At 46.2% G+C, this 574,867-nt stretch overlaps 2 protein-coding genes and 1 long non-coding RNA gene across 23 annotated transcripts; 1 reads left to right on the top strand and 2 right to left on the bottom strand.

Annotated features, from left to right (window-relative positions):
• Nucleotides 1-56,545: 56,545 nt before the first annotated feature.
• LOC101940467 (cholesterol 7-desaturase nvd-like) lies at nt 56,546-110,113 on the top strand. Its single transcript, XM_005295633.4, has 7 exons — nt 56,546-57,064; nt 87,778-87,966; nt 89,370-89,548; nt 96,829-96,954; nt 97,312-97,431; nt 101,631-101,807; nt 104,873-110,113. Exons 1-7 carry the CDS (start codon nt 56,707-56,709, stop codon nt 105,032-105,034), a joined length of 1,311 nt encoding a protein of 436 aa, XP_005295690.2. The 5' UTR covers nt 56,546-56,706; the 3' UTR covers nt 105,035-110,113.
• A 21,888-nt stretch (nt 110,114-132,001) lies between these two features.
• Nucleotides 132,002-411,776, bottom strand: ZNF618 (zinc finger protein 618). 21 transcript variants are annotated; one of them, XM_042843456.2, is made up of 17 exons: nt 411,068-411,774; nt 278,515-278,558; nt 237,035-237,262; nt 236,463-236,719; nt 232,151-232,246; nt 228,910-228,987; nt 217,546-217,584; nt 179,761-179,850; nt 177,783-177,818; nt 176,914-176,991; nt 175,515-175,604; nt 167,917-168,105; nt 164,319-164,402; nt 155,058-155,102; nt 147,304-147,381; nt 143,349-143,450; nt 132,002-142,046 (listed from the first exon to the last, which is right to left on the bottom strand). In XM_042843456.2, exons 4-17 carry the CDS (start codon nt 236,626-236,628, stop codon nt 140,533-140,535), a joined length of 2,685 nt encoding a protein of 894 aa, XP_042699390.1. In that variant the 5' UTR covers nt 236,629-236,719; nt 237,035-237,262; nt 278,515-278,558; nt 411,068-411,774; the 3' UTR covers nt 132,002-140,532. The 21 variants fall into 21 exon arrangements, with proteins under 21 accessions (XP_042699390.1, XP_008172043.1, XP_008172044.1 ...); XM_008173821.4 differs by lacking the exon at nt 237,035-237,262 and having other exon boundaries at nt 411,068-411,775; XM_008173822.4 differs by lacking the exon at nt 237,035-237,262 and having other exon boundaries at nt 164,319-164,399.
• Nucleotides 291,518-302,479, bottom strand: LOC135976458 (uncharacterized). The gene is made up of 2 exons (XR_010593572.1): nt 292,997-302,479; nt 291,518-292,099 (listed from the first exon to the last, which is right to left on the bottom strand). It is a non-coding gene; the product is annotated as an uncharacterized LOC135976458 (long non-coding RNA).
• Nucleotides 411,777-574,867: the final 163,091 nt, after the last annotated feature.

Genomic DNA, 574,867 nt, shown 5'->3' with positions numbered 1-574,867 from the left:
AGGAATACGATAATCACAGTGGATTAGCAATGGATGTGCTATGGCTTCCAGAAGGTGTGTGGACCTCCCTCCCCACACTACGTTAAACACTTTGACTGTTCCAGAGAACACAGGCCAGCAAGTAGACTTAGGAGACCAAGCTAAGAAAGTGCCTGTCCAGAGCATAGTGTGGGGCTTTGCAAATAAACAGGCCATCCCCATGGCGTGACTCGCAGAAACACAGCCAGGGGGCAGGTACTGGGAGGTGGTACCTGGACATTGGTTGGGTTGTTTTTAGGATTTTGCAGGCACAAAGTAGCAGCTTGAGGATTGGGGAGAGTTTCTGGAGGTGGAGTGAACTGGGGCTCATGTCTGGAGGTTATTCTGCCCGGGCCCAGCTTTGGAAACCCTCCCTGATCCGTAGCATGTCCTTCCCATGCCGCCTGTATCCTCCCTGCTGACTCCCAATGTGACTACTAGGCGAGGTACCAACATGTGGGAGCTGTGAGTACATGTGCATGGGGTGAGGGAGGGAGGGAACCAGCAGTGGTGGGGCTGGAGGGTTGCAGGAGCATAAGGGATGAGGAAAGGGGTCAGATCCTTTATGGTGAGGAGGGAGCACTGGTGCACTTGCTAAGAGCAGAGAGGAATGGGGAGATAAGGACATGTGAACTCAAGACTCCTAGGCAAGTTAAGAGTTAAACCCTCACACAGCCACAGCAGAAAGCAGAGTGATGTTGTCTTGTGGAAACTCATTTAATTCTGTATTCATCGGGGAATCCTTGGCTGCTTTTTTATGGCACATTTTGTGCTCTGAGTATTCCTATCCCCTTGGCAGGACACAGCTGCGCTAGGCTTCCTGTGGGCACAGGGGTCTGGATTCTCCAAGCAGCTGAAGGGTTCTTAGGTCTGCAATGCCTTTGAACAACCCATATTTTGGGCTCCCTTTAAAGAAGTGGGTGAATGGAGCCCCGAGAGAATGATTTTGTGAGGGCGTGTGGGGAGTAGACTCAGGGTCTAGGGCTGAAATTCACCCCAGTGCAGAGGGCCAACCCCAGGCCTACACCTCTTAGCCAGAGAGGCTTAAGGGAGGCTTAAGGCTTTGCATTGGCTCTCTCCATGGGGGAATGTTGCCCTCTGTGTATTAGCGAGCTGCTGCTGGGGGCTGACTGGAGTCATTGGCCATGGAGGCAGGGCTCCCCAGGTGCCATAGCATTTTGGGGTGAGCCTGTGAAACAATTCCCTTCCCCTAATGTTTGCCCAGAACCACTCTTAGGATTCCAGGGTTGGCCAGTTAGAGGATATCTTGGGGTGCCCTTAAACTCAGCTGACTTGTTTGGGCGGGGGAGGTGCTCTGGGCCACCACTAGCTTCCTGCCACAGGGGAAGTGGTGCTCCAGTAGTTTGTGTTGGGTTCATACTTCACCTGACAATGCTTCGGTGGTAGCAGTCTCAGCTTAGAGACCTGGGACTGAACGGGAATGGACCCCAGACTATCCTTTCACCCAAGAGCAGTCTCTCCAGGTCAGGGGCGAGGCAGATGGTCACAGCTTGTTCCATGGATACCCAGGACTTTGCTTTCCGGAGCTGTCCAGTTGGCACCTTTCAGCACCAAGAAATTAAAAGAAAAATGTGAATGCTGGAGAGTTCAGAGCCCTGCTCTTCTAAACGTATGGGACAGATGCCATCAGCATCCCCCCTTTATACAAGCCAAAGGAGAGGGAGCAGCGTGAGCACTGCAGAGAAAAAACACGAATAGGTATTTTTATATCGGTCGTTTCCAGAATATTGCCCCAGCCCACCACTGTGCTCATTCAGAACAAATGAGTAGGAGATTTTTTTTCCCCAATGCAAATTTTCCTGCTGACGTCTTAAAAGTGCACGTTGCTATGGAAACAGTTTTGTCAGCGTCCCATGTTCTCAAAATGTATGCGGTAGAAAAGGCTGAAGCAAAATGGCCTTTGTGTAAAGACGCAGGATCTGGAAGGTGGAGGAGAGCGCTGCTGCCAGGAGCCTTTCCAGGGACAGCCCACGCTGCGGCGGCTTTGGGATGCATTCAGCCACCAAAGAGTGCAAATGAAGCTGATTTCAGCTATGGTGCTCCCAGTAAGAAAACAAAAATGGGTCTGCTCTTCAAAGCATGGACATGAGGCACTTGTGACATCCTGAACACCTCTTCCCACGCTGCTAGACTCAGTGCAGATCAATCCCACTGTTCTGCAGTCCGGGGGAGGCAACGCATGCACGTAAGCAGCTGGAATTACATTTCTTTGGGAAGCAAAGACAATGGCCCTGGTATCGCTGTATATCCAGATTGCAGGCAGCTGATAGTATCCCTCTTTTCTACCTATGAGGGGCACTTGTTCTTCAGGACAAAGACCACATGTTGGTAGGGGGGCGTACAAGCCTTCCTCCTGATCGGAGTCCCAGAGCAATACAGCTCCCCCCTCTGCCAGTTCTACATTAAAATGTTAATTGGAATGAACAGAAACGTGCATATTTCAACAAAGGGCATGAAATGAAGGTCCTCTAAAGAACCAAACAGGGACACACTCATCCAGCACAGGCCAGCTAATGAGACTCAATGATTCCTCTCAGCAGCATTGTCCTGTGTCAGCCCCGAGAGCAGGGTAGAGTAACAAAAGTAAGAGCTGGCCAAGGCTGGGGGTATGTCAGGACAGTGAGGAAAAGGCAGATCTGGGAAACGTTATCCAGCTTGCCTGTGCTTTCCATGTAAAGCCTGTAGCCCCAGTGGCTTATGGAGTCACCTGCAATAAGAGGGGAGGGGGAGGAGTCTCCAAGGCCCCTTTCATGCTGCCCATGAATCCGGGATGGACATGCCTAGAGAATGGGGCTTGCCTTTTGTTTCTCCCCTCTGGTCAGTTCTCTTTTTCGTTCCTGCAGCCCAATGTTCCTCAGACAGCATTCCAGAGAGCGGAGCAATGCCTGCTTCCCTCCCAGGCCCTGTCTCCAGCTGGGTTGCACTCTCCCTGCATCAGAGAGAGGTGAGATCACAAAGTGCAGAAGCCAGGCTCAGCCAAAGCAGAAGGCGTCACCGCATGACACCCTGACCTGCTGCGTCCTCCAGCTCTTTGATCATTTGAGACACCTAGGTGCACCAGGGGACTTTTCCCAGCATGGGACTTGTGTAAACAGCAGTCCCCCCCACAGCCAGGAGCTGGTTATGCTAGTGGGAGCAGTCTGTAGTGAGTGGGAAATCTTTCTTCCTGCCCCCACAACCACATTAGCCTCTCAAGGTGGATGTGTTTGCTGCCAGTGTGACTGCTTTACTGGCTTTCATTAAAACCTTCTCAGCACTGATTTTCAGCCAAGTGACAAACCCTTACACACTGACTCATAAGGGAAGGCACAAGAAGATGCATGTCACAGTCCCACTCTTCAAGTCCAGCAATTGTCAAACATCCTGGGGACAATTGTATGGAAATACCATTGGTGCAAAGTGCCCCATTCCCTCTACACAGTGTAACTCCTGTCTGCAGGCTGGATGTGTGGGAACAGATCCCCAGCTAGATACATTAACATATAATAGATTCATAGATTCCCAGGCCAGCAGGGACCATTGTGATCATCGAGTCCGACCTCCTGTATCACACAGGTCAGAGACCTGCCCCACAGTAATTCCTACGTCAGATCTTTTAGAAAAACATCTAACCTTGATTTTAAAATTGCGAATGATGAAGAATCCATGATGGCCCTTGTTGAATTGTTCCAGTGGTTAATTCCTCTCACCATTAACAATTTACACTCTGTTTCCATTGACTTATCAATCCATTGACTGCAGAGGAGCACCACTAATTTCCCCCAGCTGAGGACTGGGTTTGCTCTGCTGCAGCTCCGGGTAGAGAAGGGGAGGGGAAGGAGTTGCTCTCAGAGCTTTAGCTAATTTTCGTGAGAAGTGCAGTTGCACGGAACAATCTCCCCTGTGCCTGAATCTTCCAGCCCAGTCCACAGTGCTGGGGTCATGCCCTGGCTAAATCAGTCCTAAAATTAGGCTAGACGCATGCGGCAGGAGGAGACACCTGCTCTCTCCTCCCCAACAACTCCTCCCACATGGCGCCTATCTGTCTAGAGTCCTGAGTTTAGACTGGAGAGCTAGAAATACAGCGTAGCACACCCCCGTCTGAAGGGACATGCGGGGATAAAACTCAGTGTTGGAAATCTGGGAAAGCATGAATATGGAAGGACAGATGAGGGGGAAACATCACAACAAAGTGGGTCAGGGGGAACTCACCCCACCACCAAGCACATGGGATAAGATGCACAGTGGTCCCCATGAAAGAATCGATATCAGGTCCCAATCAGAGTCCCCAAGGGCTTGCGGAGTCTCAGGCCTGGTGGTAAATGATCCCTTGTTAGCAGTGCCCATGAAACAATTCTCTGTACTCAATGACAGAGCACCATGTTTTGGTCTTAGTTAGAGCTGTCCTTGCCCTACCTTCTGAATGTTCTTCTGATCCCAAAGGACCAGCCACACACCCAGGTCAATATATAACTTAGATCTTATCCCAAAATCACGCTGATGCCAATCCTTCAGTATTTAAAATTTAAAGGTTTATTTGTAAAAAGAAAGAAAGAAAGAAAGAAAGAAAGAAAGAAAGAAAGAAAGAAAGAAAGGTGAGAGTTAAAATTGGTTAAAGGAATTAATTACATACAGTAATGGCAAAGTTTTTGGTTCAGGCTTGTAGCAGTGATGGAATAAACTGCTGGCTTAAGTTAAGTTTCTGGAACATCCACAGCTTGGATGGGTCATTCAATCCTTTGTTCAGAGCTTTAGTTTGTAGCAAAATTCCTCCAGAGGTAAGAATCAGGATTGAGGACCACAGGGAGGTGTTTCCAGGGCCTTTTATAGCTTTTGCCATGTGGAGGGCATCCCATTGTTCTTATTGTGGAAAATTACAGCAACAAGATGGAGTTTGGAGTCACATGGGCAAGTCACATGTTCAGGCCCAATTTCCCTCAGTCATTGCAGGAAGCCATTACCTACACTCCAGACAGCACATTTACATGACAGTCCACTTGGTATAGATGGGCGTCTCCAGGGCCAGCTTTAGCAAGAGCAGGGCCCGATTCCTGGGGGCGTGGCTTGCCCCCAGGAATCGGGCCCCTCACAGGAATCGGAGCCGCTCAGCCGGGGGGGCCGAGCCGCGGGGGCCGGACCAGACCCGGAGCCGCTCAGCCGGGGGGGCCGAGCCGCGGGGGCCGGACCCGGAGCCGCTCAGCCGGGGGGCCGAGCCGCGGGGGCTGGACCCGGACCCGGAGCCGCTCAGCCGGGGGGGCCGAGCCGCGGGGGCCAGACCCTGACCCGAAGCCGCTCAGCCGGGGGGGGGCCGAGCCGCGGGGGCCGGACCCGGACCCGGAGCCGCTCAGCCGGGGGGGCCGAGCCGCGGGGGCCAGACCCGGACCCGGAGCCGCTCAGCCGGGGGGGCCGAGCCGCGGGGGCCGGACCCGGACCCGGAGCCGCTCAGCCGCGGGGGCCGGACCGGACCCGGAGCCGCTCAGCCGGGCCGGTGCCAAGCTGCGGGGCCTGTGCCGGAGCTGAGCTGAGCCGCGGGGGCCGGGACAAAGCCGAGCTGGGGGGCCGGACACGGGCCTGAGCTGGAGCCGAGCTGAGCGGGCCGGGCCGGCACCCCGGGGCCGGAGCTGCTCGGCCGGGGCTGGATGGGGCCGCGTTGCGCCTCCCCGGAGCCCTTCTCAGAAGTCCTCAGCTGGGGGAAATTAGTGGTGCTCCTCTGCAGTCAATGGATTGATAAGTCAATGGAAACAGAGTGTAAATTGTTAATGGTGAGAGGAATTAACCACTGGAACAATTCAGAAGGCAGGGCAAGGGGAGGGGAGGAGGGGGAAGTGAGCTGGGGGTGGGGTGGACAGCTGCAGCGCGGGGCCCTCTTGGCGCGGGGCCCAATTCAGCCAAATCAACTCCGGTTTGAATAAGGACTGGGAATGGCTGAGCCATTACAGACATTGAATCTGTCTCCCCTTGTAAGTATTCTCACACTTGTTATCTATCTGTCTGTCTGTACTAGGCTAGCTTGATTATCACTTCAAAAGTTTTTTTTCTCTTAATTAATTGGCCTCTCAGAGGTGGTAAGACAACTCCCACCTGTTTATGCTCTCTGTATGTGTGTATATATATCTCCTCAATATATGTTCCATTCTATATGCATCCGAAGAAGTGGGCTGTAGTCCACGAAAGCTTATGCTCTAATAAATTTGTTAGTCTCTAAGGTGCCACAAGTCCTCCTGTTCTTCTTTTTGCGGATACAGACTAACACGGCTGCTACTCTGAAACCGTTCTCCTGATGCGACTGTTACAGGAATTGTCGGTAGTATACGAGTGGCAATGTGCACATTAGGATATATGTCAACAAGTTTGCTGGTATGAATAAACTGTACAATGTCCATCACCGATTTTGCATGTGGCAACATTGGTGACAGTGTCCTCAATTCTTCGTACAGTTGAAGTCCATTTAAATCAAAACTATCACCGTGCTTCAGGAGGCTCTCTAGGTTCTTGCGCTGTGACCTTGAGCTAGTGTGAAGACACCTCACAAGGCGCTCCGCCCGGACTGAGACACCGTAGACTTGGAAACCCAGGTCATTTTTACAAAGCCACTTTTTAGTTTTAAATGTATAGTGGGCATCAGTCTTAATGTCAGTTACAACTCTCTATCAACCTTCTACTGTAAATAGATCAATGGCATTATCCAGTTTCCAAGCAGTGGGGAAATATAACCCCTAGTTTTACTCCTAGGTAAAGCACAAAGTGACCAAAATGAAGTCAGCACAGAATCATCTCCTCTAGATGAAGGTAGCACAGAAATGTTACCGAAGTCCTATTGTGCCTCATTTTTGTTTGGAAAGACATTAGCAATAGCAGCACATTTTGGGCACTGCCAGAAATACAGGATAAATCACTGCCTCTAAAGTTCCATCAAAAACGGACATTTTCACAGTTCCAGCATGATCTGCTGCACAGATTCTTCACAAGGACGTGTCCCTGGCCTTTTTAACTCCTATTAACCATGTATTTACTGTATGAAAATTGGACAAAACATTGTGACAATGTAAGACATTGGCTGCCCAACCTCTGGGCTGGCAAAAGCTATACTGACTCACTGGGAAAAAAAGCAAGAGAATCTTAGTACAACATATGGTCACTCTATACCAGGGGTCGGCACTTTCCCTCCCGGGCTCTGGCGGCGCAGTTCTCTCTAGGACCCAGCAGCCCTGCTGTTAAATCTCCACTGCTCCCGTGTGTCCGGGCTCGGGGCAGAGCGGTGCCCCCAGGGAGCGTGGTGCCCTAGGCGGCTGCCTGCTCTGCCTATGGCTAAGGATGGCCCTGCCTGGAGTTCTCCAGCTGCAGGAGGTGGAGGGAAGCGCGGGAACCCCTGGCACTGGGCTGGGCTGGGTGGGAGGCTGGCACTGCACAGCCTCAGTCTGGGTACCACGTAACTCTGCCGCTTCCTTGGCTCCCGCAGGCTCTTCGGGTCAGCAGGCTCCGGCGGAGGGGGACGGAGGGCAAGGGAGAAGGTAAGGCCCTGCCTCACGCTCCCTGCCGGCTTCCGGGCTCAGGGCCGGCTGCAGGCACCAAGCACCCAAGAACATGCTTGGGGGCAGCACCTGGTAAGGGGCGGCGGGGGGAGCGCGGCGCAGCATTCGGGGGGGGGGGCGCTCCGGCGGCGCGGCGCTGGGGGGGCGGGCTCCGGTTGCGCGGGGCTCGGCGAGGGGGCGGCGTGGGCGCGGCGCTGGAAGGGGGTTCTGGCGGCGCTCGGCGGGGGGCGTGTTCCGGTGGCGCTCGGCGGGGGGGGCAGCGCGGGGCTCGGGGTGTGGGGTTCCGGCGCGTGGCGCTCGGCACTCGGTGGGGGTGCGGCACGGGCGCGGAGCTGGAGGGGGGTTCCGGCGGCGCTTGGCAGGGGGCGGGGGAGGGCTCCGGCGGCGCGGCGCTCGGCGGGGGCGCTGGGGGGCAGCGCTTTTTTTTGCTGCTTGGGGCAGCAAAAAAGCTAGAGCCGGCCCTGTCCGGGCTCAGAATCCCAGGGCCTCTCCCAAGCCCTCCACCCTGGCCCAGGGGTCCCACACAAGGCCCCCCAGGCTTGGCCTGCCCCTGGGGATGGGAGCGGGAGCCAAGGTGCTGACTGGAGCCGGGATAAGCTGACATGGTGCTAACGAAGCGTCGTCTGGGGGCTTTGCCGCGATGGAGGCAAACGCCCGATTGTCTGTCCCCTCTGGCAGGTTGTCCCCTTGTCCTCCAGGGCTTTGTGCAGGCTTAGGGTTACCATACGTCCGTTTTTTCCCGGACATGTCCGGCTTTTTGGTAATCAACCCCCGTCCGGGGGGAATTGCCAAAAAGCCGAACATGTCCGGGAAAAATACCAGTCGGGCACTTCCCCTCCCGGGCTCCAGCTGCTCTGCTCCAGGGGCGCAGGGTCCGGAGGCATAGGGGCTGCCCGAAGCCCGAGTGCTACCGGCTTCACGGTTTGCCGGGCAGCCTCCAGACTCTGCGCCCCCAGCTGGGCGCTTGCCCTCCCGGGCTCCAGCTGCGCTGGGGAAGCGCCGGCCGGGGGCGCAGGGTCTGGAGCCTGCCCAGCAAACTGAAGCCGGTAGCACTGGGGCAGCCCTTTTCGCGTGGCTGGGAGGGAGGAGGGGGAGTTAGGGCGGGGACTTTGGGGAAGGGGCGGAGTTGGGGCGGGGCCGGGGGTGGGAAAGGGTCAGGGCCAGGGCACCGTGGTGTGTCCTCTTTTTTTATTTTTTAAATATGGTAACCCTATGCAGGCTAATGGTGAGCATCGGGCATCGGGGGGGGGGGGGGGGGGGGGCTACCAGCCCTTCCCAGGACCCTCCAGAACAGGGCAGCTTTGCCAGCAGAAGGCACTGCCCACTGCCCAGCAGATCTTGTCTTTCTTTCACCCCGTCTGCTCTGGCTTGGATCGGGGTGCAGCCCCCTGGCACTCCGTTGCTGTGCATCGTACCAGGGCTTGCAAGGCCAAGGCTGCTAGGTGCTGCCAGCCCCTGGCATTTGCCAGAGAGTTTTCTTGGGATCCCGCTGTGACGTTATTGACATAAACTGGGACCATATAGATCATTGTTGCAACCAAAGTCCTGTAGTGGCACCAAATCGTGTATAAAGGGGGTCAAATGGGGTGTCTAAGACAAGGTGATGGTTTGCTGGTTATGATTATGCTGTCTATATGTGTGTGTCAGTGATGGAGTTGAAGTTATAAATATTGGCTCTATACTGTCTGTATTTCAAACTTATGCTATGCTTCTGGGTGACATCCCAGACAAGCTGGGATTAGCTCTGCCTAGCCTGCTTGATGGCTGATTAAGGGCCATCACCTATACAATGGACCCATTGAGAGAAGGCAGATACGCCTTCAGACTCAGCAAAGTATGCAGGGACTGGCCCATGTGACTCCAGACTCCATTTTGCTGTAATTTTCCACAGTAAGAACAAAGAGGTGTTCTTACACCTGGAAAAGACTATATAAGGCTGATGCCTCATCTCCATTTTGTCTTCAATCCTGCTTCATACCTCTGGAGGGACTCTGCTACAAATGGAAGCTCTGAACAAAGGGCTGAGGACCCATCCCAGCTGGGGATGTTCCAGAGACTTGATTTTACCTGCAGTTTATTCTATTGCTGCTGCAAGCCTGAACCAAGAACTTTGCCATTACTGTATGTAATTGGTTCCATTTAACCAATTCTAGCTCTCATCTCTATCTTTTTCCTTTTATGAATAAACCTTTAGATTTTAGATTCTAAGGGATTGGCAACAGCGTGATTTGTGGGAAAGATCTGAGTTGTATATTGACCTGGGTCTGGGGCTTGGTCCTTTGGGATCGAGAGAACCTTTTTGTGTATATTGGGATATTGGTTTTCATAACCATTTGTCCCCATAACGAGTGACACTGGTGGTGATACTGGAAAACTGGAGTGTCTAAGGGAATTGTTTGTGTGACTTGTGGTTAGCCAGTGGGGTGAAACCAAAGTCCTCTTTGTCTGGCTGGTTTGGTTTGCCTTAGAGGTGGAGAAACCCTAGCCTTGGGCTGTAACTGCCCTGTTTTAGCAATTTGTCCTGAATTGGCACTCTCAGTTGGGTCCCGCCAGAACCGCATTGTCACACCCGCACACTGGCGAGACCGATTTCTGCAGGATGGGGCACCGGCTGGGTTATTTGCACCAGGGCGAGGCGCCGTCTGGGTTTCTGGTACGGGGACAGCACACCGGCCGGGTTCACAGTCCTGGCACAATGCACCGGCCGGGTTCATGGTGCTGGGCCTTCACCCTGGCCAGGTTCACAGCCCTGGCAGTGTGTGAGAGTGGCCCGGTGTGGTGCTGGCGGAGTGTTTCATCGGGCCCCGGGCTCTCACAAGCTCAGCGCGTGAGGTCCTGGAGCAGCAGTGCAGAGCGGCCTGGGGCCAGGGCACTGGAATGAGGGGGCTGGGGGGCCATGCCCTCTGACTTTTGACTGGCTGTAAGGGCGAGCAACGGGAGGCCGGGGGTGCAGAGAAGAAGGGTCTTGGAGGGAAGCAGGGGCGGAGGAGCGGGGCTTGGTGTGGGGGCGAGGCCTCGGGGGGAATGGGTCACAGGAGAGTGGGCATGGGGCAGGGCCTCGGGGTTAGGAGCAGGGCGGGAGTTGGGATTTGGGGTTGGGGCGGTACGGGTGGGCGGGGTCATGGTTTGGGTGCCCGTGGTCCCCGCTACGTTCAGGCCCCGTCTCTCCTCAGAAGCCCTCTCTGCTGTTCTGTTCTAGGTGCAAAGAAGCAGCGGGGGAAGCAGCCGCGTGAGCGGCTGGGCCGGGACCCCCCCAAGCCGTGCTCGCCGAGCCCCCGGGCACCGCTCCATCCGCCAGCTGCTGGGTGACGACACAGACTGCGCCCTGAGCAATGAGGCGGCCCGGCAAGCCGAGTGGGTGCTGTACACCGACAGAGCCGGCGCGTGGGTCCCTCCCGCCTCTGGCTCCAAAGGGAGGAACCTGCTCGACAGCTCCACATGGAGAGGCCTGGATGTGCTGCAGTGGTGCCGCTCTAGGACACGTGTAGGCAACCAGGTCCTCCCACCCGCGCAGGGCTCCTTCCCGCCCAGCGGGCTCCTTCCCGCCTGCTCCCCTCCTGAGCGCCAGGCAGGCAGCCGGCAAACGGAGTGCCGCCTGCCGAGGGAGGATGAGGAGGGGCTGCCCCGCCCACAGGAGGCCCAAGGCTCCTCCAGGGAGCAGGAGGAATGTGTCTGCTGCTCCTCTCTCTGGGATGAGACTCTCCTTCGCAGGCAAGAGGAGGCCCAGAGCTCCTTGTCCAGGCACTACACACCGTCCCGCATCAGCTGGGAGCAGGAGCCGGGATTCCCAACAGCTGGCTCCTTGCGCCAGAGACGTGTATTTTGGGTAAGATCTGACCAAAACAACTTTGGCATTCTCCCTTGAGTTATCAGTTTACCCATAAACAAATCTAGTGTTCTCCCCTGAACCATTGTTTTTTCTCTACAGACACTCCCCCCCCCGTGCTCAAGTTCTCTGATGCCTGGATCCAAAATCTGCATCAGTTCCACTGGGACTTCAGTCAGGAGAAGATAATCGTGCTGGGGGCTCTGCCTGTCTCCAGCCCTCCGGACCCTCAGCTACCACCGCCCCCTGGGACCCCGATCGATTCAAGTGTCACGGAGTGGTGAGAACCCAGCTCTTGCTCTCTCTCGGCATAGCCTTCTGAGCCTGACTTGTGGGATCAGTGATAGTTTTCTAAACCTGACTTTTGTAATCAAGTTGAAGTTAGATGTCATATTGTTTGTTTGCCTCCCCTTGTCTGGTTAAATATATGGAGATCCAGTTCTATGAGATAGGTGTAAGGAATCCCACAAGGTCATTGAGTCCAGCCCCCTGCCTTCACTAGCAGGACCAAGTACTGATTTTGCCCGAGATCCCTAAGTGGCCCCCTCAAGGATTGAACTTACAACGCTGGGTTGAGCAGGCCAATGCTCAAACCACTGAACTAGCCCTCCCCTATGACCTGGCAATCAATAACTTTCATGGTTAAGTTGGTTGCTTCTCTCTCTCTTGGCTTCCCCATTCGCTCTGCAGCAACACGCCTCGTACCTAAGCAAAGATCCCTGCAGCGCGCAAAAATCTTGGCCTTTGCTCATCAAGTGGGTTACGACCAGAACAATTGTCACATGAAAGTGGCGCTAGGGACGTGCTGAATCTGGGACATAGGAGGGTCGCAGCTTGAAAGTGCTGTTCGACCCAGCCTGCCGAGTCCAGGGACACGTAAGAGGTCAGTTTGGAAGTGCCGATTAACCTGGTCCTCTCAGACATGCTCTGTTAATGCGTGTGTGTGTTCATCTGATTCTGGGGCTGGAAGAACCCAGCCCTGGGGAACCTAGGTCCCATTGGGAGGGGACGTGCAGCAGGGAGTAGAGCTCCGTATGAGAACACAATTGACACAAGCAGTACACTGATAGAATTACAGAACTCCCCCCCGCCCCACCCAAAAGAGTAACCCTAAGAAAGGAGCATACCCCAAAGTAACTGGCAAATCTGGTAACACAACCCTCTGCCCCAGCTCTGAGCCCCTCATCCCTGGCGCCAGCCCAGAGCCCACCCCCTCAGCTGGAGCACTCACACCCCTCTGCCCCAACCCTCTGTCCCAGCCCTGAGCCCCTCATCCCTGGCGCCAGCCCAGAGCCCACCCCCTCAGCCGGAGCACTCACACCTCTGTACCCCAACCCTCTGCCCCAGCCCCTCGCCCCGCCCCACCACCACATGAATTTTGTGTCACACCTCACTTTCATATTGGTGCACATAAAATTCATTCCGCACATGGGTGGGAAAAATTAGAGGGAACACTGCATATTGCCTCTATATAAATCCATGGTACGTCCACATCTTAAATACTGTGTGCAGATGTGGTCGCCCCATCTCAAAAAAGATCTATTGGAATTGGAAAAGGTTCAGAAAAGGGCAATAAACATTATTAGGGGTATGGAACAGCTGCCATGTGAGGAGAGATTAATAGGACTGGGACTTTTCAGCTTTGAAAAGAGACCATTAAGGGGGATAGGACAGAGGTCTATAAATCATGACTGGTGTAGAGAAAGTAAATAAAGCAGCATTACTTACTCCTTCCCATAAACACAAGAATCAGGGGTCACCAAATGAAATTAATAGGCAGCAGGTTTAAAACAAACAAAAGGAAGTATTTCTTCACACAATGCACAGTCAACCTGTGGAACTCTTTGCCAGAGGATGTTGTGAAGGCCAAGACTATAACAGGGTTCAAAAAAGAACTAAATAAATTCATGGAGGATAGGTCCATCAATGGCTATTAGCCAGGCTGGGCAGGGATGGTGTCCCTATCCTGTTTGCCAGAAGCTGGGAATGGGTGACAGGGGATGGATCACTTGATGATTACCTGTTCTGATCATTCCCTCTGGGGCACCTGACATTGGCCACTGTTGGAAGACAGGACACTGGGCTAGATGGACCTTTGGGCTGACCCAGTCTGGCCGTTCTTATGTACAGGTGAGGTCAGTATTTACCTATCAGAATTATTTAACTGCAGGTGGCCCAGACGCTGCTTATCAGTAATTTGGATTCTTTGGAGAGCACTGCAGGAAGGGAGCGGCAGGGTTCCCCCCCCCCCGCCCCGGGTCCTCTTTTTTGATTGTGGAAATATGGTAACCCTAGTCTAGACCCCAGATACCCCACCCCCCATCCATCCGAGGGACCCAAACCCACCTGACTTCACAGCTTCCATAGGGACCCCAAGGCCTACCGGGTGCTCGTGCCCCTGCTGCCGCCCAAGGGGCACTCCTTCCGCCTGGAGATGGAGAACGCGGAGGGCACCCTGGAGAAGCATGACCACATCCTGGTGGAGCTGAAGTGCATGTGCAAAAGGGAGAGGCTGCAGGGGGACGTGCTCTGCCTCCTGCACCACTCCGAGGAAGACCTGAGTGACAACAAGCAGGGGCCCTTCCGCATGCACCTCTTGTGCACTAGCTCCCACCTGGATGTGGGAAAAACCAACCTCTGGTTCCACAGTTTGGTAGGCAAGGCCTGGGTGCTCCTGGCTCCCAACTACAGCTTCCAGCTCACGGCCCAGCCCTCCGCCTCCTCCTGCAAACTCAGTCTGGCTTTTGAGTCTGGGAGGGCCCTCTCCATCGAAATCATACTCGGGTGCGACGGGGAGACTCTCTGGTCTTCCTGGCCAGGCACGGGGCTGAGACGGGCCACCCGAGCAGCACAGTCTGGCTAGAGACCTTCGCTGTCCAGGAAATGCTGTTCCTCCAGATGGTGAGCAGGTACGCCTCACAGGACAGCTGCCACCTGAAATGCCTCCAGATCTTCATCCACCTCAAGGAATGCAGGCTGCCCACCCTGGAGAACAGGATCCTCACCACCTACCACTTCAAAACCGCCCTGAGGCACCTCCTGCTCTGCCTGCCTCTGTGGGCATGGGGCCCGGAGCAGCTAGCTAAGAGGCTGCAGGGCTGTGACGGGTTGGATCACAGAAACCCCCTTGGGAGCCTTGGTTTAGCCCTCCTTGTGTAGTTATCACTATCATTCAATAAATAACTTTTATGGTTAAGTTGGTTGCTTCTCTCTCTCTTGCTGAACTTTACTCGTTTGTGATTTTAGCTTCCCCCATTCACTCTACAGCAAGGCTTCTTTTACCTAAGCTAAGGATCCCCGCAGCGCCCAAAATACTGTGGGGTTTGCTCATCGAGTAGGTTACTGCCAGTACAATTGTGTTGGGGGAGTGGGGATAGGGACGTGCTGAATCTGGGACGCATAAGGGTAACAGCTTGAAAGTGCTGCTTGACCCAGTCCATGGAGCCCAGGGGCATATAAGGAGAGACAGCTTGAAAGTGCTGCTTCCTCCAGCCAGTGAGTCCAGAGACATATAAGGGGTGAGCTTGATTGACCCGGTCCGCTCAGACTTGCTCTGTTAATGTATGTGTGGCTGTGTGTGTGTGTTCATCCGGTTCTGGGGCTGAAGAAACCCAGCCCTAGGGACCCTTGGTCCTGCAGGATAGCTCCACTGGGAGAGGACTTGCAGAAAGGAGAAGTAGAGCTCCATATAAAAACACAAATGACACAAGCAGTACATGGATAGAATTACAGAATCCCCTTCCCCAGAAGAGTAACCCGAATAAATGAGCATACCCCAAAGTAATGGGCACATCTGGTAACAAGACCCAATCCACCCAGTCCTATTTGCAATCCATTCATAGACAGCCATGTCAAGCAATGATCCCAGCCCTATATCTCCAGGGGACTGTGTATGGACATGCACTGCTGTCCTCTGTTGAACAAAGCACATCAGACCAGATTAAGTATCTATTAGATTCTATTGTTTTCCTCTGAATAGCTTCTTTCCTTCCTCAAGGGCTGCATTTCCGGAGCTCAGGGTCATGGGCCCCATTTCCAACTGCCACAGGTAAGTGGGTGGCTAACGAGTGTGATGCCGCCTGTGTATCCATCCATGGAGCATTATGAATGGATCTGCAGAGCAGTGGGTTCGAGAGGAACTTGATTAATGGCAGGAACAGTCTAAAAACAATACAACTGATAAACCCTGGGATGAAATGTAGCGAAAGCCATTCCTATCCGCTCCGGGTTTCTGTTGGGATATTCAGAGGACCAGAAAATGTAAGTAGGTGATTTAAATGATCTGCAGTGAATTTAACTCCATAGTTAATCCATGGACCACAAATCTTCAATTACAGGAACAAACTCTTCCACTCATGGGAGAAAAGTGAATGACGTGGGTGGGACTGAGACTGGATTGATTATAGCCTGATCAGGCGTATGTGTGACTTGGGTTTGAGGGCAACGGTCCTGAGGTTCGTTCTCATCATAAAAAATACCAGGCAGTTCGCCAAGATGATCTGTCCCCTGCGCAGGTCTAGAGTCGCCAAGGATGCTGCAGAGCCGAGCAGAGCGGGATGCAGCAGCAGAGCTCAGCAGAGAGGGGCAGAGCAGAGGGCAATTGCACGTCAGGACTGAGAGTTGTGTGTTCAAGCCCATCACCCTCCAGGTGCATTGTTTGGAGTGGACTAGCAGGGGCCTGGCAGGACACGGAGGATGGGTGATGCCTTGACACAGAGCTGTGTTGATGGTGCCTGCTGGATGCTAGGGAAATAGTGGAATTTGTGGGCCCCTTCTGTTAGTGGGCATGCTGGCAGGGTGGGATTCGGTAGTATGGAAAACAGAAGTAGTATAAGGGCCCTACCATCAATCAAACCCTAACCCCTCCCCTTGGCCCCTTAAACCCCACTGCTTGACCCCTTAAGCCCCAACCACCTGTCACCTGAAGTCCCACCCATGGGGGGATATTACTTCTGGGGTCAAGGCGGACACATGACCGGAAGCAAAATGTGTCATGTGACCCCTCTAAGAACTCCTCCCACTGCCTTCTACCAATCAGGAGGGGTTTCGCCCCCATAGACCCGCCCTGAGAGCAGATTTGACCAAGCAGGGGTGTTCCAGGGCGGGTTGACCCGCCCAGAAGAGGGTCATGTGACCCCTCTAAAAACTCCTCCCAGCGCCCTCTGCCAATCAGAGTGCAGCACCATCACCCCATAAGTCCCAGCGCCGGGGCAGAAGAGGCCATCTTTTACCAGGAACGCGTGCTCTAGAAATCGTGGAAACGTGGATTGACTCCTTCACCACCCCTGTGAGAACTTTGGACTTTGTTTTAGCCCCGAGGGCCTTTGATCATCCATGGAGAAAGCGCTACATCAGCGACAGTTCCGAGGAGGAGGAGGGAGCAACCGAGGGGAGCCCTTTGGCCCAGCCGTTGATGGATACGCCAGAACCCGAAACCCAACTGCTTGTGAGACACCCTGATGAGCGTGGTGGCCTCTTGTCGTCCACGCCCGTGGAGGAGGAAGGCGAACAAAGCTTGGGGGAGTCACCGGAGGACAAGGTGAATGGAAAAGACGTCACTCAGGTAAATAAGTGATTAAGAAGTGCCGGTTGATGATGGGGTGTAATGGGGTTAGGAACCGTTGGGTTGTGTGAATCTAAAAACAAGCAGTGGGATGCTTACTTTCTTTTCTGAAAATCTCTCAACAACGCCTTTCTAGAAGCCTTTGAGAACTTACACATCGGTAGCCCCGTGGGAGTAAATAGACATAAGCAAAAACAGCTGATGCATGATATGAGACACAGATATCAAGACGAAAATCTGGAAAAGGACAAAATGGAAGAACGAACCAGCTCAGACTCCCTTATGGAGTCCATTTTTACAGGCGGCTGTAAAAGGTCGCGTTAAACCAGGCGATTAATAAAACGTATTTATTTAACTGTGTCAATGTGAATGTGTCCCCTCTCATATTTGTGTTAGTAAAAGACGGTACCAGTAAAAGTCATGTCTAGGCAGCTCTGTTAAAGAAAATCTATTACACCCCCAGGCAAGTTGGGAGCTTGAGCGCTATTTCTGAGATGGCCGCTACTAAATCGTCAGAGGCCGAACATAGTCTAGCCCTCCTTTGCTGTGGGGACGATTTGCTAAGTAATTTTAAAAGGACCAGGTTTCTCTTTACACAGCTAGACATGTTTTCGGTCAGCAACCCCAGCTGTTACAAGCAGTTCTTTATACAGAGGTTGCCAACAACTGTAACACCACACAATATTCTCAAGCATAACAGACAGTGTTTGTTTGGCATTATCCAACACATTTTTTATAAAGTAACTTTTCCCGCAGTTGCTAGGCCCCGCGAGAATTGCAGAAAAGGGGTGTTTCCACCTCGTATCCATTTTTAAAAGCCATAGGGCAGGGTTTTAAACCCTTCTCCTAGGACCCTCTTGTTGTAAACAACTTTCAAGTGAATTTAGGACCCTGCAGTGGTGGGCAGCAGCTGGGTGGGGGGTTGGGAATCCCAGTGGGGCCTGATTCTGGCAGTTAGGTGCCTAAACCATCAGTTAGGCACTTAAGCCCTTTGGTGAATCTGGCCCCAAGAGGTACCCTGAGTGATCAGTTCTAGGCACATCTTTTCCTTCAGTAACTGTCTAACGATGAAGTACGCATCGTAACCTTTGGAATTGTGCGCTAGGAACGGGTAGTCCTGGAACTCTTTGCCAATAAAGGTCTCAACAAACATAGAAAGACACTCGTCGCCCTTAAATTCCCAGGATTTTTCCGGCTTTAGGGACATAACAAAAATGTAATTGGGCGTGTGCAACCCAGTCTCCTGCGTGCATTCAAAATCATAAAAAAAGATACTTTTCTGATGATTCGGGCTTTCTAAGGCTGTCCATAAAACACAGGTGACTGTCTACATCACCAGCGATCAAACCCTGACACTGCTTACAGCGCCTCCCTTTAAACCTGTGCCGCTTGTCCACATAAGACTGACACTTATCACACAAAGTTTTAGACAGGCATTCGACTTGTTTTTTCGATGCACAGTCGACGTGTCCGTCTAAACACTCTTTGGATCGACAATACAGTCTACAGCTAGGACACCTCAGCTGCACACCCATGCTGTCCAAGCATGTTACGCTCAAACAGAGGCGGCAACGATACCTGTAAGAGTGGCCGTGACTGTACACCATGTGGCAAAACTCACAATAATTTTTCACACCAAACAACATTTTCACCTCCAGAACCCCATAGTAATGCTCATCGTGCAACAGGATGAAAAAAGTCTTGGGGTACACTGGGCCCCCCATTTTAAAAAAGCCCCATCCGCCTTTCGCTGCATACAGCACCACCTGTATATTGACTCCTAAATGCTGTTCAAACGTTGCTACGTCACTGAGCAGAACCTTTTTTTGATTTGACCACCCCAGTTTCTCCTGCAACTTTCTCGCCCCCGCTAACAATTCCGCGTGTGTAGGTTGACGGTCGGACATAATGGCCAAGAGCCCACCTGCAAAACACAGATTGGTACCGGTGTAAAACAGGTCTACTAAGCATCGTCTCTTTTTATGGAGGATTTGACTACCGCGGATAGAATGTAAAACTCTATGAGCGCCCTGACCCCTGTTTTTTACAACTGTCACAACGAGGCGCAACGTCCCATCGAGAGGCAACTCTCTATTGCTCTGTAGCAGCTTTCAGGCCTGAGCTAAGAAATCCTCAGCAGACAGCTCATCCCTAGTTCTTCTGACTGAAAACAAAGGGTTAGTTAAATTTCGGCTCTCTAAACATAACTGAACATAATCATCATAATCACCATTAACGTCATCCAGAACTAACTGTATTCCCCTGTGTATGGTTTCAACAACCTGCTGAGCTGAATTTATTCCCTCAGGATTGACAAAATGAAATTCCTCACAATACACCGACCCCCCAAATCTAGGTAATTCACGTTGACAACTTCTCACTCTCTCCATATACACCTCTGCATTTTCAGGGTTACTTGGGGGTTCCTCTATGGGACCGTCAGCGGCATCTTCTACAGCAGATGCTATTTGAGAGTCAGACTCCGAGGGGCCTCCGTGAGGGTCATCAGGAGCAGACGGGGACCTTCTAGAGAGCCCTCTGGGGAATTTTCTAAACCAGACTCTGCGTGAGAGTCGGGTTCCACCTCCCCATTTTCAGACAAGCCAGTTTGAGAGCCTCCAGTAGGGGGCATCTCTTTTTGGTTTTTTTCCTCATTACCTCTTCAGCCCTTTTTAAAATTTTTACTGAGACCCTGGCCTGGAACTTTTTGGCCGCCATTTGTTTGTCCACCAAGAGCTGTCCCCCTTTTGTTTACACCTGAGCTGATGAATACCCTTGAGGGTGCCCTTTTTACCCAGGCCCCTTTCCCTTTCATGCCTGCTCAGAGCCCCCTTTTGGAAAAATTGAAGCATTTTACAAAAAGTCACCTGCCAGAGCTTTTGCATTTTTGACGTGGTTTCCAGCCCTCCTTTCTTTTAGACCCCCTGAGGATATAGCAGCCACCAGTATTCTGAACAAAGCCTCATATTTTCCCCAAATCTTCATTAGTTTTCTGAATGAAGCATCATACTTTCCCCAAATACTAGAATATGGGGGAGCTGTGACGAGCTTATGGTGTTGGGAGAATGGGTTTGTCAGTCCTTGGTTTTTTATTCACAACCCCTAGAGCGCGTGCTCTGGGTTTGTGAATGTGAGCGGTTGTGCTCAGTTTCTCAGGGCTTGGTGTGGCGGTGGCCGCTGAGGAACTGGAGTTGTGTTTGCGTGGTTGGTCTTTACCAGAGTCTTTTGTTTTGTCCTTGGGTTTGACGTATATGAGGTTTGGACTGCCCTCATGCTTCATCTGCACCCTTGTGCTCAGGGCCGGCGCAACCCATTAGGCGACCTAGGCGGTCGCCTAGGGCGACCGTGGCGGTATTTCAGTGGCGGGACCTTCCGCTGGCTCGGTGTGTGGGGGGGGGGGGGGGCGGCATTTCGGGGCTGGACCTTCCGCTGCCTAGGGCGGCAGAAAAGCTGCCGGCGCTCCTGCTTGTGCTGTTTTGTGTTAGCGTTGTTAAAGGTCTCAAAGCAGATTCCTGGTTCTTTGGCGGTTCTGGTGGAGGTGTCCCTGTAGCTTCGACTACAGCATCGTCAGGAAAGCTGCCCGTGCCTATGAGGGAGGAGAAAAGACATTTTACGAAACTGAACTTTACCATCTTTCTCACCCACACCTATGGATTTACTTAAAATACAAAACCTCATGAAACAACCAAACAAATAAGCAAAATATATTTACTGGGCTTCATCCATGCATCAGTCATTGATGCTGGTGAATTTTCCTTTTCAGCTGTCTCTTTCCTTTTTCTTCTGAGCTTGTTTCCCCTCTCATGTTTTGACCGTACTGTGAAGCAAACAACATTATAAAACACATGAAACTGTCTTGTAAAGTTAAAAAAATAAAATATTCGTTAGGGTGTTTTTCTATTTGAAAAGTCACAGCTTTAAAACAGAATAATCCATTTCAGACTGTACAACAAACACAGGTTTTGAGTTTATTTCTACCGCTTTAAAAAACAAACCCACAAACATTTTGTAAAAGGACATCTCATTTTGCAAAATAAAAACCAAACTGCTTTTAAAATCCATAGAAAATACTTTACAATAAACCCACATGCGTTTAAAAGGCACATGGTTGTTCTGTCCACCACCACCCTGCCCCCACCCCTGCCATGTGTGTTTGGGCCTTCAGGTTAAAGAACAAGCAAAAATGTTAAGTTAGGATTACCCCCAAATCCCTATACAACCTGTGTAATACCTGAAAGGTTTTTTTTTTTAATTTAACAGTATTAAGCACATCTATAGTTAAAATGGTTTTTACCTTGGCCTGGTGGTGAAATGCAGCTTCAAGTTCCTGGTTCCATGCTAAACAGATCACACTGCAATAAAGCCAGGCACCATTATTTACTAAGACGGCATGGCCAAAGAATGGCATTATAGAATATCTATTTTCAGAGTTCAAAACAGGGCGCATACCTCCTCTTGCAGTCCAGCAGCAATTCAAGAGCGTTTCTGTTGAAAGAGACAGGCTCCAAGCTCCCTGAGGTTTTTATACCATCCTAACTCTTTGTTTCAAAATAATCAGCAGGTTGATTGGCTCACCCCTCCCTAGCATTCCCTTTTGTGGTCTGGGCTGGGGGAATACGTTGTCTGCACAACTGGGCTGCTTTTCTTTTCTTTTAGTTCAAATACATTTTTCTGTAGGGCCTCTTACAGTGTCCTTTCCAAGTGGGGGCCCTTTGCAGAGCTCAATGAATGTCTTGGGGCTTGTTTTTTATCAAGGTCCCCCCGGCGCTAAATGTTCTGGGGTTAGGCAAAGACATTGCGTAGCATAACCAATGGCAATAACAGTGTTTAATAGGATTTCCAAACACAGCTCAGCACACAGGCCCCCGAGTTTGCAGTTTATATCCACTGAAGTCCAAGTCACACAGTCATGGTGCCGTTGGCCTGATGCATCTATGACACAGTCGTCACAATCTTCAAAAAGCTTTTCCCTAAGGCAGTGATTAAGGACAGCATGAACAGCAACGCGTACAATAATCCGCAGGACTTTTTTTACGCTCACAACGTGGCACTGGCTCAGTTAGTTCCATGCCAAGCCTCCTCCTAAACTCCTCATAGCCGTCATCCTCGGAGTCCTCTTCAACAATTTGTATCGGCGTTGAGCAAAACCAAGGTAGGCCCAGTTCATCTTCGCTGCTTGATGCAACGCTGTCCAGGGCCTCCTGCTCCTCTAGAAAGGCATCGTCGAGCTGTCGAGAGATTTTCAGAAAAGAAACAGTGTAAATTCCCACTGCTTGTTTTTAAATTTACATAACCCCCCCCCCCCCCGGTTCCTAACCCCATTGCACCCCATCATCAACCGTCACTTCTTAATCACTCATTTACCTGAGCGAAGTCTTTTCTGTTCACCTTGTCCTCCGGTGACTCCACCAAGCTGTGTTCGCCTTCCTCCTCCAGGGGGATGGACGACAAGAGGCCACCACACTCATCAGGGTGTCTCACAAGCAGTTGGGTTTCGGGTTCTGGCGTATCCATCAGCAGCTGGGCCAAAGGGCCCCCCTCGGTTGCTCCCTCCTCCTCCTCGGAACTGTCGCTGATGTAGCGCTTTCTCCGCGGATGGTCAAAGGCCCTCGGGGCTAGAACAAAGTCCAAAGTTCTCACGGGAGTGGTGAAGGAGTCCATGTTTCCACGATTTCTAAAGCACGCGTTCTTGGTAAAAGATGGCCTCTTCTGCCCCGGTGCTGGGACTTATGGGGTGATGGTGCTGCACTCTGATTGGCAGAGGGCGCTGGGAGGAGTTTTTAAAGGGGTCACACGACCCTCTTCTGGGCGGGTCACCCCGCCCTGGAACACCCTCGATTGGTCAGATCTGCTCCCGGGGCAGTCCTATACGACCAAAACCCATTGCAATTGATAGAGGGCGGTGGGAGGAGTTCTTAGAGACAGGGCCAGCTCCAGGCACTAGCCAACCAAGCATGTGCTTGGGGCGGCGCCTGGAGGGGGGCGGCGCGGCGGGGCGCGCCGGCCCGAGAGCGGGGCTGCTACTGGGTTCGCCGCCCTCCCCGCGGCGCTCTGGCCGCCGGGGGCTCTCCGCTCTCCTCCCGGCGCTCTGGCCGCCGGGGAGAGTGGAGAGCCCCGGCTGGGCTCTCCGCCCTCCTCCCGGCGCTCTGGCCGCCGGGGGCTCTCCGCCCTCCTCCCGGCGCTCTGGCCACCGGGAGGGCTCTCCGCCCTCCTCCCGGCGCTCTGGCCGCTGGGGGCTCTCCGCCCTCCTCCCGGCGCTCTGGCCGCTGGGGGCTCTCCGCCCTCCTCCCGGCGCTCTGGCCGCCGGGGAGAGTGGAGAGCCCCGGCTGGGCTCTCCGCCCTCCTCCCAACGCTCTGGCCGCCGGGGGCTCTCCGCCTTCCCCCAGACGCTCTGGCCGCCGGGGAGAGCGGAGAGCCCCAGCCAGGCTCTCCGCCTTGCTCCTGGCGCTCTGGCCACCGGGGAGAGTGGAGAGCCCCGGTCAGGCTCTCCGCCCTGCTCCCGGCGCTCTGGCCGCTGGGGGCTCTCCGCCCTCCTCCCGGCACTCTGGCCACCGGGGAGAGTGGAGAGCCCCGGCTGGGCTCTCCGCCCTCCTCCCAGCGCTCTGGCCGCTGGGGGCTCTCCGCCTTCCCCCAGACGCTCTGGCCGCCGGGGAGAGCGGAGAGCCCCAGCCGGGCTCTCCGCCCTGCTCCCGGTGCTCTGGCCACCAGGGAGAGCGGAGAGCCCCGGCTGGGCTCCCCGCCCTCCCCCCGGCGCTCCGGCCAGTCGGGGATTGCTCGGCACCCTCCCCTGCCGCGCTGGCGGCGGGGGGGGGGGGGGGGGCAGCGGGTGGCTTTTTTGCCTAGGGCGGCAAAAAAGCCAGAGCTGGCCCTGCTTAGAGAGGTCACATTATCCACTTCCGGACGGGTTTCCCTGCCCCGGGACATCCCCAATTGGTCAAATCTGCTCTCGGGGCAGTCCTATGTGGCTGAAACCCCTCCTGATTGGTAGAGGGAGGTGGGAGCAGTTCTTAGAGGGGTCACATGAACCCCTTCTGGATGGGTCACCCTGCCCTGGAACTCCCCCATATTGGTCAAATCTCCTCTCGGGGGAGGCCTACGTGAGCGAAACCCATCCTGATTGGTAGAGGGCAGTAGGAGGAGTTCTTATAGGGGTCACATGACACACTTTGCTTCCGGTCATGTGTCTGCCTTGTCCCCGGAAGTAATACCCCCCCCCCCCATGGGTGGGACTTCCGGTGACAGGTGGTCGGGGCTTAAAGGGTCAAGGGGCGGGGTTGACGGTAGGGCTTTATACTACTACCAAACACCCTTGGAGGCCCTTGCCTTCCAAAAGGGTGGCTTTGTAAATTTAGTATCAGGTCTTCTTGAATGAGAGTCCTTGGACATTTGGGACTTCGCTTTGTTTTTTAGCTCGGAGAAGGTTTTCTTGAGGCACATTAAGATCCGTTTGAGAACTGGAACTTTGCTCCTTGTAGGGGATGGTGTCCGAGCTCTGGAAGCCTTTGCTGGCTTTGGAGGAGAACCGTCAGGACTCTCAGTTGTTTTCTCCCCGGCTTGCGAAAGCCCTGTTGTACTCGTAGCAATGGACACCATCTGTGGTTGCTTGGTGGGGGCCATTTTCCCCATTCCATCCTGCGTCTTGCTCCTGTCTTCCAGAAGGAGCCACACCACTGGCATCTTGTTGTGGTTGGATGACGCTGAGGAGTCTCCTGGAGTCCATCGCTGTGGAATTCCATGGGATCTTCTGGGCAAGTCAGCACCTGCAGAGCCAGCAGGTCTCTTCTGTCGAACCTTATTGCATTTCTTGCAGACTCTGACTGGTGGCTGGTCCCTGGAGAGCTTTGAATTCACAGTTCCATCGAACCCGTGTGGAGCCGTGATGTCTCGAAGACCATGCAGCTCAGCAGATCCTTGTGTCTCCTCCTGAGTTTTCTGACCCTTCATCTTTCCTGGCTGTGCCTTGTGGCACCGCTGGCAGACTGAGACCTGGCCCGCCAAGGGGCGGGAGCTGCTCAACATTTCCATCAGGTGCTTGATCTGCTGGTCGTGCGCAGCCTGCCCAGCAATGAGAGAGTCAAGGATGGATCTTGTCAGCTGCCCAGAGCCTGGTGCCTCTGGGGCAACCTGGTGGCATTGGGTCCTGGGAAGATCTGCCCTGCCCTCACCTGCCTGTTCCCCTGGCCTCAGGCAGGAGCCTTCTCCCGAGATAACCTTCCTCTCCATGTGCAGCTCTAGCGTCTCTTCTGTCCCTTCGGTGCCGCTCACACTGGTAAGGGGCTTTCTCAACTCGCTCCTATAAATGTGGAGTGTCGCTGCGAGCGACTTCTCTGTTATTGCGGTTCCTGGAGGTGGCGATGTCAGATCCACCCCTGCTGGCAGAGTGCAGTGATCTGGGTTAGCCAGGTTTCCTGCCGCGCCCTCACTCCTGCCCATCTCCATGGTGGTATCTTCCACTGGCGTTGGAGGACGTGTGGAACAAGAGGAGCTTGTGCTTTGCTTCCCTGTCTGCGATGCGCTGCCATGGTCTGGGGTTTCTTTCCCTTTCGAAGCTGCTGCCCCAGGATGCTTCCAGGAGTAAGCCCTGGCCATTTGCTGCCTTCTGTCGGTGGGTAGGGCATGTCCATCCTCCAGCCACCTCTGACTGGGGGCCCTTAGAGGCAACTGAATAGACCGAGCCTCCTTGGAACGCACCTGAAACGGTGACCGGTATGGAGTCACGATGCCCCCGCACGTAGGGTGAGAGAGCCGGCCTCTCTCCTCTGGGGAAGGAGACATGAACCTCCTCAGGGAATCCTGGATCCTTATGGGCAGTCCCCATCTTTGCTGCACTTGAATCTTTGTAATGTGGAACTCCAGCTGCTTTTTAATGTCCCTCCCAAGGAAGAGCGGCTCCCCAAGGATGGGAACCACCTCAACCTCGGGCTTTGCCTTCAGGGAGGACAGCTTGGGAACCGGGGGTAGGAAAGCCCGCAGGGATTTCCACAGGGCATCCGGCAAACCCCACTCCTGCTGCAGCTTCTTCCGCTGCATGTGCCAGTCCCAGTTCTCCCTGACCTCATCGAGCAGGAAATCAGTCTCCATCTCACTGAACTCCACCCCAGCTCCCCTGGCTGGGACGGCGTGAGGCAGCTTTGCCGGGGGCTCTGGGTCCAGCGTGAGCCGCCCCCGCTGAATGATGAGATGCTTACGCCTTATGTGGAGTGCGATGGGGTGGGCAGGCTGTTGTCCCATCGTTGGCAATGCCACTGTCCTGGGCTTGCCTGGCTCCCCAGGGGGGCGGAGTGGCCCAGGCAGGGCAGTCTCTCTCAGGAGGGGAGCATCTCTGTGCGACTCTCTCACCATCTTAGGAAACGCCTTCATTTGGATCTCCGAGCATTTCTGAGCCACGTGCTCCTGCAGCTTGACCACCGCCGTGGGCACAAGCCTGGCGAGGATGGCACCAGGGGATGCCATGATCCTGTGGGCCTTTTGGGGCAGGGATCCTGAGGGGCAGACACATGGTTCCTGGATCTCCTGGGCACGCTGAGGGCTGGTGTTGGATCTCAGGGGTTTTGTTTGTGGAGCTGGAGGCAGAAGAGCCGTGTGGGGTTTCTGGGGGGTGAGGGGTAAGCCCTGCTCGTGCTGGAGTCTCTTTGAGTGCACGTGACAGTCCAGCTCCTCCCAGACTTCATTGCTTAGGAAAGGGCCCCTGCTCACGTTGAGGTTCACCCTGGGGTCTCTGTCCGGTGGGCACAGAGCAGGGGCCTTAGGGATCACCTTGGCCAGCGACTCAGTGCATAGGGTAGGTGCCCCCAGTTGGCTCTCCAAAAGCTTCTGTCGGATGTTGAAGTCTGAGCCATGGGCTGACGTCTGGTCCAGACCCGTGATCTGCTCTCGCCGGTCTCGTCTGCTGTGGACAGGAGGGCTGGGGAGAGGTTGGGCTTGGATGGGATGAGTGGATCCTTCCCAGCCCGCGACAGGCACGATCTCCCTTGTGCGGCAGAGGGGCTCTGACCGAGTCACGGAGGCTTCTCCCAGGGAAAAGGAGCTGTGACTCCAGAGGGAAGAGGGGTTGCATTCCATAGACAAATAGGAGAACTGGCTCACCGCAGATGTCGTCACACTCGGCCTGTGGGAGAGAGCAGACAAGGACCGATGGGACATGGCCCTGCTGAGCAAAGGCGGGGCTTGGGCACAGCCTTCCAACTGTACTGCAATGGGGCAGTGCCTAGGCATGCATGGCACACCACACTCTGACACAAGGACATCAACTGGCTAACAGCGGACTGAGAGGGGGAGCTGGCACTCATTTGATCTATAACGATAACCCCTTCGTCACACGCACAGGTGCAGCATGTTAGGATATAGATATTCAGGCCTGTCTGTAAAGGCCTAGACTTTAGGAATTTACGTGTATTGTGATCACTTAGCTAGTTCTAGAGGTGTAAAAGAGAGAATCAGAATCACTGTCTGTCTGTGTAAGGGCCTTGTCGTACTGGGACAGTCTGAGGCCCTGTTCTTAGGCTAAGTAAGGCCTTTGGCGAAGCAGCAGAGGCAGCCCTACGCTGAGAAGTGAACGGTCACATCCTCACATCCCAGACTAGTCCCATGGAAATAAGGTGCTATTGGCTGTTAGGAATCCAATCCTGTCCTGATATTCCTGTCACCTCCAGAGAAAGGAAAGAGCCTAGAAGGTGTGAAAGGAAACTTAGGTTAATAGTTTTCTGTCTGGTAAGAACTCACTTATCAATAGACACAGGTGGAAAACCCTTATGTCTGTATAGATGTAGTTGTGAAATTCTTACTTTTGTATTGTTTTGTATGTTTATTTGCATGGTTTCCAGGGCCGCCCAGAGGATTCAGGGGGCCAAGTGCCCTGAAGACTCGCGGCAGGGGGCCCCCGCCGCCGAAGTGCCGCCGAAGACCGGAGCGAAAGAAGCTCCGGGGGACCGGGCCCCGCGAGAGTTTTCCAGGGTCCCCGGAGCGAGTGAAGGACCCCGCTCCAGGGGCCCGAAAAACTTTCGTGGGGGCCCCTGCAGGGCCCGGGGCCTGGGGCAAATTGCCCCACTTGCCCTCCCCCCCCCCCCGGGCGGCCCTGATGGTTTCTGTCTGGTTCTGTAATTGTTTCTGTCTGCTGTATAATTAATTTTGCTGGGTGTAAACTAATTAAGGTGGTGGGATATAATTGGTTAGCTAATCATGTTACAATATGCTAGGATTGGTTAGGTAAATTTTAGTAGAATGATTGGTTAAGGTATAGCTAAGAGTATTACTCTATAAATTAGGGGCAAACAGGAAGTAAGTTGGGATTCGAAATTAAGAAAAAAGGAATTTAAATTTAAGCTTGCTGAAAGTTCACCTCAATAAACATCGAATTGTTTGCGCCTTTGGACTTCGGGTATTGTCGCTCTCTGCTCATGCGAGAAGGACCCGGGCAGTGTAAAAGTAAAGGAATAAGCTCTCTAACATAGCACCTAGCCCAATGGGGCCTTGAGCATGACTGGGGACCTAGTGCTATTTTAATAGAAAGATTAGCTACAAAAATTGGTCTGGGTGAGGAAGATGTGAGCGTGTGTGTGTAACCCTGGCCAGAACATGTTGTGAAGGCCAAGACCATAAACAGGGGTCAAAAAAGAACTTTACACCCGATTCCAGGCCAGGGACCCTCAACCCAGCAGTTCTGGGCTTTCCTCTCCCAGCCTTCCTTGCTACTTCGCTGGACTGCTTCCTGCCACTCCTGGCTCCGCTCCTTGCTCTGGGTGCACCAGCTCCAAACACGTTCTCCTCTGCCAAGGGAGGGGCTGCCCTTTCCCAGCAGCAGCCCCTGTCTGTTGCCAGCTTCCTGGCTTTATGGGCCCCGCCTATTCCTGCCCAGCTGAGCCTGCTTGCCATCAATTCCCTGCTCCTTGGCTCTTCCTCCAGGGGCACCCTGTGGAGTTAATGGGTCTGCCTGGCCACCTTAGCCCCTTCCAGTCCTGTGTGGGGTGGACACCCCGTCCCAGGGGGTCATCTGATTGCTGTTTCTTTCAAACACAGCAGGGAGCAGGGGCAGGTTCTAGACAGTCGCCTGCTGGGAGATATTGCCGGACAGAAGGATTTGATCCTACTCACAACCCAGCTTGTGGTCTCTGCATTTAATTTCCGATAATCCCTCACCTCACTGTCACTGCTATCTCACCTTGGAAGCTAAAGCCTCTTAGTGGCCTTTTCCCTGGCATTTTAGGATCCTGGAGTGTCTGGTTTTCTCTGCTCCCGCCTCTCTCCATTCACTATCCCCTCCCACCCAGCCCCCAGTCTGGTGCCCCCCGTGCAGTTGCCTTACGGTATCAGAACTTCATCCTGGTGTCTGGCCAGGTACTGAATATTCCTCTCAATGATCCTGAGGCGGTGAGCCCAGGGGAGCTGCTCCAGGTGCATGAGGCAGCTGTGGAACAGAGAGAGCAGGTAGCTGAGTGCTGGCCCTGCCCTCAGGCCCTCCTTTATCCAGAGGGGCGGCACTGAAAGGCTCCCTGTCCCATTCTCCACTGAGGCAGCCTCCTCCTCTGCAATACCCAGGCCTTGGATGTTCTGGTTTTGGGTTAGCTGGATTGTTAGGTGACCCCTGTCTAGTGCGGAGAAGGGGAGAGTGTATCCTGCTGGCAGCGTGTGTGTCATGTCCCTTCCGCAGAAGCTATCAACATATAGGATAACAGCCTACTACAGCTACCAACTAATGCAGCTCCCTCTTTAGTTCTAAGGGGTGCTTTCTGCTGCAGAGCTGAAGGTCCAGGGTTCCAATCCTACTGGGAACCCATGCTGCGGGGTGGAGGAGGGGCCATTACACAGGTGCTGCCGGATCCTTTTCACCCTACTCACCGTACCAGAAAAGCCAGCCTTCCTCCTGAACTCTCCACCTCACCTCCCTGGTGTGCACGGGGCCGCTCCCATAAAACATTTTCTCCCCCTCTTGGGAGGGGAGGATGGTCCAGTCCAGTCAACACAATCTATCGCCCCCCCGCCCACCGCAGGTTAAATGAGCCGCATAATGCTAGAGGAAGGAATGACCCACTGTACGACGCATGGGGGTGGATTAGAGATGGCAACTTCTGCTGGGTGGGGATGAATTGCATGATTCTAAGGAGAATAGTTGCTTGCCTGGTCTATAGGTCGGGGCAGGGGAGGGATTACTAGGGCTACTGCCCCTGGGGGGGATGAGCTGCATGACGCGAGAGGAGTGGACTGACCCACTGCAGATTTACGGAGGGGGGCATTGCTTACCATGTCTCTAGGGGTGCACAAGTCTCCTCCAACCCTTTCTCACAGCGTCCAAAACCTGCCAGAAGTGAGACATAAAGGAGACGTTGAGCTGCTTGGGCACCCTCTGCTTCCTAGTGCCCCAGAGCCCCAGATTGCAGGGGCCCCAGCCAGCGCCTCTGCACGACTGTGGGCATGACTGTGCCTTTGCAGGAAGAGCGGAGGCAGGAGGGGGAATAGACCCTATTTCTGTGCTTTGTGTGGGGCCCGAGTCTGCCACCGCAGCTGTGGGGTCAGGGGCTGCTTACCTTTCGGTTTCTTCCTTTTGTCCCTGTGCCTCGTCTTCCTCGGAGAAGCCTGCCACACACAGAGAAAGCAGCAGGGTTATAGGAGAACTCCAATAAAACGGGGATAACAATGAGCCAGAGGTGATTGCCATGTGGGGCCAGAGGGCAGTTTTTCCTTGTGGGAGAGTATTGCACTAGGAGGCATCATGGGTAGGCATTGTGCTTTCCTATGATGCAGCCAATATACGGCACACAGCACAGCCCATAACAGGGGTCACTGGGATAATCCAGGGGTTGGAGAAACAGGGATGGCTGGTACCAGGAGCCTGCAGAGTTTAGAAGCATTGCAGGAGAGAATAGAAGTGCTGTTGTTGGGTCTGGTTCTCTGCCCAGCCCAGCAGCAGTCATTGGGATATGGTGCCTTGTAGATCCCACCACACCTGCCAGCCCCAATAGGGCTGATGAAGGTCTGCCAACTTCAGGGTTCAAACACTTAGCTACATACCCACTGCAGGTCTTATTTCACCCTCTGGAGGCACAACAAAGGGTCCCTGGTTGACCGGGGACTGTTCTGACAGTCCTAAGAGTACCAAGCACCCTGAGTTCAGAGTGCATTGCTCTGCTCAGCTCTGGGTCCTTTCGGTAGGACAAGTATTCTCAACCCAGGCCCAGACTGAGTGTGCTTCTTTCTGGGAGCAAGGACTTCTCCCATGGCTCAAAATCTTCCTTTGAAGGAGCTTCTCACCCAGACCCAGCTGTCATCAGGGCTCATCCCTTTGGGGTGTGGAAGGTACTTTTCCTGCATTCCAAAGCACTTTAACCTCCCCTTCCGGGGCAGTGGGGAAGGGTGGGGCACCCTGTCATGAGCTGAAATAGGAGGGTCCAAAAGGATAAAAGGCCTGGAAAGACTCCTGTATCCAGAGAGAGATTGAAAAGCCTGGGACTATTTCAAGAGGGAACATGCTAGAGGTATCAAATCATTCATAGATTCATAGCAGTTAAGGCTAGAAGGGACCATTAGATCATCTAGTCTGACCTACTGTATAACACAGGCCAGAAAATTTCATCCTCTATTGAGTCCAATAACTTGTGTTTGACTAAATGAATGGTTTAGAGAAGGCACTCCAGATGTCTGGAGGGTAGCTAATGTAAAGGTGGTGGAGAAGAACCCAGATTAACTCACTTCCAAGCCTTCAATAGGATTTGGATTTGACAGGAATCCTTTGTCTCCCAGTTTGACCGCCCCTCCCCCCCCACCGCTCCCTCCTAGTGGAAAAATACCACCAGTCCAAAATGATGTCCAGTACCAGGTGACAGGATCACATGACCCTGCAGGGTCAAAGCAGCATCCCAGGAAACTTCTCAGGAAGGAGGAAGTTTAGTATCTTCAAAGTCCTACTGGCCCATCCAGGCTGATTGCCTACTGTTTGATGGGCATTCCCCTGGTGCAAGCACTTTTGTAATTGATTCAGAGCCCGTATTCCTAACTTCAGATACAGAAATGATACATCCATACAAATAGGATAATCACATTCAGTAAATCAGAACCTTTCCAATGATATCTCACATGACCCATCTTGCATAAAACATACCTTAGTTATGCCATATTCATAGAACAATATTTCTATGAAGAATATAGGGCGTAATGTCACAGGGGTGAAGAAGCATGTGGACAAAGGCGATCCAGTGGATATTGTGTACCTGAACTTTCAGAAAGCCTTTAAGAAGATCGCTCCCCAGAGGTTCTTAAGCAAAGTAAGTTGTCAGGGGATAAGAGGGAAGGTCTTCTCATGGACCAGTAACTGGTTTTAAAGATAGGAAACAAAAGGTAGGAATAAATGGTGAGTTTCTGGAAGAGAGATAAATAGCAACGTCCCCCAAGGATCTGTACTGGGAGCAGAGTTGTTCAACATATTCATAAATGATCTAGAAAAGGGGGGAAACAGTGAAGTGGCCAGATTTGCAGATGATACAAAACTAAAGATCGTTCAATCCAAAGCTGAATATGCCCTCCTTGTTCCTAGATGTAGAACTCTGTGTTGGGCTGTATGAAATCACATTTTGTTTGAATGGGCCCCATTTGCCAAACAAACTCTCCAGAACTCTCTATATGACTGCCCTGTCCTCATCGTTATTTCCCATTCTGCCAATCTTTGTGTCCTCAGCACATTTTTATCAGCAGCAATTTTATATTGACATCCAAGTCATTGATAAAGATATTGAAAAGCATCAGACCTAGTATTGATCCCTGCAGAGCCCCATTAGAAACACCCACATTCGATGAGCCCTTTGACAATTACTTTTTGAGATCTGTCAGTTAGCCATTAGTCTGGTCTCAATCCATGTAACCTGTGCTCCATTGATATTGTATAGTGCTAATTTTTTAATCCAAATGTCCTGCAGTCCTTGAATGCATAAACAGGGAATCTCAAGTTGGAGGAGAGAGGTTATTTTACCTCTTTATTTGGCACTGGTGCAACCACTGCTGGAATCCTGTGTCCAGTTCTAGTGTCTAACATTCAGGAAGGACGTTAATAAATTGCAGAGGGTTCAGAGAAGAGCCATAAGAATGATTAAAGGATTAGAAAACCTGCCTTGTAGTGATAGCCTCTAGGAGCTCAGTCAATGTCGTTTAAAGAGGTTAAGGGTGGTTTGATGAAAAGTCTATAAATACCTACATGGGGAACAAATCATTACAAATGGCCTCGTCAGTCTAGCAGAGAAAGGTCTAACATGTCCAATGGCTGGAAGCTGAAACTAGACAAATTCAGACTGGAAATAAGGCGTCCATTTTTAACAGTGCGAGGAATTAATCATTGGAACAATTTACCAATTGACAAAACATTAGCACACTTCCAGCCTTCTGGAATTCCCTCAGGAATCCTAAATTTGTTAAAAATTCATGTCAGGGAGCCAATAACCTCCTGAGCCAGCTCTTTGAGGACTCTTGGGTGTAGATGATCCGAGCCTGCTGATTTAAAAATACTTATGTTTGGTTCCTGCATTCAGCTGGCATCGATCCAGCCTTTCCCTCTCTCTAGGATTCTCACTTACCTCAGATCTGAGGCGCCTCAGCACAGCATTCAAGATGAGAACCAGGAGCAGTATCAGGATCTCTATACAGGGGGTCATTTCCCCGGGCTCAGACACTCTTACCGTTCTGACCTAGAGACACTCTTAAACCAGCAGCAAGTGCCCAGGCTACACCTGAGGGCAGGTTGCTGCTCTGGCATCTGGCAGGCGCTGATGTCGTCTCTAGGTCAGAATGGGGCTGCCCTCCTGCAATCTCCCTCTAGCTTGTGAGCTGTCAATGCTGTGCTTACATCAGGAGATAGGATGTGGCAACAGCCCAAGGGGGCTGAGCTGCTGAGCTCAGAACTAGGCAGGAGAGAGGGCATCAGATTTCCCAGGAAAACCCTGGGTCTTTTCCGAGCTTTATGACTCTCAAGCCCCTAGGCAAGGGACGTTTTTTCCCTACTTGTGAAGCAGAATCTCCCAGCCTGAAGTGATAATCTAGTGTTACAAGTGCAGAAAAACTTTCATGGTATCGCCTGCCCAAGCATTCCAAAACCATGAGCTGGGCCCCACCAAAATCATGAGATTGACTTCAAAATAATGATATCTTAAAAAAAAATTCATCTGGGGAACTCTTCATTTGCCTTCTGGTGTCTGAGCCGCTAGGGTGCACTCAATTGACATTTTCCAGCTTCTCTTTGCAACCATGAGGGCTTAAAATGTGCTAACAAATAAAATGAAATGAAATCAAATCAAATAAAAACCCGAGATTCTCAGATAAATCACTTGACTCCAGCAATGGGAGCTTTAAGAAAAGCATTCTATATCATGAGATAATAAAGAGCCCTACCTCTTATCTAACACTTTCAGTCAGTGGATCTCAAACCACTTTACAAAGGAGGTGTAGCATTAGCCCCCTTTTAGAGATGGGAAACTGAGGCACAGAGAAGAACAGTGACTTACCCAAGGTCACCCAGCAAGACAGTAGCAGAGACAGGACTAGCACTTAAGTCTCCTGAGTTCCGGCTAGTGTTCTATCCACTAGGCCACAGTGCATTTGAAGTAAGGGGTCATAGTCAGTACATTCCTGTGGTGTGTGGTGGTTATTTTGGGCTCTCCCAATGCCATAGTTGTTGAAGTGACACATTTTGACCTGTGACCTGTGCTGGCACAGCGGCATCATTGTTAAAACGAGTTTCTCACAGCAGGTTCTTGTTAGGCCTGAACACAAGTTAACTGGACCATGTCTCCGATGTCCCATTGGGAAAGTTTAAAAGCCACTGACGGCCTTGCAGTGCACTGACATACTGGGATTTTCAGAAAGCCTTTGACAAGGTCCCTCCCCAAAGGCTCTTGAGCAAAGTAAGCTGTCCTGGGATAAGAGGGAGGGTCCTCTCACGGATCAGTAACTGGTTAAAAGATAGAAAACAAAGGGTAGGAATAAATAATCCATTTCTCAGAATGGAGAGAGGTAAATAGTGGTGTCCCCCAGTGGTCTGTACTGGGCCCAGTCCTATTCAACATATTCATCAATAATCTGGAAAAAGGGGTAAACAGCCAGGTGGCAAAATTTGCAGGCAATACAAAACTATTCAGGGTAGTTAAGTCCAAAGCAGACAGTGAAGAGTTACAAAAGGATCTCACAAAACTGGGTGACTGGGCAACAAAATGGCAGATGAAATTCAAGGTGGATCAATGCAAAGTGATGCACATTGGAAAACAGAATCCCAACTCTACAGATAAACTCATGGGGGCTAAATTAGCTGTTACCACTCAACAAGAGCTCTTGGAGGCATTGGGGATAGTTCTCTGAACACATCCACTCAATCAGCAGTGGCAGTCAAAAACGGAAACAGAAAGTTGGGAATCATTAGGAAAAGGATAGCTAACAAGACAGAAAATATCCTATTGCCTCTATATAAATCCAGGGTACACCCAGATCTTGAATACTGCCTGCAGATGTGGTCTCCCCATCTCAAAAAAAGATAACTTGGGATTGGAAAAGGTTCAGAAAAGGGCTACAAAAATGAGTAGGGGTATGGAACAGCTTCTGTATGAGGAGACATTAATAAGACTGGGACTATTCAGCTTGGAAAAGAGATGACTAAGGGGGATATGATTGAGGTCTATAAAATCATGACTGGTGGTGAGAAAGTAAACAAGGAAGTGTAATTTACTCCTTCTTATAACACAAGAACTAGCGGTTACCAAATGAAATTAATAGGCAGCAGGTTGAAAACAAACAAAAGAAGTATTTCTTCGCACAACGCGCAGTCAACCTGTGGAACTCCTTGCCAGAGGATGTTGTGAAGGCCAAGACTAGAACAGGGTTCAAAAAAGAACTAGATAAGTTCATGAAAGATAGGTCCATCAATGGCTATTAGCCAAGATGGGCAGGGATGCAATATTATGCCCTGAGTGTCCCTAGGCTCTGTTTACCAGAAGCTGGGAATGGGCAATGGGGGGTGGATCACTTGATGATTACCTGTTCTGTTCATTCCCTCTGAAACACCTGGTATTGGCCACGGTGGGAATACACGATAGTGGGCTAGCTGGACCATTGGTCTGACTCAGTATGGTCATTCTTATGTTACAGCTGTTCAGTCTCCTTGATACCTGTGATGTCATAATCCTGCTCAGTTCTCCAGTCTTCCATGGAGTCTGGATGGAAAGACAGGGTAGATGTCACATGCTGAGCTGGGCCTGTAAGAGCAACCTGTGTTCAGGCAGAGAGGGGCTCCTGGGAGAGCAGAGTCAGTGCTCCGTTAAAGAGCCGGAGACCAGGGCCTGGCCTGAGTGTAACCCACCCAACTTGGATTCCACCCGTGCCCGTAATAATTCCATTTTACTGCAGGGCCGGGGAGCAGGGTCAGTCTGTTCTGACAGCGGAACTCCCACCTGTGGAGAACACCACAAATCTGCCAGTTGGGACAGGTGGGGATGCCAGTACCCTGAGTTGCTCCGGTTTGGAGGAAAGACACCACAGTGTAGTAAAGCTGCTCAAACGAAACAAAAAACTCCTTCCGTTGCTAGGAAGACAATTTGTGGGTTAACTAAGACGCCTCATAAACCTAAACATGCTCTTAGCATTACAGCAATACAGCCCATACCGGTCAAAGAAAAATAACAGTATCCAACATACAGATTTCTTCAGTACTGACAGGTACACGGGCCACTAATCCCATGCATTGAAAGCATGCGCTGCTTCTTTGACATTTATGCCCTCACACCCTCCTGAGCTGACCAGGCAGCAAGCACCTTGTTCTTTCAATAGGCCGGGATCCTTCTCCTGGCAGTTATCTGCTCGCTGCAGGTAGGCAAAGCAGGCCTGCGAACACCAGCCCTCAGGGCAGAGATCTTCACCGCCCCCCCATACGCTGTCTCCCTCTGGGGCTGGCTGAACTGGCGGAACAGATTGGCACCCCCTTTTCTTTAAATTTGGGAGTGGAATTGGCCTTTCACCCTTGGAGATGCCCTACTGAGCATGTGTGACCCAAAGCAGCCCTCTAGTCACACCCTACATGCTATGGTCATCATCTTTGTACGAAATATGCCTTGTGAGGTACCATTTGAAAACTAACGACCCTCTGGTCAATAAGATCATGATGCAACATTACATAGAGAGTTGTGAGTTCCCCCTGTACGACATTACTTGTGAAAACCCCACAGCCCCTCCTAGGTAACATTGTTAAAGAGGTCTGTCCTAAACAAAGGAATGGGGGTTTCTATAAGCTGCAAACAGGGTCCTCAAGACAGCCGGGGAAGGAGATGGTAGTGAACAGAGCAATTTACATTTCAGCAAACACAAGGGGGGAGGGGAAGAAGAGCACGTGTAATGTTGACAGACAGGATCAAACCTGGGACCTCTGGAGCTTAGTGCATGAGTCTCTACGCATGAGGTAAAAGCCAACGGGCTCTTAGCTAAGGCTGCAGAGCAGACTCATTTTAGCTCTCTCTCATGAAGTGGTCTTGGTGCCACTAGATGGGACAGGACACCACACCCAGGAGGTGTGTGGGTTACACACGGAGCCTTCACCACCAGACTTCAGGCGCCTTCCTCACAGCTTGGATAAACTTTGCTTTGAGGGGTCTCCTTTAGAACAGTGACTCTCAACCTTTTCAGTCTCCTGTGCCCCTTTCAGGAATCTGATTTGTCTTGTGTACCCCCAAGTTTCACCTCACTTAGAAACTACTTGTTTACAAAATCAGACATAAAATACAGATGTGTCACAGCACACGCTGACTGAAAAATTGCTGACTTTCTCCTTCTGTCTGTAGGAAATTTTAGTTTGTACTTATTTCACTAGTGCTTTTTATGTAGCCTGCTGTAAAACTAGGCAAATATCTACAGGAGTTGATGTACTCCCTAGAAGACCTCTGTGTACCCCGTACCCCTGGTTGACAACCACCACTTTAGAAGAACCCACTTCCAAGACTCAACGGACTATAAAAGAAAGGGGCAGAGAACCCCACCTTCTCTCTTTCACCTAAGAAAACAAAAACACCAGCACCTTTGGGCCCCTGGAAGAGAGGCTGACCAAGGGGAGAGCCAGTCACCATTTAGCTGGGAGACTATGGATGAGAGAAACCATCTTGAACAGAGCCTGTGTCTTGCTAGATGAAGTTTTAGACCTTTACAAGTGTATTTTGTTTTGTTTACTAGTAACTCTTTCTAGCTGCATTCCTTATACTTGAATTCAAGGAATTCTATGTATGGTTTGTTAATAGACTCATTTCAGTTTGACCATCAACTCAGTGCTGCGTTTCAAGGGAAGGGTCTAGTTACCCCCAGTTAAGTTAATAATCTGTGAAGGGCTTTGGTGTCTTTAAAGGAACAAACAAACCATATGATTTTTCTGGACTGTCCTCGGGTTGAGGAAAATCCAGGACTGGGCGTGTGTTGGGGTCACCCTGCATGTAGTAACCAGGCTGCCTGGCACACACAAACTCAGGGGGTGGTAGGCTGGTAGGCTGGTTGTGAGTGGCCCAGGTTGGGAGCTACAACAGCAAAGCATTGTGAGGTACCCACGGTTACCGGGAAGATGGTGACAGCCCCTCGCTGGTCTGGATTTGTACCCCAAACCAGAAAGACCGTGACAGCATGTCCCAAGGGTTTGTGAACATTTCCCCCTCCCCCCCTCCATTAGTCCCAGACTAGCTGGAGCCAGTAGCCAGCTGCTTCACTCCTCTGGCCAAAAGAACAAACCAGCCTATACTCCTGTTGAAAGGAACAGTGACAGAAGCATGGGCTACACACACACATGGGAAGAGGACCTGGAAAGGGAAGCCAGGGCAGGCTGGGGTTTGGGACAGGCAGACCAATTGTTTAGGATCCCAAGGCCTGTAGTAGAGAGTGGGTGGGTGTTCCCCCATGCTGTCCCATAAACAAGGGCAACACTGGAGCCCAGGAGGGCTGGATGCTGGACAGGGCTGGCTTTAGGAAGTGCGGGGCCTGATTCGAACAGTTTCGACGGGGCCCCGGCAGGGGTGACTAAAAAAAAAACCACGTAAAAAAACACGTTGGGCTTGTACTCACCGGGCGGCGCTCCTAGTCTTCGGGTCTTTCACTCGCTCCGGGTCTTCGGCGGCACTGAAGGACCTGCTGCCGAAGTGCTGCCGAAGACCCGGAGCGAGTGAAGGACCCGCTGCCGAAGTGCCGCCGAAGACCCGGAGCGAGTAAAGGACCCGCTGCCCAAGTGCCGCCGAAGACCCGGAGCGAGTGAAGGACCCGCTGCCCAAGTGCCGCCGAAGACCCGGAGCGAGTGAAGGACCCGCTGCCGAAGTGCCGCCGAAGACCCGGAGCGAGTGAAGGACCCGCTGCCGAAGTGCCGCCGAAGACCCGGAGCGAGTGAAGGACCCGCTGCCGAAGTGCCGCCGAAGACCCGGAGCGAGTAAAGGACCCGCTGCCGAAGTGCCGCCGAAGACCCGGAGCGCCACCGGGTGAGTAAAAATTAAAAAGGAGCCTCTAGCCAGGGAAGGGATTCTCGGCCACTTCTTTCTCTCCTCCCCTCCGGCGGCCCTGCCACTGGGCGCAGGGCCCTCTTAGGCGCGGGGCCCGATTCGGGGGAATTGGTGGAATTGGCCTACAGCCGGCCCTGGGCGTCTCCCATGGTTCATTGTCAACCAAGTGTTCCTTGATGAGCCACTTAATTTGAATAGTCCCTCCAAGATGTGCTGGGCATTACCTTGTGGGCGTTACCCCAGGAGCAAACATCTGAAATCCAAGTATAGAGCCAATACTTATAACTTCACATAAAGAAATGATACACGCATACAGATAGCATAATCATAACCAGCAAATCATAGCCTTTTCACAGACACCTCATTCAACAACCTTGTACAAGATTTGCTGCAAATATATAACAGTGGTTGCAACAATGATCTATATGGTCATATTTTAATTAGATAATGTCACAAGGGGTCATAGTGGACAAGCAACTGAACACGAGCTCCCAGTGCGATTCTGTGGCAAAGGGGCTAATGCGGGCCTGGGATATATAAACTGGGGAGCAGGGAGGTGATTTTACCTTATATATGGCATTGGTGAGATCAATGCTGGAATGATGGGTCTAGTTCTGGTTTGGATACTTTTAAAAGGATGATGAAAAAATCAATGAGGGTGCACAGAAGAGCCACAAAAATGATTCAAGGGCTGGAGACAAAGCCTTACAGAGAGACCCTTAGACAGCTCAAACTGTTTAGCTTATCATAAAGAAGGTCAAAGGGTGACTTGATTATGATGTATAAATATTTTCATGGAGAGAAAATACTGGGTACTAACGGATTCTTTATTCTAGTGAAGAAAGACAGAAATAGAGCCAAGGGCTGGTCATTAAAGCCTGACAAACTTAAATTAGAAATAAGGCACAAATATGTAACAAAGAAGGTGGCTAACCAATGGAACTGACTCCCAAGGGAAGTGGTGGATTCTCCATCTCTTGCTGTCTTCAAATAAAGACTGGACAGCTTGCTGGAAGGTGCTTTAACAGTGGGTTCAATACGGGATTGATTGGATGAAATTCAGCGTACCGTGATATAGGCAGGCAAGTAGATGATCCAATGGTTTCTTCTGGCCTTAAAAATCTATTAATCCTGGTGTAACTCTATTGACACCAGAATTTGGTCCATTATATGTATTTATTTTTCTCCCTTTCCTTGTCCTTGACCTATTATGATACTCTCCAAGATCCCTCCCTGCACTCACTGCTAATATGGACACTGGTCAAATCCATACATGAGCACCTACAGAATGGGCTGATTTTCGTTGATGTGAAGTACCTACCTCTGTTGGAGTTATGGGAGCGCCTCTGAAAATCACGATGCCAAACGTGAACATTTTGGCTATTTGTTTTAATCAAGGCAACAGGACTGTCTGAATAAATGTAGCTTGTAATATCAAACCAGCAGCCAGGACCAAGATTCTCAAATCACCAACATTTCCATACTTCAGCTATTTATTTTCTTCCTTTAACAAACCACTCCTGCTACAAACCAGCCCTCAGAACACTGCAGGTTACAGATTACTTACACAAAAACAATCACAGTCTGTTGTGCTTCAGCGTGCTCTGAAAACATTGGGGTGAAATCCACCCCTGCACAGAGGACCAGCTGAAGTCCGATGGGCTGGAGTGGCTCTTTACACAGGGGTGAATTTTGCCCACTAACAGCTTTTAACTACTATTGAGGGGTTCTCGCTGTCTACTCACCCTACAGCTGTAAGGTTCATGAAGAATCTGGATTATCTCTTGCCACTGGTGAGTTTCCACCCCAGTTTGGGATGTTAATTTGGTTCTTAAAAGTCTCATGAAATCTCCCTTTGAACTGACGGTGACCTGCTCCTTACTGAATTTGTCCATGAAAACTGCTTTCTTAGTGGCTATTACATCAGCCCACAGAGTCAGGGAGATTGGGGCCTTAATGGCAGACCCTCCTTTCCCAGTGTTCTGCAAGGACAGAGTTTCCTTACAACCACACCCAAGTTTCTTCTTAAGCATCTTCTGAGTTTCATCTGAATCACCGCTTTCATCTACCAGTTTTCTTTCCAAAACCACATAACTCTAACCTGGAGACTGTTCTCCATCCTCTAGATCAGAGGTTCCCAAACTTATTTGGCCTACCGCCCCCTTTTCAGAAAAAAAATTACTCAGTGCCCCCCTTTTCAGAAAAAAAATTACTCAGTGCCCCCCTTTTCAGAAAAAAAATTACTCAGCGCCCCCCTGGAAATCTACCTTCTTTAAGCGAACAAACAGAAAGATGCAGTGACAAATTTGCGTTCTTTTATGTATCTATATTTCTACCTACGTCCTACAATATAGTAAAGAAAGATGTGTTATTAGAATATCACCTACAACATCAGGTATACAGTGGTTTTTGTGTAAGACGGCAAAAGACAACCAAACTAAAATACTAATGAAAGTAATAAACTGGGTTTTGTTCTTTGCTCAGCATTAGATATATTTATTTGATATTAAATTGTCAAATACCAAACTAAATTTATCAAGAAATAATTAATTTAAAAATAATCAATATGCAATTAAAAATCAGTTAATAATTTTAATTTAGTTTGCCCTTATTTAAATAATTGTTCCTTATTAACACATGCCTTATTTACCAATTAACACAGATGATTCGATAGATATAAATAAATGTTAATAGTTAACAGTTCTTTTACAATTTCATTCCCCTGTTTTCATTAATATTGTAATAAAAATATGACAAATATATTGACTGTACACTTCAAATAGTACTGTACCGACACAAGCCTGCTATGATTTTATTATTAGTAAGCACTAGAGACACAGAAACGTACGGTAGATATGTAAGAAAATGTATAAAAATACTCACATGTAAATTGCTGTTTTATTGAAACAATACAATTTGCTTTGTATGTGATCCGTAATCCGTAAAGATCGAAGGTATCGAATATGAATAAAAAATTTTAAATACTTATTGCACTATTGTTAACTGCTTTTTTCACAATTCAGAAACAATCTAAATTAGATTTCATACATGTCGCCTATTTATAGTATCGTATTGTAAACAAGTCATTACACGCACATATTCCTGCCGATGCATGCTGGACTTCCCGACAATGCGCGACACGCTCGCCTGCCAACACTTGCTTGTTAAGAGCTGTTGGCGGACTTGACACCTGATCGGTTATAATTTGTGAATTTATTTGGAAAATAAAGTAATCACTACAACTTTGATTATCAGAGGGGTAGCCGTGTTAGTCTCAAAGGTGCCACAGGACCCTCTGTTGCTCACAACAACTTTAACTCTATGTTACACAACAGATGAAACATGTACTAACGGTTTTTCAAAATTTTCTTATATTCTCTTCTTTCTTTATGCTTCCACCGCCCCCTTATTTTTATTCAATGCCCCCCAATTGCACCCGAGTCTACTACTGCCCCCCTGGATCGTTCCAGCACCCCCCAGGGGGCGGTATCGCCCACTTTGGGAACCTCTGCTCTAGATGTCAGGAGGACAGTAACCTTCTATCTAGATAGGACTGAATCATTTTGTAAATCTCCTAAATTGTTTGTTTCGTTTGCAAACAGATCTAAAGGTTCTGCTGTTTCTATCCAAAGACTATCAAAATGGATTTGGGGGTGTATTATAGCTTGTTACGGTGCTGCCAGCTTTCCACCCCCAGCTGGTGTGTCAGCTCACACGATGAGGTCACAATCTGCATTTACGGCTCTACTTAAAAATATCCCAGTATCTGAGATCTGCAGAGCTGCTACATGGTCCTCGATACATACGGTCTCCAGGCCCTACGCCCTGCTCAATGCCTCTAGATCTGAGGGGTCATAAGAACATAAGAACGGCCGTACCGGGTCAGACCAAAGGTCCATCTAGCCCAGTATCCTGTCTACTGACAGTGGCCAATGCCAGGTGCCCCAGAGGGAGTGAACCTAACAGGCAATGATCAAGTGATCTCTCTCCTGCCATCCATCTCCACCCTCTGACAAACAGAGTCTAGGGACACCATTCCTTACCCATCCTAGCTAATGGCCATTAATGAACTTAACCTCCATGAATTTATCCAGTTCTCTTTTAAACACTGTGATAGTCCTAGCCTTCACAACCTCCTCAGGTAAGGAGTTCCACAGGTTGACTGTGCGCTGTGTGAAGAACTTCCTTTTATTTGTTTTAAATCTGCTGCCTATCAGGAGCGCTGCCAGTTTTTCTGCCGCCCTAGGTGGCGGAAGGTCCCGCCCCGAAATGCCGCCCCCCCACAGAGGCGGCGGAAATACTGCCGCGGGGTCGCCCCCCCCCCCCAAATGGCAGCGCCCTAGGCAACTGCCTAGGTAGCCGAATGGGTTGCGCCGGCCCTGCTGCCTATTAATTTCATTTGGTGACCCCTAGTTCTTGTATTATGGGAATAAGTAAATAACTTTTCCTTATCTACTTTCGCCACATCACTCATGATTTTATATACCTCTATCTATCATATCCCCCCTTAGTCTCCTCTTTTCCAAGCTGAAAAGTGCTAGCCTCTTTAATCTCTCCTCATATGGGACCGGTTCCAAACCTCTAATCATTTTAGTTGCCCTTTTCTGAACCTTTTCTAGTGCCAGTATATCTTTTTTGAGATGAGGAGACCACATCTGTACGCAGTATTCGAGATGTGGGTGTACCATGGATTTATATAAGGGCAATAATATATTCTCTGTCTTATTCTCTATCCCCTTTTTAATGATTCCTAACATCCTGTTTGCTTTTTTGACCGCCTCTGCACACTGCGTGGACATCTTCAGAGAACTATCCACGATGACTCCAAGATCTTTTTCCTGATTCATTGTAGCCAAATTAGCCCCCATCATATTGTATGTATAGTTGGGGTTATTTTTTCCAATGTGCGTTACTTTACATTTATCCACATTAAATTTCATTTGCCATTTTGTTGCCCAATCACTTAGTTTTGTGAGATCTTTTTGAAGTTCGTCACAGTCTGCTTTGATCTTAACTATCTTGAGCAGTTTAGTATCATCTGCAAACTTTGTCATCTCACTGTTTACCCCTTTCTCCAGATCATTTCTGAATAAGTTGAATAGGATTGGTCCTAGGACTGACCCTTGGGGAACACCACTAGTTACCCCTCTCTATTTTGAGAATTTACCATTAATTCCTACCCTTTGTTCCCTGTCTTTTAACCAGTTCTCAATCCATGAAAGGACCTTCCCTTTTATCCCATGGCAGCTTAATTTACATAAGAGCCTTTGGTGAGGGACCTTGTCAAAGGCTTTCTGGAAATCTAAGTCCACTATGTCCACTGGATCCCCCTTGTCCACATGTTTGTTGATCCCTTCAAAGAACTCTAATAGATTAGTAAGACACGATTTCCCTTTACAGAAATCATGTTGACTTTTGCCGAACAATTTATGTTCTTCTATGTCTGACAATTTTATTCTTTACTATTGTTTCAACTAATTTGCCCAGTACTGACGTTAGACTTACCGGTCTGTAATTGCCGGGATCACCTCTAGAGCCCTTTTTAAATATTGGCGTTACATTAGCTATCTTCCAGTCACTGGGTACAGAAGCCAATGAAAAGGTCAGGTGGCAATGCAGTTCTTTCACCTGTGCTGGGCTCTATTCCAAAGCTCCCTGCTCCTTATGGGGATACTGCTTGGGAGACACCTGAAGTGGGGCAGCCCTAGGGACACTACTTGAAGAAGAAGAGGTTATTCACCTGTGCGGTAACTGTGGTTCTTTGAGATGTGTGTCCCTGCCGGTGCTTCACTACTTGCCCACCTTCCCTTCTGCTTTGGAGTTTCCTTCTGAGACTCAGCAGCGGAGAAAGAACGGAGAGAGATTTGCCTGCACCGCCTGATATAGCCTTGGTGCAGGGCAAGAGGATATTGGCAGCACAGGCGCTGACGCCGTAGGTGCTCCAGGGCTGGAGCACCCATGGAAAAAATATTAGTGGGTGCTTAGATTAGAAGGTGCTGGGATAGAGGGGGAGGAGTGTGGATAGGGCACGCTCAGGCGAAGGGGCGGAATTAGACGGGAAGAGGCAGGGTGGGGTGGGGCCTTGGGGAAAGGGGTAGAGTGGGGGTGGGGCATGGGGCAGAGTTGGGGCAGGAAGAGGCAGACCAGGGGCAAGGCCTTGGGGAAAGGGGTGGAGTAGGGGCAGGACCTAGGGTGAGTAGGGGTTGCGCACCCCTGGGAGAAGGAGGAAGCCGGTGCCTGGCTCCCCCAGTATGGATACTGCTAAGGGAAAAACTTCCGGCACCGGTGCACGTGGCGAGCACGCACACCTAGAGTGCAATACACATGAGCAATCACTCGAAGAAGAACCTCTTTTTTCTATCTCTAGTGCTGACTCTTCCTTGCAACCTACTGCCAAAGAAACCAGCACAGCACATGGTCTGATCGGCCATCAGAGACCAGGCAAACTTGTCCCAGCCCGGGGCTGCTCAAGGCATTGCTTTTTAGCTGCCTTTCTGGTCACAGGCTCAAAGTCAGACTCTGATTAAACAGACGGCAAAAGGAGAAAGAGAAGAAACAAGGTGGGGAAGGAAAAGGAGTCACAAGGGAAGAGTAGAGCAGGAACTCCATGCTCATGTTCCAGGTGCTGCTCAGGACTTAGCCGAAGCCGGTGGAGTCATCTGGGTCCTTCCCTCTGGCCTGGTCTGTTCAGGATATCTCTCAGGATCAGGACGATGAAAGTCAATAGTGTCATGATGGATCCCGGGCTCCCAGAAGACACTGGGGTGGGAGCCATGATGGCACAGCGCACTCCTTTCAATCCATCTGTCCGACCCTGGTTTCATAATTCCCCCAAAGGGTCTTTTTAAAAACTCAAGAGGGGTGATGGGTGGAACAGCCCATCCCCTCATTATTGTGTTCACCAAATAGGCTTGATTTCCAGCACACCAATGTCAGTCCCTTAATTTCCAGTGCCAGTCTCCGTTTGTTTACCTGTGATGATGTTCAGCCCAGTCCGGGGAGGCTGGTGGGGGAGATCTGGACGCCTGGACTAATCCAATCCTTTGGTCTTTAACTTTTGCTAATTTTTATGTAAGCAGAATCTGGATGAGCTCTCCCCTGACATCTAGTGGTGAGCTGAGGACACACTCACCCTGCCTAGGCGCTCAGCATGAGAGATTGGGTGCCCAAATAATCACTTGTGGCTGGTGTTGGATCCCCAGTCTCCTCATTATTGGGGCAGGATTAATAAAGCATTGTGTGAACTGAGGGCAGCAGAACTGTACCTGGCATACCCCAATGGAGGGACTCACCCTCAACTGAATAGCACTTGCTAGGCAAGGGACATGGGTTTCAAAGCCCAATGAGTTGAGGAAGGTGGTGGTCTTCTAGGTATCATTTGACTCCCCTCCCCCTTTCCATTATAAAATAGAAGAGCTAATTTAGACTCAATTGAGAGTCTTGTTACAGGCTGCAGAGTTGAAATCATTGATGCCTAGTTCTAAGTTTTAGATCTACTCTGGGACAGTGTCTCTATTGCAGGAGACTGCCCAGTGTGCACCAGCAGTAAGGTTCCTTCCACTAACAGCTGAAATCACTGAGAGCTGTGTTAAATGGGGGGCGGGGGCCTGAAGACATCTTGGTGGCCAGCAGCTGGTGGAGAGGGCCAGAGCAGTGCAGTGTATAAGGTGCCTCCATACTCTCCCCTGCCTTCCACACAGTGGATGAACCTCTGGATGCTTGGGCTGAACTGGCCAAGGACAGCAACTGTGAGTGGGGTACAGAGAAGGGACGGACACATTAAAGGGACTTTTGGGTTGCTGGACTTAAGACCCTGAGGGGAAAAGGACACTGCCCAACTTTCTTGGGGATGGGTCCTTTTGCTCATGGTTTGTGTTTATGAACCCTAGTTGCGGTGTTTTCTCAAATTAATGTTGAGTTAATTCCCTCCTTTTATTAAAAGTTTTTGCTACACTCAGACTCTGTGCTTGCGAGAGGGGAAGTATTGCCTCTTAGAGGCGCCCAGGGGGGTGGTGTGTAATTGTCCCAGGTCACTGGGTGGGGGCTCGAGCCAGTTTTGTGTTGTATTGTTGAAAAGGAACCCCTAGATACTGAACCCGGCCCTTGTGGCTGCTGGCTCCACCTGGCAGAAGGGTTACATTTACAAACAGGTTTATGTAACAAGACGAGTTGGACTCTTGTTACCTTGGACAACAGGCATCTGTACAACAAACCTTAGCTGGAGGTGTCACTGCCCCAAATCCAAAACAAAACCTCTAGTAAGCTACAGTTCAGGTTGCTAAGTGCCATTCCAGGGAAAAGTCTCAATAAACAGGTCCTTACAATGAATACAAAGATTAAAATACAATGGCTAAGTTTATATAAACAATTTTACGTTACACTCCATTCACACGCACACCATCAAACAGAAATATCCTCTCTGCCCCATTGTCCAGATAGGATCAGCCTGGATATCACCATTAATACTATGGTGAAGTCATTATGAATGATAAGACAAATGGTAATTTCTTGTTCGGAGGTCACTCATTCTCTGTACTGTGTGGTGCTTCTCAGCCAACAATTAGACTGTCCGGTTTAGCCAATGTACATGGCAGAGGGGCATTGCTGGCACATGATGGCATATATCACAGAACACCACTAGCTGTCACCTTCAGCCCCCAACTAAAACCTCTCCAGCGCATCATCAAAGATCTACAACCTATCCTGAAAGATGATCCCTCACTGTCACAGATCTTGGGAGACAGACTTGTCCTTGCTTACAGACAACCCCCCAACCTGAAGCAAATACTCACCAGCAACCACACATCACTGAACAAAAACACTGACCCAGGAACCTATCCTTGCAACAAAGCCCAATGCCAACTCTGTCCACATATCTATTCAAGTGACATCATCATAGGACCTAATCACATCAGCCATACCATCAGTTCACCTGCACATCTACCAATGTGATATATGCCATCATGTGCCAGCAATGCCTCTCTGCCATATACATTGGCCAAACCGGACAGTCTCTACGCAAAAGAATTAATGGACACAAATCTGACATCAGGAATCATAACACTCAAAAACCAGTGGGAGAACACTTTAACCTGTCTGGTCATTCAATGACAGACCTGCGGGTGGCTATCTTACAACAGAAAAACTTCAAAAACAGACTCCAACGAGAGACTGCTGAGCTGGAATTGATATGCAAACTAGATACAATCAACTTAGGATTGAATAAGGACTGGGAATGGCTGAGCCATTACAAACATTGAATCTATCTCCCCATGTAAGTATTCTCACACTTCTTATCAAACTGTCTGTACTGGGCTAGCTTGATTATCACTTCAAAAGTTTTTTCTCTCTTACTTAATTGGCCTCTCAGAGGTGGTAAGACAACTCCCACCTGTTTATGCTCTCTGTATGTGTGTATATATATCTCCTCAATATATGTTCCATTCTATATGCATCTGAAGAAGTGGGCAGTAGCCCACGAAAGCTTATGCTCTAATAAATTTGTTAGTCTCTAAGGTGCCACAAGTACTCCTGTTCTTTTTATCTAAATTGACTAATCATGCCCCCCCAATCCAATTGCATAAATACCCCATTATGTAATTGTACCCTGCCTGGAACATTTAAGTAACAGGCACCCCAAATGATGCAAAGAAAAGACTCTCCTATTCCTGTCAATGACGTGTAACGTGTAATATGATTGTGGTTTTCGGCTTTAAAAAGGCAATTGTACTTTGAATCAGGGTAGTAGTTCTCAGACTGCTACCCCAGCGCGTTGGTATGTATTGCAATAAACGGGCCTCAGGCTTGAGTCTGTGAACTAAAATCAATGCGTGGGTGACTTTTTCCATGACAGTGGTGAGTATTAAGAGTTATGAATATATGCTGGAATTATGACTGTGGACAAGGTACGTCGGGAGAGTTGGTGAGCAGGCCTGTCCTAAACAAGCGAATGTGGGTGCCTCAGTTTACATATAAGCAATAATCAGGGCCATCAAGCCAACGGGGGAGGAGATGGTAGGAAACAGAACAATTTTCATTTCAGCAAACACAAGTGGGGGGAGAAAGAGCATGGAGCTTTCTTCACCCCTGACTCCACGTCGCCTTCCTCACAGCTTGAACAAACTTTTCTTTGAGGCGTAACCTTCAGAAGAATCCATTTCAAAAGTTACTGATCTATAAAGCCAGGGGGATGAACCTCAAGTGACAAGCAATTGCATCAATACAATACAATATTACTGAATTATAAAAGTGTATCAAGTGAGTTTCTTTCTGAAAGCTAATGACACACTGGTGATGAATATCATTGTGAAATGTCTGTATTTATACTAGAGAAGGAAATATGGATACTTAGTGATTTTATGGACAGTTCCTCAGATTTGTCACATAAAAATAATGACTCAGGTGTGGGAATCTCCCTCACATCCTCTGCAGTGAAGACCAATGTAAATAATTCATTTAACTTCTCCTCAATGGCCTTGTAGTCCTTGAGAGCTCCTCTAGCTCCTCAATAGTCCAGTGGCCCCACTGACTGTTTGGCAGGCTTCTCGCACAACCCACTCTGTCATTCCTATATATTTTGAACCCTGGTATTACTGTGTCCTATCACTTATCATTCCATCAAGTCTCTGTGATGGGCTATACAAACCCTGCACTGGGCAACAAGGGGTTAAGGAGCTGCTCTGGGTTCAGACAGCCCCATCTCACCACACCTGCAAGAGATGCTTAGACTGGAGGCGTTAAAAGGGAGCAGAACAGGGGCTGACCAGGGAAGAGAATGGACCTTTAATTTGGCAGGATCTTTCCCCACCACAACGGTCTGAAGGTTTTTTGAGGGAAGGGAGGACCTGAGTCTGATCGAGACTGAGAGAAAGGCGGCCCCCCCCCCACACACTAACTCCGCTTGTTTGTATTAATTCCTCTTGTTTTTCTTTAAGGACTATGCTGGAAGGGGAGAGACTTGGAAGGGACCTGGCTGGAGGGCCCAGTCACAGGAAGGGACTCGCCACTGCAGAGACAGGGCAGCTGCTGCCCCCAGGACAGAGAGAGTTGCTATGCCATGCCTAGACATAATGAGGCAGTGGTGAGCTGACCCCCTTCACAGATGCCTAGTATATCAATATCCTCCTTTAATACCTGGCACTCAAGTTCACTCACCTTAGTATTTAGACAAAATAGCATTTGCTATTGTACAAATGTGTACAAAAGCACATATAAAATGTGTCAATATTTCGCTGTCTGCCTTCATGTGATGTAACTGGATGGGACTCTTTTTCATTTGACTGTTTCTCTTCAGCTTTTGCCTGTGCTTCATCAACGTCTATCTTCTCCTCTTTACTAGGGTATAGAGTATCCCCTTTAATAAGTCATCCTCTCAGGCAGGGGTTCCCCAACTGCGGTATGCGTAACCCTGGGGGTCACATGAGACATCTGGGTATGCGGGAGAAAGTGTGTAATGGTGGATTTTATTTATTAACGATTTTACTTCTTGCTTTTTTATAATAGGTTACTTAGACAAAACTTTAAAACTCTGTGGGAATTTGTTATATAAAATATGGCAGTTAATTTACTTCAAGATGTCCCGATGAGAACACGGATAGATAGAGATGCTGATGTACAGATCACCTCCAATCACTGTATAACACGGCTTCAGTTGCTCAGCAACTGTCCAGTCTAACAGAGCTCAGAACATAGTCAGAGTTTGCTTTTTTGGGGTTGTATATGTCACACTATAACTAGATCTGAACGTAACAGTGAAAAATAGACAGGTGGCTAAAGACAGGTAGTGTTAAGAGGAGGAACACACAAAGTATCAGTGATGAAAAGTGAAGGGATGAGATCTGTGTTGCCAGTACCAGTGCACTTGCTGAAACTGCTGGTGAGACAATGAGTCAACACGAATCCCTCAGCCTGTGAAGCGAAACATGGACATCAAGGACAAAACAAGATCTATATCAAAGAAACGAACATATGACGAAAAGCACATGTAGAGAGGGTTCGTCCCCCTCCGGGGTGGCAGGGAACCACACCACCTCCCTTAGTTCTGGCACGGCCCCTTGGGGAATCAGTCGGGCCGCAGGGGTCCTAGCTCAAGCCGTGGGGCAGGGGGCTGAGCACACACAGGTAACAATTAACAGATAATTAGCCCAGGCCCTGGGTCAGGGCGGGGCAGTAAAGAGTCCTAGGCTCAGGCCCAGGCAGGGGCTGAGCAAACACAGGTAAATAGCACACCCAGGTTTCAGGCTTCGAGTGGCCTGGGAAAGGGGGAGACTGTCACCCACGTGTTGGGTGGGACACAGGCCCTTCCACTCCACTGCGCCCAGCCCGGGGCCCTAGCAGTGGCACAAGACCCGCTGCAGTGTCAGTGGGGATCCTGGCCGTAACACACTGACATGGGCTCTGGCAGTGCTGCAGCCAGACTAGGATCAGCTGCCCCCAGGCTACTTCCCAACTCCCCCTCTGGAGGTATCTGGGCCAAGGTGGGGTTCTCAGGGGGTTGATCACCATTGGCCCCTCAGGGTAGCTGGCTAGGGGTAGGCTCAGCGCCTCTTCGGGTAGCTGGTGAGGGGTAGGCTCAGTGACTCTCCCACACACTGGTCCTTGTTGAGTGTCGGCCAGTCAGGCCAGTCTCCAGGTCCGTCTCCGGTTGCTGGAGTCTCCCTGGCGGGAGCTGGGCAAGAGACAGGGCCGGCTCTAGGTTTTTCGCCGCCCCAAGCAAAAAAAATGTTGCTGCCCCCCATCCCAGCCCTGGGCTCCTCACTGCACCCCCCTGCTCCCCAGCCCTGGTTCTCTCCCCACCCACCCACCCACTCACACCCCCTGCCGCCTCAGCTCTGGGCTCCCTCATTCCCCCTCACCATTGCCCCCTCCACACACCTGCTGCCACCCCAGCCTGGGCTCTCTCCGCCCCCCCACCTGCACCCTCCTTCCGCCACAGCCCTGGGTCACTGGTAACTTGCTCCCAGGGCAGGTCATTCAGCAGAAATTTTAGATGTGCACAGAACACAGACAGGATTTGGTTCCCATATGGTTACAGAACTGCAGTAAAGTGGAACAATTATCCTCCAATCACACAAGCTGAAATCTGGATGCATATTATAAGACTGTCCTACATAAATGAGGAAAAGTTGAGGTGCCTTTATTATTCTTTTGTTCCACTCTTTCTTTCTATGGGGAATTTGCCAATGCAATATCACTGTCTTCCTTTTAAACAAACAAACAAAAAGGCAATGGCTGTTGAAAATAGCAATTCCAGTCCTAATAACCACTGGGAAGCATTTCTTGCTCAATTTTATCCTACTTTTTCTACAGCAAGTTACAGTGGATCAGTATATTCAATTTGGGAGAAATGAAGTAACAGCTGCCCAAACTGAGCTTGAGCACTCCTGAATTTTGAGGTGTTCAAATCTGGAAGGCAGGTGCTGGGGGAAGGGGGCTGTGGCTCCGTGGGGGAGCACAGCAGCATGTATGCAGCAGTGTGTCTGGCGCTGCGCAGAGCCAGACATGCTGGTTGAGTGGCACGGTAAGGGGGTTGGGGGGTTGGATGGGGCGGAGGTTCGGGGGGGCAGTCAGAAGGGGGGGTTAAATGGGTCAGGGGTTGGGGGGGCAGTCAGGGGACAGGCAGCGGTTGGATAGGCATGGGAGTCCGGGGGATTTGTCAGGGGACAGGTAGGGAGTGGGATCCTAGGGGGGAAGTTGGGGCAGTCTCGGGAGGGGGCAGTTGGGGTCAAGGAGAAGGGAGCCTTAGCTAGGGGGTGGGGTCCCAAGGGGCAGGTAGGGGCAGGGGTCCCGGGAGGGGGTAATCAGGGGACAAGGAGCAGCGGCACTTAGATAGCGGGTGGGGTCCTGGGGAGCAGTTAGGGGCAGGGGTCCCAGGAGGGGGTGATCAGGGGACAGGGGGGTTGGATGGGTTGGGGTTTGTGTGGGGGGCAGTCAGAGGGGGTGGATGGGGGCAGGGTGGGGCTACCCTCCCTCCCTGTGGAGTGTCCCATTTTTTGAATGTTAAAATATGGCATCCTTACTTACAGTGCAGCTCTCCATTCACAGCAGGCTGCAGCATGAAGTCTCAGCTACCTCACTCCCTCCCCCTCTTTCCTGTTGGTAGTGGCCAAGGGAATGCTGGGAAATGTAGTTCTCTCCCTGCTCCAGGGCTGGCTCTATAGGCAGGGAGCTAACCAAGGCACTACAGCTCCCAGGGCCCCTTGTTGGTTCTCAGCTCCCAGGCTGGATCCCTGCCGCCCCTGCAAGTGGGCTGTCCCAAGCATGTGCTTGCTTTGCTGGTGCCTAGAGCCGCCCCTGGCCAGAGGTGTCTGGCCTCTCTAGCAGCTGCCTCCTGAGTGAGCTCTGGGGTTGAGCTCTTATACTTCCTGTCCGGCCTCTGACCCTCTGGGGGGCGGGCTTGGAGTGCTCTGGCTCCGCCCACTCTGGTGTCTGGCGGAGCTCGTCCCTCTCCAGGGCACTGGGGAACCACACGGCCTCCCTACACACATCCAAATGGGATTTACTTGGACTGGAGACAGTGAATACCCTCAGCTGCAGTGTGTGTTATGTGGTGAAGTCCTGTTGAATAACTGCCTAAAACCGACTCTTCTACACAGACACTTGGAAACAAAACATAAACAACACAAGGAAGAACCACCAGAATTTTTTTCAAGCGGACACGGGCGCAGCTAATGGCAAGCAAGAGAGTTTTGGGCTTTGCTGCCACTGACATATGAAGGCCGTTGAAGCATCAGACTTAGTGAGTTACAGAGTTGTGAAGTTAGCTCCACCAGAGCAGAGGAGCTAACACGACCTGTGGCTGCAGACATGGTAAGTGCTCTGCTTGGAGAGAAGGCCCCAGATTAATTCAGTTTGTGCCATTATCAAACAACGCAGTGTCACGTCGAATTGATGACATGGCCAAGGATGTCCTAACTCAATTAGTAAACCGTGTCACCAGCAGCCAGTACTTTGCTCTGCAGTTGGACAAATCCACAGACGTGGCAGGCTTAGCTCACCTTTTGGTGTACGTGCGGTACATTTATACGGGAGGGTATTTTGCTTTGCCAGTCACTGTCTACCAGAACAACAGCTGAGGAGATTTTCCGATCGCTTGACAGCTTCATAAATCAACACAGCACCTGGTCACGATGTATTGGCATCAACACCGATGGAGCAAAGCCAATGACTGGCAGGCGTAGTGGAGTAGTGACACGTATCAGAGCAGATGCTCCCAAGGCAATGTGGGTGCTTTGCAGTATACCTAGGGAAGCGCTTGCTGCCAAAAGGATGCCTACCAACTTGAAGGAGGTGCTGGACAATGCTGTGAACAGGGTAAACTTTACAAAGGCTTGACCCTTGAATTCCAGAATTGTTTCCGCTCTATGTAATGAGACGGGAAGCGAGCATGTCAATCCGTGGCTCCACACGGAGGTGCAATGACTGTCACAGGGCACATAACTTAGGGTTATTATGGGCCTACATTTAGAGAATGTTTATGTGCATCTGGGTCTCACGCTCCCTCTCTAAACCCTCGCTTGCTGCTCCTGTTCACTAGCTCCTCTGGTCACTTAGGAGCTGGTTTTTTAAATCCATTCTCCCTGAGTTAGCTCCGCCCCCTTGCCAAGGGATCCAAAGGGATTGGGGATCAAAGGATGGCAGGGTAGAGCCTGGCCAGGAAGTGCTCAGCCTGGCCTAGCAGGCCACTAGGCTCAGCACACCCACGGGGGACCCAGCCAGGAGCTGTCTTTACACAAACAGGAAGTGAAATGTGACGAGTTCCATGGTGAGGCTATCCCATCCCATCCCATCTCCTAGAACTGGAAGGGACCTTGAAAGGTCATCAAGTCCAGCCCCCTGCCTTCAGTAGCAGGACCAAGTACTGATTTTGCCCCAGATCCCTAAGTGGCCCCCTCAAGGATTGAACTCACAACCCTGGGTTTAGCAGGCCACTGCTCAAACCACTGAGCTATCCCTCCCCCCTATCATGGGCATTCAGTGTTATTCTGCTGGGCCTGCAGCCTCTCACCTCTATTGTCCATAAGCCTGGTGCAATGCCGGCACCGTGGAGTGGCTAGTTCCAATGCATTCCCAGTGTGAGAGGTGACAAGGGAGTACAGAACTCTGGAGTCTGGGGAACGAGCGACAAGGGAGGCCTTGCCAGTCTGAAAGGGTGCGGGAAACAGCCAGGGGACAAACCCTTCTCCATTGATAAGCACCAGCTCCCCTGTGTCCAGAGCAGCAGGCCCAGCGGAGAGCAGGTTTTCAGGGGTCCTGTTTCAGCAGCGATGGCAGGGTAAGGCAGCTGGTTCGAGAAAGGAGACTAGCTAAAGGGGGTACTCGGGCAGAGGTTAACTCCAGGCACAAACCTCTGCCTAGATGCAGGGAAAGGTGGGATGGATTAGGGCAGGGTGCTAGGTGGCTGCAGACAGAGGGCGAGACAGTCCCTGCCCCAACACAGTCTAAAGGTGGGAAGGGGCCTACATCTTGCCCAAGGCCATGGGGGAAGAGAACCCAGGTGTCCTAAGTAGCAATCTGCTCCCTTAGCAACTGGCTCCCCAAACCCAAAGCAGCAGGTGGGAGGAAGAACCACAAGTTGGGCGGGGGCTGGGAGCCAGGACTCCTGGTTCTGGTGGAGCTCTGGAAGAGCTGCTGGGGCCTGAGGCCTGTAGGGCAAGAGAGAACTCCCCCTGCACGGTGAGGCCAGGCTGCAGGCTCAAGTACAGGGCCAGGGAGCCTGGCCTGCCACTGCAGGTCAGCCCCTGCTCACATTTGGGGGGATGGGGTCATGCGGTTCCCCCTGTGGTGTGTAGCCAGACTGGGCGCAGGAGATCAGCAGAGAAACGGGCAAGTTATGGCTTGGATGGGACCAACTTCTGCTGGTCCAGGCAGGGGCACTGGAAACACGGCTGTTAGTCTTTAGGGTGCCACAGGACTCTTTGAACCAAACTGGAAACCCTGTATGTGATGGAAACCACTTCAAGCCAGGGGGTGCGGCCGCCCCCCAGCCCCTCTAGCTCCAGCGCCAATCTAGGGGATCCCTGGGCAGCCGGGCCCCAGGGCTGACTCGGCCCAGCCCCGGGCAGAGACTTGCTGCACTGCTGTGACCCCCGCGGGGCCGGCCAGCCCTGGAGCCCCCAGCCCGCACGGGCTCGACGCCGGGGGCTGGACGCCTCCGCCTGGGAAGCCCGCCGCGGCCGGGGAGGCTGCCGGCCCCGCTCTGCCGGAGGGACCGGTCGGGCTGGAGCCGCGCCAGCCCCCGCCCCCGGCAGGCAGGTATAAGGGCGGCGGGGCGGGCGGGCAGAGCGCGGCGCAATGGAGCTGTGGCCGTCCCGGAGCCTGGCGCTGCTGCTGCTGTGCGCCGCCGGGGCGCTGCTCCTGCTGCCCGCCGGGGAGCCCGGGAGCTGGGGCCGGGCGCTGCCCCCGCTGCTGCTGCTGCTGGCCGGGGGCGCCGCCCTGCTCCGCCTGTGCGCCCGGCCCCTGGCCCTGCGGCGCGCCCCGGAGCGCGTGGGCTACCTCCCCGAGCCGGGCTGCAGCCGCCGCCAGGCCGCCCGCCGGGCGCGCCGGAGCCGCAGGGCCGGGGACCTGCCGCCCCTCTACCCCAACGGCTGGTTCCGGCTGCTGGACTCGCACGGGCTGCCCCGCGGCGGGGTGCGCAGCCTGGCGGCGCTGGGTGAGTGCGGGCCGGGGCGTGCAGCGAGCCGGGCTCGCGGGGGGCCCCAGGCAGAACTTCGGGGGCGCCGCTGCTGGCAGCAACCCGGGGCTGGCGGAGCCGCCTGGCGCCCGGCTAGGGGCGGGGCCCTTCTGGGGGTGGGGGGCTGCAGAATTCAGGCAACCCTTGGGCCGCTGGGGGGCTGCAAAGCTGGGCTGCCCCTAGTCATCCCTCGCAGCCCTGGGCCCTTGGCTCTCACCAGGGTGTCAAGTGACATGCCCAGGTGCCCCCCACTGCCTGTCCTGGCCACCAGCACCAGGTGGGCTGTGGCAGCAGGGGTGCTCCTGATTTCAGGGTGTGGGGGACAGGGCTTTATTTGTGCCAGGGCTGAGCCCCCAGCACCTCTGGGCCTGGCAGCTCAGAGCCCTGGCACCTGCGCATCAGTTGTGAAAGTAAAAACATTGTTTGAGTCCCAGCACCTAATTGCTTGAGCCCCACACTTCTTTCACTACAAATTAAGCACTGTTGGGGGACATCTGCCAGCGGGGGCCCAGTGGCTGCTTAGGCCTCTGGAAGTTCTTGGATTTATCTGGAGGATAACTTGTCAAACACAAAAAGAACAGGAGTACTTGTGGCACCTTAGAGACTAACAAATTTATTAGAGCATAAGCTTTCGTGGACTACAGCCCACTTCTTCGGATGCATATAGAGTGAAACATATATTGAGGAGATATATATACACACATACAGAGAGCATGAACAGGTCTGTATGTGTGTGTGTATATATATCTCCTCAATATATGTTTCACTCTATATGCATCCGAAGAAGTGGGCTGTAGTCCACGAAAGCTTATGCTCTAATAAATTTGTTAGTCTCTAAGGTGCCACAAGTACTCCTGTTCTTTTTGCAGATACAGACTAACACGGCTGCTACTCTGAAACTTGTCAAACACAGTCTTTTGGGAGCACTTGCAGGGATCATTGCCTGTGTGGCTAATAACAATTCACATGGGTTTGCGTTGCTACCACAAAATTATCAACATATGACTTTGTTAGAGCCAAGAAAACAGTGGAATTTTTCAGACCTAGGTAGTAAGCTTTTCCCTCCTAAACTGAAACTTGTTGAAGAACAACACTCTCTGTACTCTCAATAAAAAGGGGGAAAAAGTCTGATATTCATCTTGGAATTTGCGTACCATTGCTAGTTGGCCTAGTTTATTGTACATGATCTGGTACTTCATAGATGGTCCCTTCTTAGATCAGACTGTTGTGCACTGCTCCCGACAGTACTTGCAGTTTGCAAGTAATTTCTGACCATAGTGGTAATTTGTGACTGGTGCTGGACAGTTGGTCACATGTGTTGACCAGACTGGAAGTCTGATGTCTCTCCCAGCCTGAGTAGGTACGAGCAGATACTCCCTGCTGGCATTGGGTTGAGCGAGCTCCTAGCATGATTTGCTGACATTTGCTCTGGCTGGTTTGCTGTACTCGCTCCAGATGGGTGTGAAGAAGTAGGTTGCCCATGCTTCCTTGCCATACATACTCCTGGTCAGGTGTGCACTTTCATAGATTCTAGGACTGGAAGGGACCTCGAGAGGTCATCGAGTCCAGTCCCCTGCCACTTTGCACGCATTCCCTTTGCTCCTGGGGGAATTCTGCACCAAAATAATGAAAAATTCTGCGCACAATATTTTAAGTCTGCAAATTTTATTTGTCAATAAATAAATGTGGAGGCTGCAACATGGCACTGGGGAGCACAGAGGTGGGAGATCACCCTGCAGATTCCCCCCACCCCCGCCCCGGGACATGGACTCGACAGTGAGGCTGCACCTGACTCTGACACAGCGCACGGGCCGGACCTGCCCCAGAAACATCCTCCATGCCAGATGCACCAGGTGTGGGCAGGCAGGTTCAGCCCAGCAGGATCCAAGTGTGTGTGTGGGGGGATCCAGGTGTGGGGTGAGGGTTCTGCATGAGGCAATCTGGGTGCAGGTGGCTCAGGAGGGTCTGAGTGGTGGGGGGGTTCTGGATGCACAGGGGCTTGTTTGGGGTTCTGGGTGCTCAGCTGGTGAAAGTGGTTGGGGCTCAGCAAGGGGGGTCTGGGGCTTGGCAGGGGTGGTCTGGGTGCTGGGGGAGTGGGGCTTGGTGAGGTGGGGGTCCAGGTGTGCAGGGCTCACCCAGTGGTCCAGGTGCAGGAGGGTGTGGCTCATTGGGGTGAGTGCAGGGGGGTCTGGATGCAGGGGGAGTGGGGCTCAGTGGGGGGTCTGGGAGTGGGGCTCGGCAGGGGACTCGGCAGGGGCATGGGGGGGGGTGTCTCGATTTACAGGAGTTGGGTGCATGGGGAAGCAGGATGGGGATGGGGTGCGGAGATGGACAAAATGGTGTTGGCTTTCTACTGCCTGCAAACATTCTAGCTAAAAGAAGTTTTGGGAGGACAGCATGGCATTGGGAATTACCATCTGTTACCCAAGCATGCTAACAGCAAGTTTAATCCTGATCATATTGAATTCCTAGCTGATTACATGCCTGTAGCCGAGATTGTGTACTTCATAAAGCAAGGGCAGTGTAACCTAGAACATGTACTTGGCTCAAAAGGAGATGATTGCAAATCAAAGACCATGGATGGTCTAGCTGATCTGATAATGAATAAAAATTATTTCTACAAGCTCAGACTGGCTGCTTCATAATCAAAGGATTATGCAGACAGAAGTAAAAATGGAAAAGGTGTATGTGGTTAAATTATTCCCAATTGAAACATGTTCCTGCAGCACTTCTCAAACATGTTGCCCCATCCTGGCTGTGCAGAAGTTAATAGGTAAATGTGCAAAAGGGAAGAAGGTAGTGTAGTCTCTGGAAAAAAATCAGGACAAATGCAAGAAAAGGCAAATCTGGAAGGAAGAAAACATGACCAAAGGATGATCTGCAGACATAGGTGATGGTGGATTCCATTCTGATGAGTGAGAACAAAATTGATGCTGCACAAGAAACAGCAAAACAGTGGAAAAACATGACAAGGGGATGAGCCCATATAAATCTGTTCCCAAGCAAAAAAAGGATGTCCTCGTTTGCACTGGATTAGTTTGATCCAGGAACACCACAGTTTTCAAGGTCTCCCCAAACAAACTGACAGTTCTGTCGGAATCCCTAATAAGATATTTACCCATGAAGAGTGTTCAAGTATAGAACATTTTACATTCATGTTGAAGACATGAAGTCTCTCTTGGACAGAATTGGCTGTGATTTCCGCCATTAATATCTACAAGCACAAGTGTGGTGCTCAAAAGTGCAAACTGTAGCAGGCCCATCTCCTGAAGATCAGAAAGTATGAGTACTCTACAGAGTTTCAAGGAACATGCGAAGTCTGACCATGTTCCTGGTGAACAATCTGCAGACATTTCTGCTCGCCCTTCTGAGCCCTCCTTAGCTAGTGAGGATGTTGATTTGGGTTTGTCAGACTTCAATGTCCTTGACTCTGTAACTGACCTAAGCATTGGATTGTTGGGGGCTGGAGTCTCTGATTCTGGGACAGAAAGTTGCCCATTGGTTGCTAGTGTAATTGTTATGGATGTTGACATTGAAAGCATGCAGCAGAATTTTGAGTTTGATAAGGCAGATTCAACTTTTATTGGCAGATTCTGTTTGCTGTCTTTTGGTAGAAAAGAACAATTAATTAAGAACAAGACTTTTCACCTAGCAAACACAAAGGAAGTATTAAAGTGTGGTTCTTTGTCACAACTCTTAATGGAGGTTTACACCTGATATACAGTTCGACTTTTCACTTGTTTGCTTTTCCAGCCGAATTCCTCATCTTCCTTTGCCAACTATAAAACTGGGTTCACAACCTTTCTCCGCTTTAGCGAACGAGTAGGACAACATGAACATTCAAAGGAACACATGGAAGCAATCACTCACTGGATGGAACTTTCAGAAAGGTTGGAAAATGGTCATACAATTGACAGATATGCACACCTGCTATCAGATGTAGCAGGACATATGCCATAATATTTTTTGTCGTCTCCTGAATATTTTGCTACAGGTTCACACAAGAAATTAGAGAAGTCTTGTAATGGTAGATTGTTGGGCTTACTAGAATTGCTTGCAAGGTATGATAGTGTGGTGGGAGATCATGTGGAAGCTATTAAGACCTGTACCACAATGGTGATGTACTTACCAAACTGAATTCAAAATGAGTTTATTGGTAGGATCCCAAGAAAGGTTAGGGAAGTTAAATGCTTCTATATTCTAACTAACCGTACTCTGGACCACTCCCGAACAGAACAAATGTCTCGGGCATTAAGGTATGCTGAGGTTTTGAAGTTGAGAGCTTTGTAGATTTCATTGATAACCTCCATAACACTCTGCCCTGTTTTGGTGTGGATATTTTAGAGAAGATGGGGAAAAAAAGATGGTTTAGCTATTGCTGAAGCTATGACAGTGGAACTCACATGGCTGCAGCACACAGAGGTGTTCAAAATTGAATTCAGCAGAGAAATCAATATGTGTCTTTTGTTCTATATGCTGCCCATTCACTGAATTTTGTTGGGGAACAACCATTGCAGCATCTTCTCCAAGTTGTTCTATTTCTTTTGAATTGTCCAAAGATTGTATACCCTTTTCTCTGCTTCTACTAGTCTTTGGGATGTTTTGAAAAAGCATACCACCATTATATTAAAATACCAAAATATGACAAGATGGTAGAGCAAAGGTAGAGGCAATCCATCCACTACGTAATCAGGTTGAGGATGTTTTTGGTGCATTAGATGAGATCAAGGCTTCACACCAGAACTTAAGCTGGTAGCTTGAGAACAACCAATTCAAAGTTTACGTTTGTTTGGCTGAAATGTGGTCTAGTATCATATCAAAAATTAAAGTTTGTGTGCAAAAAATTGCAGCATGTGGAACTTGAGATTCAAATGGCTCACGGTTTACTTGGTGGCCTTCAAGCCACTTTACTGGAGTTAATCTTCTGAGTTCATAGCCTGTGAAGCCATAGCTTCCTTACATGCAGAAAAGTTAGGAATATCCCACAGTTCAAAGAACCAGTTTTGAAGGAGGAAAGTTAATGCCAAGTGAACTTGCAAAGGACAAATGGTCATCAGATCCTGAAAGTTTTTGAATGAGAGGTTTTCAACCCCCTCTTAGACACAATATTAACACAATTGGATAGGATGTGTAAGTACACTGGAGTCAATCAAAATTTTGCTTTTTTTTGTGATGGGCAACAAACTGAAAAGTATCACCAGCAAAGACCTAAAGAAATGTGCTCTCTGCTTGCTAAGTTTCTACCCTAAGGATTTAAACTCTGAGGGTTTTTGAGATTGAGCTCTTCACCTGTTTCTCCAAGCAAATCTTTAAGGATGATTTAGAAATGGAAGCACAAATTGATCTCCTTAGCCACTTTCACAAGAGGTCTTTACACGCGAGTTTCCCTACCACAGAAACAGCACTGAGGGTTTTTTTTCCTGTCTTCCTGTAACCATGACTGCTAATGAAAGACGTTTCAGCAAGCTAAAGTTAATCAAGATCTATCTCAAATGTCTGAGGGACAGGAAAGGTTAAGTGATCTGGCAGTTATTCCTGCAGAGAATTCAGAAGCAAGACAGAATGGGATGAGCTAATTAATGAGATTCCTAGCCGTCTCTGAAGCAAAGTCCCTTTGTAAAAGTACTTAGTAGTGGTTGTGGGGTGGCTGGGTTTTTTGTAGTGGTGGTGCGGGGGGGGGGGGGGGGATTTGAGGCTGATAATACATCATGTTTTCTTGCACAGAAGGTGGTACAATATTAAAAGTTAGTTTTAACTGGGTTCTGACAAGTATTAAGTCTTTCTAACATGACTCTGTATTAGACAGGCCTATGCATTTATTTTTATTGTCCCTTAACTTTGGGAGTATGTGGTTCTGGATAATTTAAATCAATAGTTCCCATTCTGTTTAGTACATCGGTGTACTAAAGGTTGGTTTGGTCATGTTTCCAGTAGTATTATGTTCTCACTTTGTTTTATTATATGCACTGTTTTTTGTTCTCGATGCAATGTCAGAACCAAGTATTCTAGGTAGTTTGTATTAATAATTAACCCTTTATTGCCTGGAATGGATAGTTAAAGGTCAGTTCAGCTGTCTTTTTCCAGAAGCATTACCTTGCTCTCTTAGTTGTATTCCATATCTCATTTTTTGTCCTCTGTGCCATGTTGAAACCAAGTATTCTGGGCGGTTTTATTAATAAAGCTATTTCTTGCCCAGAATGGGCACTCAAAGGTTGGTTCAGAAGAGTTTTTCTATAGTATCCTATTGTTCTCAGTTACTCGTGTTATCTGTATCATTTCATTCTCTGTGCAACTTTGGAACTCAGTGTTCCAAATGGTTTTAGTAATGAAGCTATTTATTGCCTGGAATGACCAGTTAAAGGTGGATTCAACCAGTTTTTTCCATTAACACTGTTATTCTCACCCACTTGTATTATACGTATAATTTTTGTAGTTGTGCAATTTGGGAACAGACTGTTCCAGGTCCTTATTGATGGTTAAAAAGGGTTCTGGGCCAGAACCGGTTACTCACTGGGTGCTATTAATAGGCTCTCATTCCTAGAATAGTTTCCTCAAGATTGTCTAACTATATCCACGGTCTTCAAAATCAGGTTTATTTACTAAAATGCTGTTCTGGGCCATTCCAACTCATTCTGGATTTTACCCCCTTCTGGAATGACCAGACTGGATCAAAGCCCAGGTCCTTCTAGGCCAGTGTCCTGTCTGTGGCAGTGGCCAACGCCAGATGCTTCTGAGGAAGGTTTAAGAGTCCTGTAGTAACAGATGTGGGATAACTTGCCTCCGACATTCGTCTCTTTGCAGGAGATTGCCCTGAAGCAGGAGTTTAACCCCCTTCCAAATTCAGTTGTTGATTATAACTCTGCATAATCTTGGTCCCATATAAACAATCACTTCTTGAAGCTTCAATTCTTGGCCTCTGTGACTTCCTGAAGAATTTAGGGCCATGACAGCATCGAGAGAGGCGTATTGGCCTCACTTTAATAGATGAGAGCTGAGGCACCGTGTATAAGTGTCCACTGCCTGGAGGAGCTTTGAATGGGGGAATGTCTGCATCTTGGATCTCCTAAATGATGGTTCTGGTGTGTGGTTTACAAACTTCCCCATCAGTCAGGTTATGGAAGTGAATTAATATTCGGCTGTGAGGTTTGGCTGTCTGCACTTATATCCTGTGGAGAGCTCCTGTGACCAGCCGCCTTCCTTTCTGAGAATGGAGACTCCCAGGTGCCTTATAAAACCACCTCAGCAAACTGAGGATGCAACAGTGACACCAGCAAAAGTCCTGGCTCTTCCTTCTCATACTGATCTGGTTTCCTGCCACCCGCAGTCCTCCGCCTGACTCCATATGTGCTAAATTAAGCAATTTTAATTAAACTTGACAAATTTGTGCTGGAGCCAGCAGATTGATGGGTAGATAAGCCTGTTGCTCCACCCTCAGCCTCTGGGTCTGTGGGTGTTTTATGACTTCTGGGTGGATAGCATGAAAACATTCAACTGTTCTTAAGGAACCAAATTGGGAATACAGAGATCGAAAGGACAAATACATCAGGCACTGGACGTACGAGAAATTGACTGTCTCCACACCTCACTTCCAGGTGCCTAGAAAATCACTGGGATTCATAAAGCCTGAGTTAGGCCCCCGGCCTCCCTGTACAGTGAATCGGGCGAGGGAGGCACCTCAGAATGGGATTCGCAGCAGGCTACCCAGCTCCTCACCTCGCCTAGCCAGCAGGAGATGCCCAGGTGAGGGGTGTGTCCTGAGCCCCACTCCCCTCCGGGAGTTTAGCACCTAATTCGGGGCAGCAGGAGGTGCCGGTCTCTGCTTAGGATTCTCAGTGGCAAACCCTCTCTTGGTGATAGGTGCTTCTGCAAGAAGCTGGGGGTGGGGGAGAGACTTGGGTTTCCCACACTATCTTCCCCCAGTTTATGCATCGCTCTGGGGCTGGAGCATCTGGATGTCTGGCGTGGGGCTGCAGTGCGCACACACTGAAATCGAAACCGAGGGGCCATGGGAACTAGTACTGCAAAAACATAGGTGCCAAGTGACTTTAGTGCCTACGGGGCTCACAGGCTGCGGAGCAGGGAGGGGGTTTGGTGAATCCCAGTGGGGCCTGATTCTGGGATTTAGGTACCTAAAGTGGCAGTTAGGCACTGAAGTCCATCTGTGAATCCAGCCCCTGAATTCTAGTCACTAAAAGGTCCCACCCTCAGAACCAAGGTTTCTAAAAGTCTCTTAATATTTAAGCGAGACTCTGTCTGTAGGAAACCGACTTTCTCGGTTGGGCTTGTAGAAATTGATGGCAGAAGTTTCAAGGAAAGCTGCCCCCTAGCGGCTCTTTCTTGAGAAGAATACAGACCACTCCCCTCCGCCCCCATTCACACGCTCCACACCAAATCTTACTTGGTTTCTAAGCTGGGTTTGCTTTAATCAAAGGAGCCAAACAGCCATGGGCCTAGTGGCAGGCAGTATTGCCCAATTACTCATCCTACTGCAGTTTCTTTGACTTGGGGTTTCTACTTGGTCATTCTAGTGGACTACAGGCCAATACCAGGCTTTCCCAAGCAGAGAGCTTGTCTACATGGTGATTTAGTGTCCGGCAAGGCGGGTTGGGACACTAGCTTGTTGTACACTAACTGCTCACATGGACCCTGCAGCTTCACACTAAAAGTCCTGTACTACATCAAAGCACACAGCACTGTGGTAACATGCCATAGGAAACTCTTCGTGCACACCAGCAAAGTCCCCATGGGCTGGCCACTGCTCCACAGGCTGATGTGCTGTAGAAGTTACAGCCCTCCAGGGCGGACTAATGCACCGTGTAGACAAGCCCTCGGGCTTGGTTTCTGTATACAGGAGATTTGGCAGCTTCCTCCAGCAAGAAGCTTAGAGCCATGAAGGTAGAGAACATGTGATCGAAAGGTCAGATATATTAGTTTTAGAGAAGCTTTTTGTTTGTTTTTAATACCGTCCAGGGCCCATTACCGTTCTAAGGGGACCAGGTAGTAAAGCAAACATTCCCCAGGCCTTTGAGTTAAACAGAGTGACTGTGTGTGGAATAACTCCTATGCCAAGGGTGTGAAAGCTGGCTAGAGAGGCTTGATGTGCAGGGCCGGATTAACTCTCCTGTGGGCCCAGGGCTATTCTATTTTGTGGAGCCCCTGTATACAAGTCTTTTTCCTGGGAGGGAGTTTGGTGCAGGAGGGGTTTGAGGCAGGGGATTGGGGTGCAGGAGGAGGTGCAGGGTCTGGGAGGGAATTTGGGTGCTGGAGAGGGTTCTGACATGGGGTTGGAGTTGAGGAGGGGGTGCGAGGTGCAGGCTCCGGCCAGGAACCATCTGTGGTAAGCATCTCCTGGCCGGTGGCGCAGCAGGGCTCAGGCAGGCTGCCTGCCTGCCCTGGCCCCACGCGGCTCCGGAAGCGGACGGATGCTGGCACATCTCTGCGTACCCGTGGGGGCAGGGGGACAGCTTGTCTCCCTGCACTGCCCATGCCTGCAAGCACTGCCCCTGTAGCTCCCATTGGCCAGGAACCAGCCAGGGGCCGCAGAGACGTGCCAGTAGCCAGTCACTTTCGGGAGCGGCATGGGGCCAGGGCGGGCAGGCAGCTTGAGCACCCCCGTTAGCGGCCCAGAGATTGCTGCCTGTGATTTATTTTTGCAGGGCCCTCCTTGAGCCGGGGCCCTGGGCTACTGTCCCTAAAGCCCTGCCTTAATCAGGCCCCGTTGACGTGGCAATGCAGGGTCTGTGCTCAGCATAGCTCATGGCAGCTCTGGTGTAACTGAGGCCAGGATCTGGCCCTGCTAGCTGTGAATTACTTTGGTTTGACCCCTGAGCCAGAACAGAATCCCGGTTCTGTGCTGCCAGCAGGGCATGGCGAGGGGGAAGAAACAAACTCACTCGTGGCTAAATGATCCTCCCCGATTTCATGTTAGACGGGCCAGTGTTACACACGCGCTCTTCGGAGCAGCCTTTCGGACGGCCTGAGGTGGTGAACTTGCAGTGAAGTCTTTCATCTGACAGATGCTACCTTCCATCTTCAGAGCAGTGGAAGCAGGGGGAAGATAATGGCTCCAGTGGACTGCCCAAGGCCAGGGAATTGCCACAGCTGTTGGTACGTGAGGTAGAGCTCGGAGACCTACCGCATGCTGGGCTGGGAGGGCGCACTCGGTGCAGCAGTCCTGAGCCAGACGGGGTACCCCAGGCAGGCTCTTCCCTTTCAGAGTAGAGCTGTCCTTTAAAAGCAGGCTAGGCAAAGCACTCAAAGCAGAGATTGCAGGGAGCAAGCCTGCAGTGGGAGGGAGACTAGAACCTCCGGTGACAGCTCGGCAAAGCTCAGGCACCATGTGCTGGGATGAGATACTCAGTCAGTCACTCTGAGAGGAATAATTGCTGCATCTGTGCACTTAGGCAGCACTGCTAGTCTCCGTGGAACTGTCCCATCTTGAATACAAGTCGCTAGGTGGGTTTTGTTGGCTCTTCAGGGGTAAAACTCACATCCCGTCTCCTTACTTCAGTCTGTGTGGAGTGTTGTACTGCTCCCTAGAGCTCTGAGTGGCAATAGCATCTCTGTTCCCTGCACCGAGGGACAGGAAGCTGTCAGGATACTGGTCCCTGTAGAGACTGTTCAGAACTGAACCAGCTCTTTTCCTGGCTTGTGAGTTGTTTCTTGCTTAGCCCAGGTGGCAGAGCAGAGAGGCTGCTCAAGGAAAGAGAGTTGACTCTAGGACAGATCATGTAGCGCCTGCAAGAGAGCGTGAAAGGGAGAGCACACGGCTCTGCCTCTTATCCCCAGCTACTCCCTTGTGCACCTTCAGCGGGGGCCAGGCAGAGCTGAAGCCTTTGTACAGGGGCAGTACAAGGACCCTGCCGAGGCAGTAAAGCAAGACTCTGGAAGGTGGGAGGTATGGCGTAAGAGTTGGACCTAGCCCTGCCTGCATCCCAGCCAACAGAAATGGCCAGACGTAGAAGCAAGAGCATGCTTTCCCCTTCCCCAGGGTCATGTGGCAGCGGTGCCTTCACACCGCCAACCAGCGCTTGTCCCTCGGAGGGGGAAAGGGGTTGGCACGGAATAGCCTTTCTTCCCCCCGAGCCTGCTCCCAGACCCCCGTCGTTGGCACTCTAGGCTGATGTTTCTGCCCTGAGAGCAGCTCTAAAATATGTGCCAGAGGAACAGTTCAGTTAACCGCTCTGTGTAGTTACACGGATCCTTCCAGTCCCTATACAGGATTGACGGGCTACAGCCAGAACGGCACCAGAACTAAACGAAGGGCATGTAAACCAATGTGGATTTAGTAACTGACTACTGCTTGTAACTGTTGCCCACGCCCCTAGGCCTAGGAAATCTGCTGGTTACCGTCCTGCTTGTCTCTTACAACCACACATTGGGTTCCTATAGCAATCATTTGGGTTTTGTCATCTAGTGTAGTCTCTTGTTGCATCCAGTGGGTTTTGTGTCTAGCATATTGTAGTGTTTGAAGCCTTCTTGTTTCTTCCTACTGCAGCCATCCCAGAACCATGCTAGCCACGGATTGTGGCATAGAAATGAGCTGCCTGAAGGACTGCCCTGTAGGATTTTGGGGGACTCACTCTCTCACCCGCCCCCCCCCCCCCCGGGAAGGCAGAGTGCATCATTTGGGATAATCCTCATGCTGCTCCTAATGGCTCAGGGTCTAATCACCTGACCTTGGGCCTGTACTTATTCTATCAGTTACTGTCAGGCCGGATACTTGGAGTCAAACTTGAAGCCGTCTTCTGTGCTGTCGTGAGCTGTACTGCTTAAACTCCTCCTCCTAGTCCCAGATTAAACAGGAAGGGGAAAAGCAGGCGATGAACTTGGCATTACATTTGCTGTCTCTGAAGGCTGCACAATAAAACTTTCCTGGAAAGATCTGGCTCCTGATACGATGGACCAAATTCTGCACTCGCATCCAGTTAACTCCCTGATGTCACTGGGGCGCCGTAGTATAAAGAGGGGCAGAACGTGGCTGCCTAGCGAGCCCTGCTCTTTCCTGAGGTATGTCTTCGTTTCTAGGAGTCATTAGCGTGACCTGGTTTCAGAATACACAGAAACTGACAACAATCCTGTTAACTGAACTACTAGGAAACGCGTGGGTAAAAGGAGACCTCTGAATGCTCCTGCTCTAACTGTGTTGTGGTAGAGCCTGTTCTTTTCAGTTAAACGCTGCCATAGCAACAGTACAACCAACCGTGGGCTGGGCTAAACACCAGCCTGAAAACGCTTGCCCAGTGTTCTCTGGCACATCCCTCAGACGCTGAAGATCTGCCCTGCACGGCCTTGACTATACATCAGTTCTTTGCATTGCCCCGCTGCCTTCTCTGGAGGCTGGAGTGGCCAAAGAGGTATTGGCTTCCTAGGCGGGAACCTGGGAGAGTCTAATTTAAGTAAAAAGGCAACTGTCGGGTTTGCTTGGATAATGCAGACCTGCCCTTTATTTGCAGCAAAGGAAGTGGGAACAGAACCAACAGGCCTGTAAAACGAAAGAGGAAACCTGGACGAACCAGAGGCCAGCATGATGGTGCTCACCATCTATCAGGCATGGCCTAAAGACAAACTGGTGGGATTGACTCTTGGAACTGGAATGCCTGGACAGGGGGGTCTAACATATAGTAGAGGCGGTGAGTGTCAAATGCATGGCCATGGAAAGCAGTGACAAGCTTCTGGGCGTAAGGACAGCTAGACTAAAAATATAGAAACTGGTCACCAGATACAAACTGAGACCAGGGAGAATGAAAACTGGACCAACTCAGGGTGTAGTACATTTCAGAATGTTATAATCACATTGATCTTAATTAGCTGGATCTGGCAGGTAACAACCAACCAAATGCTCTTCAAGTTGTGTGGGAGGCTGCTCTATACCCAGGAAATAGACCCTCGTCTGATGAGAAAAACCTGAATCTTATTGCTATGGAGGAATTGGTGTGGGTAAGAGCATAACAAGGAAAATGGGGGGGCAACCAGTGACCACTAGATATCTATGTACAGCACCTAGTGCAGTGGGTCCTGGTCCATGGTCTATAGGTGCTCCGGTAATACAAGTAATAAGGGATCCAAAATGCAGCAGTACAAAGGTGCTGGATTTAAAGAAAGCAAAAACTGAGGAACGAAGGAAAAGCTCTATATTTGGTAAGGGAAATAAGATTGTTAGAGTGGAGAGCAGGGTAGTGCGAGGACCAGAGAAGAAGGCTGAGGGCAAGAGGGAAGTGGAGCTGGAAATGCATGACTGGGAACAAGGACATATTGCACTCTAGTCTGGCAGGGATCCTCCTCAAACCCCTTGTGAGTTGAATGGTTTACGGGGCTTTCAGAGCACAGTCAGTCACTGCCCACCAGTGCTTTCCACGTGCAGCCTGCAGCACATGAGTGACAATTGCAGGACTCTTATCTCCTGAAGGCAAATGTAATTGCCAGAGGAACTCCTCTTACATCCCTGCCTCTCCCCCACCTCAACCCCGCCACGCCAGAGCTCGATCACTAAATACTTGGAATTCCCCAGGAAGCAGAAACCTTGACTAGTAGCATTCCCCTGACACCCACTGGGGGTGAACATTTGCCTGTGTAAAACAGCAGCTGGTTTTATCTCATTCCACAAGTGGCATTCTGCCCAACTCCGCTGCCCTCCAGCTGAACCTCCTCGCAGCCCCCACCTGGTGTGGATGCAGTCCTGCTAGGCGCTCAGAAGGTGGGGCAGCCGCAGGAGAGGGGGAGCAGTGGGTTGTGGTGCTGTCAGAATGGCCGGTTATCCTTGTACAGCTTTCCTTTCATTTACCCCGGGTGGCCCAGTGTCTCTCTTAGTCTGGGCCTGGCAAAGAGCGGGCCTCTTGGGCGGGAGGTGTCTAAGCATCCTTAGGGGGCAGACTGGAGGTGGTGCTAGCAGTGTAGGGAGGGTGTGGGGGCTAGAGAGAATGGTGCCTGCCCCAGTCCAGTGAGTTTGTCTCCCCTCAGTCAGAGGTCTGTGAGCTGGGAGCTGTACACGGTTCTCCTATTGACCATTCAGTTCAGGACATTACTTGACATATACACAATAACATGATATACAACCAGTTGATTCAACTGCTTAATTGTTGGAGTTCAGACCCTCTGTTCTCTCTTAAGGGTGTCTGGAACCTGATAGATACACAAAGGGAAAGGAACCCAGGAACACAGAGGAAGTTGTGATTCTCTTTCAAAAGCTAGTACTTTGGACTCTAAGGCTATGTCTACACTGCCCCGCAAGTTGGAGTACAGGAGAACCCCATTTATCTGACCCTCCGTTATCCCACTCTCCATGTTAACTGAACTACCAGTGCACACAGGTCCAGAAATGGGCAATCTCTCCAGTGGCCACTAGTTGGTGCTGCAGCATTGCACTTTCCCATTTTCTGGATTATCTGAATTTTTGATACTCTGATCTGGCTCTGGTCCCAGTTCGATCAGAGAAATGGGGTTCTGCTGTACAGGGGTATGAATAGCAGTGTGCACCAAAGTGCTGCACTGTAACTTCCCCATGTGGATGCCACAGATGCAAACTAAAAGCTTCCTAGTTTGTATTAATATAGCCCCATTTGAAGAGGACGATGTTAAGGCGAACCACGGGCCGTTTAGTTCATGCCCGCTGTGTCCGCACGGGGGAGTTACAGCGCAGCACTTCGGTGTGCACTGCTATTCGCACCCCCATTAGTCGGAACTGCAGGGCAGTGTAGACGAGCCCTAAGGCACACTAATAAAAAATGCAAGATTGAGAGTAAACAATGTCCACTCAACAAGGGTAGAAAGATGGTTTAAGTACTTGGCCCTGCATGGCGGTAGGGGCTGTACCAGAGCAAGTCAACTGCTCTCCTCTTACTTCCACACCAGGGGCTTGATAAAAAAACAGCTGGGTTCTGACTACAACCAAATGTCCCTCTCGCTATCCGATGCAAATGGGCAGCGGGGCATTGGGTCACTGTCTGCCCCTAAGTCATGTTCACAGTGGGCCCAGCGTGTGAGCTGCTCCCCCCTGCACACTGGTGCTCTAGGGTTAGCATTCTGTCTGTCCAGGCTTGCTGGGATGGAGAAGAAGGGGATTCCTCTCCCCTCTCCGCCCAGACAGGAATTCAGACAAAACTCCAAGCACAAAATTTCTTCCTGGTTGTGGCTCTTTAACTTTGCTACAAGCTAAACCCGGGAACAACGTACCCTTCTGTAAAACCCTGGAATTAACACCGACAGGGTATCGGTGCAAACAAGCCTCAGTAATCCATCGTTGCTACAGTTAATACCTGGCCGAGACGGCTGGTCAGAGCGTGTGATGAAGGTGGCGTGTGCTGAGGAAAAACTCCACTTGTATGGGATTTTGGAGGCAAGATAAAACTCCCAGCATCTGAATTTAAATAAGGAACGTCCTTGCACGTAACATGCCATGTCAGTAAGTGCTATTAGTCAAATCCTGCCAGTAACACGCTTGGGTGTGGACAACGGCTGTCTCACATTGAGGTTTGTTGCTCACTTGTGATGGTTTTCACTGCACTTCCCTATTTCCCATTTTCCTACCTTATGTGGCAGTGTCTCCATTCGGCTCCCAAGAGCCATTCTTACCTGCTAGCTGTGCTAAGTGATCACTTTCCCTCTTGCTGTCTTGCCACTAATGGACTCCAACAAATCCATAGATCTCACTGATGTTCTTGGTGGCAAGAGCTATTTACGAGGAAGTTTACATCTCTCATTGCAACTTTGGGGGACTAAACTTCCATAGTGTCTTGGAACTCTGTGTGGCTTCTCTTCAGCTAGAAAGCTTTCAGTCTCAACATTGCTTCCCTGTAACAGCGTGTTACTCTACTTCCTCTGACGTTTCTAACATACAATGGTCACTGCCTGTCTCTGCTTCCTGAGTAGTACTTGGGTTGGAGTTCTCCCCTTGCGAACCCTCTTGCTCCACCTTGGTCAAAGTTCTAGGCTTACTTCCAAGCAGGTCACCTGCATGATGTCCAATGTCTGCTTATCCCTGAGCCTGAGCTAGCTGACCTATGTACTTTCTGAATGCCTCAGCAGTGCCCAGTGTGCGGACACCTCTTTCAGAGCAGCTGTTTGTCTTAGTGCCACGCTTGTTCTTGGCACACTTTCAATCACGCTAGTCTAGATATAGCATTTATTTAGGCATCCTCAATGGCATGAAATGCCATGCTTAGTTGATCGCCTTCATCCCTAGGCAAGAACCAGTGCTACAAACAGGCACGCAGGCTGTTGGTTAGGTTCTTTCTGTCTCTCTTTAGAAATCAAAAGAAACAAACCTGAAACTGGAGAAATGGGTACAGCAGATACTCCACAGCAGCCCGAGGGCTGTCATGGACTGACACTCCATTGCCTGAAATCATATGTAGTACAAAATCCTGACAATTCCGAATGCAAACTACCCACAGTGAAGAGCAGTGGAGACTCAGGCCCTCCCTCACTGTTACCGCTGGGATAAAGCACTGCACAGGGCACCTTTTGGAGCCTGTCTGTGTAGGGCCTTAATACCCTAAGACAGACTGAATAAACAAGGCCTGGCATTCTCTCATGCCATGCTGTGACCTGTATCCCTGCACCAGAAAAATGGGTCTCTTGGAGAGCTTGCTAGGCAACCGGACAGGCTTGGGCTGAAGGCTCATCCAAGCACTGTCTCTTGCTCTGGTGGCTGTGGAAAGTTCAGCCATGCCTTGGGCTGTGTCTCGACTTTTTAAAGTCTGAGAAACAAATCCAGTGCAACTTGGTGACTCCCCCTCTCCAGATATGGAGGGTCAGACTCCCGGAATTGTAGAGACAAAGGTCAATTGTAACCATAGTGGTGTGAGAATCGGTGGTGCGTAACTGAAGAGAGATGGCATTCTGTCTCTGTGCAGTGCACCTATAATGTAGAGGGCTGTCTCAGCCGCAGAGGCAGCTGCCCTTTTGCTTCTGTTGGGAAGTGGAATGTCACTCATGGGACTCTTGGAGATCTCCCTGTAGATTTCAGCCTAGGTGCCTTGTGTTCACGAACCTGAAACCTGTTTTGCTCTTGGTGGATTGAAGAAAACGGAACCATAACAGCGAGTTGCCTCTGCCGGTGCTAAGGAAACTGGATAATCCCCTGCCATGGTGCTATTGCCAGGGAAGGGTTTCCCTGGAATCACCTGGCCACAGACAGCAACCTGGGGGCTCCTGTGTGCTCTAGGCAAGGCCCGCCCTATGCCTCTACTTCACAGGCAGGCTTTGTTTTAGTCTTAGAGCTGCACTGACAGCTGGGCAGGGAAATCCAGGGCCCACTTGCACAGGTACCGACTCGACTTGTGGGTGCTCCGGAGCTCAAGCACCCACAGAGAAAAATAGTGGGTGCTCAGCACCCAGGAGCCGGAGCTTGAGTGTGGAATGTTTTGAGTTCCGTGCTGGTAACAACTTCTGCCCTTGAGGCAGGGAGTTGTTTATAAACAGAGGCAGGGTGAGTCAGATAACCAAAGGCTTGTCATTAAATTAAGGCTCCTTAGATGATCCTGAAAGCACTGCCAGGCACCCCCGTTCAAAGATAGGAAACAAAGGGTTAGGAATAAATGGTCCATTTTCAGACTGGAGAGAGGTAAATAGTGGTGTCCCCGAGGGGTCTGTACTGGACCAGTCCTATTTAACATATTCATAAATGATCTGAAAAAAGGGGCAAACAGTGAGGAGGCAAAATTTGCAGATGATACAAAGCTATTCAAGTCTAAAGCAGACCGCAAAGAGTTACAAAGGCATCTCACAAAACTAGGTGACTGGGCAACACCTTCGGCCCCCAACTAAAACTTCTCCAGCGCATCATCAAGGATCTACAACCTATCCTGAAGGATGATCCTTCACTCTCACAGACCTTGGGAGACAGGCCAGTCCTCGCTACAGACAGCCCCCCAACCTGAAGCAAATACTCACCAGCAACTACACACCACACCACAGAAACACCAACCCAGGAACCAAACCCTATAACAAACCCCGGTGCCAACTCTGTCCACATATCTATTCAAGGGACACCATCATAGGACCTAACCACATCAGCCCTGTCATCAGGGGCTCGTTCACCTGCACATCTATCAATGTGATATACGCCATCATGTGCCAGCAATGCCCCTCTGCCATGTACAGTGGCCAAACTGGATAATCTCTACACAAAAGAATTAATGGACACAAATCTGACATCAGGAATTACAACATTCAAAAACCAGTAGAACACTTCAGTCTCCCTGGTCACTCAATAACAGACTTAAAAGTGGCAATTCTTCAACAAAAAAACTTCAAAAACAGACTCCAATGTGAAACTGCAGAACTGGAATTAATTTCCAAACTGGACACCATCAAATTAGGCCTGAATAAAGACTGGGAATGGATGGGTCACTACAAAAACTAATTTCCCCCTACTGTTACTCACCTTCTTGTGAACTGTTTGAAATGGGGCACCCTCATTACCACTACAAAAGTGATTTTTTCTCCCTTGGTATTCTACTATTAATTGAATTGTCTCGTTAGACAGACCCCCCACTTGGTATGGCAACTCCCATCTTTTCATGTCCTGTGTGTGTGTGTGTGTGTGTGTGTGTGTATATATATTTACCTGCTCCTGTATTTTCCACTCCATGCATCAGATGAAGTGTGTTCTAGCCCATGAAAGCTTATGCCCAAATAAATTGGTTAGTCTCTAAGGTGCCACAAGGACTCCTAGTTGTTTTGACAATGGCAGATAAATTCAATGTAAATGCAATCCCAACTATACATACAAACTGATGGTGCCTAAATTAGCTATTACCCATCAAGAAAGAGATCTTGGAGTCATTTGCAGTACCCTGGGAGCACTATGTTTCCAGAGTACTGTAAATGTATAAGAATCCTTCTCACTGCGCCTGTATCATCCTGAACTCATTCTCCAGCTTCAGAAAACTTACAAATTATCTCCAGTAATCACTGGACAGACCCAGCTGAATAATGTAGCTGTCCTTAACGTGCATCAAGACCAGGGGTAGGCAACCTTTCAGAAGTGGTGTGCTGAGTCTTCATTTATTCACTCTAATTTAAGGTTTCGCGTGCCGGTGATACATGTTAACGTTTTTTAGAAGGTCTCTCTCTCTATAAGTCTGTATTATGTAACTAAACTATTGTTGTATGTAAAGTAAACAAGGTTTTCAAAATGTTTAAGAAGCTTCATTTAAAATTAAATTAAAATGCTGATCTTACGCCGCCAGCCTGCTCAGCTCGCTGCCAGCCTGGGGTTCTGTTCACCTAGGCCTGCAGCGGGCTGAGCGGGGCCTGTGGCCGGGACGCTGGCTGGCAAGGGGTCGGCTGCTGGGACCCCAGACCTGGGGGGCAGGGGGGGGCAGGGGTCAGGGCAGAGGGCAGTGGGGATGTGGGAGTTTCAGGGTAGAAGGCCGGGGGTGTGGGGGATTCAGGGGTGCAGGGCAGAGGGCTGGGGTGTGTGGGGGGGTGCAGGGCAGAAGGCTGGGTGTTGGGGGAGGTCAGGGCAGAGGGCTGGGAGGTGTGGGGGGGTGCAGGGCAGAAGGCTGGGTGTGTGTGGGGGGGTGCAGGGCAGAAGGTTGGGTGTTGGGGGGAGGTCAGGGCAGAGGGCTGGGGTGTGTGTGGAGGTGGAGGTGCAGGGAAGAAGGCTGAGTGTTGGGGGGTGCAGGGCAGAGGGCTGGGGGTGTGTGGGGGTGCAGGGCAGAACGCTAGGTGTTGGGGGCAACTCGAGGTCCGGGCAGAGGGCTGGGGTGGGTGTGTGGGGGGGGTGCAGGGCAGAAGGCTGGGGTGCTCGGCTCGTGGGGGTGCTCCCAGTCCCCTGCCCGGAGCGGCTCATGGCAGGGGGCTGGAAGGGATATGCCCTGTTCCACCCCCTTCCCCAAGGCTCGTCCCTCCCTCTCTCTGCCTGCTCTATAGAGCAGCGAGCACGCTGCCGCTCGGCTCCGCTCCGCTCCCCCTCCCCCTCCCCCTCCCCCTCGCAAGGGCCATCCCTGGCAGGGAGAGGGAGGGGGGGAGGAGGAGGGGCCGGAAAGCACCAAGCTGGGGTAAGAAGCGGGGGAGGGGGGAAGCTTGGCTGCCACAGGACCAAGCTTCTGCCTCCGCAGGGGAGAGCGGTGGGGGAGGGGTTCCGGCCCCCGGCCCCACTCAGCCCCCCCTGCCCACCGCTCTCCCCTGCGGGGGCAGGAGGCAGAAGCTTGGTCCTGCAGCAGCCAAGCTTCCCCCCTCCCCCGCTTCTTACCCCAGCGTGGCGCTTTCCGGCCCCTCTGCCCCTCCTCCTCCTCTCACCGGGCAGGCAGCGTGCCACTCAAAATTGGCTCGCGTGCCCTGGGTTGCCGACCCCTGATCAAGACAATACCAGGGAACTAGATGTGAATAAAATTGCTGACAGTTTCATCCAGAAAGCTACAGTGAGACATAATGTTTTTAAACGGGGATGTTAGGGCAGACAGCTTGCAGGTGACTGCAATGATTGTAATATACTGTAATTCAGGATAATGTCATTATGTAGTTCATAACGATTTAATCATCATTAACATAGTAATGGTACCAATGATAGCCACATCCAGTGACTAGAATATGAAAGAAGTGTATAAATATGCTGAAAATAACCTCAATAATAGTGTCAATAAGCAAGAGCTCTGTTCCTGATCAGAAAGAAGCCAGAAATCCAGCTTCTAATGTGCCAGTCCAGAGCTTTCTAGGAAACATCCTGGATGCTGCTTTGGCTAGCAGTCGGAGTGATGGAAACCGGCGTAAACAGTTCTTGCAAACTGCTACCATGCAGAATAGTCTGAGCTCTTCGCTGGCCATTTCACATCTGTTTCCTGAACCCTTGCAAGGGCAGTCTGATGACCCCTAGCACCTGGAAACTTGCTTGCCACAGAGGTGAACAATCTAGGCATTTGGGGGCTTAGTCTATATTAAACAAACTGTACCAGTGTAACTAGTTCCATAATAAACTGTTTGAGTCACATCATGGCAAACTAGTTTCAATGAGCTTAAGAAAGTAACTTGCCAACAAGGAGCGGGGAGTTGTATGGGCTCGTGGGGCCCATGCTCCAGGAATATTCAGAGCACGGGGGCCCAGCTCCACCAATGTTCAGGGCCGGGTCTCTCTCCCGGCCCTGCCTGCTGCCCCCGGGCGATTTAAAAGGACCCGGGGGCTCCTGCTGCCACCACCAGCAGCGCAGCAGGGCTAACACGCTCAACGTGGCACGCCTCTCCCGGAAATGGCTGACCCGTCCCTGCGGCCCCTGGCGGGGGGGTCTCTGCGCTCTGCCCCCACCCTGAGCGGTGACTCTGCCATTGGAACTGTGGCCAATGAGAGATGCGGGGGCAGTGCCTGTGGGCAGCGGCACATGGAGACCCCCGGCCCCCCCACCTTGGAGCCGCTGCCAGAGGGGTATGCGGGTCACTTTCGGGAGCCGCCCAAGGTAATTGCTGCACACCTCACCCCCTCCTGCACCCCAACCCCTTGCCCCAGCCCAAAGCCTGCCCCCTGCCCCCTCCCAGAGCCTGACCCCTCACCCTTCCTACACCCAAACTCCCTCCCAGAACCTGCACCCCAACCCCCTGCCCCATCCCAGAGCCCGCACCCAACACCCAAACTCCCTCTGAGCCTGACCCCTCCCGCACCCAAACTCTCTCCCAGAGCCTTGGGGGTGGGGGGTGGGGGGTGGAGGGGTGTGTGTGTGTGTGGACTTAGACCTGTTCTGGTCACCACCAAAAAGTATACAAACCAGCCTCCCCTGCTTGCCAAGTTAAGTTAAAGCCATTTCAGCAAGATTTGAACCTGTTTAACTCAGGGAGTCACTGGCTTAAACTTCACTGAAACCAGTTTCACTGAGGCTTAAAGCCAGTAAAGTGCCTCTACATCAGGGGTTTGCACTGATGTAATTAAAAAAGTCACACCATTGCGACTTGCCCAAGAACAGGGCCTAGGTCTAGTAAGCAGTAGAGTCCAAATCTTGTTTTTCCTGCATGTTGTTTGCAACTTCTGGCCCTCTTGTCTGACAAGCGGCAGGGGAAGGCTGGGTTACTAGGTGGCCTATGCTGTGCAGCCATAGTGGGCAATTGGCAGACGAGATGCTAAAGACATTGGTACTGGGTATTTGTACTGCACCTACCAGAGAACTCGCAAGTGATGTTGACAAAGGAGAGGACCTGAGAACTGGCAATGGCTGAACAGTGATGTCTAGTCCAGGACTAGTTAGTTCCATGGCTCACTCTCTGGTCACCAAACGGCTGCCTCTCTGACCTGGTCTACCATGCTCTCAGGAGGGTCTCTAAGGCACCTAGGTAGCAGCATCACATATTAGGTCAGAAAGCATAAGCTCACTTCTTCAGATGCATCTGAAGAAGTGAGGTTTTTACCCACGAAAGCTTATGCCCAAATAAATGTATAGAAAGGATGTGGAGAAATGGAAAGAATCCAGAAGTGAGCAACAAAGATGATCAGAGGGATGGAATGCACACCATATAAGCAAAGGTTGAAGGAACTGGGTATGTTTAGTTTGGAAAAGAAGAGATTAAAGGGGGACACGATAGCAGTCTTGAAAGACTTGAAAGGTTGCCATAAAACAGATGGAGAAAAATTGTTCTTTCTTGCCACAGAGGACAAGACAAGAGAGAATGGGTTCAAACTACAGCAAAGGGGGATTAGATTAAGTCTCAGGAAAAACTTCCTAACTAAAAGAGCAGTATGACAATGGCAGAGACGCCTAGGGAGGTTGTGGAAGCTCCTTCACTGGAGGTTTTCATAGGGAGGCTGGAGCCATCTGCCTCGGATGGTTTAGTCACAACAAATCCTGCATCTTGGCAGGGGGTTAGACTAGAGGACCTTTGCGGTCCCTTCTAACCCTATGATTCAATGATTCTACAGGTGTTATGCAAGGCCTTAGTATGCTACCCCATTGTGACAGCACAAGGTGGGGCTCCTGCTTCACAAGCTAGTAAACTGACCTGTTCATACAATGCTCCCTCTGGCATTCTGTCTACTTCACTTCTGATGTGGTGCTTTGCAAAGCTTGTGTATTGGCTCTATCTAAATAAAAATTGTATACTTTAAATATTAATAAATGGCTCACGGTTTGCAAAGTGTCCCAAACACACACTGTCACCTGCATAAACAGTGAATCAAAGGTAACTAAGGAGAGGAGTCAGGTCTTAGAGCTGTAGTTACAGCACGTGCACAGAAAAGGTAACTGTGTCTGAAGGCTTAACCTTTATCTCCAACGGACGTCTCTGCTGCTTTTATGATGTGTACAATACAGGCCTCTGATGCACTCAATTCTTCCTGCCCCCCTTGACTGCTCAGCTTTCCAGTCATTTGTCTCCAGTGGCATTTCTTGCGTTGGTTTGCCAGAGGAGACAAGACTTGAATTTCTTGTGGGCATGGAAGAAAGGTAGCGGCACCAGGGTAGAAAGCTCCTTCTCTTGGTCCTTCCCTACTTCGCCCTCCCCACACGCAGCCTAGCGTAGTTCGCCTTTAAAAGAAAATAAACATAGCTGTTATCTGTCAAAATTCTAATCAATAAAAACTGAATTCTGCCAAGCCTTCTTATCCCACCGCAACAGAGCGATCCTTAGCATTGGGGCTTCAGGCTCCTTGAGGAAGAGTTGTTCTTGGAATCCAGGTTAACTTTGTTGTTCAATTCTAAACTCTTCTGCTGCTTTAAAATCCCAGAGCTTGTTTGGGGTGATTCAACCCAGACAACTATATTTTTCATCTGGCCAGCTGTACAGAACAGCCATATCTCTTAATGGGTTTAGAGTATTGTCACTTACTCATGGTTATTTTTCTGTGTGAGTTGCTCCAAAAAATCTCGTCTAATGGTGGAAGTTGAATAGAAGGTATCAGCAGACGAAGTCTCACTATGACTGTTCTGCCCATCCATGTAGTAAGTGGCATCACTCCAAAGATGCTTCATTTTGTTTCCACAGACATCCCCACTGTGGAGTAGGCGTCTGTCAGGCCTTGTGGATTCGCTTCTCCGTCTGCCATTAGAAAGGAACCGATTTCCCGATATTGGATCAGTGGTATTAACTTCAGCAGAGCTTTAGAGTTAAGATTACTGTGATTGCTCCATCTCCCTCGGGGTCAGTAGAGGCTGAGAGGCCAGTAGATAACTACTGATCTTTACCTATTTCTGGATTGCCAGGTTAGTGCCAATCACTTTAGTGTCTGGCACTGGAGCAGGGCTTGTTTTATACTGGGTACTCCTAACTTGAGGGACTACATGGATTTCCCTTCAACTCCCAGGCCAGAAGTTTGTTCCTTTTATTTCCGCTGAGAGCATCTGAGGGTACGTCCACACTACCCGCCGGATCGATCTATCGGGGATCGATCTATCGCGTCTCGTCTAGATGTGATAAATCGCTCCCTGTCGACTCCGGAACGCCACCAGGGCGAGAGGTGGAAGTGGAGTTGACGGGGGAGCTGCGGCCATTGATCCTGCGCCACGAGGACGGGAGGCAGGGCCGGCTCCAGGCACCAGCTTGCCAAGCAGGTGTTTGGGGCGGCCACTCTGGAGAGGGGCGGCACGTCCAGCTATTTGGCGGCAATTTGGCGGACGGTCCCTCACTCCCGCTTGGAGCGAAGGCCCTCCCGCCGAATTGCCACCGCAGATCGTGATCGTGATCGCGGGTTTTTTTTTTTTTTTTTTGCTGCTTGGGGCGGCAAAAACCCTGGAGCCAGCCCTGACGGGAGGTAAGTCGAAATAAGATACGTCGACTTCAGCTATGCTATTCTCGTAGCTGAAGTTGCGTATCTTACATCGACCCCCGCCCCCCAGTGTAGACCAGCCCTGAGTGAGCTTCAGCCTGATCTGTTTAATAAGCATTTTATTTCCCTCTTGTATCATAAAATTGGGAGAAACTTTCGTTGCAACTCTTCGTTTATGTAACTCTCTAGCCTATTTGCTCAGGCTTTCCCATCCCATTCCTCCTCTCTCTGACCTCTCCGGGACACCGTCCCTGCCCTGGCAATGCCCTTTTCATACTGTAAAAGTCAAAGTAATGAAGTGCAGAACGTCTTCACCGCTCTCTGGATTCGGGGAGTAACTTTAAACAGCGCAGACTAACCCTAGGTTCATCAAGCTCACGTCGTAAATGGGAGCAGACTCGTGCTTGTTCCAGCCCGGCAGCTTTCAGCTCGTTACAGGAGAATGTGGGCTGAGAGCTGCGCCCCTCTGTGGGCAAAAGAAATAAGTAAAATCATTATCGTTTGGATTGGGAGCTCTCCAGCCATTGCTAATATTAGCCAAGGGCCTCTTCCTGTGGCCTCTCTCAGGCTGCCAGAGCTCTTCTCCAGGCTGCCTGTTCCCACTTGCAGGGCTTTGTCCCCTACACTGCCAGCTTCTGGCCTCTCCAGAGGACAGTGGCCGTTGCGTCACTCCCCCCCGCCATCCCCTGCAGGGTTCTAATGGTATGAAACGGGGAGTGGGGCCAACCACTGTGCCAGCTATTCCGCCTGCTCCCATGAAGGCGATCTGTCTGTACACAGCCACGGAGAGCGGGGGAAGCAGAGAAGTGTTTTTGTAACACAGACTTTCTGCCTTCAGCGCTCCTGGGCATTTTATTGAATATCCTTTTCTCCAAGACTCTGTTGGAACGAGGGAGGCAAGCAGGGTTTTCCTATCTGTCAGGAAGACACTTTTTCTTAAATTTAAAATTAGACTATCTGCAGGTGCTAGTTAGGTATTACCTGTATCTATTGCTTTCTGTCTCTGTATTCTGTTCAACGTGCACTATTTTCTTAGCCCAGAGAACCATCGTACCACAATGAAATATTTCTGTGAAAGACCTATCTTATCCTCTCTGACTAAAACAGGCAGTTCCCCAAAAGTCAAGGGATTAAGCAGAGATGGGGGAGGCCAGAACTCATAAACCCTGTCCCCAATTCCACTACAGACTAGAACTAACTTGCCATAAAAAACTGCTGCTGTTTAGTTAAGTCTTGGAAATTCACCACTATAAGTTCGGCAAGTAATTCTGCACTTGGGTACGTTTTTGTTTCCCTGAGGAATGGGAAGGTTAAGTGATTTGCCCAAAATTATATAATAGCAAACCTTTCTCAGAACTAAGATTGGAACACGGCCCTGTGATTAATCCACAGTGCCTCTGGGGCAACTCATGCAACTTCCGTCTCAATCTGCCGGTTTGGAGAGTGGGCTAACGATGCTTACTCAGCTCTAGAAGATGCTCTGCAGATCTACAAATGAATGCTATCTAGGTGCTAAATCTCTAGAACAAAAGTAATATTCCCATTTTACAGAGGTGGAGACTGAGAGGCTGATTAGGATGGGTGCGTGCACAGGTGCTGACTTGTGTTTTTGCTGGTGGATGCTTTCCACCATCTGGTTTCACTGGGCGCCAAGTATGAGTCCTCCCGTACAGTTCTGCAAGGCTCAGCACTGGTGTCATCAACCCCTCTGCAATAGCTGAGGCATCTCGAAGAGGCTGAGATGACCCTACCTTGACTGCCCACAAATACAGGCTGATGCCGCGTAACATCTCCTTAGCAAATGTTGTCACAGTACCTGAAAAAGAAATATACAGTTGGCTTAGCTTGGAATAATGCTGCTGGGAAGAGGAGAGACTGCTAGAGGAGCTGGCTGAGATCTCTTCTCTAGCCTCTCTCCATCAAGGGCATGTGCCCTCTGCTCATCACAGGGAGGGAGGGGTATGGGACTCACCACTAATCCTGGACAAATACCTTCTGCCCAGAGCTTGTCAGGAACCTACATCCTTTCCTGTCTGACAAAGATCGAGCCAGACCAATGGGTGCTCACATTACACTACATGCACGCATATCTGCATAGTAATCAGCTTCCTCTCGCTGCAGTTTGGTGCCATCTCGTGGCTAAACAGCATACCAAGAATAATCCCACCTGTGTTCTTCTATGGCTGCCCTTGCAGGAGAGAAGGGAAAGGAAGCCTCCATTCTAAAATCAGGGTTTTTTCTATTAGGGCCCTAAGTGTGTAAAGTTATTTTGTGCCCACTCCCCCAGCAATGCTGGGACAGTCACTTAGGCTGGGTCTACACTACCCGCCTGAATCGGCGGGTAGAAATCGACCTCTCGGGGATCGATTTATCGCGTCCCAACGGGACGCGACAATCGATCCCCGAATCTACGCTCTTACTCCACCAGCGGAGGTGGGAGTAAGCGCCGTCGACGGGAAGCCGCAGACGTCGATTTTGCCGCCGTCCCTACAGCGGGGTAAGTCGGCTGCGATACGTCGAATTCAGCTACGCTATTCGCGTAGCTGAATTTGCGTATCTTAAATCGACCCTCCCCGTAGTGTAGATGTAGCCTTAGAATGTCTAATGCTTTCATGCATGCCGGCATCCCTAAACTGATGACAGACTTGCATAACTTTATTTAAATGATTGCCCCCACTCCCTTTCCTGGGGTGGGTCTAAGACCCCTCAGTTATCCCCCACACACACCTCCCGCATCACCATTTAATTCATTTTCCACTCTAAGCCAATGGCCATATTGTGGGGGGATCTCCTCTCTCACTATTGTTTTGTGTTTTTTTTTCCCCCCTTAAAATTTACCTTTCCTTTTCCCAATCAAACTTTATTGCCGTGTGGCTCTCGTTCCCCCATCCCACCCCCCTTCCCTCCCACAAAAAGCCCCTCACTTTTACCAACCCAGGACTGGGTATTTGATATTACATCTTCCAAATGTGAGTTGTATTTGATTATCTTAAAATTAGATTGGACAAAGTCATTAGAGGAACAATCCTGCATTTGCTTCTTGCCCCATCTCTCATTCCCATGGGAGACAACTACCACAGTACAGGTCCATCCAATCTATAACCTACATGATCAATACCAACCAAACTTGATCAAAATCTTGTTTACAATCAATCAAACATCTCCCTTGAGTGCAAATAAGCATGGTAAATGTTTAAAGGCCATGATTCGAGTTAGTTAAAAATTCTGGCAACTTTTTAAAATGAAAATACCTTCTTGACCAATTATTTTCATTTTCATCTAATAAGCAGCTAGCAAGGGATGTTAAGAGTAACAAGAAGGGTTTCTTCAGGTATGTTAGCAACAAGAAGGAAGTCAAGGAAAGTGTGGGCCCCTTACTGAATGGGGGAGGCAACCTAGTGACAGAGGATGTGGAAAAAGCTAATGTACTCAATGATTTTTTTGCCTCTGTCTTCACAAACAAGGTCAGCTCCCAGACTGCTGCACTGGGCAGCATAGCATAGGGAGGAGGTGACCAGCCCTCTGTGGAGAAAGAAGTGGTTCGGGACTATTTAGAAAAACTGGATGAGCACAAGTCCATGGGGCCGGATGCGCTGCATCCGAGGGTGCTAAAGGAGTTGGCGGATGTGATTGCGGAGTCATTGGCCATCATCTTTGAAAACTCCTGGCGATCGGGGGAGGTCCCGGATGACTGGAAAAAGCCTAATGTAGTGCCCATCTTTAAAAAAGGGAAGAAGGAGGATCCGGGGAACTACAAGCCAGTCAGCCTCACCTCAGTCCCTGGAAAAATCATGGAGCAGGTCCTCAAGGAATCAATTCTGAAGCACTTAGAGGAGAGGAAAGTGATCAGGAATAGTCAGCATGGATTCACCAAGGGGAAGTCGTGCCTGACTAACCTAATTGCCTTCTATGATGAGATAACTGGCTCTGTGGATGAGGGGAAAGCGGTGGATGTGTTATTCCTTGACTTTAGCAAAGCTTTTGATACGGTCTCCCACAGTATTCTTGCCGCCAAGTTAAAGAAGTATGGGCTGGATGAATGGACTGTACGGTGGATAGAAAGCTGGCTAGATCGTCGGGCTCAATGGGTAGTGATCAATGATTCCATGTCTAGTTGGCAGCCGGTTTCGAGCGGAGTGCCCCAAGGGTCAGTCCTGGGGCCGGTTTTGTTTAATATCTTTATTAATGATCTGGAGGATGATGTGGACTGCACTCTCAGCAAGTTTGCAGATGACACTAAACTGGGAGGCGTGGTAGATACACTGGAGGGTAGGGATCAGATTCAGAGGGACCTAGACAAATTAGAGGATTGGGCCAAAAAAAACCTGATGAGGTTCAACAAGGACAAGTGCAGAGTCCTGCACTTAGGACGGAAGAATTCTATGCACTGCTACAGACTAGGGACCGAATGGCTAGGTAGCAGTTCTGCAGAAAAGGACCTAGGGGTCACAGTGGACAAGAAGCTGGATATGAGTCAACAGTGTGCTCTTGTTGCCACGAAGGCTAACGGCATTTGGGGCTGTATAAGTAGGGGCATTGCCAGCAGATCGAGGAACGTGATCGTTCCCCTTTATTCGACATTGGTGAGGCCTCATCTGGAGTACTGTGTCCAGTTTTGGGCCCCACACTACAAGAAGGATGTGGAAATATTGGAAAGAGTCCAGCGGAGGGCAACAAAAATGATTAGGGGTCTGGAGCACATGACTTACGAGGAGAGGCTGAGGGAACTGCGATTGTTTAGTCTCCAGAAGAGAAGAATGAGGGGGGATTTGATAGCTGCTTTCAACTACCTGAGGGGGGGTTCCAAAGAGGATGGAGCTCGGCTGTTCTCAGTGGTGGCAGATGACAGAACAAGGAGCAATGGTCTCAAGTTGCAGTGGGGGAGGTCTAGGTTGGATATTAGGAAACACTATTTCACTAGGAGGGTGGTGAAGCACTGGAATGCGTTACCTAGGGAGGTGGTGGAATCTCCTTCCTTGGAGGTTTTTAAGGCGTGGCTTGACAAAGCCCTGGCTGGGATGATTTAGTTGGGAATTGGTCCTGCTTTGAGCAGGGGGTTGGACTAGATGACCTCCTGAGGTCCCTTCCAACCCTGATATTCTATTATTCTATGATTCTAAGTCTTTTGAAACTGAAGAAAACAATTGCATTTCTTTAGGAGCTTTTTGTGAATATGTAGATATGTGTTTAAACCAGCTTTTAAGTCATGATGGCCTAGAGGATCTGCTTCTCAGGAATTGTATCTACTATATCTTGCTTCTGTGGCTTATGCCAAACTGGGATTTCCCTTGATTTTGGGCCACCTGTACATATCTCATATCAGGCATTAGTTTTTAGACTCTAAATAGTTACAGAAATGGTTGGCTTCAGCACTCCTAATATTATGCAGGTTCACTGTAAACTGTAGTATGAAATTGGAGAAAAATTAATAAAGGATTATACTGAACATCCGCAATGTTGTCTTGGTCTCCTGATGACATCCTGAAAATGACCCTTTTGACGTGGGGACATAAAGGTGAGCGCTGATTCTCTGGGTAGCAATGGGCAGATGTGCTTGTGTAGGTCAACAGGACCACGTATGGAGTCAGTCTTACCTGGGATAATTCTTGGTGTCACTTAAGATGTTGACAGATATAAGACAGTAATACAATTCTCCAAAAATGCCAACCATTCTAGACCACAGTCTTTTCTCAAAGCCTTTATAGACTGTCTTGACAGGAAAACCGCTTAGTTCAGCTTCATTGACTGTTTAGTAACTCTCTTGCTTTCCTTCTCTGGGGGAATCCAAGAGAACTGGAATGGGAACTGCTCAGATGGCAACCTCCTTGCTTATATCACAGGCTGGGTGCCCCGCTGTGCTCCACCTCTTGCATAAAGTCCTGCAAATAATGCTTTGCAGTTCTGAAAATATTATAAGGGATACAGCAACTGGGATATTGACCAAACCCTTAAAATGAGATCACTCTGTTACCAGCCTAACCAAGTGTTTTTGTCTCTCTCCGTGCAGGGGAACAGGTTGCTGTATTCCGTGCTCTGGATGGACAAGTGTATGTAGTCGATGCCTACTGCCCACACCTGGGTGCGAACCTTGCTGCTGGCGGCCGCGTGGTGGGTAACTGTATTGAGTGCCCATTCCACGGGTGGCAGTTTCGGGGAGAAGATGGAAAATGCACTACAATCCCATATGCTGAAAAAGGTGATTCTCTGCGTTCTCCTCCCCCTCCCCATGACTTTGCACTCAAGAGCTTGTGGCAGGGGCAATGTCTGTTCTGATACAGAACATGCTTTCCTAAGGAAATATAACTCTGGAAACATCCACATGGATAGGTCTCAAACTGTAACTATCCATGCGGAATCATCGTCCAACAGGTGTGTGTCTAGTGGGGTCCCTCAGGGATTTATGCCAGTCAACATTTTTATCAGTGACCTGATAAAAACAAAAAAATCATTGTGGATAAATTTTGCAGATGACACAAAAATTGGGAGGTGATGAATAATGAAGCGGCCAGTTGTCTGATACAGAGCCATATGGATCACTTGGTAAACTGGTTTCAGAGTAGCAGCCGTGTTAGTCTGTATCCGCAAAAAGAAGAACAGGAGTACTTGTGGTACCTTAGAGATAAATTTGTTAGTCTCTACGGTGCCACAAGTACTCCTGTTCTTCTTTTTTGGTAAACTGGGTGAAAGCAACCAATATGTGTTTCTGGATGTTTTTCTAAAAGCTCTGGTCTAGGAATTATTTTGGAGCAGGTCTCTGGACTATGTTCTACAGGAGGTCAGACTAGATTATCACAATGGTCCTCTCTGGCCCTGGAATGTATGACTCTATGAAGGACATGATATTGTGAGATGTTCATACAGTTTGAGTGGACCTCAAGTGAAAAAATGATTCTGTATATAATTTTAAAAGAATACTATTCAACTCCTGAAATGGAGGGGGCTTGTTGATGTGAACTTATTTAAATAACTTGAATGAATGATATAGTAAATCGAGGCCTTAGCATAGGTTGTCATAACTTCAGATTTAATTTTAATCAGGTTTATTTTTAAAAAGAGAAATATAATTAATAAACATTTTTAAAAGCCCATCAGTGTATATCCACCCTGTCTAGTTTGGGCCCCAAGGGCACATCTACACTACAGCTGAAAGCACGCCTCCGAGCCCAGGTACACAAACTCACGGTAGTGGGGCTTAAGCTAGCATGTTAAAAATAGCAATGTGGGCATTGTGGCTTGGGCTAGCTACCCAGGTCCAAACCCACCTGATCACCTGGGTCCAAGCTCAAGTGTCTAGCCCATGCCACAATGTCCACGCTGCAAGTCTGTCTACCCGGGCTCACGCCCAGCTGAAATGTAGATGTACCTTCAGACTGACGTGGGAGAACATGAACCACAAAACCATCCTTCTGCATTGTCCTGTAAGAGCGTTCAGCTCCTATACAACCAGTACAAGAGATGCTGGGCAGCACTAATGTCCTCTGTTGGGACTCTGCCTCTCTGTGCCATTTGCTGTAGCTCAGGGCCGAGTGAACGAACCTATGACACAGTATTAGACTTGGCACCATCTGCTCTGCACTAACCTCTTTCTCCCCTCCGCAGTGCCAGACTTTGCAAAGATTAAAACGTGGCCCTCCTGTGAGGTAAACGGAATGATACTTGTCTGGTATCACTGTGATGGTGTCGATCCAGTGTGGACTGTCCCAGAGCAGGAAGAGATCACCTCCAAGGAGTGGGTGTATCGTGGCCACACAGAACATTTTGTCAATGCTCACATTCAGGTAGGAGACTTCTACTACGTCTGGTCAGACTCTGGGTAATGCTGTGGGTTTTTGTGCTCTGGAAATTGTATCCTACTGTGATAAATAAAGGGGGGGGGAAGAGCTCCCTTTGATGGACACCCAGCCAGCCAGCCAGCTGTAAAATCCCTTTTGGTAGCTGTTCTTTACTTGCTTACCTGTAAAGGGTTAAAAAGTCCCCCAGGTAAAGGAAAAAAAGTGGGCACCTGACCAAAAGAGCCAATGGGAAGACTAGAACTTTATGAAATTGGGGGAAAAAACTTTCCCTTTGCCTGTTGTTCTTTCTGGGCTGCAGGGACATGGAGCAGCAATGCTATAAGCAGGAATGCTGTGTAAGGTTTGAACCAGGTATGAAAAATTATCTTCCATACCTAGAAGGAATCATTTGGATAGAGAATGTTGAGATAAATGCGGTCAGGTTATTTCTTTATTTTGGCTTGTGGATCTCCTCTGTGCTAATCCCAGATGCTTTTGTTTGCTTGTAACCTTTAAGCTGAATCCCCAAAAAGGCTATTTTGGGTGCTTAAATTTTGGAATTGCTCTTTTAAAATCTAGCAAAAGCCTAAGTTCCAGATGTATTTTCTTTCTTTTTGTTTTTAATAAAATTTACCTTTTTTAAGTACAGGATTTGAATTGTTGTGTCCTAAGAGGTTTGTGCCTATGCCTTTTCATTAGCTAGTGGCAACAGCTAATTTCCTTTGTTTTCTTCTCAGCTCTTCCCTGGAGGGGAGTGAAGGGGCTTGAGGGAACCCCACAGGGAGGAATTCCCAAGTGTTCCTTCCTGGGTTCAAGAGGTTTTTTTGCATTTGGGTGGTGGCAGCATTTACCAAGCCAAGGTCAGAGAGAAGCTGTGATCTTGGGAGTTTAATACAAGCCTGGAGTGGCCAGTATTAATTTTTAGAATCCTTGCAGGCCCCCACCTTCTGCACTCGAAGTGCCAGAGTGGGAATTCAGCTTTGACACCTACCTAAAACAGATGAGGACTCCAGCTCTGCCAATCACTAGCACGAGCACTGTAGTTTACAGCTTTGAAACTTTCCCTCTTAAATTTTGACTCTTGCATGGTTAAGAAAGGGAGGAGCTGGTAGAACACTTAGCAAATGGTCTTAGCTCCGTATCAACTGTTTCCTCCTGGAGCCCAGTGCAAGCAAAACTCCCATTGACTTCAGTAGGAGCTCTGCCTATCATGCATGATCCAGCCACTCAGTTATAACAGCTAGTGCAGCCATGTGGATGTGGCTGGAGTTGTTAAAAGAAACACAAAGGAGTTAGGCACCCAAATGAATACCAAGGGGATGTGTGCCCAACTCCTTAAGGCTCCTCTGAAAATCTCAGCCCAGGGCAAGACTTGACCATTTCCCTTCTTCTATTAAATGGCACTTGGAAATAAACACAAGCTCTTGGTGTGACAGTTGCCTATCTCAGATGGCCCAATTCACGTGGCCATAAAACATTTATACAACCTGTCTCTAAGCTGTATCCCTCGGAAATACACTGCCTGCCTTGTTTCTTAACTGGAACTGTCAATAACTCTTTTCAGATTACTGGTGTCAGACTGACTCTTGTGGCATGTGCCCAGGACAAGTCAATGGAAAGAACAGCCTTTATCGTGGAGACTCCATTTTGCTGTTCTGTAGTTAAACTCTATTGGACTCCGCACTTAAAGCAGGAATTCAAGCACTTCGTTATGTACCGAGAATGCAGCATGAGCTCCCCAAACGTAGGGCATGTGCTCTCTGACTGTAGAAAGGACAATCTGAGAATTGACAAGTGAATCTGTGTGACCGAAATATCGGGTCCACCTAGCTGAGAGCCAATAACAGCCAGACAGGGATAAGGAGGAGTTGCTTTATTCTGCAGAAGAAAGGAGAGCTTTGCACCTTAGTACAAAAACTCTGTCTTACACACATTTTACAGATCCTTTATACACATTCAGACAAAGGTCCTTGCAGTGTTAACACTTGATTGGTGGTGGTCAGACCCGTGCTTTTGCTATCTGGTCAGTGAAAACCGGCTTGGGACCAGCTCCAACTACCGTAAGGCCTTGAAGGGAAGACAGTTGAAAAGTTCAGGCTACTGTGTACTTGAAGTGTCTGCTTCCCCCTAATGGCCCTGGTTGACATAAAGGCTGCTCTGTTAAGGGGGGGTCACTAGTAACTTTCACAGTCCCCCCTTCGGGCCTGACAAATTCAAAAATTGTCAGGCCCGTTATGCAATTTGCGATCAAGCTGGAGGGACAGATACTGGGTTTTCTTATGGACAGCAGAGCTTTTGATCATAGCATTACACAGGCATTTGGCACATTGTATCATTATCCAAATAACACATAGAAAGAAAAGAATCCATTTAACAATTGTTTGAAAGAGCCCCGTAAACCATGACCCAAGGTCTGGAAGGAGGTCCTCAAAACTGTGATCAAGAGATAAAGCACGGAAAACAACAGCAGCATTCTTAATGGCTTGTAAATCCTGCTCAATTAATCCAGAATGATTAACATAGAAACAACATTTTTCCCCGATGCGAGCACAAGTCCCCCCCTAATTGGTTCATATGCTTGGAAGGAGCATTGAGAATATTTGTATTTCCACCCAGAAAGTTTCCAAGTATGTCTCCATGGCCACAGATCAGATGGTACTCCTGATGTGTCTGTAAGGGCAGTGGGCCAGGCCTGATGCTCTAGATCATTCTGAATGGCCATTAGCTGGTCATTCAGGAAATCCTGAATTTCTGAACATGCTAGATCCCACTGCAATGCCTTCCCAGCCTCATTGATATTCAATACCATCTCTGTCAGCAACTTCTGGGTCATAGAACTAAGGGCGGAGATAACATGTAACTCACCAATTCCAGCCTGTACCTGGGTTAGCTGTGCCCCAATTTCTCATCATGTTTTGGTTCTTAAAAATATTCCAAACTGCTGCTGCACTACTGGCCCCATCCCATAGGGATCCGGTCAAGTCACTTTTCTTTCTAGAGGAAATAACCCACGCCCTCTGTTGTGCTAATCTAATGGCAGCCCCCTGTGAGCAATTTGGGTATGTAGAGGTGATCTGGAAACTGAATAAGGGTAATGAAAATGTAACAGTCCCTAGTGTAGTGTTAATCACAGTTCATTGATATCCTAATACATTTCTTTTTGGTGTAGTACTATACCACATTCCCAAGCATGGGTCCCACAAGTTTCTTCCTGCCAGTGTATAATTCTTTGTTTCTTCACCAGGGTCAGTTCTTAATGTCTCTTGTAGTCAGGAATCCCTGGACTTTGTGGTTTCAATGAAGCAAGTGTTCCTTCTTCTCTTTTCCTGAAACAGTGTGGTTTAGCATCATACAGGGGAGAGGTTACTAGCACATCACCCTGTAATGGTTTTGCTTCTTCTAGAAAAATCCAAAAGCACAGTAGGTCTGTCAGTGGACAAGGGAGAGGTTACTAGCACTTCACCTTGTCTTTTTTCCTTTTTCCTGCTGTCCAGAAGGCACAGCAGAGCTAGAAGGAGAAATAGGCTTATCAGTCGGAGAGTCCTCCCGAGGTGGAGGGGTCTTTTTACAGTGAGAAGCATGGGTCCAGGCAGGTAGTCCTTGGCACTTCACAGCGGTGTTGGTGGTTAACAGCACTTGGAAAGGGCCTTTCCAGTGGGGAGCCAAAGCAGTCTTTCATTGATAGACTTTACATAGACTCAGTCTCCTTGTTTCAATGAATGGCAGGGCTGCTAGGGTCTTTGGGTAGCACTTCTTTATCTGTGAGAAAAGAAACCTAACACATTTCATTAATGCCTGGCAGTGTTTTGCAGATCTCATAGTTGCTTGGGCACATTCAGGCCCCCCCTTTTCTTGGCTATCAGCCAAGTCTTAGCTGTGGGCAGTGTCCTTGGATTGGGCCAGCATCTTATCTTTGGACTGAGCTTGCTAGCTATTTTTTTTCCAGATAACTCGTTCTGTTTTTTTTCCTTCTTCCCTTCTTGGCTTCTTTTAACCTACAAAGGAAACTTCCACTCTTCACTCATACACCTTTTCCCAACAATGAACACATACACATTGCCATTATACAGTACATTAGTCTTATTACTCAATGTATGCCATGTACACCCTTCCAGTAACTTTATTACAGAGCTTTGGAGCAACAAACCAGGACAAGCACACCCACCTTTGAGGAGTCCACTCGGTACAACCTCTTGTGTCCAATAGCTTTCCTCCCTCCCCAGCCCTCTGGCTAGAAATCTGAGGTAGCCAGAAGGATCCCATGGGCAATATGGGGAATGGGTTAACCTTCCATGTCCTTGCTTCCAAAGACTGTTGGTATGCAAATGTTAACAACAATAATTCCTATTGTGCCAGTAAATGCATGGTACGTTGAATGCTGTTCAGCTGGCATCCGTTTTCTCTGATGATCTGAAAGACAAAAGACCAGAGGTCTACCCCTTCTGGGCAGTCAGTCATTGCTTAAAATATTTTTTTTATATACACATACTCTTGTAGATTTTAGGCAAAACAGAATTACCCCATATTTCCTTGTATTTATTTTATAGGCAGCCCAGGTTTCAGTGGCTTCTACTTTATTAGTTAGAAAATGGCATTAATACGGATGCTTTCTGGCTTGCTTCCAGATCCAAAGCTATCCACAGCTTAAAGATTCTTACTTAAAAAAAAAAAAAGGACACAATTAACTTTCCCAGACTTTTGATTGCCTTTTACTTCTAACTCCTGCTTTCAAACACCCAGTGATCTGAAAAAGACAACACAACCTATATTGGTAGGTTTGCATTTCTTTTACCTCTGCTACAATATACACTGCACATGTTCTGGGGAAAATGCACATCCTATCCACAATTCAATTTCCACAACACTAGCCACATCAATTGCTACACAAGGTGTAACTGTTTCTTTGTAAACACCGGGTAAAGACCATTTACTTAACATATAATTTAAAGGGCTATCCTCAGAGGGTTTTACCAGAGACCCACCCATCTGCCTGCTGACACTCTAACAGAGAATTACACAGAGAACAGAGGGAATTATGGCCTAATAGGATCCTATTACAGGAATTTCTACTAATACTGACCGCTACAGGGGACGGGACAGAAGGATCCCAATTCGACCTCAGAGCTTCATCGCACGCGATGGCTTCCACTCTGAGGAATTACGAATGAGAGGCTCAGTTCCGTCCACACACCTAACGCCCAAATGTATAAGACAGAAATTCATTAACCGGTTAACCAGACCAGAACCAGATAGTGTCTCCTTATCCTATTAGGACTCACCTTATCGGAGCACGAACCCCAGGGGCTGCGGTGAAGCAGAGAAAAGGGGTGAAACACCCCGTTGGTGCCGTTCCCAATTCGCCGCAGCCATCCGGAGTCCAATGTCCGAGCTAGGAGAGTCCCGGCGGAGTCGCCAGAAACTGTGACCGAAATATCGGGTCCACCTAGTTGAGAGCCAATAACAGCCAGACAGGGATAAGGAGGAGTTGCTTTATTCTGCAGAAGAAAGGAGAGCTTTGCACCTTAGTACAAAAACTCTGTCTTACACACATTTTACAGATCCTTTATATACATTCAGACAAAGGTCCTTGCAGTGTTAATACTTGATTGGTGGTTGTCAGACCCGTGCTTTTGCTATCTGGTCAGTGAAAACCGGCTTGGGACCAGCTCCAACTACCTTAAGGCCTTGAAGGGAAGACAGTTGAAAAGTTCAGACTACTGTGTACTTGAAGTGTCTGCTTCCTCCTAATGGCCACTGGTTGACATAAAGGCTGCTCTGTTAAGGGGGGGTCACTAGTAACTTTCACATCTGTTAATTTAGTTTGACTTAAAAATGAGTTGATTATAAAAGGATCCTCTAAGAAATGTACACCTACCGGCAACAGGTTTCTCTTCTGAATGATCCTAAGTCCTGAATAACACAGATGCTTCAAACTTCCCTTAGTTAAACTCACTGAAATCTTGTGCATACAATACATTTGAAGAGACTTTAATGGTTGATGGTAACTCTTTTGCTATTAATCTTCATAACGAAGTTTTTTCTTCAGCCTGAGCTGACAAATGTTCTGCTACACAGAATTCCACACAGAACTGTCTCTCTCAAAATGGCTGCCATTTCCCATTGCTCTCCGTGGAAATGAGGACACAGGCCGCTCTTAGCAAAAATGGTGATTAGCAGGGTTCTTACTGGAAACAATGGGAGGCGGTGGCCACTTTGAAAGAGGGCATCTTAACTGAGAGTTGTCAGGCCTCTGTCTGACTGAGAACAATGAGAGATGGCAGCCATTTTCAAAAAGGGGAATTCTTTGAGTTTTTATGTACCAGCCTCTGCTGACACTTCTATTTACGAAAATTAAGGGTCAAAATTACTGTTAATCCAAAGCATTTCTTTCCCAAAGCTACCTGTGTCCACTCAACAGAGAAGTGGAAGTGTGTGCATGAAAACATGAGGCATAATGTGAGCTTTGGGGCAGGGTGTGCACGGGACTGTAGGGGGCAAGAGGGAGGGAGAATTTGGGAGCAGAACACTGGGGTGTACACCCCTGTTGGCTTTGCACTGCTCTGCGAGTGCAAATCAACTCTACACTCTGCTTACTTGGCTCATATATTCCGGCTGCTGAGTGCTACTCCAGAGCGGGTTAACGCAGCTGGCAAATATTAGCTTGTTACAAGTTTTTGCTAAAGAGACACTCAGTGGGCAGGGGTGGCCTCAAACTGGTTGTTAACAATTGTTAAATCTACTCTGGGAGCACACATGCTAAAAGGCTTTGCTCACAATAATATGGTCACGGTGTGGTGCTGGGATAGGGCAGAGCCGGAGTGGGTGCCCTCACTGCATTTCCAGACCTTAACATGTTTGGGTTTCTTTCAGCTTAACCTCAGCTCTGCCTTTATCGGGTTCATGATGCTCGGTCTTAGGATAACTGCAACATCCCAGTAAAAATGTACCCTAAATTACTAATATATACGAAACCTTAATTTCATCTCCATGTTGTCTATCTGGAAGTGTTGTGATTACGGCTACCAAATAGCTAAATGCTATACACCCTGCTAGTCTGTGCTACGACACCCCATCATGTACCCACATGTTTGTCTCATCCATCCATTATGTCTTGTCTTTTAGATATTCAACTCTCTGGGGTAGGACCTGTCACTGTCATGTCTGTACAACCTCACAGTGTCCCTGTAAAGATATAGTGCCTGTATCTGAATGTCCAGCTAACTTGCAACAAATTAACTTGTATTGATGGTGTCTGTCTGGTAACAGTTAGTGTTCCCCACATGCAGGAAATCCCTGAAAATGCTGCAGATTTTGCTCATCTATCTTTTCTGCATGAACCAGTTTTTATGAGTGGAGTTGACCTGAGATTCACACACTCCAAGCTGTGGGAGTCTATGAAGCACTGCTGGAAGGTAAAAGGATCAACAGAACACATTTATTCCATCAGAGTCACTGCACTGACGTGCAAGTCCAGGTCAAGCTTTCCTTTGCTTCAGAGTTTTCCATAACTTTTGCCCTTCTCTCCTCTCACACACCCTTATGGTCGGCTTGAGCACCCTTCTCCTGTCTTGCACTCACTTGGCCTCAACCCTCCAGCCATGCTTTCTTGTATGATGCCTCCTTAGAAATATGACCAGCCTCTTCCCTTTCCACCTTCACTTCAGATATTCTACAACATGCTCAAACTACAACGGTCTTACCCCGTATGTCTTGTTTTGTACTTTTCCCCATGGCTCTAGACTGAGTCACTTCTTCTCAATCTCTTTTAGGGTGAATGGCAGCCCGAGCCAGAACCCAACAAGCACTGTTCCCTGTTAATGGTTAAACACAGTCTAACAGTGTTTGGAAAGCACTTCTCCTGGATGGATTTCGCAGTTCGAGCCAGACAGGTAGGTAACGCATGTCACAAAACAGTACTCACAAGTACCGGGAACAAAGGAAGTTCTAGTCATTAAAGGGCACAATGAAGTGTAGTCTGGGCTCTCTCAGAAACTTGCCTAGGTTTTAGCTAAGTAATTTGACTTCCCTGTGCCACAGTTACAAGTCTGCAAAAAGAGAGGTAAGCTGGGCGCAAGCAAACATTGTGCATTTTCATACATATCTCCAGGGGCAGAACACAACCATGGGGAACTGATGCATGTAGAGAACTCTGTGCTGAGGATTGAAGATGCAAAGCATTAGCAACACCAGGAAGAGAAACAACCCTAGAGTGACTGGGTTTGTTTCTGTCTAAACTTATGGAAGAAATTGATGGTTTGCATGGAACAGTGGGGAAGTTCTACAGGACTGAAGAGAAGCTAATGTGCCAATATTTAAAAGGGGTAAATGGGATGGCCTGAGTAATTATAGGCCACGCAGGCTGACCTAGATCCTTGGCAAAATAATAGAATGGCTAAGATGGGACTTGATTAATAAAGTTTTAACGGATGGGAATAAATACCAGTCAACATGAGCTGATGGAAAATAGATCCTGTCTTGTTTGTCATGAAGTGGATGGATTTCCACGCCATCCGGCTAAATTTCTAACGTGTTTGTTTTTAATGAGATTACAAGTTTGGTTGATAAGTGCTGCTTTAATAGACATCTGTAAAGCCTTTGACTTGGTATGATGTGACATTTTGATTAAGAAATTGCAATGATACAAAGCAGCATGGCACAAACGAATACAAAACTAGATCTCAGATGTAATTATAAATGGGGACTCCTCATCGAACGGGCGTGTGGCCCCACAGGAATTGGTTCTTGGCCCTACTCTCTTTAACATTTTTATCAGTGACCTGGAAGAAATCATATAATTACTGATAAAGTTTGCACAAGACACAAACATTGGAGTGGTAATTAAGGAAGAGGACAGATCTCTGAAATCGCTTGGCAAGCTGGGCACAAGCAAAGAATATGCACTTTAGTGTCAAGTCCCACATCTAGGAACAAATGTCGGCCACACTTACAGGATGGGAGATTCTATCCTGGGAAGCAGAGACTCTAGAAAAGATTTGGGGGTGGGGGGTGGATAATCAGCTGAACATGAGCTCCTAGGGTGACACTGGGCTAATCTGAACCTTGGATATATAAACGGGGAAATCTCAAGGAGGAACAGAGAGGTGATTTTATCTCTGTATTTGGCACTGGTGCCACCACTGCTGGAATCCTGTGTCCAGTTCTGGTGCCCACAGTTCAAGGACTTCAATAAATTGGAGAGGGGTCAGAAAAGAGCCATGGGAATGATTAGAAAATATGCATATAGGAAGAACGGATGGGAGCTCTAGGGGCTGGGCCTGGAGGGGAGGGGGCCGGGCCTGGAGGGGAGGGGGCAGAACAACGTGGATAATTGAGGTGGGGGCTGGGGTGGAAATAATTAGAATTTGAGGTCTGAGGCGAAGCAGGAAACCCCGCACCATACACACTGTCAGGGAGCCAACAAGAGTGGGCCAAAATCACCTTCCTTAATACAGTTGGGAGAGCAGGCAACACTGGCTGTTGTCTACGCACACACTGGGGTGGGGGGAGTGTAGGACAAAAATCAAGGCCAACCAAACAACTCAATGTAAATGTTTTTTCTTAACCCCCACTCCCCCCAAAAATCTCATGATTCTTGGGGGGGTGACCCATGATTTGGGAATAGTTGGGGTTGGCCATACTACTTCCAGGCTTACGAGCTATTCCAGCTACACTGCACAGGCTTCACTAATTGCAACGCTCTATAGCTTACGTTTTGTCTTGGTAGAGTCACTATTAAGAGGCTCCTGTTCCATTGCAAACAGGCTCTATGCACCCCTGGAGTTTGGGTGCAGACTTCCCTTAGTGGAGGCAACGGCACCCTCGGAAGAGCCAGCTGCTGATTAAAATGCTTGGCTCATATTCTTACTCCTCTTATGAGGCCTTGCTGGAGGGACTCTTCCTGTTAGGCAGCAGAGGGATGCGCCCAGTGTGATGAATGGCCGGTACAGTCGTCCCCAGCCAAGGAAGGGCGAGGAGAGCCTTGCGGTAGGGACTTGCTGATGGCCCTGACTAGACTGAGAAACAAACTCTTTAGCAAATGTTAACAAGTGTTAAGACAAGTGGCTGTACATCCCACTTGGCACTTCCTGCAGAAAAGGGGATCAAAATGGGTCTCACACCCTTGGCAAATGCTGCTCATGTCTTTGAAAGATAGTGTGTGGGGGGGTAATATCTTTTATTGGACCAGCTTCTGTTGGTGAGCGAAAGAAACTTTTGAGCTTAAACAGAGCTCTGCCTCAGGTCTGGGAAACGGCCCTACACAAGGATAAAACACAGTTTTTCTCCCAGACTGTCATGGTTAGCAACACCTGGACGGCCAACCCAGCCTCTGGCGCTTCCTAATCTAGCCCAAAGGCCAAGGGGCAGAGAGCGGGCTCTTGCGAAGCCTGGAGCAGGGCAACTGAGAAGAGCTGGCTCGGAGCCAGAAGTGTAGTTGGGCTCTAGGCACAGGACTCTGGGCACCTGGTTTCAGTTTGGGCTTTACATTGATCTTTAGGACTTTGTTACAAAGCAGGAAAAATCAACCCACCCAGAACCCTTATGTTCATCTACTTCCTTGTTCCATGCACGTGGCGTTTGCTCCTGGCTAGGGGCACTTGTGGCTCAAGGCTTGGTCCTGGGGCCGGTTTTGTTCAATATCTTCATTAATGATCTGGAGGAGGGCGTGGACTGCACTCTCAGCAAGTTTGCAGATGACACTAAACTGGGAGGAGTGGTAGATATGCTGGGGGGTAGGGATAGGATACAGAGGGACTTAGAGAAATTAGAGGATTGGGCCAAAAGAAACCTGATGAGGTTCAACAAGGACAAGTGCAGAGTGCTGCACTTAGGACGGAAGAATCCCATTCACTGTTACAGACTAGGGACTGAGTGGCTAGGCAGTAGTTCTGCAGAAAAGGACCTAGGGATTACAGTGGACGAGAAGCTGGATATGAGTCAGCAGTGTGCCCTTGTTGCCAAGAAGGCTAATGGCATTTTGGGCTGTATAAGTAGGGGCATTGCCAGCAGATCGAGGGACGTGATCATTCCCCTCTATTCGACATTGGTGAGGTCTCATCTGGAGTACTGTGTCCAGTTTTGGGCCCCCACACTACAAGAAGGATGTGGAAAAATTGGAAAGAGTCCAGCAGAAGGCAACAAAAATGATTAGAGGGCTGGAGCACATGACTTATGAGGAGAGGCTGAGGGAACTGGGATTATTTAGTCTGCAGAAGAGAAGAATGAGGGGGGATTTGATAGCTGCTTTCAACTACCTGAAAGGAGGTTCCAAAGAGGATGGATCTAGACTGTTCTCAGTGGTAGCAGATGACAGAACAAGGAGCAATCGTCTCAAGTTGCAGTGGGGGAGGTTTTTAAGGTCAAGCTTGACAAAGCCCTGGCTGGGATGATTTAGTTGGGATTGCTCCTGCTTTGAGCAGGGGGTTGGACTAGATGACCTCCTGAGGCCCCTTCCAACCCTGATATTCTATGATTCTATGAGGCTTGTGACTATTAGGAAAATGGTGTGTATGTGAATAGGAACAGACAGTGGGTGTCCAGGGGGAGAGACGTGGGCAGGTGAGACCAGCCAGCAATGTCAGCTGCCTGGCTCTCTCCTCCAGTTCGGGCTGCAATAACTGGAACCATTTGCTGTGGTTCCCCAAGGGCCCAGGGCACTCTGTCTCTGCCCTTTCAGCCCAGACAGGCCCTCAACTTCATGGGGCAAGCTGGGAGTTAGCTATGCCCACCCCTACCTGACTGGGGGCATCCCCAGCTGGGGACTTGGGGATGGCACCACCTGAGCAGCATAAAGAGAACCACACAGGGCAGAGAATCTGCCCCTAAATACAGGCTGTGACCCCTGGACCTGGGAGAAATATGTTCAGCCCATAGGCAGTGGGGATTCCCCTCCTCTCCCCACCCCCCCAGGGTGACTAGACAGCAAATGTGAAAAATCGGGATGGGGTTGGGGGTAATAGGAGCTTATATAAGAAAAAGACCCCAAAAATTGGGACTGTCCCTATAAAATTGGGACATCTGGTCACCCTACTCCCCGCCCCCCAGCCTTCCTGAGTGAAGGGAATGAGCTGACTTCCTTCTCTGTCTGAAGGTGGGGCCGGGGCTGGTCTACCTGACCTTTGAACATGCTTTCCTGGGCCGTGGGATCATTCTGCAGAGCGTGACGCCGGTGGAGCCGCTCCTGCAGCACGTTGTCCATAGGATCTATTACCAGCGAAACATGCCGGCGGTGATCCCCAAATTCATTCTGAAGGTGGAGTGTGTTCAGGTAAGCCACAGGGTACGGCTGCACCGCGAGCTGGGCTGTGACTCCCATCGGGAGGCAAGTTACCCACAGTAGTTCTGATCAAGCCAGTGTGCTAAAACTGGAGTGTAGCGCGGCAGCAGGGGAATGGGGAGGGGGGGGCGTCTGAGTCTGCGCCTGACCAGGACACTGGTACGTACTCAGAGCAGCTAGCCCCTCCCAGAGCACGTGCCAAGGCTACACGTCTGAGTGAGCTAGCGCACAGACGTCTCTCAAGATGGGAATTATCCCCCCCATCACGATGTGCAGATGTACCCAAAGAATTGCTTCTAAAGGGGGCTGCTGTAAGCACTGCCAAGCCACTTGGTGTCTTGGAACCAGCTGCTCTCTGTGGCACTCGGGGCTGCAGTGTCTGGGCTTGGATTACACGTAGTGCTAGTTCCCCTGTGCCTCCAACCTTTGGTAATGCTGCAGGAGCCAGGCCAGGAGGCTGAATGCTAAAGGCACAGGAGCTGGCAGGCAGCAAAGCTGCCTCTTGGTGCATTTCTTGGGTGTGTCTGGCTTAGGCTTCCAGATGTGGCAGGAGTGAAGGCCAGAGGCAAGAATGGCTTGCCCCACCCCCTCGGTGCTCTGAAAGCCCATGGGATTTAGGTGCCTTCCCCTCCCTTGGGACAGATAAAATGTTCTGGACAGCTACAGCTGGCCTCCAAAGGGCTCAGGGAAGCTGTTGCTGAAGGCGGGGGGGGGGGGGGGGAGGCACTAGGTATCCGGCACCCAACACTGCAAATGGGAGTGGGGAGTAGGCTGGGGCAGATCCCAGGCATTGCACACTGTCCTAGCCTGCCTTGTTCACAAGCAAGGCAGCACCGTGCTGCACTCGCTGAAATTTCCACCGGCTTTCGCAGTTAGTCCCAGGACCGTATTTGGCAGTAGCTGAGCCAGTGGCCAGGGCCTAGATGACCACAGAAGTCCTGCATCCTGTATCAAGGACCCCAGGGGTGTCCGGCTAGAAGAAGAATAGCAGTTTCTGGGCTTTGTTGCTGTTGGGAATCCTTGATGAGAGGAGACCCTCCCGCACCTCAGATCACATTTGCTGAGCAAGGGGAGGTCTGAGGGTGTAATTTGGGCTCCACCAGCTCCTTCCAGGGCTTCACAACCCTTGGTGCTGCGTGCTGGTGTTTTGATGCCTGTATCTTGCATTGCCCTGGTTACTCACAACCCCCAGAGCAGTGACAGAGGGCATTGCTACTATCTGGGACCTCTCTGACCAGGGACTAGAACCCTGCCAGGGCCTGCAGCCCTTTCAACAGCAGCTTCAGGTTCGCAACATCCGAGGCAGCTGAAGGAACCGGCGGCGGAAGCAAGGTGCTCTCAGGTGGAGAGTGCGTGATGGATGGCAAAGGCCCAATTTAGTTCTGGTAGCCTCTAAAAACCCCACCTGAGCTCAGAGCCCCTTCCTGAGCCCGCCATACCTCTCTGTCAGCACACACTGCACCAAGAAAGCCTCTTGGCACTACTCAGCTAGGCGGGGCTGGCGACTCCCCCTCTCTGCAGGGCCTGCTCCAGGCACCAGCTTACCAAGCAGGTGCTTGGGGCGGCACATCCAGCTGTTCGGCAGCAATTTGGCAGACGGTCCCTCACTCCTGCTCGGAATTGCTTTTTTTGTTTGTTCGTTTGTTTGTTTGGCTGCTTGGGGCGGCCAAAACCCTGGAGCCGGCCCTGCCTCTCTGGCAGAGGCTTGCCAGTCCCTGCCAGCAATGGGCCTTGGCATTCCCTCAATGACTTATTCCCTGCAAGGTCTGGATCCAGTTTACAGCTGGTTGTGCACCCTGGATGAAAGCTGGAGCCTGTTTGCTCTGACTTGCCATGGTAGCTCTGCAAGGGGAGGGGAGCAGCCCTATCTGTCAAGGGTCCAAGCGTGCTACAAGTGCAAACGTCAGACCTTGCATGTGTTACTAAGGTGTATGAGCAACACTAGTCTCTCCAATGGCTGCACTGCAAATTGAGCTCCATTAATCTGATGGCTGGGTGGAATTTAAGTTATGAGTCTTACCCTAAAGAGTTAGGAGCCTAGACATGAGTGTGCTTCTCCCAGCGAGCTCCTGCTACCCGCCTGACAAGCTCAAACCCTTGACTTGGATCATCCTCTATCTTAAAGGGAAGGCACTGCTTTCAGGGTATTTTCTATCATGAGGGAAGCTGCTCTTAGAAAAGGCCTCCCATGTTGGGCTGCCAGAGGCCTTGTACCCTTCTGCGGTTCCTGTGGATGGATACATATGGTGTATTGCAGAGTTGTTAAAAGGCCCCAGACATGGCTAGATTAGCCCCACACCAGCTTGGTGGTAAAATATTTAGTCTGGAAAGGTAAACGCTATTGTTCAGCACCTGGAGCCTATGAGAGGTGCTAAAAATAAACTCTTCTCCTAAACCTTGAACAGTGCTAAGGGGTGATGCCTTCAGGATAACAGAAATGTTGAAAGATCCCAGGTGAACCCAAAAAAGGATTTTGATAAAGAAAATTGGGCAGCAAGGAGCCCTATGAATCCCTGAAGTTCCCCCAAGCTTGTCTGGTGAGGATGCAGGGAGTTAATGTGGATGCTTCACACAATGCACAGTCTACCTGTGGAACTCCTTGCCAGAGGATGTTGTGAAGGCCAAGACTATAACAGGATTCAAAAAAGAACTAGATAAGTTCATGGAGGATAGGTCCATCAATGGCTATTAGCCAGGATGGGCAGGGATGGTGTCCCTAGCCTCTGTTTGCCAGAAGCTGGGAATGAGCGACAGGGGATAGATCACTTGATGATTACCTGCTCTGTTCATTCCCTCTGGGGCACCTGACAGGATCCTGGGCTAGATGGACCTTTGGTCTGACCCAGTAGGGCCGTTCTTATGTTCTCTGTGGTTAATAAACACTCAAAACACAGTGCCAGCAAAAGCTGAATACTTGAGCTTACTTCAGAGCCCGTGGGATCGCCAGAAACACTAATGTGCGGTACTGGTAGCATCACCAGTGGCTTGGTAGCATGAATGAGCCCCTAGTTCAAAGTTCCATGTATTTACAGCGATTCTGTTTCTTCTGCCCCCAGTTTGAACGTGATATCATGATCTGGAACAACAAGCAATATCTGTCTAAACCACTGCTGGTAAAAGAAGATTCCGCGATCCAAAGGCACAGACGCTGGTTTGCTCAATTCTACAGTGAGAACAGCACTAGATTCACTTTCCAAAAGGGTGGCGTGGACTGGTGACGTCCATGTGCTCAAAAGACGTCAAATGGCTGCATCCCTTTCTCGCCCATGAGAAGGGCAGTCAAGCGCATAGCAAGTTAATCAAGCTGCATTTCTGGATTTTCAGTGGCCCAGTTGGGCGAATCTGCAGTACAAGTAAAACTCTCTAGTTCAATACTTCTAGCTGGCCAAGCGTAGTGTCTGTCATGTAAGGCTGGGCAAATCTAGTAAGTGTTGTGTAGGCTTTGCGGTCATAACTGAGCTGTAGTACTGGGTGCCCCCCATCTCCAGTGGGAAAACGAGACTGACAGAATCCCCTCAAGAAATCGTCTATGCTTTGCAGGTTTTGTTACTCAGGGACAATTGCATGAAACCCCGATCCTTAGTGCTGCAGGGCTCACATGCTCCTATTCTCTAAAGCGGTCATTTGACATCTGTTCCTCCGCCCCACAACACGTCACGATGGCAAACCTGGATTGTTACCATGGATGAGGAATAGGCAGGGTCACTCTAAGGAGCAGATGGTCTGTTCTCTTGCTAATGTACTTAGAAACTCGCAAGGGAGCAACAGCAGTGGTCAGGGCTGGCTATCGATGGTCCCTGATGGATTTCTACCGGAGTTTTACCAAGGAGTTTATCAGCTCCTGAACAGATCTTAATGGGCACACAGCAGCTAATGAAGATGGGAAGTAATTTTCCTGATTGTCTTACAATGTAAGAATGTAAAAACCAAACTTTTTGTGCAAAGATTAGTTCCTCATGGAGTAATGTGTATGTGGATAGTAACAACGGACTGAACACCAGCAAGGACGTGTTTAGAAAGCGATGTCCTCATCTGGGGCAAGTGCAGAGAGTGCTGCCATACTGTGCAATCAGCATTGAGTATGTGTATGAAAACTGATCTCTGCTGGTCTGGCTAAAAACTGCTCTAATTTCCATTGTGCTTTGTTCCTAAGGGTACGTCTATACTTAGTTCCTGGTCCGGATGTAAGCGATCGATCTTCTGGGATCGATTTATCGTGTCTTGTCTAGACGCGATAAATCGATCCCAGATCCCAGAAGTGCTAGTATAAATAGATGGACCAACTTCTGCCTTGACTTACAACCTCTAGACTCCTGTTTGCTCCAGGTAAGTCAGGGCAGAATTTGGTGATCAGACTGTAATGTAGTTACTCTGTGCTCATAGCCATCAAAAACCACCGTACAGCGCACAGAACCGGTGGGAGCTTCCAAGCTAGGCCGCACCGTGCTGGAGCTGATTGACGTCTTCTGCTATCCAGATGGCTTGTGCCAAACAAAAGAAGGGGGTTACAAAGCATTCTGCGAACCTGCCCGCGTGTATCTTGTAAATTCTGCACTTTACTGAGCCTTTTGTTTTTGCACTGAACCATAAAACAATGTTAACCAGTGAGCCAGAGGCCTTTCCTTCCCAGGAGTTTCTCTAGTCCCACACTTGTTACTGTGTGAACTGCTTAAACTAGTCCCTTAATGTCATAGTCTCGAGGGGGTTGTGTGGTCCATTGGGGGGAGTGGCTCCTCTCCTTCCGGGTCTGTGGGCGGCCAATCCGCCCCAGTACAGGTAGTATTTACTTCATTGTCTGCGATGGGGGCTACAGCCATAGAATCGCCATGGCATGGGGTCGCTCATCACCTAAATGCTGAAGCAGGCCTGTACTACATGGCATAGCAACGTCAAGTCGGCTAGTTAACCCCGGCAAATGTCTGGCTCTCTGGTGTGACTGAGCTTGTACTAATAGGGATGGGTGCCACAAAGGGGTTACAAGAATTAAATAAGTCTTGGAAGAATTACTTCTGGGTGGTACCAGGAGCAGGCTAATTGTAGGGGGCTGAGTTCTTCTTTTGCTCACACATCACCCAGAGAAGTGTTCACAAGTGGCACCACTTTCATCTCGTTGGTGAAAATTCTTTCTACAACGTGAAATGGGCTTTTGTTTTGATCCTTGCCTTTACTGGTAGACTCTTTATAGTTACTATTTTTATATTACAAAGGTTTCATAAAAATGTATAGAATAAAAATATACAAAGTGTTACGTGACTCGTCATTCTCCAGAGGTCCTGGGAAGAACTCTCTGCTTTTTAAACTAGCAGCACTCAGCTGAACTTTACCTAGGGCTTCCTTGGGGTGGATGAAGTTTGGAAAAGAGACGACTAAGGGGGGATATGATAGAGGTCTATAAAATCATGACTGGTGTGGAGAAAGTGAATAAGGAAGTGTTATTTACTCCTTCACATTATACAAGAACTAGGGGTCACCAAATGAAATTAATAGGCAGCAGGTTTAACACAAACAAAAGGAAATATTTTTTCACATAATGCATAGTCAACCTGTGGAACCCCTTGCCAGAGGATGTTGTGAAGGCCCTTAAAGGCTACCAGGCAGAGGTTGTTGCCACTGAGCGTGGACAAGATTATCACAGCAACTTCCTTGGGAACCCGTGCTGCAGATATGCTGCACATGGAAGGCCTGGAAGCTTTTCATGCGCTGGTTCATGGAAAAGTATTGGGAGTTGAGTCTGGGCCCAGTCATCCCAGATGGATGGGACAAGTGGGGGGGAGGGGCAGAGTGGTGTGGGGCTCTGGGTGGGGCTTCAGGCGGAAAGGGCGGAATAGGAGGCGAGACTGCAGGTGGAAGGTGTGAGGAGGGGACCCCCAACTTGCTCAGGCCTAGAGCCCGTGAAATCTTAATCCACCTCTGCCTAACAGCCAGCACCTGCTCTTTGCTTTCTCTCCAAGGGCTATGACCAGTGTATTGCCAGCAGTTACAAGTTACCACCCAACTCTTCCTAAGCAAGCCCATTTATTCTTAAGGTAAAAGCATTAGAGAGACAAATATGTAAAAACAATAAAAAATGCTAGGTGCATGCTAAAAACTTACCAGAGGTTACCCATAAAAGTCTTTTGCAAACGGAGGCAGCTAACGGGATAGTTTCAGAGGGCGTAGCTGCAGACTTTCTGGTGAGTGGTGTGTTTGTGGGTTGTTTGTTTGCTCTCTCTGTATGGGCTGTGTACCCTCAGGGTATGTCTACACTGCAATTAGACACCCGTGGCTGGCCTATGCCAGCTGACTCAGGCTTGCAGGGCTCAGGTTAAGGGGCTGTTTAATTGCAGTGTAGACGTTCGGGGGCAGGGTCCTACCGTCCAGGCTCCAGTGCGAATCTGAACATCTATACTACAGTTAAATAGTCCCTTAGCCCTTAGCCCAAGGCACCTGGGACTGCCCAGGTAGACATAGAACCTCTCTCCATTGCTTACTCAGGCTGTTTGTTGGTGCCTTGGTAAAGGCCCAGAGGCTCTGACCCTTGGAGCTCTGAACAGCTCAGCTCTTTGAAGGCTCTGAGTGGTTAATCACTCCATGGTGGTGAGGGGTGGAGCTGAGCTGATCTAAGCAGGAAGGCTTGGTATAAAAAGTCACTTGCCAGGTGAACTCAAGAGCCATGAACAGAGGCAGCTCACAGGAGTGTTCTGGAGGAAGCTGAGAGAGGAAATGTGAGAGGTTTTCCTTCCAGGTTCAGCTCTTCATGTGATTCCATGATGGCCAGCAATGGAATAGTGGTGGTGACCTGCAACAGATGTGCCGTGTTTTCTTTTCTGTCTGAAACCAGAAAGGACTTCATGTGCATGAATTGCAAGTAGCTAGTTGTGCTGGAGGAGACGATTCTTGGATTGGAGGGGCAAGGCGAGACACTGCTGAGGAGCTGAGGAGTTCCTAGACAGCCAGGTTTGGGAAACACAAGTACCCCAGGTTCAAGGAAAAAAGAAGCTGGCCACCAAGGAATCAGAGAGAGGAATCCAGAGAAGAGGCCGAGCAGTTTGTAAGCACCAGAGGCAAGTGGTCACAGCAGCATTCTACACATCTGGAGAGAGATGAGGATAGGCAGGCTGTGGCCACCAGAGAGAAGAGGACCAGGAATTTCACTTAGCTAGAAATTTCCAGTCGATACCAGGCCCTCAACATGGAAACTGTTGAAGATGTCTCTCAAGATCCAGCTAGTCAAAGGGAACTGAGAGCTGTATGGGACACACCTCTGGATGGCAGCTGTAAGCAAATCAAGCTTGCTCACAAAGAGTTCTCCAACAGTCCAAGGAAGATAGACAATCCTTGTTGGGGATTCAATACTCAGAAGAACCGAAAGAACATTCTTCAAGGGATAGGTGGACCACAGGACAGTGTGCTGCCTTCCTGGAGCCATCACGAAAAGATTAGATAGGCTTTTGAAGTCGACTGGAAAGGATCCATTGGTGATGGTTCATACTGGCACTAATGACACTGTGTTGCAGGATATTTGACTGAAGAACGAGAATGTCCAAGCAAACTTCTTTGAGATCCTTCTGGTCCCACAAGCAAAGGCAGAAGATTCTGGAAGTGAACCGCTAGCTAAGTAAGTGGTGGAGGGTTTTGGTTTTGTGGAACATTGGTCCATCTTCTACAAGGGGAGGTAGCTGTATTGTTTGGATGGCCTCCACTTCAACAGAAGGGGGAACCAGTCTTCTTGGGGACAGGCTGGCTAGAGTAGTTGGGTGGGCATTAAACTAATAACAAAATGGGATTGTAAAAGAAAGGAAGATCTGAGCACTGAATTAGTGCAAAATCAAGATGTTGAGAACAAAATTAATCCAGGAACCAAAGGAAATGAAGAGGAGAAATTCTTTAATTGCCTATACACCAAAGTTAGGAGTTTTTATGGGCATTAATTTGATCTAGTTGGTATTACTGAAGCATGGTGGGATGATTTACACAACTGGAATGTTAAAATCAATTACACTGATCTACAATTTTTGAGAAGTCGTCTGCTTTAGAGATAAAATGTGCTATTTATTATGAATTTTGATGTGCTGAATTCAAATATGACAAAACAACTGATTGGCTACTGTTTCTAAGATATTTAAGTTTTTACATTTTATGTCTATGTATATTGTGTAGATAGTAGAGTTTTAATCACAAATTGTAAACCTAGGTCTTTTCATGTGTTTATGGTTGCTTTACATGATAATATTTCACCTGTCCTGTTTATGTAACACTTTAAAAATCAGCAAAAGGGTTATATAAATAAAATTTATTATGAAACAAAAGGCAAAAAACTATTCTGTACATAGTTTAGTCCTATTCACAATCCACTTTTTCCTTCTTTGACACACCTTTCCCAACTGGAGGCACCATGCAGAAGTAACAATTGCTGGTATGATCTGTTGGCTCTCTCCAAATCATTGGCACTGCAAAAGGCATAGATTTCCTTTTCCTGTTCAACCACTGGCGAAGATTTGTTGCACAAGTGTTGCAGCATATGTGTGGGGCCCACCTCTTGTTCTGATCTCCAATTTTGCAGCCAAAATAAAGGTGATAGGCTTTCTTAACCATAGTGGTTATACTGCGCTTTTGTGATGCAAAAGTCACTTCACCACAAACATAGCAGAAGTTATCTGCACTGTTCACACAAGTACGAGGCATCTCTGCTCACTTTGGCTAAACAGAAATGTGTCCCTTTGCAAAATCAAACACTGACAAATAAGAGAGCACGACACTGTATGATTTCTAGAGCTGATATAGGGCAATTTGTTCAGCAGAGCGATGTAAGCTTCGTTATGATTGCATCATCCATGACTTCTAGGAATAACATGATGCAATTCATATCATGTATGACGCAATACCAGCTTCAGATTACATCATTCATTGTTTTGCCTAAAAAGCAAGTACTGTCCAAACCCAGTCATAGATTTATTCATAGATCCAGTCAAAGATGTATTTTAGTCATTTCTGGTTTAAATTGAGATTCCTTCCCTTTATAACTCACTTATCCTCCGCCATTCCCAAGTCAAGGGTCGTATATACTGACCCAATAGCATATCTTGAAAACTAGAGCCAATCAACAATTTTAAGCATCATTTTCATTCTCAGTAACCCAGAATTAGTAAAGTTTGACTACATTTATTTCAGAAGCATTTTAGCTGTAGAGCAGTGTTATTATAACCTATTTACAAAGGATCAAGTGGGGAAAAGGGGAAGGAGAGTATCACTCTATGTCAAAAATGGCATTGCCTGTTTCCGAAGCACTGATAACTCAGAAGGAAATTATCTTGAATGTTATGGATCAATGTCCTAACAGATAAAGCACAAAATGGGGTATTAGTTGGTGTTTGCTACAGACTAGAGTCCTGTGCGGGATCCATCCTGCCCCGCAATACCCACTTCCACTCGCTCCTGCTATTATGTCAGCAAGTCCTGCGAGACCCATGGGATCCTGGTCCCATGCAGGACTCAAGTACTGACCACCAAATCACACTAGGGATCTTATGCACCTAGGTGTAATGTGTAGGAAAAAAGCTGTGTGATAGTGGGGAACTTCAATTTGAATGACATATGAACCATAGAAATGTAGGGCTGGAAGGGAACTCAACACAACAACAGGTCCAGCCTCCTTTGCTGAAGCAAGGCCAAGAAAACCTAGACCATCCCTGACCATAAGCGCCGACTCCATGGGTGCTACGGGGCTGGAGCACCCACGGGGAAAAATTGGTGGGTGCCCCACCCCCTCGCCCCAGCTCACCTCCACCTCCTCTCCTGAGCGCACCGTGGCTCCGCTTCTCCCCCTAGCTCCCACCTAGCTGTTTCACAGTGGAAAGCACTGGGAGGGAGGGAGGACGAGGGGGAACATGGCATGCTCGGGGAAGAGGCGGGTGGGGGGGGTTGGGAAAGGGGTCCAATAGGGGCAGGGAGGAGGCGGAGTTGGGGCGGGGACTTTGGGGAAGGGCGTGGGGATGGAGAGGCAGGGGTGGAGTCAGGGCGGGGAGGATTGAGCACCCACTGGCGTCAGGAAAAGTTGGTGCCTATGTCCCTGACAAGTGTTTGTCTAATCTCCAGTGATGGGGATTCCACAACTTTCCTTTGGAGCCTGTTCCAGAGTTTAAATACCCTTCTAGGTAGTAATTTTTCCCTAATATCTAACCTAAATCTCCCCTGATTAAGCCCATTCTTCTTGTCACTCTTTCAGTGGCCATGGTGAACAGTTTAGCACCATTCTTTTTATAACGGCCCTTAAATTAACATATTTGCAGACTGTTGTCAGGTTCCCCCTCTGTCTTTTTTTTTCAAGACTTAACATGCGCAGGTTTTTTTAATCTTTGCCCACAGCTCAGGTTTTCTAATCCTTTTATCATTTTTGTTGCTCTCCTCTAGACTCTCTCCAGTTTGTCGTGTAGAGGAGCGGACTCACCCCTGCGGCGCCTCCTGCTGGTGACTTCCGGGAATTAGCTCTTCCAGCGTCCTGGAGCGCCCTCTGCAGGCCGGTGGTCCACCTGTCCTTCGGCCCCCATGTCCCTCCTGGACCTCGGCACCCTTTTATCTGGGGTGCTGCCCCCTGGCAGTACACCCCTCAGTACTAGGGTCTCCCCTCCCCGGGGAACCCCCACCCACTATCCCTACCTCACCTCAGAATAAGGCCACTGCCAGTCACCAACTAGCCCCCGATCTCTGGGGCAGACTGCAGGATAGGCCACTCATCACAGGCGAGGTTGGGTTTTGACCTGCTGCCTTGGCCTACCCATGGGCTGCCCTCTGCAACCCCCAGTACCCCTTGGCCTCTGACTAGGCCACAGCCTGGGGCTTTCCAGGCTGGAGCTCCCCAGCTCCTCAGCCTGTCCCCAGCCCTGCTCCACTCAGGTACTCTGGCTCTAGCTCACTGCAGCCAGGCCCTTCTCCTTCCCAGCCTTTTTATACAGGCCCAGCTGTGGCTGCTTCCCCAATCAGCCCAGCTTTTAGAGCTGCAGCCCTCTGCCAGGGCTGTTTTAAGCCCTTCCAGGCGGGGCGGGGGACCACCCCGCTACAGTCCACATCTTTCCTAAAGTGTGGCTGGAGGTCTCATACTGCTAGTATTATCCTTGGAATTTCTAATTATTATAGATGACAATTTCTTAACTCAAAAAGCGTTTCATCCAACACAGGGGAATTCTGTAAAGAGAAGGTAAAGTGGTCACTTGATTATAGTCTACAAATACCTACACGGGCAACTAATATTTAATAATGGGCTCTTTAATCTAGCAGAGAAGGTCTAACACAATCCAAAGGCTGGAATTTGAAATTAGGCTTACATTTTTAATATTGAGGATAATTCACCGTTGGAACAACTTACCAAGGGTCATGGTGGTTTCTCCCTCAATGACAATTTTTAAATCAAGACTGGATGGTTTTCTAAAAGCTGTGCTCTAGGGATTCTTTTGGGGAAGTTCTCTGGTCTGTGTTCTACAGGAGCTCAGACCAGATGATCCCATTGATCCCATCTGTCCTTGGAATCTATAAATGTATAACCCTTGGGCAGAAGCTCCTGTCCATTTGCTGGATCAGAAAGAAGCCCCGAGTCAGTTTAAACACAGCCTTTTTATATCAAAAGCCTTCCTTTGTTAGCCCCTGGAAAACCCAGTTTGAACCAGTATATGCAAGTCTCTCCAGGCTCTCTGGAGGTGGTTGAGTGATTCACGTTGATCACCCACCACTGTTCTTAATCCCTGGCAGAGCTGTAGCAACCCTCTCCCCGTGGAGGTGCATGCAATCCCTGGCCTCCAGTGCTACATAAGCCATTCAGATGCTTAATACAATATGGTCTCCAAAGGTATTACATGTGGTTGCAATGGCTGTTACAACCATCTCTAGGAAGATTTACAAGAATAGCCTGGGCCTGAAGTCCCTGTGCACTCTGGTTAAGACAGTGGATAGACTGAAGAGCCAGGAGAAGTGCAGGGAGAGAAAACAGGAGACTCGTGGGATACAGAGGAAATACATTTAGAAAATATGGTGAGGGAGGATGGAGGGGACAAGTAGAGCAGGAAAACAGAGGGAGACAAACTTGGGCTAGGGGAGGGAGAGGGACAGAGTGGCAGCTGCTTCCATCACAAGGGAAACAAGGGGTAATCTATTGGCACTGGCCTGGCAGTCAGCAAGGAGGCCTGCATTATTAGGTGTGCATGTAAGGTCCAAGCAGCACTCATCAGCTGAGCTGGTCTCTGTGGACATGTCTACGCAGCACAAGGGAGAGAATCTCCCAGCCCGGGTCAATAGACTTGGGCTTGTGGGGCTCACTCACACTAGCACTCTGAACGCAGCTGTGTAGATAGCACTTGGAAGTTGTGGCTCACGCTGGAACTCAGACTCTGAAGTCGGGGCAGGGGGGCTTCAGTTAGGTGCACAGCTTTGAAGGCCAATAGGATTTTGGTGCCTAACTCTTCTGGGCACTTCTGAAATCCCCAGCCAGTGTGTATTGCTTACTCATGTGAGCTCTGCAAAGCCAACGTAGCTATGGGAGAGGGAGCTGAATTATCTTCCTACCTGTGCATCATCAACAGAATGGTTCTCTACAGTCAGTCAAAGACTGGTAAGATACAGCTGTGCAGTGCTGGCTAATGGATTGCACAGGTGTCACTGTGGGGCTAATCTGAAGACAGGGTGGTTAAAGGTGCAGCACTGAAGGCAGAATTTCTCCTGCAGGATCTTTATTACTGGAGATGGAAAGAACCCATGATAAGTCCAGGCATGACTTAGAAAAACACTTGTAAGCCTATTTGAGCTGTCTCATCGAGAGACAATAACTATAGAAAACCACAAAGCTACTTTTAGGGCATATCTACATGACAGTATGTACAGTGGCACAGCAACATTGCTGCAGCTGTAGTGTAGACACTTCCTACATGGACAGATGGGGCTTTTCCATCAATGTATAGAATGCACCTCTCTCAGAGGTGGTAGCTACGTTGACGGAAGAAGCCTTCCATTGACCTAGCTGTGTCTACAGTGGGGGGTTAGGTTGACCTAACTATGTTGCACTGTATGTGAAATTTTTCACAGCCCTGATCAATGTAGCTAGATCTACCTAAGTTTTAGGGGTAGCCCAGGCCTGAGCCTTTCTTCAGTGTACACGCTTACTTTAATAAGAACATAAGAACGGCCGTACTGGGTCAGACGAAAGTTCCATCTAGCCCAGTATCCTGTCTTCTGACAATGGCCAATGACAGGTGCCCCAGAGAGAATGAACAGAACAAGTAATCATCAAGTGATCCATCCCTGTCGCCCATTCCCAGCTTCTGGCAAACAGAGGCTAGGGCCACCATCCCTGCCCATCCTGGCTAATAGCCATTGATGGACCTATCCTCCATGAACTTATCTAGTTCTTTTTTTAACCCTGTTATAGTCGTAGCCTTCACAACATCCTCTGGCAAGGAGGTTGACAGGTTGACTGTGCGTTGTATGAAAAAATACTTCCTTTTTGTTTTAAACCTGCTGCCTATTCATTTCATTTGGTGACCCCTAGTTCTTGTGTTATGAGAAGGAGTAAATAACATTTCCTTATTTATTTTCTCCACACCAGTCATGATTTTATAGACCTCTATCATATCCCCCCTTAGTTGCCTCTTTTCCTAGCTGAAAAGTCCCCCTTTTATTAATCGCTCTTCATCTGGAAGTCGTTCCAGACTCCTAATCATTTTTGTTGCCCTTTTATGAACTTTTCCCAATTCCAATATATCTTTTTTGAGATGGGGTGACCACATCTGCATGCAATATTCCAGATGTGGGCGTACTATGGATTTATAAAGAGGAAATATGATATTTTCTATCCCATTCTGTTCGCTTTTTTGACTGCCTCTGCACACTGTGTGGACATCTTCAGAGAACTATCCACGACTCCAAGATCTCTTTCTTGAGTGGTAATGGCTAATTTAGACCTCATCATTTTATATGTATAGTTGGGATTATGTTTTCCAATGTGCATTACTTTGCATGTATCAAATACATCTGCCATTTTGTTGCCTGCTCACCAAGTTTTGTAAGACCCCTTTTCAGCTCTTTGCAGTCTGCCTGGGACTTAACTATCTCGAGTAGTTTTGTATCATCTAAAAATTTTGCCACCTCACTGTTTATCCCCTTTTCCAGATCATTTATGAATATGTTGATTAGGACTGGGCCCAGTACAGACCCCTGGGGGACACCACTATTTACCTCTCTCCTTTCTGAAAACTGACCCTTTATTCCTACCCTTTGTTTCCTATCTTTTAACCAGTTACCAATCCATGAGAGGACCTTCTCTCTTATCCCAGGACGGCTTCCTTTGCTTAAGAGTCTTTGATGAGGGACCTTGTCAACAGCTTTCTGAAAATCTAAGTGCACTATATCCACTGGATCACCTTTGTCCACATGGTTGTTGACCCCTGTGACATTGCACTCTCTCTCTATATATATTTGCACTCTCTATGTTTATGGAAATATGCTTATGAGTGTAAATATGACATAACTGGAATATGCTTTGTGCTAGATATGCCATGTAACATATATTTGCAAAGGTTATGATCTACTGAATATATTCATCCTATTTGTATGCATGTATCATTTTTATATCTGAAGTTATGAGCGTGGGCTCTATGCTTGTTTTTGAACTGTTTGCTGTAGGAAACACATAAAGGAGGTTTGGCCAATATATTGTGAAGGGGCTGTTCAAGTAATTGGGACTACTTAACTAACAATGGACTTTGGGAGACGCCAATCCACATCTGAGCTTTCCTGGAAACGTTCAAACTAACACACAAACACTGGCGTCGGCCTGCAAAAAGCTGAATCATTCATGGACATGTGACTTGCCCAGGTGGCTACAAACTCCATCTTGTTGCTATGATTTTGCACAGAAGAACAAAGGGGTTTCTGCCCACAAGAGAGAGAATATAAAAGACCCTGGAAACCCCTCCATTTTATCTTCAGCTGGATCAAGAGATGGCCTCTCCACCCCAAAGAGATGCCGGAAAGAAATTGGAACAAAGAACTGTAACTACGAGGGTGTGAGTGATTGCTGGACCCAGGCCATAAACTACAATGTTGGTCTGAAAAAGATTGTACCTGAAAATAACATCTAGGGTGAGAAGTTAGTATTTGTAACTAGATCCTTAGTGTATTAAGTTAGCCTTGCGTGTTTTGTTTTATTTTGCTTAGTAACTTACTTTGTTCTGTTATTACCTGAAACCACTTAAATCCTACTTTTTATACTTAATGAAAATCACTTTTGTTTATTAATTCACCCAGAGTAAGTAATTACTACCTGGGGGAGCAAACAGCTGTGCATATCTCTCTATCAGTGTTACAGAGGGCGGACAATTTATGAGTTTACGCTGTATAAGCTTTATACAGAGTAAAACGGATGTATTTGGGGTTTAGGCTCCCAGAAAGACTGAATACTGGGTGCTGGGAAAGTCCCTGTTAACTGAGAAGCCCTTGGGCTAAGTGAATCGCAGTTTCTGTAAACTGTAGGGGGGCGTGGCCCAACCTCTTGGTCTGTGCTGGAGCTGACTGGTGTGTCTAGCTCAGCAAGACGGGAATGGAGGGAAGCCTTCTCTGGCGGGGGGTTTGTTCTCAGTGGTATCCCAGCACATCTAGTGACTGTCTTGAGGGAGTTTCTGTGATCCAACCCGTCACAACCCCCTCAAAGAATTCTAGTAGATTGGTGAGGCATGATTTCCCTTTACTAAAACCTGACGCTTCCCCAACAAATTATGTTCACTATGTGTCTGACAATTTTCTTCTTTACTATAGTTTCAAATAGTTTGCCCTGTACTGAAGTCAGGCTTACCAGCCCTGTAACTGCCGGGATCACCTGTGGAGCCCTTTTTAATAATTAGCATCACATATCCTCCAGTCATTTGGCACAGAAGCTGATTTAAATGATAGGTTACAAACTACAGTTAGTAGTTCCGCAATTTCACGTTTGAGTTCCTTGGGTGAATACCATCTGGTCCTGGTGACTTATTACGGTTTAGTTTATCAATTTGTTCCAAAACTCCTCTAATCACACCTCAATTTGGAACAGTTCCTCAGATTTGTTACCTAAAAAGAATGGCTCAGGTGTGGGAATCTCCCTCACATCCTCAGCCATGAAGACTGATGCAAAGAATTAATTTAGTTTCCTCGCAATGGCCTTTTTGTCTCTGAGTGCTCCTTTAGCATCTCGATTGTCCAGTGGCCCCACTGCTTGTTTAGCAGGCTTCCTGTTAATGATGTACTTAAATTTTTTTTTTTTGCTATTACTTTTTGAGTCTTTGTCTAGCTGTTCTTCAAATTCTTTTTTGGCTTCCTAATTATATTTTTACACTTCATTTACCAGAGGTTATGCTCCTTTCTATTTTCCTCACTAGGATTTAACTTCTACTTTTTAAAGGATGCCTTTTTGCCTCTCACTGCTTCTTTTACTTTGTTGTTTAGCCACGGTGGCACTTTTTGGGTTCTCTTAGTAAGTTTTTTAATTTGGGGGATACATTTAAGTTGAGCCTCTATTATGGTGTCTTTAAAAAGTTTCCATGCAGCTTGCAGGGATTTCACTTTTGGCGCTGTGCCTTTTAATTTCTGTTTAATTAACTTCCTCATTTTTGTGTAGTTCTCCTTTCTGAAATTAAATCCTACAGCGTTGGGCTGCTGTGGTGTTTTCCCTGCCACAGGGATGTTAAATTTAATTATATTATGGTCACTATTACCAAGTGGTCCAGCTATATTCAACTTGGACCAGATCCTGTGCTCCACTTAGGACTAAATCAAGAATTGCCTCTCCCCTTGTGGGTTCCAGGACTAGCTGCTCCAAGAAGCAGTCATTTAAGATGTCAAGAAACTTTATCTCAGCATATCTTCCTGAGGTGACATGTACCCAGTCAATATGGGGATAGTTGAAATCCCCCATTATTATTGAGTTCTTTATTCTTATAGCCTCTCTAATCTTCATGAGCATTTCACAGTCATTATCACCATCCTGGTCAGGTGGTCGGTTATATATCCCTACTGCTATATTCTTATTATTAGAGCATGGAATTACTATCTATAGACATTCTTTGGTACAGTTTGGTTCATTTAAGATTTTTACTTCATTTGATTCTATGCTTTCTTTCACATATAGTGTCACTCCCCCACCAGCACGACCTGTTCTGTCCTTCCGATATATTTGGTATTACTGTATCCCATTGATTATCCTCATTCCACCAAGTTTCTGTGATGCCTATTATATCAATATCCTCCTTTATCACAAGGCACTCTAGTTCACCCATCTTATTATTTAGACTTCTAGCATTTGTGTACAAGCACTTTAAAAACTTGTCACTGTTTATTTGTCTGCCCTTTTCTGATGTGTCCAAATTTTTATGTGAATGTTTCTCATCTGATCTGGCCCTTACATTATCCTCCTCCATCCTCTGCTCCTGACTATAACCTGGAGATTCTCTATCATTAGACTCTCCCCAAGAGAAGTCTCTGTCTGAGCCACATGCTCCTCTGCAGCAGTCGGCTTTCCCCCATGTCCTAGTTTCAAAACTGCTCTACAACCTTTCTAATGTTTAGTGCCAGCAGTCTGGCTCCACGTTGGTTTAGGTGGAGCCCATCTCTCCTGTATAGGCTCCCCCCATCCCAAAAGTTTCCCCAGTTCCTAATGAATGTAAACCCCTCCTCTCTACACCATTGTCTCATCCACGCATTGAGACTCTGAAGCTCTGCCTGCCTACCTGGCCCTGCGCGTGGAACTGGGAGCATTTCTGAGAATGCCACCATAGAGGTCCTGGATTTCAGTCTCTTCCCTAGCAGCCTAAATTTGGCCTCCAGGACATCTCTATTTCCCTATGTCATTGGTACCTACATGTACCACGACCACCGGCTACTCCCCAGCACTACACATAAGTCTGTCTAGATGCCTCGAGAGATCCACAACCTTCGCACCAGGCAAGCAAGTCACCATACGGTTCTCTCGGTCATCACAAACCCAGCTATCTACATTTCTAATGATCGACTCTCCCATTACTAACACCTGCCTTTTCCTAGCAACTGGAGTTCCCTCCCCCGGAGAGGTAACCTCAGTGCGAGAGGCAACCCCAGCACCATCTGGAAGGAGGGTCCCAACTATGGGAAGGTTTCCCTCTGCTCCCGTTGACTGCTCTGCTTCCCTGGGCCTTTCATCCTCCTCAACAGCACAGGGGCTGTCTGACCGGAGGTGGGACAATTCTACAGTGCCCCGGAAAGCCTCATCAACATACCTCTTTGCCTCTCTTAGCTCCTCCAGTTCCGCTATCTGGCCTCCAAAGCCAGTACGCGGTCACTGAGGGCTAGAAGCTCCTTCCACCGAATGCACACATACGCCACCCGCCCACAGGGCAGGTAATCATACATGCTGCACTCAGTGCAATAAACTGGATAGTCCCCACTCTGCAGCTGGGCTTCTGCCTGCATTGTCTCCTAGTTAATGAAGGGGTTGTTTAAGCAAGAAGTTTTGAATGTAGTTTGGTGTATAGGTTTTAAGGGGAATAAAAGGGAAACAGATAGAACCGGCAAGGGTCCCCCGCTCCCTTCCCACTCCCCTTCCAAACTCCCTTGCGAAACTCCCTGGTTCTCTGGCTCCAGACTTGGCTCTTTCTTGATTCCAACACTTAGAGAGCGAATGCTCGGAGGAGGTGAAAGAGGTGTTACTACACAGTAGGAAAATGACGACTCGTCGTACTTACCTACAGAAATGGAAACGATTCTAAATTTGGTGCAATTCCAAACAAGTGGACCCGACATCTTCCTCCCTCCCTCCCTTTGATTCTAGACTATATTGTAGACTGCAAAAGGTCTGGGCTCTCTCTCTTAGCTCACTTAAAGTACATCTAGCAGCCATAATGGTCTTCCACCATCCAGTGGACGGATGCTCAGTATTCACCCACCCAACAACATGCAGATTCCTTAAGGGCATGGGAAACCTGTTCCCACATGTCAGACCACCCACTCCAACCTGGGACCTCAGTGTAGTTCTGAGAACTTTGACTAGACTACTCTTCAAGCCGATAGCCACCTGCTCTCTGTTATACCTATCCATGAACACGGCATTTATAGTGGCCATTACCTCAGCACAAAGGATAGGAGAGGAAGTGGCATTGATGGCGCACCCACCATTCATGGTCTTCTTTAAAGACAAAGTCAACTTGAGGTCACATCCCAAGTTCCTCCCCAAGGTAATCTCCTCCTTTACATGTGAGCAAGCTAATTCACCTCCACATTTTTTCAAAAACCTCATTGTGACAACAAGGAGGCAACACTACATATGCTGGATGTTAGGAGAGCCCTGGGATTTTATTTGGACAGGAATAAGGTCTTTAAGAAGTATCCCAAACTCTTCCTTTCATTCACAGAAAGATCCAAGGGCTCTGCAATATCAGCTCAAAGAGTCTCCAAATGGGTCTCCAGTCACATTAACCACTATTACCGTGCACGTAATCTGCTGTGTCCATCAGGGATCTGCAAGCACTCTTAAGATCTGTTTCTACTTTAGTTGCATTTGTTAAAGATGTCACCATCTCATAAATCTGTAGGGCGGTGACCTGGGCCTCTGCCCATACTTTTCACGGATCACTACACGATTGCCTGGGACTCTGCCTCTAATGCCATCTTCATCCCCACACTTCTATCATCAGTTACAGACTCCACTCCACACACCAGCCCTCCATGGGGAAGACAGCTGTGGAATCACCTACACTGGAGCACCCATAGGGACAGTACTCGAAGAAGAAGAGGAAGTTACTCATCTTGCGCAGAAACGATGGTTCCTCGAGATGTGTGTCCCTATGGGCGGCTCCACGAGCTGCCATCCTTTCTACTTCGGAGTTCTTGCCAAGGGGCTCTGCGGTAAAGAAGGAATTGAGGGTGGTTCGCCCGTGCAGTACTATTTAGCCTCAAGACAGACCACAAGGGAGGGAGAAAGGGCGCATGTGCAGGCCGAACAGACCCTGCTCCCTAAAATCTCCAATTAGAGAGGCAGGGGCACAGATACACCTACAGCGGAGCATCCATAGGGACACACATCTCAAAGAACCATCATGACTGCACAGGGTGAGTGGCACTGTATGTGAAAGAAAATGTAGAATCAAATGAAGTAAAAATCTTAATTGAATACACATATTATCAAAATTAAGAACTCAATAATATTGGGGGATTTCAATTATCCCCATATTGACCGGGAACATTTCATTTCAGGACGAAATGGAGAGATAAAATTTCTCTATACTTTAAATGACTTCTTCATGGAGCAGCTGGTACGGGAACCCACAAGGGGAGAGGCAACTCTCGATTTTAGTCCTGAGTGGAGCGCAGGAGCTGGTCCAAGAGGTAACTATAACAGGACCGCTTGGAAATAGTGACCATAATACAATAGCATTCAACATCCCTGTGGTGGGAAGAACATCTCAACAGCCCAACACTGTGGCATTTAATTTCAAAAGGGGGAACTATGCAAAAATGAGGGGGTTAGTTAAACAGAAGTTAAAAAGTACAGCAACTAAAGTGAAATCCCTGCAAGCTGCATGGGCGCTTTTTAAAGACACCATAATAGAGGCCCAATTTCAATGTATACCCAAAATTAAGAAACACAGTAAAAGAACTAAAAAAGAGCCACTGTGGCTTAACAACCATGTAAAAGAAGCAGTGAGAGATAAAAAGACTTCCTTTAAAAAGTGGAAGTCAAATCCTAGTGAGGCAAATAGAAAGGAGCATAAACGCTGCCAAATTAAGTGCAAGAATGTAATAAGAAAAGCCAAAGAGGAGTTTGAAGAACGGCTAGCCAAAAACTCCAAAGGTAATAACAAAATGTTTTTTAAGTACATCAGAAGCAGGAAGCCTGCTAAACAACCAGTGGGGACCCTTGATGATCGAGATACAAAAGGAGCGCTTAAAGACGACAAAGTCATTGCGGAGAAACTAAATGGATTCTTTGCTTCAGTCTTCACAGCTGAGGATGTTAGGGAGATTCCCAAACCTGAGCCGGCTTTTGTAGGTGACAAATCTGAGGAATTGTCACAGATTCAAGTGTCACTAGAGGAGGTTTTGGAATTAATTGATAAACTTAACATTAACAAGTCACTGGGACCAGATGGCATTCACCCAAGAGTTCTGAAAGAACTCAAATGTGAAGTTGCGGAACTATTAACTAAGGTTTGTAACCTGTCCTTTAAATCGGCTTCTGTACCCAATGACTGGAAGTTAGCGAATGTAACACCAATATTTAAAAAGGGCTCTAGAGGTGATCCCGGCAATTACAGACCAGTAAGTCTAGCGTTGGTACCAGGCAAATTAGTCGAAACAATAGTTAAAAATAAAATTGTCAGACACATAGAAAAACAAACTGTTGAGCAATAGTCAACATGGTTTCTGTAAAGGGAAATCGTGTCTTACTAATCTATTAGAGTTCTTTGAAGGGGTCAACAAACATGTGGACAAGGGGGATCCAGTGGACATAGTGTACTTAGATTTCCAGAAAGCTTTGACAAGGTCCCTCACCAAAGGCTCTTACGTAAATTAAGCTGTCACGGGATAAAAGGTCCTTTCATGGATTGAGAACTGGTTAAAAAACAAGGAACAAAGGGTAGGAATTAATGGTAAATTCTCAGAATGGAGAGGGGTAACTAGTGGTGTTCCCCAAGGGTCAGTCCTCAGACCGATCCTATTCAATTTATTCATAAATGATCTGGAGAAAGGGGTAAACAGTGAGGTGGTAAAGTTTGCAGATGATACTAAACTGCTCAAGATAGTTAAGGCCAAAGCAGACTGTGATGAACTTCAAAAAGATCTCACAAAACTAAGTGATTGGGCAACAAAATGGCAAATGAAATTTAATGTGGATAAATGTAAAGTAATGCACATTGGAAAAAATAACCCCAACTATACATACAATATGATGGGGGCTAATTTAGCTACAACAAGTCAGGAGTCATCGTGGATAGTTCTCTGAAGATGTCCACGCAGTGTGCAGAGGTGGTCAAAAAAGCAAACAGGAAGTTAGGAATCTTTAAAAAGGGGATAGAGAATAAGACTGAGAATATATTATTGCCCTTATATAAATCGATGGTACGCCCACATCTCGAATACTGCGTACAGATGTGGTCTCCTCATCTCAAAAAAGATATACTGGCACTAGAAAAGGTTCAGAAAAGGGCAACTAAAATGATTAGGGGGTTGGAACGGGTCCCATATGAAGAGAGATTAAAGAGGCTAGGACTCTTCAGCTTGGAAAAGAGGAGACTAAGGGGGGATATGATAGAGGTATATAAAATCATGAGTGATGTGGCGAAAGTAGATAAGTTATTTACTTATTCCCATAATACAAGAACTAGGGGTCACCAAATGAAATTAATAGGTAGCAGGGCCGGCGCAACCTATTCGGCTATCTAGGCGGTCGCCTAGGGCGCTGCCATTTGGGGGGCAGCGACCCCGCGGCAGTATTTCCGCAGCGGGACGTTCCGCTGCCTCCGTGGGGGGGCAGCATTTCGGGGTGGGACCTTCCGCCGCCTAGGGCGGCAGAAAAGCTGGCAGCGCTCCTGATAGGCAGCAGGTTTAAAACAAATAAAAGGAAGTTCTTCTTCATACAGCGCACAGTCAACCTGTGGAACTCCTTACCTGAGGAGGTTGTGAAGGCTAGGACTATAACAGCGTTTAAAAGAGAACTGGATAAATTCATGTTGGTTAAGTCCATTAATGGCTATTAGCCAGGATGGGTAAGGAATGGTGTCCCTAGCCTCTGTTTGTCAGAGGATGGAGATGGATGGCAGGAGAGAGATCACTTGATCATTGCCTGTTAGGTTCACTCCCTCTGGGGCACCTGGCATTGATCACTGTCAGTAGACAGGATACTGGACTAGATGGACCTTTGGTCTGACCCGGTACGGCCGTTCTTATGATCTTATGTTCTGTTCTTAAGTTGGGGTGAAGGATCTGTCCATCGTTTTGGGAGAACAAGTGACTAATGGGCCAAAGAGGAAGCAGAGGACATACTGCCAGCTGTACAAAGTATGGGTACCAAATTTCTCTTGGCCAGGTGGAGGCAATCAGTATAACGTTTGCTTTCTCTCGCCATATCTTTAACAGGACCTTGGACATCAGAGGGAATGGGGGAAAGGTGTACAATAGCTCTCTGCCCCATGGGAAGATGACTGTGTCCCTATTCCAGCCCCGATACAGTAGCAGAGACATTTCTTGTTCCGGTAAGTAGCAAACTGATCTATTGTCGGGGTTCCCCATGGGTCGAATATGTTGTGAAGAATTGCTGGGTTCATTTCCCCTTTGTGGTCATGAGAGAAATTCCAACGGAGACTGTTGACTGTCGCATTTTATATCCCTAGTAAGTAGGCGGCTGAAATGAGCACATTGTGGCAGATGCACCAATTCCAAAGTTTCAGCGCTTCTGTGCAAAGGGAGGGTTATCTGGCACCTCCCTGGCGATTTATGTAAAACAAGCAAGTTATATTGTCCATCATGACTCTCATGTTAGTATCCCTGATAAATGGGAGAAAGTGTGCACAGGCGCGTCTGATGGCTCTTAGTTCTAAAAGATTGACATGGAGAACTGCTTCTGTGGGAGATCACTTGCCCTGGACTTTGTAATCATTTAGGTGGGATCCCTATTAGAGAGGCATCTGTTGCTAGAATCAGCGTTAGTGGGGGTTGTGCGAATGGAATGCCTGCACAGATGTTGGATGGTTCTTTCCATCAGTCCCAGGAGTGTTTGACCCCAGAGGGCACTGACAGCAGTTTGTTTAGCCCATCCTTGTTCGGACAGTAGACAGATTTGAGCCATATCTGCAATCATCTCATGAACAATCAGGTGTGTGGAGTCACAAATGTGCATGCCACCATGTGCCCGAGAAGTTGGAGACAATTCCTGGCCAGTGTACATGGACTGGCCTGGACTCTCTATGAGACTTATCAGGGTGCTGGATCTGTGCAGTGGGAGGAACACTCTCACTTGCACTGCCTCGAGTTTGGCCCCAATGAATTCCAGATGTTGTACTGGGGTCAAGGTCGATTTCTGGGTGTTGAGCTGTAGACCCAGCTGCTCAAATATGTGCATAGACATCTGAGTGGTACACTGGATGTCTTGGAAGGAAGGAGCCTTAAGAAGGCAGTCATCCAGGTATGGGTAGATGACAATACCTAATGTTTGTAGGTGCGCCACAACAACAGAGGAACTTGGAAAATACCCTGGGTGCAGACGAGAGGCTGAAAGGGAGCACTCTGTATTGATAATGGTCCTGCCCAAAGGTAAATCGGAGGAATCTCCTGTGAGATGGTCGGATTGAAATGTGGAAGTAGGCATCTTGTAGGTCAAGGGCCGAAAACCAATCTCCTTGCTCCAGAGACGGAATAATGGCTGCTAGTGTGACCATCTTGAACTTCTGTGCCTTCACGTATCTGTTTAGCGCACTTAGATCTAGTAGGGATCTCCAATCTCCCTTTGTCTTGGGGATCAGCAAATAAAAACCCTTGTCTCTGAAGTGAGTGAGGACTGGATCTATGGCCCCTAGGCATAGAAGATGATCTATTTCCTGATGTATTAGACTCTCGTGAGAAGGATCCCTGGAGAGGGAAGGGGAGGGAGGGTGGGTCGGGGGGAGGGACGTGAAGTGAATGGAGTAACCCTTCAAAATAATTTCCAAGACCACTTGTCAGAGGTGATGTTCTTCCAACTCCAGAGAAAGTGAGTCAGGTGACTTCTGAAGAGGTATGGAAGGTCCATATCTAGCAGCTGATGTTGTTGCAAGGAGTGGTTGTTTGGGGCCTTGACCAAGGCATCAAAACTGGTGCTTAGAGGATGAGGGTTGAGAGACTGAGGATTGGGAAGCTGATAACTTCTGCTTTTGTATCCTGGGTCTCTTATGCTGCGGCTCATAATAGCACTGAGGTGGGAGGAACTGGGATAGTTGGGATTTGTAAGGTGGTTGTGAGCTGAATTTCCTCTTCTGTCCTAGTGTATAGATTCCCAGGGAGCGTAGCATGGCCCTAGAGTCTTTTAAGGTATGGAGTGATGCGTCTGTCTTATCAGCAAAGAGTTTGGGCCCTTCAACCGGGAGGTCCTCAATCATCATGTGCACTTCCTTCAGCAACCCTGAGAGGTGTAACCAGGGTGCCCACCTCATTACCACTGCTGTCAAGACTGAGCGGGCTGCTTATCTGCAGTGTCCAGTGTGGTCTGTAGTGCCGTTCATGCTACTAACTGGTCCTCCTTGATGATGGCCTGAAATTGATCCTTCTGTGCTTCTGGCAAGTGGTCAATGAAGGTGTTGAGTTTTCCATAATTCACATAGTCATATTTACCCATTATGGCCTGCTAGTTTGAGACCCTGAATTGCAGGGTTGCTGATGAGTATGCCTTCTGCCCAAACAGATCTAGCCTCTTCCAGTCTCTATCATGGGGGGTCGACTTGGTATGATGTTGCTGTCCTGTGCACTAACCGCATCCATGACTACAGTGTTAGGTTAAGGTGCGTGAAGAGGAAATCTGTCTCCTTAGGGGAGATGTAATACTTTTAGTTGGCTTTTTTGCACATTGGTGCAATGGAGGCTGGTGCCTGCCAGATGACCTTAGCAGGGTCTAAAAGTGCCTCATTGTTTGGGAGGGCAATTCTTGAAGAGGAGGAAGTGTGCAGTATATCTAACAATATGGTGCGAGTCTTTCACCCCCTCAAGAGGAATTTGTAGCATATTTGCCACCCTCTTAGTGAGGTCTTGGAAGAGCCTAAAGTCATCGGTCAGTGATGGAAGAGGGGGCATTACCACCTCATCTGGCAAGGAGGAGATGTTCACCAGTGAGGAAGTTTCCCCATCTAGTCTGGCCTCCTGCTCCTTCAAAGTTTCTTCCTTGGGTTCCAGGGCTCTGGACACCGAAGCTTTAGGGTAATGTCTAGTGGATTCTCTATGGGCGACACTCAATGCCCAAGAAGTGTGGGGCCTGTAGACTGCCCATGGATCCCAGTATGGCCGCTATTGGGTGGGGGAAGTGTATGGATGGTGGTACCCACAGGTGACCATACTAGGAAGACTGAGGGTCAGAGTGCGGGTGCATTTGGGGAGGTTCCCGATATTGTAACAGTGGGTTATAGTGTGAGACCAGAGAGACATTGTTGTCCTGGTTACTATCATCTAACTCCCTGCTGGAGAAGGGTGGGACTGATCAGTGCACTGGAGGTGAATCGTCCGGTGTCGCCGATGATTCTGGGGACTGAGACATGCTCGGTACCAGAGCTCCAGTACCGAGTAGCAGGGACTCTGGCTTCTCTGTGACTGTAAGGCCCTTCAAGAAACAGAACTCCTGTGGTACCGCTGATGGGACTGATACTGTCAGGGATTGCTGGTGCTGACTCGCTGGTACCGAGGGTCTGTTATGGGAGGCATGCTCTGAGGAGGGTTGTTTTTAAGCACTCACTGCCAAGGGTCTTTTTATTGGTGCCAATTTTGTAGAGGTGGTATGGTCTCCGTCCTTATATCTGGTAGGTGGAGCCTTTGCTTCAGTGCCTTTGCCCTTCGGGTCTTTGGGTGCTATGGTAGAGTTCATACTGTGGAGTCCCCGAGATTCCTGGGAACCGTGCTTTGGAGCCATTTTTGCTGTGGTGATTGGACGCACTGGGGATCCCCTCTGGCTTGTAGCCTGTTTTCTGGAGGCTTTTCAGGAGGAATCAGTCGACTTTGACTGCGATTCCACCTCTGGAGGTTTAAGGCTCCAGCGATGATCTTTGTCCTGGAGAGGATTCAGGACTGGGGTCAGATGCTAGCCTAAGAGCACCCTCCACGAGGAGAAGTTTTAACTTCAGCTCCCGATTCTTTTGGGATCTAGCCTGGCCGTCTGTCACTGGGATTGCCTCCCTGCAGGAGAGGCACCTCTTGAAGCTGGGGGAACTCAGCATGCCCCTAAGGGGATGATCCCACAGCAAAAGGCAGGGGGGAAATGGTCAAAAGAAAAAAAGGTTTTGTTTTTAAATCGAAAAAATGGAAGCTCTAAGGGTACTACAAAAGAAAAGGAAACTCTAAGAACCAAGAGTGAACTATAACTGTAAGCTACCAATATAAAAAGAGTTAAGTAGACAACAGGACTGCTACACGTTCTGTTCAAGGCCAAAGGTGGTCGAGAAGGAACTGAGGGCGGTTCCCCTGGCTAGCACTAGTTAGCCTGGAGGCAGACCATGAGGGAGAGAGGTCACTTGTGTGGGCCGAACGACATTGCTACCTAAAATCTCTGATTAGAGATGCATGGGCGAAGATGCACCTACAGTGGAGCACCTATAGGGAAGGATTTGAAGAAGAAGGATTTAATTCTCCTTCTGGCATGCTACCTATACAACAAAAACAACAACATACAACAGGAATAAGAGAGTGAAAAGTATTATCGGAGACTAATGCTTCCAAGAAAACAAAATGTACGGCTATCACTTGCCATTGTCAAAAGTTTTCTGAGCTGGAAGTAACATTCAGGCTTTTTATTATTCATTTCCTGTGTTGTAAAATGACACAGGCCAAATTGTTCATTTTGGGGGCACGTGATTCCTCTTGAGCCAGGAAGGTTTCAAAATGCTCGGTCCCCTCCGCCTTCTGCTGAGCCCACCTAACCCTCTAGGTGCCTAAAGTGCCCAAGCACCTAAGTTTCCACTGGTAAAGTCCCATAGTTGCCTACAGTTCTTCTGCTGGGCACGCAGAGTCACTTCAGTCCTGACAGCAGTGCCTAACTAATGCCTAAGGTCCAGCAGGATTTGCAAACTAGGAATTCACCTGCCTATCTCAGCCAAGCTGGTAGACATGCTCAAAGGCAGACACCACACAAAACCCAGCTGAAGGTGCCACCCTTATACAAAATGGCTTTGTATTTAGGGCACTCACTGAGGGTGTGAAGACCTGGGTTCAAATCCACTCTCTACCCGTTAATTTATACTAAAAAATTACTGGTAATAAAAGATTAAAATCAAAATGAATTGCTTTAATATTGAAATAAAACATTTTTTGTGACCCAACCTGAACATTTTTTTTTGCAAATTACCATACTCGTGGCTAAGGCCCAGGACTGAGAGGCAGTAGCTGCAGGGTCTAATCCTGGCTCTGTCAGTCTGTAAGACATTTGGCAAGCAGCTTCCCAAGGCTTAATTCATGAATAGCGGTAAAATCTTTTGCACTCCTCGAAGTCCAACACACTCCTACCATGTGTGTAATGAACAGTGCAATTTAGGGATCAGTCGGTGCATGGCTGACACCCAGACAAACCAGATGTGATCAGTACTTGCATTTTCCATGGGGCACAATGGAGGTTGCAGCCCATTGTTCACAGAATGCCAGCGGGCACTGGACACTTTGGGACGGATTGTCAGAGGGATGGAGGTGCCTAGCGAGATCTGTCATAGCGCCGAAGCAGGTTAGAGGCCTAGCCCCCACTGCTTTCAATAGGAATTAGGTGCCTAACCTGCTTAGGTGCCTTGAAAATCCCCCAAGGCACCTCTCTGCATCTTTAGGCACCACAATATCCTTGAAAGCTGCCCTGCTCCATTGAACGCCCCAGTCCTCATACAGCAGCTCAGTTCCATGAGAGAGACTGTGCCAACAGTCATCCCTCCTAGTGACTATTGGCCAACAGTTCCCATGGCAACACCTTTCCCTCCTTTTTAATGATAGGATCAACATAAGCCACCCTCCAGTCCACTACTAAGTCACTGGCTCAGAGTGTACAGCACACCCAGCTACGATATCCCGCTACACACACGCACCCTCACAGGACTGCCACTTCCTCACAGAGCTCCACTTCAATCATCCAGGCTGCTGTCTTAGGTCTCCTGTTCAGTTTGGTTTGAACAATGCTGGTACCTGTGTCATTTTCACAATTTGTAAATCAAGACTGGATGTTTGTCTACAAGTGCTGCTCTAGGGATGATTGTGGGGCAGGACTCTGGCCTGTGTGACACAGGGGGTCAGACGAGCTGATCACAATGGTCCCTTCTGGCCTTGGAATCTATGGATTTTTTGAGTATTTTAAGAGAAAATTTATTCAGTTCTTAAGTGCTTTTTGCATAATTTCTCAGGGTTTCCCTGTGCTGATTTTCAAGTAATCTTTCCCTGTTTTTCTCTTCAATTATAAAGGGAGACAAGTTCCTGGCTTTCATACTGTTTCTGGCCACTCTACCATGTTCTTTGTTTTGATTTTAGTGGTTATTCCTTCACATGCCTTTGAATACTCACCACACCTCTTCACTACTTGTTCTTCCTTTAAAAAATAAAATAAATTAAAAAAGGACACATTTTCTGGTACCTACACTATCCATCTCCCTGGAATTCCACAAGGTCTCCTCTTGAAAATGGAGATTGATTTTGCTCTGGTGCTAAATACATCCAACCTCCAACTTACCCCTCCCTTTTACTTTTAAAATAGCTTTTCCAGTTACCCCTTCTGCATTCCCTGTACCTAGAACTCCGGTTGGCTTTAATGGGAGTTTTGGGTACACAAGGAACATAGGATGAGGCCCACTGCAGAGTTTTATGGCCCATACAGTCCACCAAAGAATGAATTCTACTGCCCTGTGGTCTTAGCCCTCAAGATATGTAATCAACTCTTCCAAACCTGCAATAACAAAGGGCTATCGAGAGGTCCCAGATACATTCCTGAAAAAGAGAAAACCCCACACACTTATTTTTTCCTAAAGGTTGTTTTATTGTAAAACCATAAATACAACACTGACATGAAAATCCTCAAGCAACGGATGCTTTCTTACAGTTTGTCTTCTGCCTTGGCATCAACTCTGAAAAGAATGTTGCAGAAATATGTCTCCAAGACACTTCTCCAAATAACTGAACTCTGGCCTGGAGCTCTGAGCTAGTTGGATCCTAAGTGGAATTACTCCTTTTCACACATGGAATATTTCCATTCAGACAGCAACAGACTTGTAGAAACAGCAACATTTAAACAGCTTGATTTTTTTTTAAATAATCCTTTTCATTTGACGTCAGTCTAAGTTTCAAACAGCACTGAATTTATTTAGCTGTAAAAAACAAACAAAAAAAAATCCTAGAAAGAAAAAACCTAGAAGAACTTGAGTTAGCCTCAAGCATTCATATATCACAATGAAAATCAGCAACTCAATCCCGTGCAATATTGCTCTCTATTGAGTCATTCGATCCACACCAACAATACATGAGACTTCAAACAGGTTTTGTTTTGTTTATTAACACAGCAAGTGTGACATTAGATAACCTTTTAAATACAGTACATGGTACAGTGCGGGGCCAACTGCCCGCACATTTCCCCATTATGAAGATAAAGCCAGCGGTGGCGGTTTATAAAAATATTGTGTTGCTACAAAAGTATAAATTAATGCTACTGGTATTAAGAAATATTAAACACATAAAACTTATAAGGATTAAGAAAAATATTCATTAATACCTGTAGAAAACTCTGGCCTAAAAAAGATATTTTTTGTATATTTTCTTTTTTTAAAGATGGCATGAGATTCTTGCACTCGCATGTAGAGAGAGACATGCTGGTGCATCTATGGTATTGCCTAGAACATCTGCATCTACAGAAAAGAAGGTAAATGCACACAAGTTACTGGGTGAGGGGAGATGGGGAGGAAAAGGAGAACTTTGTTAATCATTTTCCTGATGAAACAAGAAGAATTCAGCTCCCAACAGGAGGTTTTGAGAACGTAACATACAAAATGAAGAACTTTTCAGACTGGCTGCATATGAGGATTTCCTGGTGTTTTTGTTGGTCGGAGACGTTCTAGCTACAGGATAGACTGGAATCCTCAGAGTCTGGATGATGTGTATTCCTCCTGCATTTGTGACCTTGGGTATTCACCTGTCATCCATGATCAGTTTTCCTTTTAAAAAATTAAATAAAACTTCCAATGAATGTCAAGGGACTCTGGCAACATCCACAGCTGCCCTAAGATTTTGTTGCTCTTTTCAGAGTACATGCCTCCTTTCACAAGCTGACGGGACCTTCTCCATGGATAACATCATCAAAAATAAAAAATATATACCCTAGCCACACACATTTCAGAGACCACCCCAAGGATCCCCAGAAGACTATTCAAGGCTTATGAGGCTGGAAGGGTCTTTTTAAGGAACTTTGGCTGTACATAGCAAGGGCTTTACGTGCCTCTATCCATCAATTTCATTGCAAAACCTCCCTATTGTTAAGGCTATGCTGCTCATCTGGGTACCAAGACAAATGCCGGCTGCTGTCAGTGACACTAAAATACAGAAAGAAACAATCCTTTCAGTCAGTGGTCGATGTTGGGCACCAACTAGCCATTCATGTGACTGACTGCAGAAGCTACACTAAAAATTTCAAACTCAGCTGCTTACAGATTACTAAACCCTAAAAAGTCTACTGGATACACTGTCCTCTAATGTGAGCAAAACTCTTCTGTCAAGTTATAAAGCAAAGGACTCTAATAGGCGTAGTAAAAAAACAAAAAAAAAAACCCACAACTCCCCCCCCAAAAAATCCAACTGACCAACAAAATTAAACAGGACTCCCCCAAACTTTCATTATAGAAAATTAAATTAGAGGGCAATACACTCTCATTGGTTTACCATATCTGGCCTAGCGTAAGCAAACTATTCCCATGGTATCAAAGGGCCATTCCAACTAGGATCTGTGCTTGTTTTTACATCTGCTCATTTACAATGATTGGCTTAATGAAGTTTCCGTAAGTCTAAAATTCCGTAAGTCTAAAAAGACTTATGATACACAGACATGTCCTAGGTGCTGTACAAGGGAGTACTTATTGCTACTGGGCAACATTTTCAAAATCACCTACGTGATTTAGGAGCCCAAGTCCCATTGAAAATTTTACCTGCAGTGTGTCATTGGGTCTGATGCTTCTAGGGACTCCCAGCTGATACCAAGGACTCAGAACCGCTGTGTGACACAGCTGATGCACAGTGGGAGGTGTAAAACGTTTGATTTAACTCTCAATCTCGCTTGCACTGTTACCTTGAGAGTAAATGAGATGCATCCATTTATTATTTGTACCCTGGTACTCTCAGAATTGGTGCCATCCCGCAAGCCAATCAGCAGCCTGCATTCTAAAGCAGGTGTATATATACACTGTAGAGAAGGAAAAAATCGGTTTAGTCACTTTGTCCATGCACAGGGGCCAGGGCAATACTGTGCCATGCAGTCTGTCCTCCATTGCTCTGCCTGGTCTTGTTTTAAATGATGGGGCTCCAAAACCATTCCCTTGAGAGACTACTCCTAGATTTTATAGATCCCTCTACAATGAGACAGGCTTCCTGAGATCCAGTTTACATTTCCTTTGTTTAATTTCATCCCATTACTCCTAGTTATTCCACATGGAACACACTAAACAACTCCGCCCCTCTCCCACTTGGAGTTCGTACCTCTCAAATACTCACAGACCTCCCTTGGTCTCACTTAGCCAAACTAGATTTAGCTTTTTCTTCGTTATAGGTCAGTCCACCCAGCCCCATTGCTTCCAATTTGTTGGTAACTTTGTGGTGTCCAGAAGTGAACACAGTATTTTAGGTACAGTATAGTGTGTCTTTATTATCATCTCCCGCCTCTGTGTCATGTTGCAATGACAGTTCAGCCATTGTTAGATTCAGGCTACTCTAAAGTATGCTTCAGATTGGCTAAGGCGGTACGAACTCCTCCTTCAACAAAAATACTTCTTCTTACAGAAAACCCTCCCCACTGCTACAGTGTGTGAAAGCACAACATGCGTAGAGCCACTCTAAGGGTGTGGGAACCACAAAATTGTGAGGCACCATATGGAACATTAAGACTCATGAAGGACTCTCTGACATGGCAATTCAGGCCTTGGGCAACATTTTCAGAAGCACCAAAGTCCCATTTTCAAAAGGGATTCAGGGATTTAATTCCAATTGACCTTCCGAGAGACTTATATCCCTAAGTGCCTAAATCCCATTTTCAAAACTGATTAGGTGCCTAAATACCCTTAACAATCTGGCCTTTAGGTACTTTTTAAAATGTTACACCTTGTCTATAAAAGAAAAACTGCATATATTTAGTGAAACTGGCAGAAACCTCTAGTATAGATGCTTAAACCAGTTTAACTCATACTTAAATTGGTTTAGCTTAATTCTGTAATTTACAGACTCAAGCTAAACCAATTTAACACTTGCTTAAATTGGTTGAAATGTCTACATTAGGGATTTTCACCAATTTGTCATAGATTCCAAGGCCAGAAGGGACCATTGTGATCATCTAGTCTGACCTCCTGTATAACCATTCCCCAAAATAATTCCTAGAGCAGATCTTTTAGAAAAGCACCCAATCTTGATTTTAGATGTTTCTCTTCTAGATTGATGAACCCATTATTAAATATTTGTTTCCCAGGTAGGTAAGTCACCCCTTAATCTTCTCTTTGTTTAACTAAAATGCTGTTTTAACTCAATTGATTTAAATTCTATTTAGTTAAACTGTTGCAAATTTTCTCATATGGACAAGTCTTTACTAACATCCGTCACTTCAGCTGAAACCCAACAGAACAACAAGACACTAGACTCATCACATCAGCCAGTCAGCTTGCTCCTAACCATTCAAGAGATAACCTCAGTGGAGTGGAATATTGTTGGACAATGTTCTATTGTTGGAAAAAACGAGAGGAGAAACTGAGATAGAGGAGAGGGTTACAGGTTTAGTGCTGTCCCACGGGCATCTCAACTGCTGCGCACTCACGAAAACAGAACTTTCAGCGTAGAAAAATTCTGCCTTTATTTCCTATTTTTTCAGTTCTCTGCCTTTGTTAAGAAGGATATTTGGACAAGACAAGAGGAACTTTGTTTCTTCAGAGTTCATCTACTCTTGGTGCTTGTTTCCTTCTGTGACAATTCTCTGACATCATACTGGTTTCCACAGCACAGAGGAATATGATGTCAGGTGCAGAATAAGCAGCAGCAGATTAGTTCACACAGAACAGAGATTCCGGTTTCATGCACAGAAGTGTTTAACAATAAGGAATGAAGGAAGCAAAGTGTTTTGCAGTTTCCTAAGCATACATCAGTGGGCCTGTAACTGACAATGCAGAGTGAAACGGCTTCTACAGCAACCGGATGTTCCACTCAGCTTACTGGCCACCAAAGCAGATCTTTGTGGGACTATTCAAAAAGCTAAGGTTGCAGGACACAGAAGTATTCCCCAAAATGTTTCAATGGTTTGCCAATGTCACAATAATGTGGCACAAAAGTTTCTCCCAAACCGATAACCTGGCTTGCTTCCTTAAGCAAGGGGACACAGCATAGGCAGAGGCATAACTTTTTTCCGCACCAAGCAAACACATAAGCTTTGTATGAAGTTTGATGTGCTCCTCATTGGGGGGGTGGGGAGGGCAGGGGCAAATTCCCAACACAGACTGCTCCATCCATGGATGAAAGAGCTTCCAGTTCAAAGGGAATGGAACCACATTGCGCATACAGCATTACCATGAGGCCACACCCTTCCCTACTCTACCACTTCCCATTGTGGGACAGGCCGTGTCTGCTGAGAGAGTGATTCTATGTCCAGCGTGACAACTGAGCCAAACTTAACAATCAGCAATAAATAAATAGAGAACTTGGTAAATCAATGGTAAAGATTTCCTAAATTCAAAACCTTTGCAAATTATCTGCACTGCCTGGAATGAGCTACTACCTGAGCAACTGGGGCCGGGAAGGAGGAGAATCATCAGAAAACCCTTTGCAAATAAAGGAAATCTGTGTGCTGCGGACACCATTCTCTCCTTATAACTGACAAAAGTAAATAAGAAGTGGATAGGGACAGTCGAGGGGCAGCTCATCATAGGCTAGTATCATCCTGTGGGCAGCACAAAGCACTAATGGGTGCTCGCAAGTGAAGTGCCTGGCGCCTGTAACATGTTTATCCTCCTTATTAGAAGCTGTGGACTCTTCCATTCTCTTGGTAGGGAACAGGTAGTTGCTAATTTCATGTAAGCTCATAGATTTTCTAGACGGCTAGGTTTTTCCAGATACCAGGCTGAGTTTATAAATACTGGTGAGGTTCTCACCTATCAGACTCCACTGCAGTCAGAGGTTTGACATCCACAGCAGTAGGGCTGTCACTGTGTTGGAGGCATTCCCAATTTGGATAGGGCTTCTCTCTCTGATCCTTCCGCCAAGAAAGCTCCAAGACTGATTCTCAAATCCGATGTTAACACCAGTCTGCATATTAAGTAGATGCCCAAATGGTTTCAATTCTGTCTCATTCGCTATGGCAGGACTTTGATATACATTCCAGATATACAAGAAAGCAGAACAATCACACTGTCCCCAGGCTAGGACAACTCCTCTCACCTGTCCCACAAAACTACTAACCCTGTCCAATAGCAAACATGGTCTTGATGAAGGTTGGGATTTCGAAGGAAAGGTAGGGGAATTGGATGGCTCATCTCCCACTGAACTGGAATTGAATTTCAATGGGAGTTGTGGGGTCTAACTCCCTTCAGCTCCTTTGAAAGGACTTACTAAGATGTAATGTACTGACTCCAGGAGAATGAACTAAAATCCTGTCAGGTGCATCATGCACACTGTTTGCAAACCCCTGGCAAGCCGCTCCTGCTTTGGGTTCTGAACTCGGTGAAGGTTTATCGTGTAAGCAGCCCTATTTTCTCCCAGTGGTCACTAAAGCATGTCACAAGGGTGTCTCAGTTTTCACAGGCAGGGTTTCTCTCCCTCTTCTTTTTCTCCTTAGTAGCTTGAAATTTCAATTCTGTTTATCAAACTTAAACAGATTTATTATTGTAGGGTTGCTCAAAATGGCTGAGCAGGTAGCACTCATATAGAAGGAAATAAACAGCAAAACCCTTGTTCTGAAGGGGAAAGAAATCCCACAAAGAAATATCTCTGTTTGCAAAGTCCATTGCACGAGAAAATACATTTTTGGGGTGTCTCCTGCTCTTGAGTGTTCTCTTTAAATGGTATTATTCCTGCGGCACTGGAGCTGTGCTTACTAGAAACACTGTTAGAATAAAGACCTCCACAACAACACTCACAATTGCATTTAGAAGATGGATGATTTTGCACTGATGTCATGAGCAGGAAGCCAACACAATCTTCAGCCTATTCAGTCTGCATGAGGTGCTGCTTCCTAGCTGGGAAGGGGCAGAGATCTGTTGGGAAAGATATCTGCAGACCCAGGGCTGTCCTTCGATGTGCTTGGAACAAGCAGGGGTCACTACTGAGAGAACTCTCCCAGCTCTGAGCAATACAGGCCACAGAGAACATCATTCAGTGCCTTTCATAATCTAGGTGTCTGAAGGGGAAGTGTTAGATACTGGGAGTGCAAGTGACTGCAAGCAAACTGCAACCGATGTGTGTTCACATGGGGCGTTAGAACTGGTTCCACTAGGAGACAGATTTATTGGCCAGGACTCTGGTCTTTATCCTCCATTTCTAACAAGTGTCTTGGGATCTTTAATTGTCACCCCAACCAGAGATGGGCAGAAGGAATATTGGCTTAATGTCTGTTCAGTGGATGGTACCTCTAAGTGTGCAGCAGCCTCCTTTGTCCCCAGTAGTACATTGTCAGCATGCAACACATACCCACATCCTGTTCAGGGACTTCAACCCACAACCTTTCAGTTCAGAGTTGATAGTGTTACCAACTGAACTGCTCTAGAGACTCATCTGGGCACATACATCTGAAAAACCGGTCTCTTGTCACCAGTGATTCCAACTAGGGAGCAAAGTGCTTGAAGTGTGAGAGGATGCATCAAGAAGGAATTTACTTAATTTTGCCATTGGGATCCAAATCCCTTTGGTGGAGAATTCAGTTTGTCCAAGAACACCAGATCTAAGAGGTCAGGTGTGACGCCACTCAACTTTGTGTGCAGACATTCAGGATTCATCTACACTGCAAAAAACCTCCAGCAGCAGTGAGTCTCAGAGCCCGGTCAACTGACTCCGGTTCATACCTCTGGACTAAAAATAGTAGTGTAGATGTTCCTGCTTAGACTGGAGCCTGGGCTCGGAGACTCGGCGAGTGGAGGTGGTCTCAGAGTCTGGGCTCCAGCCCGAAGAGGAACATCTACACTGCTATTTTTAGCCCTGTAGCGCAAGCTCTGCGAGCCCAAGTCAGCTGATCCAAGCTCCGAGACTTATTGCACAGAGTGGCTTTTTGCAGTACAGACGTACCGCTAGAGAGCTCGCCTTGTCTGCCGGCAGAAATGACTCATGACACTTGGGTTTTATGACCATCTCCTATAGCAGGTGGGAATGGGCTATATGTCTGAAGAGCCAGTGAACATGAAGTTTTAAGGTCACAGGACCTTACCAGCCAGAATGATTCAGCAATGTAGCAAGTAGTGTAATGCACTATAGGTATTTAAAAGACATTCGTCCTAGCAGAGGAAACCATTCAGAATAACGCGAGAAGGTTACCCTGCACTCAAGTGGGAGCACATACATTCAGAAGCCCATACGCTTATCTTAGCTTCCTTCAAACCCTACATTTTGAAAACTGATGACCTCTGCTCCCCTGATAGATCATACACCTTGGTTTGTTCTTGACCATGTGAAGATTGTTTTGACACGTGTACGGGGAAGGCTTACAAAAATGTTGTATAGCAGAGGTTCTCAAACTGAAGCCTGTGGACCACTGGTGGTCTGTGGATCACTTGCTGGTGGTCCACAGAGACCTGCCCAGTCATACTGGGCTAGCTGTTAAAGTATATTGAAAGACACTAAAAATGCATTACTTTGCTAATGTTACTTCACCATTTAAGTAATTGCAGCAGTTCCCACAGGGATGTTGTTGGTCCTCAATGGGACAGGAGGTATTGACATGATAATCCCTCTGTGAAGATTTGTTCCACTCTATGAACAAGTTTAAGAACCACTGCTATAGAAGATGCACAGGTGAGATGAGCTAGTTTACAGTGGGACTTCAGAAAAAAGTTGATCTTGTAAAAAAATTCTATAAAACATAACAGACACTTTTTGCCATAATAATTTCTCTCACTTCTAAATCAAACTCACAAAGGTAAAATCACTAACTAAAACGTTAAACTCAAAAATGGGAGTGGAGACAGAAGAGTATATATTTTTTTCTTATATTAAAATGCAAAAAAATGTGTTTCCTTAAAGTCTCCCTTCCTGATTTCTAGAGATACTAGTGCTCGTAAAACACAACTGCCTTCATAACACGCAACATATGTTAAGAAGGCTACAAACGAATGCCCTCAAGGTGTACAGTTATTCCTAGGTGCAAAGCCCAGTGGAGAACTGGTCTATTCAATGTTGTTTGATTATCCATGGCAAGGTGGCCCAGGGGACAAGAGGAGAGGTGGGGTGGAGGAGAAATAAAAGAAACTTCAAGTCACTTTAGATCGCAGCTGCCTGAAGATTTTAGAATGTCAGCCTCCCATTGGTGTGCCCATTTGAAAACATTAGAAAGTCTGTCAAGTCCACATGCTAGCTAACGGAACGGAGCACGTTCCTGGCAGAGGGCTGTGTCTGACACGTGCTCGGCTTCCCTCTGAAACTTATTTTTTTATTATATTTTATATATATATATGTGTGTGTGTGTGTGTGTGTATACACACACACATATATATAAAATCATACACACATATATATAAGCACTTGGTTTCCAGGGGCTTTCATAATGAGGTCCACAGTGTTTAGAACTTAAATTCTTTTCTTTGTTTGGAACAGTGTTTTAATTTTTTTTTTTAATTAAAAGACAGTTTTAAAGCATGTTGGACTTCAAAAACATGAGTTTGTTCATGTCTTCTGGACTGAGCAGCCGCCTCCTTTTGATTAAGAGCGCCTGCTCACACATATTTACACATTCACTTCTGGCCCCGACAGCAGGCACTGCTAAGAGCCAAAAGGCCAACTTGGCTAGTTTCGTATGCTTTTGGGTAACACATGACCAGTACTGAAATAGATCAGGGGTGGCCTGGAAGAGGGGTTCTTGCAAATAGTCGTAGACTTCATTTTTCCCAAACTGCTCTTCTTCCTGAGCTGGCGGGGCCTCCCCTGCTGCCCGTGGTTTCTTGGTAGAAGGTTCAAATTCTGGTTCTTCTGCCCAGGACTCTTTCACTTCATTGATCAATTCACAGACTTTGCCAATGATCTCTTCATGCTGGTATGGTGGGACTGGCCGCAGCTTCTGCTGAGGGTCCAAGATCATGGCTACTTTGTGTGCAGAGTGAACTTTGAAGTTCTCCTTCAATGCCTCCAGGAAGAGGTGGCAAAGCTTGCTGACTATGCCAGCGTCATTGGCTTTGGAAGTGAACAGTTTCTCCAGTTTCACGTAGGTGGGCAGTACCAGCTGCAGGGTGGGCCGGCTCTCATTGCTCAGTTCAATCACTGCTTGTTTCACTGGGGCCAAAATGGCCGCCAGGTTGCTGAGAAGATGCTTGTTCAGGTTTTGGATGAGGTTCATCTTCTTGGCTCTGCTGTAGAACTCGCATATCTGCTCATAACGCTCATGGACAAGCAGGAGGGAGTCAGTCACTGAGTTCCAGCAGGGTGGGGGAGACGTCTCCTCCAGAGAGCCAAAGGTCTCCTTTGAGAGGCCCGTGGATCCTGCCAAATCTTCACAGACATTCAGGAGCTCGATGACTTCGTGCATGTTGCGAGCCTGTAGTGTTCGCTTACTCAACACGCTCTGCACGACTGAGTTCAAGGCACAGGCCGAACAACGCAAGCACATGCCTGCCTTGGAGAACGCAGAGGAGTTCACTTTGCAGTCTGTGACGTACACTGTCCTGATTTCCGACATCACAAACTCAGACATCACGTTCTGCACCCAGTGGTGGATAAAATCACCATTATCTCGGATGTCCACACCCTTAATTCCCAGGACATAACTCTTGATGTGGTTGCCTTCAACCTGATAAGCTGTCAGGATGTAGCAGGAATCAGGGCCAACGCTCTGAGAGTGGCAAGTGACACCTATGCCTAGGCAGGCATTGCTGCCCAGGGCGCAGGTGACTTTCACTTTCACTTGGTTGTACATCCGAGGCAAATGCTTCAGCGCCAGTGTGTTGAAGTTGCCAAGGATTTCTGTGACAGAGAAAGCACCGTAGCGAGCACCACTATCCACCAAGGTCTGGGCCAGCTTGATGAATTCCTTCCCGCTCACCACACTCAAAGCTCCGAGGTCGGTGCACATCACTCGCAGCAGCCTTTCAGCAATGTTCTGCCGCTCCTTCTCCGGGATTGCACTGTTTGCTACTGAACCACTTGCAGATGCTGCAGAAAAACAGAAAGGAACTTGTCAGGATCATTCCTTCTACTCAAGGAACAGGAACAACAAGGCCAGAATTTCTCCTCTGCACTTGCCCAGAGTATGGCAGATACAGATCTATTCCTGAACCTAGGATATCCAGTGGGCCTCTATACCAAAGTGCTTCTAGATTCAGGCTGATCCAATGATGGACTTTTTCTCTTGCTTATAGCAGAGAGGAGCTTATCAGTATGTTTTCCCTGATTCAGTAACAGAAGCACAGCAAAAGTGGATTAGGCAGGATTCATCTGTCCTCATGGCCTTGGGCAGCTGCCCTCTGTCCCTCCCCAGAGACCTCTCTGTGGCACTGATCTAGGAGTTGTCTAATTAAGTTATAATCAAGGATGGTCCTGGTTTACAGGGTTAGCCGTTAGATCTTCGATTCACCTGATATGCTTAGTGTGCTAGGTTGGCCTTTCCATTCTTCTTCTATTTAGAATTCAGGACTCACATTAGCATCACATTATTTTAATAAGAGCTGCATCTACCTCAGTTTTGTCTGTACAAGAAGTCTGCCTTTTTTGGTCAAATGTACAGGCCTGAACACCAGTGTAGTTTAAGATTTTCTTTCTCCTTCCCCAGCTCTAGTCTAGTTTTTGTGACAGCTGCTGGGCTTTATTGTTGTGTCTGCCATTTTTGGACACACCACAGTACACAAAATATTAGGGTTTTAATGCATCTTGTTTCCGCAGGGAAGCTCGGCTGAGGTATTCTATCACTGCTGCTTTTATTTTTTTTAAAAATACCCCCATTTCCCACACGGTTTGTGACTGAAACACAAGATCATGTGACTTGCCCAAGGTCCGGTAGCGAATCAGTGGTTGAGCTAGAACCTTGTTGGCTGCCAGTAACTCTCTGGTGATGCCTAGGGCAATGATCTCTTTCCCTACAGCAAGGAAATCCAGACTCAGGCCAGAAGTTACGACTCCCAGCAAGGCTAGTCTTGTTAATGAGTTCGGAGACAGGAGCTCTCTCTCAGCTTTTTTCCTACCATGACTACATTTCCATCACTTCTCCTGGAGTTTCCAGATATCCTCTACCCACATTTCAAAGGCGCTTTAGTGCGAATGAGTACAATAGTTTATAGGGTGCTAATGGCACCTGAGATCTGGTGTGACTAGCTGAGAAAAAATACATGAGAAAAGTACTCCCGACAGGTGCGGGACATGGGCTTCGACCTGCCTGAACCACTGCTGTGACCCCACCAGGTACAGAGCCATTGATCCAAGGCCTACAGGGAAATGTAATGAGAAAACATGGCTACATACTATTATTGGCATTGTTTCTTTGGAGCTGTGGTTTCCACTTTTCTTCCACAACAGTCAGAGGTGATCTGGGTTGGTTAGAGGCAATATTGTTCTCATTGTCAGCTGTGGGGCATAAACAAGAAGGAGTTAATCAGAGGCGTAAGAGGAGCATTTCCTCACGATATTAAGGGAGACATACACACACACACACAGCTGGCCATGTGCCAGGATGGATTGTGGGGCTACGAGAAATGCCGACTCTCCAGAAGACAGCAGGATAAAGAGAGCTGAACAGAAAAGGGGAAAATCTCCATTTACTACTTAACATTTACTTTTGTTTTCCTTAATTAGTATGACACCAATTTATTATATTTTCTGTTGCATTTAATATATATATTACCCACAGTAGAGAACAATATTATCATAAGGCTTGAAAACAACCAATCCTCATGTAATTTCCACTTGGGTTTCCCAGCTCCTGTAGCCCCCGTCTGAGTCCCTACCAAAAGGATTACAGCTAAGATGGCTGCCACGGTGCTCTGACCCCAATCCCAGTGTAACACCATGCCGCTGGGTGGGTCATCAGCAGTGGGGAGCTAACCTGGGACCTCTGGATATTAATGCATGGGCTACTGCATGAGCGAAAAGAGCCTCACGTGACTGTGTAGCCGGCTGGCTCATCAATCTCTAGGTGGGTTAGCCAACATGAGAGGGGCACAGAAGACATACCAAGGAGGCATGACCTACAGCAGTATGCTTGGAGTCAGGGACTGAAAGAACTAAAAACCTCTGCTGTGGCCAATAGAGAGGCTTCTGCATGGGTTGATCTGGACAAGCAGTCCACTGGACCAATCACAAGCCTGCAGTGAGCTAATGGGAGAAGGAGCAGCCTGACAGAAAAAGAGAGTTATGAGTTTGGAAGCTGGGAGAGAGGCACCTTGTTTGGGTGCTGCATTGGCAACACACTGGACCAACATCCCACGGGAACTCATCTAAAGGCGATACAGGAAATGGTTGAACATGGAACCAGAACACAACCTGGCTAATTAAGCTGCTATTCTGCAGCAGAAGATCAAGTATAACAGGGTAGGGATTTGGTGTGGGCATGTCATGGGTCCCTCGACATGTCTGAGGTGTGTCCAGAATGGACTGTCCAGCGTTTGGAGGGCCCAGTGCCATGCTCCAAGACAGCAATCAGCTGGGGGAAAGGCTACTAGTATGTCAGGTCTCTAGAGGGGGTTGGCGAGAAAGAAGAAGCAGGCGTCCCCACATGATAAACTAGGAATCAGAAATGACTGGTTCTTCCCAAAGTTTGTCTATTCTAACTGCTCCATAGGAAACATCAGAAATGGCATTAACTCTGCATATGTACTGGTAGGTTAATGAGACATGCCTCATGTCTGCTATTAACTTTGTTCCATTAAGGCCCGTTCACATGTCAGCCTTCTTCTGGTCTTGGCAGGGGAAAAACTGTATTTCCTTTATCTATTTCATAATAGTAGGGGATTTATTATGTGCAATTATCCGTTGGCGTTCAATGCGGAGTTAATAAGATTTGTGCATTTCAGTTTCATCCTCCTTATCAGTCAGGTTGTGAACTATATAGATCATGGTTCTTTAATTTCTCTTCATGCCTCCAATCCTTTAATCCAGGTTCAGCCTAGTTGTCCTTTTTATTTTTTAGCACTAGATTGCAGAAAAGGCATTATATGGTAGCACTCGACCTGAACAAAGTACCCTAAAGGGAGTGAAAGCTGGATATTGTACTGTGTAATTACAGAACAAATTCCTTTGCCTTGTATTCTGCCCTTCTAGTTCTGCATCTCAGCCTCCAATTTACATTCTAATCACTTCTTCCCATTGTGTAGCTATAATCTTCCCTAATTACCCTTTTAGCCTCCAGAATCACTGAAGTGCCAACAAGCCCCTGCTCTCACTCCTCAGGGCTAGCAGCATGTTCCTGGACTTCAGTCACTTACGGAGGAGGGACCAATGGACTCCTCATTTGGAGTGGAAAGAGATTAGACATTTACTACAAATGTTATGAAAGTTAAACTGGATTTCTGCATGGCTACAAATGCATTCAATGTGCAGTTATACCAGATCCCACATGCCTCAGGACAATACGCTACTACTAGGGGCACAGTTATACTGTACTCGACAATCCACAGTTACGCCAGATTCCTCAGTCCAGCTGGGGAAGGGATACAAGCCGTGTTGTGTGTCACTGATTATGCAATTAATTCATTCAACAGGATGCCGGAGAGTCCCTGCCACTGAGAACGCAGGGGTGCAGTACAAACACTCATCTGCAACTGCCTTTATTTCTCAGTTATGCAGCGCTCCACACTGGATGCGCAACTACGGGGTCTCTCTCAGTAACTGTGGTCATTATCTTGTTTCAACCATTGCTCTGGTTGGTTACCACCTTCAGAATCTGACATCCCAATAAATAAAGCTGCCTTTAGCAATGGCACCCTCCTTGCCTTGCCCCCCACTTAAACCCAGATAATAAATACAAAGTAATTCATACCAAGCCATTATTACTCTTAGTGGGAAATGGGAGGGAAGACGAACTCTCCCTCGGGGGGGAGAGGGGGGGAGAGCTAATGTACCATGATGCGATAGGCACCACATGAAGATCCAAGATAGGCAGAAAGGAGGTGCAAGGGACAGGCGTCAGACGAGGGTTAAGTTAGGTGATGGGCAGGGAGGGTATTATGTTTTCTGTGGACATGGGGATGGGACATTCTGAGGACTGTGGCCAATCAGATGACTGTGATTTATAAGAATCTAGAGAGCTGGGTGAGGTGACAGAGGGCACAGCTCAGTAGGAATAAAAATCACGTAAGGGAGCTTCCTGTTAACACAACTGTATCCTAAGCTAATAACGCACACGCCGCAGAACATACAGAAACGAGGCCTGTGAGTTTATTAGCGCAGAACATGTGATGGAGTGAAGAGGAAGAGTCTGCAGATGATCATTTTTCTGAAACACTTACTCACATTTGGCCTTCAAACTGACATTCCTCCCTCACTGCACATGTCCCTGCCTGCCCCCCTTCTCTCCTTATCCCTTCCCAACCCATCTATCAGTCAGGGATTCTCCCCAGAGTCGTGGCAATCGCTCTGTGTTTACACTGTGTTCCAAGTGCAAGGAGAGATGGAGATTCTCCCAGTGCAAACACACAAGGTAAATACTAGAGCTGGTCGAAAAACGTAGAAAGGCTTTTCTGTTGGAGAATGCAGTTTCAAAGGTGGAACACTTCGCGAAAGCGTGTCAATTTCACCCAAGTTTAGTTTTTTGGGGGGAAAATTTGGACAATGTCAAAATGTCCCTTTTTGATTTTTTCAAACAGTTCGATTGACCCCAAACGGATTTTTTCCTAGAATTGTCTTTCATGGAGAATGTAGAAATTTCACGGTTTGTTTCTATAGGAATGAAGTTAAACGTGGAAATCGTGAAAGCCTTCGTGAAATGGACTTTCCATCCCCCACAGAGCTCTAGTCAATACAAACATGTGACAGGATCTGTGGGACAAGAGCCGTCTCTCAGTTTTAGGATAACTGCCTCGAGGGGACAAGGGATTTCATCTGCCCATGAAATTTTGACCCCAATAGGAGAAGTGACTGATTAGTACCTGGATATTGTAGGGCTAAATGAGACAGGAGCGATTTAATTTGATATGCTCTGCACAAATGCCATGCATGCTTTCAATCTTCCTTTGAAAAGTGACCTCAGATACAAACACAACCAGACATCGGAGAGCCCGGCACTCCTGTAGCCACTGCCTTGTGCTCCCTGGTCTCTAGGTTTTTTTCTGCAGATAAGAGGTAGAATTACTGGCACTCTGGAAAGTGTAAACACAGGAAGCTCTATGGACACACAACTGGGTCAGTGTGAGGAATCAGTGCAGAATTTAATTCTCTGCTTTATCTGAAGTCTTTAAAAATAAATCAGAAGTGCCTGGCTTACCTGCATGGGACTGCATGTGCTCCAGCAGATTGTTATAAAACTGAAACTGGATTCCACAAGCTCCACAGGTGTAAGGTTCTGTGTGGGAGAGATCAGGTCAGAAGAGTCACACGGAGCGTGCGGAGAAATAGCACATATGCACATTTCATAATGGAACTCTACGGTGCCTGAGAGCCCAAGCCAGCAAACCATTCGTCAGAAGAGCTGCTCACTTGACAGTGATTACGCATGTGAATAAGGGTTTGCAGAATTGAGCCCATAGTTAGGTAATAGGCCCTGATTCAGGATAGCACTTAAGCATGTGACTTCCTGAATTACGGTCTTAGGCTCTAAATCTGCACACACTGATGCCTGTGCTTAACTTTACTCCCGTGAGAAGTCCCCTAGGAGTCAGCGGGACTACTACTGAAGTTAAGCGTATGCGAAATGTCTGCAAGATTGGGGCTTTAGTACGGGTACACATTGACAAAATACCCAGTTCCGTAACCTACCGCTTCTGGAGACTTGGTCTCTTTTTAGTTCCTTTCTAGTCTTTTTTGTCTTTCACTGAATTTAATTTTAGAAGCAGTTCTGTCATTTCCAGCCTCTGCCTCCTTTCCTGAGCAAGACGAGGCCAGAGGGAAAGGCAGAGCTCTGAGGGGGTGGAGCTCTGAGCTTGGCACCCCCAGCAGGGCATCAGGCTGTGAGAAATCCTGCTACCCAGAAGCTGGCACAAGTAGGAGTGTTGTGTGGGCAAGCAGCTTTCTGGCCACCAGTCAAGCTCAGACCAAGGTGGGCTGGTTGCCCTGGGCAGTGGCACAGCAGCACTGGGCGGCTAGGGTGGACTGAGGGTCTGAGCAGGAGTGCAGCAAAGCAAACGGAGCTGCGCCAGGGGCCTGAGCAGAGCATCACAGCTAATCCGCCAGTCAGAGCAGAGAGATGGAAATGCTGTTAAAACTATGTCTTTAGTCAGTAGGAATGTGTGTACAGACTCACACTTGGACCACTAATGAGCTGAATGCTAGTTTAGTTCCAATCTGACAAGGAGAAGTAAATTGAAAACTTAATTTTTTACTGAGTTGACATACAAGTATATTTGCCGTTGCTTAGTTTTAATAATAGTATTAGTCGTCGTGCACTGATCACAAGATGTGCTATCAGGACACCATGTATAGCAATGTTGTCAGTGTGCAATTTAATTCTGCATCTTCATCTATGCCAGCACATCTGCACCATTAGTCTGTGGCGTTACACTTCACAACAGTAGTTTGGATACAGAATGTATACTCTGCATATAAATGACTCTTATGGACTCTCTCGGGCATACACAGAGTAATACTCAGTGCTAAAATATACTACCAATGTTTATCTACATATGTAGGGAAAAATATGATCTTACATTCTATTCCTGAGAAATACCATAGCAAATCACATATGCACAAAGGAATTAGCAAGCATCTCAAAAGGTCCAGAACACTCACTTTCCAGGCATAACTAACTTGGCTACAACCCTGCAGTCGTCCCTCTCAGATAGTGAAGAACAGAAACTAGAACAGAGCTGCATACGGTGGGAGGGGGAAAACCAACAAGGCCCCCTGCACAGAAACCTAGGAAGCTGAGGCATCGGAAAACAACCGTAGGGATTAAACACACACCAGCGAAACAACAGACAGAAGCTATACGAGCATCTGTCCAATTGAAATGAGGGGAACACTGAGGCTGTTTCAGCTCAGCCCTTCATTTAATTTGACATCATTCCCTTTATGCTCCCGCCACATTCTCATGATGGTGTGGAAGTTTGGAAATATAATAACTAAATCAAAATAGTTGTTAGGGGAAAGCAGGAGGCTTTGGCAACTGAACACAAGGCACTTAAGGGTTTTGGCACTTGAGGTGGAGTGGGAAGCTGTTTGGGAATGTGGGGCAGACATACAGACTGGAAGTTTCTAGTAAAATGATCAGCAGTGAAATAGTTAACAATGGCAACTAGTAAACTATCACTAGGTTTCAGAGTCAATATGATTAACATGAATGGGGCAATTCACAACGCTCAGAGTCTGTTTCAGGCTGCCGACTGACTCAGGAAGACAGCACTGCATTAATTTCTCTTTGGTTCATATTTTGAAAGTTTTCTTCACTTTTAAAAAAGTATTATAAAATTTAAAAAGTTGAAATTCTGCTGCTCAATTCTGTATCAAGGGGTAAATTCTGTGGCAAGTTCTGCAGAATTCTATAGGATCCTGAACATAAACACTCAAAAAAACCATCCCTCTCCCCTACCCCAAACTCAGAGATACAGGACATCTTTCTGGGAAGTACAGCAAAATAAAAGAGCATAAATCAATTACACTAAATCCAGTACCCTGAAGCTGCATGCTTCTCTTCTTCATTATTTCCTTCAATTCTTTATCCTCTTCATCTCTCCTTCCAAACTCATCTCATCCCACTGGACTCCACACCTATTTTCTTTTTTCCCTGTCATTTCTCTTTTTAAATTCTCAAATTTTCTATTTTTAAAAAGCATCTTCTTTCTCCCAGTTATCCCTTCCCTTTGTTGTCTACCCATTTCTCTTGAACTCTGTTTCTTTGCTAGTCTCTCTCCACTCCCCACCCTTCATGCTGTCCTTTGGATTACAAGTGCTGTCCAGCTATCTCTCAATTCCTCACCTCCCCATCAGAGGAGATTGTTTCACCATCCCTGCTGGGAATGGCCCACCTCCGGGTATCATTCTTGACTCCTCTCCCGTTGATCTCCTCCCAAACATCTCTGAAGTCTTTCCTTTCTGCCCTGCTACAGAAGTGTCATGCCCTGGACTCTTGCCTAGGCTAGTGAAACCTCTGTGACCTACCTGACACTTGCCTTACACCCCTCCAGACTACCCAAAATGTCCCCGTCATGGTCACAGTGCTAGGTGAACCTCTTGTTTCCTCCTCTCTGTCCCCTCCAAATGCACCCCCTCAAGTACCAGGCTTTGTGCCTTTACCTCTCCTGGGCGGGAATTTTGTGATTCTCCCACTCCTAGACTGGGCCCTGGGCTACAATACCCTGTATAGCAACCGTTCTTTTCCCAGCAGATCTGTTTGCGTTAGAGTGCCTGGGCGTATTCCCTTCCGGAGTCTGAGAGCGGTGTTGACAGCCTTCTGAAACCAGAGGATTCCTTATTTTGCACTTGGAACAAAGCAATTAGAAAAGAAGGATTTGAAAACAGTCAGCAGTCTGCACACATTTCTATCTTGCCTATAGGCGTAATGTCCACTTCTTCAGACACGCCTACTTGGTCCCTGAATCTCAATTTTGTTCCCCTGAATAATACACTCCTCTCGAGGATGTTCTTTTTTCAATTTGCCACAGTTCTTGAGCCTTATGCTGAGTCATTCTTTTTCTGAACAGCCCCCTATAATACAATACTCAGAAGTTATTACAGAGCAGCTCCAAATATGTCACACATCTCCCCGCATCGAAGCTGAATGGTGCCAGCATCTGCTATCGCCCCCTTTGACCAAACTGGATGGGTACTGTGACAGACCCAGACCAGTGGGGTACAGGAGTCTGGTAGAGGGTAAATATACTGGTCACTGGATGAGTAGTTTTCTGTTCCCTGAGTGACCGGAACAGGGGCTGCACTAGAGTAATCAGGAACCTGCTAGAACCAGTTAAGGCAGGCAGGCTAATTAGGACACCTGGAGCCAATTAAGAAGAAGCTGCTAGAATCAATTAAGGCAGGCTAATCAGGGCACCTGGGTTTTAAAAGGAGCTCAGTTCAGTTTGTGGTGCGAGTGTGAGGAGCTGGGAGCAAGAGGCACAAGGAGCTGAGAGTGAGAGGATGTGCTGCTGGAGGACTGAGGAGCACAAGCATTATCAGACACCAGGAGGAAGATCCTGTGGTGAGAATAAGGAAGGTGTCTGGAGGAGGCCATGGGGAAGTAGCCCAGGGAGTTGTAGCTGTCATGCAGCTGTTACAGGAGGCACTATAGACAGCTGCAGTCCACAGGGCCCTGGGCTGGAACCCGGAGTAGAGGGTGGGCCCGCGTTCCCCCCAAACCTCCCAATTGACCTGGACTGTGGGTTCTTCCAGAGGGGAAGGTCTCTGGGCTGTTCCCCAACCCACATGGTGAATCTCTGAGGCAAGAAAATCTGCCAATAAGCGCAGGACCTGCCAAGATAGAGGAGGAACTTTGTCACAGTACGTATGGGAAGATTTCACATGCCCTCACATGCCCCCATTACCACAGAACTTCTGGGTTGAAGCTGGGACCTGACCCTACCACTTTTTCCTCTGATTGTCTGCTGGGGCATCAGGCAGGCAGTAAGCCCTTATCCCCTACAGTGCCAGCCACCATGGCTTTACTCTAGGGTTTCTAGGCAGCACCCCTGTGATCAAGACAGGCCTGGTCCCCCCGCAAAGCTGGTGTTAACCAAGCAGTAACTCCTGGGCTCTGGTTCCCCATTGTCAGGTGGGGCCCCCCAGCTCTGGCATGCCTTCTCAGGGTGTCGGTCCCCCATGCTAGGCTACGTGGGTATGAGGAAACCATTTCCCTTTTGAGTGAAAATCCTTGGTTCTCTCTCCAGAGACCAGTTCCTCGCTCTACCCCATCTCCAGGATGGTTGCACATCAGGCTCTACTGTGGAGACATCCCAGTTTCCACGATAAGGGGCGGCAGAGGACTTGCTTTCCTAGCCATTCCAGGTGGCCTCAGAGTCCTTGCACCGAAGCCAGCTTGGTTCACACACTGTGTGGGGAATAGGGCAGAATTCTCCCCTCCACCAACCCAAGCCCATGTGCATTCTCACAGACACCTGGGAGGGCTTCTAAGCTTCCCATCTCTGTTCCCTGGCCGGGGTGGGGGAGGGAAGAGCCCCTCATTCTCCCAACTACTCGTTTCCATTTACAAAGGCAGCCTGCAGCTCCTGTGAGTGAGCCGAGCCGTTTGTCTCCATCTGCCCCTGAGCTTGACCACGTAGCCGAGCTGGACTGTGGCTTAAACTTGCATCGTATGCTCCAGAGGAGTCGGCTGTGTAACTCCCTCCCTCCCGAGGGGGAGTCATACAGTTACTCCACAGCTTTGAGATGCAGGATGCCCCTCTGGAGCCATGGTCCTCCTGAGTGGACGTGTGAAGCAGCCGTTTTCTTGGCCGACACACGGGGACCCTCCAGAGCTAAAAAGCATGAACTGCTACTGCACCAGCTAATGTGACCACTCGGATCCTCTGTGGATCAGCAGGGACGAGAACTTGTCACCTACACTAACTATACTAGTGGTTAGAGACTGGGCAATTCCAGGCCATGTGACCCAGTCTGTTACAGACATGGCACCGCTTCTTCCCACTTGCCCGGGGGCCCCTCGCAGGCGTCCTTTCCCTCGCTGCACTAAGTCCTCTTCCCTGAGTGGCTTTACCTGTTCCCCGTATCTGGGGAACACCCACTCTGGGGTCCCATGTATGGGCCATTTCCCCTTGTGTTTCCTCTGCTAACTAGACCTGATACCCACATACTCATCAGCCAGTTGCCCTGCGGCATGGAGGTCTCTTGGCTACTTATCCACTAACCACATCTTAAGGAAATGTGAACACAAATCCTGACACTGTTACAAACCCCAAGCTTTGCTCCATTTGCCTAGGTAAACTCCCGGCTGCATCACCACCTCCATATAAATCAACCCCTTAATCATTTAACCCCCTTAAAATCTTTTCCTATCAGCCTCTGGAGTCAGTTCAGATTGAAATTGTTCATAATCCTCAGTCTGTCCCATCCATTTGGCTGCTGGTCTCTGGCTCTCGCCCGGCCTGTGAAGGGATTAGAAAATACAGCCAATCTGCAGGGGGACGGATCACAAGCCTTTGCAAAGCAGTGAGGTAGGCATCAACATTCGCCCCTTACCCTGCCTGAAACTGGGGGAAACAATTTAGCATCTTTGCTCCCTGTGGAATCAAAATCACCTCTCACTGCGCTGACCTTCTGATTCCTCCCCCTGCTTCGCTTCTCCATACACCTCTAATACCAACTCCCCACCTCACCTTCCTGGGTCCAGCTCTGTCCTGTCTACCAATCATTCCTCCCCTCTTGCTATTCCTCCGCCGGGGCCATGTTCTCACCAACCCCACTCATCTTCATGCTCCCTTTGGGTCCTTCAAATACTGCCTCGCACATTGCCCCTTAGGCCTGCAATGACCTCGCTGGCCCTGCTACTCGTGCGAAAGTCTTCTCCTTCAAATCTCTCCGTTCCCCACTCCTGTGCTACTTACTCATTTAGAATAAAATAAGGATGAGTTTGAGAGATCGGTTCACCAGACCACACCACCTCTCAATGCACTGCCCTTCTCTCCCCAGCCTTATAGCCAGAATTCACATTGGCAACTCACTACAAGAGCTGCCTCAGCTGATGGCCAGGAAGCAGCCTGCATTAGCCTAAAATGATCCTCGGTGCTCATCTTCCACCTGTGTGACTGGGAGTGAGAGAGAGAGTGAAACAGAGAGAATGTCCCGTGGCTCTTAGGGAAACGTTACCACAACAAATGTCCAGCCCTAGCAAGCTGCCTGCACATTCAAATATAGCTCAGCTGCTTAAAGCTTTTAAAATGAAAACCAGTTTTTGCCGACTAATAGACCCTCCAAAATCAGAGAGGCTTTGTAGGTCCCAAAGACAGGCTCAGCTAAATAGTAGCCCAATTGCTTCCTATCTGCTACTCCACATAATCCCAACGAGATATGGATGATGGATCACCATAGGACAACACAATCCTCTCAAGGGTCAACCCTCTATTTCGTATCAGAGGGGTAGCCGTGTTAGTCTGAATCTGTAAAAAGCAACAGAGGGTCCTGTGGCACCTTTGAGACTAACAGAAGTACTGGGAGCATAAGCTTTCGTGGGTAAGAAAAGAAGTGAGGTTCTTACCCACGAAAGCTTATGCTCCCAGTACTTCTGTTAGTCTCAAAGGTGCCACAGGACCCTCTGTCCCTCTATTTCGTTCTCTCTCTGGTTGCAGAGTTCAGATCAAGTGGAAACAATGAGACAAACTGTGTTTTGAAGGACTGTAGGTCTAAACTCTGGCCATGTAAAAATGCCAGGTCTTTTGTTTTACTTATCTGCAACTGAACCAGAGCATTCCAGACAAGCAGAGAGACCAGGCAGGCTCCTTAGCCACCAACGCCTTAAAATTCGGGCATGCTTGGACAAGTGCATGCTAAAATCTAAGGAAAAGATTGTGTGTGCACATGGGGTGCAGGAATGACTGAATGTACCTTAATCATGCATGTGGATGAAATGCTGGTGTCTTTTCTGGAATATACGGCTTCACCACTCCTAAGAGTCAAGGTTAAAAACTGAGCAACCCAAATCCCTGTATATTAAATACTGACCCATTACCAAAGAGTCGGCCAGTGGCACAATGCCCATTCTTACATCACTAAGAGCTCAACGTGCCGAGCCATTAAGAGACGTTTTCCGGTATATCCATGTAACTCAAAAATGGGTTCATTTTTAAACTTCAAGCCTTGGTCTATTAGAACATGTGTTTTTTTCCGTGTTTGATAAAACCTGACACTCAAAGGTTGGAAGTGATCCAAAACGACACAGCAGCCACTGACTGTCCCCTCACGACACTGGTTCGTGTCTATCTCATGTAAACCCTTAAGAGCCACAGACAGAAGTGATGCTTTTTATATTTTGGCTCACAGACCAGTAATAAAAAACAATTATTCATGAAAAATGCTAACAGGACAGGACAACCACCAAGGCTGGGTGGAGACAGCACCACAAACATCCATCACACTTACTTTGTAAAAGCGGGAAAGGATTTGAAATCAGGGGACTTGCGGTTTCTGCAAAAAAGAAAGAGATTTAAACATTGAGACTGGCAGAGACCTTGTTGCATCCTCTTCAGTTCCTTTATCCTTACTCCTACACCACACCTCCAGAGTCAGGAAATTATTACCTGTACAGCGCTGTGTTTTGTCTCAGGACTGAGGAGCTGGTTCTTTCAAAGTCTGAGGAATTCCTATTTTGAAATGTTCGCAGTTTTTGAAGATACACTGTAATGCTAGCTATACAGTAATGGGACTAGACAACAGTGGTCAGTGCCAGCCCCAGAAAACCTGGGGCCCCTTACAAGTCCTTTTGACTGGGAGACCCTGGCTGCAAACCCCAAGATTCAGTGTGCATCTTCCTCCAACTCTTTCTCCAAACTCCTAGGCCTCTCGGGCTCAGGGAATATTCCATCCCATCTCCTAGAACTGGAAGGGACCTTGAAAGGTCATCGAGTCCAGCCCCCTGCCTTCACTAGCAGGACCAAGTACTGATTTTGCCCCACATCCCTAAGTGGCCCCCTCAAGGATTGAACTCACAACCCTGGGTTTAGCAGGCCAATGGTCAAACCACGGAGCTATCCCTCCCCCCATAAAGCGGGAGTAGAGTTAAATTACAGTTGGAGGAAGCACTTGGGTAGGTAACAAGTCTTGTATCCAAAACTAGTGTACTTTTGTGGGGGCTCATGGGAATACTGGGTGGAAGTTCCCTATGACATGGGGCATCTTGCATGCTTTCCCCTCCCCTCAAGATCTGGCTGTGATAAAAAGGAGCAGACATCCCAAATTCCCAACTAGCTCTCAGTCGACCTAAAGCAGCTTGTACTTGACATCCCGGTGCATGAGCATTGGACATTTCAAGCTATCCGTGGCAGCCTGCTACAGCTGCAGGCTTGGCAGTACTGCCACTAGTGGGGAACCTCTGCGTGTTGAGCCTCTGTGGAGCGAGAAGAATCCATTTCAGTGTTAATTCAGTCACTCAGAAGAGTTTGTGAACTGGCCTCTGTCCCATGTTGAGAAAACTCTAAATCGCTGCATCGGTGCGTGACGCTCTCAGGGGTGCAGTCCCTGAGGGTGCAGCCTTGGGGAGGAACGGGGCCTTTCTTGCCAAACCTCACTGGCCAAGCACGGCAATATTTTAACATGATAAAGACATGCCATGCCAAAGAGGGCTTTGATCTGCAGGGGGCCAAGGTCAGTTGACAATGGATAGATGGATGGATTGGTAGCAGTACGGGGAGGATATGGACGGATGCAATACACAGTGCAGCACGGTACAGAATACTGCTGGCTGTTTAAAGCATTTCTATTACTTGATGATGCACAAAGGCTGTCCATTGCAGTCAATGGAGAAGATTCTCCACTGGCTTCTAGACTGGGCCTACAGAGCCTTTGAGAAGGACAGACATTACACACACACTGTATGTACGCCCACACAGACAGAAACGGCTACTTTTTAAAAAATCCTGTAACTGTGCAACAGCAATATTGAATTTGTATTAACTCCACCTCCCTGACCCCTCTCCCTTTCCCTCCCCTCCCCAGCTCCATCCCAAGCCCCCTGCTTGGCTCTCCCAGTCCTGCACCCTCCTGCTTCCAGGAAGCTGACTGCCCACTCACTGGCTCCAGCCACTTCCTTCATGCTGCTCCTGCCTGAATGCTGCTCCCCACACTGCTGCCTGCTGCCCCAGCCCAGAGACATGAGAACAGGGAGGGAGGTGGGAGAGCTTCTGGGGCACACATAGGGGCCCGGGAAATGACAGACAACCCATGTAGACCCTTGTCAGGCCCCATCTTTGGGAAACACTGCCCTAAGGGTCAGTAAGGCTTTTGTAGGTCAAAATGAAAACTTTGCACTCCACCCAGCAGCTAATCTGGCCCAGGAGGGTAGCAGAGCCAAAGGAGTTCGATCCAACATCATTCCACGTGGCCTCACCCTGTCATGCTCCCAGGGCCAAACTCAAATCCGAGCTCCTCTGCTTTCCAACCATTCCTTCCCACACCCTAGCAGCACGGTATCGCCTCTGGATATACGGGCTGGATCTTGCAGAAAACACCACTGTCTGCAACATACTACGGGCCACTCTTTGGACACACCTCCCTGTTCATGGATTCACGGAGTGTAAAGTCACAAGGGACAATTAGATCCTCTCGTCGGAGCCCCGTGTAACACAAGCCTTTACATTTCACCCAGTTACCCCTGTATTGAGCCCAATAACGTGGGTCTGACTAAAGCACCTTCCAGAACAGAAAGGCACCTGGTCTCGAAGACAGGAGGAGAGGGAGAAGCCACCACGTCCCTCGGGAGTGTGTTCCAATGACTAAACCCCCTCACTGTTTATACACTTCTACAGTGTAATCTTTACAAAGCTCCTGTGTCTCAGCATCACACCTCCCCCATGTCATCCCCACCAATCACAGCCATTCCCAGCACAGCCTGCTGCATGGGAAGGCCGAACTGTCAGAGCATCCATCCACTCGGGGTCCCCTGTAGCCTGGTCATGCTGAGAGCAGCCCCAAAGCAACCAGCTGCTTCTATTCGCCTGGAAAATCAGGGAGCTGCTGATGCTGCCATGCCGGGGTGGGGTAGGGGATCTTTGGGGCCAGGACCAAGTACAGAGCCTTGGTTTCCTCTACAGAAGTGACACAGCGTTCATACATCCTGGACGGCTTCCATGCCCACCTGCGCTGCTGGGTGATGGTGTTATTATTGGTATCATGGAGGAGCCTACCAGCCCCAAGCAAGATCAAGGCTGCATTCGATTGGGCACTTCCCCAAGGAGCTTGTCTAACTAGACAACACAAAGGATGGGAAAAGAAACAGGAGAGCCAAAGAGGGGGAACTTGTCCAAGGTCACCCAACAGGTCAGCGGTGGACCTGGGAACCTAGGTCTCCTGAGTCCCAGTCCAGTGCCCCCCCTTTGGTGTGTGCGACTGTGCTCTCAAACACATGGTGAATGCATGTGTGATTGCCTGACCGGCGCTCTCTTCCTCCCTCTCTTCCCCTCACAGGTCCAAATGACCGAACACAGCGCACTGTTCCAGTAACAGGAGGTTGATCACAAACAATTTTTGGGCCCTGAGAATTCTCAAAAGGAAGGTTTTAAGGATTTAAAAACCAGTTTGAAATGAATGAACAACACACATCAGACTCCTTCTCAGGCATGGCCGAGCCCTAGCTCCAAACTGGCCTGTAAATGGTTAACGGTGAGTGAATCCCAACAAGCCAATTCCCTTCTCACTACTCAGGCGGTTTGATTCGTTCCGGCCCCTCTCTCATCTCAGATGATGAAAGCCAGCAAGGTCCAGGTCATTTCCAGGCTCTCAGTGCAGGCTGTTTGGGCTGCAGAGGGAAGAGTTTTGCTATTTCCACTGGACAATACTTTAAAAGCGCCATGGAAACCTTTCAGTCACGCTCAGGGTACAAAAGCTGGTTTCAACAAAAATCGCAATATTGGGCTAGTTTCAAGCTGACAGCCTCGAGTCCCCCGAAAGATTTTTACACTACAAACAGAGAATAGCGTGCTGCCTTAGCCTGCGAAGCTCAATTCCTGACACACCATTCCTGCTGCCCCCATGTCACACCCTGACTCTTCCTCGCCTCCAAGGGCACATCTCTGGGCACCACTTCTCTCCCTCCCTCCCTCCCTCCCTCCCACAGCCGTTCCCTGGCAGCCGGGGCTCTGCCTTTAATTTTCAGTGCCTCTTGGAAAAGCTGCATGAGGAGCTCTACCCAGAGAAGGTGCCAGTTACCTCTCCAGAGCTTAGTATCGGCGGCTCACGTGACGCGCACAGCACACCAACGACACTGTCGCTTGTCCCACATTGCCCCCACCACTTATGGGAAGAAGGAATGGAAAGAAGGTAAGAGACTAACTGCTAACAAACCAGGTCTCCACCTACAGCTTGGCATCCGGATGGCACCAGAGCATTGTCTGGCACTCAGAGTCACTAATGCAAGTCTGCTCAGCCGACAGTCACCAGGAATGAGAATATGTGTTTGGACTCATTCCTGGGAGTACAAAGGAATGAAAGAAAAAGGTGGCTGGCTGGAAGAGCCAAAGAGGAGGGCAGAATGGGAAACAGCACATGAGGACGCAATGAGTGGAGGTCAGAGAAAAAGAATGAAACTGGGGGAGACAAAAGAGGTAGCGAGAATACAGAGAAGGAAGGGGGGGAATGAAACAAGAAAGACACAGTCACAAGGTGACATTTCATTGCTTTCACTCCATGGCCTGCATGACAGCCCGCGTTCCAGAGTTCACCACAGATGGTGTTTATGGTGCAGTAGTCGGATTCTGAAATTCACACACTGCTGGGATATTTTGCTCTCTTGACCCAGAAGAAACATCCTCTCTTTTCTTCTCCACCTAAGGCACCAACACACTGAGAGCTGGCCCTGAAAGGCTTACTGGTGTAGTTCAGTTCTCGTGGTCCTAACACTGGTTTGGGCTAGCCCGCTGACACTCTCCCTGCAGCCTGCCAGACATAAGCTACTAACATAAAAGAGACACAACAGCAACGCTTGTCATGATGTAAAGAGATAAGCTGACCAGAGAAAACTCCAGTTTAAGCACAGAGAAAAGATTTTTGTGAAGGGCTTTCTTAGTTCATTTTAGGTGTTCCTCAAGTTGCAATGCAGATACAAGCTGACTCAGCAGAACCCAGAGAGTGATTTGATTTGTTTCAAGGGGCTGGAAGAGGGGGTAACAATGCATCAGTATTTAAAGCACTTTCAAGAGTACAGACTTTCCTAATGCTACCCAGAACAGTCTCCCCTTTTTTCATGTTTTGTGTTTCTTTTGCATTGTCTGCTGCACTGATTTCTGTTCTCCACATTAATTTCCCCTCCTGACATCAACTAGTGGCCGCTGGCCATTATCTTTGAAAACTCGTGGCAATCAGGTAGGGTGACCAGATAGCAAGTGTGAAAAATTGGGACGGGGCTGGGGGTAATAGGAACCTATATAAGAAAAAGACCCAAAAATCAGGACTGTCCCTATAAAATCGGGATATCTGGTCACCCTATGATCGGGGGAGGTCCCGGACAATTGGAAAAAGGCAAATATAGTGCCCATCTTTAAAAAAGAGAAGGAGGATAATTTGGGGAACTACAGACCAATCAGCCTCACCTCAGTCCCCGGAAAAATCACAGAGCAGCTCCTCAGGGAATCCATTTTGAAGCACTTGGAGGAGAGGAAAGTGATCAGGAACAGTCAGCATGGATTCACCAAGGGCAAGTCATGCCTGACCAACCTGACTGCCTTCTATAATGAGATAACTGGCTCTGTGGATATGGAGAAAGCGGTGGACGTGATATACCTTGAATTTAGCATAGCTTTTGATACGGTCTCCCACAGTATTCTTGCCAGCAAGTTAAAAAAGTATGGACTGGATGAATGGACTGTAAGGTGGATAGAAAGCTGGCTAGATCGTTGGGCTCAACGGGTAGTGATCAACGGCTTGATGTCTAGTTGGCAGCCAGTATCAAGCGGCATGCCCCAGGGGTCGGTCCTGGTGCCGGTTTTGTTCAAAATTTTCATTAATGATCTGGATGATGGGATGAATTGCACCCTCTGCAAGTTCGCAGATGACCCTAAGCTGGTGGGAGAGGTAGATATGCTGGAGGTTAGGGATAAGGTCCAGAGTGACCTAGACAAATTGGAGGATTGGGCCAAACAAAATCTTATGAGGTTCAACAAGGACAAGTGCAGAGTCCTGCACTTAGGAAGGAAGAATCCCATGCAGTGCTACAGGCTGGGGACTGACTGGCTAAGGGTACGTCTATACTTACCTCCGGGTTCGGCGGTAAGCAATCGATCTTCTGGGATCGATTTATCACGTCTTGTCTAGACGCAATAAATCGATCCCGGAAGTGCTCGCCGTCGATGCCGATACTCCTGCTCTGCGAGAGGAGTACACGGAGTCGACGGGGGAGCCTGCCTGCCGCGTGTGGACCCGCGGTAAGTACCTTGTAGTTCGAACTAAGGTACTTCGACTTCAGCTATGTTATTCACGTAGCTGAAGTTGCGTATCTTAGTTCGAACTGGGGGGTTCGTGTGGACCAGCCCTAAGTAGCAGTTCTGCAGAAAAGGACCTGGGGATTACAGTGGACGTGAAGTTGGATATCAGTCAACAGTGTGCCTTGTTGCCAAGAAGGCCAACGGCTTATTGGGCTGCATTAGTAGGAGCATTGCCATTGATCGAGGGAAGTGATTATTCCCCTCTATTCGGCACTGGTGAGGCCACATCTGGAGTATTGCGTCCAGTTTTGGGGCCCCCACTACAGAAAGGATGTGGACAAATTGGAGAGAGTCCAGCAGAGGGCAAGGAAAATGATTAGGGGGCTGGGGCACATGACTTACGAGGAGAGGCTGAGGGAACTGCGATTGTTTAGTCTGTAGAAGAGAAGAATGAGGGGGGATTTGATAGCAGCCTTCAACTACCTGAAGGGGGGTTCCAAAGAGGATGGAGCTCGGCTGTTCTCAGTGGCGGCAGATGACAGAACAAGGAGCAATAGTCTCAAGTTGCAGTGGGGGAGGTCTAGGCTGGATATTAGGAAAAACTATTTCACTAGGAGGGTGGTGAAGCAGTGGAATGGGTTACCTAGGGAGGTGGTGGAATCTCCATCCTTAGAGGTTTTTAAGGCCCGGCTTGACAAAGCCCTGGCTGGGATGATTTAGTTGGGAATTGGTCCTGCTTTGAGCAGGGGGTTGGACTAGATGACCTCCTGAGGTCTCTTCCAACCCTGATATTCTATGATTCTAAACCAAGAGAACAGGTTTGTAGCCTGGGAGCTTTACAACACAACTCTCCTACAGCTGGTCACAAGGTGTTCCGAGTTCTACCTGAAAAGTGACTATAAAACAGATGTGCCAAACCCACGGAAAAAAAATGCAGAAATTGGGCTTGTTTTTGGTTTAATTGGCTTGTGTGTTGCTTGTTGACTAGTTTTTGGCTTGTTGCTTGTTTGGCTTGTAGCTTCTTTTTTTTGATGGGCTCCCAGCAAGCAGGGGCAAGAGAGGAGAGAGTCAGGGGTGCCCAACAGGCCCACCATAGTCCCAGACTGCATGCCGGGGGATCTAGTCACATAGGGTGTTGGGGTTCTTAGGGACTGGCTTGTTTTGGCCTTGTTTTGAAATGGGATTAGCTTGATTTTTAGCTTATTGTGAAAGTCAGGGTGCTTATTTACCGCGTGAAAGTTGGTAACTGTGCTATAAAACAGGCATGAGAGGGCTGCAAGCTTATCTAAGGCTGCACATCAAATATGCTCATTTTACAAATATTTTTTTTCCCTAACTGCCAGCCCTGCAGCCCCTCCCCCCAATCTGAGAGTCCTTTTCTTGTGTATTCCCCAGCATTAAAAGTTTCTGCAGCCTGCATGCTCTCAGTGACGACTGTGTACAGATTAAGCCCCCTGTGCACGCCTGTCAGTGAGTTTGCGCAGGTATAACTCATTGGTCTTTAATTGACTTTGAGAAGAGTTCTGATGATGATGCAGAGGAAGGAAGATAATTCAGCTCCTGCTCCCATAGCTGAGTGGGCCTGCAGGGCTCACAAGAATGACCAAGTAATACACACTGGCTGGAGGTTCCACAGGGGCCTAGAGGAATTAGGCACCACATCCTATTGGCTTTCAAAGCTGCGCACCTAACTGGCGTAAACCTGTTTGAAACCCCAGCTACATATTTTTGTGCTAAAGGCAGGAGATCTGACTCAGGGAGTGGATCTGTCCGGTAGGAAGGGGCCACGTCAGAGAAGTGCTGCATGTCACGCCAAAGAGCCCAGCACTTCATATGAACTGAAAGACTTTACAGTCATTTCTAGCGGCCCGGCTTTGCTGGTCAAGGAGACTGGACACCAGTGACGTGAAGAGGGGCCAGGACTCTGCCAATTTCTTGGCACCCGTGGAAGCTGCTGCCCAGTTGTTGGCGGAGGACTAGAGAGCACAAGGGCCTGAGACAGAGACAAGTTCAGACTCCTTTGTTTGTCTGTCCCAGAATAAAGTGAATACCCCATTTGTTCAGGTTTGTTCCCCATAGTATTATACCCAGTAGGTCAGTAACAACTAGCTCTCTCTCCAATTCACTATAGCCCTCTGCATAGGAGTGTGTGGGATTTCCCACATCATTCCATTCCCTTTTCATAAACTGGTCCAGAGAGCTGTACCAGCTGCTTCAGGGGAAGGTTAAACCCCTGGGATGGATAATTTGCAACATGCCCAAAGAGAACGTTTCTCCTTACCCCTGACAGGTAGTGGCTGGCTTATCTCCCAAGCAGGAGGGTTTCTATCCTTTAGCTGTTCAATTCTAGTTAGTGTAACTGAAGGATGTTTCTATTATTCTGAAGCAGCATGGCAGATTCTCAGATCTGGCACAACATGTAGGGCTCTTCTTCGGCTATCATGCTGTCAGGTTATTGAACCTTACATAGAGATGCTGAGATATTTATGAGGAGTCTCTCCAGGTGTGTACCTTTAGCTCCGATCTCGGAGAATAAGAGGGGCTGTATACCACTCTGAGGGAACTACCGGGTGGGGCAGAAAGAAGTTCCTGCAGGAAAAGCTCTACAAACAGTCAAACTAGGGGCGACTGTCTAGGCTGAGGGTTATGCTTTGTTGCTGCCTTTTTAAGTTACTAACAGAAGGAAGCCCCAGGAAGAGGATACAATTGAGTCCTCCCAAGTGTGTATAGAATTTGGTCCGAGCAAGGTGGGATAGCGACATGCTCCCCCATTTGTCAGTTGATGCCCTGATCCAGTGGGACAGCTTATAATGAGCTCTGAGACAGCCTCCAGGTACAACAAAGTTACCACATTCAGTATCACTGAGATGTGTAATGTGCAAAGTGCCATTATATTTATAATCCTCTGAAACCTCCAAATAGAGCTGCTCTGTGAAAAATGGCTCGGCTTCAGCGAGACTTGACTTGTATACCCACAAACAACTAGGCCTACTTTACCTCAGGCTCCCCACAGCAACATTAGTCAGATCCCCTATGTCTGGATCTTTGTCTCCAATTTTAAAGGCATTTGAGTCGTAGACCCACTTATCACAATTCAAACAGACTGTAGGATGGCACAAACCTTGGGGTGATGCTGAGGAAAACACGGAGTAATTGAATACTTTACAGACTGAGCCTGCTAAATAGATAATTACTTTAATCACAAGTTAATTCAACTTCTGCCCTGCCCTGGGGATCGTAAATGCCAGCAGGAGGGAGTGAGCACACTTACCACTAGAGTTTTGGGAGCTGCTGTTTGTTTCTTCAAAGTTGTTTTGCACTTTGCCTTCCACTCTCCTACTGAATGCGCTTTCTGCTGGGTGGAGAACAAAGGGTGATGGTGAGTGATCAGTACTGGACCCAGGATTGCTCAGCGGGGAGGCAGAGGTCATGCTCCTGTGCCATGTAATCTCAGACCCTGAACAGAGCAGAAAGGTCTAATCCCCCATCTCTGAGGCAAAGGGCCAGATTCACTGAAGGGGTAACCAGGCAGATATTTTTCACATTGCCTTCTGGCAGAGGAGGCCTGGATGGAACTCCTACGGAGCCCGTGAACACCACTTCTGACTGGAGCAAAGGGACTGTAGTAGAGTGATGTGAAGCATTCCCTTTTAATCTTTCCCCTCCCAAGGGAATGAGCAGCTCTCACAGCCTATGGTACAGGTGACCAGGCCTGGGGATGAACTGAGGCTCTCACCATGGCAGTATAGAGAATCCACCATTAAGCCGCTATGCCTGGTCTCTTTTTGCATTGTAATGAATAACTGGCATTCTCATCTTCAGCTTCTCCCCAACAATCTGCACAGCAGTCTCCCCAATGGAGGAGTGAAGGATTATTTGGAAGCCCATCAGTAATGATTCATGAGAGCACCTTAGGGGGTAACTAGAAACAATGCAAGGTGTCCCTTCCCTCTGTACCCATAAAGTGAGCACATTCACTGCACAAGGAGACCACCCCCCAGGGACCCAGGCTCTGATTCCCTGCAATGCGCTGCCACTTCTAGCGGCAATCCCCAAAGGAGCTCAGCACATACTATAGGAGAGAACTAGCTCTAACAGCACGTGACGATATCCTGCAGCAACGGCCACGAACCCTGCAGTGTCCTGGAGCCTTAATGTACAGCAGAACCTTGCTAATTCACACATCCCATAACCTGCAGTCTCTGAGCACAGACTGAACAGTGAGGTCTCATCTCACGCATACGTCTTTGCTTTTACAATAGTGTCGCAGTAAATACACTGCCCTAGATATGAAGGATCAATCATAAATATTTAAAACTAAACTACACTTGCCAAATCAATGAGCACCGTCACTGCCTGGATGCATGATTCTGGCTTTGTATTTAGTTTATGTCCTAATGCACAGAATTCGCAGCTCTCAACGGGTCTATTTCCAGTGTGAACTAATGAGGCTCTGCTGTATTTTCTTCAGGGGGTGGAACGGATTTTGTGGGCAGAGAAGTTGCAGGGTGAAATGAGGAAAGAGACCTGAAATTCAGGGGTGACAGGGTCAGAAAATTCCCTTTAATATTGATATTAGATCCTTGGAAAGTTGAAGCATCAGAATTAACCCCTGAGATTTTCATAAACGGACTCTGGCTAGCAGACGCTTCATCCCGTTCTTTTGCTGAACTGTGGCTGCGGCTAAGGACCTGCTCTTTGATTCCAGCCACACCTGGATTGCATGTGGCTGCTGGTCCATGAATAGGGGCCACTCGATTCCCTAGCCTGGGGTCAGACAGCTATTGACTGGCTATGTTGTTACAGTGTTGAATTGGTGTGAAGCCCCTGATGCTCTCAAGCCGCTCTGCTCCCGATTTTTTAAAATAAAGGAGAGCAGGACAATGTTGTTTTCTAACAATTCAGTAGTTAAGTAATTATTACTAGCACTAGTTGTTAAACTCCAACGATCAATAAAGAAGTGTTAGGAATGCCAGCGCTTTGCCAGGTGGCGCAGTGGGACGAAGAGACTGTATGATACAATGGGGTAACCTTTACCGGCAGAGACCCAGGTTCAAATCCTGGCTTATGTCACAAATGAAAATGAGCTGGAGGCCTCTGGAGATGTATGAAAAAAATATAGTTCCCGTGGTTTGGGTTTCCGCTCTCTCTTTTTTGTTTTTTCAGACTGACAACAAGAGAAACAAGCTGGTCCAATATTTTTCCTTGGACTCTTTGGGGTATTCCCACTTTAGCAAACCTTTGTATCCAAAGCAAAAAGCCAACCAAATCTCGAACCCGGAGACAACATCAGAAAACTACACAGGTCCCATTATGGGTCGGTGTCTGTGGAAAACTCCACCCTTCTGGAGGCTCTGCAAGGATCATAGAGGGTTTCCACTATGCTCTGGGTCCCACCCTGACCCATTTGGGAAGGTCTTTGACTAACTGGGGCATTAGAAAGGTGTTGCCTCAGGACAGGATCTACCTGGACAGAGTTTTCGGCCAATGTACTTGTGCTAGGAGTCCCAGCAGCCACTAAAATTCTCTTAGGACAAGACACTGGCTGGAAATACACCATGCACCATTCCACTGAAGCAACCAACTGGACAAGGTAAACCCTGAGTTTTAAATGATTTTCTCCAGGTTCAATTTGCAAGGCTCAGGCTTCATGTAATATCTCCCCCCAAAAAGGGAGAAAAGGACTTGTCCTGTTTACCCAATTCATTGACACATTTTTTGAATAGAAAAGGGAAAAAAAAATCTCCCAGTTTTTGCCCTGATGAGTCTGGCCTCTGACGATTAAGGCCCCTAATTAGGTTCCTTTTGCTTTTGTAATAAACGTGAAAACTGGACGAAGTTGTCACAAGTTTAGATAAAGAACAAAAAGTCTCCTCCACTCGGACTCCTAAACTATATGAAATGGACAGACCTCAGTTAGTAACAAAATCAATGAAAGGTATACGGACTGCCATAACAATAAGGAATGTCAGGACCCATAAGCGACTGTTGTTGTCAGAAGACAGGTCACTCCTTGCAATTTTGAGGTAGGGGCAGATGTGTGTGTCACTAACAAAAATAACCTAAGCATTGTTCTTGTTTAAAATGCTGGAAAGCAGAGGTCTCTCTCACACAGCTCATCCTAGGCATCTGCCCATGCCAGACATTTCAGGGATGATTTAAAGAGACATCTGCCTGACTCAGATATAAGAAGCTGGTTAACTAGCCATACTCCAGTATTACAATGTAGAAGGCCAGTTATCCAGACATCTGCCAGTTCCCGAGATTTAAGAGAATGCTTCACTATCCTATGGAAATGTGAACGCTACATCTCAGATCTTTCTTTTTTAAATTCTAATCACGACGTTTCTTATTTCCCATCTTATTTAGAACAGGGGGGCAGGAAAGAAGGAGACAGATATTCAAACTTGATTCTTCTTACGTGCCTGCTAATCTCGCTGCTGGAGCCCCTTGGTTCCCTTGGTGAATGAAGCACCGTTAGAACGTGTGTACGGCTTCCCACTCAACTAAGCAGCAAGCCCCGAAAGCAACATCTGGAGGCTAAAAAAACCTGACAACCCACTAAGCAAACCTCACTCAGGAAGCTCTCCTCAGTTTGTGACACCAGGATTTGAACCAAGGTCTAGTTTGATGCTTTTTAATAATTTAAATGATAAATCTGGCACAATTGGGGATGGGAGGAGCTAGGTGATTGCTGGTTTTAATGATCATTTGTATAGTGCCATCATCTTAGCTCCTTCCTGTGATTGCTTCTCTGGGACAGCCTTGATGGCAGTGGATTTTGAGTCCAGTGAAGGGCAAAAGGCAACCCAGGGCAGGAGTGGGCGCTAAGCAGGGAAGAAAGTCAATGGTGTAAAGGCAATTGGTACCTGTCGTGGCCTTGCTTCCTGGGGATCCAGAATTTGGAGCGCGGAACATCTGGGATTGGGATGCCGGTGGGATACCGGACGGGGAGCGGTGCAGGAGGGTGGAACATCGGATTATGGAGGCCGGTGTTTTTTTGCCGGATTGGCTCGCCTGTGTCTTCACTGCCACGAAGAGTGGAGATCGAGAGAACTCTGGATATGAAGACTCAGAACTAGTGCCAGGATAGTCAGTCAGCTCCCAGAATCTGTGCCATCTGGGAGGATAGCTTTCCAATAGTCATGCTTGTGATTCCCTTATAAGGGACCTGCAGCAATTGTGGATCCACTGAATCCCATACAACATAAACTGATTTCCCCACTCACCCAAAGGGACAGATTCTTCAAGCATATTGATTTTACTGTATACCTTTAGCTGCTGCTTGACCAATCCAAAACGGCCAGGAATCCCACTACTTCCCCTCCCGCACCGCCAGACACACCCAGGACATCCAGAGGGTCTATTTGTTTGAACAGGGACACGCTGTGAACAGGGATGGGGGGTAGCTGCATGTTTATGCTTCACCTCTGAGTTAAACAGTTTCTGGGCAAAGCTGGCTTCTAATTTGCTTCTTTGATCATGAAATCTAGAGGAATTTACATTCTTGCTCCCTGAGCCTTAAATGCCTCCAAGATTTTGGAGATCTGTGTCTGCCTCATTTTTCCCTCCAATTCGGCTGATTTTTTTTTTTAAAAGGTATGGGAGTGGGGAGGGAGTGAGCCATGAGTCAGATTTTCCATTCTATGAGTCAGGAGGGGTCCTTTGGATGCCATCTCACGTCAAAAGAGCTGGCGAGATGTAGCCGAGTTCTGTGCATTACTGGGGCTACGTTCTCAGAGTGTTACCTGACGTACAGGGAACCTCTTTGGTACCTGCAGTGAGTGGGGAGGATCACCAGTAATTCTTAATGCCTAAACCTTGGGAAAGTCCTTTGGCACAGGAGTCCATATCCAGACACAAAAGTTTTTTTTTTTTTAAATACTGAAGGATGGGGCAACTTGATAATCGCCCCAATTTCTCAGCAACTCTTTTCAATTGAGGTCTGGACATGGCTCCTGTAGCCAAACATCACTGTGCCAAGCATCAGCCAGAGAGGGTCATTAAATAAGAAGGTTCTCTCCCTGCCCCTCGAACAGAGCTCGTTATTACTTTCTATTCGCCAAGAGTATGAGGGACCCAGTGCATTGCCTCAAGACTGTAGGGCTGACGCCAAAACTGTGTAACAGGATTACTGCTTAGGGTGTCTCTGCAGGCTCCCTGCTTTCCTCACCTCAGGGCCCTTTAAGAACTCCCAAAGGCTTTCTTCGGTTAGCAATACCCCTGCCTTGGACTAATTTAATACCAGAGCCAGTTACAACAGCCTAGAGTCCCAAACCAAAGTCCATTCCAACAACACAAAGGAAAAGTCCATACTTAGCTCGGGCATTTTCTCCCACCCCCAGGACTCTTCTTCCGTCCCATTCTGATTTCTCAGCCAGTCCCTCCAGCTCTCCCTCGCTGGGGCTCTGATGTTCAGTCCCAAATGTAGTCAGGGTTTCCTGTCCCCTGCTCACTGGGCTTTGCCATCCAAGTTCTGTGGTGACATGGCCCTGCAGGACTGCCAGAGCATAGCTTCCCCCTCTTATTGCAGCTGCCTTCTGCTCGTCAGAGGGAACTGCCCGATTCCCCTCAGAGGAGCTCATCACATAATCAGGCTCTGCAGACTGGACAAATCACCCTATTACAAGCTGCTTTCTACATCTCAACAGCTTAAAGCAGAAACAATTCTCCAAGGTAAGGGACTCCTCATCTGTGAGCTAACATTACAAAAGCAGAGTGAGGAGAAACTCCCCGCAAACCAGTGACTCCATCCAGACCTGGGATGTAGGCTCATTTGCACAGACCTGAGCTGGTGGATGCTACAGACCCCATACGGAGCTGCCCTCTCCCTTCACTAATTTACTCTTTGCCAGCATCTGAAAGTTATAAACAAGGAGCACCTCACACAAAGCACCCTGTGCACGAATACCTCAAACCCATCGTCGTGGTTTGCACAAATCCAGGGGGGCATTTCTCTGAAAGGTGAATGGGCGTCTGCAGAGGAGTTCACTGGTGGCTCTACTCCCGCTTAGGCACAGACCGTTCTGCTCTGCTTGGGCTACGGCCAGCTGAGTAGGTGGGGACTCGATTTTGCTTTCCAGGCTTCAGTTCAGCCCCCATGGATAATCCTGCTGCAGCTGCTGCGGAAGCGGCAGTAGGGATGGTTTCCTGCCTATGTCTCACCGAGCAGGGGTGGGCGAGGCTCTGCGGCCTGCGATGTGCAGGGCGTCAGACTAGATGATCATGATGGGCCCTCTGGGCTTAGGGTCTATGAGCATCCCCAGGGGCTGTTCTTGTCAACGGTTGCTTTGTTCCCCATCTCTACCAAGTGAAAGCAATGAAAACCCGCTGAACGTGCAGTGTCAGGAACGTGCAGGGCCCTCCCAGGCCCCCCTGCAGTCCAGGGACTGCCCTCTTTGTGAAACCTGAATGGTGACGCCTGGGCAATCTGACAACTCCAAAGCAGATTTCCCTTCCCTGTATTGACACTGGCCAGTGTAAACGGATATGACGTCTCATCACGCATCTCCTGAGGACACACACATCTACTTTTTGGCCTCAGAGTATCACTGTAAGAGTGGGGCTTACTTTACCCCCCTTCCTCGCAAGCTGCTCAGAGGTGCTGCTTCAGATTCAGCCAGTGAGGGCTAGGGCAGCAGAAGCTACCGCATCTGAAAATGGATGGGCAGCCAGAATCCTACGGGTCACAGAGCATTATTTCCAGTGGCCTGAAGGATGCTTCAAATTTGTGACAAAAGGATCATTTTAGTCTTAGAGACACCGAATTGCAAATTCTCTCTAAAGTCCAACTCTAAGCAACAATGCCCGACGACCATATGCAGATAGGATCCTGTGAATCCTTTGCACATCTCCTGAGCACACACAGAACTGGAATCCACGGAACTCACTGCCACAAGATGTCATGGTGGCCAAGATTCAAAGACCGATTGGACATTTATATGGATAACAAGACAATTGAGTTATAATAGTCAATGCTACAAAAAGAGTGCTGGAAGGCCTAAGCTAATCTCTAAATATTAGAGACCAGGGTCAGACCTAATGTCGGGGGCAGGTTATCCCATAATTGCCCACTGTGGGATTTCTTGCACCTTCCTTTTATGCATCTGGTGCTGCCCACAGTCACAGCCAGGAGATGGGGCTAGACAGACCATGTGCTGGATCCAGTCTGGCAATTTCTATGTTCCACTATAGCAGAGTTACCTTGTACATAGGGACCTTGACATGAACTTCAAGTTCTACGCCTGCCAGATGGCGTCAGTAAAAGACGCAGCCAGGCAGCCATTTTAACAGTCTGCTGAACCTACTTAGTGTCAAATGAAATAAAAAGATGGGGGGTGGGGGAAGGAGGGGCTGGCTTTCTAACTACTTTAGTCCACTCCAGATAAAAGACTACACACATTTCCACATCAAGTTTCTGAAGAAAGGCTGGAGAGGTGATTGACTGATAGAGATGGAACCTCACCATCACCTCCGGAAGGAATCTGGGATGCCTCTTCAAAACTACCTTAACTTTGAAGAATGTGGTAGAAGGCGATTGCTTCCAAGGGCCTGGAACTTGATACACCAAGCTGACGTCACTGCCGCTGGGAAAGTGACCGTCCACTTAAAAAAATCTGAGCTCATAGCTATCAAGTTTTCTATCTGCCAAGAAAAAGCCCCATGTCTCCTCTGGAACATCTGATGCCAGGGCAGTGAAAGAGCAGATGAGGAGATCTCACCCAGTACTGCTCACTGAGATGGAAGCAGCACAAACTGAGGTGTATCCAACCTCATGAGAACTAGACCTTTGCCCTCTTAGCTGGTATGAGCCTGTGGGTAGGAACTAGGCCCAGTATTGACAAGGATGGTTAATGCTGCCCTTTTGAAGGGCACAATGGCCATGGCCTTAAAGAAACAGTCAGTGGTTTCCACGATCCTTTCACGTCTGGTTTTCATCGTGGGAGTGATGGATGCCGATGCTGATGCAGGTTTTATCAGACCCTACCACTCTGCACCAGTAACTATGAAGTTACTAAACATCTGTAGTGCTCTGGTTCCTCCCTTGCGAGATTCCACAGCCTGCATTTAACAAGCCAAGAAACTGGAGGCTTTTTTGTTTGGTCAGAATCTCAGCTGTGCTGGTTCTATCTACACTGTAAACCATAGTGTTGGGGCCCCAATCACAACACAGCCATCCCCTACCATGGACAACACACAGGTCCATCTTGTGCCGGAGGGGAGACCTTATGCACGTTTTCAACATGTCCTTACATCTTCCCCAGCCATGAACAGCCGTGCAGCAACAGCTGGGGAAATGTTTAAAACCTACTTACAATCCAGGAGAGAGCCATGTTCTCTGGTCTGAACTGTATTATACACGGGTCCCCCCAACACAGGTTTTTATATAGCGTAGATGGACCTTTCGGTGATACAGGAACATGTATTTTTTAAAAGTGACCTCCCCCCAACTCTAATAGGATGAAATCATGCCCTCCTCCCAGGCCGTGTATCTTAATGAGGCACTTGGCATTAAGAACTCCTGGCGATCATCCCCACTCACTGCAACTGCTCCCTCCTGCTCGGGAACGCGTCTCCAATCTGCCCAGAAATCGGTGACAGCTCACAGGGTTGTACGGACCCACAATCACACTGAAAGCTGCTGCAGACCCCTCAGGATGGGAGCCCTCCTCTCATCCTCCTTTTGGTCTCGTTTTCAAATAGCATCAGAGAAGAAAAAGAGAAACTTCAGCAGGGAAGCTGAGCTCAAGCAAAGAGACACAGAAAATCTGAGCGTTATGGCTGGAGCTTTCTTTGCCTGGCCCCACTCTGGCTGGTCTTGCAGGGTTGGTGGGATGACTCACTATTTGCAGACCCCAATGCCACAGGCCAGGATAAAGACAAAGTCGCCTTTAACTCCCCAGGTTGCCAGTGGATTGATAAGTGTCTCTCACTGCACCAAAACTGAAGTGTTCCAGCTCACCTCACGGGACTTTGGAGCCGTGCAAGGCAAGGGAGAACACCAACGGCCGGCCTGTTTTAGTAACCAACCCATCTCTCTGAATAATCACTAGGGCCAGTGGTTTGTCACAGTAAATGATCTGAAAAGTCTCTGGGCATGGAAAAACAGGATAGGGAAAATCAAGAATGCATAGTTTAAAAAAACCCTTAAAGTTGCAGGTGACATTATTCTAAAGTGTGTTTTAAAACTAATTAAAACCATTTACAGAAAATAGTTTGAAACCATTTACACATCCATTCTCCCACCTAACAAGAGGCGAGTAGCAGGGGCAGTCACCTCTCTGCCTGCACTGCTTCCCTGCCTTCCCCTTGGCCAAGGCAGCAGCAGAAGCCATGCTGCAAGGATACTTCTTACACCAACTCTGGAAACTCTGTGCCTCTTCCTCCAAAAACCAGAGACCACTATGGAATCCATGGCCTCTCCTCTGATACAACTATATCCCTAATGATGAGAGCACCTAATCCCTCAGCCTCCCTGCAGCCCAGGTTTTAACTCAGCAGCTCTCCCGGCTCTCAGTGAAATGGATTAAACTCCACCTTCTCTCCCCCCAATTCTCCCCCGCAGATTGTCCTAAATCATGAGGTTTTTTTAAAGCCACGAGAGACCCAGAATCTAAGATTCCCATTGACCATAATGCAGCCTTCTTACTTGTCTTGTGAATTTCTATCATATGATGGACTGAAAATCCTAAATGTTCTGCATAGGCAGGAAGGGGAAGATTTCTGGTGGGTCATCCAGCAGCTGGAATCAGAACCCAGGGGTCTTTTCATATAGATACTTCCATGAGAAGTATAAACCTGCCTTTCTCTACTCCGTGGGCTATCGGGGCTATACCCAGCAGCTGTTTTATGTTATTACCAGGAAGAATGGAGAGATCACCTTTATACCAGCACATCCTGGGAAGGTGAGAGTCTATTCTAGGTGAACAGAGATTCCATGCTAAATCCACAGCACAATGTTCCTTATTTAAACAAGTACTGGGTTTCCTTGGTTACTGTGTAGTGCATCTGACTGGGGATCCCAGAGCCTTGGTTTACCGAGGATCCATCTATGCTGTAAAACTGACCTAGTGCCAACAATCACCAGTGATGGGCCTCCTCTGATGCCATCTACACCTGTAGTTAAGATCATTTCCTACTCCAGCTGAAGGATATCAGGAGAGACCAATTACTGAGGACATCTGTGAACAGTGGGCCAGTTTCCTAGTGTAGATGGGGCCTTAGAACATTAATTCTGTGAAAGTGGGTGACAGAGATGACCTGTGCTTCCATACCTTGCACCACTGTCCTCGAAATTATCTCAATACTCCAGAAAATTTGTAATGAAACTGGCAAGCTGTTAAGAGCCAACTACTTTTGACCTTCCTTAAAAGTACAGAAGCCCGGTGGACAGTGTCTCCAGTTCATTGTGGATAAAAATTACATCCACTCCATTAATAAAGTAATAACAATAATAATTCAAAACCTAATTACAACAATCGCAATTTTGGTGAGCTATTGAAGAAACAAGGTGTTAGCTCCCCCTGCTGGCTACAGGTGAGCAGTTAATCAAAAGCTAATTCCAGAGCCATGCACACCCATCCTCCACTGATAGTCATTATGGACAGAGATGAGAGCAAAACAGCACCCACATTGGCTTCTAGCCATTAAAATAAAAATACAGTGCAGGGCAAAAACTGGGAAGGGAACATATGGATGAAAGTGGAAGTGTCCGAACCAGCCCCCAAACTCTGCCAGAACGAATGTAATTAGCATTTCCCAGGACTATTTCACTAGAAGTTGACATATGAGCTACATATAGCTGCTGTTCATGACCTGTCCTTCATCTGATAGCTCTGCCCTTCAGAGCCCAGATTTCAGTGTCTCTAGTAGGCTTTCAAGCGGCGCTGCAGCAGCTCCCTGGCACAAACATTTTATCGGCCCTGTGATTTAGCAGCAAACTGCCCAAGTCATTTTCATAATTTCAAAAACCATTTTGAACTCACTGTCTGTAACAGTTTCTTGGGAGCTTGTAAGAAAACCTGCTTCCTCATAGCATGCATGCTCATTTGTTATGTAGTGCAGCTTAGGAGAGCTTGGCTGTGGCCGCTGGTTTGTTACTGTATGGTTGCCTGGGAGAGCAGGCGGTAATTTGTACAGGAGTGTGCTTGTGTATATAAAGACAGAGTATGGAGCTTGTTATTTAAAAAAAATGGACACCAAAAATGGCACTGATTTTGCAGCCAGATAGTAAAAAGATCAGTCAAATTATGGATCTTCCTAACTTTAACAGCATCTCTTTAAGAAATGGTTTCATCTCTGCTTTACAACATTGTGGTCAGCACACCTTCAGCTGCCTGAGAGCCATATGCACACTAGGTGCAATGGAAGAATCCATCAGGCTTCTTTCCACTATGCCCCTAAAGTCAATTACCAACCATTGTAAATCATACTCTGTAATGAAACAGATCTCCAGCAGGATACTCACTAATTGGTGCATGCAACGCCACATGTTCCTGGTAGGGAGTGTAATATTTGTACTGCTTGCCACAGAATTCACATGTATAATTGCCAGTTTCTGTGAAGATGAAACAAAGACTCGGTAAGAAAGGAACCCAGCATCACCTCGCATAATTACTTTCTTTCTTACTTTTTATGTGTGAACTTGGTGCTTGATAAAAAGAAATCGCGTGATTCATAGTCCTTCATTCAGACAGGGAGCATTTCAAGCAAGCATTGAGAACCACTTTCACAAAGGGAGGTGAAGCACTGTGATCTGCACCCACAACCTGCAACCTTTTACTCCTACAGATGGGAAAATTAAACCCCAGATGCTACAGTGGTGGACTCAGTACAACCATCCCAATAGCTCTGAACAGCACAGAAGGTACTCACAGGTTAAGTGAGCTGCCAAAAATCAGACAACGAATCAGATGCAAGACAAGGGCAAGAATCCCAGTCTCCTGACTCCCTGTCGCAGGCAGGAACCAGTGGTCCATGCTGTCTCTCTCTATGCCGCGGCAATGGCTATATGCAGCCAGTGATGGATGAACCACTGAATGTTCAAATAAGCACCCAGAAGTGCAAGTTTTGATTCATATTTCCAGAACTTATTGGGATTGTAAAACTGGGCTGGAAATCTCAGGAGAAAGGGCTTTCTTGCAAGACCTGTGGTACTTGCTGTGTCTGTTGGTGCTGCAAATAGCACAGAAATGTCTCAGTATTTTAGTACTATCCCTTCCAGCCAGAGCCAGAGAGATCAGACCAGGGCAGAACCGCAAACACGGGAAAATGATAAACATGTTAACCCAACATTTTCAAATTTAAAAGGTTCAGCATGAAGTTTGGTCAAAGTCTGGTCATTTCTTTGTTTTATCCGCATTGGTTTGCCCATCTGACAAGCAGGCAGTGTCCTCCAGTCAGCTCTGCCAAGGTACCTCAACTCCTAACCTGCAACTGGGATAAACTCTACCAAACTTCCTTTCAGCTGTGACCTAATCCTGGATTTGAGCACACACTGCCAAGGTGAAAGGTGAGTGCACTCATCCATGCCAACCCCCTCACCACAGAACACCATACCATACTTTATTAAAATGCATACAAGAAGGGGATTTGCATTAAGAACAAACTCAATTTCCTGGACACTTAACAAACATGTAAAGAAGGGAACTTCTGTAGATGTTTAAAATACATTTCTCAGTTTACGTGGCTGCTGGGTTTCCTGTTTATTAGAAACGAGATGCATCCCGCAACAACTTTCAAGTTTCAGCATCTTCACGTAAGCGTATTGATCTCCCACTGTTATCCAGGAGGAACCCTTAGCCAGAGCCAGGTTTGGAACCTTATGCTATGTTTTATGACTTCCAAAACTGTATTATAGCTCATACTTGGACCAATCTTCTGAAATGGTTCTGGCTCCTCCTCTTTCACTTCATCTGCTGCTATGACTGTCTGGTCATACGGGTCTGCAAAAGAACAAAACCAGCAGAGAGCTGACAACACCCCAAGGCTTTCTGTACACAGTTACAAGCACTGAATGCACTGGCCCGTGCAGTTACATTTCTATCTGACACAGGATTCCAAAGCACAATGTTCAAATTTCCCTCTTTCAGTCCCTCTCACTTACCATCCCTCATGCCCACCCAGATATTAACCCCTTCTAGCACAATAATATGATTTGAAGATAAATCAAAAATCAGAGAAAGATTGCACAAATTTCAAAGCTTGATTTATATTTTCTGTCTTCCACTGCACCCCTCCCCCGAAACTAAATGTTTTACCCTGTTTGAAACTGGGCATAGTAATGCAGTATACATTCAGCAAACACTGGGCTAGATGGACCTTTGGTCTAACCCAGTATGGCCGTTCTTATGTTCACTGACCAATGAGGTTAAGCTGTGCCATCTAATGGCACAGCTTGTAGCCAATCAGAACCCAACCCATCTTATGAAGTAATTTCATTTATGCCACAAGCAATTTCAAAATGACTAAAACACTTATCGTTTGTTTCTCTGATTTTCACAAGTCTAGATCAAATGCATATGCAACAAAAGCCTGGTATCTAATAGGGCTGGGCATCATGCTACTGGCTGTACGTAACATTGCTACGCACTGAGAGACCGAGCTGGCGCCCACTGAAGTCAAGGACAAAATGCCATTGGCTTCCGTGAGTGCAGAACTGGGCTTATTGTGCCTGGGAACTACTGAATGCTTGTAAAGGTCTGTGAAATAAAGCACACAAAGGATCTCTGCTTACCTGCCCGGTTTTCTGGGGCCCCTTCCACACTAAAAACTAACACAGAATAGAAGAAGGGGTGGGGGGGGAAACAAAACAGAAATTAAATCCTCTTAAATGGCCTTGTTTTACTCCTGTATTTCATCCACAGGGTCAATGCAGTTCAGCACCACAGAATAAGCCAGGCTCCCTTCTCCCATCCCTCATCTCCCAGGCAGCAGTCACACAGGGAAATACTTGAGCATGCCCAGCCCTAGTGTACATAGATCCTCAAGGCCTTTGTTAGAACACACTAACATAAATGCACAGCTGCCTCGCACCCCTGTCTACTGAAACACAACCAATCACTCAGAGGCATCCAAGCAAGCGGTGTCTTAGAGAAACACAAGTGGCAGCCATTTTAGAAGCTTCAGCTTCCTTATTAGCTTTGAACTAGAGTGATGAAGACACAGTTCAAGTAGAAGCAGATAGGCTGGACTAGATGACCTCCTGAGGTCTCTTCCAACCCCAATCTTCTATGATTCTATGTGTAGCCTATCTTTCAATCCCAGTGACTTAATGTCTATGACCCCACATGAAGGACGGAGAATCCAGCACCATTACACGGTGCTGGGGAATGCCAACCGACCTTAATGCTAGTCTCGGGGTTCCAAAATTTCAATCAAAAACAGAAAATGTTTTTTTGACAAAATTTCTTGTGAAAAACATTGGGGCAGTACTGGTCACGGGTCCTGGCCACGAGTAATCTGCTTCATTGGAGCAGCCTATGGCACAGACATTGCCCGCTGCACTTCCTGGCTGAGTAAAGTGCAGCACTGACAGCTCTATCTGCCATGAGGAGGAGCTTGGCGAGGGTAAATAGGGCAGCAAACACATACAAATAATGTAAAAAATCCTTAATATCGTTGAAGTGAAACCGCCGCCAGTTGTTCTAGGCTGCCAGCATTCACACTGAAACAATTCAACATGTTTACACTGGAAAACAGTCCTTTAAAGCAGAGCTGTGGGAAGAACTGATTTTTTCGACTCACTGGCAGTTCTGGAAAAAAAATCTCATTCTGGGACTGAAAGGAACCGGGATGGAATCTTCAGCAAATCAAAAAATCATGTCAATTAAAACACAGAACATTTTGGTTTTAGGCACCATTCACAAAGGTGAGGCGAACAGCCCAGTAGTGTGGACCCTCATTTACGATGGGGGAGACCCAGATTGAAATCACTGCTCTGGGGCCGGGTCTTTGTATAAATAATCCCAGTTCTGCAGCAAGGACTTGAACTTGCGTCCCCCACATCCCACGCGAGTGCCCTAGCCACCAGGCGTTAGGCTGAAGTAGACCTTCCCTCAGTCCCTTTATGAATTTCACCAGGAAAATAAAGTTGTTTCCTTTCAGAAATGTCAAAACCAACCGATCTGACATTTCCAAAAAAGATTTTTTTTCAACCAAACCAATTTGCCAAAATTGACACAAATTCTCAAAGTATTTTTTTGGACCCGAATCTGCATTTTTTCAGTGAAAAATTTTTGCCAAGATTTCCTTTGAAGTCCACTGGCTCAGACATAGACACATCAGTTCAGAACTGCATTGGCTGGCAAGTCTACCTGCATTTGGAGCTCTGTAATGATCCCACAGAGAGCCATGCTAAAATTGGGTCCTCTGAGGTCAGAAACCAGACACAATACGACTTTGCCTAGCCAAGGGCTAGACTGGCAACTTATCTTGAGGCCCAGAGCTATAACAAATCTGTAGTGATCCTCAACTTTACTATGAAGACATGGCTTGCTGAGACTGCAGGTCCCAGTGTGAGGGTGCTATCACGATCCAAACAGATGGAAGCAGAGCAGGTTAGGACCTGATTTCTTTGAGCTTCGTGTTAAGGTTGTGTGCCATTGTAAGACCCCATGGCAGCATTTTGCCCATGAATCACACTTTGTCTAACCCCACATAAAACAATCACTATTTCCCAGCCCAATCTGACAAGGTGCTGAAGCAGTACTCACCATCCACCGCATGCAGGTCTCTGTGCTCTTGGAAACAGCTGTAGTATTTATATTTTTTCCCACAAATGTCACATGTGTACCTAAAATTGTCTGTAGGAAGAAGGAACAAATTCCTTTTAGAAACATTGGGTTGAAAGGCAAGAGCTCCAGTGGACATTTCTGAATCACAGGATCCATCCATTCACCCCCATTTCCCCCAGACTCTCTCTCAAATGGCTTACCCATTGGAGCAATCACTGCTTCACACCTACCCAGGTGTGCATCATACACTCTAGCTTCAGACATATCTCATGAGTTTCAGTCATAGGAAAAGCCGGACAGTTCAGCTGTCCAATAAAACCTGTATAGGACCCACGCAGCACTGGAGAGGGGCCAGAACAAGCATGCAGGTCCACAGCTGCCACTCCAGCTGAAACTGGCCCAAGAAGGCTGTTCTGGGGTCTCCTCAGGGCAGTTGTAGGTCACGACTGAGGTGCACTGGCAGAGCAGTGCAAGGACCCAACACTTGAATACTGAAGAGTTGTTGGAGAACATTGACAATACATTGACTAAGCTAGGCATGGTGTCAATGTGCATATGGGGTAATTTCACGAGCACCATGCACATTAATATGGGGGGGACAGGGAGGACCACCCCCACCCTGTAAAGTGTAGTTCCTCTGTCACAATGACTGCGACAAGGGCGCAGTCATACTCCACAGATCTGTTCCTGGGGCATCTGTCAGATCTACTGGCTGTAGCAACAAAGACCTTTTTCTGCTGTTTACACCTCTTGTTAGTTCTGCAGAGCCAGCACAGCTGAGGGCTGGTATCACGAGCCTGCTGACGCTTGTTTACCCGGGACCCACGAAGCCAGGTCCCAGTTGGAGGCTCTGCCCTGGCGGTCCTATTGGTGGAGTCCCAGAGCAGCTGACTGGCTCGCTAGCCCTACTCAAGCCAGCGGCAGGAACAGGCTGTCTGAACTGGGTTCCACCCTGTTCTAAACCGTGCGCCTTGCGGCTCCCACGGCTTGAGTTCCTGGCATCCTGACCCGGGGTGACTCCTAGCATCCGATCCGTGCTTCTGACCCCGGTATCCTGACCCTGCCGCCTCCTGTCTTGTGACCCTGGACTCTGGGTCTGTCTGCCCGTGACCCGGCCGCGACAGCTGGTTTGGACCACAATTACCTTGAGGGAGCGAGCTTGGTGCGAGGATGGACCCAGCAGCACCACTGCAGCCACTAGAAGCATCAGACTCGCCCGGATGTGCCCTCGGCCTCCAGGCAGATAATCAAGCACTGAAGGCCCAAGTTGCCCAGCTGACCTCGGATAATCAGCGGCTGCAGGAGCAAGCGAGGCAGCTCAGCACTGAGAATACCGTGCTGCGCACACAGTGCAGAGAGCCTTGCAATACTATTGCCCCAGCAGTTCCGGTGCTGCATGAACCATGCCAGCTTCTGATATGTCCCCAAATCCATCCCTCTCACCAGGCCCTGATAATCAGCCTGCTGACAGGAGACTGTCCCCTGCAGGCCATTATTCAGGGACACAGAGAAATAACACAGTTTGGTATGATCCATTCCCCGCATTGTCCCCTGACCCTTGGCATCTCCTGGCTGACCCTTCATAATCCCCTCATTCACTGACGAGAACAGAAAGTCACCGTCCCATCAGAGCTCTGCTGACAGCAGGGCCGGGACCCGCAGACATTGCACCCAGACCCAAGAAGGCTCAAGTAGGTGTAGCTGCCCACACTGAAGCACCCACGGGAGGAACTATGGAACTCCCCCCCCAAGCGCCATATCTACGCTGATGTCTTTGAGAAGAAGAATGCAGAAAACCTCCCCCTGCACTGGGACTAGGACTGCCCCGTAGAACTTCAGCCGGGCGATGATATCACTTGGATGGATATACACAATGTTAGAGCCTGAACTGACGGTATTGTGAGAATATCTCCAAGGGAACCTGGCCCGGGGGCTCATCTGCAAATCAACTTCACCAGCCAGCACCCCGGTCCTTTTCATAAAAAGGAAGGATGGAAGCCGCCGCCTCTGTGTTAATTACCCAGCCCTAAAGCAGGTAATAATCTGGAACCGTTATCCACTACCCCGATCCCTGAGTTACTGGACCTTGTGGGGCTACCTGCATATTCATGCAACTGGATCTCCAGGGTGCTTACAATCACCTCTGGATTTGATAGGGGGATGAATGGAAGACGGCCTTTCGGACGGGCTATGGCCCCTTTGAATATTTAGTTATGCCGCTCAGACTGACGCACCAGCAACGTTCCAGCACTTTATCAGCAACATGCTCCGAGACCTACTGGGCCAGTTTGTGGCACTTAGACAACATACTGATCTTCTCAGACGAACTGGCCCAACACATCACACATGGCCATACAGTCCTGGGGAGACGACGACAACACAGTCTCTACACTAACTTGGAGAAGTGCTCATTTGATCAGACTTCAGCTGAGTTCCTGGGATTCATCCTGTCCCCGGAAGGAATCAAGATGGATCTGCACAAGGTCCAGGCAGTCCGCAACTGGGCAGCCCCCCACAATGGGTGTGACCTTCAATGTTTTTTAGGCTTCGCAAACTTCTACCGCAGGTTCATTTAGAATTTTTCAAAACAAGCCGAGCCCCTCACTGTCCTACTCTGAAAAAACGCCAAGTTTCATTGGTCACCCAAGGCCCAGCATGAAGCTCTGAATTGAATCTTGCTTTCACCACTGCTCCAGTATTGGCCCACCCCAACATGGCACAAGCTTTTGTTATGGAAGTTGATACCTCTAGTACGGTGATCAGAGCCGTGCTCTCCCAAAGGCATGGACCCAAGCAAATGCTGCACCCTATTGCCTACTACTCAAGGAAGCTTACACCTGCTGAGTGAAACTAGGAGATATTGGGCAAGGAGCTCCTGGCAATTAAGACCGCCTTCAAAGAGTCATGACACTGCTTGGAAGGGACCTGTCATCCGGTCCAAGTGTTTACAGACCACAAGAATCTGGAGTACCTGTGCAGGGCCAAGGCCCTGAACCAACCACAGCTCCAATAGGCCCTATTCTTTTCCCAGTTCAACTTTACCTTGACCTACCACCCTGGAACCAGGAACAGCAAGGACAATGCCTTGTCCCAAAGATATGGCTCCGAGCCACAAGGCCCCAGTCTGGAACCAGCCCACATTCTCAAGTGCCATAACTTTCGTAATGTGACTCGCCGCCAGGACCTGCTTGCGCTCATCCGCTCTGTCTCCATCTCCGTAATTCCACCTAACAAGTTGGCCATTGTTAACTGAGAACTACATGACACCTGGGAGGGGATCACATTTGTGAGAGACAGCCTCTATGCTCCCCTAGGACCTGCAAAGGTGGTGGTCCATCCATTGTGCCACGACTCCACCTTTGCAGGACTCTTAGGGCAATATAAAACCCAACGATTAACATCATGTTTCTTCTGGTGGCTACGAATGTGTCCCACAATAAAGACCTTTGTAGCTTCCTGCCAGGTGTGTGCCTGCACCAAGATCCCTCGCCAGAAACCCTGCAGATCTCCCTAGGGTTGTAGTGGAGGAATCCAGGAGCAGCTGATTGGCCCGCTGGCCCTACTTAGGCTACATCTACACTACAGGGGGGAGTCGATTTAAGATACGCAAATTCAGCTACGTGAATAGCGTAGCTGAATTCGACGTATCGCAGCCGACTTACCCCGCTGTGAGGACGGCGGCAAAATCGACCTCTGCGGCTTCCTGTCAACGGCGCTTACTCCCACCTCCGCTGGTGGAGTAAGAGCGTCGATTCGGGGATCGATTGTCGCGTCCCAACGGGACGCGATAAATCGATCCCCGAGAGGTCGATTTCTACCCGCCGATTCAGGTGGGTAGTGTAGACCCAGCCTTAAGCCTGCAGCAGGAACAGGAAGCTGTCTGAATTCCACCCTGTTCTGGACTGTGTGCTTCCTACTTCCACGCCCACATCTTGACCCGGTGTGACTCCTGGCATCTGATTTGTAGTTCTGATTTCCAGTTTGTCTCCTGCCTCTGAACCCCTCGTATCCTGATCCAGCTTCTCTCTGGTTCCTGACTCCTGATTCTGATCTCCACTTTGCCTAATCTCCCGATATTCTGACCCAGCTGACTCACGATTTCTGTCTTGTGACTGTGGACTCTGGCTCTGAGTACTCGGTCTGACCACCCACAACCTGGCAGTGACAGCTGGTCTACACTAGGAATTTATATCGGCAAGAGATGTAGCTATACCAGCCTAACCCCTGGTGTAGACAGTGGTAGGTCAATGGAACAATTCTGCTGTCGACCTAACCTAGCTACTGCCTCTCAGGAAGGTGGATTACCTACAACGATGGGAGAACCCCTCCCTCATGAGTGTAGGTAGTATCTACACTGAAGTGCTACAGTGATGCAACTTCAACTCCTTCCTAGCACTGAGGAATTAATCTGAGAAAGGACTGAGCAGAATCTGCTCCATGAGGAGAATACATTGGCTTGGATATGTTTAAGTGATAAGTGCATAATTCCAGAAGAGGAAGAGAAACTAGTATGCTGCAAAGGGGCTAAAGGGAGGGAGGGAATGAAAGGCAGGTTATAACATGAAGCCTCTCAGCCTAGGCAGGAAACTGAAATGCAAAGATGATGACTTAGCCTGCAAGCAACGCACAGGGGCAGTTCCAGAAGACTGGACAAAAGCTAATGTTGTGCCAATTTTTAAAAAGGGTAAACAGGATGACCTGGGTAATTGCAGGCCTGTCAGTCTGACATCAATCCCAGGCAAGATAATGGAGAGGCTGATAACAGGACTTGATTAATAAAGAATTAAAGGGGGGCAATGTAATTAATGCAAATCAACATGGGTTTATGGAAAATAGATCCTGTCAAACTCACAGGATCTTTTTTTGATGAGATTACAAAGTTTGGTTGATAAAAGTAATAGTGATGATATAATACATTTAGACTTCTGTAAGGTGTTTGACTTGGTACTACACAACATTTTGATTAAAAAACTAGAATGATATAAAATTAACATGGGATTCGTTAAATGGATTAAAACTGGCTAACCAAGAGGTCTCAAAATGTAATTGAAAATGGAGACTTGACATCAAGCAATGTGTTTCCAGTGGGATCCCGCAGGTATCGGTTCTTGGCCTTACCCTATTTAACATTTTTATCAATGACCTCGAAGAAACCATAAAATCATCACTGACAAAGTTTGCAGATGACACAAAAATTAGGAGAGTGGTATATGACGAACAGGATAGACCACAGATTCAGAGTGATCTGGACCTTTTGGTAAACTGGGGGCAAGCAAACACTATGCATTTTAATAAGGTTAAATGTAAATATATATATATGAACAAAGACTGTGGGCCATACTTACAAGAAGGGGGACTTTATCTTGGGAATCAATGACTCAGAAAAAGATTTGGGGGTCATAATGGCGGATCAGCAGAACGTCAGCTCCCAGTTTAACACTGTGGCCAAAAGGGCTAATGCGATCCCTGGATGCATGAAGAGGGGAATCTCAAGTAGGAGTAGAGAGGTTATTTTTCTTCTGTATTTGGCACTGGTGCAACTGCTGCTGGAATCCTGTGTCCAGTTCTGGTGCCCACAATTCCAGAAGGACGGTGATAAATTGGAGAGGGGTCAGAGAAGAGCCATGAGAATGATAAAAAGATTGGAAAACCTGCCGTACTGAGAGACTCAAACAGCTCAATCTATTTAGCTTAACAAAGAGAAGGTTAAGGGGTGACTTAATTACAGTCTATATGAACCTAGATAGGGAACAAATATTTAATAATGAGCTCTTCAATCCAGCAGAGAAAAGTATGACATGATCCAAGTGCTGGAAGTTGAAGCTAGACAAATTCACACTGGTAATAAGGTGTTAATTTTTGAGAGAGAGAGAGTAATTAACCATTGGAACAATGTACCAAAGGTTGTGGTGGATTTTCCATAACTGACCATTTTTAAATTAAGATGGGGTGTTTTTCTAATAGCTCTGCTCTGGGAATTATTTGGGGAGGTTTTAGGGCCTGTGCTATACAGACTAGATGATCAGAGTGGTCCCTTGTGGCTTCGGAATCTATGAATCTACTAGCCTAAGACACAGGAAAAGCCCTATGGAGAAATGTGCAGTCAGATACAGGAGATTCAGCTCACTCAAGCCCTGGAGCAGAAAGACTGTAATCACAAAGAGCTTGATGGGGACATAGCAGGGCAAGGCAGAAACACTATCTACAAACCACTATGTAATCTGCAACTGCCGTCAGCAAAATAAAGGAGGCAGCTTGGGTTGCACTGTTGGAGGACCAGTCCTTGAAGCCCAGGCAGCGGTAATCTCAGACACTTCCCAGAACCTGCTGAGTGTACTGCACACGTCCCGGGCTACTGTGCGTTACAGGCGGACAGACAGTATGTAGTGTGTGCTGTATCCCAGGAGAACAGAGTTTCTCCCATTAGTGACAGGACTGTTTCAGCTTAGAAAGCATGAGCTTCACAGAAGACAAAAGTGGTGTGTGACACAATGAGGAGGAATAAGAGCGCGTCCCAAGGGGGATATAATTGATGAATACCTCTCTCTGTCTGAAGTCTAAGGGAAATGACTCCTAGCAAGGCATGCGGAGTCTTGGAGGTGAAGAGGGCCCAGGGCATTCAAAGAACAGCAGGTCCCGTAGACTACTGACACTTTGGTGGTTAGGTTGACCCCGGTCACGTTTCCCAGGCTCCATCAGAGTACCACTTTATCAGGAATAACCCTCCCCTCCATCTTGGAAAACCCCTGCTGTAACAGAAGACAGATAATACGGATCCCACGCAAAAGGCTCCTGGGTTTGACTTTCCACGGTCATCTTGGTCAACTCTGAATCGAATCCAAACCAAGCATGGTAGATGTGGACATTTAATGCACAAATGGAAAATCAAGGACTCCCCGGTGTGCGAGTGTGGTTCCCCACGACAGACCATCGAACAGATCACTACTGCCAATTGATAGATATGAAGGAGGCATCACTGCAATAAATTCTGCTACAGCTGATGTAGCCATTTGGCCCAATCAACTTCAGGTGAAATTGTAGATGCTGATCTACACCAGCCATACGAAAGAGGAAGACGACGACCTCACTGAGAAATCTCCATGCGCTCACTGGGAGCAGTGGGGATTTGTGCTGCTGGCACAGCAAGCCCAAGTGTGTGAAGTGGCTGGGAACAGCACTCCAAGGGGGACGACATGGCTACTGCCCTCGCCTGGAGGTGAAGGCATCGGGCAGCCTCGGCGACAGTGACAATTGTAGGGAACCCCGCACTGATGCAGCTTCACCCGCACTAGCAGCAATGGAGCAGATAGCATAGACTGACAGCATTTTAGCACCGTCACTTAGATTTGCTCTGAGCAGAATTAGACCATACACTAGTAAAAATACCGGACGATGGTCTATACACTACCACCTTGCCAGCATCAGTAGAGCTGCATCAGTAGACAATTATACCAGGGAAATTATTTTCATCAAGAACTTTGTTTATTAATAAGGATGTCTGGGAATACAGAGTGCACGTTACACTAACAGCCATTCTTACACCTTAACCGAACACTTGGGGAAAGAGATTAGTTGTTTGAAGCATGCAGGGACTCAGTCCCACACCTCATTGATATTCACAACAGCCGGGCAGGCAGTAGAGTCCCTGCTCTAGACCAGTCCATGGAGCTACTGTTACTGCAATGTTGGAGACTGACACACACAGGTAAAGAAATCCAGGGCTAAAGTCAAACCCCAGCAAACACCACTCATCCTCAGTTCTGATCATTTAACCCAACTAGGGCAGGGTCCATGATCAGTGAGGAAGCTGCATTTCTGGGAAGCAGTGGCCTACAGTGTGCACCTCCAAGATGGTTTTACGTACCAAGTCTCCCATAAGCGTATTTAAATAATTCAGAGAAGTGTATTTCCATGAAATTTACACAGCGACTCTTTCTAACACTTAGTGGAGCCAATAAATGCAGTAAAAGCAACTGGGGTGATACGGAACAATCATTTGCTGGGTGAAAGAGACTTGAAATAAGGACTGTTTGCTGTTGAAGTGTCCCAGAGGTGTAGATGCTGATGTTTAGCTACTCACAGAGGCAATTCCCGGAGAGTGGACAGGATTTCTGCCACTGTTCTGCCTGGTCTTCTCCTGGTCTAGGAAAGCAAACGCAGCTCTGGGAGAGCCACACACAGCAGCACGGGCTGTATGTGCAGACTGACCCTGTCTCAAATACTGTAGCTTTAGGGTTTTCTGTGTGAATATTTTAAGAATGGGCAGATTACACAAGTGGAGAAAGGCAGGAATCAAAACCAGACTCCAGGTGCTGGATGGGTTTAATCATGAGCAGCCCTGTAAGTTCATCACAATATCCTGAATCACCTTCAACAGTTCCAGATCCTCACAGAAACCCTCAGCAGTGGGCATAACCATGGATATCCTGGCAACTGCAGTCCTAAGTGAGTGAGGTACAGACAGAATAAAGTTCTCAAAGGCCATCTGAAACGACAGTTACCTTTTCTGTAACTGGCGTTCTTCGAGATGTGTTGCTCGTGTCTATTCCACAATAGGTGTGCGTGGTCGCCACGTGCACCGGTGCCGGAAGTTTTTCCCCCTAGCAGTACCCGTAGGGGAGTGCCCCTAGCGACCCCTGGAGTGGCGACTCCATGGCGCGGTATAAGGGGCGCTGCATGCTCCCCCCACCCTCAGTTCCTTCTTGCCAAACAACTCTGACAGAGGGGAAAGAGGGCAGGATGTGGAATAGACATGAGCAACATATCTCGAAGAACACCAGTTGAAGAAGAAAAGACAGTTACCTTTTCCACGAGTGATTGCTCATGTGTATTTCACAATAGGTGATTCCAAGCTGTATCCGTCGGAGGTGGGTAGGAGTTCACAAACTCTTGGGACGGAGCACAGCCCTGCCGAACCCGGCGTCTTCCCTGGTCTGGGAGACGATCGCATAATGTGAAGTGAACGCGTGAACTGCAGACCAGGTGGCAGCCCTACAAATGTCCTGAATGGAGAAATGGGCTAAAAAGGCAGCCGACGAGGCCTCGGCCCTACTCAAGTGCACCCTCACAATCGACGGCGGGGAGATTCCCGCCAAGTTGTAACAGGTTCATATGCACGAAGTGATCCCATTGGAGAGCCGCTGAATGGAGATCGGCCGACCCCTCGTGCGTTCGGCCGAGGCGATGAACAGCTGCGAAGACTTCCTGAACGGCTTAGTCTGTTCCAGGTAAAAGGCCAGAGCCTGTCTAACATCCAGCGTGTGGAGGCGGCGCTCCTCACTGGACACATGGGGCTCGTATGTGGTCCGTCACGCTAGACTCAGGATGAGGCCCCTCCAGCTCTGGTTGGCCTCGGAGTTCTCCCAGGCCAGAGACAGGATGGACACAGTCCTCCCTGTGTCTGAGCCGGTGATCGCTGCCCTACAATGGGGAACATGCTCCGCGGGGTCCTGTTCAGGGGCAGGCCCCCGTTGGTGGAACTGGTGTCCGACGTTTCGGACCTGGGGTGGGGAGCCCATGTGGGGGACGTTCAGACCCAAGGTCTGTGGTCTGTGCAGGACCTTGCCCTGTATATAAACGTCAAGGAGCTCAGGGCAGTCCGGCTGGCATGTGTGGCCTTCCACTCGCACCTGGAGGGCAGATTAGTCAGGGTTCTCACGGACAACACAGCCTTGATGTTCTACATCAAGAGGCAAGGCGGGGCCCACTCCTCTGCCCTCTGCCAGGAAGCCCTCAGGCTGTGGGACTTCTGTATAGCCCACGAGATTTGCCTACAGGCCTACCACCTACGGGGTGCCTGGAATTCGTGGGTGGATTGCCTCAGCCGAGACTTCTCCTCTCAGCACAAGTGGTCTCTACACCCAGAGGTGGTGCACAGACTTTTCCAAGAGTGGGGAACTCCCCAGGCGGACTTGTTTGCGACTCGGCAGAACAGCCGGTCTCCCTGGTTCTGTTCCGGGGGCGGGCCTGGGACAGGGCGCAATCTCCGATGCCTTCCTCCTATCCTGGTCAGGCCAATTTCTCTATGTCTTCCCACCAATCCCACTGATCGGCAAAGTCCTGGAAAAGATAAAGACGGACAGGGCCCGGGTCCTCCTGATTGCCCCAGCGAGGCCCAGGCAACATTGGTACGGGACCCTCACAAGCCTGGCGGTCACCCCACCATGGCCATTGCCGTCCTGCCCGGACCTGCTCTCCCAGGACCAGGGCCACCTCCTCCACCCCACCCTAGCAGCACTCCACCTCACGGCGTGGCTGCTCAGTGGTTAGGCTGGGAGGAAAGGACGTGCTCAGAAGGAGTTCAGCGCATGCTCTTGGAAAGAAGGCGACCCTCCACATACCGAGCCTACTTGGGAAAGTAGTCTCAGTTTTCCCACTGGCTACTGAGCGGGGCATTTCCCCCGTGGCTGCCCTGATCCAGCTCATTTTAGACTATCTCCTTCACCTTAGAGCCCAGGGCCTGGCGCCCTCGTCCATCAAGGTGCACTTGGCGGCCATATCAGCCTTCCACCTGCCAGTGCAGGGGCACACGGTATTGTCCCATGCTATGACTGGCCGATTCCTTAGGGGGTTGGATCGTCTCTTCCCATATGTAGGGCCCCCAGTCCCACAGTGAGACCTGAACTTGTTGCTGGCCCGATTGACTGGTCCCCCCTTCGAACAACAGCTGCGTGCTCCTGGTCACACCTCTCGTGGAAGGTAGCCTTCCTGGTTGCGATCACGTCGGCTAGACGGGTCTCAGAACTCAGGGCCATGACCTCCGAGCCCTTGTAACAGTCCGGGCCGATGGATCATAAATTGTCCTACGGGAATGTCAGGAAACCTCCTCATGCTCAGTTACAATCACTTCTGGTGCTTTTTTGGCAGATGGTTCATGGAAGTGACCAAAAGTCCCACTGGTGATAATTACAGAAGGCTAGACTCGAGCAGTAATTATCCCAAAGTAGCTGAGGAAAGTATCTTCTTGCCAGGGCTGGCAATCTTTCTGGGGACAAAAGTACGTGACACGTGGGGATGGAGAAAAGGATTCACCATATTCTTGTGGCACCAGAGAGAATCCATCATCTGTATTTACATAAAATAACCCAAGTCCTCCAACACTGATGTATTAGGTTTAAAGGAGACATCTGAAGAAGATAATCCCCTTGTTGTTCTGCTTTGTTTATTATAAGAGATTTGAAATGTGAAAACATCCTGAAATTCTTCAAGAGAAGAGGAATCAGTAGACAGCATGAGCTGCTGAATTCTTTTAATTGTTTTTCAGTTTGTAAGTAACAGCGATGACATTGTGCAATAGATTTAAAAAAGGTTTTTTTAGGGTCACCAAATTTTAATGTTTCCTGAAATGGTCACAGTGCAATTCAGTTGGCAAAGATTCAGGAGTAAAGAAGAACTTGCAAAAAACTGGGCTAGTACCTATACATTTCCCCCCCTGCTAAATTCCAAGCATCTTTGGAAGATGATGGCTCTTTCTTTTACTAACTATAAGAGGAGAGAAATTTTTTAGCTTCAAAACAAGTTTTACTGGCATTTCTGGGACAAACCAATGAATTAGAATAAGAGTTAGAATTTACTAAAACTCTACCTCCTTATGTTGGAATAAATAGATTTTACAGTCTAGGGACTTTATTTGAAATTTGCCAAGAGTTAATATCTGTCTGTTTATGAATAGTAATTCAATGCAGTCTGTGTGGTAGGGATTTCAGGGGTTCTCTTTATTTGTAAGTGCATATTACCAATTCTGTCGCAGACTATAGTACATCATCTGTGATGATTATCAACGTTTATAAACATTTTCTTTAAACCCATAATGCTAGCACTTTTCTTCTCAACCCCAGGACCTTTGCAACATCACATTTAGGGTGGGTGAAACACAACAGGGCGTTGTGACTTCTAGGATCATAGAATATCAGGGTTGGAAGGGACCTCAGGAGGTCATCTAGTCCAACCCCCTGCTCAAAGCAGGACCAACACCAACTAAATCATACCAGCCAGGGCTTTGTCTAGCTGGGCCTTAAAAACCTCTAAGGATGGAGATTCCACACACACATACCCCAGGTAACACATTCCAGTGCTTCACCACCCTCCTGTGAAATAGTGTTTCCTAATATCCAACCTAGACCTCCCCCACTGCAACTTGAGACTATTGCTCCTTCAGACGGGGTTTCAGTAGGGAGACATGGAACATAGGGTGTATTCACATCATGGGGGGTAGCTGGAAGCGGAAAGTGACTGGGTTAATAAGCTGGGTGAGAGGAAGGGCTCAGCAGTCAAGTGTGTGGGAGGGATGGGAGGCGTCCAAGTGTTTTGTGGAGACCCATACCATGCCTGAGGGTAAAGGGAGGGTTAGCCTGGCGGTGGCGGTCAGTGAACAGCTTGAAGCCTGCCTTGGCAGTGTCCAGCTGGGGTCTTAGCTTCTCCTGGATATGGTGGAGATGTTCGACCAGGTTAGAGTCGGCAGGGACAAGGGAAGTCAAGGGGAGGGACAGGTGGAACCAGGGATGGAAACCATAGTTGGGAAAAAAGGGGCTCTGCTGGGTGGTCTTATGCTCAGACTTGTTGTAGGCAAACTCGGCAAAGGGTAGAAGTTGGACCCAGTCGTTCTGGTGGAAGTTGATTAAACACCACACGTACTGTTCTACAACTAGTTTTACCCATTCTGACTGCCCGTCTGTTTGGGGATGATAGGCGGTGGAGAGACATAGGTCAACATCTAAAAGGAGGAAGAGTTCCTGCCAAAAATGGGAGATGAACTGTGGTCCCCAGCATGACATGATATTGGAAGGTACCTCATGAAGCTTGAAAATGTGGTCAAAAAACATATGGGCTGTCACCTCTGCGGTGGGGACCTGGCATCAGGGCACAAAGTAGGACATCTTGGAGAGGAGGTCTATGATAACTAATATAGCTGTGTGGTTCGAGGAGTTAGGGAGTTCTACAATAAAATCCACTGATATAGAGTTCCAGGGTCAGGAAGGAGTAGGTAAGGGGATCAGCATGCCCAGGGGCTTAGTATGGGGGCAACATACTTTGCATGAGTCAATGTACGACCTCATGGAGATGTGCAATTGGGGCCACCAGAAACCTCATGTGATCAGTTTCATAGTCTTCCAATTTCCGAAATGGCTGGCCAGAGGTAAGTCATGGCACAGTCAGAGAATTGCAAAATGGGGTGGACCTACTGGGGCTGAATGGGGTGGTTTCCCAGCACCACAGTGGGTCTGGATTTGTGGGGGCACCCTGAGGCAAAGTGTCCAACTTTTCCACAAACGCCATTTCAGCACCTTCTCTTGGGCCATGAAGTGCTTCCTTGTGCTGTCAATCTGCATGGGCTCAGGTCTGGAACTAGGCAAAGGATGTGCCTGGGGACCCTTGACGCTAAGCTAGAAATGGGTGACAGCCTGTTTCCTTTCCAGGCGATGGTTCTCGATTCTAATGCAGAGCTCAATGTAGGGTAGCAACTCCATAGGAGGGGTCGACTTGAGCCAGCTCATCTTTTAAGGCGCCGTTCAATCCAAGACAAAAATGGAAGACTTAAGCCTCCTCATTCCAGGCTGTATTGGTGTCCAGGTGCTGGAAGTGGGCTGTGCAGGTGGAGATAGGTCCTGAACCCTGGATGAGGAACTGTAGGGCTGCTTTGGCAGTATGGGCCCGGTTGGGGTCATCAAATACCAGTGAGAAGAAACAAACAAAGTCCTTAAAGCAGCCCAGCACTGGGTTGGCTGTTCCAGGAGGGTGAGGCCCAATCCTAGGGCTTCTCCAGACACCAGACTGATAACCAGCTCCACTTTCACCTGGTAGTCTGGGAAGAAGGATGGCTGCATCAGGAACAGCAAGCAGCACTATTTAATAAACCCTCAGAGCTTGTGGCAGTCACCATCAAACCATTCCAGCAAGAGGTTTTTTCAGACCACACTCTGGGGCTGCTGTCTTGGGTGGGCCCGAGGGTTCTGGAGGTGTCAGACCTGTGCTCAGAAGGAGGTGTTCTCTAACTGCAGCTGGGCAATTTGGTTTGGGAGACTCTGGAATATGGATGCCATCTCCAGGGCTGCAGCACTCAGGTGCTCCATCAAGGCTCTGAGGCCCAGTACAGTGGAATCTGTGCAAGTTGTCCGGCACTGCCTCTCAGAAGTCAGGTCTAGTGGTTGGAGCTGATGTAGGGTCAGGACTGGGCCAAAGGTGGTGCTAGAATCGAGATCTGGAACAGATTGGGGTCAAACCCCAGATCAGAATCCATAGTCAAGCCAGAATCAGTACCGTAGCCAGAGTCCAAGCCAGGGGTTGAAGCCAGGTGGTCAGAGTCCAGGGACAAGCCAACTCCATATCGGAGGCGAGTCCAGATACAGGCCAAAAGTTGAAGCTAGGTGATCAGAGTCTGAGGGTCCAGGGAGGATCAGGAAGCACAGGCAAGGCCGGAGTGGGTCAGTAGGAGGGTTGGAGCAAGGTCAGAATAGGGCAAAGCTAAGACTGGAACATGGCTTGGGCAAGGCTGGGGCAGGAACAGGATCGGGATCAAGAGCAGGCTGGAAGTCAAGAGTATATGATACACTGCGAGGCAGCAGGAGGGTTCCTGGCCAGGTATTCGGGCTGTTGCAAAGACTGATCTGCAGTCCTAGCGAGGTTGGGAAAACACCTGCGCCTGAGGGTCATCTGACCCAGGCTCTACTCCAGGATAGGCTGCTGCTGAGTTGTTGCCGCATGCCTGGCTGACTGGTGACTCTGCAGCTCTGTTGGAGGGGCACCAATTGAGTTCCTGGGGGCAGATGGACACAAGCCCACCCACTTGTGTACCCACTAAGGGGAGGAGCTACTGAATCCAGGGCTCAAATAAATTCAGGGGAAAACAAATGAGAAAACAGGAACTGGAGTGAGGATCAAAAGCAGAAAGCCAGAGGGGGAGACCAAGCAGAGAACCCTGAACAGCACCCATTGCTCCTAAAAGGCATTCAGGGAACCAGTGGATGCGGCCCAGAGGAACTCTGCCTCGATACTGTGGTTAGATGTTGATAGATGTTTGACTGCATGTGTGTGTTTCCTCCGTGTGCCGCCCCAGCCCTGCGCAGACAGCTGGCATGGCAGACATCGAGCGAACTGCCCAATGACCACAAGATCCGTTAAGGGACAAAGGCACCACCAGACAGGTTTATTGTCAACAAAGCATGGTACTAGTATCCCGCTAACTCTATCGGACCACTAATACATGTATGCCGGTAACAATGGACCAGCTAAGTGAACGGCAGGACTTTCTGTTCCTCCCTAGGCCAGACAAAGATACTCCCTCTGAAATATAGCTTTATACCCCAATACAAACAAGTTAGTACTGCCCCTCTGACATAGTTACTGTAGTTATTGCCCCCTGACGTGACTAGTTATCACCCATCACCTTATACATGTTGGTTAAATTAAAATATCTCTATTACGTATTGTCATCCTGACCTTATCTTTTAGGAGGGGTCAGTATGTTACTGTTATCCTTGGGGAATGTTTTTGTACCATCCTTAATATCGGGATGTTCTGGTACCACTTGATATCGGGATGTGTTTGCATGAGTACTCTGTGACTAGAACATCTTAGGAATGTGTATTTCTGCAATATCAGCCCTGTTCTTGCCAGATTCTGTGAGCAGGTCCGCCTCATATCAGGCCTCTAATACAAGGACTTATATCTCAGGCTCTCTTCCTACTACAGATATGTGACCTAAGGGAGGAGTGGAAATAGGCCCCACAGTAGCAGAGCACTTCCCTGTCCAACATTCTCCTCCTGGTAGATGGATGGACACCTTGGCCAGTGCCAGGAGGAGGTTGAGGAGGAGGTCTTGTGACTTCGTGGGGCCACAGATGGGGTGTGCATAGAGCACACTGACTATCATGCAGATGGATTTTGTTTCTTTCTCTGTAGTTCTGGGTAACATTTCTCTAGGTTTCACTCTTGTTTTTCTCTTTCCAGGTGGTGCCCATATTATCACTCGCAGTGAAAGTTATGTTGATGTCATCCTTAAAGAATGTCCTAAATATGTCATCTTCTTACCATATTTGATGCTTTAGATTGTTTTGCTCTACTTAGAATTTCTGATGTTACAAGAAACTCTTTCCAATGGAGTCTGAAGATCTACCATGGGCGTTTGCTTTGAAATGAACTGATCTTATCAATTTCGGTTGTCAATTTTCATGACTGCTCCATGAAGGAGGACAGACATGATGCTGATCTTAAAAATGCATATTTTTTGTCAGTGCCAATCACTTTTAAAGTTTTTATTTTTGATACTTGTTGCTTGACACTTAGCATGGTGTCACCATCATGACACATCTCACTCCCAAAATACGTAAAATGACACTTCTAGTGTTTTTTCTTCCACTCTAATGGTTACCTTCCGGCCACTGATAACCATCTATTTTGTCTTTCGCTTGTTGATGAACAAACCAACTTGTTTTGATGTATCTGCCAAAACTGGGTCTTTTTCTTCCATTAAGCAAAGCATTGGCTTAAACAGCACAATGTCATCAGCAAAAATGAGGTCATCCAATTGTGCTTCGTCATTTGTTCATAACATTCCTTGGTTGATTTCTGCGGTTACTTTCCTTATGATATAATCAATGACTGGTGCAAACATTAGGGGAACATACTACAACATTGCCTTCCTCCAGTTGCCACTGCAAATCATTAACTGATGTCACCATCTCTGATTACACACTCAGCAATATCATAGAGATCCTTGATTATTCTAATTATTTTTGCTGCGCTGTGTATGCTGTCAAAAGCCATCTGGAAATCTATAAAATTTATCACAAGAGGTGCTTGCTTTGTTCTGTAATATGTCTGAGAACAACAATATAGTCTATCAGTGGCCTAAAATCTGTTTGCTCCACTCTAAGGTGAAGGTTTGCTTGTTTCTTGATACATTCCATAATAATGTTGGACCTGATGTTTCCCAGGCACTGAGAGTAATGTGATTCTTCTATGATTATTGCAGTTGGTAAGGTCACTCTTCCGTGGCAATTACCTACTTAAAAAAACCTGCTCCCTTAAGAAAAATAAAACCCACTTGGCTAGTTCTCACTAGGGAATAGGAGCGGTATTAAGTCTGAAGATTTTAAAATCTAAATCAAGAAGTTATAAGTACGTAAACATTCACTTTTCCACATGCACAGTACGAAATTTCTGTTAGAGTTTGAACTGTATAATGTGTGTCGCACTACTGAGTTACACCAATCGCAACTGCATAACTCCATAGTCAGCCATTCTACCTTCTGGTATGTTACTTTTTTACAGAGGAAATTAAAAGCCAAAATCTATTCTAATGAAACATCAAGTTGCAAATTTGAAATATATATATATACACACACATATATATACACACACACACACACATATATATATATATATATATATATATATAAATAAAAAAATGTCAGGAAACATTAAAGGTTCTTTCTTAATCTTCAGTTAATATTAACTGTCCCACTTTGCACAGTTGTTTCAATTAGTCGTTAGATGGTTACATTCACCATAGCCTGAGTGTGTATAACCTTAACTTTTGCACTTATTAATTTGATGGTTTAAACCAGGGGTCTCAAACTCCTGGCCCACGGGCCATCTGCGGCCTGCGCGCTTCCCCAATGTGGCCTGCGGGGCTCCAGCAGTTTTGGGGCCGGTCTTTCGCTTGGCCCCACCTGCCGCCCCCGGGCTGGGAGGATTTGAGGACTGGCACTGGCCCTAAGGACACCCCTGATTTAAACTCACAATCCTAATGTTCTCTTTGCACATGCAGGGTATTAGTCCTGTGACTTCATCATTAAGTTTGCAGGAGACATTCCAGCCCACAGCCTTATTTCCAGCCATTTATTGCTTTCGCCAAGAAATTCCCTTTCAGGCTGAATTTTCTCATGCTTAGTCTCAGCCCAAAGGGAAATATATTTTTAAAAGATGAGGCCAATCATTTCTGATTTATGGGGCTGTGAAATATTTACAATTTATTGCCTTTTTAAGAGTCCCAATTTTCTTTTGGCCTCTCATAACTCAATTATGGCATGCAATGAAGAGCTCATGCTCCTTATGGATGAAGTCCTACACCAGGGAAGATGTAGATGACATGTTTGAATATGCATGACTAAAAACCAAAAATCTCTCTTGAATTCTGCAACTTTCTTACAGTTCACATTCACAGAGAGTGGACCCTAGGTGCCGTATGGGGTATAATTCAAGCCCTGTATTTAACTACCATCCTCTGACAGTCACTAGAGCAAGGTCGCGCATACATGAAGCGGGGAAAATGTGCACACTTTATCAAACGCACACTAGCCAGTGCAGTGATGAAACACACAGGAGCATCTCTTCAGCCAGCACCATGCCAGTGACAATCCTCTTCCAGCCTCCACCTTTTCCATAGGCCAATTGCCCTAACATATGGAAATGTATTTCAATTTGTGATTGTGTCTCACAATGAAACATATGCACTAGTGTAATTTAGGGCACTTGGCAATAGGGAGGGAGAGTTGCTCATCAGGAGATGATGGCACTCTTTAAAAAAAAAAAGGGGCCATAGACAAATTACTGATATCCAGAAGCTTTCACATGAGTCAGTTTAACAGAACTGTAGTGAAGCAATTCCCAAAGTTCCCACTTCAAGTCCCAATAAAGCAGATTTTTGTGTCTTTGTCAGGGATGTGGCAAATCCTCAATTGGAGGGAGGGGTGACAGCATGGTAGACAGAGACACATACAGTGTGTGAGAGAGAGAGACACGCATTGCCCCTTTAAGTACGCTGACCCCACTCTAAGTACATTGCCTTTTTAAGTATATCAGGAAGTTGCGGCCAGCAAGCTCCCTCCATCCTGAGCCCTGCTCTATTTGGAGAAGTGGTAAGCGGGGGGGTAGACGGGGGACGGGACACCCTGATATTTGCCTCCCCCGCCGCCCCCTGCACAACAAGCAGGAGTCTCTTGGGAGCAGCTCCAAGGCAGAGGGCAGGAACCGCACATGGCCGGTTCACCCTGGTTCCAAGCCCCCGCCAGCTAGCTCCAGTGGGCTGCTCTTCCTGCAAGCAGTGGACAAAGCAGGCCGCTTTGTGTAACTTTAAACGAACATGTTCCCTAATTGATCAGCAACCTAACAATGAAACAACGTTAACCGGGACGACTTTAAGTGAGGAGTTACTGAAATCAAAAATAAATATAAACTGAGCTCGGTACACTTCGCATTCTACGTTGTAATTGAAATCAATATATTTGAAAATGTAGAAAACACCCAAAATATTTAAATGAATGGTAGTCTATCATTGCTTAATAGTGCAATTAATTGTGCAATTAATTTTTTTGATCACCTGACAACCCTATTCCCAACAAATAGATGTTTGGTGGCCTCTATATATGATATGCATTTCATGAGTTCCAGATCCTATGTCATCAATTGACCACTAGCTTTGCACTTGATGATCAGCAAATGCAGGGCCGACACTGTCTCCTACTATGTGTTTATACAGTGCCTAGCACCAGGGGGCTCCAATCCTGGCTGTGTTCTTTAGTGAGAGCTTCTGTAGCGGAGACCAAATTTGCTTCACTCAATACAAAATTTGCAAGTTGGGAACACTGTAGTTGTCATACACTGTGGAAGTGGGCAGACGGAGTTCAAAAATCAGAAGAAAGACTAAAAAACACAATTTATCCTTTTTTTTTTTTTTTTTAAAGGTGTGTGATTTCTGGGCCAATTTCATGATTTTGGGGGTCTGAGTCAGGATTTTTGAACTTCTGAGGTTGGCCAGACTGAGCCAACTTTATACCTAACATAGCTGTTTTAGGCAAGTTCTTCCTTGTTGTTTGCCTTAGAATTTAAGTAATGATGTTACTTGCTATTGTAACTGGGGGAGGCAGCCAGTGCCCATGCATTGGTTTGGGTTTAAAGAAAGGCTACTGGGTAAGCTTGGCTCTGTGTGCTGGGCTTCTTGGCATTTACCGTGTGATGGCTGCAGTGAAGGGTTTGTCCAAGAACTGGCCACTGGTGGTGCCACAAGCAGAGGGATTTGTTATGGGTGGCAGGTAACAAAATCCAGGCTCACCTCTTATTTCAAATGGTTTATTATTTGTATGACCGCAGCACCTAGGAGCCCCAGTCATGGATCAGGATCCATCGTGCTAGGTGCTGTACAAACACAATAAAAAGATGGTCCCTGCCACAGACAGGCAGCAATCTCTGTATAGATTTTCATAGATTCATATGAATCTATAGATTCCAAGGCCTGAAGAGACCACTGGGATCAGCTAGTCTGACCACCCAAATAGCAGAGGCCAGAGAACTGCCCCAAAATAATTCCTAGAGCAGAACTTTAAAAAAAAAACAGCCAAATTTGATTTAAAAATGGTCAGTGTTAGACAATCCACCACGACCCTTGGTAAGTTGTTCCAATGGTCAACTATTCTTACTGTTAAAAAATTATGACTTATTTCCAGTCAAAATTTGTCTAGCTTCAACTTCCAGCCATTGGATTGTGTTATACCTCTGTCAGCTAGACGGAAGAGCCCATTATTAAATATTTGTTCCACATCTGGATACATACAGACTGTAATTACGTCACCATTTAACCTTCTCTTTGTTATGCTGAATGGATTGAGCTGTTTGAGTCTCTCAGTACGGCAGGTTTTCCAATCCTTTTATCATTTTCATGGTCTTCTCTGACCCCTCTCCAATTATCAACATCCTTTTGGAATTGTAGACACCAGAACTGGACACAGGATTCCAGCAGCGGTCACACCAGTGTCAAAACAGGGTAAAATAACCTCTCTGCTCCCACTTGGATTCTTCTGTTGATGCATCCCAGGATGGCATTATCCCTTCTGGCCACAGCGTTGCACTGGCACTCGTGTTCAGCTGATTAGTCACCCTGCCCCCCAAAATCTGTTTCAGAATCACTGCTTCCCAGATCAGAGTTCTCCCTCCTGCAATTATAGCCTACTTTCTTTGTTCCTAGATGCATACAGTTTCGTTTAGGCATATTAAACTGTTTGCTTGCACCCAGTTTGCCAAGAGATCCAGATCACTCTGTATTAGTGACCTCTCCTCTTCATTATTTATCACTCCCCCAGTTTTTATGTAACCTGCACATTTTATTCGTGATGATTTTGTTTTCTTCTGGGTCATTGATAAAAATGATAAGGAACATCAGGCCAAGAACGTCTCTCTGCAGGACCCACTAGAAACACACCCACTTGATGGTGATTCCCCATTTACAGTTACATTTTGAGACCTGTCAGTTATCCAGGTTACAAGCCATTTAATGTGTGTCAGATTGATTTTATATCGCTCTAGCTTTTTAAACTGAAATGTTGTGTGGTACCAAGTCAAATACGTTATAGAAGTCTAAGTTTAGAACATCAACACTATTATCTTTATCAACCAAACTTGTAATCTCATAAAAAAATACCATGTTAGTTTGACAGAACCGGTTTTCCATAAATCCCTATTGATTAGCATGAGTTATATTACCCTCCTTTAATTTTTTATTAATCGAATCCCATGTCAGCAACTCCACTGTCTTTCCCAGGATTGATGTCAGGCTGACAGGCCTATAATTACCCAGGTCATCCCATTTACCCTTTTAAAATATTGCCACGACGTTGGCTTTCTTCCAGTCTTCTGGAACACCCCCAGAGTTCCAAAATTTATTGAAAATCAACATTAATGGTCGAGTGAGCTCCTCGGCCAGCTCTTTTAAAATGCCTGAATGCAAATTATCTGGACTTGCTGATTTTAAAATGTCTCACTTTCAGAGCTGCTGTTTAACATCCTCCTGAGTTACCAGTGGAACAGAATGAGTGAGTGGAATGGAAAGAGAGTCATCATCAACATATGATGAGACTACAGTACATCATCTCTTTCCCCCACAAAATATAGGACAAGAGAAAACAGATGGATACAGACAGATGGTGAAGTACAAGAAAACAGACAATATTGCTCAGCATGATGGGAAGTGTGGTTTCAGCAAAGCAACAGCCTAAGGTGTTTTTTGTGTGTGTTTTTTTCATAAGTATGACAGCAAAGGAAAGTTTTGAGGAGCATTTTGGAGCAGGACAATGAGTTAGTTTTGAGGAAGCTTATGGGGAGCTCCCCCCAAGCATGAAGGGCAGCACAGGAGAAAGCACAAAGGTGCTGTTTGAAAATTTAACAATGGGGAAATGGAGGTTGCCGTTATGAGCCAATCGGAGGCAGGAGTTGAAATCTTGACAGCAGACGAGAGACGATAGGTAGAACAGAATACAATCCGAATGATTCTGAATGGTAGACCAGGAAGGGCCATGAAAGTGAAAACAAGCAGTTTATGTTTGATGTGATACAGGAGGGGGAGCCATTGGAGGGATGCAAAAAGAGGGGTAACACGGGTAAAGCAACAGGTTAGGAAAATAGTCTTTGCAGCAGCATTTTGAATGGATATGAGTTGGGCAGGACTGCATGTATTTGTCAAGTGCTAGAGAGAAGGATGTTGCAGTAATCAAGACCCGAGATGATGAGAGCCTGAATGAGAATTTTAGACATGTAGATGGATAAGAAAAGCCGTATCTTAGATATGTTATGCAGAAAGCATCAGCAAGATTTAGACAGAGCCTGAATATGAGGACCTACTGAGAGGCTGAAGATGACGTTCAGCTTATGAGCCAGAGTGACAGGCAGGATGGTGGTGTTGATTAAGAAAGGCGGTAACACAGAAGGCTTGTTGGTGGGGAAAAGATTTGGGGCTCTGTTGTAGCCATGTGGAGCTCCATCTAGCTGGCTAGACAACCAGAAGAAGACGTCAAAAAGACAGGTTGAGATTTTAGTTTGCACAGGAGACAGGTCTGGAGCAGAGAGGCAGATCTATGAGTTGTCAGCATATACATGGAGGCTGAACTGGTGTTTGCCAATGAGATTACCCAGAGATAAGGGGTAGAGGGAGAAGAGAATGGAACCAAGGACAGAGCCCTGTGGAACCCCCACAGAAAGCTGGAGAGCAAATAAGGAGGATCCTCTGAAGGACATGCTGGAGGAGGGATTAAAAAGTGAGAAGAAGAACCAGGAGAAGATGGTATCATGGGAAGCCAAAGGAGAGCAAGATTTCACAAAGAAGAGCAAGGTCGACTGCTGAAGGTCAAGCTGTCAAGATGGATGAGGATGGAGTACTGGTTCTGAGCTTTGGCTAAGAAGGGGTCAGAGGAGACTGGTGACAGCTGTTTCACTGGAGTGCAAGAGGAGGACGCTGGACTGGAGAGAGTCTAGGCTGGAACTGGAGGAAAGGAACTTCAGACAGTGATTGTAACAGCGCTTTCAATGAGTTTAGAGATTAATGGGAGAAGGGGCAGCAATTGGAGAGGCAAGTGGGTCAAGAGAGGGTATTTTAAGATGGGAGAGACTAAAAACCTATTTGTATTGTGAGGGGAACGAGCCACAGAAGAGCAAGTAAGTAGTCAAAGACAGGGCCGGCTCTAGGATTTTTGCTGCCCTAAGCAAAAACAATTTTGGCCGCCCCCCCCCCCCCCGTTTTTTTCTTACCCCACCCCCAGCCCCGCCTCAACTCCGCCCCTTCCCCAAATCCCCAGCCCTGCCTCCTCACCCAAGGCTCTCAAGACTAGGAGGGAGGGAGGGGGAGAAGCGGCGTGCGCGCCGCGGCCACTCGGAGTCTCCCCCTCCCTCCCAGGCTCTGAAACCTGGGAGGGAGGGGGAGCAGCGGCACCCGAATCAGCTGTTTTGCGCGCCGTGGCGCGTGAGTGACAGCAGCGGAGATGAGCTAGGGCGGCCGGGGCACATTTTTAGAGGCGACAGGGGCAGCATTCTGGTGCCGGCCATGCCGCCCCTAAAAATGTGCCGCCCCAAGCACCAGCTTGTTTTGCTGGTGCCTAGAGCCGGCCCTGGTCAAAGAGAAGAGTAAGGGAGCGGAGCTCAGGAGATTGGGGGGGGGTGGTCATTGGGGCAAGTGGACAAGGTGAGCAGATGAGAACTTCTGCATCTGTGATGAGAGAAGGAGGCGAGAGTTCGTGAAGGGAGAAGGAGAGGCAAGGGGAAGATCATGTCATATTTTGTCAGTTTTCTCTTGGAAGAAGTTGGCGAGGGCTTGTGCTGAGAGAGACGTGTAGACAGGAAGAGGAAAGGGTTTCTGGAGGAGCCAAATGTGGCAACAAGGAGGAGGCTGGGATTGTGGGCGTTAGGTTTAATTAAGTGGGAGAAGTGGAGGTATTTAGCAAGGAAGATGGCAGAACTGAAGGAGAGACTGAATTTGTAGTGGAGGAAGTCAGCTGCTCACAGGATTTCTGCCAGCGTCACTGCAGAGTGAGAGCAGGAACACAGAAAGCAGATGTTGTGCCGGGGGGGGGGGGGGGGAGGAGGAGCCAGGACTGACCTTGAGATGGAAGAGAGGGGCGAAAGAGTCCAGGGTTGAGGGGAGAGAGAATCAGTAACGATATCAGTGGGTGGGAGGGTTGAGAGGCCAGGTTGGAGAGGGTTGAGAGGCGATGAGAAGCCATCAGTGCTGATGGTCTGGAAGTCATGAAAAGGCAGAGGAGTAACAGGGTGTGGGGTGCGGCTGATGGGCAATGCGGAAAGAGACCAGTAAGAGGAAAAAGCAGCGCTTGGTAAGGACTGAGACAAGTGAATGGTCCTTGTGGTTAGGACTGCAGGATGAGTGAAGAGATGAAGACGAGGAAACGTGCAACTAAGTGCTCGACCGGGTGGGTCACAGAGGATGACTGTGAGGAGAGGGAGAGAGAACGAGTAATTGAAATCAGAGAGGAAGGCTGGTGGGGAGGAGCTAGGTGAACAGCAGATGGCAGCAACATGGAGGGGGAGAAAAGCAGAGCGGCTGATGCAGTGCTATTCAAAAGAGAAGAAAGAGTGGGAAGAGGGAGGCGGGAGGGCATGGAAGCAGCAGGAGAGGAGAGGAGAAGCCAACACCCAACCATGATCTGACCGAAACATGAAGTGGTTGTGGATGGCTATGATCTTTTTAGAGATGCATTGGGTGTCCGGGAGACAGAAAGGGAAGGAGAGGAGGGAGAGGAAAAGGAAGGTGGTGGGTGTGATGTTAGGAACGGTGACACCAGAGAGATGGAGGGGGTGGGGGACACAGGTGTGGGAGAGGATGATGATGGAGGGAAGGCCAAGGCTGGGGATTTGGATTTGTGCTGATGGGGATTGGGAAAGATCAGGATGGAGAGGAGGAAAGGAGCAGGAAGAGTGGGTGGGAACTGTGGCTGAGGAAATGGAGCCAGTGTGGGAAGGGGCAAGAGGATGGACGCAGAAGAGGGCTGTGGTGAGAACCAAGGGGGAAGAGCAGATGGACTAGGGAAAAAAAAGAAAGACACAGTGAAGGTAATAGCAGTGCAGTCCCCTCAGGTAGCTGTCCCTCCATGCTTGGGAGGGTAGAGAAAGCCTCCAGGCCGTTCCCCCATGGGGAGGATCTGGCAGAAAGGGACACCCTGGGAGCAGAGCTGCCCACCGGTGATAGCGCAGCCCAACTCAGGTAGCTGCTCATAAACAGAACCAGAGCTGGAGAACAGGAGAGCCTTGGAGCCTCCTGTAGCAGTTACAAAACTGCTGTAGTAATAGATCAGTATGGTGTTAGCAATGGAAGGAAGTGGAATGTTCAGGTCATTTGAGCGGGATGAGTTGTCCCTCCTTTTTGATATTGTTTTTCTGGACACCACAGAACAGCTGGCTGGTGGATTTGTAACACCTCAAGGAAGTGAACTTCGCTCTAATGGCTGACACTACTCCCTGAGCACATCTACCATTGTGCGGCCAGGTCATTGCTTTCCTGATCCTCAAAATGTTCTAACCCACTGAGGTAAGGAACAGAAACCATGTGGCAACACCAGCTCCATCAGGTTTGGCTGAATCCTAAACAACACCGCATTTCTTCTCTTTCCTACGTTCTTTTTGCCTTCTGTCAAGTAAGAGCCTGGCACAGCCACCAAGGAAAATCCACCTAATGTAACTGTGATTAATAAAAGGCAAGCTGAAAAAAGGGGACAGTTTTTCACTTAGCATAAATTGGTGTAGCTCCTTGCTCTATTGAAGTCAATGCTTTTAGTCCAAGACTGGTAAAAGCTTTCCAGGTCTCAAAGTGGCTAATAAGATCATGTACTGAGATTAATTTCCCAGCAGCTAGGTTGCAATCAAGAAGGCACAGACAGAAACTGTAGTTTTGATCTTTAATATTCCCCCTGCCTCCCCCATATAGGCTAGTGCTCTTTGGAGTTACCTTAGTTAGGCAGGAGAGAGATTTGTATGTCTTTGTGACAGACTCAGACCAGTGGGGTACAGGAGTCTGGTAGAGGGCAAATATACTGGTCACTGGATGAGTAGTTTTCTGTTCCCTGAGTGACCAGAACAGGGGCTGCACTAGAGTAATCAGGAACCCGCTAGAACCAGTTAAGGCAGGCAGGCTAATTAGGACACCTGGAGCCAATTAAGAAGAAGCTGCTAGAATCAATTAAGGCAGGCTAGTCAGGGCACCTGGGGTTTCAAAGGAGCTCACTTCAGTTTGTGGTGCGAGTGTGAGGAGCTGGGAGCAAGAGGCGCAAGGAGCTGAGAGGGTGTGCTGCTGGAGGACTGAGAAGCACAAGCATTATCAGACACCAGGAGGAAGGTCCTGTGCTGAGAATAAGGAAGGTGTTTGGAGGAGGCCATGGGGAAGTAGCCCAGGGAGTTGTAGCTGTCACGCAGCTGTTACAGGAGGCACTATAGACAGCTGCAGTCCACAGGGCCCTGGGCTGGAACCCGGAGTAGAGGTGGGCCTGGGTTCCCCCCAAACCTCCCAATTGACCTGGACTGTGGGTTCTCCCAGAGGGGAAGGTCTCTGGGCTGTTCCCCAACCCACATGGTGAATCTCTGCGGCAAGAAAATCCACCAATAAGCGCAGGACCCACCAAGATAGAGGAGGAACTTTGTCACACTGGTGTCAGGAGTGGAATCTTGGGGTGCACAGCGCGGCGGAAGAAGGAGGGTGATTTAAAAAAAAAAACAACAACAAAAAAGGGAGAGGGTTTATTTTTTTTCACCACAATGGATGACCTAGTGGGGGCACTGATACAAGCTACGGCGGCCCAGCAGGAGGCTACCCATGTCCAGGCAGCCGCCCAACATGAGGCAGTGCCGCTGCAGCAAGAGACTAATCGCCTGCTGATGGACCAGGCTGCTCAAGACCGAGCTATGTTGCGGGAACTGGTAAACCAGGTAAAGTCCCTTACAGAGCTGAATCGCGGCCATGATGGGACGTGGCTCATACGGGCCAGCCATTGGCTGCAGAAAATGACATGGGAGGATGATGTAGAGGCATACCTTCTGGCCTTTGAGAGGACAGCCCTATGGGAGGCCTGGCCTCGAGATCAGTGGCCTGGCATCCTTGCCCCATTCCTGTGTGGGGAGGCCCAGAAGGCCTACCATGATCTGCCTGAAGAGGCTGCGGCAGACTACCCCCAGCTGAAAGCAGAGATCCTGGCCAGATCTGGGGTAACGACAGCAGTGCAGGCCCAGCAGTACCACGGTTGGAGGTACCAGGAAGACAAAACCCCGCGGTCCCAATTGTATGACCTCATCCATCTCGCACGAAAGTGGTTGCAAACAGAGTCCCGGAGTCCGGAAGAGATACTAGCAGTTCTGGTCATCGACCGATACATGAGGGGAATACCACCAGACCTTCGTGCCTGGGTAAGCCAGAACAAACCCTGCACCTATGACGAGGTTGTCGCCCTGGTAGAGAGGCAAAGGACAGCGAGGGAGCTGACCCGACCAGTTAAGGAAGAGGAACCCCGGGTTAAACTAGCAGCACCAAGCCCTAAAGTTCGGGTGACTGGGCCACCAGGAGGGCCCAGGTGGAAAAAGAGAGAGGCTGAAGGCCCATCAGAGGTCACAAAGAATCGGAGCATTGAGGGAGAAGAGGATCGTGATGTTAGACTGCCCAAACCAAGAGACTGGGGAACGCCTAGGGCTCCATACAGATGTTATGCCTGCGGGGAGTGGGGACACATAGCTGCACAGTGTCCCAATGCTGAGGAGCCTATGCAGTGTAACCTGGGGAACTGGGCAGATCCATGCTCCCTAATCCACCTTGTGGGGGTCTTACTAACCCCACATATGTATACCAGACCAGTGAAACTAAATGGGGTCGGGACCACGGCACTGGTTGATTCGGGGAGTGCTATCGCGCTTATCTCAGGGAAGCTCGTGAAGCGTAGTCAGCTGCTACAGGCTAAACGTACGGGGATAACATGTGTCCATGGGACAGTTAGTTACTACCCCACCATCCCAGTAAAAATCGAGATCCTAGGGAACACTACTAAGGTAGCAGCAGGTGTAGTCCCTAAACTCCCATACCCGGTGCTCAGAGGGAGGGACTTCCCAGGGTTTGGAAACTTACTCCCAGTAGGGGGATTGGAGAAAGATGGGGACCCAAAAATTGGTGAGGCATCCACAGCAGACTGTCAACCCCCAATCTTCTCTGAAATATCCCCAGATTTGTTCTCCACTCCCAGACAGGGTAGAAAGACAAAAAGAGAAAGAAGGGCAGCTAAGGCCTTGGGAACCCGAATACTGACCCAAAGCCAGAAGGTTGCTCTTGTAGGTAGGCGGACCCACGCAGCTGAAAAAGAGGCCACGCAGGAGGGAGAAGCACCTGAGTCTGACCCCCACCCTAATGCTTCTGAACCAGTAGAGGCAACAAAGACTGGGCCCCTAGATCTTGGGCAGATTAGCCCCGGGAGAAGAAATTTTGGACGGGACCAGGCAAAAGACCCAAGGTATGACAACATTAGGAAGGAGGTGACTGAAATAGATGGGGTCCCCATGGAAGAGAAAACCCAGGGACCAGGACCCTACTTCATAATGAAGAAGGATCTCTTATACCGGGTTGCACCAGTACAGGGGCAGAAGGTACAGCAGATCCTAGTACCTCAAAAACACCAGAACGCTGTATTAAGTCTTGCTCATAGTCATCTTTTTGGGGGGCATTTGGGGGTAGAGAAGACCCTGGCACGAGTCCTACGACGGTTCTTCTGGCCCGGAGTACATGAAGTGAGGAGGTACTATGCCTCCTGCCCGGAGTGTCAGCTGCACAGTCCCTGTCCCCACTTGAGGGCACCTTTAGTACCCCTTCCCATCATAGAGGTCCCCTTCGAGCGAATAGCCATGCACCTAGTGGGACCCCTGGAGAAGACGGCTCGGGGCCACCAATATATACTTGTTGTTTTGGACTATGCTACTCGCTACCCAGAATCCGTCCCCCTGCGGAACACGGCCTCTAAAACTATAGCCAAAGAGCTGGTGGGAATCTTTGCCCGAATGGGGCTACCGAAGGAGATATTAACCGACCAAGGAACCCCATTTATGTCGAAGCTAATGAAGGACCTCTTTACGCTGCTCCATATACATATCCTGAGAACTTCAGTCTACCATCCGCAGACTGATGGGTTCGTAGAAAGGTTTAACCGAACCCTCAAGGGTATGATAAGGAAGGTGGTAAGTCGGGACGGGAAGGATTGGGACACCCTACTACCCTACATTATGTTCGCTATCCGGGAGGTACCTCAGGCCTCAACTGGGTTTTCCCCCTTCGAGTTATTATATGGGCATCACCCCCGTGGCATACTAGATATCGCCAAAGAGATCTGGGAAGAGGAACCCAAGGAGGGGAGAAATATAATAGAGCATGTAATGCAGATGCGAGACCGGATAGCCCGGGTTACCCCTATTGTACAGGAACATTTGGAGAAGGCACAGGAGGCCCAGCGAACCCATTACAATCGCCAGGCAAAAGTGCGACAGTTCCAACCAGGGGATCGGGTGATGGTGTTGGTACCCACGGCAGAAAGCAAGCTTCTGGCCCAATGGCAGGGGCCCTATGAGGTGGTTGAACCCGTGGGGGGAAGTAACCTACAAGGTGCGGCAGCCAGGATGCAGAGAACAAGAACAGATTTATCATGTTAACCTTCTGAAACCCTGGCATGCCCAAGATACATGCACAATGGTCCAAAAAGACCTAACCCAGGAAAACAAGCCTTCCAAAGAGGTGAGAGTGTCTCCCGATTTAACACCAGACCAGAACGATGAGGTGTCTGAGATGATCTTCCGGAACCAAGATGCGTTCTCGACAAAACCGGGTCGAACGACCGAGACATATCACCACATCGTCATGAACCCTGGGGCCAGAGTAACAATGAGGCCCTATCGGGTGCCAGCGGCAAGAAGGGAGGAAATAAAAGCAGAAGTAAAAAAATGCTGGCGTTAGGAATCATCGACGAATCCCAGTCAATGGTCCAGCCCAATCGTGCTGGTGCCCAAACCTGATGGCACCACAAGATTTTGCAATGACTTCCGAAGACTAAACAAAGTATCCCAGTTTGACGATGATGATCCCCATACCTCGCATAGATGAGCTAGTGGACCGTCTGGGTAATGCCCGGTACTTGACTACTCTAGACTTGACAAAGGGGTACTGGCAGATTCCCCTTGCGGAAGACGCAAAGGAAAAGACTGCATTCTCTACACCAGAGGGTCTTTTTCAATATACTGTCCTCCCTTTTGGACTACATGGGGCCCCAGCTACCTTCCAGCGCCTCATGGACAAGCTATTACGCCCGCATAACAGTTATGCTGCTGCCTACTTGGACGATGTGGTCATTCATACCCCAGACTCGGAAACCCACCTGGAGAAGGTGGAGGCAGTCCTCGATGCCTTCAGGCGAGCTGGCCTTACAGCTAACCCTGCCAAGTGCGCTGTAGGGTTTACAGAGGTCAAATATCTTGGCTACATTGTGGGAAAAGGTCTGGTAAAACCCCAAGTGAACAAGTTAGAGGCCATCCAAAATTGGCCCCGACCAAGTCGCAAGAAACAAGTCCGGGCGTTCCCAGGTGTGGTGGGGTATTACCGACGATTTATCCCCCACTTTGCCACAAGGGCAAGCCCCCTGACAGACCTAGTGAAAGCCCGTGGACCTGATCTGGTGAGATGGTCTGACGGAGCAGAGAGAGCATTCACAGACCTACAGACTGCCCTCTGCAGTAACCCCGTACTGATAGCCCCAGATTTTACCAAGGAGTTTATCCTGCAGACGGATGCATCAGAAATAGGGTTGGGGGCCGTTCTATCACAGATGGTCGGGGAGGAGGAACACCCAATTCTATACCTCAGTTGGAAACTCCTTCCAAGGGAACAAAAATATACAGTGGTGGAGAGAGAATGCCTCGCTGTAAAACGGGCCATGGAAACATTGCGCTACTACCTGCTCGGGCACAGATTTGTCCTTGCGACCGACCATGCCCCTCTTCAATGGATGCAGCAGAACAAGGAGAAGAACACAAGGGTGACCAGATGGTTCTTATCCCTCCAACCTTTCCAGTTCCGTGTGCAACACAGAGCAGGGAGCCGTCATGGCAACGCTGATGGCTTGTCACGTGTGCACTGTCTGGCGTCCCAAGCTGCCCAACCCCTTGGTGTTGAGCAGGGGGGAGGGATATGTGACAGACCCAGACCAGTGGGGTACATGAGTCTGGTAGAGGGTAAATATACTGGTAACTGGATGAGTAGTTTTCTGTTCCCTGAGTGACCAGAGAAGGGGCTGCACTAGAGTAATCAGGAACCTGCTAGAACCAGTTAAGGCAGGCAGGCAAATTAGGACACCTGGAGCCAATTAAGAAGAAGCTGCTAGAATCAATTAAGGCAGGCTAATCAAGGCACCTGGGTTTTAAAAGGAGCTCACTTCAGTTTGTGGTGCGAGTGTGAGGAGCTGGGAGCAAGAGGCGCAAGGAGCTGAGAGTGGGAGGGTGTGCTGCTGGAGGACTGAGGAGCACAAGCATTATCAGACACCAGGAGGAAGGTCCTGTGGTGAGAATAAGGAAGGTGTTTGGAGGAGGCCATGGGGAAGTAGCCCAGGGAGTTGTAGCTGTCATACAGCTGTTACAGGAGGCACTATAGACAGCTGCCGTCCACAGGGCCCTGGGCTGGAACCCGGAGTAGAGGACGGGCCCGGGTTCCCCCCAAACCTCCCAATTGACCTGGACTGTGGGTTCTTCCAGAGGGGAAGGTCTCTGGGCTGTTCCCCAACCCACATGGTGAATCTCTGAGGCAAGAAAATCCACCCATAAGCGCAGGACCCATCAAGATAGAGGAGGAACTTTGTCACAGTCTTGTTTTGTATGAAAGGGAACAGAAGAGGACTTCAGCAACTGAAGACCCTCTATAACTGACTCTCTTTTTCTCTAACAAAGACAGGCAATGCCATATTTAATCCCATATTACATTTTAAAAATCTACATTCAATGACTGTTATTTAGTTTGCAAAGATAAGCAGCTGAAAGTAAGGAAACACTACGTTTGATTGCATGGGCAACCTTAATTCTGCCCTCTTGTGTGTCCATCTTGTGCACCAAATGAGGCAGGGTTTGGAAAACACAGTACGTGGGCATGTAATTAAAGACTGTTCCATAATTCAGACATACACGGGGATTGAATTAAGATTGCCTAGGCAACCATAAAACTGGCATTGGCTAACTTTCAAGTGCTTGACTTTTCAACCTAAATATACTTCCTTTTAATATTGTTGTTTTGTATGTAATTTCCTCCTATGTTTTTTCTGGAAGGAAAAAAGGTAAAAACAAAAAATTACATAAAACTTTACCAACCGTCACATCGTGCACCTTTAGCTGAACCAGGCAGCTTGCAGCATCAGCGTTCAGACTGCTGCTACCTAAGCTACAGGACTTAACTACACTAGCTGTTAGCAGCAGAAAACTAGTCTCTCAGATGAGGAAGAGTCAATGGCACCATGTGCTGGGTCCAGGGTGTGGTTGATGGAAGAGGCCCTGGCCCAGCCCAGCTTCCCAGTCCAACTCCCTTCTCACTAAAGTGGGGAAAGGACCCTGGGCCATGTTCCAGGTAATAGGTTTGGCTGGCACTGAGCAAGGAGCCTATCCCAGCCCTCTCCCCCATCCCTACAGCTACTTCAGCAGCTCCCAGCAGTTCTCAGTACAGTGCGTGGGGCTCCTGGTCAGCATTTGTGACACCCCAGCTCTTGGGACATTCATTTGCAGGTCTCTTGCAGGGTGCCAGTGTTTCCCTGTGGAATGCAAAGCAGCAGAGGGGAAGTGGGAATCATGAACAGTTTACAACTCAGCTGAACAGGAATGGAATTTCATAGACAAAGAGGAAGCACTCCTCTAGCCCAAAGGCTGTCTCTCTGCTGAATGTGTATAATGGAAAGTATGAGGTAACCTGAATACCAGGGTCACTACCAGTGCCACCTGTGATGAAGAACTGTGAAATACAGAATTTTTTAAAACTTTTTTTCCTAGAACCTAATTGTTGAATGATATAATAGTTGAACAAGGGTTTTATTAACACACTAACCCTGTTGAGTCTGAGACCCACCAACAACACTGTCCTCTCTGCCCCGGGAACTCTGCTCAGAAGCCTGGGAGGGAGGACCTTCCCAAGACCACTTCCACCTCAAAACCTTGGTCTTTGTCCCTTTAAGAGGAGAACCCGAGTCAAAACAGGCAGTTGACATGCCAGTCCCAGAGATTACTAGTCGATCTTAGAACCCCAGAGCGAGGTGTAGTCCTCCAAAGAGTCCAACCACTTCACCCACAAGGGAGTCTTCAGAGCTCTTTCCAGGCGGGAGTTCTAAACACGTACTTCTCTTCCTATGGTTGACTGCAGGCAGGCTAACTGTTTTCAGCTGTATCCCATCCCTTGCCTTCCCATGGAGAACTGCCATTACTCCCTCCTCCAGTGTTCTTCCGATCTCCCCAGCACAGCAAGGGGCGGTACACTGCTTCACAGCTTCATTTACCATACTGATAACACAACAAAGCAAGCAGACAAACTACAGCTCAAAACCAGATCCTAGGTGGGTGGGCTGTTCACATCAGGGTCCTCTGCTGAGAGTGAGCATTTCACTCAAGTCCCCTTCCTGAGAACACTTCACATGGAATTCGCTGGCATGAATAACAACTGGCTCCAGAGAGTCACCACAAAAAATAATCAGCACAAATAAAATCTTTACAGCAGGAGGGAAGGGACACCCCATGTGGCGGGGTTGGCATTTTTGAGGGAGAGGTGCTGCTCTGTGGTTATTTGAGCTGGTACTGCAAGCCCTCTGGCTGCCTAAAGGAGGGTTCCCATGAACAGATTAAGGTGAATTGCACCCCTAGACTCCTGCAGGTTGGGTACTTGTGGGAAAAGCAGGAAGCTCTCACCAAGTGAGAGAAAACAACAGCTTCCTGCATCCTGAAATCTTGAGGCACTGGGAAGGAAGAGGATGAGCCATGTCTAGAGAATCAACGAATAAGGAAACCCAAAAGGCTAGAGTAGCCAATGAGATAAAAATAGCAAAGGAAGATTTAAACAATAAGAGAGCCTGTTAATATAAAGGAAGGGAAGATCCAAATTGGGTCACGGGGGATGGGACTGGAGCAGCAAGCAAAGCAAAAATAGCAAGGAAGGAAAGATAAATAAGAAGTTCTTAAAATAAATAAGAAGCAAACAGATTGACAAGGAAACAAGAAGGCCATTGAGAGGGAAACGGAGAAAATCCAGGGAAGACCAGTATTGCTCAGGGCGTCAATTCATCCACAAGGGAGAAAATGACAAAGCTGAGGAGCTTTATCATAGCAACAAGGAGGTAGAGGAAGGAAAGTTTTATCGGAAATTAGAACCATGAGAATTTACCAAGAGCAGCCCCAGCTGAACAGCGTAATATTCAGCTGAGAAGATAGTTTCCATGACAAATGGAAACTGTATGTGGAGCACAAAATAATTTAATACAACTAAAACCCTCCAGTTTCTCCTTCGTTTCTGGTTTTCCTTCCCTCGCTGTCATCAGGTGTCCTGCCTTCCTATACCCTGTGTCCTCTGACTTCACAGATAAAAAATGTGGGATTTTAATTCACAATGAGTGAGGCATATAAAAGCCTCCCCACATAACATGCAACGGGAGTTTCCGAAGCACTGCAGGAAACACAGAAGGGTCTGATGGCCAAGTCACGTGGCTGAATAACTAAACCGGTGACATTTAAAAAAACAAAACAAAAGAGAGAGTTGCCAAAACGCAGCAGGGCCTGCTGTTCTCCATGCCAGAATTCAGCACAAGGATAAGAGGCTGGAAAGACACTGGGGGATCACCCAGGACAAAGGGAAGCACCAGAAGGCTGCAGAGAAGCTACTGAAGAATGAAAGAAGAATTACTGAGCTAAGAGCCCACTGTGCATGGGAGAGGGAGAGGGAGAGGGAGACACCTGGTAAATAACACCACTGAGTCACTCAGTGGAGCAAAAGGGGAAGAGTAAGTCTGAGGAACCCATACCGGTCCCTGGAGTGTGCCGTGTCGGCAGCCTCAAGCGTTCAAGTACCACGAGTGAGGCCTCAAAAAATCATGAGATTTTCTACAACTACTATGGCTGGAAACTTGCTTCTCTTTTTAAATGAAAGCTGAGAGTCTCACCGAATGACAAGCCTCCATAAGCTGTGGCTTTAAGAAAAACACTAAATAATTCAGAGTAGCAGCCGTGTTAGTCTGTATCCGCAAAAAGAAGAACAGGAGTACTTGTGGCACCTTAGAGACTAACAAATTTATTAGAGCATAAGCTTTCGTGGACTACAGCCCACTTCTTCGGATGCATATAGAATGGAACATATATTGAGGAGATATATATACACACATACAGAGAGCATGAACAGGTGAAATAACGGAACACCACTAGCTGTCACCTTCAGCCCCCAACTAAAACCTCTCCAGCGCATCATCAGAGATCTACAACCTATCCTGAAAGATGATCCTTTACTCTCACAGATCTTGGGAGACAGACCTGTCCTCGCTTACAGACAACCCCCCAACCTGAAGCAAATACTCACCAGCAACCACACATCACAGAACAAAAACACTGACCCAGGAACCTATCCTTGCAACAAAGCACAATGCCAACTCTGTCCACATATCTATTCAAGTGACATCATCATAGGACCTAATCACATCAGCCATACCATCAGGGGCTCGTTCATCTGCACATCTACCAATGTGATATATGCCATCATGTGCCAGCAATGCCCCTCTGCCATGTACATTGGCCAAACCGGACAGTCTCTACGCAAAAGAATTAATGGACACAAATCTGACATCAGGAATCAAAATACTCAAAAACCAGTGGGAGAACACTTTAACCTGTCTGGTCATTCAGTGACAGACCTGCGGGTGGCTATATTACAACAGAAAAACTTCAAAAACAGACTCCAACGAGAGACTGCTGAGCTGGAATTGATATGCGAACTAGACACAATCAACTCCGGTTTGAATAAGGACTGGGAATGGCTGAGCCATTACAAACATTGATTCTATCTCCCCTTGTAAGTATGCTCACACTTCTTATCAAACTGTCTGTACTGGGCTATCTTGATTATCACTTCAAAAGTTTTTTTTTCTCTTAATTAATTGGCCTCTCAGAGTTGGTAAGACAACTCCCACCTGTTTATGCTCTCTGTATGTGTGTATATATATCTCCTCAATATATGTTCCATTCTATATGCATCCGAAGAAGTGGGCTGTAGTCCACGAAAGCTTATGCTCTAATAAATTTGTTAGTCTCTAAGGTGCCACAAGTACTCCTGTTCTTCTTTTTACTAAATAATTCAAGACTCTTGACAAATTCTTAAGAGTTGGAAACACCGAGTATGTTCCCAGTCAGGAAGAGCGTTTTACAAACTAGGAGTCAATTTATACTGCTCACTGCTCTGGTCACGAATGACCGTGCAACGTGATCGTCATCCAATCCCCGTATGACACCATGCCCGAGCACTGGGGAGGGCATGGAAGGAAGGAGGAATTCAGGATACACTGAGATGTCACCATTTCCTTGTGGCCTTGCCCCCCTACAAGCTCGGCACCACTCAAGGTGCTTAAAAGGGTGCATGACAAAACCGCCCCAAATGTCAGAACTGTCCGAGAGGTCACACAGCAGCAAAGCACTGGGGTAAATCAATAGAGTTAAATTTGCATTCACAGAACTAAGTTATACCCTATGTATGTGGGGAGCGAGCGAGAGAAATAAGAACACTAGGGGAACAAAGGGGATGCTCGGTTGGCTTTATGCATCTACCACAAACAGGAAAGCACCTTTCCTGCACTGCTCTTAGAACTCTCATCAAACGCAGCTTCTCATTAGCACAGTGGAAGCTGCCCTCTTGTGGTACGCTGTGGAAAAGTGCAGTGAATGCAGCTTAGCAAAGTGGATCTCCCACACTGGCACAAGAGATCAGGACAGATACAGGGATCGGCATGATTGAAACAAAGACCCAGGGGCTGTCTGGACAATTGATTGTTGTCATTAATGGGTACCATTTTAATTCATAGGGGACTACAGGCCTCTCACGAAGGGGATGATGTCATCCCTGTCTGTCACTTTCCAATCCAACTCACCTGCGGCTTTTTTAAAGTTAGAGAATGGTCACATGACTGACTGCAATGCTGAACACAGCCCCTCCACGTCTCTCTTCTGATCTGCATAAGTAGCCGACATCACATAAAAGATCTTGGACACACAAACTCAGGGCAACGAGAGGAGAGTGACAAGCTAGATGTAAACTCCACAATGCCAGTACTGTAGTGAGAGCTAGATGTATCACTCAACAGAATGGAAAGAGATGTTCACCTGCTGCGAGGTAAAACACCTGCCCCGGAACATGCCCACAGCCATTGCACCATGCGCTCACACACGCCGTGCGCCAGTCCCCCCTCACACACACACAGAGAAGTTCGTACTTACTGCCTTGTGAGGCTCCTTCACCTGAGGCAGCTTCAGTGTCTGCAAAGAGAAAGAGCTGCACTTAGACTTGCCAGCACATTCTGTCAAACGTTTGACAGCACACAGCGTCTTCAACGGTTTCCCTGGGGGGCTGGAGTTTTGTAATTCCTGGCTCCTCATTCTCTATCTTCCAGTCAAATTCCTCCTTTTTCTCTAACACACACGCCACGCAGCAGATTGAGCAGAGAGCAGGCCCTGGGGATGCCAACTCTCGACTGCAGGGATATCTGCGGCTCTGAACTCAGCAGAGCAGGCCCGGTGGTACTGGGGTCCCACTGAGGGAGGAGCACACTGGGAACCTTTGCAGGGCTCAGTCTGAAGGCTCTCTCCAGATTAAGCAGGCTGTGAAAGGCTGAGCTTCAGGAGGAGGGGAAGGGGACTGAGGCTTGACCAGGTCTTTCTCTCAAAGTGCAGCTGTTTTGGGGCGTTCGGTCGTGAAAGGCCTCCCGTCCAGAAACACGAGATTTGCTTTCATTTGCCCTTTTCCGAACAAGGGCATTTCTCTTCTGACCCGTTACAATGGGCTGCTTTTTAAATGGAAATGTTACAACCTGTCACTTCCTCCTGCCAAGCACAGAAAGGCAGCGGCTTAGAAACCAGCTCCAAACAACCCAACAAGTAACAACCCAACAAGTCCCTTTGTCAGTGAGCCCTGGTCTACGCTACAGACTTCTGTTGGTATAACCACATCACGGAGGGGTAAATCCACACCCCTGAGTAATGCAGTTGAACTGACCGAACTCCTGGTGTAGACAACGCTATCGCGGGGAGGAGGAGTACTTACGCCGATAGGAGAAGTTCTCCCGTCTGCATAGGTAGCATCTTCACTAAGCATTACAAGGGCACAGCTGCGTGCAGCACTGTGCGTATAGCCACTCTTGACTCAGGGTTGTCTATCTGGTGCGCTAGGTGGGAGAGAGCTCTCAGATTTCAAACCTTGGGCTGGCTGCAGCTCAAGCTATTCTTCTCCCTCAGGTGTTACCGCTGAAGTGATCAGCAGAGGTGCTCCAACTGGAGCACTCTTGGCTTAAACCGGAATGAGCTGCTTGCAGGGCATTCTCTGCGAGGGCCCCTTGGCTCTCTGGACCTCTGTTCTCTAATGCAGTGATTCTCAAACGTTTGTGCTGGTGACCCTGGTGCAGTGATTCTCAAACGTTTGTGCTGGTGACCCCTTTCACATAGCAAGCCTCTGAGTGTGGCCCCTCCTATAAATTAAGAACACGTTTTAAAATATTTAACACCATTGTAAATGCTGGAGGCAAAGCGGGGTTTGGAGTGGAGGCTGACAGCTCGCGACCCCCCACATTATAACCTCACAAATCCCCTGAGGAGTCCCGACCCCCAGTTTGAGAATCCCTGCTCTAATGGAAAGTGCAAGCCCCCTTCCCTTTTTTTTAAAAAAAGGAAGCTTCTGAGACAGCCAAGCTGTTGGTGAGAGAGCAGACAGTCCCAGTGGATCTGTGGCTGGGATGGTCAGGAAGGCTGAGTGAAGTTTGCTCAACAGCCCAAGAGTTATTAACTGAATCTGTAAATGTAAATCCAACATTTTCTATTGAATGTTTGTTGAAATCACTGATGTGCCTAGAGTCTGGACAAGTGCTGTAAACACAGAAATATGAACACAAAATGTAGCGCTAATGCTGCCCCCCTAAGGGATGCAGAACTCCATACCATGCTGTCACTTTTCTGGATACTCTGGTCTAGATTCACAAGGGGATTTAGGCACTGCGACGCTCAATGTTGCAATGCCAGACTTTTAGGTGCCCAGAAAATCACTGGGATTCCCGAAGCCTGAGTTAGAGTCATAGCGTTTAAGGTCAGAGGGGACCACCGGATCTAGTCTGACTTCCTGGGTATGACAGACCACCCGGCACCCGCACACTAAACCCAACCTGCGTTTGGCACTCAGGCTCCCTGTACAATGAATGAATGGAGTCAGGCCCCTAGGAATGGGATTCATCGGAGCCAGCACACTGAGCTGCCCAAGCTATCCAATGGGAGCTGCCAAAGAGCAGTGTATGTCCTAAGGCCCACCCCCTAGGAAGTTTGTGTTATGTCCAGGCTGGAGGAGGCCCCCTCTAGCTCAGCTGTGAACCATCTCGTCGAGTTAGGAGCCTAAGGTGTTTTTTGCAGAAGCCAGAGGAGGAGGAAGAGAACCTCCCTGTGGTTACAACACTCACTTGGGATGTGGGAGACCCCCCACATTCAAACCCTCCCCTCCCCCACCAGCCTGCTGAAAAGGGATTTAAACTGGGGTTTCCCACCTCACACATGCATGCGCTAAGCACCGAGGTGGGATGATCCCTCAGTCTCTCCTGCTGAAGCTGTTCCCCTGTGGATACAGAAAGAGTCACTGGGCCAGACAGAGTGCAAACACAGGCATGACTCTATAGCCTGGTGGTTAAAGCATTCACCCAGGATCCAGTCCCCCTGCTCCAACAAGTCTCTGTGTAGAGTTCGGTAGAAGGATGCCAATTTTTTTGTGAATCACTCTGGGGCTTAGGTGTCTGGGTGCCTGGTGTGGGGCTGCAGTACATATGTGCAGAGGCAGAAACATAGGTGCCTAGGGAACTTTGACTGCAAAAATTTAGGCAGTGAGTGAGCTTGGGCACCTACAGGCATAGGTGCTGGAACTTGGGGAGCTGGGGGTGCTCCTGCATCCCCTGGCTTGAAGTGGTTTCCATCATATGCAGGGTTTAAGTTTGGTTCAATGGCTCTCAGCTCCCCCACTCTACAAATTGGTCCAGTCCCCCTGCTTACAGGGCTTTTGTGAACACTGAGATTTAGGTCACTCAGGGAACAGTTAGGCATCTACATTCTTTTGTGAATCCAGCTCTTTATGCCTCCAAATTCACAGAGAGAGCACAGCTATCTGCAATATGGAGGAGGAGACCAGTGAGGGAAAGACGTGTACAAAAGATGGGACAAACGCCTTTGGATTTCCCTCTCCAACTGGTTAGCATTACACTGCAGCCTTCAGTTCCAGTGTCACTAATGTCGCACATGGAAAGAAAGCACTGACCAGAAACAGCACAAACCACGATTGTATTCAAAGGCCTGCATGAATGCAACGGGTAAGGCTGCAAGCTGAAAAAAATTGTAAAAACTCAAGAAATGCAAATGCTTAGGTTTACAAAGCTACATTGAATTGTCCCATATTTCATAACCTATATTTTCAATTATAATCCAAAATATTCTGCATGTTCCACGAAAGCAAGTTTGTTACTATGCGAACCTTAACAGTGGCATTTCATAGCTTTTTTGATATTTAAAGTGGTAACCCTAATTCATTAACACCATTTTTTGCATTTAATTTCTTTGGGTTTTTTTCTTAAAAATAAATAAAAATATAGGGCTGTGAATCCTGTATTTGTCCAATTCTGTTTTATTATTTATTGTGATTGATTAATGTAAAAACATAAGAACGGCCATGCCGGGTCAGACCAATGGTCCATCTAGCTCAGTGTCCTGTCTTCCGACAGTGGCCAGTGCCAGATACTTCAGAGGGAATGAACAGAACAGGGCAATTACTGAGTGATCCATCCCCTGTGGTCCAGTCCCAGCCTCTTGCAGTCAGAGGTTTAGGGACACCTGGAGCATGGGGTTGTGTCCCTGACATTTGGCTAATAGCCACTGATGGACCTATCCTCCATGAACTTAACTAATTCTTTTTTTAATCCAGTTATAGTTTTGGCCATCCACACAAATCCCCTGGCAACAAATTCCACAGGTTGACTGTGCATTGTGATAAGAAATACTTCCTTGTGTTTGTTTTAAACCTGTTGCCTATTAATTTCATTTGGTGACCCATAGTTCTTGTGTTATATGAAGTGGTAAATAACACTTCCCTATTCACTTTCTCCACACCAGTCATGATTTTATAGCCTCTATCAGATCCCCCTTAGCCGTCTCTTTTCTAAGCTGAACACTCCCAGTCTTTTTAATTGTTCCCTTATGGAAGCTGTTTCATACACCTAATCATTTTTTTGCCATTCTCTGAACCTTTTCCAATTCTAGTAGGTTGTTTGTTTGTTTGTTTTTGAGATGGGGCAACCAGAGCTGCATGCAATATTCAAGATGTGGGCATACCATGGATTTGTATAGCGACATAAGGATATTTTCTGTCTTATTTGCCTAACCCTTTTTAAATGGCGCCTAACATGGTTAGCTTTTTGACTGCTGTTTCACACTGAGCAGATGTCTTCAGAGAACTATCCATGATGACTCCAAGATCTCTTTCTTGAGAGGTAACAGCTAATTTAGATCCCATCATTTTGTATGTATAGTTTGGATTATGTTTCCCAATTTGCATTACTTTGCACTTACCAACACTGAATTTCATCTGCTATTTTGTTACCCAGTCATCCAGTTTAGTGAAATCCCTTTGTAGCTCTTAGCAAGTCACCTTTGGACTTAACTATCTAGAGTAATTTTGTATCGTCTGCAAACTTTGCCACCTCACTGTTTACCCTCTTTTCCAGATCCTTTATGAATATGTTGAACAGCACTGGTCCCAGTACAGATCCTTGGGGGACCAAGCTATTTACCTCTCTCCACTGTGAAAACTGACTATCTATTCCTATCCTTTGTTTCCTGTCTTTTAACCAGTTACTGATCCATGAGAGGATCTTCCCTCTTCTCCCATAACTGCTTACTTCACTCAAGAGCCTTTGGTATGGGACTTTGTCAAAGTCTTTCTGACTGATAGGAAAGAAGATATTTATATATATTTGTAATTATTTTAAAAATAATAAAATATGTAATAAAGTTTGCACACTGCAGTAAACTGAAGCACCTGATTAGAAATACACAAAGTCATCTATGGAACTACAAAGTCCTACAACTGTATTTCATCACAAATTGTATAGATTTGACATGACACCATTCCGTCACTAGCTGTGACACAGTGGAATTCTGCAACACATCATTCTGGAGTCCACAGTTAACAACATACATAAACCTAATGAAAACTGAGAACTATGCATGCACAAAAGCAATTTTTAATAATTTGTTACTGTAATTTCAAACTTAGCAAGAAACAAGCCACCTATGAAATTTTAAAGTTCAGCCGTTTCTGAGTTATACATGTGCAGAAAAGTTATAATTATTTAAACAGAAAAAATATACTTTCCCTGTTTGTGTAAGTCAAAACAGTTTAATGAATGAAAGCCAAAACAATACCCACCCCCAAATCATCTCTGTAAAGTTTCTGACTTCACCAAATCTGTATCAATGCATTTCACTCAGCTAAAAAAATCTACTGCATGTGCTTGGTACGTGATTTTCAAAGCCAGATAATTTGGTCAAATCAAAACCAATTTCCTCCAATACCAGAAACACCGTTTCTCCTCAAGGAGGAATTATCAGACTGTCAAATTTCAGTTTTCCACAACCAGTCATTTCAGCAGTAGAGCTGTTCTAAAATAAGTCGTTAAAAATATATACGATAGGAAAAGTGTATTATTTCCATTCTCAAGCAGCCCAACTGGTTCTCGCCCAATTAATTTTTTTAAATCAACTTTGGGCAGAGACCAATACTGCAAAATTTCAATCTGAAACCTTTGCAAAGTTATCAGAGAATGAAAACAGGATTAAAATAGAAATCTGAACTACAGATGTCAATTCTGCTCCTGCTATAATCATCGTAATGAACCAGATCCTGAGTTGGTGTAAATAAACACAGCTACAGTGACTTCTACTGAGCTGTGCTGATTTACTGCAAGCTGAGGATCCAGCTGGTGTACCCAGACTGAAAGACTTGTCAGTGAGTCCGATAGTACAGTTACGAAATCATTTAAAGCATAGAAACATAGAGTATCAGGGTCGAAAGGGACCTCAGGAGGTCATCTAGTCCAATCTCCTGCTCAAAGCAGGACCAATCCCCAGACAGATTTTTGCCCCAGATCCCTAAATGGCCCCCTGCAGGATTGAACTCACAACCTGGGGTTTAGCAGACCAATGCTCAAACCACTGAGCTATCCCTCCCCCAGAAGGATGCTGTATAAAAACGGTGGTCATTCAGTCCAGGATACAGTTATTACCCCAAAAAAACCAAAGTATCCTCAAATTATTATAGCAGAACTGGTAGCACTTGCTAGAATTAAAGTTAAGTTGAGATTTGCTTTATAATCCTCTTTTCACTTGTTCATAACTATCTGAAAAATACTCTTTAAGGCAAATGTTTTCTGTTCTTGGTCTCAGCCCAGGTTTTTTCTTTTACATTTATTTTTTGAAAGTCTAGTAAAATAAATTCAATCGTTTTTGAGTTATGGAAAGGTGAAAGAAAAGGCAATTGTCCTACTTAAATGTTTAGATGCTTTTCTGCTCACCTCACTCAAATATAGCTGAACTATACAATTTAAAACATTCAGGATGGTTCCTCCCTACTGATGATTAGGCCCTTTCATGGTTTAAAAAGCTATAAACAAACAAAAAATACAGTGAGTTACAAGTACTTAAGAACTTGATTTCATGCACGTGCAGTAGCATTTGCTAATGCTGGCATCTATGATACTATCTATTGTCACAGCTAGTTAGTCTGGTGGACATTTCCCTGCAGAAATGCATTATAGTTTGAAATCCTTGTGCTCCAGCACAGTTTAGATGCTCCACAGGAGGAGGAAGTCATCTTGCTTTTGCAGGGCTTCTAAGCTCACTGCAAAGGATTCTTTCAGCTACTCTAACTTCACCATTTCTCCTCCACCGCCCTGTTATTTTTCCCTCTTGAAAAAGTGTGGAAGAGAAATTTCTTATCTGCCCTTCTGCTCCTGTGAAGATGTATTTACACTCAGGACAGGAAGTTTACGATGCTTTGCTCTCAGGCACTAGTACTTGAACAAAAGCTCCCGCAACACTTTGAACTCTCAAACTGCCAGGACCTCATTCCCTAGAAATGTCCAACCAGTTCAGAATTACGCGGGGAAGGCTCTTCTGTGTAGGTAAATGCCAAATTCTCAAACAGGAAACAAACCATTCCCAAGGATGAACAAATAATCTTGCCTAAGAGATAACAGGCCACCCACAAAATAGAACCCTTGACCCCACAAACTGGGAGGGCAGTGGAGGTGGATGAAGACATAAAATTCTATGAAAGTTCTTCTGAAAGTCAGAATTACAGAAAAGTATTTTTCCATTCTTTAGAGATGTCGTCAGCACAGGATTCTGACTTATGGAGCTGAACAGCTCAAAGGGGTGTTTTCCAAACAAGAAGAGAAACAAGAAGTGAAGCATCAGGCAGCATGACTAGTAAAAAGATAGGCCCAAACTGCAATGAAAGTGGGGAGAAGATACTTGCCAAGAGCAACAGATAAGAAGCCTGAAATGGATGTGTCCTCCATAAAACAAAAGCCAACTCCTGTAAAAAACATTCCAAAAAGAAACCAAACTCAAAGGAGCCGGAGAGTCTGTGATCCCCACACATCTTGGGGACACGATCTGCAGCACTGAATGATGACATTCCTCCTACAAGCCAACCCTGGCAATAATAACCCTTTGTAAAGTGGGGTGGACCATATGGGTGCTTTCTATGTAATCTGAATTGAAACAGGTCTGAGGCTGTCAATTGAAGTGTCCTGTCTCTGATGGTATAAGACCTTCTAGCTGTAGGCCAGCCAGGTCATAATGGAAAGACATGAGGTCTGACAGGGTCATTTTAATGACAGCAGAACCTACTGACTTGGTGTCAAAAGAAATACAAACCTTTAAAGACATTAGTCTTCTCCAGGGAAAAAAACAAAACAAAACCCTTTTAGTGAAGAAGAGAACTGGACACTTCTCCACCAAAAAGCACTAAAAAGCAATGGAAGAAAGAACCCCAAAGACGTGGTGAAGGTGCTTGGCGCAAATGAGCTGTTTGGCCTTGAAAAAGAGCTGGTGTGCTAAGGCCAGCTTGCCAAGAATGATCAAAAACTACAGAAACAGACAGGAAAAAAATGCTGTGGACTGACTTGGCTCAGGAAGCTCAGAGGAAGGGCACTGGACATCCCAGCAGTAGCATACAAAGTCAGAAGATCCAGGTGCTGAAAGAAGGTTCCCTTGCTGACCACTGTGAAGAGGAAGTGACTACAAGATTCCAGGGGTGAGTTACTGGCAGATGGAGTGTGCACAAAGGAGGGAGGGGTAGAATTGGATGAAATTTTTCAATCAACTTTTTTTTTTGTTAAAAAATGCAAGTTTGGCAACACTGAAATCTTTCACAAATTCATGCAGTTTTGACAAACTGTTTGTTTAGAAACAAACAAAAGATTCCAAGAAATTCAAAATTTCAACATTTTTAAATGAAATGTTTCGATTTTTTGCTTTGAAATGACTTTTCATTTAGAACCTTTCTGTGATTTTATTAAAAATTCAAGTGCTTAAAATGCTCAAAATCAAAATGAAATGTTTTGTCTCACTTGAAACTAAACCTTTCGACTTGTTGAAAGTTTCCAAAATGTTTGTGTTCAGTTCAACCCAAAACAAATTTTTCATCACGCTTCTGAAACTGCCAAAAAAGTAAAAAATCAGTTACGTGCCCAGCTCTAGTGGGAGAGTCTCAAGTACCAGTGCCTTAGAGGGTCAAACAGAGCTGGGGGAGCAGTGTCACCAGTGGCTTTGGACTTAAAATCCGATTACGTGGCCATAAGATTTTGAATTTAAAAACTCAGCAGTGAGGAAATGCCAAAGTTATGGTTGCATCTACAACGTTCAATCGGCCCATGTGCTAACGACATGGTCATCTTGTGCGGTTACTCATTACAATATAATAGACACTTTTTTCTCTACAACTTTATATACACATGTGAAGCATCTTGCAATACACTTCTTTCATTCTTGTATGGTTTCACTGATTTCATCCTCATTATTGGAATGGTCCAGTATATTGTGCTTAATGGAAAACATTCTCTCTACATGGTATTATGCTATTTACTATTTTTTCACCGAACATGTACAATCTACGTTGAACAGGATATTTTCCCTGTGCAAGCAGATATATCTCTGAACAGTAATTTATTACTGTATCATCTCACAATCTATTTATCAATGAATGACATTTATAGAGCTCTGGCAATAGTAAATATTCATTTATGATTTCTTATTTGATTGTGTACATGAAGAAATAGCTAATTTATATCATTAATGTGACCTAGCCTCAAACGGCCTTAATAAAATTCAAGTATTATTTTCACCAAGTACCGGGTGCATGCTCTTAAAAATGGCGTGAAAGTTTATTTAATTTCAGCTAAGAATTTGTTGCACATGTAAACTGTGCTTGTTCACCTCTGATTTGCAAATTATTAACATATTTCTAAATTCACAAGTAGAAATAATTTGGAAATTAATTTGCTCCATAAACAGATATAAAAATGTATGTTTTCAGAAGCTAAGTATAAGATCCTGTTTCCACTAAAGGAAACACTCCTATTAACACTTGAGAAAGAAAGAGAGAGAGAAGATTTCACCCTAAGTATTCAATTGAATTAAAAATAAGCATGTCGTTACAATAAAATGTAACATACTATACTTAATCAATGATGCTACAGTGATGTCTCTGGACGCCAGCTGAGATTAGGGTCCCAACGTGTTAGGTGCTGTATAGAAACACAGCAAGGAATAGTCTTTGCCCCCAACTAATTTACAATCTATTTACTGTAGTTACTGAAACAATTAATGTTACAGTTGCAAACCTTTTATATGCCAACAGATAACGCAGTTCACTATTGCTTTATGTTTTGCTTCAACTATGGTATGCTACTAATTTGTAGTATTGCTTATATAAGTAACGGTCAGGGACTTTGCTGGCATTCACAAAATATTAGAACATGCTACCAATATGTATGTAAGGTTGTAGAAGAAATTGTATAATATTATACTGCATTATTTGAGAAATAGTATGTGACCATGTGATTAAAGGATGTATTATAGTATACATTCAGAAATGGGAAGAGTTAACTCACTCTTAACTCTCATATTTGCTGACTTCTGAGACTTTACATTTGTAATCTTCATCTTTAATATACATTATAATGTTTTAGGCTGGGATTTTCAAAACAGCCATTGGGAATTGGGCACCTCACTCCCATAGGCTCCTTTGACAATTCCAGCCATAATCATTATGTAAAGGAAATATATCCAAAAACATGCAGATGTTATCACAATGTGGGCACTTTAAAAAGCTACCCCTAAAATATTCAGAGAGACACACCTCAGTGCTAGTCTCTGAAGTGAAATAAATGCGTCTGTATGCTTGATGTCCCAGTTTCAAAAGTCCATAATTCTGTTATTGCACAATCGGTTATTTTGTAATCGTATTGCTTCAAGAAAGTCAAAGCAGTGTTTTGACCATGCCAAGTATGCAGTTTTTCAATAAAGCCATTTCTGAATGACAACAGAAAAGTTTTACAACCGAGCGATGCTTTCCTCAAGGCTCAGATTACTTAACAATGGCCAGACTTCTAGAAAATTTTCACACAATATTCCCTAGACCAAGCATGAGAAATTTCATACCAGAAGTATCAGGGGGGAGCCGTGTTTGTCTGTATCCACAAAAACAATAAGGAGTCCAGTGGCACCTTAAAGACTAACAAATTTTAGGCATAAGCTTTCGTGGGTGGGTTTTTTACCCATGAAAGCTTATGCCCAAATAAATTTGTTATTCTTTAAGGTGCCATCGGACTCCTTGTGGTTTTTATACCAGAAGTACATTTTGAAAGTTACTGAAAAAAGGGATTTTGACTAGAAGTGCCATTTAGCAGCCAATGTTAAGAATCTCAGTAAGTATTTAAGTAATGACAAACATGATCATCATACATGTTTTACTTGCATAAAATTCCTTTCCTTGAAGACACACAAGTGCTTTGGATAATCTATTTACAACGCACCAATATCCTTAGAGATACTGAACTATTTTTTTTGGCCTGATTTCCAACAAAACAGAAATGGATTAAAATATACAGGATTGGCAGGAATTTGGGGAGCCCTGGACAGATGCCTTCCATTACTACAGGAACTGGACTGCTGATTCGTTTGGAATGCTGCGTCAGAGAGGAACGCGCCCACATTCAGCAGTGCACCCCAAATCACAGCCCCTCACAGGAAGAGAGTAAGAGACCCCTGTAGAAAATTTCACTGATATCTTATTTAAATTAATTGAACGTGGTAGCTTATGGTGATGTCCAGAAAGAATACTGCTGGAGCATGGACCCCCTTCCTCCTGACTGCAGAAGGGTTCATCCTAACAGTGGCCCTTGGTAGGCTTATTATAATGACAGGCAGTAGCAGCAGAGGAATCTCAAAAGCATGAATGTTAACCTCGGATTCTCAAAGGTTTGAGCAGGAGAGAGATACCTCTATGCGCCCGCACATGGGTCTGGAAACAGTTGTAATACTTGTATTTCTTCCCACATATTCCACACTCATAAGACCCTGAAAAACAGGACAGAAAAGTACAGATTACCATATTATATCAGTAACACGCAGACAGCCCCATGATACAGAGACAACTACAAACGGATGAGAGGACAGTGCAGCTGTCAGCAAGAGAGGGTTTGGAAGGCTTGTGGAGTTAAGTGCAGGGAATTTGTACTCCACTGTCCACCTCTAGATCCTTTCTTGCTGAGTAAGAGTACTTGACATATTTTGCTGCATTTATATTTACAGTATATCTTTATAATTTTATTTGGAAGAACCACTCTCAATGTAGCCTGAACTATGATTTCATAATAATAATAATAATAAATAATAATTTTCTAGTAGTCAGAATAAACCTTGAACTAGTATTTCCAGTTTTTTTATCTTCAAAATTTCTCAAGCAATGTAATTACCACACAAAGAGATTTGGTACGTATCCAGGAGGATACCAGATAGATTAAAATGAACTTTAGCCCTTTATAGGTAAAACTCTTCTGATTGCTGTATTTCCGCCTCTCAGTTTGCTTATCTGATCTCAGAAGATATGTATCTACAAGCAGTCAGCAGTAACAGAGACACAAAAGTTGAGCTAGGAGAATAATTTGCAACGACAAAATTATTTGTCAATGAATGTAGCCTCTCCTGCTCACGGAACATTCATAAGCAGTTAGAGACTTCCTCAAATATATTTGTTATTTAAAATTCTTATACTTTAAAAAAAAAACCCTCTATGGATTGGTTGTAAATCATTCTTTGCAGTGACACACAATTTGTTAATTGTGCTGTTAGCTATGATTAGTCATGGAGCGCTGTTCCTGCTCCCTTTTAAGGGGGACCTGGGGAGGGAGGGGCGAAGAGAGAACATTACTTTGTGTGAATTTAAAATGTAATGTCCACAGCTATTTGATAATGTATCTTTTAAATTTACTTTTCCTGACCATGCAGAGCCAGTAAAACTCATGGACGTGAGTAAACACCAAAGGAGCATGAGTGTGGCCAAAGCACACACTCATACAAATTCAAGCAAATATTCACCTGCTTCTTTTGTTTCTTGGTCATACTTGCTCAGCTGAGTGATGTCTTTCAAGGGAAAATGTCAACCAGTTATCTGTATACTGTTATTTATGTCCTTTCCTTCTCATGCAATGACCTGTCCCTTTTGGTTTGGGGGAAGCTTATTGGACTGTGTCCCTTTTGTTTCTAACAGAGCAGAAGTCTTCTTTGTCTCTGAATAAACAACATTGCTATGGGAATGCCCTTCGAGTTGCGAAGGGTATTTCTTCCTCGCCACTGGTGCTGAAACTGCAGGGGGCGCTCACAAGAACACACTACAGTACAGTGTGCAGTGTAGCAGTGTCAGAGTAAGATGTCTTTTGAAACAATATTTAAAATGCTGTATTCGTTCTCGGAAGGGGAATCACACTCAGGGAGCGGAGCAAACCAAATCCACTTCCGTTTCTTAGCAAGAGATTTATTTTTTGAATATGAAAAGAGAGTCATAATCCCGGGGCCAGTCTGTAGCAGATTTTAACAAATTCAAAGTAGGCCAAATTTTGGGCCTCAACAGGTTGATATCATCCCTCTGACATCACTTTACATATTAAATGATTCATTATACTTCTCCCCAAACCCAAATCCTCTTTTTATAGGAGTACTCAAAACCAGATATAATCAGTCAATGAAAATACTCTTCACCACTTGGGTTACAAAGGATAACAATTCCATTTGATTGTTAAGGATCTGTCACGCCAAGAGGAAAACAACATAACCAACAGCAATACCAGCCAAATACCCAGGGACAGCTTTGCATACGTGAAGATCATGGAGAAAACAAAAAGAATGAGGGGCTCTATTCTGATCTTTATTAGCCTGTGCGTCTTTCTTTTGTATTTCTCCCCACTTCCCTGGAAATGGTCTCTGTCGCATGTAAGTACATTTAGTCGAGCAGCATTCCACAAAGAAAAAAAAAATGGCCCACATATGTGACCACGTGTTGCCTTGAGGCAAAAACCTGAAGCTGAACTTGCATTTCCAACATGAACACAGGAGATTTCTCATCTGAAAACAAGTGTCCATGAATCTGATGCCAGAAGAGGTGAGAGGCTGTTAGTGCTGGCTATGGGCCAATGGATTTGCCAAGGCTGTTGATCCTCTGCTAGTCTGCCCTTTGGCTTCTCCTGGGCAGATCCTGATAGTGATCTAAAATATGGGAGGGTGAGATGTGGACACAGGGCCAAGATGAAAGACCCACCAAACTCCTTGTCACCTGTGACTTAAGACAGCATTTGAACCCCAGATCTCCAAGGCTGAAAGGCCAGTGCTCTATATCCACTGTCACTGAGACCCTGCGGGTTTCCATTTTACTTTCTTCCCATGTATACACAAGCCATGTCCCTGACCTTTCACAGTACTGAACACTAAAATCACAGCTTCCACAAAAGCCTGGTATACAGACGGCTTGTGCCATAATATAAAAGAAGCAGGAGGGCTGACTCAACCTAGACGCTCTTTGTGCTGATGTTCTCCTGGGCTCTGGGCTAATTTCCCAGAAGGTGTTTGCTCCACATCCTCAGATGAGGGTACATCTAGCCAACTCCTCTGAGCCCTCAAGTGGTAACGTGAGAACAGTTAAAGCTCCATGCCCTGAAGACAGGACAACTTGTGGAGGTTGTCATGGGACCTAAGCAAGTCCTGGAGACCTCAGGTTGTAACAGAGAAACCCTAAAAATAGAGGCCTGTGTTTAGAAGATCCTGCACTGCAGTGCTTTTCGGGGAGGGGAGGGAGTAGAAACATCCACACTCACCCCCAAAATGAGAGAAGGTGGTGATGATTTGCCACGTGTGTGTTATTTCAGGGGGAGGAAAGACAAGGTGAAAAAAGACACCCTGCATGCTAGCGGCTTACAAAGAACATGCTTGCATGGCCTTGGGCACTGTTGCTATGGTCACAGAGCCACCCTGGGCTCTTGGCCATGTTGGGACCAGTCATGCAGGTTAACGCTGCCCGAGGTATGGAAAGAGATGGGGGCGGGGTGTGCACGGTTTATTGGTGTGTTAGACTTTGCCAGATTTTTTCCTGAGTCTTGTGTTTGGAATTTGTGCAACATGCCAGTTGCATCTAGAGCTTCCCCTTGCTCTGTGATCCCTGGTTAAACTTTCACACCCTTCCATCACATACCGGATGTGTATCTCAATGCATGGTCAAAAATCCAGGTGCCTGAGTATCGATTTCGTGTATATCCAACAGGAGAGCTGTGTTCCACTGCTTTTCCATCTAAATTGCACAAAAAAATCAGACAAGAGCCCTTAAAGTGGATGAATTTCCAAAAGATAACGAGGGTTGAAACCTAGTAAAAATGTCAAACACTTGAGTAATGTCCTGTGCGTGTACCAAGATGTCAAAGGCTACGCAGAATTTTCTAAGGTTTTGCGCCTCATAGTCTAATTCAGCATAAATATTGGATGTCCCAAAGCTGCTTAGTAGATGAGGCATCTGCCCCCTGGCTTGAATCAAGTAGCTGGCTGGCTTCAGAACAAAAGGATTCACACAGAACCACTGTCTCACTCCTCATCTCCTCTCTCTAACATTTATGTCCCCACCCCTCCACTTGGAAAGTCCTCCTCAGTAAGTTTCTGACGGTGCATCACTGCCCACATGTGAGGGTTTAAATGGAGTCTAACACAAAATTCTTCCTGATCAAATCCCAGATGATATAATCCCCCCAAATCCAAACACTGAAATGATCAAATTCGCAACGTTACAAGACAGACATTAGGCCATTCACAAAATCCCATCCAGTCTCAGCTCCTCTTTCTCTCACCTTCCCAGTAGAAAGGGCCATGTCCCACTCATTGCCTCTTGGCTCCCAGATAGATTTTTGTGGGAGCATGTCTGTCTGCCTGCCAAGCTGTGCCTCCCCAAGAAACATCAGTGCTGGAGCTATTCAGACAGCCTGGAGCCCAAAGGCAGCAGGTGAGGTCGCCAGTAAAATTACGTTTCTGAGCTGCTCATTGTTAGAAACTACTAACGGGTGGGGCCATCCAGATATTCCTTAGGCTGGTCTGTCAAGATTTGGAGAACAGAGGGATTTGGGTTGTCAGAGTTTTGTCATTCAGCCATTGATCAGGTCCCAAAGTTACTGCCAATTGTTCTGTAAACTCTACTTGCTTGGGATGCCTGAGCTGTGACACAGTGCCCAAGAGAAGATGAGCAAGTGCTCTAACCCCAGTGGTCACTAATCAGAGATGGACCAGCACTGGTACATCAAGCTTGAGGGACTAATACTCTGGGGCACCACCACTGCTTGAACCCTATTTAGTTGTATTCACTCTAACATGGAGACTGGGCTGCTCCAAAGCCAATGAGAAGAGAGTTTGGAGCAGTCCAGATTTCTGGAGACAGGTAGCTGAATAAAAGGATTGGGAATGACTGATCTGAAACAATGCAGGCCTAACCGTAACAGCAAGAGTACATCCTGGCTGAGGGCAAGCAACAGGGCAAGCTGAGGGGCAACATCTATCTCAGACAAGGAGTAAAGCCGCCTGGTCCAGATTTCAAACTGAGCCCTGGAGTCATAGCTCTGTCTGGTGAAGAAAGCTCCTTGTCACTGTGGAACCTTCATATGCTTTGCAACCCTCAGGGGCACTGTTGCCGAGGGAGGTAGAGCAGACCTGATGAGGACAATCCAGTTCCTATTTACCTGACAACACCTCTCGCACAATATGAAAAGTGATACTCTGTGGGGCTGGTAATGGCACATTATAGAATGTGGAGGGGATCTGTTACCTTCCCTCTCATCAATTCTTCCTTTACTATTATACCCCATATAAAATTACCACTTTAAACACCTCGCGTCTCAATTTCTCTGATGAAGAGAAGTAAAACCCCGCCCCAGTTTGCCTTCACTGCTGAAGCAATTGAAACAATGGGCAACTGGGTCAATTCACAGTAAAGTTTTCAGAAGGCAAATCTCATGGAGAACTCATGCAGCTGCAGACAACAAGCAGCCTGTCCTTACAGAGCTGTCCAAGCTTTGCTAACCCCAACCCAAGAACAGCAGCAAAATGCCGCCTGCAAGGCAACAATTGCCCAAGTTGCAGAGATGATGTTTGCACTACGGCCGGTTTGTGTTTTTTGTAGGGCAGTGAAGGTGAGTGGGGGCACAAGCACTGAGCGGGAACCAGTTTGAAAAACCACAAGAAACGGTTATTGGGGCACCTCAGTTCACTCAGAGTGCAGTACTCGGGGGCCAAACAGAAAAGTTATTCAGCGCCAGTCCGTGTGCCACCTCCCAAACGAACAGGGGCCTGATGCATGGATACACTCGCAGGGCTCTGCACAATGGAACCAGCCTCAGGATCCAGTTGGCTTTAAAGAACACTAGCAACTAGGGTATAAAATAAAAAAATATGATGCACAATTCATTTAAAGGGGCACTGCTGGCTAGGAGAATTTTCCCCATTCATTTTTTAGTTCATGCCTTATGGCTTCAAACCTGATATTAGCACCTCTTTCCCCTCCCACAACATAACCTCCCCCTACCGGTACCACGCATCAACCCCGAGGGTTGTCCTGCTCTCGGCCGACATGGCATTCTGATGCATTTCCAAATTCAGTAGATGCCAACATGGCTGCCTTCCGTCGAGTTCTCACGTTTCGACACTAGTATTGTCAGGGTTACCTAGGAACCACAGCTCTGCGGGAACAGTGTTTGTGAGCTGCCTGCTGACACGGAGCCAGCAGGGGGAGCTCATGCACAGTTCTTTGGAGGATACTCTACAGACCTCTGGCTTCTGGAGTCATAGCCCCTTTGGGGCGGGGCGGGGTGGGGAGGGGCACTGCCAAAGCACTGGTACCGGCTGTGACAGAGGTCCCTTGGGACCCCTGATCACCAGCTCTCCTTCCAAGACAGGCCTGTGGAGCTCTGGCCCTGCCAGTGGTGCACCCCACTTGGTGCTCCTCTTCACCAGCAGGGAGCAGGGAATTGTGGGGTCTCTCTGCCCCTTACAATTCTGAATATATTTTCCACCAAATTACATCAATATTAAGATAGATCTAATTATGGGATCAAACAGGCCTGCTGTGTCTCTCTTCACCCTTTCTTTCCCCTATTTAAACAGCAGTTTTCCCTTTTTAGGCTGTGGAAGGTCAGCAGCCAGGCGCCAGTTAGGTCCCAGGGACTGCTGGTACTTCCAACCTGAAAGGAGAGAAGAGAAGTGCCTTTTGTAATAGCTGTTCTAGCTGGGGAGTGAATGGCAAAACATGGTGTAAGAGGATCAGAAAAATCCAACACCCTGGACCAGCCCCTGGCTAATGACAAGTTCTAGGGGTTCTCTCTGCAGCAGCTGGGGTTATGATCATGAGCCTAAAACCACTGGGGCAGACGAAACATTAATACTAACCACAAATAAACTATGGTAACTCCAGGCAACTCATACTAGTTTCCTTCCCAGTCCCTAAAGCTAATAAATTGCTTTCCCCATGGTCTAACTCCTTCCTCTTCCTGTCACATGAGACTTATTCTTGTTTCAGCAACTGTTCTTGGAGCTCCGCCTTGTTAAGCTGCTGGTAGAAGCCCTTCCATTTAGAGTTGGCGGAGGAGTCACTGTTCAAAGCAGTTGTCTCCCTCTTTCAGTAGCTTGCAAAAATGCCCTCTCTCTGGACTACTTCTAAGGAGAAAGATGAAGGATGGTCTTGTGGTTCAAGGCACTTGCCTCAGGAGGTGATTAAAAATTTTCCAAAACTTTTCTAACTGAAAATTTGGTTTTTATCTCAATTAAACTCTTCATGGAAAGTGTTCGCTTCCCTCAAAAAATTCAAATTTTTTTTGTCAGAAAACCAAAAATATTTCAGCGTTTGGCACTTTTTGGCCAATGTTGTCAGCCCACAACTCCTGAAAACAAAACATTTCAGCTGAAATCCCAAGTTTTCAGTTTCCAGCTAAAGAGTTTGGGGTTTGGGGTTTTTGATAAAATTTTCTCTGGGGATCCCGCCCCCTATTTTTTGACCAGCTCCATTCCAGAGATTTGGGTTCAACTCCTGACTTTGCCACCGATGTCTTGTGTGCTGCTGCACAAGTCATTTAATCTCTCTGAACCTCAGGGCCCCATCTGTAAAGCGAGGATAATAATTCTTCCTTCCTTTCTTTTGTCTATTTAGATTGTAAATCCTTCAGGGCAGAGAGAGAGACAGAAAGAGGGAGAGTGTGGGGGTGTGTATATGGCACCTAACTCAGAGAGACCCTGGTCTTGCTTGGGTCTTTAGGCATGTCTGTAATACAAATAAACAATAATAATAAAGAGAGAGGGATTGAATAATCTTCTGCCTGGATGTAGATTCAGCTTTAAAAGTTCAGCTTAGTGCTACTGGGTAGAGCTGAGCATTCAGCAACTTCCTTTCCAGAGGTTCTCTGCTCTCCCCACACTTGACAAGACTCATAACTGGGAAACCAGGAACCAATCACCAACAGACCGGTTAGCCAGTAGCTTACCAAGTGTCTGCTGGTTGCGGACCCCTCCAATCACCACACAGATTTCTGCTGGCACATCTCCTGGCCCATCCTTTATGTTTTTCTTGGAATCTTTGGTGTCATCCTGCCAGATCACCTCTTGAATATAGTCATCTGGTATCTCTGTTTTCACCTTCACCTCCGTCATTGTTCCGGGCTCTTCACTCGGCGAGGACTGAGATGTCACAGAATCAGAGCCCTCTGCTTTTGGGCTCTTCGGGCTCCTCTTCAAGTGCTCCCTGGGTGCGGGGAAGAGGAAAAAATAAGAATTCTTATTTTCTAGCTCAACTTTTAGTTACTGACACCAAAATAAAGATACTTCTGTTTACTATGGTTTATTTAAGATTACTGTGTATGTTTGTATGTGTCTATGATAAATGAGTGATAAAATTTTAAGTACTTACAAAAGTAATAAAACTATTTATTAGTAATGAAAACAACCTTAAATAGCACCAACAAACTGACTCAGGAAAGAAAATGAGATTCCACTTTGGAAAAACAAAGCTAATACTATCTTGCAGGAAAACAGTCTTTTTAAAAGCTCAGATACTTACCAGAAGGGAGAAACCTGGAAAACAAAAATCTGAGCGAGATCTACAGCTGATAATGGGCAGCAAATTCATTCTAGTCTGGTAATGTCATATGGCAGCAAAAGAAAATGAGCAGTTTGGGGTTTCACAGACAGAGGAATCATCAGAATGCAGTCCCTTTATTTGACTCTCCTGAATCCACTCATATGTCCAGTCTTGGGCATCTTGTCACCAGCACTGGGTATAAACAAACTGGAGGAAATTCAAAGATGAACACATATAATGTGGAAGATTGCAGGATCAATGTACAAGGACAGACTAAAAGAGCTAAATATATATACAGTAGCTTAGCTGACCAAAGGCTATGGAGTAGCAGACATGCTAAGAGTCTGTGAAGTATTTAGACAATGGAAACACCAAGGAGACAGAAAAATTGCCAAACATAGTTTAACGCGCTATTATAACTAGGAGTAATGGATGAAATTAAGAAATAGAAAACTTAGGATGAATATCAGGTTAAGATATGCTACTGCAGAGATCTATTAGACCATGAATTAGTGGAAGAGGAGGAAACCCGATTGCTTTGGATATTTAAATGAAGATATCACCAAAGTACTAATAAATATGCTGTAGAACTAACCATATACTATTTTATAATATCAGGTGAAAAGATAGTATGTGGTGCAACCCAAAGGAGGCAACTGATCAGGATATCACTGCTATAATTGAAAGAAAAATTGCACAGGGGACAGTAGTGAGGGGATGAAAAGGAGAGGAGTAAATGAACAATGAGAACAATCTTCTGTAACAATTACTGAACGTCCTCCTACACAGCTATGGAGTTGCTCTTTCAAATGGGTCAGTCACAGCGGGGCTCCCAGACATCAGACATTCTCACCCCCTCATTGTCATTAAAAAATGAAATGTATAATTAGTAGCCTCCAAACAGAAAGGAAAATTATTCCTGAGACACCCAATAGAGGCCCCCTCATCTACCCAAGTTTTCTTGAAAATCATTCAGAGCTTTTATAACTGATAAAAGATGAATTTACACAGAAAAATGTCAATGAAAATAAGGAGTTCTTTCAGAAGAATTTATTAGACGTCCCAAAAGCCCTGATTTCACAATCAGGAAAGAGGACAATTTTGGCTAAAAGCCTATCCTGGTTCAGTGGCAAAGTGAAGGCAGCAATTAGAAATAAAAAAGTAACATATAACAAATGGGAAACGGGGGAAATAGGTAGCAATTAATCCAAATTAAAAGTTATAAAATATGAAAAACTGATAAGGGAAGCTAAGGACATCAGGGAAAATTCCATGGCTGGAAGGGCTAAGGACAATGTGAAGGAGTCTTTTTGATTTTTTGTTTGTCTGTTTTAACTATATTAGGAACAAAAGAAATCCTAGCAATAGTACAGGTGCATTTCTAGATGGAGATGGGATAATTGTTAACAATAATACAAAAAAAGCAGAAGTACTCAATAAATATTTCTTTTGTGTATTTGGGAAGAAGCAGGATGATGTACTTCTATCACATGAGGATAATGAAGTGCTTTCCAGTCCATTATTAACCACGGAGAATGTTAAACATCATTTACAAGGGATAAATGTTTTAAAATCAGCAGATTTGGATAACAGGCACTCAAAAGAATTGGTAAAAAGACCTCTGGCCCACTGATGCTCATTTTTAATACTTTTTTTTACTACCAGGGAAATTCCAGAAGACTGAACAGTGCTAATGCTATGCCAATGTTCAAAAAAGGAAAGCTGGATGACCTGGATAACTATAGGTTGGTTACCTGACATCAATCCCAGGCAAAATAATGGCAAAGCTGATATGGGATTCAATTGATAAAAAATTAACAGACAGAAATATAATTAGTACCAGTCAACCTGGTTTTATGGAAAATAGGTGTCAAACAAAATTAATTTCGTTCTTTGATGAGATTACAAGTTTGGTTGATAAAGGCAACTGTGCAGCTTGGACTTCTGTAAGACATGATCTAGTCTAGACAGACATACAACACCATGGTTCAAAAAATTACACAATATCAATAAAGCACATTAGATGGAGTAAGAACTTGACTAACTCACAGATCCCAAAAAGCAGATGGCAATGGGAATTATCATCAAATGGGGATGTTTCTAGTGGGGTTCCGCAGGGAATGATTCTTGGCCTGACGCTATTCAGTTTTTCATCACTGATCTTGAAGTAAATATAAAAGCACTGCTGATAAAGTTTGTGAATGACACAAAGATTACTGGAGTGCTAACTCATATAGATCAGTCTGGATCACTTGGTAAACTGAGCCCATTAAAAATGCATCTTAATACTGCCAAATGAAAGGTCGTGCCTTCTAGGAACAAGGAATATAGGCCATACCTGCTATGAAGGGGTGTCCACCCCACCCAGGGGCTGAAGGGGTTAAGGTGGCTAGCTGGGCGAATTGACTGCCCAGGCTGCACTTGGAGAGGGAGCCAGGGAGCAGGGGTTGATTAAATGAGGCTCAGCTGGATGGGAACAGGAGGGGCCCATATAAAGCCCAGGAGCTGAGAGCAGAAGAGAGCTGCAGTCACTCCCTGGGAAAAGGGAGGTGTGTTGGAAGCAAGGAGCCTATAGTTACTCCCTGGGAGGAGGGAGTTGGGGGCTGGCAAACCCGGAGAGGGGGAGAGCCGGAAGTTGGAATAGAGGGCAGAACTGGGTTCCCTTACCAGCCACTGGGGAAGTGCCACAGACCACGCAGTGGAGAGTGGACTGCCTAGGACAGTAGGCCCCGAAAGAATTTGATACCTCGGAAAGGGAGGACCACAGTCACCTGGCTGGAGGGCCAAGTCACGAAGAGGAAGCTGAAGTTCCTGGAACGAGGGGCCACAGGGTGAGAAAGGATAATGGGTGGAGAGACTACCAGAGGAGGGCTCAGTACCTGGAAGGAGCTAATCCCCAGAGCTGCCAGGAGGAGGCGCTAGAGCAGTGAGTGGTCCCCATGACACCTACAGAATGGGGGACTATCCCGGAGAACAGTAACTCCAAAAAGGATTTAGGGGTCATAGTGGACAACATCTGCTCCCAGTTCGATGCTGTGGCAAAAAGGGTTAATGCGATCCTTGGATGTATGAACAGGAGAATAGTGAGGAAAATTAGGGAGGTGATTTTACCTCTGTATATGGCATTGGTGAGACTGACACTGGAATACTCTCTCCAGTTCAGCTGTCCACATTTTAAAGAGGATGTTGAAAAACTGGAGGGTACAGAGAAGAGCCACATAAATGATTTGATGGCAGGAGAAAATGCCTTCCAGTGAGAGGCTTAAGAAGAGCTCAGTCCATTTAGTTAATCAAAAGGAAGACTGAGATCAAGAGGTGCCTTGATTACAAGTATGTGAGATCCTTCATGGGCTCCAAAGGACTCTTTAAACTAGCCGAGAAGGGCAGAACAAGAATCTATGGCTGGGAGCTGAAACCGGACAAATTCAAATTAGACACAAAGTTTTAACAGTGACGGGGATTTACCATTGGAACAAACTCCCAAGGGAAGGGGCCGATTTTCCATCTCTTGCTGCCTTTCTGGAAGATGCTTTAGTCTAATACAAGTTCTTGGGCTCAATACACAGATAACTGGGTGAAATTTAATGGGCTGTGATATGCAGAAGGTGAGACCAAGATGATCTACTGGTCCCTTCCGGCCTTAAAGTCTCTTGATCTATGAATGCCTGAATCAGAAACACTTGTTCAGGCCCCCAGTACCTTATCTCTTCATGCTCATTGCCATTTTTTATCCACCCCTACTAAGAGGATAATTTCCAAAGAACAGGCAGACTGGCTCTTGCCTGACCTTGCTTGGGAAAGACCAACCTACAAACATCAACTAAAATCAACATTATTCCACTACCTGCCCCTAATCCCCCAAACACTAACACATACTCATTTAAAGCATCAGTTCTGTAACTACCAAGGGGCTCCAGCTTAACAGAAAGATAAGCCTCGCATAGATTTAATAAACAGCTAACCCCCTTCCTATATATCTCTTGATGCTCACACAAGAAATTATCCTGCCCTGGGCCTGCAAAACCTTATTTCAGATCCGCATCAAACTGAGAACGATAGTCTGGTGACTGGCCACATGGCCCTATTTGATATTCAAGCCACACAACTCATTCCATTTCACCTCCTAGACACTCAACAAATTCTTGTTGTGAGTGAAAGGACAACGCTGCAGGTACAACACAGGTCACAGGATGTATCCCTTGGTATCTCAGATAGAAAAGAGGAGCAGGTCTTAGCATTTCTACTTTTATTGGATTTGTTCTAGTATCTCAACAACTGGGCAAAAACCATGGGATGCATTTAGATGAAAATAAAGCAATAGCAAATGAGTTCTCTTTTGGCCACAACCAATACACTGTTTTCACTGGGGTTTTTTGTTTTTGTTTTTACGATTAGCATGCATTACTCATTACATAAAACAACAACTACTTAATCTGTGGCAGCATCCTGGGGACTGACTAGTTAGATTTTTTTCTCCTGACCACTTCCTGCTTCTGCACTCTTGACTTTCACAGCTTTAAGAAGTTGACAAGTCTCAATTCTGTACTGCACAGGTCAGAGTTTATTTTTGCAGTAAAAAAGCCCATTCAACCAGACTACAGGACTCCTAAATGCAAGAAACGACACTCACCGATGCACAAACATTTTAAGTTGGAGAAACCGTGTGTTTTGTTTCCATTCTATTGTGAATCTACAGCAGTCACATAGTATTACCACATATGATTTCATATACACAGAGAATTCCGTCAAGAAATTTTACATTAACTACTTTTTCACAACTGCTTTTTGAGTTCTTTTAAAAATTCACTTCCTACAATATTCCTATAATTTAATAGCTCACTTAAAGTGACATTCCAGCCATCAGTCAATTTCACATGGTAGGCCTTGTCCACACTTGCGGTGTAGTCACATACCACAGCCAAAAGCAGGCTACGTCCACATGGCAGCGAAAGGCTCTGGCAAGGGAGAGGCAGTAGAGAAAGGTTCCAGCAGCAGGGAGCTGCCATAGCCTTTTTCCACTGCTTCCCCACTGCCAGAACCTTTCCCCACTGCCGGAGCCTTTCCCCACTGCCGGAGCCTTTCCCCACTGCCGGAACCTTTCCCCACTGCCGGAACCTTTCCCCACTGCCGGAGCCTTTCACAGCAGCGCTTCACAGCATTGCACTGCTGAAAACAACAGCGTAGATGTGGGAGGTTCTGGCGTGTCTCTACTTTACTCACCTAAGCAGTGCCGCACGGCCTGCACTGCTATTTATACACATGGCAGGGCAGCGTGCAGCGTTTGCACTCTACACAGGGCCATAAATGTAGAAATAGCCTGAGGCAAGCTGTCCTTGTATGTTACTCGGGCCAAATCCACACCTCACTAATCCACAGTTACACATATCTATTTCAATTCAATCCCCTCTCTCTCTCACACACACATACAGTCACCATCTTCATTTCCAATCAATACATGTTTAGAAAGAAAGGCTTCCATGTCTACATGACACATTTATGTTAAGAATATAATACACAGATACTGGATGATTTGGGAAATGTGAGACACGGACTTTCCTTGAAGGTCTCCGGTTCAACTCTGCCTTCTTCATAGTGATAAAGTAATTACCATCTGATGGTCATATGTTTGCCTCAACTATTGTCTATTATGATAGCACCTATTACATGAGTTGACAGACACAGTCCAATTTCTAATAATATTTGGCACTCTTGATGTGAACTACATCTGAGAGACTGGTTGACCATGACAAACAAATTACTCTCACACTCTCTGGGGTGGCTCCCCCCAGGGCAGGAAACTGTAGGCTGAGGTATGGTTGGTGCTTACACTGTTAAGCATTAAAGACCAACCAAAATGTGGCCGGATTTCTATGGTGAAAGAAGTCCATATTTCTCTCTCTCTCTCTCTCTCTCACACACACACACACACACACACACACACACACACACACACACACACACACAGAGTCAAAAATGCCTATGTGATTTAGAAATCACTTTAGACTGGAATTTGAGGATGAATGCAAGGAACTCTGTGTATAGATTCCAAGGCCAGAAGAGATCTTGTGATCATCTAGCCTGATCTCCTGTATCACACAGGACAGAGACCTGCCCCACAATCATCCCTAAAGCAGATCTGTTAGAAAAACACCAAGCCTTGATTTTAAAATTGTCAGTGATGGAGAATCCACCACAATCCTTGATAAAGTGTTCCAGTGGTTAATTACTCTCACTGTTAAAAATTTACATTTTATTTCCAGTCTGAATTTGTCTAGTTTTAACTTCCAGCCACTGGCTTGTGTTAAACCTTTCTCTACTAGAAAGCTCATTATTAAAGACATGTTCCCCATGTAGGTACTTACAGACTGTAATCAAGTCACCCCTTAACCGTCACTGTTTTCAGTAACTTCTCCGGTCTCTCCTCTACTAACCCTGTAGTAGTTAACGCTGTGAAGTATCAAGGGTTACAGCTTGTGTAAAAATAAAATGTAAACTGTTACAAAAACAGAAACAATAATTCTTTAGGGACCCCTGAATGCGATGAGAAACAAAACCAAAACATTTAATTGTTGCTTTGCATGTGCTGCTACAAAATATTGCCAAGTATATAATCCACATTTTGTTAATGTTATTTATTTACTTTTTCTGATAGTCCATTGTAAAAGCAATTAGGAAGACTGGCAAAACAGTGGGATAAATAATGCCTCATGAAGTCGGCTAGAATTTCTGTATGACAAATGCTTGCCCATGCTAAAGCATGACAACTAACCAAGAATTGACGCAAAACTGTTTAACTAAATAAAGATTTCAGTCAGTTATCAACGCTCCCCTAAAATCCAGGCCAGCTCTCTTATCCCCAGGCCCTGGTATTCATATTAAACTTTTCAAAGTTTTGGATAGTTCTTTTTTAAAACTTCATTGGATGTGATTAAAAGCAGAATGTTTAGGAGAAGAATATGGAGAAGGAGTCAGCTTTAGATTAAAAATGTCAGGAAAGGAAGAGGACAGTGTCTAAGCTGGGGGCTGTTTCTTCAGATAACAGTGTCAGAGGCTACCTCGTTGTCTCTGACCTTCATGCCTTTTAAAATTGTATTTGTATTGTAAAAAAAACTCAACCTGTATTGCAACCTGAAATCTAAAACTTTCTTTGCAATTTACAATTGATAAGCCTATTAAGAGGCCTATGTCCCATCTCTAAACGCTGACTTTAGAAAAGTTGTTGTTTGGTTGGGTTTTTTAGTATAATTGGACAATTCATTTAGGCAAAATGTGAAAAACAAGCTAACATTATTAGTTAAAGGTTGGGACAGTGTATATTTTAAACATTGTAATGTAATTTTTATTTCATTAGACCTCTTCCTCTTTGGCTATGACAAAACCAAAATGTTTATGAGAGGTGGGGCCAGGACAGAGGATTGTGCTAGAGGTTACCGTTTTAAAGGCACTAAACAACGTACAGTTTTAAAGTGCAGGAAAATTAATTCTTTGGGGTTGTATCAATGTGATGGTAAATTACATGCAAAAAAAGTAATTGTTCTGCAGATGAGGCCATATCGTATGGCTAAAAGTAAAGACGTTGACACATTTTGATTATGAGACACGGCTTTTTTATCAGTCAAAAAGAAAAGACATTTGGGATTGAAGTTTTTTACTGGTGTGTCAGCACAGAGTAAGTTGTCAATGGCTTTGCTCCCCCATCATTACATGAGAACAGCCATAATGGGTCAGACCAATGGTCCAGCTAGACCAGGATCCCTGTCTTCTGACAGTTACCATTGCCAGGTGCTTCAGAGGGAATCAACCGGACATTGAGTGATCCATCCCGTCATCCACTCCCAGTTTAGGGCAGTTAGAGGTTAGGGGACACCAAGAGCATGGAGTTGCATTCCTGACCATTTTGCCTAATAGCCATTGAGGGAGGGGCCTATTATCCATGAATTTATCTAATTCTTTTTTGAAACCCATTATAATTTTGAAACAACATCCCCTGGCAATGAGTTCCATTGGTTGATGGCGCATTGTGTGAAGAGGTACTTTGTTTTGTTTTTTTTAAGCCTGCTGCCTATTAATTTTATTAGGTGACCCCTAGTTCTTGTGTTATGCAAAGGGGTAAATAATACTTCCTTCTTCACCTTCTTTGCACCATTGATGATTCTATAGACCTGTATCATATCCACCCCTTAGCTGTCTCTTTTCCAACCTGAAAAGTCCCTGTCTTATTAATCTCTCCTCATACGGAAGCTATTCCACACCTTTAATCATTTTTGTGGCCCTTCTCCATACCTTTTCGAATTCTAATATATCTTTTTTGAGATGGGCAACCAGAACCGCACGCAGTATTCAAGATGTGGGCATACCATGGATTTATACAGTGGCATTATGATATTTACTGTCTTATTATTTATCCCTTTCCTAATGGCTACTAAGATTCTGTTAGCCTTGTTGACTAACACTGCACATTGAGAGGATGTTTTCAGAGAACTATCCATGACGAATCCAAGATCTCTTTCTTGAGTAGTAACAGCTAATTTAGACCCCATCATTTTGTATGTATAGTTGGGATCATGTTTTCCACTATGCATTATTTTGCACTTACCAACACTGCATTTCATCTGCCCTTTTCTTGCCCAGTCACGCAGTTTTGTGAGATCCCTTTGCAACTCTTTGCAGTCTGCTTGGACTTAACTATCTTGAATAATTGTGTATCATCTACAAACTTTGCCACCTTACTGTTCCCCCTTTTTCCAGATCATTTATGAATATGTTGAAGAGCACTGGTCCCATTACAGATCCTGGGGGACACCACTATTTACCTCTCTCCAGTCTGAAAACAAACCATTTACTCCTACCCTTTGTTTCCTGTCTTTGAACGAGTTACTGATCCAGGAGAGGACCTTCTCTCTTATCCCATGACTGCTTACTTTGCTTAGGAGCCTTTGGTGAGGGACCTTGTCAAAGGCTTTCGGAAAGTCCAAGTACACTGTGTTCACTGGATCACCCTTGCCCACATGCTTGTTGACCCCTTCCAAGAATTCTAATAGATTGGTGAGGCATGATTTCCGTTTACAAAAAACATGTTGACTCTACCCCAACAAACTGTGTTCATCTATGTATCTGATAATTCTCTTCTTTACTGTAGTTGGAAAGAATCTAACTAGTACTGAAGTTAGCCTTCATCATCATCATCATGTTCCTATTATGCCTCTGGCGTTTAGGGCAATGACGAAGCTCCTCTACTCCTGTCTGTTTCTGGCAAGTCTTTCAATGGTTCCCCAGCTGTGCCCCAGGTTTTTCAGCTCAGCTTCCACAGCTCTTCGCCATGTTGCTTTCGGGCAGCCTTGTTTTCACTTGCCTTCAGGTGTCCATCTTATCGCTACTCTGGTGATGGAATCAGTTTCTATCCGAAGCACCCGGCCAATCCATCTCCAACGCCTCCTGGCAATGATGGTGCTCAGATCCTCTTGGCTGCACTGTGTCAACAGATCTTGGTTTGAAATTGTCCTGGGCCAAAAGATACGGAGGATTTTTCTGAGGCAGGTTGTACGGAATGAAGACAGTTTGGTCATGTCAGACTTTCTCATTCCCCAGCATCCTGCACTATAAAGTAGTGTTGAAAGTACGCAGCTCTGATAAATCTTGAGTTTGGGTTTGGTGTTGTATATTGATGATTTCCAGACTGTATTTAAGCTCCTGAAGGTGTTCCTGCCTTTACCGATTTTGTTCCGGATGTCCCGGCTTGTTCCACTGTCCTGGCTGATGGTTCTGTCCAAGTATGAGAATGTTTCTACACTGGTGAGAACATGATCCTCTATCCATACTGGTGACGATGAGGCAATATTAAAGGTCATGATATCTGTCTTATTGAGGTTGATTTTCAGTCCAATTTGCTGGCTGAATGCGTTAAGTCAAGTTGTTTTTTCTTATATATGGTGTTGGGTATGTGATAGGAGAGCAAGATCATCTGCAAAGTCCAGGTCTTGAAGGGATGAGAAGAGTATCCATTTAAAGCATCTTGGCATGTTTTCCGTTGTACGCCGCATTACCCTTACTGGGCTGTAATTGCCAGGATTGCTCCTGGAGCCTTTTTTAAAAATTGGCATCACATTAGCTATACTCTAGTCATCTGGTACAGAGGCTGATTTAAGCAATAGCTTACATACCACAGTTCTGCAATTTCATATTTGAGTTCCTTCAGAACTCTTGGGTGAATACCTTTGCGTCCTGGTGATGTATTACTGTTTATCAATTTGTTCCAAAACCTCTTCTACTGACACCTCAATCTGGGACAGCTCCTCAGATTTGTCACCTAAAAAGAATAGCTCAGATGTGGGAATCTCCCTCACATCCTCTGCAGTGAATAGTCATACAAAGAATTCATTTATCTTCTCCACAATGGCCTTGTTTTTCTTGAGTGCTCCTGTAGCACCTTGATCGTCCAGTGGCCCTGCTGACTGTTTCGCAGGCTCCCTGCTTCTAATGTACTTTAAAAAAAAATGCTGTTAGTTTTTGAGTCTTTTGTCAGTTGCTCTTCAAATTTTTCGGGGGGCTGCCTGATTATACTTTTACACTTGACTTGCCAGAATTTATGCTCCTTTTAACTTTCCTCAGTAGGATTTAAAGGTTGATTTTTTGCTTCTAACCTCTTCCACTCTGTTTTTTGGCCATGATGGCATTTTTTGGATCATCTTACTATTCCATATGAACTTCTATTATCATGTTTTAAAACCTTTCCATCCTTTTAATTTTCATTTAACTAGCTTTCTTATTTTTGTGTAGTTCCCCTTTCTGCAGTTAAATGCTACTGTGGTGGGCTTCATTGGTATTTCACCCGCCACAAAGATATTACATTTAATTATATTATGGTTGCTATTAGCAAGCGGTTCAGCTATACCACCTCTTTGACCAGATCCTGTACGCCACTTAGGACTAAATCAAGAATTCTCTCTCCTCTGGAGGGGGGGGGGAGGGGGTGTCCAGGACTAGCTGCTCCAAGAAGTAGTCTTAATAGTGTCTACAATCTTTATCTTTGTATCCCATCCTGAGGTGACATGTTCCCAGTCGATATGGGAATAGTTGAAATCCCCCATTATTACTATTTTCTATTTTTATAGCCTCTCTAATCTCCCTGCATATTTCACAGTCACCATCACCATCCTGGTCAGGTGGTTGGTAAAATATTCCTACTCCTATATTCTTATTATTCAAGCAAGGAATTTCTATCCATAGAGATTCTATGGTACAGTTTGATTCATTTAAGATTTTTAATATATTTGACTATATGCTTTTTTCACATATAATACCACTCCCCCATCAGCATGACTTACTCTGTCACTCCTGTATATTTTGTACTCAGGTAATACCCTGTCCCACTGATTGTCATCATTCCACTGAGTTTCTATGATGCCTATTATATCAATATACTCCTTTAATAACAGGCACTAATGTTCACCTATCTTAGTATTTAGACTTCTAGCATTTGTATACAAGCACTTATAAAATTTGTTAATATTTTGTCGTCTGCCTTATGTGATGTCATTGAATGGGAATCTTTCATTTAACTGTTTCTCTTCAATTCCTACCCGTACTTTATCGAGTTCTAGTCTTACCTCTTTACTAGGATATAGAGAATTCCCATTAATAAATCCTCCCCTAAGGGATGTGTCTGTCCAAACCGTGTGCTCCTCCACACCTGTCAGCTTAACCCCAGCCCTTAGTTTAAAAACTCCTCTACAACCTTTTTCATTTGAATTTTACATGCCAGCAATCTGGTTCTGTTTTGGTTTAGGGGCCTCCTTTTCTAAAACGTTCCCCAGTTTGCATTCAACCTAAAGCCCTCCTCCCTACACGATCATCTTATCCACGCATTGAGACCCTGCAGTTCCGCCTGTCTAACTGGCCCTATGTCTGGAACTGGAAGTATTTCAGAGAATGCTACCATGGAGGTCCTGGACTTACTTAGGAGCCTAAATTAGGCCTCTAGGACCTCTCTCCTACTTTTCCCTATGTCATTGGTACCTCCCCAACACTGCACATGAGTCTGTCTAAATGTCTTGATAGATCCACAACCTTCACATCCAACAAGCAATTCACCATGTGTTTCTCTTGCTCATCACAAGCCAACTATCTATATTTCTAATGACTGAATCCCCCACTACTGTTACCTGTCTCTTCCCAATAACTGGGGTCCCCTTCCCTGGAGGGGTATCCTCAGTGCGAGGATACCATGACATCATCAGGAAGAAGGGTCTCCTTCCCTGAGATTTTCATCCTCCTCAACAGCACAAAAGCTGTCAGACTTGGGGGGAGGGCGCTCTTCTGTGCCCCAGAAAGTCTCATCTGTGTACCCATCTCCCTTAGCTTCTCCAGTTCAGCCACTCTGGTCTCCAGAGCCCCTACTTGCACTCTGAGGGCTATGAGCTCCTTGCACCAAATGCACACATACCCCTCCTGCATTCAGTGCAATAAAGCAGATGGCCCCCACTCTGCTGCTGGACTTCTGCCTGTATTCTCTTTACTCCTGCAGCTTTTTGTTTTGTTTATGTTTTTATTTTTTTTTGGGGGGGGGGGGGTAGGTGGTTGTTTATTGGCCTAAGTTTAGAGAATGTCAGGTGTATCTTGCTCTCATAATACTTCTCTAAAATCCCTCACAAAACTTCCCTGTTAGCTGCTCCTGTTCACTAGGTCCTCTGCTCACTTAGGAGCTGGCTTTTTAAACCCCTGTTCTCCCGAAGTAGCCCTAAAGGGCAGGGCCAGCTCCAGGGTTTTGGCCGCCCCAAGCAGCCAAAAAAAAAAAAAAAAAAGCCGCGATCTCGATCTGCAGCGGCAATTCAGCTGAAGGTCCTTCGCTCGGAGTGGGAGTGAGGGACCGTCCACCGAATTGCCGCTGAATAGCTGGACCTGCCGACCCCCTCCGGAGTGGCCGCCCCAAGCACCTGCTTGCCAAGCTGGTGCCTGGAGCCGGCCCTGCTAAAGGGATTAGGGATTAAAGCCTTGTTAAAAAGCTCTCAGCCTTGTCTAGCAGGCTGCTAGGCTCAGCATATGGCCCCCCCAAACAGACCACAGTAAATACTACAGTCAGGCAGCCAGCACACAACAAACAAACTAACAAACAGACAGACTCACTCCAAGGGTCATGAAGTAGCTTGTCCAGTTGAAGGAGAACTCCCTTGCAAAATTGTTTGCTAGCAAACAAAGGAGTTCTTTTTAGGTTTCATCTTTAGTCACTGCTATGCTTTTAGGGTCCAATGTATGTCTTGGAGTACTAACAAACAACATTTCTTGTTGCTTTTGAGGTAATTCTATAAAATATCACTAATGCTGTAAAGACAAGTTTTTTGGTTATGTTACAGTGTTTTTCATTTCACTTAGAAATGACCAGTCTTGTATTTTTGCCGCAGTATGTATACTCATTCCTTCTGATGCCATTGTGTTATTTACTCACTGTTCCTGACTCCTTGTGAAAAATGATTAGAAAACTAGAAAAAAGGAATAACAGAATGCCTCATGAGGTTGGAGAGAGCTTTTTATTACAAGTTTAACCTTGCTAAAGCATGACAACTAAGAGAGAACATATACAAAATTGATTCACTAACTAAAGATTTCAAACATTTTGTTAAAATGTCCCTTAAAATCCAGACCAACCCTCTTACCCTCATGCTCTGTTTTTTCAAGTTACCTTTAAAAGTCTGTGTTACTCTGTTTCATGATTTTTTTATATTTTTTTTATTTAGTTAAATGTGCCTAATAAGTTAACAAAGAAAGGTATTTACTGATAAAACATTTACGATACATTGTAACTAAGAACATTTTGTCTGTATCTACTGCCTCTCATATACTAAAATATAGTTTTCCCTAATACCTCATTCCTGCTTTTATTTTATTTATTAATTCCAAGTTTAATCAAATTAATCTACCTTCCATACTTTAAATTCTACAAGAGTTACAAGTCTACCTTAACAAAAAGGGCACAGTGTGTGGAAAAAGTAGTAAAAAGAGATATCAACTTGTTTTACATAGAATAGTTTAAACTAGGCCTGCATTTTGTCTCATACATGTATATTAACCAATTTTACACCATCAGATTTCCTTTAAGTTAAGCCGTGCATGTGCATGCGTGTGTTGTGAAAAATAATGCTGAAAAACAAATATGGATGTGTATGAGTGACTAATCTGACTATATGCTTACAGTGGTTTATCTATAAAATAGCATACAAGTTGGCTTCAATGTAAGCTTAATTGTTTTGGGAAGCAGGGCAGGGGATGGGAGAGTAAGTGGTGCTGTGTTTGTGTGTTCTATGTTTTGCTACATTATTATTATTATCATCTGTCCTTCAAAACCATTAGAAACTTTAAGAGGCCTCTAATACAACTTAAGCCAATAGCAATCGTTTCCAATAAGTATAACAGTCTATGAAGAAACCCATTCCTTTGTATAAATGGAATAAAGGAAATGGGCATAAAGGTTAGATATGTTTTTCATTAGGGTCTGCCTACCATTTTTTAAAGACAAATGGTAAAGGAATTATATAGAAAGAGGGGATTTTATTCCTGGTTCAGAATTCAACAGATATAAACCAAGCTGCTAAATTTACATAGGTTTTGTAAAACATCTGATAATGAAATCTGCATGCATGCTCTGTTGAAGGGTGGGTCATGTGACTTTGCATAAAAGCTAAAACACAAAAAAGTACGCATGTGGGGGGATGAGAGGGTGGCACATGCCAGCAATCTTATCTCTGTGCTTTCAAAAATTATAAAGCCTTGGCTTCTCTTTTAAAATGTAGGTTTTTATTGTAAAGCCCCTTGTAAATGACAGGGGATTGTATACTGTCCCATGGAATTGAAAACTTTCTTCAGACTTTATAACGGTATAAACATGTAAACTCTCTTTACAGGTTTTGTTTGGCTGGGCTATTCACTTAGATAAAGTTTTACTAAGATTAAGAGGCCTCCTTACAGCTAATGCCAATAGGTGCTAATTTCCAAGTAAGGCTGATTGCTATATTTACACAGGTTTTGTAAAAAGTTTAATAAAATTATTCACATTCATGCCCCTTTTGGCTGGTATTTTAGCCCTAATTTCTATTTTAATATGATACAGTGACTGCTTCTATACAAAGCCATGGGTTTAGAAAAACCTGCAAAGTGACTCAGGAAAATGTGATGCAATTTATTATTCTATGACTTTCGATTCTGCAAACGGTACCATTGTTAAAGAGTTCCTTCTGACTGACTCAGCCAGTGAGGTGTGATTTGTGGCAAGCTCCTAGACAGGGGTTTCTGCATTTAGCAAGTAACAGTCTGTGGTGTGAGATGCTTTTCTCCTCTCTGCCTTTTTTCCTTTCTTGCTTTATTAAAACTTCCTTGGTCATTTTGAAAAGTGGTTGTAGAATAACTGTACCCTGTACAATATAACTAACTCTATGGTACTATTGTCTGTCTCTATCACTAATATCATATGACCTTTGTGCATTTGTTTAATCAACTTTATTTAGAATTGTACTAATTGCTTAAAATTATTTTTTCTAAGAATGAATGATTACATATGTCTTAATACCTCTCCTTTATTCCTCTGTAATTAATACTATGTACCATTATTTAATTACTTTATTTAGAAATCCATTAACTACATAAAAAGCAACTGCATATAAAATATATTTTTCTCTAAAAATGCATGTTAATATTACTTTACTCATAAGAACATAAGAAAGGCCATACTAGGTCAGATCAATGGTCCATCTAGCCCAGTATCCTGTCTCTGACAGTGGCTAGTGCCAGATGCTTCAGAGAACAGAATAGGGCAATTTCCAGTGATCCGTCCTCTGTCATCCAGTCCCAGCTTTTGGAGGATTAGGAACATCTGGAGCATGGAATTCTGTTCCTGACCATCTTGGCTAATAGCCATGGATGGACCTATCCTCCAGAAATTTATCTAGTTCTCTTTTTAACTGTTAGACTTTTGACCTTCACATCATCCCATGGCAATCAATCCCACAGGCTAATTTCCTAGTCAAGATAAAGACTGTGGGTCCAATTCTTGGCCCATTCTGGCCCGGTGTGCTCTACCTGGGTTGCAAAAATGGAGCAGAAACATCCTTCGACTCCCCTGCTGGAGATATGCCCCGTGTGGCACAGAGGTGGCAGAGGTCCCTGATGCAAGGGATGTGTTGGGGCGGGTAGGGGGGAGTGATTCAAGCACAATACATTCCGGCTGGTAGGTGGTCCCTAGAGCTCCCCCAAGCTGCTCTAGGCCTAGGGCCAGGCTGGGGAGAGAATCTGTGAACCATACAAACTGGACACAGCAGAGAACCTGTCCCACAGAATATATAAGGAATTAAGTTTTAGTTTGCAGTTGCTGCATAAACTGGGAATCACCACACAGCCAATGCAGACCAGCCCCAGCAGCGCAAGGGGCTCCTCCAAACTGGAGGACAGGCAGGAAGCGGCTGCCCGTTGGCCTCACGACAGGGCACAGACTCCACTGCAAAGTTTACACCCCTGATGAAGCTAATGGCTCATTCCCCACCTAGTCTCCCACAAGGGGCACAGACCCAAGCACGGCCCATCTACAGCAGACTGCATCTTTGGAGAGCAATCCTTCTGGCTGTGACAACTGAAACCAGCAATGACTTAAAGCAAATAAGATACATCAGCTGCTGCAGCCAGAAGAAACTAGCATTTTCAGTTTGCTTTTTCTGATCTGGAGCATCATGCTCATAAATAATGAAAGTAACTAAAAGCTACTTGAAAATACACACACTCCTCCCTTATGAAAGAATGAGAAAAAACCCCAATTATAAAAGGACATTTCTTCCAGCTAGGAATAATTTGTCATGTAATTCTCTGAAGACAGCAACAGCAGCATACGTGCACTACGCTCCCTTCTGAGTGATTTGTGATTGCATATGTATTCAGAGGCGTCTAATGAGGGATTTTTACAGCACACATCCTGCTGAGCATCTCAGGGGGGAGAGAGAGAGAGATCAGCTGAGACCCAGCCTTCAACTGTCAGTTCCTCTCACGTTCTTCTCAAGAGGAGCTGGGAAGACAGTGGGTGTGGGTGCGAAGAGAGGGCATGACCCTTAACTGACTACTGATATTTCAGCTTTTCACTGACATTGGACGTGGCGCATCCTGGTTTCTTTCCCTGAAATGACTGATGGTGGTGAGGGTACCGAAGAATACATACCTAATACCCATGTGAGGCCTTTAGTCTTCAATGCAGGAACAGACATACCACCAAGTCCTCCACAGCACATCATGTGCTGTGCTCGAACACCAAATGGCAGAAAACCATTGCACCGCAGTCAGAAAGGCAAGCCTGACCCTGCATGGGCAGAGTGTTTCGCTGGGCTAAAGGGCTGCAAGGTCAACGCCCAGCTCAAACAAGGTCACTAATGAGGTAGAGGTTTGTAGAACGCAAAGATAGTAGCTTCTTCTATATGATAATGGAACATAAGATTCGAGGAGCAGGTGGAATGGAGGCCACAGCAGGCATGCATGCCTCCCTAACACTGGCACCATCCATCAGAAATGCCAGGCTTGCCAACTTGGACAGCGACTGTATGGAAAGGAAGCAAGAGATGCTGCTGATAGTGAGAGCTTGTTACTAGAACACTGTAGATCAGTGGCTCTCAACTTTTCCAGACTATTGTCCCCCTTTCAGGAGTCTGATTTGTTGTGTACCCCCAAGGTTCACCTCACTTAAAACTACTTGTTTACAAAATCAGACCTAAAATACATAACTGTCACAGCACACTGTTACTGAAAAATTACTTACTTTCTCAATTTTTACCATAATTATATTTTAATTATAAAATAAATCCATTGGAATATCAATATTGTACTTACATTTCAATGTGTAGTATATAGAACAGTATAAACAAGTCATTGTCTGTATGAAATTTTAGTTTGTACTGACTTTGCTAGTGCTGTTATGTAGCCTGTTGTAAAACTAGGCACATACCTAGATGAGTTGATGTACCCCCTGTTAGACCTCTGCATACCCCCGGTTGAGACCCACTGCTGTAGATGGCATCGGAGGACAGGGCTATGCACTCCTTGAGATGGACGGAACTTAGATATATTAGTCACAATTTTAAAAGGGGCAAAACAACTTCTCAAGCTCCAGCTAAGGAAACTGAATGGACAGAACAGAGGTGAGGGTATAAAAGATGCCTGGATCTAGAATTAAATGAATGAAATGAAATACTAAAATACAATTATATATAAAATCACAAAGAAGTAAACCATGAAAGAGGCTTCTTGTGTGTATGATTAGGGCTGGCCGCTGTGGCCTCCACAACCACTTCGTGTTGCCCATGGAACAACATTACTTCACACAGGCACTGCTTAATGCTGCAGAGGAGAGAGACTGAATATGATTTGGAAGCGTGGTGCCCATCTTTCCTCATGTAGTCTCTCAGGACACGCTCTCTCTCAGACCTCAAAGGGGTGAGAAATGTAGGAGTCCAGGGAAAGTTAGCACTTTATTTCTAGTTTTAGTTTATCTAGCTTCAGCTTCCAGACATTTGATCTAAAGATGTATACATTTTAAGGCCAGAAGAGGCCATCACGATCATCTAATCTGACCTAACAGAAGCCACAGAACTTCTACAAAATAATTCCTCTTTGAACTAGAGCAGACCTTTTAGAAAAACATTCAATCTTGACTTAAAAATTAACAGTGACAGAGAATGCACCACGGCCCTTGATAAAATTTTCAATGATTAATTACACTCCCTGTTAAAAATTTGCACCTTATTTTCAGTCTGAATTTGTCTAATTTCAACATCCAGAGAGTTCTAAGCAGTCATGGGATAAAAGGGAAGGTCTTCTCATTGATCAGTAACTCATTAAAAGCCAGGAAACAAAGGGAGGAATAAATGGTTAGCTTTCAGAATGGAGCAAGGTAAATAGTGGTGTCCTCCAGGGATCCTTACTGGGACCAGCGCTCTTCAACATATCCACAAATGATCTGGAAAAAGGGATAAGCAGCGAGATGGCAAAATTTTCAGATGATACAAAATTATTCCAGATAGTTAAGTCCAAAGTACACTGCAGAGAGTTATAAAGGGGTCTCACAAAACTGGGTGACTGGGCAGGAAAATGACAGGTGAAATTCATTGTGGATAAATGCAAAGTAATGCACATTGGAAAACATAATCCCAACTATACACACAAAATGATGGGGTCTAAATTAGCTGTTACTACTCAAGAAAAAGATCTCGGAGTCATCATGGATAGTTCTCTCAAAATATCTGCTCAATATGCAGCGGCAGTCAACAAAGATAACAGAATGTTAGGAACTATTAGGAAATCGTAATACCACTATATAAATCCATGGTAGGCCCACCTTGAATACTGCATGTAGTTCTGGTTGACTCATCTCAAAACAAACAAACAAACTAGAATTGGTACAGAAATGGACAAGAAAAATGAATAGGGGTATGGAACAGTTTCCATATGAGAAGGGCTTAAAAAGACTGTGACTTTTCAGCTTGGAAAAGACAACGAATGAGAGATACGATAAAGGTCTATAAAATCATGAATGGTGTAGAGAAAGTGAATAAGGAAATACTTCTTCACATAACACAAGAACCAGAGGTTACCCAATGAAATTAATAGGCAGCAGGTTTAAAACTAACAAAATGAAGTACTTCTTCACACAGCATACAGTCAACCTGTGGAACTCACTGCTAAGGGATGTTGTGAAGGCCAAAACGATAACTGGTTTCAAAAAAGAATTCGATAAGTTCATGGAGGATAGGTCTATCACTGGCTATTGGTCTTGGATGCAAACCCATGCTCTGGGTGTCCCTAACGTCTGACTGCAGAAGCTGGGAGTGGACAACAGGGGATGGGTCACTCAATGATTGCCCTGTTCTGTTCATTCCCTCTGAAGCACCGAGCATTAGCCACCGTCAGAAGATGGGTAAACGGCCTATTGGTCCGACCCAGTATGGCCATTTTTATGTCCTGTACCTTTGTCTGCTAGATTGAAGAGCTCATTATCAAATATTTGTTCCCTATGTGGGTACTCTAATCTATAAGTCATCCCTTAACCTTCTCGTTGTTAAGCTAAAGAGACTGGGCTTCTTGAGTCATGTTTTCCATTCTTCTTATCATTCTCATGGCTCTACTCTGAACACTCTCCAATTTATCGCCATCAATAAACCCTCTACTCCTACTCGAGATTCCCCTGTTTATTCATCCAGGGATTGATCGCAGTAGCTCCTTTGGCCACAGCGCTGCAATTTGAACTCATGTTCAGTTGATTATCCACCATGACGTCCAAAGTCTGATTTTTCAGTCACTGCTTCCCAGAATAGAATTCCCATCCTATAAGTATGGCCTACATCAGGGGTCTCAAACACGCGGCCCGCGGAGCTCTTCCTTGCGGCCCACCAAGCTCCCTGCGCCCCACCCCAGTTACTTCCTGTCGCCGCCAAACTCCCCTCACCCCCCCCCCGAGTTATTTTATGTGACAGCTAAGCTCCCTGGGCGCTGCTCCCCAATGTTTGGGGCCGGGTCTCTCCGCTGGCCCCGCCTGCCGCCCCCACGCACCTCCCCCGAGTGTCCCCCAACCTCACTTGCTGCCCCCTCACCGCCCGGAGCCTGCAGCTCACGCTGCCGGCTTCCAGCATCACCTGCTGCCGCAGGGTCCTAGTGCCCCGCTCCACTAGGGCCAGGGCAGGCTGCCCTTCCCCTGCCCTTCTGCCCTAGTCCTGAGCCTCTCCAATGCCCCAAGCCTCTCCAATGCCCCAAACCCCTCATCCCCAGCCCCACAGCCTTCACCCCTGCACCCCCTCCTATCCCCAAACTCCATCCCAGAGTCTGCACCTCAGACCCCCTCCCCCATCCAAACTCCCTCCCAGAGCCTTAGGCAGGTGGGGGTGGAGTTTGGGGGAGGGCAGGTTCTGGGCACCACCAAAATTTCTACAAACCTGCCACCCCTGGAAGAGGCAGAGCAGGGGTGGAGTAGTGGTGCAGCCCAGTGCAGTGGGGGAGCTTTACTGAGTGTATATATTTTATTAAAACCGGTTGGAGGAAGAGGTGGAGAAGAGACGGGGCAGGGGCGGGGCCTCATGGAAGGGGTGGAGTGGGGGCGGGGCCGGGGGCAGCGAGGGGGGGTGTCAGTGATGCGGCCCTCGGGCCAATGCACTAGTCCTCATGTGGCCCTCATGGTCATTTGAGTTTGAGACCCCTGGCCTACATTCTTCGTTCCTAGATGTAAATGACTACATTTAGCCATACTGCTTGTGCCCAAGTTTACCTAGAAATTCAGATCACTCAGTGTCAGTGACTTGTCCTGTTCATTACTTACCACTCGCCCAATTTTTGTGTCACCTACAAACGTTATCAGTGATGATTTTATATTTTCTTCCAGGTCACTAATAAAAATTTTAAATAGTGTAGTCCCAAGAACCGATCTCTGCAGGACCCTGCTAGAACCCTAATCCTTTAGAGGTTCTCCCACTGTCAATTTTTGTGTGTTATTTGCAATGTCGGTGCTGGTTTTGTGTATGGTCTTATATACATGTTTGTTACAATGCTGGTGTGCTAGCTCTTTGTTATACAAAAATTTAATAAAGATCCTTATCATTAATATACTAATTACAATAACCTAAAATTAACCAGGACACACATGGAACTCTCCAGTGGCCGGGCCTCAGCAGCACTCATTTGGAGGACTGTACCTTAAAAATATGCTTCAAGTGTTAAACGCGGCAGCAAAATAGTTTTGACAAGCTAATGATCAATGAGGAAGAAATGCCATAACTGCAATGAGGATATGACAAGAGACAATGAAGAAAAAATGAAATGCACATACTCTGGAAACAGGCTTTGAAAAGTCATCATGCCATGCAGGAGAAATTCAGAAGAGACTGGTACTGCCACTGCCAGATTTCTGATCACTTTATCTGCCGCACAATTATCAATGTCCAGAAGAGCTGCACTGCACTTCTCCTGGCAGGCTCTTAGATGCAAGCTAGCTTGATATGTCCCCAGAAAATAAAAGTGTATGGGATTTTGGTGCTTTGAGAAAGTGGAGACCCAGAACTCTCACTAATTTGGTCTCAGTATCAGATACATATAAAGGCATCTTTACTATTTCTCAAATTCTTAGAAGTTGCACAACTCAAAGCTGGACTTCTCCATAAGTGATAAAAACCCATTACAGCTGCGGAAATAATAGTGAGTGGGTGGGTGTGGGAAATCAAGAGAGTAATGAAGATGGAATTTTATCAGGTGACCTAGCATTTTATTCTGATACAGCTGTACAGAAAAAGTCCGTTTATAAACTGCAGCTCTTCCCATGACATTTGGTGGAGGTAGATTATTGTTTAGAATTTTTTAAATGTCTTAACTTCAAAGATGAACAGAATTTTCCAGCTGTTCTCTACATTTCTACTTGTCCAACACACGCCATTAGAGACAGCTGAGCAAAATAATTCTAAAGTAGTTTAGCTCTTTCATTTCATGTCCACCTACACACGGAAGATGACCCCAACTGACAATGTTCTCTACAATAGGTCTTCTCTGGCCTAACCCTCAAGTCACGTTGAGAGTGACTTAGCAGCTAACGTACATGGAAAGATCCAGTCATTTTCAACATTGTTATAGAAGTGTGATGGATACCGTGCTCAACCAGGTCTCTATCATGCTTTCTGTAAGAATTTTAAAACAGTTTTGTTTCATCTACACTAGCAGATAAAAGTCATAATCCAACACCAGTTATAGGGATCTGGTCAGACGAGTTAATGATTAATGGCTCAATTAGTAATGGGTCATTCGTCCAGTAGAGATGTACTCTTTTAATCTTAAAACCCAACAACTACAATTTATTTGTATTGTAGTAGCATGATCCCATTGCGTTAGGCCCTGTGAGAGCCACAGTCTGAGTACTGTTGCTGAACCACAACTGCTGAATTCTTGTTGGTGATGAGATATCCCATCATGCTTGAGACGGACATCAGCAGCAGCACCTATTGCCAGTGCTGGAGCAAGGAGCCTGCTTATGCAGAACAAGTCACTCCCATTTTCACTCAGCATTCGCTGGCATTTGCAGTTTGCGGTATGATTATTTTTCCTCACCTCTGGTCGATTATTTGGTGTGAAAGGCAATGCCTGGTCCGCATTTTGGATGGCAGAAGTGACTGCTGTGCGTTACATTTAAAGTGGGAAACAGGTTATGTCCCTTGCTCTGTAGGTCAGCATGTTCAGGGAGCTGGGGTTTCTCTGCCATTCCGTTCGTAGATCAAGTCAACGATGGATATTTACAACATCCTGTGCTTTGATTTAAATCAACCTCAGCAACTTGTAGCCAATTCAGGGTCGGTTTGATTAGCCTCAACCCCCTCCTGGCACTCTAGAAACAGGCACATGCTGGCAAGACTGCGGCTCAGTGGATGATGAAACTAAAACTCCTCCATCCCCACTGCCACAGAGGAGGCAAAGGCATCCCACCAACCAGCTGCTGGGCCACAAGCCACATGCAAGCGCATGGAATGATTCTGGCAAGTGCCTTGTGCTCTCAAGGGAAGAAGGAAGAAATGTGAAGTAAATTGGCGTACTGCCCTTCTGAAGGAAGAATGAGCCCACAGCACCCTTCCTTGCTCTTGCCTCCAAAGCAGAACACTTCTCCCAAAGCATGGGCTGAAAAGTAGCTTGGCAAGACACCATCATGTAGGCACAAAGACCAAGATTTAGGGTTCCCTGGATGAAAGGTGCTAAATAAATGCAAAGTGTCATGATATAGTGCTTTAACTCAGAAGAATCTAAAAGTGCTTTAGAAATTACACAGTGTACAGAACCATTTCACCCACCACTGAGATGCTGCCAACTCTGGAGCAAAATGCAACAGCTGTTGGAGAGCCCAGAGCAATGTTACGCAACACCACAGGGCAGGAAGTGGACACAATTATACATGGTGTAATATTCACTGGGGCTTTAGAGTCCTGAAATACACAACAGCAACATCTCAAAGAAGAGCCAAATATAGTTCACTCCACCACATTCATGACTGGCTACAGATCCGGGTCACACAACGCTGCCTGTAAGAGCCTTCACATCCTAAACTTTGGTTAGTGAAAGAAATGCTATAAATTAACTAACTATGTTATAAGCAACAGAGGGTCCTGTGGCACCTTTAAGACTAACAGAAGTATTGGGAGCATCTGTTAGTCTTAAAGGTGCCACAGGACCCTCTGTTGCTTTTTACAGATTCAGACTAACACGGCTACCCCTCTGATACTTAACTATGTTATATAAACCAATGGCAGTATGAGAATGGGATCATTATATGAAATTAAGAAGCAGACACGCCAAACTGGACTTCAATTGTCATACCTGCTGAAAAATCTCCTTGGCAATCTAACTATAGTATTTTAATTGTGTGCCCATCCTCCAGGGAAGCTGCATTGTTTCAGCTCTTTTTAAAACAGGTAAAGTATAGAACTTTATCAGGTTGACCGAATTCTAGCAAACAAAAGTTAAAATTCAAAACAGAACAGAAATTGAGAGCCACGGAGAATTCATATGGTATTAACAAAATTAATCCCAAGAACTATGCTGTTCTTATTAAGGACACCTTGAGAATGGTTCAAAGAAGAAAGTTTAACAAAGCACTTATTGCCTTATCCATCGTAAGAAATAGGAAAAGCTCAGTGTTTGCCAAATGGGAAAGAATGTAACCAGTGAGGGAAAAAATGTAATTCTTGCAAACAAATGAGGTTAAAAACTAAATTTAAGTCTATAATAAAATGGTTGCCGGCATCTTTAAATTTTTAAACACAGAAATGATTAAGGATTTACATATAAGGAAAAAATGAAAAACCCAGTCTATATTGCTTGTCTAAGAGATGACTGGTGGGGACGATATGATAACTGCCCACAGATATTTGTAGGTCCTCAGACACTACAGAGACAAACATGGTATAAATGCTTAAAATGGATTAGATTAGACAGATACTGTGCTGATCCAGGAGATGAGAACTGCAGGATGAGTGGGACGAAAATAAGCAAAGGGAAATGTGGACGGAATAGTAGACAAAACTGCATGATAGCAAGAGCCGTTGGGCTGAGGACTGGTGCAAATAAAGGGTTGGCAGCCCCTTCACTGGTGACATTTACAGTTGAACTATATAAAGCAGTAGAGAATACACCAATATGGGAACAACCCCCACAATGGCCTGGTCTACACTACGACTTTAATTCGGATTTAGCAGCGTTAAATCGAATTAACCCTGCACCCGTCCACACAACGAAGCCATTTAATTCGAAATAAAGGGCTCTTTAAATCGATTTCTGTACTCCACCCCGACGAGCGGAGTAGCGCCAAAATCAATTTTATCATTTCGAATTAGGGTTAGTGTGGCCGCAATTCGATGGTATTGGCCTCCGGGAGCTATCCCACAGTGCAGCATTGTGACCACTCTGGACAGCAATCTGAACTCGGATGCACTGGCCAGGTAGACAGGAAAAGCCCCGCGAACATTTGAATTTCATTTCCTGTTTGCCCAGCGTGGAGAGCACAGGTGACCACAGATAGCTCATCAGCACAGGTAACCATACAGGCCGATAATCGAAAAAGAGCACCAGCATGGACCGTACGGGAGGTACTGGATCTGATCGCTATATGGGGAGAGGATTCAGTGCTAGCAGAACTTCGTTCTAAAAGACGAAATGCCAAAACTTTTGAAAAAATCTCCAAGGGCATGATGGAGAGAGGCCACAATAGGGACTCAGATCAGTGCCGCGTGAAAGTCAAGGAGCTCAGACAAGCCTATCAAAAAAACAAAGCAGGCAAACGGTCGCTCCGGGTCAGCCGTGGACATGCCGCTTCTACGCCAAGCTGCATGCAATTCTAGGGGGGGGGCCGCCACCACTACCCCACCTCTGACCGTGGATTCCGAGGCGGGGATAATCTCATCAGCTACACCTGAGGATTCTGCGGACGGGGAAGAGGAGGAGGAGGAGGACGAGCTTGCAGAGAGCACCCAGCACTCCGTTCTCCCCAACAGCCAGGATCTTTTTCTCAGCCTGACTGAAATACCCTCCCAACCCAGTATCCAAGACCACGGCCCCATAGAAGGGACCTCAGGTGAGTTTACCTTTTAAAATATAAAACTTGTTTTAAAAGCAAGGGTTTTTAATGATTACTTTGCCCTGAGGACTTGGGATGCATTCGCAGCCAGTACAGCTACTGGAAAAGTCTGTTAACGTGTCTGGGGATGGAGCGGAAATCCTCCAGGGACATCTCCATGAAGCTCTCCTGGAGGTACTCCAAAAGCATTGCCACAAGGTTTCTGGGCAGTGCAGCCTTATTCCGTCCTCCATGGTAGGACACTTGACCGCACCATGCTTGCAGCAAGTAATCTGGTATCATTGCATGACAAAGCCTGGCAGCGTATGATCCCGGTGTTTGCTGGCATTCAAGCAACATCCGTTCTTTATCTTGCTGTGTGATCCTCAGGAGAGTGATATCGCTCATGGTAACCTGGTTGAAATACGGGAATTTAATTAAGGGGACAGAGGTGGCAGTTCCTACTGGGCTGTTTGCCTGTGGCTGAAAAGAAATCCTTCCCTGCAGTTAGCCAAGCGCAGGGCGGGAGGGGGAATTGGCCCAGAGCTTTTCGCGTTTGGCTAGCAGGGATCTTCCCTGATACCAGCCACGCGGTGGGGGGAGGGGTAAAGCGATCATCCCAGAGAATTCATGGCGTGGTTGGGTGTTAGTTTGGTTCCTGCAGGGGATCTTCCCTGATACCAGCCACGCGGTGGGGGGAGGGATAAAGCGATCATCCAGAGAATTGGATGGGGGGGGGGGTTTAGTTTGTTTTCTGCTGCTGAATGTTAACAGGAAAACTGCAGCACTCAACGGGCTTTGCTTGGTATGTGGGAAAGGAGGGCGCAGAAGCCGAAAGACAATGGCTTACCATGGCCGCATGCAAGCTGAATTCTGTTGCCCGGACCTGCGTCTGTGATCTCTAGCAGCAAAGGCACAGGCACTCAATATTAAGAGGCAAAATGCGACCTTACACAGAAATCACATGTGCTATGTAATGTGAATAGTGTTGGTCACCGTGAAAGAGTATAAGCATTGTTCTGCAAAATGTATCTTTTTAAAAAATTCTCTCCTTTTTTCCCTCCCTCCAGCAGCTGCAAATTCTTCAAGCCTCCCTCCTCCGTCCCGAAGGCTATCACAGATAAGGCGTCGGAAAAAGAAGACGCGAGACGAGATGTTCGCAGAAATCATGGAATCCACCCGCAGAGACAGAGCTCATCTGAATAAGTGGAAGGACACGGTTTCAAAGTATAGGAAAGAAGCCAGTGAACGTGAGGACAGGAGAGACCAACGTGAGGACAGGAGGGACCAACGTGAGGACAGGAGAGACACTCGAGATGAGAGGTGGCAGCAGGAAGATCAGAGGAGGCAGGATGCAACGCTGGGGCTGCTGCGTGAGCAAACAGACATGCTCCGGTGTCTGGTGGAGCTTCAGGAACGGCAGCAGGATAACAGAGTGCCGCTACAGCCCCTGTATAACCCCCCCTCCCCCTCACCATGTTCCATAGCCTCCTCACCCAGACGTGTAAGAACGCGGGGGGGAGGCTCCGTACACCTTCCCATTCCACCCCAGTGGACAGCCCAAGCAAAAGGCTGTCATTTTTTTAACGTTTTTTAGTGGCCTTTTCCTTCCCACCGATCCTCCTCCCAAACCCCACCCAGGTTCCCTCCCTCTTTTTATAATCTATTAATAAAGAATAAATGATTTTTAAACGATAGCGACTTTATTTGGTTTGAAAGCAAGCTGGGGAAAGGGGGAGGGTGGGTTCCTTACAGAGAATGAGTCAATAAAGGGGGCGGGTTTTCATGAAGGAGAAACAAACAGATATTTCACACTGTAGCCTGGCCAGTCATGAAACTGGTTTTCAAAGCTTCTCTGATGCACAGCGCTTCCTGGTGTGCTCTTCTAATCGCCCTGGTGTCTGGCTGCGCGTAATCAGCAGCCAGGCGATTTGCCTCAGCCTCCCACCCCGCCATAAAGGTCTCCCCCTTACTTTCACAGAGATTGTGGAACACACAGCAAGCAGAAATAACAATGGGGAGATTGGTTTGGCTGAGGTCTGAGCGAGTCAGTAACGATCGCCAGCGACCTTTTAAACGTCCAAATGCACATTCTATCACCATTCTGCATTTGCTCAGCCTGTAGTTGAATAGCTCCTGACTCCTGTCCAGGCTGCCTGTGTATGGCTTCATAAGACATGGCATTAAGGGGTAGGCTGGTCCCCAAGAATAACTATTGGCATTTCAACATCCCCATCCGGTTTCAAGCGGAGTGCCCCAAGGGTCGGTCCTGGGGCCGGTTTTGTTTAATATCTTTATTAATGATCTGGAGGATGGTGTGGACTGCACTCTCAGCAAGTTTGCAGATGACACTAAACTAGGAGGCGTGATAGATACACTAGAGGGTAGGGATCGGATACAGAGGGACCTAGACAAATTAGAGGATTGGGCCGAAAAAAACCTGATGAGGTTCAACAAGGACAAGTGCAGAGTCCTGCACTTAGGACGGAAGAATCCCATGCACTGCTACAGACTAGGGACCGAATGGCTAGGCAGCAGTTCTGCAGAAAAGGACCTAGGGGTCACAGTGGACGAGAAGCTGGATATGAGTCAACAGTGTGCTCTTGTTGCCAAGAAGGCTAACGGCATTTTGGGCTGTATAAGTAGGGGCATTGCCAGCAGATCGAGGGACGTGATCGTTCCCCTTTATTCAACATTGGTGAGGCCTCATCTGGAATACTGTGTCCAGTTTTGGGCCCCACACTACAAGAAGGATGTGGAAAACTTGGAAAGAGTCCAGCGGAGGGCAACAAAAATGATTAGGGGTCTGGAGCACATGACTTATGAGGAGAGGCTGAGGGAACTGAGATTGTTTAGTCTCCAGAAGAGAAGAATGAGGGGGGATTTGATAGCAGCCTTCAACTACCTGAAGGGGGGTTCCAAAGAGGATGGAGCTCGGCTGTTCTCAGTGGTGGCAGATGACAGAACAAGGAGCAATGGTCTCAAGTTGCAGTGGGGGAGGTCCAGGTTGGATATCAGGAAAAACTATTTCACTAGGAGGGTGGTGAAACACTGGAATGCGTTACCTAGGGAGGTGGTGGAGTCTCCTTCCTTGGAGGTTTTTAAGGCCCGGCTTGACAAAGCCCTGGCTGGGATGATTTAGCTGGGAATTGGTCCTGCTTTGAGCAGGGGGTTGGACTAGATGACCTCTTGAGGTCCCTTCCAACTCTGATATTCTATGATTCTATGATTCTAATGGTTATTTTCTGGTCTGGAAAGTAAGTCCCTTGCTGCAGCCCTTTAAACAGAATAGTGTTCCTGAAGACTCAAGCGTTATGAACCCTTCCCGGCCAGCCCAGGTTGATGTTGGTGAAACGTCCCTTGTGATCCACAAGTGCTTGCAGCACCATTGAAAAGTACCCCTTACGGTTTATGTACTGGGTACCCTGGTGCTCCAGTGCCAAGATAGGGATATGGGTTCCATCTATCACCCCACCACAGTTAGGGAATCCCATTGCAGCAAAGCCATCCACTATGACCTGCACATTTCCCAGAGTCACTACCTTTCGTAGCAGCACCTGAGTGATTGCTTTGGCTACTTGCATCACAGCAGCCCCCACAGTAGATTTGCCCACTCCAAATTGATTCCTGACTGACCGGTAGCTGTCTGGCGTTGCCAGTTTCCACAGGGCTATCGCCACTCGCTTCTCAACTGTGAGGGCTGCTCTCATCTTGGTTTCAGGGCAGGGGACAGCAAGTCACAAAGTTCCATGAAAGTGCCCTTACGCATGCGAAAGTTCCGCAGCCACTGGGAATCATCCCACACCTGCAACACTATGCGGTCCCACCAGTCTGTGCTTGTTTCCCTTGCCCAGAATCGGCGTTCCACGGCATGAACCTGCTCCATTAACAACATGATCTCCAAAGCACCGGGGCCCGCGGTTTGAGAGAATTCTGTGTCCGTGTCCATGTCCATGTCCTCACCACGCTTGTCGCTGCGCTGCCGCCGCCGCTGCCTCCTCGCCTCGTTTTTCTGGTCCTGGCTCAGCATAAACTCCACGAGAACGCGCGAGGTGTTTACAATGTTCATGACTGCTGTCTTGAGCTGAGCGGGCTCCATGCTTGCCGTGGTATGGAGTCTGCAGTGTTCACCCAGGAAAAAAGGCACGAAATGGTTGTCTGCCGTCCGTTGCTTTTTTTCATCCAGGGAGGGAGGGAAGGGTGAGGCTGTACCCAGAACCATCTGCGACAATGTTTTTCGTCCCATCAGGCACTGGGATCTCAACCCAGAATTCCAGTGGGCGGGGGAGACTGCGGGAACTATGGGATAGCTACCCACAGTGCAACGCTCCAGAAATCGACGCTAGCCCCGGTACATGGACGCACACCGCCGAATTAATGTGCTTAGTGTGGCCGCATACATTCGACTTTCTACAATCTGTTTCCCAAATTCGAATTAGATAAATTCGGATTAATCCCGTAGTGTAGACATACCCAGTGGCCAGACTTTAGAGTGGAATTAGATGATCCAAGGAAAAATTATTGACTTGGAATTCTTCTTTCACAATGTTACCATTGGGTGTGAGCTTCTTAGGGTGAGACAGGTTCAAATTCCTCTAACACATGGAATTTTTAACCCTCTGAAGCACTGACATTTGGGCAAGATGGTCGGCTGCCTAAGATCCCATGCTGATCACACCACTGGAAACTGGATGTCTCCGTGAGTTGTCATCATTTCTCCTGCATACACATTTCTGGCGTTATTGCTTTGTTTTAGCCTTAAGGAAAGACTCACTGTTTGGCGTTCCTTTAGCTTCAGTCCCGGTATTTCACCTGGGGAGACCCGATCTTTTTCTCCCCCTCTTAAGTTGGTTGGTGTTTTGGGGCATGGCTTGTGAGACCTTGTAAGACTGCATCAAGTTTCATTATGACAGAAGAACTTCTGTAATTTCTTGCCTACCCTGTTTCCCCGAAAATAAGACAGTGTCTTATATTAATTTTTGCTCCCAAAGATGCGCTAGGTCTTATTTTCAGGGGATGTCTTATTTTTCAGAAATGAAAAATGCCTTATTATCGGTGGATGCCTTATTATCGGGGAGGTCTTATTATCGGGGGGATGCCTTATATTACAACGAGAGGCAAAACTGTAAGTAGGCCTTATTTTCGGAGGATGTCTTATTTTCGGGGAAACAGGGTAGGAATACCTTCCTCTGGTTCTGATGTGTGATGAATCTCGAGATTTTTTACTCTCCAGGGCTGGGAATCCTTTGCATATAGCTTCTTTCCAGAGGAGAAAATTACTTACCTGCAGTTCTGTTTCTTTGAACAACTCACCACACAGAATTCCCAAACTGTGTCTCCTCCCCTCAGGCTGTGGGATCCTGTTCCAAGATGGGGGCGGGGGGGTCAGGAGATTGGCTTATACAGTTTGAGAGGCTTCTCGTAACTAAAATCATCATTTGGGTTTTTATACACCTCTACCCCGATATAACACTGTCCTTGGGAGCCAAAAAATCTTACCGCGTTATAGGTGAAACCGCGTTATATCGAACTTGCTTTGATCCGCTGGACTGCGCAGCCCCGCCCCCCCTGGAGCACTGCTTTGCCACGTCGTATCCGAATTCGTGTTATATCGGGTTGCGTTATATCCGGGTAGAGGTGTACCTCTTTATGCATTTTTTCCACCAGGGGACATCACTGCTTGATGTCAGAACCCTGACAGAGAAGCCAGAACTGCATGGAGGCGAAAGAGGGAGTCAGCAGTTTAGCGCTGCCCCTCATGATGGCAGCAGAGGTGCTGTGAGATTTTCCCACAGTGACCAGGAGGAAGTCCCCTGGCAGTGCTTGGACCCCCTTTCTATGACGTATGGACCTTAGCGGGAGGGTCCCAAATCGGAGCAGGAAATGGCTGCCCGGGGGCAAGAGAGGGAGCTGCTGCTGAGGCTGACCAGGAGAGAGCCAGAGGAGGGGTTACTGCTTCCTCATCCTCTCCACCCACAGCCATTAAAGCCACATCCTCTCTAAGCTACAGCTCAAGCTACTCAGGAACCCAGCTGCAAACTGGCCACCTGCATTCCGGCAGGGCTAGGCTGCTTTAGGGACCTTGGTTACAACATAGTAATACGGATCCAGCTGCGTCCTCACACCTAGGTTCTAACCCGGGGAGGTCCAGGGTTTAGCTCAGTTAAGGGAAAGCGATTAAGTCACTTCTGCACAACATCTAACTGGGCTGTAGTGACAGCCGTATCATAGCTAGGTCATATCGTAGCTAGGTCCAAGCTTGCGTCCAGCTCCATTCCCTCCCCCAAGCCGAGCCAGTTCCTAGGTCAAGGCTGATCTATTCACCAGGAGCCTCACATCTTTTAAAGTATAGTTAAGGATGAAAACAACTCTAACAATTCTTTAAAATAAACAGCCAACAGAGGAATTATCCTTCCTTCCTCAGCCACACACCAGGTAATAACAATAATTATACAAAACTGCATCTTGCATGAGGCTGCATGGGACCCTAGTGACACAGGAAAGTACAAGAGCTAAGTGGTTTGTCAGACATAATTGTACATTGTAAGATCCAAAGCCCACCATTTGAATGCTGACATTTACTGTTTGGGAGTAATTAGCTTCACCACAGTATTAGTGAGGTCCCCAACACTTACCAAGTGAAAACAGTGTATTTCTGAACAATTCCCACCCCCTCAAAAGGATTTCTACCATAGGTGCATAGGGAACACACGGATTGTCACGCTGGATCAGAGCAGTGGTGTATTTAGTCCAGTACCAGATATTTCAGAGGGATGTGCATGAAACGCTGCAGCAGGCAGTTGTAGGATAACTTGCCCTCGGGGATTTTTTTCCCTCTTAACCTGAATTCAGGCTGGGCTTTGCCCTGAAATGGATTGATTCACAACCCTTCCAAAACACGTGTTTCTTCTTTTAATATTCATTCTTATAGCTCTGGATGGTCTCAATATCCATATAAATGTCTAATCTCTTTCTGAATCCTGCTAAACTCTTGGCCTCAACAATATCTTGTGGCAATGAGTTCTAACTGCTAAGAGGGCTTTAAGTAAAAAAGTATTTCCTTTGATTGGTTTTGAATTTGCTACCTTTTAATTTCATTGAATATCCGCTTTTTCTTGCATTCTAAGACAGGGAAAATAGAAGATTCTGATCTACCTTCTCTAGACCATTCATTACATTGTCACCCCCACACTCCCTTCTCATTTGTCTCCTCTCTAAGGTGAACAGTCCTCTTTTTTCAGTCACCCTTCATAACAAAGTTTTTTCCAGGCCCTTAATCACTATTGTCAAGTTCTCGAAATTTCACATTAATGAACATGCACTGATATGTGGGGATCACAGGCAAGTGAAGAGGTTAGGAAGGAGTTCATTTATCAGAGGGATAAATACAAGGGAGGGAGAGGAACTATTCCAGCTTAGTACTAATGTGGACACGAGAACGAATGGATATAAACTGGCTGTGGGGAAGTTCAGGCTTGAAATTAGGCTAGACGAAGGTTTCTGACCGTCAGAGGGGTGAAATATTGGAACGGCCTTCCGAGGGAAACGGTGGGGGCGACGGACCTGTCTAGTTTTAAGATTAAGTTAGATAAGTTTATGGAGGGAATGGTTTAATGGTAAAACATAGTAGCCAAGGAAAACCAAGCAATGGTACGTAAATAGTATAATGGCCAACAGGGGTCAGACTAGAGACTCTTGCCTACATGCTCGGGGTCTTACTGATCGCCATATTTGGGGTCGGGAAGGAATTTTCCTCCAGGGTAAATTGGCTGAGCCTCTGGAGGTTTTTCTCCTTCCTCCGCAGCATGGGGCAGGGATCACTAGCAGGAGGGTCTCTGCCGCTTGAAGTCACTAAAACACAGGATTGGGGACTTCAACAGCAGAGTCCAGGGAAGGGTTTTGTGGCCTGCAGCATGCAGGGGGTCAGACCAGATGATCATGATGGTCCCTTCTGACCTTAAAGTCTATGAATCTATGAATCTATGAGTTGGGGTTTTCCGTCTAACATCACTAATTCTCAGTTTAAAACAGCTGCAGAGTGAACTGTAGCTATTTCAAAGGCAGCAAGCGCTAGACACTTCAAATTGAAACAGCAGAAGCCAAGACTTTTAAATTGTATGAAATCAATTAAATGCAATGAATAAATGACTATAAAGGAGGACTGCTACAAGAAGGTTGTGAGATCAAGCACACCAAATTCAGAAACTCTAAAAAAGATAAGGTTGCTCTGGCAACCCTAACCTGCCTGTATATTTTATGATATCCAGTAATAGTGAAGAGCTTAAATTATGGCTTACAACTAACAAGGGACAGTTTCAAATGGTCGTAACTTTATTAAAGCAATAACAAATATCTCCAACAAAACAAAGGCCTCGTTGAGGACTCTGTCAAAGACAAATGTCAAACTTCAGCCATTTTTGCAGCTTATCTAAAAGCATGCCTAGATTTTTTTTTAAATTAGTAAAGGTTTTTTTCACCTTCACATAAATAAAATAAAATGGCTAAAAAGACTTTGCTCATGTTTTCCAAAAAAATGTAAAGATTGTGAAAAAATCACACCTGGCAAGCTTCAACCCTCATTCTTTGTGCACACAAGTTTATGGGAATACATTCTGGCACTTAGCTAAGTGTCTCTTTGTGGGCACAAACTGGGTACTCGCCTGTTTAAGTGGTACGGTTTATGCCAACAAGAAATTGCAGGCACAAAACAACACAGGTGTAAACTTTTGCACATTCAGAAGGGAGGTGACTACAGAAAAACTGAAGGACACAATTGTGCCACCATTAGAGGCACCTGCTACCCCGCGATACACCCAGTAATTCCTAAGCTAAAAAAATCGTATTGAAAACTAAGGAAATTGAACTAGATGTTGGCAGGACTAGAGACATTAGAAAAGGGAAAGAATTACTCGGTCACTGTATCCAGCCACCTTCTGGTGGCCAATACAAAGCTGTTCCCTCCAGTGCTTTGTCCAGGCTAGTTTTCAAAGACTCTGCTACTTCCATTGTCTCTGGCCCATCAGGCTTTCCAAACCCTGTATTATTTTGTTTTTTTCTCTGCACCTCGTCAAATATCTTCCGCATGTACAGGATGTGGGCTTGGAAGGATTACATTTTTATCAGTAAATGTCAGTAAACGATTTCACTGTACACACACAAACCAATGAAAAAATATTTCCATTGATAATAATCAAAATTTACAGATAGGCAGAGAAAGAATGATGGCTGCTTGAGACCTTTTATTAGAGTTTGATTTAAGGATATTTACTTTGTCTATTTTGACAAGTGCTGTTGACTATTTGTGTTTTAATGGTTATAAAGCTTTAACTTTTGGAATCTCAATGTCTACTGTTATTAAATAATTGTCTGAACCCTTTCCCCATACTTTCGCAGCCTGAGAAAATTTAAATCGATACAAAGTGGAAAAAAAATGTTGAAAAATAAACATCGATATTCTCCGTCAAAATTATAAAGAAATAAAATTGAACTCTGCTGAGCCTAACAATACGTAAGTCTCGTACTAGTGACACTTCAGTAGGGACATTTTGGGGGTATAATAAAAGGCCTATTAACATATGGTCTACCGGATGCCCAGGAGGCTTTCTAAGCTGTGCCGGCCACCTAGCGTTCCTGAAGACCATCTGGACATGCAATGGGGCATAGTCCAGAAGTAAATATTGCCATTATTTATCATTTTTAAGCATCCAGAAGTCCTCAGCAAGTGAGAGCAACGAAGTAATAGGCAATTGGGATGTGTGGGAAGTGAATATAGGGAAAGGAAGATGGCACTCTTCGGATAACCAAACGATACTGCTTTAATAGTGGCGGCTGGAAGATACGAGAGAGCAGCTGGGAGACAAGAGCTTGGTTGTGCCATGGTAGGATGTGCCTCACCTGATGGATTAAACTTCAGCAGATCGTTTATTAGCAGACAGACAGAATTGCACGTCCGAGCAAATGGGGGGAAAACAAAAGCACAATATAAAGCTTTAAAAGAGGGACTGAGCAGTGATGCTGGGGAGTGATTTCAGGTGCCCAACGTCAAGGAGCTTCAGGTGCCAGGATAAAAGCATCATGTCCAGAGGAGATCCATTATACTGCAGTGCTTCTATGCACCCCCTGAAGCCAGATGAGAAAGCCACACTGACCACAGACTCAGGCCTTATCTACATGGGGGGCAGGAGAGAGGGTATTAACGAACATGATTCTATGATTGCACTGGAATGGATTACCTAGGGAGGTGGTGGAATCTCCTTCCTTAGAGGTTTTTAAGGTCAGGCTTGACAAAGCCCTGGCTGGGATGATTTAGCTGGGAATTGGTCCTGCTTTGAGCAGGGGGTTGGACTAGATGACCTCCTCAGGTTCCTTCCAAGCCTGATAGTCTATGATTCTATGAACACTGAATTTCTGTGCACTAACTGGTGCGTTTTAGGCAGTCCGCAATAACTCCGTACACTCTATAAAATGGTTTCTACCCCAGTACGGATCGGTGTGTATTCACCGCAGGGACTTTGGGATGATTTTGTGCACAGCATTCTAGGTGGGTATCCCATGATGCTTTGCTTCACGGCTGGACTCTATGAATTCTGGGAGTTCTCTCATTGTGTATTGTGAGATACATAGGGGAAGTTAGCTAGAAGCGCGTGGACCTGTGGGTTTTGGGATCAAACTCAACTTCTGTGATTCCTCTCCTGCCTCCTGTGATTCATCTCTTGTGAGTGAGCTCGCGCCATTCCCTACAACCAGCACTCTTCTGTCTGCGATCACGGATGGAGCAGTGTTCCAGGCCGAGGTGCTGACAACCGCCAATACACAGATGCTGGTGGAGAGTTCTTTGAGATCTCGCCGCCAGGTGGCAATGGCTTTGGCGGTCAGTCGCAGGCTGTGGTAGTTGAAAGAAATTCCATTGCATGAATCTGTATTTGCTAACAGTGGCCTACACCACAGTAATCACTGCAGTGGAAATGGTTTCATTCCACACCCAAGACGACTGCCCACCACAGAAGAAAGGAAGAAAAGATTTACGATCTTACAGCTCAGTTACAACGTTACGACAAAGAGCTAATTAATTAGGTTACAGCCATGAATACAGCCCAAGACCTTCAGAAAAAGCTGCTGGGTAAAATTTTCAAAAGCGCCTAAGGGCCAGATTTTCATAGTTACTAGACACCTAACTCATGAATTGGAGTTAGCAGCCCAAATACCTTTAAAAACCAGGCCCTAAGTGACTTAGGAACCTAAATTCCATTTTCAAAAGGGACTAAGTTTCATTAGGCCCCTAAGTTAGTTGGGCATTTTTAGAAACTTTACCACTTGCTAGAAAAGCCACATTAGTTTCCTTCTTATAATACCAGTTACATACCCCTCTCTCTACTCTGATGTTCCCCAACCCACCCCCTCCCCATCCCCCCATCCCATTTAAATGCACCGCCCACCCACAGGTGTGCCATATCCCCTCCTCTGCACGGCACTTCCCCCTCCCTATGTGCCATATGGCCCCCCCATGCCGATGTATTCCCTGCATGTCATGTCTCTCCTCTTTTCCCCGCCATGGCTACCCCTGCACGAACCATGAAGCCCCCTTTTTGCTCTGCCCCATTGTCTTGCATATGACACAGAACTCCCTCTGCATTTTGATCTGTGCTCCTCCACCTCCCACTGGTACCAAGCGGCCCCCTCTCCACTCCAACATTCCTCCTCTTTCTCTCTCTCTCTCTCGTTTTTCCCATAGAATGTTTTCTCCTGGTAGATGAGTTCAGAGGTTCTCAAACTGTGGGTTGGGACCCCAAAGTGGGTCACGACCCTGTTTTAATGGGGTCGCCAGGGCTGGCGTTAGGCTTGCTGCGGCCAGAGGCAAAGCAGAAGCCCGAGCCCCACCACCCGGGGACGAAGCCGAAGCCCGAACCCTACTGCCTGGGGCTGAAGCCAAAGTAGCAGGGCTCAGGTTACAGGCTAAAGCCCTTGGGCTTTGCTTTGGCTCCCTGTCCAGGGTGGCCTGGGCTTTGGTCTCCATTCCTAGGGTTGTGCAATAATGTTTGTTGTCAGAAGGAGGTCACGGTGCAATGAAGTTTGAGAACCCCGGAGTTTGCCACTTTGCTAGTAGCTGGCTTTGTCCTGATCTTGCTTGCTCCTTTACAAGCTGGCTGAATGTCAGCATTTCAATAAGGAACAGGCGGGAGGCTGCCTCTTACAGTACATTCAGGACCGGCTAAATAATTGGATTATTATTGAGCAAAGTTAATTCTATGAAAAAGCCACTTCCTGCTCCATGCTCACACCATCTCACCCAGAGCTCTTTGGCACCTGCAGCTAAACTGTGGAATGGGAGGTTGGTTATGGCACGTTTGTGTCTGATCAACAAAGACAGCAAACTTGCCATTCTTCCACACCGCCAAGGCTTTGTGGCTGACCACTCCGCCAGTGACAGCATATATTTCCAGATTGCCGTTCACCCGGCAGGTTCCCACAGCTCTTTAAGAACTGCTCTCTGGGTAGATAAGTATCAGTTCACCCAACAGTGAAATGCAGTCAACTCTAGGGTAAACTGCACGCTCATGGGACTGCCTCAGGTTCTAGGTAATTTCTGCCCTGGCCTGTTTCCCAGGACTTTGGGGAAGCAAGAGGCAGCTGCAGCACTGCTGTGCACTCCTACAGCTTAAGAGCACAGATTCCAGGGCTCATCTCCCCCACTCTCACTCCCCGATGGCTGAATGTCTCAGCTGCGGCTCCTGAGACGAGACAATTGGAAAGGAAGGAAGGATGGGTGAAGTCAGATCTGGGGCTTAAGGGCAGGGATGGGATGGACGAGGGAAAATTTCTGAAGCAAGCGTAGGGTCAAGCCCCCAGCAGGGTATGTCACATTCTGGCAACATCCTGATGATTTCCCCTGTCTTTTCCTACTACTCATCATAGAAGCAGATACCTTAAAATTGACCAGAATTTACCCAACTTCTCTGGTGGCTGAAGACTGAACCGCTCCCCTTCTGCATGTTTGAAAAACTGTCCCTTGAGAAAAATGTCAAGGGCTGGCAACTGTGGGGGGAAGCAATTGCTATTGTGATGGAGCGTCTGCCCCACACTGGCATGTAAGGGCTATTAGAGCCGTAAGGAAGGCTGCATAGGAAACAGCCAATAGGAGAGAGACTGCGAGGAGCAGCCAATCGGGGCCCAGCAGGCCCATATAAGAAGAGCCACAGGGTCAGTCGCTGCCTGGAGCTCAAGGAGGGAGAACTGGGTTCCTAGCAGATGGATGGAAGCTAGCACCCTGGACCGAGCAGTGCTGGAAGGGACCGGGGGAGTGAGAGGGAGCTCCTGGGTGGCTGCTAGGACTGACCTGCTGAAGCCCTGAGGTAAGGGTGAAGAAGGGGGAAGTGGTTCAGGGAAATGTATTGGGAAGTAGGAGGGGACAAAGCATGTGGCTGCCATCTACAGAGTCCCTGGGTCGGTACCCGGAGTAGTGGGTGGGCCTGGATCCTCTCCCTGCTCACCACTAGAGAAGTGGCTGGACACTTGGACTGCAATGGGGAAGCACAGATGGTGACACACCCAGAGGGCCGTGTCATGAAGCAGATGCTGTGGTCCCTGGAGTGACGCAGGTCAGAGAGCAGATGTGATGGCAGGCGAGGCATCATCAGGAGGGGGTGTACTAACCTGTAGAGCTAATCCCCAAGATGGCCAGCATGGTGAGTCGAACCCCGTCACACTATTCAATTCCAAGACTTATCGTTCTCACTTTATAGAAATGTTCATCAATAAAAATAAAAAAATCCTGATACAGACACACTATGGGGCAAATCACCCCATGATCCTAGCCACACGGTGCATCACTGGTCCTAATGGGGCCTCAGAAACACCAGTGAACACGAGATTCCCCAATAGCACAAACTAGACAGGAGATGGGGCCCACCCCTTCATGTCAGATTCCTTTAGTCTGTCCCTCGCCCCAATCATGTCCCTCATTTATTCTGTACAGCCTCTCCCCACCTCACCAACACACAGACACACACACACTGCTCCTTCTGCTTCCTAGGGGGTTTCTCTGCTTGGAATGGGGCTGAGTCAGGAACCCTCAGTTTTCACATAGATACTTTATAGATTAGAAAAGAAAGTGATACATTTTCCTGTTCCCACTGCCCCCACCCCTGGCTCCCACTGCTACCGCCACTGCCCCCACCCTTGGCTCTCACTGCTACCCCCACTGCCCTCGCCCCTGGCTCTCACTGCTACCCCCACTGCCCCCGCCCCTGGCTCTCACTGCTACCCCCACTGCCCTCACCCCTGGCTCTCACTGCTACCTCCACTGCCCCCACCCATGGCTCTCACTGCTACCCCCACTGCCCTCACCCCTGGCTCTCACTGCTACCCCCACTGCCCTCACCCCTGGCTCTCACTGCTACCCCCACTGCCCCCGCCCCTGGCTCTCACTGCTACCCCCACTGCCCCCACCCCTGGCTCTCACTGCTACCCCCACTGCCCTCGCCCCTGGCTCTCACTGCTACCCCCACTGCCCCCGCCCCTGGCTCTCACTGCTACCCCCACTGCCCCCACCCCTGGCTCTCACTGCTACCCCCACTGCCCTCACCCCTGGCTCTCACCACAGAGGCAGAATTTAGTCCTTGAACCATAGAGGGCTGTACTGGGTCTAGGCAGAAACCCACAATGCCACAATTCCAGCTCTGCTTGGAGCAGCAGCGATCGCCAACACAAGAGCCTTGCCGTGGGGGGCCTAACACTGCTTCTGGCTGCACAGGAGAAAGTACTCAGCCCCCACCCACCTGAGCAGAGGATTGTTTGTGCGCGCCAGGAGCTGCAGAGGCTGGGCTTCCCCTTGCCCTGACCACTGAGAGGCTGCAGTGGCAGTCACCTCCTTGTCCCCTGCCACCTGAGATGCACTGCAGCCAGCAGCTGGGTTGCCTCACTTTTGGAAGGGACACCTAGCACAGGGCCCTGTGGTGGTGGCCACTCTCTTCCTGAGTAGCAGCAGGGTGGCTTGCAGCCCAGAGTCATGGCAGTGAGAGCCCTCCCCTGCCCAAAACAAGAAAGGGCCTAGTCTCCTCTCATAGCAGACATGGGGCCACCAACTTACTACCTCTGCAGGAGACTGCCTGCAGACTCAGGCAGACGCCCCTGCACTGGTTACACTCAGGGCAAGCTGTTCCTTACAGACATGAAGACTAGAAACTTTGAGTGACTCTAGGAGCCAGGGCCCTAGAAACAGGCCTATGGTTCCTATGCTTTAATCAGGCTCCTGCCCCATACCTTGCTCTGTGGCTATCATCTCTGGCTCCTACTCCAGAGATTGGCACTGCACAAAGACAGAATTGCCAAGACTATTCACATCACAGCCAGAGGTGAGAGAAATACGGCCACATACCTGCTTGAAGAGCTTCTCTTCCCAGTACTGCTGCTCTCATCAGCCTAGAGAACAAGAGACAAAGAAGAGCTGGTTAGGGTCAGACAGAGCAGAGATTCACACTTTGTAACTTTTCCCAATAATAACAAGATAATATTTTGCACTGATAGTCTCTCGCTTTGTCCATCCTGCAGGCTGCCCTCCCACCCCCAACTTTTCAGTCTCCTTTCTTCTGGATGAAAACGGGAGTTGAGTGAGGGGCAATGGATGATAGAAATTATTATTTGTACTTTGGAAATGCCAGCGGCCACAATCAGAAAGCAGTTCCCCTTCCTGCTGGGTGCTGTGTAGACACATTAGATTGCCAGTTCACTGGGGCAGGGACCATCTCTCTATCCGGCATTCGTACAGAACCTAGCACACTGGGGTCCTGGCCCATGACTTGGCTCATAAGTGCTAGGATGATGATAAATAATAACAATTGTCATTAGGACACCACAGTCGTGGCCACTGAAATGTCTATAGTTTTAGGCCCCAATCCTGCAAAAACGTATGTACATGCTTAACTTTTGAATTTGGTGGGACTGCTTGTGAGCTTAAAGCTAACCGTGTGCGTAAGTCTTTGTCAGATCAAGGCCTCATTTATGGCAGAGCTCAACAAGTGAGATAAGATGGTGGTGAAGCCGAGGGTTATGGCAATAAGGCCGTGCAGTAACGTGGGCAAGCTCTGCATACAACTCACTGATTCCAAACAGCTGAAAAGTGTTGGGGAGGGGGCTTTAAAAAAACGTTATCTCCAACTGCTCCCCAAGCCAGCTCTCACGAGTTGGCTGATTTCTTGCAGCTCATCACAGCAGAGGTGGCTTCTGAGACGGGATGGGGAGAAGAGGGAAGCAGTTTTGTGGGATCAGTTCAGGGAGGCACTCCATGTGTGAGGGTCAGCATGGAGGAAGTGCAGAGGTGGTCATTGGAGGAACGGCCAAACAGGATAACACATGAAAAGGAGGTTTGGGCCCTAAACTGTGGTAAGTCATGAGCTGAGCACCGAACCCTATGGTGACAAGCAGTGAGATCAGCCCCCTCCCAGTTATCAGCACCAGAGTTTCTTTGGATCATTTTAAAGCTGTGTTCATCTCTCCTGCAAAGCCCATTTCTCAGAGTGGGGCAATTTTGGAGCATGTGGTGTGGGTCCAACAGATATAACAATGACCCAAACTCTTACGCACTTTCTGGAAAAATACAAATATAAATAACCAGCTAAATGGCAAACTGCACTGTTTTATGTTGAGCTGGGGCCTCCAATAAAAAGCAGCAGCAGATTCATTCCCGCCAGTCTGAGACAGCGCCAGTTACAATACTGGATCCTTCAAATGCGAGAGCAAAGGGAAAGGCTGGTTTCATTTCCTGTAACTGGGACCAGCTGAAGGGTCTGTCCAAGAAAATAAAGCTTCATTGTCGGGGCGATGAGAATGCCAGAGTTCCCAAACAGAGCGAGAGGATCACTTCAGTAGATCCTTTGGTTTGGTGACTCGTTCGGTCTTTCCTGTGCTCTCCCTGCACTGAGAACTGCAGCCACTGGCAGGTGGGCGAATGCCCGGTGTGGGGGTGATGCAGGGTCCCAAGACCAGCACCACCATAGCCTTTGCACCGGTGGGATTTGCCTGGCAGCACATAATTCAGTGGCCTTCTGTGTGAAGGGGGACAAGAGATCCTCCAGATGGAGGGTGGGACAGCACGTTTCTACATTGCAACTGTCCAAGTAGGTGAAAATTTGGGCCTCAGCAGGACCATGTCCCTTTAACACACTATGGGAGAGACCTGAAGACGTACACTTTGGTCAAAGCTCCCACGGGACGGCACAACCATGGGCTCTGAAAACAGCACTCATTGTAGTGTTTGACTAGGGACATTTTGTGTCATTTATTTATTATGTAGCATCTGAGCACTTGAAGACACTAATGAGTCTCATCCTCACCCTACCACTGCACAGGTGAGAAGTAGTAGTATCCCTCTTGTACAGATGAGGAACTAATAAGTCACAGAGAGATTGTGACTTGTCCAAGACACACAAGATGTCTGTGGCAGAGCCAGCTCTCCTGTCTCCCTGTCAATCAATCTGCACAACTCTCCTGTGCATCAGGCACTCTATGAGCCCCATTCACAGATGAGGACGCTGAGACCACAAGTATAAGTGACCTGGCCAAAGCCACAGAGGCAGTCACAGCGCCAGAGCTGAGTTAGAACCTGGGAGACATGAGTCTCGGTCCTGTGCTTAGACCACTCGAGCCCTCCGCCCCCAGACAAACCATCCCCTACCAGTTAGTCTGTAGAAAGTGTGACCTCTGGATCTCCAGATTCAGTTAGAAGACTGGTTTTGTTGTTTTCTAAACAAACCTGGCTCACTCGGTAATTGGAAAGGGTCAAGCTCCCTCCCCGCACTCATAATTTATTTCTGAATTGTCTAATGCGTGACCTTTTCATTGCTAGATCTGTGTTCTCAGGAAGCGGCTACTCTTTTTAACTCTTAAAGCTGCTAGGCACTGTGCCTCTTCCCCCATCCGCTGATGAGAGGTTTCCTTGGAAAGACAATATTATTCCAATCTCAGAAATTTTATTTCTGAATTTGTGCAAATATAAGTTATAAGACATTAACTGCATTTCACATTTTGTGCAAATGGCAGAAACAGGCAATTCATGTGCAGCAAGATGGGGGCTAGCCAAGGATTTTGATAAAATAAACCCTTTTTTAATTTAAATGCTAATGCACTGAATTAAAATTTAATAACTGAGGAAATTGAAAAGCCGAGCAGGAATATTGGAAATAAATCCAAGCAGAAACAGCTGAAATTAAAAATTCTAGAGAGTGGGAGGATAGCAGCTAAGCTGTCTCATATGATTACATTTTTTTTTCTTTCCAGAACGAAGGGTGGAAAAAATCCTATCCGTGGCCGGCTGTAGGGCTGTAAATCGAGAGTGCTGTGATTTATTGCTCAATTTTCCTGAGGGAAAAGGGCTTTCTTTAATGCTGAAATATTTCATAAATTTCAAGCCAGCATAAATTCTTCATTTAAAAGTTGAAGAGGTCACATTTAGTGCACTGGTGCAATTCTGAAATCTTAAAGGAATAGCAAACCAAAATTGCAATTTTATTTATTTTTAAATTCTTAATGTGAAATTTTGTTAGTGGAGATTTATCTCAGTTATTAAAAGCAGAGGCATTTCTGGGGTTCTGATGGCTGGAGCAGTCTACTAGAAATGAAGTGATAAAGATTTAATTCAATTATAAACCAGCCTTTTTTTTTTTTTTTTTTTTCTTTTAAAGTCACTTGAGGAATTTCTGGTAAAAAAATTTCCTCCCTCCATTGCCTGGGAAAAGCCAGAAGGGAGGAGTTGACAATGTTATTGCTTCTGTTAGATCTCCAATCTTTTGTGAACACTGATATGTTCATTTGTTATACAGCTGTTCAGCTACAGAAAGGCTGTCAGAGCTCCCATAATTCAAAGCAATCAATCAAAAATTAATGATTTGTCATGCTTACACAATGGAAAAAAAGGCTGCATGGGAGCCTGCAACTGGTAGATTGCTCAAATCTTCAGGGCATTTTCTAGAAGATTACATCCATGCCTAAAAAGGAGTCTTAATATGCAGCAGGGAACTGTGAGAGGTGCTAGGGCATTGCAGCCATCTAAAGCACCCAATAGAGAGGGGACAATACATTCTTCCATTTGTCTGAAAAGCTTAATTTAAAACATGTCCTCACAAAGGACACTATACTCTCCAGTCCTGGATCAAAGAGAGGTGTCGGGCGTACCTTTAATTAAAAGTCCAGATTTAAAACTGTTTACTGAAGGTAAAGTTTGCCTGGACAAGCACTCAAAAGTCAAGAAATGCAAAAGCTAAAGCTGACCACACAACCTTAACTCTGCCCCCTTGGGCATATGTATTACAGAACCTCCTTGTACCAACGTAACTACTGTTCAAAAATTAAAAGGCACTGATCCTGGAAACACTTACACATAAGGGGGGACATGAGAGCAGTCTTCAAATACTTGAAAGGCTGCCATAAAAAAAGATGGAGAAAAGTGGTTCTCTCTTGCCACAGAGGGCAGAACAAGAGGCAATGGGTTCAAACTACGGCACAGCAGATGTAGATGAAATCTCAGGAAAAACTTTCTAGCTGTAAGAACAGTAGGACAATGGAACACACTGGCGAGGGAGGTTATGGAAGCTCCTTCACGGGAGGTTTTCAAAAGGAGGCTGGAGCCATCTGCCTTTGGTGGTTTAAACACAACACATCCTGCCTCTTGGTAGGGGGTTAGACTAGGTGACCTTTGTGGGTCCTTCTAACCCTATGATTCTATCAATAACTTTAAGCGAACCGAAGTCCCACTGCACTCACTGGGACTGGTCACGTGTATAAAGTGGGCATAAGCGTTTGCAGGTTTGGGGCCCAACACAGGATTAAAAAAAAAAAATCATTATCTTAGGCCCCAAATCTGCAAAACTGTACACATATGCTACAGAACTGCAAGTTCTCTCACTGAAATGAAGGGATTACTGTGTAATGTCAAGTACATGCACAAATCTCTTCAGGACTGGTGCCCTATGTATATATATAGTATGTAAGAAAATAGGTACATGTATAGTAATATCTATTGTTTTTCTTAAACACTTACACTAGAGAGCTCATCATCATAATGCCAGAATATAGCTTTAGTGATATACTTCTTTTATAAAAAATACATTTTCCCGTTAAACAGTATGCATTAGAATTATTTTGCCACTACACATAAGCAAGTATTTACCCCCTTTGGACACCAATATACCTTTCAAAAAGCTGTTGCTAAGGGAAATACCCTTATAGAGTTGTACTAGGAATGTGGATATTCTAATATTTCATGGGTTTTTTTGTTATGCCCGTGTGTTACTTTCTTCAAACTTAATGCAGACATTACTTTGCAAAGAATCATGCATGTAATTCATTTACAGTCCTTTTTATATTTGTATTTAGAACTGAGTGAATAATTCACAATAAATACATTACTTGATTACTTTAACCTTTCTGTTTCTGGTGCATTACTGCAAGAACGCAGAGGCACTTCTGGCCAGAATATGCTTGCGTGCAAATTTAAAATTTAATCTTCACAGATATTTCAGTGGAACTACTTGTATAACTAAAGTTAAACACATTCATAAGTGCTTGGGCTTATATTGCATACAGACAAGAGAGAAAAAGGAGGAAGGCCTATTGTTGCACAATACAATTGTATTAATTATTTATTCATTTAATTTTATTGACATTCCTTTTCTGTTTGTGTGGTTTAGACCTTGCTTACTCGTGTATTTTGTACTTTAACCCTTACAGAGGTTTTTTTTAATCCTGTTTTACTTTTTGTGTCCTTTTCATGACTAATATTCATGGACTCTCCTTTCTTCCCTGACCTCACTGGTGCACACTAACAAAACACAAGACAGATATCGAAGGTTATAGAAAGATCTTTGTGTAATCTGAGAAATAGTACATGACCATGCACTCAAAGTCTATCATAATCACATACGCAGAGTAGAACCTGAGAATTACGAACACCTCGGGAATGGAGGTTATTCGTAACTCTGAACAAAATAGTTGTTCTTTCAAAAGTTTACAACTGAACATTGACTAGCTTTGAAACTTTACTATGCAGAAGAAAATTGCTTCTTTCCCTCAATTTTCTTAGTAGTTTACGTTTAGCACAGTACTGTACTCGCCTTTTTTTTTTTTTTTTTGGTCTCTGCTGCTGCCTGATGGTGTATTTCCAGTTCCAAATGAGGCGTGTGATTGACTGGTCAGTTCGTAACTCTGGTGTTCATAACTCTGAGGTTCTACTGTACCATGCAACCTTAACTTTAGCATTTTCTGTCTTTTGAGGGCCTCCCTGCAGAGCCTTACATCCCAATCCTTCGTTGTGTAGCCTGCAAGCAGACTGTGTACCCGCACAGAGTCCCACTAACGTCAATGGGGCCCCACCATGGGGGGCTGCGCTAGTGGGGCTCTAATGTTCTCAAGGGTTTCTATGGAATTTTAGAATCGCTTCTCTTTTTTTAAAAAAAGAAACACAACTGATGAACTAAAATGGATTTTTCAAAAAAGCAAAACCAGAAAGCAAGGGCTTTAATCTAGAAAGTTTACTGGTTCTTCTCAAACAAAGATGCTACCTGGAGATGAGTTCCTACTTAAGACAGTGTCTCTCAGGTGATCCACTTTGTTTAATATGGAGAAAATTGCCCTAATGGCATATTACATCCCACTGACAAGCTGCTGCTGATGAAAACCCCCCAAACTGGACTTCTTTACTGAGATTCCATTCTAACCTAAACACTAAGCCAAGTCTGAAGAATATTAATCTTGGAGTTTTAAATTTATGACAGTTTAAATTAGCACTTTATCATGAAAGGTATCTTGCTTTACAACAATAAATCAGAAATCTTCAACTCAGTATGCCTGGTGATACATTTTCAAATATTTGTAATTATTGGACAAAAGTTTTCCACAGCTTGGCTCTCGCAGGGGGGAGGCGCGCCTCAGGGCGGAGGGGGGAGCTGCCGCGGGGGGGGGGGGGGGGGGGGCTCAGGGTGAGGGGGGAGCTGCCATGCGGGGGGGACGCCTTAGGGCCGAGAGCTGCCACAGGGCTTGGGGGGGGGCGCAAGGTGGAAGTTTCGCCTAGGGCGCGAAACATCCTTCCACCCTCCCTGGGTAGGGGCTAGAGCCCTGAGCAGATACAAAATTTGTATCTGCATCCAATCCACTATCTGCAAACATGGTCCACGGATGCAGATATAAAGCAGATATCCTCAGATTTGCAGGGCTCTAGATATAAAATTTGGATCTGCATCCATCCATGATCCAAACGTGGTCCATGGATACGCACAGATTTGCAGGGCTCTAGTAGGGCCATCTTTTGCTTGGATAGTACCTAGCACAATGGGGCCTGGGTCAAGGACTATGGCTTCTAAGCACAATGGTAATATAAATAATAAACACAGGAGGAAATAGCAGGTATCTTTTGCAATCTGGGGTAAAATTTTCAGAAGTAACTAAGGGCCAGAATTCAAAGGCATTTAGGCACCTAACTCCCATTGAAATCAGTGGCAGTTAGGCACCTAAATACCTTTGAAAATCTGGCCCTAAATGACACCAGAACCTAAGTTCCATTTTCAGAAGTGACTTAGGCACTAGGACTCTACGGGTACATCCACACTGCAAAGAAAAACCCGCAGCACTGAGTCTCAGAGCCTGGGACAACTGACTCGGGCTCATGGGGCTTGGTAGACACTCAGGCGCAGGCTGGAGCCTGGATGACAAGGTCCCTTCCCGCCCCCTCGCTGGGTTCAGAGTGGGGGCTCCAGCCTGAGCTGGAATGTCTACACTGGCATTTTTAGCCCTGTCGCCCAAGCCAGTTGACCCAGGCTCTGAGACTCAGCACCGCGAGTTTTTCTTTGCAGTGTCGACATACCCTTAGTCTCACTAAAAACCACCCGTGAAATTTGACACTGAACATCTTATCTCATGGCTCTAGTTAGTACAAACGGGGCCTGCTACACAACACATGGGGAAAGGACTAAAGCGAGAGCCACTTGTGTTTCATTCATGCCCCATTAGACAGAAAAGAACAATTCTGAACATCACATACGCAATGTACACCCTCAATGTATCAGTGTCTCACTGCACATCAACCTGCATCTACAAACGTTGCTCTATTATTCTGAAAAATATCAGGAGAAGTTTTTAAAAAACACAATTCCCCATCAGAACCCCCCACAAGAGACTCTGAAGTAAACGGGCAGGTCTAACAGTTTTCAACATTATGAAGTGGGGGCGGGGGGTTGACATCCTCCAGCACTCCCCAGGGAATTTTGTGCCACCTTTTCACTTTAATTTATTACTAATCGCTCTAAAGGGGCTGCCTCTGCCTCCAGCCCAATCCCCGGTTCTGCATCTTGCTGTGGGTTTTATTCCTTCATCCAGATGACCAAATCAGGGCATCAGCAGCGGTAGAAAGGAAATAAACCTATGACTGACTGTTGTGAGGCCAAAGGTTGTTAAGAGGAGTCAGTCTACTACTGAATGGCTTTCTGCTGCCCCACATTGGCCTGTCTAACTACTGGGGACAGGGGACTGTCCTCTCCTGTTCTCTAGAGCTGCCTGTCCTTTTCCTTCAGCCTTTTCCCCCAGTGACCTATTTATTACTGAGGGTCCTTCTTCTGTTCCGCTGAGCGTGTCTGAGGAGACTCACAGAAGATGAGGCTCACACAGAGAGGGAGCGGGCCCGGGACAGACAGCAGGTGTCAGAGTTCCATCTCTCATGCTAAGGCACCCCATGCCTCCTGCCACAGTCAGAGGATGGGCAAGGTAGAGAACCAGGGATAGGAAGCTGTAACCAAAGAAGAACCATTACTGGACAGAATGAAAGCTGATGGCAGAACTCCTATAAGGGTGTCAGATTCACTCCCATGCGTTCTATTACAACTCCAGCACTAGGTGTCAGGGACACTGGGCCCCACCATGAATGCCTCATTGGGGTTAAGCTATGCAGAGGCTAACAGGAGGCTGGAAACTATTTATCTATTACATCTAAAAAAAAACGACATTAAAGAATGTTACGGTTGCAAAGTCAAGCACTCCAAAGTTAGAAATACTAGACTCAAGCTTGCTCAGGCAGACTTTATTTGCCCCCATCCATAGGCATTATGGTACAGTCTGTAATTACACAATCACATACTATTTTTCCACAGCAACTGAAAACAGGGTCTTAAATGGAAAATGTCAAGCAACCTGAACTATAATCATTCCTACCTGAGCCACTTGTAATTAATAACTTCAGGGCAACAAGACATTGCAGAAAGTACTCTTGTTTAAAGACACCGACAGTTTCCCAATTCATTTTCATTAAAAAACAAAACCACATCCAAACAACCCCCAGCATTAAAAAGCATCTCCAGAACGTAAGAATTCATATCTGTACCCATGCCCCTCTTTCGGCCCTCGTTCCCCTTTTGTCAGCCATGGAGACAGAACACCTATCAAGGAGAACACTCCCAACTCTCTCAAACGCTGCATGTCACAAGCATGGCCTAAATCACCTGTGCAAATGCAACTGCCGTATTGTTATCCCAGCCCACCTGAAAGCTGGTGATATCCATCACTCACTAGAGAAGGAAATGACAGGAATGTTCTGTGCGGGTCTTGAGCTGCTTTAACCCACCCAGCTCCACAGGCTTCAATGGAGCTCCACTGATGTATTGGCCATCAGCGTCATTCAGTATGCCAGTGTCATCCAGCTCCGACGGGCCCAGAGCACAATGTACACAAGATAAATGATCACAGCTGAGTCTCTTCATTCTCCTTCCCTTAAACCTTATACCAGAACTTCAGCTGTGAACTGCAGCCTCAACAAGCCTGTGAACACCTCTCATGGATTTCCCTTGATATAAGTATAAATATCTTTCAAACGAGGTCTGCAATTCTTCCCCCACCTTAGGGTCCCTGCCTCCAGTCAAAAAAATACCATAGAAAAGGGAAATCTGAAAACGTGAGACCACTGCCTTAGATATTCCCTGAGAGATTCCAGCTCCTGTGTGACCCTCAGGACAGCCAAGCAGCCTATGGAACCAGTGTCATCCCTTTTCATTTTACACTCACAAGGGCTCCTTTAAAATTCCCCTCAGTATACATGCCAGTCCACTAATCATGCAGTAACTGCTCATAATGTTATTACAATCCTTGCTTGTGATCATTCTGCCATTAAGATAAGTTAGTGCTGACCTCTCCCTTATGGGGGCACATTGACAAGAGGCAGTTGGAGGATTCTAGTGGGCAGCCTTTCAAATATTAATTACAAAGTCAATGTGAATATATGGGGAATCCGTCCTCTCTACTAAACTTGTTCTCTTGCCACTGAAGCAAACAGAGAATGTTTCAGGCAGTCAGATCGTTGCTGCTTTCTGAGGCAATGAGAAAAACTCTACATTAAAAAATAACCCACCATGATGAAAATAAAAGGGACTGAAAAAAGAAGAATCTCATCTCTGCCAAGGAAAGGGGCAGAGCCCCATTCTAATCCAGGGACAAGCTTTCAGAACAAGGGGGGAATGAACACTTGGCAATGATGGTGAAGGTACAAATCAGAAAAATATTAGGGAAAAACAGAAGCCATGAAACCCCATCCAACAGCAGAATTGGGCCATCACAATTTCAGGCGTGGAGATAAGGAAATCTATAGCACCTCCTAATGGAAAACTACTGTGTAGAAATAAACTCACGCTGCTATCCACTCACAGTCCTCCCTCTAACCCACGGCTAACTAACGGATCATCCCTGTGATTAGCATAATAATTAGATCTATTGGAAATAAAACAGTGGCTGCTGGTTTATGATTATTTTTTAATTACCAATTCCTGTCCTGCATTGGGACAGTCTCTCCCTGCTGAGAGGGACAGCTTCCAACCATCTTCATTCCTGGTGGCCTCTCATCGTAACAAGTTGGGGACTGTCAACACCATCCATTAAATTCCTCCATAAAGCAGCATCTGCTGCATCACTACAAAACGTACACATTAAACACCCTTTAGAATCGCATGGGCTGATCTTTAGTGCAAAACAGCAGAGCAATACAGGGCTACAGTTGTTCCTGGGGATATGTTATTAAAACCCAGGAACAGCACAGAAAGGCTCATTTTAACATTTAGATCTCAGATGTTCATAGGGAACTGTCAAGGTGACTTTAATCCAAAGTGATACATCTGTCTCCAACCCCTACATGTGTAGTACACTGAATATTTTTACACTTAATGTCGCACTTGGCAATTCTCCAGCAGTGTGTACATTTGCATGTACAATCCGTGCTTGTTTGCACACACATATTGTCTATTAAATGGCTACATCACCTATTTGAATACATAAATCCAATTTACACATGCAAATAAAGCCCTATTTGAGTAGGCATCTGTCATAAAAGTAAATCAGCGGCCATAAACCAAGCTTCAGGATTGCAAAACAATATCAGCTCCGTCAGTGTGATTCTGCATCCGGCCTGGCATGCAGGCTTCACAGGGAAGGAGCGAAGGGTTTAAGATGCCCAAAGCCTGCTCTGTTATGTCGCAGTACACTAATGGGCCTGACCTGCACACCCAGCCTTCCAGGACAGATGAAAAGCCAAAGACATGGAATTCTTACTATGCTCAAACCAGAAAATCCAAACCATTCGCAGTCTCTTATCAGAAATTGTTAAGATTGTGAGGGACGGTTAGGCCTCGTGTCACGTAGGGCTATGTCCATGCTACAAAGTTTGGCTGACGCAAATTATGTCGGCATACGGCTGGCGAGGTTTGTGTCGGTGCCACGCGTACGCACCAGGGACACTTGTGTCAGTGTAGCACTGGAATAAAGCCTAGTGTGCCAGGGGTAAGTATCCCCGTGTGCCTCGCACCGCTGTCCTTCGCAATCTCCTAAAGGGGCATTTTCGCAGTACACTGTGGCATAGGATCAAGTCACCTAGGGATTTCTCTCAGAGTTAGGGGGTCAAGTTCTTATCATGCCACCTTCTACATCCCACAATACAATTCATAGCCCAATTTTTGCACCTGTGAGGCGCTTTTCAGAGTCTGAAGCATGGAGCCTGCCGAGCCGAGCACAGTTCTTTTGTGCTTTGCTAATCCAGCATGCATGATTCTCCACTATTTGCACCATTTGAGGCAGTACGGCTATGATCGGGATTGTGATGAGGAGCATATGGAGATGTTTGAGCACAATAACTGGAGGCTTATGGACACAGTGAACAATAATGCCAGGCTGCTGCTGGCTTTCCTGGAGCAGCTCCACGTGGTGGTGCACCATTTCTGGGCCCAAGAAATGAACACCAATTGGTGGGATTGCATCATAATGCAGGCTTGGGACAACGAGGAGGGGCTGCAAAACTTTCAGATGTGAAAGGCCACATTCCTGCCCTCCAATGCAGAGACACCAGAATCAGACCGGCATCAACAGTGGAGAAGTGAGCGGCGATCACACTACCGAAATTTGCAAAACCAAATTGCTACCAACCAGTCAGTTCAAAAACATTTTGGATTTGGAAAATCCACAACGGGAGCTGTTGTGATGGTGGAAGGCCATTAAACGTCGCCTGCTACACAGGGCTGTGACTCTTGGCAACGTACAGGAAATAGTGGATGGATTTGGGGTTCCCAAATTGCAGTGGAGCAATAGATGGCGCACACATCCCTATTTTGGCACCAGCCCACCTGGCCACAGAGCACATCAACAGGAAGGGGCACTTTTCTATGCTTAGCCAAGCTTTAGCGGATCACTAGAAATGCTTCACTGACATCAGAGTGGGTTCTGTAAGAGACGCCGTAGGATGCTCGCATTTAAAAAAAAAAAAGGCTGCAAGCAGAGACATTTTTCCCCGACCAGTAGATTATCATTGGTGATGTTTAAAAGCCAACAGTGATTCTGGGGGATGCAGCCTACCCCTGAGGGGTAGCCAAATGCTAGCCACCTCAGCAGTGCCAAGGAAAGAATCAACTACCAGCCCAACAGGTGCAAAATGGCTGTTGAATATGCTTTAGATAGTTTGACGGGATGCTGGGATTGTTTATTCCCTATATTGGATCTCACTGAGAAAAAACATCCCAATGGTTATAGCTGCATGTTATGTACTACATAATACCTGTGAGGGAAGGGTGAGGAAAGCATGGACAGACAAGGTAGACCATCTGTCTGCTGTATCTGAACAGCCAGACACAAGGGCTACTAGAAGAGCCAACCATGGAGCTATGCAGTTGAGGGAGGCTTTAAAGGAGCCTGTTAACAGTGGGTAACCGTAGAGATCTCTGTTATGTACAAGAAATAGCATCTGTCTTGTGTACTGTAGAATATATATTGCTATGGACTCTAATACTTGGTGTAAATTTACAAATGTGGTTGGGTCTTTGCCTCCCATTATGGATTCTGCAATGTGTGGTGTGAGTTAATAAAGATACTCTGACTTTCCAAAAATAGGGCTTTATTGTGTGCAAATCAGCAGTTATTAAAATTAAAGTGTAAACATACACATAAAGGTTACAAAATAAACTTTTACCAACACTATTAAGGGTGAACACAGCTTACAATCCCAAGTGAAAGCAGAAGAAAACATTTATGTCCATGCAATACAGTCCGTTGTGGCAACATTCCCTCCACTCCCTCCCCAATCTGTAGTTTTCACAGGTCAGTATATATGCAGCTACGGTTCCCCTTGCTGATGCCACCATGGAGTGGTAGGGGTAAGGATGTAGACGGCGGAGCCACATGGAATGTTGAGGGTGAAAGGAACAGTGACCACTGAGTTCTCCATGGGAGGCAAAGGCTTCTGAATCTGGGATCTTTGGACTTGTAGATCAACCTTGGTCTGCAACGTTTTCGTTTGTTGCCTGCCCAAAACTGTCAGGTCCTGGTACATTTCCCTCCAGGCCCTTTGATCACAGTGTGAGGCAACTGTGGCACAGAGGATCCCCTCACGGGACATATCCTCCTTAGTCGTCTTCTTTCTCATGATCAGGGTGAACCCCTCAAGGCCACCATGTCAGAAGCTGCTGATATAAACAGACAGATGCACCATTAGATTTACAGTCACAATGGAAAGAGAAAGAAAAGTCTCAAAACTCCCTTATTTCCACTAATACTCTTAATAAGAAACACTTATTGACAGTAGCTTTGGAGCATCTCTCTACAGCACTGCTCTCCAGTTCCACGCCTGGTGAGTGCGACCTGGCCGGAAGGAGAGAGGATGACCTGTTGCAGGTAGCTATAGAGTTGGCCCCCTCTCTAGGCACAAGGCAGTGGTACTGCATATCGGTGCTATTTTCCACAGGCAGTGGGGATTTGGGCTAATATCTCAATCCTGAGAGTAACAAAGGCCTGGAGAACACAGCTACTACTGGCACCCCCAAAGCCACTTGGGCCCATATGCCGCTAGCCTGTTTGCTGCAATGGTGCCTGCCGAATTCATCATGGAATGGCATGGGAAAGTGTCCTACCACAGAGGAAGAATCCCTAGAAACCTTTTGGAGAGGATTGCAGAGCACCCCCATGAAAGTTTCATCAAGATCATGCAAGAGGATAAAAGAGACATCCCTGTTCTCATAAAGGGAGTACTTGGCATCTAATCCAGATCCCCCCCATCTAATCCAGAAATGAAAAATGGATGCTGATTTTACTGGCGTACTGGAACTGGTCTGATGTGCATTGTGTAACCAGACTGCTATACCACCTTTTTTAGAAACGATTCCCTAACCTTTTATCTTCTAACATTGTACCGGTAAAACAATGAAAAGCAGAGAGCTGTCTTAACTTGCGAATGAGCCTGGCACCATTTTTAAATGCGGAACAAAGGCGGGAGGAAGGGGAATGGGGAAGGAGATGAGGTTTGAGGGAAAGGAAAAGTTTTTTCAAAAGCATTTTAAGGAATAATTCAGGTACACACTTACCCGACCTCCCTTCCCCTTTGTCCGTGGGCTGGACTCCAGTCGCCTGCTGAGGCATTTCAAACAGTTCCTGGCTTGCAGCACGCTTACAGTCCCCCAAAATGTCTCCCGCTCCTCCTCCCTGCTGCTCATGGCAGGGGATCCGTTTGGGGCTTCTCCAAGGGATCCAAAGTGATCTGTGGGGTGAGGGTGGGTCTCTGCCAGGCAGTTTGTTGTAAAAGCAGCAGATCTGTGGGGCAGCACCAGATCTATAGTTGCCCTCCCTGGTTTTGCGGTATCCTTTGTGAAGTTCCTTCACTTTCACATCGCCTGCTTCTGACTCCGGTCATGTCCCTTTGCCTGCATCTCCCATGCAAGCTGCTTGCAAATGTCAACGTTTCTATGGTGGGCTTTCCTCTTCTCCACACAGGCCCAGGCGATCCAATACTTCCTACCTACTCCAGGCAAGAGCATGTCTAGTAGCGTTCTGAGATGTGGATCTGGCATGATCGGATGCACACAACAAAGGTGAATTGGTAGGTGTGCTAAGTGTGTTCACCAAGGTGGGTAATCAGGAAAAAGCATTTCAAAAGCATAAGGGGTGGGAGGGCTTAAAGAGGGGAGTGGGCTTCTGGTTTCTGTGACCCCTGGGCAGTGGAGTTCCAAACTGTGAACAGAGCACTGTTAATGGGAGATGGGAATTGTGGGACAGGTGCTGGAGGACTGTGAGGGTTGACACAAGTAATGCAATGTCTATATTTATGCTGTGTCAACCTAAGTAGGTCGACTGTGGGTCTGCACTGCTCGGGGAGGTAATGTCACTGTAATGGGCCACCCACATCAACCAGAGACAAATCTGAGTATAGACACATGCAAACACAGAGGGATGCAAATAGACTTATGTTGAGTTTACTTTGTATTGTAGACCAGACCTAGATCTTGAAGCAGAAAGTCCCAGGCCACCAGGCTGCAGAGACAAGTTTCTCAGTGCATGCCAGCCACTTATGCTCTCCATTGATCCCACTAGGGATGTGATTAGAAAAGTTGCCAAACTCATCTTCATTAAGTCTAGAGGCCTATGTGGAGTGGGGTATCTTAGGTGCATACAGGACTTTGTTTCCTGGGAGCCCAGCAAGCCCATTTTGATTACCACCATTCCTTTTACAAACAAACCTTCTGCTAGATCAGATCTGCCTCACAAGATCATGAGGACATCTTGTGCAACTGATCTACCTGTGTGTACCCAGAGTTCAAACTGCTGGCTGCACCCCTGGGAAAGATGTACTAAAGGAAAATTTCTCTCTCTTACTATACGTTTGTGCAACACTCAACACAATGGAGCCCTGATCTCACTGAGGTCTCTAGGAGCTTCTGTAATACAAATAAATAATAATAAAGAAACCGACCAGGAGATTGATGTAACGAAACAGTCTAAAGGAGAGACACACCAGAATGCACTGGAAAACCTGGGCTGGGAATATTTTTCCATAAACTCACTTCCTTTGACTAACCCAGGGAATATCTCCATGCCAAATTTAAACTTTCTTTGTATTGGCTTAAGGGTATTTTTCTTTGAACTGTTTTTTACTATTGAAAACAGCTGAACCATTTTTGCTCACGCTTTCCCAAAAATTTTAGTCTCGAGCTGAGACCAGGCTTGACAAATTTCAGCATAAAAGGTGAAAGTTTGAGAAAATTATAAGCAGAGCTAATAAAAATCATGATTTAAAAAACCCTAAAAATCTATTTATTATTTAAATCAATTTTTTTTATTTGCTTGGTGCTGATTATTTACTTTCTTCCCGTTTTATAGTCTTAATTTGCTAATATGGATGTTTTCTACTTACGTTCTTTAGTTCATTTCCTAATTGTTAGTAGAATTTCAGCTATCTATGTTGAAAATGACAAGTGTAAGGCTTTATTAACACCCTTAGGATGAGGCAAATACAAACATAAAATTAATAAGCAAATAATATTGGCACTTTATTTGTAACCAACATCACCTTCCAATACTTTGAACTTCCACAAGTGAAAAAGTTGAAATGCTTCAACCACGCTACACTCCTCCACCACAATTTGCAGCTTGAAGTCAATGGGACTTGCCCTCCTAAGTCATTTAGGTGTTTCTGACACAGCTACTTTTAGAAGTCTAAATATGGATTTAGGAGCCTAACTTTAGGCTCCTATTTTTGAAGATTTTGGCTTATCCAGACACAAAAAATTCAAAATAACTTTGTTAATGTATTGAATGTTTAAATGAACTTTCATCCTCAGAACTGAAGCAATTTTGTTTTGAATATGCCAAAGATTTTATGCCACTAACAGAAAAGATCTTAATCAAAATGAAATTTTAGTCTCTGGTGCTGCAAACACTTATGCACATGCAGTTGCGTTGAAGTCAATGGGCCATCTTGTGACTACTTTTATGTACTTGTTTAAATGTTGGTGGCATGAGGACTTCCAATTTTCAATGTTTTGTTTTTTGCCTTTAGCAGTTTTGTGACATTCAAGTGAGATACCGGACCAGACGTAGCATTTTAGAAAAAACAGGATTTAGAATATAGTTCATAACAAATTTTAATCTAAAGTCACAAGCGCTGGTTTCCAACTTTCTCTGGGGGTGCTTAACGCCCGGCCCCACTTAGCCCCAGGCCCCACACCCACTCCACTCTTTCCCCCAAGCTCCCATCCTGCCTCTCCCCTTCCTGCCCCCTTCTCCACCCTATTCTGCCCCCTCCTCACTCCTCCCCCCTCCGTGCCTCCTGCACGCCGTGGAACAGTGTGGGCAGGAGGCATGGGGGGGGGAGGAGGGGAGAGAGTTTGGCTGCTGGTGAGTGCTAAGCACCCGCTAATTTTTTTCATGGGTGTTCCAGCCCTGGAGCATCCACGGTGTCAGCACCTATGTCTAAAATTAAATAGCACAAATGGTCAAATTAGTTTTAGAAAGCCTCAACCTGATTTAAATCAATGTGGTCTTTTTTAAGTCATGAGATTTAAATCATGAATTAAATCAGTGATTTAAATGGCCTTAATTTAAATTGTTCCCCCTTGGTTATATAAGCAACAGAAAAAGGCAAAATGTATTCTTTTCGGTCTCATGCTGCTCTTCCTAGTTTCTGAAAGAGAAGTGCAATAAAACTTCACATGGAGAATTTTGAATAAATAAATAAGTCCATTATCAACTACTTCCTCACACATGATCAAAGCAGGCAAACCACATGACCAAGCCATAGAGCAGAATTACCTGACTCAAGCAGTAACAATAGACGGTTCGAGTTTTATAGTGAAACAAATGTTATTAACGACTAAGATACAACAAATGGCATTTTTACAGAGGGAATGTATGTGGATGGAAACATAGTTAATTTTTAAAATTACTTTTAACTTGGGGGGGGGAAGGAAAGTCACATGATTGTATTTCACAAATAATCCCATTTCTCTGGGTTTCCAGCTTCACTGGAAACTTCAGGGAAGACTGCCTATGACAGGATTTAAACAAAAATATTTCCCAGCTGATAAAACAAACGTATCCAACGAGCTATAAATGCATGAGAAAAATTTAAATAAGGGCTTGTCTATATGCAAATTGTACCTAAAGGTCTATTCGAATAGGAAATCACACCTCCAGCTCTAGTGTAGACATCCTCTTAGGAAGAATGCTGGATAGCTACTGAAGCACTGTACCAGTGACCTGGTGTGACATTACACATTTTGAACTCAACTACTACTATTGATGGGCTGTAAAAAAAACCAACCCTTCCCTCCACTGAGCCAGTCTTACCTCTTCTGGAGCTTGCTGCAAGACCCACTTTTTCATGTAGGCATTTTCCTAATGGGTGAGTGGGCCTTGCCTGGCTCCTGAATGCTGAGGACACTCGGCTCTCTATTTCTGTTTTATCAGACCCATAGAGTGCAGTTCACTAGATTTCCCAGTCTCTGGCTGAGACTGAAGATTGGATGAGAGCCACCTGGCTGAGACCCAGACTAGATAAAGTTGTTGGACTGTAGCAAGCAACCGGAGGAGATGGCAGAGGTGGTATCTATTCCCCACAATTTTTGTAACTCAAGTTTTCTAGCTGGGGTTTCTGATGGATCCTCCCAGGCTTCAGCTACTGTGGCCAGGAGTGTTAATCTCTATCTATAGAGACACCAATGGGTGCTGAGGTAATATCTTTGTCTGGACAAGTTGCTGTCGGGGAGAGAGAGAGAGAGAGAGAGAAGCTTTCGAGTTTACACAGAGCACTTCTTCAGGTCTGGACCCCGGGAAAGCTCAAAAGCTTGTTTCTTTCCGCTGCAGAAACTGGTCCAATGAAAGATACCTCCCCCATCTTGTCTCTCTAATTTTCTGGACCCAGCATGACTACAACAACACTGGTCTATCTATGACCAGTAAGGAGGCTGCAATCTCTTCTTTTTAATCCTGACCTCACCAGTTATCCAGGCCTTGTCACCTCCAGACCAGATTACAACAATGCTCTGTACTTGGGGATGACACTTGGAGATCAATGAGGAAATTCGACAAGTGCAGAATGTAGCTGCCTGCTTACTTCATGGTGTTATTTGCATGAAGCACAGAACACTCATACCCTATAGAGTTCAGACTTCCAAAAGGTTTCCAATACATTTCCAGATGCAGTTCAAGTGGGTGGGTTTTACTTTTAAAGCCCTCCATACAGTGGTGAGCTGGAGCCAGTTCGCGGGAACCGGTTGTTAAATTTAGAAGCCCTTTTAGAACCAGTTGTCCCACACGGGACAACTGGTTCTAAAAGGGCTTTTAAATTTAACAACCGGGCAGCTCTCTGCCCCGCCCCCGGCCCCAGCTCACCTCCGCCTGCTCCCCTGAACGCTCAACCCCTCTTCTCCTCTCCCTCCCCTGCTTCCCACAAATCAGCTGTTCGGCGGGAAGCCTGGGAGGGCTGAGAAGCAAGCAGTGGCTTCGCGTAGGTGAGCTGGGGGGGTGAGGGGGTGTGAGGAGAGTTCCAGGGAGGCGCTGCGCGACGGCGCAGCCCGGTCGAGCGGCTCCGACCAAGGCTGAGCGGCTCCGACCAAGGCTGAGTGCCGACCTGCTCCAGCCCCATCCCCGGCCGACCGGCTCCAGCCCCCCGGCCGACCTGCTCCAGCCCGGCCCAGGCCCCGGCTCCGGCCCAGCGGCCCCGGCCCCATCCCTGGGCGACCGGGCCGGCCGGCCGACTGGCTCCAGCCCGGCCCCGGGGCCCCAGCTGACCTGCTCCAGCCCAGCCCAGGCCCCGGCCGAGTGGCTCCGGCCCGGCCGAGCGGCGAGGCTGTAGCACCACCAGCCACTTCCAGGCAGCACGGTAAGGGAGCAGAGAGGGGGGTGTTGGATAGAGGGCAGGATGGTGGGGGGCGTGGATAGGGGTCGGGGTGGTCAGAGGGCAGGGAACAGGGGGAATTGAATGGGGGCAAGGGTCCCGGGGGGCAGTCAGGAAGGAGCAGGGGTTGGATGGGGTGGTGAGAGGCAGTCGGGGCAGGGGTTCCGGGGGCAGTCAGGGGACAGAGGAGGGGTTGGATGGGGCGGCGGGGGGCAGTCAGGGGACAGGGAAGAGGGGGTGGATGAGGCAGGTGTCCCGGGGGGGGGGGGGGGGGGCGGACCACGACCCCTTTGTGGGGTGAGGAGGAAACCAGTTGTTAAGATTTTGGCAGCTCATTGCTGCCTTCATAAAGTTCACCTCTTTAACCTAGCGCTTTCCTTATGTGATATCATGACTGTTGAGATGCACTGCACACTTTAAGCCGACAATCAGTAGGATGTGTGTGTTTGTGTGCTGGGAGTAGGGCCCTTTCAGCTGACAGCCCTCAACTTAGGAATGTGTTCCAACCCCTTCTGTCCTGATTATAGCTAACTGAATCCATGATCTAGCACGACGCACCAGTAATTTCATCCGAGACAAAAGCAAAAAATCCCAGTGAAAACCATCGGACTCTTGGTAAAAGCAGCCTGGGCTCAGAAAGTTGGTCACCCCTGTTGTGATAATCGGGCCTATAAATTTACCCTAATTGTGAGCTCAACTGTAAGATGCGAATGAAAGTTCATAAAATGTCACAATCACCTAGAACTGATGGCAAAAGGTGCAAAAGCAAGACAGAAAGAGTGAATTAGTTCAAGAGTGAAAAAAGGCCTCCTGATATAATCAAGGACTATGGTAAGATTATGTCTCGTAAACAAGAAAAGTGTGGGACTGGAAATCGATAAACCAAAATTGGTGTTTTGGAAATTATGCCTAATTGGTGAACAAAAATAACGAGATAGCCGGCCATTCCGCCCATCACTCCTGTTTGGGATCTTTACAGTAAGATTTTTTGGGAAGGAAATTAGAAGACAAAGCAGCTGTCTGCCAGCCACCACTGCAACGAGCTTCACCATCTTGGCTGTCAACCCAACCATCTCCTGAGACCCCAGGATCCACTGTTATCATTGGGCCTTTGTCATCCTGATCCTAAGAGATAACCAGACCAGACCAGGCCACAGAGAGGGACCCAGATAATATTGCCACTTCCACCAGCTTTGGCTAAATCCCTACCACCACCTGGGATGTGAGATTTCATCTTCCAACACCCCCTTCCCCTTGTGTCCATTCCCTTCCCCCACCTTATTTCTTCTCTTTCCTATCCCTCTACTGTCGCCTTCTGTCTAAAAAGAGTCTGGCTTAGCTGGCCAAGACTACATTTTGCAACACTGCTGGGAGGCTGTGCCCAGAAATGCAGCGAAAAGCAATGCTCTGAACAGCTTGATGCTGGTACAAGTCACCAGGTCTCAGACTGGGTGGTACGATCACGTGCCATGCCTGTGTTTTTCCAGAAGTAGGGCTGCAAGTCAGAGTCAATCACAGAGACAGAAGCTGCATTTTCTCTCTTTTCTGTTCTTCTCTCTCCCCTTTTGTGTGTGTTTGCCTTGTTTTGTCTTCTAGGAAACGGAATCGGACTTTAACAATAACAGAAAAACAGCATCTCCAGCCCATCTCCACTAACCTCTCTCTTCTTCAAAAGGCCAGTTATTGACATCTTTGATACTATTGGAGAGATTGTCAAACAAGGGTGGTTTTCCTTCTTAAAAGCTGTCTCCAGTCAAAGGGAAAGGGAACAATGGAAAATAAAAGCCTTATTTAACACTTTACATTTCAAATGCTTTAGGTGTGTTTCTTTCTTCTGTATCTTTAAAAGAAATTAAAAGGATTTTTAATGGATTTTACCATGGGACTATATGGGCTATGTCTCTGTATGCCATACCCCAAACCTTGTTAACACTGTTTAATGTTGGAAAGTGATAGGGTCACGTTAATACCTTTGACTCCTTGGGCCCATATATTCCATCTAAAGTAATAAAACATCACCTGGAGCAGATCCACTGACCAGAACTTCATGGAACAGTCATAAACTACTTCCTGGAGGAAAACTTCACAGAACTAGAACTTTGATTGCTCTTTAAATCTGTGGAGAACACACCATGCAGTGCAGAGCAGCTACCTCAATTCATGCCAGACGTGACTGCGTTTCAGTGGTGAGCCACACAATCCCTATGTCAATTTGTATTTCTAAAAAGGTTGGAAAGTGCTTTGGGGTCCTCCATAACTAACACCCCACTATAGAAACACACAATATTTCTGTTGTTTAGTTTAAATCAGAAGTAGATAATGAAAAAGTAAGCATTTGACAAACATGAAAATCCAAAGCAGGAAACTTATATCTAGAGTTAAAAACCTACATGGTTTGAGAAATTATCCACTGTGTGGATGCACGTTAGACCACAATTAAATTACCAGGTGAGCAGGGGACTGGACTAGATGACCTCCTGAGATCTCTTCCAACCCTGATATTCTATGATTCTATGTCTTCCTCTCTCGGCAGCTCTGGCATCACAGGACTAAATAAGATGTAGTCACAATGCAAAAAGGTAACTGGCAGATGGAAAAACAAAATAAGTGAGAATTTGTGTGACACTCCCCACAGAGCTACGAAGCCTGGAGATACAAGGGTAAGCAAACGTGTGAGAATCATTAAATATTTTGTACATTGATAGCATTGCAAGGAGTGTAGAAGGGAAAAAAATGTGATTTGCTTTACAGCCTCTAAGTTCAAAGGTAGGCAACACAAGGAAGCACAATACCCCTTGGCTACTGAAGCATACGAGAACACAGAACCACTTGCCAAACAAGGGAGTACAGTATGTCTGCAGAGGTTTCCACGTTAAAGGAGTCTTCTTGTCTTAAAGAGTTTAGAAATGGGCTAACAGAGAGAAACTAAACAAACCTTTAACAATGGAAGTTTAACTAGAGGATATTGCTTTCTTGTTCTCTTTTTGTTGGCTGGTTTTATCAATAGTGTGGAATGATGGTAGTTTTAATTTGGAAAGAGAAAAGACAGTCACTAAACAGAGCTCCACAGATGAAGATGTGGGAGGCGAGGCACATAAAGCAGGACTCCCCCCGCCAAAAAAACCTTAAAAAGGCACAATAATTACAGCGGAAAGAATATGGTCTAAGAAAGACTACCAACAAGGAAAAAAAACGAAGGAAAAAGAAAAGGTTGGGGGGAAAAAAGACAGACAGACAAAGTAGAAATCTTAGAAATTCTTATTGCAAAATAACTCCTGGCCAGCCAACCGCAAACACTATAAATATCACAAGATCAACTCTCCAAGTAGATATAAATAAACAAAAAAACCTCCGAGATTTAAAAACAAAAAAACTCAGAGGCTCTCTGACAGCAAGGAAGGATGGATTTGCCTGTTTCCTTCAGAGCTGATGTCATTTGAAAAATGAAGGAACAGCAAAAAGAAAAAATGTTACTAGCTAAATTTTAAATCTGCTGTCACTCTCAAGAAATCTGAAACAATTCTGCTGGTCTATTTTTTCCTCCTTATTTCTAAATGCATGTGCATGAACACAGATCTTTGCTGCTCAGCTCTTTCTGTTGCCGATTCTCCATATGCAGCTATAACCTGTGTTTGTGACCTCACGATCATCTCCCCTGCAGCTAACCGTGATTCATCAATACAGCTGGGTGACATTTTTCGGATGAATACTTTATTCACAGAAAAATGCAGTTTGGGTCCACCACAACCCGTAATAAATTGTTCCAGTGGATAATTACCTTCACTGTTAAGAAACTGAACCTTATTCATCGTCTGAATTTGTCTAGCTTCAAGGCTGAAGGATGGGTTCCCCAGAAACTCCATATTTCTCTACTGTGGCCCAGATGGAGCGGAGTTTCCCTGGAGACCTAAATGTGGGCTCTGAGGGGATGGGGGCTGTTATGGAAGTGGCCGCAGTGGGAGGGAGATGGGCCCAAAGGCCCCTCACTGCACTCTCTGCGACCTGCAGGGAAGCAGAAGGGAAGGAGGCAGCTGAGCTTCCCAGTCAGAGGCACGGCTGCTGGTGTGAGCAATCCCACCTAGATCGGGTTGGGCAGGAAACTGCTCTCTGCCACAGAGCCGGGGAGCTCCTGAGTGAGACACTTGCTAGCAGCGTGGGAGGTGGGGGGGGGGGGGGGGGGGGGTGAAGGCAGGGCCGGCTCCAGGCACCAGCTTCTCAAGCAGGTGCTTGGGGAGGCCGCTCCGGAGGGGGGCGGCACGTCCAGGTATTCGGCGGCAATTCGACGGACGGTCCCTCATTCCGCCTGGGAGCAAAGGACCTCCCGCCGAATTGCCGCCGCAGATCGCGATTGCGGCTTTTTTGTTTTGTTTTGTTTTGGCTGCTTGGGGCGGCCAAAACCCTAGAGCTGGCCCTGGGTGCAGGAGAGACAAACCCTTCCTTTGCCTCGGCAGGGGCGCCAGCTGCTGCAAGCACCGCATCACGGGAGTGGAGCTGAGGGGACAATCTCCCCAAAAATCCAGTGCAGCCTTGGGGCACAGCTGGAAATTAGACAGACATATTGTTGAACCAAACTACTAGTCTGAAAACTTCAAATACGGTCTGGAATTTCCCTCCGCAAAGCTCTGCAACAGGGAGGGCTGGCAGAGACACTGGCCACATGGGCGGCAGATAAAACTGGAGGGAACTTCAAGGGGACAAGGCATTCACCCGTTGCCAGGGCCTGGCAGGTCTGGTGCTGCCCTCAAACTGCAAACAGCACGATGTACCCATTATAACAGATCTACGGACCTTAGCAGGAAGATTAAATCAGTCCACGGGCTTTTTATTCCTCTGGATCTGCTGCTGGAAGAGGTGGCCCAGCAGTGACTTAGAATCATAGAGTATCAGGGTTGGAAGGGACCTCAGGAGGTCATCTAGTCCAACTCCCTGCTCAAAGCAGGGCCAACTAAATCATCCCAGCCAGGGCTTTGTCTAGCCTGACCTTAAAAACGTCTAAGGAAGGAGATTCCAACACCTCCCTAGGTAACCCATTCCAGTGCTTCACCACCCTCCTAGTGAAATTTTTTTTCCTAACATTCAACCTAAACTTCCCGCACTGCAACTTGAAACCATTGCTTCTTGTTCGGTCATCTGGTACCACTGAGAACAGTCTAGATCCATCCTCTTTGGAACCCCCTTTCAGGTAGTTGAAAGCAGCTATCAAATCCCTCCTCATTCTTCTCTTCTGCAGACTAAACAATCCCAATTTCCTCAGTCTCTCCTCATAAGTCATGTGCTCCAGCCCCCTAATCATTTTTGTTGCCCTCTGCTGGACTCTTTCCAATTTTTCCACATCCTTCTTGTAGTGTGGGGTCCAAAACTGGACACAGTACTCCAGATGAGGCCTCACCAATGCCGAATAGAGGGGAATGATCACGTCCCTCGATCTGCTGGCAATGCCCCAACTTATGCAGTCCAAAATGCCATTAGCCTTCCTTGCCAGAAGGGCACACTGTTGACTCATATCCAGCTTCCCGTCCACTGTAACCCCCAGGTCCTTTTCTGCAGAACTGCTGCCTAGCCATTCGGTCCCTTGTCTGTAGCAGTGCATGGGATTCTTCCGTCCTAAGTGCAGGACTCTGCACTTGTCCTTGTTGAACCTCATCAGATTTCTTTTGGCCCAATCCTCTAATTTGTCTAGGTCCCTCTGTATCCTATCCCTACCCTCCAGCGTATCTACCACTCCTCCCAGTTTAGTGTCATCTGCAAACTTGCTGAGGGTGCAGTCCACACCATCCTCCAGATCATTAATGAAGATATTGAACAAAACCGGCCCCAGGACCGATCACTGGGGCACTCCGCTTGATACCGGCTGCCAACAAGACATGGAGCCATTGATCACTACCCATTGAGCCCGACGATCTAGCCAACTTTCTATCCACCTTATAGTCCATTCATCCAGCCCATACTTCTTTAACTTGCTGGCAAGAATACTGTGGGACTTGTTGCCTCTTACTACTCATTGCTTAAGAGGAATATAGGATGCCCCCCTAAGATGCATGGGATGCACGGTCCCAAAAGGCTGCATGCTTTGCTTGATATATATATATTCAGAGAGTTTGAGGCAGCAGATTGTGATCATGAAACAATCAAACATGCATACAAATAGGCAAAAGGAGCCTAAAAAGGCAGTTGCTGAGACAAGAATGGAGGCTGAAAAGGAAACAAAGAGAAAGATGGTGGAAGATGACAGTAGGAAATTGGTTGGCAAAAAACGGAGTGAAACACAAGAAGTGAAGAACTTTTTGTGTGATGGATGGGAACTGTGTGGTGACTAACCCTAAAGAGATGGTAAAAGAATGGAAAAAATATTTTCAAAACCTGTTAAAATAAGGAGAGAGAATTGTAAGTGCAAGAACCGTCACAAATTATCGGGAAGCCTCAAAAGGTATCAATCTCTGTAGAGATAGAAGAAACATTAAATAAGATGAAGAATGGTAAAGCAGCTGGTGAAGATGAGATAACTGTTGATGTGATCAAGGTACCTGGAGATACTGGAATCACATGGCTTCATATATTATGTGTTTGCTAAGATCACACAAGCATATCAGAAAACTGGAGAATGGGATCGATTGGGCCCCTTTGGAAGGGTAAGAGTGATGTAAACAATCCAAACTCCTATCTGGGGTCACCCTGCTAAGTCAGCCTCTCAAAGTCTTAAAGCTCTGGTGGCAAGGCTGAGGTGGGTGAAGGAAAAATACAGAAGAAGAGCAATATGGCTTAGGAAGGAAAGAAGTACTATTCATGCAATATTTGCAACGAAACAGAGAGAATGATAAATAGAGGACGTAACTGCTATGTAGTATTTATTGATCTTGAGAAAGCATATGACTTGGTTCAGCGGGAGCTGGTGTTTGGATTATTGAGATGGGGTGGGAGGGGGAAGTCAAAAAGAGGAGATGATAGAGCACCTGTATCGAGGGTCAAGAGCAAAGGTGGTAACAATATATGGAATTTAGGAGAGTTTTGAGGTGATGGTGAGATTGAGATAAGGCAGTGTGCTGAGTCCACTTCTCTTCATCTTAGTTATGGAGTTAATTAGTAGGACCACCAACCCTGCAGAGACATGGCAAAAAATAACGTATGCTGACAATCTGGTCCTTGTGGCTGACATCAAAGAGGAATTGGTAAATACGGTATCAGGGTGGGCATCTGCATTTGAAGACCACGTTTTGAAGGTAATTCAAAGAAAACTGAATTTATACAAGTAAGAAAGTTGGAAGAAGAGCTATTGTCTGAAGTTTCAGAAGAGAAGCAAAATTAGAAGAAAAAAATTGTCTACTTGGGAAGAATGCTTAGTGCCATTGGAGAGACATCTGGAGAACTGAAAAGAAGAACCAAATGTGCATAGGCAACAGTGAAAAAGATGGCAATAAATACTGTGACACTGGTAATTTGGTAACAAACAGAAAGGAAAATTGTATATCCTGCATGCATTTGTCCCTGCCAGCTCAGGGGTTTGGAAAAAGCAGGTCTTAGGAAGATGGGAAAAAAAGATACATGCAATGCTCTTGGATTCTCCTGTTGCTTCGACAGATGAGTGTTCAGCTGGTGTTGACTTAAGTTCTGGGTGTATTAGTTTTTATGGCGTCTCACATGGCAAGCGAATCCGATCCTGGATTTGCAAATGCAGCAGAATGTTTTGCAAGTATAGTTGTTATTACGGGGAGGATTTGAGGTACTGGTCTTCCAACGTGTTCTCTTCTCCTGTAGAGACCTCACATACACGACTCCTCAATAGTGGACAGGGACTGATGGAACACACCTCTCCATTGTGACAGACCCAGCCCAGTGGGGTACAGGAGTCTGGTAGAGGGCAAATATACTGGTCACTGGATGAGTAGTTTTCTGTTCCCTGAGTGACCAGAGAAGGGGCTGCACTAGAGTAATCAGGAACCTGCTAGAACCAGTTAAGGCAGGCAGGCTAATTAGGACACCTAGAGCCAATTAAGAAGAAGCTGCTAGAATCAATTAAGGCAGGATAATCAGGGCACCTGGGTTTTAAAAGGAGCTCACTTCAGTTTGTGGTGCAAGTGTGAGGACCTGGGAGCAAGAGGCACAAGGAGCCGAGAGTGAGAGGGTGTGCTGCTGGAGGACAGAGGAGCACAAGCATTATCAGACACCAGGAGGAAGGTCCTGTGGTGAGAATAAAGAAGGTGTCTGGAAGAGGCCATGGGGAAGTAGCCCAGGGAGTTGTAGCTGTCATGCAGCTGTTACAGGAGGCACTATAGACAGCTGCAGTCCACAGGGCCCTGGCCTGGAACCCGGAGTAGAGGTGGGCCCGGGTTCCCCCCAAACCTCCCAATTGACCTGGACTGTGGGTTCTTCCAGAGGGGAAGGTCTCTGGGCTGTTCCCCGACCCACATGGTGAATCTCTGCGGCAAGAAAATCCGCCAATAAGCGCAGGACCCACCAAGATAGAGGAGGAACTTTGTCAGACCATCTAGGTCAGTCCAGTGCAACAAGTTCCCAGGTTTTAGTGTCTATCTTGCATGCTTTGACGTTGGCCTTCAAGGTGTCTTTCAATCTAAGCATGGGTTGACCCTTAGAGCAGGTTCTCATGTTCAGCTGGCTGTAGAGGACCCCTTTTGGTATAAAGGAAAGAGCCATGTGTACGACATGTCTGACCCAGTGAAGTTGAGCCCTGATGACCATTTTTGCAATGCCAGAGATTTGGCACGTCTCAAGGACTGCAGTGCTGGGGATCCTGTCCTGCCTCTTGATGTTGAAGATGGACCTTAGGCAGTGAACCTGGAAGTTCTCCAAGTGCTTGATGTGGTATCAGTAGAGCATCCATGTCTTGCAGCTGGAAAGGAGTGAGGTGAGTACAACAGAATGATGGATTTTTACCTTGGTTCTGAGACAGACTCCACATTCCCTCCAGAGCCTACGTGGGAGCCTGCCAAATGCCAAGCTGGCCTTTGCCAGGCACTGAATGATCTCATCATCCACCACGGCATTACCGGAACGTGTGCTACCCACGCAGCAGAATTTCCTAACCAAGTTGACAAGTGCCTTGTCGATTATGACAATGGAATCATGGTGTTCGTAATGCCGGCAGTCTGGTGCTGCTTGGTGCAGGACCTCCCGTCTTTTTCAGGCTGATGGTAAAACCAAACCATTTTGAGGCATAGGTCCACAACAAGCTGAACGTCCTCCAGTGTGTGCGCAATGAGGGCACATTCGTCAGCAAACAGGAGCTCTCTTAATAGCTGTTTGATTACATTGGTACGCACCCTCAGTCACCGTCAATTGAATAGACCCCTATGCAATCTAAAGCAGATAGGTATGCCTCAGTCCAAGTCCTGTAATGCCAACAAGAGCATGGCTGAAAAGACAAGAGCAAAGAGCCGTGACTCATCCTTGTTTGGAGCCATTGGTGCCAGGGAAGGCTTCTGATGATTCACCACGCTCCATCATCCTGGCCATCATGCCACCATGAACTGAGTGGATGACAGCAATCATCTTCTCTGGGCAGCCAAATTTATGAAGGGGTTTCTACGGGCCCTTGTGATTCACCATGTCAAAGACCTTGGTCATGTCATCAAAAAACATGTACAGAACCTTGTTCTGTTCATGAGTCTTCTCTTGTATTTGTTGGGCTGCAAAAAAAAATCCCGTCCATGCTGCCACAGCCAGCACAAAAGCCACACAGTGACTCTGGATACACCAAGTCCACCAGCTGTGGGAGAAGCCTGTTGAGGACTGTGCAAGGATCTTCCCTGCTATAGACAACAGTGAGATTCTGCGATGGTTGACACAGGTAGATATACTCTTCTTTTTCTATGCATGGACTATGAAAGCATCCTTATACTCCTGGGGCACAGTACACTGTTCCCACAAAGTCTTGAAAAGACTGATGAGTTTCTGACCCAGTGGGCACCTCCACATTTGTACAGTTCAGCCTGAAGACTTGCCCATGTACAGCTGCTTGATGGCCTTAGTAATCTCCTCCAAAGAAGGGTCCATGGACAGCTCCTCCAGGACAGGATGTTGTGGAGTGAGTCGATAACTTCATCAGACATAGTGGATTGACAGTTCAGGAGACTATCAGTGCTCTGCCCAGTGAGAGAAAATACCACCTTTGTCTTTGAGCAGCCAGTTACCATCTGCTGTGAGGACAGGGGCTGTACCACTGGATTATGGGCCATACATAGCATGGATACCTTCGTAGAAGGCCTTCATGTCATGCTAGTCAGCTGCTTCCTGCAGTTCTAACGCCTTCTGCTCCCACCCGTCATTCTTCATTAGCCTCGGGTTTGTAGTGCACATGTCATAGAAAATAATATATTGAGGAGAATGTCCGGCAAGTGGAGGGTAGACAGAGTGCGCAAGGAAGAAATTAGGGGGAAGATGAACTTGGGGCTCTCAGGCTGGAGCGTGCACATTTGAGGTGAGCTAGACATGTGAAAAGAGTGGGAGAAGAACAATCAGAAAAGAGAGCCTGAGAGGACAGGGATAGCATGAAAGGATGTGGAAGACTGAAGATATGGTGGAAAGAGTCTGTCAAGAGAAGTCTGAAGAGAAAAGGACTGGAACACCTATGAACCTAGAAGACTGGAAGAAGTAACAAAGAATCCTGGGCACCTCCAACCCCAGGCAAAGAAGAAAAGGAGTTGAGAAACAGATATATATTATATATATTGTACTTAATTCTGGCCCTAAGAATTTACCTTCGTGAAGCTGTGCCAGGGAAGAATAGTGTTTGTCCACTCAGTAATGTTGCAGTGCCAGCACAAGGGAGAGATGATCGTTCACCTTGCTTCGGTTATTGTACACTGCGGTCTACACAAAGAATAGTTATTTGGGTTCTTTAATTTTTTGGCTGCAGAAGTGGATTTTTTAAAGGTATTTAGTATTCAAAGAACACAGTGTACTACATCAAAATAAGTTTTCAGAAAGGACAAATTTTGGGCCTCGATTGTGCAACAATGTCTAATAAATTTACTATACTGAACCTCTTGCAAACCTCCTAAGCCTAACAACTAACTTCTACACATGACTTTTAAAAGGTCCTGTGATCAAAAGTATTGGAAGCCAAATGCCTTTATGATTCTGAAGAGGATTTGGAAATGAAGTGATCAGGATTTTGCAATAAATTATATACAGTAAAAACACTGTCCCCTCATGTACTTGCTGAGTCTACATGACAGATGTTATTTCAAAAAGTGAAATTCCAAAGGAGAAAAAAATCTTACTCCATCTACTTCCTTCACTGACTTGCTTAGTGGTAGTTTTGAAGCAATGTACCAACACCCTTTGATTAGTATGTACGCCTTTGCCAACCATGACCCATGAAGATTGACTCCGTCTCTGAACAGCTCATTTAGAATTTCCCAGTATGAAAATACAGACAGTGGAAGACTGGATGTCTCAAAGGATCAGGAATGAGAAAGGGAGTCTTTGATTTCTAATTTACTAGTTTCAGCCTGGCCCAGTTCAGCAGAGATTAAAAATTCTTAGAATCTAGTGGCTATTTGTTGGTCTTAATGAAGTTAACTTGGGAGTCCTCAGTTTTTATCCCAGTTAATGGATGTCCAGTTCACAAAGCCACTGCTACAAATAGCACTACCTGGCAGTATCCTTGGTGGTGGTTTGTGTAGAGCAGCCAATGACTGAATAACCCATGGAGAGGAACTCTTATGAACCCGAATGGTGCTCTCTATGCTGGTGCGGGAGAGCCTTGGTGATGTAGTATGGCAAAACTTGTTTCAGATTTCAGACACAAAATAATTTTTAAGTATCTCCCTGTCTAGGGATTTACTGTCTTCCCCCATAACTGTGGTATCTGGGCACTGACAATGGTCAAGACAGTGACTGGTTATGCAAACACAGAAACCCTTGTGTGCTGTTTAACAGTTCTTGCACAGCCTGGGACATCACTGGCTTTATTGAAAGGTCAGTGGTGGCCACGACAAGTTATCCTTAGCTCTTTTTGAGAGGGATATGTACTAGTTACCATTTACTACTTCCACCTCAACAGTCCACAAAAGAGTGGGCAAAGGGAGCTCAAGTCCGCCATCTCATTGGAAGACTGGCACCTTACAAAGTTAGAAAATCTGACTCTGTAGCTAGTAAAATCAATCTGTAACCCAAAAGGCAAAGCGAACGCAGGATCCTTCTCCAATTACTGACATCTGTAATTATTTAACTGAGGTCAAATCATTTTAATTTTCTTTCACCGATAACAAAAACAATTGGTATCTGCAACATAGGATGGCCTCTCCATCCCAATATGAATTCTGGTTACAATCCTTAAAGTGGCCATAATACACCTTTTCCAACAAGAAACGCACCTACAGAATCTAGCGTTTCTTCTGTGCCCTAAAGAAAAAATAAATCAAATCCCAAAACACTTTACCTATGAGGAAACAGCCACAACAGAAAAAGGTTAGACATTTAAACAGTCACGTCAAATAAGACAGAATGAGCAAAACCAACCCCTTGGGCTGAACCCAAAGCTTCGAAGAAGCTACTCTAGGGAAGATTTTGGCACAGTTCAGCCAAGTATATTTCCATCCTATAGAATGAGGATTCATTTGTGCGGATGCACATGCACAAGCTCTGAACAGAGACAGAATGACTAAGTTGTCCCTAACTGTATTTTAGGACTTGTCCAGATGGAGAGCTGGTGTGTGACAAGCTGGAGGGTAAATCTAGAGCCTGCCATCCACTAACTGGCCATCTGGACCCTCGCTAATGCACACTAAAAGCACTCTAGTGAGCACTGGCCTCCGTTTGGTCGATCTGCACTGGAACAGTTAGTGCATGGCACACTAATACAAACTGTAGATTTACACGCTAGCTTGCTGCATGCTAACTCTTCATCATCTAGACAAGCCCTTATTTAAACCTGATCATTAGGCCCTAATCCTGCTAACTCAGGTTTGTGTGTAACGTCACATGTGTGAGTAGTACCCCTTAGTTCAATGAGACTTCGCACATCAATAAAGTTAAGCATATGTGTAAAATTTTGCAGGAATGGGGCTTTAAAATAGCTAAGCTTTTTTTTAAAAAACTGTGGCTGTTTTAATAGTTACATTTCAGTGAAATGTTTCAGATGAGATCATTTTATTTTACAAATGAAGTGAAAATTAATGAGTGGTACCGATGCATGAGTAAATTAATGAGTGAACTGATGCAAAAAAGTTTACAGAAATTTTAATAAAAATCACAGCTCCAATAAAAGTGATGAGAAACTTAGGGCTAAAAATCAGCTGCCTGACATGTGGCAACTAATTCACTGCCATTAATACTATACAGGCATACAGAATTTTCAATATAATTTTCCTGATTTTCCAAAGAGCTCAGCAACCAGTAGCTCCCACTGAAAAACAAGTGGATGTCAGACTCTGGAAAAACTGGACCAAAATTTCTAGAGAATTAAAACCAAATTGTTCACATGTGGGAGGCGGATGCACAGAACATATAAGCTCCTGGGCACAAACCAGCTTTATGCAAAATTTAATGAAAAACAGATTTAACCCTCTGGATGCTGCAGACATTTAGGCACGCATTCTCCTAAGCATTTATTTGGCCGCCTCTCTGGAAAATGACGGCTATATGACTTCAGCAAAAAGGATTTACAATGGTTTTTGCAAGTTATAGCACAGTTCTAAATAGAAGAGGTTTAAAATGCAACCTTCAACAGGATTTGAATTCAACACCTTTCAAATACACAGTAAAGATGTTTTATACATTAAACCACATACACTATTTGCACCTATGGGAATTTAAAAGAACTCACAGAGCCCATATTGTTCAATGAATAATAATACGTTTCACTTCTATAGTGCCTATAATGACAGAATCCCAAAGCATTCCACAAATGTTCACTACTAATGTCTCATAATAATATATTATTATAACCAGTTTACACAGAGAGAAAAACAGGCAAAATGACATTAAGTGATCAAATGAGTCCATGCTAGGAACAGGATTAGATTCTAAGGTCCTGACCCTACAATATGATCAATACACTTAGTAAACTCCACAAAGGTGCAAGGAGCTGCCTGCGTGGCTCAGACTTAAGGATCAGTGCCCAAATATCCTTCATTTCAATCCTGTGTTATAACCTTTTCTGAATGAACAAGAAATACTGAAAATGATTATGTTTTTTTTTAATTATTACTATAATCACTGGCATGTCAAAGTGTATTGCCCTGTTATTAGCAAGTTCTCCATGAATGCTTTGATTCAACAAAAAATGAGAAGACGGTGAAGAATTTTCCTACCTTATAGCTATAAGCATCTCCATACATTTTTGTGGGTGTGATCTTAGTGTGATTAGCTTTGTACAAAACCACACATGGAATGAAAGTTACAATGCTCGTTGTCATCAGCATATTAGCTCTGATTCCCTTTTGAATCTGGCTCTGCACAGACAGTAAAGGAGCTTCGCTAACTTGGCATCAACTCAGTACCATAATTCTCCATCAACATTATTTTCCAATGCTCTACTTTTTCCCCTCATACATATGGTAAGAAGGCAGTTTGTGGACTCAGCATATTGGTCTCTTGTGAATAATTGCCTAGGTACTAAAAAAAGAAAAAAACCTATCATACCACAGCTAGGCAGCCACTACCTTGCAATATTAAGTGGACGTATTCTAGTCTCCTGGGATTCCCCTAAGTTCGTAACCTAAAAAAGGTTTTGAAAGAGGACATTTAGAAGACAAATACCTCCAAACTTCCTGCAAGCCTATACAACGGTGACCCCAAGGCTTACTCACTGTCACTAGTGAGCCAACCCCAACCTCTTTGCAAATTAACAAAGAGGTATCAAAATATCTTGAAATGATAAGAAAGGTTTTGTGTCTAGATATGTTGCTTTTTCCCTTTGTTTCTCCCCTACACCAGTTAAAATGAGCATTAAGGGATATAATTATGTTGTTAGCTTAATTGCCTATTTAAAGCAGAATCTACAGGGGTTTACTGCAAGATTTGAAAGGGGTGGGGGAAAGGAAATTGGGATAATGGAAACAATTTTAAAACAATCTCTGATGGGAGAGAGTAAGTTTGGGGCGTCAGGTGGGGCTCCTGACACAGCCCCAGAGTTGCTTTCCAGTGAAAGACTACGAAAATGCATGATGTCAGGCCATTTCTCATCAGCAGAGTCTAATTTTGGAGAATTTGACCTAATTAATAATTAAACACAGGATAGTAGCCGTTATCCCATATATGTACAGCACTCTAGAGACCAGCAGAAAGGGAAAACTCTCCACTTCCAGGCCAAACAGCAGCTTCACCTGCTCAGAGGGGCGTAGGAAAGGAAATGAGATACCCACCAGGCCCTTGTTCCCTTAGCCTGTTTGTCTTCGACAAGAAACTAGAGCCAACATGTTAATGCTGAAGAGGATGGCCCATGTGCTTATAGACCAACTCATCTTTCCCCTCATGCCTTGAATACTGAACAGTTTACGGTAAATTACTGTATTTAAAAAAAAACCTCCTAAGAATAAGAAGATGTCCATGTTTGTAAAGCCTCATTAAATTAATTTTATGCCAGACCAAAAAAGCACAGAGCAGGCTCTTCTCAAGCAGAGCAGAGCAGAGGGCAACACGCTTTGGAGGCTACAAGAATCAGCTGTTCAGTTTCTTGGGCTCACTCCCTTTTCATTCTCTCTTTCTAACTGCGCCACATATTTCCATGCAGAGGAGCTCCCATTCAGGAGTCAATGAATAATAGTTTCCACCCTCTCCCCTAAACACCTTTAATTTCCACATCCACATTTGCTCCCCTCTTCCTGTGGAGAGAAGTAACTCCTGCTGATACTATCTCCACTCTTTAAAACACTGAGACACTTCAGAGAAAACCTTTTGGAGTCTGATTTCTAATTACTACAGATTTAACGTTCTCAGGGTCTCTCTAGCTTGTCAATCCTAGAATTAACCTCACTGCTTCACTGTGCTTCCTTCTCCCCTCCCCTCCCCTCCCAGCCTCATTGCTTTATTTAAACTATGGCTCTAACCGAAGCTAAATACCATACTCTAAACTACAGTTTGACTCAAATTCAGTTCTGCAGGTTTTCTGCAATTTTCCCATTCAGCATTTACAATGGAGTTAGAGTGTGCTTGAGGCACACAATTCAGAGGAAAAAATTCCACTGCTACATTTATGAGGTTGCACTGCATGTATGACCCAGCACGGGAAAACTCTCAAAAATCTAATAAAGACATGAAGGAAACACTGCTCTGCTCCTATATAGATTGATCACATCTTCATCCACAGCATTTATTCAGAAATATACTTACCAAGCTAAAATGAGAGTCGCCATTTTGTTGTTCTTCCATCAAGAGAAACAAAATGGTGATACAGAAAAGGAATCTGCCATTCCATCCAAACTGTCTTTAATATTCTCGAAGCACATTCTCCCTCTCTCAAATTTATTCTCTTAAAAGCTATTTAAAAAATATGAAACAAATTTTTATTTTCAAAATAGAAGAATCATACAAATAAAACAGATGTTGTTTTTCTACAACTCTTTCCATACCCTAGGATTTTACACCGAGATGGAGGTGGGGAATTCAGAAACAGTATCTTTTTGGCTTGTCCAATTCCATAAAAGGAGAACAAAACATTCCTGGGCCAACTCTCAGTGTACTTAAAACCACAGAATTAATATTTTCAGCACAAAGTTATCTCCCCAGATCTGCTGGGAAACAAATACTGTATAGGCAAACATTCATATTGCAGAAGTTCCTAACATACTAAGGAGGGTATGTATAATCCAGGAAATAGAGATTGCAACCAAAGAAGAAGCCACCCTGGATCAGCTACCTAACAATAGGGAAGTAGTACAATGTGAAAGTAACAGGACTCTTGGTAACAGTCACTATGAGGCACCTAAATTCACAATAATAAGGGGATAGGTTTCAAAAACGCAGCAGTACATGGATGCTAGATTTAAGTAAAAACAAATCTGCAGAAATTAAGAAATCTGGGAAGTAAAGTAGAATGAAAAAGTATGGAGATCCACCAGTATGGAAGGAAGATGGCAAATCCTAAAACATCATCATACTAGGGGCAACAGATTACAATTACCGGTACGCTAAAAAAGAAGAAAACAGAAACAAGAATTGTTTACAAGACACTGATCAAAAATCTGAAGACAATACTGTAAACATAACAGGGGAGCGGTAACCAAAAGTATTTACATTAAAAACTATATTGAAAGAACATTGAGACGGCAAAGTCAAGCGCTCAAAAGTTAGGAAATTCCAGAATTAAGGCTGCCTGTGTCATTTCATTTTAGCCCCCTTGTGCACATGCATTATGACAACACAGTCTTTAATGACACGATCACTTACTATTTTTTACACAGAACCAATGCCTCAGTCAGTGTTCAGTTCTTTAAAAAGCAAACTAAAAACAAATACAAAAAAAAAAAAATACAAAAAAAACAACCCTCACAGAAATTCCATCGTGTGGAACAATACCAGCCCTCACATTGGTGCACCTCAGAGTAAGAACTTCAGATCCACACAGAACAGAGCTGTAATTTGTGTTAAAGGAGTAACTGGTAGGAGTAGTATGCCATTATCCTCTACATGAAGAAGTCATGGAGGTAGATTGGACACAATGTTGCCAGTGGGTTCACAGATATTTGCTGACAGTAGAAGAACACTGAACCGTGAAAATCCTGAGTCCTATTCCAAGTTCCGCAGGAGAATTGGCTCAAATGGCTACAGACCCTACTGTTTTCTGTCCTCCTGCTCCACTGTTCCCAGACTCTTTCTGTTACACACACCCCACCCTGCCTCTCACCCCTACGTGTTCAAGTCAGGTTTCTTTCTTCTCCACACTGCCTGGGTGCCAGCAAGGGAGGAAGTGGGATCACTAAGAACACAAAAGAGGAAGTCTCCTTAGCTGTCAGAAGAAGCAGTTGCAGGGAACAATGCTGATCAGCTCCTACAGCCCTGGCATGGAGCACGCCCAGTACAGATGGAACCTTTGGAGATTTTAAGATGCCTCTACTGAGCATGTGCAAATAGTGATTTTTCAGAGGGTTATTACTGAGCCAGATTTGGATGCATTTTCACAGGAACACAAAAGACACTTCTCTCATCTCAGGGTGTTCCTCTCCTCTCCAAAGGAATTTCAAGCCCTTGCTTCAAGCTATGAGGGCTCTGTGAAACAACTATAAGCGTTTTTAACATGGCCAAAACAACATAATTTTCTCAAACCTCATTATCAGAAAGGGCAGAAGTATTTTTGCTGAAAATCAGCCTGAGGTTGACACCTGGCTTGGAAAATTTCTGCCAAACTTGAACAGTTTGTGCTGAGTTATAAGCAGTAGAAAAACAGGGTCTTCTAATGGAACATGTGAGGCAGATACAGCATGGGGGATAACTGGCTTGGCAGCAGTCTGGGAGTTTTGCTGGATCACAACCTCAACATGAGTCAGCAATGCAACGCTGTTGCAAAAAAAGCAAATGCAATGTTAGGTTGTGTTAAGTGAGGCGTAATATGGAGGTGATAATATCACTCTACTCAGTCAAAGGGGACGTGGCATAAGGGAATTTTTGGTGGGGGATGGAGGAAGGCTGAGGCAAGAAGGATTGTTTTGTGTTTTTTTGTTTTATAAATACACCAGAGGAAAAAGAAATGTCACCCTGTGCAGTAATATGGCTCTTCGAGTAGTGGCCCTAGGGGTGCACCACTCCAGGTCCGCATGCGCCTCCCGAGCCCTTGATCAAAGATTTTTAGCTAGCAGTGTCCATTTGGCCTGCACATGCGCCCTATGCCTCCTTGTGTCGGATACCAAGGCTATATAGGAGTGCGCAGGCGAATTGCCCTCAGTTCCTTCTTTACCCAGTCATTCCCTAGGGAACAACCGAAGCAAAGGGGAAGGCGGGCGAGTAGTGGAGCACCCATAGGGATATACAGCTCAAAGAACTACAGTTACTACACAGGGTGAGTAACATTTCCTTGTTCTTCGAGTAGCATGCCTATGGGTGCTCCACTCCAGACAACTCCCAGGCAGTATCCCCTGAAGGAGGAGGGAGCTTCGGAACAGCGTCCAGAACTGAAGACAGTACTGCAGAGCCAAGTGCCCCATCGGATCTGACGGCACGGAGCAGAGCATAATGCTTTCAAAACGTGTGCGCTGAGGTCCAAGCAGCGGCTATAAATATCTCAGATACTGGAACATTCTTCAAAAATACTGTGGATATCGTCGATGAATTGGTTGAATGTGCTCCCACCCTCGGAGGGGGGGCATGGGCTGAGCACCTGCAGACTCATAACAGGTATAGATACAACAACCCGATATCCATTTCAAAAATCTTTGAGTAGAGATAGGAGCCCCCTTAGACCTATCTGCAAAGGGAACAGAGAGTTTAGGCAATCTCCTAAACTGCTTAGTCCTATACAAGTATAAGGCCCTTTTAATGTCCAGAGTATGGAAATAGAATTCCTGTTGAGAAAATATGAGGTTTCAGAAAAAATACTGGTAGGTGAGTAGACTGATTAAGATGAAGATCCGATGAAACCTTTGGGAGAAACCTAGAATGTGTACGTAAAGTGACCTTGTCATTAAAGAACATAGTAAAGGGGGGAATCTGTCATAAAGGTGCCAATCTCCTCGACCATGTGGGCCGACGTGATGGCATCTAAGAAGGCTGTTTTCATAAAATGAAGTAGGGAGCAGGTTGCCATTGGTTCAAATGGCGATCTCGTGAGTTGGTTGAGAACCAGATTGATGTACCAAGATGGGGTTGGGTGTCTAACATGGCAGAAGATTACCCAGACTCTTAATAAATCTGGAGGATACTGGGTGAGCAAAAAATGGAGGATGAAAGGTTGAAATGGTGGCTATTGACCGAACCAATGAATAAACTGGATGTCTTCAGATTCAGCAGGTAATAGAGGATGAGGGAAAGGGAAACCAATTCAACCCTGAGCTAGTGACGACCGCACCAATGAACAAATCTCTTCCATTTCTGCAAGCAGTGCAGGCTGATATTTTTCTGTTTAATATCATCTGCTGCACATTCGTAGAGTAGGAAGTCTCTACTCCTGAGAATCACCCAGGAACCATACCCTGAGGTGTAGAACTGCTCGGGTTGGGTGAAGTGTGTGACCCACATATTGAGATAGGAGATGAGGAATGGTCATGATCCTGATCAATGGTTGGACACAGAGTTGAAGCAGGTATGGGTACCACACTTGCCTCGGCCAAGTAGGTACTCTGAGGATAACTCTGGCCTTGTCCCGCCTGATCTTGTTCAGCACCCTTATAATTAAGGATCCTGGGGGAAAGACATAGAATGGACACTTCTTCCATGGTAAAGGAAGGCATCCCCCAGAAAGCAGTGACTGAACTCTCCTTGTGCCCCTCCCCGCCCTTGAACAGAAGACCGAACCCTTCCTGTTCTCAGAGGTGGCAAAAAGATCACTCTGTGGCAGTCCCCATCTCTGGAATATGCTGAGTGTCCAACTCCCATTTGTAGTCATGAGAGAAGGGTCTGCTGAGGGCATCTGAAGTGGTGTTCTGGAAGCCAGAGAGATAGACTGCTGAAACCTGGATATGATGGGCTATATACCAGTTCCAAAGCTTTATGGCTTCGGTGCACAATGAGGGGGATCTTGCTCCTCCCTGCTTGTTGATGTAGGACATGCAGGACATATTGTCTGTCATGACCATGTCTGCTTTGCCATAGATAACCCTAATCCATTCACTGCATCCACCGACAGGGAGTTAGCTGGGGGATGGGAAAACAAAAAGTTGGAATCCTTAAGAGGCCCATAATACTTCTCATCAGCCCCTTTGCACGTTGGTGGAATAGTGGCAGGTGTTTGCCACACCACATTAGCCAGGTCCAGGAGTACCTCATTAATAGGTAATGCCAATTATTAACACTTCTGGGAGATGTGGAATTCCCTCAGGTAACCAACACACTTGGATCCCCATCACTCACTGGTATAATCTCCCAGCATGAGAGGCAGCACTTGAAGACTGGCGAACAAGGCATGCCCCACCAGGAGAAGACAAGTCTCGCAGAGTGAAGAGAGAGGGAAAAACACAATGCTCTCACCTAAAATGAACTATACTAAACACTAACACCAACTTTACAAGTACAAATTATCTAACTGCACAGAAGAAAGAGAAAGCCAAGAATGCTGTAGACAGACAAGCTGGGGTTCAGTCTCAGGCCAAGGCGGTAGAGAAAGAACTGAGGGCAATTCACCCACACACCCTTATAAAGCCTCAGAAGGCAAAGGGCGCATGCGGGGGACAAACAGACACAAACAGACACTGCTAGCTAGAAATCTCTGATCAGGGGCTCGGGAGACGCATGCACATCTGACGTGAAGTACCCCTAGGGACACCACTCAAAAAAGAAGTATTGTTTAGAGATTGAGTAGGCTCATTAATTAGGAAAATGGTTTCATAAATGGTGGTTCAAAAATGGCTTTCATGAACTCAGTGCCTACCTACCACAGTGATGAACACAGTACAGATGCTCCCTGGATTATGCAAGACCCGACTTACGCAAATTCGCACTTAAGGAAAAAGATCCATGAGCCAGAAATAGAATTTTCGAGTTGCGGAAATTTTTGCGTAATGTACGGGTATACGTTTCCGACTTACACACAATTTGAGTTACGCAAAGTTTTCTGGAACAGAACGATTGAGTAAGTCGGGGGGCAACTGTATTGTTTATTATTTGTACGAACAATCCCTGCTACAAAGAGTTTATAATCTAAGTCTCCTATTTAGAAAGCACTTAGGCATGTGCTTAAACCCATTTATTTCAGTGGTGTGGTTAGATGTTCGGCTGCGTGTGTGTGTTCTCCGTGTCCTGCCCCAGCTCTGCACAGACAGCCGGCACAGCAGACCTCAAGCGAACAAGACACATTAAGGCCTCTAGTACAAGGGCTTATGTCTCAGGCTCTCTTCCTACTACAAGTGGGATTTAAGCACAGGTTTAAGTGCTGTCCTGAATAAGGGTCTGAGGCCCCCAAATCATGCAAACTCTTATGCATGTGCTTAACTTCACATAGGTGAGTAAATCAGAAATCAATCGGACTATTCATGTGAGTAAAGTCAACTACTTGCATGGGTGATTGCAGGACTGGAGCCTAAATAGGGACAGGATGTCATTAGTGAGTGTAGAACACAATGCAAAGGACAGAGGGTGTCAGGGAGGCAAGGTTGCATGAATCAGCTGCGTGGAGGCTTTGTCTTTTTTTTTTTTTTTAAGAAGTGAAGAAGAAACGCTGAGGAATCATGAACCGACCACCCACCTGGTGACCTATTAAGAGTCATTATTAAACTGTTGTTCACTTATTTTATTTTTAAAACAAAACTATGTAACGTGTATGAAGGCTTAGCTAGACTGACTCCTTCCTAAAATCTCTCTTTAAGCAGGAAAAAAAGGGTTGGAAAATAAGGAAGCTTAAAAACAAAAACTAAAAAAGCTACTGACAGAGGTCCCACTTCAGCAAAGCATCTGCAGAAAAGGACCTAGCAGTTACAGTGGACAAGAAGCTGGATATGAGTCAACAGTGTGCTCTTGTTGCCAAGAAGGCTAATGGCATTTTGGGCTGTATAAGTAGGGGCATTGCCAGCAGATCGAGGGACGTGATTGTTCCCCTCTATTCGGCATTGGTGAGGCCTCATCTGGAATACTGTGTCCAGTTTTGGGCCCCACACTACAAGAAGGATGTGGAAAAATTGGAAAGAGTCCAGCGGAGGGCAACAAAAATGATTCGGGGGCTGGAGCACACGACTTGTGAGGAGAGGAGAGGCTGAGGGAAATGGGATTGTTTAGTCTCCAGAAGAGAAGAATGAGGGGGGATTTGATAGCTGCTTTCAACTACCTGAAAGGGGGTTCCAAAGAGGATGGATCTAGACTGTTCTCAGTGGTAGCAGATGACAGAACAAGGAGTAATGGTCTCAAGTTGCAGTGGGGGAGGTTTAGGTTGGATATTAGGAAAAACTTTTTCACTGGGAGGGAGGTGAAGCACTGGAATGGGTTACCTAGGGAAGTGGTGGAATCTCCTTCCTTTAAGGTTTTTAAGCACTGTCTGGGATGATTTAGTTGGGGATTGGTCCTGCTTTGAGCAGGGGGTTGGACTAGATGACCTCCTGGGGTCCCTTCCAACCCTGATATTCTATGATTCTATGAACATACCTAATAAGCATAGGATCGGTTTCATTGACTTGCAGAGACCTTGTACAGGCCTTCTGCACAAAGGTGAATTTCACCTTCGATGATTGATTAAATTTTTCTTTCATCGCTGTTTGTTCCATTTGCTATACACATAATAAATAAGAATAATTTTTATATGGTGTAGAAGTCAGACATATAGAATGGTAACTGCCAGGAGATCTCGTCTTTCCTTTGAGGATTTCCTTTGTTACAATTTTCCCCATACTTCCTTGTTTTCCATTACTTGAAGGGGACTATTAAGCCATTTAAAGTTAGGAATGCATGTCAGTGCTTTGCTGAATCAGGACCAAAGAGCAGGGAAGGGAAGCGTTGGAAAACGTCACACATTCAAATCTGTTGGTCTTGGAGAATACACATGCTAGGGGAATTAACTAACTAACGTAAGGACAACTTGCCTTACTCACCTAACTACTTCCACTGAAGTCAATGGCACTGCTGACTTGGAAAAGACAAGCAGGATTTCACTCCAAGTACGCTTGACAACTCTTTCTGAACAATCATGGAGTCCACTCGTGGTGGTAAGTGATGCTTATGCCTTGTGTAGAAGCTCTGCACATCACCCCTAGCGAACAGCAATAAGGCTTTGTAGGGGCTCGGATACACTGGGGAAAGGGGCTGTGTGTGCAGACGGAGAGAACCATGAACAAACAATAAGTGCCATGAAATCAGAACTCAATAAGGGTTTGTAAAGTTGCTGAGGATTAGGATCCATTATTTCTTCATTAAGTTCTTGTGAAGTGAATACAATTGTATATCTTGGAAACAATCCAATCATTAGTTGTTGAAAAAAAACCACACTGGGGTAGGATTTTCAGAAGCACTGGACTCAGGAACATGAAACCACTGCAAGTCGGAGGTCACTTAGGTGCTTTTGGAAATACCAGCCTCAATCTAGACATATCTCAATCCTAATTATGTTTGATATTGCAACTCACACAGCCTTATCCTCAAAATTATTTCAAATTACGTTTGGGGGCCTGCTTTGAGGCACTTTCTTTAGTGATCCTTTAAGTTAGTACAGGTTCAACAAGCTTTCAACTCATACTGTTCCCTTTATTTCCACTAATATACCAATCTACTATTACGTAAGATACCTCGATTTTGATACAGAAGCTGATCGTGGGAGAAATCAGTTGGGATGCTTTGCTCTAAGGAGAGGCCGAGTGAAGAGAACCAAAAGCACTGGACTGAAGGAGAGAGGTTTCCACCACTGTCTATAAACATTATCAAAAGGTGCCAGCACAGGCCAACTTGGACATGGGGAGAGCCAAAGAAGCTGTTCCACAGCATGCAGGAGGCACTTGGGGGGGGGGGGGGGGAAGCAGGGATAGGGTGCGCTCGGGGGGGGGGGAGGGGTGGAACTGGGCGGGAAGAGGCAGGGCAGGAGTGGGAAGTGGTGGGGTCTTGGAGGAAGGGGTGGAGTGGAGGCAGAGCTTGGGGCTGAGTAGGGGTTGAAAAAGTTGGAAAGCCAGCACCTGTGCACCCAACTGAGGTGTGATTTCTCATTGAAGCACACTGTGTCGCACATTAATTGGTCTGTGTATTTCCCGCTCGTGCACACTAAAGATTCCATAGTGCGCTTTAAATCAGGCTATGTCAACACTTCCGCGGGATCAACGCTCCAGCAATCGATGCACCGGGGCTGTCAATTTAGCAGGTCTAGTGAAGACCCACTAAATCAATGGCAGAGCGCTCTCCGGTCAACCCCGAACTCCACTGGGAACAAGAGTAAGGTAAATTGATGGGAGAGTTGTCTCCCGTCGAACCAATGCAGTGTAGACACCACAGTAAGTGACCTAAGCTCTAACTTAGATCAACTTACCGAAGTACTGTAGACATAGTCATAGTGCTGTTTCAAACAAACAAAGGAGTTTTCTTTTAAAGGGGAAATATTTTAACAATCAGTAGTCTTCTTGGGAAGCGGGGAAAAAATACTATTTCCAAGCAAATTCATGTCGGTTCACATGAAGACAGGGCCAACAAAGTGATCAGTTTCCAGGTGGATAGGATGTGCCTGCAATCGAATATTCCATCTGGTGTAAAAATAGGTGGAACAATCAGTCCAATGTTACGATGCCAAAGTGCAGCGACAAGCCTGCAAAGTGGGCTCAGTTACCAGCAGTCACTACCACGGGGACATGTTTATAAACTTTGCCTTTCTTGGATTATCCCAATGTGGTTTCCTCTTGTTTCCTTCCAGAGGGCTGTTTAACTGGCATCAAACAAGCTACCATTAGACTATGTAACACAAGGCCACCCAGTCATCCTGAAATGACCAGCAACAGTCATTTCTTAAATAACTGGTTTGTTGGTAGATCGATCAAAATAAAATTGTCTTTGGTTAATTTACTTTGAAGCTAGTGATAGATCTGTTTGTAGGTTTGGTTTCAATCTTCGAAACTGCTGGACTGCTGTGTAGTGTCCAATTCTGGAAAAGGACAGAAAATACCTAAGGAGACTAACTCCCATTCACCCCTCTGGTGTATTCACTATGAGCCTCTCATCACAGCGGGCAATGTATAGATGAGAAAAACAGACTTACAAAAGGCTCTATAGCTAAAACATCCAAAGAAGAGTCATCTGGAAGCTCAGACCAGCAAAGCCAGAGAGCTTCTCTCTTGTGGGGAGGACGGTCACAAATGTTGACATATAGCTTGTTTAAAATGTGAAATTGCTAAAACAGAATATGTCTGTTTCCTAGGCCCACCTGCTTGTGTGGCAGGGGCATTTTAGGGATCCCAGGCCCAGTCTCTGGCACTTAGTCCAGCTGGTCCCCTAGGCGCAACTCAATGACTGGGAGCCATCATATCATGTTGCTTTCTTCTAGTGAGCTTTCTGGATGATTCAACAGCCACCACCAAGAAGCATGGACACCCCCATTCCTCTCCTGGGGGAATAATCACCATTGGCCAGGGTTTTCATGAGGAGGAAAGGGGAAAAGTCAGTATTGGGTAGGGGGCAGAGATCGCATTTCTTGTATTTGTCATGCAGAAAGCCTCCTGAAAACGCAGAATGAGTCTGTTTGAGAGACAGTAAGCTGACACTTTCAGGGCTTCTATCCTCAGACTTAAGAACTGAAGATGCCTTTTGTGACCATTACTTTTGATGTTCCACACAATTAAAAGGAAGGAACTATCTGCAGGCAGCACTGGACAGCCAAGTTGTCCCCCACAAAGGAGGCATAGAAGTCCCTGTCCATACACTCCACTAAGGGAGCAGAGCACTGCAGGCAGGACCTACCCTTCTGCTTGGGCTTTGCTTTCTCCAGTTTTACAGCTGCCATGGAGAGGCCACAGCTGGGACCCTAGTGCCAGAAAAAGGAGCGATGCACTTGCCTAGCCCGCCTGGCTACTATACAGCCATAGAGGCCAGGTCAAAACAACCAAATGATTTAAAGATTGCTTTCTCCAGTTCTGTGTTGCTCTAGGTAGGTCCGTGCCTGCCACTGCTGGAGGCAGAATGAAAAGCAGGATCTTCGGCAAAGTGGCCACACCCAGCCTGCTTGATTGACAGGTCTGGTTCTGCCTTCAGTGAGCGGTAAGCAGAAAGATGACCCCCTGTAATGGCTCTGTGGACTTTCCCAGTGAAGCAGAACCAACTGATGAATTAAATGAATATGGGTTGCATTTGGAAACAGCTGTGTGCTTTGAAAAAGGAAACAGAGAAGGATACTTTATAAACATCCAATTAATTTTCTTCTAGATTTTTTAAATCCATGCTATATAAATTAAAAATATACAATTTTCCATTTTTTTTAAAAAAAGGGCTATCAACAAAAAAATGAAACACCTCTGAATGATTAAAGTAAAGACTACAAAATGTATTCTCTATGGCATACAGTCGATCTCACCTGTATTCCTTCTTTTGGGCCTCTCGCTACTCAGTTAGCTACCCACTTAAACACTTCAGAAGCCCAGTCTCTGGCAACCTACAGGTTGAAATATTCATGGATTTGTGAAAATATTCTCTCCGCCTCTCACTCTGTCAGCTAAAATTTGAAGACAGAGCTATAGAGCTTTATGGTAGGTAACACCGTTTCCATTAATGTGCACAGAGGAGGCCCAAGTTTCGGACGCAGCCACTCGATGCTGTTAAAATCGCACTTGCTTTAGACATTTACAAACACCAAGTTATGTCCTGATCCAAAACTTGTTGAAGTCAATGGGCAATTATTAAGTGGTGGTGGTGGAAGGACATTTGAGTTTTTAAGTTGCCTGTCTTACTCGTGATGGGTTATATTAAATTGAACAGGTGCAGTTAGGTATTATTGTGATGTATTTTAAGTTCTGTCAAAAGCATCTAGAGCATATGGTAAGGTGCCCTTTTCCAGCATTTGTACACATCTAAATTAACGTGTAAAACAGAAAACCTGTGAAAATAAGCTACTTTTACACAAAAATCCACATGTTGGTATATTCCTCTAAGACAAACCTTAAAAAATGAATATTGCAAAGCAACCAAGCGCAAATCCTAAACTGTACAACCTATGTGCCACTATCACTGTTTCTCTCTCCTGCTCTGAGGACAGGGTCTTCCACAGAACACTTCTCTTCTCAACTCAAATGAGAAGTAACAACTTCCTTCTGTCATTCCAAGGTCCTTCCTGTGCCTGCTGCACTCAAGTCCAAAAAGATGCAATGCATCTCCCCTTCCGTCCAGGATTGATTTAATCAAGTGGTGCTTGCCTGTGCTAATAGCTACGCCCTGAGACACTGTCTCAGTCAATACATTTCCCCTCAGACGGTGGGCAATTTATTTTAAATAGAAATTCCAGCTGTATTTAAGACCAGGTTAGGACTAGGTTCTAGCTGCAGAACCAGGTAGTCGTTCTTACCCATATTGCTTAGTTGTGTAAATGTTGCCAATTCTATTCTGAGAGCCCTGAAATGCACAGCATACATTTGTGCCCTCCTGGATAGTTCTTATAGATGCTCAAACAAGAAGTTCATGAAGATCACTCACTCTGGTACGTTTCCAGAGGTGCAAGTATCATTTGTTCTGCTAATGTGAAGTTTCATACCTGCCCCAAACCAGTTCTTCCTGTTTTCCTTAGCACTAATGGTCACCGTAGAACACAGAAATAACACAGAGTGCTTTTGAGGTGGCTGTGTGGCAGAGAAACCTCCTTTATGACTCCCGAGAAAGACCTCCTCCAGCACAAGCAACTACTTCAGGCTCTATGCAATTAACATCTCATGGGCCAGTATCTTATCCACCTTTCAGCAGAGGGAAAAAAACTCAAACTGATCATCACTCTTAAAGTTTAAGGCCCCACTCCTAATTGGGGCTCCTCAAGTCATAATGCAACCACTGTGCTGATGAGTATCACACACTCACAATGAGAAAGGAAACAATCCGGAGCCTACAAAATAACCACTCTCACTCCCCCCCCCCCCCCCACACACGTACTGACAGCTCCCCAGAGAAGTACACTGAGGCCCTGTGAGGGATGAGTAGCAGTGCTCGTTTTCTTCCTGCAGCATTTCATTAACCACAAAGATCTATACACCAAAGAGCAACACCCTCTCCACTGGGCAAGGCCTGAGGAAACGAGCTTTGCATAAGAGCCCTCAGTGGCAGAGAAGTGGAACCCGGGCTGGCGGGGAGGTATAATCCTTATGTTCCCCTGGTTGTGGAGGGCGATACTCAGTGCTGTAGTAACCTCGGTACCTGCAGTACCCTCCATCTCCAGCACACACACAGAGGAGATGTGCAGGGGTTTTGGCTGGTGGAGCTGCAGTCACAGATGTCCTGGCCATGCCCTACAGATACCCTGGCCCACTCTGAAAGTCCCTCACAATAAGAACATATGCAGCCTTCACAGAACATAACTCCACGGCATACAGGGACCTTCTGCACAAGTTTTCTGCATCTTCCCCTTTCCCCAAGCAGCGAATCTGCCCCAGTTCTGCTGCATTCAAGGCCTCCCAGAGCCCTTCCTTGGAGAGAGGATTTGGCTTAAAATTGATGTGACGGAGCAGATAGATACAGGGAATGGTGTGGATCTTTCCATTCGCACAGTTACTGATGGGTTCCATCTGTAGCAGCTGAAGATGTTAAAAGGTAGTGGGGAGAAAATGGCAAACAGCGGCAAGGTTTGTTCCACCCCAATGAGCGCTGTTTAGACAAGCTGGGTTTTAGTTTGCACAACCCTCCCGAGATTTGAACTGTATCATTTAAAGACAAGAATTAAAGAGACACAGCCATAATTCGACCTGTCCAAAAATTGTTACAAACTGGTGGGGAACGTCCTAGATTCTAAAGGTTTCTATTAACAGTAACATTTTATATGCGTACAGCCTTGTACATCCAAACCAACGCTTTACAAAAATGTTGTTTAACAGATGAGGAAACTGTGTCACAAACAGAGCAAGTGACTTACCCAAAGTCACACAAGAACTCTGAGGCAGAGCAAGGAACAGAACAAAGTCTCCCGACTTCCAATCATGTGCTGTAGCCACAAGACTAACCTTCCCTTACATCCACTCTGTCAAAGAGAATTATTTAAACTCTCGAACAAGGCAAGACTCGGGATTTACAATCAGGCATGAAAAGCATCAGCTCTAGTTTATAAGTTCAAATTCAATCACTACCAAGCTAGGCTGGAAGTCAGCCCCAACGGCTGGTTCCCTGGTACATAAAATAAATAGAGGATTTGAGTTCAGTTCAAGTGGACAGATATTCACACCACAAAAATCATGACCCAGACCAATGACTGAATGTGGCAGGGAGACTAGTCTCCTCTCGCAGCCCAAGAAGTCTCCCCTGAACTCGAAGGCACCCAGATGGGGTGGGGTCAATGTGGGGGAAGCTTGCATGCTGCTCCCCTTGCATACATCTGCAAACCCTGGTGGTCCACTCTGATCCCCAGTGGGCCATGGGATATTAGTTGGTGGCTCTTCCATGGAGCCATGAGCATGGGCATGAACCTGGTGCAGTCCACAAACTCCTCCGACACCAGTCCTTTCTGTGGCGAGAGGGAGACCCTGGGGCACATCTACAAAGGGTACGTCAGGTTGCAGCCCCTCTTCCGGCTTTCAAGTAGGAGGTTCTGGTGCACTTCTCCCTGTACCTCCTGATTTATGCACACCCAGTCCGTGGCCCCACAGTCACAAGACCTCCTCGTCAACCTCCTGGCGCTGGCCAAGAAGGCCATCCATTATACCAGGAGGAGGAAGCTGGATGGGAGGTGGGGGTGTGCTCTGTGACTGTAGGGCCTATTACCATTCCCTTATTTGATCACCTCTCCAAGCAGAGGTCCTCTGGACAGTGTCTGCTGACTCCTTAGATACCTTTGAGGAGCAGTGGGTGCTGTCCAGGGTTCTCTGGTCAGCATCCCCTTCTGGATTCCTGATTCTTTAAATCTAACCTCACCCCCCCTCCTGTTTTCTCACTGTAGTCCCAAGAAGTCAGTTGAAGCCTGGTCACAGTGGCTCCTCCCCCCTAGCTGAGGGGGTGGGCCTTTAGTTTTGGGATGGCCCACACCTGCCCAGTGCTTTCAAGTAGCATACATCTGTGTCAACAGAGGACTCAGGTCTTCAAAACTATGAACTGGCACATCCCCACCTGCCACGAATTTCTCTTTAAAAACAATTAAACACAGACCATAATTGTCATCATCACCACAGAAAGCATTTCTATGGAATTGACAAAGTCTGGGGCTATGTTTCTTCAGAGCCCTAAAGAGAAAGAACAAGTTCCATTGGAACCGACTAAACCTAGAGTTCTGCAGACAACACTGATAATGGCCGTGGAGACCAGTGCACAGAGCAAAGCCCCAATCCTACAGTCGACTCCGTGCATAGGGATCCTTACGCCCATGTGGAGTGATGGCTGTGCAAGCTGGATTCAGGGTCTAAAAGGTTATTCCCAAATTTCTTAGAAGGATGATACAAGCAAAGGAGTTAGATTTGAGAGAGCTTTTCCAAGGGGAGATAAAAAGGGGGTTGCAGGCTTAGCATTACAATGACTTCAATTCTCTTCCAAACTCTACATAACCTTTCTTTAACCAAAACTCTGTGAACAATAATCTTCTTAAACAGATAAACCACATTGCCATGATTGCATTTGTACTGTGGAAACAAGAAGACACTAACCATCATTTAATAACCAGCTTGAAATTTAGTCCTGCTGCAGGGGGGTCATTAGCCACTTATTTACATTTTATATAACATATATGTATGTATGCTCTCAAGGAGAGAAGCTTTGAAATGTATTAGAATATTAAACTATTGTAAACCCATTAAATTTGTCACCTTAATTCCAAAAACATGAGCTTAAAATTGAGGTTTTGTAATTTTTCAAATAAAGAATTTTAAAGTCTCAAGACATGATTCATTTTGTGTTTAAAAATACAGCAATGAATCTGTTATTTGGTAACAAAGAATATTAAATTTATTTCAACTAAGTGACATTTAAATATGCCTCTGACAGTATCAGCAAGGTCTGTTCGGTCGGTATATTAAGGAAAGAGATCACCATAACAAAAAACCCGAAACAACATAATTCATCACATCTCCCTTATAACCACCATCCAACCACAATAATCCTTTGACTTTATGTATGGATTTCTTTTCAGCTAAAACTCTAATCATATCATCCCCCTTCAGCAAAAACAAAAAAAAACCCAAAACCCAATCAGAATCTGTAGTGCTTAATCATCTTAGTGACTGACCTCACCCAAACACAATTAAAAAATATTCTCATATACCTAAATTATTTCTTGTAAAGGCAACTAATCTCTCTTTAGTATTACCCTAAAGAACTGAGGATTTTTTGTGCCCTTTTAACGTCCACCCTAGTGAAAGAGTGCCATCCTTCTAGTGGCTCAATGAGAGATGGAGAACTGAATAAACATTTTAGCCAGCCAGGTTTGTCTTCATTTGCAAACGTATTTATTAGCCAGTGACAGTTTAAACACAGGAGGGGATGAGGTAGGACACCAAATTATTTATCAATGCTCCAAAGCCAGTGAGGATTCCAAAGGAAAGATGTTTGCTTTTAATCAAGTGCCAAAAAAAACAACTGTTTCAATTTAGCACAGCAATCCCTCCAATCCAGAATTAAGAGGGTTAATGTCTGCTAAATTAACACTTTCAATGTATTTATTATATAATCTCATAATCTAGAGATCCCAATATACAAAAGGTTGGAGGCAAACTCCTCCTTGATTATTAGGAGATTAAGGCCATTTCTGGAGTTCCTTCTTACAATTTTCTTGGCTGTTTAATTTTCTGCTATTGTGCCAAAAAACACATAAACTAGTGTCTGACAGAGAATACCATAAATTAGAGCATTCCCACCGCTCCCTTCCTCCCCCCCCCCCCCCATTAGCCTCTCCTTTTCACTGGTTTGGTTTTCTATGGCATCCCCAAAATATAACCTCTGACAGCCCAACACTTTCTAATGTCCACCATGCTAGAGCATCGGTTCAGTAAATAAAGGAAAAGTACTACGCTCTGAGTCAAAAACATCACTTCCTGAAGCATCTCCCATCCCTGGAAATCTCTCAAACATTGTCCCTACTTATTTTGCCATCACATAGCCCCAGGGAATGTCACCTATTGTGCGCCTCCCCCCCGCCTCCCAAGAAATCAAATCTGTTAAAAATCTTCAGGAAGATTAATCCTACCTGGTTTGTTCAAGGTAATAAAGTTAAAGCTATAGCAATGAATAGAACTGCACACCACGAAAAAATGCAGGCCCTTTGGTGAGGGCTTATCAGAGTATTAAAGATCCAGAATGAAACAAAATATTCCAGGTTTCAGAGTAGCAGCCGTGTTAATCTGTATCCGCAAAAAGAACAGGAGTACTTGTGGCACCTTAGAGACTAACAAATTTATTAGAGCATAAGCTTTCGTGGACTACAGCCCACTTCTTCCGCAGCAGCCACAGATAGTGTAATAGCCTTGCAATAGTGCCCACGTGCTCAGATTTCTATGTTCCCCCCAAGATTCATCAATTTAAACAGATCTACAAGTTTAATTTTTACCTTTGTCAATATGGACCTACTGCATATGACCTTTTGTCACTAGTTAAATATCTCAAACTCATCGTAATGTCGTGAATAATAGTAGTGAATAATAGGTTTCCCATAACACTACGGTAGTGAGGCACAATTCAACATCTATTCAAGTTTAAAAGTATGATGTGTTCGGATACATTGAGCTCTTTTATATACTTGTCCCTATTGAAGAGATTCTGACATTTATTTTAAAAAAGTAAAACAAAAATGTATATGACAAAGTATACTGTGTAACTAGAAGAACAGCAATGTTACGGGGATTCATACAGATATGCATTATAAATGTGTAATTAAGGCCCTCGTCTTCACAATTTCCTCGGTCTTCTCATCATCTTAGTTTCAAAACTCACAGTTGAGATCAGTCGGGCATTGTGTTCTTCCAGAGCATCTCAAGCAAGAAGTCGGTTTCTCCAGCTCTCTACTCTCCCAGTTCGAACCTTGCAGTACCTCTGTAACTGCTCCTTTTCTCTTTCCTTTAGCTTTCCCTCTGCATTACAATGGATTCCTTAAGCCCTCCTAACTAGAGTTGATCTGGGTCATTCAATGCGAGCTTTCAGGCGGACATTATTATATCACTTCTATGCAGATAGCACCCAATTTCAAATCAACTTACATTCAGGTATCTGTCTAGCTTTTGACTGCCATATTCATTTTATTTATTTAAAGCAACCTTGTGCCAGATTCCTGACAATTATTGCTCTTCATAAAACAGGCAGTAACCTTTGCTTCCAAGAACCAAAACTTATTCTATTCCCTTGCACCTCCACAACCTGGGAGTCACTTGGCTCCCCTTTCAGAACACTGTCAGAATTCACCACTGTTGAGACCTTGCCACTGTGGGAACAAAAGAATTGCCATGATGTATCAAACCTGGTTCAATACCCTGATTTTGGCAGCAGCCAGAACCAGCTGCTTCAGACCGAGAGATAAGAATCCCGAAGAGAACTATTATGGAATAAATTGTTCAGAAGAAAGTTTCTTCCTAGCCTTGGTCAGTGAGTGGTTGGCCTCTGCTTTAGATAAACATGAGGGTTTATATCCCCAGTAAAATCTTTTGTATCCCATCTAAATTAACTGCCTGTTTTTATCATCTATATATGTTTCATTTTTTAATTCCACTAAGCTCTTAACTTCAATATCTTATGGCAGTGCGTTCCACATGATAATTGTCTGTCATATTAACAAGTATTTCCCCTCTTATGCATATTAAATTTGTTGACTTCCATTTCATTGATTGTCTCCTTGTTCTTACATTATGAGAAAGGGTAAACAGGAACTTCCAATTCATTCTCTTTGTAGCATTCATTATTTTGTTCCCTATGATGTAATCTCTCACTTATCTTTTCTCTTACCTCAGCAGCCCCAAGCATTTCAATCTCTAACCTTTCCAGGCTCCATTTCTGCGATATTCTGCTTGAACAGTGTGACTAGAACTGAATGCTGTTGTATTTCGGCTGAGGATTTACCATTGGTTTACATAATGACATAACATCAGTATTATCTTCAGTCCCATTCTTTATGGATTCTAACATTGTTTGATATTTGACCACCAAGTTTTAATCACTTTCAGTCTTGGCTATTGGAATTTTTTGTCCTTTATGATCTTCCTAGTAGCAAAATGATGTGCCCACGCCACTTTATGGTTCCAGAAACTGGAGTCATATCTCCATCATCTTCCATCACCTTCACTGGCTCTTTATCCTTCTCCAAAACCAATTCAATATTGCTTTCCTGATTTCCAAACACATTGCTCCAATCCATTTTGTTCGTATAAATTTTGGCTCACTCTCCATTCTCTGCTTACAATGCCCCACAGTCTGGGGCAGGGGGGGAAATAAATGATCCTTCACTCTCTAGAGCTCTTTTCCTCCCCACTCAGATCCACAGAATCCCATTCTCCTAAATCTCACGGTAAAGCTTTCCCTTTGGCTTACAATAACTACGCCCCTCCAGTGACTTCAGCTGGCTTTGGAAGAAGCTCTCTGAGACTCTGTATTAACGATGCTATGTAGCAAATGTACATCTCGTCTACGTGACACCACTGCAGAGAACACATTGCCCCAACCAAAGGCTTTATTTTATCCAAAAGATTGTTTAGCGAGAGACTAGTACTGAGCATGCACCTCCCACAGGTCAGGGTTATTATGCAATACATGGCTGAAGTTGACAGTGTTCTTCTCTAAGGGTACGTCTATACTTACTTCCTGGTCCGGATGTAAGCGATCGATCTTCTGGGATCGATTTATCACGTCTTGTCTAGACGCGATAAATCGATCCCGGAAGTGCTTGCCGTCGACGCCGGTACTCCAGCTCGGCGAGAGGAGTACGCGGCATCGACGGGGAAGCCTGCCTGCCGCGTCTGGACCCACGGTAAGTTCGGACTAAGGTACTTCGAATTCAGCTACATTATTAACGTAGCTGAATTTGCGTACCTTAGTCCGAAGTGGGGGGTTAGTGTGGACCAGGCCTTACGAAAGGTAGTGCTATCAGTACAAATATTCATTTAACTTGTAAAATCAAGAACGAATTTCTGAATCCCACTTTTGTAGTCGTGCTCATTAAGAATGCACATTTAACTACTTCCACTGCCAGACACCCAATGGGCAGTGCCAGCATCGCTTCAAGTAGATAATACAGGTTTCAGACAAAGTCACATACTCACACATGCTCCATGTACAGGAGTATGATGGCAGGACACAAAGAGATTTGTAAATAGTCTTCGCACAATGTGGTTCCTTCCATGACATTAGCAAACCAACACATTTAAATTTTCTACCTGGTTTATTTCTACAACTCACAGCCAAGTAAACCTCAGCTCTGCAAGCCAAGAATGGGCTTATTAGGGCAATCAGTCTTTTCATCATTAATTATATATAGAGAGAATTTGCTGCTAATTAGAAATTATGAACATTCAAAAATTATTTCTCTGTCACTTTCAGCCCCAAATTGAGTCATCTTGTCCCTTTAACAAAATGATAAGTAGCCAGTTACACAGCCACAAATACAACATCACAAATGGTGATGCCACATCTTGGGAAAAGGGGATATTTTCTTTATTTCATAAATCTAAAAAACTTGGTGATGCAGCTACAAAAGAGATAAGCATTTGAATACACATCCTTGTGGTTACAAACAATGACAGACAGAGATCTTTCTCTACAACTCCCTTTGAATGTTCCTGTGCCACCAATTTAACTTTACGATCCATTACAATTCCTGAACCAGGATGGGCTTGCTGGCTGGGAATCACTGGCACTTATTGTAAAGTGGCATAAAAGGCTTACTACATAAAAAGGCCACAGAGTATTCAATCTCTGGCCACTGGAAGACAATGATATGGGTAGGCTTGGAAGGATTACATTTTTATCAGTAAATGTCAATTTTACCGTACGCAAACAAATGGACAAAATATTTCCATCAGTGATAACTGAAATTTACAGATAGGCAAAGTACGAAACATTTTGCTTGAGAACTTTCTACATTTTGACGTGGTGTTAATTTATGTTTTAATGGTTATAAAGCTTTAACTCTTTGAATTTCAATGTCTACAGTCAATAAATAACTGCCTGATCCCCCATAATTTCCTACAACTGTGAAAATTTAGATAGATAAAAATAAAAACAAATGCTTAAAAACCTATAATTTTGTGCAACTGTGAAAATGTAAATTGTTCAAAAATGAAAAAAAAATGCCTAAAACTAACCATGGATATCAGCCGTGAAAATTACAAAAAAAATAAACATCAAATTCTGACAAACCTAAATATGGGTGTTCCACATGCTAGAAGACATTTACTAAAGCCACTTAGCTTCAAAACTTCTCAAGATCCAATCTATTTCTGACCCTCCTATCTAACCTGAGCATAATGACATTCTGACTTTTCAAAAAAACTGTAGGAAATGGAAATCACTAGTTAGCTTCATGATTTTGGGCTGAGTAGAGGTCTAAAGAATTGCCATGAACTTTGCTCCTTAGCGGTCCTACCAGTAGCAGTTAAAATTAATATATATTCCACAAACAGCAGGATGGAAAAATAATTCTGAAGAATTTTTATTTTACAGATGAGAATGTCCTGTGCCAACCCATCAGTCTGAAAGTGTCTTAAGAGCACTTCGTATAGGAAAGAAGGTTAACACCAATCAACATACCAGTTAATACCAGTTCTGGTGTCCTCACTTTAGAAAGAAGGTTGACAAATTGAAAAGGGTTCAGAAAAACGGTCTAGAAACCTGCCTAACAGCAAGAGGCTAAAGAAACTTGATCTATTTATCTTATCCATGAGAAGATTTAGAGGTGACTTGATCACTGTCTACAACTACCTACACAGGGAAAAGTTTTCTGATAGCAGGGGTCTCGTTAATCTAGTCTAGCATGGTCCAAAGACTGAGGTGTAGCTAGACAAACTCAGACTAGGTGCACATTTTTAACCAGCCATGGGAACGCCTTGCCTAGAGAAGTAGTGGATTCTCTATCACTTTGGACCCTGTACTTCGAGACTGAATGTCTCTTTCCAAAAGATACACTCTATCCGAGCCAAGAGTTATGGGCTTGGTGCAGGAATCACTGAGTGAAATTCTCTGGCCTGTGAGATGCAGGAGGTCAGACGGGGTGACCATTATGGTCATTTCTGACCTTCAAAATCTATAAATCTGTGAAAAATGAGCACAGGATCCCCAGGATCTGCATTAATGTCACTCAAGCAGAGACACCTACCCCGCTTAGCTCTCCTGGCCCCTTCCCTGACTGATGAGAGAGGTCAAGAAGCAGGTTTCCCTTTTTGTGAATCAGTGGGCTGAGGTCTGGAAGGAAAAGGCTAATTCTCCAAACAAGCTTGACTTCATCTAAAGAAGATCTTCACAGCTGAGAATCTAGGATCTTAACTCTGGGTTTGCAGAGAGCCCAGAAGAGGAGAAGGAATTGGTTAGAACTTATCTACCTCCCACCCACAACCTCACAAAGCCCCTTCCCCCTTTGCTGCCTAGCTTCCTTGTTTTATATCCCTGGCAGCTCCCGTTGAAGCTCACTGAAATGAAACACTTAACCTTTGCAAGTTGCTTTCTCTTAACGAATACGCAGCTGTTTGCTATTCATTACATCCAAAAGGAAAAGCCAAATCTGTTTCTGCTGCATTAGCCAGAGAGGCTGTTAAATACTGCACAGAGAGTAGTCATGGCGACCTTCTCTGGAAAGGAAAACTGGACATTTTCAAAGGTTATCATCAGCCCTTACAAAAAACAAAACAGCAGCAACTTTTTAAAAATTGCTATTTTAAAGTGAGCTTAGTGCTGGTGAAAGGTGCCAGACTGACAGCAATGATCACTGAATTCCTCTTTGTCCACGAGCTTGGCAAAGCAGAGACAAGCGCAGTGCGAGCTTCCCACACAGCCCTCTGTCCGAGTGCCTCACCCCTGACTGGAGCCACCATCTCTCCTGTGATGAAAAGGCAATGGTGCTCCATGCCTATTAAATCCTTGGCCTCTCTGCTGAGACTGCCAATTAGCGCTCAGCGCAAGGGAGGTTGCGATATAGACACTAGGAGATGGATCAAGACGACCACGGCAGGACCCATCTAAAAGCTGTCAGATGGTATCTCTTCTGGTACACACTGAAAATGACCCCTCAGGAACAAAGAGGATGGACGGTCTTAATTACAAGAATAAAGGAAGGTTGCTGGCAGCAAGAGACAGGGAGTTGGAGAAAACACACTTCCACCAGGAATTTTGTTGGTGGCCTTCAGTTACTTACTTTATGTTAGGAATTCCAGTGGTGCTCTGCACCATAACAACCAACCAGCTTAGAAACATTATTTTAGCCTCAAAAGTCCCCTGCGAGGTAGAGAAAATGTTATCCAGATTTTACAACTGGGGAACCTCAGGCAAAGAGACGTTAAGTGACGTGTCCCGAGTCATATAGGAAGCCTGTGGGAGTACTAGGTAGATAACCCAAATCTCTCCTGACCCTCATTACTGCACCTTAATCAAAGAAGAATCATAAAGTCATCCTTCCTCCCATTCTGAGAGGGTTAACAAACCCTCCAAAGAGCTAACAGCCCTTTATCAGCCTCCGCCCCCACTCCTCCCCCGCAGCAGATAAAACATAAACATGGCAAAACAACCTGGCTAAAAACCATCAACAATCTAGGTGACTTACGGCTGCAAGTGGCGCATGCAAACATGAGAAGACGTATTATTAAATGAAAACAGGGTCATTTGGTTCCACTCCAAAGCTAATAAGGATATTCCAGGGCAGGAGGCAGCCAGGTTAGAAACTCTATAATGGAGACTGCTGTCCAATCAGTGTTTATGTAGATTCATAGACAAGCATCTGTGATGTGTCAGGAGTGGGGGAAAAAATAGCCAGCAAACTGCTTTGTGGCATGTATTGATCTGCTAGGTAAGAAAGTATAGCTTCTCTGCAGTGTCCCAGCAGGGCAAGCCGGGCAGCCTGCTCCTCCTGACAGGGCAGCTAATACAGTCAAATCATCACCAAGAAATGCAGCACAGGAACAATCTAGCAGGCAAAAGTAACCCAGGACGGTGGAAGGGTAGCTGAAAAAGTTAGGGCCAGCTGCTTTGTACCAGGTTTGTTAATTGAGCTAAATATTTTCTTGACAAAAAATAAAAAGAACCCACCACAAGTAGGACCACAAGTATGTCCAAGCTTTTTGTGCTAGCACCAACAACTGAACTTTTATCCTAACCGGCAAACCAGATTCCAGATCTGGTTTCTCTACTGCCCCATTTATTGTCACTTGTCTCGCTCTCTCTTCCCCATGTGCCAGTGTCACCTGCAGAAATGGTTTGGCAGGGATACTAAGTCTTCCTGCCAGCATATGCCCTTAGGTGTGCAAAGGGCCCAAACGTCGACTCCCACTCCCATGGCATCAAGCTCTCTAGGAGGGTAGCCCAGTTACTGTTTCTGGAACACAAAACCTCAAATTCCCCAACTAATAATCCCAAGGTATCTGTAAAATTAAATTCTCTCTGAACTCTTTCTATAGATGTATAGTGAGAGGCCAGTACTGATGAAGGTCAACACCACACCAAGTTTCAGAGTAGCAGCCGTGTTAGTCTGTATCCTCAAAAAGAAGAACAGGAGTACTTGTGGCACCTTAGAGACTAACAAATTTATTAGAGCATAAGCTTTCGTGGACTACAGCCCACTTCTTCGGATGCATCCGAAGAAGTGGGCTGTAGTCCACGAAAGCTTATGCTCTAATAAATTTGTTAGTCTCTAAGGTGCCACAAGTACCACACCAAGGTGTGTCTCACTCATTACCATTGGCCTGGATAAGCACCATTGCATCCTTTAATGGGTTTGAGCACCACCACATGGAGCAACCCTGCCAAGAAAGAGGTGTCTGGACTCACCTATTACACTGCTGCATTTCTTCCTCTCCTGCCCCACACGTTCTACCTTGTGGAGTCTCACTACCAACAGCATATGCTTTCAGACCACAGCCAAACTCTCAGTTTTCACTTTATTTTTATATGAATATTTAACCATCTTAATTTACAGGGCACCTATCTTAAAGTGTCTGTTTGCCAGACAAGACAACCCAAAGATAAAGGGGTACAGACCATCTAGGTGGGAAGAACCCATGTAGGCCAAAAGCCTGTAGTGGTCCCTGAAAATAAAACATATTACCCCTGCCCCAATTGCAGAGATGGATCCAGGGTCATGAAGTGGGAGTTGTTTGACAGGTAGTACTTGTTATCCTGCCAATTAAGCCTGAAAGAGTTATATAATCTACTGATTAACTCTCATAGGGCACAGAAACTGGCCAGAGCGTCAACAGAAAAGATTCTTACCTCGATGGTTGGGAGAAAGCTTTTCTCACTTACTATAGTTTGATGACTGGGAAGCAGGCAAGAGGCCTGAGACCCTAGATGGAGTCCTTCCTGTTTTTTGCGTTCTGTTAAAGGCCTAATAAACACAGCACAACAGAAACTGAACATGCTTTTTGCCTCTGCTTGTACAGCAAGCAAAACCCAGGGCTGATACTGTGCAAAACATTACAATAATGATTGATCAAGAACCAACCAACCCATACACAGGCTGTGTATTGTGCGTGGTCACACTCAGATCAGAGGTTTTCTCAGATTTCTGCCAGATTTTTTGAATTAGCCTAAGGGTTATTTTTTCCAGTAAACAAAGACCCATATGGGAAAGTGTTGAGAAATGTCCTCCCTTGCCCCCTCCTTCACTACGATAACCAGTTCTGTAGTGGTCATTTGCCCCTTATACCTCTAAGGGCACATCTACATTTGAGGTAGGAGGTGCAATTCCCAGTTCACGTAGATGAACCCACGTTAGCTGTGCTCAAGCTCACGCCTAAAATTAGCAGTGTGACAGCAGCAGCATGGGGTGGCGTCTCGGACTCGCCAGCCGAGTACATATCTGGGAGTCAAGCAGGATTGTCCTGGGGGCAGCTAGCCCAAGCATCTGCCGATGCCACTAAGGACACATTGCTATTTTCAGGCACTAGATCAAGCACAGCGAGTCTGGGTATGTCCACGTAAACTGGGAATTGTGCCTCAAATGTAGACCTACCCTAAGTGTCCATTTTTAACTGCACACACTTGATTTCTGGTTTGCATGGAGCGCTGAAAACATTGAGGGAAAGCTAGAAAACGTTGGGCTTTTCCTAAAGCTGTTACAAAGCAAAGGCCTCCTCCCCCTCCTTTCCCCAATACACCCAAAGAGATTTTTTCCAGAGAGATCTACTGACATTCCTGATTGAAAGAACCACGGACAGCTGCTTAGGACAAATAAATATAGCTCAATACAATCCTGTGACATCAAGATTGTCATGACACAGTATCATGCCATCCTCATGCTGTCACTACTTACTGACATCACAGCAGGGACATTAGGGCAGTGATCCCCTACCTGTGAGGTGCACCCCCTGGGGGGCACAGAGGAACATTCGGGGGGCAGGGTGGAGACTAGGCCAGCCCCCATGAGGGGCAGGAAGGGAATGCCACCCAGCCCTGCTCCGCCCCCAGCTCTGATCCGGCCCTGCCCCCAGCCACGGCCCCACACCCAGCCCCAGCCCCTGGCCGCAACTCCATTCCTGACCCCACCCCCAGCTGTGACACCAGCCTAGGCCCCCTTACCCTGTTCGCATCCCCCCACTCCCAGCCAAAGCCCCACTCCCAGCCCCAGCTTCCGGGGAGGGGGGCGCTGACAGGGGTTAGGGGGGACACGACCCTGTAAAGTTTGGGGACCACTGGATTAAGGACAGGACAATGTGTTAAGCCCAATTACAAAGCACCTTAAGGCTTAGAATGCTCACAGTCAAGTTTGCAGCAGCTCACTTCCTGCTGGGGTATGGTCAAACAAGAGTTTACTTCCTGGGCAAAAACACATTTATTTCCTAATTCAAAGCTAACGTTACCTGTAGGGAGAACTGCTGACACATGGTGCATAATTTGTAATGAAAGAGGTGACGGGGCTCATGCAATGTTGTTACATTGATCACTGATACAGCAAGCCTGGAGGTGCTGGGGCTCTGCCCTGGCACAAATTAAGCACTGCTTCCAGCCCACATACACTGGTGGTTGTGTGGCATCCGCTCGTTTTGTGACTGGAGAGAGATGAGGAGAAAAAGCAGAGGAGAGTGCAGGGGCAAGAAAGGAGCAATCTGAATACATTCACGGGTGCTGTAAAATCCTTTATTCTGACCAAAACACAATGGAAAACAAGCAACAAGAGAAATATATATGGGCTGGAGGGGAAAAGTCTTTTCCAATAAAATATTCTCAAGGATGTGAAAATTGACCCCAGAACTGCAGAGAGCACCCCACTGTGCTCTCTCCCTAATCCTTCTAAAACCCTCTGGGTAGCTGATTATGCCATCCTGCCATCATTAGTGCTGCTGTGCGGTGCTCTCCCAATGGTTATAAAGTACCCACACCAATTGCTTACTGGAGAGTCGGGGACCCACACAGGCCTGTGAAACTGAATGCCTCTGGAACTGGTCAGATGACTTCAATTTGGGGAACACCAGGCACTGACTGATCCCACCAGTTCTCCTGCCACTAGCTGCTGTGCTGTACTACCGAGCTACTGCTAGCAAGTTACACAACTGTGCCATTTGGCAATGACACCCACTAGGGATATCACTGCTTCTTTTGGGGAGGAAGTGGGGGTGAAGTGTACCTGACTATCGCTAAAACTGCACGTCCTGAGCCCATTGCTGTCTTCTGCTGTGCTGCATTCCACAGCTACTGCTAAAATGGAGAGATGCTGCATTAATACACTGTTGCCAGCTGTTGTGATTTTACTGAAAATTTGGGATATTTGAGGTGTTTCTGAAAGCCCTAGTTCATGGAGTCATGTTAGTGAGAACCTCAGCTTTCACACACAAAAAATAAAAAAATTCTAGCCCTCTTTGTAGCGGAGAATATCTTGAAAGTGTGCCCTGTGCGCGCCCCGTGGGCTCAGCAATTGGAACGCATGGAAAAAGAATGCCCAGAATATTTATTTTTTAAAATCTCACAATTTTTAAGTCAATGTCTAGATTTTTTTTTAAGGCCCTGACATGATTTTAAAATCACTTAAGCTTGGCAGTACTGTTAATAAGAGAACCAATTTGTGCTATATTTGCTTTTCAATTTGTCCCTTTTCAAATATACTTATGATGACTGCTACGGTTTTGAAAGTAGCTCCCACTGATTATGGAGCATATACTGCTCCTGGTGACCCAAAAATTAGGACCAAACCAGTTAGAGTCACTGAAGAGATGATGGTGTTTGCAGTAAGAAATGAAATGGTGGTGCTGTTCTCCACATCCAAGAAAAAGTTCATGGACTACTTAGGAAAACAAATCCCATGATCTGGTTTTCAGTATTCTGGTGGCTCGGATGACGCAAGCAACTATAGTTGTAGGAGATAGAAAAGGTAGATTCTGCATTTGCTGCTCTTACTACAGTTAGTAATTCTAGAAATTCTGCAAGGTCATACACCTAGGAGCAAAGAATGCGGCCTATACCTACAGAATGGGAACTGTTTCTGGGAAAGCAGTGACTCTGGAAAAGATTTCGAGATCTTAGTAAACAAACATCTGAACATGACACCTCCCAGTGCAATGCCATGGCAAAAAAAGCTAATGCAATCCTGGGATGTATAAACAAGGGAAAGTGAGTTGAAAAAGGAAGCTGATTTTACGTCCGTATACGGCATAGGAAAGACTGCTACTGGAATATTCTGTCCAGTTTTGGTGTCCATGTTAGAATCATAGAACCATAGAATTAGAAGGGACTGCCAGGGTCATCTAGTCTAACCCCCTACCAAGATGTAGAATTTGTTCTGTCTAAAGGATCCAAGACAGATGGCTGTCCAGCCTCTTTTTGAAAACCTCCCATGAAGGATTTTCCATGACTTCCCTAGGCAGATTGTTCCATTGTCCTACTGTTCTTACAGTTAGGAAGTTTTTCCTGAGATTTAATCTAAATCTGCTAGCTGTAGTTTGAACCTTGGTCCTGCCCTCATTTTTAAAAAGGATATTGAAAAATTAGAGAGGGTGCAGAGAAGAGCCACACAAATTATTCAGGGGTTGGAGAAAATGGCTATGGCCAATTGAGACTGAAGGAACTCAATTGGTTTAGCTTATCAAAAAGAAGATCCAGACATGACTTACTTAAGAGGTATCATTACCTTCAGAGGGAGAAAAATACCAGGTATTAAAGGTCTTTTTAATCTAGTGAAGACAGGCAGAACAAAAACCAATGGCTGGAAGCTCAAGCTAGACAAATTCAAATTAGAACTAAGGTACAAATGTTTGACAGTGAGCGTGATAACCACTGGAACAGACTACCAAGGGAAGTGCTGGGCTCTCCATCTCTTGAAGTCTTCAATCAAGACCGGATGACTCTCTGGAAGAGATGCTTTACCCAAATACAAGTTTTGGGGCTCATACAGGAGCACCTGGATGAAATTCTATGGCCTGTGTTATACAAAAGGTCAGATGATCTAATGGTCCATTTTGGCCTTAAAATGTCTGAATCTAAGAAATGAAGAAAGAATTGGAAGTCCTCAGCTGAAAGAAAGAAAAAAAATGCAATTTTAACCCCATTGCCCTCTAAAATACACACAATCTTCCCAAAAGTCCTCAACTCCTCACACAACATTTGTAAAACTCTAAACACATGGACGTGCCTATGAAACAAAACAATGAAACTGCAACATCTTGTGGAAAGGTTCCGGTTTCTAGCATGAGTGAGAAAAAGACTGTTCTTCAGTCCATGCCTCATTCATCCAAGTTGAAATCTCCATTGTTTCTGGGCCACCGGTTGGCCCACCACCCTCACTGGTGGCAGGGAAAGTGCTGATTTAGCCAGTGGTCTACAGGGCATATTAATATGCAAACTGGGCAGCTCGGTCAATGGCCATTTAATGTTGCAATGTTTTAGAAGCTGTTCCAGTGGTTGAGGTGAAGAGGGGAGAACCATGACTCCTTCCCAGGTCCTCGCTTCTTGCCTATAATTATCTCCCCCACTTTTTTAACATTTTAGAGAAAATGTTCGAACTTTGGTGTCTAAAATAAAATAAAATAGAAAGAATGGGCTGACTGGACTGGAGCAGTGGGTGCTCAGCCCCTATAAAAATCATGCCCCTTATTTAGGTGCCAAGATATGGTGTAACTGCTTAATTTTAGGCATGCAAAGTCAGATAATCGTGGATAACTGGGCACATCACAAAATGATACCCACAGCAACTGAGGATCTTGCTGGCACGCTGTGGGGAGTTCATTCTTCACCGTCTATTCAATCTTGGGTTCTGTAGAGAATGAATTCCCCTGTCACCCTAGGCAGGGTTAGTGCACAGCAGCAGGTGGTGATGTGGGGAAAAGCTTACAGAGCTGTTGCCCATACTGGGCTTGTTCTGGGATAAATGGAGAGCTTCCAACTCCAAGGTGCAGATAAATTACTTAATGTTCTGACAGATCAATTCTGGTAACTTTGTACTGCTCCAGGCAGCTCTTTCTCTCCAATTCACAACCTGCAATATGCTTTCTGCTTATGTATTGGCCATCTGGGGTTTACACCCTATCTAGGCCAGTCGTCAATGCTTCATATGCCTCTTTTTGCTATGTATTTAAGACTAAGTGTTTAAACAGAATCACAGATCTGGAAAGTGGATGACTGAGTTGAATGTATGTGATTGTTGGAGCGGAAGTTTAGTGGTTCGAGACACTCCTGCACAGCTGGGATGCCAGAGATATTGGAGAATTTTACCCAAAGCCTCTGGTGTTTCATCACTACAGTGAATGATGGGTATTTTGCGCAATGCTAGAGTACTTTTAATTCCATTGTGTTTGGAGGGGACAATTGAATTTACACAGTGAGGCTAATTTTGTTCTCTGGCCCCATGAGGCAGTTGTAGGTTTTGAGACATTTTCTCTTTCTTTTCTTAAAGTGAAGGAAAGCTTTGGAGCGAAGTACAATAGTATCTCCACTGAGCATTTGTGTGGGTAAAGAGTAATGGCGGATTCCGCTCTGCTCTCTCCAGCGCTGGAAAGCGAATTTGGTGAATTGGTCACTTACTTGCATCACTCTGCTGTCTCTTCTAGGCCTGGCGCACAAGCACATTAAGAATTATGAGACTGCTAGCTTTTTCCCTTTATTTCAGCATTAGTGGCTTGAAACCAATATCCTGGGCTCATTCTACATTTATATTGTCACTGCCATGGGCCATAGATGTGTTTAGTACATGGTGAAACCTGAGAATGACCTCCCTAAGTGGGCTGTGCTTAAAGTAATTTTTTCATGTGACGTTATATCCAAATACTGGGGGAGAAAAATAATAATATTCCTTTGCATAAGTACACTGCATGTCAATGTAAAAGTTGTTGGTAACAATAACTGGCTGCTACATGCTTGTCAATACTCAGTTAAGCAGCAGGAAAAAAGGAAAACAAATTCTGAATGCATCAGGGCAAGCCACATGACATTTTATGCTAAAATGACAGAAAAGTGAACCTTAAATCTAGAGTTTGAAAAATTCTGTGGCGAGCAGGAAACTTTCTGTAACAAGCAAAGGAGCCTGAGCAATCAGCTTCTGTACTATTTAAACTTTTGTTATAAAAATAAAAAATCTTGCACTTCTGGTTCTGAACGTGAATTGAGTGTAGCTGATGAAGGGCTGTCTGCCTGAGTCTGTGGACAGGAAGCACCAGTGCCTCTGTTGCTGCTCAGAACTCTGTCAATCAGCAGAAACTTTTTCCTCCACACTCATGGCAGCTACTTACCACCAACAACAACAACCCCCCAAAAAGCCCACACACATCAGTCAGAAACCTCTGATATAGGAGTAGAGAAATGGAGATCCTTTCTCTTCTCAACAGCCAGCAAGCTCTAAAGAGGGGAGGAGAGACAGAACTATTTTTCTCCCTCCTAGCACTAAAGGGAGTTAGAGCTGAAAATTTATCAGACAATTACCAGCCAGAGACTTATATAAAAAATGGAGCCCTCAAATCAGATCCAGGGATAACCCTCTGGTAGAAATCCCAGCAGCTGGAAGTGACAGCACCCAAACAGTCACAACAGCTTGAAGCACCCACTTGATATCAACTTTCACACCATCACATAAGGAAAGAGCTAAGATAAAGAGGTGAGCTACACAGGACTCAAATCACAGACAGCTTTATAAGTAAAACAGGCCTGACCCCAGCGCTTAGTGGTTAGAGCGCTGGTCTGCTAACCAGGAGGTGGCAATTCAAATCTCATTGGGGCCTCAGCAAAAGCAGCAGTTTGGATGTTCTTCTTAAAGATCTGCTCTAGGAATTATTTTGGGGGAATTCTTTGGCCTGTGTTATACAGGAGATCAGGCTAACGGATCACAATGGTTTCTTCTAGTCTTGGGATCTATGATGGGGTACCGGTGTACAGTTGGCTAGTCAATTTAATCCTCCAGCGAGTTGGTATCTGGTAATTTTGCACACCCATAAATAACTCTACTGCCACGCTTGTAATTAATGAATAAATAACTCCTTAAATGGAATGGGAGATATGTTAGGACTAAGTGACATATGATGACATAACAGCTACCCATGCTGTAACAAAGCATGGCTGTCTAGTAATAAAGAGAATGCACTGGTGTATCCTATTAGATTACTGTTTTATCATTCTGTGTCTTCTGAACGGAGCCAATAAATACCCACAGATGGCTTCAGGACTTTCTCTTTACTTTTTAGCATTTTTCTGTTTTCATAAAAAATAGCTCCCCAAAAAAGATAAGTAATGGAACCATCCAGGGAATGCACCGTTCTTATTTGATGCGGAGTAAGGTGGACGTCTCTTTAAGGGCTTCTTCAAGCAAAGGTGCTCAACATTAAGGCTCTGATCTAACACAGCACTTAAGCACATGCTTAGCTTTCCCCACATGAACAGCGAAGTGACTGAAACTATGCACAATCTTAAAGGTAAGCATTTACTTGAGTGCCTTGCTGGATCAGGACCCCAGCCCTCAGCACCTTGCCGGGCCAAGCCTTTAAAACAGGGGCTTTAAAACGCTGAGCCCATGAAGCAGTCAGGTTGAGTCCCTGGTTAGTCTTGGTATATGAGCTCTCCTGCCAAGTCTTAAAAAACAGCTGTGTACGAAATACGGACGCAACTCTAACCATTCCCTTCAGAAGCCATTTAAAATGCCTTGCTCAGTAAAGTGTTCACATGTTATGCCTAACAGAAAATGGAAAAGCAGAAGCTACTGCACAGATCCTTGGAGAGAGCCAGGCCCTCTGAACCTGCTTGGGTGTTCGGCTTGGCAAATGCCTCTTGAGTTGCTCACCTCCGTCACGTGAGTACAACTGGAGGCACTAACTCGTTTTTAAACCATGACCCAGTGAACCCTATTTTCTGGCTTTAAGGTGTGAAGCACAGCTTTCCCACAACAGTTCTGTTCACCAGTACTGTGGGTTGTATGGGTGATTCTGTGCACAAGTGGCACATCTACGCCGATTCCCTGGGTGCGATGTTGCTCTGATTATTTGCAGATGATGCTAGTTAAATTCACACTCAACAACAGAAATAGTCTGAAGCAGCATCTGCTCTTTGTGCAAATTTTCTCCCCCACACCACCTACTGTATTGCCACAGCACTGCATGATATTTTTTTCAGCAGTACCTGGACGATTATACATAAAATGAGGAACAAATTTAAACAAAACGGTCTGTGACAAGACTTCAGCGTTAGCAAACACTGTTTTCATAGTGGGTGAGATGGCAGACTGAGCAAAGGAGAGATGGGGAAGAAGTGGATTTCTGAGTCAATGTACAGATTCAGAACAGATTAACAAGAGGCTAGTTGAGGTTCTCTGGAGGTCCCAAGAGAATCAACCAACTTCAGTCCCAATCCTGCACAAAAATCCCTCAGATTAAGTTGAGGTTGCTCCTTTGGATGGGGTCATAAATAAAGGTATACAAGATTAAAGAGGATTGCACTGACAGATGGATGGGTTTCAAAAATTGTCAAATACTTGGGCACTTTAAAGAAATACTACCAAAGAGTCCCACACACAGCGGCTATTATTTGTAAAGTTGTTCAGGGGTGCAGTTTACAAAGACTATTAGTAGAAATGTTTCCTAAATTTAAATATTATAAACTATTTTTATTGTTTAAAATATTCCTTTGAAATATTTGCAATCCAAACTGCGAAGCATTGTGCCAGCTCATGAGAACCAAATTATGGAACTTAAAAAACAAAAAGTAAAAGTGATTTCAGCCAGCTCTCACATCCAAATTGAGAGATGCAAATAACAGCATAGACAGCAAAAAATAAAATCCCACGTAACTGTTTTGTATTCAATTTTAATAATCTGTTGTGGTATTAGTAACATAAGCAAGGAATTTTTAAGAAAGTTTTAGGTTGACTTTTTTCCTTTTTCTAATACCACCACCACCACCATGTGTTTAGCCCTGCAAATCTTGCCTTTTATTGGCCTCTGGAGGAAGAGCTGTGAGTGGGATTTCAGAAGTGGTCTAGCTGCTCCCACTGAAGTCAATGGTAGAATTTAGGCCAACTTTGTGCTTCTGAAAATCCCACCCTAGAGTTGCAGGTGTATTTGGCTTATTCCTCTTGACTCTTCAAGCCTTTTTGTGGCATGAAGCATAATGCTCCTGACATAGCATGGGTAACATGATATCGGGTAACGGCTGCTTGACCTTGTAATGCAGAGACCATGAATGAGATTGCACAAACTCAGTGGTTCGAGGTTCAGTGAGTTTCATTGTTTTGGGTTTCACAAAATAACTGAGTTTTGAGAAACATTTTCACCCCATAAATTAAACCCAGTTATTGTCGTAGAACATCTATTACAAAACATGCTTTGTACCTAAAGGGAAGTCTGTGCTATACAAAGAGTGAAGAAAGCCAGGAAACAGAACTTTATGTGCTTCTTGTTCTATCCAGCAAAATAAATAAAACCTGAACAACCTCCAGGTGTCTTCGAGATGGGGCACCTACTAAAATGCAGAGTACATTTGTATGCCACACATGGAATATACAGAAGAAAAATATACAAAATTAATTATTCACCACCATGGAAGCCTCCCACCCATCATTTAAAACAAACAAAGATTCCTCTGGCAACAGGCATTTAATGCACTGCTGCCAGACATGGGGCTGCTGGTACATGATGTTACCTTTTGTTAAATGTATTTTTCAGATCCCGAGTTCTCCCAGGTTGTATTTAGGTAGAAAAGGTCAATAATATTTGTTAGCAGATTCTTGTGAGCATAAGATTACTACTTGTGACCTACACCTTGTGAACATATTAACAACTCAAAAGCAGGAGAACCCGCACTCAATTTGGATTTGTACTAAATGGAAGTCATGAAACAGAACCTCCCATGCTTTTTTAATACTTCATATAAAGGCGCCGTGGTGAGTTAATAAACTTTAATCTTACATAGACACATGTAATAGGGAGACTGACAATTTCTAAGTTCCCATTAAGCACCTGTAAAATCTTGTTCATTTGATTATAGGCTGCTAGGTAGAAGAGAAATCTCAAATTTTCATCAGAGACAATCTAAAGGTCACCAGTCTTTTTTGGGATTTCAACTATTTGAGTTCCCTTTTGAGCTACAATCTTGAAATTAGGTATAATTCATTCATTACAAACTGCTGATTACAGGGGAAAAAACAGAAATTTGACATTTCTTTCAAAGTTCACCAAAAGGTCAGTCTAGCGATTTACAAAATTTATATTAATTTCATCTCTGCAGCTATCACATTGAACATGAGGCTTCCAGTCAGAGAAATTAAGGTAATCTAAGATCCCAGTTCCATGTATCATACTTTAATAAAGACAACTGTTAAAGGCAAGTAAATATGCAGAAGGCAGCAAGCTGATAGCTAAATCCATCCAAATTGTGCATTGGTGACAGTTTAAAAAAATATATATATATACATGTTTTTTAAAAATCCATGACCAACTGCATATTCCTGTTCCTCACTGATGTATTAGCAGGAGTGTTGTAAGCAAGACATGAGAAGTAGTTCTTCCACTCCACGCTGATTAGGCCACAACTGAAGTATTGTGTCCAGTTCTGGGAGCCACATTTCAGGAAAGATGTGCACAAAGTCCAGAGAAGAGCAACAAGAATGAATAAAGGTCTAGAAAACATGACCTATGAGGGAAAACTGGGTGTGCTTAGTCTGGAGAAGAGAAGAGTGAGATGGGACATGATAACAGTTTCCAAGTACATAAAAGGTTATTAGAAGGAGGAGGGAGAAAAAATATTCTCCTTAACTAGACTGTAAGGTGGATAGAAAGCTGGCTAGATCGTCGGGGCTCAACGGGTAGTGATCAATGGCTCCATGTCTAGTTGGCAGCCGGTATCAAGCGGAGTGCCCCAGGGGTCGGTCCTGGGGCCGGTTTTGTTCAATATCTTCATTAATGATCTGGAGGATGGCGTTGACTGTACCCTCAGCAAGTTTGCAGATGACACTAAACTGAGAAGAGTGGTAGATACGCCGGAGGGTAGGAATAGAATACAGAGGGACCTAGACAAATTAGAGGATTGGGCCAAAAGAAATCTGATGAGGTTCAACAAGGACAAGTGCTACAGACTAGGGACCGAATGGCTAGGCAGCAGTTCTACAGAAAAGGACCTAGGGGTTACAGTGGATGAGAAGCTGGATATGAGTCAACAGTGTGCCCTTCTTGCCAAGAACGCTAACAGCATTTGGGGCTGTATAAGTAGGGGCATTGCCAGCAGATCGAGGGACATGATCATTCCCCTCTATTCGACATTGGTGAGGCCTCATCTAGAGTACTATGTCCAGTTTTGGGCCCCACACTACAAGAAGGATATGGAAAAATTGGAAAGAGTCCAGCAGACGGCAACAAAAATGATTAGGGGGCTGGAGCACATGACTTATGAGGAGAGGCTGAGGGAACTGGGATTGTTTAATCTGCAGAAGAGAAGAATGAGGGGGGGATTTGATAGCTGCTTTCAACTATCTGAAAGGGGGTTCCAAAGAGGATGGATCTAGACTGTTCTCAGTGGTACCAGATGACAGAAGGAGGAGTAATGGTCTCAAGTTGCAGTAGGGGAGGTTTAGGTTGGATATTAGGAAAAACTTTTTTCACTAGGAGGGTGGTGAAGCATTGGAATGGGTTACTTAGGGCAGTGGAGTGACAAAGCCCTGATTGAGATGATTTAGTTGGGGCTTGGTCCTGCTTTGAGCAGGGGGTTGGACTAGATGACCTCCTGAAGTCCCTTCCAACCCTGACATTCTATGATTCTAACCTCTAAGGATAGGTTAAGAAGCAAGGGAGGTTTAAGTTGGACATTATGAAAAACTTCCTAACTGTCAGGGTGGTTAAGCAATGGAATAAATTGCCTAGGGAGGTTGTGGAATCTCCATCATTGGAGATTTTTAAAAGAGCAGGTTGGACAAACACCTGTCAGGGATGGTCTAGATAATACTTAGTCCTGCCATGAGTGCAGGGGACTGGACTAGATGACCTCTCAAGGTCCCTTCCAGTCTCACCATTATGTGATTCTGCAGACATGGAAAACCAGAAGTTGCTGATAAGAACAGACAGATGCGCTGCTGGATTTATACTCTCAACTGAAAGGGGAAGTTCAGTTTCGAATTTTCCTTCCCTTATTCCCAGAAATACTTTTAATAAGAAATGTTTATTGAAACTTCAGCTTTGCAGTGTCTCAGCACAGCTTCACGCTCCAGACCAGGCATGGTGATATGGCCCATCAGGGAGAGAGGGAGAAGGATTTTCTATCACATGAGGCTATGACATTTCAGCCTGTATTCCATGGGTCTGAGTGTAGAGCAATGAGACTGAATATTGGCCCTATGTTCCACAGGCCGGGGTGGTTTTAGCTGATACCTCACTGCTGAGGGTAACAAAGGTACAGAGAGCACAGCTGCAACTGATGTCCTGAAGTCTCCTGGTCCGGTATGCCGCTAGCCTGTTTACTGCAATGGTGCCAGCTGAACTCATCGCAGAGTGGCGTGGGAAAGTGTCCGACCCTAGAAATCTTTGGGAGAGTATTGCAGCGTATCCCCAGGAACATTTCATTGAGATCTCTCAGGAAGATAAAAGGGACATCCCTATGTACCTTAACAGACGTCCACATGGCCCACCACCGCCTCATCTTACAAGAAATTAAAAACCAGATAACAATTCTACCTCTGTCTACCTCTTCCTGTATGAATAAAACAATGAAACGTTGATATCTTTTGTCTTGTTAACGTGGCTGGGCACCATCTTGAAATGTAACAGTGTAAGGGGAAAAAACCCATGCCCATACTTACCTGGGCCCATCAGCCTCATCTCCGCTCACCTGGCAGGACTGGCTAGACTGTGGGTGAGTCTCAAACAGGTGCTGGCTCGTGGCATGGCTGGGTCCCTTGCCACATTCCCCCACCCCCTTGCTGTTCACAGCAGTGTTCTCTGTCTCAGGCTCCTTGGAGGTCTGCAGGGAGCTGGGGTCTCTGCCACGCAGGGCATGCAGTTCATTGTAGAAGCAGCAGTCTGTGGCACAGTTCCAGATCTATTGCTGTGCTTCCTGGCCTTGTGGTATCCCGGTGAAGTTCTCTCACTTCCATGCGGCACTGCTGCCAATCCCAGTCATATCCCTTTGCCTGCACCCCCCATGCAAGCTGCTTGTAGATGTCCACGTTTCTACGGGCTGGACTGTAGCTGTGCTTGCACAGCTACTTCTTCCCAGCGGCCCAGGAGAGTCAATACTTCCTGTCTAGCGTGTGGGGCCAGCACAGGGGGCAATTGCACCCAACAGGGGTGAGCTGGCAGGCGTTTGCACCAAGGTGGGCAATCAGGAAAATGCATTTCAAATTCATGCCGGGAGGACTAAAGGGTGGGGATGGTGTCCAGCCTCTGGGATTCCTGGGCAGTGGAGTTTACAACTGTGACCAGACTGGTCACTGTTGCAGGGAATGGGGTTTGTGGGAACCAGGTGCTGGGGGACTGCTAGGGTCAACACAGGTAAAGCAGCATCTACACTCTCACTGCGTCAACCTGGATCGGTCAACCATGACTCAACTCCATTCAGGGATGTGGGTTTACCGCATTGCTGTTTCAGGGGCACTTACATCAGCCAGAGACGAATGTGAGTGTAGGCACATGCCCAAACAGGTTGGCGCAAGGTGACTTATATCAGCCTAACTCTGTAGCGTAGACCAGGCCTGAGAGAGCGGCAGGGTGGTGGCTGACAGCACTGTTGGGACTTAAATAGCAATAAATATGGCCCCAAGTACTAAGCAAATAGCTGAGCCATTCATGTTGTGACCTATCACAATGAGAAAGTAACGCAAGAATGCATACCAACACCTTTAGATGGATCTCTTCCCTATCAAAATTCCAGAATAGTTTGGTCCAAGTTAAGGATTTGTGATTGGTAAAAATTTGGGGATTTAATTATTTTTAAACAAGTCAATTGTAAAGAATGTAGGACAAGTCACAAGTCCATTTTATTCAACTGGAAAACTTCTGGCCAAGTTTCAAGCTCCCTGTGTCTTTAGAACTCGGAACAATTAGAGGAAGACTTTGCACTTCTATAGCACCTTTCATCTGAAGGTCTTTAAAAGCTTCACAGACATTAAATTAGCTTCACAGCTCATCCTCTCCCCAGCTAGGCAGGTCAGCCACATTTCACACACAGGGATATCAGCATACAGACAGATTAAGAGACATGCCCAAAATTACAGGAAGCATCAGCAGCAGAGACAGGAACAAAACCCAGAAATCCTGACACCCTTTTTCCTTCTGTAGCCATCTAGACCAGGCTTCTTCATTAATCACATCCTTGTAAGTGTCTTTGGTTAGGGCTGGAATTAAGAATAAAAATACAGTCATGGACAGATTCCCAGATGGTAAAAATTGGCTGATTTACACCGGCTGGGATTCTGTCCCTCAATTCTTTTTCTGCTGGAAAAACTGCTGTGCTTTTAAAAAAAAATGTATCGACAACCTCACAGAAAATGTAATGGAAGTCTGTTCATCCTTACAAGCGGAAGGCAGTTTCTGGTTCATGCAGTCTTTCCCTGAAAAGAGGTTTTGTATGGTGTGTCTACACTGGCAGAGTTACAGCGCCGCTCAGAGAGCGCTGAAGGGAAACCGCTGTTGTGTGTTCACACTATCAGCTGCCTGCACAATAGCGTGTTAACACTTGTGGCACTTGCAGCGGTATTCGGACTGTGCACTCTGGGCAGCTATCCCACAGAGCATCTCTTCCTCTTCTGCCGCTAAGAGTTGTGGGAAGACGGAGGGAGTCACGGGGCATCCTTGGTCCTGTCCCATTGCCCTGTGATGCATTGCACTGTTGACCAATATGCTGCTTGCTCTCACTAACACGTCACAGGTGGCAGTGGAGTTATTCCTTAAACTACAAAGGCAAGAGGAGTGTGACATTGATCTCGCCATGCATAGTAGCTACGACACAAGATTGCTTGTTGCATTCATGGAGGTGCTGACCACAGTGGAACCCTGCTTCTGGGCTCAGGAAACAAGCAGTGATTGGTGGGATCACGTTGTCATGCATGTCTGGGATGACGAGCCGTGGCTGCAGAACTTCTGGATAAGGAAAGCCATATTCGTGGGACTGTGTGATGAGCTCGCCCCAGCCCTGCGGCGCAAGGACACGAGAATGAGAGCTGCCCTGGCAATTGCACTGTGGAAGCTGGCTACTCCAGACGTGTGTTGACAGAAGTGTGCAGAGCCATTAATCAGATCCTGCTTCAAAAGACCATGACTTCAGTGCATGACACTGTGGATGGCTTTGCACAAATGGGCTTCCCTAACTGTGGAGGGGCGATAGATGGTATGCATATTCCAATTCTGGCACCATACCACCCAGCCACCGAGTACATTAATTGGAAGGGGTATTTCTCTATGGTTCTCCAGGCACTTGTGGATCACCGTGGGTGTTTCACAGACATTAACGCAGGCTGGTCTGGAAAGGTGCATGACGCACGCATCTTTCGGAACACTGGCCTGTTCAGGAATCTGCAAGAAGGGACTTTCTTCCTGGACCAGAAGATCACCGTAGGGGAAGTCGAAATGCCCATTGTGATTCTGGAAGACCCTGCCTACCCCTTAATGCCGTGGCTTATGAAGCCATACATGGGGAACCTTGACAGCAGCAAGGCGCAGTTCAACAACAGGCTGAGCAAGTGCAGAATGACTGTTGAGTGTGCTTTTTGCCGGTTAAAGGCCCAGGTTCCAGCTGCTCTGCTCCTCCCCTGACTCTTCGGCTCTGTTTAAGAGCCGAGCTGCCCGAGCGCTACCGGCTTCGGGCAGCCCCCTTGCCTCCGGAGCCTGAGCCGCTGGCCGGGCACTTCCCCTCCCAGGCTCCGGGGGCGCAGGGTCCGGAGGCATGGGGGCTGCCCGAAGCCAGAGCACTCGGCTCTTAAACAGAGCCGAAGAGTCAGGAGAGGAACACAGCAGCCGGAGCCCGGGAGGGGAAGTGCCCGGCTGGGGGCGCAGGGTCCAGAGGCATGGGGGCTGCCTGAAGCCCGAGCGCTACCGGCTTCACGGTTTGCCGGGCAGCCTCCAGTCCCTGCACCCCCGGCTGGGTACTTCCCCTCCCGGGCTCCAGCTGCGCTGGGGAAGCGCCGGCCAGGGGCGCAGAGTCTGGGGGCTTCCCGGCAAACCGTGAAGCCGGTAGCTCTTGGCAGCCCTTTTCGCGTGGCTGGGAGGGAGGAGGGGGAGTTAGGGCGGGGACTTTGGGGAAGGGGCGGGGAATGGGCGGAGTTGGGGCAGGGAAGGGGGTAGGGAAGGGGCGGGGCCAGGGCAACGTGGAGTGTCCTCTTTTTTTATTTTTTAAATATGGAAACCCTAGGCTATTGTGTACTGAATTTTCATTTTTTTCCCCCTAACTGACATATTGGAAAGTAATATTTTTGACTTTAATACAAGTAGTAAAATGTTTAGCTCAGCACCATGCAATAACAGGAATTTTTAAAATAAATGACTATAAATATTAGCACCACTTTTGTATTTCAAAGAAAACAAATAAAACCTACAACTGGGAATGTGCATGCATTCTTCTTCATAGTTTCATAAACTTTTACATTCATGCACGGTCCTCACTGAGCACCAGGCAAAGCATTTTAAGTTCCACAGCCTGTTAGATACTTGTTCACAATCATTCAAGGTTTTTCTTTCCAATGAGTAAAAAAAAAAGGATTTAGTGAACAGAAGCAGATTTTTTAATTGATACTTTTAAATTATTAAATGAACTGGGCAAGAGAGCATGCTGATCTGCTGCTCACTGTGCTGTTACAACATGGTGAGAGTGTGGGCTGGAACTCATTAGTCCAATTACATAATAGATTACTATGCCCAAGTTCAAAGCCAATAAAACAGGTGAGAGAAATTAACTGCTAGATAATGGAGAAGGGGGAGAAAAATCTTTTTCTGAATTTCTTATGCCATCTCCAATTTATGAAGATTCTTTAAAATTTATTTTTTCTTGGCTAGAAAGGCTTAATGCAGTCTTGTAAAATTCTACTCAATCCCTCACTTGGGGCAAGTATTTGTTGTTGTTTTGCTTTTTTACAAACAAGTAAAATATGGATAGTTTTTTTCATAATCCTCAGGCATCCTAAGGTAAAGAGAGGGTGGGTCAGGGAGGCTAAATTTTCATAGCAATTTTTCTGCAGTGCTGTGTTAATGGCTGGAAGTTACAATGGCATCTGATGAAGTGGGTTCTAGCCCATGAAAGCTTATGCCCAAATAAATGTGTTAGTCTCCAAGGTGCCACAAGGACTCCTCGTTGTTTTTGCTGAATTCAAGAAGATGCAGCAATATCAGCAAATAAATAAATAAATAAATAAAATTTAAAAAGGGAATTTCACTGCCTTCCTTCTTCTGTAAACTCATATTTAATTGATTTTTAATACTGGTTTAGGCAAGATCGAACAGGTAGTTAATTGAATTAATTATAGAATCCTCACTGACACTGAAGTTTCTCTGTTCCCTGCTCTGAGGAGGGCAGTGAAATCAGCCAACTGGATTCAAAATGATCTCTTAAATCTTTTCAACTTAAGTAAAATGATTTAAAAGCACTTAAACACAGTAGAAAAAATCCAAAGTTTTTTTAACTGTCTTTTCTTTGTAAGGTATGTGCTATACTATCAGATGTACATTACTGTATATGACGCATACCATCAATCCAGGCCCCCTCCAACTTGTCTTCCCTTCCTACATAAATGGTAACTCCACCTAAACAATTAAAACCTTTTTAATGATCTTAAGCAATCAGTCTGTTCTATCTATTGTGGACATCTGTTTTCAATGCACCTTTTCTGCAACCTGATATGAAGTAATCAAAAGAGTCACACACACCTATGTTGTGTGATAACGTAATGAAAGACCCAATGAACAGAAGCATTTGCTTCCTATTGACTGATGATTCTGAAATTAAGATCTTAACATTGGACTGATGTACTGTTTTACTTTACTTGCTATATATTTATTTTGGGGGGAAGAAAGAATGTTTAATCAAAAGGGTATTACATTTATCTGAATGATAAATCCTCAAATATGGCTGACTGGAGGCTCGTCAAATTCTCAAAGATAGCCGCTTCTGTATGAAGACATCATGAAAATTCAGCCTAAAGAATAACTGTTTCAGAAAAGTATGTAAACCTCTGAAAATGGGCTGGAAACAGAAGCATCACGTCACCAGTAAATATAATTCCACACGTAAAAAGTTCAAAGAACATTACGATTGCAAAGTCATGCCCTGAAAAGTTAGGAAACGACAGAATCAAATGCCTGTAAACTTCAATTGGCCCCGTTGGGAGCATCTATTATGAGACCATCTTTAATCACATGCTGTTTTTTCCACAGGACCCGTCTCTTTCAGTGCACAGGCTGGATGGTGTTCGCTGAATGAGCAGCTATTCCGTATTTCGTTTTCTCTCAGTGTTCAATGGGTGGCCCCGCATCTTATTTACTACGTTCTTCAAATTCTGCTTAAAAACATACTAATTCATTTCCTCCTGGGCTTTTCTATGGCACTCATCACAATACCGAGTACTTCACAAACATCAGTTCATTTTCACAACACTCCTGGGAGATGTTACATTTTTCAGCTGGGTAAATGAAGCACAGAGATAGATTAAGATCAAAAGTTTCCACCAATTTGGGGTACCCAAACTGAGACACCCAGGATGTGATTTTTCGGTCTTTATATGTTCAAAGCACAATTCATGGTGACTTTAGCTGCAGCTCTGAGTCCTCAGCACCTCTGCATATCAGATCCCAGGATCTTGACCTGGACACCCAGAAAATGAGGCACACACTATTAGAGACCACCTGTGAAAAGTCTGGCTTAAGTGACTTGCCCAGCATCACAAAGGAATTCTGCAGCAGAGGTAGAGATAGAATCCAGTTCCCTACAGCACTAACCATGGGACCATCCTTTCTCTTTCTGCAGTCCCTGGCCTCATTCACTATACACCTTCCAACTTCTACAACGTATGAGGCAGGGGTCCTACAGATAAGTCTCCTTCCCCATACAATCCTGTCTCATCCCTAAAGCAGGTCCATCCTCTGCACTGAAGGACACCAGAGTCCTGTGGAAAAAATAGCATGTGATCATGTAATTAAACACTATTATAATGCATCCAAAGAAGTGGGCAGTAGCCCACGAAAGCTTATGCTCAAATAAATTTGTTAGTCTCTAAGGTGCCACAAGTACTCCTGTTCTTTTTGCAGATACAGATTAACACGGCTGCTACTCTGACACCTACTATTATAATGCATACACATAGGGGGACTGAATTAAGGTTTCATGGGCAACTCTAATTTTGGCATTTCGTAACTTTTAAGCGTTTGCCTTTGTAACATTAATGTTCTTTTAACATAGTTTTTTGTGTGTGATTTCCTAGATTTTTTTTTTTTTAAGCAACCTGAAAAAACACATCTACCACATGTGGCATCATAGTGACACATCAGCAGGGTTGGAATCTTTAAATACCGGACACAGCACTTTGTCACTTGAACGAAGAAAAAAACTGACAGATGCAGTAGGTTGTCATCCTTTGTGTGGACCAGCACTGGAGGGGACTCACTCTGCCAGAGGGTTTCACAGATATTTGCTGACAGCAGAGGAATGAGGAGAATCAGGAATCCTGGGTTCCAGTCCAGGCTCCGGAGGGGTACGTGCTCTAGTGGGCACAGACACTTCTTCCCACAAACCTGACCCCTTTTAACCTGTCCCCTCCAACCTGCTCCTGTCAGTCCCATCTCTTCCCTATCCCTGGATCATTCTCTTCCTTGGCCCATTCTCCATCCCAGCCCCAGTCTCCCTCCTCAAGCTCCTTGTCCACTTTGTCTCCATCCCTCTGCCTCCAGTTGCACAGCCCCCACCTACATTCCCCAGTCCCAGTCTAATCTCAGTCCCCTCCCCCCGCAGCAGCTTCTCGTCTCAATCTACTCCCCCTGGCCCTGCAGTTCCATCTTGTCCCCTCTGCATTCGATTCAGCCAGCTTCCTCTCCCACACGACCCGGGGGCAATCGGAGCACAGGAGAGCTTGCTCCCTGCTCTCCGTTCCAGGGCCCGGACCCAGAGCTGGCACAGCCAGAGCAGCAATCCGAGGAAGAGTCCGGCTCAGCCTAGGGCTGGAGCAAGCTCAGTGGGTGAAAGTGAGTCTGCGACTCCTCTCCCAGCCCCTCTCTCAGCCCAGGAATGAGGCTGCCAAAAGGGCTCTTCTCTCTTGCAAGGAAGGAGCCTCAAGCCCCAGTCCTGCTCCTCCAGCCTTCACTGGCCCTGCTGGTCACAGGGCCGCTTTTCATTTCTAACCCAACCACAAGTGAAGAGTGAGTGCTACCTCTCTTCCCCTCCGGTCTCCACCTTCTCCCCAAAGCAGGTAAGAGCACCAGAGGCACCATGGCAATTCAGGCAGCTGATTTCAAGGAAATGGATGCATGATGCCACAGACACTTCCTCTTGCCGAGCTCAGTCCTACCTATTATTATTACCATCTCCATTGCTGCTTTGCCACCCTGCTCCCAGCACACCCACCACTGCTCCAGGGACACTCCGCTCCAGCCCTCAGCCAGCTTTCAGCCCCAACTGATCTGCCTTTCCCATGGCACCTGGGGAAACAGAAACCCATTCCTCCCATGGCACCGTCTACATCACCAACTATCCGTTCAAATTGGGCGGAACAGAAACGCAGACATAAAGAAACCAGATTCCAGACATGTAGCAGCTAGACACTGCACAGAAGCACTATCCAGGCAGGGCCCGGAAGCAGACAGCACAAAGCATCATAAAACAAACTTTATGCTGATCAGTGCATGTTCTGTCACTAACAAACACCACACGACCTCATCAGTGATGAAGCATTCAATACAGCCTGCTTTGCTGAGATCTGGCTGGATGACACCGTAAATTCTGTGCTCGCACACCTTGTCCCCCCAGGATACTTGGTACATCGCAGACCTAAACAGGACAAGTTCTCTTCAAACATCAAACTGAAGAGAGGTGCCTCAGGTAAAATAATTTCATCTGAATGTAAAAGCCAGGGCCAAAAGCTAACAGATTTTATGCTGATTTAGAGAGTATTAAAGACAAAAGGATTCACCTAGGAGCTGTGACAAAGTAGAAATATTTTGCAATGTTTTTGTGCCTCAGTTTCCCCTATGTGTTGCATTGTTACCCAGTTTGTGGAAGGGGACTGTTTGCTCTCCAGGCAGGCTGAGACACACAGGTGTGGGTGTTGCCTAGCTGTCAGGGCCTTAGTATCCATAACAGTGGAGAAGACAACGACGAATCCAATCACCAGGACATTGGCACGTAGCAACCAACAACCCAGAGGGATATGGATTTCCCAGTTTCTCCTTAAGGAAATTGAACAACAATCCCCCAGCTCGAGATCAAAGGACTGAGTAAGTGTGAGCTGGGGGATAAGAGTTGGGGGCTGGCAGGAGTTGGGGCTTTCACCTGGGAACCAACCCAGGAGGTCGGATGGAGACAGACAGAGCTTGACCAATAGGGTTCACTACAGCTTGGCTGAGCTCTGGGCTAACCAGAATGGACTATGCTTTAACCTCCAGTTCTCTAGAGTACCCTAAGGGCTCCTACTATTTTGACAACGTTGAGTATCGCTGCAAATGCTGGGCAATGTGCATTAATCCCGGAGGAGTGTAGAAGTCTCCATCAGGGTCTGTCTCCACTGGACTCGCTGAACGGAGCTCACGGTGTGAAGCAGGGGTGCTGCAGGCCCAGAGGTCCCGTCTAAGGAGGTGTTGAAGCAGCAGATGTATCCTTCCCCTGGAGGAGGAGTGAGACTCTTAGGGGTCTGGCACACTGAAGGGATTCCTCCTCGAGACCCTTCCAAAGCCAGGGCCACAGCACCGATCCCAGATTCAACAATGATGGTGAAATATCCCAGACTTCTTGTCCTAGGAGATTTCAACACACACATCAACAAGGGGGACGATGCACAAGCTCAAAAATTCATCTCAGGACTTGCCTCCCTAGGATTTTCGCCGGCCATCTCTGGTCCAAACCAAACAGCTCATCAAACCCTGGACATGATTTTCGGCCTAAATGTCAAGATAAAGGACATCACAACAAGAGCCCTGCAAATCCGCGGATATCAGCTGTATAGCTGCAGATGCGGATATCCACGGATCATTTTTGTGGATTGCGGCTCAGATGTATCCGCGCAGGACTCTAATCACAACCCAGACACTGTCTTGGACAGACCATCACCTCGTTAAAAGGCAGTGTCAGAGCCCTTCCAGTCTCTAGGCAACAAGACCAATAAACCTGCTTCGACCACGAAGACTCATGGACTCCAACAAATTTCAAATCCTGCTAAAGTACAACACCATCCTGCCCATCATCCTACACTGGCCTTGGCCAATGACATGCTGGCCCCCAGACAGCCTGTTCCTCCCCATTACCCACCCAGATCTCCTTGGTTTTCTGACACCTTGCAACAGATGAAGAAAGAAAGACAGAAATTCAAGCACCGATGGTGGAAAACAAAGTGATTTAGACAGAATCAAACAAATTCCCCAAAGTCTATGCTGAGGCTGTATTACAGGCCAAGAGAACCTTCCTCTCAGCCTGCACTGAGACTGCCAAATCCCGATTCAAGGAGTTATCCAGGGTAGCAAGTCATTTCATGAACCCTGAATGCCTACAACCAGCATCAGAGTGCGGCACCAAGATCAGCCTACGGCCCTGAAAAGATCATGCAGAATTGGAAAAACGTCTCAAACAGCATGGATTTGCTCTGCCTATACCCATCAACCAACAGCTCACCTGCAGTCCCAGAATTCAAGTACAATCACATATCAAGAAGTTCTAGCAACAAGAATATTTCTATTAGAAAAAGACACACAGTACCAAAACAAGACACTCCACTGTACACACTTCTTCATCTGGGAAGAGAATGAGAGAACAAACATGTGACAGATGTATAGTCACATTGCTTAATGAGCTGCTGGAAGGCACTCAGATACTAGGATGATGAACACACTATAAAAACCTACATAGACTAGGACAGAACAGTAAGGACAGACTCTTCAGGAAATTACCCGTTCAACTAAATCTATACTGAACATGTGGGAGCTGTGATTTTTTTTCAAAGGCTTATATATAGCTTGGCCAAATTTGAGCAGATTTTCAAGGGGATGGCAAAAGGCACATCCCTGACAAAATGTCAAGTCCCTACTCCAAAGCATGGTAGGCTAGAGCAGTTCTCAACCAGGGTACACCTATCCAGGGGTCCGCAGAGGTCTTCCAGGGGGTACATCAACTCATCTAGATATTTGCCTAGTTTTACAGCAGGCTACACAAAAAGCACTAGCGAAGTCAGTGCAAACTAAAATTTCATACAGACAATGACTTGTTTATACTGCTCTATATACACTGAAAGGTAAGTACAATATTTATATTTCAGTTGATTTATTTTATAATTATATAGTAAAAGTGAGAAAGCCAGCAATTTTTCAACAGCGTGCAGTGACACTTCTGTATTTTTATGTCTGATTGTAGTTTTTAAGTGAGGTGTAACTTGGGGGTTCACGAGACAAATCAGACTCCTGAAAGGGGTACAGTAGTCTGGAAAGGCTGAGCGCCACTGGGCTAGAACTTTTCAGAGAAAAGGTCGCCAGGACACAGACAAAACAATGTATATTTCCCTAACTTGTCTGTAAGAGCTGAACCATTTGGCTGCAATTTTTCCATCCATTAAATAAATAACTAAATGGTCTCCGGGAGACACCCAGCACAGAAAATTTCAGCCCATATGGGTTAAAGTTTGGCAAAGTTATAAGCAACTGAAACAGGGACTTATAAGGTATATGGCAACCTTAATAATAAACTGGGCTGGCAGCACCACCTATAACAACAAAGCCAAGAAATACAATAATTCCTTCTGGAAAAAATCAAAAGTGCAAAGCCTGATGTAGACAGTCTGGAATATCCATCTGGTCTAGTTACCCTTGATGTAGCTTTAAAATATATCTCAAATAATGTCCCTAACAGTGCCATAGAGGAGGGCAAGTGACACTTCACCTTTAAAACAAGGCACAGTAAGGCCTTTGCTCCAGAAGTCATTACTGGACAATAATGGCCTTGCCAATTACTGCCTGGCTCAACCCTTTGCTTTTGAGCATAGGACATTGTAAAGGTCATGACAGAACAACTAAAATTTAATCTATATGCTGCCTATTTCCTACCAATCTGGTTTTAGGCATGGAGCCTGTACTAGCTTCCCTGTCTAATGAGTTCATGCTGAATTCACTAGGTTTATCACCTGCCTTTGAGGCTGTTTAGCATGAGCTGTTGCTAACGCAGCCGGAAAATCTACTAATGGACGACAGAAAATGTTTTGGTGGCACTTTAAAGACTAACAGATTTATTTGGGCATAAGCTTTCGTGGGTAAAAAACCCACTTCTTCAGAAGTTGTTTCTGCTTCTTCCTTTCTGAGTGGTTTCAGAAGATAGTCTTCTGGGCAGATAAATATCATGTGACATCTCACAGAGTTCTGTTCAACATGTATTTGGAGACACTAGAAGAAACTATGACTTGTCTAGGGCTTAACTTAGACAAGACAATGGTGTTACTAGCTTGTTAGGGGAAGTATTTTGAATAATTGGTGGGTGTACTTCCTGCTTCCCTACACTAGGGACTTACACACATTTCTTGCAACAGAGGTTTGCATGTACAGGGTAAATCTGATTCCCTCAAGGGTACTTGAATTCCATGTAGTGGAAGAGGTTCTTACCACCTTTATTTCATCTGCTGAGTACTTTCCATGATAATGCAAACTTCACCACCTCAGCCCTATGCTTCCAAAATGGAGTACAGCAATGCACTCCACTGGACAGTGCCTGTCACGACCGCTCAGATGCAATGGACTGGCTTCCCAGCTGCTCAAGACCCCCAAATCAAAGGTGCCAGAGAAGAGCAAAGTTAAAAAACATCAACAGGGTTATTCTAATTACACTGAATGACTGAATGGATACTGATGCAGAATGCTGGGATATTATTCCTACTGCCATTCAATCAGAAACCATTTTAAGTCATTTTTAATGACTTAGTAGCTCATGTATTCAGATGGCAGTAGGGATGGCAGAGTTTAATTGATTTTTATAATTTGTATGGCTAATATAGGTATTTTAAAGCATTTTTGGATTTTATCCATTTTAAATTTTCACAGTTGTGGGAAATTATGGGGATCAAACAATGGGAGGGGGTCAGACAATTAGTTACTGACAGTCAACACTGAGATTCAAAAAGTTGAAGCGTTATAAGCATTAAAACATGAACTGTTAGCATCATATGTCAAAATGTTATCCTTAAATCAAACTCTAATAAGTTCTCAAGCAGCATTTTTCTTACTTTACCTATCTGTAAATTTCAATCCTCACTGATGGAAATATTTTCTAATGGTTTATGTGTGTGTAATGAAATCAACGTTTATCAACATTTTCTGATAAAACTCTAATTCTTCCAAGCCAATTTATCTGTAAATAATTATTAGTTATCAAGCAATCTGATTAACAGGCAGGGATTCCATTTGACAGAATTACCAGCAATCCTCCTCTTCTAACATCACTTGGGAAGCTGGATGCAAGCAAACAACATGCATTTTAATACGGCTAAATGTAAATGTATACACCTAGGAACAGAGAATGTATGCAACACGGACAGGATAGGGGACTCTATCCTAGAAAGCAGTGATTCTGAAAAAAATTTGGGGATCATGGTGGTTAATCAGCTTGGGCCAAAAGGGCTAATGTGATCCCTAGATGTATAAACAGTCGAATCTCAAAGAGCAGAAAGGTTATTTTACCTCTGTATTTGGCACTGGTGTGACCACTGCTAGAATCCTGTGTCTAGTTCTGGTGTTCATAATTCAAGAAGGACGTTGATAAATTGGAGAAGGTTCAAAGAAGAGCCATGAGAATCATTAATGGATTAGACACCAAGCCTTATCGTGATAGACTCCAGGAGCTCAATCTATTTAGCTTCAAGGTGACTTGATTACACTCTGCAAGTACTTATATGGGAAACAACTATTTAATAATGGGCTCTGAAATCCAGCAGAGAAAGATGTAACAGAGGCTGGAAGCTGAAACTAGACAAATTCAGACTGGAAATAAGGTGTACACTCTTAACAGTGAGGGTAATTATTCACTGCAACAATTTAGCAAGGGTTGTGGAGGATTCTAAACTGAAGCTAGGAAGTTTTTCTAATAGATATGCTCTGGGAATCATTTCAGGGGAGTTCTATGGCCTTGGTTACACAGGAGGTCTGCTTTAAGGATCGCAGTAGTCCCTTCTGGCCTTGGAATCTATGTACTGTATCAGCGATACACAAGGCACAGAACCTGCAGAATTTAAAGCGTAAGTGGTTTCTAATAGAGCACTAATAGAGTTTTAAAGTCCAAATGAATTGGACTCAGAATTGCTGGCAGGAAAAAGTGAAAGTGGAGACAAAGGAGAGATTTGTAAAGGATCCCCTACCAAGTTAACAGAACAAGAAAAGAATGAGGGCCTGACCAGCTTTCTGATGAACCAGTTGGCTGGATACACAGCCATGTGTGCTGCTTCTCACACATGAGAAAGGCCTGGTCACATTTTTGCCAAACACAACACCAGGAAGAGGGCTGACATATGACTATGGACAAAAGGAATCAACAGAACGAGCAGAGATCATGGAAATAAGGCAATGTTGGGGCTCTACTGACTCTCGATTGTTCTTTAACCCAGTTACCATGTCAGTGACCCCTGGTTCTTCTCCCAGCACCCATCAGATCCGATGGATCTTTGCGGTAGCAACACTAGGCTGGGATAAACGTCTTGGCCAGAATTTCCAGAAGTGCTCTGCACTCACCATCAGGGCCACATTTCCATAACGTCTCGGCTCCTCGTTAGGCACCTACATGAAGTGGCCAAATTTTCAAGAATGCTTAGCATGCAGCAGCTCCCATCTCTGGCTTTCAGCTTCACTCTAGCATTGACATAACAGTAAGAGACCATTTCCGCTATACAGTCTTTTAAACCACTGACATCACCCTCTGATTAATGTAACAAAAGGTAGGAAATGTTTTCTTACCAGCCAAAATCTTTACCTTCATTATCTCTTAACCTCCAGGTACACCCTGCTGGTGCACTTAAATATAGTGTTTGACACAGCATTATACGAAATCTCACAAGGAAACCAGTAGTGCACACTAGCAGGATCTACAAGGACCAATTAATGAGCAACACATTAGTGCGCTTTAGAATGCATATCCCCAGCATGTAGAACTCACCGGAGTTAGCACCCACTGAAATGAACTTGGCAATTCACCCCTCAGAGATATGGTTTCAGGTTCCTCTCCCTGTCTTTTCAGAATCACTGCACTGATTAAACTCACTTCACAAGCAAATCAGCTCCAGAATGACTTTTCCTTTTCTTTTTAAATTAAAGCTAAGACTCTGGAGACAACTGAGAGATATATCAATGTCTCCTATTAGGGCTTGTCTACACTGCAAAGTTGTCGACAAAACTTTTGTCTTTCACGGGTACTTAAAAAAGCTCCCCCCCCCCGCGAAAGACAAAAGTTTTGCCAACGCAAGTGGCAGTGTGAACGCGGCTTAGTCGGCAGAAGCGTTCTCCTACCCACCAAGCTAACCCCGCTCGCGGGGCTGGAAGTAAGTACCGAAAAAGAGCATTTACACACGTTGACTTTTAGTGACGAGGCTGTGTCGACACAGTCTTGTCGCTAACAGCTGCGTGGTGTAGACAAGCCCTCAGTCTTTCATGCCTTGAGGAGCAAGTTCACACACTTCATACTCTGAAAAACACTGACCAGCATTGTTAAGGTCAGTAACTTTTTATTAATGTAAATTAAACCCACCCACCAGCAAGTCTATAATCTATTATAGTCTATATCAGCCTATACATTTTACTTTCAAATGAAAAGACTTACATATAGGGCCCAAATGGAGGCAACATATAAGCACTGCTACTGCAGTCAATGAAGATGGGTGTCTAAACCTTGAAGTGTAGACATTTCTCTCTCAGCCAAGAGGAGGAGATATTTCACTAGACAGAGGTGTGATATTTTGTATGATGGGGAGGTTGTCCTTGAAACATGCAGGGAAAGGATGCTGAGAATGAATTGTGTGTTGTTTGACCTCACAAATGGAAATCCATTCAACCTCGCCACTCCACTGTTACGAACTCTGCAGTCTCTAGTTCCCAGGTCTTTGTGTGGGCTGCGGTAAAAGCAGAATAGTGAGAATACAAGGTGGTGATCACATCTCGGACAGAAGATTGAAGAGTCTGTCAGTTGGCGATAGGGACGTAAAAATAATACGTCTCACTTCTAATATTCTACTTAAATGGGTTATTTATTTTTCAAGCGGCCAGATTGCTGGGATAAAGTGCTAACATGCCACAATTTCCTTTTTACAGTTTTCACTTTAGCCAAAAAAGATTTCACCAAGAGGATAAAAGCTTCTTCCTGTTTTGTAATTTCTGTAATACTGAAAATTGAATGTGGCAGTCTTGCAAAATCAATAGGGAAAGATGCTGTAAATTCTGGCTTTATCCCGCCAAAATAAATGTATATAAAAAATAAATAAAATAAATGTATATAAATAAATCTCAAGATAACTGTACACCATAATAGAAGACACGATAAACAATTAGACGTGAGAGTTACACCAGGAAGTAGTACCAATGACTAGCTTCAACCCACAGAAGGTAGGAGGCCCATGATTAAAGATGCTCCTGCATCCCAACCTCTGGTGCTTACTTATTCTATCACTCCTAGACCTGTCAACCAATCCAACACTGATTATGTAGCAAAATTGGTAAAGGAGATATTTAGACCATAAAAGCAGACTAAGTAAGTGGAGAGCTACAATACGGTATTGTTATATCAGAAAATATAGCCCAGAAGATCTTTCTTTAATCATTCCAGTTACAGAGGGTCAATTCCGTGAGGTTAGCTGCTACCCTGCATTGAAACAGTCAAGGTAAAGAGACCTAGGATAAGGAAACATGGCTGCTTAAGAGTCCCTTGTATGTGTAAAATTAAAAGATTTCACTGACTTTTGGAGGTTTAACTTTCCAGTGTATAATACTAAATGAAAGTGATCATTGCAGAAGAACTGAGAAGTTGGAGGGTGACAGAGCCAACTGGTTTGGGAAGAGAAAGAGAAACACTCTGATCCAACTCTAGGGTGAGAGCTGCCCAAAGGGTATCTCATCTCCCTATTCCCCTTGAGCCTGGACTAAATGAAGGACGGCTGTACTGCTGACAAAGAGCTCTGCACGTCCTCCACATCTATGTCCAGTGTTTGCAACCAGGAGTGATCACTCCTCCATCCCCATCTGAGACAGGCAAACATAGGGATCACTTCACCGCGTGAAGGAGGCCCAACTGTGACCCTTGGGGTGAGTTTGTTCTCGGTTATTTAGTTTGCTATTGAGTGCTTGCTTGGTGGCTGCTTGATTGACATTTATAGCGTGATTTGTTTGCAGGGCTGTGTGCTGAGCTTAGAGGCCTGCTAAACAAGTCTGAGAGCTTCCTTAGGAGGCTCTACTCTGCCACCCTTTGATCCCTAATCCCCTTAGGATCCCTTGACAATGGGGCAGGGCTAACTCAGGGAGAACAGGGGGTTAAAAAGCAACCTCCAGGGACCAGAGGAGCTAGCAAACAGGAGGAGCAAACAGAGGAGCAAGGAACTCCTTGCCAGGGGACGTTGTGAAGCCCAAAAGTATAACTGGGTTCAAAACCAATTGGGTAAGTTCACAGAGGATAGGCCCATCAGTGGCTATTAGCCAAGATGGTCAGAGAGACATCTCATGCTCTGGGTGTCCCTAAACGCCTGACTGGTAGAAGCTGGGGCTGGACGACAGGGGACGGATCACTCGATAAAGTGCCCTGTTCTGTTTGCTCCCTCTGAAGCATCTGGCAACGGCCACTGTCAGAAGTCACAACACTGAGCTAGAAGGACCATTGGTCTGAACCACAATGGCTGTTCTTATGGGATTTGATTATTATAAATAAATAGAGATAATAGGGATTGAAATGACCGGAAGAACCGCAGGGTGATTTGCCTGCTGGGTACAAGAGTTGCGAACCTCTTGAGACATCTGGACAAGCTTATGTGCAGTACTGGGGAAGAGCCAGTGGTCGTGGTACATGTAGGTACCAATGACATACGGAAGGATAGGAGAGAGGTTCTGGAGACCAAATTTAGGCTGCTAGGTAAGAGATTAAAGTCCAGAACTTCCATAGCAACATTCTCTAAATACTTCCAGTTCCATGCGCTGGGCAAGTTATGACAGGCAGAAATGCAGGGTCTCAATGCACTGATGAGACAATGGTGTAGGGAGAAGGCATTTACGTTTATTAGGAATAGTGGAACCTTTTGGGAAAAGGGGGACTCTATACAGGAAGGATGGCCTCCACCTAAACCAAAATAGAACCAGATTGCTGGCATGTAAAATTAAAAAGGTCGTAAAGGAGTTTTAAACTAAGGGCTGAGAGAAAGCAGACAGCTCCGGAGAAGCACAGTCCGGACAGACACATCCCTTATGAGAGAATTTATGAAAGGGGATATTCTATATCCTAGTAAATAGGAGAGGACAGAAGTTGATAAATTACAGGTAGGAACTGAAGAGAAACAGTCAAATGAAAAAGAGCCCCATTCTGTTACATCACTTGAAGGCAGACAACAAAATACTGACAAATTCTATAAGTGCTTGTATGCAAATACAAGAAGTTTAAATACTAAGATGGGTGATGTCACGCTGACTACAGTGGTTCACAACCATGAGTGCCAACCTCTAGGTGCAAAAAGCAGGGCAGACATTCCAAACTGGCTGTGAGTTCTATCATTAGATTTCACCAACCCAGTAACAAGTGTGCAGTCCTGATGCACTATAACAGTCTTAGCATGGAGTCACACACAGTCTTCTTGGACATAGTCCAGCTTGCCTGAGTGGCAAGATAGAGAAAGTGACAAATGCTCACTTACACCAGGTTACAAAAGATGCAGGTTCCTTTCAGTCCCAAAAAACCAGTTACTTACCCCAGGTCAATTTGTACCCCAGATCTCATACCAAAGACAAAGTTTATAGCCAATCCCATAGTAAACTAACTAAGGATTTATTAACTAGGGAAAATAAATGAAACTGTTATTTACAGGTTAAAGCAGGCAACAAATATACACAAATGAGTTATAGTCTATGGTTCCAAAAGAGATGAGTAATCTGTCAGCACTGAATGTCTTTTAGGGATAACCCAGGTTGATCCTGGGGCTCTCCGCTTTCGCGTCCTAGCTCCAGTCCTGTGAGAATCCAAACAGCACAGAGATGAAGAATGTTCATGTCACCTATCTTTATTTCCTTCTTCCAGAATTCAAACTGATGGGACGAGCGTCCTTGCATGTAGCACCTTCACGGTGTGACAGGGCCTTAACCCAGTCTTGGTATTGTGAGGTTTCACAATGGCCCACTTAATTTTGAAAGTCCTTGATGGGCAGCGGAACCACTCTTCCTGCCTTAGTTCACAAGTTCAGAGCAGGCTTTTTTACAATCATAAAGCAAACCTGACATATTACCTCATAGCATGGGATACAGACATTACAAGTAAGATTAATGAATGCAGCAACTTACAAGCATTTTATAGAATCTAAACTTTAAACACATCTTTACAAGTCTAACACCCATCTTGAACAATACTAACATACAGGTGAGCTGGTCTGGTTTCCAGCTATGAATCTGTCAGAGCTCAGCTGATGCCTACAGCCTTGGGAAGAGCTGGCATCTGGTTTACCAGTGTCACATGTGAACTCAAATGCCTGGTATTAAATGATGACATTGATATAATTAGAATCACAGAAACTTGGAGGAACGATGATAATCAATGGGACATGATAATACAGGGTAAAAAATATATGGGAATGACAGGGTAGGTCACGCTAGTGGGGGAGTGGCACTATATGTGAAAGAAAGCATAGAGTCAAATATAATAAAAATCTTAAATGAATCAAACTGTACCACAGAATCGCTATAGATAAAAATTCCATGCTTGGGAGAGGGATAGCTCAGTGGTTTGAGCATTGGCCTGCTAAACCCAAGGTTGTGAGTTCAATCCTTGAGGGGGCCACTTAGGGATCTGGAGCAAAATCAGTACTTGGCCCTGCTAGTGAAGGCAGGGGACTGGACTCGATGACTTTTCAAGGTCCCTTCCAGTTCTAGGAGATAGGATATCTCCATTAATTTATAAATTTATATTTTATGCTTGAACAATAGGAGTGTAGCAGTAGCGATATGTTACCGACCACCCAACCAGCACAGTGACGGTGTTTGTGAAATGCTCAGGGAGATTAGAGAGGTGACAAAAACAGAAAACTCAATAATAATGGTGGATTTAAACTATCCCCATATTGACTGGGAACATTTCACGTGAGGATGGGATACAGAAATACAATTTCTAGACACCATCAATGACTGCTTCCTGGAGCAGCTAGTCCTGGAACCCACAAGGGGAGAGGCAATTCTTGATTTAGTCCTAAATGGAGCACAGGATCTGGTCCAAGAGGCGATCAGTCAGTAACAGTGACCATAATGTAATTAAATTTAACCCACTACAGTGCATTTAACTTCAAAAAGCAGCATTATACAAAAATGAGGATGCTAGTTAAATGGAAATGAGAAGGAACAGTCATAAGAGTGAAATGCCTGCAAGCTGAATGGAAGCTTTTTAAAAATACCATAATAGAGGCTCAAACTGTATGTATACCCCAAATTTAAAAAAAGAAAACAATAAGAGGACCAAAAACTGCCACCATCGCTAAGCAACAGAATAAAGGAGGCAGTTAGAGGTAAAAAGAGATCTTTTAAAAACTGGAATAGAGGATGTTTTGGAATAAATTGATACATTAAACAGTAGTAAATCACCAGGACCAAATGCTATTCACCCAAGAGTTCTGAAGAAACTCAAATATGAACTTGCAGAACTAACTGGTAGGTAACCTAACGCTTCAATCAGGCTCTGTACCATATGACGGGAGGACAGCTAATGTAGCTAATGTAACACCTATTTTAATAAAGGTTCCAGAGGCAATCCTGGCAATTACAGGCCAGCAAGCCTAACTTCAGTGCCAGGCAAATCAGCTGAAACTATAATAATGAACAGAATTATCAGACACATAGATGAATAGCATATGTTGTGGAAAAGTCAACACGGCTTTGTAACGGGAAATCATGCCTCACCAATCTATTAGAATTCTTTGAGGGGATAAACAAACATATGGACAAGGGGGATCCAGTGGATATAGTGTACTTTCAGAAAGCCTTTGATGAGGTCCCTCACCAAAGACTCTTAAGCAAAATAGGCAGTCATGGGATAGGAGAGAAGGTCCTCTCCTGAATCAGTAACTGATTAAAAGACAGGAAACAAAAGGAAGTCAGTTTTCACAGTGGAGAGAGGTAAATAGTCAGGTTCCCCAACTATCTGTACGGGGACCAGCACTGTTCAACATATTCATAAATGATCTGAAAAAAAGGGTAAACAGTGAGGTGGCAAAGTTTGCAGTCAATACACAGTTACTCGAGTTAATTAAATCCAAAGCAGAGTGTGAAGAGTTATAGTGGGAACTCACTAAACTGGGTGACTGGGCAACAAAATGGCAGATGAAATTCAATGTAGATAAATGCAATGCAATGAACTTGAATAACCAATTCCCAACTATACATACCGAATGATGGGGTCTAAATTAGCTGTTACTACTCAGGAAAAGTAGTTGCATCTTAAGAAGTGAGGTTTTTTACCCACAAAAGCTTATGCCCAAATAAATCTGTTATCTTTAAGGTGCCACTGGACTCCTTGTTGTTTTTACTCAGGAAAAAGATCTTGGAGTCATTGTGCTTAGTTCTCTGAAAACATCTGCTCAATGTGCAGTGGCAGTCAAAAAAGCTAACAGAATGTTAGGAACCTTTAGGAAAGGGACAAATAATAAGACAGTAAATATCATAAAGCCATAATATATATCTGTGGTACACCTACACCCGGAATACTGTGTGCAGTTCTGGTTGCCCCATCTCAAAAAAGATCTCATAGAATTGGGAAAAGTACAAAGAAGGGCTACAAAAGTTATTAGGGTATGGAACAGCTTCCATAGGAAGAGAGATTATAAAGACTCAAACTGTTCATCTTAGACAAGAAATGCCTTGATAGAGGTCTATAAAATCATGAATTGTGTGGAGAAAGTGAATAGAGAAGTGTTATTTACCCCTTCACATAACACAAAAACCATGGATCACAGAATGAAATTAATAGGCAACAGGTTTAAAACACAAGGAACTACTTCTTCACACAACGCACAGTCACCTTGTAGAACCGTTGCCTGGGGATGTTGCAAAGGACAAAAGTATAACTAGGTTTAAAAAAAACCACGCATATAAATTCATGGAGATTAGGTCCATCAGTGGCTATTAGCCAAGATGGTCAAGGATGCAACTCCATGCTCCAGGTGTCCGTAAGCCTCTGAGTGCCAGAAGCTGGGAGTGGACCACAGGGATGGATCACGCGATAAATTGCTGTTTTCTGTTCATTCCCTCTGAAGCACCTGGCACCAGCCACTGTCAGACTACTAGGCAAGATGGACCACTGGTCTGACTTTGTATGGCCGTTCTTATGACAAAGGTACTCATACCTAAGCCACCGCATGCAGGAAGTGCTTGTAAACAGGATCCCAGACGTGTTACTTTTATGTCTAGGTCTCATTCTTTCAGAATTATTTCCCAGTTTTTGATGTCCATGCAACCTGATTGAGAGTAAAAGAATAATAATGATAAAAATAATACTCAGCTGAAGCAAACCAGATGAGTCAACTTTAGGCAGGTCACTAGGAAAACATTCTCAAGAGGGAGATTAATTGGACAAAGGAATAGACTGGCAGGGAAGGTGCTTGGTACATCATCACTGCAAATTTTAGAAGAGGTTAGACAGACTGTTTGCGGTGATAAGGAGATAATGGAGATCAGCCTGGACAACTCAAGTAGTCTTTTCTGGATCTGCTTTCCAGGACTGTACTGTCTCTCCACAGAAAGTGTGCGTGACGTACAGTGGGATTTAGTAAAGTTAAGATCCAAATATTATTGTGTATTCAGATATACACTGGTATGTAGCACATTCTAAAATAAAATATTTCATCTGAATTTTGCTCTTATTAATGGTACTACTGAAATACTCCAGCCTCTTGGGATACATATTATACCACTCTGCTCTGTGTAAAACTCCTTACGCTACAGAGATACACACATACTGTATTTCTCTCCATATTTAGAGCTGGATGTGAGCCAATAGCTATATAAACTTAGAAGCAAAGTCTGGAGGTGTGGAGTACACTCGATTGTCTACACACAGTCAATATGCAGTGACTGAAAGACAGAACATGTAGTTAAGAAACCTTCATACCAAGGGAATCAAGTCATCCTGTAGAGAGAGCTGAATTACATTTTGAATTATTGTCTGTGAGTTGGGTTAAACCTATGGTTACATACGTCAAGCAATTAGCAGCAGAACTCCCACTGATGTCAATGGGAAGTTTGCATACTGATCAAATATAAAATATGAGGTTTAGAGACAGTGTAAGCCAGTGGATAAGGCACCAGACTAGGAATCAGAAGACCTGGGTTCTATTCACAGCTGTCTCTGACCTATTGTGTGACCTTGAACCTTCATCTGTTTGTGACTTTCCTTCCCCTCTCATCCTTTGTCATTGGATGTTAAGCTCTTTGGGTCAGGGACTGTCACTTGCGGTTTGTACACCGACTAACACTACGGGACCCTGAGCTCAGTTGGAACTTCTAAGTGCTAATTTAATACAAATAACCTCACCACCATCTCCAGGGCATGTGGGAATAAAAGCGGCTCAGGAAGTATCTTCTTTGTGCCACTTCTATCGAGGGAACCACTCTGTACTTTGTCCTGAGGCACAAAGATCCTTGTACTATAGCAATACCTTGGAACTGAGTTACTGTTTGTTCATCACCTGTCAAGAACCTGGGTGAAGGGAGGCAGGACCAGCGGCAGGAGCTTGGAATCCAGGAACTGAAGCCAGGGGTCGGAGCCACTATCAGGGTCAAGTGTCAAGCTGAGAGTCAAGCCGGAGTCAGAGTCAGGGGTTAAGCCAAGGGTCAAAGCTAAAGACAAAGTCAGGAATCAGACCAAAGGTCAATACCAGGTATAGGGGGCCGTGTGGAGTTCTAGGGGTTGATTGGGAATCAGAACCCAAGTCAGAGCCGAGGTCAGTACCAGGAGTTCAGAAATAAAGAAATAAGGTGGTCATGGCATTTTACTAGGGATCCGCATTATTCTCTGTACACTTCCGGGGACACCTCATGGGCTTATCTAGAGTCAAGGAGTCCATAAGGGACTGCTAAAACCAATGTCAGTCAGCTCACTCGACGGGGAACTTCCTGTGGTAATCAACTTCTGTGGACTGTGAGTTGTAGGGAGTGGCCAGATTACAGCTGACACCAGGTGGCGATGTGGGCATGTTGGTTGCCTGGTAACCTGCAGGCCCGGATTCAAGTCCCACCAATCTGTACAAGCATCTTGTTGTTATCTCCAACAACAACAACAGTAGGAGAACATGTTTCCCTTCAGGACCCCAACTATTTCTGCCCTTTGTTTCTCTCTTTTTACCAACCTTGTTTCTCCCTCTGCTTTTCATTTCTTGCAGCAATCTTCAATTGCCCCTTCCATGTCCCAATCCCATTCAAATCATCAGCAATAAAATATTCAACTTCTAACATTTAAAGAGCCATCATTAGGCTGCAGAGTTAACACCCCAATGAGATTGAGAGTTCAGGGAGCTCACATCTTTTAGAGTCATTCATTCAGGCTGCCTGCAGACTCAGGGAGACAACACTGCAGCAGTTTAAACTCAAGTCATATTTGGAAAGCATTCGTTGCAAACAAGAGAGCTAAAAATGTGGGTTTTATTTTTAAATCAATCTCTTTCTTTGGAATCTGAACATACCATGGGGCCGCAAACATACATCAAGCTAATGGTCAATGGGCTGGATCCAGGAGTTAGACGCCACTTTTTTACACTGTTCAAACTACAGTAGTCAAGTCCAAGAAATCAGCCTAGCACTCAATGCAAAGCCACAGTCCTCCTGAACAGCGCCAAGAGACATAAGGGCACAGCCGACAGTATGGCAAGAGAACCTCCGGAGGCCATGTCAGCTGTTCACAGGAGGTTAACATTAACGAATAAAACTTTTTTATAATAAATAATGTAGTTGATAAGTATGCTGCAATTTAACGTATATCACATTAACTACAGAGGATCACATAAGATACTGCGTATAGGTTAGCTCTGTACCTGCTTTGATCAGAGTTGATCAAACTCTGAGTTGCTGCAAATAGCTCATTCAATTACTGAAAATTCACTGAGTTAGAGAATTTTTGAAAACAATATTATTCTGGTTTTAAAGAATCCAACAATCCTTCAGTGGGGCCCTAGAGGGAGAGAGGCTGTTTAAAAAAAAGAAATACATTTATCTCTGGAAATGCTAAGAAACAGGATTATTTATTTATTTTTTTATATTTAAGATTAGCATTTCACTTTGAAGCCATCAACATCCTATCAAGTCCTCCAGGAAAGGAACGAAACTCTCAAGATGTCAAAATAAGTCTTTGAAACACAGGCTCATGCTTAATTTTCACATGAATACACTGCGAGTGAGTCAGACTAGATAGATAAAACAAACGTAAGGTACTTATATGGCCCTGTTACTGTAGTATCTCAGCATCATCTTTATTTATCCTCACTATACCAGTAAGGCAGGGCTATTACATCCACTTTACAATCAGGGAATGGAGGTACAGAGAGACTTGGCCAGGGACATCCAGGAAGTCTGTTGCAGAGCAGGAAACTGAACCCAGGTCTCTGGAGTTGCAGGTGATGTTCTACTAAGTCGCCTCTATTACCTGATCACAGAATCATTTGGGTTGGAAGAGATGTAGTGGGGTCACCTCGTTCACTCTTCTTGCAGCAGGGCTTAATTTCATTTTTGTCGTCTGATGTGGGAAGAAAAACAAAATTCCAGTCTTTATGTTGGGGGGAGGTAAGATACGAACATTTTAGGGATGAGGTTTTATTTCCTGGTGACTGCCAATTAAACTAACTAGCCCCATTGAAAGGACTGATATCTGAAAATCCTAACTGTGCTTTCCCCATTAAGTGCTTGTCTACACACAGAAATAACCCAGAATAGATCCCAGTGAGAACACTCTTATTAGAGTGCTTTTGTGCTCTTCAGGTTAGTCCACAAGTGGATTAAGCTAACGCACACAGAGGTAGTCTTAGTGCAGAATCAGAGTGTCCACCTGGGGAGCAGCTTTGGAATAGCTACTGTGCTTTACATTCACACTCTCGCTTATTTCACATAGCTTCCCCGTGCAGACAAGTCCTAAGATAAACAACTCACTTCTCGTCTCTAGATCTCCTCCCAATTAGCCTCTTGTTTCTGACTCATCTCATTCCCTGACTCTTAACCCAGTCATCCCCAATCCCTCTCCCATCCAGACAGCATAGGACCCATCCCAGTATCTTCCTCAAGCATGACCGCTGCTCTGTTCTGTAACTGATGGGAAAATATGCACTACAGCATCGTGCTGCTTCCTTATTTTCATTTCACTGGCATGGTTTTCAAGACTGAAACATTGCTCAGGCTCCATAACAGGCCTCGGTTCACCTGTATTGTCACAAGTGACAACTACAGAGATTTGAACTGTAAAAATAGAAGTGTTTCTTCCATCTGAAAGAACTGCCTAAGCTTCTCTCATATAGCGGAAGGATGGTGCAATGCTTTTTCTTTGTTGTTGCCCTAGCCTGGGATTTGACAGAGCCGGATTAAATTCCCTCCTCTGCAACAGACTCCCTGGGTAACGTTGGGCAAGTCACTTAGCCTCCTGGGCCTCAGCTCCCCATCTGCCCAATGGGGATAACATCCCTGCCTGGCCTCCCACGAATGCAGTAAGGACAAACACTTTAAAAGACTGAGAGGTCCTCTGATCCTTTGGTAAGGTGGCTACCTAAGAACCTTCAGGAGAGAGCTCTGACAAGATACGGCCTTGTCCCAGTCTGGCTGTATTCCCAAACTCGTGAGAAGGCACATCTCTGGCTTTACGTTCACAGAGTAAATGCAAATGTACATTCCACAGGAGTCTGTAGAACTGGGGAAAGGAGCACTTGGAGTTCATACACAGCCAAGACCCCAGACTTAACCTTCTCATTTTGAAAACTGATTTCTCAATTACACCTCTACCCCGATAGAACGCTGTCCTCGGGAGCCAAAAAATCTTACCGCATTAGAGGTGAAACCGCGTTATAGCGCATTTGCTTTGAGCCGCCGGAGCACTGCTTTACCGCGTTCTATCCGAATTCATGTTCTATCGGGTCGCGTTATATCAGGGTAGAGGTGTATCGCCCATCAATAGTAATGATGGCCTCACAGGTCAAAATATCTGACGCATTTCCCAGGATTTGTTGTTAGTTTTGTGTGTCGATGCAATGAACAGGACCGTTGGATAAGAATGAAAAGCTGACTCCCGCACAGCCAGCAGGCAAACTCTGCCATTTCTTCCCAGAAAGCTCACTTTCACTCGAGAACAGTCCGGTACATCTGCAGTCACATCTGACCTGGCCTTGTCTGAGCCTGGCCTGCAGCAACAGCACTCTGTGAAAAACCCAGCTTCCTGGCCACTATTTCTGCTTGCAATAGAAAAGGCTGTGTAATACGCTCTCGCAGAGCACAGAATGGCTGCCATGTGTTAGTGTGTACCCAGCTGTGTTAAGGTGAAAGATACAAGAGAAAACAAAATTCAGTACTATTCTGCCATTGATCCAGTTTAAAACTTACCAAAAACCCTTATAAAAGTGATGCTAGAATTAGCAATATTCACCTTCCAAACACAAACATGTATTTGGATTTCATCTCTGCGCTGAGAAGGGAAAAGAAAGTTTCTCATTTCATATTTCACAACCAACCCTTCCCCATAGCCATCTCATTCACAGCAATGTGTGATTAATTTCTTACTGACTGATCCATTTCGCAAAAGTATCAAGCTTATGTGCTTATCTGATTGATGGCTATGGAGACCAACACTGGGGTGGGGGACAGTGGAGCAGATAGCTGCAGTCAAAAATTGCTGAGATAGAGGACAAGGAATTCAAAACCGCCTCCACTGCCAAATTTAAAGTTATCACTACCCAAAAAATGGGGAGAAAGAAGATGCCCGCCATGATATCAAAATACATTACACAAGGAACACTATACTAATTGGACTGGGTAGAAGCATCAAGGGAAGCTGGCTTGGAGTGGCCATCCTGTGTGATTCTGGAGTCTCTCTCTGCCATGTAATTTAGGCCTAATGTGTCACACAGAACATGGGTGTCTCAATCTTGAGTATTTCTAAGGCCCCTAGAATTACGGTATCTAAACATCAACTACAAGGTCTTTTTTTCTTCTGCCCCAGCAAGGTAACAAAATCCAATCGTACGTCCTACAAACACATTCTGAGAATCATCATGGTTACCTTGCTATGGGCACCTTTTCAAGCAATGTGTATTCTCTTTCTTTTTAGAGCTGTGTGCTGACTGGAAACACAGTATTTATTCCAGCTCTAGCATAACCAAAGCCTGGTGCAGTAACCACATCACTGCTTCTCATTAGGATGCCATCCCTCTGCTGATTCACTCTAGTTATCTCACTTTGTTTTCTGCAGTCAGACTCTGGGCTGATGGCTTCAAGAATTTTTTCACAAAACTTTCTAAATCCTTTTCCTGGCCAAGGCACTGCGTAACTGTCCCATTTAATACTCTGTATTTCAGTGCTTTGCCCTCGGACTTGCACAAATGTACTCAATGTACTGTCCCTTTAAAGAAACATAGCTCAGTGGTTTGAGCATTGACCTGCTAAACCCAGGGTTGTGAGTTCAATCCTTGAGTGGGCCATTTAGGGATCTGGTGCAAAAAAATTGGTCCTGCTAGTGAAGGCAGGGGACTGGACTTGATGACCTTTCAAGGTCCCTTCCAGTTCTATGAAATAGGTATATCTCCATATATTATATTATATAACTCTGAAATGGGCTGCCTTGTGCCTCCTTATTTTGTTACAGCTATTAGCACTTGTGTAGGAAAGGTCTATGCAAGTAATACGCTTCCCACAGTTGGAATTAAAAAAAAAGTGCAGAAAATACTCTTAATCTTCTGTTACTTACTGTAGGAGGTACAGGGATATTTGTCTGTCTCTGGGAGTTTTAAAAGGTTAAAAAACAGCATTTCAGAAAAAAACAGAGGCACTTAGAAAAGCTACAGTGAAAGCAGATAAATGTATCAAATAATCCAGTTATCAAAGCCATTCATGAGTGTGGTCCTCAAGAGAAATGGGAACTCAAGGGAGCAAACTCACCAATGACAACTGATGGGGGAAAGCGACAGAAGCAGATACTCCTGAGAGACACGCCCCACTGCAGCACCTAAGGGGAAAGGGACTTCGATACCACAGTCATGAACATGGCAAAAGAACATAAACAGGAAGAAAAGCCTCAACCTTTTCTTCCCTGCCACCATTTTTTCTTGAACTGGAACAGCTCGCTACTATTTCCCTTGACCAAGAAAACTGTGATGCAAAGTAACATAAGAACTGAAGGAAATCAAATTTGAGAAAGAAGAAAAGACCAGATACGTCCTAGGTGTTTCTCATACTCACCTCATCCCATTCTCAGCCCAAACCCAAACTATACCCTGGCCTCACTCTCTTTAGCACTGAATGCAGGTGAAAACAATTAAAACAATGGGCAAAAAAACTATTTTATAGTAAAACAGTGTAGGCACATAATACAACATTCAGTGCAGACGTGTTGACACTTGCCAAACTTCATCTAAGCTCCTTCTCTAGATAAGGAGCTCTTCTACCCATAATACCATTACTTCTTATCCAGGCTAATAACCTTCAATGTGAAACGTATCAAATCCTATTTGGAAATTTAAGTAAGCGATATTCCGGACATTTCCCTACTTCAGAAATAATACCTTGAAAGAACCCCATGCATTTACCTATAGATAGATAGATCACGGCTAACAGGCCAAATATTTATATCTACCATTTGCATTTCATATGATAAATTGTGTCTAGTAACACTTTACTCCGAACTTCCTACCCCACCACCAACTTTACTCAGCGTAAGAATCTTGTTACTTTACTGCCTACCTACAAAGAATGAAGCAGACAAACCTGGGGAAAGTGATGTGTAGATGTAGGGGCCCTGCCATAATGGAGCTATAAAAGTATACTTTTGTACAGTGCAAAATCAAAGCCAGTGCACAGGTGGATTCATCCTTCAAACAGAATGATTCGTCAGCCCTTATTTTAAAAAACACTGAAAATTATTTGAAACATTCTATGGTTTGCCTCTCTAAATATTACAGCATTTCTTCAGAATCTACAAATGGTAGAACCAGTCATCTCCCTGACAAGGCAAAGTACATCCCCAAAGGCAAGACTTGAAATGTTTATTTGACATCTAATAGCCTGAAAACTATGCCTACTAGCCCGGGTGAAACACACCTGTGCAACCACAACACCCCAGCAATTTAGAGGCACAGTTGTATACCGTATTTAACTGTAACACTATTCAACTTCCCACTTAAATTTCCTTAAATATAGTTTATTACTTGGACAGGGCAAATAGCAGAAATTAGGAACATTTCTTTTCTTCAGATACAAAGGTCTGAATTACAACAAAATGGGTCTTCAGCCTTTTGCAGCTCTGGGGACAGAAGCCGTCTGGTCAGTCACTGGCAATAGGAGAATGCTACTCCCTCAAAGAGCTTGCCAGCTGAGACAACTTCCACAGCCAAGTAAAATGTTATGCTGACATTGATAACGTAACTAATGAAAAAACACACTGGATTAATCTGAATTAGAGCATAAATTCTTATTATGAAGGGGCCAATCCTATCACCAAAATCAAATGAAAAAACAGGGAGGACTGAAAGGGATCCTTGGACCCTACTACTGTTGCACCATCCAGCTGGAACATTTGTTTATTTTTCCAATGTATTAAGGCCCATAGATTTGTTATAATGGATTTTAATCACCAGTGTGACACGAGGGTGGGATATAGCCTGTAACTACATACAGAGATGAGTTTATAACACCTGGTGCTTGTACTCTGAGGTACTACTGCAGGGAGAATCTTTCTCAAGATGGCAGCACTGACCAAAGCTTCTAGGTCTAGTCTATAGAATCTAAAGAGTATATGGATTGACTACGTAGCTGTTTTGCAGACTTCTTCACCCAGGATATTGTTCTGGGTGAGCCAGCCCTGAGTTTAGATTGTGGCATTACGTGTTTTGCTTTGCATCCCTCCCAAGATCCACATGGAATTGGAGGATTTTGAAGCATTTGCCTTCTACCTGCTGGATGGTACAACACAAAAAAAGGAATTGGATTTTTGAGATGACTATCTGATTATCACAGAACCTGAGGGATCTGTGCTGATCCAATGGTGCCAAAAATTATCCAACAGGTGCTGGGGCTTGCGTCGGAAAGAAGGTAGTACTGTATGATAAGAAGTTCATCCTGAAATACTACTCTGCCTTGACAGCCTCTAGTCCATATTAAAGATGAGGGTGCTTCAATTTGGTCTTTTTATGCACAAACTCTGGGCCTTAAGCTTCCTGGCAAGTTGCCAACGTGACTCAGTTGAAAATTTTGTCATGTGTGCTTGAGTGTCCAATTTTTTTAATCACTCACTGGAACAAGGAACTCCTCCCCTACCACACCAGGTTGCTGGACTCCTCTTCTAGGTATCTGACAATCCTCTATCCAGGGACACAAAATAACTGTTTAACAAATACACTTTTTCCTAATCTCCTGCTTCCTACTCCTATCACCATCATCAGTGGACGAGCTTCCCCTGCTACCTTCTGTCTGCTCTGAATATATCTGAAGTCCCCTTTTGAAGTCAAAATATTCTTAGCAATTAGATCTTCCCTATTTCTTTTTGCTTCTCTCATTATCCTTTTAACTGCCTTCTGCTTATTTTAACAGATCTTTCTAGCCTCCTCTTTACCAGACTGTTTATACTTTAAAAAGCCTGCTGCTTACTGCTCCTAATACTGTTTACATCACCACTTAACCACCTCATCTTAGTTGTTGCCTTTTTCCTAGTTTCAGACTTAACCAGGGGAATGTATTCTGTAATCTCTTCCATGGTTTGTAAATACCTCCCATATTTCTGCAGCCCTGTTCCCAAGCACCTGGGAACCCTAATGGAGCTTATTATAAGGTATGAGGGATTCCATGAAAGTCCATTTTCTTATGTGTTGCTTTACACACACTTCTGCCCAGTACTTAGTAGCATCACTGTTGCATTAGGAATACTACGCTGGTTCTTAATAACGGAGTCCTAGGCGTTCCCTAACTTCTACTTTAATCACGACTGGTTTCCACAATAAAAAGGTAGTTACACGTTCTAATTGTTGGAGGAGGCACATTTGAATTTCATTAGTTACATCTACAATGAGGGAAGAAACTGTTGCTGGGACTCTGGGTTAATGAAATGCGTCTGTTGCTACATGTACAATGGTTTAACATGTTCATACAGCAACATGGATTGTTAGAGGCATTTCGGTGCAGCCACACACAGACTGGTCCAGTACATTCCAGGACTCTGGGGCACCTATCACATAGATGCATAGAGTTTGAGGCCGGAAGGGATCATTAGATCGTCTAGTCTGGCCGCCTGTATAACGCAGACCATAGAATGTCACCAGTTACTCCGGTATTAAGCCAAATAACTTGGGTTTGACTAAAGCATAAATTGTGCTTAGCTAAAGCACATCTTGCAATAAACCATCCAGTCTTGATCTGAAGACATCAAGAGATGGTAGTTTGCTCCAATGGTTAATCACCCTCACTGTAAAACATCTGTGCCTTAGTTCTCATTTGAATTTGTCCGGCTCTGCACACTGCCCCAGCCCCGAGTGTCGGCTCCACAGTTCTCATTGGCCGGGAACCACAACCAATGGGAGCTGCGGTGGGGGCGCCTGCAGGCACAAGAGCAGCACGCGGAGCCTCCCTGGCCACCCATGCACTAAGGGCCACAAGGACCTGGCAGCCACTTCCTGGGAGCTGCGGTAAGTGCTGCTGGGACTGTGAACCCCAAACCCCCCACCCGCACCCCAACCCCCTGCCCCAGCCCAGAGTTCCCTCCTGCACCCAAACTCGCTCCCAGAGCCCACACACCCGCAGCATCTCTGCCGCAGCCCTTAGCCCCCTCCTGCACCCCAAACCCCTCATCCCCAGCCCCATCCCAGAACCCATGCCCCCAACCGGAGCCCCCACACACACCCCAACTCCCTGCCCCAGTCAGGTGAAAGTGAGTGAGAGTGGGGGACAGCGAGCGACGGAGGGAGGGGGGATGGAGCAAGTGGGGGGCACGGCCTCAGGGAAGGGGCGGGGCAGAGGGTGTTCAGTTTTGTGCCATTAGAAAGTGGGCAACCCTACTCCATCTTCTTTTTGACTGCGCTCTTTGAGTCTCTCATAGGAAGGCATTTTCGCCAGTCCTCTTATCATTTTTATGGCTCCTTTCTGAACCTTCTCCAATTTTTCAAAACCCCTTTAAAAGGAGGATGCACATTGCACTATCAGCCATTGACAGAGTTAAAAGCATCTCCCTACTGCTACTCACTACTCCTCTGTTTACATCCAAAGATCACATCAGCCCTTTTTGACAGATTGCACTGGGAACTCATTTTGAATCACCTGTCCGCCATGACTTCTAACAATCCTTCCCAAAGTCACTGCTTTCCAGGACACAACCCAATATGGCCTGCATTTCTTGTTCCGAGATGTGTCACTTTGTATTTCGTTGTATTAAAACACATCTTGTTTCAATTGACTTAGCTTACCAAGTGATGCAGATCGTACTGTAGGATTGCCCTGTTCTCATTATTTATCATTCCACCAATCTCTGTATCATCTGCAAATTTTATCAGCTGTGATTTTATATTTACTTCCAGATCACTGATGAAAATATTGAAGTGTTAATCCCTCTGGAACCTACACTAGAAACACCCCCATTCAATGATGGTTATCAACTACTTTTAGAGGTCGGTCAGTTAGCAAGTTCTTAATCCATTTAACATGTGCTTTATTTATCCTGCATAATTCTGACTTTTTATATAGTGTTGTGAGGTACTTAGTCAAACATTTTACAAAAGTCTATGTATATTACCACAGTTACCTTTATCTAACAAATGTGTAATCTCAAAGAATGAAATCAGGTTTGTTTGACGAGATCCATTTTCCAGAAAACAGTGTTGACTAGCATTAACGATATCCTTTAATTCTTTATTAACTGAATCTAGTATCTACTTTTCCATGATTTTCCCTGGGATGGATGTCAGGCTACATGGATCTATACATACCCAGATCACTCCGCCTGCCCTTTTTGAATATTAGAATTACATCAGCACTCTTCCAGTCTTCTGGAATTTCACCAGTATTCCACGTTTTATTCAAAATTAACATCAGTGGGCCTCTGATCACCTCACACAAATCTTTTAGAACTCTTGGGTGCAATTTATCTGTGCATGCTGGTTTAAAAAGCTGTATCTCTAGGAGATGCTGTTTAACATCCTCATTAATTACTACTGGACTAGAGAGCAGTTCATCCTCATGTGATACAAATACATCCTCCTTCTTCTTTCCAAACACAGAACAGAAATACGTATTGAACACTTCTCCCTTTTCTGCATCATTAAGAATTTTCCCATCTGTATCTAATGGGTCTACATTGCTAGGATTTCTTTTGTTCCTAACATACTTAAAAAACCTCCTTTGTATTGTCCTTAGCCTTGCCATTCATGGATTTTTCCCTGATGTCACTAGCTTCTTTTATCCATTTTCTATTCTTCATCATTTCTAACTTTTATTAATTGCTACCACGTCCCCTTTTCCCCATGTGTAAAGGTGTGGGCAGTCCCTGCACACTCTCCTGCAGACAAGTGTGGGCCTGTGGGTGTGCCCCCAACTTTGCTGTCCCATTTGGGGGAAAGTATCGGTCCCTTCAACAGCCCAGGGCAAGGAAAAGCCAACACACACTGAATGTCCCCTTTTAATACGGTCAGAACAGGAGCAATTACAATTCACAGTTCATCAGATCCTCACCTTAGGCTCCCAAACTTAAGGTTCACAAACAAAGTCTCTAGTTAGGCCAGTCTCCTAGAACTTGAGCGAAAAGGACCATCACCACCACCCACAGCAGCGTGCACAGCTTTTACTGTCCTCTCCCTTGCTCAGCTTCCTCTTCCCAACCCTCGGGCCAGGCGGGACCTCCATGATTACATCCCAGGCTGTCCCAGCTGTAAGCTCCAGCCTGTCTCGTAAAAGGACAGAACTCTCCTTCACACCAGATGTTGTCTATTGCTTTTTTATTTCTAATTGCTGCCTTCACTGTGCCACTGAACCACTGCTGGCTTTCAGCCAAAGTTGTCTTCTTCCTTGATTGTGCTATTGTGGCTCTTTGGACTCCTAATAAACTCTTTTTAAGGAATTCCCAATTTTTATTCACATTTTTCTGTCTACATTTTTCCTCCCAGTCAATTTCACTCATCATTTTCCTCACTTTGGAAAAATCAGACTTTTTGAAGCAGCAAGAATATATATTACTGGTTGGGACTGTCCTCTGTTTGCCCATATTTAACGTAATTCCCTGGACCCTAAGCAACCACCAACTTCCAATCCAGTGATTAATTAACATTAATCTGTCATAATGAGGTCCAAAATATAATTACTTCCATGTTGGCTCCAAAACCTTTTGTGTTAGAAAACCATCATCTAGAATTTTTAAAAACTCAAATGATGTTTCACTACTGGCTGTATGTGACCCCAGGCATATGTAACCCAAATTAAAGCCCCCACAACACAATTTTTCCCCTTACACATTAAATAGTTGCTTTATGAGTAGGGCTGTCGATTAATCGCAGTTAACTCATGCGATTAACTCAAAAACATTAATTGTGATTAAAAAAATTAATTGCAGCTTTAAATCGCACTGTTAAGCAATAGAATACCAACTGAAATTTATTAAATATTTTGGATGTTTTTCTACATATTCAATATTGATTTCAATTACAACACAGAATACAAAGTGTACAGTGCTAACTTTATATTATTTTTTATTGCAAATATTTGTACTGTAAAAATAATAAACAAAAGAAATAGTATTTTTCAATTCGCCTCATACAAGTACTGTAGTACAATCTCTTTATCGTGAAAGTGCAACTTACAAATGTTTTTTTTTTTTGTTACATAACTGCACTCAAAACTAAACAATGTAAAACTTTAGATCCTACAAGTCCATTCAGTCCTACTTCTTCTTCAGCCAATCGCGAAGACAAAAGTTTGTTCACATTTATGGGACATAATGCTACCCGCTTCTTATTTACAATGTCACCTGAAAGAGAGAACAGGTGTTCGCATGGCACTTTTGTAGCTGGCCTTGCAAGGTATTTACATGAAGATATGCTAAACATTCGTATGCCCCTTCATGCTTCGTCCACCATTCCAGAGGATATGCTTCCATGCTGATGACACTCATTAAAAAAAAAAGGGTTACTTAAATTCATGACTGAACTCCTTGGGGGAGAACTGTATGTCCCCTGCTCTGTTTTACCCACATTCTGCCATATATTTCATGTTATAGCAGTCTCGAATGATGACCCAGCACATCTTGTTTGTTTTAAGAACACTTTCATTGCAGATTTGACAAAACACAAAGATGTGAGATTTCTAAAGATAGCTACAGCACTCGACCCAATGTTTAAGAATCTGAAGTGCTTTCCAAAATCCGAGAGGGACGAGGTGTGGAGCATGCTTTCAGAAGTCATAAAAGAGCAACACTCTGATGTGGAAACTACAGAACCAAACCACCAAAAAAGAAAATCAACCTTCTGCTGGTGGCATCTTACTCAGACGATGAAAATGAACATCCATCGGTCCGCACTGCTTTGGATCATTATTGAGCAGAACCCGTCATCAGCATGGACGCATGTCCTCTGGAACGGTGGTTGAAGCATGAAGGGACATATTAATCTTCACGGCATTTGGCACATAAATATCTTGTGATGGATGCCATGTGAACACCTGTTCTCACTTTCAGGTGACATTGCAAACAAGAAGCGGGCAGCATTATCTCCCGCAAATGTAAACAAACTGGTTTGTCTTGCGATTGGCTGAACAAGAAATAGGACTGAGTAGACTTGTAGGCTCTAAAGTTTTACATGGTTTTATTTTTGAATGTAGGTGGGTTTTTTTACATAATTCTACATTTGTAAATTCAACTTTCATGATAAAGAGATTGCACTACAGTACTTGCAATGCGGGAATTGAAAAATACAATTTCTTTTATTTTTTACGATGCAAATATCTGTAATCAAAAATAAATATAAAGTGAGCACTGTACACTTTGTATTCTGTGTTGTAATTGAAATCAATATATTTGAAAATGTAGAAAACATCCAAAAATATTTAAATAAATGGCATTCTATTTTTGTTTAACAGCGTGATTAATCGTGATTAATTTTTTTTAATCGCTTGACAACCCTATTTATGAGTAACTCATCCTGTTCTCTAGTTTGATTCTGTGGTCGTAACGGACTACTCCCCACACCAATACACCCTCCCCTCCTGGCCCCGGCCATGCATGTTAACACCCACATACATTCAAGATCCTGTGGTTCTGAGCTATCAGTAACTCTACAACACATACTGGTGTCTTTAATGAAAAGCTCTCCCCCTACCCCCGACCCCCAGACGCAAACACCCGCCTTGTACCCATTCCATCCTTCCTAAACAGGTTATAACCAGTGATTTTAACATTCCAATCATACCAATCACCCACCAGGTTTCAGTAGTGCCAATTATATTATGTTTCTTCTCATCAATGAGAATTTCCAATTTGCCTGGCTTGCTAACCAGCCCCTAACACTGGTATAAGCAACAGTTTCCAGGACTCAACAGGTCCAAAGGCATCTGGGTACTTCCCAAACAAGGGGCACTGGATTCTGGCACGGAGCTGGGAGGCTCTGTCTGAATCAGTGCCCCTGCAATGCTCCCTCATCTCCCCACAGCTGTAGCAGAGGGACAGACTTAGGGCATGTCTACACTTGCCATTTAAAGTGGGAAAAGTCCCTTTTTCGTGCATGTGAGTATCTACACTTGCCAATTACTTTTTGCAGTGAAACTCAGAAGTTTCACTGCAAAAAGAAAACCACCTCCATGAGAGGCATACAGCTCTTACCAGTGATGCTTTTGCAGTGATGTGCAACTGAAGATGCGTGTTCTTCCTGTTTACAGAGCTTTTGGCCTCTGCAGGATATCCCACAGTGCCTAGGTGACCACTCTGGCCAGCAGCTCTGCTGCTCTGACGCCAGGTAAACAGACGCCCACCCCTCCTCCTGTAAATCCCCGGGAACTTTGAAACTCCCCTTCCTGTTTTCTTGGCAAGTGCTCACTTATCTGGCCAGGTGACAATACCTGCTCCAGGGAGCAAACGATCCCCTGCTTGGAGCAATGCTGAGCCACGGGAGCTGATCAGTGTTTGGGGAGAGGGGGCTGTGCAGGGACCCAGGATGCCCCGTGATCACCCACCCCCCTTCCCACAAGACCTATCGTCAAAATGGAGAGAGCTGCACTGTGGGACAGCTGCCCTCCGTGTGCTGCTCTCATCGGCAATGGAAGTGCTGCAAATGTGAATACTCTCTGACGCCTGTAGAAGTGAGAACACGAACGAGCACTTTTCTTTCACTGGTTCCCAATCACCGTTGAAACTGACGGCGCAAAAACTCTGCAAGCGTTGACATAGCCTTATTATTTGTTATTTGGGGCTGTGCAGGATACAAGTACAGAGACAGTCTCTGTCCTGCAGAGATGAGAGAGACCCAGATTAGACAGGGCACTCAGGGAAGGGAAAAAACATGAAGTGCTATTTTTTCATCTCATTTACTTATTAACTCATAACTCAATGACCTCATAGAAAAAATGAGTCCTTACTAGGAATCTGATCACAAAAGGGGTGATGGCTTGGCAAACTTGTATTAGAAGGTTATTCCATGTATGGGGACAGTATGTAAAAACATCACAGAGACAAGGTGAGAGAAAGAAACAAATTGAACCTGAAGCTGACAGAGTCAAGGCGATAGGCAGGGCAGAGTAAGAGACAAGATATGGCCATCAATAAGTTTAGGCTTGAAATTACATGACGGTTTCTACCTATCAGAGAAGTAAAGTTCTAGAACAGCCTTGCAAGGGGAGCAGTGAGGGCACAAAAACTGACTTGTTGCAAGACTGAACTTGATAGGTTTATTGGGGTGATCGTATGATGAAGTTGCCCACAATGGCTTATGGCCCATCTGCAACTGCTATTAGCAAATATCTCCAACCGCCAGAGATGGGACACTAGATGGGGAGGGCTCTGGGGTACTACAGATAATTCTTTCCCAGGTGTCTGGCTGGTGGATATCACCCATGTGCTCAGGATCTAACTGACCACCGTATTTGAAATGGGGAAGGAATTTTCTTTCAGGTCAGACTGGCAGAGACCCGGGGAGGGGGGGGGGGCGAGGAAGGTAGCCTTCCCCTGGATCATTGGGCACAGGTCTCTTGCTGGTTTGAACTAGAGTAAATGGTGGATTCTCTGTAACCTGAAGTCTTCAAATCAAGATTTGAGAACTTCAGTAACTCAGCCAGAAGTTATGGGCCTACTACAGGAGTGGGTGGGTGAGGTTCTGTGGCCTGCACTGTGCAGGTCAGACCAGCTGATCATAAGAGTCCCTTCCAGTCTTAAAATCTATGAGTCTGAGGCTAGGTCTACACTACCTGCCTGAATCGGCGGGTAGAAATCGACCTCTCGGGGATCGATTTATCGCGTCCCGACGATCGATCCCCGAATCGACGCTCTTACTCCACCAGCGGAGGTGGGAGTAAGCGCCGTCGACAGAAAGCCGCAGAAGTCGGTTTTGCCGCCGTCCTCACAGCGGGGTAAGTCGGCTGCGATACGTCGAATTCAGCTACGCTATTCACGTAGCTGAATTTGCGTATCTTAAATCGACTCCCCCCTGTAGTGTAGATGTACCCTGAGATAAAGCCTGGAGCAGAGTTTGTGCAGGACATTGAAACAGAAGACAGTAAATTATAACATGATGCAGTGTGTGAGGGAAAGTCAATGAAGCGTAAATTAATACAGATTCCTAAAAAGTAGAAAACAATTACATGATGCAATACTTCACCTGCTTTATGCAGAGTTTTAACTGGTGTTTAATCTATTATGTACTGGCAGAGGTTGCTCCATGGTTAAGGGCGTAGAAGCTACCTTTTCACTGTAAAACCAATTTTCTGCCTCGTAACTTCTCAACACAGAAAACAGTCTTCTAAAATCTTGCATTTCACACCTCTTTCTACGATATCTTTATTCCGGAAGTTCGCTAAAAATCAGATAAAGAATTTTAAAGTTTTGGTTTCCTGAAAATTTGGCTAGGAAAAAAAGTTTGCTTTTTCAAAAAAAATTCTGATCATGATCTCTCTAAAATGGCTTGCTCTAGGAACTTCATATATGTTTTGCTATGTTGGTCTTGCTAAAAACAAGTGCCTTTCAGTATTTTTGGTAAATTGGTGGGTGTTCTTGAAAGGTAAACATTTATTATTATGTAAATAAAATGGATTCAATTTCTGACAAGCAAAGCAGACTAAATCATTGTTCATATTTTAAAGAAACAATCATAATCTGGCCAGTCATTGGAGTTGGTCAGAAAACTTTGGCAGAATAGAAAGTAAAATGTATTATCCTAGAAGTTAGAATACTTAAAAATGAAAGCATCTACCAATAGAGTCTACCTACAATTATTGTTTACTAATTTCCTTTTTTAAAAAATACTAATGCACCTCTTGCAATATGTTATAAAGTGCAAGGATTGTTTGTCTTGGAAAGGACTGGAGCCTAACACTTGACAGTCAGTCAAATGTGAAATATACAGAAGGAATCTATATTTTTGCTTGGAAAAAGTAAACATGTTATACTGGCATTACCATTCTAAAATTATATTATACTCAAATTAATATTGTCTTCATGTAAGACGCCATTCCTGCAAAGAAGGAGGTGTATGCCTTGTGAGCAATTCCACTGACTTCAAATGGAGCTACTTGTGTGTGAAGATAAGCACTTGCATAAATCTTTGCAGGATTGGGACCTAAGCGAATGTCCACGGAAGACAATAAATGATTTAAAGTATCAAAGACAAAAAGATACCTAGAAGGGAAAGTCAGATACAAATGGAAAATTCCTTCCTGGCTTCATGGATGGTAATCACATTTTTTATGCTAGGAGCTGAAATTCATAAAGTTCTACGTATATATTTAATTAGGTTAATCTGTTCAATTTCGACATAAGTCTACTTGCTGTAGTCAGGAACATTGCACATTATACAATTTGAATATTATATAATGAATTACAATCACAAATATTTTACTGTTTATGCTGGAATGGGGAGGCCTCAGAATTTTCTCTAAAATGAGAGAAACACAAGCTTCATGCAAACCAATATTCACAATATAACTATTATTACAAAACTCTATCAGTAACCAAAAGCCAATAAGGTAACCAACATATACCTTTTCAGTAAATCTATTTCCCCCAAAAAATAGATATATAAATTAATAACAGATAGCATTAAATTAAAGGTAATAGCATTATTTTTTTAAGAATTTAAGAATATGCACAAGTGTTTATAGGATCAGGGCCTTATTTTTTCTTGTAATTCTCCCCCCCGCCCCCCACGACTTTTATGAAAGATAACATTCTTTATGTCCACTAAATATGTTCCAATAGACTTACGTAACACCATCTTTCAGGCTTTCTGAAAGTCTACCTTTAGTAATACAGATTATATCATTACATTCATACCATTCATTAATTGATTTCAACCCAGAAACAAAGTCCTTTGGCTATATTTTGACCTTATGAACACAATTTCTTTGGTTATGAATGTGGCGACCTACAGAAATTGTGTGTGATTTGAAATAATTACTGGGACATGAATCTTTTGTAACTGATTATTGAAATATAAGAACACCACAATTTTTGCAATGACAGTGTGAGGAGCACAGAATTACAATTATTAATATCATTAAAAAGCTGAACTTAGTAGATCTTGCAAACTAATGGTACATACATCAGAAAAATGTAAAAACACCCTGCAAAGTTAAAATGTTCTGCTCTGTCACCACAAAATGGGAGCAGGTGCCTATCTTAACCGGCTCTAAAACACAGTCCAAACATTACTTAAAGTCAAAACACAAACCTTCCTCATGGTTACACTTTTTAACAAAGAAATTATTAACAACAAATTGAAGTTCATCCCAAGCTTTCTTCCCAGTTGCTTCTAGGATTCCTAATGCAGGACTGTTCAGTTCAACCTCACTCTCTAGAGCCAGTCCCACCACCTCTCATATCTGGGGGAGGTAACTCATTATCTCACCAAGTGAGTCTGCAGAATCTACGTTAATGTTTCTCAGCAGCATCAATGACACCTACTAAGAGTGTGGGATCACAGGCTAACAGCACCAGCCAGATTAAACTTTCACCACTCACTGTCAACCCACCTGACCTACACTGCCTAGGCAAATTCAACATTGCCTCCCAATAAGATTTTCAAAAATTATATGCAAAGATAAAAAAAGAAAATCATACAACTCTCCTACTTCCCCAAACACCCACAAAACTGAAAGTCACAAACAGAAAAAATGGATGATTTGCAACCTATAGACTAAAAAGCATCAGGCTTCAGTTTGCAGATTCGTATTCAGATACAAGCGACATTTTTTAGCTTCTGAGCTATAAACTACCAAGGCAGGTTCACACACTTTAAAACAAACATGCTGTGTAGTCCACACACATGGCACTAAACAACATATGATATTTAGATGAGAAATCACCATAATGTGTCTTTTGGATTAAAGGAATTATTGCTATAGGGTTTCATTCCCCACTCAAAAAAGCCAAATAATTAATACCTACTGAAGAGGCATTAAGATGATAATCAATAAAAGTAACTTCGCTATTATCCACTCCTAACATCAGTGTTTCCCAAACTGTGGGGTCACAACCCCCAGGAGATCATGAGATGTTGAAAAAAAGAGGGGAAGAAAGAAAATGCAAGAAAGTCAGGGTATGTCCCCACTGAAGCAGCTTCTGTCCCGCAGGACTGGCTGCACTTAGCTCCCCACTCTGGGCATTGTGTCCTGGCTCCTGGTGTGTGCATGGGGTCACAGCGCCACTCACTAAACTTGGCTCAGCCTCCCCCCAAGTCTGGGGGACCAGGCCAAACCTGAGCAGCAATGCAACACAACCCTGTGTGCCAGGGGCCCTGTTGCAATGCCAGCACCAGGGAGCTGAGCCCAGCCACCCTCGCAGCACAAGAGCCATCACTGCAGGCGGGCTCAGTCTGCAACTCCCTCCCCCACCCAAAGGGGGCAACACAAGGAAAAAGTTTGGGAACCACTGTCTTAGGGCTTGTCTATACTTAGCGCGCTGGTTCGGCGGCAGGCAATCGAACTTCTGGGTTCGATTTATCGCGTCTAGTCTGGACGCGATAAATCGAACTCAGAAGTGCTCCCCGTCGACTCCGGTAATCCTGCTCGCAGCGAGGAGTACGCAGAGTCGACGGGGGAGCCTGCCTGCCGGGTCTGGACGGCGGTAAGTTCGAACTAAGGTACATCGACTTCAGCTACGTTATTCACGTAGCTGAAGTTGCGTACCTTAGTTCGATTTGGGGGTTTAGTGTAGACCAAGCCTAAGATTATTAAATCTAATTCAAAGGGAAAAAAATCCTGCAAACCTGTAGGCAGGCACTTAACTTTAAGCTCTGACTTCAAAAGGAGATTTCATAGGTTTAATGTCTGTAGGTTCAGGCCCTAGTTTACTTTTCACCATTTATTATTGTTAGACACTGAAACTAAGCTAATCAATTTCATTTCTGCTTTTACCTCAGTTTCCCTTACTGCTTCTCATGCACTAATAGAATGCTGTTGATTTTGGTTTCAAAGCTTTGAAAGAGGAGGCTTAATAAACTTGTGAGTTAAAAAATTAAAGTATTTCCATTAATAATGATGTTTTTTTATAAACAGAACTTAACATATTAGACCCAAATAATGTTAAAACACTTATTTGAAGGAACTTTTAAAAATAAATGTTTTAAACAAATTCATTTTTTTAAGATACTGGAGTGTGCGTACACATAACCATTAAGTAAAAAATAAGCCTATATGGATTTTTATTTTTAATTTCCTCCCAGGCTGAATCTAAATTTGAACCAACAATATTTTTTAGAGCAAACTTTACAAACCATGCCTGAAAATATTGTTTTATGACCCCCGCTACCAGGACAACACTTATGTTGTTAGCTCATATTGTAGTTTTTTATCAGGAACAGCTTTTGATTATAAAAGGTGCTCAGCAAACTGCTTCAGGAAAGACCTGCTCTACCTCAAAAAACCTTCCCTCTTAGTCTTTGCAAAGTTCTCAGTCAACAGCTGCGATACTAAAATCTCCCATGATAAAAGCTCTAGCTTTTATCTATCTATCTATCTATCAGTACACACACACACACACACACACACACACACACCTTGTTTGTCTGAAAAGAGACTTCCAGATCTACTTGAGACTTCCGGATCTACTTTCTCTAACTGCCCTAAAGGCCTACCACAAGATCCCAGAATTCCCTGGCTATCTTTATTATTGTTCTTCACTTATATGTCCAGATTCTCTGCTATGCCATCCCAAATATTTATAACATTTCTCTGCAGATTCAATAGCTTCCATCACCTATTCGCAGTGCTTTATTTTCCTCTATCCCTTGTAAATCCAGTATAAGGGTATTTAAAATATCCAGTCAGTTTTCAGGCTCAGCTATAGATTTTATTTTCACATTATACTGGGCCAAATTTTGATGTGATACAACAATTTGCAGTGAGGTAAATTATAACACTTCAAATAACCAAGGCTTAGTCTAACCTTAAAAGGGCTTTTGCTGATACACAAATTTTGAGAGGAAAAAAAAAAAACCCAAAACCCTATAGACATTGCTATACACCTCCATCCCAATATAATGCGACCCAATATAACACGAATTCGGACATAACGCGGTAAAATAGTGCTCTGGGGGAGGCGGGGTTGCGCACTCCAGTGGATTAAAGCAAATTCGATATAACGTGATTTTTTGGCTCCCGAGGACAGCGTTATATCGAGGTAGAGGTGTACCAGCAAAAGTTTCCAGTCTAGACCTGGCCTGAGATTCCTATGACTTACTTACATCCACTTCACCAACGTGTAATGGTTTTTCTATACTACAGTTTTTATCTCATTAATTGATTGCCAATTAACTCAAGATCATTAACAAGTTTGTGAAAGTTAGGCTGGATTCTCCCCAAACATTTGTTCCATGAGAAGAACATAAGAACAGCCATACTGGGTCAGACCAATCATCCATCTAGCCCATCCTGTCTTCTGACAGTGGCCAACGTCAGATCATTCAGAGGGAATGAACAGAACAGGTAACCAGTGAGTGACCCATCTAGGCTGACCAGACAGAAAGTGTGAAAAATCAGGACAGGGGGTGAAGGGTAATAGGAGCCTATATAAGAAAAAGCCCCAAATATAGGGACTGTCCCTATAAAATCAGGACATCTGGTCACCCTAGACCCATCCTGTTGTCCACTCCCAGCTTCTGGGAGTCAGACAGACATTGAAAAAGAAAGTCTAAGTCAGCGTAATATAAGGATTTTCTAGATGAACAGTGAGTGTGCAGCAAGCGGAGATGTAAATCTACAGCACCCTAGCAGTGTGAACCTTGCTATTGCGCACTAGAAGTTCCCCAGTGCGCTTTCACCAAATGCAGGTTAATGCACACCCAGGAACTGGGTGCTTAGTGCTTGAGAGCAGGGTCCATGCAGACAGCTGGCACAGCACACTACGGCAGTGAAGATTTACGCCTCAGCTTGCGGCGCACTATTTGTCTAGACAAGCCCTTACGCCCAGAGGGGACAGAAGGTGAAGGATCTTCAGAGGGTAAGTTAGACCAACATATGGGGTGTCTTAACTGCTAACAACAAAAAAAGCATGATCTCAACTCAGGTGAGCTAACCCACGTTAGCTGACTTGGATAAAAAATTAGGAGAGGGGACAGAGCAAGTTGAACTTGAGCTGAGATCCCAAACCAGAGCTGCCACGTCTTCACTGCTATTTATGTTTTGACCAGAGTTAAGAACACACCTTTTTCTTTTTTTGCAGTGGAGACATACCCTGGTTCTAACAAAGGTTCTAACTTAGGGCTTGTCTACACAGGTAATCATTCCTGATTAGCTCCTTCTGTCGATGCTTTTATTCCAGAATAAGAGTCCCTTATTCTGAATTAGCTTAATCCACTTCCAAATTGAATTAAAATGATTCAAAATAAGGCAGCTTTATTCCAGAATAAAAGCATCCACAGAGAGGCTTTAAATTCACACCTGTGTTAAACCGAATTAACTTTCCTGGCCTGTATACTTCGCCTCTTTATTTGGCCCATCTTATGCTTCCCTGTCATACAATGAGCAACTGCATTCCATATACTCGGGGATCGATTTATTGCGTCTCGTCTAGACGTGATAAATCGATCCCCGAATCGATGCCCGTACTCCACCACGGCCAGGTAAGTCGAACTAAGATACTTCGACTTCAAAGTTGCATCTCTTAGATCGATTCCCCCCCATCCCCCATAGTGTAGACCAGCCCTCAGAGGTGGCCAACCTGAGCCTGAGAAGGAGCCAAAATTTACCAACGTACATTGCCAAAGAGCCATAGTAATACGTCAGCAGCCCCCATCACCCCCCCTGCTCCCAGCGCGTCCTGCCCACCGGCAGCACCTCCTCCTCCCTCCCCGCACCTCTCGATCAGCTGTTTTGTGGGGTGCAGGAGGCTCTGGGGGGGAAGGGGGCGGAGCGAGGGAACAGCAGGCTCAGGGGAAGGGGTGGAGTGGGGCAGGGCCTATGGCAGAGCCAGGGGTTGAGCAGTGAGCACCCCCCGTCACACTGGAAAGTTGGCGCCTGTGGCTCCAGCCCCGGAGTTGGTGCCTAGACAAGGCTTAACTTCTGAAGAGCCACATGTGGCTCCGGAGCCACAATACGCCTCAAATGTGTAAGGGAGAAGATATATTTTCCCCCTAAGCCTTCTTTTTCCCACATGCCTTACAACATTAACCTTGGAAGTCATGAGGAGACAGAAAATCAATTAAAAAACAAATAACTTGTTAGGTCAATCATAAGCCTCCCTGGGTGTTTCCATATGTATTTAGACATACATATGGACAGATTTAGATATACAACAGGAAAGTGTACTATTATTTCTATTACAGGAACTTATATGGAGCCATCGGTATAGTATCTGTGCATATGTACCCAATTCAGATTCCAGCAAAACAATTCCTGTGTATGAAGACCCAGTATCTCTAACTCCACTCCAAACTGAAGACTTACATATGTGCTCAACTTCACACACTGTGGATTGTTCCACAGAAGTTAACAGGACTATTCAGCACGTGAGGTTAAGCCCAGGATTGTAACAGGACAGAGATACAGAGCATATTGACACAAGTGCTGGTACTAAGGGTGCGGCCGCACCCCCTGGCTTGAAGTAGTTTCCATCATATACAGGGTTTACAGTTTGCTGCAATGGCTCTCAGCTCCCCCACTGTACAAACTGTTCCAATACCCCTGTACTGACAGTGATAGGGGAAAGTGATCTAACACTTATGAAAAGCCTGGTCAAATAGGTGAGTCTCATGCTAATGCTAAAAGGTGAGAGATGATTGTATACCTAATTAGCTACATACATAATTACAGTGCACCGGCTAGCATTGTATACAATAATTAAAGAAACAGTTTCATTCTGGAACAGGGATTTCCCTACACCCCCCCCATGGGGTGTTTACCCCCCCTGAATTTCCCCAACATCCCCCTCCCCCCAGTTTTGTGAACTAGTTACATGCAGTGTTGCCAATTTAGTGATTGTTTGGAAATTTGAATTGAAATTGAAACATTAATACGCACTTTAAAAGCATATACAGTGTATCATAAAATACGTGCATCTGAAAAAGTATAATAGATTTGAAAAGTATGAACGTAGACTAGCTTCCTTATAAGGCTGTTATTTTCTAGGACAATGTCAGTGCATTCATTTTGGTGCTGTTGGCCAACCTAATAATTTCAAATGATGATTTATAAGCAAGTTCTAAATGAGCTCTCCCTGACAGCTAGCAATGAGCTGGGGCTGGGGGGAAAGGCTTCAGGACCAGATTGTATTTACATTCACACATAATCTACCTAGGTATCCAGCAAACAGAGCTGTGTTGCCCAAGTAGTAGATTCTGGCTGGGGTTGGGTTACAAATCACTTGAATGCAAGGGGACGGAAGGGTGTAAAGAAATGTTGTTGTTGTTATTATATGAGTAAAGGGCAGTAGAACTGTCCTTAGCCTGTGCTGATTGAGGGCATCAGGAGAGAGGGCGGGGACAGGTGTTTTGCTTGATGGTCTGCCTGAGTCACAAGTACTATTTGACCTGCCCCTCTCCACTGTTTAAAGACAGAGCTGATTAGGCTCCATAGATAGTCTTTTGTTCTGTTAAGTGATCACTACAGCTGAAATCACTGATAATCAGGGCTAAGTGCTTAGACCTGCTGTGGGACAGTGTTTCTGTGGAGGAGACGGCCCAGTCTGCACTAGCAGCGAGGTTCCCCCTCTGAGAGCTGAAATCACTGAGAGCTGGTGGAACCTCAAGAGACCAACTCGCAGAGGTCACAGTGGCAGGTGGCAGCAGAAGGTGACGGCGCAGGGCCATTGGCAACAGAGCGATGGAGTGAACGGTGGCACAATGAACAACAGTGGCCAGAGCGAACAGTGAGCAGCTGGAGGAACGAGCAAGGTGCCTTCTTGACTCCCACCTGGGAGGTGAACTCATGTGAAAGCACCTCTGAATTCTGAGTCTCCACTGACCAAGGACAACACCAGTGAGTGTTAATGAGGCTGTTAAGAATGCTGGAGACACAACACAGTTCATGCGAACAAACATGGCTGTGGCATCATACTTTCTATTTAAGCAAGAGATACCACACACTACAAACTGGAGGCCAATTTTAAGTGCATTGTCACTTGTTCATCCTGAAATTGAACACGACCAGCAAATGCTCACTATCTTTCTGCAAGAAACTCAACTGACTGGCTAAACGCATGTGGTGCAACAGTGAAAGACTCCACAGTTGAAAAAGTGAAGAACTCTCTCACCACATTCAAAAAATTCGCATACATGGCTGATGAATGCACCAGTGCAAATGGGCATCAAGTATTAAGTCATTGTGTACGTTATCTTGATGTCAGTGGTAGGCCAGTAGATGCATTTCTAGATGTTCAAGTTACAGAAGACAGATTGGCTGCATCTGTGACAACCCACATCTTAAAAGAGTTAAATGCTTGTCAATTGGACCCCAAACAGATGGCTGCTTGTGCATTTGATGGAGCTGTAAACTTCTCTGGAAGACATGGTGGAGCACAAGCTTTGCTCAGAGAAAAGTGTAACCCTAATCTCTCCTATACTCACTGCAGAGGTCATTTACTCCAACTAGCGCTAGTACGAGCTGCAGACGCTTCAAAAGACATTTAAAAAGCTATAAATTTAATGTCTTCATTATATTCTTTTTTCAGCAAGAGTCCAAAAAGACTGAATATCTTGGAAAATGTAGAAGATACACTGAGACTGAAGTTCAAATTAGTCCAACCTGGGAAAACCCTCTGGCTTTCTCAGAGCAATCCTTGGCTGTTGTCTTAAAATTACTCCAGCTGTTATTACTGGCTTTGGAAAGTATCTACCAAGATGGGATGGATCTAAGTAGTGAGGCTGGTGGATTACTTTTGCTACTACGTTCAGAGAAGACTATTGCCATTCTCCCTCTTGTAAGTCTACTGTTGAAACCACCTTGGTCATTAAACAATGCCATCCAGGCATCTGCTACAACAGTAGTAGATCTTTGTCCAGCAATAGAAGCTACATTTGGATCAATCAGAGAGCTATCCATTGAAAAAGTACGGGAAGAAGCAAAGACTTCAGTCCAGAAGTTGACTAATGAAGGCATTTATACTGAATCCTTAAGTGAAGAGGACAAGACGTGTTTGTTAAGACAACTGAAAAAGTACACAGACTTGATTCTTAAAAATTGACAACAGCAACTTCTAGACTCTACTCAACCTCTACGTAGCTTTTACAGATTCCTGTCCTATAAAACACAAACAGTTGAGTGGAGTGAGACACTACCAGCAATGGGGCTGCTATGTGCTCAGGACAGAATAGAGAATTTGAACACAGAGTGGAATATCATACGACGAATGAATGAAGATTTGACTTCAACTTCTTTTTTTATCATCACTAGTGGCTCGACCCGCTCTTTATGCTATGTTTCCTGGGCTGAAAGAAGAAGAAATTCATCTCTTGCTACTCCCAGTCACAACAGCTACAGTTGAGCATTCTTTTTCATCATTGAATAGAATTTTGTGTTTTGAAAGAAGTCGCCTTCTGCCTGATCACGTGAATGAACTAATGAGCATATCAATTGAAGGAATGGAAGTACCGGACACACGAGAAGCCACCAAAGATGAACACATTGCATTCAAGAAGTTCATTAACAGAATTGTGCAAAATTATAACAAGAAACCAAGAAGAATGTAGATGTAGTGCTTCATAGAAGGCTTGAGTAGCCAACTTTAATTTTAAAATCTAATGAAATGGTCATGAAACATTTTTCAGTTTTTACTATAATGCCATACAGCCCACCTTCACCCTCACAGTCTCACCCCTCATCAGCACTGACACACACACACACACACCCCTGAACACACACACACAATTTCAATTCCTGGGGAAAACACTGTCCTGGAAGGATCTCATTCTCTGCTCCATCCCTTATGATTTGTATTTCACAGCTCTGCAGCACATGCCCAGTGCCATCACTACCCACCCCACTTCAACAATAGTCCCTTTTTCTCCAACACTCTAACCCTTGTAAAAGGCATGACTGGTCGTCCTCTTTTCATCCTCCTTAAAGAGCTCCTACATGAACTTGCCAGTCAAAGATGCCAGAAAGCCATTACACATCGTGCATGTGTCCAGGGAAGGTGGAATCTCATCTGACTCACCTAAATACAGAAATACAGTGCTACAGGCTCACTGCAGGCTTCCTTAGATAACAGACTGGGGGAGAGATGGTCTCCTTCTTTTTCCCCCTCTAGAAAAGCAGCTGTTGTCCTAGATTGCTCAATCCTTGAACAAAATAAGTAGCCCACAGAAGTGCCCCATCAAGTCATATAACCCCATTACTTATATTGGTCTTATTTTATCCCACAGCTTCTCAATTATTTCCCAGTGTTGAACAACTCCATTATCTGAACATAAAATCTCAAACCCTTTTTGACTCCCTTACTTCCTACTGTAACTTTATTCCACTCATGTTCTTATCAATGCCTTGACTAGATAAATGTAAGTCATCTGTGCCCTGCTTAGAAGAGGCATAATCAAAACCTTTACCACACAACTCATGCAAACTGGCTGTTTCTATTATCTTTGTCTCCCCTCTACTTGTGTATTGGCCGAAAAATCCAACTCCCATCTGAATGGCGAGAGGGGCAGGGAGTCAGTTTCCCCATCAATGGACGAAACAAGGATATCTTATTCCAAAAGGTTATCACTCACATACTGTACATGATAAACAGCCTCATTCATTTCTAGTCCCTTACCCCAACAAATCAATGTTTGTTAGTACAAAGTCAACACATCCAGATGTACTTTCCATACTAGTTAACCACTAAATTGGCATCACATAGTACAAAATAATCAAGAGACATTGAAGAAACAAAACTAAAACAAAAAGGAGGCAGATGATTAGCAATTAATCCATAAAATATTAAAAATCAGAAACTTCTTCCCAAAAATGCAGTATGATTGAACCAATTCACTATGGACATATTCAGTAGTACAACATTTTTAAATCATTGTAACATTAAGATTAGTTTCAATCACTCAGAATTTTAAGAAGCGTAAAAGATAATACTTCATACTAGCCAGAACTTCTTCACATGATAAAAAAACAACCCCAAGCCCATCAGGTGACATTCATAACGAATATTATTCATTCTCTCATCCTCCTCCATTGCCCAAATTCCCATCTTTTTATGATCATTTTTATGTCTTTACTAAAGGCCTGACCTACAAACAGTCACTCTCACAGAGGCTCACTGAGTTAAAGATGACTTTGTGTGTGAATAACTACACATCCATAAGTAACTAATTATAGGACCAGACCTTAGATTTTAAGATCGTTGGTGCAGGTATCATGTTTTGTTCTTTCCAGGTCCCAGCGCACTTTGTATTATAGAATCATAGAAACGCAGAGATGGAACGGACCTCAAGAGGTCATCTAATCCAGCCCCTGTAATGAGGCAGCACCAAGTAAACCTAGATCACCCAACAGGTGTTTGTCTATTCGGTTTCTAAAAACCTCCAGTGAGAGGAATTCCATAGCCTCCCATGGAAGCCTATTCCAGTGCTTAACTATCCTTATCATTAGAAACATTTTCCTAATATCTAACCTAAATCTCCCTTGCTGCAGATGAAACCCATTACTTCTTGTCCTACCTTCAGTGGACATGGACAACAATTGATCACTGTCTTCTTTATAACTGCGCTTAACATATTTGAAGATTTATCAAGTACCCCCTCACTCGTCTTTTCTCAAGGCTAAACATGCCCAGTTTTTTTAACCTCTCCTCATAGGTCAGGTTTTCTAAACCTTTTATAATTTTCTTGCTCTCCTCTGGACTCTCTCCAGTTAGTCCACATCTTTCTTAAAGTATGATGCCCAGAACTGGACACAGTACTCTAGCTGAGGCCTGATCAGCGCTGGCTCATATTCAATTTCTGATCCACTATAATCCCCAGATCCTTTTCAGCAGTATTACTGCCTAGCCACTTAGTCCCCATTTTGTATTTGTACAATTAATTTTTCCTTCCTAAGTACAGTACTTTGCACTTGTATTTATTGAATTTCATCTTGTTGATTTTAGACCCATTCTCCAATTTGTCAAGGTCATTTTGAATCCTAACCCTGTCCTCCAAAGTGCTTGCAATCCTTCCCAACTTGATGTCATCCACAAATTTTATACGCATACTCTCCATTCCATTATCCAAGTCATTAATAAAAATGCTGAATAGTACCTGACCCAGGACTGACCCCTGCAGGACCCCACTAGATACAGCCTCCTAGCTTGACATCAAACCATAGATATGTATTCTTTGAGTACAGTCTTTCAACTAGTTATGCACCCTGAAAACAATTATGGGTCAAACCAGCCAAGAAGAAGAATTTAATTAGAAAAATATGAATGATAATTGGGAATTATTTAAGAGCACTTTATTAGATGCCCAAAAAGCCAGAATCCCACAATCAAGGAAGAAGGCTGTACTGGTTAAAAAAATCCAACATGGTTTAGAAGGGAAGTGAAGGAAGCTATAAAAATCAAAAAATAAAATATAACTAATAGAAGAAAGGGGAAGTGAATAGTAATGAATATAAAACAGAAACCAAGAATTGTGGAAAATTTATAAGAAAAACAAAGGGACATAAGCAGAAATATATGGCTAGCAGAACTAAGGACAATAAGGAGTTTTTTAAGCATATTAGGAACAAAAAATCTTAACAATGGTATTGGCCATTACTAGATGGAAGTGGTAGATTTAATAACAACACAGACAAGCCAGAGATGTTCAATAAATATTTATGTTCTGCATTTGGGGGAAAAATAAGTGATGTAGACATACCATATAAGAATACATTTTCTATTCCACTAGTATCTCTGGAGGATGTTAAATAGCAGCTATTAAAATCAGACATTTTTAAAACGTCAGGTCTGGATAACTTGCATCCAAGAGTTTTAAAAGAGCTGGATTTTATTTTCAATAAGTCTTGGCACTCGGGGGAAGTTCCAAAAGACTGGAAGAAAATTTATATTGTGCCAATATTTAAAAAGGGTAAGCAATATGACCCGGGTAATTATAGGCCTGCCAGTCTGACATTGATCCCAGGCAAGATAATGAAGTGGCTGATATGGGACTTGATTAATAAAGAATTAAAAGAGGGTAATATAATTAATAAAAATCAACATAAGTTTATGGAAAATAGATACTGTTAATCTAACTTGATATTTTTTATGGGTCTTACAAGTTTGGTTGATAAAGATAATAGTGTTGATGTAATACTCTTAGGCTTTTATAAGGCATTTGAATTGGTACCACATGACAGTTTGATTAAAAAACTAGAAAGATATAAAATTAACATGGCACACATTAAATGGATTGATATCAGGCTAGCGGATAGTCACAAAATATAATTATAAACGAGTAACCATAATCAAACGGATGTGTTTCCAGAGGTTTGCTGCAGGGATTGGTTCTTGACCCTATGCTATTTAGCATTTTTATCAATGACCTGGAAGAAAACACTCAACACTGATAAAGTTCGCAAATGACACAAAAATTGAGGGAATGGTAAATAACTATGAGGACAGATCACTGAGCCAGAAAGATCTGGATTTCTTGATAAACTGGGCGCAAGCAAACAATGTGTGTTCTAATATGGCTAAATGTAAATGTGTACGTCTAGGAACAAAGAATGTAGGCCATACTGGCAGGACAGGGAACTCTATCCTGGGAAGCAGTGGCTCTGTAAAAGACGATTGGGGGTGGGTTGCTTTGGGGAGGCTTTTGGGGGTGGGGGGAAAAGGAGAGGGAGGGTTTGGGGGTGGATAATCTGCTGAACATGAGCTCCCAGTGCAACACTGTGGCCAAAAGGGCTAATGCGATCCTTGGATGCATCAACAGGGGAATCTCAGGCAGGAGTAGAGAGGTTATTTTACCCCGTATTTGAAATTGGTACAACTACTGCTGGAATACTGCATCCAGCTCTAGTGCTCACAATTCAAAAAGGATATTGATAAATTGTAGAGGACTCAGAGAAGATCAACAAGAATGATTAAAGGATTAGAAAACATGCCTCATATTAATAGACTCAAGGAGCTCAATCTAGTTAGTTTAACAACAAGCAGGATAAGCAGTGACTTGCTTACAGTCTATAAGTACCTACATGGGGAACAAATATTTAATAATAGGCTCTTCTTCACTCTGGCAGAGAAAGGCTTAACACAATTCAGTGGCTAAATGTTGAAGCTAGACAAATTCAGACTTGAAAATAAGTCATACATTTTTAACAGTAATTGTTCCAATGATTAATTACTATCTACTAAGGATAGTGGTGGATTCTCCATCACTGACTATTTTTAAATCAAGATTGGGTGTTTTTCGAAAGATCTGTTCTAAGAATTATTTTTGGGGAAGCTCTGTGGTCTGTAATATACAGGAGGCCAAATTAGATGATCACAATGGTCCTTTCTGGCCACAGAATCTATGAATCTGAGTAGTCTCACTGAAGCCAACAGGAATATTTGCACGCATAAAGTTAAACACATGCATAAATATTTGCAGGAGTGGGGGCCTATGCAATCACCCTATCCTTAAAATATGCACACACTATTCCAGTTGAATCCAAGAGGATCTATATGTATTAATATAATGGAGGTATTGAGTCCTATGTACACAATATGAGGGAAGTATGGTTACTGCGAGAACCCTTACTTTGGGATTTATTGATATTTGAGAATTGAAAGGCCCAATCCTGCAAGCCCCTCTATGTGCACAACTTCCAATGACTTCAGTGAGCATTCTATATGCCAAGGGCATCTAGAATTGGGTCCAAAGACTGTACCCTAAATAATACAAAAACTTACATTAAGTTAAAAAAAAGGAAAATCTTTTCAGAACCCTAGTTTCTATTGATTTCACTGACACAATGGCATCATCAAAAATTTAATTACATGTCACCACAGCAGTGTAACTATACCTACATAACAAAATATATTAGGAAAATATTATGTATTTAAATTATTCTATAATTCTGGAAGTAATGTAATAATTACATTTCATACTGTGCTTGTGCAAAAATTATTTATCATTTAACACGCTATTATTTTAATTAGGTTTGTCCCCCTCACTGAGGACTAGGTTCCTGGAAAATTTCCACTTCCAAAGTACAGTCTTTCTGTAATTTATGCTACAAAAATTAGGTTTTGAAATCTATTTACAGCAGTTTCTTTTCTTTTCTTTTCCACTGTCACATAACTCAAAAATAGGCAATTTTTGCTCAACTTTCCAGAAAAAAAGTTCCCTTTGAAATTTCAGCCAAGAAGGTTTTCTCCAGAATGTAAGAGCATATGAAAAAAGGTTAAGGTTGAGAATTCTATTATAACCTAAACTATAGCTTTCACCACCAGCGAAAAATAGAATGGAAGCCATTGTTTAAAAGAAACCGATATGCACACAGTTAAAGGTTGTAAAGGTTGCAGTACACACACCTACAGAATAACGGCATCCCCACAAGTTACAATCTAGTGCTATTGCATTTTCAATCTCTGCAGAGAAAATGGGCTACATACATTTTAAATAACTAAATATTTATATATAAGGAAATTCACTTATTTGCATTAGCAGTTTAGTACATGTAGAGATATAAAACAGGCCCTTGAAGTTTCAAGTCCTATATTTTTGATCATTATAAACTTCTAAGACATAAATGTAAAACACAAGGCAACACAACCTCTTATGTACTGTAACTGAATATATGCCACTATTCATAACCAAAATAACATAGTGATCAATTTATTACATCCCCGGCCTAAAACACACCAATCATCAGGGCTTCTCCCAAGATTTTAGGGTGAGGATGTGGGGCTAGGCAGAATAGGGAAGAAAGAAAAGAAGCATCGAAAAATCTCCACTTGGAAAAAAAGAATTAAATTCATGAATCTTCAAAAATATTTTGGTATACTCTTAGACTAAGCTGAAGTTATAGTGTGCAGTTCAATGAAAAGAATTCTTGCAGGATATGAGTTTGGAAAAGCCACCACCTTTAAGGCTTTTGAATGAAACCACGAAGAAAATATTGACAAGGATTGTATAATCCAATTTAATGCACTGTGTATAATTTCTACACATGTGACACTCCAGTGTGTTTGTGCCACTATTTATTAATGACTCTGGTACTTTGTTCTATATTTGCTGAGAAAAATTCAGGAAGAGGGTGGGTCTTTTTTCTGGAGATAAATGCAAAAGCAAAAATAAAAAGTTGCATTTCTGAATTTCTTCTCCTCCACTCAACACTTTTCCTGCTTTCCAAGTCTTTCCATTATTCCACAACCCAATAAATGAGAACAGGGTGAAAAATAGATACTTCTCCCTGCATTTATCAGGAAGTCCAGACTTCAATTTCAAGTGAATATCAAGTTACAGTGAAACAATCAGAACACCAAACACATTTCAGGGGGTTAAATTCAGATTTGAAAATTTATTTCAGAAAAATTCATTCCAGATTGAAATTTAATTATAAGGGGGGGGGGGGACTAAATTTAAGTTACTGGAGTGTGGAAGCACAAGTTTCAGAAACTCATGTTCAAAATTCAAAAATGTTCTTTTCAAATTAAATGCTGCAGCTGTGGAGCCAGCCATCTTGCTATTTTGTCCCCATTTTAGAGAGGAGGCTGTGTCAAGGTTGGTAAGACTCAAATGTTGACCTAATCTTCCACGCTCTCTTTTGTATGCAAAGGCCATGTATATCATTTATATGTGCTTTTATTGAAACAATGAAAGCTTCGGTGCTCTTTTGTTATTTATTTTTAAAAGATCAATACCAACAATCCAGTATTCAAGGGCAACCCTACAATAACAAACCAGTGTGCGTAGTCCACTACTTGCAAGCAACCTTATAATAACAAAATGTGTGCACAACCCTCTGAGAAACATTAATTATGGAAATGTTTCAATCTCAAACTCCAGAAGGATTATAAAGAGTGAGAGGTGAAAAGGATTTTTTTAAATTATGGAAAATATCATGGCAGCGCCCTTTTTAGCTACTTTAGTTTTATTAAAAATTAAAATATTCAAATCTACAGTTAATTTTGTTCATAATTGTGTTAATTATGCACATTTGTATTATCAAAGCAGATTTTACAATAAATCTATGTAATATTACAGTTATATGATCCACAGTATCTGAAATAGTTTCAGTGTATGTGTAAAAAACCTACTATGGAAATTTTTTCTCTTTACAAAAGAAGAAGTAGGAAATTAAATGACTGGAAACTATGTTTTAATTATACCAGGACAAACCCTCAGAAAAACCAAGAAATTCAAACCAGAACTGACATTCTACTCTTAATTTTGCTTTCCCTCATGTTTTTCTGAGCTGTGTGTAGAACCTTATTGTTTAAAAGCAGTTTTGCATGAAATCCAAAATCACAAAAAAAAAAAAAAAAAAATTTGGGTGTGTCCACAGAAAAATTTCTATATTTTTTCTTTATTTCTTCCTTATTTAAGACAACCAACTTTAAATATGACAAAATACCAAAATCAACCCTGCCACACTATGAGAGCAAGTTCAAAATTACAATGAAGCACAATTCATAATTGCTTCATAACAGCAATTCTCCTACTTTCCCCAAAGTAATATTTTATTGCAGTTAATTTATATATGCTTGTCTACAACTTAAACCAGATTCATTTCCAAGCAGTCGCTGTTTTACAATAATATTTTCTTCCAAAACAGGAAAAAACCTGAATTCGTCCAAATTCCAGCTTAATTTTCATTTACATATTAACAGGGCTTTGCTTCAAAAACACAAAATTTGTTCCCACGAGCCTAGCCCACCCAACTAGCTGTTCTATGAAGATGCAAAACATTCTGCCCTCGAATCCCCCGCAAATTCTTACAATTCAAACTTTTTAAAAATAAGAAATAGCAAATATTTCCTCTTTTTTCAATTTTAATTTCTTTTTATTTACGAAATAGTCTCCCCTAGGTGGCGCCGTTTTAATGGAAAAAAAAAACTACCGTTTGGAGGAAAAATTAGAAAGAAAAATTGAGAAAGAGCAAGGGCCTAAAAGCGGGGGGCCGGGGGGCCGGGGCCGAGCGGGGCGGGGGCCGGGCTGGCTGCCCGCGGGCCGGGGGGCGGCGGCCCCGCTCGGGGCGCTTCGCGGGCTCTGGCACGGGCGGTCCGAGCTGACATGGCTGCTCGGCGCCGCTTTGTTCCCGGAGCCGGCCCGAGCCGGGCGGCGGGCAGAGCCGGGCACCCCGCGCCGAGCCCCGCGGCTGCCCGCGTCGGGCGGGCGGGCGGGCGTCCCCCCAGGCGCCCCGGGGCCGGCCGCCCTTACCTGCTCTCCCGGCGCCGCCGCCGGCTCCGGGGCGCTGCTGTCCGGCTGGCTCATCGGGCTCGGGCGGGAGGGAGCGAGCCCCGCTGCTCCCGGGCCTGCGATCCGCTGCGCGCTTCACAATGCCGCCGCCGCCGCCTTTCCGCCCTGCGGGGACTGGAGGGACGCGAGTGGGGGCGATGCCCGCGGCGCGGGTGGGCGGCTCGCCGGGCTGCTGCAGCCCCCCTTCCCCGGGGCGCGGGCCGCGCCGCCTTCAGCGAGGGCGCTGCTGCGGGCAGGGCGAGTCCCGGTGCGGAGCCCGCGCTGCCGCCATCACAGCAGCTCTGGGGGCAGCTCCAGCCTCAGCACATTCAGATCAAGCAGCAGCAGGAGCAGGGGGCTGAGTCTGGCCGAGCCGAGCGCTGCAGGACCCGGGGCTCTGCCCTCTCCGCCCCTCCATGCCCAGCCCAGGACGCGGGGCGCCCCCGCCGCCGCCGCCTGCCCCGCTAGGGCCCCTGGCACCGCCCGGCCCTGCCCCGGGCTTGGCCCCCGCGGCCCCTGGGCAGCGCCCTGCTGCCCGTGCCCCGTTCGGGAAGATCCGCTCCAACTTTGCCAGGTGCCTGACTGGGAGCCCAGCCTCAGGCCCCGGCGGCTGGGGGTCCCCGCGCCGCGAGCGCTCAGGACCGGCACTGTCAGGCATTCAGAGGATTATTTTTCGGTGGGAGGCAGGCGGGTGTGGGTTAAGCTGAGCTCCGGGAAACAAACACATAAATAAATAAATAAAAATCAGGGACTACTTTTTTGAAAACCACAGAAAGCAGCAATTTCCCCAGGAGCCTCCCAGCCCCGGTGCTGGTAGGGACTTGGTGCCCTTTGCCAACCTCCTCAAAGCGGGATGGAGAGAGGACCTGAAATTGGCATGTGCCAAAAGAAACCAGGGACAGTGCAGGACTGGCACATAAGCATAGGTGGGCTCCCAACTTTAAGGCCAGAAATGGGGGTGTGCCTCCGAAAAAGTGTCACCTCTGGGCTCTGCTCTGACCCGGCAGCCACAGCCCTCTGACACATTCATTTCTAGGTTTCATGGAGGGCAGCTCCAGGGCAGGAAGCCTGTTGTCTCTCCCCTGCCCAATCTGGAATGTAACTGTTCAGGTCTGAATATCAGGGGCCTCAATTTGCAGAACTTGGGAGTTCTACCTGAATATTTATGGGAACAATTTATGAGCTCATTTCATAATCGCCCCCAAATCCAGAGTCTAATGGTGGAATTCAAAAAGCAGCTTTAAAACTACCTGTTGTGTGAGAAGTCTGACGGGCAGGGCCTTTAACAAGTAAGTTTGAACAACTTTTTATAATGTCTTCACGAAGCAGAGTTCCACCACCCCTGAGAAGCTTCTGGGTGGTGGCTGCAGGCCCTTTCCCATTCCCTTCTGTCTTGTGGGACTTCTCAAGTGAGAGCTCTTGAGGAAGAATATCAGTAACGCATCACTTCTCTTCGAGAGTGGCACCTGAGGTGACCAGTGAATAATACAGCTGCCCCTCCCCGTCCCCATGAGTTTAATCAGTATAAATTATGGAAAGATTTAAAGTTAAAGTTGCAGCTGCATCTCTGTTTAAAGCCACATTTTGCATTTTCTCACAATCTACACAAAAAGGCCCCAGACAGTATCAAAATATGAAATATTATTGATTTGGGAAATAAACAATAAAATAATGCTGGTGACCCACTTGTAGATCACCAGCCCAGCGTAGTCCTGGTGCAGTCTCCTTGGCTGCAGTCTTGAACTTCAGCACTAGCTCCTCTGCAAAACTTATACGGAGCAGACAGGCAAAATGGCAGTGATTTGCATCGAGGGTTAGGGTTAGGAGAGAGCTCTCCCCTCAGCTTCACTACTCCAGGCACAGTGCGCGGCAGAAGCTGTGTCCGCAGGCTGACATAACGCTGTCTAGTCAGGCACTTATGTCAGTGTAACTTATGTCGCTGGGAGTGGGAGGTGAATTCACATAGGCCTGGTCTACACTAGGAGGTTATGTCGAATTTAGCAGCGTTAACTCGAATTAACCCTGCACCCGTCCACACAACGAAGCTATTTATTTCGACATAGAGGTCTCTTTAAATCGATTTCTGTACTCCTCCCCGACGAGGGGAGTAGCGCTAAATTCGACATGGCCATGTCGAATTAGGGTTAGTGTGGATGGAATTCGACGCTAATAGCTCCAGGAGCTATCCCACAGTGCACCACTCTGTTGACGCTCTGGACAGCAGTCCGAGCTCGGATGCTCTGACCAGCCACACAGGAAAAGCCCCGGGAAAATTTGAATTCCTTTTCCTGTTTGGCCAGTTTGAATCTCATTTCCTGTTTGGACATCGTGGCGAGCTCAGCAGCACTGGCACCGATGCAGAGCTCTCCAGCAGAGGTGACCATGCAATCGCTGAATAGAAAGAGGGCTCCAGCATGGACTGATCGGGAAGTCTTGGATCTGATCGCTGTGTGGGGCGATGAGTCCGTGCTTTCGGAGCTGCGATCGAAAAGACGGAATGCGAAGATCTACGAGAAGATCTCAAAAGCCATGACAGAGAGAGGATACAGCCGGGATGCAACGCAGTGCTGCGTGAAAATCAAGGAGCTGAGACAAGCGTACCAGAAGACCGAAGAGTCAAACGGACGCTCCGGATCCCAGCCCCAGACATCCCATTTCTTCGAGGCACTGCATTCCATTCTAGGTGTGGCCGCCACCACTGTCCGTGGACTCTGACGATGGGGTATTGTAGATGGCCGCTTCCTCGGAGCTGTTCGCGGACAGGGAAGATGAGGAAGGAGATGAGGAGGACGAGGCAGTCGACAGCACTTTCAACACTGATTTCCCCGACAGCCAGGATCTCTTCATCACCCTCACGGAGATACCCCACCAACCCTCCCAAGGCGGTAACCCGGACCGTGAATCAGGGGAAGGATCAGTAGGTAAGTGTTTTAAACATTTATTTTGAATAGAATAGGCATGGTATGTTAGCAATGGGTTTTTAATGATTAGTTTGCCCTAGGCGCTTAACTTTTTAGTCCTTGCCAGTGCAGCTACTGGAAAAGTCTGTTAACATGTCTGAGGATAGAGTAGAAATCCTCCTGGGACATCTCCACGAAGCTCTCCTGGAGGTAATGTGAAAGCCTTTGCATCAGGTTCCTGGGGAGAGCGGCCTTATTGCCTCCTCCATGATAGGAAACTTTTTTGCGCCAGGCTAGCAGCAGGTATTCCGGTATCATTGCCTGGCAAAGCATGGCAGCATATGGCCCTGGTGTTTGCTGGCATTCACGCAGCATGCGATCTTTTTCTGTCTCCGTAATCCTCATCAGAGTGATATCACTCATGGTGACCTGCTTTGAATTAGGGGAATTTTAGTATTGGGACTGATTGCCTGTTCCTTTAAATAACTGTAACCGGTGGTTTACAGCCACGCGGTGGGGGCGGGGAGGCGAACCGTTCATGCTGAGCGGTTCGCCGGCAGCGTGCAGGGATCTTTCCCGGGGACAGCCACACGGTGGGGGCGGGAAGGCGAACCATTCCTGCTGAGCAGTTTGCCGGCAGCATGCAGGGATCTTTCCCGGGGACAGCCGCGACAGGGGTGAGACAGGGGCAGAGTTCATGCCGGCCGGATCGCCGGCAGCGTGCAGGGATCTTTCCCGAGCCCAGCCACATGGTGGGGGCGGGGAGACGAACCGTTCCTGGTGAGCGGTTCGCTGGCAGCATGCAGGGATCTTTCCCGGGGACAGCCGCGATAGGGGTAGGACAGGGGCAGAGTTCATGCTGGCCGGATCGCCGGCAGCAGGAACTGGCCAACGCTAAGAGCATTGCTTGGAACGTGAAAGGAGGGCACTGCTGTAAATTAAGCTTTAAGCAGCCAAAAGTCTACGGTTTACCATGGCCGCCTACTAGCAGAATTCCGTTGTCCGGCCCTGCTTGTGTGATCTGTACAGCAAGACCCCAGGCACTCAAGGTGAAGACAGAAAATTCGACCTTGTACTGAGTGCACATGTGATAGGTACTGTGCATGGTCTTGTTCACAGAGAAAGACTATATTCATTGTTCGCAAAACTGTATCTTTGTGAGGAATTCACTCCCTTTTCCCCCATCCTACAGCTGCGAGTGTCTCCCGAGCTACCCCGGCATCCCCCTCCCAGAGGCTGGCGCAGATCAGGCGACGAAAGAAAAGGACACGGGACGAGATGTTCTCAGAACTTATGGTCTGTTCCCGCGCCGAAGCAGCACAGCAGACCCAGTGGAGGGAGAACATGTCACAATACCAGCGATCACACAGCGAACGGGAAGACAGGTGCTGGCAGGAAGACCAGCAGGTGACTCAAACGCTGCTTGGACTAATGAGGGAGCAAATGGACACGCTCCGGTGCCTTGTAGATGTTCTGCAGGACCGGAGGCAGGAGGACAGAGCCCCGCTGCATTCTATCTCTAACCGCCCTCCCCCGCCACAAAGTCCCATCCCCCCCTTACCCAAAGTCCCAAGAAGGAGGAGCGGCAGGGGCCGTGAAAACAGTCACTCCACCCCTGCAGACTGCTCAAATTGCAGAAGGCTCTCATTCCCAAAGATTTGATACGTCCTTTCCTTCCCTCCAAATGCACCTCACCCAAGCCCCCGTCCCAGTTTCATCCCCTAACTGTGTAGTGCTTAATAAAAAAATATGTTTCTGTTAATTACTGTTTCCGTCGTGTTCTTTTAGAGGACAGTGTGTTTGAAGGGGGGGAAGGGGGTTGGTAATTGGAGAGGACAGTCACCTTTACCAGGGTACAGACACGGGAGCAGGTTGAGCAGCAGGTCACACACACACATTGCAGTCACTAGGCAGCCTGGTCAGTCTGGGAGGTGGTTTTCATGTTCTGGGGTGGGGGGCATGTGAGTTTGTGGTGGGGGAGGGCGGTTACAGATCTTATGCAGCGGTCCTTAGCCTGGATGACAGAGCCACGCAGCAGGGGATCTGTAACCGCCCTCCCCCACCACAAAGTCACATAGCCCCCACACACAGAGTCCCGAAAAGGAGGGGTGGCAGGCTCCGTTGAAACAACCAGTCCACCACTGCGGACCGCTCTAGGAGCAGGAGCCTGTCATTCCTCGAGTTTAGAAGCGTTCTTTCCATCACTACGCCCGCTCCCTACCACAGTCTGCGTCCCAGTTTCAACCGCGAAATCCTTAATAAAGAAAACGGTGTTTCGTTTATTTTATTTTTAAAGGTGTGTTGGAAGGGGGGGGAAGGGGGTTGGTAACTGGAGAGATAGTCAACATTAAGTGGGTAAAGAAACGGGGGCAGATTCAGCTTCTGTTTAAAAAAACGTAATAGTCACAGGTTACCCTGGTCACTCTGGAACCTAGCTTTCAAAGCTTCCCGGATGCACAGCACGTCCCGCTGGTCTCTTCTAATCGCCCGGCTGTCTGGTTGGGTGTAATCAGCAGCCAGGCGATTTGCCTCAACCTCCCACCCCGCCATAAACGTCTCCCCCTTGCTCTCACAGAGATTGTTATTGCAGCTTGCTGTGTGCTCCACAATGGGGATATTGGTTTCGCTGAGATCAGAGCGAGTCAGTAAGCTTCTCCATCTCCCCTTCAGACGTCCAAAAGCACACTCCACCACCATTCTGCACTTGCTCAGCCGGTAGTTGAAGAGTTCTTTTTCACTGTCCAGGGCGCCTGTATAGGGCTTCATGAGCCAGGGCATTAGCGGGTAGGCTGGGTCCCCGAGGATCACTATAGGCATCTCCACATCCCCAACAATTATTTTGTGGTCCAGGAAGTAAATACCTTCCTGCAGCCATCTACACAGACCAGAGTTCCTGAAAACGCGAGCGTCATGAACCTTGCCCGGCCATCCGCTGTTGATGTTGGTAAAACGTCCCCTATGGTCCACCAGTGCTTCCAACACCATTGAAAAGTAGCCCTTTCGGTTAATGTACTGGCTGGCCTGGTAGTCCGGTCCCAGGATAGGGATGTGAGTTCCATCTATAGCCCCACCGCAGTTTGGGAATCCCATTGCAGCGAAGCCATCTATGATCACCTGCACGTTTCCCAGGGTCACTACCTTTGAGAGCAGTAGTTCAACGATTGCGTTGGCTACTTGCATCACAGCAACCCCCACGGTAGATTTGCCCATTCCAAATTGATTCACGACTGACCGGTAGCTGTCTGGCGTTGCAAGCTTCCAGAGGGCTATGGCCATTCGCTTCTGGACAATCAGGGCTGCTCGCATCCAGGTGTCCTTGCGCTTCAGGGCAGGGGACAGCTACTCACAAAGTTCCAGGAAAGTTCCCTTACACATCCAAAAGTTTCGCAGCCACTGTGATTCATCCCAGACCTGCAGCACTATGCGGTCCCACCAGTCTGTGCTTGCTTCCCAGGCCCAGAATTGCCGTTCCACAGCATCAACATGACCCATTGCCACCATGATGTCCACAGCGCGGGGTCCCATGCTTTGTGAGAGGTCTGTGCCCCTCTCAGACTTAATGTTCTCACCGCGCTGCCGTAGCCTCCTCGCCCGATTTCTCAGCATCTGCCTCTGAAAAAGGTGGATGATAAGGTGCGAGGTGTTGACAAACGGCCATAACTGCAGCGATGATTGCAGCGGGCTCCATGCTCGCGGTGCTGTGGCATCCACGCTGTCAATCACCAGAAAAGTGCGCAAACTGTGCCTGCCGGCGCTTTCACAGAGGGAGGGCGGGAGTGAGGGTTGAATGATGACACATTTTTTGCCCCAGCAGGCATTGGGGGCTCGACCCAGAATTCCAGTGGGCAGCAGGGACTGCGGGAACTGTGGGATAGCTACCCACAGTGCACAGCTTCCAATGTCGACGCTTGCCCCATTAGTGTGGACTCACAAAGTTGAATTACTGTCCTTAGTGTGGATACACACGTTCCACTTTGTAATATCGGTTCCACAAATTCGCTTTAAGTAAAATCGAACTACTCTCGTAGTGTAGACATACCCATAAATTATACTGACATGGCTTGTAGTGTAGACATAGCCTAATTTAGTAGCGTAGGTAAGCTCTTACTTCTTATTAGCGAAAGAAGGTGGGTGAGGTAGTATCTTTTATTGGACCAACTTCTGTTGGTGAAAGAGACAAGGTTTCAAATTTACACAGAGCTCTTCTTCAGATCTGTGAAAGGTACTCAGAGAGTCACAGCTAAATAAAAAGTGAACAGATTGTTTAGCATAAGTAGTTAACACATAATGTAAGAGAGGATTCAAGGTGAAGTGAACAGTTAGCACCTCTGTAGTCACAGGACAAAAAAGGGAGGTTAGAGGGGACTGGGAGGTATAAGGTGGGGCCTTCTGGAAGGAGTTGGGCCTTTCACCTGGAAACTGACCAAGAAGATCAGACTGTGAGGGGGTCACAGAACCTGAACATGGGGCTCAATGTAGCTATGCTGGTGGTCTGGGCTAACCAGAATGGACTATACTTTAGCCTTCATTTCTCTGTTCTAACCTAAGGACTTTCAGGCTACATCCTCACTACGGTGTGTGTGTGTGTGTGTGTGTGTGTGTGTGTGTGTGTGATGGTGTCGATTTAAGATACGTCGAATTCAGCTACGCGAATATCGTAGCTGAATTCGACGTATCGGAGCAGACTTACCCCACTGTGAGGGGAGGCAAATTGACCTCCGTGGCTCCCCTGTCGACGGCGCTTACTCCTACCTCTGCTGGTGGAGTAGACGCGTCGGGTTCTTACCCACGAAAGCTTATGCTCCCAATACTTCTGTTAGTCTCAAAGGTGCCACAGGACCCTCTGTTGCTTTTTACAGATTCAGACTAACACAGCTACCCCTCTGATACTTGATTCAGGGATTGATTGTTGCGTCCCGACGAGACACGATAATTCGATCCCCAAGAGATCTATTTCTACCCGCCGATTCAGGCGGGTAGTGTAGACCTGCCCTCAGATGCTGTGTGCCAGGTGACTAAAAACTGGTTACTTTGTTTTAAAAAAATTGTTGGTGTAAATACTCAGAGCATCGCACCCTTAAGGGCTATAGCACAAGCCCCCTGCAGAAGTCTGGTTTGGGTGTATGTATATATATATAAAAAATAAATAAAAATAAATTACACACACACACACACACACACACACACACACACACACCCACACACCACACACACACACACAGGCTCTACAGCCAAAATGCTTCTGAAATAAATGTAGTCAAACTTTACTAATTCTGGGTCACTGAGAACGAAAATGATGCTTAAAATTGTTGATTGGCTCTAGTTTTCAAGATATGCTATTGGGTCAGTATATACGACCCTTGACTTGGGAATGGCGGAGGATAAGCGAGTTATAAAGGGAAGGGATCTCAATTTAAACCAGAAATGACTAAAATACATCTTCGACTGGATCTATGAATAAATCTATGACTGAGTTTGGACAGTACTTGCTTTTTAGGCAAAACAATGAATGATGCAATCTGAATCTGGTATTGCGTCATATATGAATTGTATCATGTTATTCCTAGAAGTCATGGATGATGCAATCATAACGAAGCTTACATCACTCTGCTGAACAAATTTCCCTATATTAGCTCTAGAAATCATACAGTGTCGTGCTCTCTTGTTTGTCAGTGTTTGATTTTGCAAAGGGACACATTTCTGTTTAGCCAAAGTGAGCAGAGATGCCTCGTACTTGTGTGAACAGTGCAGATAACTTCTGCTATGTTTGTGGTGAAGTGACTTTTGCATCACAAAATTGCAGTATAACCACTATGGTTAAGAAAGCGTATCACCTTTATTTTGGCTGCAAAATTGGAGATCAGAACAAGAGGTGGGCCCCACCCATATGCTGCAACACTTGTGCAACAAATCTTCGCCAGTGGTTGAACAGGAAAAGGAAATCTATGCCTTTTGCAGTGCCAATGATTTGGAGAGAGCCAACAGATCATACCAGCAATTGTTACTTCTGCATGGTGCCTCCAGTTGGGAAAGGTGTGTCAAAGAAGAAAAAGTGGACTGTGCATTATCCAAACATTCCATCAGCTATACGCCCAGTACCCCATGGAGAAGGACTGCCGGTTCCTGATGCACCAGAATCATTCTCACTTGAGTCAGACGAGGAAGAGGATGAAACTTCTGGTCCTGAACCATCAATGTCACAGGACCCACATTTTCTCCCATCCTCCTCCTCTGAACCATAACACAAGGTGAACTGAATGACCTTGTCAGGGATTTGGAACTATCCAAGAGTAAGGCAGAGCTGTTGGGCTCCAGACTACAGCAGTGGAATCTCTTGGCAGGTGATGTTAGGCTTTTCATGTTCCATGACAGTCAAAAGGATCTTGTCCCATTCTTCTTCATGGAAGGTGATCTTGTAGCCTGCAACAACATCGATGGTGTGATGGCAGCCCTCAACATGGTTCACGATCCAGATGAGTGGAGACTGTTCATTGATTCATCGAAGACGAGTCTTAAAGCTGTTTTACTGCATAATGGCAATGTTTTGCAATCAATTCCAGTTGGTCATGCAGTCCATATGAAGGAAACCTATGACAACATGAAACAACTTTTGAGGTGCATAAACTATGACCAACATCACTGGCAGCTTTGTGGCGATTTGAAGGTTGTTGCTCTTTTGCTTGGTCTGCAGACTGGATACACAAAGTACTGCTGTTTTCTCTGTGAATAGGATAGTCGTGCAAGAGATTCCCACTACATCAAGAAAGATTGGCCACTCCGACAGTCATAGGAGCCTGGGAGGAAAAGTGTTCAGCATCTACCACTTGTTGAATCAAGGAAGATTTTGTTACCACCCTTATACATCAAGCTGGGTCTGATGAAGAACTTTGTCAAGGCCATTGACAAAACACAAGCAGCTTTCAAGTATCTCCGTGGAAAATTTCCAAGATTAAGTGAAGCTAAGATAAAGGAAGGTGTCTTTGTTGGTCCTCAGATTCGTGAACTTCTTCGAGATGATGCATTTGACCATGCACTGCATGGCAAGGAAAAGACGGCATGGAAAGCCTTCCAGTTAGTGGCAATAAATTTTCTCTGAAACAACAAGGCAGACAACTACAGGTTGTTGGTGGAAAACCTCCTCAAGGCATACAAAAGCCTTGGTTGCAACATGTCACTAAAGATACATTTTTTGCACTCTCATCTAGATTTTTTTCCACCGAACTGCGGAGCAGTGAGCGATGAGCACGGCGAGCGATTTCACCAGGACATTGCAACAATGGAGAAACGCTATCAGGGCAAATGGAGCCCATCAATGCTTGCAGACTATTGCTGGACAGTGACAAGAGATGCTCCATTTAATGAATACAAGAGACAAGCCAAGAAGCTCCGAGTAGACACTGAATAGGACTAAACTATGTACAGAATAGTTTTTTGCCTTTTGTTTCATAATAAATTTTGTTTATATAACCCTTTTGCTGATTTTTAAAGTGTTACATAAACAGGACAGGTGAAATATTATCATGTAAAGGAACCATAAACACATGAAAAGACCTAGGTTTACAATTTATGATTAAAACTCTACTATCTACACAATATACATAGACATAAACCGTAAAAACTTAAATATCTTAGAAACAGTAGTCAGTTGTTTTAATTGTCATATCTGAATTCAGCACATCAAAATACATAATAAATAGCACATTTTATCTCTGAAGCAGACGACTTCTCAAAAATTGTAGACCAGTGTAATTGGTGTTCCTCATTTTGAGTCTTTGTCACACACTGGCAGGCTGAAAGGTATGGCCCTGGTCCTGGTTCCCCCTCGCCATCCAATCCCCACCGGCTCGCTCTGTCTCTCTCTCTCTCCCGCACAGCCCTCCTCAGGTTGCATCGCTTTGTTCCCCCACACACATGTTGCCCTTAGGCTCCCCCTGCTGTCCCATTCTCAGACTCATTGTCTCTCTCTCCCCAACCCTTCTCAGTGCTTAACCCGGCCCCCTCAGATACTCTCTCTCTCTTGTCTGCCTCTTGGGGTATGTCTACACTGCAATTGCAGTTCAGGTGGACATACCCACACCAGCTTTATCCACACTAGCACAGCTAAAATAGCAGTAGAGATGCAGTCGCACAGGCTTCAGCACGTGTGGTGTAAGTGCGCCAGGAATCCGGGTACGTACTCACATTGCGAGCCCACATGCCACCAGATCTACTCTGCTTTATTAGCTGTGCTAGTACAGGTATGTCTCCCCAAGCTGCAATCGCCATGGATTGCACATAGACCTACCCTAAGAGCTCTCCTCCTCTTTGCATCCCCTATGTAGGCTGAAGGAGGCAGCATCTTAGCCTGGCTTGCTCGTTCTCCCCACTCAGGTGTGCCAGCTGCAGTATAGCTGGAGCAAACTGGCATGGAACCACAGAATGGGGGAAAGGAGGGAAGTAGATGGGGATAAAGCTCCCACCATCTCTGATAGTGGCCATGCCTTGCAGGGAAGGGGTGCTGAGCTCTAATGGCAGAGCCATGGGCTCAGGGGAAGTAGCATTTCCAAATGCCTTCCCTAAATCACAGCCCTAGTCAAGCTCCCCCTGCTGGACACTCACCAGGCTGCTGTGTTTGGGTCCCGCCTTGCTGGGACTGTGTGTGCTTACCTTGGTCTAGGGCAGTGGTTCCCAAACTTTTTCCGCCGCTTGTGCAGGGAAAGCCCCTGGCCGGTTTATGTACCTGCCGCGTCCGCAGGTTCGGCCAATCGCGGCTGCCAGTGGCCGCGGTTCACTGCTCCGGGCCAATGGGGGCTGCAGGAAGCGGCACGGGCCAAGGGATGTGCTGGCCGCCACTTCCAGCAGCTTCCATTGGCCCAGAGCAGTGAACCGCAGCCACTGGGAGCCGTGATTGGCCGAACCTGCGGACGCGGCAGGTACATAAACCGGCCCGGCCCGCCAGGGGCTTTCCCTGCACAAGCGGCGGAACAAGTTAGGGAACCACTGGTCTAGGGCAGCAGTTCTCAAACTGTGGGTTGGGACCCCAAAGTGGGTCAGAACCTGGGATCACCAGGGCTGGTGTTAGACTGGCTGGGGGCGGAGCCCCACAGCCTGGGGCTGAAGCCCTTGGACTTCTGCTTTGACATCCCCCCCAGGGTTGTGTAGTAATTTTTGTTGTCATAAGGGGGTGGCGGTGCAATGAAGTTTGACAACCCCTGGTCTAGGGATAGGCTTTAGCACTGTCTCTTTTTTCTTGGCTTCTCTGGCACACTTCCTGGGCATAGATCCTCAGTCTGTTACCACTTACAGAAATGGGATCTTGTGGCCCAGCTGCCCTACACTCCCAGAGCTGCTCCTGATTTGCCATCTCCCCACAAATAATATCCCCGCTGCTTATTAAGCATTCCCTTTCCCAGATCCTGTCTGAAATCTGTTCTTCTCAGTCAGAAGTACTGGGCTCTTTAGGCCAGTTTTATTGGAGTTTATTTTGGTTTTGAACAGGAATTTTTACATCTTTTTTGCTTTGATTCAAGGAATCTAAGGGAAAAATCCTGCTCCTGTTAATGTCAATGGCAAAACTCCCACTGCAGGGTTAGAGCCTTCATGCAATAAAGCTAAAGTGGAGCGAAAATTCTCTGTCCCTTCAGGTGTGTACTGCAAAACTTAGCCCTCCATACCTCCCTCTAAAGCACTATTTGGTTGATACTTGCTATTGGTGTATGGTGTTTTTGAAAATTCAGTATATACCATTTGCTATTTTGTTTAACAAACATAACATTTTCCCCATGAGAAACATACAGCCTTAGCTATAAACATACTTACCTCTTGTAAATAGCTGGTGGTTTTGCTCCCATGTTAATAGTCAATATTAGTATTAATAAAGTATCTAAATTTATAGATTTCCCCGCACTGGCCCATGGAAGCCTATTTCCAAAGAATACCACAATGTAAAAAAATTGTTGAGAGGCTAAGAAGACTGATTTTCTTCTTGTTACATGGACTAAAGATTGGATCAAAGATATTATAAAATACAAATTTGTGTTCTTTAATGTCTTTCATACAGATTTTATTCAAATGCTTTTAAAAACAGATAATTAAATTGCAGAGTTAAATAATATAACAAGGATACAGGGAAATTAGAAGAAAAGTTAAACGAGGAAAGATGTTTTTCAGATGAGATTAGAAATGAAGTAGAGACTCAAAAGGCAGGAGCTACAGAAAAGGCTCTTTCACCCACTGCATTAAGTGGTGGCGGAGGTGCAGCAAGGAGGTGAGTGCTAGGTTAATGGAGAAACCCCAAGCCTATGAGATAGGCTGGTAGAAGTCCAAGAAAGGTTTGGAAAAAAAAGGAGTGGCATTCTGGTCCAGACCTTACAGACAATGAATAGAAATATTATGTCTGAGACGAGGAGATGGAGATATGCTTAGGGATGCTTATTCACCAAAATGAAGTTCTTCTGTCTTTGAGACTTCCTGTTAGAAGGAGCAGAGACAAGGCTACAAGTTTTTTTGGTCAAAACACACAGAGAGAGTGGAGAGGACAGAACCATTATGTTTGTGCTAGAAAGGGGAGCCACCAACATGGACAATTTAGTTCTGTTGTCAGAGAGGTTTCCACTGTGCACTTCTTGAGGGGACTGCACCGGGTCCTTAGAGTAATGGATAGCACTGTTCATGTGGGCGGTGAAGATTCCACCAGGCTCCTTTGTACCACACAGCGACGGCTCCAGGCACCAGCACTCCAAGCGTGTGCCTGGGGTGGCAAGCTGCGGGGGGCACCCTGCTGGTCCCTGCGAGGGCGGCGGTCAGGCAGCCTTCGGCGGCTTGCCTGCGGGCAGGGCCGGCTCTGGCTTTTTTGCCACCCAAAGCAAAAACCGCCTGGCTGGCCGGAGCAGCAAGGTGTGGGGGAGGGGAGGAGGAAAACAAACCTGCCCCCGGCCAGAGCGGCAAAGGGGAGGTGGGGAGAACAAACCAGCTGGCCGGAGCAGCAAAAAAAGGGGGGAGGGGGGGGGGAAACAAACCTACCCCCAGCCGGGGGTGGGGGGGAGACAACAAACCGGCCAGAGCGGCAAAATGGGGGGTGGGGGGAACCCGGGAAACAAACCTGCCCCCGGCCGGAGCGGCGAAGGGGGAGAACAAACCTGCCGGCCGGAGCAGCAAAGGGGTGGGGGAATAAACCGGCTGGCCGGAGCAGCAAAGGGGGTGGGGGAACAAACCTGCCCCCGGCCGGAGTGGCAGGTGGGGGGGATGACAAACTGGCCCACCTGCCGGAGCGGTGAAAGAAAGAAAAAATAAAAAACAAACAAACAAAAATACCTGCGGGGTGGTGGGAGCGTGGGTGCAGGGGGACTCCCGGCCCTGCAGACCCCGGGCAGCGGAGTGCGCACCCCGGCTAGCGGGGGGTAGGGGGGAGAGAGAAGGGGGGCGGCCAGGGCTTCCTTAAGCGGGGCGCTTGCCACACGGCCCCTCCCGCTGCGCCACCTGCTGGGAGGGCTCCACGCCACTCCGTTCGGCAGGCAGTGAAGGACGCGGGCTGCCCTACCAGGCTTGATGCAGGGCACTCCCCTCCTCCGCCCCCTACAGGGCAGCGGGAGCAGTAAACCAAAAAGAAAAAACCTGCAGGGGCGGCCAAAGCAGTGAAGCGCAAACCGAACCAAAAAAAAAAAAAAAGAAATTTGATGGAATACCGCCTGTAAGAGGTCCAGACTCACCCCTGCGGCGCCTCCTGCTGGTCATCCAGGGAATTAGCTCACCAGCCTCTGGAGCACCCTCTGCAGGCCAGTGATCCGCCTTGTCCTCTGCACTGGCCCCCGTGTCCCTCCCAGGACCCCAGTGCCCCTTGCTCTGGGTGCTGCCCCCTGGCAGTACCCACACACGCTAGGTCTCCCCTCCCAGGGGAACCCCCACCCACTGTCCCCACCTTGCCTCAGCACTAGGCCTCTACCAGTCTCCAACTAGCCCCCACTCTCTGGGGCAGACTGTAGTATAGGCCACTCATCAGCAGCAAGGTTGGGTTTGGACCTGCTGCCTTGGCCTAGCCCTGGGCTGCCCTCTGCAACCCCCAGTACCCCTTGGCCTAATACTAGGCCGCAGCCTGGGGCTTTCCAGGCTGGAGCTCCCCAGCCCTGCTCCACCCAGGTACTCTGGGTCTAGCTGCCTGCAGCCAGGCCCTTCTCTCCCTGAACACACAGAGAGAGAGAGAGAGAGAGACTCTTGAGCTCCTGGCTCCCAGCCTCTTTATACCGGCCATCTGGGCTCTGATTAGGGTGTGGCCCAGCTGCAGCCACTTCCCCCAATCAGCCAGGGTTTTACCTTGCCCCGCCCCAGCCCTCTGCAGGGCTTTTCCAACTCCTGAGGGCAGGAGCGGGTGTCCACCCCGCTACACCGCCTTTGAAATCTGCCACCCCAAGCATGAGCTTGCTCGGCTTGTGCCTGGAGCCGGCCCTGCCTGCGGGAGGTCCGCTGGTCCCATGGATTCAGCGGCAATTCGGCGGCGAGTATGCTGAAGCAGCAGGAATGGCGGACCTTCCGCAGGCATGACACCAAATCCATGGGACTGGGGACCTCCCGCAGGCAAGTTGCCAAAGGCAGCCTGCCTGCCGTGCTTGGGGCAGCAAAAAAGCTAGAGCCGCCCCTAGTACCACAATTGTAATTCTTCACACAAGGGTGCCCTCCCGGATCACAGAAATGTAGAGTCTCTGTCCACATTCCTGAGGTCAAAGTTGGTAGAGCAGTAGGTGTAGAGAAGAAATCTGGTAGAGTTCAGGAAGTCTTAGACTCCAAGGCCTCTGTGAAGTTTTCCATGGCTCACTTGTAAAAGCAGTTTTCAAGCAAAGGACGTGCCAGTCTCTTTATATTTATGTAAAATAAGGAGTTCTGCTGAGTTTATAAGCTCTGTGTGGTGAAGTCTCCACTTTAACTATGAATGCTGTATGTATTGGTAGAAGAAGAAGATGATGTAAATAAAATTTTGTGAAATGCCTTAAGCAACTGTTATAAAAGTTGCTGTACATTTTTATAGAATGGGTCTATCTATATCTTTCTTTCTCTGTCTTTGGTCCTTGTAACTTTTTCCTTGAGCACCACTTTCCCTTCTTGACAAAGAATCCAGGTTTGCAACCTAGATTTATTATTCTTTTCTAGCTTTAGACTTGGAACACCTAACCAGGTATCTAAAATACTTTAAAAGTACCTAGTTTTGCTCTCAGTAATGAAGAAGTAATTCCCATTGACTTCAATAAAAGTTACACACATAATAACAACAGAATTGAACCCAAAAGTGTATTCTACTCTGAAAATTGACTGTGTAAAAATAGCACAATCTTCCTCAACAGATTAATTCCCTGTGTGTATTCAGAAATCACATCTTACTTTACTGACCAAACCAGGAAACTGTGTTTGCTTATCTGAAAATTACCTTCCATGGAAAAAGCCAGTCCACAAATCCTAGTTTATGGGGATCAGATCTTCAGCTAGTGTAAATCAGTGTAATTTCTTTTGACTTTAATGGAACTACGCTGAGGGTCTTGCCTTGTGTCTCCAATGTCTCCTTAGAATTCTGAAGGCCAGCCATTCTTTGTCCACTGAATAATCTGACAGTCCGATAACCTCCAAAGCTGAAAACCACTTACAAGTCTTTACTGAGTCACTCAGTAGCTCCTCAATGCAGAGCATAAGAACTAAACCGCCTGAATCATGAGGACATTCCCTTTGTTTCATAAACTTAAGCCTATTCCATGCTTACATGTCCCTGTAAGCTGCCTGTTCCAAAAAAAGGAAACTTTCAGATCAGCAAACAAATTTTCCTAGTCTACACAACAAACAGGCCTATCACTCCCAGATAGTGCCCTGAAATAAGGAGGGAAGAGCTAAGAAAGCCAACTGATAATAACAAAAGTATTTACAACATTTTATTTAGGATTGCCTACATTACTACAGAATACAACACCCTTCTGTTGAAATCTGTATTGACTAGTATTCCACATCCAATTTATAGAATTCTGTAAAATTAAGAACAAAAGACCAAGATACTATTTTACAAATCTCTGTGTAGGTAATGTAGGATCTCCTGAGTATGATGGCCTAGAACATTTTGCTACACATCAACTTTTTATAAGGTTGCCTGTGTGCAACCTTAATTCTGCTTCCTTGAGCATATGCATTATGTATGCATTTGATAAATTATGGTGATACAGTCTTTAATTACATGATCATATACTATTTTTTCTACAGGACCCCAACTGTCAGCACAGGGACTGGACTAGATGGCTTCTCAAAGTCCTTTCCAGCCCTATATTTCTGTGATTCTTCGATAAACTCATTCAGTGCACAGGCTGGATAATGCTCAGGAAATTAATCACGGTTGAGTAGTGAATTTGTTCCAGGTGGGCCTTGAGTGGGCCCGACTGTTATAAAAAGGCAGTCAGCAGTGAACCAGCTGAGTGGCGAACAGCGGAGGCTAACAGAGGGAGTTTGCCTGGGAGCTGTCCGAGAGGAGGTATGCTAAGTGCATTAGGGGGGCTGTGTTGGTGAGTATCTGAGTGTCTGTTGCAGGGACAGTTTGTCAGTTTTTGTCAGTTTGACTGTGTGCTTGATTGTTTGTTTGAAAAGTTAGCGGAGGCTAACAGAGGGAGTTTGCCTGGGAGTTCGCCTAGGGAGAGCCCACTGAGGCTTTTATCTTGCAGGCTTCTGTGAGTTGCTGCAACAGCTGAGGAAGCTCTTAGAAGGAAGAAATTATGGAAGGTGAGCATTCAGTTGATGTAACCTGCACAGGTTGTGCCATGTTTGTCTTTCTTCCACAGGACAGAAGCGACTTTGCCTGTACAAAGTGCAAGCTGGTCTCCATATTGGAAGAGAAGGTTCGAGGTCCGGAGAAACAAGTATCGACCCTGCATTGCATAAGAGAAAATGAAGATTTCCTGGACAGACGTCAGGATATGCTTCTACGGGCACAAGGTTCTGAAGAATCGGAGCAGGCTGCACAGAGGGGACAGAGGGACGGTGAAGAAATTTGGCAGTATGTGACCTCCAGAAGAAGAAAGAAGAGTGTCCATGTACCAGCAATGGACATACAGGTGAGCAACCATTTTCATGTTCTCTCCACAGGTACTAATGCGGAGAGTGGACTAGATGATACATCTGAGGAAAGGGAGCAGAAGGAGACTCCACCGATTGGAAGGCATGAGATGCACTGTCCTAGGGATGGGGGTTCCACAACCACTGCTCCCAAGAGAAGGAGGCGGGTGATGGTGGTCGGGGACTCCCTCCTCAGGGGGACTGAGTCATCTATCTGCTGCCCCGACTGAGAAAACCGAGAAGTCTGTTGCTTGCCAGGAGCTAGGATTCATGATGTGATGGAGAGACTGCCGAGACTCATCAAACCCTCGGATCGCTACCCCTTCCTGCTTCTCCATGTGGGCACCAATGATACTGCCAAGAATGACCTTGAGCGGATCACTGCAGACTACGTGGCTCTGGGAAGAAGGATAAAGGAGTTTGAGGTGCAAGTGGTGTTCTTGTCCATCCTCCCTGTGCAGGGAAAATGCCTGGGTAGAGACCGTTGAATTGTGGAAGTCAACGAATGGCTATGCAGGTGGTGTCGGAGAGAAGGCTTTGGATTCTTCGACCATGGGATGGTGTTCCAAAAAGGAGGAGTGCTAGGCAGAGACGGGCTTCACCTAACGAAGAGAGGGAAGAGCATCTTCACAAGCAGGCTGGCTAACCTAGTCAGGAGGACTTTAAACTAGGTTCACCGGGGGAAGGAGACCAAAGCCCTGAGGTAAGTGGGGAAATGGGATACTGGGAGGAAGCATGAGCGGGAGAGCGCAAGAGGGGAGGATTCCTGTCTCAGACTGAGAATGCGGGACAATCAGCGAGTTGTCTTAAGTGCCTATACACAAATGCAAGAAGCCTGGGAAACAAGCAGGTAGAACTGGAAGTCCTGGCACAGTCAAGGAACTATGATGTGATTGGAATAACAGAGACTTGGTGGGATAGCTCACATGACTGGAGTACTGTCATGGATAGATATAAACTGTTCAGGAAGGAGACAGGGCAGAAAAGGTGGGGGAGTTGCATTGTATGTAAGAGAGGAGTATGACTGCTCAGAGCTCCGGTATGAAACTGCAGAAAAACCTGAGAGTCTCTGGATTACTTTTAGAAGTGTGAGAAACAAGGGTGATGTTGTGGTGGGAGTCTGCTATAGACTGCCAGACCAGGGGGATGAGGTGGACAAGGCTTTCTTCCGGCAACTAGCAGAAGTTACTAGATCGCAGGCCCTCGTTCTCATGGGAGACTTTAATCACCCTGATATCTGCTGGGAGAGCAATACAGTGGTGCACAGACAATCCAGGAAGTTTTTGGAAAGTGTAGGGGACAATTTCCTGGTGCAAGTGCTGGAGGAACCAACTAGGGGCAGAGCTCTTCTAGACCTGCTGCTCACAATCCGGGAAGAATTAGTAGCGGAAGCAAAAGTGGTTGGGAACCTGGGAGGCAGTGACCATGAGATGGTCGAGTTCAGGATCCTGACACAAGGAAGAAAGGAGAGCAGCAGAATACGGACCCTGGAATTCAGAAAAGCAGACTTTGACTCCCTCAGGGAACTGATGGGCAGGATCCCCTGGGAGAATAACATGAGGGGGAAAGGAGTCCAGGAGAGCTGGCTGTATTTTAAAGATTCCTTATTGAGGTTGCAGGAAGAAACCATCCCAATATGTAGAAAGAATAGTAAATATGGCAGGCGACCAACTTGGCTTAACAGTGAAATCCTTGCTGATCTTAAACACAAAAAAGAAGCTTACAAGAAGTGGAAGATTGGACACATGACCAGGGAGGAGTATAAAAATATTTCTCAGGCATGCAGGAGTGAAATCAGGAAGGCGAAATCACACTTGGAGTTGCAGCTAGCAAGAGATGTTAAGAGTAACAAGAAGGGCTTCTTCAGGTATGTTAACAACAAGAAGCAAGTCAAGGAAAGTGTGGGCCCCTTACTGAATGAGGGAGGCAACCTAGTGACAGAGGATGTGGAAAAAGCTAATGTACTCAATGCTTTTTTTGCCTCTATCTTCACAAACAAGGTCAGCTCCCAGACCGCTGCACTGGGCAGCACAATATGGGGAGAAGGTGACCAGCCCTCTGTGGAGAAAGAAGTGGTTCGGGACTATTTAGAAAAACTGGACGAGCACAAGTCCATGGAGCCGGATGCGCTGTATCCGAGGGTGCTAAAGGAGTTGGCGGATGTGATTGCAGAGCCATTGGCCATTATCTTTGAAAACTCATGGAGATCGGGGGAGGTCCTGGATGACTGGAAAAAGGCTAATGTAGTGCCCATCTTTAAAAAAGAGGAGGAGGAGGATCCGGGGAACTACAGGCCAGTCAGCCTCACCTCAGTGCCTGGAAAAATCATGGAGCAGGTCCTCAAGGAATCAATTCTGAAGCACTTAGAGGAGAGGAAAGTGATCAGGAACAGTCAGCATGGATTCACCAAGGGCAAGTCATGCCTGACTAACCTAATTGACTTCTATGAGGAGATAACTGGGTTTGTGGATGAGGGGAAAGCAGTGGATGTGTTATTCCTTGACTTTAGCAAAGCTTTTGATACGGTCTCCCACAGTATTCTTGACAGCAAGTTAAAGAAGTATGGACTGGATGAATGAACTATAAGGTGGATAGAAAGCTGGCTAGATTGTCGGGCTCAACGGGTAGTGATCAATGGCTCCATGTCTAGTTGGCAGCCGGTTTCAAGCGGAGTGCCCCAAGGGTCGGTCCTGGGGCCGGTTTTGTTCAATATCTTCATTAATGATCTGGAGGAGGGCGTGGACTGCACTCTCAGCAAGTTTGCAGATGACACTAAACTGGGAGGAGTGGTAGATATACTAGAGGGTAGGGATAGGATACAGAGGGACCTAGACAAATTAGAGGATTGGGCCAAAAGAAACCTGATGAGGTTCAACAAGGACAAGTGCAGAGTCCTGCACTTAGGATGGAAGAATCCCATTCACTGTTACAGACTAGGGACTGAGTGGCTAGGCAGCAGTTCTGCAGAAAAGGACCTAGGGGTTACAGTGGACGAGAAGCTGGATATGAGTCGACAATGTGCCCTTGTTGCCAAGAAGGCTAACGGCATTTTGGGCTGTATAAGTAGGGGCATTGCCAGCAGATTGAGGGACGTGATTGTTCCCCTTTATTTGACATTGGTGAGGCCTCATCTGGAATACTGTGACCAGTTTTGGGCCCCACACTACAAGAAGGATGTGGAAAAATTAGAAAGAGTCCAGCGGAGGGCAACAAAAATGATTAGGGGGCTGGAGCACATGATTTATGAGGAGAGGCTGAGGGAACTGGGATTATTTAGTCTGCAGAAGAGAAGAATGAGGGGGGATTTGATAGCTGCTTTCAACTACCTGAAGGGGGGTTCCAAAGAGGATGGATCTAGACTGTTCTCAGTGGTAGCAGATGACAGAACAAGGAGTAATGGTCTCAAGTTGCAGTGGGGGAGGTTTAGATTGGATATTAGGAAAAACTTTTTCCCTAGGAGGATGGTGAAGCACTGGAATGGGTTACCTAGGGAGGTGGTGGAATCTCCTTCCTTAGAGGTTTTTAAGGTCAGGCTTGACAAAGCCCTGGCTGGTATGATTTAGTTGGGAATTGTTCCTGCTTTGAGCAGGGGGTTGGACTAGATGACCTCCTGAGGTCCCTTCCAACCCTGATAGTCTATGATTCTATGAATGAGGCTGTTGTTTGTAGGAACCTGCCTCATTTGCTCTAGAAGTTGGAAAATGTATAGACAGTAAGGGACTGTAGGAAGAGAAAAGATTAATAGATTGTATGACCAGTAGGGACCATTGTGATCATTTAGTCTGACCTCCTCCATAACACAGGCCATAGGATTTCCCTAAATTAATTCCAATTTGAATTAGAGAATATCTTTTAGGAAATATCCAGTATTAATTTTAAAATGTCCAGTGACAGAGAATCTAGAACAGCTTTTGATAAGTTGTTCCAGTGGTTAATTGCCATCACTATTAAAGATTTATACCTTTTCTCTAGTATACATTTGTCTAGCTTCAACTTCCAGTCCCTGGATCTTGTTATATCTTTATCTGCTAGATTGATGAGCCCTTTATTGTCAAATTTCTGTTTCTCATGTAGGTACTTATGGACTGTGATAAAATCACCCCTTAAACTTCTCCTTGATAAGATGAATATATTGGACTCCCTGAGTCTTTTCTCTATAAGACATATTTGCCAATCCTTCCTTCATTCTTATGGCTCATCTCTGAACCCTTTGGAATTTTTCAACATCCTTTTTGAATTAAGGCTATCAGAACTGGACACAGTATACCAGCAAGTTGTTGCATCAATGTCAGATACAGAGGTAATCTGATCTCTCTACTCCCCTGTAATTCCCTGTACATACATCTAAGGATCACACTACCCTTTTTGGCCACAGGATCGTACTGGGAACTCCTGTTCAGCTGATTATCCCGATGACTCCCAGGTCTTTTTCAGGGTCATTGCTTTCCAGGATGGAGTTCCCTATCCTGGGGGGAGGGATAGCTCATTGGCCTGCTAAACGTGGGGTTGTGAGTTCAGCCCTTGAGGGGGCTACTTAGGGATCTGGGGCAAAATCAGTACTTGGTCCTGCTAGTGAAGGCAGGGGACTGGACTTGATGACCTTTCAGGGTCCCTTCCAATTCTATGAGATAGATAGGTATATTTCCATATCCTGTGTGGCCTGCATTCTTGATTTAAAGATTTGTATTCTGGGTAAATGGGTCTCATGAAAAATGGACCCAAGCTTATAGGTAGATGAGAGATGGGGAAGCTTATAGTGTGTTCACCTCACCAACGGTGTTGGGACATTGGTGAGGGACCTTGTCAAAGGCTTTCTGCATGCCGCCGTCCACTGGATCATTCTTGTCCACCTGCTTGTGTGCACCCTCTGAGAATTCTAGTAGCTTGGCGAGGTATGATTTCCCTTTGTACAAGCCATCTGGACTCTTCCCCAACAGATCTTCTTTAACTATCGCTCTGATAAGTTTGTTCTTTACTAGAGTGCAGGTGCGCCGCCAGCTTTTCTGCTGCCCTAGGCGGTGGAAGGTCCCGCCCTGAAATGCTGCCCCCCACCAGAGACAGTGGACGGTCCCGCCGCCGAAATACCGCCACGGTCGCCGCCCCCCAAATTGTAGCGCCCTAGGTGATCGCCTAGGTCTCCTAATGGGTTGCGCCAGCCCTGCTAGAGTGTCCACCAATTAGCCTGGTAGTGACGTTAGGCTTGCCAGGCTCGCCTCTTGAGCCTTTTTTTCAAAATCACCATTCCATTAGCTCCTCTCTACAGAGGCTGCCTTAAGGCACCAGTTCCGTACCCCGTTAATCGCGCTGAAGTTTCATATTTGACTTCCCTCAGAACTCTTGGGTGAATACCATCTGCTCCTGGTGACTTCTTCCTGCTTCACTTATCAATTGGGTGCCAAACCTCCTCTCTTGACACCTCAGTGTGGGGCAATTCGTCAGATTTGCCACATGAAAGGAATGGCTCAGGCCTGGGACTCTCCCCCACACCCTCTGCAGTGAACACTAATGGAAAGAAGTAATTGAGCTGGCAGTTTATTCCAAACTAGTGGGCTATGTAATGTGGAGGAACCCACGTACCTTGATGAGGTGTGGCAGGCCTGAAGCTGCTTGAGTGCAGTGAGGTGATGAGGGTGCCAATTTGCCCAGGGGGTAAACTCTCTGTAGCAGCAACAGGCGATACTTACAGTGGAAAATGTCCCCACAGTTCAGGGGGCCTCCTCAATGTTTCCAAGATCAGTTACTCTCTCGAACAGTAGTTCGGCAAACGACTTTCAGGGCATAATAGGCAATATCCCAAGCAAGGGGAGACAGTTGGGGGATTGCCCGCACTCCCTCAGGCAGGGGGAAACAGTCGGGGGATTGCCTGCACTCCCCTCAGGCAGGGAGAGACAGTCAGGGGATCGCCCGCACTCCCCTCAGACAGGCAGAGACAGTCAGGAGATCTCCTGCACTCCCCTCAGACAGAGAGAGACAGTCAGGGGATTGCCTGCACTCCCTCAGTAAGATTGCCAGCTGTCTAATCACACAAACCCGAACACCATTGCCCCACCCCTTCTCTGAGGCCCCACCACACTCATTCCATTCCCCTCCCTCTGTTCGCTCTCTCCCCCACCCTCACTCACTTTGGGGCAGAGGGTTGGGGTGCAGGAAGGGGTGCGGGGTCTGGGCTGGGGCTGAGGGGTTCAGTGTGTGGGAGGGGCTCTGGGTTGAGCCTGGGGCAGGGGGTTCGGGTGCAGGAGGGGTTGTGGGTACAAGCTCTGGGAGGCAGTTTGTGTCCTGGAGGCGGCTCTGAGCTGGGGCAGGGGATCGACTCAGTCAAAACTTCCCTCTTCTCTTTGTCCCCTCGTGGGTCTCTGGCATAGGACACTGTGACAAGAGAGGCTCTTGCAGCAGATGGAGCACTGGTCTGACCCACTTTGTCCCCTCTCTGGAGGGGCCAGTGGCAGGGGTAGCCAGGTGGGCTGTTTCTGCCTTCAGGCAGGTGATGTGACACGCTGTCCTGCAGCTGAACTGAAGTGTGCTCTGAGGTGACGGAGAACAGGGAGCTGGCAAGGGCAGGGGCTTTTGTGAGGAGCCTTCTTAGCGCAGCCAGCACAGTGTCAGTCTCATAATCTTGAGGTCCTGAGTTTGATCCTCAGAGAAGGCAGGCTGAGTCTTTTGCCTTGGCCCTTCTGGCTGACCATTCCCTGCGGTCAGCTGGACTGCAGAGGTGCCTGTGCTGCGTTTAACCACACGGGGGGGCAGAGTCCCACACATGTGAGCAGCAACTGCCAAGTGTAAATCCACGGCTTCTCCCTAATGGTCTGGTGGTCAGGTTTCAGTGTTTTTACCACTGTAGCTGGGGTTCGATTCCTGGTCAGGGAATCTTTGCCCCTCTGGGAGCCTGTTTCCATGCACTGGCGGGAATGCATACAGGAGTGATGTGTTCCATGATATGAGGAAGGCATCCCCTAGTGATTTGGGCGTTAGACCTGCTCTGGAGCAGAAGAGTGGGCACTTGTGGTTTGTTGTTGATGCATATAGATCTATTGTTGTGTTGCCCCATTTCTGGTATATCATTTTGAGGACACTGTCGTGTATGTCCCATTCATGTTCTTCTGAGAAGTGTCTGCTTAGTGTGTCCGCTGTTATGTTCTAGCATCCTGGTAGGTAAGATGCCGTGATGTTTATGTTGTTGTAGATACACCAATTCCTTAAGTTCAGGGCTTCTGTGCATATAGAGTGGGAGTGAGCTCCTCCTTGTCGATTGAACATGCATGCGATTGATTTGTTCTGTATGATTGCCAGGAAATGACAGCATGCGTTGTGTACTGCTCTGAGCTCTAGGAAGTTGAGTTTCTGTCACCGACCACATGCCCTGTAGGGTGTGGTGGTCCAAATGAGTGCCCCAACCTACTAGGGACGCGTCTGTCGTGATAGTAAGTGATGGAGGGTCCTGTTGAAAGGGGATCCCTGTACAAAGATTTTCTGGTTTTGCCCACCAGGGTAAAGATGTGAGGGCCTTTGGAGGCAATGTGACTCTTTTGCTTAGGCTGTGTTTGCTGGACATATACACAGTGCTCGGCCAACCGTGAAGACAGCGCATATGGAGTCTTGCGTGCCTTATGACGAAGGTCGTGACTGCCATATGCCCTAGGGACTGAAGGCATGTCCTTACTGATGTTTGTGGACTCGTGGTGATCGTGGAAATGAGTGTGTTCATTGTCACGAACCTGTGGTTTGGTAGTATTGCGAGGTACGGAGTTGAGGTAGGCTCCTATGAAACTCCAGGCAATGTGTCGGGATTAGAGTTGATTTCTTTGAATTTATCTCCAACCCTAGCTTGTGGAACAGTTCTATGGTTATTTGTACCATGTGTGTCGCCTCCTCCCAGGTTGTACCATTCAGTAGGCAGTCGTCCAAGTATGGGAAGATCAGCACCCCCTCTGTGTCGTAAGTGTGTGGCTACTACCGCAAGTGTTTTTGAAAAAACTTGAGGGGCAGTGGAGAGGTCAAAGGGTAGAACTCGGTATTGGTAGTGGTTGGCTCCTACTGTGAACCTCAAGAATTGTCTGTGTGCCGGATGTATGGTGATATGAAAATATGCGTCTTGAAGGTCAAGGACTGAAAACCAGTCCCCCCTGTCTAGTGCTGGTATGATTGTGGCCAATGTGACCATTTTGAACGTGTAGTTGCGGACCACTTTGTTTAGCTTTCAGAGATCTAAGATGGGTCTCCATCCACTGCTTTTCTTTTTGGTGAGGAAATAGTTTGAGTAAAAACCTTTCCCTTCGTATTGATTTGGAACTTATTCCATGGCACCCAAGTGTAGGAGGTGATCCACTTCCTGTTGTAGGAGGGACTTGTGAGAGAGGTCCCTGAAGAGGGAGGGGGCAGGGGGGAGAGTGGGTGGTATGGAGAGGAAGGGGATGGCATGACCAGATCTTATGATCGCCAGTACTCATTGGTCTGTTGTTATAGCTGTCCAACCATGGTAAAATCGGCGTAAACGGTGGCCAAAAGTTTGGGTAAGAGTGTCCGATCGTGCTATAGTCTGGGGGAGGTCGTTCAGACTCTCGACGAAGACTTCAAAATTGAGGCTTGGTTGTGGATGGTTCAGAAGATGAAGTCTGATGTTGCGGGGCTCTACGTCTTTGAGGGTGTTGTATATTCTGATTATGGTCAAAATGCCATTGTTGTTGGTGCTGGAAAGATGTGTCTCTTGTTCTTTGATATGGTGTGCATTGGTGCGTTTGTTAGTTGGGGTGTATATGCCTAAGGTATGTAATGTGGCCCAAGAGTCCTTCATTGTATGTAAGACCTCATCTGTTTTAGAGGAAAAGAGCTTTTCGCGGTCAAAAGGAAGGTCCTCCACCTTCAGCTGTAGTTCTTTCGGGATTCCCAACGCCTGCAACCAGGATGCTCTGCGCATCACCACTGCTGTGTCAGTTGTTCGTGCGGCTGTGTCTGCCACATCCATTGAGGCCTGTAGAGCCATGCGGGCTATTATCTGTCCCTCGGTCATGATGGCTTTGAGCTGGGGACGTTTGTCTTCAGGAAGATCTTCTAAGAGTTCCTGCAGTTTGCCATAATTAGAGAAGTCATAATTTGCCAAGAGGGTGGAATAGTTGGCCACCCTGAATTGTCACGAAGAGGCCTAGCCTTTTATTTTCCTTGTCCTGTGTGGTATGGAACTGGGGTTCCTTGCTGCGGTGATTGACAGCTTCCACCACTAGGGAGTTGGGCTGTGGGTGGGAGAAGAGAAAGTCCATCTCTTTAGCTGGGACAAAGTACTTTCTGTCAGCTCTTTTACTGGTCGGTGATGCTGATGCAGGTGTCTGCCATATGGCCTCTGCTGGCTCCATTATGGCTTCATTAATGGGGAGAGCAATATTGAGGTGGATAGTTGGAGGATTTGCAGCAGTTTGTGCTGCTTCTCTTGTACCTCCTCTAGTGTGATCTCCTGGCTGACTGCCATTCTCTTACAAAGCTCTTGAAATTGCTTCTGGTCATCAGATGTTTCTCGGTTTGGGGGTATCACAGCATCATCTGGTGAGGGGGATGAGTTATGGGCAGGTAAAGTTTGTGCCTGCTCAATCTCTGAAATCACCTTTTCCTCCTCTATCACCTGCTTGGGGACCTCAGAGGTTTCCCTGCCTGGTGAAAGTGGGTGATCTAATTTCCCATCTGGCTGGGGTGGAAGATCTGTAGTGGGCTCTATATGGAGCCCATGGGTCCCATGGAGGCCACTGCATCAGGAAGGGTGGTGGTGGGCAGGGCCAGGGTTGCCCATACCTTTGTTGTAGGTCTCCATAGTTGTGAGGCTTGGTTCTGACAGTCTCCCATGGAGGTCTCCTGCCTGTGGGTGAGGAGTGTCGAGAGGTGAAATGGCTGTACTGTATACAGGCAAGTCGCATCATACGTGTATTTAACTTACGCGAATTTAACTATACGCGCTCGGCAAAAAAAAGAAACAACAAGATATCTGTAAATAGTGTGGGCGATTCCACCCAATGAGCGTATGCCTCGGAGTGAGCATGAGATGGGCAGGGCCGGCTCCAGGGTTTTGGCTGCCCCAAGCAGCCAAAAAAAAGGCAATCTGCAGCAGCAATTCGGCGGGAGGTCCTTTGCTTCCAGCGGGAGTGAGGGACCTTCAGCCGAATTGCCGCCGAATACCTGGACGTGCCGCCCCTCTCCGGAGCGGCCGCCCCAACCACCTGCTTGCCAGGTTGGTGCCTGGAGCCGGCCCTGGAGATGGGAGACGTGAATCTGCTGTTGCCTCAGTCGGTCTCAGTTCCCACGTGCCTCTCATAGTGTGAGCATCTTGCCGCGCTGAGTGTGATTCTAGTGTTTAAAGATATGTATTTTTCGTACAACATGGCCCTTAAACGCAAGCCAACTACTTCATCAGGTGCTCAACCGAAGAAACAATCTGTTCCAATGCTGGAGGAAAAACTGGCTGTGTTGGACTTACTGAGAGACGGTATGTCGTTCTCCAACATGGCATGTAAATAAAAGAAAAAGAAAAAAAAGGGGTGGAGTGTTAGGATATAGATATTCAGGCCTGTCTGTAAAGGCCTATACTTTAAGAATTTAGGTGTATTCTTATCACTTAGCTAGTTATAGAGGTATAAAAGAAAGAATCAAAATCATTGTCTGCCTGTTTAAGGGCCTTTTCTCACTGTGACAGTCTGAGGCCCTGTTCTTAGGCTAAGGCCTTTGGCTAAGGAGCAAAGGCAGCCATAAACTGAGAAGTGAACGGTCACATCCTCACATTCCAAACTAGTCACATGGAAATAAGGTGCTATTGGGCTGTTAGAAATACAATTCTGTCCTGATATTCCTATCACCTCCAGAGAAAGGAAAGAGCCTAAAAGATGTAGCATCCTGTCTGGCAAGAACTCACTTATCAATAGCTGGGATGTGAAATCCTCACTTCTGTATTGTTTTGTATGTTTATTTGCATGGTTTCTGTCTGCTGTCTAATTAATTTTGTTGGGTGTAAACTAATTAAGGTTGTGGAATATAATTGGTTAAATAATGTTACAGTATCAGATTTATTTGGGCATAAGCTTTCGTGGGTAAAAACCTCACTTCTTCTGAAGTCTTTAAGGTGCCACCAGACTCCTTGTTGTTTTTGTAGATACAGACTAACATGGCTACCCCCGATACATGTTACAGTATGTTAGGATTGGTTAGTTAAATTTCAGTAAAATGATGGTTTCAGTTAAATTTCAGTAAAATGGTTAAGGTATAGCTAAGCAAAACTCAAGTTTTACAAAAAAGTCTGCATTATCAGGAAGTAAGCGGGGGAATGGGGGTGGGGAAATTGGAATCATGTTTTGCTAAGGGGGGAATGGGAACAGGGATGGCTCTGTGGTGTCAGAGCTGGGAAGGGGGACACTGAGGAAGGAAACTGGAATCATGCTTGCTTGAAGTTCACCCCAATAAACATCGAATTGTTTGCGCCTTTGGACTTCGGGTATTGTTGCTCTCTGTTCATGCAAGAAGGACCAGGAAAGTGACAGGGTGAAGGAATAAGCCCCCTAACAATGGCCTCAACGAATCTAGCATTCGTGCCATCAAGATTTGAGAGAGAGAAATTTGTCAAGCCGTGGCATCAAGTGCTCCAATAACTGCTAAGGTGACGAGCCAGGTGCGTGATAAGACTTTAGTGAAGACTGAAAAGGCATTAAACTTATGGCTGGAAGACATGAACCGTAAACATGTGCTTATTGATGGCAACATGTTGCGAGAAAAGGCTCTTAGCCTCTACGCGCTGTTCAAACCTCCTGCCGAAGAGGGACAGCCTTCTGATGAGAAGGAATTCAAAACCAGCCAAGGTTGGTTTAACAGTTTTAGGAACCACTTCAACCTCAAAAACGTGCAGACTACTGGTGAAGCTGCATCTGCCAATGAAAAGGCAGCAAAAGCCTACCCCAAACAATTAAGGAAAATCATAGAGGAAAGGGGCTATCTTCTGGAACAAGTTTTTAATGCTGACGAGACTGGGCTCTTCTGGAAAAAAATGCCCACCCGCACTTACATTTCGAAATCAGAAAGACAAGCCCCTGGCTTCAAAGCAGCTAAAGACTGTATGACTGTGTTGTTTTGTGGCAATGCGGCTGGGCATTTAATAAAGCCGGGCTTGCTCTACAGGGCTGCAAATCCCTGTGCCCTAAAAGGCAAGAACAAAAAATCTCCTGCCTGTGTTCTGGCAATCAAATAAAAAGGCTTGGGTGATGGCAGCATTATTTCTGGATTGGTTCCAGAAGTATTTCATTCCAGAGGTCAAGCGGTACCTCGAAGAGAAAGGACTTGACTTTAAAGTGTTGCTGATTGAAGACAATGCTCCTGCCCACCCTGCTGCACTCCGGTTTGCACATAACGACGTTGAAGTCATCTTTCTCCCCCCTGATAACACCTCCATCTTCCAACCTCTTGACCAAGGCATGATTCGCTGTTTCAAGGCCACATACACGAGGCTTACATTTTCATGGATATGTAGCACTATGGATGCTGATCCCAATCTTAATGTGATGGAGTGTTGGAAGTCCTTCAACATTGCTGTAGAGGGTCCGGACTCACCCCTGCAGTGCCTCCTGCTGGTCGTCCAGGGAATTAGCTCACCAGCCTCTGGAGCGCCCTCTGCAGGCCGGTGATCTGCCTTGTCCTCTGCACTGGCCCCCGTGTCCCTCTCAGGACCCTGGTGCCCCTTGCTCTGGGTGCTGCCCCCTGGCAATACCCACACACGCTAGGTCTCCCCTCCCAGGGGAACCCCCACCCACTGTCCCCACCTTGCCTCAGTACTAGGCCACTGCCAGTCACCAACTAGCCCCCGCTCCCTGGGGCAGACTGCAGTATAGGCCACCCATCACTGGCAAGGAGGGTTTGGACCTGCTGCCTTGGCCTAGCCCTGGGCTGTCCTCTGCAACCCCCAGTACCCCTTGGCCTATTACCAGGCCGCAGCCTGGGGCTATCCAGGCTGGAGCTCCCCAGCTCCTCAACCTTTCCCCAGCCCTGCTCCACTACAGGTACCCTGTCTAGCTCCCTGCAGCCAGGCCCTTCTGTCTCTGAAGGCAGAGCGAGACTCCTGAGCTCCTGGCTCCCAGCCTCTTTATACAGGCCATCTGGGCTCTGATTAGGGTGTGGCCCAGCTGCAGCCACTTCCCCCAATCAGCCAGAGTTTTACCTTGCCCCGTCCCAGCCGTCTGCATGGCTTTTCCAACCCCCCAGGGCAGGAGCGGGTGTCCTCTCCACTACAATTGCCAATTGCATCACTTTTATTAAACAGGCAATGGATGCAATCAAGCCTGAAACAGTCAATGCATGTTGGCAAAACCTATGGAAAGAACGTGTGAATGATTTTAAGGGTTTCCGGACCATTGACAAAGAAGTGAAACGCATTGTTCAGGTGGCCAGGCAAGTGGGTGGTGATGGCTTCGTTGACATCCTTGAGGAAGAAATTGAAGAATTAATTGAGAGCTTTAGGGAATGTCTACACTACAGGATTACTCTGAATTTACCAAATTTGATTTTTGGCAACTGATTGTATAAAGTCGAGTGCATGCGGCCACACTAAGCACATTAATTCAGCGGTGTGCATTCATGTACGGAGGCTAGCGTTGACTTACAGAGCGTTGCACTGTGGGTAGCTATCCCATAGCTATCCCATAGTTCCCACAGTCTCCCCTGCCCATTGGAATTCTGGGTTGAGATCCCAATGCCTGATGGGGCCAAAAATTTGTCGTAGGTGGTTATGGGTAAATGTCGTCAGTCAATCCTCCCTCCGTGAAAGCAACGGCAGACAATCATTTTGCGCCCTTTTCCCTGGATTGCCCAGGCAGACGCCATAGCACGGCAACCATGGAGCCCGTTCAGCCTTTTTACTGTCACCGTATGTCTACTGGATGCTGCTGACGGACGCGGCACTGCAGCGCTACACAGCAGCATCCCCTTGCCGTTGCAAGTTAGCAAAGACGGTTACCAGCCATACTGTACCATCTTCTGCTCTCATGGGTGCTCCTGGCCAGCCTCGGTGAGGTCAGTCGGGGGCGCCGGGACAAAAATGGGAATGACTCCCCAGGTCATTCTCTTCTTTAAGTTTTGTCTAATGGAGAGTCAGTCCTGCCTAGAGTATCAGGCAAGCCTACTAAAGAACCAGAGAGGCAAACGGCCGCTCCGGGTCAAAGCCCCAGACATCCCGCAGAAATGATGAGCTGCATGCCATTCTAGGGGGTGCCCCTACAACAAGCCCACCTGTTGCTTCCCTCCTCCCCCACCCCTCCCGGGCTACCTTGGCAGTTATCCCCCCTTTTGTGTGATGAAGTAATAAAGAATGCATGAATTTGAAACAACACTGACTTTATTGCCTCTGCAAGCAGAGACCAAAGGGGGGAGGGGAGGGCGGTTGGCTTACAGCGAAGTCGAGTGAACCACCATTCTGCACTTGCTCAGCCTATAGCTGAAAATGGGAACCTGTGATAAGCACTAGGATAGAAGCACAGGCAGGACTGAATCTCCATGTGTGTGTGGGCCTTTGGTTGACACTGGTAAAATACAAAATTTCGCAGGATATGGATGTTGGGTGACAGTTCTAAACGGCAGCTTTATTTTTTTATTTGCAGCAAAAAGTATCTGATTGTGAGCCCTGCGAGCAAGGGGTAGGCTGGGGTAGGTGCGACCATGCGGTGCTGCCAATGGGAGAGCAGCCTGAGGCAGAAGCCTCCAGCTGGCATGATATTCCAGGCAGGACTGAATCTCCATGAGACAAAACTTAAAGAAGAGAATAACCTGGAGTCATTCCCTTTTTTGTCCATGTGCCCCCGACCGACCTCACCGAGGCCAGCCAGGAGCACCCATGTCTGCCCAGGCGCCCCCAAACGACCTCACCGAGGCCAGCCAGGAGCACCCACGGGACGACAATGACGGTTACCAGTCATACTGCACCGTCTGCCGTCCGCAAGGCAATGCAAGGGGATGGTGCTGTGTAGCGCTGCAGCACCGTGTCTGCCAGCAGCATCCAGTAGACATACGGTGACAGTGCAAAAAGGCGAGAAACGATTTTTTTCCCTTTGCTTTCACGGGGGGCGGGGGGGGGAGGGGCTGATGACATATACCCTGAACCACCCGCGACAATGTTTTTGACCCTTCAGGCATTGGGAGCTCAACCAAGAATTCAAATGGTTTTTGGAGAGTGCGGGAACTGTGGGATAGCTACAGTCGTCAGTCGCCCCTCCCTCCTTGAGCGTCCATTTGATTCTTTGGCTTTCTGGTAGGCTTGTCTCAGCTCCCTAAGTTTCACGCAGCACTGTGTTGAGTCCCTGTTGTGGCCTCTGTCCATCATGGCCTTGGAGATTTTTTTTCAAATGTTTTGGCATTTCGTCTTTTGGAACCGAGTTCTGATAGAACAGATTCATCTCCCCATATAGAGATCAGATTCAGTATCTCCCGTACGGTCCATGCTGGAGCTCTTTTTTTGATTCTGGGACTGCGTGGTCACCTTTGCTGATGAGCTCTGCATGGTCATCTGTGCTGATCAGCGCTCCACGCTGGGCAAACAGGAAATGAAATTCAAAAGTTCGCGGGGCTTTTCCTGTCTACCTGGCCAGTGCATCCAAGTTCAGATTGCTGTCCAGAGCGGTCATAATGGTGCACTGTGGGATAGCTCCCGGAGGCCAATACCATTGAATTGCAGCCACACTAACCCTAATTCGAAATGGCAATGTCGATTTCAGCGCTACTCCCCTCGTCGGGGAGGAGTACAGAAATCGATTTTAAGAGCCCTTTATGTCGAAGTAAATGGCTTCATTGTGTGGATGGGTGCAGGGTTAATTCGATTTAATGCTGCTAAATTTGAACTAAACTCGTAGTGTAGACCAGGCTATAGATTAACATTGACTAACGAAGAGTTAGAGGAACTAATAAAATCGTCTACAGAAGATGAAGATGACGACGACGAACAGGAAGAGCCAGCAAGTTGGAATCTTCATAAATTTGCTGAAGTGTTCCAAGCAGCGAAACACTTGAATGATTTAATTTCTGAACAGGATCCCTCTATGGAACGAAGCCTCAAAATCACACGTAGTATTATGGACGATTTGAGACCATATCAAAAAATGTTTGAGCAGCTCAAGGGTGACAGTGACAGTTGCCGATAACAGTGACAGTTGCCGATAACCATGTTTTTCAAGGAAAAACAGCCAGCAGCAGATGAGCCTACGAAATCTACTCTCGAGCTGAACCAGAGCCAACCACTTTGTCTACGACTCGCTCTCCGTCACCCAAGCTCTCCATTACCTCCGGTTCCTGGATCAACATCAAGCCCTGATTACCCCCTGCAGGACCGGCTCCAGGCACCAGCTTCTCAAGCAGGTGCTTGGGGCGGCCGCTCCGGAGAGGGGCGGCACGTCCAGGTATTCGGCGGCAATTCGGCGGATGGTCCCTCACTCCACCTGGGAGCGAAGGACCTCCCGCCGAATTGCCGCCGCAGCTTTTTTGTTTGTTTGTTTGTTTTGGCTGCTTGGGGCGGCCAAACCCTGGAGCCGGTCTGATCCCCTGTAATTACCCCCGTAATTAAAAACACAGTACTGTAAAATTATATTTTGCATATGTACTCTTTATTATACACTATACATTACTGTATACATTATACATTTATACATATTACTGTACAGGGTTGTATACACAAAACCATGTACAGTATAATGTACTTTATGTGTGATTTAAGGGATTTTCAAGGGTAATTTTGACTATACGCGATTTTTGCATTACACGCTGACTTTAGAACCTAACCCCTGCGTAAGATGCGACTCTACTGTATCCCCTTCCTCATCACTATATATGGACTGAGGGGCAGGAGATGCAGGGGGCTGCCCTGTTCTCTGGTCCGGATACTGCACTGTGTCAAACAGGGGCAATTGCGGTGCCGAGGAGACCGCTATGTCGCTCTGGTGTAAAAATAGCACTGGTTCTGCTGTGGCCGGTGCTGCGTTTGTATTGCAGTTGGCTTTCGCGGAGGCAGTTGGTGCGATTGTAGGTTGGTGCCGGTGGTGGCAGCATGGGTGTCAGAGGCACTTTCGGCACTGGATTCTGCACCGTGGTCATCAGTGCCATGCATGAGACTTGGCTTTTGACTCTGAGTCGGTGCATTGGGACTCAGAAGAGGTCCATGAGGGGACAGTGCCAGAGGTGCCTGGGATCTCATAGGAGCTCTCTTTGGATGAGGTCGGTACCAAGGGCAAGGACCTCGCTGGGGAACTCCTCTTTGTGTGAGTGTCCTGGTTCAGGGAGGTCGAAGCTCGCTTCCTTGAGGTTTTGGAAGGCTGAGAATTGCCCTTGTCAGAAGTTTTGCTGGTCTGTGACTGAGTTGTTGGTGTCTCTTGAGACGGCTGGAGGGACTTTTCCATCATAATCATTTTAATGTGGAGATCTCTGTCTTGCCATGCCCTCACTTTTAGATTTGTCCAGTGAGTACATTTCTGGGGATATGCGTTTCCCCCAGGCAGTGGACACAAGATGCGTGGCTGTCAGAGACGGGAATTGTCTCGTGGCAGGAGTCGCATCTCTTAAAACCGGGTGAGCCTGGCATTGTGTCCAAGGATTTTTCCTGCAACTGGGACGTAAAATGTGAAGAAAAATGTAGAAATTGGTTAAATGAAAACTCTATTTCTACTGTTAATCTAAGAAACTAAAACTGAAGGGAAAGAAAAAGAAAAAAAAAACAATTTAAATAACTGGCTAAGTAAAGTCTAATCAAACTATCTAAGCTAAAACTACTATATAAACTATTTTCTTTTCTAGAGATTTTCAAAGAGGCCACTGAGCTCCGTCTTCAGCGGAGGACGATAGAGAAGGAACTGAGGGGGTTGGGTTGTGCGAACGCTACAAGAGGCGCCAACAACACCGCAAGACAGCTGCTGCGCGCACACCCCAACCGAGCACTGCTACCTAAAATCTCCGCTCTCCGGCACAGGGACGCACCGACACCTAAAGTGGAGCACCCACAAGGACACTACTTGAAGAAGAAACATTATTTCCAATGTAAAGTGTAACGCTGAGGGTGAATAAGCACTGGAACAAACTCCCAAGGGCAGTGGTGGATTCTCCATCTCTTGACGTCTTCAAATCAAGACTGGATGTCTTTCTGGAAGATGCTTTAGTAAAAGACAATTTATGCTTTAGTAAAAGACAAGGTATTGTGCTCACTACAGATGTAACTGGATAGAATTCTATCGCCTGTGTTCTACAGGAGGTCAGAGATGATTCTTGGATAGCCTGAGAAACTATTAATTGTATATTGTTGCTCTGTTTCAGCACACCACTTGCCTTTATCATCCTGATCACTGCACAACCTCAGGGATACAGTTCAAAGAAATTAGGATTCCCTTCCAAATTGCTGGCCTCACCTCTGCAGAGGCAAGTTAAAAACACTAGTACATGAATTCACACTACCAAACAAATTGGCAGGACAGTGATCAGTTGGCAAATTGTAATTTTGTGTTTACTACACATAGATTTAATCATGCCCATACAAATTCAATGCATTCCATAAGTTTCTTAATTTACATACATTATTTTTAGATCCATATCAGCAAAAAAAGCAAGGCTGAACAAGTCCTCCCACAGCATCATATTGTTACCAAAAGCTGTGTGGCAAGTCAGTTTGCCTTGGAGAGCTGCCCTACTGATCTCCACATAGTTTCATCCTAGCCCCAGGCACCTGAGTGGCAATGGCAGGAGGTTCATCATTTGGTGATCATTATTCCTCACGCCTTCCTTCTGGCACCAGCCACAAATAATCCGGTACATTCCTCGGAACAGAACTCAGTCAAATAGAATGGCTGATCCACGTGCTGACTTCTGCTGCTCCTTCCTCAGTGTAATGATTTAGGGGCCATCCATAACATTCAAAAAGCCCACTGAGGAATCTTTCTTAAAGAATTTGTTGCAGTAGTTTCTATCTTTCTCTCCCCTCCCTCCTCTTCCCTAGACCACCACTCCTCTCTATCCCAATGCCCCTTCCCCCACCAACCTTCCCTACCCTCACTCCCTTTACACAACACCCCAATACCAACATTGCATATAAGCAACCTTACATCTATATATTTAAGAACTGAATGGAAACAACTTACAGGTGCAGAAGTAACTATGCCTCCTTATTTCTGCTATTATTATTTGCTTATGCATTAGCACTTAGAGGCCAGGGTCTCATTGTCATAGGCACTGTACAGACACAAAAGATGGTTCCTGCCAAAGGCAGCTTCAAATCTAATTTTAAGAAAAGAGATGACATGTGATATGACAAACTAATGGGAAGAGCACAAAAGCTCAGTGAGACAGTTATGAACAGTGTAATAAGCAGTAGTCACAGCACAGTAGTGTTCACAAAACACTAAGCATTGTGAAGTGTTTTGTAGGCATCACAGCATGGGTGGGTTTTAAGGAAATATTGAAAGGAGGATAATGTAGTGGACTTGCAATTTTTACAGGTGACTCCAAGCACAAGGTGCTACATAGGGGCATGCACAACAGGGCTTGCCTGAAATCTGACATGGCACTCCATAATGGCTTTGCTGGTGGAGCAGGGGTGGAAGTCTACATCTCTATATTGTATAAGAGCAAGTAGTTTGTGCTAGATGCAGTGGAAAAGGGGAACCAGAGGAAGGATATAAAGACATAAGGTTATTTGGTCAAAGCAACAAGCCAGGAAGACAACTAGGGTCACTTTAGGGTTACAGTTAGATGAGTATGGCTTAAGGAGGGAATTGAAGATGACAAAGTGGTTGGGGTTGTGGTCTTAGGATTTGATAAGTGTACAGAATTGTTGCTACTTGGAAAGGGAGATGGCAGACCTGCAGGATGAGAGAGTGAATTTTCAATGAAGTCACCATGTTCATAGGACAGTGAATGAGAGCAGAACTGCTGGAAGTGGATGGTGGAAGCAAGTCAAGGCTGGGTCTGGGATGGACGGATCCTGCAATGGGCATGAAGTGAAGAGGAAATGAAGTTGATGGAGACCAGAGAGTGGAGAGAGTCAGTGACTGAGCTGATTAAAGAGACAGCAGGGAGGAGAGGTGAGAAGAGAGAAGTCCTTGACATCGATGAGCCAAAGCTGTGGAATGATTGGGCAGCAGGTCAAGGGCAGAGGAGACGATGCTGAGAGAGGGGAGATGGTCAGATAGAGGGTATTCAGAGTGGATAGAGCAGCACTTAGAGAGACCACGTCAAGTGAGAGGCCATTCTGGTGAGTGGGTGAGTTAATCCAAGGCGCAGGTCCAATGAGGAAGTAAGGAGGCAGGAGGCTTCAGAGTCAGAAAGCTCAACTACATGGAAGATGAAGTGACCAAGGAAGAGGGAGAGGGACAGGGGCATCATTTGCTGTGAGACCGGGGGCAGTAACCTGAAGTCACTCTCACAGGAGCAAGGGATCAAAGAGGCCCACCTGTCAGGACCGCCCCAGCCCCTCCTCCCCCTCCCTCCTGTGAGTAACCTGGACAGAACCACTTCTCTGCCCCTTCCCCTGCAGCACCCACCTGGGCAGAGGAGTGAAATGTTCCTGGGGCTGTTCCCCCATCCTGGAAGAGGGGGGTGAAGAGCCCAGGAGGAGCAGAGGTGGGGCTGGGAGGAAGACTGTGGTGAGGCTGAACTGCTGGGGGAGTGGGCAGATGTGGGGCAGGGGTATGGGCAGAACTGGTGTGGGGACTGGGGGGTCCGAATTAATTGCTGGGCAGGGACAGACAAGTATGGGTGAGAGTTCATGTGTACAGGAGCACTTTTGTCAGTCAGGGATGTGAAAAAACCCACACCCCGATCGACATAAATTTCACCGACAAAAGCACCGGTATGGACAGCACTATGTAGGTGGGCGATGCTCTCCTCCTGACATAGCTAACACCTCTCATTGGGTGTGGTTTAATTATGCCGGCAGGAGAGCTCTCTGCCGTGGGCATAGAGGGGCTACACAGGAGACCTTACAATGGTGCAGCTGTAGAAGTACAGCTGTGCCGCTGTAAGTTCTCTAGTGTAGACACAGCCTTAGTCTTCTGAGTCTTGGAGGGTCTGTTAGAATTGGGGGAGCTCTCCACTTCCCACTTCTCAAGGAACTCAGATGAGATGTCTGGGGGTGGGGGACACTGGGAGCACGACTACACTAGAGATACAGCCTCGCCACTGTAAGCTCTCTAATGTAGCCACTCTAAGCCGATGGGAGAGAGCTCTCCTACTCCAGTCCCTGTGAATGGCAGTAGCTGTGCTGGCGAGAGAAGCTCTCCCGCTGACATAGCACTGTCCACCCCGGTGCTTATGTCAGTGTCATTTCTGTTGCTGGGGGTGTGATTTATTTATGCCCCTGAGCAACATAAATTACGCCAACGTAAGCTGTAGTGTAGACATAGCCTGGCTCTCAGAATGGGGCTGAACAACCAGTGCCCCAATAAGACCTGGATTGGACCACCTTGTCTCATGCTAGGGAGCTAAGATCCAAGAGTTGGAATCCAGTCATTACTACAGTCATTACCCCAAGCATTCAAAAAAAGTCACAAGTCAAGCACCCAAAATCATGAGATTAAGTTAATTAACTTATTCAAATCTCATGATTTTTAATACAATGTTGGGTTTATTATTTACCTTCTGGTTTTTGAGCCTTTTCTGGGGGTGTGGGTGTCACATTTTAAATCTTTTCTCCACAACCATGAGGGCTAGAAACGTACTCTCAAACAAAACACACTAGCTGAGAGTCTCATGTAATGACCTGACTCCAGGAGGTACCAAATATCCATGATACTAAATATTATGACATTTGCAATAAAATTGCAAGAGTTGGCAGCAATGTGGACACCTTTAGAGAATCAGAATGATAGGTGAGTAGTTATCCTTTCTCCTCGCCCTCTTCCCCATTTTTAGCCAGCAGAATGTTACCTCGGTGTGTAAATAAACACTGCTGTCACCCCACAGGCTGAAAGGGGTGTCTGTGTGAAATTTAGTCACCCCCTCTGTTCATAATTTTGTCTATATACCTAAGGCTTTGTCATAGTCTTCTCCCTTTAAACTACATTTTTGGGGTGTCTGTTCTACAATCATACTATTTGTATGGAGGGAGAACATATACAGTGAGGTCACTGATGTTGGCAGCTGGGAAGTGTTAGACTTGCTCTGTAATGTAAAATACAAGTTTCAGGATGCCAAAAAGGCAATATAAATGGTAGAACATTTGTGATCGCAAAAATTGCATGTATTATTCCAATCTAATTGTAGTGTGATTAATTTGCCTTTAATAGAATGCTACTAATAATTTATATTATTATCTTTAATAATATTAATTTTACTTAAATTTTTCCATTTACATTGTTCATTTAAGGGCAGCTACGTTGAGCTCCAGAGCATTTAGCTCAGGGTGTGCAGCAAGTCACTTATCATTTGCACAAGCGGGAATTCCTCTAGGCAATTTACAGAGAAATAAAGATCAGTTTCTAGTGAAAGGAGGTTTTACAAATTATCATATTAAATAAATAGATATTAATGTGACATATTTAGAATATGAAATAACCCATAATCAGTTCTGAAGTCTCTTCCACATCCTAAACATATATTTTTGTCATTTGAGAGGAATCTTTTATTCTGCTGTGTTAAACATTAGGCATTACTATTCTAACTGTTAAAATAAAATTGAGAAGATAACGTAAGAGAAATAAAAGCTTGGCAGCAAAATAGTGCCTTTTGAGCAGAGCATCACAGTTTGTTGGTGATGGAGTTGTACTTTTCATTAGAATTTATATTACAAACAAGGATTGAATTTATATTGCAAACCAAGGAATTTATATTATTTCATTAAGTACTTTGAAATTTCACCAACCCAATGGAGATATAAAAATTTTACTAATAGAAATATTACCAATATTTATTTGCTTGTTAATACGTATTTGCAGTTATTTAATGTTGCATTTGCAAAGTTAATGAAAAGTTTAGACATGAAGTCCCAGCAGGAAGCATACAATCTTTTAGACAGCTGTTCCTTGGGAGATGGTAGGAGGATGGAAGTAGCACTAAGGAATTCTTGGGTTCTAATCCCAGCTAGACCCTCACTGACCTTGGATAAATCAAGTAACTTCCCTGCCTTAATGTATGGGATGTTTGCCTACCCTACAGGAGGGTTGAGGACTCATCAGTTAGGCCTTGTCTATACTGCCACTTTACAGCGCTGAAACTTTCTCGCTCAGGGGTGTGAAAAAAACAGTAACAAAAGAGCTTCTCTAGCACTACACTGGTTAGCAAGAAGCCAAACACAGGCCCCTTAGGCATTCCAACCCTTGGATCCCATCCAGATAAACAGGTCTAATATAGTGAGAGGTTACTGAAAACCCAATTCACCATATGTGAGGTTCTACTAATCAGAAGGGACCAGACACTTACCCCAAGGTCAATATGTATCTCAGATCTTACCCAAATATCACAGTCAGATGATCCTTAGTAAACTAACTGAAGATTAATAAAAGAAAAGATTAGAATTATAAATGGTAAATGATCATATATATATATCAGGCTTATAGCAGTTATGGAATAGACTATTCGCTTACAAGTCTCTCTGGTTACTTCCAAAAGATTGGAACATCCTCATAGTATAGTTAAAAATACTCCTTTTAGTTAGAATTGGAGCAGGAATTAGGCTAAATGGAGATGTCTCAGGTGTCTTTTATATCCTCTGCCATGTGCATGGATATTTACTGTCCCAAATGAAGCCCACAACCCCTGTGTATAGAAAGTTACTGACAAAGATGGAGTCCTAGATCACATGTCCACATCACATGCCCTTATATGTTTTGCTGACATATGTGCTTGGGGTAATGACTGCAGTAATGACTGGATTCCAACTCTTGGATCTTAGCTCCCTAGTATGAGACAAGGTGGTCCAATCCAGGTCTTATTGGGGCACTGGTTGTTCAGCCCCATTCTGAGAGCCATTGGCTCCTTGCTGTCTGAGGCATCCACAGGAAGACTCACAGAAGAGCTGATCTCCCTTAATGGCCCATCACCACCTGAATGTCTATCCACAATTGAATAGTTCATCAACACTGGGCTGGCTAGATGGGATATAAATCTACCCTGTGGGTGTCACCCAAGAATAAAACTCATGTTTGAGATACAAATAAGAATGGCTATACTGGGTCAGACCAAAGGTCCATCCAGCCCAATATCCTGTCAGTGACTAATGCCAGGTGTCCCAGAGGGAATATACCTAATAAGTAATCTCTCTTCTGCTAGCCATAGAATCATAGAACATCATGGTTAGAAGGGACCTCAGGAGGTCATCTAGTCCAACCCCCTGCTCAAAGCAGGACCAATCCCTAGACAGATTTTTACCCCAGTTCCTTACATAACCCCCTCAAGGATTGAACTCACAACCCTGGGTTTAGGAGCTTAATGCTCAAACCACTGAGCTATCCCTCCCTTGCATTGCCACCCTCTGACAAACAGAGGCTAGGGACAGTATTCCTTACCCATCCTGGCTAATAGCCATGACTTAACCTCCATCAATTTATCTAGTTCTCTTTTAAACCCTGTGATAGTCCTAGCCTTCACAACCTCCTCAGGCAAGAAGTTCCACAGGTTGACTGTGTGCTGTGTGATTAAGAGCTTCCTTTTATTTGTTTTAAACCTGCTGACCATTAATTTCATTTGGTGGCCCCTAGTTCTTATATTATGGGAACAAGTAAATAACGTTTCCTTATTCACTTTCTCCACACCACTCATGCTTTTATTTACCTCTATCATATCCCCCCTTAGTCTCCTTTTTTCCAAGCTGAAAAGTCCTCGCCTCTTTAATCTCTCCTCATATGGGACCCATTCCAAACCTCTAATCATTTTAATTGCCCTTTTCTGAACCCTTTCTAGTGCCAGTATATCTTTTTTTTAGATGAGGAGACCACATGTGTATGCAGTATTCAAGATGTGGGCGTACCAGGGATTTATATAAGGGCAATAAGATATTCTTCATCTTATTCTCTATCCCTTTTTGACTGATTCCTAACATCCTGTTTGCTTTTTTGACTACCGCTGCACACTGCATGGACGTTTTCCGAGAACTATCCACGATCTCTTTCCTGATTAGTTGTAGCTAAATTAGCCCCCATCATATTGTATGTATAGTTGGGGTTATTTTTTCCAATGTGCATTACTTTACATTTATCCACATTAAATTTCATTTGCCATTTTGTTGCCCAATCACTTAGTTTTGTGAGATCTTTTTGAAGTTCTTCACAGTCTGCTTTGGTCTTAACTATCTTGAGCAGTTTAGTATCATCTGCAAACTTTGCCACCTCACTGTTTACCCCTTTCTCCAGATCATTTATGAATAAATTGAATAGGACTGGTCCTAGAATTGACCCTTGGGGAACACCACTAGTTACTCCTCTCCATTCTGAAAATTTACCATTTATTCCTACCCTTTGTTCCCTGTCAGTTCTCAATCCATGAAAGGATCTTCCCTCTTAACATCTTCCCTCATGACAACTTAATTTACGTAAGAGCCTTTGGTGAGGGACCTTGTCAAAGGCTTTCTGAAAATCTAAGTACACTATGTCCACTGGATCCCCCTTGTCCACATGTTTGTTGATCCCTTCAAAGAACTCTAATAGATTAATAAGACATGATTTCCCTTTACAGAAACCATGTTGACTTTTGCCCAACAATTTATGTTCTTCTCTGTGTCTGACAATTTTATACTTTACGATTGTTTCAACTAATTTGCCCGGTACTGACGTTAGACTTACGGTCTGTAATTGCCGGGATCACCTCTACAGCTCTTTTTAAATATTGGTGTTACATTAGCTATCTTCCAGTCATTGGGTACAGAAGCTGATTTAAAGGACATGTTACAGACCATAGTTAATAGTTCCGCAATTTCACATTTGAGTTCTTTCAGAACTCTTGGGTGAATGCCATCTGGTCCGGGTGACTTGTTACTGTTAAGTTTATCAATTAATTCCAAAACCTCCTCTAGTGACACTTCAATCTGTGACAATTCCTCAAGTTTGTCACCTACAAAGGACAGCTCAGGTTTGGGAATCTCCCTAACATCCTCAGCCGTGAAGATTGAAGCAAAGAATCCATTTAGTTTCTCTGCAATGATTTTATTGTCTTTAAGTGCTCCTTCTGTATCTCGATCATCAAGGGGCCCCACTGGTTGTTTATCAGGCTTCCTGCTTCTGATGCACTTAAAAAACATTTTGTTATTACCTTTGGAGTTTTTGGCTAGCTGTTCTTCAAACTCCTCTTTGGCTTTTCTTATTACATTTTTACACTTAATTTGGAAGTGTTTATGCTCCTTTCTATTTACCTCACTAGGATTTGACTTCCACTTTTTAAAAGATGCCTTTTTATCTCCCACTGCTTCTTTTACATGGTTCTTAAGCCACGGTGGCTCTTTTTTAGTTCTTTTACTGTGTTTTTTTAATTTGGGGTATACGTTTAAGTTGGGCCTATATTATGATGTCTTTGAAAAGTGTCCATGCAGCTTGCCGGGATTTCACTCTAGTCACTGTACCTTTTAATTTCTGTTTAACTAACCCCCTCATTTTTGCATAGTTCCCCTTTCTGAAATTAAATGCCACAGTGTTGGTCTGTTGAGGTGTTCCTCCTACCACAGGAATGTTAAATGTTATATTATGGTCACTATTTCCAAGCAGTCATGTTATAGTTACCTCTTGGACCAGCTCCTGCGCTCCACTCAGGACTAAATCAAGAGTTGCCTCTCCCCTTGTGGGTTCCTGTACCAGCTGCTCCAAGAAGCAGTCATTTAAAGTATCGAGAAATTTTGTCTCTGCATTTCGTCCTGAGGTGACATGTACCCAGTCAATATGGGGATCATTGAAGTCCCTCACTATTATTGAGTTCTTTATTTTGATAGCCTCTCTAATCTCCCTTAGCATTTCATCATCACTATCACTGTCCTGGTCAGGTGGTTGATAATAGATCCCTAATGTTATATTCTTATTAGAGCATGGAATTACTATCCATAGAGATTCTATGGAACATGTGGATTCATTTAAGATTTTTACTTCATTTGATTCTACATTTTCTTTCACATATAGTGCCACTTCCCCCGCCCCCCCGCGCCCAAACGACCTGTTCTGTCCTTCCGATATATTTTGTACCCCGGAATGATTGTGTCCCATTGATTGCTCTCAGTCCACCAGGTTTCTGTGATGCCTGTTATATCAATATCCTCCTTTAACACAAGGCACCTTAGTTCACCCATCTTATTATTTAGACTTCTAGCATTTGTGTACAAGCACTTTAAAAACTTGTCACTGTTTATCTGTCTGCCCTTTTCTGATATGTCAGATTCTTTTTTATGTGAATCTTTCTCATCTGATCTGGCCCTTACATTATCCTCTTCCATCCTCTCCTCCTGACTAAAACCTAGAGAATCTCTATCAATAGACTCTCCTCTAAGAGAAGTCTCTGTCCAATCCATGGGAAAGCAATCGGCTTTCCCCCATCTCTTAGTTTAAAAACTACTCTGCAACCTTCTTAATGTTAAGTGCCAGCAATCTGGATCCACTTTGGTTTAGGTGGAGCCCATCCTTCCTGTATAGGCTCCCCCCATCCTAAAAGTTTCCCCAGTTACTAATAAATCTAAACCCCTCCTCTCTACACCATCGTCTCATCCACGCATTGAGACTCTGAAGCTCTGCCTACCTGGCCCTGCGCGTGGAACTGGAAGCATTTCTGAGAATGACACCATAGAGGTCCGTGATTTCAATCTCTTTCCTAGCAGCCTAAATTTGGCCTCCAGGACATCTCTCCTACCCTACCCTTCCTACATGTACCACAACCACCAGCTCCTCCCCAGCACTACACATAAGTCTGTCTAGATGCCTCGAGAGATCCGCAACCTTCGCACCAGGCAGGCAAGTCACCATATGGTTCTCCTGGTCATCACAAACCCAGCTATCTATGTTTCTAATGATCGAATCTCCCATTACTAACACTTGCCTTTTCCTAATGACTGGAGTTCCCTCCCCCGGCGAGGTAACCTCAGTGCGAGAAGATACCCCAACATCATCTGAAAGGAGGGTCCCAACTATGGGAAGGTTTCCCTCTGCTCCTGTTGACTGCTCTTCTTCCCTGAGCCTTACATCCTCCTTAACAGTGCAGGGGCTGTCTGACCGGAGGTGGGACAAATCTACAGTGTCCCAGAAAGCATCATCAACATACCTCTCTGCCTCCCTTAGCTCCTCCAGTTCCACCACCCTGGCCTCCAAAGCCCATACGCGGTCTCTGAGGACCAGGAGCTCCTTGCACTGAATGCACACATACGACACCCACCCACACTGAGCGCAATAAACAGGATAGCCCCCACTCTGCTGCTGGGCTTCTCCCTGCATTCTCTCCCACAGCTACCTAGGTTAATGATAGGGTTTTTGTTTAAATCAAGAAGTTTTGATTATAGTTTAGTTTAAAGATTTTAAAGAATGGCAAGTGTACCTCACCCCCTTCCCACTCCCCTTCCAAACTCCCTCTCAAAACTCCCTGTTAGCAGTCCCTGGTCGCAAAGCTCCCTGCTCGCTTGCGCACTGCTTTATAAAGCCCTGGCCTTCCTGATAGCCCCGCCCCCTGACTAAGGCTCAGCCAATTAACAGAGGCTTCTAGATTTCAAACCTAGCCAATATTCATGACTTCAGTTACAGTGATATGTGGATTTAACCAGGAGAATCATACTTGACAGACTACAACTTTTCCATTGACATGATACACTTTCTATAAGATTTGTTGTAATTGTATAACAGTAGTAGCAACCATGATATAAATGGTCATCTTCAATCATACAACATCACACGCCCCTATCAAGCTTTTGCTCCATCACCCTTCTGGGTAAACCCTTCCCTCAGGGCCACAATCCCCAGACTTCCTCTCTCCCTCCAGGTCTCTTCCTTTCCCTCGCTAAGCTCAGAGAGTGACCGAAGGCTTCTACACTGTAGCCTCCTTCTGCCCTCACCGGTTCACCTTATACCAGCCCAGCCTGCTCCTGCTCAACTGGTCTCCATCCTCAAACAGGGATTGCTTAACCAGCCTAATTCTCTCTCAGGTGTGGCTTATCAGGTTAATTAACCCCTTTTGAATCACATTAACCCTTTCCAGGCTAATTGTGTGGGGGTGAACAGCCCATCACAGGTTGTACAATATGACACATCTGCTGTAAAATGCTGAGTTACTTTGGTATAATTTACATGTGCTCAAGAAAGGAAGATATTTGTTGTACTGAGTTGATTTTGTGAGAGAATTAACCACTGTTAATGTTAATGTAGCCCTCATTGAACAAACAGTGGTTAAGATTGTCGGGCTCAACAGGTAGTGATCAATGGCTCGATGTCTAGTTGGCAGCCGGTATCAAGCGGAGTGCCCCAGGGGTTGGTCCTGGGGCCGGTTTTGTTCAACATCTTCATCAATGATCTGGATAATGGGATTAATTGCACCCTCAGCAAGTTCGTAGATGACACTAAGCTGGTGGGAGAGGTAGATATGCTGGAGGGTAGGGTTGGGGACCAGAGTGACCTAAACAAATTGGAGGATTGGGCCAAAAGAAATTTGATAAGGTTCAACAAGGACAAGTGCAGAGTCCTGCACATAGGATCCCATGCCCTGCTACAGGCTGGGGACTGACTGGCTAAGCAGCAATTCTGCAAAAAAGGGCCTGGGGATTACAGTGGATGAGAAGCTGGAGATGAGTCAGCAGTGTGCCCTTGTTGCCAAGAAGGCCCACGGCATATTGGGCTGTATTAGTAGAAGCATTGCCAGCAGATTGAGGGAAGTGATTATTCCCTTCTATTTGGCACTGGTGAGGCCACACCTGGAGTATTTCATCCAGTTTTGGTCCCCCCACTACAGAAGGGATGTGGAAAAATTGAAGAGAGTCCAGCGGAGGGCAATGAAAATGATTAGGGGGCTGGGGCACATGACTTACAAGGAGAGGATGAGGGAACTGGGATTGTTTAGTCTCCAGAAGAGAAGAATGAGGGGGCATTTGATAGCAGCCTTCAACTACCTGAAGGGGTTCCAAAGAGGATGGAACTAGGCTGTTCTCAGTGGTGGTAGATGACAGAACAAGAAGCAATGGTCTCAAGTTGCAGTGGGGGAGGTTTAGGTTGGATATTAGGAAACACTATTTCACTAGGAGGGTGGTGAAGCACTGGAATGAGTTACCTAGGGAGGTGGTGGAATCTCCATCTTTAGAGGTTTTTAAAGTCTGGCTTGACAAAGCCTTGGCTGGGATGATTTATTTGTGGTTGGTCCTGCTTTGAGCGGGGGGATTGGACTAGATGACCTCCTGAAGTCTCTTCCAACCCTGATATTCTATGATTCTATGATTCCTTAGCAAAGTCTCCTAGCATTTTCAGTCTCTTGTGTAATTGAAACATGTACGGCGCTTAGCTCATGACCTAGGACTCCTGTTCTTCCCAGGCTTCCCGGAGGAGGTCCAAAATCGTGCCTCCCATATAGAAGCTCAAAGGGCAAGAACCTGGTGGAGGCTTGAGAGACCTCCTGTATGGCAAACAATAAGGATGGGAATAGTCAGTCCCAGTGCCATGGGTTCGAGTCAATGACATTTTTCATCATGGCCCACTGAATTGCTTGATCAGCCCATCAGTCTGTGGATGGTAGATGGAGCTTTTGAGTGTCTTAATCCTTAACAATTCACATGGCTCCTGCATAAGTTTAGATGAGAATTTGGATTCCCGGTCTGTCAATATTTCTTTTGGTATTCCGACACTTGAGAAGACCTTCATGAATTCGTTTGCTACAGCAGGTGAGTTTGTTGAGCATAGCAGTATGGATGCGGGGTACCATGTGCTGTAGTCGACTGTCACTAATATGTGATGGTACCCCGATGCACTCTTCTCAAGGAGTCCCACTAGATCCATCTTTACTCATTTGAAGGTATGTTCACCACTGGGAGCAGAATCAGGGTGGCTTTTGGCATCCCTTAGGGCCCTGCCAGCTGGCATGTGGGGCACGAGGCACAGAAGTCGTGGACCTCATTGTGGATGTCTGGCCGGAAAAACCTAAAAGCCACTCTCTCCAGAATCTTTTCCCCCCTGAAGTGCCCTGCACCCTGTACCAAGTGGGCTAGGTGGAGAAGCTTCCGTCGGAATTTTCTGGGCATCAGTGACTGTCACCATACATCTTGGGTTTCAGGTCTCTGGTCACCTGGTAGAGCTGCTCATTTTGGAGCTTGAAGTGGGGCCACTGCTTCTACTGTTGGGCCTTGCCCTCCTCCCTGTCGGGGATGATTACCTGCTCCCTAGCCCCGCTCAGAGTCTGGTCCTCTCGCTGTTCCCTTATGAAATTCTCATCTTCTAGTAGCCCGCCGAGGCTCAGTTCCTCACACATCACTGAACTAGAGTGTTGTTGAGTTGGCCGGCCTGAGGGGACCTCCCCAGGGCTTTTCACCTTATTCTGGCCTATAAGACCCCTCATTTTTGGGTCTGGGTTGGTTTGATCATGGGTCCTTTGTTTCACTGCTGCAGGAGCTCCCCAAACCATCTTCAATCCTGTCCCAATATTACTGGGTAGGCCAGAGTGGCTTCTAAACTGACCCAGCAAGTCTCAGTGTGGTCTCCTACTTCCACTTTCACTTTTGTGTCAGGTTAGGGTCACATGTCCACATGGATGCACTGGAGGTAGATAGGGGCCCACACTCTGTTGGGGGACTCCACCAAGCTTCTCTGTGTGATTGTCTGGCTACACCCGGAGTCCACCAAGCCTGTCACTTTGGCACTGATGGCCCGTACTGGCAGCAGCATCTTGGCTGGGCTTCATTAACAGGCTCTGGTGCCTGCCGTCCATGCTTGCCTGTAGCTACAGTCCGTGAAGGGCACTCTGGCCTCAAATGCCCTTCCTGACCACACTCAAAGCAATTACCCTTCAGTGTCACCAGCAGCTGGCACGCTCTGGGGCGATGGGTTCCCCTGGGGAGGCATGTCCCCTTCTATCGAGATCTTAATCCCCCCTCCATTCTGCCTCAATAGTTAGGTCTCCCCTTACGGGCAGAATTGACTTCTCAGGGTATGGCCAGTTTAGTTGCCCTTGGCCTCCCCTCCTAGTCCAGCCCTCACTTGGGGTCAGTGTCTTGATGCCTGGGACCCCTGACCAAGGAGTCGGCAAGGCCAGACCGTCGGCTACCATATAGTTTTCCCTCAGACTCAAGGCCTCCTCCAGGGTTGATGGTCACTGCTGCACCCACTCCTTCCTGCCAGCTGGGAGAATATGGGTGAACTATTCTAACACACTAGTCTCTGGGTCCTAACCAATGCCAACACTGTTTCTTCAGGCATTGGGCCACCACCCAGGGCTGGACTTCTGGCAGGTACCTCTCTTTGCAGAACCTTTGGTGGAATGTCTCGGGATTGATATCCAGGTAGTCAAAGATGGCTGCCTTTTCCTTGGAATATTCTAATTCTTCTGTGGGGTCCAGGCCCTTATAGGCCGCTTGTGCAGTATCCATCATATGCAGGTCTATCAGTTGGCCCAGTGTTCCGGTGACCATCGGACAGCAGTGGCCACCACTCAGAGTCTTCTGGGTCATCCCCTGGACCCATTTTCATAAGCCTGATGGATAACTCAGTGGAGGACATCCCCTGAGAGCCCAGGCATCGGAGCGCTGGATGCTCCCAGGGGCTGCACTAGCACTGCCAACTGCTGGATCAGGGGTTCTGGCTGTGCCAGCTCCTGAAGTTGCTGTTTCTGCTGCTGCAGCTGCTGGGCTGTTTGCTGTTGCTGCTGATCCATGATCTGTTGTAGTATCTGGCCCCGTTGCTGTTGTTGGGTTGTTTGTTGCTGCTGGTTCTCCAGAATCCATTTTTTCAGTTTCCATAGCCTCCTTTGGGTCGGTTCAGTTGGCATTCTGGTGGTCGTCTCACAGGACCCAGGCATTGCCGGCATTCTCTACCACATGTTGGGGGGTAGGTGGCCAAACCTGGCAGTACCACTTAGTGGCAATACTCTTGGCTGTGTCACCAAGTGGCAAGAGTCCGTGGCCGCGGTAGGAGAACTCACGCCCTCCTTGCTCCACCAGGTTTAACGCAGGACCCAGTAACTAGGTGTTCAAAAGGTGCAGTCTAGGGGGTGGGTGCCCCTACACTTGCTCGCTGGGCCACTTTCTACTCCAGCTTCTGTTCCTCTGTTGGTGCCATTGGTTCACTTTGACGACCCTCTGAAGTCCTCTCTGGTCATGCTCCATAGGGTCTTCCTCTCTCAGCTGCGGCTCGTTGTTGTCAATCTCTGCGGTTGAAGGGCCTGTGACGACCCCACAGTGGGGCCTAGTCCCAGCCACATGGGGCCTTGGCAGCTTCTCGGCAGGAGCCTGCAAGACACAACTGCTTTTCTGCTCTGTTTGCCCAGACTGAGTTAAGCTGCTCCCTTTTGAGTGCAACCTCCACTGTGCACATCCCCAGCAGGGGTGGCTGGGCATGGCCTTCTGGGCCCAGAGCTGCTCCTTAATCCTTACCTCACCAGCCTGGGGTTTGTACACCCCAGCCCACCAAAGTAGGTACATTTCTGCAGTGCATTTCATCTTAAAGAAGTCTAAAGCATTTCATAAGCTATGTACAGAGAGACAATGGGTATGTGCAAAAATCAGCCAAGATGATGGAGCCACAAATGGAAATTCCATAATTATACAAGGGCTGTAGAAAGGCAAAATTAGGTCACCCAAATAACCTTAGCTCTGCCCTGTAGTGACACCATGAAGGAAAAGGGAAAAGAAGTCTTTAAAAACAGTTTAATCTAATATGGGATCAAAACCACTAAAATAGTTCAATAGTAATTAAATGGCTATCACAGCGTGCAGAGTTAAGGTCATTCATGTGCCATCACTTTTTTTGATTTCTTTTAAGTATAACTTTAACTCTGAATTTCTTTGGTTTATAATGCTTGGTTTCAGGATAATTGCAACATCCCTGTAATGTATTTTACCTTAAATTATTGATATGTGCTTTTGTTATACCAATAAAAACTAGCAGGATCTTATTAAAGGGGACAAGATAAAGATGCCACATTTATTATGATAACAATTTGATTTATGTATCAGAGGGGTAGCCGTGTTAGTTGCATCTGAAGAAGTGAGGTTCTTACCTACGAAAGCTTATGCTCCCAATACTTCTGTTAGTCTTAAAGGTGCCACAGGACCCTCTGTTGCTAATTTGATTTATGACCAATAACTAATATTTTAATCCTTATACACACACATTATACCTAATACCTATACACACACACACACACACACACACACACATCCATCAGATGTTCTGCAGCTGCTGCATAGTTACCAGTCCTGCTTGAGTCTGTGGCTTGAGTTTGCAGCTTGGGTTCGTAGCTTGTGGCGGCTAACTGGCCAGGAAAGCCGGGCACAAGGACGAGCTGGGTCTCTGTTGGGCATGCACCGATGTCCTTCCATGTTGGCAGCAGAATGTTACCCTCCTCCAAAGTTTTCCATCTCACCCATCCTTTTTGTAGGCTTTAGTTTGAATCCAGAGTCTATAGGTCTTGCTGTGTCACGCTGTCTTCAGGTTTGGTGATTGATCACCCATCAATTGCAGACATGACTTTCAGACTTGGACCGGGCTTTGATCTTCCTTTTATTGTACCTTTTCTTTTTAGGGTGGATTCTTCTTACTTTGTTAGGGCTCTTGTCTGCATCTTCAGCCGTTGGTGTTTGAACTCTGTTTAATCAGGACAGGCTGGGGCTGGAGGTTGATTCCATCATCCATCCATACCTCATTCACACATCTAAACTAAACTAATAAGATTACAGCAGGGTTTGCAAAAATGAAGGTTGCAGCAAGCCCTTACAAAACGGAGTAAGCGTTTTAAAATGGGGTTTGAATTACAATATGGCAAACAGTGAACAGAAGTTACACTGTAGGCAAGTGTAATAAATGGTGAACAGAAATTACAATACTGAAACCGTGCAAGTCTCAGTGATTTAAGCAGGAATTGGATTGATAGTGAAACTTACAAAGGTAGCTGACTAAACAGCTATGGCTCTTAACAAGCATCTTAATTGTTAATTAGCCAGTTATTGGGGTAACTGGTTTTATGAATGAATATTGTTCATTCATAAAACTTGTTTCATTCATAAAACTTTACTTATGAAGTTACATTAATAAAGTGAACAATTAAAATCAATTTCATTCATCAGTTCTACACTTTCAGCCTTAACTGCATTTAACCCATTTTTCCTCTGAGAATATTAAGATTGCATTCAGCTTTTCACCTATCGCAGGAATTCAACCTGTTTCGTTTGAAGAATACATTGTATCATACCAAAACTTATAGCACCTAATATGTGGATAAAGTTTGAATGTTTGGGGGATTTTCAACTAAATCTATTACTTAGTGTATACATTAAATTTAATTAAGAATCCCATTTATTTTTTCTCCAGTGTCTTAGCTTTATTGGACCCTTTTCTCATAACAAACACGATCAACAGTGTAACACAAAATCTCAGTTATGGACTTGTGCTTCCTCCTAAACACATAACCCACTACACACTAACCTGGGCCACATATGTCAATCCTAAATGTTTGTTAAGGTTATAATTAAGGGTTTACATTATAATGTAAGGTAGATTAATTTGTTTCAGGTAATGTATTTATTTGATTTTTTGGAGACAGAAAGGAGTTCTTTGTCAAGATGCTGAGTCTGTCAGTGGAAATACACTGTATGGTTAAGTGGTCTCCCATTGTAGAATTTGGTATGGGGAATGTCACATTTATGCAGCCTTAATTCTTCTTAAACTAAGATTTTGTTTTTTATAATACATAGACTCACATGCTTAAACATACAAAAATCACTTCACACACCACTGAAATTCAGCCACTTGCTAGGTGGGAATGCAGCATCAGCATCTTAACAGAGCCCAACAACACTAAATAATAGTTTTGAACGGGGTGGAAAGTACTGTACATATTTGAAACTGTAGGATAATTTTAGTACAATTTTACACAGCTATTACTTAAATTGGAATTTTCCAAGGATATAGGTTTAACGTCTGTAGTCTTGCAAAAATTGCTAAGGGATCTATAACAGACTATATTGGTTTTATGTGTTATCCAAAAGACAGTTCCTGCAGCAACACAGGGCATTCTTACATCATGCTGGGGCAATGGGCTAGCACTGAACCAGAGGAGAGAGTATCACCTATTGAATCACAAACACTAATTTTTGTAGCACTTTGCATTTCTTTCGGAGAGCTCCCAAATGAAAACTGACCAGGTCCAATACTGCTTCCCTTGTGAGGCAAGATCAGTGCTTAGTGTGGTAAGTGAAGTTACTCCAGATTTACAAAGCAGTTAATTTGAACATAATTCGACCCGAAGAGTTTAAAGCACAATTTTGGAGTATTTCTCTATTAGGGGTTATAGCATATCCTGTCTAGATTTGCCTGGGCTTCATCCCTGTATGCCTCCATACATATATTTAGGCACGCTCCACCTGGTCAGTGTCACACTAGTTCTGGAAATCTGAACCCTCCATATTCTTCATAGAAATATTGTTGTGATACAAATATGACATAACTAAGATATGTTTTATGCAAGATGGGCCATGTAAGGTATTGGAAAGGTTCTGATTTGCTGAATGTGATTATCCAATTTGTATACATGTGTCATTTCTGTATATGGAGTTAGGAATATTAACTATGTAACAAATATAACTGTGTGTGTATTTGGGGGAATGCCCACCAGACAGTAGGCAATCAGCCCGAAGGAGCCATTTAAGAACGACAATAGACAATTTGAAGATACTAATCTCCCACCACCCTACGAGCTTCCTGGGATATTGCTTTGACACTGCAGGGTCATCTGATAATGTCACCTGGTACGGAGTACCACCTTGGACACTGCTTATGTAAATTCTATTTAAGGCTGAGCAGTAAGTCAATTAGGACTCTTCTCCATTGCCTCCCCATCCAAGAAGGAAGATTGCTAAAACGACCAGAAGGGAAAGGCAGGGGCTGCGTCCAGGCAGAGACAGGGGCCCAGTCTGTAAAGAGAAATAACTGGAACTCTAAGCTACAAAAACTCTGCCACCTGCTTAAAACAACATTTAGGGTGAGAAATTATATTTTGTAACCTGTTTCTTGAGTGTATTAAGCTTAGTTGGCGTGTTTTGTTTTATTTGCTCAGTAATCTGCTTTGTTCTATTTGCCATCCCTTTAATCACTTAAAATTTACCTTAGGAGTTGAGACTATCTTCAAGGAAACTCATATTGATCAGAAGAAGAGACAGTTTGGTTACGAGGGCAGAGATGAGGTGATGGAAAACTCAGAAGAAAAAAATCATGAGGGAGCTTTTTGCTCACTCATTGACACTGCTCGAGTGTCCACTGAAGAAAGGTTCGGATAAATGAAGCACCACAAAAAGAACTGGGGAGGCGGGATGTGTATATGCCTTTAGTAAGCTGCCAGAAGACAGGAAAACTCTTGAACAATTGTACAACCCTTCACTGGATGCTGACACATGGGGAATGCTCGGACATCAGCGATGAAGATCTCTATGTCTAATTGGGCAACATCTCTCACATTTTGCCACACGGGAAATACTCTTCACTCCATGTTTTCCAATTCATTCATGAAGCAGAGCTGAAGGACACTTTTCCTAATGTGTGGATAACTTTGAGGATTCTGCTCACACTGCCGGTCATAGTCACGAGTGGTAAGCACAGCTTTTCGAAGCTCAGGCTCTTCGATCGACAATGGCCGATGAGAGACTGACATCGCTTGCTATTTTATCACTTAAAAATGCCATTGGCCAGTCTTTGCATCTCTCTGATGCTGTGCTTCAGTTCACAAGGGCAAAGGCGAGAAAAGAGACCTTTTGAACTGAAGGACATGGGTAACATTCTAAGGCTGTCACATACTTGTCCATGCAACAGTTCAATTTCTTGATGTTAGTACATTTCAGTTATTCTTAAAATTAAAAAGTTTCCATAAGCTTAGAGGAAACACATTTTTATTTGCGTATATATGGCATGAATAAATAGATTTACAGATCCTAGCATGCAAATTTATAATTTTATATGACAGGGATAAATCATGCATCAAAGCTGTGAAATGGGCTTCTAATGCAATGAAACTGCCGTAACAAGGGCGAGGCGAGTGAGGCACTTGCCTCGGGCGCACAAAGGGGAGGGGCACAATCACCTCCTCTCCGCCTCCGCCTCTGCCTCCGCCTCCTCCCCTGAACACTCCACCCCTGCTTCTCTGAGCCCCCGCTTCCCGCGAGTCAGCTGTTCGCACGGGAAGCCTGGGAGCATGGAGAAACAACCGGCAGCGCGCTCAGGCCCAGGGAGGCAGAGGCGGAGGCGGAGCAGAGGTGAGCTGGGGTGGGGAATGCAGGGCCGTGTCTAACTTTTTTGCCACCGCCCCAAGCAAAAAAAAAAAAAAAAAGCGAGGGGGGGGGGGGAAGGCGCTGTCGCGGTGCGGCCAGAGGAGCGAGGTGTGGGGCGGGGGGGGGGGGTGAGGGGTGGTACGGCTGGAGGAGTGGGGGGCACGGCGCAGTCGGAGGAGAGAGGCGCAAGGGGGGGCAGTGTGGGCGGATGAATGGGGGGGCACGGCATGGCTGGAGGAGCGAGGCACGAGGGGGGGCGGTGCGGCCGGAGGAGCCAAGGGGGGAGTGGCGTGGCCGGAGCAGCGAGTGGGGGGCGCAGCATGGCTGCAGCGCGGCTGGAGGAGCCAAGGGGTGGGGCACGGCCGGAGGAGCCAAGGGGGGCACGGCCGGAGGAGCGTGCGGGGGGGGGGGGGACGCAGCATGGCCGTGGCGCAGCCAGAGGAGACGGGGGGGGGGGTGCGGCCGGAGGAGCCAAGGTGGGGCGGCACTGCCAGAGGAGCAGGGGGGGGGGCCGCAATTTTATATTCTTGCCTCGGGTGCAAAAATAGCTAGTTACGGCTCTGCAATGAAAAATAAAGTATTCATACGTTTAACAAATGGAGGGGGGACACCAAAGACGCTCCTCGCCTGGGGCGCCATTAGGTCTAGTGTCTGCCCTGCTGCTCACACAGATTACGCATGAGAGGAGCATGAATAATTCCAGCAGAAGAGGGTGCACAGAGGATCGCAAGGGGAGGAAGAAGGATTATTATAGGGGATGCTACAGTGACGCCTAACACTTTCCATTATAAAACTTCTTCCAACCTTTTGTGAAGTGCTTTAGTTGATACTTCACAACACACCTTTCAAGATCCACATGCCTATCACAACATGTAGTGTACCTCATCCAGTGCACTAAATGCCACAGTCACAACTATGTGGGTGAAACCAGACAATCACTACGGTCTGGAATGAACTCACACCAAAAAATGATCAAAGACAAAACCACCTGTGGTTTTGTCTTTTAAAAACCCTGGCATATTATACACAAATAAAATACATTGAAAGAATATTACTAAGGTTGTGAATTCAAATACTTAAATGGGTGGAAGTGACAGAATTTAAGATGTCAATGAAACCTTAATTCGTCTGCATATCTCTTATGACAGTCTTTGATTACATCCCTTATTTGTTTCCCACAGGATCCCTGCCTTAGTTGATGAAAAGTACCATGCTCAGTGAATGAGGCATCTTGTTCAATATTTGTTGCTGTCCTCACAATCAATGTGCAGCCCATGCCTTACCTATTACATACCATCCAAATCTTGCAATGAATACAGAACTCCACTTTCAATTAGGAGAGTATTATCATCATCTCCATTTTTACGATGGAGAAAACAAGACAGAAAAACAAAGCAACTTACATAAAGCCATTCATTGAATAAATCTTCTTACTGGATGGGACCTTGCCAACCCCATTTATGGCAGCCGCATCAGTGAAATGCAGAGCCTCAGACCACCAACAAATCTGGTCAGAGGGCAGTCCCAGTGATGTATGTCATTGTCATTGGCCAACATCTCTTGCAAGCAGATGATGTCAGTGTCATAAGGACAGGATAAATTGCTGATAATGCTGTGTTTTGCTGCTAACAATTCCTCAACGTTGAGCTGTAGTATTGTCAGGGATGGCCTGATGGCTCAGACATTATGGGGTGGAATTGCAACAGGAATATCATCTGACAAGTGACACAGCCCAAGAAAGGACTTTTAATGCGGTCTGTAAGTTGAATCATCAGTTTCCCCGGTCTGAACTGGGTACATATGGGATGCGTAATGAGAACAATGATCCATTGCCCCCATTGCTCCATTGAATTAATGGAAGAGCCAGAATTTGAATGCAGGACTTCCTCACTTGAACCTCTATACCTATTCCATTTGACCAACTGGACCTTCAGAGACAATTTCTGAAGTTTCAAGCTGAGAACTTGCTGATGATTAAAAATATAACCAAGCTTGCCCACAAAGAGATTTCCAACTGCCAAAGGAAGATAGATGATCCTTGCTGGGGATTCTATGCTAAGAACAGAAGGAACATTCTACGAGGTACAGATGGACAACAGGACAGGGTGCTTGCTACCTGTGTGGAGCGAAGACGTGGGATGTCACTCTAAGACTTGAAACACTTCCGAGGTTGGCAGGGTAGGATCCATTGGTGGGACCCTCCCCTGCCCTCTCTGTGGTAAAGCGCAGCACAGAAACCTCTACATTCCAGCTGACCGCAGGGGACGGTAAGCCAGAAGGGCCAAGGCAAAATAGTCAGCCTGCCTTCTCTGAGGCCTCATCTGGAGTACTGTGTCCAGTCTTGGGCCCCACACTAAAAGAAGGATGAGGAAAAACTGGAAAGAGTCCAGCGGAGGGCAAAAAAAAAAAAAAAAGATTAGGGGGCTGGAGCAGATGACTTATGAGGAGAGGCTGAGGGAACTGGGATTGTTTAGTCGGCAGAAGAGAAGAATGAGGGGGGATTTGATAGCTGCTTTCAACTACCTGAAGGAGGGTTCCAACGAGGATGGATCTAGACTGTTCTCAGTGGTGGCAGATGACAGAACAAGGAGCAATGGTCTCAAGTTGCAGTGGGGGAGGTTTAGGTTGGATATTAGGAAAAACGTTTTCACTAGGAGGGTGGTGAAGCACTGGAATGGGTTACCTAGGGAGGTGGTGGAATCTCCTTCCTTAGAAGTTTTTAAGGTCAGGCTTGACAAAGCCCAGGCTGGGATGATTTGGTTGGGGATTGGTCCTGCTTTGAACAGGGGTTGGACTAGATGACCTCTTGAGGTCCCTTCCAACCCTGATAGTCTATGATTCTATGATCCAGGAGAGGCCCTTCCCAGGTATTAATCACTTACTCTGGGACTGCGGTGGGTTTCTTTGGCATTTTCCCGCCACCTAGGATATTCTATTTAATTCCGTTATGGTGCTACTTCCGTAGTGGTTCAGTTTAGAATCCATCATAATGAGGTCTAAATGTGTTCCCCTATTCTGGGTGCAAGAGATTTTGTGTTAGAAAATTAACTACCTGCAATGATGTTTCGCCTGTGACTGTCTAAGCTCTCCAATATATGACTATCTTAGTGAAATTCCCTTTATAACGTGTTTCTTTCCTCATATTAGAGACATTTTTTTAAGAACTCTGACTCTGGGGTGGGGCCAGAGATGAAGGGTTTGGGGTGCAAGAGAGGGCCCTGGGCTGGGCAGGGGGTTGGGGTGCGGAAGGGGGTGAGGGCTCTGGTTGTGGGTGCGGCTCTGGGGTGGGGCCAAGGATGAAGGGTTTGGGGTGCAGCTCAGAACCCCTGTGGCTATCCCTCCACCTAGGACCCAGAGGGAGATGCCAGCAGCTTCCCAGGAGTTGCACGGAGCTGGTAGGGAGCCTGCCTGCACCAACAACTGGACTTTTAATGGCCCGGTCAGGGGTGGGAGTCCCGGGGGTCTGTCTGGGGTGGGGGTGTGGATAAGGGTTGGGGCAGCCAGAGGACAGGTAGGGGGTAGGGTCCTAGGGGGGAAGATAGGGTGGGGAGTCTCAGGAGGTGGCAGTCAGGGGACAAGGAGCAGGGAGGCTCAGGTAGGGGGTGGGGTTCTGGGGGGCAGGTAGGGGCAGGGGTCCCAGGAGGGGGCAGCCAGGGGACAAGGAGTGGGGGGAGGGGGTTGGGCGTTCTGAGGGGGGCGGGAAGTGGGAGGGAGTGGATGTGGGTGGGGCTTTCCCCCCCCATCCTTTTTTGATTGTTGAAATATGGTAACCCTAAAAAAGCAGTGCCCTGGCTCGGCAGGGAGCAGCCGCCTTCCGGAGGCACCGGAGAGCCAGAGCGTCGGCTTGCAGGGGCAGCGAGCCCCAGCCATGGAGGAGCCGGCGCGGCACAGGGGGGCAGCAGCCCTGCAAAGGCGGCGGCACCGCTAGCGGGGAGCAGCCACACCCCCTACCCCTCCTGCCCAGACTGCGGCCTGGCGCGCCCTCCCCCCCCGGGGCTCCTGCAGGCTGCAGCATTTGTATGTGGTGGGAGGCCCCCATGTGCCCCCCAGCTCCCCCCTCGCCGTGCTTGGGCTCTGCGGCTCCCAGGCATGTGAGCTACCAGGGCCCAGGGCCCTGAGCCTAGTCTGGGAGGGGCAGCAGCAGTGGCGGCTCACACGACCGTGGCGGGGGGAGCCGGGGGTCGCATGGTGGGCCTGCAGCCGCTGCAGCCTGTAGGAGCCCCCGGGGGGGGGTGCCCGGTCACAGCCTGGGCAGGAGGGGTGGGGGGTGCGGCCGCGCCACCGCTTTTGCAGGGCTGCTGCCCCCCTGTGCCGCGCTGGCTCCTCCATGGCTGGGGCTTGCTGATGCTCTGGCTCTCCAGTGCCTCCAGAAGGCGGCTCCTCCCTGCCGAACTGCTGCAGCGGCCCAAGCCCGGCAAAGCCAGTGAGTGGACTCGGGGCGGGGACCACCGGGGTGGGGTGGGGTGGGGAGGGCTCATGGGGGGACTGTGCACCCTCCAGGGGAGTTCAGGGGGCAGGGAGGGGGAACCTGGTCTGGGGAGTGCCCCCTGGGCATGGCTGGCCTCTGGGGTCTATAAAGGCTCGTTGGGATTTGCCCCTCAATGAATTGATGTGGTGGTGGGCGGTGCAAGGTGGAAGTTTCTGGCCTTCCTTGCACTGGCCCTGGGCTGGCCCCAGTGTACTTGCCAAGCCATCTTCATGTGGAAACTGTACTCACAATACCATCACAGGGCCTCATCTCGCTAGAGTGGTGTCTGGATCCTCAAAATGTTTGTGGTCTCAGACGAGGGTTGGGAGCCCACCTGGTGCCCTCAGAACTCAGGGCCTTTGGTCTTGTGCAGAGTTCTCTCTTCATACCACCATCAGAGAGCTCAGTGGTTTGTCTTGCCTGTCAGATGTTCCCGTCTCACATCAAGGGCAAAAGTTAATTTGTCCCTGTGGACAATTGTGCAGCCTAAACAGGCAGGAAGGAGCTTGCTCTTCCCTCCTTTGTCAGGAAACAATTGACCTATAGGAATTTTGTATGGCCCATTCAATCAACCTCAAGGCCTCTTATCTTTCGAGGCACAGAATGAGCTGGCAGATCACCTAAACAGGTCTTTCTCCAGTCACCACAAGGGGTCTCTTTGCCAGGATGTAGCCAGAGACATGTCTGCACCTGCTTTGACCTACACCTGTGATATAAATGAATTCCTCTTGCAAGTCACACCCTCTAGTTCAGATGTTCCTTCTGTCTCCTCCTCCTCTTGAGCTCTGACTCTTTCCATGGCAGGTGAAGCGATCTTTGTCTATGGTTGGTACTAAGTTTATAAAGTGTTTAGAGTTCTTTGGCATGACAGGTGTTGAATATTCAAATCAGAGACGGAGAACTGAACAGATAGTTCCCACGTGACAGCTGGTCTGCACACAGACAGTTTTTCCCTTACGCCAGGTCCTGTGCTTTTCCCTCGCTCCTCTGCAGAGAAAACATGGTTAGAAACAGAAAGAAATGCCCCAGATACCACAATTTGTCTTCTTCAGTCAGCACCCCTGCCTCACTCCAAGGAATATATTTAATGTGTCCCCCCCACACATTGATAGTGTCTGGCTAGTCCCTGATTGTTTCCTCAGGGCTTGAATTATGGTGCAATAATTCATGCCTAGTTGCATCGATGGCACTCAGCTCTCAGTTTTGTGTCTGACAATGCTCAAGGCATGAATTATTGCACTATAATTCACACCCAGTCATATTTTATTGCCTGAACATCCCCTAAATGACAAAGCCGGGTTAATTAAGTAGAAATACAGTCAAAACTCGGGGAAAGCAGTTGGTGGCAGGAAGGGCCATATACTTATGCTCTTTATATTACCATATTTACCCATTACTTTGGGGTATGCTCATTTCACAGCACAATTTGTAGAATATCAGGGTTGGAAGGGACCTTAGGAGATCATCTAGTCTAACCCCCTGCTCAAAGCAGGGCCAATCCCCAATTAAATCATCCAACAGATTTTTGCCCTATATCCCCCTCAAGGATTGAACTCACAACTCTGGGTTTAACAGGCCAATAATCAAAGCACTGAGCTATCCCGCCCTTTATGAGGGCTCTCTCGGGGTGTGTGTGTGTGTGTGTGTGTTGGTCTGTAATTCTAGCAATGTTCTGCTTGTGTCACTTGTGTTCTCACATGGAGCTCTACTTCTCACTGCTGCAAATTCCCTGTCAATAAAGAGCTATCCTGCAGGACCTAGGTTCCCCAGGGCTGGGTTCTTCCAGCCCCAGAATCAGGCCAACACACACACACAACAGAATGTGTCTGAGAGGACCAGGTTAATCAGCACTCCCAAGCTGTCACTCTCATATGTCCCAGGTTCAGCATGTCCCTATCCCCACTTTCATGTTACAATTGTTCTGGTAGTAACCCACATGATGAGCAAACCCGACAGGATTTTTGGGCGCTGCCGGGATCTTTAACTTAGGTTGCAGAGTGAATGGGGAAGCCAAAAACCACCCGCTGGGGGGGGGGGAGGGGTGAGAAGAGAGAGAAGCAACTAGCTTAACCATGAAAGTTATTTATTGCCAGGTACTAACCATACAAGGGGAGCCAAACAAACAAACAAAACAGTTATAATATTAAATCTAACTTAAATTTGATTATAAAAGTCAGGTTTAGAAAACTATAACAGATCACACAAGTCAGGGTCAGAAGGCTAAACCTAGAGAGAGAGGCAGGCGGGGGAGAGGACTGGGTTCTCACCACTCCGTGAAGCTTGAATCGATCGGGGGTCCCAGGTGGTGGTGGGAACTGAAGATCCAGAGAGCCCCCAGCACGATCACTCAGGAGAAGATGAAGTCCCAATGGAACTGATGCAGAGTTTGGATCCAGGCATCAGAACACTGACTTGAGCATGGGTGGGGGTTTTTGTAGGGAAAGAACAATGGCTCAAGGGAGAACACTGGATTTGTTTATGGGTAAACTGATGGCTCAAGGGAGGATACCAAAGTTGTTTTGTTCAGGCTAGACCAGGGGTGGCCAACCTGGGGCTCCAGAGCCACATGTGGCTCTTCAGAAGTTAATATGCGGCTCCTTGTATAGGCACCGACTCCGGGGCTGGAGCTACAGGCGCCAACTTTCCAATGTGCCGAGGGTGCTCACTTCTCAACCCCTGGCTCTGCCACAGGCCCTGCTCCCACTCCACCCCTTCCCGCCCCCTCCCCTGAGCCTGCTGTGCCCTCGCTCCCCCCCACCAACCTCCTGCAGGCCACAAAACAGCTGATGGGGGGTGCATGGAGGGATGGGGAGGTGCTGATCGGTAGGGCAGCCGGTGGGCAGGAGGCGCGGGGAGGGGGGGTGCTGATGGGGGGCTGCTGACATATTACTGTGGTTCTTTGGCAATGCACAATGGTAAATTCTGGCTCCTTCTCAGGCTAAGGTTGGCCACCCCTGGGCTAGACAATAGGAACTGATCATTCCTGGCTGTGGGCAGTGTTCCTTCGAGGGAGCTCACAATGCAACTAGGCAGCTTCACTATTTTGGATACCAATAAAGGATTTATGACTAGAATTGGTCTGATAACTGCTGAGCTGGGTATGTGCAGGCATAGGCTCATTAACATCTGGAGCAGAGATCCTCCATCATACTGTGCTTCCCTGCTTTTCTGGTCCCAGAGTTCAGTGCGGTTCTTGCCTTGGAATCTCTGTTCTCCATTCTGTATGCTAATGGAGATGCCTCCCTGTCCCATCTCCGATGCAAATGAGGCTAGGGAAGTTTCCTTAATCCTGTCACCCTTGTCTGGAGGGGCTGAGGTGTGTCTCCCATGGCCTTTTCATTGCTTTTTGTAAGTCTTTCTTCTGATCGGCTTTGGTTCAAGCAGAGGCGGGGGAGGTCTTTCGTGAGTCAGGCAGGCTGGACACTGCACCCTGGTTCCCCAAGAACACAGAGCTGCTAGGTAACATTTACTGGTGTCTTGCTTTAGTCTGGAGAGGAAGAACTGGGGCAATCTTTTTGTCACTCACAAAACAATTAACAAAGAAGAGGCTTAAGTACAAATATTTCAGTGCACGCACACTATCCATACTTACCCACGCAGGTACCCCGCATCCATGCTAGCACCATCTGAACCATTTCACTTGAAACGCCCCTGCGTACCTAACCAAAAGCTGTTGGCTCAGTGCCCAGAAATGGTGGGGTCTAGGAGATTTCAAAAGGCCATCAGAGCACTGTGGAGCAGTCGTAGGATGACTATCAGAACCATTTGAATCCAAGGCCGGCGCAACCCATTAGGTGACCTAGGTGGTCACCTAGGGCGCTAACATTTGGGGGGCAGCGACCGCGGCAGCCGGATCTTCGGCCGCCCTGGTTGGGGGCGGCATTTCGGGGGCCTCCTAAACCATATTGGTGACATCCTCACTGACACTAAGCCAATACTGATTGCAATGGCTCAGACTAAACCAGCATTTAGCCCTGCTGTTGAAGGCAAGTATAATCCAAGCAGAACTTGGTTGGCATGTCAACCATTTGGAGCACTTTTGTGTGTGGATTCAAGGTATATTACATACAGGGTAGGGACCACGTGGTTCTTACCAGGGTCAAGTTCACTAAGTAAACAAGGCCTAAGTGTTCAAAGTAACAAATTGTATTTTCATGGCATTTCTTTCCAGGAAACAGAACACACTGATCTGGGAGCAGATTGGGCAGCACATGTTCTGTCTGTGAGCAGCAGCAGGGGCAGCAAGGAAAAGGGACATTTCACCAGCATAGTAAATACACACTATACTTTACTGTTGCTTTATTGGGCAGATCAGTCAGCCAATAGTTGGAGCCTTGCAGGAATGTTTCTATTGGGAGGAGAAAGTGATGGTATGAGTCAGGTTTTCCTTTGATGCAGTCCTGTTTATTTACAACTAACACAGTAGAAACAAAGAGCAGCCGCCAGTCTGCATGCTCAGAAATCCCCAAGCCTACATCTCCAGCAAGTTTTGTGCCCAAAAGCTCTGTCTGTCTGCTTCCTCCCAGGTCACCCTTCCTCTCAGAGTCACAACTTTTTCTCTGATGGCTTTTCTGCCTCTCACATGCACTATGCCAAACTCTTAGCCCCTGCACTTTCAATCAGCACTTCTCTGTCCATCTGGCTTAATTCTGACTAGGCCTTGAACGGTATAACCTTGAATGGTAGCTTCCATTGTTTCCAGCTCTCTTGCTACATAAATGGACTTAATTGCTCATTCCACGGAGCCTGAAAGAAGGGTGCTTAGCACACCCATCAGCTTTACCCAAGTCTGTGTCTTTGGATCGAAAGACCCATTTCATGGCAGCCATCAGCACCTTTCGGCATGACATTATTAGTATAAAATGTGTTTGTTATGGTACCACATAGAAGTCCCGCTACGCTAGGTGCTGTACACACACAACAAAAAGTCTACCAAGAATGTATGTAAAGTGTTGCGCCAAAAGGTAAAAGCAATAGAAACTTATACAGATTTTACTACTGCAAAGTGTGCAGGTGTGCAGAGGCTTTTATGAATGGGGAAAGTGGTGCTGGTGTCTGTTGCAGAGGCTAAGTACAGAGAAATATGTGCTTTGAATGGGATTGAAGAGGAACAAATGCTTAGCAAAAAGGCTCTTAAAGCAGTTAGTGAAAATGAACTGTCAGCTACAAGACATAGGATTTCTAAAAACTATCTGCAGAAATGACTCTCAGTGCATACCTTTAAAAGCTGCAAACAGTGTGGTGCTATCAAAAGAGGAAGAAAGCCCTGAAGTCAACAGTAATATGAAGGCTCTGTTTGCAGCTGCTAAATTTTTATGGACAAGCATTTTGTCCTGCAGTATCTGGGAGTTTCAAGGAATTCACAGCTGATGCCAGTCCTGAAAAAGTAATACCACATGAACTGTACTTTTTCTTAAGTGGTGCATCAGTGGTTGCAGTGACTTCTGCACCAGCATGGCAGTAAGCAAGTGGAGAACAAGGTTCATGTACAAGTGCCTGAGTGAAAGGCAGTGTGACGGGGTGCACTCATTCCGCACTGGACAGGGAAGGGTTAACTCCTTATTGTGGGCTGAAGAAGCCACACCCCTGCATCCCTACTGGGCATACTCCCAGTGCAGTACTAGTATATAGAGCCCTGCATGGATACAAAATTTATATCCACGGCTGTGGATATCCGTGGATATAAATCGGCATCTGAGAAGCTACCAGGCTCTACCAGGAACCGCAGCGGCAAAAGCAGCAGACTGTTGGGCTGCTGCTCCCAGAAGTCAGTGCCCCCGTGCCAGCAGCTCCTCCGGCGTGGCTGTACTGTGCCCAGCGTCACCCACTGGGATCGGCACCAGGCTCACCGGCTGCTGTCCCTGGTCATGTTAGTGTGTGCAAGTGGCTCGCACACCCCCTTCCACTCAGTGGTCTGCGTCTCCTGTCCAGGAGCGTGCAAGCCGCTTGCACACACTAGTGGGTATAAATTTTGTATCCACTCAGGGCTCTACTAGTATAAAAGGAGCAGCTCAGCTCGGTCTGGGCTGACTGCTGAGGAGGAAGGACGTACCTTGCAGGCTCCAACCCAGGAGAAGCTGGAACCCTGAACGCGGAAGCCAGAGGTGCCGAGACCCAGGCAGATGCCCAGGTACCCACGGACGTAGAAGAGGGACTGGAGTCACCGGGAACCACATACGTTGAGGAGACCGGAGCCCCCGATGACACCCTGACTACGGCTCCAAGAGACATGGTAGGAAGTGGCCCGGCGGGGGGAGGGGCTAGCCATAGTCGTGTGGGAAGTCGGTGTGCCGCTGCTAGGGCCCCCAGGGCTGGGACCTGGTGGAGCAGGGTGGGCACGGGTCCTCCTATTCTGGTAGCCACACCTCCCCAGGTGGTGGTCTATTGACGCTGTCCATTAGGCCATATAGTCCTGAACATGAGGGCAGCTAGGCCAATAGCCCTGAGAGACAGGGCAGTCCTATTGATTCTGGCAGTTGGGCTGCACGGCCCTGAGACACAGAGTTGCCATATTGACTCTGGTCATCAGGTCTCCTGGCCCTGAAGACAGGAACAAGTGTTGATTTTGACCACTGAGTCATGCAGTCCCTGTGATAGGGGCAGTTCTGCTGATCCTGGCCATTGGGCCTCACCGCCCTGAAGCAGAGGACAGCTCAGAGGATGGGGTGCACTCACCCCGCACTGGATGAAGTTCTCCCACCCCATCACCGGCAGGTTTCCAAAGTGTACACAACAACTGTGTGGCATATGGATAATCTACCACTACAAATGGCTGTTGGTTTAACAATTCATTCCAAAACCCATAGCAAATTCCTCATGTAGCTTATACACAGCGTTGCCTCCTCCACTGACTACAGCAAAGTACTGTGCCTCAAGACTGCAACTGCAAACAAGGTTCTTTGCCACATGGAACTGAATGAAGGTTGTACATTCTCCTAGGCCTCATCAAGGGTAGGTTTATATTTTGTGCTGCTGATAACTTAGACTTCCTTGAACATACAGCATATGGCCAAGGTTATGGTCTGCTATCAGGAGTGTATTAATGGAGACCAGTCCCAGTCTCAAGTGCTGTCTGCGTCAGCCAAGAACTGGCCTTTGAAGGAGCTTTCTGACTTCATGACTCACTTATTTTCCTACCAAAGGCCAAACATTCTGAAGCCAAGAAGTCCAGTTTTCAATGAAGCCGCAGTTAAATTGACTGTAGTGGAGCTTTCCACATTCACTAACCTTGACCTCACTTGGTTATTGTGCAAAAGTGGGATACATTCCAGAGGTGAAAAATCACTGAGTACAGCTTCAGCTGAAGGGAAAGAAGACATTCCCTCAAATGATCTAGATGCCCAAGACGTACCATACCACACCATTTCAGAAGAAAGACACACTCCACATGGTCAGCCTTTAACTCAGCACTACACTAGATGCCAAAGCAAATGGCCCCTGTATGCATCCTGCCAATAATCCTGCTAGCACACTGATTGCTCAGTTCACTCAGAAAAATTGCCACCAACAAGGGGTGCATTAATACCAGCTATCAAGAGGGCAAATCATAAAGCAATTGAATGGTTCTGGGATGACAGAGTGCATCAATTTAGTTGGGAATTGGTCCTGCTTTGAGCAGGGGGTTGGACTAGATGACCTCCTGAGGTCCCTTCCAACCCTGATATTCTATGATTCTATGATCAAAACTACCCTCCTCGATCGGGCATGGATGAGTCTTGGAGGATGCACTGATCACACCAATTGGGTATGAAATACCAGGCACCTCCCAAATCAATCCTTCAGCTAATCAAATGCTCATGTCCAATGACCAGATGCTCACCAGCCTAAAAATGTTTGGCCAGCAGCCTGTATTGTATAGAGATGTGCAAATATGGCATGGATGAGGATCAATGTGTCAATGTGTCTAGTAGTTGTGCCCTAGATAAAGATGACACTGATGATGACTTTGATGAATAAATGTTTTCAGTACTACATATCAAAGCTAACTTCCCTAGGTTTACCAAAGATGGGTCTCTTTTTTAATGTAAACAATGCATCTGTGTTAAAGTATAATTTTAAAAAGTTGATTTTTAAACATTTTTTAAATATATAGCTACATAATTGTCCTATGTTTATCATGTTTGGGTCTGTTATGTTTGTGAGAGAAAGGACTTTTGAATGATACCCAACCTACCCCATTTCTGACACTGTATTGTCAAAATGTCCAGCAACTGGAGGAGCTGGGAGCAGTGGCAGCCATCACTGTGTTTTCAATGAAGAAAGCAACAGAGGGTCCTGTGGCACCTCTAAGACTAACAGAAGTATAGGGAGCATACGCTTTCGTGGGTAAGAACCTCACTTCTTCAGATGCAAGTAATGGAAATCTCCAGAGGCAGGTATAAATCAGTGTGGAGATAACGAGGTTAGTTCAATCAGGGAGGGTGAGGTGCTCTGCTAGCAGTTGAGGTGTGAACACCAAGGGAGGAGAAACTGCTTCTGTAGTTGGATAGCCATTCACAGTCTTTGTTTAATCCTGATCTGATGGTGTCAAATTTGCAAATGAACTGGAGCTCAGCAGTTTCTTTTTGGAGTCTGGTCCTGAAGTTTTTTTTGCTGTAAGATGGCTACCTTTACATCTGCCATTGTGTGGCCAGGGAGGTTGAAGTGTTCTCCTACAGGTTTTTGTATATTGCCATTCCTGATATCTGACTTGTGTCCATTTATCCTCTTGCGTAGTGAATGGCTATCCAACTACAGAAGCAGTTTCTCCTCCCTTGGTGTTCACACCTCAACTGCTAGCAGAGCACCTCACCCTCCCTGATTGAACTAACCTCGTTATCTCCACACTGATTTATACCTGCCTCTGGAGATTTCCATTACTTGCATCTGAAGAAGTGAGGTTCTTACCCACGAAAGCTATCTTGACTGTGAATGGCTATCCAACTACACCAGTAGGATGTTTTTAGATATTCCATTAGCAAGTGCATGTGAAGTTTAATGGCATGCTTTCTTATGTGCAGAAAACAGATTTAAAACTTTAGTAGCCGAAATGTAAATAGTCTTTACTGAGTACAGGTCAATCCAATGGATTGTTTAATGGTCCGCGCATTAGTATTTTTATTTAGTATTTCTGTTCCTGCAGCTTCCACAACGTGCTCCCAGTGTAGCCCAGGGCTCACTATGTGTCCCTCCCTGTGCCTGATCTACAGAGGCTGTGAGTCTGGTACTGCCCACAGCTGCACAGCTCGCCTCTTTCACTCAAGCTGCAGCGACTGGTCCCACTGAAGAGCCAGGCAAAACTCCCATTGACTTCAATGAGGCCAGGCTTTCGTCTTATGTGTTTAGCTTTGGAGGTCCCTGTGTGTGGGCCAAGACAGCGGTCATCACACGCCTACACCAGAACAGTGGCCTTGGCACGGGAGTAAATGTCTAGATGAGCTGTAAGGCAGAGCCGAAACAGATCCATGGTCTTGACACAACGCATTGCTGTCAGAAGAAGTAAAACCCAATGTAATAACCATGCCTGAAGCCCTGCATGCAGCCATTTTTTATCTTCCTGACCACAAGGAGCAGCTTAGTCTGCTAAAAGCCCTCCAGGATATGTTAAAGTCTTGTCACTGTACAAGAACAGACTCTTTTCTCCAAGATCATTGATGCAACGTATTACTGAATACTTGTCTGTTTGCAGATGTTCTATATTTTTCTGACATGAAGTTTCTTAACATCTCTTTTAAATTGTCTTTATGCTCACAATGTTGAGGCGTAATCTTTTTTTCCTAGAGAAGTTACTGTAAGTACCTTGTGCAATGATGAGATGAAAGCCTTCTTTGTTTTCCTGCCAATCCAGTTTGCATGGCTCTGTTTGTCACCTGCAGATAAAAGCTCGAGGATGTTGTTCAGAGCTAGTCTATGAAGTAAAGACTCAATTGGATACAAGGGCAAGAAAATATTTGCAGAGCCACTATTTAAATTGGGGAAACCCAGCACCAGCTACTGTAAGGATTCCCCGCACACAAACTTACTGGTTTACTTAAAGCCACTTAGTTAAATCAGTGACAAACCTTTAACCCATTGATTGGCTGAGATCTATTTTTCTCCCTTTATATTTTCAAGATAGATGAGCTAGTGAAAAGGCTAGAAACGTACTTTTACACCCTGTCAGACTTCTGATTCAATACGGTGTATTGCAGCTTTCTCCCTACTCCAGGGTGCTGATGTTTCTCTTACACAGCTCAAGGGATCATAGGCCAGATTGTCTTCTCCAATGGACTACTGTGGAAAAAATGCACTGTCTGTCTGTCTTCTGGGATCCAGATTATTAAAATCCGTAACTGAGGAGCTCCAAACAATAGTTAAAAGTCGGGACCAGGCTTCCTTTTTTGGGGGGTAGAATGATAGCTTTCAAACTGTTGGCACTGTCTTATTCAAGCAAATGAACTAACAATGGTATCAATCCTGCAAACAATTTCAGTAATGAAAAGAGAGGCTCTGAAACACACAGTGAAATGTGGCTAGAACATTCACTAATGACATCAGCGCAGCTAATGGCTGTGAGTGGTAAATAGCAGTAAAATGATTTACCTTTGTTGATTTGACCTAATCAACAATAGAAAGGGTATCTAGAGGGGCTAAGTATCAGAGGGGTAGCCGTGTTAGTCTGAATCTGTAAAAAGCAACAGAGGGTCCTGTGGCACCTTTGAGACTAACAGAAGTACTGGGAGCATAAGCTTTCGTGGGTAAGAACCTCACTTCTTCAGATGCAAGTAATGGAAATCTCCAGAGGCAGGTATATATCAGTGTGGAGATAACGAGGTTAGTTCAATCAGGGAGGGTGAGGTGCTCTGCTAGCAGTTGAGGTGTGAACACCAAGGGAGGAGAAACTGTTTCTGTAGTTGGATAGCCATTCACAGTCTTTGTTTAATCCTGATCTGATGGTGTCAAATTTGCAAATGAACTGGAGCTCAGCAGTTTCTCTTTGGAGTCTGGTCCTGAAGTTTTTTTGCTGTAAGATGGCAACCTTTACATCTGCTATTGTGTGGCCAGGGAGGTTGAAGTGTTCTCCTACAGGTTTTTGTATATTGCCATTCCTGATATCTGACTTGTGTCCATTTATCCTCTTGCGTAGTGACTGTCCAGTTTGGCCAATGTACATAGCAGAGGGGCATTGCTGGCATATGATGGCATATATAACATTGGTGGACGTGCAGGTGAATGAGCCGGTGATGTTGTAGCTGATCTGGTTAGGTCCAGTGATGGTGTTGCTGGTGTAGATATGTGGGCAGAGTTGGCATCGAGGTTTGTTGCATGGGTTGGTTCCTGAGTTAGAGTTGTTATGGTGCGGTGCATGGTTGCTGGTGAGAATATGCTTAAGGTTGGCAGGTTGTCTGTGGGCGAGGACTGGCCTGCCTCCCAAGGTCTGTGAAAGTGAGGGATCATTGTCCAGGATGGGTTGTAGATCACTGATGATGCGTTGGAGAGGTTTAAGCTGAGGACTGTAGGTGATGGCCAGTGGAGTTCTGTTGGTTTCTCTTCTGGGCCTGTCTTGTAGCAGGAGGCTTCTGGGTACGCGTCTGGCTCTGTTGATTTGTTTCTTTATTTCCTTGTGTGGGTATCGTAGTTTTGAGAATGCTTGGTGAAGATCTTGTAGGTGTTGGTCTCTGTCTGAGGGGTTGGAGCAGATGCGATTGTACCTCAGTGCTTGGCTGTAGACGATGGATCGTGTGGTGTGACCGGGGTGGAAGCTGGAGGCATGAAGGTAGGCATAGCGGTCGGTGGGTTTTCGGTATAGGGTGGTGTTAATGTGGCCATCGCTTATTTGTACGGTGGTGTCCAGGAAGTGGACCTCCCGTGTAGATTGGTCCAGGCTGAGGTTGATGGTGGGGTGGAAGCTGTTGAAAGCATGGTGGAATTCTTCCAGGGTCTCCTTCCCATGGGTCCAGATGATGAAGATGTCATCAATGTAGCGTAGGTAGAGAAGGGGCATGAGTGGACGAGAGCTGAGGAAGCGTTGTTCCAGGTCAGCCATAAAAATGTTGGCATATTGTGGGGCCATGCGGGTGCCACTGGTCTGGAGGTATATATTGTCACCAAATTTGAAATAATTGTGCGTGAGGATAAAGTCACAGAGCTCAGCAATAAGTTGTGCTGTGTCATCATCAGGGATACTGTTCCTGACAGCTTGTATTCCATCTGTATGTGGGATGTTGGTGTAGAGAGCCTCTACATCCATGGTGGCTAGGATGGTGTTTTCTGGGAGGTCACCAATGCATTGTAGTTTCCTCAGGAAATCTGTGGTGTCACGGAGATAGCTGGGAGTGCTGGTGGCGTAGGGTCTGAGTAGGGAGTCCACATATCCAGACAGTCCTTCAGTGAGAGTGCCAATGCCCGAGATGATGGGGCGTCCAGGATTTCCAGGTTTGTGGATCTTAGGTAGTAGATAGAATAACCCCGGTCAGGGCTCTAAGGGTATGTTGATTTGTTCCTGTGTTAGTGTAGGGCGTGTCCTGAGTAGATGGTGTAGTTTCTTAGTGTATTCCTCAGTGGGATCTGAGGAAAGCGGCCTGTAGAATTGGGTATTGGAGGGGCTAAGTCAGTTTTCTTCTGTGAAATCCAAATTCCCAAGTGTCAATCTTTAATAGTGGTCCAGCTGAGAAACAAATCATTCAACGCTGGTGACTATTTGGTCTTTCCTGTTCTTTGCCTGTAGCACTCAACAGTTTATTCTACTGCGGATTGAAATGTTTTAGTCCAACCCAAGTTATGGGTTCACTATAGAGTTAATTGAATGAATTGGGCTTTATTATACAAAAGATCAGACTAGATGATCTAGTGGTCCCTTCTGGACTATGAAGCATAGCCTTGGGACTGAATGTCAAGAGCCCTGCATTCTAATCCTAACTCTGGTGTTGACTCCTTGTATGACCTTGGGTGAATCACAGATTTTAAGGCCATTATGATCATCTAGTCTCACCTCCAGCATAACACACAGAATCATAGAAACGTAGAAATGTAGGGCTGGAAGGGATTTTCAGAGGTCATCTAGTCCATTGTCCCATGCTGAGGCAGGACCAAGTTAACCTAGATCATCTCTGACATGTGTTTGTCTAACCTGTTTTTAAAAACCTCCAATAATGGGGATTCCACAATCTCCCGTGGCAACCTGTTCACTTAACAATGTTTAACATTTGTCTTTAATATCTCTCCTGCTGCAGACTATGCCAATTACTTCTTGCCCTACCCAGGGCTGTCCCTAGGGGGGGGTGTGGGGCCCGGGACAAATCAGCCCCCGCCATAGGCGTGGGAACTAGAGGGGGGACTGGGGACGGGACGTGCTGCGGAACCTTGGGCTCCCGGCTGCCAGCCCCGCGCCCGGGGCTCCAGCTGCTGTCCCCGGATGCCTGAGGCTCCGGCTGCCGCCCCACACACCCGGGGTCTCGGGCGCTGGACAATCGCACTGGCCCACAGGGCCCAGAGCGGTTGCCCAATTTGCCGTACCCAAGGGACGGCTCTGTCCCTACCTTCAGTGGACATGGAGAACAATTGATCACTGTCCTCTTTATGATAGCTCTTAACATATTTGAAGACTATCAGTTCCTCTCTCAGTTTTATTATCTCAGGAATAAGAATGCTCAGTTTTTTTAAACCTCTCCTCAGAGGTCAGATATTCTAAACTTTTTATCGTTTTTGTTGCTCTCCTTTGAACTCTCTAATTTGTCCACATCTTTCTTAAAGTGTGGCACTCAAAACCAGACACAATACTCCAGTTAAGGCCTCACTCATGCCAAATAGAGCAGAACAATTACCTCCTGTGTCTTGCAAATGACACTTTTGTTAATACATTCCAGAATTATTTGTCTGTTTGCAACTGCATCACATTGTTGACTCCTATTCAATTTCTGATCCACTATAATCCCCAGCTCCTTTTCAGCAGTACTACTGCCTAGCCACTTAGTCCTCATTTTGTATTTGTACATATTGGCACCTATCTTTAATGAATTTCATCTTGTTGATTTCAGAGCAACTCTCCAGTTTATCAAGGTATTTTGAATTCTAATCCTGTCCTCCAAGGTACTTGCAACGCCACCCTGCTTGGTGTCATAATGTCAGGATAAGGTAGATCATAGGTTTTACGAAAAACGTCCAATCTTGATTTAAAGAAGTAATGTGACAGAGAATCAATCATGTCCCTCAGCATGTTGTTCTAATGAGCAATTATTCAACTTCCATTCATTGGGCCTCTTCTGCCTTTGTCTGTTAAATTAAAGAGACCTCCACTAGCAGAAATCTTCTTCCCATGAGACCTTGTTCAAGTCATCTCTTTAATCTTCTCTTTGATAAACTGAATAGATTTACCTTCTTAAGACTCTCCCTGCAGACCTCGCATCATTCCTGTGATTCTGATCTGAACCTTCCCCAATTTTTCAAGATCCTTTTCAAAGTGTGGACACTTACCAGTCCTGTGACTGAATTTCACTATCTGCAAAATGGCAACAATACTTACCCACCTTTGCAAAATGCTTTGAGATCTATGATGAAAAACGCATATAAGTGCTTAATATTATTAAATAACAAACAGTTAGATGGCTACATCAGATTTTTCTCAAATGTTCCCTAGTATGGAATACTGGCAAAATGTATTTATAAGGAGGAAGTCTGGATAGAATGATTCTATTGGATTAAGGAACTATGGCAAAACCTTGTTTGACAAAAGAGAGACCTGAAGAAGAGCTCTGTGTAAGCTCGAAAGCTTGTGTCTCTCATCAACAGAGGTTGATATTTTACCTCAGCTACCTTGTCTCTAAGAGAGAGATGTCATTTGTTCTCAATTTTAATGACTCCAATTAAGGAGTCTTGCTTAATTAAACAGGCTGATGATTCTACGGATATGAAAATAATATGAGTAATGGTGGATACCAGACAAAGGGGCGTTTACTTGGATAGAGGGAATGACTCAGGCATCAGTGAATTAGTACTAACTTTAACCTCTGCTCCTTTGTATAATGGAGATACCCATCCCAGAAAATTTCCCACATCCCAGCTGCTCCATCGTTTCTGAAAGGTAGCCCCACTCGACACAGTCAGATGCCCTCTCTACACCAAATGATGTCACACCATAGGCATCTCAAGAAACCTTGATTGATTGTGTGGGGGTAAAATGATTGATAATGAGTGTTATCTGCACTCCTGATTCCCCAGAATTCTGCTTCAAACTCAACCAAGCCTGGGGCATAGTTTTCCTGTAAAGAGAATATGGTATCTCTAAATTCATTTTGCAGTCCAGCTCTACAACTCTCCTGCTGTTAAACTGAGTAAAGTCAATGAAGAGAGAGAGAATTCAGAGTTCACTCAATGCTGCAGTGCTTCTCAGGGGCAGCAGTTGGTGTCATTTTTGGAAGATGATGTTGCTCTCTGCAGGTTAACAGATTTAACCCTTTGTGTGTTTAATCTGGAGGTCTCTATTAGGGGTGATTATGGTCCTGTGGATTGCACATGGGGAGGCATTCAAGGGACCACAGTTCTTCTTGACTCTGCCAGTGACTCGATCTGTGATATTGAGCAAGTCACTTAACCTTTGTGTATCTCACTTTCTCTATCTATACAATGGAGAAAATGATGCATATGCACCCGTGTACTGCACTTTGAGATCAGTAGATGGAAACCACTAGAGGCTAAATGTGTTTTCTTATTCAATTTACTAGCCAGGTTGATAGAAATCCAGTTTTATGCCCCTGGTCATACATTTTTGTCTTAAGTACAGGAGATCTCAAGTGCTGTCTGAATCATTTCACTTTCTGCTTCACATCCTCTCTCAGTGCCGCCTAGTTTCACTGTCTGTAAAATGGGCACAGTTATAATATCTTTTTTTCCAAATTGTTTTAAGATATAGGGATAAAAGGCCCAGTACAAAATCTAATTATTCTTAATTTTTTGAGTTAGAAGGCTGCCAGATTGCTGAAATAGGTTTTTTTTCTATAATTTTTTTCTGAAGGATTTCCCAGAAGGGGAAGGACATATATAAGAAAATATACAAAAATGATGGAATATTTGAAAAAGGACCATGTACAAATAGCTATCTGTGTACATCCACAGTTGTAGGGCTGCAAGCATTTCTAGCGACCTTTCTTTCAACACAGCGCAAATATATAGAGAGAAGTGAGCAAAGCTAAAAAAACAATAAGGAGTCTGGTGGCACCTTAAAGACTAACAGATTTATTTGGGCATAAGCTTTCGTGAGTAAAAACCTCACTTCTTCGGATGCATCCGAAGAAGTGAGGTTTTTACTCACGAAAGCTTATGCCCAAATAAATCTGTTAGTCTTTAAGGTGCCACCAGACTCCTTGTTGTTTTTGTAGCTACAGACTAACACGGCTACCCCCTGATACTTGACACAAAGCTAAAAAAGTAAGCTAAAGTTGTAGATTGTCTTTCTGAGGAAGGGCAAATTGTCTTTCAACAATTGTCTTACTGAAGGTTGCAGGCTGAAGGAAAATGCTTTCACAACCAATGTCCAATGGACATTAAATCCTTTTAGGTCCTTGAGAATATAAGCCTATCTTTAAAATGTTAGAATTCATAGTAGGAATTCATACCAAGCATTAAGAATATGACAAGACTGCAAGCTTGCTGCAGGTTTTGCTCTTGTAAATTTATGGTGATGAGCAATTTCTATGACATAATTCAAAGTGAAGTTTTATTTTATCTGTAAACTCTCAAGTGGGTTCACTTCTCTTACTCCCACCTCAAGTCTCTGATATTTTCATCTTTCCCTTTTCACACGGCCAATATTCAGCCAAATTCATAAAAGTTTCTAACAAAAATTTCAATTCAGTGCAAAACAGTTTTTTTCAAACACAGAAATTTAGACGGGCTCAGACTGCAACCCCGAATCCAAACTGGATTTCAATTCTATGGCTTTGACCCCTCTCTAAGAGAAACATGATCATTTGGGTATGATGTTCCTTTTTAGGGTAAAATCTCATCATACTTCTGCAGAACTTCATCAGAGCCATTTTCATCTTCTCTGCTTGTGAAAATGAAGGGCAAGCCTTATTCTCACCTTCCTTTGTCCTTGCAGAGATGGAGCTTGCTGGACTACTCCTGCATCTGAAGAAGTGGGTTTTTTACCCACAAAATCTTATGCCCAAATAAATCTGTTAGTCTTTAAGGTGCCACTGGACTCCTTGTTGCTTTCTGGACTACTCCTGTTACTTTGTTTAGCTTTGTAGTTGTCTCATGTCAGTATTTTTTCCATGCTAACAACTCCCACCGGACTGGTGAAATGTTGGGTTCTGGAGGCCCTGTATTTAGTAATTTTTGGTTACTTCTGAGATTATATCAGGAAAAAGACAGCCAAATTGTCAGCAATAACTTGGTAGCACACATAGAAAGGAACAAAAACACAGTAGTCTGTAACTGGGTATATGACAAGCCACCACTAGATGGCAGTATAATAAATCACCATCCCACTACGGCAGCAATTAGGGACAATCAGATTAAATTAAGAGGAGAATTTAGGGAGAATTTCTAAACAGTCAGTTGCATTAAACTGTAAAAGAGTCTCCCAAGGGAAGTGGTGGAATGTTCTTTTATTAAAAGTAGGTTGGACAAAGCATTAGAAGCTTGCTGTAGAGAACAATCCTGCACGGACTGGGTAGTCTATTAATTTCTAGCTACTGATTCTATGACTGCATGATTTCCTCATTTCAGAGCACATGGCAGTACAGTGGCCTCACTCTGCATATTGGGCCAAATTCTGTAGTCCTTACCCAGGTGAAACTCCCATTGACTTGCGGCTTTGTCCCAGTGAAGACACCAGGATCAGTAGTGGTGAGACTGCCATTGTGATAGTCCATCCAGATTCGTTGCTCTCGGCTCACTAGGTGTTACATTCTCGGTTTTCACAGCTATGACAGTTGTAGCATTATTTTTCAATTTTTTAAGTTCAGTAAACACTGCACTGTATAAACAAAGACCCCAGCTCCGAATCCCACCAGAGCCAAACACAGAGTGGTTGAAGCTGTTGGCAAGTACAAATACCCCCCTGTACACACTGAATAGTTGGGAGCTAAGCAGTTATAGCAGCATGAATATACCTAGGAGCCCCAGGCTCTGTGCAAGCCTCATGAGGGGCGGGGGCGGTTAAGCGTCCTATGTGTTCCCCTAGGCCCCAAGTTGATGGCCTGATCTCTGGGCAAGTTAAATCAGTCTGAAGGCTGTCAACGGGTCCAAGGGACTGTTAGAGCCTCTGGAGATCAGCTAGATGCAATGACACTTGGACCAAACCCTTTTTCCCTCACGGGCACCCCCTACACCAGGAGTCAGGAAAAGGGGCAGAGTAAGACTGCAGTAGTGATTTCTTCACCACCAGATGATACTATGTCAGGGATGTTCTCCAGTGGCCAGATCCACCAGTTTTCAAGCTGCCGTGTGCCACCAGTGTTGCAAGGCAGCCAAGGAATCAGGTCCAGACTAGGTCCAGCTAGGGTAAGGAACGGCTGCCATATGAGGAGAGATTAATAAGACTGGGACGTTTCAGCTTGGAAAAGAGACGACTTTGGGGGGATATGATAGAGGTCTATAAAATCATGACTGGTGTGGAGAAAGTAAATAAGGAAGTGTTATTTACTCCTTCTCATAATACAAGAACAAGGGGTCAGCAAATGAAATTAATAGGCAGCAGGTTTAAAACAAACAAAAGGAAGTATTTTTTCACACTATTCATAGTCAAGCTATGGAACTCCTTGCCACAGGATGTTGTGAAGGCCAAGACTATAACAGGGTTTAAAAAAAACTAGATAAGTTCATGGAGGATAGGTCCATCAGTGGCTATTAGCCAGGATGGACAGGGATGGTGTCCCTAGCCTCTTTTTGCCAGAATCTGGGCATGGGCGACAGGAGATGGATCACTTGATAATTACCTGTGCTGATCATTCCCTCTGGGGCACCTGGCATTGGCCACTGTCGGAAGACAGGATACTTTGGTCTGACCCAGTATGGCCATTCTTATGTTCTTGTGTTAGTGAAGGACCAACCACACTGTGGGGGCTACTGGAAACAAACAATAATAACAAATAAAAACTGCTGGGTGCCAAAGATGAAGCAACATGAGATGGTACTAAAAGCCGACAGTGGCCAGTGCCGGGTGCCCCAGAGGGAATGAACAGGTAATCCTAAAGCAATCCATTCCCTGTCGCTCATTCCCAGTTTCTGGAAAACACCATCCCTGCCCATCCTGGCTAATAGCCATTGATGGACCTATCCTCCAAAAGTGAGACATGCCCAGTAGAGACCTCAGAATGCCTTAGGACCCTGATCGGGAGTTAAAGCTGTTCCATGTTTGACAAGATATTGTTGGGGGGTTCTGATAAGGTGCTCCCCTTTGGGGCTTTGCCTGAACAGGGCTCATTAATAAAGTATCCCCATGACATTTGGGAGGGACCTGGGGTTTGGGTTTATTGCATTTTTATTATATTTGCTGGGAGAATATTTATTTATTTATATCAAGGTGGAACAAGCACTAGTGTTACCACCATTATTTACTTTGAATATATGTCCCAGAGCATTGGATGGGCACCTAGGGGGGATTTTATACATATAAAGAAATAAATCCAATCCATGTAAAAATCTTTCTCTCCTCTTCTCTTAGTCAACACATAGTACCTCCCCCCCGCCAACCCCGGGTAGCTTGACTAGTCATTTGCATTCACTTTGCAGCTGCATACATTACAAGACAAGGTGCTGGTGGGGAGGGTTATCAACGGCGAGTCAGGTCATTCAAGGTTTTTGAGTTGTTTGCGCATAGAAAAGTCAGTTTTTTCATAATAGGGAAATTGCATATTTTTTCCTTCTCTTCTAACACAGATGTGGCCAAATGGATTTTCCTCCCACTCTCCGTTGAGTTGCATCCCAAAAGGAGGATTTTTTGGGAAAGTTACGAGCCTGTGAAAACAATGGAAGCTGCATAGCCATTTTGAGCAGAGCATTTGTGACACTTTGCCTAAAAATAACTTGTAGGGAAGGTATTGGGGTTTGGATGAGGACTTCCTTTAAATTGGGTCACAGAAGAGGAGACATAGTGACCAAGCTAAAGGAGTTTCAGCAACTATAATAACTGGCATGAATGAGATGATGATGTAACAGTTAAATGTAAATAAAGGCCAAGGTTAGCCATGGATGATATGCTGGCTAATGCTAGCAGTGTGGCTGGTGCTCATACCAGATCTTCTAAAGAGTCTCTAATACACTTTATTTTCCTTCAGCTATTTTCTTTCAGCAAGGTCAATAAAGAATCACTGAAAATCAATTTAAACAAAGTGCAGGAGCAAATAACCTTGAACTCCGATTACTTAAAATAGCTGCTTTATCCCTAGCAAAGAACAGGAACTGAGTTATTTAGCGTGTCAACTAATGAAACACCTTCCATATGGAAATGTACCGTTTACATACATTTGGGTGTAAACCACCTGAGATGAATACAGCGCCATCTCTCTGTTTTCAGTGTTCTTTACATTGTCAGAGAGGTTTGTGCCCTCACAGCTTTCAGAATATTTGAATGTATTCAATCAAATACTACCCTACCATCTAGCTGGAGTTGGATATTCTCTGGCCACAGTCATATGAAAGGAACAAATGTTCTTATGAGTGTGATGGGCTTGGACTGAGGGCTGGGAGTATTCTTTACAGATTTGTCCAAATCATTTGGTCACGTAAATAAGATTTTTCTTTCAGTAGTCTCCCTATGGGTGCTCCCTTTCAGCCTAGCATCTGTCCTAGGGGTCTTTTCAAAGGTCATGTCAGTAGTAACAGCACAACGCCACAGAAAAGGGATTCTGGTGTTCCCTGACCTGGATGATTGGCGCCTGAAAGGTCACACCCGGGAACTAACTTCACAGGCAACTTCTGAGCCACAGATCTCTTCCTCCAATTGAATCCACAACTGAATATTCAAAAATCCACTTGGAGCCCATACAGAAGTTATAATTCCTAGGAGCTCAGCTCAGTTCAGGAGCAGCGAGAGCCTACCTCCCCCTGCACAGGTTCATGGCCCTTTCCAACATAGTCAAAACAATCCAGCTCGGCCCTCAAACCATGGTCAAGAACTGTTTTCAGCTGTTGTGGGACCTGGCAGCTTGTACCATTATGTACCACACAAGACTGCGAATGCATTGCTCTCAAGGGTGGCTCAGGACGGTCTAGTCACCAAACAGACACAGTTAACTATACTACCTTCCGTACCCACCACCGTAAGGGAATCCCTCAATTGGAGGAAAGATCGTTGCATCTTTTGGGCAGGAGTTCCCTTTGCAAGCCTGTAGTGAGGAGGCAGGGCCTCCTTTGGAGACTGATGGGTGAGGGATGGCCGCCTGCCCCCTGGTGGGAAGAGCCAGATAAGCCCAGCCCGCCCTGATGGAAGCAGAGGGGCAGGACAGGAAAAGGAAGTATAAAAGGTGGGCCCTGCAGCTCAGTTGAGCTGGAGCCACCAAGGAAGACAGACACACCCTGCCTGGTACTGGAGCCTGCAGAGGACCCCTGCCATACTGAGGATTGGCCAGAGCTCCCCGAGCTGCCTGCCAACTGAGACACTGATGAGCTGCTGGCGCTGCCACTTACCTCTGACCCTGGGGAGACGGAGGACACCCACAGTATGCAGGGGAGGGGAGGAAGTCGCCCATGGACAGCCAACTGTAGTCTGGCTGTGTCTGATCCTGAAGCTAGGTCAGCATGTTGCTGCTGGACTCCTTGCTGACCCAGTGGTGGAACACTCCACCGCTGTTAGGGCCCTGGGGTGGAACCTGCTGGAGTCGGGTGGGCCAGGGTCCCCCTACCCCCTGCCACCCCACCCGTGGCATTATGCCAGGAGGCCTGTGTTTGGTGCTCTCCCCTGCCTGAACCCCTAGGCTGTTTGGTGATCACCACTGCTTGAGGGTCCTGGGCCCCTAAACTGTTGATGCCCTGCCTTGCCTGGGGCCCTGGGCTCCTGGACTTTTTACTACTGAGCCTGGCCTGAGGGCCTGAACACTAAAAGCGGCTAATTCCCCCCTGTTGAAATCACCCTTACTGGTGCGTGACAGCAAGGAAGCATGGACTCCCCCAGAGATTGATGGTGAGGGATGGCAATGCACTCCTACAATGCCCTTCTGGAACGATCGTCAGAATGATGGATGCATCCCTGCTGGGGTGGGGACTGGGGAACACACTGGACACTCATATGGCCCAGGACAAGTGGATGTCTCAGAAGACCACGCTGCACATCAACTTCCTGGAACTCAGGGCAGTCAGATTACGCCTGTCTCCAGTTTCTACCACTAATCAGGGGCAAACACATAAAGGTCACGATGCCAACATGTCATGCATGTTCTATATCAACCGACAAGGAGGGGCATGGTCCCCCTTCCTCTGTGCTGAGGCAGTCAAGCTTTGAAATTGGTGCATACACAATCACTATCATCACAGGAATTTACCTTCCAGAAATTCAGAATGTGAACAGGGACACACACTTGACTCCATCACATATTCTGGCAGTGTGGCACCCCCCCCAAATAGACCTGTTCATCAAAAAAGAAATGTACCCACTTCTGCTCCAGAGGTGGGCTGCATCACCAATCCTTGGGAGATGCCTTTTATCTTCAAAGGTCGTCAGGTCTACAGTACACATTCCCCCCAACTCCTCTGATATACAAAGTTCTACTCAAAATAAGAAAGCACAAAACCAGAGTCATTCTAATAGTTCCAGCCTGGCCCAGGCAAACATGGTCTCCTTACCTGATACAGCTAGCTATTTATTCACCGATCACACTCCAGCCCTCTCTCCTCATCTCCTCTCCCAGAAAGGCAGGAAGATCCTTCACCCCAGTCTCGGAGTTCTTTGTCTCAAAGTATGGCTGGTCCAGGGTTCACAGGATTAGAAACAACCTGCTCAGAGAAAGTAAAAAGAGTACTATTACCCAGCAGAAGAGTCAACAAGGTACACGTACTCTCAAAAATGGACAAGATTTGTCTGTTGGTGTGACCTCTGACAACCTCATTGCTGCCAGATATACTGGACGATACCCTAACGCTAACACACTTGGGGCTGTCACTGAGCTCCATTAGAGTCCAGAAGGTTATTCCATTTTCACTCATCCAGTGACAATGAGATTCGTCGGGGAGCTTGGAAATCTCTTTCCACCGGTCAAGCATCCTACTGTGGTTTGGGACCTCACTCTTGTTCTTAAATGCCTCACAAGAACACCATTTAAACCAATGGCTACGTGCTCACTCCTCCATTTATAGATGAAAATAGCATTTCTGATCGCAATCATGTCGGCACTACAGGTTGGGGAAATAGGGGCCCTTATGGCATAACCCCCTTTCACAATATTTTTTCAAGGACAAAGTCACATTATGACCATACCCCAAATTTTTACCAGGATGCCCCAGTAACACCTTTTGCATCCATTGCAGGAAGAAAGGAGGCATGGAAGTTGCTACAGTGGCTTTGTACCACCCAAAGATCCCCCTACCAAGGGAGAAGCTCTCATTGCCAGGGAAGACAGTTGCACACCATTTTCACACCAGTGGAGCTGCCCTAATGCACCTGAGAATCAAGCCCCAGAGTTCATGTGGAATTGGTTGGCGTGATTCAACAGTAGATTGGGTTGGCAGACTCGGTAAATAGTCATTGTCCAGTAGTGACCTAGAGCACAATTGTGCTATCATTCCTGATGCCTAACTCCTACTGTCTCCAAAGGGAGCTTGCTTAGGCCAGGACCTATCTGATAGAACTGGAAGGGACCCCAAAAGGTCATCAAGTCCAGCCCCCTGCCTTCACTAGCAGGACCAAGTACTTATTTTGCCCCAGTTCCCTAAGTGGCCCCATCAAGGATTGAACTCACAACTGTGGGTTTAGCAGGCCAATGCTCAAACCACTGACTAACAAATCGAGCCCACCAGTCTTTCTGCTCATACTTGAGGGACTTGCAGGAGACAGCAACTCAGGGGTCTGTTTGGGGCCAGCTTTGTTTCACAGCAGCGGCACCGGAGGCAGCAAACAGGGCGGCTAACAGGGGAGTTTGAGAGGGAGTTCTCATTGGAGGAGAAGGTACCTGTATTTGCGTCTGTCCTTGTTGTTCTTGTGTGTTCCTGTGTGTTTGTAGGGGCCTGCAGGGGCTGGGGGCTGGGAAGGACGCCGAGCCCTGAGTAGGGGGCGGGGCTTGGCTGATTAGGGGGCCCATAAAAGCGGCCTCCCAGCCAGGCAGCGGCACAGCTGCGAGCAGCGGCACCGGAGGCAGCAAACAGGGCGGCTAACAGGGGAGTTTGAGAGGGAGGTAAGGGGGGAGGCAGGAGGGCACGGTGTGTGCTCTGAGTCCACAGGTGCGGTGGGCAGAGATTGCAGCAGCCATGAGCCAAGCAGCAGCAGCAGACAGAATGCAGATGGCCGCATGTGGAAGCTGTGGTATGTATATGGTCCTAGCAGGGGAGCTGGAACACAGGTATGTGTGTATGAAGTGTCGCCTGATAGTGTTACTGGAGGAAAAGATTAAGGGGCTGGAGATGCAGGTAGAGACCCTGGTGGAGTTTAGGCGGGGGTTTGAGCAGCTGATGGAGGACAGGCAAGGGGGGACTGAAGGAGAATGCCCTATGGTGGAGGTAGAGGCAGAGGTAGAGGGCGGTGAGAGGGGAATGGAAGGGAGAGAACATGGGAGGTGGAAGCATGTGACTGTGAGAAGCAGGCCAAGGAAAAGAAGGGCCAGTGAGGGGGGAATAGAACTCAGGAATAGGTTCAAGTGTTTGGATAGCGAGGTGGAGGGGCAGCAGGTGGCGACTGAAGGTGGAAGGGTGAGGAAGAAGAGAAGAGCTGCTAGTCCAAGAGAGAGGGGGGAGGAGTTGATGGAGACAGCACCAATTCCGGGCGCCGTGAGGATTCAGGAAGGCATAAGGGAAGATAGGAATAGGCACAGGTCAGGACTAGAGGGATCGGAGACTAGATTACTAGATCGCACTGTTGCCAGGCAACGGCAGGTGTATGTAATTGGAGACTCTTTACTGAGGAGATTGGATAGGCCTGTGACCAGGGCGGACCCGGAGAACAGAAGGGTGTGCTGTCTACCGGGCGCAAGGATACGCGATGTGGACCTGCGGTTGAAAAGGATCCTACAAGGAGCAGGTAAGAACCCCCTGATAATCCTTCATGTAGGAACGAATGATACGGCTAGGTTCTCGTTAGAGAGGATCAAGGGAGATTATGCCAGGCTGGGGAAGACGCTCAAGGAAATAGAGGCTCAGATTATCTTTAGTGGGATTCTGCCCGTTCCGAGGGAAGGGCAGCAAAGGGCTGATAAGATTGTGAGAATAAATAGTTGGCTAAGGGAGTGGTGCTATAAGGAGGGCTTTGGGATGTATGGACACTGGGAGGCTTTCGGGGACAGACACCTGTTCTCGCGGGATGGGCTTCACCTGAGTAGGGAAGGAAATAGACTTCTGGGAGGGAGGCTGGCTCATCTTATCAAAAGAGCTTTAAACTAGCAAGTTTGGGGAGACGGTTGGGAGATGCACAGTTAATCTCCACGCCAGATTCCAGTATGGAGAAGGTGAGTAAAATGAGAGGAGACATAGCTGGGGAGATGAGATTGGACATAGGAAGGACAGGAGGGACGGACACTAGGAGGCCCGCAACATATAGTGCTACTAATGGGAGACGGGCTAAACAACATACATTAGGGTGTCTATACACCAATGCCAGAAGCCTAGGTAATAAAATGGAGGAATTGGAGCTCCTGGTCCAAGAGCTGAAACCAGATATCGTAGGAATAACGGAAACGTGGTGGAATGACAGTCACGACTGGAACACAGGTATGGAGGGGTATGCGCTGTTTAGGAAAGACCGGAACAGAGGTAAAGGTGGGGGGGTGGCATTGTATGTCAATAGTGAAATAAACTGTAAAGAAATAATAGTGGATGGATTAGACAACACAGAGTCCGTCTGGGCAATACTCACAATGGGTAATAGGACTTCTAGAGCCTCTCCGGGGATAGTGCTTGGAGTGTGCTATAGACCGCCGGGATCGACCCAGGATATGGATAAGGAACTATTTAATGTGCTTAGAGAAGTAATTACTAATAGAAACTGTGTAATTATGGGGGACTTTAACTTCCCGGATATAGATTGGGGAACAAACGCTAGTAGCAATAATAGGGCTCAGATGTTCCTAGATGTGCTTGCTGATCAATTCCTCCATCAAGTGGTAGCTGAACCGACGAGGGGGGAGGCCATTTTAGATTTGATTCTGGTAAGTAGTGAGGACCTCGTTGAGGAAGTGGTAGTAGGGGACAATTTGGGCTCCAGTGATCATGAGCTAATTCGGTTTAAAATACAGGGAAGGAGTAACAGAATCAAGTCAAAGACTAGGGTTTATAATTTTAAAAAGGCCAATTTTAACAAATTAAGGGGACTGGTAAGGGAAGTGGATTGGGCAAACGTATTAATGGATTTAAAGGCAGAAGAAGCCTGGGATTACTTTAAGTTAAAGATGCATGAGCTGTCGGAGGCCTGTATTCCCAAAAAGGGAAAAAGATTACCAAGCAAGAGATTTAGACCGAGCTGGATGAGCGACCGACTCAAAGGGGCGATTAGGAAAAAACAGAAAGCGTACAAAGAGTGGAAGAGGGGAGGGATCAGTAAGGAAATGTACCAAAGTGAAGTCAGAGAATGTAGAGATAGAGTGAGAAAGGCCAAAGGCCGTGTAGAATTGGACCTAGCGAGGGGAATTAAAAGCAATAGTAAGAGGTTTTACAGCCACATAAACAGGAAGAAAGCAAAGAAAGAAGAAGTGGGACCGCTGAAGACTATTGCCGGAGAGGAGATTAAAGACAATCTAGGCATGGCGCAATATCTCAATGAATATTTTGCGTCGGTGTTTAATGAGGCCAATGAAGGGATTAGGGATACTAGCACCATTACAGAGGGGCGTTCGGGATGGGGGATTACCGTATCCGAGGTAGAAACAAAACTTGAACGCCTTAATGGGGCTAAGTCGGGAGGACCGGACGATCTTCATCCGAGAATATTGAAGGAATTGGCGCGGGAAATAGCAGGCCCGTTAGCGATAATATTTAATGAATCTGTAAACTCGGGGGTGGTCCCGTTAGACTGGAGAATAGCTAATGTGGTTCCTATTTTCAAGAAAGGGAAAAAAAGTGATCCGGGTAACTACAGGCCTGTTAGTTTAACATCTGTAGTGTGCAAGGTGTTAGAGAAAATTTTGAAGGAGAAACTAGTTGAGGACCTGGAGGGTAGTGGCAATTGCAATAATTTACAACATGGTTTTACGAAGGGCAGATCGTGCCAAACGAATCTGATCTCCTTCTTTGAGAAAGTAACGGATTTATTAGATAAGGGAAATGCGGTGGACCTAATATACCTGGATTTCAGTAAAGCGTTTGATACTGTACCCCATGAGGAATTATTGGTTAAACTGAAAAACATGGGGATCGATATGAAAATCCAGAGGTGGATAAGGAATTGGTTAATGGGGAGAATGCAGCGGGTCGTATTGAAGGGTGAACTGTCAGGTTGGAGGGAGGTTACCAGTGGAGTTCCCCAAGGTTCGGTTTTGGGACCCATTTTATTTAATCTATTTATAACTGACCTCGGAACCGATTTCAGGAGTAGGCTGGTAAAGTTTGCGGATGATACGAAGGTGGGAGGCGTTGTAAATTCGGAAGAGGATAGGGATATCCTGCAGGGAGACTTGAATGAGCTTGTGAATTGGAGTGTCAGAAATAGGATGAAATTTAATAGTGAAAAGTGTAAGGTGATGCATTTGGGGATGACCAATAACAATTTTAGTTACAAGATGGGGACGCATTGGTTAGAAGTAACGGAAGAGGAGAAGGACCTAGGGGTCCTTGTAGACCGCAGGATGACTATGAGTCGACAGTGTGACGTGGCAGTGAAAAAAGCCAATGCTGTCTTGGGATGCATTAGGCGAGGTATATCTAGTAGGGATAAGGAGGTCCTGCTTCCGTTGTACAAGGCGCTGGTGAGACCTCATTTGGAGTACTGTGTGCAGTTCTGGTCTCCCATGTTTAAAAAAGATGAACTTAAACTGGAACGGGTGCAGAGAAGGGCCACTAGGATGATTAGAGGAATGGAAAACCTGACATATGAAAGGAGACTAGAGGAGCTTGGGTTGTTTAGTCTGACAAAGCGAAGGCTGAGGGGGGATATGATTGCTATCTTTAAATATATTAGAGGGATTAATACAAGGGAGGGAGATGAATTATTCCAGCTTAGTACTAACGTGGATACGAGAACGAATGGATATAAACTGGCCGTGGGGAAGTTCAGGCTTGAAATTAGACGAAGGTTTCTGACCGTTAGAGGGGTGAAATATTGGAACGGCCTTCCGAGGGAAACGGTGGGGGCGAGGGATTTGTCTGACTTTAAGATTAAGTTAGATAAGTTTATGGAAGGAATGGTTTAATGGTAAAACATAGTTGTCAAGGAAAACCAAGCAATGGTAGGTAAATAGCATAATGGCTAAAAGGGGTCAGGATGGAGACTCTTGCCTATATGCTCGGGGTCTTACTGATCGCCATATTTGGGGTCGGGAAGGAATTTTCCTCCAGGGCAGATTGGCTGAGCCTCTGGAGGTTTTTCGCCTTCCTCCGCAGCATGGGGCAGGGATCTCTAGCAGGAGGGTCTCTGCCGATTGAGGTCACTAATAACAGGATTGGGGACTTCAGCAGCAGAGTCCAGGGAAGGGGCGGGGACGGTTTTATGGCCTGCAGCGTGCAGGGGGTCAGACCAGATGATCATAATGGTCCCTTCTGACCTTAAAGTCTATGAATCTATGAATCTATGAATTCCAGTGAAACAAGAGAGTTTTTTGTAGGATCAGAATTTTGCAGCACAAGAGGCAAATTTAATCTCAGGAAAAACTTCCTGACAATGGAACAGAGTGCCTAGGGAAGTTGTAGAATCTCCTTCACTGGAGGTTTTTAAAAAGTGGCTGGATAGCCATCGGTCTTGGATGGTTTAGACAGAACAAATCCCACATTTTGGCAGGGGGTTAGACTAGATGACCCTGGCAGTCCCTTCTAACCCTATGGTTCTATTATTCTTGTCACAGCTTTGCTGCTGCAGCCTAGATGGTCACACCAGAGACTAGAATTTGGTGGCCCTGCTGAACTTGGCCAAATAACATAATGATGCGAGTAGCCTTGTAGCGTGGAGAGATTCACCTTCTTCAGCCTGTGCAGGGTATCTGGGACCTTCATCACTTTCTGATGTTAGCTGCAGGGGGTGTGATAAGGAGAGGAAAACTTGCTCAAATGACCCTCTGCATAACTATCCATCAAGGCTCTCTGCAGTCGAGGTGTGCATGGCTGCTCTGGGAGTTGCTGCACAGCTGCTATATATGGAAGTACAAGATCTGTGTGTTGGGGGAGGTTGACCCAGCCATGACCAGGGATGCAGAGGCAGCATGAGGGAGCTGTACAACTAAGGGGTATTGAGAAGACTCCCCCCTGCCCCTTCATGGAGGTCAGAATTGAGGAGGGTCCAGCCCTGTAGACAAATACCCAAACCCTCTGTAGATACCCAAATTCCGTGGGATTTCCCAATGCATCTTGGGATTTTCCACAGGATTGGAGCTTGCTTCCCTACTCTACCATGGGCTGCTCAACAGCTGCCACAAGGGAAAAATGGGGTTGAAACCATGGAGCCCCAACATGGTAAAATGTTCTGCTTCTCTCCTGTGGCCGTCATGTGAGAGTAGCGGGCTATACCTCTCTACCATCCCACTGGGGAGTGGGTCGGTGGGTGCGGTTCAGCGCACAACCCATCACAGGAATGTATTTATAGTAATGAACTCCCAGGCCTCCTGCAGCTACAGTGGAACCCAAATCTGTGACCTCCATGGTCAGCTACAGAGACTCTGTTTACTTTGTCTTGTGCCAGAGGCAGAGACGGAAGCATGTATTTTCACTGGTGTTCCATCTGTAGCTGATAATATATTGTTCTGATGAGCTCCAACTCTCCACACCAATCCAATGAGCTGTAAATAACCCCCCTGTCAAATTTTGGCATGGCACACGATGGCCCTGGTTCACTGGGCATTACCCTGGCATAAAACTGGAATAACGCAGGGGTGAATCAGACCCCACAGCTTTAGAACTGCAGTTCAACCACAGACTATTGCTAGAGCTATGGTTGGATTACAACAACCATAGAGCAGAGTAGAGAGGGCTGCTATCCAGAGGAGACCTTGGGGATTATAGTCTCTGGAAGCACAAAATCGGACTGCTCTGCTGAGAACTAGCTAATTTCAATGGATTAGCACTGTGGTCATCTCCTCTGGCTACTGGGGCTTGAATACCTGCTCCTCTCCTCACACCACTCTGCCTGTCACTGCCTGTAGGAAATGCTAGTTAACCTGATCTCACTGAAGTCAGGGACAAAACTTCCATTGCCTTTGCTGGAGTCAGGATTCAGCCCTCATGGTACAAATGTGGCTCCGGATCAATACTACTCTGTATATCATGGAATGGACGGCAAACACAACTGAGGAGAAATCTACCAGTCTCATGCTATATAACCGGGAGGGGAAGTGCTTGCACTTTTTGCTGTGTACCACACCTTTAAATGCAAAGGAGTCTCTGCCTGCTGTGGAGGCTGATGCCCTTTGTGTTTCATTCAAATGCAGACTGTTACAAAGTAAGTCACTGTGCGCTCTCTCTCTGGGAGAGAGACCTTTGTTTTCTTTCATTTGAAGTGTATCATCTACAGTGAAACAGATATGTTTTCCTTTTTGTATATGGGGAAATATAATAACTACAGCTGGCTGGGAACCTAACTTCTGTTCTGTGGGAAATTAGATATAGTGGGGGGAAATAATTCTGGTCAGTTGGGGACACCTCCTCTGGAGAGCTCTGCCCTGAGCCCAGATTGGGCCTCGACAACAGGCAGAGGCTTCAGTTCTAAAATGTGATTTGTCCATCCTGAGGTACTCAGAGCTGTTTTGTAGAGGTCTTTTACATGGCCCTTCTATTAATCTGAGTATGTGGATTTGCACATACAGTAACTCCTCGCTTAACGTTGTAGTTCTCTTCCTGAAAAATGTGACTGTAAGCAAAACGATGTTAAGCGAAGCCAATTTCCCCATAAGAATAAATGTAAATGGGGGGGTTAGGTTCCAGGGAAATGTTTTTTACCAGACAAAAAACTATATTATATATATATATATACACACACACAATATAAGCTTTAAACAAACAATTTAATACTGTACACAGTAATGATGATTGTGAAGCTTGGTTGAGGTGGTGGAGTCAGAGGGTGGGATATTTCCCAGGGAATGCCTTACTGCTACATGGTGAACTAGCACTCGGCTGAGCCCTCAAGGGTTAACACATTGTTGTTAATGTAGCCTCACACTCTACAAGGCAGCACGAATGGAGGGAGGGGAGACAGCATGGCAGAGAGAGACAGACACACACACCCTGTGTGTGGGAGAGAGAGACACACATTGCCCCTTTAAGTATGCTGACCCCACTCTATGTACATTGTCTTTTTAATGTTCAGGAAGTTGAGACAACAGCTGCGGCCAGCAAGCACTCTCCTGTCATGTCTCCACTCTGCTCTATATGGAGAAGGGGTAAGCGGGGGGCAGGAGCAGGGGGGAGGGGGACACCATGACATTAGGCCCTCTCATCCTCCCACACACACACAGCAAGTAGGAGGCTCGGGGAGCAGCTCCAAGGCAGAGGGCAGGAGCAGCACATGGCAGTGAGGGAGGGACAGCTGAATTACTGGCAATTGATAGCCTGCCGGGCAGCTGCTGCACAGGGAACTTAGAGGAGCGGGGAGCTGATGGGGGGCTGCCAGTCCACCCTGGTTCCAAGCCCCCACCAGCTAGCTCCAACGGGCTGCTCTTCTTGCAAGCAGAGGACAAAGCAGGTGGCTGCCAAACATTATAAGGGAGCATTGCACAACTTTAAACGAGCATCTTTCCTAATCGATCAGCAACGAAACAACGTTAACCGGGACGATTTTAAGTGAGGAATTACTGTACTCACACTTATTTTACATGGTATTTGACTAACAGCACAAAGGAGTGACCTGACTTCTGCACTTTGCTCCAAAGCCAGGGACTAGTCCATGTGTGGCACCACCAACCTTGTTATAATCTCTGTGTGAGTGACCGCATGGAGTTCTTGGTGTATCTCACCTTCCTCGCTGGTTTCTCATAGCACAGGGGATGTAGGCCAAAGGGTTTGTTTGTTTGTTTGTATTTTACATTGAGAACTGGGAGATACAGACACTAGGGGTGTAGTGAAATGTCCTGGATTTTGGTTGAAACTGTTGCGAGCCTCACTAAAGCATTTATTTTTTTTAAAAGCGGCATGCCTTATTATCTGCATTTGTAGTTGGTGTACAAGGGAATTTAAGGTCTTTATTATTTTATTTTATTCCATCCAGGTGGGTCTGCTGCATCCCTAATTTGTATTTTATCAAGGAGGTCCAATGCACTGTAGCAGTTCTTTGCCCATCAGATAAGAACTCAGCAGAGCGTAAAGCAATGCAAATGAACAGCAAATCAATAAAACGTCACTACACACCACACTTCAATGAAAGAACAGACGGTGTGGATCCTCTGCAATTGCAAGAAGTAACTATTGGCCAATGTGGCATCATGAGGGGCTGTTAATAGCTTTTAGGATAAAAGAAAACCTGTGCTGGAACTGGAGGTTGGGGAAGGATCCAAACAAGGACTAGTAAAGAGCAAAGGGGAAAGACACAGGCGGCAAGGGCAGCATGAGCAATTGCAGCCGCAGTGGAGATGGGGAATGTTCCTTTTCTTAGGTGGTGAAGCTGGGGGCCAGGAGGACAATGGAGAAAGAATGTCCATGGTGGAGGAAGATTAAATAAACGGGGACTCCTAATTGGCTGAGACAGAGAAGCTGAATGGCTTGTTAAAATCTGACTTCAAAAAGAGAAATACAGAAAAGAAATATGAACACTTGGTGAGGAGGGCGAACTTGTGACACAACAGCGGTTAAAGGGCAAGCAATGGCGTGCTTGGAAAACATGGACAGGCTCAAATGAGTCAGGAAAGGTGACAGTACCTGAGGGCCTTACTGACCCATTAACAAGTATTTTTTCAAAATCTCGGGCAATTGGGAAGATACAGTGACACCAGAGGATGAAATGAAGTACCAATTTTCTGAGTCAAGTAATGAATGACCTTAACAATTGCTGTCTGTCTGGCAAACCAATCTCCTACCTCTAAAAACAGTATCAATACTGAGAGAAATAAATCATAGATTCACGAGCACTAGGTATGGGTTTATAAACTTATGGGTTTATAAATGAATGTTTAAACCTTACCAGAATAAGTGCATTGCTTTTAGGGCAGAATCACAAAACAGGTCCCTCTCCTTGCCCCATAGGGCCTGATCCAAATCCATTGAAGCCAGTGGGAACCTCACCATTGTCTTCAGTGGCCATTGGGTCAGGGACATATAGTGCCTGGGAAAATGCAAGAGATCAGGCCAAGAAAAAGGCAACCTGGAGGCCCTAGGCACACCATGACATGGGGCCCCCTGTGGACATGCGTAGGCGCTGTGACCCTTGGAGTGGCAGTGGCACCCCCAGAGAGGCAAGGCCCCAGAATGGGGCCCTCTTCCCCTTGAGGAATGACAGCAGCAGGGAGGAGGGAGTCCATGGTTTACCACAGCAGCTGGGTGGCAGAGCTGGGATGGATGAATAGTATAAGTCAGGTCTGCTGTACTTTTCTCCTCTTGCCACACAGAACCCTCTGATGGGGGTGGGGGTTTGGCAAAATAGAAGGGTTGGGAATTAACACCCTATGGAGATGCAAGAGGCAGTCTCTCCTCTCAGGTCTATTGCTCCAGGTTGTCTACAGACTCAGGCAGACTTCACTGCATTCAGGCAGATGTCATTATGTCAGTAACACTCAGATCATATTTTCAAACTTTATTTGCACCCCATGAGAACTAGAAACCTACATTTTAAAAAAAAAGGCATATTGGGCTGCATTAGTAGGAGCATTGCCAACAGATCGAGGGAAGTGATTATTCCCCTCTATTCGGCACTGGTGAGGCCACATCTGGAGTATTGCCTCCAGTTTTGGGCCCCCCACGACAGAAAGGATGTGGACAAATTGGAGAGAGTCCAGTGGAAGGCAACAAAAATGATTAGGGGTCTGGGGCACATGACTTACGAGGAGAGGCTGAGGGAACTGGGCTTATTTAGTCTGCAGAGGAGAAGAGTGAGGGGGGATTTGATAGCAGCCTTCAACTACCTGAAGGGGGTTGTAACATTCTCCTAGTGTTATCTAGACCGGTGATCTGCTAGGTCACTCCAATCCTTGACTCTGGGAGCCAGCCTCTGCTTCGATTGTGCAACCAAAGACACTGGCCAATATCTCCGGTCCCAGACACAACCCTAGGAACCTCCATCTTGCAGTGTCCAGTTATGCCCGCTGGACACTGCAAGCTTATATGAGTTCATCAATTTAACAAAGAAATCGATATGTACAGGTTTGTTATCCAAAGGGGAGTCTCTGACATGCTTCAAACCGAACGCACTGCTTCAGGTAGAATAAACAAACAAATTTATTAACTACAAATGATAGATTTTAAGTGATTATAAGTCAAAGCATAACAAGTCAGATTTGGTCAAATGAAATAAAAGCAAAACACATTCTAAGCTAATGTTAACACTTTCAGTGCCCTTACAAACTTAGATGCTTCTCAGCACAGGCTGACTGGTTGCCCTTCAGCCAGGCTCTCCCCTATGATCAGCACTTCAGTCGCTTGGTGGTAGCATCTGTAGATGGAGGTGGAAGAGAGAGAGCCTGGCAAACGTCTATCCCTTTGATCATGTTCTTTCTTCCCTCTTGGCTTTGCCCCCCCCTTCAGGGTCAGGTGAGCATTACCTCATCGCAGTCCAAGCTGACCAAGAGAAGGGGGGTGACTCACTTGAGAATCCAATAGATCCTTTATTGCTGCCTAGGCCAGTGTCCTTTGATCCTGTGAGGCTGGGCTGGGTTTATCCCAGACATGCCCTGATGAGGTGTGAACTACCCCTCTGCTCCTGGAGAGTTTTTGCCTGGGCTTATTTTAAACCATGAGGACACATTTTCAGCCTTATAACTATATACATGGGATTACAACCTATAACATTACTGTAACAACAATGCTCAGTGCATCATGAGCCTTCTGGAGACACCCGACATGACAAACTTTGCATTGGATACCATACAATCATATTATAAGGATGAACATGGGGGTGCAGGATGTTCCCCCTGAGGTACAGAGTATCACAGGGGTTCCAAAGAGGATGGAGCTAGGATGTTCTCAGTGGTGGCAGATGACAGAACAAGGAGCAATGGTTTCAAGTTGCAGTGGGGGAGGTCTAGATTGGATATTTCACTAGGAGGGTGGTGAAGCACTGGAATGGGTTACCTAGGGAGGTGGTGGAATCTCCATCCTTATAAGTTTTTAAGGTCAGGCTTGACAAAGCCCTGGCTGGGATGATTTAGTTGGGAGTCTGCATTGAGCAGTGGGTTGGACAAGATGACCTCCTGAGGTCTCTTCCAAAACTAATCTATGATTCAATGATTTTATGATTCTATTAGGGTCAATGATAGGTCAGTTTTCTTTAGTATCTTCATCAGTTATTTGAAACAAGGAATAAGCACATTAATGAAATTTGCAGGTCATACTAAATTTGGAGGAGATGCAAACAGTATTGAGGATGGAGAAAGCAGTGAAAGGGACCTAGAGACTTAGAAACATGAGTAAAAAATAACAAATTGAGTTTAGCTTGGAGAACTGCAGCGAATCCCTCTTTGGGGAAAATAATCTGAGATAAATATAGTCAATGCTATCGAGAAATCAGGATGCAGGTTGCTGATAAGGACTAGGAGGAGGGTGGAAAGCAGTTTAGAGTTGAAATCGTAATGTGGTATGATGCGAGAAAGGCCAATGCAATTTTGGACTGTGTACACAATGGCATTATCTCAGGGAGATGGACAGTAATTGTTTCTCTCTGTACAACTCTGGTGTAACTGCAGGTGGAATATTGTGTTCGCTTTTACACACCACTTTCCCAGTTCGTTATTGCCAAACCAGAGAGAGTTCACAAAAAAGCTCAAAAATGGGCCAGGACTGGAATGAAGGACTTAAGAGGACGAGATCTCAATAGGCATAGCTTGGCTAGGCGGGACAGAACAGGTGAAGAACTATTCAGTGTGGGACACTGGGAAATTGCTAGGACTAATGGCTAGTATGTACCTCCACTTCCTACTATGAGATTTATCAGGCTATGGAATTCTAAGGGAAGCTGTAAAAACTCCCTCAGTTGGGACTTTGGAAACTAGACTGAACTAAATCCATACTGAAAATATGGGATGGAGACCAGTCCTGCAGTTAGGGCCTGATCCAAACCCACTGAAGCCAATGAGAATCTTTCTACTGATTTCAATCGACGTTGGATCAGACCTTGGACAGCGATGGCCTGGGTGGTCTCAAAAGTCATTTCTATCATCTGTGATTCAAACATCTGTCCTTACATGTATATGCTTAAGTGGTTAGAGTCACTCTGCCTTTGGCTTCTTGTCTGATGGCACAAACCTCAAGTCTCCAGAAACTCCCACGAAGGGTTATAACTTCTTAAGTAAACCCTAGAGGTAATGGATGTTATTGACCTGTTATTTTTGACTTGTTTGCATGAAACTCCCTGCCCCCTGGGTACCTTGCCATAAATGAGATGCTGCATCTCACTGGGTTGTGTGAATTTCCGAATACATAAATACTTTAGATTTAAAGCAGGATTAGCTCAGGATTTGCTTTTGTGTCACTTGTGGTTTGGTTGTCTACAGGCATCAGCTCTACGATATAATAAGAAGAGGATCCAAAATACCTTCTTCACAATTAGGGTTCTAAAAATTAACTGATTGCTGATAAGTCCTAATTATAAATTAGGTCTTATTATCAGTAGCTTCTGAGCTACACTGAATGAATTGAAACGGTAGGAGCAGAACTATTTGAATTAGCCATGTGAACTCTGATAACTGTCTGACGAGGGAATGGGGTTATGTAGTGTTCCCTGGCAGGACACAGCATATAGGGCTCCGTACTGTGGCAGGGCATGCACACCATGAGTCTTGCCAGTCCCATTGCAAACCCTTTAGTTTGTCCCTTGCTCCCTAGACCAACAGGGAGAGCTCAGAACAAAGCAATGGGTTCCAAAGGAAACTATGCAGCCTTCAGCTGCAGGGTCAGCATGTTGCAAGGTGAGACTGGAAGGGGAAGTATAAGGGGGATCTCACGGGACAGTCTCCCTGCTGGAAAAATCCTAGTCATCATGAGTTATTGGGGCTGATCCCCGAAATCCTTACTGTCACCCCATTGACTTCACTGGAACAACTCATACAAAGTAAGTTTAGCAAGTTTGTGCTGCTTCACTCTCTGACTAGGTCTCAGCCAGAGAATTTTTTTTAAACTGCTGGAAAAATAAAATCCCTTTATACATTTCTAGGTGATCTCTATCAATACAGCACTCTGTTCATTTTGGAGGAAATGTTGGAGCATGAGTAAACTCAGAAATAACCTAAATTTAACATGATAACACTGGTCAATCGGGATACCCTTTCAAACTTTGGAGCGTGCCTTCTTTGCAGGGCCCTCATTATCTTTACAAGAATATTTTCTTTGTGCCTCAATATGTATTTACAGAATGCAGAGAGAAAACTTTAGTGAGTCGGGATGGTTTCTGATTGTATCGGTAGCCATAATTCCTGTATTTTGGCTACATCCAATCCTAATGATTACAACAGCACCTCAGTGTAATGTTCCACAAGCCTGGCTCCTACAGGATGTCGAGTTTTAAAGGGTGCTGCATTTTTCCCCATCACACAATCTGAATAAGCTTCTTAAGGACATATCTCCCTAGATTTTAAAGCCAAAAGACACCTTTTTGATTATCGGATCTGCAGAACAGAGCACAAAGAACCTTACCCAATAATTTATGGGTCAAACCCATAATTTCTGTTTAAGATACAGTGTATCTTTTGTAAAGATATCCAGTCTTGATTTAAAGACTTAAAGTGATGGAGAATCCACCATGCTCCTAGGCAAGTTGTTCCAATGGTGAAGTACCTCACCGTTAATAACAATCACGTTATTTCTAGTCTACATTTTTCTAACTTCAGCTTCCAACCAGTGGATCTCATTCGGCCTCTTTCTGCTAGCTTCAAGAGCCAACAACAGCTACTAATGCCTATCTCTTATACATACTATCAGAAATCTCTTCCCCATGTAGTTACTTGTAGATTGTGAGCAAGTCACCTCTTAACTTCTCTTGGATATACTCAATAGACTGAGCTTCTGAAGTCTCTCAATACCAGGCGTGTTTTCTAGATCTCAAATCAGCCTTGTAGCTCTTTTCTGAACCCCTTCCAATTTGTCAACACCCATTTTGAAGTGCTGGAACTGGACACAGTATCCAGGAGTGGCCTCGCTAATGCCATCTGAGGGACCCCTTCCCTGGACATATGTTCCACGAGCAACTGCCTGGAAGAGAGGAATCCTCCTTCCTCATCCTCGAGTGAGACTTTCCCCAAGCAAAAGAAGGTGAAGATTTGAATGAAGACAGCTAACACTGCTAGCGGTTACTCAGCCATGGCCCTCTAGCCAGGTGCCTTGCTTGTTTGGCCCTAATCTGTTTTCTTGACTAAATAAAAGTGATGGGAAATGAAGGGCTGGATTTTGCCTTTCAGATGTGTCCTTGCATTGGGGGTGGTGCCCCAACAGAACTCCAACGAGCATTGTACCACACACAGACACCACTGCTCCGGAACACAGACAAGAGCAAGTGGTCCCTGAATCAACCTCTTCCTAAGGTGCCGTGTGTGCCCCTCTTGTGGCCAGCTGTGCTGCCTGGGGTGGACAGGGGTGGGGCCATGTGCTGACTGTTCCCCGACCCCTTTGGGGAAACTAGAGTCACTGAGGCTGTTGCTTCACACATTGTTTATCTCTGGGGAGTAGGAGGAGTCTATGTGTGTCCCTGCCCCCTGTACACCTGTACAAAACTGGGCACAATCTGACCCTCTCCGCTTTGTCTCCTGCACCTTTCTTTGAACATCTCTTGATGCTGTAGCAGGACTTTATCCAGCCCTCTAGGAACACATCTAATTATCTTTAAAACTGCATGATTGTTAAACAGGTGGTTGTGGGATCCAGGCTGCATCCAAGCTCTCTGAGTGTGTCTGAGAAAATAGCATACATCTGGCAACATTACCATTTGGCTTTTTAAGGACAAGTTCCCTAAAGAGTTATTTTCATTCCTCTCTGGACATGCGGCTGGGGTAGGATTGTTTTCACAATGACAAGGATTTGCTTCCTTTATTTGCTGGTGCAACCAAACGTTTAATTATAAAAGCTTGTGAAATGCACTGGAGGCTAAAATTAAGATGAATATACTCATTTTTGCCAGTACTGTGAAAGACTTTTACTCTGAAAGTCTCATTTCATTACTATATAGTGTAACGGAACATTAACACTCACATAATGACCTCAAAACCTGCTTAGAATGCAAAAACAGGTCTTTGCTATACACTCCTGAAAAAAGGTATAAACCCCTTAAAATTGAGTTTACAATGGAAACATTGACAGATCTTTAATTATAGGAGCACAGCACGTGACACCATGGCTCCAATTCTAGATTACAGACTACTTACAGGATATACATTCATCTGAAGGTCACTGAAATGTGTTTGTTTCCTTTGCACAAAATTATTTTAGCTTCATCTGTTCCTATATGCTTGAGAAAATCCTATCCCTGGAAAATTCTCACTCACGTGGACTTAGATTTCTGGTAGCATGTTAAAGTGAAACCGGTTTAGGTAAGCCAATGCAAAACTCTGCATGGATACTTTTATTGTGCCTCCCTCCAGTACAGTTGGGGTTAACTCCCCCTGTTGGTCTCAGCTAACCTCTGCTCTCCCTCTCTGCAGGAAGTGCATGGGTGAGGCAGGAAGTATAAGATAAGGACCCTGCAGCTCGGTTGGGGCCAGACCAGGGAAGGAGGCAGACGTCCTTCATAGGGAGCTGAACCCTCAGCTGAGTCTGCAAGTAGCAGCGGGGAGAAAAGGCAAACCAATGCCCTAGGAGACGGAAGACCCTGAGGAGAGAGTGGGGGAAGGGACGCCTGACCACGAGACTGAAAGGCAGGTCCCAGCGGCGACAGAGCAGTACCATCAAGAGCCCAGGGGAACAAGAGTTTAGGTCTGTTGTGCTGCGGGGAGGCAAGGCAGCGACCACGTTTTCCTGCTGACCCCGTGGCGGAATCGCCCATCACTTCCAGGGCGCTGTGCTGGGACCCAGTGGAGCATGGTGGGTCTGGGTCCCCCTACTTCCAACCCAGCATTCGGGGCTGGGTGCCGCTAACCTTTAGGCCAGAAGGCCAGTGATATGGACTGTTTATTTGCTTGGCCCTCATCCAGGAGGCCTGGGCCATAGACTATTGCTATTTTCCCCAGTCAGGAGGCTGTTTAGACTGTTTAATTGCTCAGCCCACATCTAGAGGGCCTGAGCTATAAACACCCCAGCCAGGAGGCCTCGGCTACTGGCTGATTGGTTGTTTGCTTAATCCTCCCCTGGAGGTTTGGACTGCTGTTTGTGCGACTGTGCAAGCCAGGCTGCACTACAACACATCCAGTGGGTGTATCAATTCCCCAACACCACCGGAGGGAGCACCCTGACCCTGAGAGGTAGGAAGCTTACATGGTTTGAGTGAACTTTTCCAGTCTAGCTTAAACTTGTTCCTAAATTACTTCAGGTAAACTGAAATGGGCCTGGTTTACATGGAAATGAGTGCCTCCACACAGCCTTTTGCATTGGTTTAACTAAATCACTTTAAAATCACACCTGAAGTGAAACTGGTTCAATTCTGTGTGTGTGGACAAGCCATAAAACAGGTTTTTTTTTTTACATTATGGGTCATATATCTTAACAGAGGCTTTGTCTCATGGACATATGTCCTCCTATTTGCTGTCACTCAACCCCACCCAATCCAAAAGTTTCCCTGTGGCAGTGACAGAGATTATTATATGGCACAGTAACTTTAGGAAAGCATGAATGTGGTTTTAGCTTGTTTCAGTGCTCATTAGCAGCTGGAAACAAGCCATGTGACCTGTCAGCTCTCCCTGGACCACCAGCAAGTGCTCTGTAGACCACCGTACCTCTCAACCAACCAAGGCCCATGTATGGGATGTAACATCTGACAAAGAACCAAAATGAGGGGCGCAAAGCAGTGATTCATGTAGGAGACTTCGCATGCTGTGGGATTCTTCTGAGTGTAAAGGGCTGTTTCCACAGCCTCAGAGTCACACTTTTGTATTTTTGATGTAAATCCTTTTCAGTGATAGAAGTGAGAGTGACAACAGATGTGTGCGGAACACAGAGAACTTTGAGAATGAAATGAGCATCATTCCTTGCACTGAGGGACACTCAAGAGGTCTGAAAACCACCAGTGCTGCACCAGCATCCACAGTCTGGGACCAGCTCATCTCAGTTTTGAGTATCTGTTTTGGCAGCTTGTTCCATCCCCTGAACTGGACTTACAGTTAGAACATTTTTCTTAATATTCAACCTAAAGTTTCCCTGCCTCAAGTGCAGTTCATTTAGTATTACAAAGCAGAACTGTCTCAAGCCTGCAACCAGAAATCTGGGGAAAATGGGCACTGCCCTGAGCACCTCTAAGACACAATACTTCCCCACTTGTAAGCCCGGAGTCTGTGTATAACAAAAGAAGAAGAACTCTGTGTACGCTTGAAAGCTTGTCTCTTTCATCAACAGAAGTTGGTCCAATAAAAGATATGACCTTGCCCAGTTTGTCCCTGTCAGTTAGATTCATAGATTCATAAATTCTAGGACTGGAAGGGACCTCGAGAGGTCATTGAGTCCAGTCCCCAGACCAAATACTGTCTAGACCATCCCTGATAGACATTTATCTAACCTACTCTTAAATATCTCAAGAGATGGAGATTCCACAACCTCCCTCGGCAATTTATTCCAGTGTTTAACCACCCTGACAGTTAGGAACTTTTTCCTAATGTCCAACCTAGACCTCCCTTGCTGCAGTTTAAGCCCATTGCTTCTTGTCCTATCCTTAGAGGTGTAAGCAGAGTCAGGATGAGCTCTACCCTGACATCTGGTGGTGAATTATGGCGAGGGTGGAAAAGAATTTCAGGGGCAGAAGGGTTACATTTCTGGGGGCTCGTCCAGGATCCCTGGGTCATGACCCCTTGCAAGCACCTGTTGAGTGTTCCACTGCATTGGGAAACAATTGTGTTTATATTTTGAGGAAATTACTGTTTGTATAATGGTTAATATGTCAGGTTTGTTGGGCCCCGGCCCTGCAGCCTCTAGCTCAGGGGCCGCAGCCTCAGCCAATGATTGGGCAAAAGCACTGGGGCAAATATTGGAAAAGGTTGTGTTGTCCCATGCTACATCAAACTATTGTCGTAAGTTAAGGTTATTTGCTGGGGAAGAGGTGTTTGAACCCTGGTTGGAGCATACCACTGAAATGCTGCAGGAGTGGGCCGTACCCGATGCAGAAAAGCGAAGAGTCTAATAGAGAGTCTTAGTGGCCCAGCATTAGATGTGATTCGCACCCTGAAGCTCATTGACCCTGAGGTCAGTGTGAAGGACTGCCTAGAGGCCCTTGATCATACCTTTGGGAGCATACAGGGCCCTGAAGACAGTTACTGTAAGTTCCTTAATTCCTGACAGCAAAGGAGCGAGAAGATTTCAGCCTATATACAGAGGCTGGAGAGACTGCTTCAGAGAGCTGTCATCAGGGGAGCAGTGACTGCTGAACAGATGGATCAGACCAGACTGGCTCAAGTTGTAAGAGGGACTCAGTATCAGAACCCGATTCTACTCCATCTCCGGCTAAGAGAACGACGGGAACATCCCCCAAGTTACTCCCAGCTGATAAAGGAAGTCAGGGAAGAGGAAGAAAGGCAGGCTGCCAGCGAGTTTTGGGAAGACCAAACATTGGAGTCAGCCGGCACAACACCACTGCAAATGGTAGTGTGCTGATGGTGAGCACCACAGAGGAACTTGCCCAACAAGTGCAGGTCCTGACAGAATGGATAGCTGAACTGCAAAGCACTATTGACCGAGCTAAGACTTCCAGGAATAAGGAGCCTCTGACTGTGGCGATGGAGAAGTCAGCATTTAGAGCCACCATCCCACCTGGGCGAAGGGGGAAAGGACAATTCTTCTGCTACCGATGTGGTCAGGATGGACACAGTGCTGCCAAGTGCCATAATGAAGAAAACCCCTCCTTAGTGTATGGAAAGCTGAGGATCAGTTGGGAGAAATCCGGTAGCTGCCAGAGGGTCTGGGGATGGGAACCACCCAGGCCTGCAGGATTTGAAGATTACCCCAGAAAAGACCGTCCAGCTGGGATCCCCGCAGGACTGATAGGGCCTCGAGCAGAGGTCACGGTGAGGATTGAAGGTGCGGAGTGTAAAGCCGTGCTTGACACTGGATCTCAAGTGACTATTATATTTCAAGTATCAGAGGGGTAGCCGTGTTAGTCTGAATCTGTAAAAAGCAACAGAGGGTCCTGTGGCACCTTTGAGACTAACAGAAGTACTGGGAGCATAAGCTTTCGTGGGTAAGAACCTCACTTCTTCAGATGCAAGTCTGCATCTTGCATCTGAAGAAGTGAGGTTCTTACCCACGAAAGCTTATGCTCCCAGTACTTCTGTTAGTCTCAAAGGTGCCACAGGACCCTCTGTTGCTTTTTATTATATTTATTATATTTATTATATTTCAGTCATTCTACCAACAGATGCTTAGGCACCTGCCTATACAGCCACTGACTGGCATTGGTCTGTGTGGCCTCAGCATGGATGAATACCCCTACCAAGGGTATGTCATAGTGCACCTGGAATTCCCAGAGGAGGTTGCTGGGGTAAGGGAAGAGGTAGACACAGCTGCCTTAATATGCCCTGACCCTAAAGGGACCTCTGATGTGTCTGTGCTGATAGGGACCAACTCCAGTCTCTTCAAGGTGCTCGCGGATTACTGCAGACGACGGGCTGGGGACCAGTTCCTGAATACCCTGATGATCCATACGCTTTGTGCTGAAGTCTATAGGAAGATTGAGAACGCTAAAAAGGAGACATCTGAGCTACCGATTGGGGCGCTGAAGTACATGGGCACAACCCCCTTAGTAGTGCCTGCAAGGACGGAGCAGGAAGTGCTTGTCATAAGTACCAGGCAGTAAAGGGGCAATGGTAGAGCAGCCGGTTGAAGGAAAGCTCCCGGAAGGAGTGCTGGTCCCCAGTGGAGTCATAACCCTACCTGCTGAAGCCCAGGAAAAGGTGACTATACTGATTTCTAATGAAACAAGTCAAGATGTTGCTGTGAAGCAAGGGCAAAAGATAGCAGACCTCTTCGAGCCTGAATCAATTGTAAGACCCCAGTGTGAGACTCAAGTTCCGACAATAGACCCAGCAAAGTTTGACTTTGGAGATTCACCAAATCCGACAAATTCATTGTCCGAGGAGTGGAAAGATCGCCTGCGGAGGAAACTTTGTGAAAGATCCAAGGTGTTCTCATTGCATGAGTGGGATGTGGGATGTGCAAAAGGAGTAGAGCACAACATCAGATTACATGACTCTCGACCTTTCAGGGAGAGATCTAGGAGGATTGCTCTCTCTGAGATGGAAGATGTGCGACAACATCTTCAGGAGCTGGCTGCGAATGGCATCATTACGTAGTCCCGCAGCCCATACGCCTCACCCATTGTGGTGGTCCGTAAAAAGAATGGGAAAATCCGGATGTGTATTGACTACCGCACCCTAAACCGCCGTACTGTGGTTGACCAGTACACCATGCCCTGAGTCCAAGATGCCTTAGACTGTTTGCTGGGAAGCCAGTGGTTCTCTGTGTTGGATCTTCAGAATGGATACTACCAGATCCCTCTGGGTGAAGAAGATGAGGAGAAGACAGCCTTCATCTGCCCATTAGGGTTTTATCAGTTCGAACGCATGCCCCAAGGGATTTCTGGAGCACCTGCCCACATTTCAACGTCTTATGGAGAAAGTTGTGGGAGACATGAATTTACTGCACGTGTTAGTTTATTTGGATGACCTAATTGTGTTTGGAAGAACCTTTGAGGAGCATGAAGAAAGACTTCTTAAAGTGCTTGATAGGTTGGAGGATTATGGTTTGAAGCTTTCAATTGACAAATGCCAGTTCTGCAGGACCTCAGTGAAGTATGTGGGTCACATCGTGTCCCAAGAGGGTGTGAGTACTGATCCCGATAAAATAGAAGCACTCACTACATGGCCATGTCCAAGTAACTACAGAGAACTCAAGACCTTTCTTGGATTTAGTGGCTACTACCGCCGATTTGTGAAAAACTATGCTACGATTGTAAAACCTCTGAATGATCTTACCAGGGGATACCAGTCCAGCAAGAACAAATCTAAGACCAAGAATAATGGGAGGTCCCCAAAGCCTCCTGTACAGAGACACTATGGCCCCTTCGAACCATTTGGGCCACGGTGGGATGAGAGATGTGAAAGGGCTTTTCAAGAAATCATTACTTGCCTAACTCATGCTCCGGTCCTAGTCTTTGCTGACCCAAGCAAGCCATTTATCCTGCATACTGATGCCAGTTTGGAGGGTCTGGGAGCAGTACTGTACCAGGAAGTGGAAGGAAAACGTAAACCTGTAGCCTTTGCCAGCCGAGGACTGTCTGATAGTGAAACTCGCTATCCCACCCACAAGCTGGAGTTCTTGGCCTTGAAATGGGCCATCACTGAGAAATTTCGAGACTACTTGTATGGTGCTCAGTTCCAGGTGTGGACAGACAACAACCCACTGACCTATGTGTTAACAAGTGCTAAGCTGGATGCTACAGGGCAAAGATGGGTGGCCGCTTTGGCTAGCTATGCCTTCAGCATTCAATACCGATCAGGGAGAAGCAATGTAGACGCAGATGCATTGTCCAGGCGCCCACAGGCACAAGGAGTTGCTGTGATACCCACAGATGGAGTGAGAGCTATTTGCAGTGTGAGTCGCTGAGAGCCAGAGGCCCATGAGAGCCTTCATGGATGTGCTGCAGAAGCTTTGGGCCTGCCCCCTGAATGCGTGCCATCTGCTTCAGTGAACTATATTGCGTTGGACCAATCTCCTTTGCCCATGCTCAATGCGGCTGACTGGCAGGAATCCCAGCTGCAAGATATTGACATTCGTGATACACTACTTGCCAAAAGGGAGAGGCGAAGCCCAGCTGTGGTTGTCCCACCTAACCCGGAGGGTAAACTACTATTGAGAGAATGGACCAAACTAAAACTGATTCGGGGAGTGCTACACCGAGTGACCACAGACCCTTTACAAAAGCAACGGACTCAACTAGTGCTGCCGAAAGAGTACAGAGCCATGGCCATGAGGGCCCTGCATGGTGACTTTGGACATTTAGGGATGGAGAGGACCCTGGAACTTATTCGTAGTAGGTTCTATTGGCCCCGGATGGCTGAAGATATTCACAGGAAATGTGAGACCTGCGCTCGATGTGTGCAAAGGAAAACTCTGCCCACCAGGGCTGCATATCTGAAGAATATCACCAGCAACAAGCCTCTGGAGCTGGTATGCATTGATTTCTTGTCTTTAGAAGTAGACAAGAGGAATATTGGGAACATTCTAGTAGTGACTGACCATTACACGCGATATGCGCAGGCATATCCCACACGTGATCAGAGGGCCACCACTGTTGCTCGAGTACTGTGGGAAAAATATTTCTCTGTTTATGGATTCCCAGCCCGGATACACTCTGATCAGGGGCGGGACTTTGATAGTCACCTTCTGAAGGAGGTGCTGAGGATAGCGGGAATTAAAAAGTCTAGAACAACGCCTTATCACCTGCAAGGTGATCCTCAGCCAGAGAGGTTCAACCGAACCCTATTAGATATGTTGGGGACTTTGCGGCCAGAGCAGAAGGCAACCTGGAGCCAACATGTCGCATTTCTGGTGCACGCCTACAACGCCACAAAGAACGATGCTACGGGAGTCACCCCATTGTGACATTGTGCAGTCTATATGGTTTTATAAAAACATGATAATAAGTGAATATAATGTAACTGGGATAGTTTTAGAAAAAGATGGTAAAAAGTGAATATAACGTAACTGGGATATGCTTCATGCAAAAGGTCTCTTGTAAGGTATCATTACAAAGCTTATAATCTACTGAGTGTGATCATCCAATTTGTATAAATGTACCACTCTTGTATCTAAAACTAGAAATATAAAATATAACTTTGAGGGCCTATTGTAATTATGTAAAATGTGGGCCATTAATGATGGTTTGGAATCTTGATGACTCCCATTGTCTGCAGATGGTTGTGTTTACCTGTGAGTCTTCCTGTATATGTGTGTGCTGGCAAGTAAGTAATGAAGTCTTGCAGTGACATGTGATCATGTCACCTGAACTGGAATCCATCTTTAACCTAGTGCTTTTCCAGTGAGGGGGGTGGAAACCCAGAGGGACAAAGGATTCCCACCTTATGCAAAAGATATATAAAGGGGTGGAAGGGAACAAAGGGGGGAGAGGAGCCATCATGAAGAATCCCCTAGCTATCACCTGAGCTGCAACAAGAGCTGTACCAGGGGAAAGAATTGTGCCCAGGCCTGGAAGGTGTCCAGTCTGAGAAAAACTTACTGAAGCATCTCTGAGGGTGAGATTATCTGTATTTAGTTTGATTAGACATAGATTTGCGCATTTTATTTTATTTTGCTTGGTGACTTACTTTGTTCTGTCTGTTACTACTTGGAACCACTTAAATCCTACTGTCTGTATTTAATAAAATCACTTTTTATTTAGTAATTTACTCAGAGTATGTATTAATACCTGGGGGAGCAAACAACTGTGCATATCTCTCTATCGGTGTTATAGAGGGCGAACAATTTATGAGTTTGCCCTGCATAAGCTTTATGCAGGGTAAAACAGATTTATCTGGGTTTAGACCCCATTGGGAGTTGGGCATCTGAGTGCTAGAGACAAGCACACTTCTGTGAGCAGTTTTCAGGTAAACTTGCAGCTTTGGGACAAGTGATTCAGACCCTGGGTCTGTGCTGCAGCAGACAGGAGTGTCTGGCTCAGCAAGACAGGGTGCTGGAGTCCTGACCTGGCAGGGAAAACAGGAGCAGGGGTAGTCTTTGCATATCAGGTGGCAGCTCCCAAGGGGGTTTCTGTGATCCAACCCGTCACACCCATATCTTTTAATGTTTGGGCGAGAACCAAGATTACCCATAGACCTGTGCTTTGGTGTATCAGAGGATGGAGATAGCTATGAAACTCATCAGCAATATGTATCCCGACTAAGAGAAAAGCTGCGGGATGCTTATCACTTAGGTACATCTGCAGCGCGGAAGAACACAGACCGCAACAAACATTGATATGATGCTAGGGTACATCTGCAAGAACTCCAGCCAGGGGACAGAGTCCTGCTGTGAAATTTGGGTATTGCTGGCAAGCACAAGATAGCTGACAGATGGAAGGCAATACCTTACTTGGTGATGGAAAGGCTAGGAGACCTGCCAGTCTACAAGATCAAACCTGAAGAGGGTCCAGGGCAGACAAAGACAGTGCACAGAAACCTTTTGCTCCCTGTGGGGGAATTGGTAGACACCCCTTATGAGATGGGCCACAACAGGGCAACCGGGCAGAACGAAGGTGCTGGACCAAAGCCGCCTTCCAACGTGGACAGCCAGCCCCCTGCAGCTAACCTACCCCTATGCAGCACATCCGAGAGTGAGTCTGAGGAGGAAGACACAACCATGGCTTATCCTGGGATGGAGACAAGATTTCAGTCTCGATCAGCTGAATCAAAAGAGAGCTCCTCCTCTTCCGCCCTAAACCCCATGGCAGAAGTATTTAGGCCCATTCCTGACACCGCCGAGGCACTGGTGGGACCCCCGTGTGATGACACACACAGGTTATTGGACAGTGGAGACATACAGGTGGAGGATGTTCTGGGCACCTTGGACCCTCCACTGTTAGAACTAGAAATGCAGGGGCCTATGCCAGTAGCCGAGGGGCCCTCAAAGGAAACCTCTCCATCTGTCGCTCAAGAGGATGTCCCCCCCACCACGGCAGCAGAGATTCTCAGTAGACGAGACAGGGTAATAAGACCAGTAAAACAGTTGACTTATGATGCACCTGGGGTGACTAGTGAGGAGCCAATACATTTAGCACACAGGCTTGTGGAAGCTAAAGTGGGCTATCTGAGGCCCTTTGGAGGGAATCCGTAAGTTGGTATAATAGGGAGTGTGATTTGTCGGGACGACAAATTCTCGGATGGGGGAGGATGTGAGCAGAGTCAGGCTGAGCTGTACTCTGACATCTGGTGGTGAATTATGGCGAGGGTGGAAAGAACTTCAGGGGCAGAAGGGTAACAGAGGCTAAGGTGAACAAGTTTTCTCCCTCCTCCTTATGACACCCTTTGTCATGAAAACTGCTATCATGTCCCCTCTCAGTCTTCTCTTTTCCAAACTAAACAAACCCAATTCTTTCAGCCTTCCTTCATAGGTCATGTTCTCAAGACCTTTAATCATTCTTGTTGCTCTTCTCTGGACCGTCTCCAATTAGGGCACATTAAGTGCAGTTCTACTGCCCTTTAGTCAGTCTGTCCTTCCCCAAATCCCCGCCCAGATCCCGCCTCTTCCCCGCCTCCTTCCCTGAGTGTGCCACGTTCCCGCTCCTCTCGCCCCCTTCCCAGAGTGGCCAAACCGCTGTTCGGCGGCTGGGGGGAAGCGCTGGGAGGTAGACAGAGGAGCGGGGATGCGGCCTGCTATGGGGGGGGGGAAGAGGAGGCGGCGGAGGAGCAGGTGGGGCAGGGGTGAGGGGAGCTTGGTTGCTGGTGGGTGCAGAGCACCCACTAATTTTTCCCCGAGGATGCTCCAGCCCCGGAGCACCCACGGAGTCGGTGCCTATGGTTCTGTGATTCCCTCCGAGTTCTCCCACAGCCTCCTCGGCTGCTGAGAGCGGCATCCTGAGCAGCTCTGTGAGCTCTCTCCGTGCTGAGGAATGTCACAGCAGCCCCCCCCTGCCCCCTGCCCCCTGTCTGCAGCTGTGCTCCTAGTGCAGGGCAGAACTGGAGCATCCCACGCTAATGATTTGCTCTTTGTTCCCCAAAGGGAGCAGCATGCTCAGCGGTCAGCTACTTCCTGGAGCTTTGAAAGGGGAGGGGCACATGCCTGCAGGGCAGCAGAGATCAAAACAGTGAGCAGAGAGGTCACGGCAGGCATTGTGGGAAGCCAGTTATGTCGACAAAACAAACAGCAGTGTCTGCACTGACACTGTGTCGCTTTAACTTTGCCGCAAAAGACTTTATGCCTCTCGTCAAGGTGGTTTTATTTTGTTGGCAAAACAGCAGAGTTTTGTCCCCAAAAGTAGCTTTGTATGTACACCTCCCCGCAAGCTTTTGCCGACAAAACTTTGTAGTGTAGACAAGGCCTTCGTTTCCCAGACCCGAAGAAGAGCTCCGTGTAGGTTCGAAAGCTTGTCTCTCTCACCAACAGAAGTTGGTCCAATAAAAGATATTACCTCACCCACTTTGTCCTATCTAATAACAATTTTTGGTGTGACCTTTAAGCAATTAACCACTTATAGATCAACCATAATCATAGATAGGAAACCAGCATTCACACTTATGTTGTGTTGCAATCTGAGGGCAGGTCTACACTACTGCTTAAGTTGATCTAACTTTCTTCGCTCAGGGGTGTGAAAAAAACCACTCCCCTGAGCAACACATATTACAGTGACCTAAGCTTTCTCCACACCGGTGCTATGTTGGCAGGAGATTCTGACAGGTTCTGCTCGATAACAATCCAAAGCAGAGCGGACCAATGCATGTTCATTTTCATCATCTGAGTCAGATGCCACCACAGAAGGTTGATTTACTTTTTTGGTGGTTCTGGTTCTGTAGTTTCTGCGTTGGAGAGTTGCTCTTTTAAGACTTCTGAAAGCATACGCCACACCTCATCCCTCTCAGATTTTGTAAGGAACTTCAGATTCTTAAACCTTGAGTCAAGTGCTGTAGCTATCTTTAGAAATCTCACATTGGTATCTTCTTTGCGTTTTGTCAAATCTGCAGTGAAAGTGTTCTTAAAATGAACAACATGTGCTGGGTCATCATCCGAGACTGCCATAACATGAAATATATGGCAGAATGTAGGTAAAACAGCAGGAGACATTAAATTCTGCCCCAAGGAGTTGAGTCACCAATTTAATTAACGCATTATTTTTTTAATGCGCGTCCTCAGCATGGAAGCATGTCCTCTGGAATGGTGGCCGGAGCATGAAGGGGCATACGAATGTTTAGCATATCTGGCATGTAAATACCTTGCAATGCCAGCCACAAAAGTGCCATGGGAACGTCTGTTCTCACTTTCAGGTGACATTGTAAATAAGAAGCAGGCAGCATTATCGCCCATAAATGTGAACAAAAATTTGTGTGTCTTAGTGACTGGCTGAACAAGAAGTAGGACTGAGTGGACTTCTAGGCGATAAAGTTTTACATTGTTTTGTTTTTGAGTTCAGTTATGTAACAAACCAAAATCTACATTTATAAGTTGCACTTTCACAATAAAAAGATTGCACTACAGTACTTGTATGAGGTGAATTGAAAAATACTATTTCTTTTGTTTAATCTTTTTTACAGTGCAAATATTTGTAATAAAAATAATAATATAAAGTGAGCACTGCACTCTTCGTATTCTGTGTTGTAACTGAAATCAATATATTTTAAAATGTAGAAAAACATCCAAAAATATTTAATACGTTTGAATTGATATTCTATTGTTTAACAGTGTGATTAAAACTGCAATTAATCACAATTAATTTTTTTGAGTTAATTGTGTGAGTTAAATGTGATTAGTCGACAGCCCTAGTTTAAAGTCTTGCTCGTAGAACAGAAGACTCTGTAGGCTTTCACTCAGCCACTCCTGTGGGCTGTGCCTCTGAGACTGACCCTCAGTGGAGGCAAATGGGAAAGTTCACAACTGCAGTCAATCAGAGGGAGAGGGAGGTGAAATGCACCCTCAGCTCTGCCCATAGTCGATGTGTCCACTTTGAGCTGGAGGTGTAATTTCCATCTCAGGAGGTATACCGGAGCTAACTCTCATTCAGATAGCATGGTAAAAACAGAGCACAGATGAGGCTTGGTGAGTAGCAGAAGGGGCTAGCTGTCACAAGTACAATCCCTTCTGAGACACGGGGCACACACTCGGGGCGGCTAGTCCCTCCCATCGCTCGTGCCACCATGGCTACACTCTGTTTTTTGCACACTCGCTTGATCAGAGCTAGGTGCCTCGAGTGGGAATTAATCCCACCAGCTTGAAATGGAGAAATACCTACAGAGTGGTAGATGGGGCATTACTGGGGAACCTTTCCATCCAGAATGTCCTTCCCTTTGTTAAAAACAACAAGGAGTCCGGTGGCACCTCAAACACTAACAAATGTATTTGGGCATAAGCTTTCGTGGGTAAAAACCCACTTCTTCAGATGCATAGAGTGAAAATTACAGATGCAGGCATTGTTATACTGACACATGAAGAGAAGGGAGTTACCTTACAAGTGGAGAACCAATGTTGAAGGCCAATTCAATCAGGGTGGATGTGGTCCACTCCCAATAATTGATGAAGAGGTGTCAATAACAAGAGAGGGAAAGTTGCTTTTGTAGTGAGCCAGCCACTGCCAGTCCCTATTCAAGCCCAAATTAATGGTGTTAAGTTTGCAAATGAATTTTAGTTCTGCAGTTTCTCTTTGAAGTCTGTTATTGAAGTTTTTTTGTTGAAGAATGGCTACTTTTAAATCTGTTATAGAATGTCCAGGGAGATTGGCGTGTTCTACTGGCTTTTGTATGTTACCATTCCTGATGTCTGATTTGTGTCCATTTATTCTTTTCCCCTTTGTTCTTCTTCCTTTATGTCACAGTTTTCCATCTCTTTCATTTGAAGCCCAAACAATCCGGCTTTATTTATTCTCCCTTCACACCTCTCAAATTCTTTTTATAAATTCAATACTGGTTTCACAAAACATTATCACTGCCCCCACACCCTGGACTCTCCCTTGCACACAAAGCGCCCATATTTGTGGACTAGATGTAGCCAGTCATGGTAGCCAAAGATGCTCCAGATTCTATTGGAGACACAAACCAATGCATTGGTTTTCTAAAGAAGGAGAAGAAGAACTTATCTCTGAAGCCTGTCGATTTCATTCCATAACACGCCCCCACGGAGGAAAATTGGGCTGTTAGTTTTGTGCCATTTATAAGACTTAGAGAGGGATTTTTCTGTTTCCTGGTCATTTTTTGTGTTTTGCAGTAAACTATTCCCAAACCACCAAATACATCAAATACATTCCTTCCACTTTATCAGGTCTGGGGCCCAGTGACGTTCAGGGCCAGCTGCACTACAGCCTGGTCTGAATCCACTTAAAGCCTGTTCATTTTGTGGTGGAAGTGGTAATATTTGATCCTGCTAAGTGTAGAGTAGTCTGTGCTGGGAGCAGGTGCAGCTTACTAGATTGGAATGATGCACAGGGACATTTAGGTGGAGGTTTTCTAAGGCACAAGGGGCAACAAGGCACATAACGCCTAGCTCCTCATTGTGCCTTTGATCAGCTGTATCTCAGATTTGAATCATGACATCTTGGCCCCATTGAAGTCAATGGGACTTTTACAGTTGGCTTTAGTGGAACCTGGATTTTACCCCAAATCCTTGTACTCCCAGGACCATAATGAAAAGCTGGCTGATCTAGTTCACGATGATGTCGTAAGAAATTTGGACTGAACTGCTTTCTGGGTATTTTTAGCAGGCGGATGTACCTGGCTACCCTTTGACAAGTAAGAAGGATGGGGTCCAAAAGATGAAGCTTTTTCTATAGAATTGGAATTGTTATAATTACGCGTTTTATGGAATTAGAATTATTTTTGGTCCAGTGTATTCTGTTCCTTTTGTCATGAAATATTTAATTCCTAGGCCGGCCATATGCACAGTCTCTTGTTTTCATTCGTATACAGCATTATTGTGCAGCATTATACACATTCATTTTGTAATTTGAGAATGTGGTCAATACAGACATTGCTCTGCTGTGTTATTCTGCACTAATTGGGATCCCCAACACAAAGTAGAGGCACCATTGATTTACTAAAGGCTACTTATGACAGAAGGAAGAAGAACTGTATTGTCCTTTAATCCAACACTGTGCACTGCACACGCCATGAATCTGCAATGCTTACACAGGATTTGTATTAAAATATTTTTGTTCTCTTTACATCTAGGTTTCCAGGCATTACATTATTTTACCACTATCATTATAGGAAAAACACAACACAGACAATATACTATTATCACTACAAAGTGACAGGACTATGTCTCTATCAGTGCTAATGCACTGTGCTGCACGATCATTACCGATGCTTTTCATATGGACACATTTTCCTTGAGAGTGAAGTCTGAAAAGACATTGAGCTAGTTGCATTGCATGGAAAACTTATTCTCTATGGAGCTGCGTATATGAGAATGAGTCAGTCATTTCATAGATTCTGTACCACCATCATACTCAACCATCACATTATCTGATGCTTACATTATGTCTTCATACAGCCATAGCACAAAGGCAGGAAATGGAAAGGGAAGAAGCCCCCTCCCTCTCCAAGGCAGAAGGGCAATATCCTCTTAATCTTTATGGTTACTGATGTTACAGATGTAAGCAACAAACAACCATTATCTGGGCATGTTCAGTACACACAAACTTCCGGGTGAATTGGCTTGAACCTTCCCCTACAACTCAGACCAACCTCAGTTGAATTTGTTTATATTTCTAGTGAGTTTGAGTATCTAACCCCCTTCACACACACACACACACACACACACACACACACACACACACACACACACACACACGCTTACACTTTCTGGGTGCCCAACTTGAGATACACGGTCATCAAAAATTGAGGCAAAAGTGAAAACTGTTGTCTTATACATACAGAAAGACAAGGTGGGTGAGAGGTAATATCTTACCTCCTCTGAAGATGAGCGCTGGGTGGCTCGAAAGCTTGTCTCTCTCACCAACAGAAGTTGGTCCAATAAAAGATGATAACCCTCCCCGCCATTTTCTCCGTAGTAATAAAATCAGTATCAGAAATCCAGTGTTTCTGCTTAATCTTCTCAAATGATATTAGTACTTCATTTCCTACAATTCATTTCCTGTCTTGCATCTGAAGAAGTGAGGTTCTTACCCACGAAAGCTTATTCTCCCAATACTTCTGTTAGTCTTGAAGGTGCCACAGGACCCTCTGTTGCTATTTCCTACAATGTCTCTGTAAAGAGGCACACTCACTACCTAAAGCTCCCCCTTGTGTCAGGGTGCAATGCTGCAATAGGTCCTCATCTCCAACACTTCCTGAAGGCCATCTGCCTCTCACTGAGTCCTCTGTGGCTCTGCCCTCCAGCCAAGTCACATAAAGTTCAGTCCTCTTCCTGGGCAATATGAAGGTCCAATGAAAAGGTCACAAAATGTCCCAACACAAAGGAGCCTTCAGTTCCCTTTTTGGGCTCTTAGCCTGTCCTTTGGGGTCAGCCTTCAGTCCCACCCTGGGCTCAATATTCTTTATGCTGGCTTGCAGGCACTTCCTCATGGGCTGGTAGGGGAACCAAGGCCCACCCTCTACTCTGAGTTCTGGTCCCAAATCCCCATTTTAGGCAGCTAGGCCTGCTTCTTCAGATGTGCTGCTGTTTCCCTGGGATGCTTCCTACCTCTAAGCCCCCTTGTGCTGCTCCCCACACAGCCTTTGCTTAGCACAGCCTCCCTTTGGTTCTCAGGCCTCTGGCTTCTCCCTTCTCTGCTGAACTAAGAAGTCTTCCACTCCTCTCAGGCTCCACGGAAGTGCTTTACTGACCCTACCTCAGGGTCTCCCCCACAGGAGTCAGACCTACTCCATGTGGGTCTCCCTACCTGGCTTCTTGCGGGTTTGAGCTGTGTCTCAGCCCCCTCCCTTTCCCTCTCCCTCTCCCACTCCCCAACACACACGGGGAAGTTCTGCCTACTTCTGTTATTGGGACCACGTAGAACCTTTGTGTGTAGACCTTTATTCATAAATACTTAATGCCCGATTCTTTCCATTGAAATCCCAGCTCTGTCACTCTTTAGTGCATTGCTCATGTAGGGGCATAATTTCAGATTCATCCACCCTTACTGTGAATTCAACCCATCCACCAAAACGTTTAATGGTCCCCATCACCCTTGTCACCGATTCCCTTGTGTTCCTTCAAGTCAGAAGTAAATCATTTGCATATAGACTAGTTTCTACCTCCTGGTCTACAAACTTAATTTCTTCTATTCCTTGGTGATCTGGTAACAGCAAAGCCAATATCTCAGTTCCCAGTGTCAGAAGTAGCAGCGTGAGGGGACAGCTTTCCTTGTTCGAAATGGAACTGGTTGGAGGATGTGGTGTTGGTGAACACTGTAGAGGATGGTGTTTATAGAGCTGTTTGACCCAAGCTATAAAGTATTTTCCTTTGCGATAACATTTCATGGCTGTGTATTAAAAATTGCCTTCAATCTTATCAAATGCTTTTTAGCAGCTATTGGAAAAGCAGCTGCTGGCTCTGTAGAGGTTTCATCTGATTTATCACATCCAATATTTTCCTTGCATATTCTACTAATAATTAAACTGTAAAAAATCCAACCCAGTCAGGTTGAATAAATCATCCAAGTTTATCCTGTAGTCTAAGATTTTGGCTAATATTTTGTCATCACAATTTGAGAGACACAGGTCTGTCACTCCCACATTCTAGGGAATCTTAAGCTGTTTTTCCCCCCAATAAAATGATACAGTACGTGAATGAGATGTTCCTTATGGCCTAGATGAAATAATATATTTTTAACTCTTGTTTTATTTGTGCATATTTTTCGGGGGTGGTGATGGTGGTGCTTTTAAAGGTATAATTGATTTTGGGGAGGAGGGTTCATCTTGTGGCTTTAGTTGTTGTATTTGTAAAATGTGTATCCATTTGACTGAGCTGTGCTGATTTTAAAGTCTGGATTTATTTTATCTGCATTATGGCTTAAGACAAAGATGCTATATTAATAAATATGAACTTTGAATTTTCTGAATTTCAATAAACGGATAGGGCATCATACATTGCATAGGACAGTGTTGCACCAGTCACAGTACCTGACAGCAGCGGACAGAGTTGATTTTTAAACTTTGTATAGAACTAAGAATATGACTGTATTTTCAAAATGTAAAAATAGCAGTTGATTTTTGTGGAAACATTTTTAGGGTCACATAACTGCTCGCACAAAGGACAAAAATGCACATTTTAGCACATGTGCTGGTGTCACTTCTGACTCAGCAGTGACACAGGCATATTACTCAGAGTGTAGGATTTTTTCCAGTAACTTGATGTTCAATGAGTTTATCATGACCATGTGTCGTTAACCATGCACTCTGAGGAGCAGACTGGCTCTGACAGTGTCTGCAGTCATGTGACTTTTCTCTTTACTCCAAACACTGTTCATCACAGTGAATGTTCCTTCTGCTGGACTGCGTGTTCTGGCCCGCACAGAGTGGAGTCTGCTCCGTACAGCTGCACATCTTGAACAAACATTTCTAGTTACTACAAAATAAGATTGTAGTGGATGAAATGAAAAACTGGTAGATTTCAGGCAGCTCAGAAAGACACCAGGACTTCACAAGAAATACCAGAACTGTCTCAATGAAACCAGGATGTATGATCATTTGAACTAAGTAAAAATCTAGTCCCCAGGACCACTCCTTTCCTTATACGTGTACATGTGCTGCTTCCATCTCCAGCTTTGCTATCCATTTGCTTTAGGCAGTTTAGGTCACATGGGGGGAAAAGGAAGGAAAACTGGCTTATCACAAAGGAAGGAACCATCCCTTGTGAAGACACAATGGAGGGGACAGTTGGAAGAGAAGTGTGGAGTGAGAAACAAGATAGAGGAATGTGGAAAGTAGGAACAGAATAGGGTGAGCAGAGGTCTCCCCAGCCTTTGCCTCATGGAATAATTGGGATGTATTTATCTTTAACTGCAAAGTCAATTCTTTGTTTTGTAGACTGTGTTGATTAAAATTGTGTATTTACATTTTATACTGCTCCTTAGGCCAGAACCTGAGATATGTGCTAGGCGCTTATCGTACATAACAGGAGAAGGGTGCCAAGATATTTTAAGCCCACTTTGGTGCACTAGATGGGCAACAAGCCAGTCCTCTGGTGTAACTTAGAGCAGCTTGAAGACTATTTTAAGTCACATTGGCTGCTGGTAGCCACAAAGAGCCATTACAGAAGACAGGAACCACTGGAGCACAGGGATACCCTGGCTTTACTTCTGTAGGGTGACCAGACATCCCTATATTATTGGGCCCGTCCCAATATTAGAGGCTTTGTCTTATATACAGAACTATGCCCCCTGAAAATAAGTGTCCTGATTTTTCACACTTTCACCCTAGATCTGGGCCACTGCCTTTGTAACCCCTCTAGTTACTAACACTGCATCCTCTTCCCCATGCAGAGGTGGTTATATGGTGAGTCGGTTTAGCCACCAAAAAGGGCATATTTTTGTAAAACTGAAAATAAATAAAAGGAGCTATTAGCTGAGAGTCTTTATTCCGCTCATGAAAGAAGGTTCCAATGTGTCCGATAGTCTATAGGATCCTTGCCATTAATGTTCATCACTGGCCACTCACTGGTGGGGCATGTCATGATTTCCAGCCTATTCAAAGAAATACCTGGGCCATGAAGGAAGAGGGTAGAAGAGATTCGCTTCTGATCTGCAGCCAGTCTATCAGAGGATTACAAAGCACAGGTCACAAACCACTGTGCTACCAGGTAGATAATTCCAGCTGGAATCTGGTCAGTGTCTCTCGCCCAGTCTGACCCATTCATGCTGTGCGCTCTAGCAGAGCAGAGTGACCTGAATCTAGCCAGATTGTACCCAGGGAGAATTCCCACAACTTGGGGGAGTCCTCAGCTGGCATGGAACCCCAGTGCAGCCAGCTCCTACTTCCCCCTTCTGCGACTGGGATAGGGGTCTGCTGGGGATGTGGCTGGAATGCTCCTGTGCTCCAGCTAGTTTCCACCACACACCAACCCTTGGGGGCTGTTCCTGCCTCACCTGTCATAGGTTAAAGGAGCCCCCAGGCTGGCAGAGAGCTGGTCTGCGAATTAGGGAGACACAGCCTGCTCTTTGCACCTCCTGCCCATTGCGTACGTAGGAGACTGGCCAAAGCAGAGGATCTGGATCCTGGAGCTTCTCCTCTCACACATGTTGGCAGAGCTGCTGAGGCAATTTTGGTCAAGCTGCTAATGGGTTGCCATATAATGGAACCTGGGCCAGTTTATCTTCATGTACGGACTCTAATCATGAATGAGAATTCCCAAAGGGTCGGTGCAGCCAGGGCCGGCTCTAGGTTTATCGCCGCCCCAAGCAAAAAAATTTTGGCTGCCCCCCGGCCCAGCCCTGGGCTCCTTGCCGCACACCCCTGCCGCCCCAGCTCTGGGCTCCCTCATTCCCCTCCACCATTGCCCCCCCCCCACACACCTCCTGCCACCCCAGCCCTGGGCTCTCCCCTCCCCCCCACCTGCACCCTCCTGCAGCCCCAGCCCTGGGTCACTGGTAACTCGCTCCCAGGGCGAGTCATTCAGCAGGAATTTTAGATGTGCACAGAACAGACAGGATTGGTTCCCATATGGTTACAGAACTGCAGTAAAGTGGAACAATTTTCAGCTTGTGTGATTGGAGGGTATCTGGATGCATATTATAAGACTGTCCTACATAAATGAGGAAAAGTTGAGGTGCCTTTATTATTCTTTTGTTCCACTCTTTCTTTCTATGGGGAATTTGCCAATGCAATATCACTGTCTTCCTTTTAAACAACAAACAAACAAAAAGGCAATGGCTGTTGAAAATAGCAATTCCAGTCCTAATAACCACTGGGAAGCATTTCTTGCTCAATTTATCCTACTTTTTCTACAGCAAGTTACAGTGGATCAGTATATTTGATTTGGGAGAAATGAAGTAACAGCTGCCCAAACTGAGCTTGAGCACTCCTGAATTTTGAGGTGTTCAAATCTGGAAGGCAGGTGCTGGGGGAAGGGGGCTGTGGCTCCGCGGGGGGAGCACAGCAGCATGTATGCAGCAGCGTGTCTGGTGCTGTGCGGAGCCAGTCACACTGGTCTGAGTGGCACGGTAAGAGGGCTGGGAGATTGGAGGGGGTGGAGGTTCGGGGGGGAGGCAGTCAGAAGGGGGGGGGGTTAGATGGGTCAGGGGTTTGGGGGGGCAGTCAGGGGACAGGCAGCGGTTGGATAGGCATGGGAGTCCCGGGGGTTTGTCAGGGGACAGGTAGGGGTGGGTCCTGGGGGGAAGTTGGAGGGGGTCTCAGGAGGGGGCAGTTGGGGACAAGGAGAAGGGAGGCTTAGATAGGGGGTGGGGTCCCAGGAGGGGGCAATCAGGGGACAGAGTGCAGGGGGGGTTGGATGGGTTGGGGTTTCTGTGGGGGGCAGTCGGAGGGGGTGGATGGTGGCAGGGTGGGGTTACCCTCCCTCCCTGTGGAGTGTCCTATTTTTTTAATGTTAAAATATGGATCCCTACTCACAGTGCAGCTCTCCATTCACAGCAGGCTGCAGCATGAGGTCTCAGCTACCTCACTCCCTCCCCCTCTTTCCTGTTGGTAGTGGCCAAGGGAATGCTGGGAAATGTAGTTCTTTCCCTGCTCCAGGGCTGGCTCTATAGGCAGGGAGCTAACCAAGGCACTACAGCTCCCAGGGCCCCCGGGAATGCCTGGACGCAGTCCCCAGAGTGTGTGCTATTGCAATGAGACAAGGTGGGCTAATAAAACAGGAGAGTTCTGTTTGCAGTGATTCACAGGGACAGAAGCAAAGCTATAGAGCACCTGGAGCTCTCGGGGTAGTGTGAAGGGTTTCAATGCACAATCAAAGGAGCAGACACAGAACAAGGCCTGTTTCTCAACTCTTATTTTATAGTTTCATCAGATTCATGGGAAGCAGGTAGAAGAGGAGAAATGAACTCTCCGGATCTGGACTCCTGCCATTAAGGGTGACAACAAATTTTCTCAGCAGAAAATGTGTTTTTGTCTAAATAGGTTTCATTTTTTCCCTTGAGAAAAATGTTGTTTTTGATAAAAAAAATGTCAGTTTTCCAATTGGAGAAATCAACACTAAAATTTTGTCCGAACTCATCATTTTGAAACCAAACATAAAGAAAATTTTTGTTTTGATTTGCAAGAAATATTCTGGTGGAAAATATGAAAAATGTTGGCTGAAAACTTTCAATAGGTGATATTGCCCGTGGAAATTACTGTGGAAAAATTTGTTTATTCCAACCAGTTCTAATATGTATGTGAATAAAGTAAATAATAATAATAGTAACCTATCTTAGGTACTTATCTGGCCTGCATTTCTGTAATATCTGAGTGCCTCACACACTTGAATGTAGTTATCCATCAGCTGGGGATCTGGCCCATCAGGGAACATGACCTGCCAGAGTGAATCTGAAATTTGCCTGGTTCTCACCCCCTTTCTCCTAATCTCTCTCCCTGATCTCAGCAGCTTGGTGATCAGAATCCTTTTTTCAGGTGTCTGTGGGGATTAAGCCTCAGACAAAGGCAAAAAGAGACCGAGCCTGGACCCTCTCCCCGCTATATGGGCATGCTCATTTCCATCAGTGCTGTCATCTCTGAGTGGAGGAGGGACATCCCCTTTCCCCTAAAATCTTGTCTCTCCCACCCCACCTCCCAGATTCTCCCTCTAGTCTCAGCTGAAGCTTGGCCAGGTCTGCCTGCTAGGCCTGCCCTGGGCCAGCTCCCTCTCCAGGGCACTATGAATAATGGCAACAATCTCTAGTGCTTTAAGCAAAGAAAGCAGTGACTGTGTGGAGTGCCCCTGCTGCTCGGAGCTCCCCACAAGCCTTGCTCTGTGTGTCTGTTCTGGAGCTCCGGTGCTAAATTAGACAGGATGGCACTTCTCCCACTTTAGTAATTTAGATAAAAGTAACATTTTGTCTGAGAGCAGAAGCAATTATACCCTGGGGTTTGGGATTAACATGATTAAACACTCTTTCTGTCTCCAAATGTTTTTCTCCCTGTTCTGCTGCAATTGGAGTCTCGTCTTTCAACTACTCTACAGCAGCTAATACTCTCCCCAAAAGAGGCTTTGTATGTAAATCCTCATTAGGGAGGGCTGTGCTTTTTCAGAATGAGCATTTTAGCAAAAGAAGAAATCTGTATCTTGATGCATTAGTGTCTCTATCACATGAAAAGGCTGTCACTGCACCACCCAGGGAACTAACGAAGATCCCAATTATACGGCAATAAAATATACATACGCACATTGAGGGGTTTATACATTTTTAATTTTTTTCCAAAGAAAAAGGCATAGAGAAAATTCTAATTAGTGATTTCATCATTTTTAAATAATATGATACACAAGAGCAAAAACCGATTTCCTTATTGTCATTGTGCAGTTGTAAATGCTCCGGGCGTGTTTCCCTGGGTTGTTCCAGGTACTTGGCTTTGTCTTGTCTCCCATAATATACCCACGATTTAGAGTCTGTCACCCATTAGAGTCATGTCTCACTGACCCCTTTGGCAATGGCTAGTCTGCAGTCTCTGCCATTGGTGTGAATGCCTTTTGTACCAACCCCTTTGCTCAGTCTAGATGATTGTGCTGGTCCTTTCTGGCCTTGGCTCGTGTGAATCTCTGAACCAGCTGTTGGACCAAAACTCCTGAGATGCGAATTAAAATATTGGGCAGGAGTAAGAGTGACAAGAAAGGCCAGTCTGGTTAGTATCAGAGGGGTAGCCGTGTTAGTCTGAATCTGTAAAAAGCAACAGAGGGTCCTGTGGCACCTTTAAGACTAACAGAAGTATTGGGAGCATAAGCTTTCATGGGTAAGAACCTCACTCGCATCTGAAGAAGTGAGGTTCTTACCCACGAAAGCTTATGCTCCCAATACTTCTGTTAGTCCAGTCTGGTTAGTTTATTAATGCTACCTGGTTTATTTTATCATGGAGAGATGGCAAACTCGCTGTACTTAAGGGTTTAATTTCCTTTCATAATACGGTGGATTTGTCCTCCTCACTCACACTCACTCTTATCCCTTTCAGCATGTGAATTATGTTCCCTTTACAATTGTTCTGAGAAATACTGAAATAAATTGCATACACACGTTTGGCACATGTGCACTTGGAATGCTGACTGCCAATCCTAGATCCAAACACAGTAGAAGAAACTCTTTAAAGTAATTCTTGGGGCATATGAGAAGACATCATTGTTTGGTGAAAATATTTCCTCGTGCTGTTTGGGATGACGCTGTGTAACTCACTGTGAGTACTGTGGCCACAGCTAACATATCTCAACAAACCCCTGTCAATACACTAGCAGCTTCTCACGTTTCTCTACCAATTGCTATCAGTTTGTGCTTTCTTCCATTTGTTACATCTTGTTTTTTTATTTCTAATTTTAATTTCTAATTCCCTACCTCCCGCCCCAATATATTTCACGACCTGGCTCCAAAGCATGCACAATTGTTATAAGAAATTTTTGACATGGGCACAGCGATGCCTTTTCCTCTAATCTTGGTCTGAGAAACAACTGAACTGTTTTTGCTGAAAATGTCCAAAAATATTCACCCAAAGCAGATACCCAGCAGGGAACATTTTCAGCACAAATGCTTAAATTTTAGTAAAATTATAAGCAACTGACAACAGGGTTTTTATAATGGGAAGACTCAGGCAATTTTAATGACAGGCAATACGACCAGCACTACCTATACAAACACAAATAGTTGTTACTTTTCCAAGTTATTATATGTAGATAGGTGAATAGCTCAGAACGTCTAATTCCTGCACATAAACTCTGTGTTCATTTAAATGTGATGTTACAATGTGAGGTCCCTGCAATACAGATTTAAAAAGACCCTGTCAAGGCTGATTCCCCGCTCTGGCACTTCGAGTGCAGAAGGTGGGGGCCTGCAAGGATTCTAAAAATGAATACTGACCACTCCAGGCTTGTATTAAACTCCCAAGGTTACAGTTTTTCTCTGACCTTGGATGGGTAGATGCTGCCACCACCCAAGTGTAAACTCCCCCCTTTCAGAACCCAGGAAGGAGCACTTGGGAATTCCTTCTTGTGGGGTACCCTCCAGCCCCTTCTCCGGGGAAGAGCTGAAAAAGAAAAACAAAGGAAATCAGCTGTTGCCACCAGCTAATTAAACAACATGTGCAGAAACCTCTTAGGACACAAAAACCCAATCCTGTTCTAAAAAAAGGTACATTTTATTAAAAACAAAAAGAAAGGAAATACATTTGGAACTTTGGGTTATTGCTAGATTTTAAAAAATTACAAAAATTAAGCATCAAGATAGCTCTCTTGAGGTTCAGCTTAAAGGTTATAAGTAAAGCAAAAGCATTTGGGGTTAGCACAGAGAAGTCCACAAGCCATAAAGAAATAAAAGAGATAAACCGAATCACGTCTTCATAGACATTTCCTGATCTACTTACATCTCTGGGGTTTCAAATGAGTAGTTTCTAGGTATGATCTGATGATTTTCATACCTGGCTCAAAGCTTTTTACAGCCCTGTCTCTCCTCTCCAGGAGAACAACATAGACCGACAAAGGGAAAGTTTTTTTCCAATTTTAAAAAGTTCTAGTCTTCTCATTGGCTCTTTTGGTCAGGTGCCCACTCCCTTCCTTTTACCTATGGACTTTTTAAGCTTTTACAGGTAAAGCAAGTAGAGAACAGCCACTAAAAGGGACTTTATAGCTAACTGACTGGCTGGATGTCCATAAACGGGAGATACCCCCCCCCCCCATTTATCACAGACCCCAACCATTACAAAGCATGGAAATTATTAGTTAAAGTAACATTGATAACGCCGTAAATTCAGAATATCCTCGAGTTTCTACATTTTGTCGCAGACATGGGCTCATTGACATGAGACATTCCACTACCGAACTGAACTGAGCCAGAACTATCAAGAAAAACAGACTTTCACTTTTTATGTTAGAGAAAGACAGTTCAAAAGTTTTAAAAATGCATGTTTCTGGCACAGCTCCTCGAATGGCATTTTTTAGGCAAGAGATTTCATAATATTCTGGGAATAAATGTTAAGGGAGAGATTCGCCCCTAGGTCCTCACAAGGCCTAGCTCTTAATTTATGTCCCACTTTTCCCTGAAAATGGGGTAACATGAGGCACAGAGCTCTGCATGGAGGGAATATCACCTGATTTGCCTAGCGGTCTGTTGAATCATTTCTTTGATAACTATCTCCCACTGTACAGAGTATTCCTACCCCTGGTGCGATCTGCTGAGTTTCTCTATAGAAGGGGTGATATGAATGACATCTGACTTCTCTATAGAAAGGATGATATCTTCATTACAGAGATACAGGTACCTGAGTACCTCAGGGGTCCTATGAAAATGAATTAAATGTCTTAGATGAAGTAGAATAGGGACTCTGTTTTAATTTTTTCTCTGTAGGAGTCTAAAGTTTATTTCAAAATCTCAGTATATACTTGGCTACCTTCCTAATTACAGTTATCTTAGCTACTGCCGTTCTTAAACTGTAGGTTGACTTGAAATAAAAATCAAGGAAAGTTTAATTAATTTTCTCATGCCCCTCCCCCCCTTTTTAATAAGAAGATAATATTCACAGAGAGAAAACAGGACAAAGATATTGCAGCTTGCTCCCTGCTTTGCTGACAGGCCTGCACTGCCATGGCCCACTGCTGCTCTCATGTGCCACTGAAATCATACAATTTGCTGGAGGTGCCTTTCCTCGACCTTCCTGGTGCATGTGGCAGCAGCAAAGCACTTAAAACGGCTATTGCACCAAATAAGAAGTTTTAAGAAGGGAAACTCTGAAAAAAAATAGCCAGGAAAACAAATCTGAAAAAAGTAGTGTCTCAAAAGCAATACCTGTTGACAGTGCCAGGGTTTCTTAGGCACTTAAATATGATCACAACATAAACACAGAAAAGTTAAGTAAAAACATAAAATACTCTTGCTTGAAGGTTGCAATGTAACACTACTTTTATTCTTAGAATCCAGAACAATAACACACAGTAACCAAAAGCAGAAAGAGACAAATCAGGCTGCATTCTAAGTCAGAGATCCAAAACTCATCCCACCTTGTGAAAAGTGTTCACCCACAGGTGACAGGGTGTTTTTGTCTTTAATCATTTTCCTGTGTGAGTTCATTCGAGAGCGTAGTGATTGTCTGGTTTCACCCACATAGTTGGGGCATTTAGTGCACTGGATAAGGTACGTCACATGTTGTGATAGGCATGTGTAGGACCCATGGGTCTTGAAAGGCATGTTATGGGGGGTGTTGATAATTGTAGCAGTGGAGATATGTCTCCAGGTTTTGCATCTGTTGTTCTGGGAGGGTCTGGTGCTGCTTTGAGTTGGTCTGTCCTGGTCTGTGGTGAGCTTCCTTCTGATGATGAGCTTGGAGGGTTGTTTGAAAACCAGAAGAGGGGGTTCAGGAAAGATTTCTTACAGGATGGGGTCCCCATTGAGTATGGGTTGTAGTTGTTTGATGACACCCAAGATGAATTCACACCGCCTGTTCAAATGAACTGAAGATGCAGAAATATTTGGAACACAAATATCCTGGATTCAGGGGCTCACACTGGCAGATGCAGAAGAAGCCATATAAATGACTTGTCAGTGGAAAATGAAGTTTATGCAAGGCCGAAGTTTTCCACAGTGTGTGGGAAATTGTTTAAAGGAGGGGTTTGGTGCGTGCTATGGGAAGGGGTTTGGGTGGAGAAAATGGGAGGGTTTTGGAGTGAGCACATAGGGGAGGGGTTTGAGGTGAACACAACAGGAAGAGTTTAGGGGGAGAGCACATGTGGAGGGATTTGGTGTGCACACATGGTTTTATTGTAATCGCATATAAACAGGTTTGGGGTGAACACTTTGTGGGTGAGCACACGGGGAGAGGAGGGGCGGGGGTATGAAACCAGGGAGATTTTTAGGGCAAGCACATTGGGGGAGGGGTTAGGGTGAGCACAAAGAGAATAGTTTACACTGAGTGAAAGGGGAGTGGTTCTCCTGAGATCGTGGGGGAAGGCGATTGGGGTGAGCACATAGGGAAGGGTTTGGGAGTGACCATGGAGAGTGGTTTGGGGTGCACACAGACAGGGTTTGGGTTTAGGGAGTGGGTTAAAGTATGCACATGGGGAACAGTTTACGGTGAGCTTGTAGGAAGCTGTTGAGGTGAGTTTAATAAAGCAGATCCCCTGAGATTACAGATATTGCTAGTAGTCCAGCATTTCTGTGTGCAAGAATAGCTGCTGTACAAGGTTTAGGAGGTGCCACTTAATGCCAGAATACTGTCTTCTTTGTCATCTGAGAAGCTTTTTAGAAGTCTGCTTTATTCAAGGCCATTTATATCAATGCCAATGAAATACTGAAACTATTGGCTGGGTCCTCTGGGGTGGGATAGATGCTTTTGGCTGAAGTTCCAGCATGATCTAGCCAGAAAGCCACTGGAACGATGTTCCTCCTAGAATGGACTGATGGTGTAAAGAGTTGCCATGTCTCAATATGAATAGCATAAGTGTCCTTTTTGGTACTAATGGATTTCTTACAGACAGATATCCCAGGCTTTGACAAAGCGTGTATTGACTGAAATGTTGTCTGAAGACAACCCAGTCCAAAGCAATTACTACTCAAGCAGCAAGAAGTGACTGAAGAAGGAGGGGACACAATGGATCAATACTGAATCTATCATCATTTCCCAACAATGCGAATCTGGGTAAAATTATTGTGTGATGCACAGATATTTGAGCAGTGAACTGAAGTGTAATGTTTAACAAATGGCCAGCATAAGTGACTGGAGGGCTTTATAAATCATGGTGATGGGTGTGGTACAATTACCTGGAGAGAGTTGATAGTCACCAATTTTCTGGCAGACCCTCCTACATGAATTAGGATACGACCTTGCAGTATAGACATGGAGCCCGCAAGCAAGCCCATGTGGAGATTTGCACTTACACATGCTCATTAAGTTCAATATTCATAGGGGACAAAATTCACCTTGGTGCTTGGGGTCAGTACAAGGCTGATGCAACACTTAAGTCTCATTTGAGAGCTTATGTAGGATTTAAGAGGTGCACGTCTTTATGCTAACTCTCTGCATAGGGATGAATTTCACCCACTGTTTATAGGCAGAATTCAATGGAGCCGCAAACTGAGTAACTGCTAGATTGGGCCATTAAACTGAAAATTGAGAATTAGAGTAGTTTTCTATAATATCAGATTTTCAGTTATTAAATAAAATTGACAAATAGATGCTTTATGGATATATCTTTAAAAACCACCAGCCCAGAATTTATTTTGATTAGGAAAATGTAGGAAAAATTCTGGCACTGATTTAAATGATTATTCCCAATAAGGGGACAATTAGAAAATAACATAGATTTCATTTTTAAAGTAACTCCTTTAATGTTTGCTGTATTAACAAATATTGGCTCAAATTATTGGCCTAAAGAGGATTTTTTGTTGTTGTTTTCAAAAAACAGGTCTGAGATTCGGAAGTGGCAAATTATTAATTTTGTGCCGGCTCCAGATTTGCTCATACAACATACCTCTTTTTATAAGCTAAATGGTGGGGGTTGTTTTACAGCCTTTGCCAATAATTAGGATAGTCTGGGCATGTTAACATAAAAGTTCTCTGCAGGGAGCGAGGGAAGATAATGGGGATGAATTATTTAAGAATTGGATACTTCTTTCTAGCTAGTAAATGGCACATGAAAAGGACTATCCACTGTACAGTGAGGATAAGTCTCCCTTGGAGGGGAAAGGACTATATCTTACTAGGGGCTGAGAAAACCAAGAGGTTTCAATGTCAGCCCAGTGCTGCTGCATATGGTATTGTTTTCTGGGCAGAACGATAACTGTACAATTTGCAAGGAGCTGATGTCCTTGTTGGTTAATTTGATGCACATTTTCTCTGCTGGTTTTGGGGCAAATATTAATTCCAACTCAATCTGCAGGAAGTTCTGTATTTCCCTCTAGAATAATCAATTGATGGCTGTGGGCACTGATTTTCAACTCTCAATCCTTGAAATATTATTATTAATAATAATAATTATTATTATTGTATTATTTATTTGTATTTACTGTAGCATCTAGGAGCCCCAGTTAGTCCTTATTGTGCTAGGCTCAGAACAACCACAGAACAAAAAAAGAGACCCTGCCCCAAAGTTTACAATCTAAGGGTACATCTTCACTACCTGCTGGATCAGCGGGTAGTAATCGATCTATTGGGGATCGATTTATCGCGTCTTGTCTAGACATGATAAATCGATCCCCGAACGCGCTCCCCGTCGACTCCGGAACTCCACCAGAGCGAGAGGCAAAAGCGGAGTCGATAGGGGACCCGCAGCCGTCGATCCCGTGCCGTGAGGACCCAAGGTAAATCGATCTAAGATATGGTCACTTCAGCTACGCTATTTTCGAAGCTGAAGTTGCGTATTTTAGATTGATCCCCCCCCAGTGTAGACCAGCCCTGAGTGTAAGACAAGAGACAACAGATGGGGGAGTATGCGGAAATACTGAGACCGTATTGGTCAGCATGCTGGGCAGTGAGCTCAGCACACCCGTTTGTAAAAACTGTTTGTAAAAATGTGGTAGTGGTTTTTTAAAAAAAAGAAAGTTTGTAAAACTGTGTCCAATAGGGCCCTGATTCAGCAAAGCGCTTAAACATGTGCTTAATGCTTTGCTGACTGGGGCCTAAGATGCTCTCAGTCCCAAGAGTCGGGGATACTGAACCATTCTCTATGCAAGGTGCTGCCGAATGAACACACTGCCGAGTCAGCTGTGTCTCTCCTTTGGGCTCTCCCATGGAAGATTTCTCTCTTTTTGAGTCTGGAATGGCCCAGGTGCCTTGAGGGTGAACCTTCTGCTGAGGATGTAGATATGCTAAGAGATTACACAAGTTAATGTAGTGTAGACTAGAGAGAAGAGGGGACATGACTGGGATATCCATTATTATGAAGAGCATGGTAAGAATGGGAGAGTCCCTCCTTTTCACCCGATTCTGTAATGCCTGCACTAGTGGGCGTTATACGAAATTAAAGGGCAGTGTATCTAGAACAAAGGAAAGGAAAGGCAAGTTTACACACTGTCAGCCAGGTTTTTGGCTGTGCTGAGTTTGGACTCAGCCCACCTGGGGAGAAGGTGACTCTAAAGCCCCAGGCACCATTCAATTCAGACTGCCCTTCCTGGCCCCTACAGGTGTTCAGCTGCCCTGATAATCTTCATTTCCTCATCATCACTCTTGAATTGCTTAACTGGATCTCCTGCTAATGGGAGGAAGGGAACTATCTTGAGCAGCATCTTCTCCATCAGACTTTATGTTGACACTGATCCTGAAGAATCAATCCTGGGGTTTTTGTTATTATAACAGTCTCATAATTAGCCATGAGAAACTTACCTGTCATGTTCTTGCTCCAAAAAGAACTTGGTACTAATTGTTAAAGGGTAGTGAAGAGACAGTCATTTCAGGAGGCTGTGATTACTCTTTAAGGCATCTAGTGTTGGTTTTCAAGAGCTTCCAATGGAATCCCATTGAATTCACCTTTGTCAAAGTGCAAACAGCTCCTGTTCCCCTACAGCAGTGCAGGAACACTGGAAAGATGCTCCATCATGGTGCACAAGTGATACTACTGTCATCTTCCATGTGCTGTGATCCCTATTCTAGGCTTCAGGTGGTTTATCTGAGCATTTGTTCTGTTTGGAGCAAATCTACTGCTATATTCCTAAGCTTGCTAAACAAATTTCAGCAAAGACTCAAAGACAAACTCTTGGTCATCATCATTCTGTTTTTTTCTATGTGCCACCTACTTTCTCTCTATAGCAAGTCTTATGTGGAGAGCCTCAACATTATGTACCCTGGAGCCAGTTACTACTATTCCACATGTTACTTCATCTCTGCTACTCACATCAGTAGCTCCAGGACTAGATAACATTGTTAGCCTTTTATCTTCAAATAAACGTACTCCCAGTTCTTCTGATGTACTTATCCTACAAGAAATGAATGTCTGTCAACAAGTACCCTTCCATGAAGCCTGCATTTGTTTATTTTAAAACAAAAAGAAGTTATAAAGTCTAGTGCAGAAACATGCCGTGTTTTCTGTGAGAATCTGAAGGAATACTATGTTATAATGCACATTTTCTTGATTTTCTTTGGAATCTCATGAGACTCTCTGTAAGGGAATTTCAGCTGGCAACTGCTTTCTACTGCATTAGATGTCTCTTAGATATGCACCAAGCTTTTCCATCTATGAAATTTGCCTCATATAATACACCATCATTGAATGATGTTTGCCCAAGAGCTAAAAGTAAATAAACTCATAGGCCCAAATCATGTCTTTTCAGTAGGAAATCCTGCAGGAAGAGGCTCTGGGAAACTATGCTTCATGAGAGGATCCCTTATATTGTCCTGGTGAGGAGCCAGTGGAAGTTTATCTGAACTCGGGAAAGAATGCAAACCTAGTGGGTCTCCAAAGCCATCTGTGTGAAGGCTTTCTTCTTTTTATGGAACTTCACAAACAACCCCATGTCCCTGGCTGCAGCAGGTCCCAGAATCTTTGGGGTGGGGATAAATACAGGCTGGGGCTCTATTATCTTTCTTGCCTAGCTTCCCAGGGGCTCGAGAGAGAGAGAGTAAAACACTGGTATCACTTTGATATGTAGCTCCCCCACCCTCTCATGCAGCTCACTCCTTCCCTCTGCCCTGATCTGACCAATCTCCAGCCCCTCCTCCAGCAAGACCCTCAAACCAGCAGGGTCCAGCGGGAGAACGCTAGTGATGCCCCAGTGTGGCAGGGCGAAGAGTGTGTGCAGAGGTGTCCTCCATGCATGTATCTAAGGGCCCTGGGTTGTTGGAAAAACAGAAATCAAAATTTGTATGTTGTCACTCTGTAAGAACTCTAGCTGACCCTTAGCTCTATACACAAGCATGTCAAATTGTCTTCCCAGCTCCTGCAAAACTGGTCTGATGAGGCAGCTGCTAGTAAAAGTAGAACAGCTTGTCTGGACATCTGGCGTTCAGCATAATTGTTTATGAGACAAACCTTGCCAGAAGGAGACCAAACTGGAAACAACTAATAGCTAAATATTGGGGAATTATCTGGCTGGAGCAGTAGGCCCTGCATTGTTAATTAGGAGCTTGGAATGAATGGAGAATTCCTGTTAATGCTAACACACCATGTCTTTCCTAAGAGTAAGTAGTGAGAATGTCAGAGCTGTGTGGTTGGGTAAATGGTGTAATGGAACTTTATTTTAATGGTAGATTTTCTCCTTTATAGGGATAAACTCTACCCTACTTAGTGCTCACTCGGCCTTTTATCTAGCAGACTAATAGTGATTTCAGTTTGCAGTGTTGTTGTAGCTGTATTGGTTCCAGGATATGAGAGAGACAAGCTAGGTGAGGTTGTATCTGTTATTGGACCAACTTCTGTTGGTGGAAGGTACAAGCTTTTGAGCTTCACAGAGCTCCTTAGAGCTGGAGATGATCACCAGAGGGTCTGAGAAAAATACAAGGTGTGACCGATTGTTAACCATACGGGGTTCACACATGCTGTAGGATGCCACTTAAGTGGGCAATGAAGGGTTAGCAGGCAGTGGGCCGTGTTACAAATTGCTATAAATAGCCATACAAATGGTGTCTCTGTTATGTCCATGGCTGCTAGTGTCCAGCAAAGTTATGAATTTAAGTTCCCAGACTTGTCTTTTGATTTCAGCGGCATTTAGCTAGACTAAAGACCCACAAAAAACACAGTAAACACCTCAGCATTTGGGCCCTCATGTCTCTTCAGGGCCCTCCTCAGAAAGAAATTACTTAGTGAAGAGGGTGCACCAAATTTAAAAAAAAGAATTGACCAACCCCTGACGAATCCGGGTTCAGCTGCCCAACTCACCTGCCAAGTGCTAAGAGAGGCCCCCGCAGCCCCACCTGAGAACAAGCTCCGGAGCTGCTGAGTCCAGCCTCTTCCCTGATTCCGAGGGCATGTCTACACTGCAAACGAGGGTGTGATTTCATCTAACTGGAGTGGGTGTGCCTAGCTGTGCTGCATTCACACCTTCATTTGGGGTGTAGAAGTACCCTGATTCTCTGCCTTCCACCCTGTAGGTGTGTATTGCAATTTATGGCAGTGGGGCGACAGGAGAGTGACATGGGTGGGGGAAGGTGGCAGGGCCTGCTCCAGTACGTACCCCACTGGTGAAGGCGGAGTGAGACAATGAGGGAGCAGAAGAAGCAGGCTGTCTAAAAACTACTTTTTTAACCATTATTTTGTATGTATTGATCTGTTCCAATACCGACTGTGTGCAGCAGGGATGAGCAAATAATTGATTTTTCACTTTGGAGGCCAAAAAAAATATCTGAAAATAAATTTGGTTGTTTGGAATCAAATCTGATTTTTTTTCTTGATAAAATGACCCCTTTTAGCTCCCAAAAAATTTAGGTCATATCAAAATAAAACATTTTTAATGGTACTTTGAAACTAAATGTTGCTCCTGTTTGTTTTGACATTTTTGAAAATTTTGTTTTCAGTGTTTTAATGGCTGAAGCTATTCATCAAATTCAACCCAAATTTCTGAATAATTTGGGTGCCCCCCAAAATGCCTTTTTCAGGGAATTTACTATTTGCTGGAAAAAATTCATCCAGCTGAAATGTGCAGTACTGGTCACCCCATCTCAAAAAGGATATTGCAAAATTAGAGAGGGTTCAGAGATAGGCAGCAAGAATGACTAAGGGCCAGGAAAAATTTCTCATATAAAAAGAGAATGAAAAGCAAGGAGATGAATAAGAGGAAACATGATAAAAATATCTAAATTAATGAATAGTCTAGAGCAGGCGGCCCAGGAACTTCTGTTCTTCCGATCTCATAATACAAAACCAAATGGGCATTCAATGTAATTGAAAGGTAGGAAATTGAAAACTGATCAGAGGAACCACATTTTCACATAGTGTGTTAGAATGTGGAACTCATTGCCACAGGAAGTCACTGAGGCCATGGACTTAAGATTCAAAAAGGGATTGGACATTTCTATGGATAACAAGAAGATCCAGAGTTATCATAATTTATAAAAACATTTGGAAAGAGACATTAAACCTCAGGCTTCAGGGTTTGAGACAATCTTTATAAGAGATCAGGGTGAGACTTAATGTGGGTGGCAGATTATCCCACATCTGCTGCTGGCCTCTGTGAGAGACAGGAGACTGGGCTAGATGAACCTTTGGTCTGATCCCATCTGGCAATTCCTATGTTCCTAGCATTAAAATCTAAAACTATAGAGCCCAGATATTTGACTGTACACATATTGTTCCATCCAAAAAGCAACATTCAGATAACGTTAAGGTTGCTACCCAGGTGCCACTTCCAGCATACAGTCACCTGACCCATGTCATATGACCCTTTCCACTCATGCTTCACTTGGAGGTTCCCAGTCCCCTGATTCAGAGGCGCTGGCCTAAACCACCTTAAAGGGCCAGCTCACCCAGTGACAGCTTCCTTTATCTGAGAGATTTAAATGTACCTCACATTGCCAAATCATTCTCATAATTAATTATTATACACCTCTGTTTATAGAGCTTTTAAATGAGCATTAGGAACTATATAAATTCTGTGGCAGAGTATTTTAAGGGGAGTTATTGGAACATGTCTCCTGGGTCACCACTTAGCTCTTGCATCTGCTGAAGAGAATAACCCCCTGGCTTTTCCTGAATAGCTGTGAGATTTTTCATCCGGCTTTTAGTCTTTAGGGTAATAATAAGTGCAAGTGAACATTGATTTGAAAGAAATGTGGGATTATCAGTAGAGATACATGGAGAAAGGGCCAGATTTTCAGAGGTATTTAGGAGCCTAAAGATGCAGATAGGCATCTAGTGAAACTTGCAAAGGCACCAAGCAGGTTGGTGCCATACTCCCATTGAAATCACTCCTTGTTTCGGATAATGGGATGGCGTTCTGGCAGTATACATTCTGAATGCTGGAGGTGGACTTTATTCTCAAATATGTAAAACGCTGTCCCACTCTTTGGAAAGAGCACACATCAATACGTCGATCCTTGTCAGCTTTGCTTTCAGGCAGAATCAATGTATAAATGTAGTCGCAGACGTTTTAAACACACAAGACTTTCCATATTCCTCTAGTAGCAGTAATAGCTCAAAAGTGGCTACTGAGTTGGGGTGCTACAGAATCTAGAGCAAAGCATCCCAAAACTGAAGCACATGGAAGAATTAAATATATTGGCAGTGCTGTTCACTCGGCAGCCTCCCCTGACTGACAGAGGTGTCTGACAGATAGTGACTGAGATGGAGGTGACAGAGCTAGTGTAACCAGAGAGGTACAAATGTCTGTCTAGTGGGGCAGAGGGTGCAGGGGCTGAAGCACAAGGCTTTTGAAGGAAAAAGGAGTCAGGTAGCTGTATTATACACGTTGAAAAACACTCATTTTTTTATTTATAAGCAGTACATTGGTCAAGATAAGAAAGAACAAAACTATTAAAAGCGGATGCATCTAGAACCACTCAGCAGCTGATACATAAACATTCGGTCAAGACAATACATTAAAGTCTTGTTTCATTAAATACTGAAAGCCTGGTACATGCATGATTGTTGCATAGAGGGCTTGACAGTAAGGGCAGATTTGGGCAACTACCACCATGTGGTACAATGAGTGTTTCGAACGAGGCAATGCACCGTGCCAGGCCAGATGGTGGCAGTAGTTTGACAGAGACACACTGGCCCCACGATCTGATCAAGTCACTTATAAAGATGTGAAACTAGAAGAGCTCCATGAACCAGAGGTGAATAGGGCTGCCAACTTTCAAACTGCTGAAAACTGAACACTCTTACCCCACCCCCTTTCCTTCCTCTTCCCCGAGGCCCCCCCCTGCCCCGCCTCTTCTCCCCAGACCCCATCCCTCACTCCCCCCTCTCCCAGGACTCACCTGCTGCCTGCAGAGCCAGGCTGGGAGGACTGATGTGGAGCTTGTCTGTCTGTCCAATCGGGGCACAGCGTGGGGGGGTCGGTCCCTGTAACGAGGGGCCAGGGCAATCGGGACACAGCGAGGGTCCCCGGAGCAAGGGGCGGGGGCAGGCCATGGTGGGCAGAAGGGCAGGGACAGGATACCCCCCCCCCCACGGGCAGCAGGACCTACCTCTTGGAGCCTGGTCTGGAAGTCAGCCACTGCTCTCTGTCAGGCGTCAGCACCTGAGCAGACAGCAGCTCCTCCACGTGGCTCCAGCTGCTGCTCTTCCCACCCTCCAGTGGCGGAGCCGGTTACTGTGGCCAACTGGACTTTTTAGTGTCTGGTCAGCTGCGCCGACTGGACGCTGCCAGGTTCCCTTTTTGAAGAGACACCTGGCAAACCTAGAGGCGAAGCGTGAGGGGTAGGGTTGCCAACTTTTTAATTGCACAAAACCGAACACCCCTGTCCCGCCAATGCCCCTTCAACGAGGCGCCACCCCTGCCCCACCCCTTCTCTGAGGCCCCACCCCCATTTGCTCCATCTCCCCTCCCTCCATCGCTTGCTCTCCCCCAGCCTCACTCACTTTCACTGGGCCGGGACAGGGATGTGGGGTGTGGGGGGGGATGGGGGCTCCAGCTGGGGGTGTGAGCTCTGGGATGGGGATGAGGGGTTTGGGGTGAAGGAAGGGGCTGTGGCCTGGGGGTTGGGGTCTGGGGTGGGGTGGGAATTCAGGGTCCCGGCAGTGCTTACCATGGCTCCCAGGAAGCAGCCGCCAGGTCCCTGCAGCCCCTCGGCACATGGATGGCCAGGGAGGCTCCGCATGCTGCCCTCGCACCCTGCAGGCACCACCCCCACAGCTCCCATTGGTCACAGTTCCTGGCCAATGGGAGCTGCGGAACCACCAGTCAGGGTGGGGGCAGCGAGCGGAACTTCCCTGGTCTCCCATGTGCCTAGGAGCCGGAAGGACCTGGCGGCCGCTTCCTGGAGCCGCAATGAGCTAGAACAGGCAGAGAGCCTGCCTTAGCCCCGGGTCCCCGCTGCGCTACCGACTGGAGCCTCCATGGTCATTTTTCCACCAGGCGTTCCGGTCTAAAACCGGACGCCTGGCAACCCTAGTGGTGGGGTGCGGGGGGGCAGGCGGGGTCATGTGGCCTCCCACCAGATTTGCTGCTTGGTTTGTACTGAGCATGCTCACACGGACTAAGCATGCTCAGTAACATCTGCTGAAGCCACTGCCCTCACTTTGCCCCCCCTTATTGACAGGAATGGGTTGTCTCTGCCATTAAGTGTCTGGATTGGGGGAGGCACACTATGCTGCCTGTGACCCTTTTGGGGTTACTGGAAGAAGTCTTCAGGATGAATTTCTGCCCCCTACTTACAGCATGAGGGTGACTTGTGAATTCCTTGGGGGAAGCTCTCCTGCAGTTACTGGCTGCAGGCAACCACAAACCCTCTGCACTGGGCACCACGAGCCCCGCTCTTTCCTTCTGCAGGCTAGCAATTAGCACACCCCACTTTGTTACATTCGAGTGCCCAGGCCCTTACCTTCTGGCCACCTGCAATATACACAAGTCTGCTGTCTCCATGGAAGCACTGCACCCCAGTTTATTGGCTTCACCACAGTTCAGCAATCTCCTTAGCACAAGGCATTTAGACAGGTCCATAGTGAAGCCAAAGAGAGAGCTGGGATCCATGAGACAATCACACTGGCAGAGTATCTCCTCTGCAATGGATGTCATCTTGTGTCCTTTTTCCTTCTCTTAGAATCATAGAATCATAGAATATCAGAGTTGGAAGGGACCTCAAGAGGTCATCTAGTCCAACCCCCTGCTCAAAGCAGGACCAATTCCCAGCTAAATCATCCCTCTTACATAGGCCCAGACTTTGGTCTCATTTCAGAATCAGGACATTTCATTAACTTCAGCTCAGTCCTGATGGTCCCCTATTCAGAGTCTTCCCTTGGGGTTGCTTTGACTTTGGCAGTGCTCAAGCATGCATGTGCTCCACACTGTGAACACAGGGCTGGGCTGGGTCAATGAGTCAGCTGTTCTCGGGGTTGATTGAGTGAACTCTGAGACCTAACCCACCACAAGTGACATGTTTCACCTCCAACAGTTTTGGAACAAGGTCAGCTCCCAAACTGCTGCACTGGGCAGCAGAGTATGGGGAGGAGGTGACCAGCCCTCTGTCGAGAAAGAAGTGGTTCAGGAATATTTAGAAAAGCTGGCCAAGCACAAGTCCATGGGGACGGATGCGCTGCATCCGAGAGTGCTAAAGGATTGCAGAGCCATTGGCCATTATCTTTGAAAACTCCTGGCGATCGGGGGAGGTCCCGGATGACTGGAAAAAGGCTAATGTAGTGCCCATCTTTAAAAAAGGGAAGAAGGAGGATCCGGGGAACCCTGGAAAAATCATGGAGCAGGTTCTTAAGGAATCAATTCTGAAACACTTAGAGGAGAGGAAAGTGATCAGGAACAGTCAGCATGGATTCACCAAGGGCAAGTCATGCCTGACTAACCTAATTGCCTTCTATGATGAGATAACTGGGTCTGTGGATGAGGGAAAAGCAGTGGACATGTTATTCCTTGACTTTAGCAAAGCATTTGATATGGTCTTCCACAGTATTCTTGCCAGCAAGTTAAAGAAGTATGGGCTGGATAAATGGACTATAAGATGGATAGAAAGCTGGCTAGATCATTGGGCTCAACGGGTAGTGATCAATGGCTCCATGTCTAGTTTGCAGCCGGTATCAAGCGGAGTGCCCCAAGGGTCGGTCCTGGGGCTGGTTTTGTTCAATATCTTCATTAATGATCTGGAGGATGGCGTGGACTGCACTCTCAGCAAGTTTGCAGATAACACTAAACTGGGAGGCATGGTAGATATGCTGGAGGGTAGGGATCGGATACAGAGGGACCTAGACAAATTAGAGGATTGGGCCAAAAGAAACCTGATGAGGTTCAACAAGGACAAGTGCAGAGTCCTGCACTTAGGATGGAAGAATCCCAGGCACTGCTACAGACTAGGGACCGAATGGCCAGGTAGCAGTTCTGCAGAAAAGGACCTAGGGGTCACAGTGGACGAGAAGCTGGATATGAGTCGACGGTGTGCCCTTGTTGCCAAGAAAGCTAATGGCATTTTGGGCTGTATAAGTAGGGGCATTACCAGCAGATCGAGGGACGAGATCATTCTCCTCTATTTGGCATTGGTGAGGCCTCATCTGGAGTAGTGTCCAGTTTTGGGCCCCACACTACAAGAAGGATGTGGAAAAATTGAAAAGAGTCCAGTGGAGGGCAACAAAAATTATTAGGGGGCTGGGGCACATGACTTAGACTCATAGACTTTAAGGTCAGAAGGGACCATTATGATCATCTGGTCTGACCCCCTGCATGCTGCAGGCCACAAAACCGTCCCTACCCCTTCCCTTGACTCTGCTGTTGAAGTCCCCAAATCCTGTGGCTTAGTGACTTCAATTGGCAGAGAACCCTCCTGCTAGTGATCCCTGCCCCATGCTGCGGAGGAAGGCGAAAAACCTCCAGGGCCTCTGCCAATCTACCCTGGAGGAAAATTCCTTCCCGACCCCAAATATGGCGATCAGCAATACCCTGAGCATGTAGGCAAGAGTCTCCAGCCTGACCCTTGATAGCCATTATACTATTTACCTGCCATGGCTCGGTATTCCTTGGCTAAAATCATGTTTTTCCATTAAACCATTCCCTCCATAAACTTATCTAACTTAATCTTAAAACCAGACAGGTCCTTTGCCCCCACCGTTTCCCTCGGAAGGCTGTTCCAATATTTCACCCCTCTGACGGTCAGAAACCTTCGTCTAATTTCAAGCCTAAACTTCCCCACGGCCAGTTTATATCCATTCGTTCTCGTGTCCACATTAGTAGTAAGCTGGAATAATTCCTCTCCCTCCCTTGTATTTATCCCTCTGATATATTTAAAGAGAGCAATCATATCTCCCCTCAGCCTTCGTTTTGTCATACTAAACAACCCGAGCTCCTCTAGTCTCCTTTCATACGACAGGTTTTCCATTCCTCTGATCATCCTAGTGGCCCTTCTCTGTACCCGCTCCAGTTTGAGTTCATCTTTTTTAAACATGGGAGACCAGAACTGCACACAGTACTCCAAATGAGGTCTCACCAGTGCCTTATACAACGGAAGCAGCACCTCCTTATCCCTACTAGATATACCTCGCCTAATGCATCCCAAGATCGCATTGGCTTTTTTTTTTTTTCATCGCCACGTCACATTGTCGACTCATGAGGAGAGGCTGAGGGAACTGGGATTATTTAGTCTGCAGAAGAGAAGAATGAGAGGGCATTTGATAGCTGCTTTCAACTACCTGAAAGGGGGTTCCAAAGAGGATGGATCTAGACTGTTTTCAGTGGTAGCAGATGACAGAACAAGGAGTAATGGTCTCAAGTTGCAGTGCGGGAGGTTTAGGTTAGATATTAGGAAAAACTTTTTCACTGGGAGGGTGGTGAAGCACTGGAATGGGTTACCTAGGGAGGTGGTGGAATCTCCTTCTTTAGAGTTTATAAGGTCAGGCTTGACAAAGCCCTGGCTGGTATGATTTAGTTGGGGATTGGTCCTGCTTTGAGCAGGGGGTTGGACTAGATGACCTCCTGAGGTCCCTTCCAACCCTGATAGTCTATGATATTCGATGAGCTCCATGTTCTACAAGTTGCATGACTCTAAAAATGTTTCCAGTACAAACATCCTGCAATAACCATGATAACCAGGTAGTTCTTCGCTTTTGGTAGAGATCCACATGACCCCCTTCGGTAAAATTTCAGAAGGATGGTCAGACTCAAGTGTAATATACCTGCCTGGGCATGTCTGGGTCACGCTGACCTGGAATGAATCTGAGTTAATACTTAGCATTTATATACACACATTAGCTAATAAAATCTCACACTACCTGTCAGCTGGGCGAGCATCATCATCATCATCATCATCCCTATGGCACAGACAGGGAAAGAGGTGAAGTCTCCTAGGTTGCACAACAAACAAAGCAACAGAACCAGCACTGGAACTCAGGGCCACCTGACCCCAACTCATAGCTCAACCCTCCTTACTGCACTGCCCCCGAGTTGTGTGTCGTGTCATCAGCTCCCCAGACTATAGTGGGGTGGGTGCACTTTGGTAGGACCCTTGTGGTTACTCCTTCCTCAGCACTAGTAGGTACAGATGCATCAGGCTTAATGCGGAGGGAGTGGAAGCAGGTCTCTTTGGTTGAGATTCAGGACAGGGCTGATATGTAGCGGAGGAAGATTTGCCTGGGATAATGGTGACGTGTTACACTGTTGACGCATATTTAGCTTGTGATCCACTGTAACCCCCAGATCCCTTTCCGCAGTACTCCTTCCTAGGCAGTCATTTCCCATTTCCAACCAGTTATGTACCTACCTAATAGTAGTTCCATCTAGGCAGTATTTCCCTAGTTTGTTTATGAGAAGGTCATGCAAGAAAATATCAAAAGCCTTACTAAAGTCAAGATATACCACATCTAACACTTCCCCCCCATGCACAAGGCTTGTTACCCTGTCAAAGAAAGCTATTAGGTTGGTTTGACATGATTTGTTCTTGACAAATCTATGCTGACTGTTACTTATCTTCTAGTTGTTTGCAAACTGATTGCTTGATTATTTGCTCCATTATCTTGCTGGGTACTGAAGTTAAGCTGACTGGTCTGTAATTCCCCGGGTTCTCCTTATTCCCCTTTTTATAGATGGGCACTATATTTGCCCTCTTCTCTCCCATCCTTCCATGAGTTTTCAAAGATGGCTCTAATGGCTCAGATATCTCCTCAGTCAGCTCATTGTGTGTTCTAGGATGTATTTCATCAGGCATTGCTGACTTGAAGACATCTAACTTGTCTAAGTAATTTGTAACTTGTTCTTTTGGTATTTTAATCTCACATCCTACCTCATTTGCACTTGTGTTCACTATGTTAGATGTCCAAATGCTACTAACCTTTTTAGTGAAAATCGAAACAAAAAAGTCGTTCAGCGTGTCTGCCATTTCCACATTTTCTGTTATTGTCCCCCCACCCTATTCCTACTCTGTCCTTGGTCTTCCTCTGGCTTCTAATGTATTTGTAGAATGTTTTCTTGTTACCCTTTATGTCTCTAGCTAGTTTAATCTCTTTTTGTGCCTTGGCATTTCAAATGTTGTCTTCCATGCTTATGTTGTTTTTGTATATTCATCCTTTGTAATTTAACCTAGTTTCCTACTTTTTGAGTTTCAGATCACTGAAGATCTCCTGGTTAAGCCAGGCTGGTCTCTTGCCATCCTTCCTATCTTTCCTACACAGTGGGTAGTTTGCTCATGTGCCCTTAATAATGTGTCTTTGAAAACCTGCCAACTCTCGAACTGTTTTTCCCCTTAGACTTGCAATGGGATCCTATTTACCAACTCCCTGAGCCTGCTGAAGTCTGCTTTCTTGAAATCCATAATGGTCCCTTCTGGCCTTCACAGCTGTGAATCTGTGAGCTGGCTGGTGGGTGCTGTACTTCGATGTCACTCTGAGGAGCATTGCCTTGCTGCTCTCGATTATATTATCTCATTCTCCTTGTGATTAGACAGGGTTCTAGGCACCTTGCAACAATGAAAGAAACTCAGCTATGAAAATAGTTCAGTGCAACACACTGATTGGCCACATTTCCAATTCATCGCTTCTCCCATGAGATCCCAGCTAAATCCTCTCCCTATAAACCCTCTGACTGTGAGGAAAGATTTGCTGGGGTCAATGTGTTGACAGTTGACAACTGTGATGCCTTCTGCTCAGCAGTGCTGCGTTTGGTGTTATTCGATAAAGGCCAGATAATGCTTGGTGCTGAGCACTTCATGCGCGGTTCTGAGAGTGTGAGTTGAGGGTGCTCGGTACCTTGGAAGAAAGGCAATAAAGCAGCAGCCACTGATTCAGAAAGAGCATAGGCTGTCAAACTGACGCATTGCAGCTCTCCAGAAACCAGACCCTCCCCCACCCCATCCCCTCCAGAAATCGGACCCTGCCCATCTGTAATGATCATAGATCACAAAGCATCCAGGCCAAATGTTCAGCCAGAGACTCGGTTTTTGTGGGTACGTAGTGTAGGCAAAATGTTTTACCTGTAATTATTTGTGCCACCAATTTGCATCTGCAGAAATGGAGGCTGAGGACTGAAATACTGTCCTAGCCCTATCCATGGCAAATGTGAATTCTACCAATTTCTCACAGCAATAGTGTCACACTGAGGCACACATGGTTTGAATAACCGTGATTACAGCCTTCAATTTTCTGTGATTCAATTAACAGCCTGATTAATAAAATACGATTCCCATTTTATAACACGATTAATGAGAGAATTCATTCAGAAGTCGTTATCTCACCTAATAATGACCTCCCTGATTACTTTATCTCCTTTAACCAAGCTACTGATATTAATGAAAATAAAATAAATATAGCTCAGAGCACCTGTAAATTTATTCTCTTGCTGGAATGAATCTGATGGGAAGAGATTCCTTTTTCAGAATTTCTTGAGAGTGATTAAATAGTTTGGTTCTCCTCAGGCTGAATTTTCACATTTTTAAAGATGACATTTTTGAAATATTTGATGATAAAATATTTATTAAGCCCTGTATTTATATTTTCAAGACATCTGTTTCTACTTTGACTGTTTGAATGTAATTTCACCAGAAATAATTTATATTTGCATGCTGTGCTGATTTAAAAAATGCCTGCAAGTGTTTATAACACACACACACGCACACAGAGCTTACCATTAAAATTCCTGATTCATTTACCCATAGTTCTAATGCAGTGATTTCTGATATCCTGTATGAACAAACATTGCCAACCACCATTTTAGTTTATTAAATTGGTTGAACCTTGCTATTTGGCTGCTCATTATTTTATTTGAGTGTAATATATTCTTTAAAGCTGCACAAGCTAAAATTGTGTTGTTGTTTTTTAAATTTGAAGAATAAAATAAGTAGCCAATAATCAGGTTCAGCGATTTAATACACTGGTAGAGAAGGCAAAATATATTTGAATTACTAAAGCTACAACAATCAGTGCTGATCTCAAAATTGTCACCACTGCTTCAGTATTCAGGCAAAGGGTCTTGCGTTATCAGCAGAGTAAATCTGAACATGTACTGTTTATAGTTGGGAGAGGTAACTAGTGCTTTCTAAGGATGAAAAGTCTATTCTATGTAGTAATATCCAGGTTCTTCAAAGAATTTCTGATTTTGGGACAAGATGTAGAAGGAAATTACCATTCAGAATTACTTACTTCTCAGACGTTTATGGTAAAGGATCAGATTATTAAATAGGACCCTACCAAATTAATGGCCTTGAAAAACACGTCATGGACCGTGAAATCTGATCCCCCCCCCCATGAAATCTGGTGCCTAGCCAGGGGCTTCTAGTCTGCACGGGGCTCCAGTTGCTAGTCCCAGCTGGTGATGGAGAGGGCCGAGACTTCTTCTTTCCCTGCAGGGGCCACTCCTGGGATGGGTCAGACCCACCTCCAGATCTCCCCTGGCTGCAGGAAACTCCATGGCTCCAGCTGTCCGCCCCAACCCCTCCGTGCAGGGAGACTGACTCCAGCTGTCACCTCCCCGTGGGGACAGGCTGCAGCTCCAGCTGTCACCCCCCCGGGTGTAAGACAGCTGGGAAAACTGGACATATGGTAACCCATCCCCCATCCCCTGCGACCCTCACTTCTGCGCTGCTGCTGGCTGTGGCACTGGCTTTAGAGCGGGGCGCCCAGCTGGCAGCCTTCCTCTTTGGCGGCCCAACTCTGAAGGCCGTGCCCCTTCCACAGCAGGGCAGAATTAAGGTGGGAATCCCACAACCCCCCTCTACTATAACTTTGTGCCCCTCCCCCGACTGCTTTCTGGGTCAGACATCCATGATTACAACACTGTGAAATTTCAGATGTAAACATCTGAAAACATGAAATTGACTACATTTAACCCCCTGGCCGTGAAATTGACCAAAATGGACCCTGAATTTAGTAGGGCCCTAATTAAAAAGGATCAGATTGCTGGCCTTTGCAAGGGGGCAGAGGACCCAAGAAATCTCCTCTCCCTACACACTCACCTGGGCAGGGAGTGGCTGGCCATGTGGTTTATGTAGCTTTCCAACTGAAGGCTTTGTCATTCTGTTCTCTGTGTATTGCACTGTTAAATGCTGAGACCTCGCCCTGCCTGGGCCACTCCTATTCTGTGTTTCTATCCACATGGACGTGTTACAGACTAAATCCCTGTGTTCTCTCTCTCTCTCAATCTGAAATAAGCCACCTCAACTGACTGAGAACTGCACGCCTTCACTCTTGTATATGGGAAACAGAACAGGCCACAAATACCCGGGACTAGCTCTGCTCGTGGTGCTAGCTACCCCAAAAGGAGTAAGGCGGGGAAGAGGCCAGGCTATGGCAAAGCTGGCCAGCTATGGAGTGGAGCCCATGCTCCACCTGCTTAAGCAGATGGTGTCCCCCTGTGCTCTGGGTAGCTCGAGAAGCTTTAGTGGCTCTCTGGGGCTCCCCTTGGGGTGCTACTGCTCCCAGTGCAGGCCTGTGCAATGCACAATCACTATAACTCCCCGTGATGACGTGGAGAAACTTCCCACCAGCACAGCAGGGGTTAAGGAAAGTCTTTGGGCCCACCTAGCCCTGCCCTGTTATACCTGCAGCCAGTGCCAGATCTGGAGGGGGTAGAAAAGGAGAGAGCCTGGCCCAGCTGAGGGCTGACTGGCGAAATGGCAGGAGTAGTTACCACCATACCTGAAGGGTTACTAGCCTGCTGGCCAAGGCAGCCACCAGGGAGCACGGTCTGTCTCCCAGCCAAGGAGCCTCTGGAGGAGACCTAGGAGCCTCCGGCAACTGAGGTAACTGAGTGTCTGCAGCCCAGAGACATTGTGGGGTTTTGCCGCACAAAACTTATGGCTGTCCCATCCGAAGGAGACTGGAACCGGGGCAGGATGCTGCCCAAGATCCACAAGAGGGCACCACGGAAGGCAAGCCACCCCAACAAATTGGACTATAGGGGCCACGTCCCAAATTGAAGGGACACAGGTACGCGGTAGACCAGGGCAGTGGATTTAGACTCCATGCTTGGAGTGCACCCTATTCGGGGATCAACTCACACAGGGCTCTGGGCTGGGACCTGGTGGAGTGGAAGGGTCTGGGTCCCCCATCCTCACTTCTTGATAGACTGATGCACCTTGACCAGGGAAATGAGGAGCCAGAAGTCGGGTGTGCCAACCACTAGGCCACCTGGCCTTCCAAGCACCCTTTTAGACTCTCAAATAGAAGCTGTTCCATCTGGAGCTGTGATCTCATCCAGCCTCAGGGGCTAAACTGGGTTTGACCAGATCAGAACACAGGTTGGAAACCAGCTAAGGAAACCAGCGTGCTTCAGGAAGTTGGGTTGATAATTCAGTAGTGTGACAAAGCTCTGACCTTGTCTGTGTGGGTCCCACACTTCCTGGCAGATTTCACTAGCTTCAGAGGCTCACTGTGACCCTCCACATAGCCCTTCTCTCTCTACAGGCAAGGGTCACAGCCTACTGAGCCATTTTCATCATAAGCCAGCAAGGGAGGTGAGGAGAAGCTACCCTCCCTTGCACAGTCTCTGTTGTCTCCCAGTCTCTGTGATTAATCAGGGGGAGGAAGGGGGGAGCCCTGGCCCCCCTCTACTCCGGGCTCCAGCCCAGGGACACTAATAGTATCAGATATGGTAGCTGACTTTTTGGAAACAGGATGCGTGCAATTCCCTGGCCCACTTCCCCACAGCAGTCCCCACTTCCTCAATGTCTACTTCACCCTTACCTCAGGACCTCCTTCCTTGTGCCTGATATTGTTTGTACAGCTCAGTTTTTCCAACAGCACAGCTTCCTCCTACAGCTGCTGACACGCGCACCCACCTGACTAACTGGGAGGCTTTTAACTAATTTCAGCCAGCCCCTGATTGGCTTCAGGTGTCCCAATTAACCTACTTGTCTTCCCTGCCTTCTGGAAAGATCTTAATTAGCTCCAGATGTCTTAATTGACCTGGAGCAGCTGTCATTTGCTTATCCTGGTGACAGGGATTTGTTTAGCCTGTCTCCCACTACTTTTCTATAGCTCTCTGGCCTTGCCCCGTCACAGAAGTCTGTGTTCCCCTACCTCTGAGTCCCTGCTGAACTGCAGCACCAGCAGTGTGGTACAATATCCTGGCCATTTAACGGCCCAGGCTACTTTCAACAAGAATAACTGATGTCCTGCCAAATTCCAACCTGCGTATTTATTTAATTTAATGTACTTATTTAGATGGATAGGATGTATACCTCTGGGTGTAACTGGAATCTGATCTGTCTCTAAATTCATACACACATGGGTTCAACCAGCCCAGCGTCAACGTTAAAACCCTCCCTCTCATAAAGACCCATCACAAATAGCACCAGCTATGACATTAGCAAAAGGCAGAAAGAGCCAGGCTAGCACAAGCCAGTGACATGCTGTCGATTGAAATTACAGATGAATACATGGATATTCCACAATATAACCCTTATGCTGGCCTCCACTGTGTAGACACGGCCGCGGTGTGCATTGTGGGCACTCAGTGTGGGATGTATACGCAGCTCCTGCGACTTGGACCCACCACATTCAAACACCCAGAGCCAGCACAGAAAGACAATCACACTCATGCCATGCTCCCAAGGATCCGCTTCTATGAGCTAATGGTCAGTCACGTCAGGAATAATACTCTTGCAGCAGCACTGGATTCAGGGACTATCCATCTATCTACAGTCACCCATCCCCATAGTATCTGAGCGTCCACCTTGTAAAGTTGCGAACAGCAGCAAAGTCCTTAGTGGACCTCATGGAGCCTTTGGCTCTTCTCCCTTTTCAGGATAAAAGCTCTGAAGAAGGTAGGAACTGGGATGCACACTGTTGCATCGCACAACACCATCTGGAGTGTTCAGCTACTAAATTCCATTTCCTCCTTAGACTCCACGTGGGACACAGTGTATATCCCCATCTGTCTTGTTTCCTAAATTTGTCTTTGTGTCTAAAATCTTGAGAAGCTCTGGTGTCCATGTGAGCCAGGGACAAACCTTAGTTGGGATTTACTGCTTAAAATGCACTAATACATAATTCCACTGGCCCAAATCTGGCTAACCCTGTATCTTGCAATCAGAGCAGTACACATTTCAAATGTTTATTATTGTCTCTTGCTTTTGGATGGGCTCATTTCCCAGGGTTCTGTTGGCTCGGAAGAATGTCAAGTTATTTTCCATATTATATTGAGTCCCTGAATAAAGAAAACGTCCTTGGTATTCAGAGTAGCAGCCGTGTTAGTCTGTATCCACAAAAAGAACAGGAGTACTTGCGGCACCTTAGAGACTAACAAATTTATTAGAGCATAAGCTTTTGTGGACTACAGCCCACTTCTTCGGATGCATATAGAGTGAAACATATATTGCGGAGATATATATACACACATACAGAGAGCTTGAACAGGTGGGAGTTGTCTTACCAACTCTGAGAGGCCAATTAAGTAAGAGAAAAAAACTTTTGAAGTGATAAGTGGTAAGACAACTTCCACCTGTTCATGCTCTCTGTATGTGTGTATATATATCTCCTCAATATATGTTTCACTCTATATGCATCCGAAGAAGTGGGCTGTAGTCCACGAAAGCTTATGCTCTAATAAATTTGTTAGTCTCTAAGGCCTTGGCTACACTTACCGGCAAGTTCGACGGCTGGAAATCGAACTTCTGGGTTCGACTTATCGCGTCTAGTCTGGACGCGATAAGTCGAACCCGGAAGTGCTCGCCGTCGACTGCGGTACTCCAGCTCGCCGAGAGGAGTACCGCGGAGTCGACGGGGGAGCCTGCCTGCCGAGTGTGGACCAAGGTAAGTTTCAACTAATTCGAAATAAGGTACTTCGAACTTCAGCTACGTTATTCACGTAGCTGAAGTTGCGTACCTTAGTTCGAATTAGGGGGGGTAGTGTAGACCAAGCCTAAGGTGCCACAAGTACTCCTGTCCTTGGTATTGTGCCTTTAATTTAGTTTTGCTGGGCATATTACTCACATCTTGGCTCCTAGTGCAGCAATAGATTTTTTTTAGGAATGTCGTCACTTTACTGGTCTAACTTCAGGGAGTAGAAGGACTTCTGTGTGTGCCCAACACTTTGAAAATCATAATTCACCATTGTTTCTTCCTCACACCATTTTGATTCCAAGAGAATCTGAAAATGGTAGAGCGGGCTGTCTGCAATACCTAAGGTAAAGGCCTCTGAAATTCTATTTTTCTCTCTTCAGTCCAGTTCCTCTATGCTTTTGGTCATTTCCCCCCCTTCAGTCAAGAAAGAGTCAAAGCCCAAAGGTCCCAGCAGAGCCTATGGTCATGTTTCAGGCTCAAGCTCAAGGAGCCCACTGGAGCCAACTGGCTCACACGATCTGCACAATATCTGCTTAATGGTGTCTCATTTTGGTGACTCGTGTTGGTGGAGCTTATTTTGTGGGTAGAACTTGGAAGACTACCGTCACCTTTCCTGCCTCCCAATCGAACCCCTAGTCACAGTGCTATATCAGCACATAAGTATGCTGTATTTCCACCTAGTTAACTCTCAAGGCAACTCCCTTCCATGAAATAGGTACGTCTCCTGGCAGAAATAGAATTCTCTGCTGAATTTTTTATAGGGGGGGGGTCAAAGTCAAACCTTTAGGGGCAGTTTCAATATGAAAGCCCCGTCATAAAGCAAAGAGCCATTAGAACACAAATACCATAAAGTGTGTGGGGGGGTGTCACTCTTGGTCATTCCCCATAATCTCTAGCCCACACTGGGCTCTTCCTGTTCTCATGCCCCAGTGTTGTTTGGCTGGAGCACACCCGAAGGTGGCAGCAAACTTCTTAGGGCGTGGCTACACTCGCAGATGTAGAGCACTGGGAGTTAAACCAGCCCTCGGAGACGGCAGCAGGGAAAGTGCTGCCGTGTGTTCACACTGACAGCTGCTTGCGCACTGGCGTGGCCACATTTGCGGCACTTGCAGCGGCATTCAGAGCGGTGCATTATGGGCAGCTATCCCACAGAGCACCTCTTCCCATTCTGGTGCTGAGGCTTGTGGGAAAGGGGGGAGGGGCGCGGGGCAGTCTGGGTCCTGTCCCAATGCCCCATGATGCATCGCTTCGCATCTCAGCAATCCCTGTGCTTCCATCCACATTTGGCGCCATCTTTCAACAGTTTTTGTACTGCGCGCTCTGTCTTCCCTTTCGGTCTGCGGGAATGGATCCCAAAGTGCTGAGGAATATGCTGATAGGTCTTGCCAGCACGTCACGCATTGCAGTCGAGTTACTCCTTCAGCTCCAAAGTGACAGTGAGGAGTCCGACGATGATATCAACACGCATAACGCATACGACACGAGATTGTGGCATTCATGGACATGCTCAGCACCGTGGAACGCCGCTTTTGGGCTCGGGAAACAAGCACTGAGTGGTGGGTTCACATCGTCATGCAAGCCTGGGATGACGAGCAGTGGCTGCAGAACTTTTGCATGAGGAAAGCCACTTTTATGGGCGCTCGCCCCCAGCCTGCGGCGCAAGGACACAAGATTGAGAGCTGCCCTGCCAGTGGTGAAGTGTGTGGCGATTGCGATCTGGAAGCTGGCTACTCCAGACAGCTACGATCAGCCGCTAACTAGTTCGGAGCGGGCAAGTCGACCATTGGAATCGTGTTGATGCAAGTGGGCAGGGCCAATAATCGCATCCTGCTCTGAAAACTCTGGGCAATGTGCATGACATTGTGGATGGCTTTGCACAAATGGGTTTCCCTCACTGTGGAGGGGCGATAGTGTTGTGTGGGTGATTGTGTTTATTTATGTCTGGGGGGGATTGTGCTGGGAGATTTGCATTGATTTGTACAGGTGGTGACTGAGGGGTGTGTGCTGCCGTGGGGGCTATATGAGGAAGGCTATGTTTATGTCACGGAGGTCACGGATTCCATGACCTCCATGACATTTTCCGCTTTAGCCCTGGGAGCCGCGGAACTGGAGTTATCAGCCAGCACCCTCCCCTGCCCCCAGCTCCGAAGCTCGGAGCCGCAGCGATGGGGACAGCCTCCTGAGGGCCCCCCTGCAGGTTCCAGCGATGGGATGACAGCTTCGTATGTTGGTGGGGGGCCTCAGGTGAGTGGCTGGGGGTGTCCCGTTTGGGAAATATGGTCACTCTAGCCCTGCAGCTCTCAGCCACCACATTGGCGGAGGAAACCATGCAGCTGCAGCAGCCTTGGGTGCTGGATCCCCCCCTCCCCATTTTGTCACAGTTATTTTTAGTAAAAATCACGGACAGGTCACGGCTTCCATGAATTTTTGTTTATTGCCCGTGACCTGTCTGTGACTTTTACTCAAAATTACCATGACAAAATCTTAGTCTTTATTTATGAGTATATGGTTATTGTGTCTGGTGGTTTTGAAGAACTGTGGGAGTTGGGCCAAGTAATCCATTATCTGTGGCCTCTCCGTCATAGAGCCAATGAAACTCTTGCATGTAAATTAGCTGTAGAGTAAGTGTGGTGATTGGTGGAGTTACCTCTGATGTCACAATGGCTTAGGACTTTTGGCATGGAAAAGATACATGCCTTACTGCAGCTTTATACCTCACAGATGTCATTCATAAAGTCAAAATGGCTGAGAACTTAAAGACTGGACAGTAACAGACTGAAGTCCAGCGATGACTGAACCTTGTGATATTCGTAACAAAAAGGGCTCTCAGCCACTTCACACTGATTCAACAGACATTCTAAACTTCAGAGTGACATGAAGTGTGCCAATCCGGGTATCTTATATAGCTTATGTAACCACCCCCTACTGCCACCGCCAGTGTGAGGTCTAAGGCAGGGCCAGTCCATGCTCTTTCCAGGGACACCAGATGTTTGCTTTTTTTTGTGAGATGGTCCCACTGTAGCAATGCCTCAGACAGGACTTTGCTATACACTGATGTGATGGTCTCCCCCTCTCCTCCCCCCCGCCACGCCCACCAACCATGGTATATTTTCATGTACTGAGCTAGTTACCACACTTAGAAATAAAACAAACCTGGGACAAAAGTTCTGGTGCCAGCTGGTATGAAACGCATACCTTTTTTATTCTTTTAAAATGACATATGGATGCAAGGTGCTTATTTCAGGCACATTAATAAAGCAGATATATGTGCACTGATAACTGCAAGCAGAGCTTTTAATAAATGATAATCTTATCTTCAGGAAACTTCAAAAAATTCTTGCCCCAGAATGTACTGTCTATCAGTATGTCCTACCTTTCAATTCTGCCTAATATGTCATTTCCCTTTTTAGCTTCTATATTTGATAGAAAAAAAAATAAGGTCACCTAAAGTTTAAAAAAAATCTTACTCATGAGGTATGGCAAGAATCTGATACACATGGAGCTAAGATTACGTTGTTTGGATAAAGAGAGTACAATGAAGACTTAATTGAATGAAATTTGCCTAAGGGAGGCAGCAGTGTGACAGGAATATTTTGCCAGCTGTCAAGCTCGGAGACCTCTTGGAGTGAATAAGGTCGACATGTGATCAGCGGAGAGCTATGAAAAGATGACACTGCAGAAACGTGAAAATTTGGGCTTACCTATAAATAAAAATGCTGAGAGTCCTGAAGAGAGGATGGAAACTAGAGCTGACTCTTATGCTGATATCAGAGAAGACACTTGCCAGAAACAAGAGGATGAAGCTCTAAACTCAAACCAGAGGGTCAGGGCTTACATAAAATCCTGTGTCCCCCTAGACACTGGTTCTTTACTCACCATTTTAGTCCTATGACTGCAGAGATGTTAATGGGCCACTCCACTTTGAATGGTCCCACTTAGAACATGTGCTAACTACCTATGTTAAACAATCTGTTCCATCTTGTGTTTAGCTGTGACCCTCTTACCTTTCCCAGACTGAAGAGCAGCTCTGTGTAACCTCGAAAGCTTGTCTATCTCACCAACTGATACTACCTCACCGCCTTGTCTCTCATTTGAGATCCACACATATTCAGGGGAGATCCAGGAGTGTAAAAATCGTCAGAGAAATGAATCGTTACTACTTCTTTGCATCAAACAAGATGGTGGAACTCTGCCCTCCATTCCATAGTATCTACTCAAGGCCACATCCTGATCTCTGCTCTCCTGTGTGGAGAACTGAAAAAAGACAGAAAAGCAGCAAAATAAACCCAAATGCTGCATGAGTCAAAGGAGTCTCCTTTGCTCCAAACAAAGTTTTCTGTGCTATAATTTCCCTCTCCACCTGCAAGGGTTTCCCTGCGAAGGCTAATCCTTAGCTTAGATCCATTATTTTATGCAGATCCTCATTCTAGGAATACTTCCTAAGGGCAGGGGTTTGCTGCCCTGGCATGAAAGCTCACAGCACTCATCAGACCCCAGGATTGAGGGGGCTGGGAAGGTGATAAAAAGCCACCTCCTCTGTCCAGCTTCCCAATAGGGCACTGCTCTGCCACGCTGGATGCCCAGCCTATAGAGATCACATGTGATAACAAAATTATCACATAGGGAAGAGCCCGGACCGACCAGTGGGAGAGAAAGACCCAGAGCTGGCGGGGGGAACGGGGTCATACTGTGTGCGCATTTGCACTTGCAGTGGAATAAATCCCAGCAGGGTCAACTGGGCCCTGGATTCCCCAAGCGAGCGTGAAAAGTTCCCAGTTGGCCACGATAACTTGATATTTAAGGCATTTCCTATAGTTCGGATCTTCATTTATAGGTTTTCCTCAGGGCACCACACTGTGATATCGCCCAGACAATAACTGATTTAGCTTTACCGCCCCCCCCCCCGTGCGGTAGGAAGAGGCGACTCATGGAAGGGGCACAAAGGGTCAAGTGCCCCTCCAGCAGCCGGCCGGGGAGGGGAGAGGAAGGGATGGGGCCAGAGATGGAAGAGAAGAGGCAGGACCAGAGCTTCTTCCAGCCATGTTGCCTGGGACACGAGACAGCCTGGCTGGGGAGGGGGCAGCGGCAGCCTGCTCCCTGCCCAGGCTCGACTTCCGGGGACAGCGGCCGAGCGAACTGGAGCCCCCCCCTCCCGCCCCTCCGTCAGGCTCACAGTCGGCTCCTGTCCCCAGAAGTCGGGCCTGGGCAGGGAGCAGGCTGCCACTGCCCCCTCCCCAGCCAGGCTCTCTCGCAGCCAGCTACTGCTGCCCACAGAGCATGCTGGCACATGTGCTGGGGACCAGGGCGGCATGAACGGTGTCTGGAGTGTGGCATTTTTGGCATGCAGCTGTCTGCAGTAGCTGGTTCCCTGAGGAGATCACTCAAGCATGTCCGGTGCTCCTGAAGGGTTAGCGAGGTTCATTCTGCTTGCATCAGGCCCATTCCTGTGGCCTAAGTGGTCCATGCAAATTGTCACAATGAAGCTGTGGGTGGTTTGATCAGTGGTTGGAGCAGGAGCCAGGCCGGGTCAGATACCAGGAGATCAGAGTGAGACTGTAGAAGCAGGTAGCACAAGGGAAGCCATCCTAAGCAGGGGAAGCCCAGATGCATGGAGAAGTTCTTGTTCCTGTGCATGGTTTAAATACAAACTGGGAGCCAATCAGGACCCCCAGCATTCTGCCAATCAGATCCCAGGACTGGAGTCCTCTGTTGGAGTTCAGCTTCTAGGTCTGGCAGTGGTTAGCAGGTCAGCAGGTGCCAGGCTGGCACTTACTGGTGCCCAAGCGCTCCCTGGACTAGGGTTTGAGGCCCCCACACAGGAGACTGGGCTTGATGAACCTTGGGTCTGATTCACTCTGGCAATTCCTAGGTTCCTACGTAAATATGCTGGTATAGTACAGTATACACTAGTAACATGTGCCACTGATATTGTACAACTGCACTGTAATTTACAATATATATTACGTATGTTGGTGGAATGGACAAGCTTTTGAACTTCACAGAGCTTTTCTTCAAGTATGGTGAAGGAAACCACACTGTTCAAGCTAAATACAAAGTGGAACAGAACTGATGTGTGACAGACATCCCTCAGTGGGGTTTCATGGCTGGTTCTAGCCACCACTGATATCAACCTTTAACTTTTTTTTAAACTAGGGTTTTCCGAGAGGGTGCCAGCTCTCTAACCAGAGCTCCCCAAACACGCCTCCTGTGCATTAGGGACAGGGCTGTAAACCAGAGCCGTTCGGGCAGAATGGATTGCTGAATTCTGATAGCAGGCACCTTGATCAGTTTCCCTCCTATGTCGTTTGCTCTCCAGATTCATTCAGGTCAAGAAGGTTCATCTTTGGATGGTCCATATTGAACATGTGTGTGTCTGACTCTTGATAAACAACCAATTCAAATAATCCAGGATAAGAGAAGTTATTCCATTTTCCGTTTCATTCTTCCTGGCCTGGCTTGCAGCTCCCACTGTAGAGGTGAGGGCCTTACCAGGGGTTAACGTGGGACATACTCTTTTAAATGGGCCAGATCCTACACTTCCTACCCCTGTGCAGATTTGCCTCAGCATTGATTGATGAAGTACAGTGGGGCCTGGCCCAGCAATTATACATGGGAGAATGTTAAACCGAGCACAATGTCATCATGTGTAAGTACCCTAGTCAGCATGCTCTGCTGTTGTCCTGTGCTGTCAGAGACACTGCACTGTTCAGTCCAAAGCATCTATTTAAACTCCTGGACAAACCACAAATCTTACCAGCCTATTTTCAAGTGCTTCTGACCATATATCAAACAGAATACAGTAAGGAGATTTGACAAGACAGCGCCTGTCCAAAGCAAATGATGAGCAAAGGAACCTTTACGCTGTACTCTATCAGTAACTAAATCCTACCCTTTCCCGGAGTGCCTCTCAAACCTTCCATCCCCAACAACCATATGAGGGGCAAGAGCTTGTTCTGCTTCGACAAGTGAAATACAGCCCAGGGGGTTCTGCCACCAGCCTATAAATAGACTGGAGAAAAACACTTTGGGTTTGAACTCTCAAGCTAAAAGCACCTAAAGGCGAGATGCTTGAAATACAACCAGGTGCGACTCCCCACCATGAAATGCTGGATATAACAGGGCCTCTGAAACCAGTGGAACAGAATTCCAGTACTCAAAACTAAGATGATTAATTGTGATAACAGCATTTCTGAAGTGCTCCTCTGGCCTGTTCCCGGTGAGAAGGTCATGCTGCAGAGCTCTCCTACATTATTACACTCTTTCCAACTCTTGTAATTTTACAGCAAGTCTCACAATAATTAGTGCTTGTCTACAGGGGGAAATTTACTAGTATGATTATACGTCTAGTGTTACATCAGTAGAACTGGGCTGATTAATTTCCCCCTGTAAACAAGCCAGTAAAGCTCCAGCTCCTGGACTCATGTGATTACAAGAATCTCAGGTGCTATTTGTAGTCCATGCCTAACTCAGGGACTTTAAAAAAAAAAAAAAAAGTAAAGTTACTAGCCCTCATGATTGTGAAAAAAAAAACCCCTTGAAAGCATGACACAAGTGCATCCTAATGGCTCAAAAGACAGAAGGCTAGTAACATCAACCCAAATATAACATTTAAAAAAAATCTTGTGATTTTTGAATGTTTGGGGTTGGCACTATTGTTATTATTGGGGGACTTCAATTTGAGTGGCATATGCTGGAGGTCTCATACTGCCATTATTAAAATAGCCTTTGAATTTCTAAATATTATGGATGACAATTTCCTTACTGAAAAATCGTTGCAGCCAACACAGGAATTCTTTATTAAGTCTTTTCTTAACAGATCAAAAGGAACTGATCACAGAACTAAAATGAATGGTAGTTTAGGTACATGTAATCATGACTTGATCACATCTATAATGTGCAAGCAGAATAAAGTAATATATATACTATATATCCAGACCAGTAATATATATACTTGGTGTTTTAACAGAGCCAATTTCATATATCTGAAAACAATTATGAGCCAGATCAGCTGTGAGGAAGAATTGAAATCAGAAAAAATGTGAATGATAATTGGGAATCATTTAGGAACACTTTACTAGATGCCCCAAAAGCCACAATCAAGGAAGAAAGTTGTGCTGGTTAAACAACTGACTTGATTTAGTGGGGAAGTAATGGTAGTTTTATGTGTATGTGTGTATATAAAAAGGAAGTTGATAGTAATGGATATAAATCAGAAGTTAGGGATTGTAAAAAATTGATAAGGGAAGCAAAAGGACACAAAGAGACATCAACAGAGTTTATGGACAATAAGAAGGAATCTTTTTATATATTAGGAACAAAAAGAATCCTGACAATGGTATTGATCCATTACTAGATGGACATGGCAGAATTATAAATAACAATGCAGAAAAGTTCAATAAATATTTCTTTTCTATATTTGTGGAAAAAACAGATGACATAATTTCATCATATGGTGATGATCAAACTCTTCATTCCACTAGTATCTCAGGAGGTTGTTAAACAGCAGCTACTAAAATTACACATTTTAAAATCGGCAGACCCAGTTAACTTGCATCCAAGAGTTTCAAAACAGCTGACTGTGGAGCTCACTGGACTGTTAATGTGTTCAAAAAGTCTTTGAGCACTGGGGAAGTTCCAGAAGATTGGAAGAAATCTGATGCTGTGCCAATATTTAAAAAGGGTAAATGGGATGACCTGGATAATTACAGGCCTGTCAGCTTGACATCGATCCCGGGCAAGATAACAGAGCAGCTGTTATGGGACTCAATTAATAAAGAATTAAAAGAGGGTAATAGTAATTAATGCAAATCAGCATGGATTTATGGAAAATAGATCCTGTCAAACAAACTTGATATCTTTTTTAGATGAGATGACAAGTTTGGTTGATAAAGGTAATAGTGTTGATGTTATGCACTTAGCCTTCTCTAAGGGGTTTGACTTGTTACCACATGACATTTTGGTTAAAAAATTAGAATGATGATATCAAATTAGATGGCACACATTAAATGCATTAAAAACTGTCTGATTGGTCTCAAAATGTAATTGTAAAGGGGGAATCATTTTCAAGTGGGGTCACACACAAATCAATTCTTCGCCCTCTGCTATTTAACATTTTTATCAATGATCTGGAAGAAAACACAAAATCATCATGGATAAAGTTTGCAGAGGACAGAAAAATAGGGGGAGTGGTAAATAATGAAGAGAACAAGTTCCTGATTCAGAGCAATCTAGGCATAAACAAACAATATGTATTTCAATATGGCTAAATGTAAATGTCTACATCTAGGAACAAAGAATGGGGGACTCTATCCTGGGGATCATGTTGGATAATCAGCTAAACACAAGCTCCCAGTGTGGTGCTGTAGCCAAAAGAATTTAATGCAATCCTCAGCTGCATAAACAGGGGATACTTGAGACCAGTGTTTTCCCCAGGAATTGAAATTAGGGGGGGTGTTGGAATTTCCAGGGTGGGGGGTCAGGGCTGATCAGGGATGAGACCGTGAAGGTGAAGGTGGGCTCTATGGCACCATAGTAAAAACTGAAAAATGTTTCATGACCATTTTATTAGATTTAACTCAGGTTTTAAAATCATCACACAAATTAAAGTTGGCTACTCAAGCCTTCTATGATGCACTACGTCTACATCCTTCTTGGTTTCTTGTTATAATTTTGCACAGTTCTATTAATGAACTTCTTGAATGCAATGCGTTCATCTTTGGTGGCTTCTCCTGTATCAGGTACTTCCATTCCTTCAATTGATATGCTCATCAGTTCATTCACATGATCAGCAGAAGGTGACTTCTTTCAGAACATAAAATTCTATTCAATGATGAAAAAGAACGCTCAACTGTAGTTGTTGTGACTGGGAATAGCAAGAGACGAATTCCTACTTCTTTCATCCAGGAAACATAGAACAAAGATCGGTTCAAGCCACTAGTGATGATAAAAAAGAAGTTGAAGTCAAATCTTCATTCATTCGTCGTATGATATTCCACTCTGTGTTCAAATTCTCCATTCTATCCTCAGCACATGGCAGCCCCATTGCTGGTAGTGGCTCACTCCACTCAACTGTCGGTGTTTTATAGGACAGGGATCTGTAAAAGCTACGTAGAGGTTGAGTAGAATCTAGAAGTCGCTGTTGTAGATTTTTAAGAATCAAGTCTGTACTTTTTCAGTTCTCTTAACAAACACTTCTTGTCCTCTTCACTTAAGGATTCAATATAAATGCCTTCAGTAGTCAACTTCTGGACTGAAGTCTTTGCTTCTTCCCGTACTTTTTCAATGGATAGCTCTCTGGTTGATCCAAATGTAGCTTCTATTGCTGGACAAAGATCTACTACTGTTGTAGCGGATGCCTGGATGGCATTGTTTCGTGACCCAAGTGGTTTCAACAGTAGACTTCAAGAGAGAGAATAGCAATAGTTTTCTCTGAACGTAGTAGCAAAAGTAATCCACCAGCCTCACCACTTAGATCCATCCCATCTTGGTAGATACTTTCCAAAGCCAGTAATAACAGCTGGAGTAATTTTAAGACAACAGCCAAGGATCGCTCATGAGAAAGCCAGAGGGTTTTCCCCCCAGATTGGTCTACTTTGAACTTCAGTCCCAGTGTATCTTCTATATTTTCCAAAATATTCAATCTTTTTGGACTCTTGCTGAAAAAAGAATATAATGAAGACATTAAATTTATAGCTTTTTTAATGGCTTTTGAAGAGTCTGCAGCTCGTACTAGTTGGAGTAGATGGACTCTGTAGTGTGTATAGGAGAGATTAGGGTTACACTTTTCTCTGAGAAAAGCTTGTACTCCACCATACTTTCCAGAGAAGTTTACAGCTCCATCAAATGCACAAACAGCCATCTGTTTGGGGTCCAATTGACAAGCATTTAACTCTTCTAAGATGTGGGTTGTCACAGATGCAACCGATGTGTCTTCTATAACTTGAACATCTAGAAATGCATCTACTGGCCTACCACTGACATCAAGATAACGTACACAATGACTTAATACCTATTTGCATCGGTGCATTCATCAGCCATGTATGCAATTTTTTTGAATGTGGTGAGAGAGTTCTTCACTTTTTCAACTGTTGAGTCTTTCACTGTTGCACCACATGCTTCTAGCCAGTCAGCTGAGTTTCTTGCAGAAAGATAGTGAGCATTTGCTGGTCTTGTTCAGAACCAGTGTTCAAGTTCAGGATGAACAAGTGACAATGCACTTAACATTGGCCTCCAGTTTGTAGTGTGTGGTATCTCTTGCTTAAATAGAAAGTAGGATGCCACAGCCATGTTTGTTCACATGAACTGTGTTGTGTTTCCAGCATTCTTAACCGCCTCATTAACACTCACTGGTGTTGTCCTTGGTCAGTGGAGACTCAGAATTCAGAGGTGCTTTCACATGAGTTCACCTCCCAGGTGGGAGTCAAGAAGGCACCTTGCTCGTTCCTCCAGCTGCTCACTGTTCGCTCTGGCCACTGTTGTTCGTTGTGCCACCGTTCACTCCATTGCTCTGTTGCCAATGGCCCTGCACTGTCACCTTCTGCTGCCACTGTGACCTCTGTGAGTTGGTCTCTTGAGGTTCCACCAGCTCTCAGTGATTTCAGCTCTCAGTGGGGGAACCTTGCTGCTAGTGCAGACTGGGCCGTCTCCTCCACAGAAACGCTGTCCCCACAGCAGGTCTAAGCACTTAGACCTGATTATCAGTGATTTCAGCTCTAGTGATCACTTAACAGAACAAAAGACTATCTATGGAGCCTAATCAGCTCTGTCTTTAAACAGTGGAGAGGGGCAGGTCAAATAGTACTTGTGACTCAGGCAGACCATCAAGCAAAACACCTGTCCCCACCCTCTCTCGTGATGCCCTCAATCAGCACAGGCTAAGTACAGTTCTTCTGCCCTTTACTCATACAATAAGAATAACAACATTTCATTACCCCCCCCCCCCGCATTCAAGTGATTTGTAACCCAACCCCAGCCAAAATCTATCACTTGGGCAACACAGCTCTGTTTGCTGGATACCTAGGTAGATTAGGTGTGAATGTAAGTACAATCTGGTCTTGAAGCCTTTCCCCGCAGCCCATCACTAGCTATCAGGGAGAGCTCATTTAGAACTTGCTTACAAATCATAATTTGAAATTATTAGGTTGGCCAACATCACTGAAATGAATGCACTGACATTGTCCTAGAAAACAACAGCTGTATAAGGAAGCTAGTCTATGTTCATACTTTTCAAATCTATTATACTTTTTCAGATACACGTATTTTATCATACACTGTATATGCTTTTAAAGTGTGTATTAATGTTTCAATTTCAATTCAAATTTCCAAATAATTACTAAATTGGCAACACTGCATGTAACTAGTTCACAAAACTGGGGGAGGGAGGTGTTGGGGAAATTCAGGAGGGGTGTAGGGAACTCCCTCCTTGAGACGGAGCAGAGAGGTTGTTTACCTCTATATTTGGGACTGGTGAAACTGATGCTGGAATACTGTGTCCAGTTCTGGTGCCCACAGTTCAAGAAGTATGTTGATAATTTGGAGAGGGTTCAGAGAAGAGCCACGAGAATGATTAAAGGATTAGAAAACCTGCCTTCTTCTTTGAGTGCCCTCTGCATAGTTCCACTTTTGGGATGCACCATCCTTGTGCAGCTAAGATGGTGGAACTTTCTAGTAGCAGTGCCTGTCAGAGGCACCTCACCCCTCCCATCTCCAGTACTAACCCTAACCCATTAACAAAGAACCTATGGCACATTATTGAGGTGATGGCTTGAATTCACCCAGATTCACATCCTTCTATGGATCCTACTGAAATGCAGTCTCCTTTGGACATAAGACGAAGACAAGAAGGTTTGAGGGAAAGTTTCCTGTCTTCACTTCCACTTTTACCCCAGATTCTTACAGGGTCACCAGGGGTGATGTCCCCCACTCCCACCTTTTTGAGTTCCTACATCACAGGCCTCACCAATGGCTTCAGTGTCAGATCCAAGGTCAGAGCTAGAGCTGGATCTGGTACAGGTTTCGACTGGGCATTCTTCTCATGGAAGGCATGTTCGGACAAGGAGTGAGCCCGAATTTCCTGGATATCCTTTGGCGACTATGATACCAGACTGGACAAGCTGTCAGAACTATCCTATGCCTCTGTGGGTGCTGTGACCATATTGGCCAACTCCTTTTCCTTTTTCTTTACATGCTAGAAGACTGAACCCTTCAGGGCTGGAACGGATTCCACCATGTTCTATGGAGCAGAGATGTCCAGATCCTTCAGCCACAGATCCAAGAATGTTGGATCATTCCCCTTCTGCAGAAGAGGAGGTAACATCAGAAAAGAAATATCAAGAGGAACCTCTACAGGATGAGTTTCCTTATGACTCAGGAGAGTTGTGGAACAGTTCATCTCCTGATGAGAATGTGGGAGTAGCAGCAGCCTTGTCTGTCTCTGAGGACACAATTCAGTTCCACAAGTTGCTGGATAGGGTCGCATCAATCGTGAATTTACCATCTATAGCATTAGAGGTGACTACACATCTGGCATTTGATATCTTAGGATTGACAATGAAACCTAAAGTCTCTTTACCCCTATTAGAAGGGTTATAGCAACCAGCAAAGTCCCTTTGGTCCAAACTATCTTCATGCCAGAAAGTTTCTAAAAAGGCAGATAAACTGTATCAAATCCCACAAGCAGGGTTTTCTTGTTTTCGCATACATCCTCAAGCAAACTTCTTAGTCATAGCAGCTACACTTCAAAAACTGAGATCAGGTTTTCAACCTTGTACTCAAATGGATAAAGAAGAAAGGAAGTAAGAGTCTCTGAGTAGGAAGTCATTTTCTTCTGCATCCTTAAATATGTATATAGCCAACTTCCAAGCAGTAATGGCCCTTTTCACCAAATATCTACCAGAGGACCAAAGGAAGTTGACATCAGCTATTATTAACAAAGGTCAAAATGTAGCCAAACA

Source organism: Chrysemys picta, chromosome 18 (assembly GCF_011386835.1).
Source record: "Chrysemys picta bellii isolate R12L10 chromosome 18, ASM1138683v2, whole genome shotgun sequence".
In the NCBI taxonomy this organism is placed as follows: Eukaryota; Metazoa; Chordata; order Testudines; family Emydidae; genus Chrysemys; species Chrysemys picta.
Note: the sequence above shows the minus strand (reverse complement) of the source record. Positions and strands in the feature narration are given on the sequence as shown.

Excerpts from the sequence above, each read along its gene's own strand:
- LOC101940467 (XM_005295633.4), top strand. The coding sequence starts at position 56,707 with ATGGAGCTGTGGCCGTCCCGGAGCCTGGCGCTGCTGCTGCTGTGCGCC. Across the intron at positions 89,549-96,828 it reads TTGTCAATGCTCACATTCAG|GAAATCCCTGAAAATGCTGC; the intron begins GTAGGAGACTTC and ends CCCCACATGCAG. Across the intron at positions 97,432-101,630 it reads TCGCAGTTCGAGCCAGACAG|GTGGGGCCGGGGCTGGTCTA; the intron begins GTAGGTAACGCA and ends CTCTGTCTGAAG.
- ZNF618 (XM_008173821.4), bottom strand. The coding sequence starts at position 411,121 with ATGAGCCAGCCGGACAGCAGCGCCCCGGAGCCGGCGGCGGCGCCGGGA. Across the intron at positions 164,403-167,916 it reads AGGAAGCAAGGCCACGACAG|CAGAAAGCGCATTCAGTAGG; the intron begins GTACCAATTGCC and ends TTCTCCACCCAG. Across the intron at positions 142,047-143,348 it reads AAGAAACAATGCCAATAATA|CATCTGCAAGTGGTTCAGTA; the intron begins GTATGTAGCCAT and ends GTTTTTCTGCAG.